Raw genomic sequence first — 576,716 nt, forward strand, 5'->3', positions numbered from 1 at the left:
GGCCTTGCAGGGCTGCTGGGTGAGTCTGGCCTTGCTGGACAGTTGGGAGTGATGGGTTCGATTTCCTGGTCCGGGGTGGTGTCGTTGATCCTTTGGGTGTGTGTTGTGGGCTCAAAAAAAAATGGTGTCTGTTGTGGGTTGTTCAGGGCAGTCTGTGAACCGCAGCCTCGTTTGGTCCAGGTGCTTTCTGCAAATTTGTCCATTGTCTAGTTTGACAACAAACACCCTACTCCCTTCTTTAGCTATCACAGTGCCCGCGATCCACTTGGGACCATGTCCATAGTTTAGCACATACACAGGGTCATTCAGATCAATTTCCCGTGACACAGTGGCGCGACCATCGTTTACATTTTGTTGCTGCCACCTGCTCTCAACCTTGCAGGTTGGGGTGAACCAGCAAGAGTCTGGTTTTAAGTGTCCTTTTCATGAGTAGCTCAGCCGGGGGCACCTCTGTGAGCGAGTGGGGTCTCGTACGGTAGCTGAGCAGTACTCGGGACAGGCAGGTTTGGAGTGAGCCTTCTGTGACTCGTTTAAGGCTCTGTTTGATTGTTTATACTGCCCGCTCTGCCTGCCATTGGAGGCTGGTTTAAACGGGGCCGAGGTGACATGTTTGATCCCATTGCGGGTCATGAATTCTTTAAATTCGGCACTGGTGAAACATGGTCCGTTGTCACTGACCAGTATGTCAGGCAGGCCGTGGGTGGCAAACATGGTCCTCAGGCTTTCAATGGTGGCGGTGGCGGTGCTTCCCAACATTATTTCACATTCAACCCATTTTGAAAAAGCGTCCACTGCCACCAGGAACATTTTACCGAGAAACAGGCCCGCATAGTCGACATGGATCCTCGACCATGGTCTGGAGGGCCAGGACCACAAACTTAGTGGTGCCTCTCTGGACGCATTGCTCAACTGAGCACACACACTGCATTGCCGTACACAGGACTCTAAGTCCTAGTCGATATCGGGCCACCACACGTGGGATCTGGCTATCGCTTTCATCATTACTATACCCGGGTGTGTGCTGTGGAGATCCGAGATGAACGTCTCCCTGACCTTTTTGGGTAGCACTACGCGGTTACCCCACAACAGGCAGTCTGCCTGAATGGACAGCTAGTCCTTTCACCGCTGGAATGGCTTGAATAGCTCTTGCATTTCAACGGGGATGCTGGCCCAGCTCCCATGCAGTACACAGTTTTTTACTAGGGACAGCAGAGGATCTTGGCTGGTCCAAGTCCTAATCTGGTGGGCTGTGACAGGTGATTTATCATTTTCAAACGCTTCCATGACCATCAACAAGTCTGTGGGCTGCGCCACCATCAACAAGTTTGCAGGCAGTGCCATTTCCACCCCTGTGGTGGGCAATGGTAACCGACTGAGAGCATCCGCACAGTTCTCGGTGCCTGGCCTGTGGCGGATGGTATAGTTATATGCTGATAGCGCGAGTGCCCACCTTTGTATGTGGGCTGAGGCATTGGTATTTATCCCTTGTTTTCAGCGAGCAGGGATAGGAGGGGCTTGTGATCGGTTTCCAGCTCAAATTTGAAGCCAAACAGGTACTGATGCATTTTCTTTACCCCGAACACACACGCTAATGCCTCTTTCTCAATCATGCTGTCGGCCCTCTTGGCCTTAGGCAAGCTCCTGGAGGCATAGACGACAGGTTGCAACTTCCCCGCAACGTTAGCTTGTTGTAATACACACCCGACTCCGTATGACGACGCATCACATGCTAGCACAAGTCTTTTACACGGGTTATACAATACAAGCAGCTTGTTGGAGCATAAAATGTTTCTGGCTTTCTCAAAAGCAATGACTTGTTTTTTTCCCCGTACCCAGTTCTCACCTTTACGCAATAACACATGTAGGGGCTCTAAGAGGGTGCTTAACCCCGGTAGGAAGTTACCAAAATAGTTGAGGAGTCCCAGGAACGACCGCAGCTCCGTGACGTTCTGTGGCCTGGGTGCATTCCTGATAGCCTCTGTCTTGGTATCTGTGGGCCGAATGCCGTCCGCCACAATCTTTCTCCCCAAAAACTCCACTTCTGTTGCCATGAAGATGCATTTCGACCTCTTCAGCCACAGCCCTACGCGATCCAGTCGCTGGAGGACCTTCTCCAGGTTTTGTAGGTGCTCGACGGTGTCCCGACCCGTGACTAATATGTCGTCCTGAAAAAGCACCGTGCGTGGTACCGACTTGAGTAGGCTCTCCATGTTTCTCTGGAAGATCACTGCAGCTCCCACATCATGTAGGCCAAAGTCAGGTCGAGCTTGGTGAGCGTCTTGCCTCCTGCCAGCGTTGCAAATAGGTCGTCTGCCTTAGGTAGCGGGTATTGGTCCTGTAGCAAGAAACGATTAATAGTTACTTTATAATCGCCGCAAATCCTGACCATGCCATCACTTTTGAGTACTGGAACAATCGGGCTGGCCCACTCGCTGAATTCCACTGGAGAGATCATGCCCTCACGTTGCAGCCTGTCCAGCTCAATTTCCACTCTCTCCTTCAATATGTGAGGTACCGCTCGTGCCTTGTGGTGAATGGGTCGTCCTCTGGGATCCGTACCTTCGCCCCGGAAAAGTTTCCAATGCCTGGCTAAAAAAGGGAAGGAAATTTATCAAGAACTTGGAAACATGAGGCCTCATCAACATGTGATAGCGTCGGATGTCATCCCAGTTCCAGTGGATTTTGCCCAGCCAGCTCCTTCCAAGCAGTGTGGGGCCATCGCCCGGGACAATCCAGAATGGCAGTTCGTGCACCGTGCCCTCGTAGATGACCTTGACCAGGACAGTGATGAGCTCTTTGGCGTACGTTCTTAGTTTCATGTGGATGGGGCTCAGGGCTGGTCTGAGTGCCTTGTTGCACCACAGTCTCTCAAACATCTTTTTACTCATGATGGATTGGCTAGCGCCAGTGTCCAGTTCCATGGCTAAGGGTAAGCCATTCAATTTTACATTTAGCATTATAGGTGAACATTTCATTGAAAATGTGTGCACCCCATGTATTTCAGCATCTGCCTCCTCTCTCTGAGGCTTGAAATTGTTTTGATCCACCATGGACCGATCTTCCTCTGCCATGTGTTGGTTAGCAGGTTTTGCAGAGCTTGAAGCGGCATGAATAGGCTGAATGGAAGCCTCCACAATGCCTATAAGGTGTGAATTGCCTTGCATTCATCCTTTGTTGCGGACTCTGAGTCATCTGGGTCACCTGAAGCCTGCTGGCAGTTGCAGACTCGTGGTTTCTGCCCTGTACATTTCTGCTCGCAAACACAATTCCAGTTAATTTATGAACATTGCTCGCACTTGTGTGCTGAGAGATTTGTTTGGTGTTATCACTGGTGGACATAAACGCCTGTGATATCACAATGGCCTTACTGAGAGTCGGTGTCTCTACAGTCAAAAGTTTTCGTAGGATGGTCTCGTGGCCAATGCCCAGTACAGCTCTGTCCAGCTCGTTGGCTACAAAGTACTGGTCTAGCCGTTCGACATACACTTCCCAGTCCTCACCCTCCGAGAACTTCTCCAGGATGCCCACAGTTTGCTGCATCTTTACGTTGCATTTGTATACTCGTCGCCAGTTATTGTGTTCCAAACACAGATGAGACTGCACACAGGGAGGTTAAAGTAACAGTGACCTCAGTCTTTATTAAGATACTCCAGAGTGAGGAACAGGCCTTAGGGGCCAGCTTATATACAGTGCTCCCAAGGGATGCTGGGATCCCTTGGGACTTCAGGGATGCGCTCCCTGGTGGCGGAACATGGTAGTGCATGCTTTACAAATACACAACAGCATCCATCTTGGAGTCTGTGGGTCTGATACCGTCTGCCGCAATCTTTCTCCCCAGAAATTCGACCTCTGGTGCCAGGAAAACACACTTGGAGCATTTCAGCCTGAGTCTCACTCTGTCCAGTCGCTTTAGAACCTTCTCCAGGTTGTGCAAGTGTTCGGTGGTTTTGCGGCCAGTGATCAAGATGTCGTCATGGAACACCATGGTGCATGGAACCGATTTCAGCAGACTCTCTATGTTCCTCTGGAAGATGGGATACGTGACCTACATAGTACTCACCCAGGCATAGTCATGATGAAGGCTATCGCCAGGTCGCACATTTGGTGGCCCGGCATTGACTCCGAATTGGAGTCATGCGTACACCAATGCAACACTTGCTCACAGTTGAACAACGCACCCAGGGAGGCCCCACTGGGCCTGTGGTCATGGCCCTCCAAACCGTGGTCCAGGGTCCACGTAGATTTTGCTGGCCCTTTTCTAGGAAAGATGTTTCTAGTAGCAGTGGACACTTACTCTAAATGGATTGAATGTATAATAATGTCATCATGTACGTCCACTGCCACCATTGAAAGCCTCAGGGCCATGTTCGCCACCCATGGTTTGCCCGACGTCCTTGTTAGTGACAATGGACTGTGTTTCACCAGTTCGGAATTTGTTTAGCACCTGGGTGCACGAGGCATCATCCACTGAAGACAGTGCTTTGATGTCGTCCCAGTTCCATCGGATCTTTCCTAGCCAGCTTCTGCCGAACAGCGTTGGGCCATCGCCTGGTACAATCCATAGTGGTAAATCATGCACCATTCAGTCATATGATACTTTCACTGCCGCACTGCCAATAACAGGTATGAATTCTTTGGTGTAAGTGCGCAGCGTTGTGTGAATCGGGCTTAGTTTGGGCCTCTGTGCTTTGTTGCCCCACAGTTTCTCAAAAGCATTCTGGCTTATGATTGATTGACTCGCCCCCATGTCCAATTCCATGGAGACAGGAATGCCATTAAGTTTAACTTTTAACATTATCGGAGGGCTTTTGGTGGTGAAGGTGTGTACCCCATACACTTCCTCTTCATCCTCAGATTGAGTAGCCTCTCCTGCTCATTCAGCGAGATCCACACTGGATCTGTCGACCTCTGCTGACTCTGCCACGTGGTGAGTCAGAGGTCATTAGCACATTCGCTGGAGGTGCCCCATTGTTCCACAGCCCTTGCACACATAGTGCTTGAATCGACATTGATGGGCTCTATGACTGCCCTCGCAGCGCAAACATGGTGTTAATGGATATGCATTCACACCCCACAGCGGCCTCTGAGTCACCCTAGGCCTGGCCTCTGCGGTCGTGTAGGCCCTGCCACGTACAGTTCTGCCTGCTTTGAAGGCATTATTTTATGCACAGTACTTGCCGGTGAGCTTCGATGCTGTGAAGATATCTGTTTCTTGTTGTCGCTCGTGGATATGAAAGCCTGGGCTATCGTTATGGCCTTGCTCAGATCTAGGGATTCGGCAGACAGCAGTTTGCGAAGAATGACCTCATGGCCGATTGCAAGCACAAAAAAGTATCGCAATATTTCCCCCAAAGATCCGGCAAATTCGCATTGTCCCGCAAGGCGTGGGTCGGCGACAAAGCTCACCACGTTCTGGCCCTTGGAGCGATGGTGCGTGTAAAAGCGATACCTGGCCATTAGGATGTTCTCCTTCAGCTTGAGGTATTCCTGAACCAGCGTGCACAGCTCTTTGTAAGTCTTGTCCATTGGTTTGACCGGTGTCAGCAGATTTTGATGAGGCCATATATCAAAGACCCACATACGGTGAGGAGAATCGCCCTGAGCTTGAATGCTATCTCAGCCATGTCCAGCTCATTGGCCACGAAGTACTGGTCGAGACGCTCAATACGAAGGCTTCCCAATCATCACCCTCAACAAATCTCTGAAGAATACCAACGGCAGCCATTACCGTGTGATTGTTTGTGATCTGTAACTCGTCGCCAATTGTTCTGTTCAGAATAACTCCACAAGACTGTGTTGTAAGCTCAAACCATTGTGACCTTCCTTGGTCTCTTTAATGTAACCCCAAAGTGAGGAAGCGACATGGTGAATTGCCTTTTATACCTGCTTGCCCAGGGTGCACAGGTGACCCTTAGATCTCCCACAGGTGTGCCCCCTGGTGGCAAGTCTTACACATTGGTGAGGTTTGCATACATAACAATGGCCACCCCACATTACAAGAATTCACGCACAGACATCTTCCACACTTTAAGATGAAGTTCGAGACCTGGAATGTCAGGACCCTCATGGACAACCCCAACAGCAGAAGACTGGACGCTGCACCTCTATCATTGCGTGGGAGCTCAAGCACTTCGACACAGACATCACCGCCAGGCAGGCAGGGGAAGGCCAGCTCAAGGAACAAGGTGGTGGCTGCACCTTCTTCTGGAAAGGCAAACCAGAAGTAGAATGCTGCCTCCATGGGGTTGGCTTTCGCCGTAAAAAAGAATTTAGTGGGCCGTCTCAGAGACCCTCCTTGCAGGATAAATGAATGCCTCATGACTCTACTGCTCACCCTAGCCCACAACCAGTGTGCCATGGTCTTCAGTGCGTACGCCCCAACACTGGAAGCTACAGATAGACCAAAGAGGAATTCGTCTCCAGTCCCGACAATCCCTATCCCAAGTCCCAACGAGCAACAAGCTGATCCTCCTTGGCGACTTCAACGCCAGAATTGGAAAGGACACAGATCTCTGGGAAGGTGTGATCGGCAGAAAGGGGGTAGGGAAAACCAACTCCAATGGCACCCTCCTCGTGACGAAGTACTTAGAATATGGCCTCGTCATAACCAATATCCTATTATGTCAGAAGGACAAATATAAAACCTCATGGCAACACCGTCGCTCCAAGCACTGGCAGCAGCTAGACTACGTCATCGTCCGAGCGAGCAAGAACATACGCATTACCCGCGCCATGACAGGAGCTGACAATTGCTGGACAGACCACCATCTAATTCATTCTGTCATCATCACCAACATTGCCCCAAAACAGCAACGGCAACAGAAACAATGTCGCAGGAAAATCAACGCTGGAGCACACAAAGATCCTGCTAAGAAAACCCTATTCAGCCAGCGCCTCGCTACCAACCTGACAACTCCCAGTGACCCAGAGATGCAGAGTGTCCACCATGCCTGGTCTGCCCTCAAGGCTTCCATAATTAGCACCTGCGAAGAGACGGTCGGTCACTCGACCAGGAAACATCAAGACTGGTTCGATGAGAATGATCAGCAGGTCCAGGAGCTAATATGCCGCAAAGGCAAGGCATTCTTGGACTGGAATCAGCAACACAATTCAAGGATAAGAAAGAAGCTCTACAGACGTCAGAAGGCCGAGGTCCAACAGAAAACCCGCGACCTAAAGAACAGATGGTGGGTGGAGAAAGCTCAAGAAATCCAGCAGCTAGCCGATAACCACGATGTGCGAGGATTCTTCAACGCAGTCAAGACCACCTACGGCCCAAGCACCCAAGGCCCTACCCCACTGCAGGCCAAGAACGGAGAGGTGCTCATCAAGGACCGAGAGACAGTCAGTGCCCAGTGGAAGGAGCACTTTGCGTATCTCCTGAACCGAAATTCAGTCTTCGACCTGAGTGTCCTCGACTCCATCCCACGGCATGCCACCCACCACCATCTCAGCACAACTCCAGCCCAACAACAAGTCATCAGGAGCAGATGAAATCCTTGGGAAGCACTAAAACATGGCTGAGAAGCACTACTGGCATGGATCCATGACCTCATCTTCCTTATCTGGAAGGAGGAGAGCATGCCAGGACATTTCAGAGATGCAGTAATCGTGACCATCTTCAAAAAGGTGACAAGTCCGACTGTCGACCACAGGGAACGTCATCGCAAGAATCCTCCTCAATCGCCTTCTCCCCATGGCTGAAGATCTCCTCCCAGAGTCACAATGCGGATTCTGCCCACTAAGGAACACAATGGACATGATCTTCACCATGCAGCAGATACAAGAGATATGCAGGGGACAGCATCAACCCTTCTTTAATCTCACAAAAGCCTTCGACACTGTCAACCATGAGGGATTATGGAGCGTACTCCTCAGATTCGGCTGCCCTCAAAAGTTTGTCACCAACCTCCGCCTGCTCCACGATGACATGCGGCCGTCCCGCCCGCCCTGGATGGGAACAGCAGGAGGAGCAATAGCCAGCAACACCGGGGATAAAAGTCCAGCGCCCCAGGACACAGAGCAGCCGTCCCGACCCGATCTGGGTTGGAACAGAAGGAGCAACGGCAGCCAGCCACCGCAGGGAGCTGCGCAAGCCTTCCCCAAAGGGCAACAACAGCGAAGAGGATGACTACATCGAAGTCACCCGAGTCCAGGGAGCGGATTGGTGGAGTGTCGTGGAGCGAGGCCGAGCCCAGCGGAGGGGTCGGGGCCCAGCAGGAGTCAGGAGTCGGAGGTCGGGCCCAGGAGGAGTCGGAAGTCAGAGGTTGAGCCCAGCAGGAGTCAGGGGTCGGTGTCGGAGGTCAGAGGCCGGGCCCAGGAGGAGTCGGAGAATCGGACCAGGAGGTGCCAGAGGTCGTGCCCAGGAGGAGTCGAAAGTCCGGGCAAGGAGGTGTTGGAGGTCGGAGGCCAGGTCCAAGAGAAGTCAGAGAGTCAGGGCCAAGAGGAGTCGGAGGTCGGATGTCGGGCCCAGCAGGAGTCAGAAGTCGGGGCCAGGAGGAGTTGGAGAGTCAGGGCCAGGAGGAGTTGAAAGTCGGGCCCAGCAGGAGTCAGAAGTCGGGGCCAGGAGGAGTTGGAGAGTCGGGGCCAGGAGGAGTTGGAAGTCGGGGCCAGGAGGAGTTGGAGAGTCGGGGCCAGGAGGAGTCGGAGAGTCGGGGCCAGGAGGAATTGGAGGTCGGGGTCAGGAGGAGTCAGAGGTCAGGGCCAGGAGGAGCTCCTGTGGAGCTCCTAATCAGACCCTGGAGCACATCACTGAGCACTGCCCTCCGTGTGTAGTCTGGCACCCAGAAGAGCAGATATAAGACATTGAACAACGGACTCCCACAGGATTCTTTCCATGTTATTCAATGTTTACACCAGTGATCTGCCCGCAAGTTCATAAACGCTGATGACATTGCCTTGGCCACACAAAACACAAATCTGTCCATCACCGAAGAAACCCTGAGCAGTGATTTACAGAGGATGGAGGCCTAAGTCCCCCAAAGGCGACACCGGCCAAACATGCAAAAGACTGTCACCTCGACATTCCACCTCAACACCCAGCAAGCAAACCAAGCTTTGAAAGTCTCCTTTTGCGGCACAGAGGTAAACCATGCCAAAAAACCCTCCTATTTAGGAGTCACGCTTGATTGCACCTTGTCTTATAGATAACATTTCCAGAACCTTGGGAAGAAACTAAAGAGTAAGGTCAACTTGATCCAAAAACTCGCCGGATCCACATAGGGAGCAGATGCTCAAACTCTCCGTATGGCAGCACTCGCCCTGGTGTACTCTACAGCGGAGTACTGCTCTCCGGCATGGCTATCAAGTTGACATGTCAAATCTGTTGATGTCCAGTTGAATTCTACTATGAGAATTATCACCGGTATGCTTTTATTGACACCAACACCTTGGCTCCCCGTGCTTGCAAACATCACACCACCACACCTACACCGCCAATATGCAGTTTCCAGAGAATACAACCATTACACCAGCAGAGACATGCCGATCCAGGCTGACTTGAACAACCTACCACCAACCCCTCTCAAATCTAGAAGGCCATTTTGGTCCATTGTCGAAGCCCTTCAGCGATCTCCCTCAGCCTTGATGACCGATGGCGAAATGCTTTGAAGAACTGCAACATACAGAATGGATTCCTTATAGAGGACCCCACAGTATAACCTCTAGAATCAAACCTTCCTCGCAAACAGTGGACAACTATCAACTGCCTCAGAACTGGTCATGGTAGATGCTGCCACCTTTTCCATAGGTGGAAGATTAAAGCATCCCCATCATGTGACTGTGGAGCTCCTAATCAGACCCTGGAGCACATCACTGAGCACTGCCCTCAGAGTAAATTTGCAGGCAGCCTACAAGATATCCATGCTATTAACCAGAAGCTTTGGTCTGGATATCTACTTTGATATTGACGTTTGATTTGCTTCGCTACTACCATTCGAAAGAAGAAGAAGATAGAGGTGTTCAAAATCATGAGGGGTCTAGACAGAGTAGATAGAGAGAAACTGTTCCCATTGGTGGAGGGTCGGGAATCAAAGGACACAGATTTAAGGTGATTGTCAAAAGAACCAAAGGACACATGAGAATAAAGAATTTATGCAGCGAATGGTTATGATCTGGAATGCACTGCCTGAGAGGATGGAGAAATACCTGAAGGACTACGGGGAAAGGGCAGGTGAGTGGGACTAGCTGAAGTGCACTTGCAGAGAGCCGGCACGAGTTCGACGGGCTCAATGACCTCCTACTGTGCTGTAACCATTCTATGATTCAGTTATGTAATTGGCAGCTCATGATATGAAATCAGTGCCAGTGCTGCAATTAGTTTTCACAGTGGGGCTGAAATTGCGGTCGCAGGCTTCCCGCAGGCAATTGCCTCTGACCTGAAACATTTCTATGTATTTACCTGGTGGTCTGGGAGGAGCCTGTGATTCCGGTGGGGAGGCCTTCTCTTCCCGCGCTGCGAAACATGGTCCCAGCCTCGAGGTCCCCACGCAGAAGGTGCAGTCACGTGTGACTGCTCAGCCAACCAGGTACTGTATTCCACAGCTTTCTCATTAATAGCAATGAGAACTCCGTATCTACGAGTTCTCATTGCTATTAATGAGAAAACAGAACCAAAGGCATTAAACACATGTCATAAAAAATAAAAAAACACACCTCATATAATTAAAATTAATTGAAATTAAAGTTAATAAATATCTTCGAGAAAAAAATGTTTTCCGAGTTTTTTAAAAGTTTTTTTAATTATGCTTAAAAATAAATGTAACGTAGTTTTAAAAAATAATGTGTTTTTTAAATGTAATTTAATTATATTTTTGTATGTTTTTTAATTCTTACGCCTGTAACAGTAGGCTATGCGCCTGCTTTTATCAGGCGCAAGAATTTTGAAGATATTTGCTGGAGAAGATATGGGTAAATACCGCAAACTTGCCCTTGCAAATGTCCTCACTCCCAATATCATAGGCAGTCCCTCGTGATCGAGGAAGACTTGCTTACACTCTTAGCATGAGTTCTTAGGTGGCTGTACAATCCAATACGAGAACCACAGTTTCTGTCACAGGTGAGAAAGATAGTCACTGAGGGAAAGGGTGGGCAGAGAGCCTGGTTTGCCACACGCTCTTTCCTCTGCCTGCGCTTGATTTCTGCATGCTCTCGGCGACGATACTCTAGGTGCTTAGCGCCCTCCCGGATGCACTTCCTCCACTTAGGGCGGTCTATGGCCAAGGTCTCCCAGGTGTCAGTGGGAATGTCGTATTTTATCAGGGAGGCTTTAAGTGTGTCCTTGTTACGTTTCCTCTGCCCACCTTTGGCTTGTTTGCCGTGAACGAGTTCCGAGTCGAGCGCTTGCTTTGGGAGCCTCGTGTCTGGCATGTGAACTATGTGACCTGCCCAGCGGAGCTGATCAAGTGTAGTCAGTGCTTCAATGCTGGGGATGTTGGCCTGGACGAGGATGCTAATGTTTGTGCGTCTGTCCTCCCAGGGGATTTGCAGGATCTTGCGGAGACATCACTGGTGGTATTTCTCCAGCGACTTGAGGTGACTACGGTACATGGTCCACGTCTCTGAGCCATACAGGACGGCGGGTATTACTACGGCCCTGTAGACCATGAGCTTGGTGACAGTTTTGAGGGACTGATCTTCAAACACTCTTTTCCTCAGGCGGCCGAAGGCTGCACTGGCGCGCTGGAGGCAGTGTTGGATCTCATCATCAATGCCTGCTCTTGTTGATAGGAGGCTCCCGAGATAGGGGAAGTGATCCATGTTGTCCAGGGCCACGCCGTGGATCATGATGTTTGGGGGGCAGTGCTGTGCGGCGAGGACAGGCTGGTGTAGGACCTTTGTCTTACTGTTTAGCGTAAGGCCCATGCTTTCATATGCCTCGGTAAATATGTCAACTATCTTCTGATATGCATTTGATCTGTCAAGCTCCAGCTTGACAGATCGGAAAAGCCGGTTTTCAGCGCATGCACATTGTGCGCTAAAAACCGGTTTTTGTGATGCCTTCCCAGGTCCGTAGAAACTCCGTACGGACCCAGGGAGGCCAGAATCTCCAGGCGAGTTGTTAGAATCCCTGGCACACTTTCTTAGAATGTTGACCTCAGAATTATTATGGTGTCCTCTGCATGTCTCTACCTCAAGCCTTTGCTACCAGTAACAACTCTCAAAACAAACTCTGAAGACTATTTAATTCTGGTTAAAGGTTCAGACTCAATTGCCTTCTCTGCCAAAATCTATCTAGTTTTCTCTTGATTTTGAATACACTGCCTCCCCTATTTTAAAACAAGTTATTTTAAAACAGGAATTAATTTTATACTATATATATCTTATAGCTAAATACATATAAATATAAATATATATATATATATATATATAAATACATAGATACAGCTGTTGCAGCTTCCATTGAATGACTTTCATTGTTCTGTATAATTCTGAAATATGTGGAGTGAATACCAGTGATTCACTTGTAGATAATTTCTGAAAGTAGCCCCATTTTTAACTCACAACATGACATGTGACGCATGCACTTCAACACTCAGTGAGGCCAACCTTTCAAATTGTACTCTCGCATGCCAACATTATGGAGGTAATTTTCCAAGTTCGTGCTGCTGGCAGTGAATCTCAGCTACCCGCACACTGCCCACCAATTTTATTATGTATTGCTAGTGGGTGAGGTTCCTTGCTGAAGATTACCCCCTTATATGCCAGTTATTTTTATTTCATCGATTATGGGATAGAATGACACTGGGGGTTCTCCTGATCTCTCACCAGTCCTCTGGGGTTTCCATTGAATTTACAGTGGATAGTCGGGAGAACCCCCACGAAAGTACTGGCATACTTCTTGAAGTGACTTTGGGCAGGATTTTTGGCTTTGATAATTTCGGGGCGGTAATGACAGCGGGGCGGTAAAGTTTGCGCCCGTAAATAGTTTGCGCCTCAGTCTTCAAAATTAGTCAGTTGGGCCCTGAGTCTGGGGCGCAGCACTAAGGGAAGCATTGTACACCTCTCTTGGGCGTTAGCACGGGAAAATCCCGAGCTAAAGAGCCGGGTTGGGAACGCTCTGACAGACACCTGCAGGAGGGGGGAAAAAACCTGAAAAATAAACCACAAAAACATTCCCAATATATAGCACACGTCACCGCAACATAAATCACAATTTTTTTTTGAATCAATCACACTTACCTTAGTACTGCGTTCCTCACCTCTCTGCAGTCAGCGTAGTTGGACCAGGCGTTCGCTTTGGGGCGTATGGGTCGGGCGGGAGTCAAAAAGCACGCTGGTGTCGCAACCAGGGCGTCGTACACCGGCACAGCTCTTCCAGGTGGGGCTGCTCCGTGCCACCACAAAATCAGCCCCAAAACCCCCCCCGCGGGGCGCTGGAGGCTGGCCACCCGCCCAGAAGATCTCACTGCCGCCGCAAAGGACTGGAAAATCCAGCCCAAAATTTAGATTTTACTCCGTCTTGGAATGTGGCTGTTGCTAGCATGGCTGGCTTTTATTGTCCGTGCCTAGTGGCACTGAGAAGATGGTAGTGGGCTATCTTGTTATTCTTTTGTTTTAGTCGCAGCTTGCTATGTTACTTCAAACGACAGTTAAAAGTCAAACACATTGGTCACATATAGGCCAGACCAGATAAAGATAAAAACAACACGTTTCCTTCCCTGAAGAACGATTATTTCCAGATTTTTTAAACTGAATTCAAATTTTCAAACTGCCGCGTTGGGATTTGAACCCACATTGTCTGGATTATAGATACAATACTCTGGGTTTATCGTTACTGTTAAATATTAAAACAATGGTCAAAATGCCCCAGCATTTTTTTAACCACTTCACAAGCTGTACATTAGCCAGCCTGGCACCACATTGAATTCAGCAACTGTTGCATGACCATATCACAGTATAGCAGCTGTATAATAAAGCAGTCTTCTGCAATGGTATTTGTCCTTTAGAAACTCTGTGCTCTTATCTGAATGTTAAAAAAATAAACTTGTAAAATCATTCAGTGTGTGATTAGAAGCAAGCTACATCATGGGAACTGGTAATTCATGGAAAAAGAAATAAGCCGCAGAGGGAGATAAACTTTGCACTCCCAGTCTGTAACACGATTTCCCAGGCCTAGGTGCCTCTCCGACGTGTGAAGTCATACCCCACGCTGTTTACAATGGAGTCCCTCTCAGATACTCTCTGCAACTCGTGCATCAAAATAGCCTTGCAGCAAGAGAGATCCTGCTTGAGGTTTTCCATGTCATCAAAAATATTAACAGTTTTTAAATGAAAGAAATTGCTGGTAAGACAAATGTTTACTTATACAAAAATGTTAAGAAGTGTCAACCAAAGGTACAACCTCAAGACTTCTCTACTCTTTAAATATCAGTGAATTTGAGATGGGATCTAATGGCAATTATGAGTTTACAGGATTGCATTTAGTCTTCGGCTTTGCCTTCTTTGTTACCTAAGTACATGTGAATAAAACATGAAGTTGGGGATTACTACCTTAATAAAGCACTGATGGTTGCTTTATCGCATGGGATTGTTTCAGAGTGGAAAAAACAATAGGGTTTTACATTAAATTATTGGAATCAGACATTTTACATTTTGGAATCAAAATATAATTTGTCATTTGCAGAATAAATGGCCCTCAGATCAACGCTTGTATAAGCACAGTTGTACAACTGATGTGGAATGATGACCTTGCCAGATTATGCAAGGTCAACTAATTTTATCAATTTGTATATGCTTGTCGCACAGCTTGACTATACCATATGGAGTTACATAGAGGCTACAGCACAGAAACAGGGCATTCTGCCCAACTGGTCTATGCCGATGTTTATCCTCCACACAAGTCTCCTCTCACCACTCTTCAACTAACCCTATCAGCATATATTTTTGTTCCTTTCTCCCTTGTGTATTTATTAGCTTCCACTTAAATACATCAATGTCCCCTTAAAATCCAAAGAAGAGCCCACTGAATCTGGATTATGCAGCTCTTAAAGTGCTGCTGCTCAAAATTAAAGAGACACTGCTGTTCAAAGGTAAAGTGGGCACATATAGGGAGGTAAAAATGTTGGAGCATCTTTTAAGGCTCAAAAGTGGGATTGAAATTTTCAACCATGCAAAAGCGGTATGGAGGTAGGAAGAACTGACAGAAAATGTCAGAAGGGCAGACAATGCCGTGTAGGAGCATGAAACGGAATATGTGGGTAAGTGGAACCTCTCTCACACATCAAATATCATACCTGTCCATTGCATCATGGTAATGCACTAAGGTGCTGAAATGGAACAACTCCCTTAAAATCTCCAGGCACAACAACTTTAGTGCTACTGTGATGTTATTAACTACCCATACTTTATGCTTGGACCTACCTCTTACCATCATTCATGCCATTGGTCATTCTGTGATGATTGGTCTCTTCAACCTAACCTGGTACTCTTCTTAGATTTTATTTAAGTGGCAGGAGAGCATGAAGAGTCTGGCTGCTGTGTCTCAATATGAGCCTCTTAGAATTGCTCATTTCAGAACAGCTAGGTCCACAGATGGACCCAATGTAAACGCATCACTTGTGCTACAGCAAGAGGAACCTGGCCCTGCCTCCTTTCTGCCATTTGTGAAGCCAACTGAGGCAGCTGGCAAGAGAGCATTCATGTTTTCCTATCCTGAGAGACAGTGCCGTCACGTGAAGGCATTCCTGTGATAACACTAGTACCAGGCAAATGCACTGATGGAACCTAATCTGCAGGAAAGCAGACCTAATGACACCAATGGGACCAGTGATGCCCTGTGTCATGTATGCACTTTTGGGATCACTAGCCACTAGATGGCATCACTGTTGGAGGCCATTGGTCTGCACGCACGTGTGTGCAGCCCAAGTATAAAAGGCCAGCCATTTTGTAAATTAGGCACTTTGGGCCTTAATAAAGCAGAGCCAAGGTCATACCTCTTGGAGTTAAACAGTACTCAGTCTAACAGTTATTGCATACACAACATTTCGCGACGAGGCGACAAGAAACATTGCATGCAAAAATGAGCACAATTGGATCGTTGGGGCGATTTGTGGAAGCAGAAGATTGGACAGACTTTGTGAGCCGTTTGAGCCAGTTCTTCGTGGCCAACAAAATGGAGGAGGTCGACAACGCAGATCGGCGCCGGGCGATGTTCCTCACGGTTTGTGGTCCAAAAATTTATGGTCTGATAAAGAACCTACTCCTGCCTGTGAGTCCAACAGAGGAGACGTATGAAGAATTGTGTACACTGGTACAGGACCACCTTAAGCCAGACAAAGGCACCATCATCTCAAGATACAGTTTTACATGCACGTTCGCTCAGAGGGCCAGAATGCAGCAGAATTCGTTGCCGAACTGAGACGTCTAGCGGGACCGTGTAAGTTCGGGGTTGTGTTGGCAGACATGCTGCGGGACTTCTTTGTAATCGGCATCAACCATGAGGTGATCCTGCGTAAACTACTGGCGGCGGAGACGTTGGACTTGAACAGGGCCATCACGATCGCTCAGTGATGTATGACGACGGATAGAAGTCTAAAGCAGATATCAGTGAAAAATCGAAACTCGGCAAGTACTGTAAATATGATTGATTTGGCATTCGGCAGAGCGGCACATGGCAGGGCCTACCCAACTGCGTACGCAAAATGTGTGGCTGCCCAAAGTCCGCCAGCAGGAATGCATCCGATTTCTCCACGTTGGCGTTGTGGGGGAAATCACCGGCACCAGCAGTGCCGATTTAAGCAATATAGTTGCAAAGGCTGTCTGAGAGTGGGGCATCTCCAGCGCAAGTGTTCGCAGAACCATCGTGTTCCAAAATGACATCCTGATCACAGGTCGTGACTCCGAGGAACATCTGAACAACCTGGAAGAGGTTCTACATCGTCTGGACAAAGTGGGACTCAGACTGAAATGCTCGAAGTGCGCCTTCATGGCACCAGAGGTCGAATTCCTGAGGAGGAAAATTGCTGCTGACGGCATCAGGCCCACGGACACGCAAACCAAGGCCATCAAGAATACACCCAAGCCGTAGAACGTGACGGAGTTGTGTTCGTTCCTGGGTCTACTCAACCACTTCGGTAACTTCCTACCTAAATTGAGCACCTTATTAGAACCACTGCACATGCTGCTAAGAAAAGGCGACAACTGGGTGTAGGGTGCGTCTCAAGACAGAGCTTTTGAGAAAGCCACTAATCTGCTTTGCTCTAACAAGCTGCTGGTACATTATGACCCATGTAAACGTTTAGTATTGGCCTGTGATGCTTCATCATATGGAATTGGTTGCGTACTCCAACAAGCTAATGCGTCGGGTAAACTTCAACCAATCACGTATGATTCAAAACGTTTGTCTGAAGCGGAAAGAGGCTACAGCATGGTAGAGAAAGAAGCACTAGCCTGTGTGTATGGGGGTAAAAAGATGCATCAGTACCAGTTTGGTATTTGGTTTGAACTGGAGACAGATCACAAGCCACTCATTTCACTGTTCTCTGAAAACAAAGGTATCAATACCAGTACTTCATCCCGCATCCAAAGGTGGGCGCTGACATTATCCGCTTATGATTATGTCATTCGCCATAGACCTGGCACCGAGAATTGTGCCGATGCTTTGAACCGTTTGCCGTTGCCCACACCGGTGGACCTATTGCTCGTTATGGATGCTTTTGAGAGTGAAGGAACCCCTGTCACGGCTCAACAAGTTAAGACCTGGACCAGCCAGGACCCAATTTTATCAGTGGTGAAGAGTTGCATCCTCAAAGGTGATTGGTCTGCCATACCCAAGCAAATGTGCGAGGAGACCAAACCTTACATTCTTAGCAAAGACGAACTGTCTATTCAGTCGGATTGTATACTGTGGGGCAATCGTGTTGTTATGCCCAAGAAAGGGAGAGAGAAATTTGCACACATCCCTGCATTGTAATGATGAAAGCCATCGCCAGGTTTCATGTATGGTGGCCAGGAATTGACTCTGAGCTGGAATCATGTGTGCATCAGTGTAACACTTGCATGCAGCTCAGCAAAGCACCAGCAGAATTGCCGCTGAGTCTGTGGTCATGGCCGTCCAAACCATGGTCCAGGATCCACATAGACTTTGCAGGTCCCTTCCTGGGAAAGATGTTTTTAGTTGTGGTGGATGCATATTCGAAGTGGATAGAGTGTATAATCATGTCTTCCAGCGCATCCACAGCTACCATTGAGAATCTCAATGTCATGTTCGCGACACATGGTCTGCCTGACATCGTTGTTAGCGACAACGGATCGTGCTTAACCAGTCAGAAGTTTCAAGAGTTCATGAAATGCAATGGTATCAAACATGTAAGGTCAGCACCATTCAACATTTCTTCTCTCAGAGGTTTGTAAATCTATGGAATTCGCTGCATCAGAGAGCTGTGGAAGCTGGGACATTGAATAAATTTAAGACAGAAATAGACAGTTTCTTAAACGATAAGGGGATAAGGGGTTATGGGGAGCGGGCAGGGAAGTGGAGCTGAGTCCATAATCAGATCAGCCATGATCTTATTGAATGGTGGAGCAGGCCCGACAGGCCATATGACCTACTCCAACAGGGAATTCAGGAGAAACTTCGTTACCCAGAGAGTGGTTAGAATGTGGAATTCACTACCACAAGGAATAGTTGAAACAAATAGCATAGTTGTATTGAAGGGAAAGTGAGATAAACACCCGAGAGAGAAAGGAGTAGTAGGTTATGTGGTAGACTAGATGAAGAGGGGTGGGACAAGGCTCGTGTGGAGCATAAACACCAACATGGACCAATTGGGCCCAATGGCCTGTTTCTGTACCATATGTTCTATGTAATTCTACAATGCTCAATTGTAGGAAATTTTGGGCTACTGAAATTCATTTCTAGATAAATTGAGTACAAAAGCACAGCGTAATATTAAATATATTTAGAACAGAAAGGAATCAGAAAAGGTCTGAAACACTTACCTTAAAAATCTGTGCGCCATTTAAAGATCTACCCGAAACCCCCTTTGTTATGTATGCAACACCTTATAACCAGCATTCTACCACCACCAGAGGGCACATCTGTTGGAATCCCAAGGGATCCCAAGTCTACAGTACTCAGTCACATTGCTTTATTTAAGACATAACAACTGGCGACGAGTAATAGATAACGAACCATCACGCAAAAATGCAGAGAACTGTTGCTTTCCTGGAGAAATTCTCAGAAGGTGACGATTGGGAAGCCTTCGTGGGGCGACTCAACCAATACTTCGTGGCCAATGAGCTGGAAGGGAATGAGAATGCTGCCAAACGAAGGACGATCCTCTTCACTGTCTGCGGGGCAACAACTTATGGCCTCATGAAGAATCGCCTAGCTCCGGTGAAACCAACAACCAAATCATATGAAGAACTGTGTACACTGGTCTGGGAGCACCTAAATCCGAAGGAGAGTGTTATGATGGCAAGGTATCGATTTTATACATGTCAATGGTCTGGAGGCCAGGAAGTGGCGAGCTACATCGCCGAACTAAGGCGCCTTGCAGGACATTGCGAATTCGATGGATTGCTGGAGCAAATGCTAAGAGACTTTTTTATGCTTGGCATTGGCCATGAGGTCATCCTTCGCAAACTATTGACTGTTGAAACACCGAACCTGAGCAAAGCCATAACAATAGCTCAGGCATTTATGTCCACCAGCGATAACACAAACAAATTTTGCAGCATAACAATGCATCGGCAAGTGCTGTACACAAAGTAACATCGTTTTCAGACAGGAATGCATATGGCAGAATGTACACGCCTGCAGCTGCACGACCTCAGATGACTCAGAGTCTGCCATCAAGTGTGAATGCGAGGCAGTTAACATTTTGTTGGTGCTGCGGAGGTGATCATCGAGGCCATCAATACCGCTTCAAACACTATGCATGCAAAGGCTGTGGAACAATAGGACACCTCCAGTGAATATGCAGACGAGCTGCAAACCCTGCAAACCACCACGTTGCAGAGGAAGACCGATCCATGGCAGATCAAACTGAACTAGAGACTTGAACCGAGGAGGCAGAAGTGTACGGGATACACACCTTCAATATCCACTGATCATGATAAAAGTTGAACTGAATGGAATTCCAGTATCCATTGAATTGGACACGGGTGTGACTCAGTCTATCATGAGCAAAGAGGTCTTCAAGAGGCTGTGGTGCAACAAGGCATAAAGGCCCAAGCTGAGCCCTATTCATACCAAGCTGAGAACTTACACTAAAGAGCTTATCCCTGTAATTGGCAGTGCAGCAGTAAAAGTCTCCTATGATGAAGCGGTGCATGAACTACCACTATGGATTGTACCAGGAGGTGGCCACACACTGTTCGGCAGAAGCTGGCTGGGAAAAATCTGCTGGAACTGGGACGACATCAGAGTGCTTTCGTCCGATGACGATGCCTCATGTGCCCAGGTTTTGAGCAAGTTCCCGTCGTTGTTTGAGCCAGGCATTGGAAATTTCTCTGGGACAAAGGTGCAGATCAACTTGGTTCCCAGTACACAACCCATCCACCACAAGGCACTGGTGGTGCCATACATGATGAGAGAGAAAATGGAGATCGAGCTGGACAGGCTGCAGCGAGAGGGCATCATCGCACCGGTGGAGTTCAACGAGTGGGCCAGTCCGATTGTTCCGGTTCTCAAGGGCGATGGCATGGTCAGAATTTGTGGGGATTATAAAATAACGATTAACTGTTTTTCGCTGCAGGACCAGTACCCGCTACCCAAGGCAGACGACCTATTTGCGACGCTGGCAGGAGAGAAGACATTCACCAAGTTGGAACTGACCTCAGCCTATATGACGCAGGAGCTGGCGGAATCTTCAAAAGGCCTCACTTGCATCAACACACACAAAGGTCTGTTCATCTAAAAAAGATGCCCGTTTGGGATTTGATCGGCTGTGGCTATTTTTCAAAAGAATATGGAGAGCCTGCTAAAGTCGGTTCCGCACACCGTGGTTTTCCAGGACGACATATTGATCACAGGTTGGGACACCATCGAACAGTTGCAGAACCTGGAAGAGATTCTTAGTCGGCTAAATTGTGTGGGACTCAGGTGTGTTTTCCTGGCTCCAGAGGTCGAGTTCTTAGGAAAAGGAATCACGGCAGACGGCATCAAACCCACCGACGCCAAGACGGAGGCCATCAAGAACGTGCCGAGACCACAGAACATAATGGAGCTGCAGTCGTTCCTGGGATTCTTCAATTATTTTGGTAATTTTCTACCCGGGTTAAGCACCTTGCCAGAATCTCTACATGTGTTGCTAGGCAAGGAAAATGACTGGGTATGGGGGAAATCATAAGATCCTGCTTTTGAGAAAGCCAGAAATCTGTTATGGTCCAACAAACTGCTTGTTCTGTATGACCCATGTAAACGTTTAGTGCTAGCTTGCAATGCGTCTTCGTACAGGGTCGGCTGTGTGTTACAACAAGCAAACGAATCGGGAACATTGCAACCGGTCACTTATACATCCAGGAGTTTGTTCAAGACCGAAAGGGCCCACAGCATGATTGAAAAAGAAGCTCTGAGGTGAAAAAAAAGCACCAGTATCTGTTTGGGCTTAAGTTCGAGTTAGAAACTGACCATAAGCCGCTCATATCGCTATTCTCAGAGAGCAAAGGTATTAATACCAATGCCTCTGCTTGCATCCAAAGATGGGCGCTCATGCTGTCTGCATATAACTATGTAATTCGTCACAGGCCAGGCACAGAGAACTGCGCTGATGCTCTCAGTCGGCTACCATTGCCCACCACCGGGGTGGAAATGGCACAGTCTGCAGACTTGCTCTTGGTGATGGATGCATTTGAAAACGAAAAGTCACCCGTTACGGCCTGCCAGATCAGGACCTGGCCAGCCAGAATCCTTTACTGTCCCTTGTAAAAAACTGTGTCCTCCATGGGAGCTGGTCCAGCGTCCCAGCGGAGATGCATGAAGAGATTAAGTCATTCCAGCGGCGCAAAGATGAAATGTTCATACAGGCGGACTGTCTTTTGTGGGGTAATCGCACGGTTTTGCCTAAAAAAGGCAGGGAAACGTTCATACGCGACCTACACAGTACCCATCCAGGCATAGTAATGATGAAAGCTATAGCCAGATCCCACGTGTGGTGGCCCGACATCGACTCAGATTTGGAGTCTTCCGTGCGCCAATGCAACACTTGCTCTCAACTGAGCAATGCACCCAGGGAGGCACCGCTAAGTTTGTGGTCATGGCCCTCCAAAATGTGGTCTTGGATCCATGTTGACTTTGCTGGCCCGTTTCTAAGCAAAATGTTCTTGCTTGCTGTGGATGCTTATTCAAAATGGATTGAGTGTGTAATAATGTCTGTAAGCACTTCCACTGCCACCATCGAAAGCCTACGAGCCATGTTTGCCACGCACGGCCTGCCTGATGTCCTTGTCAGCGATAATGGGCCGTGCTTCAACAGCGTTGAATTCAAGGAATTCATGACCCGCAATGGGATCAAGCATATCACATCTGCCCCATTCAAGCCGCATCTAACAGCCAGGCAGAACGGACAGTCCAAACCATCAAGCAAAGCTTGAAACGCGTGTCGTAAGGCTCTCTGCAGACCCGCCTGTCCCGAGTCCTGCTCAGCTACCGCACAAGACCCCACTCGCTCACCGGGGTTCCCCCTGCCGAACTGCTCATGAAAAGTGCACTCAAAACAAGGTTCTCTCTAGTCCACCCGGACCTCCATGATCATGTCGACGGCAGCCAGCATCAACAAAGCATGTACCATGATCGCGCAAATTTGTCACGCGATATTGAAGTCAATGACCCTGTATTTGTGCTCAACTATGGACATGGTCCCAAATGGCTTGCTGGCATTGTCGTGGCCAAAGAAGGGAGTAGGATGTTTGAGGTCAAACTTGCAAATGGGCTAATTTGCAGAAGGCATTTGGACCAAACCAAACTGTGATTCACAGACAGCCACGAGCAACTTCGACCCTCCGATACATACATAAGTGGCAACCGATATCACGGTTGCCCACTAAACTGAAATCATCACCCCCAGCAGCCCAGCAAAGGCCCAACCAATTCACCTGCACCTGTGTTTGCACCGAAACAATCGATTAGGGAGCCGAAAGCCCCAGATCGTCTCACCCTGTAAATAAGTGTACTATTGACTTTGGGAGGGAGTGATGTTATGTATGCAACTTTGTAACCAGCATTCTACCGCCACCAGAGGGCATATCTGTTGGAGTCCTAAGGGATCACAGCATCCCTTTAGAGCACTGCGTTTTAGCAGGCCTCCCATGCTGTGCAGGCACTCTGGAGACAGAATAAAGAGACTAAGGTCACACTTACTCACGTCTACAGTACTCAGTCACATTGCTTTATTTGAGACATAACACCCTGCAAACCAGGTTTTGCGGGCTTAATGTGAATTCAAATGCCCTTCCCTGCCCCTTTTTGAATAGACCAATGAAGCACCATCTGCTTCAAGCGGACCCTTCAAATGACGTCCCAGATCTGTCATGTATTCAACCAGCATTGTAACCCATGTATAAACTGACCTAAGTTGTACACCGTGAGAACACTGACCACTAGGTGGGAGACACTCCTAACCTGGACCTTCAGGTATAAAAGGGGAAGCTCCACCCACCTTCATCACTTGAGTGCTAAGAAATAAAGGACAGGTCACAGACTGACCTTCTCTCAAGCATGGGCCTCGTGTGCATTTATACTGTGTAGCAAGGACGTATCAAGATCTTGCAGAAAATAGACCAGGGGCCAGATTATGTGCCAATATAGAGAAACTGATTTCTTTGTATTTTGTCATCCCTTGTACTCTGTCTGTGCCCAACGTTGAGGCATTAGGAACATTAGGATCTGATTAAACACTTGGGTGTCATTGCATCAGCAAGTGTCCCCTCATGAATTTGATACTGTCACGATATCACGCACACTATCAGAACCCTCAAATAAATTTCTATCCTCAGAATTAGGGTGAGCTGGAAGCCCCCAGGCACCTCGACGGCAAAGACAACTTGCAGTTCGGGCCGCTGTGTCATTGACCAGGTCCCGCAGGTAGCATTTGGAAGGGGAGATAGCGATTGAGAGTTAAGGGAAGCGAAGGAGGAAAGTGATCCTGAGGGGGCAACTGGAAGAGGAGGGAAAGCAATCGGGAGGAAAGAGGCAATGATCGGGAGAGGGAGGGCACTGTGAGCATGATAGGGAGGGGGCTGTGATCATGAGAGGGAGGGAGGTAGTGATCAGGAGAGGGAGGGAGGCAGTGATCAGGAGAGGGAGGGGACAGTAATTGGGAGAGGGAGGGGACAATAATTGGGAGATGGAGGGAACAGTCATCAGGAGAGGGAGGCGGCAGTGATCAGGAGAGGGAGAGGGGCAGTGATCGGGGTGGGGGGGCAGTGATTGGGAGAGGGAGGGGGCAGTGATCAGGAGAGGGAGGGGGGCAGTGATCGGGAGACGGAAGGGGGCAGTGATCGGGAGAGGGAGGGGGGCAGTGATTGGGAGAGGGAGGGAGCAGTGATCAGGGTGGGAGGGCAGTGATCGGGAGAGGGAGAGGGGCAGTGATCGGGGTTGGGGAGCAGTGATCGGGAGAAGGAGGGGGGCAGTGATCAGGGTGGGAGGGCAGTTTTCGGGAGAGGGAGAGGGACAGTGATCAGGAGAGGAAGGGGGGAACGTGATCGGGAGAGGGAGAGGGGCAGTGATCAGGAGAGGGAGGGGGGCAGTGATCGGGAGAGGGAGGGGGGCAGTGATCAGAGTGGGAGGGCAGTGATCGGGAGAGGGAGAGGGGCAGTGATCAGGAGAGGAAGGAGGGAACGTGATCAGGAGAGGGAGAGGGGCAGTGATCAGGAGAGGGAGGGGGGAACATGATCGGGGGAGAGGGGCAGTGATCAGGAGAGGGAGGGGGGCAGTGATCGGGAGAGGGAGGGGGGCAGTTATCGGGGTTGGGGGGCAGTGATCGGGAGAGGGAGAGTGGCAGTGATCAGGAGAGGGAGGCGGGGCAGTGATCGGGAGAGGGAGGAGAGCAGTGATCGGGAGAGGGAGGGGGGAATGTGATCGGGAGTGGGAGAGGGGCAGTGATCAGGAGAGGGAGGGGGGCAGTGATCGGGAGAGGGAGGGGGGCAGTGATCAGAGTGGGAGGGCAGTGATCGGGAGAGGGAGAGGGGCAGTGATCAGGAGAGGAAGGAGGGAACGTGATCAGGAGAGGGAGAGGGGCAGTGATCAGGAGAGGGAGGGGGGAACATGATCGGGGGAGAGGGGCAGTGATCAGGAGAGGGAGGGGGGCAGTGATCGGGAGAGGGAGGGGGGCAGTTATCGGGGTTGGGGGGCAGTGATCGGGAGAGGGAGAGGGGCAGTGATCAGGAGAGGGAGGCGGGGCAGTGATCGGGAGAGGGAGGAGAGCAGTGATCGGGAGAGGGAGGGGGGAATGTGATCGGGAGTGGGAGGGGGGAATATAATCGGGAGAGGGAGAGGGAGTCAGTGATCGGAGAGGAAGGTGTTGTTATGTATGCAATAAAGGTACAAACTGAGTACTGTTTAACTGAACAAGGTACAACCTTGGTTCTGCTTTATTACAGCCCAAAGTGCCTGACTCACAAAATGGCTGGCCTTTTATACCAGAGCAGCACCATGTGCGTGCTGCTCACTGACCTCCAACAATGACACCATCTGGTGGCTACAAACAGCATGTACATACATGACAATACCCTCCTCTGAGATCTTATCACAGTCGTTCACAGGTTGAGACGGTCCGGTGTTTTACACTCCCGGGTTGACTGTCTCAGTTTTATTCCAGCCTTGGGTGAATGTTCGGAGTCTGTTGTGGCTGGTGGCTGGATGGCTGACTTGTTGAGAGTGGCAGTGGCCATGTCAGGAATTGCAAGTCCATTTTTATTGAATAAGCCCGTGATGGAATTTCCGGGTTTACTGATGACTCTTGAGTCCACTGAAGACTGCTGGTAGGTTAGTTGGTCGTCAACGGTTTCTTCGTCCAATTGCTCTGGCTCGTCTGTGTGCCTCAGCTTTGTTTGATCCATGTGTTTCCTGCAAGTTTGCCCATTCTGGAGCTTAATAACAAATACTCTGTTGCCCTTCTTGGCCATCAGCGGTCAATTTGGGACCCTGACCATAATTCAACACATATACAGGATCATTAACAGAAATCTCAAGTGACACAGTTGCGCGATCATGGTACCCTTGTTGACTTTGTCTTCTGTATTCAACATGATTATTTAAATCCAGATGTACAAGAGATAACTTGGTCTTAAGACCTCTTTTCATCATGTGTTCAGCAGGCGAGACCCCTGTGTGTGTGTGGGGTCTTGTCTTGTAACTCAACAGTATGAAAGACAAGTGGGTCTGCAGTGACACTTGGGTTATTCGCCTTATGCTTTGCTCGATAATTTGTACTGCATGTTCTGCTTGCCCATCGGACACAGGCTTGAACGGTACTGACCTTACATGTTTTATGCCTTTAAGGTTTACAAACTCCTGAAACTCCTGACTGGTGAAGCACGACTATTGTCGCTCACCACTATGGCAGGCAGACCATGTGTCGCGAACATGACTTTGAGATTCTCTATGGTTGCCGTGGACATACTGGATGACATGATTATGCATTCTATCCACTTCGAATAAGCATCCACCACCACTAAAAACATCTTGCACTGCAAAATCTACATGGATCCTGGAACAAGGTTTGGAAAGCCATGACCACAGACTCAGCGGCGATTCCGCTGGTGCATGCAGGTGTTGCACTGATGCACACATGCTTCCAGCTCAGAATCAATTCCTGGCCACCATACATGGTGTAGTGTATGAATAAAGAGTCTGACCAGATACTGTGAGCTCAAAGTAAAGTGTGACCTTAGTCTTTTACTGCAGGTCTCCAGAGTGCCTCTCCAGCCTGTGAGGCCTCCTTAAGTACAGGTGCTCCCAAGGGATTCCAGGGGGTGAACCCTCTAGTGGTTAAACAAGGCAGTTACAGGTTTACATATATAACAACGCTCCCCCTCAAAGTCAATAGTGTAACTATTTACAAGGTGAGTCGATCTGGGGCCTTTCTTTCCCTGGTTGATTGTCTCATTGCAAATGCTGATTTTGGTGAGTCGTTTGTTGGGCCCTCGTGGGCTGCTGTGCAGCTGGCCTTGCTGGGCTGTCTTGTGTGCTGAGTCCTGCTGGGCTGCTGCGGGTGATGGGTTCTGCTTCATGGTCAACCGCTGTGTCGGTTGCCACTGGTGTGTGTGTTGGGGGGTCAAAAAAGGTAGGGTCTAATGTGGGTTGCTCTGGATAGTCCATGAATCTAAGTTTGATTTGGTCCAAGTGTTTCCTGTAGATGAGTCCATTTGAAAGTTTGACCCGAAACACCCTACTCCCCTCTTTGGCCACGACAGTGCCGGGAAGCCACTTGGGACATTGTCCATAGTTCAACACAAATACAGGATCATTAATTTCTATTTCGCGTGACACATTTGCACGATCATGGTATGTACTTTGTTGAAGCCGCCTGCTCTCTATCTGTTCATGTAGATCAGGGTGGATGAACGAGAGCCTTGTCTTAAGTGCTTTTTTCATGAGAAGTTCAGCAGGTGGAACCCCAGTGAGCGAGTGGGGTCTTGTGCGGTAACTAAGCAGGACTCGGGATAGGCGAGTCTGCATTAAGCCTTCAGTTACCCTCTTCAAGTTCTGCATGATTGTTTGCACTGCTCTCTCTGTCTGACCATTGGATGCTGGTTTGAATGGGGCAGAGATATGACATGTTTGATCCCATTGTGGGTCATGAACTCTTTGAACTCGTCACTGGTGAAACACGGCCCGTTGTTACTCACAAGGACATCAGGTAGTCCGTGCGTGGCAAACATGGCCGCAGGCTTTCAGTGATGGCAGCGGACGTACTTGTCGACATTATCTCACATTAAATCCATTTGGAGTACGCATCTCCAACCACTAGGAACATTTTTCCCAAGAAAGGGCCTGCCTAGTCGACATGGACAGTAGATCCCGGTTTGGAGGGTCAAGATCATAAACTTAGTGGCGCCTCCCTGGGTGCATTGCTTAACTGTCAACATGTATTACATTTGTGCATGCAGGACTCTAAGTCTGCATCGATACTGGGCCACCACACGTGGGATCTGGCTATCGTTTTCATCATTACAATGCCTGGGTGGGTACTGTGGAGATCACTAATGAAAGTGTCCCTACCCTTTTTTGGTCCCACTACCCAATTTCCCCCCAGAAGGCAGTCTGCCTGTACAGACATTTCATCTTTGCACCACTGGTACGGTTTTATTTCTTTCTGCATTCCTAACGGGACACTGGATCAGCTCCTGTGAAGCACACAGTTTTTTACTAAGGACAGTAAGGGGTCCTGGCTCGTCCAGGTTCTAATCTGTCGGGCGGTAACAGGTGATTGCTCATTCTCGGATGCTTCCATTACCATAACTAAATCTGCGGGCTGCGCCATCTCCATCCCTGTGGTGGGCAATGGCAGCCTATTGAGAGCATTGGCACAGTTTTCTGTGCCTGGCCTGTGGCGGATAGCGTAGTTGTATGCGGACAACGTGAGCGCCCATCTCTGGATGCGGGCCGATGCATTCGTATTTATCCTCTTACTTTCAGAAAAGAGGGTTATCAGTGGCTTATGGTTGGTTTCCAATTCAAACTTGAGCCCAAACAGATATTGATGCATTTTCTTTACCCCATAAACACAAGCTAACGCTTCTTTTTCAATCATGCTGTCGGCCCTCTCAGCCTTAGACAGAATTCTGGATGCATAAGCAACCGGTTGCAATTTCCCAGATTCATCAGCTTGTTGCAATACACACCCCACATCGTATGACGACGCATCACATGCTAGAACCAAACGCTTACATGGATCATACAACACAAGCAATTTATTTGAGCATAACAGTTTTCTAGCTTTTACAAAGGCATTTTCTTGGCTTTTACCCCATACCCATTCATCTCCTTTACACAGTAAAGAGTACAGTGGTTCGAACAGTGTGCTGAGACCTGGTAAGAAGTTACCAAAGTAGTTCAGGAGTCCTAGAAACGACCGCAACTCCGTCACATTCTGTGGCCTCGGTGCGTTCTCGATTGCCTTCATCTTCGAATCGGTGGGCCTGATGCCGTTCCCCGCAATTCTTCTCCCAAAGAACTCCACTTCAGGTGCCAGGAAGATGCACTTCGAGCGTTTTAAGCTGAGCCCCACGTGATTAAGCCGACTAAGAAATTCCTCCAGGTTCTGCAGTTGCTCAACTGTGTCCCGACCTGTAACCAAGATGTCGTCCTGGAAAACCACGGTGCGCGGGGCTGACATCAGTAAGCTTTCCATGTTTCTCTTCCATGGGGAGACTAGAACTAGGGGGCACAACCTCAAAATACGGAGGAGCCAATTTAAAACCGAGTTGAGAAAGAATTTCTTCTCCCAGAGGGTTGTGAATCTGTGGAATTCTCTGCCCAAGGAAGCAGTTGAGGCTAGCTCATTGAATGTTTTCAAGTCAAAGATAGATAGGTTTTTAAGCAATAAGGGAATTAAGGGTTACGGGGAGAGGGCGGGTAAGTGGAGCTGAGTCCACGACCAGATCAGCCATGATCTTATTGAATGGCGGAGCAGGCTCGAGGGGCTAGATGGCCTACTCCTGTTCCTAATTCTTATGTTCTTATGTTCTTATGTTCTCTGGAATATCGCTACAGCTGATCGAATCCCAAACGGGCATCTGTTGTAAATGAAGAGACCTTTGTGCGTGTTGTTGCAGGTGAGGCCCTTCGATGATTCCTCCAGCTCCTGCGTGATGTAGGCCGAGGTCAAGTCCAGCTTCGTGAACGTCTTTCCTCCCGCCAGCATCGCAAATAGGTCGTCTGCCTTTGGTAGTGGGTCTGGATCCTGCAGGGAGAAATGATTGATAGTTACTTTGTAATCACCACAGATTCTGACTGTGCCATCTCCCTTGAGGACTGGGACAATAGGACTGGCCTACTCATTGAATTCGATTGGCGAAATGATGCCCTCTCGTTGCAGCCAGTCCAGCTCGATCTCCACGCTCTCTCTCATTAAGTACGGTATTGCTCTTGCCTTGTGATGGATGGGTCGCGCCCCCGAAATTAGGTGGATCTGCACTTTTGCTCCTTGGAACTTCTGAATGCCTGGTTCAAACAGCGAGGGATCTTGTTTAGAACCTGGGCACACGAAGTGTTGTCGACGGGTGACAGTGCTCGGACTTCGTCCCAGTTCCAGGGTATCTTCCCCAGCCAGCTCCTGCCGAGCAGCATGGGGCCATCGCCCGGTACCACCCAGAGTGGTAACTTGTGCACCGTTCCATCGTAGGAGACCTTTACAGTAGTACTGCCGATTCCGGGAATCAGTTCCTTTGTGTAAATTCTCAGTTTAGTGCGAATGGAAGTCAGGACTGGCCTTGAGGCCTTGCTGCACCACAATTTATCGCAAGCCTTTTTGCTCATAATGGATTAGCTTGCGCCCGTGTCCAGTTCCATTGACACCGGGAGTCCATTTAATTCAACCTTCAGCATTATCGGGGGACACTTTGTGGTAAATGTGTGCACCCCATATACCTCTGCCTCCTCAGTTTGAGGCTCTGGTTCATCGTGATCCACCGTGGATCTGTCCTCCTCTGCAACATGGTGGGTTTGCAGGATTAGCAGGGTTTGCAGCTTGCCTGCATATTTGTTGGAGATGTCCCATTGTTCCACAGGCCTTGCATATGTATCCTTTGAAGCGGCATGAATGGAAATGATGATCACCTCCGCAGTACCAACAAGGTGTTAATGGCCTAGCATTCATCACCCTTGATGGTGGACTCTGAGACATCTGTGGACGTGCAGCTGCAGACATGTGAGGCCGAACTGTATGTTACGATTTGAAAACAACGTTATTTTGTTCACAGTACTTGTAGCAGAAGTCGTGTGCTGAGAGATTTGCTTGGTATTGTCACTGGTGTCAATGAATGCCTGGGCTATCGCTATTGCTTTACTCAAGGTTGGGGTCTCTGCAGTCAAAAGTTTGCAAAGTATTACTTCATGGCCAATGCCAAGTACAAAGAAGTCCCTGAGCATGTGCTCCAAAAGTCTTTCAAATTCGCCATGTCCTCCAAGGTGTCTTAGCTCGGTGACATAGCTCGCCACATCATGGCCTTCAGACCTCTTGCACGTGTAGAACTGGTACCTCACCATCAGAACGATTTCCTTCGGGTTAAGATGCTCCCAGACCAGTGTGCACAAATCATCATACGATTTCTCTGTGGGTTTCGCTGGAGCAAGCAGATTTTTCATGAGGCCATATGTTGGTGCCCCACAAACGGTGAGGAGAATCACCCTTCATTTAGCTGAGAATGATGTGAATAGCACGTTTAGTGAGTTGATCTTACCGGAGGTAAAGGGTACACAGCCAGATAGGGAATGCATGACCAACAGGAAGAGCAGTGCAAGGAAGGTAGTGCAGGGGTCCCCTGCGGTCATCCCTCTGCAAAACAGATACACCGCTTTGTATCTGGGGAGAGCAGCAGCAGCCAAGTTCATGGCACCATGGGTGGCTCTGCTGCACAGGAGGGCAGGAAAAAGAGTGGGAGAGCTATAGTGATAGGGGATTCAATTGTAAGCGAAATAGATAGACGTTTCTGCGGCCGCAACCGAGACTCCGGGATGGTATGTTGCCTCCCTGGTGCAAGGGTCAAGGATGTCTCGGAGTGGATGCAGGACATTCTGAAAAGGGAGGGTGAACAGGCAGTTGTCGTGGTGCATACAGGTACCAACGATGTAGGTAAAAAATGGGATGAGGTCCTACAAGGCGAATTTAGGGAGGTAGGAGCTAAATTAAAAAGTAGGACCTCAAAAGTAGTAATCTCAGGATTGCTAGCAGTGTCACCTGCTAGTCAGAGTAGGAATCGCAGGATAGCTCAAATGAATATGTGCCTCAAGGAGCGGTGCATAAGGGAGGGATTCAAATTCCTGGTACATTGGAACCGGTTCTGGGGGAGGTGGGACCAGTACAACCGAACGGTCTGCACCTGGGCAGGACCGGAACCAATGTCCTATGGGGAGTGTTTGCTAGTGCTGTTGGGGAGGAGTTAAACTAATATGGCAGGGGGATGGGAACCTATGCAGGGAGACAGAGGGAAGTAGAATGGGGGTAGAAGCAAAAGATAGAAAGAAGAAAAGTAAAAATGGAGGACAGAAACCCTAAGGCAAAAGTCAAAAAGGGCCACATTACAGCAAAAATGTAAACGGGCAGAGTGTTCGAAAAACAAGCTGAAGGCTCTGTGCCTCAATGCGAGGAGTATTCGGAATAAAGTGGACGAATTAACTGCGCAGAGAACAGTTAACGGGTATGATGTAATTAGCATCACGGAGACATGGCTCCAGGGTGACCAAGGCTGGGAACTCAACATCCAGGGGTATTCAACATTTAGGAAGGATAGACAGAAAGGAAAAGGAGGCGGGGTGGCATTGCTGGTTAAAGAGGAAATTAATGCAATAGTAAGAAAGGACATTAGCGTGGATGATGTGGAATCGGTATGGGTGGAGCTACAGAATACCAAAGGGCAGAAAACGCCAGTGGGAGTTATGTACAGACCACCAAACAGTAGTAGTAAAGTTGGGAACAGCATCAAACAAGAAACTAGGGATGCATGCAATAAAGGTACAGCAGTTATCATGGGTGACTTTAATCGACATATTGATTGGGCTAACCAAACTGGTAGCAATGCGGTGGAGGAGGATTTCCTGGAGTGTATTAGGGATGGTTTTTTAGACCAAGATGTCGAGAAACCGACTGGGAAGCTGGCCATCCTAGACTGGGTGATGTGTAATGAGAAAGGACTAATTAGCAATCTTGTTGTGCGAGGCCCCTTGGGGAAGAGTGACCATAACATGGTAGAATTCTTTATTTTCTATGTTTCTATGTTTCTATGTTTTATTGCAGGTCTCCAGAGTGCCTCTCCAGCCTGTGAGACCTCCTGAAGACAGTGCTCCCAAGGGATTGTGGGATCGCTTGGGACTCCAGGTGATGAGCCCTCTGGTGATTAAACAAGGTGTTTGCAGGTTTACATACATAACATGTGAGATCTGGCGATGGCCTTCATCATCACTATACCAGGATGTGTACTGTGTAACTCACGCATAAATTTCTCTCTCCCTTTCTTAGGCATTACAACATGATTGCCCCACAATATGCAATCAGTTTGAATAGACAGTTCGTCCTTGCGATGAATGTACGGTTTGGCCTCCTCACATATTTGCTTAGGTATGGCCATCCCTTTGAGGATGCAACCCTTTACCACCGATAATATCGGGTCCTGGCTGGTCCAGGTCCTAACTTGTTGAGCCGTGACAGGATACCTTCACTCTCAAAAGCATTCATGATTAACATTAAATCTGCCGGTTGTGGCATTTCCACCTCCCGTGTGGGCAACGGCAACCGGCTCAAAGCATCAGCCCAATTCTCTGTGCCAGGTCTGTGGCGAGTGACATAATCATAAGCAGATAATGTCTGCGCCCACCTTTGGATGCGGGATGAGGCGTTGGTATTGATGCCTTTGCTCTCGGAAAACAATGAAATGAGCGGTTTGTGATCAGTCTCTAATTCGAACCTCAGACCGAACAGGTATTGATGCATCTTTTTAACACTGTACACACATGCTAAAGCTTCTTTTTCTACCATACTGTAGGCTCTTTCTGCTTTAGACAAACTTTTGGATGCATACGCGACAGGTTGAAGTTTCCCCGACTCATTGGCTTGTTGTAACACGCAACCAATTCCATATGACGATGCGTCACAGGCCGAAACTAAACATTTACATTGGTCATAATGTACCAGCAGCTTGTTCGAGCAAAGCAGATTGGTGGCTTTCTCAAAAGCTCTGTCTTGCAATGACGCCCACACCCAGTTGTTGCCTTTTCTCAATAGCATGTGCAGTGGTTCAAGTAAGGAGCTCAATTTGGGTACGAAGTTACCAAAGTAGTTGAGTAGACCCAGGAACGAACACAGATCTGTCACGTTCTGCAGCTTTGGTGCATTCTTGATGGCTTTGGTTTTCACGTCAGTAGGTCTGATGCCATCATCGGCGATTTTCCTCCCGAGGAATTCGACCTCCGGTGCCATGAAGACGCACTTAGAGCGTTTAAGTCTGAGTCCCACTCTGTCCAAATGCAGTCGAACCTCTTCCAGGTTGTTCAGATGTTCCTTGGAGCCACGACCGGTGATCAGGATGTCATCTTGGAACACCACGGTTCTGGGAACGGACTTCAGTAGACTTTCCATTTTCCTCTGGAATATTGCTGCAGCCAAGCGAATTCCAAACGGGCACCTGTGGTAAATAAACAGTCCTTTGTGCGTGTTAATGCACGTAAGTTTCTTCAACGTCTCGACCAACTCCTGCGTCATATAGGCCAACGTTAAGTCCAGTTTTGTGAACAACTTCCCTCTGGCTAGCGTCGCAAACAAGTCATCAGCCTTCGGTAACAGGTATTGATCTTGTTTTGAAACCCTGTTGATCGTAGCCTTGTAGTCTCCACAGATTCTGACTGTGCCATCACTTTTCAGCACAGGAACAATGGGGCTGGCCCATTCATTAAATTTGACCGGTGATATGATCCCTTCATGCTGGAGTCTGTCCAGTTCAATTTCGACCTTTTCCCTCATCATATACGGCTCTGCCCGAGCTTTATGATGGATGATTTTTGTATCTGAGTCCACGTGGATCTGCACCTTGGCTCCCGTGAAGTTGCCGATACCCAGTTCGAACAGCGAGGGGAGCTTGCTCATTACTTGGGCACATGTATCTTCCTCCAATGACGACGCCTTTATGTCGTTCCAGTCGCATCTGATTTTCTCCAACCAGCTCCTGCCGAGCAGCGTTGGGCCATTGCCTGGAACAATCCACAGCAGTAACTCGTGAACCCCCCGCACCGTTATACGACACATTAATTTGTGCACTGCCAATCACCTTAATCAGTTCTTTGATGTATGTGCGCAGCTTGGCGTTAACAGGGCTCAGCCTGGGCCTCACAGTCTTAGTATCCCACATCTTATTAAATGCCCTCTCGTTCATGATCGATTGACTCGCCCCTGTGCCCAGTTCCATTGATACCAGTATCCCGTTAAACTTCACATTAATCAAAATTGGTTTACTCTTGGTTATGTCTGACTCTCATCCTCCACGTGGTGTGTCGCAGCTCGCTTGTTCATCTGCGGACACTTGCGCTGGAGATGCCCCACTCTCAGACAGCCTTTGCAACTATAGTGATTAAATCGGCACAGCTGGTGCCGGTGACTTCCCCCACAACGCCAACACGGAGAAGTTGGATACATTTCCGCTGGCGGACTTTGGGCAGCCACAGGTTTTGCGAATGCAGCTGGATAGGCCCTGCCATGTGCCGCTCTGCCGATCGCCGAATCAATCGCATTTACAGCACTTGTCAAGGTTCGGTTCTTCACTGATATTTGCTTTAAATTCCTGCCCGTCGTCACACATGATTGAGCGATCTGGATGGCCCTTTTTAAATTCAACTCCTCCACCACCAGAAGTTTGTGCAGGATCACCTCATGGTTGATACCGATAACGAAGAAGTCCCGCAGCATGTCTGCTAACATCGTCCCGAACTTGCTAGACGTCTCAGGTCCTCAACAAATTCCGCCGCGCTCTGGCCCTCCGATTGAACGTGTGTATATAAAACCTTTATCTCGAGATGATGATGCTGTCATCTGGCTTGAGGTGCTCCTGCATTAATGTACATAACTCCTCGTTTTCTCTGTGGGATCACGAGGCATGAGTAGATTCTTTATCAGACCGTAGATCTTTGAACCGCACACAGTGAGGGACACGGCCCGGCACCGATCTGCATTGCCAACCTCCTTCATTTTGTTGGCCATGGAGTACTGGTTCAAATGGCTCACAAAGTCTTCTCAATCTTTTCCTTCCACGAATCGCTCTAAAAATCCCATCGTGCTCATTCTGCAAACAAAGGTTCTTGTATTCTTGTCGCCAAATGTTATGTATGCAATAAAGGTACAAACTGAGTACTGTTTAACTGAACAAGGTACACCCTTGGCTCTGCTTTATTAAGGCGCAAAGTGCCTGACTCACAAAATGGCTGGCCTTTTATACCGGAGCAGCACCATGTGCGTGCTGCTCAGTGGCCTCCAACAATGACACCATCTGGTGGCTACAAACAGCATGTATATACATAACAGGTGTAATAGAGCTCCCCTTAGTGGCTTACTGCTCCACCTAGTGGACTACTGTGGTAAGGCAACAAATGATACATATAATAAAAGGATCATGTGACAAGGTCACCTGGCAAGTTCCTGTAGAGCCATCTTGTATGTGTGTTGTTTGTGATGTCTAAAAGAATATATCACAGGAGGCAGTGATCGGGAAGGGGGGAAAAGATCAGGAGGGAGGCCGCGATAGGGAGAGGGAGGCAGGCAGTGATCGGGAGAGGGAGGGAGGGAGGTAGCGATCGGGAGAGTGAGGAGGTGATCGGGAGATGGAGGGGGCAGTGATCAGGTGAGGGGAGAGTGCAGTAATCGGGAGAGGGATAGGAGGAAGTGATCTGGAGAGGGACGGGAGAGGGAGCGGGGGGGCAGTGATCGGGAGAGGGAGGAGGTGAAGTGATCGGGAGAGAGAGCGGGAGAAGTGATCGTGAGATAGAGGGAGGCAGCGATCAGGAGAGGGAGGTGTGCCGTATCAGCAGAGGGAGGCAGTGATTGGGAGAGTTAGGGGGGGCAGTGATTGAGAGAGGGATGGGGGGCAGTGATCGGGAGATGGGGGGCGGGCAATGATCGGGAGAGGGAGGGGGTGCAGTGATCGGGAGAGAGAGGGGGCAGTGATCGGGAGAGGGAGTGGGCAGTGATTGGGAGAGGGAGGGGGGCAGTGATTGGGAGAGGGAAGGGGGCAGTGATCGGGAGAGGGAGTGGGCAGTGATTGGGAGAGGGAGGGGGGCAGTGATTGGGAGAGGGAAGGGGGCAGTGATCGGGAGAGGGAGGGGCAGTGATCGGGAGAGGGAGGCACTGATTGGGACAGGGTGGGAGGTAGTGTTTAGGAGATAGAGGGAGGCAGTGATCGGGAGAGGGAGGGAGCAGTGATTGGGAGTGGGAGGGGGCAGTGATCGGGAGAGGGAGGGGGCAGTGATCGGGAGAGGGAGGGGGGCAGTGATCGGGAGAGGGTGGGAGGTAGTGTTTAGGAGATAGAGGGAGGCAGTGATCGGGAGAGGGAAGGGGGCAGTGATCAGGAGAGGGAGGGGGCAGTGATCAGGAGAGGGAGGGGGCAGTGATCGGGAGAGGGAGGGGGCAGTGATCAGGAGAGGGAGGGGGCAGTGATCGGGAGAGGGAAGGGGGCAGTGATCGGGAGAGGGAGGGGGCAGTGATCAGGAGAGGGAGGGGGCAGTGATCGGGAGAGGGAGGGGGCAGTGATCGGGAGAGGGAGGGGGCAGTGATCGGGAGAGGGAGGGGCAGTGATCGGGAGAGGGAGGGGGGCAGTGATCAGGAGAGGGAGGGGGCAGTGATCGGGAGAGGGAAGGGGGCAGTGATCGGGAGAGGGAGGGGGCAGTGATCGGGAGAGGGAGGGGGCAGTGATCGGGAGAGGGAGGGGCAGTGATCGGGAGAGGGAGGGGGGCAGTGATCGGGAGAGGGAGGGGGCAGTGATCGGGAGAGGGAAGGGGGCAGTGATCGGGAGAGGGAGGGGGCAGTGATCAGGAGAGGGAGGGGGCAGTGATCGGGAGAGGGAGGGGGCAGTGATCGGGAGAGGGAGGGGCAGTGATCGGGAGAGGGAGAGGGCAGTGATTAGGAGATGGAGGGGGTGCAGCGATCGGGAGAGGGAGGGGGCAGTGATCGGGAGAGGGAGGGGGCAGTGATTGGGAGAGGGAGGGGGCAGTTTTCGGGAGAGGGAGGGGCAGTGATCAGGAAAGGGAGGGGGCAGTGATCGGGAGAGGGAGGGGGCAGTGATCGGAAGAAGGAGGGGGTAGTGATCGGGAGAGGGAGGGGGGGCAGTGATCGGGAGAGGGAGGGGGCAGTGATCGGGAGAGGGAGGGGGCAGTGATCGGGAGAGGGAGGGGGCAGTGATCGGGAGAAGGAGTGGGGCAGTGATTGGGAGAGGGAGGGGTAATAGAGCTCTCCTTAGTGGATTACTGCTCCACCTAATGGACTATTATGGAAATGCAACTAATGATATATATAATAAAAATATCATGTGACAAGGTCACCTGGCAAGTTCCTGTAGAGCCATCTTGTATGTGTGTTGTTAGTGGTGTCATAAAGAGTATATCACAGGAGACAGTGATCGGGAGGGGGAAATCTGGAGAGGGAGGGGGCAGTATCGGGAGAGGGAGAGGTCAATGATCGGGAGAGGGAGGGTTTCAGTGATCGGGAGAGGGAGGGTTTCAGTGATTGGGAGGGAGGGAGCAGTGGTTGGGAGAGGAGGGGCAGTGATTGGGAGAGGGAGCGTGCAATGAACGGGAGAGGGAGCGTGCAGTGATCGGAGAGGGAGAGAGCAATATCGGGTATGGATGGCAGTGATTGGGAAAGGGAGGTTTGCAGTGATCGGGAGAGGGAGGGGGCAGTGATCGTGAGAAGGTGGGAGGTAGTGTTTAAGAGATAGAGGGAGGCAGTTGATCGGGAGATGGAGTGGGGGCAGTGATTGGGAGAGGGAGGGAGGCAGTGATTGGGTGAGGGAGGGGCAGTGATTGGGAGAGGGAGGCGGGGCAGTGATCGGGAGAGGGAGGGAGGCAGTGATCGGGAGAGGGAGGGGGCAGTGATCGGGAGAGGGAGGGAGGCAGTGATCGGGAGAGGGAGGGGCAGTGATTGCTTGAGGGAGGCGGGGCACAGATCAGGAGAGGGAGGGGGGCAGTGATCAGGAGTGGGAGGCAGGCAGTGAACGGGAGAGGGAGGGGGGCAGTGATCAACAGAGTGAGGGGGCAGTGATCGGGAGAGGGAGGCGGGGCACAGATCAGGAGAGGGAGGGGGCAGTGATCGGGAGAGGGAGGGGGGCAGTGATCAACAGAAGGAGGGGGCAGTGATCGGGAGAGGGAGGGGGGCAGTGATCAACAGAGGGAGGGAGCAATGATCGGGAGAGGGAGGGGGGCAGTGATCAACAGAGGGAGGGGGGCAGTGATCAACAGAGGGAGGGGGCAGTGATCGGGAGAGGGAGGGGGGCAGTGATCAACAGAGGGAGGGGACAGTGATCGGGAGAGGGAGGGGGGGCAGTGATCAACAGAGGGAGGGGGCAGTGATCGGGAGAGGGAGGGGGGCAGTGATTAGGAGAGGGAGGCAGGCAGTGATCGGGAGAGGGAGGGGGGCAGTGATCGGGAGAGGGAGGGAGGCAGTGATTAGGAGAGGGAGGCAGGCAGTGATCGGGAGAGGGAGGGGGGCAGTGATCGGGAGAGGGAGGGGGCAGTGATCGGGAGAGGGAGGGGGGCAGTGATCAACAGAGGGAGGGGGCAGTGATCGGGAGAGGGAGGGGGGCAGTAATCAACAGAGGGAGGGGACAGTGATCGGGAGAGGGAGGGGGGGCAGTGATTAGGAGAGGGAGGCAGGCAGTGATCGGGAGAGGGAGGGGGGCAGTGATCGGGAGAGGGAGGGGGGCAGTGATCGGGAGAGGGAGGGGGCAGTGATCGGGAGAGGGAGGGGGGCAGTGATCAACAGAGGGAGGGGGCAGTGATCGGGAGAGGGAGGGGGGCAGTGATCAACAGAGGGAGGGGACAGTGATCGGGAGAGGGAGGGGGGCAGTGATCAACAGAAGGAGGGGGCAGTGATCAGGAGAGGGAGGGGGGGCAGTGATTAGGAGAGGGAGGCAGGCAGTGATCAACAGAGGGAGGGGGCAGTGATCGGGAGAGGGAGGCGGGGCAGTGATCAACAGAGGGAGGGGGCAATGATCGGGAGAGGGAGGCGGGGCAGTGATCAACAGAGGGAGGGGGCAGTGATCGGGAGAGGGAGGGGGGGCAGTGATCAACAGAGGGAGGGGGCAATGATCGGGAGAGGGAGGGGGGCAGTGATCAACAGAGGGAGGGGGCAATGATCGGGAGAGGGAGGGGGGCAGTGATCAACAGAGGGAGGGGGCAATGATCGGGAGAGGGAGGCGGGGCAGTGATCAACAGAGGGAGGGGGCAGTGATCGGGAGAGGGAGGGGGGGCAGTGATCAACAGAGGGAGGGGGCAGTGATCGGGAGAGGAAGGGGGCCAGTGATCAACAGAAGGAGGGGGCAATGATCGGGAGAGGGATGGGGGGCAGTGATTAGGAGAGGGAGGCAGGCAGTGATCGGGAGAGGGAGGCAGGCAGTGATCGGGAGAGGGAGGGGGCAGTGATCGGGAGAGGGAGGGGGCAGTGATTAGGAGAGGGAGGGGGCAGTGATCGGGAGAGGGATGGGGGGCAGTGATTAGGAGAGGGAGGCAGGCAGTGATCGGGAGAGGGAGGGGGGGCAGTGATTAGGAGAGGGAAGCAGGCAGTGATCGGGAGAGGGAGGGGGGGCAGTGATTAGGAGAGGGAAGCAGGCAGTGATCGGGAGAGGGAGGGGGCAGTGATCGGGAGGGGGGGGGTCAGTGATTAGGAGAGGGAAGCAGGCAGTGATTGGGAGAGGGAGGGGGGGCAGTGATTAGGAGAGGGAAGCAGGCAGTGATCGGGAGAGGGATGGGGGGCAGTGATTAGGAGAGGGAGGCAGGCAGTGATCGGGAGAGGGAGGGGGGCAGTGATCAACAGAGGGAGGGGGCAATGATCGGGAGAGGGAGGCGGGGCTGTGATCAACAGAGGGAGGGGGCAGTGATCGGGAGAGGGAGGGGGGCAGTGATCGGGAGAGGGAGGGGGGGCAGTGATCAACAGAGGGAGGGGACAGTGATCGGGAGAGGGAGGAGGCAGTGATCAACAGAGGGAGGGGACAGTGATCGGGAGAGGGAGGGGGCAGTGATCGGGAGAGGGAGGGGGGCAGTGATCAGGAGAGGGAGGGGGCAGTGATCGGGAGAGGGAGGGGGCAGTGATCGGGAGAGGGAGGGGGGCAGTGAACAACAGAGGGAGGTGGCAGTGATCGGGAGAGGGAGGGGGCAGTGATCGGGAGAGGGAGGGGGCAGTGATTAACAGAAAGATGGGGCAGTGATCGGGAGAGGGAGGGGGTCAGTGATCGGGAGAGGGAGGGAGCAGTGTTCGGGAGAGGGAGGGGTAATAGAGCTACCCTTAGTGGATTGCTGCTCCGCCTATTATGGACTATTATGGAAATGCAACTCATGATGTATAGAATGAAAGTATCATGTGACAAGGCCACCTGGCAAGTTCCTGTAGAGCCATCTTGTATGTGTGTTGTTAGTGGTGTCATAAAGAGTATATCACAGGAGACAGTGACCGGGAAGGGGGGGGAAGAGATCGGCAGAGAGAAGGAGGCAGCGATCGGGATCGGGAGGGAGGCAGCGATCGGGAGGGGGCAGTGAACGAGAGAGGGAGGGGGGATCGTTATCGGGAGAGGGAGGGATGCAGTGATCAGAAGAGGGAGGGTGCAGTGATCGGGAGACGGAGGGTGCAGTATCAGGAGAGGGAGGCAGTGATCAGGAGAGGGAGAGGAGCAGTGATCGGGAGAGGGAGTGGGGGCAGTGATCGGGAGAGGGAGTGGGGGCAGTGATCGGGAGAGGGAGTGGGAGCAGTGATCGGGAGAGGGAGTGGGGGCAGTGATCGGGAGAGGGAGGTGTAATAGAGGCTCTCCTAGTGGATTACTGTTCCGCCTAGTGGACTACTGTGGTAATGCAACTAATGAAGTATATAATAAAAGGATCATATGACAAGGTTACCTGGCAAGTTCCTGTTGAGCCACCTTGTATGTTGTGATATCTTCTGAGAGCACACAACACACAACCTGTAAGATGGCTGCAGGTTACGGAATCTTCTGACCTGCTCTTTATTAAACAGCACTAGCTGCAGTAACACAGGTCCACAGTGTGGAGCTACAGACATTACACTTCTCCCTCCTTAATGAAGAAGTTATTATAACAAACAAACAATCATCATGCATAACTTAAATAACAAAGGGTATGGACTCATTTTGCCATATTTACAAATCAAGCTTAACCGCTTGTTTTCTGTTTCAAAAAGAATACCATCACTCTCGAACAGAACCTTCCAAACCTGTTGTCGAATTTAAACTAATTTGAGGCTGATCCTGAGGGAAGTTTTCCTCCAAGGGATGCCTTTGATTTCCATTTGAACTCTCTCTAATTTCAGACTGTTTGTTATCCTGACTCAGACTCAGACTTAAATTGTGACTTTCTCTTGAATTTGTTTCCAGTACATTGGATGTAGAATGTATCTACTGGTGTATCAAAACTATCTGATGAGTCAGAAATCACTCCCACTCTCAACTACTTCCATGTCTGTGGGTACAATATGATCAATGTGAACAAACCTAACCTGTCCATTATCAAACACTTTGACCAAATATGTGCGAGGACGACATATCTTTACCACTCTTCCTGGTAACCACTTAACCCATTTATGGTGATGGTTCTTCACTCTCACCTTCTGATTTAATTTCACACTTCTCTCTTTTACTCTACCTCTATCATGATTCTCTTTCTGTCTTAATTGTGTCTCTTCTACGGACTGTGCCAAGTTTGGTTTTAACAATAAAAATCTGGTTCGTGGCTGTTGTTTGAGAAATAACTCTGCTGGTGTTCTACCAGTAGTTGTGTGAGGAGTATTACGATACGTTATTAGAAAATTAGCCAATTTGTGATCCAATCACAACTGTCATTTCTTTGGATTTGGATCTAACATTTTTTGATGAGGGCACGTTTTACAATTTGTACAGTGCGCTCTGCTGCACCATTTGAAGCAGGGTGTTACAGTGGAACCTTGGTATGTTTCACACCATTTTGCTCGTGAACTGTGCAAATTCTTCTGAACGAAATTGTGGTCCATTATCTGAAACAATTTCTTCTGGGAGGCCAAATGAAGAAAATAATCTTCGTAAAATGTCTAATGTTTTACTTGTTGTTGTTTTCCACATTGGAAACACCTCGACCCACTTCGAATGGCTATCAATTACAATGAACAATTGCTGTCCTTCTAACTCAGCAAAAGCCTTAGCCACACCCTAGGAGGCCATTTCCATGGCTGTAATGGTACTGGTGGTGGTTGCTTGCTTACCGATTGACATGTCGTACACTGACTTATGATGTACTCTATTTCTTTAACAAGAGTTGGCCACCATAAGTAACTGCATGCAAAACTCTTTGGTCAAGCATATTCCCAGGTGCTGGTCATGGAGGTCTCCTAATAATTTGGACCTGAATTTATTTGGTATAACCACTCTTGCACCACACATGATACAATCTTTATTGACTGATAATTCATTCCTACGAATGAAGAATGGATGAATATCTTTGTCTGTTACCTGATTTGGCCATCCGTTTGCAATATATTCATATACTTTTGACATAACTGGGTCACGTTTGGTTGCTCTATCAATCTCTTCAGCTGTGACTGGCAATTCATTAATGTATGAAAAAAACAACACTTCTTCCCTATCGGGTGTAACTTGTGATGGTGAAGGCAATCTAGACATAGCATGAGCATTACTGTGATCAGCTGATCGTCTGTATTCAATATCATATGTATATGCTGACAAAATCAAAGCCCATCTCTGCATTTGGGCTGCAGCTAATGTTGGAACTGGGGACTTTGGATGAAGGATTGCTGTCAGGGGCATATGGCCCTAACGAGAGTAAACTTATGACCATACAAGCATTTGTGGAACTTCTTGACCCCAAAAATTAATGCCAAAGCTTCCCTTTCGATTTGCGCATAATTACGCTCACTGGCACTGAGAGTGCGTGAAACAAAAGCAATTGGTCACTCCTCCCCACTACTTAATACATGAGAGATTACTGCCCTAACTCCATACGGAGAGGCATCACATGCTAGCTTGATCTCCTGAGATACATCATAGTGAACTAACATGGTGCTCTCAACCAATTTGCTTTTACACTCCTTGAATGCTGATTCGCATTCTTTTGACCACTTCCAATGGACCTGTGTTTTCAAAAGTTCATTCAGTGGATGTAATACTGTAGCCAAGTTTGGTAGGAATGTCCCATAATAGTTCAAAAGACTCAAAAATGATCGAAGTTCAGTGACATTCTTGGAAATGGGTGCATTTCTGATTGCATCCAGTTTTTCCTGAGTTGAATGTAAACTATCTTTGTCTACTCTGTGCCTTAAGTACTCCACTGAGTTTTGAAATAACTCAAACTTGCGAGCAGACACTCGTACTCTGTGCTTCTCCAGCCGTTTGAGGACTTCATTCAATCTGTTATTATGAATTTGCCTATTTGGTGCTGAAATTAGTATGTCATCTAAATAACATACTACCCCTTCAATATCTTGCAAAGTCTGGTTCATTAGCCTTTGGAATATGGCAGGGGCGGAAGACACTCCAAATAGTAGCCTATTAAATTGATATAGGCCTAGATGAGTATTTATAGTCAAGCATGACTTGGACTCTTCATCTAGTTCAAGCTGTAAGTAGGCATTCATAAGATCCAACTTTGAGAAAATCTGCAACCCTGTCAGTGTTGTGAACAAATCTTCTATATTCGGCAATGTATTGGGGACATTGCCCTCTAGAACCTGGTTTATGGTTACTTTATAATCACCACACAATCTTACCTTACCATCGGACTTAGGTACAACAATAATGGGTGTAGCTCAATTACATCGATCTATCTTACAAATAATGTTCTCAGTCTCTCGACTTTTGAGTTCTTGCTCAACTTTCTCCTTGAGTGCATACAGTATGGAAAGTGGCTTGTAGTAAACGGATCTAGCGTCCTTCTGTACCCTGAAACTCACCTTGAAGCCTTGGATCGGACTGCCCGTTTTGCAGAACACCTTCGGATAATTCTTGATGACATCATCTCATTTCAACACGAAAAATCTCACTCCAATCCAGCTTCAGTGATCCCAACCAATTTCTTCCTCGTAAGGCAGGCTTGTCTCCTGCCACTACTATTAGAGGCAAGCTCTGACCTTGATCCTTGTATTTCACCGGTACGGCGATACGACCTACCACCGGAATGTTCTCTCCTGAGTAGCCTCACAGCTCTATCTTGGCTTTCTCCAATGGGAAATCCTGCAATTTGTCGAGGTATAGCAACTCCGGTAGTACACTTACGGATGCACCAATGTCGATTTCCATGGGTATCTTGAATCTTGCAACATCTATGTGGATTATGATACTTTTCGAATCGTCGTCCGTTAACTTTCTGCTCCTGATGATGTTTAACTCTAACATCTCCTTGTCCTGTTGTTTTTCTTCTGTGCTATGTAGCCTCTGGGGATTTCTACTCATAGCTTTGAAAGCTGGTTTACCCTTCAGTCGGCATGCCTTCGCAAGATGCCCAGTTTACCTGCAGAAGAAACACTCTGTCTTCACATATGGACAACTTTGAGCAACGTGTTGTCCCAGGCACCGATAGCAGGACGTCAATGCTCTGTTCCCATTTCCAGTTTCTGACACTTTTGGGTCCCATCGCCTTTTACTTTGAACCTGCAAGAGATTCACCTCGGTTGTCTGATGACTGAAATTAGTATGAAATTCTTAGGAATATTGGTCGGCCATGCTCATCGACCTAGCTGTCTGACAAGCTAAATCAAAAGTCAAGTTCGGCATCGTCAATAACTTTCTTCTGATTGTATCATTTTTCATCCCACAAACAAAGTGGTCTCGCAATGCTCGGTTCTGAAAGTTACTGAAATTACAGTGAATAGATAGCTTTTTTAATACTACAATGTACTTACTGATATTTTCTTCGGCCTTCTGATTTCCTATTCCGAAACGATAACTTCCAGCAATTTCTAACAGAACAGGGCTGTAATGTTGTTCTAACTTAGTTAGAAAGAACCTGTTTCAGCATTGTATCCTTTGGCTTGTCAGGCACAAGCAAATTTATCAGCGTTTCATACAACTCGGGCCCGGCCTCAGTTAAGAATATAGCTCCTTTTTGTTCCAACACCACCCGGTTATTGTCTTCATTACTGGGGATTTCGATGATATTATTAACAGTGAAAAACATTTCTAGCCGATCCACATACACTCTGAAATTTTCACGGTCGTGTTAAAATGCCCCCAAATGCCCTATAACTCCCATAGGGGCAGTCATTTTGACTCTGGCAGTTTAACAAAGTGTGCTCATAATTTACCTCAGATTTGTAGCTGTTTCCAAAAACAGAGAAGCTCTCAAAGTCCCTCTGTCGGCTGGCTGAATCCTTCACCAGAAAAATGTCAGCTTTGTATTTCCGATTACATCCCACTCCCATCGCCAAATGTGATATCTTCTGAGAGCACACAACCTGTAAGATGGCTGCAGGTTCCGGAATCTTCTGACCTGCTGGTCAGGTGACCTGCTCTTTATTAAACAGCACTAGCTGCAGTAACACAGGTGTCCACAGTGTGGAGCTACAGACATTACATATGTGTGTTATTAGTGGTGTCATAAACAATATATCACAGGGGGTAGTGATTGGGAGAGGGGAAGAGATCGGGAGAGGGAGGCAGTGATCGGGAGAGGGAGGCAGTGATCGGGAGAGGGAGTGGGGACAGTATCGGGAGAGGGAGGGGTAATAGAGCTTCCCCTAGTGGATTACTGCTCCACCTAATGGACTGCTGTGGTAATGCAACTAATGATGTATATAATAAAAGGATCATGTGACAAGACCAACTGGTAAGTTCCTGTAGAGCCATCTTGTATGTGTGTTGTTAGTGATGTCATAAAGAATATATCACAGGAGGCAGTGATCAGAAGGAGGGGGGAAGAGATCGGGAGAGGGAAGGAGGCAACGATCGAGAGAGCGAAGGAGGTAGCGATCGGGAGTGGGAGGGAGGCAGCGATTGGGAGAGGGATGGGGCAGTGAACGGGAGGGTGAGGGAGGCAGTGACTGGGAGAGGGAAGGGGCAGTGATCGGGAGAGGGAGGGGCAGCGATTGGGAGAGGGAGGGGTGCAGTGATCAGGAGAGGGAGGAGGCAATGATCGGATCAGGCGAGGGAGCGGGGGCAGTGATCAGGAAAGGAATGGAGCAATGATCGGAAGAGGGAGGGGCTGGCAATGATCGGGTGAGGGAGCGGGGGGCAGTATCGGGAGAGGAAGGCAGTGATCGGGAGAGGGGAAAAAAGCAATTGTGACGGGAAGGCGAGCCATGGCTGTCTGCGGCCCATGGCTCCCTGACCACCAGGCTCCACGTTTCCCAATATTACAACAGTGATTACACTGCAGCACTAATTCATTGGCTATTTAAATGCTTTCAGCATCCTAATGCTTTGAAAGATGCAAGATAAATGCAATTTCTTTCTTTGAGGTTATACTTTGAAAGCAATAAGGTTCCCTGACATGAAGGAAATGTGAAGCTGGACCAGTATTCCAATCAGACACCCAACACATCTTCATTGTTTTAAATGGAAAGTACTAGTTACAACAATTACACTAACTGCTGAGTTCCTGTCGATTAAAATAATGACAAGAACTGGTGGGTGTTTTACAACATTCCACTAAAAGTGAGTCACCAATAAATTAGTTACCAAATAACTTTTGACTGACTGAAAAATAGTTGCCTTGACAGATTGTGTAACAATGCAATATTTATTTCTCCTTAAAAAATGTTGGATGTTCTGTGACATTATGTAATACTTATAATGAGCAAAATGTTCAGAAAGCATGAGGAAACGAGCCCTGAAATGATTAATCACCACTCTCATCTTCTCCTTTGTTACATTTAATATTAACCTCATTGAAATAATACAATTCTGCTAAGAAAACCAGCTTCATTTATGATTTTAAACCCAACTTTAATTTATCTAAAACAGTGTTTTGATATGTGTACTGTAAATGCATTTCCAATACTAAGAAGCTGTCCAGTCAATCACCTGGAAGAGCAAGAAACAGAAATGTTGGTCAGTGTGTGCAATATTCCTCATGGCAACTTCAACTGAAATCTTCTTGGCAAGAAAACCAAGTAGGCACCTGGCATGCCAATGTTCTCTGTACTCGAGCCATTCTTCTACACAGCAAGTATGAACCCTTATAAGAATGTTGGCAAGTCCTAACAAAAAAAAAGTTGGAGGGAATGTTTGATTGAAACATATCTTCAAAATAATTCAATTGGCATGAAGGTACTTTACCATCCCATCATATTGGAACATGCGTTCACAGTTATTTTTCATTGAAATCTATAGAAAGTGACTTAATTTTGCACCATAAATATATAATTTTTTTCAAAATCATCTGATTTCTTACAACCTCTCTTGCCTCTTCCTATTTAAATGTGATCAGAGAGTGGCCTGCACAGAGTGATCTTAAAAGGAGTGCTTCTACACAAAGTGTTATACTCGGGAATTCAGAGCAGAGGGGGAATGAAATGTTGCTTTTTGCCTCCAATACTTGGCGAGAAAAATTCCACTGTGCCCTATCTGGGGGCGATAACATCAGGGAGGCAGAACATTTTGTGCTAGGCGCTCGCTAAATTTGGTTTACCACCCCCGAAAGGAAGTGCAGTGCAAAATAACATACTCCACTTACTTTTGAGGGCGGTAGTGGGGCGGACGTCGTCAGGAGCACAGCGCAGCACAGCGCTACATACTGGGCCTAGAGCTGCTGGGTAGGAGGGGAGTCTTCCCTTAATTAAAGTGAAGGGCCCAAGCTGCAAACACTGCAGTAATGAAAGGGGCCTCCCTTGACCACTGGGGAGTGGGGGCGTCATGCCAACAGCCCGGCACTCAAGCAGAGTGCCGGGCTGTCCGATCGCGGCATGGACCCCACGTTCAATGCGCCAACGGGGCGCTCGTCAAAATCGGCTGAATTTCTTTTGTAATGGCCCACATCTCCCCTTTAAGTTGCGCCCCACGAGCGACCGGCCACCCTGTACATGGCCGCTGAATCTGTCGCTGGCATCGCCCGGCGCAGCTTCAGGGGGCAATACCCAATTTAGGGTCCGGGGCGCTGCACACACCGATGATGTCATCATCGCCAGTGTAGTGGAGCGGGACACTACAGGTTACCGTCGCTGCTAAACTCCGGCGTGATTTAGCGGGAATCGTTAGCGGCGCTGCGCCCAGGCAAAAAGTTGTTAGCCCGGGGGCAATAATGGGAAGTGCAAATGACCCGAATTTCTAGGCCAAGGAGAGCTATTTCTTACAGGCAAATATTCAATTGAATCTATGACTTAAACTAGATCCAGTAATTAGCTAAAAACTAAACTATAAGATGTTAATTAAATACATAAATTTTAATTAACTAAATAAATAAAACAAGGTTATAAAGGGATGACAGTGCAGAGGGTGCCTCTTGTCTTGACTATTCCAATGCACAACTGGCTGGCCTCACACATTCTACCCTGCGTAAACTTGAGGTCATCCAAAACTCTGATGCCTGTGCCCTAACTCGCACCAAGTCCTGTTCACCCATCACCGCTGTGGTCGCTGATCTACATTGGCTTCTGGTTAAGTAACACCTCAAGTTTCAAAATTCTCATCCTTGTTTACAAATCCCTTCGTGTCCTCTCCCTTTCTAACTCTTTTTCCTTCTTTAAGATGCTCCTTAAAACCTACCTCTTTGACCAAGCTTTTGGTCATGTGCCCTAATTTCTCCTTATATGACTCGGTGTCAAATTTTTGTCATAATACTCCCGTGAAGTGCCTTAGGATGCTTTACTACATTAAAGGCACTATACAAATATAAATTGTTGTTGTTGAGTGTGCTGCAACTGCAGCATGTGCATGTGAGAGTTTTTGGAGAGCATCGTGATCCCGGACGACCATGTCTGTTGTTAGTGTCTGCATCTCGAGGAACCTCAGCTCAGAGTTGTTGAGCTGGAGTCTGAGGTGCAGATATTGCGGGGCATCAGGGAGGGGTAAAGTTATCTGGACACTGTGATCCAAGAGGCACTCACACCCCTTAGGTTAGGTAGTGGTACAGGTCTGGTTAGTGTTCAGGGACAGGAGGGTGTGATTACAACTCAGGCAGTTAAGGGGACCCCAGGTGTAGTTCTGGAGGAGCCTCAGTCTTTGCCCTTGTCCAACAGATATCAGGTTCTTGCTGCCTATGTGCATGAGGGAAAATTCTGCAGGGTGGATGAGCAAACTGACCATGGCACTGTGGCGGGAGTGATAAGGAATGTTGTAGTGGTAGGGGAGAGTATTGTGAGGGGGATAGATACTGTTCTCTGTAGCCATGCCCGGGAGTACCGAAGGCTGTGTTGCCTGCCCACATCCTGGGTTAAGGATATCTCCTCACGGCTGGAGGAGAATTTGGAGTGGGAAGGGGGAGGATCCAGTTGTCGTGGTCCTCATAGTAACCAACGACATAGGTAAAACTAGGAATGAGGTTCTGCTGAGAGAGGTTGAGGAGCTAGGATCCAAATAAAAAGTAGAACCTCAAAGATAATAATCTCAATTGTAATTGGCTTAGGGACAAGCAAATCAGAGAGTCAAATGCGTGGCTCAAAGAGTGGTGAGGAAGGAAGGGGTTTCAATTCATAAGCCACTGGCACCAGTACTGAAGATAGGGCTTTAAACTAAAAAGGGGGGAGGGGTCAGGTGAAGGGAAATTTACAAATCTAAAGAGAAAAGTCCAGGCAATGAAGCAGTGTAGCGACTTGGGTAAAGATAAACAGAGTGACAGGAAGGACAGGGAGCTGGATTTTCAGATCTATTGCGCCTCTTGTGGCACCCCGGAGGGACGGTAAAGAGTGTTTTAAGACAGTTTTTACCTCCAGGTTGGTAAATTCGGCTCAGGGTTTGCAGCGGCACAAAAACTTATCACCCCACCTCCAATTTCAAGGAGATCATGATGTCAATCATCGTGAAATGCTCCGCTAGCACCCTGGCTGTAAAATTAGGCCCCAATGCTGCATTATACGCCCACCCCAAAAGAGGCCTGAAAAACCAGGTAGTCCCACGGTCCAGCAGGTAGTATTTGCCGCATATTTAAATTGAGGGAGGAGGATCCGACATCACAGGTCACGTTGACTGCAATGGTCGCACACAGCATGTTGCGTGAAGCTCTGACTTAAAAGCAGCAGTTTTATCTGCCATTACAGTGTTCTTACAACTTCAGTAAGAGAATTTAATGGGGGCATTACTAGTTCGTCAGTGTATCATGCTTCATGCTATTTCTTAGCGGCATTAATATCGAAAAAGGGCTGTGGGATGTGGGTTTAATATCTTTAAAGTACATAAATCGCCAGACCCAGATGAAATGTATCCCAGGCTGTTAAGAGAAGCAAGGGAGGAAATAGCGGAGGCTCTGACCATCGTTTTACAATCCACTTTGGCTACAGCTGGGGTGCCGAAGGACTGGAGGACTGCTAACATTGTACCATTATTTATAAAGGGAGAAAGGGATAGACTGAGTAATTATAGACCAGTCAAGCTAACCTCGGTGGTGGGCAAATTGTTAGACAAATTTCTGAGGGACAGTATTAATTGGCATTTATAAAGGCATGGATTAATCAAGGGCAGTCAGCATGGATTAGTTATGGGAATATCAAGTCTGACTAACTTGACTGACTTTTTTGAAGGAGGTAACAAGGAAGGTTGATGAAGATAGTGTATTTGATGTAAAAAATTGTGATTGGACAGCAGGCTGGTCCCGGCCTGCAAGACCATCAGCAGGCCGGGGCCATTGGAGGGAGCAGTGTGCAGCAGCCAGGCCCGGAAATTGGCGCGGTCCCAGCCTGCAAAACCATCAGCAGGCCGGGGCCATTGGAGGGAGCAGCGTGCGGTGGCATACCACTGCAGGGAGCAGCGTGTGCTGCTGCAGGAGGGCGACGGCTACGAAGCCAGGTCACTGATTGCAGTGCGGGCAGGCACTGCAGGAGGGGCGAAGGAACGGCAAGAGTCCATATAGGGAAGTGACCAGGGCCCAGGAGAGGCATGAATCTGGAGCCCAGAAGAGGCAAGGGCCTAGGGGCAGCATGGGCCAGCCCACACTGCAATATGTGTGCGCGATCGCTCTGTGCAGCAGAGCTTGTCTCCAGTTAGTCTTGGGTAATCCTTGTCACTGGACCAAGACCTAACTCTGTCAAGCCTGTGTGGTGGCTGGTGTGCAATGGCCACCACACCTTAAAAAAAAATCCAAGCACAGGCATCTTCCACCCTTCACGATGTAGTTCAGGACCTGGAATATTAGGTCCTTCATTGAAACACCTGTGAACTCATTCCTTTTTGGCATGGAAGCAAGTCATCTTCGCCTCGAGGGACTGCCTATGATGATGATGATTTGATGTAGTCTACATGGATTTTAGCAAAGCTCTTCACAAGGTACCATATGGCAGGTTGGTCAGAAATATTGTGTTCCTACACAGATGAGACTGCACACAGGGAGGTTAAAGTAACAGTGACCTCAGTCTTTATTAAGACACTCCAGAGTGAGGAACAGCCTCTGGGGCCGGCTTATAGACAGTGCTCCCAAGGGATGCTGGGATCCTTGGGACTTCAGGGATGCGCTCCCTGGTGGCGGAACATGGGAGTGCATGCTTTACCGGTACACAATATCGCTCCCCCGCAAAGTCAAAATGAAAACTATTTACAAGGTGAGGCGGTCGGGAGCCTTTCTTTCCCTGGTGGACCGCCTCGGTACAAATGTCTGTTCTAGTGTGTGGGCTGTGCCCTCGCTGGGCTGGCATGTTGTTGGCCCTGCAGGGCTGCTGGGTGAGCCTGGCCTTGCTGGGCTGTTGGGCGTGATGGGTTCGATTTCATGGTCCGGGGCGATGTCGTTGATCCTTTGGGTGTGTGTTGTTGGCTCGAAAAGGGTGGTGTCTGCTGTGGGTTGTTCAGGGCAGTGTGTGAACCGCAGCTTTGTTTGGTCCAGGTGCTTTCTGCAAATTTGTCCATTGTCTAGTTTGACTACAAACACCCTACTCCCTTCTTTAGCTATCACCGTGCCCGCGATCCTCTTGGGACCATGTCCATAGTTTAGCAAATACACAGGGTCATTCAGATCAATTTCCCGTGACACAGTGGCGCGACCATCGTTTACATTTTGTTGCTGCCGCCTGCTCTCTACCTGATCATGCAGGTTGGGGTGAACCAGCGAGAGTCTGGTTTTAAGTGTCCTTTTCATGAGTAGCTCAGCAGGGGGCACCCCTGTGAGTGAGTAGGGTCTCGTGCGGTAGCTGAGCAGTACACGGGATAGGCGGGTTTGGAGTGAGCCTTCTGTGACTAGTTTGAGGCTCTGCCTGCCCATTGGAGGCTGGTTTAAACGGGGTCGAGGTGACATGTTTGATCCCATTGCGGGTCATAGAAACATAGAAACATAGAAAATAGGTGCAGGAGTAGGCCATTCGGCCCTTCGAGCCAGCACCGCCATTCAATAAGATCATGGCTGATCATTCCTTCAGTACCCCTTTCCTACTTTCTCTCTATACCCCTTGATCCCCTTAACAGTAAGGGCCATATCTAAGTCCCTCTTGAATATATTCAATTAACTGGCGTCAACAACTCTCTGCGGCAGGGAATTCCACAGGTCAACAACTCTCTGAGTGAAGAAGTTTCTCTTCATCTCAGTCCTAAATGGCCTACCCCTTATCCTAAGACTATGTCCACTGGTTGTGGACTTCCCCAACATCGAGAACATTCTTCCCGCACCTAACCTGTCCAGTCCCGTCAGAATCTTATATGTTTCTATGAGATTGCCTCTCATCCTTCTAAACGCCAGTGAATAAAGGCCCAGTTGATCTAGTCTCTCCTCATATGACAGTCCAGCCATCCCTGGAATCAGTCTGGTGAACCTTCGCTGCACTCCCTCAATAGCAAGAACGTCCTTCCTCAGACTAGGAGACCAAAACTGAACACAATATTCCAGGTGAGGCCTCACTAAGGCCCTGTACAACTGCAGTAAGACCTCCCTGCTCCTATATTCAAATCCCCTAGCTATGAAGGCCAACATACCATTTGCCTTCTTTACCACCTACTGTACCTGCGTGCCCATTTTCAATGAATGATGAACCATGACATCCAGGTCTCGTTGCACCTCCCCTTTTTCTAGTCTGCCGCTATTCAGATAATATTCTGCCTTCGTGTTTTTGCCCCCAAAATGGATAACCTCACATTTATCCACATTATACTGCATCTGTCATGTATTTGCCCACTCACCTAATCTGTCCAAGTCACCCTGCAGCCTCTTAGCGTCCTCCTCACAGCTCACACTGCCACCCAGTTTAGTGTCATCCGCAAACTTGGAGATATTACACTCAATTCCTTCATCCAAATCGTTAATGTATATTGTAAAGAGCTGGGGTCCCAGCACTGAGCCCTGCAGCACTCCACTAGTCACTGCCTGCCATTCTAAAAAGGACCTGTTTATCCCGACTCTCTGCTTCCTGTCTGCCAACCAGTTCTCTATCCACATCAGTACATTACCCCCAATACCATGCGCTTTGATTTTGTACACCAATCTCTTATGCGGGACCTTGTCAAAAGCCTTTTGAAAGTCCAAATACACCACATCCACTGGTTCTCCCTTGTCCACTCTACTAATTACATCCTCAAAAAATTCCAGAAGATTCGTCAAGCATGATTTCCCTTTCACAAATCCATGCTGACTCGGTTCGATCCTGTCACTGCTTTCCAAATGGGCTGCTATTTCATCCTTAATGATTGATTCCAACATTTTCCCCACTACTGATGTCAGGCTAACTGGTCCATAATTATCCGCTTTCTCTCTCCCTCCTTTTTTAAAAAGTGGCATTACATTAGCTGCCCTCCAGTCCATAGGAACTAATCCAGAGTCGATAGATTGTTGGAAAATGATTACCAATGCACTATTTCTAGGGCCACTTCCTTAAGTACTCTGGGATGCAGACTATCAGGACCCGGGGATTTATCGGCCTTTAATCCCATCAATTTCCCTAACACAATTTCCTGCCTAATAAGGATATCTTTCAGTTCCTCATTCTCACGAGACCAACTGTCTCCTAGTACATTCAGAAGGTTATTTGTATCTTCCTTTGTGAAGACAGAACCGAAGTACTGGTTCAATTGGACTGCCATTTCTTTGTTCCCCATGATAAATTCACCTGAATCCGACTGCAAGTGACCTAAGTTTGTCTTCACTAATCTTTTTCTCTTCACATATTTATAGAAGCTTTTGCAGTCAGTTTTTATGTTCCCTGCAAGCTTCCTCTCGTACTCCATTTTCCCCTTCTTAATTAAACCCTTAGCCCTCCTCTGTTGAATTCTAAATTTCTCCCAGTCCTCAGCTTTGTTGCTTTTTCTAGCCAATTTATATGCCTTTTCCTTGGTTTTAACACTATCCTTAATTTCCCTTCATGAATTCTTTAAATTTGGCACTGGTGGAACATGGACCGTTGTCACTGACCAGTATGTCAGGCAGGCCGTGAGTGGCAAACATGGCCCTCAGGCTTTCAATGGTGCCGGTGGCGGTGCTTCCCGACATTATTTCGCATTCAATCCATTTTGAAAAAGCATCCACCACCACCAGGAACATTTTACCGAGAAATGGGCCCGCAAAGTTGACATGGATCCTCGACCATGGTCTGGAAGGCCAGGACCACAAACTTAGTGGTGCCTCTCTGGGCGCGTTGCTCAACTGAGCACACACGCTGCATTGCCGTACACAGGACTCTAAATCAGAGTCGATACCAGGTCACCACACGTGGGATCTGGCTATCGCCTTCATCATTACTATACCCGGGTGTGTGCTGTGGAAATCTGAGATGAACGTCTCCCTGCCCTTTTTGGGTAGCACTACGCAGTTACCCCACAACAGGCAGTCTGCCTGAATGGACAGCTCGTCCTTTCGCCGCTGGATTAGCTCTTGCATTTCAACGGGGATGCTGGCCCAGCTCCCATGCAGTGCACAGTTTTTTACTACGGACAGAAGAGGATCTTGGCTGGTCCAAGTCCTAATCTGGCGGGCCATGACAGGTGATTTATCATTGTCAAACGCTTCCATGACCATCAACAAGTTTGCAGGCTGCGCAATTTCCACCCCCGTGGAGGGCAATGGTAGCCGACTGAGAGCATCTGCACAGTTCTCGGTGCCTGGCCTCTGGCGGATGGTATAGTTATACGCTGATAACTCAAGTGCCCAACTTTGTATGCGGGCTGAGTCACTGATATTTATCCCCTTGTTTTCAGCAAACAGGGATATGAGGGGCTTGTGATCGGTTTCCAGCTCAAATTTGAGGCCAAACAGGTACTGATGCATTTTCTTTACCCCGAAAACACACGCTAATGCCTCTTTCTCAATCATGCTGTAGGCCCTCTCGGCCTTAGACAAGCTCCTGGAGGCATAGGCGATAGGTTGCAACTTCCCCGCAACGTTAGCTTGTTGTAATACACACCCGACTCCGTACGACAACGCATCAACTGCTAGCTCAAGTCTTTTACATGGGTTATACAATACAAGCAGCTTGTTGGAGCATAAAATGTTTCTGGCTTTTTCAAAAGCAATTACTTGGTTTTTTCCCCATACCCAGTTCTCACCTTTACGCAATAACACATGTAGGGGCTCTAAGAGGGTGCTTAACCCTAGTAGGATGTTACAAAAATAGTTGAGGAGTCCAAGGAACGACCGCAGCTCCGTGACGTTCTGTGGCCTGGACGCATTCCTGATAGCCTCTGTCTTGGCGTCTGTGGGCCGAATGCCGACCGCCGCAATCTTTCTCCCCAAAAACTCCACTTCTGTTGCCATGAAGACACATTTTGACCTCTTCAGCCACAGCCCTATGCGATCCAGTTGCTGGAGGACCTTCTCCAGGTTTTGTAGGACCAATATGTCATCCTGAAAAATCACCGTGTGTGGTACCAACTTGAGTAAGCCCTCCATGTTTCTCTGGAAGATCGCTGCAGCTGACCGAATTCCAAATGGGCATCTGATGTAGATAAACAGTCCGTTGTGTGTATTGATGCAGGTGAGGCCCTTCGAAGACTCCTCCAGCTCCTGCGTCATGTCAGCCGAAGTCAGGTCGAGCTTGGTGAAGGTCTTGCCTCCTGCCAGTGTCGCAAATAGGTCGTCTGCCTTAGGTAGCGGGAATTGGTCCTGTAGCGAGAAACGATTAAAAGTTACTTTATAATTGCTGCAAATCCTGACCGTGCCATTACTTTTGAATACTGGAACAATCGGGCTGGCCCACTCGCTGAATTCCACTGTGGAGATGATGCCCTCGCATTGCAGCCTGTCCAGCTCGATTTCCACTCTCTCCCTCATCATGTGAGTTACCGCTTGCGCCTTGTGGTGAATGGGTCGTGCCTCTGGGACCAAGTGGATCCGCACCTTCGCCCCGTAAAAGTTTCCAATGCCTGGCTCGAAAATGGAAGGAAATTTGTTCAGAACCTGGGTACATGAGGCCTCATCGACATGTGATCGCGCTTGGATGTCATCCTAGTTCCAGCGGATTTTGCCCTGCCAGCTCCTTCCAAGCAGTGTGGGGCCATCGCCCGGGACAATCCAGAGTGGCTGTTCTCGCACTGCGCCTTCATAGGTAACCTTGACCATGGCGCTGCCCAGGACAATGATGAGCTTTTTGGTGTACGTTTTCAGTTTCGTGTGGATGGGGCTCAGGGCTGGTCTGAGTGCCTTGTTGCACCAGTCTCTCAAACATCTTTTTACTCATGATGGATTGGCTAGCGCCAGTGTCCAGTTCCATGGCTACGGGTAAGCCATTCAATTTTACATTTAGCATTATAGGTGGATATTTTGTCAAAAATGTGTGCACCCCGTGTACTTCAGCATCTGCCTCCTCTCTCTGAGGCTCGAAATTGCTTTGATCCACCATGGACCGAACTTCCTCTGCCACGTGGTGGTTAGCAGGTTTTACAGGGCTTGCAGCTCGTCTGCAAGCTCGTTGGAGGTGCCCCATAGTTCCACAGCTCTTGCAAACATACCCTTTGAAGTGACATGAATAGGCTGTATGGAAGCCTCCACAACGCCAACAAGGTGTGAATTGCCTTGCATTCATCCTTTGTTGGGGACTCTGAGTCATCTGGGTCACCTGAGGCCTGCTGGCAGTTGCAGACTCGTGGTTTCTGCTCTGCACATTTCTGCTCGCAAACACGGTTCCAGTTAATTTATGAACATTGCTAGCACTTGTGTGCTGAGAGATTTGTGTGGTGTTATCACTGGTGGATATAAACGCCTGTGCTATCGCAATGGTCTTACTGAGGGTTGGTTTCTCTACAGTCAAAAGTTTTCGTAGGATTATCTCGTGGCCAATGCCCAGTACAAAAAAATCTCTGAGCATTTGCTTCAGGTAGCCATGAAACTCACATTGTCCTGCAAGTCGCCTTAGCTCGGCGACGTAGCTCGCCACTTCCTGACCTTCAGATCGCTGGCACGTGTAGAACCGATACCTCGCCATCAGCACGCTCTCCCTCAGGTTAAGATGCTCCCGAACCAGTGTACACAGCTCCTCATATGACTTATCTGTGGGTTTCACCCCAGCCAGAAGATTCTTCATGAGGCTGTAGGTCGGTGCCCCGCAGACCGTGAGGAGGACCGCTCTCCTTTTTGCAGCGCTTCCTTCTCCATCCAGCTCGTTGGTACAAAGTATTGGTCTAACCATTCGACATAGGCTTCCCAGTCCTCACCCTCTGAGAACTTCTCCAGGATGCCCACAGTTTGTTGCATCTTTGCATTGGATTCGTGTACTCGTCGCCAGTTATTGTGTTCCTACACAGATGAGACTGCACACAGGGAGGTTAAAGTAAAAATGACATCAGTCTTTATTAAGACACTCCAGAGTGAGGAACAGGCCTTCGGGGCCGGCTTATATGCTGGGATCCCTTGGGACTTCAGAGGATGCGCTCCCTGGTGGCGGAACATGGGAGTGCATGTTTTACAGATACACAACTAGAAAAGTAAAAGCTCAAGGGATCCAAGAGAAAGTGGCAATTTGGATCCAAAATTGGCTCAGTGGGAGGAGGCAAAGGGTAATGGTCAACAGATGTTTTTGTGGCTGGAAAGCTGTTTCCAATGATGGTCCACAAGGCTCAGTTCTAGGTCCCTTGCTGTTTGTGGTATACATCAATGGGTTAGACTTCAATGTAGGGGGCATGATTAAGAAGTTTGCAGATGATATAAAACTTGGCCCTGCGGCAGATAGTGAGGAAAATAGTTGAAGACTACAGGAAGATATCAATAGACTGGTCAGATAGGCATAACAGTGTAAATTAGAATTCACTCTGGTGAAGTGTGATAATGCATTTGGTGAGGGCTAACAAGGCAAGGAATACACAATAAATACTGAGAAGTGTTGAAGAACAGAGGGACCTTGGAGTGCATGTCCACAAATCCCTGAAGGGAGCAAGACAGGTAGATAAGGTGGTTAAGAAGGCATACGGGATACTTTTCTTTATTAGCCAATGCATAGAATATAAAAGCTGGGAGGTTATGCTTGAACTGAATAAAACATTAGTTAGGCCACAGCTAGATCACTACATACAGTTCTGGTCACCACATCACAGGAAAGCTGTGACTGCACTAGAGAGGGTACAGAGGAGATTTGTGAGGATGGATGTTGCCAGAACTAGAGAATTTTAGCTATGAGTGACGATTGGATAGGTTGGGGTTTCTCTTGCTGAGAGCCAGCATGGGATCGATAGGCTGAATGGCCTCTTTCTGTGCTATAACCATTCTATGATTCTATGATTTTCTTTGGAACAGAGGAGGCTAAGGGGAGACTTAATTGATGTGTATAAATTTACAATAGAGTGGATAGGAAGGACCTATTTCCCTAGTAGAGAGGTCAATAACCGGATAGAATACATTTAATGTAATTAGTAAAAGGATTAGAGGGGAGTTACAACAATCTATTAGGGCTAGACTTTCCCTAAACCCCCCCACCGCCAGATTGCCGCCCAAAAAGACCGCTAAGATTCTTCAAATAATGCTGGTGAAAAATTGCGAGAAAATTGCCAAAAATGAAGAGGAAAGTCTTGCCCTTCGTGTTCACAGTATTAAAGCACAGGTTTAATATGGCATGTTTGTCTTTTGGAGCTGAATTTTGTTGTTAGCAATAAATGTTGTTAACTCCTGTAGTTAACAGTTTTTACCCCATTGCAGCAACCTGTAAAGTAGAATGTAGAAAGGCAGAGGGAGTAGAAAGATGTATTATCAAAGCTATGTCACTATTATTTCATTGCAACTTGTCAATAGCAACTCCTACAAGGAAAAAAAGAAAGTTAAAACGATGGCAATATTAAAACAGAAATACCTGAGTTAAACATAAAATTCACAAACTGCTCAAAGTACAGTTGTCAGTTCTTTTCATTCAGGGGATGTGGGCATCGTTGACAGGGCCAGCATTTATTGCCCATCCCTAATTGCCCTTGAGAAGGTGGTGGTGAGCTGCCTTCTTGAACCGCTGTGAACATCCTGTGGTGAAGATATTCCCATTGTGCTGTTCGGGAGGAAGTGCCAAGATTTTGAACCAGTGACGATGAAGGAATGGCAAAATATGTCCAGTTCAGAATGGTGTATGACTTGGAGGGGAACTTGGAGGTGGTTGTGTCCTCATTCGCCTACTGCCCTTGTCCTTCTAGATATTACAGGTGGGGGGTTTGGGAGGTGCTAGTGAAGAAGCCTTGGTGAGTTGCTGCAGTGCACCTTATAGATGGTACACACTGCAGCCAGTATTGGAGGGAGTGAACATTTAAGATGGTGGATGGGGCCCCAAACAAGCCAGTTGCTTTGTCCTGGATGGTGTTGAGCTTCTTGAGTGTTGTTGGAGCTGCACTCATCCAAGCAAGTGGAGAGTATTTCATCACACTCCTGAATTGTGCTATGTAGATGTTGCAAAGGCTTTGGGGAGTCAGGAAGTGAGACACTTGCTGCAGAATACCCAGCCTCTGATCTGTTCTTGTAGCCACAGTATTTATCAAACTGGTCCAGTTAAGTTTCTAGTCAATGGTAACCCCCAGGATATTAGTGGTGGGGGGCTTCAACAACGGTAATGCCATTAAATGTCTAGAAGAAGTGGCTAGATTCGCTCTTGTTGGAGATGGTCATTGTCTGGCAATCATGTGGCATGAATGTTACTTGCACTTATCAGCCCAAGTCTAAATGTTGTTTCCAGGTCTTGTTGCATGTGGGCATGGACTGAGGTGTTGTGAATGAAACTGAACACTGTGCAATCATCAGCGAATATCCCCATTTCCGACCTTATGCTGGAGGGAAGGTCACTGATTAAGCAGCTGAAGATGGTTGGGCACAGGACACTGTCCTGAGGAACTCTTGCAGTGACGTCCTGAGGCTGAAATCATTGGCCTCCAATAACCACAACCTTTGTGCTGGGTATGACTCCAGCCAGTGGTAGCGTTTTCCCCCAATCCCCATTGACTTAAATTTTACTCGGGCTCCTTGATAGCACACTCAGTCAAATGTTGCCTTGATGTCAAGGGTAATCACTCTCACCTCAGCTCTGGAATTCACTTTTTTGTACATATTGGACCAAGGCTGTAATGAGGTCTGGAGCTGAGTAATCCTGGCAGAACCCAAACCTAGCATCGGTAAGCAGGTTATTGGTGAGTAAGTGCAGCTTAATAGCACTGTCGACGACACCTTCCATCACTTTGCTGATGATTGAGAATGGGCTGATGGGGCGGTAATTGCCGGATTGGATTTGTCCTGCTTTTTGTGGCTAGGACATACCTGGGAAATTTTCCACTTTGATTGGTAGATGCCAGTGTTGTAGCTGGCACCTACCAACTTTGACAGAAGTGCAGCTAGTTCTGGAGCATGTCTTCAGCGTTACAGCCAGGATGTTGTCGGGGCCCATACCCTTTGCTGTATCCAGTCCACTCAACCACTTCTTGATATCACGTGGAGTGAACCAAATTGGCTGAAGACTCACATCTGTGATGTTGGGGACCTCAGGGGGAGGTCACGATGGATCAACCACTCAGCACTTCTGGCTGACGATGGTTCCGAATGCTTCAGCCTTGTCTTTTGCACTCACATGCTGGGCTCCGCCATCATTGAGGATGGGGATATGCATGGAGCCTCTTCCTCCTGTTAGTTGTTTAATTGTCCACCATCATTCTGACTGGATATGACAGGACTGCGAACCAGGGTTAGTCGTTTGGATTGATGGTAATGGTAGAGTGAGAGATATACCGGGCCATGAGGTTACAGATTGTGGTGGAATACAATTCTGCTGCTGCTGATGGCCCACAGTGCCTCATTGATGCCCTGTTTTGAACTGTTAGATCTCTTCTGAACCTATTCCATTTAGCACACTGGTAGTGCCACACAGCACAATGGGGAATGTCTTTAGTGTGAAAATGGGACTTCGTCTCCACAATGACTGTATGGTGATAACTCCAGCTATACTGTCATGGACAGTGACAGGTAGATTGGTGAAGATGGTGTCAAATAGGTTTTCCCCTCATGTTGGTTCCCTCACCACCTGCCACGAGTCCAGTCTGGCATCTATGTTCTTCTGGATCTGGCCAGCTCGGACAGCAGTGGTGCTACCGAGCCACTCTTGGTGATGAGCAGCCTGGGTTCCCCACCCAGAGTGTATTTAGTGCTTCTTCCAAGTGATATTCAATATGGAGGAGTACTGATTCATCAGCTGAGGGATGGCAGTAGATGGTAATCAGCAGGAGGTGTCCTTGCCCATGTTTGACCTGATACCGTGAGACTTCATAAGGTCCGGAGTCAATATTAAGGATTCCCAGGGCCACTCCCTCACTACTGTGGCACCACTATCCCACCAGTGGGATATACCGAGGGATGATAGAGGAGTCTGTGATGTTGGCTGATAGGTATGATTTTGTGAGTATGACTAAGTCAACCTTTTGCTTGACTGGTCTGTGGGAAAACACCCCCAATTTTGGTGCAAGTCCCCACCCGTTAGTGAGAAGGACTTTGCAGGGTAGACCGTCCATGTCCAAATCTGATGTCGACATTGATGCCGGGTAGTCCAACTTGTTTTATTGTTATTCATAGGGATTTGATACAACTGAGTGGCTTGCTAGGCCATTTCAGTGGGCAGTTAAGGGTCAACCACATTGCTGTGGGTCTGGAGTCACATTTGGGCCAGACTGGGTAAAGACAGCATGTTTCCTTCCCTAGGAAGGACAATAGTGAACCAGTTGGGCTTTTAGAACAATCCCATTTCATGGTCACCATAACAGCTTTTTATTCCAGATGTATTTAATTAACTGAATGTAAATTCCCCAACTGCCATTGGAGTCAACAACAACGTACAGATCACGCATTCCAATTAAGTGGCTAAAGCATGAACTTCCGCTTGTCCTGTTCCAAATTATCACTTATAGATGTTTGTCAGCTGTTCTTTGGAATATTTAAGGGGTTGGTTATTTAAGAGTGATTGTGCAGGAGAAAAGATGTTTGGGAATGCAGCTTCATATTAAAGAAAGACATTTTCATGTTGTGAAAACATTCTCTGTACATAAGAACATAAGAAATAGAAACAGGAGTAGGCCATACGGCCCCTCGAGCCTGCTCTGCCATTCAATAAGATCATGGCTGATCTGATCATGGACTCAGCTCCAATTCCCCGCCCGCTCTCCATAACCCCTTATCCCCTTATTGTTTAAGAAATTGTCTATTTCTGTCTTAAATTTATTCAATGTCCCAGTTTCCACAGCTCTCTGAGGCAGCGAATTCCACAGATTCACAACCCTCTGAGAGAAGAAATTTCTCCTCATCTCTGTTTTAAATGGGCAGCCCCTTATCCTAAGATTATGCCCTCTAGTTCTAGTCTCCCCCATCAGTGGAAACATCCTCTCTGCATCCATCTTGTCAAGCCCCCTCATAATCTTATATGTTTCGATAAGATCACCTCTCATTCTTCTGAATTCCAATGAGTAGAGGCCCAACCTACTCAACCTATCCTCATAAGTCAACCCCCTCATCTCCGGAATCAACCTCGTTAACCTTCTCTGAACTGCCTCCAAAGCAAGTATGTTGTAAATATGGAAATCAAAATTGCACGCAGTATTCCAGGTGTGGCCTCATCAATACCTTATATAGCTGTAGTAAGACTTTCCTGCTTTTATACTCCATCCCCTTTGCAATAAAGGTCAAGATACCATTGACCTTCCTGATCACTTGCTGTACCTGCATACTATCCTTTTGTGTTTCATGCACAAGTACCCCCAGGTCCCGCTGTACTGCGGCACTTTGCAATCTTTCTCCATTTAAATAATAACTTGCTCTTTGATTTTTTTTCTGCCAAAGTGCATGAACTCACACTTTCCGACATTATACTCCATCTGCCAAATTTTTGAAACCTCAGAAGCCAATCTCACCATATTGCTACTCACTATCACAACATTGAGGGATTGGCCCTCTGATCTTCACTTTACCTGCCATGTACTATATCAGCATGGATGATGCTTGTACTGTCTCACCTTGGTCCTCAGAATTGGACCAAGATGAATATCACCATTAACAACACCAGCCACACCAGCAGCAGCAACCACAACAGAAGCTTTTTCCTTAACCACCTGATGCTGCACAGGACAGAGGTAATCAGCACAGGGCTGCACCACACCAGAGGCGATACTCCCAACACAGGGTAGACAGGCAGACGATGAGCTTCCTCAACATGACTGAGCAGCAGTCCTGCAAAAAGCTCAGGCTATCACGCCAGGCAATCACAGACATTTGTAGTTTGCTGGAACAAGACCTGCTGCCAGAGGTCCTGGTGGACACTTCTTACCAGTGGCTGTCAAAGTCACCACCACTCTTTACTTCTTCGCCTCAGGCTCCTTCCAGCAGATATTTGCGGGATCTCATCGTCGGCCACCCACAGATACCTCACACAGGTCACCGATGCCCTGTTTCACAGGTGCAGGGCAGCATTGATGCCATCATCACCCAGGAGTGTTTGTGAACCACGAGGGCTTCCACTCCCTCAATGTGCAGCTCTTCTGTGCAATCATGTGTGCACCAGATTCCTTGGCAGCTGTAATGTCTTGTTCATGCCACGCCAGTTCACCCTCCCTCAGCCCTTCACACCTCCGAACAGACTTACCAGCTGGTTGCTTGGAGACGAAGGCTATCCACTGAAGGCTATTCCCTGAAGAGGCCAAGTCTTGATGCCGAGGAGCATTATAATGAGAGCCACATCTCCACCAGATGTGTCATAGAGCAAGCAAGCAGCATGCTGAAGATGCACTTCAGATGCCTTGACGGATCTAGAGGAATCCTTCAGTATGCACCAGCCAGAGTCTCCAGAATTATCTGGAGGATTGGCCTCTGATCTCCACTTTACCTACCATGTACTACATCATCAGGGGTGCCGCTTATACCGTCACCTTGGGAACTCAGAATCGGACCAAGATGAGCCCCACCACCAACACCAGCCACATCAGCAGCAGCAGCAACCACAACAGCAGTCTTCTCCTTAATCACCTGATGCTGCACAGGACAGAGGACATCAGCGTAGGGCTGCACCACGCCAGAGGTGATACTCCCAATACAGGCAGAGGATGAGCTTCCTCAACATGACTGAGCAGCAATGCTTCACGAGTCTCAGGCTATCACGCCAGGTCGTCACAGTCATTTGTAGTTTGCAGGAACAAGACCTGCTGCCAGATGTCCTGGTGGACACTCCTTACCAGTGGCTGTCAAAGTCACCACCACCCTCAGCTCGTAGCTCTGCTTCGAGGCTCATGAAACATAATTATGTTTTAATTTAAATATTGCAAATTCACTAATAACAAGGGAGTAGAAATACAAATTATGTATCATTTTGATGAAAAGCAAAAATAAATATACCAACATGCTTACTGTATGTAAAGGTTTTTAATTATTAATGGCAGCATACAGTTTATATGTGAACAGACATGAATAAATTTGTAATCTTTTGCAACCAAGCCCTGAGAATCAAAAATGACTACGTAACTTCTTAGGTATAATCTGTGCATTCATCGTGCACATGTATTAATTACAAATAATAATATTTTGTCTATTATTTAGCATCATGTTTGTGGACTATTTGCAATAATACAAAAATGTCACAATATCCTCAATGTCCTGATGCGGACTTCTTCTAAAGCCCAATCCAAGAGTTCCCCTCAATATGACAAGCCATCCCTTCCTAATGCTTGACGTCTATGCTGTTTAGATATAGTTGTCTATTGACACGTAATCACTGCAGCATTGTTACTCTTGGCAGGAATTTAGCTGTTCATCAGTAACACCAAATATCTCTGCCTCATACTGTGGTTCCCTAACATGTCTCAATTTTTCAACCACAGCAAAGCTCACATTTACTTTGGAAGAGTTTAATGTGCATTTCATAGATAGAAAATTTACGACACAGATGGAGGCCATTCAGCCCATCGTGTCCGCGCTGTTCAAAAAAGAGCTACTCAGCCTAATCCCACCTTCCATTTTATTAAATTAAAAATCATATGATTTGTTGTTATCATTTTAGTTTATTAGCATGGTTGGAGAGAATTCCTTATTAAATAAATCTAGGGTGCTAGGGTGTACGAGCTGAAGAATTGGGGTTTACAATGTGTTGATCAAAATACAACTTCTATGGATTGTTAGCATATTTTATATATTATTTGCATGAGATGGAGTTATTTATTTCTACTAAAATTAAATGGGCTGATAATGTTTTCTTGGTATTTTTAATAGTACTGGTGTCGACCAGCATTTAATAGAGTGAAATAATATATGAAATTTGGGGAATCCCAAAAATGATGATGATGTCCTATAAGTTAAAGCTACCTTAGTTTTACTTAAGCAGTAAAAAAAATTAAATAATTCAGACAAGTTACAGAATTTCTTGTTTCCATGTATTAAACCAATGGTAAATCTAGGGGAGTATATTTGCAATTATACCCAATTGTTATGCTAGGAAAGGATAGGCTAATCAATATTTGTTAAGAAACAAATACCAATTTTCTTAGAAAATGTTGGAAACACCCTGCAGGTCAATCAGCAGTTAAAGTAAGACTTGCATTTATATACTGCCTTTCACGACCTCGGTTTTAGGGAGAACAGACAACTTGAAGATGCTGACTGGCCTGCTGTGTGTTTTCTGGTGTTGTTCCAGATATGCAAAATTTGTAGTTTTTGGTTCTTTATTTGTATCAATGTTCTTAACCTGTTGGATCACCGATGAGAAGTGCCTTGTGCATTGTAGAGTGCCTTTACTGGGGGTGCAATCTCAAACCTGCCTGCAAACAGTGAAGTGTCATATCACTCTGGAAACTAACTGGTCAAGGTGATGTCATGGAGAAACCCAATTAATACAAAGGCCCAACTCCATATGTCTCTCAGCAGGCAAGAAAACCAACTTTTGAAAAACTAATCAAACTTTGATAAATATATTTTTTATGGGCCCAAATTTCACCAACCCCTTTTTCTGGCGCACTCAACCGAGGTGCGCCGCTTTTGTACGCCTCCAAGCGTGCTGAAAATCTTCCTCCCGATTCTGGCCGTTCCCCAGCCTCTTCTCAGTGGTGATATAGCGTGGCCAATGGATTGGGGGTGGAGCCAGGTCCCGGCGCTGAAAACAATGCCGGGACCTCTGCACATGCACGGTAAAGTCTGCGCGCATGTGCAGTAGCTCCTGGCAGCCCGGATCTGTGCGACGCTCTACAGGCTGTGTAGGAGGGGCTGGAAGCATGCCGCCCCTAGCCCTGGCCGAATGGGCTCCCTCATCGGCGGCCCATTGCATTCCCTAAGGTAGGACTTCTATTTTTTATTTGTTATTTATTGATTGATTAATTGCTTATTACTTTTTGTGCTTTGTTTAGTGCTTGGTGCAAATGTACTGTTTTGTTTATTGCTTGGTGCTTTAAATGTATTTATGCTTCTTTAATGTTGTTGTGAAGGTGTTTCGTGCTTTGCAAGGTCCCCTTCCCCCCCATCTCTGGCTGCCTGCGCTGATTTCTTAATTCACCTCAGGATTTTTCAGAACATACACTTATGCTGGCCTAAGTTAGTTTGGAGTAAGTTTTAGCTGGCTAAACTTGCTTAAATGGCCAAAACAGGCATAAGTGGCTGGTAACGCCCCCTTTTGAAAAAAAAACTGAACTTAAAAAAAATCCTAACCAACTCACTTACATTGGAGCAACTTAAATGGGGAGAATTGCAATTTTTAAGTTACTCCAAAAAAATGTAGTTGCTCCAAAAAAAACGAAGCAACTCCTGGGGAAACTTGGGCCCTCAGTATCTAGTGGAGAAGAACTTTGTATAAAAAGTGTTCCACCTAGAATTACCTTCCCCTTTAAGTACTTTTGTTGTCAAGTAATTTTTGAGTTGCAAACATTCGCCTGCCTCTTAAATATTGTCTTACATTTTTGATGACTTTAAGTACATCTATAATATAGAATTTATATGTGAAGAAATGAATAGAGGACATTCCTATCAGCAATGAAGCACAATCTTGAAGGATAAACATACTTTATCAATAATTGATACCTTACAAGATACTAATCAATAGTGCAAACAATCACTCATTCATCGGTAGCACCTTATATCCATGTGCATTAATATAAGTAAGAAAAATCTTTGCCCTCCTTTCGATCACATCAATCAGCTTCTCAATTCCCCTGCGACCTCCCTGACTTTCCCAATAAAGTTTGTCGAGGAACAAAGACTGAAGAAGCCTTTCTCGGAGATGTCCATTCTTTAGGACGGATACAGCAGATTCTGGAAATCTATGGAAATGTAAAAAAAAATTTATGTTATATCCTGTTCACAATCGTTTTGCTTCATGCATATTATGGGAATGTAAACTATATCATATATGGAAATTACAGGATGAGACAGCTACCTAGATGAAAGAACTTCCATTATTACATTTTCATGGTGCCCAAAAGCATTTCATAGGCATTAAATACTTTTTGAAATGTAGTCACTGTTATTATGTAGATAAATGCAGTACCAAATTGCTCACAGCAAGGTGCCACAAACAGCAATGAGATAAATGACCAGATAATCTGTTGTTGGTGATGTCAATTGGGAGATAGTTATTAGGAGAACTCCTGCTTGTTCTTGAATAATATCATGGGATCTTTTTACATACCACTTGAATAAACAGAATAGCCTTAGGTTAGTATCTCATCTGAAAGATGTCACATCCAACAATACAACGTTCCCTCAGTACTGCACTGAAGTGTCAGCCTAGACTATGTGCTCAAGGCCTGGAGTGGGAGCCTGGACCCACAATCTTCTGGCTCAGAGGTGAGCACTACCATTGAGCCAAGCTGACCTGAAAACAAACTATGATGAACATGCCATGTTTGTTGACCAAACATAATGCAGGAATACATATCCTTGCATAATTATACTTTGCCTCCGATCTTCAAATCAATCTCAGTTTAATTATCAAGGTTGCTAGAATGTGGCAATGTGGATTCAGCTAAGGATCCAGCTAAGACTCTGCTTCCTTTTCTCCATTGTTTTCACACATTCACCATGTTCCTACCCCTGTAGTAAACAGTATACATGCCTTGAAAAAAATGGGCTATTGAGACTTTCCAAACATCTTGGACAAAATATTCAACATTGTACATTTTTTCAAGATCTCTGGAAAAACTCAGCAGCCGTTTTTACAGCTTTCATGGGCATTGGCCGTCCCCTTGATCAGGAGTAGCCTAACTCTGGAACTGAGAACATAAATCTGCTTTTCCCAAAAAAGGCACTGTCACAGTCTGAGTAGTTATTTCCTGTGTTTTTTTTTGCTGGTTTCCTGAATATCCAGGATGTGGCTTTACAGCTCAGAAAGCCAGATGTCTAGTCACCTCTGGCCTAGAACACATGACCTCAGAAATTCAATATGATGACTGCAGTCACAATGGAAATATTGTAAAACATGAGGGCCTAGAAACTGGATTGTGCAACACCCCTTTCCGGGGTGGGAAGTGGTGGGGGGGGGGGGGGGATGCAGTCCAGTATGGCTTTCTGCACCAGGCGAGTGCTGCATGTTAAATTGCTCCTCCTGGTTCCAAATCTAAACTGCCGACCTGCCCTCTCATGGTCTAACCAGACTCGCTACAGTCTTGGTGCCAGTGTCCCCACTGGTTGACTTTTATCCTACGACCCCACCGGAGGACTTTTTAAACCAAGTTTGACACTGCATTGGAGTTATACCAACTGTTGTCTACCTTCTGTCACACTCTCCACAGAGTCCATCACCGACAGTCCGAACCTCAAATTGCCTCAACCCCTGCTCTTAGCAACCAGCCCACCCAACTCATGCCTCAGGAGTTAACCTCTCAATCATTCTCTATATCCTCATTACACCTCCTGCAGCCTCCCTCCCAAGTCCCACTGGTGGGTGATCAACTACCACCTTGTCACCAGCACATTCGCTCCCTCATCGTTCCCGACTCATTATAGAATTATTAGTTAACATTCTAGCACTTATAGAACATAAGAAATAGGAGCAGGAGTAGGACAACTGGCCCCTCGAGCCTGCTCCGCCATTTAATAAGATCATGGTTGATTTGATTATGGACTCAGCTCCACTTCCCTGCCCGCCCCCCATAATCCTTTATTCCCTTATCGCTCAAAAATCTGTCTATCTCCGCCTTAAATATATTCAATGACCCAGCCTCAAAACTGTACACAGTACTTTCATTCACAGGCGGTCCCTCGAACGAGGATGACTTGCTTCCACGAGTTCACAGGTGTTTCAATGAAGGACCCGATGTTCTAGTCCTGAACTCCAATTGAGGGGGTGGAAGATGCCTGTGCCTGAATTTTTTTAATGTGTGGTTATTGTTGCACACCAGCCACCACACGGGCTTGACAGAGCTAGGTTTGGTCCAGTGGCAAGGATTAACCAAGACGACTGGAGACCAGCTCTGCTGCACGGACTTAGCGCGCACACACATCGCAGTGTGGACTGGCCCGTGCTGCCCCATGGCCCTTGGCTCTTCTGGGCCCCGTACCCTCATCTGTCACACCTCTGCCATGATCTCTCGCCGCTCTTCCGCCATAAACATTCACCGCATCTCGCCACAAACACTTGCCGCTCATCCGCCCCGACCTTCCCACTCCTCTGTACCTGGGACCTGCCGATGTTCCTGCCCATGCTCCAAACCGGCGACCAGGGTTTTGATGACGTCACCCAGTCGGCCATCTCAAAAACGTCACACACTTGGAGCAGCTCGCGTTGGAGGTTGAAATGATATGCTGCTCCAGCTCTTTTATCTTCCGACCTGCGAAGCTGTTCTCTCACAGGTCGGGGGCCACGATGGTTGGGCTATAAAAGAGCTGGAACGGCGAGCCCTGGGACATCCTGACCCCCCGACCTGCAAGAGAACAGCTCTGCAGTACTCTAGGTGTGGCCTCACCTATACCCTGTACAGTTGTAGCAGGACTTTTCTGCTTTTATACTCTATCCCCCTTGCAATAAATGCCAAAAATCCGATTTGCCTTCCTGATTAATTGCTGTATCTGCATACTAACTTTTTGTGTTTCATGCACAAGGACCCCTAAGTCCCTCGGTACTGCAGCACTTTGCAATTTTTCTCCATTTAAATTATAATTTGCTTTTCTATTTTTTCTGCCAAAGTGGATAACCTCACATTTTCCCACATTATACTCTTTCTGACAAATTTTTGCCCACTCACTTAGCCTGTCTATACCCCTTTGCAGATTTTTTGTGTCCTCCTCACAATTTGCATTCCCACCCATCTTTATATCATCAGCAAACTTGGCTACATTACACTCAATCCCTTCATCCAAGTCATTAATATAGATTGTAAACAGTTGAGAACCCAGCACCGATCCCTGCGGCACCCCACTAGTTACCATTTATCCCGACTCTCTGTTTTCTGTTAGTTAACCAATCCTCTATCCATGCTAATATATTACCCCCTATCTTCCCTCTCTTTATCATTTTTTTAGTCGTTCTTTGCTGACTTTTAAAAGTTTCCCAATCCTCTGGCCTCCCACTAGTCTTGGCCACATGGTATGCCCTTGTTTTCAATTTGATACCCTCCCTTATTTCCTTAGTTGGCCATGGATGGTTATCTGTTCTCTTACAGTCTTTCCTTCTCATTGGGATATATTTTTATTGCAAGTTATGAAATATCTCCTTAAATGTCTGCCACTGCTCATCAACCATCCCATACTTTAATCTATTTTCCCAGTCCACTTTAGCCAACTCTGCCTTCATACCTTTGTAGTCTCCTTTATTTAAGCTTAGGAGACTGGTTTGAGATCCAACTTTCTCACCCTCCAACTGAATTTGATATTCCATCCTGGGGAGAGATTGGAGGGGGGTCAGAGAGAGATCAGAGGGGTGTTGGGAGAGAGATCAGAGGGAGTGATGGGGGATTGGGGGAGAGATTTGAGGGGGGTCGGAGAGAGATCAGAGGGAGAAATGGGAGGGTGGGGGTTAGGGAGAGATGAGAGGGGTGTTGGGAGAGAGATTGGAGGGACAGATGGGGGAATTGGGGAGAGTCGGTGATCGACGGGGGGTTGGTGACCATGGAGGTGTCGGTGATCACAGGGGCATCCGATCACTGGGGAAATTAAGAGGTTTGCTTGCTGGGCCAGGTGGAAGCATTCCTGCTCCTTCTGGCCCACAATCAGTGCTGGAAAGGCATGTCCCTTTTCCATGCAGCAGTCCTCACCCCCCTTTAACTGTCGGGTTTCCTGATGCCCGAGAAACCTGGCCAACCTGCGTTACGCCTGAAACACAGATAAAATCTGAGGCACGCAGCCTCATTAAAATATTTAAATTAGCGACCTACCTCCTGGGAGCGGTTTGGTTTACCACCTCCCACTTCCATTAAAACTGGAAGTAGATGGGTTTGAGGTCGGTTGGGTTCGGGTTTGAGTTTTTTTTACAGTTTTACATGACATCAGACTCAAAACCATCCATTTTTGGGGGTTAAAATTCCCCCCTAAAGATCCCATGGCACTATTCGAAGGAGGGCAGAGGAGGTCTCCTGGTAGAACTCCTCTGACAAAGAAGGGGATAAAAGGGTGGGGGGGGGGGGCTGCGTCGCGGTACTGATTAAAGAAACTATTACAGCTGTGAGGAGGGATGATATGTTAGAGGGATCATCAAATGCGGTCATTTGGGTCGAATTGAAAAATAAAAAAGGGGTGATCACACTGCTGGGCGTGTATTATAGAGCCCCAAACAGTGGGAGGGAGATAGAGGAGCAAATATGTAGGCAAATCGCTGTGAAGTCCAAAAACCATAGGGTAGTAATAGTAGGGGATTTTAACTATCCAAATATTGATTGGGACAAATATAGTGTGACGGGTGTATTGGGGAAGCGGAATTCTTGAAATGCATTCAAGAGAACTTTTTTAGTCAGTATGTAGTAAGCCCAACAAGAAGGGGGCGGATTTGGATTTAGTTTTGGGGAATGAAGCTGGGCAGGTTGAAGGGGTATTAGTGAGAGAGCACTTGGGTGCCAGTGACCATAATTCAGTCAGATTCAAGATAGTTATGGATAAGGACAAGGATAGGCCTGGAATAAAAGTCCCGAATTGGGGAAAAGCTAATTTTGCTAAGTTAAGGAGTGATTTGGCCAATGGACTGGAAACAGCTACTTGTGGGTAAATCAATGTCGGAATTGTGGGAGGCATTCAAGGGGGAGATCCGGAAGGCTCAGGCCAAACATGTGCTCTTAAAGAAAAAGTGTGAGAATAATAATTCTAGAGCCTCCTGGATGTCTAGGGACTTACAGAGGAGGATAAAGAAAAAAAGGGACGCTTATGTCATATACCAACGGCTAAATACTATAGAATTTTAGAGGAATATAGAAAGTTAAGAGGCAAAAGTAAAAAGGATATTAGGAATGCTAAGAGAGAGCACGAAAAATTCTTGGCTAGTAAAATTAAGGAAAACCCTAAGATGTTCGATAAATATATTAAGAGTAAGAGGGTAACTAAAGAAAGAGTAGGGCCTATTAGAGACCATGAGGGTAATCTTTGTGTGGAGGTGGAAGATGTTGGTAAGGTTCTTAATGAATACTTTGCATCTGTTTTCACAAAGGAAAGGAGCAATGCAGATACTGCTATCGAGGAGGAGTGTGATATTCTGGATTAAATAAATATAGTGAGAGAGGAAGTATTAAGGGGTTTAGCAGCTTTGAAAGTAGATAAGTCCCCAGGCCTGGATGAAATGCATCCCAGGCTGTTGAGTGAAGTAAAAGAGGATATAGCAGAGGCCTTGACCATCATTTTCCAGTCCTCTTTGGATTTCGGTAGAGGATTGGAGGACTGCTAATGTAGTACCCTTGTTTAAGAAGGGAGAAAGGGATAGGCCTGTCAGCCTAACCTCAGTGGTGGGAAAATTATTGCAAAATAATCCTGAAAGACAGGATAAATCTACATTTGGAAAGGCAAGGATTAATTAGGGACAGTCAGCACCGATTTGTTAAGGGAAGATCGTGTTTGACTAACCTGATTGAATTTTTTGAGGAGTTAACCAGGAGGGTCGATGAGGATAGTGCATATGATGTAGTATATATGGACTTTAGCAAAGCTTTTGATAAGGTCCCACATGGTAGACTGGTCACGAAGGTTAAAGCCCATGGGATCCAGGGCAAAGTGGCAAGTTGGATCCAAAATTGGCTTGGAGGTAGGAAGCAAAGGGTAATGATTGATAGATGTTTTTGTGACTGGAAGGCTGTTTCTAGTGGGGCTCCGCAGGGCTCAGTACTGGGTATATATTTTTGTGGTATATATCAACGATTTAGATTTAAATATAGGGAGTATGATTAAAAAGTTTGCAGATGACACTAAAATTGGCTGTGTGGTTGATAATGAAGAGGAAAGTCATGGACTGCAGGAGGATATCAATCTACTGGTCAGGTGGGCAGAGCAGTGGCAAATGAAATTTAATTCAGAGAAGTGTGAGGTCATGCACTTTGGGAGGGCTAATAAGGAAAGGGTATACACATTAAGCAGTAGGCCACTTAATAGTGTAGATGAACAAAGGGACCTTGGAGTGCTTGTCCACAGATCCCTGAAAATAGCAGGCTAGGTGGATAAGGTGGTTAAGAAGGCATATGGAATGCTTGCCTTTATTGGCTGAGGCAGAAAATATAAGAGTAGGGAGGTAATGCTTAAATTGTATAATATTTTGGTTAGGCCACAGCTGGAGTACTGCTTGCAGTTCTATTCGCTGTATTATAGGAAGGACATGATTGCACTAGAGAGGGTATAGAGGAGATTTACTAGGATGCTGCCTGGAATAGAGAATCTTAGTTATGAGGACAAATTGGATAGGCTGGGTTTGTTCTCATTGGAACGGACGAAGTTGAGAGGAAAACTCATTGAGGTGTACAAAATATTGAGGGGCCTGGAAATAGTGGATAGCAAGGGCGTATTTCCATTGGTGGAGGGGTGGATTATGAGGGAGCATAGTTTTAAGGTGGTTGGTGGAAAGTTTGGAGGGGATTTGAGGGGAGGTTTCTTTATGCAGAGGGTTGTGGGGATCTGGAACTCACTGCCTGGAAGAGTGGTCAATGCAGAAACCCTCACCACTTTTAAGAGATGGTTGGATGGGCACTTAAAAGTGCCGTAACCTGCAGGGTTACGGACCTTGAGCTGGTAATTAGGATTAGGCTGGATAACCTCATGTTGGCCGGCACAGATATAATGGTAAGTACTGCAGGGAATCGAATACGGCCAGGGTGATCTCCTGGACTAGGTTCAATTGCCTGGATGGGTCGGAGAGGAATTTTTCCAGATTTTTTTCCCTAAATTGGCCTGGGTTTTTATCTGGTTTTTGCCTCTCCCAGGTGATCACATGGCTCCAGTTGGGGTGGAGTGTAGAATGTTTCCAGTGTAAGGGCTGTCGCAGTTGTGTGGGGTGAATTGGTCGGGCTGGGTGCTCTTTACCTTTCTGCCATTGTTCATTGTTCCTAGGTTTACATGTAACCTTCAGGGCTGTTGACCGAGGGCCGTGCGGCTCTTGGTTAGCCGGCGTGGACATGATGGGCCGAAATGGCCTCCTTCTGCACTGTAAATTTCTATGTTTCTATGTTTCTAAACTAACATCACTAAAACAGATTGTCAGGTCATTATCACATTGCTGATTGTGGGAGCTTGGTGTGTGCAAGTTGGGTGCTGCAATTTCTACATTATACCACTGAATCCACTTCAAAAGTACTTCATTGGCTGTAAAACGCTTTGCAAGGTCATAAAAGGCGCTCTATAAATGTAAGTCTTTCTTTCCTTTGCAAGGTGAATGAAAATGGGTTTGTTGCTGTGTAGCTTCCAATTGTCATTGGATCCTGTACTTTTCAAAGTCAGCTTTAAGAAGGCTCATGTGTAAAATAAATTGGCAACCTCCGTTATTCTGTTAAATAATAATAATAGGTGACTCCATTAGAAATAGCACCCAACATACCAAATAATATACTTATTCCTCTGGCTATTCAGGAATTATACAGCTTCATACTGGGCTTCATAGTTCAAATCTGGCAACGATAAAACTCTGCTCTGTGTTACCCTGGGAATCATGATACTGCAGCTGAATTCCCCTTCTCAAATTTAACAGTTTAAGGAGATTTCATGTTCTATTTGCAAAAAGAGCTTATCGTAACTGTTATGGGAGATCTATAAATATCATCCCCATCTGGGCTACTTGCATGTTAATTAATCATCATAACTCATCAGATAATCTGTAGATTTCATAGTGCCCAATAGGATATTTTATTTTTAACATGGAGTTAAACACTTCCATGTGAATTATTTATTTCCCACAGAGATACATATCTTGGCACAAATAGAGCACACTGAATATTTTACTTTTTTGACCATATACAGTATTAATGGATAAACTTTATTTTTGAGATACTGCTGAATTTTGAACTAATGACCTCCCTTGCTGCCATTGACTATTCCACTCTAAAATTCTCCTCCTACCTTAATGAAAGAAAAAAAGAAGACTTGCATTTATACAGTGCATGTCACAAGCTCAGGATGTCCCAAGGTGCTTTACACCCAATTAAGGGTTTTTTTTATGTGTAGTCACTGTTGTAAAGTAGGAAACATGACAGCCAATGTGTGCACAGTAAGCTCCCATAAACAGTGTGATAATGACCTGATAATCTGTTTTTGTGATGTTCATTGAGGGATAAATATTGGCCAGGACATTGACTGTTCCATTCTGGTAGTTCTCCCACCTCCCTCACAACCACTGACTGTTCCAGTCTGATATTCTCCTCTCCTACCTGAGTCCCACTGACTATTCCACTCTGAGGTTCCCCCTCCTCCCTTGATGTCATTGACTGTGTCACTGAGATTATTCCTCCTTCCTCAATGCCACTGAATGTTCCACCCTAAGATTCTCCCCTCCTCCCTTAATGTCATTGACTGTTCCACTCTTGTAGATCCCCCACCCTAATCCCATTGACTGTTCCACTCTGAAATTCCCTTTCTTGCCTCGCTGTCATTGACTGTCCCACTCTGATAGACCCCCCTACCCTTCTCCCATTAACTGTTCCACTCTGGTAGACCCCACCATCCTACTCCCATTGACTGTTCCACTCTGGTAGACCCCCACCCTAATCCCATTGACTGTTCCACTCTGAGATTCCCTCTCCTGCCTCGCTGCCATTGACTAATTACCTTTTCCTCCCACCATTGATAACTACACTTAGATGAGGATGCTGCTTCCTCCGTTTGCTTTCCTGATTACGCAAAACGACACTGGAGTTTGATTTCAGTGACATCATAGTTATCCATTATCAAGTAACATGGCTATCCTAGCACAGTGAGCTCATCTGGTTTAAAATTTCTGTATCCAAGCTGTGTCTTCATAGTAGGCTTGTTGCATATCTGAAATTAGCTCACAGGCTGCTCTGGGAAGTGATTTGCAACAGGAAATCGAATAAGGAGCAAGACATTGTGACCCTGATTTTCAAACACAGTGCAAAAATGGTGGCCTTTGGGCATTGCAACAATGCTACACTACAGTTGCGTAGGTATACAGACCCGCTATTTTGGAAAGGGCACACATTTTTTGATCACCAGTGTTGTGTTTGTTCAATCCAATGCAATATCTTAATGAGATCTATATCATGCTTCAGATTTTCTGTTACTTTAAGGAAATGGCATCATGGGCACTGTGCAGCAAACTCACTCCAGATTAAAAAGAAGCTGAACAGCAATCCCTAATTGCAAAACAAAAATATTTCTGAAGTGACAGAACTAATAATTTTAAAAACATTTTGGCATTGAAATTATTAAACGTTTTGAGGAACCATAATAAAGTATGTATATCACATTTCCCCTCATTTACAGTTGAGATCATTTGTACCTTCATCAGTTAATTTATATTCCATTCATGAAGTGCTTTAGTGCCCATATATCCCATTCACTTGCGACATGTATTAAAAAAGCACACTGATAAAATGCATTGGTGAATGGAAAACCTATGCTCAACAGAAGCTGCTACAGTACTCAGTTGGTACTCAATTTCAAAATATCTGATTGCTTTAGATCACTATACAGGGATGACAAAGTTATGGATCAGTATAAAATTAATAGGTTTGCTCAGTGCCTGAGTTTGTAGCTAATGTTAGCTGGACACAGCAATGGAACCTCCTAACCTGTAATGTTGAATTTCCATGAGGGTGTGAGAAAGATTCCTCTTAATAGATTGGAAAGTATAAAAAAAAACTTTTATTTAAATACCTAACTGGTTGGTGGTGGGATGGAAAGAGGGGACGAGTACTTTCATTAAAAATATTTCCCCTATAGTAATAAGTGGAATGTTCCCCAATGGACGATGATTGGGGAGATTTCAGTTATTGAGTGTCCTGGGTCATACGCAAAGTGAGCACACTGGCTTTTTACCTCTGGGACTTGGGCCCAGTAATTGAATTGGACAGTGCCATTCTTCAGGCAAAAATCAGGAGCTGAGGGTCTAATATGGCTAGCGGCGTACTTGGGCTTATTCCACGCTGGGTATGCGCCGCATGCCATATTGGTTAGGGCGTCCTGTAGTCGTTCAGGGCTTGCCCTCTCCTGATACCCACCCCGCCCCCCACCCCGCCCCATGACTCATGATAGCTCTGGTGTACACGTCCCCACCGGCTGACCTTCATTTTCTTTATGAGTGGCACTATGCATCTTGAAGCGACTGGCAACACCAGTCATGTTCTGACGATGCCAGATGACCACTATCGTGTGGTCCTCTTGCTCATCGGTTTCGGTGTGGCTGTTCGCATTTGCCACTGGGTTTGCCGAAATCAAGCGCAAACCAACTTCTAGCCCATAGTTCCAAATCCAATCCCAATGGATAGGTTGGACATCTCCTCTTCCTACCAATGTTAAGGATTCTGAGTAAAACGGGTTCAGACAGTTCCAACTCCGTCCGTAGTAGTTATAAGTACATAGCACAGTATAACCAATAATCCAAAACAAATCAATTGACAATGGTGTAAATTTTACAAATCAATGTCCCTGCATAGAGCTACACATAACAGAAGCACATGCTGAGAGTTCAAGCACTGAAGCCAGCAGACTGCATGACTATTGTCCAGCATCGTGTCAGTCGTCAGTCGGACATGGTAACCTCTGTGCCTGAATTCCCAATGTATTTTGCTGTGATCTGAAGCACTACGCCTGGTGTGCTAGCACAATATCACTTAATGAGTTTTGAATTAAAGATAGCTGGCGTAGCATACGGAATTGCCACACAAGTGCAGTGCAAGGGTGACATTATGTGGTTAGGCTGTGCCACTTTTCTGGCATAGTATAGTGGGAGCTTTACTTTACTTCTGGGAGTAGTTGATTTTGCTAATGGTGATAAAGTATTCTATTCACCATAATTAATCTGAATTGCCTTGATAAATGTAAAAAACATAAGAAAAAATTCCAGGGTGGTTTGTTGTAATATTTATTCCAGGGTCCTTGCTTAGACTAACTTCAGACCCCGGTCCATTGCAAAATTCACGCACTCAATAGGATTACATATGATATACGACACAGAAACAGGCCATTCGGCCCAACCAGCCTATGGCGGCGTTTACACTCCACTCGCACCTAATAGAACAGTTTTAGAGATAGAGCTCTGAATAGTAACAGTTTTGTATATCACAGCATGAGGAATTGATTTTAACTGCTCCTACTGGGCGGGAAACAGACAGCACTGGGTCAGCCGTCCATTTTACACACCACCCACATTTTTCTTTCCATTGAAGTCAACTATTCAAAACTCTATGGGGTCAATTTTAATTGTTCCCAGCCAATACAATACAACTGACCATACAGTTGAACATTCTTAGTGTGAGTTAAGTAAATAAAAAGCACAACAGCGCAAAGTTTTCCAAAGCCATTATTTTGAAAGAAAGAACTTGTATTTATATAGAACCTTTTGTGATCTCAGGACATCCTGAATCACTTCACAGCCTATGAAGAGGAGTGCAGTTTTTGTTGCAATGTAGGGAAGCAGCAACAAATTTGCAAGAATGAGATAAACTATTTTAGTGGTTGAGGGATAAATGTTGGCTAAAACACCTGGAGAGCTTCCCTGCTCTTCTTCAAATAGTGCCATGGGATCTTTTACATCAACCTGAGAGTGCAGACGGGGCCTCGGTTTAACATCTCATCTGAAATGATGATCTTATCTAAAAGACGGCAGTTCCAACAGTGCAGCACCAGCTCAGTATTGCACTGTGAATTGGGCTTGAGTCTACAACGTTTTGACATAAAAAAAATGTCTTCCACTGAACCAAGGTTGACACCTCATTTTCTAATCTTTCATTGCCATGACTATTCTGGTCTGAATCCTGCTGGAATACTGGACCTCAAACTTATTAAAGTAGTAATTAGTAATACATGATGCAGTAATAAAGGATGGAGATGTTCCCTGGTGATGATGAGTGGACTAAAGGAGAATATTAATTTCTTGAAGTCAACAGAAGTGATCAAAATTTAAATTAAAATGTCATATTCATAACTGTCAATAGAGAATAGAGCAAAAATATTTATCTAAGATGATTGATAAAATCTAGCAGGCATTATATCGATAACATGTCTTAATCTAATTAAAATACTTCAATTAGCTCTCTCTTCTCTATTTCAGCATAAACCTATTGTAGTATTCATTGCACCCTTTTAAGATTCAAAAGAATAATGTGATTCACTGTATTCATAACTGTGGAGTTTAACCTTCCACGTGTGACATGTGGTTTATAAATCATAAACATTGTGCTTGAAAAGCTTCCCTGACAGCTCTGCTGGATAATGTAGTAACTGAAGTAAGGCAAGATAATTCCAAGGTTCAAACCTCCATCTATATGAATAGCTGATCTCAGTCAGGTCGGTACGAGGGCACAATTGCATTCAGTGCTCTGCGGTTAGGGAGGGGAAAATCAGCCAGGTATCATGCTCCAGATTGCTATCCCATGACCCCTGTTGAAAGTGTGAGCATGTGGACATCAGGTAATTGAGCATGGCTATGAAATCTCCCATGAATGAAAAGCCTGTCAGCAATTGCTGTCTGGGTTCACACATGACGAACGGCTATGGAGAGAGGTACTAGAAGGTGACAACTGACATGGAATTGCACCCAGAAAGATATTACACAGAAACATAGGGCCCAAGTTTCGGCCTCATTTGCTCCTGATTTTTTGGAGCAACTGGTGTAGAACGGAGTATCTTAGAAATTCAAATTCTCGGCATTTAGTTTGCTCCAGTTCGAGTCAGTTAGAACAGTTTCAATTGGGAACAGAATTTTTTTTTCAAAAGGGGGCATGTCCGGCCACTTATGCCTGTTTTCAAAGTTTCGGCAGTGAAAACTTACTCCAAACTAACTTAGAATGGAGTAAGTGAAGATTTTTGTACACTCAAAAAAAGCTTGTCTACACTTTAGAAAATCAGGCGTAGGTTACAAATCAGGCGTAGGGAATGAGGGGGGGTTTAAAGGGAAGTTTACAAACATTAAACACTTCAGTTTTACAAATAAAGAGCCATCATCAATAATAAATGATAAAAACATCAATAAATCAATAAATAAAACATTTTCTACTTACCGACTGCAGCACCGGGAGCCCTCCAACAGCGTGCTAGGATGCCCCCCCCCCCCAGTGTGTCTCTGTCAGTGTCTCTATCTCTCTGTCTGTCTGTGTGTGTCGCTCACTCTCTATCTGTGTTTCTGACAGCGAGGGGAGGGGGAGGAGGGGGGTAGAGGGAGAGAGGGGGGGCAAGTGGAGGGGAGGGAGAGAGGCAGAGGGGGAGGGATGGGGGAGAAGGGGGAGGGAAGGGGGAGAAGGGGGAGAGAAGGGGGGGAGGAGAAGGGGAAGGGGGAGGAGGAGAAGGGGAAGGGGGAGCGGAAGGGGGGAGGAGAAGGGGAAAGGGGGGGAGAGGAGAAGGGGAAAAAGAAGGGGGGGGAGAAGAGGAAGGAGAGGGGGGGAAAGGAAAGGAGAAGGGGGAAAAGGAGAAAGGAGAAAGGAGTGAGGGGAAAGGAGAAGGGGGAAAGGAGAAGGGGGGAAAGGAGAAGCGAGGGGAAAAAGAGAAGGGGAAAAAGGAGAAGGGGGAAGGAGAAGAGGGGGAAAGGAGAAGGGGGGAAAGGAGAAGGATGCGGGGAAAGGAGAAGTGGGGGGGGAAAGGAAAAGGCGGTGGGAGGCTAAACGGGCCGGGCCCGACTGGGCCCAAGACTTCGGGCAGGGCCCGTCCCCAGCACCAGATTTACAGGTAGGTGGTGTTGGGTCGGGTCGGGTCCGGGGTCCGGGATCGGGAGCGCGGGTCGGGGGGGCGGAGGGAGGTCAGTTCGTTTCGGGTCGGGGGGGTGGGGAGGGAGGGAGAGGGAGGTCAGGTCGGGTGGGGAGCGCGGGTCGGGTCCAGTCCGGGGGGTCCGGTCCGGTCCGGTCCAGTCCGGTCCGGGGGCGGAGGGGGGGGCGGGGGGAAGCGGGAGTCGGGTCGGTGTCGGGAAGAAGCAGGAGCTGGGCATGGGAGCCAGCCTTATGCAGTTTTGGGCTCCTGGAGCTACTGCACATGCGCGCCCACTGTAGTGCGCATGTGCAGCGGTCCCGGCACTGTTTTCAGCACAGGGACCTAGCTCCGCCCCCCACAGCTCATGCTGCGCCGCGCCCGACTCAAGAGGACCAGCAGGGAGCCGGAGAATCTGTAAGTTTTTTTTAGGCGCACTTTGTGGCGTGAAAAACGGGCGTCCAGGTCGAGGCTGCGCCGTTCTAGGTGCGGCCTGAAACTTGAGCCCAAAGAAACATAAAAAGTAGATGCAGGAGTAAGCCCTTCAGTCCTTCGAGCCTGCACCACTATTCAATAAGATCATGGCTGATCATTCCCTCAGTAACCCTTTCCTGCTTTCTCTCCATACCCCTTGATCCCTTTAGCCGCAAGGGCCATATCTAACTCCCTCTTGAATATATCCAATGAACTGGCATCAACAACTCTCTGCGGTAGAGAATTCCACAGGTTAACAACTCTCTGAGTGAAGAAGTTTCTCCTCATCTCAGTCCTAAATGGCTTACCCCTTATCCTTTGACTGTGTCCCCTGGTTCTGGACTTCCCCAACATCGGGAACATTCTTCCTGCATCTAACCTGTCCCGTCAGAATTTTATATGTTTCTATGAGATCCCCTCTCATCCTTCTAAACTCCAGTGAATACAGGCCCAGTTGATACAGTCTCTCCTCATATGTCAGTCCTGCCATCCCAGGAATCAGTCTGGTGAACCTTGGCTGCACTCCCTCAATAGCAAGAACGTCCTTCCTCAGATTAGGAGACCAAAACTGAACACAATATTCCAGGTGAGGCCTCACCAAGGCCCTGTACAACTGCAGTAAGACCTCCCTGCTCCTATACTCAAATCCCCTAACTATAAAGGCCAACATACCATTTGCCTTCTTCACCGCCTGCTGTACCTGCATGCCAGCTTTCAATGACTGATGTACCATGACACCCAGGCCTAGTTGCACCTCCCTTTTTCCTAATCTGCCGCCATTCAGATAATATTCTGCCTTCGTATTTTTGCTCCTAAAGTGGATAACCTCACATTTATCCACATTATACTGCATCTGCCATGCATTTGCCCACTCACCTAACCTGTCCAAGTCACCCTGCAGCCTCTTAGCGTCCTCCTCACAGCTCACACCGCCACCCAGCTTAGTGTCAGCTGAAAACTTGGAGATATTACACTCAATTCCCTCATCTAAATCATTGATGTATATTGATGTACACCTTCAGGAGCAGAGAAGGGGATCAGATGAAAAAAAACAATGAAAAAACTGGTGCTTGAAAAGAAGGTCCGGAAAATCATGGGCCAATGACGCTGGCAATTATTTTGAATTGTTAGAGTATGTGAGGTCATGGGGAGGTTCTCCTAATTTACATGTCCTCGGGGGGCAAACGCACCATCGGGCACATCTAGGGCACCCAACTTGTTCAGCAGGGTGCAGATGATATAGATGCCTGGGTTGGGAGGCTGTGTTCTTTTATATTTTTTCTTTAATGGTTTATGCCTCATGGGTGAAATGATTAGCTCTGTACTACATCGAGCTCTAGTTTTATAGTGTCAGTTAACCATAAATACTTGGCTTTTACTTCTTGCACATTTAATAACATTGATCAGCTGGGATTTCATGGACCAGAGTCAAGTCTGAGAGATTGAATAGCACTATATCATCTATATCATTGCAACTGATGTGTGTCTAATGGGCTTCAAAATAGCACATCACCATGCTGCTAATTTCAACATCCCATTCTAAGTATCATACTCACTCAGTTATTCCTTCTAGTACTTTAAAATTTAGGTTATCTTCATTTCTGTCAAAGTAGCCTTTGTTGTCTATGAAGACCAAATGTCGTTGATCGTGCTCTCTGTGTATGATATGAACCAAGTTGATGTTGCCTTGATCGTCACATTGCATTTTCAAGCCATTTTGAGCACACGTGTCCTCCTTTCTAGGTCGAAATCCACAGCAATTTCTGTCAAGGCGATTATAAACCTGAAAGAAAAAGTTTCCCTGAATTGAAACTTACTGGAACTACATTGTAATGATTTTTAATTACGTTTTTAATATAAAACTATAAATACAGAACAGGAAGATGAAGAATATATTGTAATCCTGTATATAATTAGAGCACAGAGTAATCATTTAAATAAATACATTATGTTAATCATGCTGCCTGTTAAATTGCACAAGATAGGCAATGGAGTTGCCTTATGAATACCTCAATATTGTGAATACCTATTTATCTTCTGATTATTTCTGTCGAAAGTTCCAATGAAAAAGCTACATTAAATGGAATTGTTTTTGTTCAAAATAAGTTTATTCAGGAATAGAATCTTCCTGTTACTTTAAAACAACAGTTAGCACTGGGAGACTGGAAGAAAGGATGAGCCTATACTCATTGGAGTTTAGAAGAATGAGAGGTGATATTGAAACATATAAGGGGACTCGACAAAGTAGATGCAGAGTGGATATTTCCACTTGTGGGGGAATTTAGAACTGGGGGCATAGCTTCAGAATAAGGGGTTGCTCATTTAGAACTGGGATGAGGAGGAATTTCTTCTCTCAGCGGGTGGTAAATCTGTGGAATTCTCTGCCCCAGAGAGCTGCGGAGGCTGGGTCATTGAATATATTTGGTGGAAATAGATAGATTTTTGAACGATAAGGAAGTGAAGGGTTATGGGGAGCGGGCAGGGAAGTGAAGCTGAGCCCAAGATCAGATCAGCCATAATCTTATTAAATGGCGGAGCAGGTTCGAAGAACCAAATGGCCTACTCCTGCTCCTATTTCTTATGTTCTTTCTTATGTGCTTATGAGACTCTGTGCATAACAGATTTGTTTATTTAAGAACATACATTTCTAGCCATTATTTACAATACTTCTAGCAGTTGGAGATTCACTCGGAGGGGCAGTAGAATATCACACTTCCAAGATCTTCTAACTGAATGCATACTTCTACAAAAATTATTTTTTAAGACAATGGCAAAGCACATGCAAGTGCCAGGTACCACACCCAGAATCACTTAAGGAAGGCCATGTGATCATTTTATAAAGAACAGTCAGCATATAAGAATGCATTTCCAATGCAGATATTTATACTGTATTTCTCTTTAACTATATTCTGGCCCCACATTCTTTATGCATAACTCTCAATTCCCTTCTCCCTCATATGCTTTCCCTTAAACGCATCTATACTATTCACCTCAACTACTGTCTGTGCTAGTGAGTTATCTGGTAAAGACATTTCTTCTGAATTCCCTATTTGATTTATTGGTGACTATCTTATATTGATGGCCTCTATTTCCCACAATGTCTACTCTATCCAAATCTTTCATAATTTTAAAGACCTCTATCAGGTCACCCCTCAGGTTTTCTCTTTTGAAGAGACAAGAGACCCAGCCTGTTCATCCTTTTCTGATAAGTATAACCTTGCAGTTCTGGTATCATCCGTACAAATCATTTTTGCACTTTCTCCAGAGCTTCTATATCCTTCCTATACTGTGGCAACCCAAACTGTACACTGAATTCCAAAGGTGGTCTAAACAAGGTTTGATACAGCTTCAGCATAACTTCTCTACTTTTCAATGAACCCGAGTGCTTGGGTTTCTTTTTTGTGGCTTTATTAACTTGCGTTGCAAGTTTTAATAATTTGTGTATTTGTACTCCCAGAGCCCTTTGCTCCTCTATCCCATTTAGATACTTAGGGCTACAAATTGCCGTTCGCCCGATTGGGGGTGGACGCCTTCTGGGGCGGGACTTCCTGCACCTGACCCAGAAGTCCCGCCCCAATGCGGAATTAGGCCATGCGCCCCTCAAAGGAAGCAGAGCGCTGTCTCCGGCACTCCGCCTCCTTTGAGGGCCTGCCCCGTGTCTGTAGCACAGCGCTGAGTCCAGCGCAGCACAGAGCAGGCCAGCATAACACGCTACAACGCCCCTCCACTTCCATTAAAGATGAGGGCCACTGCGCACTCTGCAGGCCCTTTGATGGCCAACAGGGAAGTGATCGACCAGGCCAGCAGCCCAGCACCCAAAACAGAGTGCCAGGCTGCAAAACAGTCAACGTGAGGACTGCCATTGTCGGGCCGACCCAAGAATAGGCACACAAATAAAGATGGTGGCACGGGGCACTAAAGGCATCCCCTTTAAGGGGTGCTCCAGTGGAGGATGTCTGCCAGATTTGCAACCCGCAAAGCTGACATTGACATCTGCCTGCGCTAGCCTTGCGGCTCACGGGGCAATTTCCCCTGTGGGGCGTTTAGAGGTCACCTTGGGTCGTGAGGGTTTGGCGTGCATGGCGATGACATAATCGCCGGGCACGGCACTGCCTGGACAGCACCCCAAAAACCTCTGGGGCAATTTCCCAGGAGGCAGTAGCACACCCCTCCCCTGGGTGAAAACGCAATTGCGCCCCATTAACGCCCTCCAGAGGCATTAACGCGGTTATGAAAAGGGGCAATTTCATCCACTTATTTTCTAAACAATATGTGATAAGTATTCCAGTATTAAGTATTTCCAAGTAATATGTAATAAGTATTTCAGTACTCCAATCCCTCCAGAAATTTGGGGAAAATGTCTTATGATAACGTATCCAAATCTTCCTGCTTGGCTTCCACCTGATTTGGCTCTATAAATGTTTGCCCACTCCTGCTGTCACCTCTGCAAGCAGATACAGTGGTGGATAGTATCCTAGCCTACTGAGCTACTCCTGTTCCCTATAGTGAGAATAGATGGATTTCAAAGCACAGAGGAACCCTGGAATAGAATTGGCTAACAGAAGAATTGCATGAATTTTTAACGAAAATTTAGCCCACCTCGTGATCTTATGGCTCAAATCTGAAAAGACATGGGCCGGGGAGGGGAGAATTGGGTGCATTTGCACCTCCCGTTTGCAACCACGGGGGCGCTAATGGGGCGCAAATGACTTTGCGCGTGGGCACGGCGCCGTTAACAACTCCCACTAAGTGCAGCGCGAATTTAGCGCCTGCGCTATGGCTTTGCGCCCTGATCTCCTGCGCCCGGAGATCGTGACATCATCGCCATGTGCATTGCCCTGTTACCACCCTGGCCCCTAAATTGGATTCTGTCCCGTGATGCTGCTCTGGGCGATAACAGTGACAGCTTCAGTGGATTTGTACCAGCCGGCCACTACCGGGGCAAAATTTAACGGCTACTGACGAAAAAAAATCTGCCTTTTTCCTTGCCGCTCCAATCGTACTTTGGTCACAGGGTCAGTGCCATGATCGCTCAGCCTGGCACTCTACTTGAGTGCCGGGCTGATTGCATGGCACCCAGGGTGGTCCAGGTAGGTGGCTTCTTCTTATGCAGAGTAAGCAGCTTGGGCCCTTGCCTTTAATTGAGGGAAGAGCCCTTCATACCTGTCAGCGCTAAACAGCCCAGTATGTAGCGCTGCTGAGGCGTGTGCCCCATTACTGTTAAATCCTGACTAATGTACTGACTTACACGAGACACATACTGAAGTCAAGGTCACTCAGGACGTGCACCTTTTATTCCAGCTCTCCAGTGCCGCACTTGCCTGAGACCTCCCTTTATATACCACAGTGGGACAGGTATGGAGTGTCTCCTGCAAGTGCACCCCTGGTGGTAAGGTATGCTTATTGTTACAGGTCATATCCAGTTACAGTCATGTATAGCATGGTAAGATACAGTTATATACAGTAATATGAGATACATGACATCACCCTTCCCCAAGGTCTTATTGCCTTTCCTTTATAGATTCAGTCTCTCAGGTGGTCTGCGCTCTCGCGTGGAACGTCTTAGTTGTGGTTCAGTTGTTTGCCTTGGTGCCTGTTTTTCGTTCGGTGTGATTACTGGTATCTCGCCTGAGCTGTCTGTTTTGTTCGGTGTGATTGCTGATATCTCGCCTGGGCTGTCTGTTGAGATAGCCCTTTCCTCAGGTTGTTCCACCTGTCTGTCCACAAGGTGTGGTGTGAGTTCCACATTGTAGTCTGCCTCTGGTTCTTTAGTGTTATCAGTGAATCTACGCTTTACTTGGTCTACATGCCTCCGGCAGGTTTGGCCATTGTCCATTTGTACAACCAGTATCCTGTTTCCCTCTTTGTCTGTTACTGTCCCTGCAAGCCATTTGGGACCCCGGCCATAGTTTAGCACAAACACTTTGTCCCCTATCTCATTCCACCTCCCTCTCGAATTTCGGTCATGGTACTGAGTTAGCTTTTGATGCTTAGCCTCAACAATTTCATGCATGTCTGGGAGGATTAACGAAAGCCTGGTCTTTAAGGTTTGTTTCATCAATAGTTGCACGGGGGGAATCCCAGTCAACGACAGTTACCACCCCAGGAAGGAAGTAGAGCGCTTGATTTAGGGCTTCACTTCCTTCCGAGGATGGTATCCTGAATTTATTGGGAGGGGCGAGACTTCTGCGCCTGGTACAAAGTCTCTCCCTTCCTGAGTGCTACCACCCTTAAACAGGGTGATACCCAATCTCTAGGTCATGATTTTTTTGACTTATCTTTTCCAGGTTTCTTGTTCTTACTATCACTCCCTTCACTATTTTGCCGAGTCACTAGTATCCATGAAAATGCCGACTTCAGCAAAACAACTGCCCACTGAAAGCCACCTTTATACGATTATATGGGGATGGGGGGGAGGGAGGACGGTGGGTATGGATCAGGGAATTTAAAAGGGATTGTTTTGCACATGCACAGTACAGAAGAGGCCGATCGGCGAGAAAGCCTGCCAGTTCATGCACATGGAGTTTCTAAGTTGCCAACCTGCAACAAGGTCCCTGGAATTAAGTTATGTGGGGTACATCCCGATGGAGAGAGAGTGTTCAATCCATATTTAGCAGATATTAACTCTAATTGCATGCATTTTTGAGTAGCTTGAGTTGGAGACGCTTAAATATATTGATGGCTTTCTGGCACATGCCCAGCTGACCAATGAAAATGTTTTTCTTCTTTATTGTTTTGTACAGTTAGCCTTTGGATTCCTTTATTATGTTCTTCTTCCTCTGTCTTTCCCAAGTTATATCCCCTTTTATGGACCTTTTTTTGCTGGTACATGTCCTCTGTGAATCCTCCAGCACATTTGAGTGTAACTTCAGAAAGAACACCAAATGTATGGTATACCAGCTCTGCCTACACTGCCACAAGATCCCAGTCTCCTCATGGTGCACTTTAGAACATAAGAACATAAGAATTTGGATCAGGAATAGGACATATGGCCCCTTGAGGCTGCTCCGCCATTCAATAAGATCATGGCTGATCTTCGGCCTCAACTCTACTTTCCTGTCCTATCCCCATATATCTTAATTCCTCTGGAGTGCCAAAATTTATCTATCTCAGCCTTGAATATACTCAAAGACTGAACATCCATGGCACTTTGGGGCAGGGAACTCCAAAGATTCACAACCCTCTGAGTGAAGGAAATCCTCCTTATCTCAGTCTTAAATGGCCAACCCCTTATCCTGGGACTATACCCCCTAGTTCTAGACTCTCTAGTCAGTGAAACAACCTCTCAGCATCTACCCTCTCACTTCCCCTCAGAATCTTATATGTTTCAATGAGATCACCCCTCATTCATCTAAACTCCAGTGTGTATAGACCCAATCTACTCAATCTCTCCTCTTAGGACAACCTTCTCAGCCCAGCGATCAATCTAGTGAACCTTTGTTGCACCGCCTGGCACTCTGCTTAAATAAGGAGACCAAAACTGTCCACAGTACTGCAGGTGTGATCTCACCAGAACCCTGTACAATTGTAGCAAGACTTCCTTACTCTTGAACTCCAACCCCCTTGCAATAAAGGCCAACATGCCATTTGCCTTCCTAATTACTTGCTGCACCTGTATGCTAACTTTCTGTGTTTCTTGTACTAGGACACCCAAATCTCTCTAAACACGAACCTTTAATAGTTTCGCACCATTTAAAAAATATTCTGTTTTTCTATTCTTGCAACCAAAGTGAATAAACTCACATTTCCCCACATTATAACCTTGGGAGATCAAATAATTTCTGCTTACACACAAGAAAAACAAATGAAAATAAATGGTTTGCGTCCTAAGTTTATTTACTGAATAAATCAAACTGCCTCTTATTTCCCCTCCCATTCTACTGATCTGTCATCTCTCTTAAAAACAGAAGACAGTAGATTTCAAGTGGTGTTGCCCCAGGTGAAGACACCCCTGATTCATGCCTAATTCTGATGCAGGGAAAGAAACGGCAGGTCGCTTCCATCTTGGGTTTCATTGCGCCATTTCCTGAATTAAATGGTTTGTAGGAAACCTGTTCCTTCTGCCAATACTCCACTTGTATGGCTCCCAGAAAGCATGCAGGAGCTGTGAACGGTGACTTATCCTCAAATGTCCATTCTTTTCCTTTAGTGAAGTATTTAAAGAAAGAAAGACTTACATTTATATAGCGTCTTTCATGACCACCGGATGTCTCAAAGCACTTTACAGCCAATGAAGTACTTTTGGAGTGTAATCACTGTTGTAATGTGGGAAACGCGGCAGTCAATTTACGCACAGCAAGTTCCCACAAACAGCAATGTGATAATGACCAGATAATTTGTTTTGTTTTGTTGATTGAGGGATAAATAATGGCCATAACATTGAGGATAACTCCCCTGCTCTTCTTCGAAATAGTGCCATGGGATCTTTTACGTCTACCTGAGACAGCAGACGGGAACTCGGTTTAACGTCTCTTCCAAAAAATAGCACCTCCAACAATGCAGCACGCACTCAACACTGCACTGGAGTGTCAGCCTAGATTTATGTGCTCAAGTGGGACTTGAACTCACAATCTTCTGACTCAGAGGCCACTAAGCCACAGATGACGCACCCAAAATCTCCTTCTACTTTAATAGCATGTCTGAACAGAGAAACTCACAAATATAATACATGTCTATGACTCCATGGCACTATCTGGAGAATTTCACCCTTCCAAATCCTTCCCAATACACAAAGCCTAATCCAGATCTGAATAACACTGATTCCCCTTCCCTTTCAAAACCAACATCAAAGTGGAACTAAAGCATTGTCTTTGTCCCTCATTATAATTTCCATGCCCCTTCCCAGCCATTGTCTTAGGTTGAACCAGCTTTTTTCCAACCTTGGTGTCCTATTCAACAACAAGCTGAACTTTCGACCCATTATCCTATCCATCACATAAACTGCCTATTTCCACCTCTGTAACATTGGCCACCGCCACCCCTACCTCAGTTCACCTGCTGCCGAAACCCCATCCATGCTTTTGTCACCTCCAATGCTCACTTCATCAGCCTCCCATCTTCCACCTTTCATACACTTAAGCTCATCCAAATTTTCCCTATTACTGTATCCTGCACCTCACCTCATCCCATAGGCCCATCAACCCTGTCCTGGCTCCTGGATTGCTGGGCTTCAAATTTAAAATTCTCAACCTTGTGATTAAATCCTTTCATGGCTTCACCTCACCCTATCTCTGTAACTTTCTCCAGCACTGCAACCACTGCCCTCCTCACTGCCTCCCCTAATTTCTGAGCTCTCTATTCTTCTGGCTCTGGCCTCCTGTGCCTTCCCCCTCCCTTTTCCCCACCATTTGTGGCCATGCTGTCAGCCACCTAATCCCTATATTCTTGAATTCCCTCCCTTAAGCCTTCCACCTTTTCAACTCCCTCTCCTCTTTAAGACCTTCCACAAACGCTGTCTCTTTTACCAAGCTCCTCGATGTCCATTTTTTGATTACTCCTCTATGAAGCATATTGCGACATTTTTTTACATTATAAATGCAAGTTGTTGTTATTGTTGAATCCAATGCCAATCTGTGAGCTCCACTAGTGCTTTTACTGCATCAATTTACATGTAAATCTAGAGCATATTTTCTGTATAACACAGTTCAAAATGTACCCAAATATCCTGGCAATTTAACTCAAAAATGGGAACCGAAGAATAGCCACCACTCTGCTTTTCATGCATGAATTTTTCTCATCAGAAAGTATTTTTGGAAAAGGCTGGGAGGAATGGTTTATATGTTTCTGCAAAAAAGACAGCTTGGACTCATGGCCTATGGATGTCGATAAAAGGAGAGGATGCTGAGCTTTGAAAAGCAGGAAGTATTGATTAATGGAACCTTTTACACAGACTTTCCACACTGGATATCTCAGAAATAACCACAAATCCATTGTTTCTTAAATAGAACACATCACATAACTCATGTGTTAATCTGTCATAAGGGAGTTACTTCTTAACCTACAGATGTATTATTTGAAGAAATTCACAGCACAATTTATATATTTTTGTCGCATTGTCTATCCCTCTTTAATTACTCTATGCTATCCACCATTGAACAACTAAGGGTGCAGTAAGTTTGACCTCTACTCATCCTGTCAATCTATGTGGATTCAAATCTCAGGGGGCGATTTTAACCTATCCGCCCGGGCGGGTGGGCAGTTAAAATCGCCCAGGTCACTTTCCCACCCTGGAACCATCAGGAGCTGACCTGCCACTATTTTAACCTGTAGGTGGCAAGGACACGTGCCCAAAACTAACGGGGTACTTTTTAACATATACATGTTGAGTTCCAATCAGGATCCGACTGCAACCTTTACTAGAAGGTGGGAAGCGACAGTGAGTTTCCCACCAGGCCAAACCAGCGAAGAAGCAGATCAGGGACAGAAGAAGCCCAAAAAGATAAGTTTAATTTTTTTTTACTTTCCTTGTGAGGCCAGGAGGAGCAGAAGGACTTCTCCAGGCCCTACAAGGATCCTCCGGGCCCCACAAGGAAATCTTAGATTCTCCTTGCCACGATCTTGCTCCCCCACTCCTGCACTGATCACAAGGTCCCCCGTGGGATAGCCCAGCAGCCAATTCCGCCACTTAACTGGGCTGCACAAATTTCTGCTGCTGACTGCCGACTTCCCACCCAGAACAGGTGAGAGGTCAGTTGGCAGCATTTAAATGAGGCCCGGGAGTTAAAATACCTCTTCTTTGCAGCAATGGATGAATTTTGAACTGACATGAAAACTCACCCACTGAACACTGGCCTGCAGTTAATATCAAGGCCTCAGTCTCACGGGTGAAAAGGTGGTGCACACCGTATGTATAATATCAAACTGTTTGTCCGACATCCAGCACTGGATGAATAGATATTTCCTCCAATTAAATATCGGGAAGACCGAAGCCATTGCCTTCGATTATGCAACAAACTTCATTCCCTTTCCACTGATTCGATCTCTCTCCCCAGCAACTGTCTAAGGATGACCAAGTCTGTTCGCAACCTTGATGTTATATTTGATCACAAATTGAGCTTCCTACCTCATATCATTCTATCACTAAAACTGCCCATTTCCACCTTCGTAATATTGCCCGTCTCTGTCATTACCTCAACTCTTCTGCTGCTGAAACTCTCATCCATTTATCAGCTCTAGACTTGACTATTCCAATGCACTCCTGGCCGGCCTCCCTAGTTCTACCCTCCATAAATTGAGGCCATTCAAAACTCTGCCACCCATGTGCTAACTCGCACCAAATCCCGCTCACCCATCTCCCCTCTGCTTGCTGACCTACATTGGCTACCAGTTAAGCAACGCCTCGATTTTAAAATTCGTATCTTTGTTTTCAAATCCCTCCATAACCTCGATCCTCCTTATCTCTGTTATCTCCTCCAGCCATATAATTCCCCTAGATTTCTGCGCTCTGCCTTTTGAACATCCCCAATTTTAAATAATCCACCATTGGTGGTTGTGCTTTCAGCTGCCTACGTCCTAAGCTCCAGAATTCCCTCCCTAAATCTCTCCGCCTCTCCACTTCTCCTTCCTCATTTAAGACGCTCCTTAAAAACTATCTCTTTGACCAAGCTTTTGGTAATTTGTCCTAACATCTCCTTATATAGCTCGGTGTCAAATTTTTCTTTTTAATATACTCCTGTGAAGCTCCTTGGGAGATTTTATTACGTTAACGGCGAGATATAAATATAAGTTGTTGTTGTAAAATCCAAGGCCTAGACATTTGGGTTGTTTGCGCCTCCCGTGGGGCACAAACAACTTTTCGCCTGGGCGCAGCACTGCTAACGACTCCCGCTAAATTCCACAGAATTTGCCCTGGAACAAAAATTGGGGAGCGCCCCCTGAAGCTGCGCAGGGCGATCCCAGCGACAGCTTCAGGGGACGTGAACTGGGCTGCGGGCTGCTCGCTGGATGCTACTATAATGGGAGGTGGTGGTCAAGTTAAAAAAAATATGCCATTTTCCTTCAACGCCCCGTCAGTGCCGCGATCGAAGGGTCCATGCTGCACTCGTTCAGCCTGGCACTCTGCTTGAGTGCTGGGCTGATGGCATGGCACCCACGCTCCACGGTTGTCCATGGAGGCCCGTTTCTTACCTGCAGCGTTTGCAGCTTGGGCCCTCCCCTTTTAATGAAGGGAAGATCCCCTCTTACGTGGCAGCGTTACGTGGCCCAGTGTGTTGCGCTGTGTCCCACTCCCGACCCGTCTGCCCCACTAACTGCCCCAGAAAGGAAGTGGAGCACGTTATTTTCCGCACCACTTAATTTCGGGGGCAGTAACCCAAATTTTTCGAGCGGTGAGGGACATCCGCGCCTGGCCCAGAATGGCTCTCCTCCCAGATGATACCGCCCCCAAACAGGGCGCAACAGAATTTCACGCCCAGATTGTCTGCTATACCATTATGCTTTATTATTTTGTATTTGTAATGGAGACAATTGAGGAAAAAGAGTAGTATGCAGTAAATTTAAATTATTATTATAGTGCCCACCACCATAGTGTCAGCGTGATTTACAAAGTGAAAAAAGGATAGCAATCAGGAGATGGGAAAAGTTAATGGGAGAAGGGTTGGCGAAAAGCATGTTTAAAGAGATAGGTTTTATTAAGAGACTTATGAAAGAAAAGACAGTGGGAGCGGTCAAAGTGATTTTGAGAAGTTCCAAATTGCAGGGTATAGTGACTGAAAGATCAGGCATGAATGGTGGAGCAGGGAGAGTGAGGAACAAGCAGTATTACAGAGATAGAGCAGCAGAAGGTACAGGCTGGAGAAGAATACACAGGGTGAAACCATGAATGGATTTTAACATAAGCATGAGTACCTTGAGATTAATGTGCTCATGGACAGGGAGTCAGTTGAGCTTGGCAAGGACAGGGGTGATAGAGTTGACTCAGGCACAATAGGTCAAAGGGCACTAACATCATGTAAAAATGCTTACCAATAAAGAAAGAAAGACTTGCATTTATACAGCGCCTTACAACCGTTGGACATCTCAAAGCGCTTTCTTTTGGAGTGTAGTCACTGTTATAATGTGAGAAATGCAGCAGCCAAGTTGCGCACAGCAAGCTCCCACAAACAGCAATGTGATAATGACCAGATAATCTGTTTTTGTTGTTGATTGAGGGTTGATTAATAATGTAAACGTTTTCCCAAATTGTTTAAGAAGTTTAAAAGTTGATTAAAAGTTTAAAAATTGAGTCCCTTTAGCCGGTTCGACACCAGCCCTGGAGTCCCTTCGACCAGTTCAGCGCCGGTCCCAGAGTCCCTTCGACTGGTTCAGCGCCGGTCCCAGTGTCCCTTCGACCGGTTCAGCGCCGGCCCCAGAGTCCCTTCGACTGGTTCAGCGCCGGTCCTAGAGTCCCTTCGACCGGTTCAGCGCCGGCCCCAGAGTCCCTTCGACCGGTTCAGCGCCGGTCCCAGTGTCCCTTCGACCGGTTCAATGCCGGCTCCAGTGTCCCTTCGACCGGTTCAATGCCGGCCCCAGTGTCCCTTCGACCAGTTCAATGCCGGTCCCAGTGTCCCTTCGACCGGTTCAATGCCGGCTCCAGTGTCCCTTCGACCGGTTCAATGCCGGCCCCAGTGTCCCTTCGACCGGTTCAGCGCCGGCCCCAGTGTCCCTTCGACCGGTTCAGCACCGGCCCCAGTGTCCCTTCGACCAGTTCAATGCCGGTCCCAGTGTCCCTTCGACCGGTTCAATGCCGGCCCCAGTGTCCCTTCGACCGGTTCAATGCCGGCCCCAGTGTCCCTTCGACCAGTTCAATGCCGGTCCCAGTGTCCCTTCGACCGGTTCAGCGCCGGCCCCAGTGTCCCTTCGACCAGTTCAATGCCGGTCCCAGTGTCCCTTCGACCAGTTCAATGCCGGCCCCAGAGTCCCTTTGACCGGTTCAATGCCGGCCCCAGAGTCCCTTCGACCGGTTCAATGCCGGCCCCAGTGTCCCTTCGACCGGTTCAGCGCCGGCCCCAGTGTCCCTTCGACCGGTTCAATGCCGGCCCCAGAGTCCCTTTGACCGGTTCAATGCCGGCCCCAGAGTCCCTTCGACCGGTTCAATGCCGGCTCCAGTGTCCCTTCGACCGGTTCAATGCCGGCCGCAGTGTCCCTTCGACCGGTTCAGCGCCGGCCCCAGAGTCCCTTCGACCGGTTCAATGCCGGCCCCAGAGTCCCTTCGACCGGTTCAATGCCGGCCCCAGAGTCCCTTCGACCGGTTCAGCGCCGGCCCCAGTGTCCCTTCGACAGGTTCAGCGCCGGCCCCAGTGTCCCTTCGACCGGTTCAATGCCGGCCGCAGTGTCCCTTCGACCGGTTCAGCGCCGGCCCCAGAGTCCCTTCGACCGGTTCAATGCCGGCCCCAGAGTCCCTTCGACCGGTTCAATGCCGGCCCCAGAGTCCCTTCGACCGGTTCAATGCCGGCCCCAGAGTCCCTTCGACCGGTTCAATGCCGGCCCCAGTGTCCCTTCGACCGGTTCAATGCCGGTCCCAGTGTCCCTTCGACCGGTTCAATGCCGGCCCCAGAGTCCCTTCGACCGGTTCAGCGCCGGCCCCAGTGTCCCTTCGACCGGTTCAATGCCGGCCCCAGAGTCCCTTCGACCGGTTCAGCGCCGGCCCCAGTGTCCCTTCGACCGGTTCAATGCCGGCCCCAGTGTACCTTTGACCGGTTCAGCGCCGGTCCCAGTGTCCCTTCGACCGGTTCAATGCCGGCCCCAGTGTACCTTTGACCGGTTCAATGCCAGTCCCAGTGTCCCTTCGACCGGTTCAGCGCCGGTCCCAGAGTCCCTTCGACCGGTTCAATGCTGGCCCCAGTGTCCCTTCGACCGGTTCAGCGCCGGTCCCAGAGTCCCTTCGACCGGTTCAGCGCCGGCCCCAGTGTCCCTTCGACCGGTTCAGCGCCGGTCCCAGAGTCCCTTCGACCGGTTCAGCGCCGGTCCCAGAGTCCCTTCGACCGGTTCAGCGCCGGCCCCAGTGTACCTTTGACCAGTTCAATGCCAGTCCCAGTGTCCCTTCGACCGGTTCAGCGCCGGTCCCAGAGTCCCTTCGACCGGTTCAGCGCCGGCCCCAGTGTCCCTTCGACCGGTTCAGCACCGGCCCCAGAGTCCCTTCGACCGGTTCAATGCCGGCCCCAGTGTCCCTTCGACCGGTTCAATGCCGGTCCCAGAGTCCCTTCGACCGGTTCAGCGCCGGCCCCAGTGTCCGTTCGACTGGTTCAATGCCGGTCCCAGTGTCCCTTCGACCGGTTCAGTGCCGGCCCCAGTGTCCCTTCGACCGGTTCAGCGCCGGTCCCAGAGTCCCTTCGACCGGTTCAGCGCCGGTCCCAGAGTCCCTTCGACTGGTTCTACCCCAGGCCTCAATGAGTCGGCAGGCTCAGAAGAGTCGGCAGGTCCCGTCGGGCCCCGAAGAGCCGGCGGGCCTCAGGAGAGTCGGTGGGTCCCGGCGAGTCTCGGAAGAGCCGGCGGGCCCAGAATAGCCAGAGGGCCCCAGGGTCCTTTCAGCCCAGGGTAGAAGCGGGCCAATGCGGGGTCCCTTTGGCCCGCGATAGAAGCGGGCCGGTGCTGGCTCCCTTCGGCGGGGTCCTAGGAGATTATCCACACATCTTGTTCAGCTGGCTGTTGGAATATACTCCCCATCTTTTTAAATTTTTCATCAACTTGAAGAACTTTTTTTCTATAACTTTTAATCAACTCCTAATCTATTTATTAAACCTGCAATCAACCTGCGTTATTTTTAAAAAAAATAATTTGGAAATATTTTTAAACTCTTAAATTTTTAAAACAACTTGGAAACCTCTGGGGAAATTTTTAACTTTGCAAGAAACTTTCCAAACATCCCTCGGAACCCCAGTGGGTAGCTGACCTTCCCAATGCCTACCCCCAACCAAGCCTCGGGCCATCTACCGTAGGCAATTAGGCTTATACAGCAGTGCCTGGTCTCCAGTTGCCTTGGACCCCCTTGCCACTGGACCAAGACCTTGCTCAGCTAAGCCTGTGTGATTGCTGGTGTGCAGCGGCCACCCCACGTTAAAAGAACTCACACACAGGCATCTTTCACTTTGCTAATATGAAGTTCGGGACCTGGAACATCAGGACCCTCATGGACAATTCCAACAGCAACAGGCCGGAACACCGCACCGCCATAGTTGCCCAGGAACTTAGAAGTTTTGACATTGACATCGCCGCCCTAAGCGAGACCCGGCGGGCAGGGGAAGGCCAGCTCAAGGAACATGGTAGAGGTTACACCTTTTTCTGGAAAGGAAAACCAGAGGAAGAAAGCCGCCTTCATGGAGTCGGCGTCGCCGTCAAAAATGAACTGGTCAACCGCCTCAAAGACTCCCCCTGTGGGGTTAACGAATGCCTCATGACTCTTCACCTTACCCTATCCCGGAACCAATGCACCACAGACATCAGTGCGTACATCCCAATAATCGATGCAACGGACGAGGCTAAAGAGGGTTTTTATTCCAACCTCAAGACATCCCACGGGCGACAAATTGATCCTCCTAGGTGACTTTTGTTATGTCTAAAATAAAGCAATGTGACTGAGTACTGTAGACTTGAGTAAGTGTGACCTTAGTCTCTTTATTCTGACTCCAGAGTGCTGGTACAGCATGGGAGGCCTGCTTATATACAGTGCTCCCAAGGGATGCTACGATCACTTGGGACTCCAACAGATTTGCCCTCTGGTGGCGGTAGAATGCTGGTTACAAGGTGTTGCATACATAACATCACTCCGCCCCCCCCGCCCCCCTCCAAAGTCAATAGTACATTTATTTACAGGGTGAGACGATCTGGGGCTTTCCGCTCCCTAGTCGATCGTATCGCTACAAACACAGGTGCAGGTGAGTTGGTTGGGCCTTCGCTGGGCTGCTGCGCAGCTGGCCTTGTTGGGCTGCTGGGGATGATGAGTTCAGCTTCGTGGTCAACCGTGATGTCGGTCGCCACTTGTGTGTGTATCGGAGGGTCGAAGTTGGTGGTGTCCTCTTCAGGTTGCTTGTGGCTGTCTGTGAATCGCAGTTTGGTTTGGTCCAAATGCTTTCTGCAAGTTAGTCCATTTGCAAGTTTGATCTCAAACACCCTACTCTCTTCGTTGGCTATGACAGTGCCAGCAAGCCATTTGGGACCATGTCCATAGTTGAGTACAAATACAGGGTCATTGACTTCAATATCGCGTGACAAATTTGCTCTCGACATGATCATGGAGATCAGGGTGGACTAGAGAGAGCCTTGTTTAGAGTGCCCAGTGGGAACCCCGGTGAGCGAGTGGCATCTTGTGCGCTAGCTGAGTAGGACTCGCGACAGGTGGGTCTGCAGGGAGTCTTCCAACACGCGTTTCAAGCTTTGCTTGATGGTTTGGACTGCCCGTTGTGCCTGGCCATTAGATGTGGGCTTGAACGGGGCAGATATGATGTGCTTGATCCCATTGTGTGTCATGAATTTATTGAATTCAGCGCTGGTGAAGCATGGCCATTGTCGCTGACAAGGACATCAGGCAGGCCGTGCGTGCCAAACATGTCTCGTAGGCTTTCGATGGTGGCGGTGGACGAGCTTACAGACATTATTACACACTCAATCCATTTTGAATAAGCATCCACAACAACCAAAAACATTTTGCCACAAATGGGCCAGCAAAGTCAACGTGGATCCTAGACCATGGTTTGGAGGTCCATGAAGACAAACTTAGCGGTGCCTCGCTGGATGCATTACTCAGTTGAGAGCAAGTGTTGCATTGGCGCACTCCAAATCTGAGTCGATGCCGGGCCACCACACATGGGATCTGGCTATAGCTTTCATCATTACTATGCCTGGGTGGGTACTGTGTAGGTCGCGTATGAACGTTTTCCTGCCTTTCTTAGGCAAAACCACGCGATTACCTCCCAAAAGACAGTCCGCCTGTATGGACATTTCGTCTTTGCGCCGCTGGAACGACTTGATCTGTTCATGCATTTCCACTGGGACACTGGACCAGCTCTCATGGAGGACACAGTTTTTTTTACAAGAGTCAATAAAGTATCCTGGCTGGTCCAGATCCTGATCTGGTGGGCCGTAACAGGTGACTTTTCGGTTTCAAATGCATCCATCACCATGAGCAAGTCTGCAGGCTGTGCCATTTCCACCCCGGTGGTGGGCAATGGTAGCCGACTGAGAGGATCAACGCAGTTCTCTGTGCCTGGCCTGTGGCGAATTACATAGTTATATGAAGATAGCGTGAGCGCCCATCTTTGGATGCGAGCAGAGGCATTGATATTAATACCTTTGCTCTCTGAGAATAGTGCTATGAGAAGCTTATGGCCAGTTTCTAACTCGAACTTATCAAAATAATTGAGGAGCCCCAGGAACGACCGCAGCTCCGTCGCGTTCTGTGGTCTCGGCGTGTTCTTGATGGCCTCCGTTTTGACGTCAATGGGTCTGATGCCGACTTCTGTGATTCTTCTCCCTAAGAACTCGTCCTCTGGCGCCAGGAAAACATACTTCGAGCCTTTCAACCTGATTCCCACACGATTTAGCCAGTGTTCGATGGTGTCCCGACCTGTGATCAATATGTCATCCTGGAAAACCACATTGCGTGGAACGGACTTTAGCAGACTCTCCATGTTCCTTTGAAAAATAGCCATGGCTGATCGAATCCCAAACGGGCATCTATTGTAGATGAACAAACCTTTGTGCATGTTGATGCAGGTGAAGCCTTTCGAAGACTCCGCCAGCTCCTGCATCATGTAGGCTGAGGTCAGGTCCAACTTGGTGAATATCTTTCCTCCTGCCAGCGTTGCAAATAGGTCGCCTGCCTTGGGTCGCGGGTACTGGTCCTGCAGTGAAAAACAGTTAATCGTTACTTTATAGTTCCCACAAATTCTGACCGTGCCATCGCCCTTGAGAACCAGAACAGTCGGACTGGCCCACTCGTTGAACTCAACCAGCGCGATGATGCCCTCTCATTGCAGCCTGTCCAGCTCGATCTCCACTTTCTCTCACATCATATATGGCACCACCAGTGCCTTGTGGTGGTTGGGTCGTGTACTGGGAACCAAGTGGATCTGCACCTTCGCCCCAGAGAAATTTCCGATGTCTGGCTCAAACAACAACGGGAACTTGCTCAAAACCTGGGCACATGAGGTGTCGTTGACAGACGAAAGCGCTCTGATGTCGTCCCAGTTCCAGCGGATTTTTCCCAGCCAGCTTCTGCTGAACAGTGTGGGGCCATCTCCTGGTACAATCCATTGTGATAGTTTGTGCACCGTTCCATCATAGGAGACTTTTACTGCTGCACTGCCAATTACAGGGATCAGCTCTTTAGTGTAAGTTCTCAGCTTTGTATGAAGAGGACTCAGCTTGGGCCTTTGTGCCTTGTTGCACCACAGCCTCTCAAAGGCCTTTTTGCTCATGATAGACTGACTCGCACCCGTGTCCAATTCCATGGATACTAGAATTCCATTCAGTTCAACTTTTAACATGATCGGTGGACATTTCGTGGTGAAGGTGTGTACCCCGTACACTTCTGCCTTCTCGGTTCGAGTCCCTAGTCCGGTTTGATCCGCCATGGATCGGTCATCCTCTGCAATGTGGTGATTTGCAGGGTTTGCAGCTCGTCTGCACATTCACTGGAGGTGTCCCATTGTTCCACAGCCTCTGCACACATAGTGTGTGAAGCGGCATTGATGAGCTCAATGATCACCTCCGCAGCGCCAACAAGATGTTAACTGCCTCGCATTCACACTTGATGGCAGACTCTGAGTCATCTGAGGTCATGCAGCTGCAGGCGTGTACATCCTGCCATATGCATTCCTGCCTGAAAATGACGTTACTTTGTGTACAGTACTTGCCGATGCATCTTTATGCTGCAAAATTTGTTTGGTGTTATCGCTGGTGGACATAAATGCCTGGGCTATCGTTATGGCTTTGCTCAGGTTTGGTGTTTCAACAGTCAATAGTTTGCGAAGAGTAACTTCATGGCCAATGCCAAGCTCAAAAAAGTCTCTTAGCATTTGCTCCAGGAATCCACCGAATTTGCAATGTCCTACAAGGCGCCTTAGCTCGGCGACATAGCCCGCCACTTCCTGGCCTTCAGACCGGTTGACATGTATAAAATCGATACCTTGCCATCAGGATGCTCTCCTTTGGATTTAGATGCTCCCGGACCACCGTACACAGTTCTTCATCCGGTTTGGTTGTTGGTTTCACCGGAGCAAGAAGATTCTTCATGAGGCCGTAGGTTGTTGTCCCGCAGATGGTGAGGAGGATCGCCCTTCGTTTAGCAGCATTCTCATTCCCTTCCAGCTAGTTGGCCACGAAGTATTGGTCGAGTCACTCCATGAAGGCTTCCCAATCATCACCTTCTGAGAATTTCTCCAGGATACCAACAGTTCTCTGCATTTTCGCATGATGGTTCATTATCGATTACTCGCCGCCAGTTGTTATGTCTCAAATAATGCAATGTGACTGAGTACTGTAGACTTGAGTAAGTGTGACCTTAGTCTCTTTATTCTGACTCAAGAGTGCTGGCACAGCATGGAAGGCCTGCTTATATATAGTGCTCCCAAGGGATGCTGAGATCCCTTGGGACTCCAACAGATGCGCCCTCTGGTGGCGGTAGAATGCTGGTTACAAGGTGTTGCATACATAACTTTAATGCCAGGGTCAGCAAAGACACAGCCCTCTGGGGAGGCGTGATTGGCAGAGAGGGGGTAGGGCAAGCCAACTCCAGCTGTACCCTACTCCTGACAAAATGTCTAGGTCACGAACTGCTCATCACCAACACCGTGTTCCACCTGAGGAACAAATACAAGGCACCGTGGCAACACCCTCGCTCCAAACACTGGCACCTGCTTGACTACGTCATCATCCGAGCCAGGGATCGCAAGGATGTGCGCATCACCCTCGCCATGATAGGAGCTGACGATTGCTGGACGGACCATTGCCTAATCCGATCCATCATCGATATAAACATAGCCCTGTGCTGCAAAAAAGTTAATGCCGGGACACTTAAAGAGAGCACTATATAGCCAGCATCTCACAGCTAACCTGGCGTGCCCTGATGACCCTGAGATGCTGAATGCCCACAGCGCTTGATCTGCCCTCCAGGTCTCCATAACCAGTGCCTGTGAAGAGACACTTGATTACTCAACCAGAAAACAACAGGATTGGTTTGATGAAAATGATCAGGAGATCCAAGAACTAATAGATCGCAAGTGCAGAGTATTTCTGAGCCTCAAGCAACAACCCAACTCAGGAGCAGCAAAGCAATGTTACAGACGGCTCAAGGCTGAGGTCTAACAAAAAACCCGAGATCTAAAGAGCAGGTGGTGGATGGAGAAAGCACAGGAGATACAACAACTGGCCAACAGCCACGATATGCGAGGATTCTTCATTGCAGTCAAGGCCATCTACAGTCCAAACACCCAAGGCCCCACCCCACTCCTGGCCAAGAACGGGGAAACACTCATCAAGAACACCGAGGCTGTCAGGCCGCGCTGGAAAGAGCACTTCGAAGATCTCCTCAATCGAGACTCTGCCTTTGACTCGAGTGTTCTCAACTCCATCCCACAGCATGCTTTAAAGTGTGAACTCTTCAATTCTCTGTCATTGATATTCCTCACTTTGAAGAATAAAAATATTTACCAAAATATAAATGTTATAAATTATCAATGAAACTGTAAGAAGCTGTTGCATGGGGAAAAATATCACCAACAGGCACCAAAATATAATTTTTGTTCATTTTGGAGGGGGAGTAATCCTGAATTAAATTAAGAATGTACAGTACTTTCAAACTGTTCCTTACCTGCAGTAGAAAATCAAAGAGAGCTAGTTTGCACCATTCATAGTGGTGAATAACTGTACAACTCCAGGCTGGTTTAGGAACTTTGCCATGGACCCAACACTTCCATTTTAGTGATTGCTGGTAAGACATCCAATTCAATTTGACTGTAGACTGAGTGTCATTATCGGTGATTGACAAGGAAGCATCCCAGAGAATAACAGGACGAGGGAGGCCATCTTTGAAAGAGAAAAAAGATTTTAGGTTTATCTGATCTAATTTACATTAAGTACACCACCAACCATAGATAACATACAGTATCATCTCTGACTTTTGGAATAACCCAGAAAGCCTATTTAATGAGAGCATGTTAGTGGTAGTTTCATGATATAGGCTTTCCATAAAAAATGACTAGCATCTATATAGCAGCTTTGAAGTCCTCGGGACATCCAAAAGAGCTTCACAACCAATTAATGATCTCCTTTTTTTAAAGGGTATTATTTGTTACTTTCTCAGCAAACACAGCAATTAACCAACCTTGCATTCAGCAAGATCCCACAACTATATGAATGACCAGTTAATCTGCTTTGGTGGCACTGGTTGCAGGATGAATATTGATCAGGACACTGGTAGATCTCCCTTCTCTTTCAAAATGTGCCCTGAGATGCTGTACATCCACCACAACCGGAAGACTTAAAGATGTCACCTCCGACAATGCAGCACTCTCTCAGTACTGTACTGAAGTGTCAGCCGAGATTATTTGCTCGAGTTCTGGAGTGAGACTTGGGGCCGGATATTTATGACGAGATGGAGATGGTACAGGGGAGCGTGGTAGTGCGGGGAAAACACAGCAAGGCTGGGGACGCAGAGGTCCTGCCAAATTTAATAGCAGGACCACATTTGAATTTTTTTCCAACGGAAGAATGCTGCAACCGGGGACCGTTGGGGAGAATTGGAAGTGAGGGAGCGACAGGTTGGTGACGGGGGAGATGGGGGGGAGGGGAAGGAAGAGAGTGGCAATTGAAAGGAAGGCAGCAACAGATTGGGGCTTGTAGGGGCAGCGGGGAGGTCACTGATTGGCAGGAGGGAGACAGAGTCTGTGATTGGCAGAGGGGAGGCCAAAAGCTTCTTTGAGCAGTAGAGGGGAGCACTTCTGCTCCTCCTGGCCTACAAGGAGTGATGTACAAAGTACTTACCTTCTGGAGCCCGCAGTTCCCACCTGCCTTTCACTGCCAGGTTTCTTGAACCCTGGGAAATCCGGCCGGCAGCAGTTAAATTTAAACCAGTGAAAAACTGTCCAGGTATGTCCTGTCCACAAAGAGCAGGACAAATCCAATCCGGCCAATTACCTCCCCATCATCTTACTCTCAATAGTCGGCAAAGAGATGGAAGATGCCATCATTATCATCATAGGCAGTCCCTTGGAGTCGAGGAAGACTTGCTTCCACTCTTAACATGAGGTTCTTAGGTGGCTGTACAGTCCAATACGAGAACCACAGTCTCTGTCACAGGTGGGGCAGGTAGTAATTGAGGGAAGGTGTGGGTGGGACGGGTTTGCCGCACGCTCTTTCCACTGCCTGCGCTTGATTTCTGCACACTCTCGGTGATGAGACTCGAGGTGCTCAGCGCCCTCCCGGATGCGCTTCCTCCACTTAGGGCGGTCGTTGGCCACGGTCTCCCAGGTGTCAGTGGGGATGTCGCACTTTATCAGGGAGGCTTTGAGGGTGTCCTTGTAACGTTTCCGTTGTCCACCTTTGGCTCGTTTGCCGTGAAGGAATTCCGAGTAGAGCGCTTGCGGACTATGTGGCCTGCCCAGCAGAGCTGATCAAGTGTGGTCAGTGCTTCGATGCTGGGGATGTTGGCCTGGTCGGGGACGCTAATGTTGGTCTGTCTGTCCTCCCAGGGGATTTGTAGGATCTTGCGGAGACATTGTTGGTGGTATTTCTCCACCAACTTGAGGTGTCTACAGTAGGCCAAATCGACAGGCTGGTCGGCTGTCGGTTGGGAAGACCAGCGGACATGTTGACCATGAGCTTGGTGGCAGTTTTGAGGGCCTGGTCTTCAAACACTCTTTTCCTCAGGCGGCCAAAGGCTGCACTGGTGCACTGGAGGTGGTGTTGGATCTCGTCGGCAATGCCTGCTCTTGTTGATAGGAGGCTCCCGAGATATGGGAAGTGGTCGACGTTGTCCAGGCCTCGCCGTAGATCTTGATGACTGGGGGATAGTGCTGTGCAGTAAGGACAGGCTGGTGGAGGACCTTTGTCGTGCTGATGTTTAGCATGAGGCCCATGCTTTCATATGCCTCAGTAAATACATTGACTGTGTCCTGGAGTTCAGCCTCTGAATGTGCACAGACGCAGGCGTCATTCACGTACTGTAGCTCGACAACAGAGGTTGGGGTGGTCTTGGACCTGGCCTGGAGACGGCGGAGTTTGAACAGGTTCCCACTGGTTCTGTAGTTTAGTTCCACTCCAGCAGGGAGCTTGTCGACTGTGAGGTGGAGCATGGCGGCGAGGAAGATTGAGAAGAGGGTTGGGGCGACAGTGCTATCAAGCAGCACTTAAATACTAATAAGATGCTAACCGATGCCCAGTTTGGATTCCTCCAGGTTCACTCTGTTCCAAACCTCATGTCAGACTCAGTATAAACATGAACAAAAGAGCTGAATTCCAGAGGTGCGGTGAAAGTGACTGCCCTTGACATCATGGCAGCATTTGACCAAGTGTGGCACGAAGGAGCCCTAGCAAAATTTAATGGAGTTCAAGATGAAAACTTTTCACTGGCTGGAGTCATAACTAGCACAAAGGATAATGGTTGTGGTTGTTGGAGGCCAATTATCTTAGCCCCAGGATATTGCTGAAGGAGTTCCTCGGGGCAGTGTCCTAGGCCCAACTATCTTCAGCTGCTTCATCAATGACCTTCTCTCCATCCTAAGTGCAGAAGTGGGGATGTTTGCTGATGATTGCACAGAGTTCAGTTCCATTCATAATTCCTCAGATAATGAAGCAGTCCGTGCCCATATTCAGCAAGACCTGGATATCATCCAGGCTTGGGCTAATAAGTGACAAGTAACATTTGTGTCACACAAATGCCAGGCAATGGCCACCTCCAACAAATGAGAGTCTAGTCGCCTCCCCTTGACATTCAATGGCATAACCATTATTAAATCCCCCACCATCAACATCCTGTGGGTCACCATTGACCAGAAACTTAACTGGACCAGCCACATAAATACTGTGGCTACAAGAGCAGGTCAGAGGCTGGGCATTCTGCAATGAGTCACTCACCTCCTGACTCCCCAAAGTATTTCTGCCACCGACAAGGCACAAGTCAGGAGTGTGATGGAATACTCTTCAATTGCCTGGATGACTGCAGTTCCAACAACACTCAAGAAGTTCAGCACCATTCAGGACAAAGCAGCCCACTTGATTGACATCCCATCCACCACCTTAAACATTCACTCCCTCCACCACCAGTTGCGGTCAGAGCCAGAGGCTTCCTTTGTACGAATGCCTCTGACCCGAAAAAAATCTACGAAACTACCTGTTGGTCCTGGAGGAACGTAGGATATCGATCTGAGACCTTCATTCCCTGCGCAGCGCATGGAAGGTGTCTTCCACATACGCACGCACAAGCTGGAATCATGTGAGCCTAGACAACCAATCACTTTGCAATATTCTCATTGCTAAAAATGGGAACTCTGTACGGACCTCCCATTACTGTCAATGAGAAAAAACACTAAAACACCGAAACACAGCACAATAAATTTTTTAAAATCTCACATATTTAAAATTAATTGAAGTTAAATGTAATTAAATGTTTTGGAAAAAAAATATTTGGGGGAATTTTTTTTTGTGTGTTTTAATAGGCGTAAAAATAAACTTACCTTCATGGACAAGGTTTTTAATATAAAAACGAATGATCAAATTAAATTTTTCTATGTTTTAAAAGTGTTACACTGGTAAAAGTAAGTAATGCACCTGCTTTTACCAAGCGTAAAAGTTTGAAGGACATTCGCTGGGCATAAGCTAGCTAAATAGCCCAATCTCTCCCGCGCGGATGTCCTTCTCTCGGGGATGCGTAGAATCTCAAAATAATTTTTGACAGATCGGAAAAGCCGGTTCCCGGCGCATAGCCATCACCTGCTTTATCAAGGCCTCACCTTGTACATGTGCACTTCGTACGCACTCAGCGAGGCCACAATTTTCGGCCCATTATGTCTTCATCATTAGGGCAATGGGAAATTTACAGGAATAACTCATATAATTCCTACGAGAACACTTCGGGGGGAAAAATTGATTATCGACTATTTTGTGGCATTAACATCACCTGGGTGCCAATAATTAGTGCTGGTGACCGCTAAATTGATTTTTACCGCTTTAAGAGGGGTTTACAGCGCTAAATCAAGATACTATCGGCAAGCGCATCGCTACCCTTAGCGCTAATCAATTTCAGCTATGCTCATGTCCACACTATGCTGGCTCCAACTGGATCGTTAAGGGGAGGGGCTATGATGCCCCACAAGCTCAAACTCACCATTCTGTGATATTTCTCTATGATATCACAAACACACTTTTAAAAGATGGCACTCAACACAGGAACTTGTCAGGTGACCTGTCACCTGATGCTTTATTATTGTAAACAGCCACGGCTCCATTACCTCAGTAGTCCACTAGGTGGAGTAGTAGTCCACTAGATGGAACTATATTACACTTCTTCCTCCTTAATGAAGAAGTAATCATAACAATTAATCATCATACATAACTCGCATGGTTACACAACAAAAGATAAGGACTTATTTTGCCATATTTACAAATCAAACTTAACGACTGGTTTTCTGTTTCGAAGAGGATACCTTCACTCTTGAACAGAACCTTCCAAACATGGTGTCGAACTTAGACTTATTCTCGGCTGATCCTGAGGAAAGTTTTACTCCAAAGGATACCCTTGATCTACATTTGAACTCTCTACAACTTCAGACTGTTTATTTGCCTGACGGACTCAGACTTAAATTCTGACTTTCTCTTGGACTTGTTTCTACTACATTTGATGTAGGATACGCTACTGGTACTGTACTTGTAATAAGACTAACTGACTCATCAGAAATAATCGAATAATTCCAACTTCCAACTCCTTCCACATCTGTAGGTAAAATATGATCAATGTGAACAAACTTAACATCAAATATCTTGACCAAATATGCGCATAATAGTCATAAGCACAAAAGGACAGGAGGTGGTGAGGCACACCTGAGGTGGAACAAAGAGTCCAGGAGATCATCGGCCCACAATTCATCGGAGCTGCAGCACATGTCCATGCTGACCCCCATGGGGACAGAACTGGTATGTTCCTCACCACTCCCTCTTCCCTCATGCCGCTTCCCTCATAAAGCACAAGACTTTCCCATTTTGCATTAAAGTGTAGTGTCTCCATTCCTTGCTCCCTTCTTGCCCCCCTCCCCTGAACTTAACCACACATTGTGCTTTTATGCTTTCAGATGATGAGCCAACACAGCAGCAGTCTGTCCCTCAGCCTCCCAGTGAGAGCGACGAGGAAGACGTGAACGAAGGACAGGAAACCCAGCTCAGACACAGTTACCTCAGCAAGCCGCCCCAGACTCTGGGGAAACGACATCAATGGAGGAGGCATTGTTCCTGGGCTTTGATGTAGGTGATGTTCTGGGACACAGCAGCATGCAGCAACGCCATGGGAAGCTCAAGAGCCAGCTCCCCGGAGGGTGAGTTTGGCACAGGTTCTGCTCAGCAGGATTCGGATGAGGACCTCGACGTGGAGGCTATGGCTTATGGGTGTAATGGCAAGGATACCCAAGAGCATGGACGCACTTGGTAGGAGTTTGGAGGAATCCACCTCCAGCATTGCGCGTGTCTCCCAGCACATCTTTGTGCCCATCCATGGCAGTTTGCAAAGGATGGTAGACTTGCAGAGAGGTGGTGGGGACGCGGACCTCATGTCATGGGTGAGGTGGCAGCAGCTATTTCAGCACAGTCGGAAGCCACGCAATGGCCTACTGCCATTGGTCCGCTCTGATGCAGGCTCAGACTGATGCCATGCAAGCACTGACTGCTACCATCGTTTCTGGGTTCCCCACAGTCCAATGGGGATGTCATGGTGTCGCAGCAGGTCAACAATCTGTTCAGATTGCTCCAGATGCTGAAGAGCTGCCCCAGGGGTGTGGTAGTGTGTTGGTAGAAATGGAAGGTGCCATCCACTCTCAGGATGACAGCATTCTGGCGCCCACCACTGCCATTTCATCATTGCACTTGGCACTGTCTGCACACCAGCCATCCGAGACTCCTGCCGCCCAGCCTGAGGTGGTGCAGTCTGCAACCAGGCCTTCTAGGCCCAGAGCTGGTCAAGAATGTCCTGCAAGGGACTGGGAGTTAAATATGCCAGTAAAGGGAAGTAACCCACTTTTGTTGAGATGGCCAGGTGATTACTTTGTAAATGTATTCTTGATGCTACTTCTGCTTTGTTATTTTTGATTAGCAAACGGTTGTTTACGCAAATTTATTGTTGTTGTTGTTGCTATTGTTTGTGGGTACTTATGGGTGATGTTGGGGGCTGTAATAAATGGGTAATTTTAAAGTTCATATATGGTCCTGTTTTTCATTTGCCATGTGTAGGGTGATAGGCACTGCACTGTGCACAGAGCCCTTTGTTGGTGCAGACTAATCGCCATCTGATATGTGCTTTAGTAGAAACACTACATAATGTGGCGTTGATGCACTGCCCTTGCAGAAGCAACATCGGCACACTCCCTCCTCCATTGCTGCTGATCCTCCTCCTCCTTGACCTCCTCCTGAGGTGGACCTGCATTCTCTGGTAGCAATGGCTGAGCCCTCTCAACGACCAGGTTGTGCAGCATGCAGCACACAACAACGAAAAGGGAGACTCGATCAGGGGAGTACTGCAGAGAGGTCAAAGCATCGGAACCATTGTTTGAGCACCAGCACCCCAATAGTCCATTCAATGAGGTGGTGTAATGTATGTATGCCTGGGTTTGCCTGCCACTAGGGGGAGGGACCGTCAGAGGTCATTGGGCCACAGGCACATACGTGCAGCCCTTGTATATAAAGAAAGCCTCCATGTTTAATCCTCACTTTGAGAGCTAATAAAGTAGAGTCAGGTCGCACCTGATTGAGTTCACGGTACTCAGCCTATTGAGTTACTGCATACGCAACATTTGGCGACGAGGCACAATATGAACTTTCACACACAAAAAAAAATGAGTACTGTTGGGATCCTGGAGCAATTCGTGGAGGGAGAAGACTAGGAGGATTTTACAGATCACCTCGACCAGTACTTCGTGGCCAACAAGATGGATGAAGACGTTGACGCAGATGGCGCAGGGCAGTTTTCCTCACGGTTTGTGGTCCAAAAATCTATGGCCTCATAAAGAATCTGCTTTCACCTGCACGTCCAATGGAAAAAACCTATAAGGAATTGTGTGCTCTGATTCGGGACCATCTCAAACCTAAAGAAGACATCATTATCTCGAGATATCGCTTTTACAACATATTCGTTCTGAGGGCCTGGACGTAGCGGAATTTGCTGCCGACCTGAGATGTCTCGTTGAGCCGTGTAAGTTTGGAACCACGTTGAAAGACATGCTGCGCAACATCTTTGTAATAGTCATAAACCACGAGGTGATCCCTGCGGAAGCTGCTGGCTGCGGAGACGATGGATCTGAGCAAGGCCATCATGACCGCTCAGGCTTGCCTGACCATGGTCGATAGTACAAAGCAGATTTCCTCGCAGAGTCTGAACTCCACGGCAAATACTGTGCACCAGATTGTGTTGGCAGTTGGCAGAGCTGCACCTGGCAGGGCTTACCCGAATCTGTTTGCGAAAACTGTAGCTGCTTGAAGTCCGCCATTGGGCACAAATCTGATTTCACCCTGTTGGCGTTGTGGGGGCAATCATCGGCCTCATCAGTGCCGTTTCAGACAGTATATTTGTAGAGGCAAGCGTGCTGCAACACACCATGTGGATGATGATGACCGATCCGGAGGGGAGCCGGCAATGCAACCCGAGATACCCGAGGAGGAAGTGTATAGTGTACATTTGTTCCTGACAAAGAGTCAAGCGATAATGATTGAAGTAAAATTGAACGGCGTGCAGGTATCTATGGAATTAGACATGGGTGCGAGGCAGTCAATTATGAGCCAGAGGACTTTCAAAAAGCTGTGGGACACCAAGGCTGTGAAACCCAAGCTGAGTCCAGTAAATGCAAAGAGCTCATACCAGTGATTGGCAGTGCAGCAGTCAAGGTGTTGTACGATGGGACGGTTCATGATCTATTGCTGTGGATCATTCCAGGCAATGGTTCAAAGCTGTTCGACAGGAGTTGGCTCGAAAAAATAAAGTGGAACTGGAACGATATTAAAGCTTTGTCATAGGTGGATGACGCTTCGTGTGCTCAAGTGCTGAGCAAATTTCCCTCGCTGTTTGAACCGGGCAACAGCAGCTTCATGGGAGCCAAGGTGCAGATCCACCTGGACTCGGATGCAAGACCCGTCCATTACAAAGCCTGAACGGTCCCATGCATGATGAGGGAGAAGATCGAAATCGAACTGGACAGACTCCAACGTGAGGTGGTCATTTCACCGGTCGAATTTAACGAATGGGCTAGTCCCATTGTTCCTGTGCTGAAGAGTGATGGCACTGTCAGGATTTGTGGAGACTCCAAGGTTACGATCAACTGAGTTTCAAAATAGGATCAGTACCCGTTACCAAAGGCTGATGACCTATTTGCAACGCTAGCCGGGGGAAAGTCGTTCACCAAATTGGGTCTGAAGTCAGCCTATATGACACAGGTGCTTGTCGAATCATCGAAGAAACTTACGTGCATCAATACGCATAAAGGTCTGTTCATTTACAACCGATGTCCTTTCGGAATTCGCTCGGCTGCAGCCATATTTCAGAGAAACATGGAGAGTTTACTGAAGTCCGTCCCTAGAACCGTGGTATTCCAAGATGACATTCTGGTCACAGGTCGGGACACTGCCGAACACCTGCACAACCTGGAAGAGGTTCTATGTCGTCTGGACAAAATGGGGCTCAGGCTGAAACGTTCAAAGTGCGTCTTTATGGCACTGGAAGTCGAAGTCCTGGGAAGGAAGATTGCTGCAGACGGCATCAGGCCTACGGACTCAAAAACAGAGGCCATCAAAAATGCACCCAGACCCCAGAATGTGACGGAGCTGCATTCATTCCTTGGTCTTCTCAACTACTTCAGTAATTTCTACCTAAATTGAGCACATTATTAGAGCCACTGCACATGCTGCTCAGAAAAGGCGACAACTGGCTTTGGGGTGTATCTCAAGACAGGGCCTTCGAGAAGGCTAGAAATCTGCTTTCTTCCAACAAATTGCTGGAACATTATGACCCGTGCAAGCGTTTAGTATTGGCCTGTGATGCTGCATCACATGGGATTGGTTGCATGCTCCAACAATCCAATGAGTCGGGCAAACTACAATCCATTGCGAGCACGTCGAGAACCATGTCTAAAGTGGAACGAGCCTACGGCATGGTGGACAAAGAAGCTTTAGCCTGCTTTTATGGGGTTAAAAAGATGCACCAGTATCTGTTTGGGCTTCGTTTTGAGCTTGAAACCGATCACAAGCCGCTCATATCTTTGTTTTCAGAGCATAGAGGTATCAATACCAATGCGTTGTCCCGCATCCAGAGGTGGATGCTGGCATTATCTGCCTATGATTATAACATTCACCATAGACCTGGCACTGAGAATTGTGCCGATGCATTGAGCCATTTACCGTTGCCCACGCCAAAGGTGGAAACACTGCAGCTCGCAGACCTACTGTTGGTCATGGATGCCTTTGAGAGTGAAGGGTCACCTGTCACTGCTCTGAACCAGCCAGGATCCAATCTTATTGGTTGTAAAACGTTGTGTCCTTTGTGGTGATTGGTCGGCCATTCCCAGGGAAGTGTGTGCTGAGACCAAACCTTACAACCGTCGCAAAGATGAACTACCCATTCAATCTGATTGTTTGCTAAGGGGTAATCGTGTTGTTATGCCCAAGAAAGGCAGGGGGAGATTTGTACGGGATTTACACAGTACCCATCCCATTATTGTGATGATGAAGGCCATTGCCTGGTCTCACGTTTGGTGGCCTGGCATTGACTCTGATTTGGAGTCATGTGTACATCAGTGCAACACTTGCATGCAGTTAAGCAATGCACCAGTGGAATCTCCGTTAAGTCTATGGTCGTGGTCATCCAAATCATGGTCGAGGATCCACATCGACTATGCAGGTCCTTTCCTGGGCAAAATGTTTTTGGTGGTGGTGGATGCGTATTCCAAATGGACAGCCACCATTGAGAGCCTTCGTGCCATGTTCGCCACTCATGGTCTGCCCGACATCGTTGTGAGCGACAACGGATCATGCTTCACGAGTTTGGAGTTTCAAGAGTTTGAGACTCAATAGTATCAAGCATGTAAGGTCAGCACCATTCAAACCCACGACCAATGGTCAAGTGGAGCGGGCCGTCCAAACCATCAAGCAGAGCCTGAAACGCGTAACTCAGGGTTCTTTGCAGACTTGCTTGTCTTGCATACTACTTAGTTACAGGACGAGACCCCACACGCTTACCGGGGTCCCCCCTGCTGAATTGTTGATGAAGAGAGGGCTCAAGCCCAGGCTCTCGCTTGTCCACCCTGATCTTAATGATCACATCGAAAACAGATGTCAACATCAGCAGTGGTATCATGATCACACTGCCGTGTAACGCGACATCTCTATTAATGATCCTGTGTATGTGCTAAATAATGGTCAAGGCCCCCAGTGGGTCACTGGCACTGTTATGGCCAAGGAGGGTAACAGGGTGCTTATTGTCAGGCTCATTAATGGGCAAACATGCAGGAGGCACATTGATCAGATGAAATTGCGGCACACAGACGAACCGGAACAGCTTGAAGACATCATCAATGACCAACCGATTCATATTCAGCCATCAGAAGACCCTACTGTTGTCCTTCAATCCGCGACATGGACACTGACACTCCTATTAGATCGGCTACCCAGCCTCAAGTCATGAATGACTCGGAGAGCTCACCCAGATCTGGAATTGAACTGAGACGATCAACTAGGGAGCGGAAAGCTCTGGACCATCTCAATTTGTAAATAGGACTGATACCAAGATCTTGGGGGGAATGATGTAATGTATGCATGCCTGGGTTTACCTGCCACCAAGGGGAGCAACCGTCAGAGGTCACTGGGCCACAGACACACACGTGCAGCCCTTGTATATAAAGAAGGCCTCCATGTTTAATCCTCACTTTGAGAGTTAATAAAGTAGAGTCAGGTCGCACCTGATTGAATTCACGGTACTAAGCTTATTGAGTTATTGCATACGCAATATGTGGTAACATGGCTCTCATTATATGTGTGCTCAGCACGAGTGTTGGGGTTGCGGAGGGATGTCATCAACCAGGTGGTGAGTGCATAACCCTTGTCCCCGAGCAACCATCCGCGAGCTTCATGTGCTGGTTGGAAGAGTCATGCGACAGTGGTCTGTCGCAGGATGAATGGATTGTGCGTTCTGCCAAGACAGCGGGCATTGATGGCAAGGATGAGCTGCCTGTGGTTACACATTAACTGAACATTCACAACGTGGTAGCTTTTGCGGTTACAGAACCCCTCTGCGTTGTGATAACATGCCCACAATGCCACGTGGGTGCAGTCAGTGGCGGCCTGAACCATTGGGAAGTCCACTGTCCTTGAAAATCCACATGTGCATTCCTGCTGCTTCCCCCTGGACATGCTCCATGAGATGTAGTCCCTTCTCCTGCTGTACAGAGCATCTGTTACATCCCGGATACAGCAATGGACTGCGAACTATGAAATGTTTGCTATATCCCCTGCTGTAGCCTGGAAGGAGGTGCCAGTGTAGACATTGAGAGCTATTGTGACCTTGACTGCCACTGATAGCGAAGTAGTCCTCCTGAAATGAGGCTCAAGGTCTTGCTGCAGCAGGTCGCACAGTTCTGTGACCATCTCCTTGCTGAAGTATAGCCTTCTAAGGCAATGCTCTTTTGACAGGTGAATGTACGACAACCGCTCCCAAAAAACCCTGGGAAGGTATGGCCTCCTGTTGCGATGTCTGTGGGCCCTACCCCTGCCTCCGGGCCCATTTGGCATGATATGTCTCTGGAGCCGCTGCCTTAAAAGTAAATGCTGGATGCCAAGGTGCATTGCCAGGACAGTCCCCATGACTGAGTGAAAGCAGCAGGTCCAAAGGTTGTGAGAAATGCTAATGAACAGACAGTAACACCAGATACTATAGGCCCCAAGTTTCCACATGATTTGCTCCTGATTTTTAGGAGCAACTGGTGTAGAATGGAGTATCTTAGAAATCGGAATTCTCCACATTTAGTTTTCTGCAGTTCTAGTCAGGTAGAACAGTTTCACTTTGGAACAGAAATTTTTTCTTCAAAAGGGGGTGTGTCCAGCCACTGACGCCTGATTTCAAAGTTTCCACAGTGAAAACGTACTCCAAACTAACTTAGAATGGAGTAAGTGAAGATTTTTGTATGCTTGAAAAAACCTTGTCTACACATTAAAATATCAGGCGCAGGTTACAAATTAGGCGTCGGGAACGAGGGGGGGAGGGGTGGGGAAGGGAAGTAATTAAATTCTATAATAAATCCTTAGTTATACTTATACAAATATTATACAAATAAATCCAACCTGAATAAAAATTTATAAGCAAAGAAAAGATTAAATAAACCATGTTCCTACCTGTGTGAAAGTGCTTCAGGCGGCCTTCCAGGCAGCGGTTTGCCGTTGGGACCGAAGGCTGAATGGGCCGGGCCCGAGACTTCGGGCAGGGCCCGTCCCCAGCACCAGATTTACAGGTAGGTGGCGTTGGGTCGGGTCGGGTCGGAAGGTTCGGTTCGGGTCGGGGGGAGGGAGGGGCAGGTCAGGTCGGGGAGAGGGAGGTCAGGTCGGGGAGAGGGAGGTCAGGTCGGATCCAGTCCGGGGGCGGGGGCGGGGTGGGGAGCGGGAGTCGGGTCGGGTCCAGTCGGGGGGGGGGGGGGGAACGGGAGCGGGAGTCGGGTCGGGTCCAGTCGGGGGAGGGGGGAACGGGAGCGGGAGTCGGGTCCAGTCGGGGGGGGGGGGAGCGGGAGCGGGAGTCGGGTCCAGTCGGGGGTGGGGGGGGGGGAGCGGGAGTGGGAGTCGGGTCGGGTCCAGTCGGGGGAGGGGGGGAGCGGGAGTCGGGTCGGGTCGGGGGTGGGAGGGGAGCGGGAGCGGGAGTCGGGTCGGGTCCGGGGGGGCAGCTGGAGCGGGAGTCGGGTCCTGTCCGGGGGGGGGTGGGGGGAGCGGGTGTCGGGTCCGGTCCGGAGGCGGGGGGAGGGGAGGGGAGCGGGTGTCGGCTCTGGTCCGGGGCGGGGGGAAGCGGGAGTCGAGTCGAGTCGAGTCGGGTCGGGAGGAAGCAGGAGTTGGCCGTGGGAGGAGCCTTATTCACGCAGCCCCAGTGACGCCATTCGGCCAGGGCTAGGGGCTGCGTGCTTCGGGCCCCTCCCACACAGTTTCGGGCGTCTGGAGCTACTGCACTTGCGTGCCCACTGTAGCGCGCATGTGCAGAGGTCCCGGCACTGTTTTCGGCGCAGGGACCTGGCTCCGCCCCCCCCACAGCTCGTGCTGCGCTGCGCCGAGGGCCAGAGGACCTGCAGGGAGGTGGAGAATACGGAGGTTTTTTTTAGGCGCACTTTGTGGCGTGAAAAACGGGCGTCCAGGTCGGGACTGCGCCGTTCTAGGCGCGGCTCGAAACTTGGGCCCAAAGCAACTATGTTCACAATCTAAAAACATTCAAAATGATCTCTGGGAAGGTAGCAATCAATTTGACCTCCCAATGACCAGGTTGCTCATTGCCTTATATATTGCAGCTGTAGCCCCAATACCATTTGTGAGCACTTGGTTTTGCTGGCATGATTAGCTGCAAGGTGTAAATGAAGCAAAAATAATCAATATTGTGGTTGGGGCACTAGCGGGGCGTTGCTCACTCATTGACGTCACGGTCTCAGTGGGGCAGCATTTCCTGGCGCTAAGTTTTTGTGTCGCCGCTAAAACACTATTCAAGTTGGTGAGCGGCGTTAATATTACTGTGCACGGGCGATAAGCCTTTAACGCCCCAGTAGCGCCCTTCACCAGCACTAACAGGTTGTGCTAATCTATTCAATTTCTCACCCTTCCTGTTTAATTACATGCAGTGGTCAATCATGCAAGCACTACCAGATCAGTGGGCCTTCCTGTACTTGACTATAGATACAAAGTTACAACAAAATCAATGCAATCATAAGAGGACAATATTTCAAATGAAGCTTTGATGTAAAATACTACTGTCATATTATCATCAGCACAAATGCCACAAAAGCACATTATAAAAAAGATTGATAAGGGATCTTTAAACAACACGGCTTATGACAGAGCTCATGCCAAAGAGATCTTTAAACAGCACAGCCTATAACAGCAGTTCTGCCAACTCTGCAAGAGTAACAGTAGACTTCACATACACCCAAGCAAAGCAGAGTTCTAATCAAAGAACACCAATCTATCAGAATATTTCACACATACTGCATTCGTACATGATTTCCAAATTAAAAATAACATTTAAACACAAAACCCAGAGCCAAACTTGAAATCCCCCCCACCCCCTGTGCAGATGCTGCCGCCCAGCCTGCCAGACTAGAGAGTGCACTGGCAATTGTCACCTAGAGACAGCAGCAGGTTGAGAGATAGAGTACTGATGTAAAGAAAAATACAGAGCTTTTTTGTTAAGCATTTTCTGTTGGTTTTGTTAAACTGAATTAAACTAATGAATTATTAAATTGTTCAAAGGTTCGGAAATTAGCTATCTATATCTGCACCTTATAAACCTTTTAAGACAAGCAGAATATTTCTGGGAGAAATAGTTATATACTTTGAGGAGTTAATGTACTAAGATTCAATGGCTCTACTTCAGATTGACTGAATGCTAACTTTAATTTCCATTTTGGGTACTTGTAATCACTGGGCTTTACTGTACACACTTAACAGGGAAATATGTTAGAAAGTGGGCGTTTGTGAACAATAAACCTTCAAGTGCTGTTGACTTAACGAATGAATGCAATAAGCACAGGATTTTACATCTGCTGACTCAAGAGTGTTTTATTTTCATTAGTCAGCATCACCTAATTGTGCAGTCTGTTCATATGGTGTAATGGATTGAGTGAGTGTGTTTGTGTGTGTGTGAATCGCATATGGTGGAGGTAATTTTGACTCTGAGGGACAGTGTAAAATGGGTGATAGCGAGTCAGCAGCCTGATTTACATCCCTACACATTTTTAGTTCAGGAGAGATGTAAAACGAGCTGCCGATTAGCTACCTGTTTTGCACTATCACTAAAAGGCAAAATTACCCCCGGTGAGTTAAGACGAAGTGTAGAATTCAGGTAAAGTAACATTTGATGATAATTGGATTGGGATACGATTCAATCTCCATTTTAAAATTACACTTTTGTTTCTTATTTTTATTTTTATATTTTATATTTATACTGTACCACTAGCCTCAGCTACTGCTAATTCACCACACCCCCATTACTCACCTACTAACATTCTCCATATACCCACATTAATCTCACCCTCACATACTTAGCACTGTTGCAAGCCTCACAGCCACATCTCACAGCTTGCACACACATCCAGCTATTCAAACCATGACAGCCACATCACTCACTGATACGCTTCCCTCCCTCTTGCAAGAGAAGGTGCTGCATAACCAGAGGCAACAGGAACTAACCGGAGGGGGAGAGGCACGCCTGCATATTCTAACCCCCATGGAGAAGACAGTGCTGGCCATTGTGGAGGCTGTGGCCATCGGTGGGGCTGAATCCATTGCCGATGACGGTATCCTCATACCTAACCCTCCTTCTTATAGCTCACTTTCCCCGCATCCCAAACTCGTCTGACTTAGAAGCTGTTGATGGTGTAAGCATGCACTTCCTACTTTCTCCTCTCCTCTCACCACAACCCAACCCTTGTCTATCTTTTATTTCAGAAATCCAAGAACAGCATCCTGCCCAGGCATTGGTGGAAGAGTAGGAAGATAGTAAAGATGAAGACACACAGTCACAGTCGCAGCCACCAGCTCAGATACTGACACCGTGTGTGATTTAGAGGATAGCATAGAGGTGGGATCTGCATGTAGTGAGGCACCAGGCACGAGTGCGCTGCAGCCAGGGCAAGTGGAAAGGAGAGCGCAGATGCCAACTCGCCGGAGGGCGAGGTCGCACACTAGATCTGCTGCAGAGTATTCAGATGAGGACTTCGAGGGCCTACAGAAAAAGGTTGATGGGTGTACACATTGAAATACTTGCTGCATTGGGAAGCCTGCCAGAAAACCTGAATGCAATGTCTAGGAGCATGGAGAAGTCCAGCACAAACTTGGCACATGGCTTTGCGCAGAGTTTGAAGCCTATCCTTCCCAGCGTAGAACAGGAGGCCAACGCCATCAACACATTTGTGGAACCAACCATGATTCAGCGTCTGAAGTCCAAAGTCTATGCTTCCATTGCTGCCTAAACAGCAGCCACACAATGACTGAGTGCTGCGATGGAAGCTCAGACCGCGGTCACCATGGCTCTCGACATCAGTGTTCAAAGGGGCTTTGAAGCATGTCCCAGCAGTCCAGTAATTGTTCTCCAACAGATGTCTAGAATTGCTGAAGTGCCACCCAGGGACAGTTGCAGTGGAACCATGCCATGAGGGTCCTGACATTCCAGGTCCTGAACTTCATTTTGAACGATGGAAGGTGCCTCTGCATGAGTTCTTTTAACATGGGGTGGTCATTGCACACCGGCTACCACACGGGTTTAGCAGAGCAAGGTCTTGGTCCAGTGGCTAGGGGGCCCAAGACGACTGGAGACCAGGCACTGCTGCATGAGCCTAATTGCCTACGGCGGGATGCGAGCAGTAAGCTCGGCACTGGGCAGCGCCCTTCGGCGAGGTGGTGAGAAAAACCGAGGCCTGGCTGAGGGGAGACATTGGGATGGTCAGAGGTCCACTTCATGGAAGGAGGAGAGGTCAGAGAGGTCAGAGTGACCACAGCCATTGTGCACACCATGTGATCAACAGAGGCGCTGCTGTTGAGTGGGGCTAGCGGCCAGGAGGAGGCCAGAGCATCGCTGAAAGGGTGAAGACCAGGGCATCACCAAAGGATTGAGGCCCGAACGGCGCTGGAGGATTTGAGGCCCGAACAGCGCCGGTGGGAAGACTCGTGCATGAGGGCGAGGAATGAAGGTAGGGCTCAAACCTGTGGTTGGAGCTGGTCAGAGGCACACTGCCGCTGAGATCACCGGAGATCAATTGGAGCAGCTGAGTTGGCCAGTGCGGAGCGAGAGTCCAGTTGGAGGGCCCTTGGTAGTAGGCCTTGGCAGTTGACCTGGAAAAGTAAGTCGAGATTGGGGGATGGGGGTAGGCAGTGCGCCCTTGCTCCATGGGTTTTAGGGGTAGGAAGATAATTTGGGGGTCAAAGTTAGGGCCAGAAGGGGCTTAGACAGGGGGGGGGAGGGGGAGTTGGGGGAAGGTTAAGGGAGAAAGAGTTGAAGGATGGCAGCAGATGGCCAAAGGAAGGTTTGGCCAGGGAGAGCTCCCTGCATGCTGTCCTCTCTCCAGACGGCAGCATTCCTGTTCACACCCCTGTCACTCTGCCAGTGCCTTTGCTGTTGTCTGTCAGCCAGCCATCCCAGACTTCTGCTGCCCATGCTGCGATGGTGTAGTCTGAAGCCAAGCCTTCGAGGCTCAGAGCTGCTCAAGGTTGTCCTCCAAAGCCTTCTGCAGTCTCCTCCACTGAAAGTCAGCAGCCTTCCACCAGCCATGCTGGAGCCACTGTGGTAGCACGTCATAGGAGCACTAGGACAGGCAAAGGCACATGGAAGACAGGCACTAATGTAATGTACAAGGGCGATTAGTTTATTTTTGTATGCAATATGGGATAATTTAATTTATAAATTTGTATTGGAAAGTGTGCTTTGTGTTGTTTTTATTTTTGTATTGTGGCCAAGCAGACGCTGTGATGGTTAGTGACAGAGGAACGGTAAGGAGTGATGGGGTGGTTGGTGAATAGGGAATTAGGGTTGAGTTTACTGGTATCGTTGTTGAATTAATTACTCATGTACAGCCCAAGCAGAAAGGGCCTATCTGAGCTTCCCTTCCTCGAGTTTAGAAGAATGAGAGGTGATCTCATTGAAACATACAACATTTTTACAGGGCTTGAGAGGTTGGATGCAGGGAGGATGTTTCCTCTGGCTGAGGAGTCTAGAACTAGGGATCAAAGTCTCAGAATATGGGGTCGGCCATTTAGGGCTGAGATGAGAAGAAATGTCTTCACTCAGAGGGTGGTGAATCTTTGGAATTCTCTTCCCCTGAGGGCTGTGGCGACTCAGTCTTTGAATATATTCAACATAGAAACATAGAAACATAGAAAATAGGTGCAGGGATAGGCCATTTGGCCCTTCGAGCCTGCACCACCATTCAATAAGATCATGGCTGATCATTCACCTCAGTACCCCTTTCCTGCTTTCTCTCATGTCAGAGATCGATAGATTTTTGGATATTAAGGGAATCAAGGGATATGGGGATATTGCAGGAAAGTGGAGTTGAGGTAGAAGATCAGCCATAATCTTATTGAATGGCGGAGCAGGCTTGAGGGGCCAAATGGCCTATTCCTGCTCCTAATTCTTATGTTCTTTTGTTCCTCTTCCTCTATGCCTCCTTCTCCATCTCCTTCTCCTCATGCTCCTGCTCCTCAGCTTCTCCCGATAGGTGGTGGAAAGGGATGTTCCCTCATGATGGCAAGGTTGTGCAGCATGCAGCATACCGCATCAAATCTTGAGACCTGCTCAGCCGAGTACTGTAGCACTCCTCCAGAGTGCTCCACATTCCTGGAATTGTTGCTTCAGGATGCCAATGGTCTGTCTGCTCTATCAAATTTCTTGTGGCAGCATGATTCCCATTGTACGCATGCTGCGCACATGCGCATGGCTTGCAAACTGGAGTCATGAGCCGTATCATCAGTGGATAGTTCTTGTCGCCCAGTTGGCATCCTTTCATTTGCCGTGGTGGTTGAAATACAGCTGGCACAGAGAGCTGCCGCAGAATGAATGCGTCTTGATTGCTGCCAGGATACTGGGCATTGATCAACATGATGCGCTGTCTGTGGTCACAGACCAGCTGCACGTTGAGGGAATGGAATCCCTTTTGGTTCAGGTGCATGGCAGAGTTGACATGAGTCACATACAAAGCAAAGTGTGCAGTCAATGGCACCCTGCACCATGGGGAAGCCTACAATCCTTGCAACCCCTTGTGCTCGCTCCGCCTGCTTCTCTCTGATAAGAGGGAATGAGATGAAGCTGTCCTTCTTTGAATAGTGAGCCTCAGTGACCTCCCTTATGCAGCAATGCACTGCAAACTGGGAGATGTTGCAAATGTCTCCAGCAGCAGCCTGCAAGGAGCCAGACACATAAAAGCCACTGGAAATGCAGTCCATGCCCTGCTCTCAGGTTAGAGTTGTGACAGCAGCAGTTGCCAGATTTCAGTAATGACGCCTTTAGTGAAGTGCAAACATCTCAAACATTGGTCGTTAGGTAGGAGCATTGCACCCTGAACACCCTGGGCGGGTATTGTTGAGAACCCTTCCACCTCCCTTTTCTAGCAGCTTCTCCTGCTTTGCGTAGTCTCTGTTCATTTTCGCAGTCATGCTCAATTCCAAGAGGAGGGCCTACTAGGCCATCCATGTCTGGAACCAACTGGTCTGTGCGCAAGCCTTTAAGTTAGCAAAAAAGTATTTCAGCACCAGCCGGACAACTTCCTGCAGACTACTGAAACTTTTAACAAGTATGGAAAAGCTCCCAAAATGCCTAGAGTTACAGCAACAGCCAGAAAAAATAATCCAGCAACTTACCTTTAAGTAGTTGATGATCCCTTAAATAGTACTGGTGGGGGTCCTTCCTGTGTGTTCAGCTGTGGGAGGTTAAGTAAAGGCATAGGCTGAACCGTGGAGCTCCAAAATGACAGCACTGACGTCAAATCAGCATTGTATGCTTAATGACATCATGATCCGCCTGTTCTGCAAACTTGCAGTGGACGTTAGGTATGTGCATGTTCAACCCTTTAAAATATGGTTTCTGGTGTACGTGTGCACACCGTGGATGCCACTTTGGAACCTAAAGGGGCCTCATAACTAGCCCTTAGTGTGAAGCACTGACGCTAAAGTAGCTTACATCATATAAGTAACAGCAACCTACATCCTATTTACTCAGCAGTAACTATTGCAAAAGCAAAATATTGCAGATGCTGGAAATTTAAAATAAAAACAGAAAACACTGGAAATACTTAACAGGTCAGGCAGCATCTGTGGAGAGAGGAACAGTTAACGTTTCAGTTTGATGACCTTTCATCAGAACTGGAAGAAGTTAGAGATGTAGCAGATTTTAAGCAAGTGCAGAGCCAGGGGAAACTATTGCAGCTTTGTAACAAATTAGTCATGGCTTTGTAAACAGTACAAAGCCAGTTGTTGCAGATTTATTAAGGAGTAGAATCTCTCATTAGGATTTAAAGTTGCTGGTAACAAAGTAATTTGAAATGTCACTATGTAAACAGACCAGCTCTGCTGAACCAAACTATTTGGCCAGTTGTTCATTGGTTTATTAAGCATATCCAATAAGACAAGTAAGGAAAGGTGAAGAAGAACTTGTTGTTAAGATATTTTATAATTCTGCATTTGCTAAAAGTTGTAACAGTTAACTTTCGCATGTGTGCATTTTCCCCTTAATGTTTGGTGTTGTCTTCCTTTATGTAAATGCACTAATTCAATTTCTATCAATAAAACACAAACACAGTTACTCAGCCACGTAGGCAGAATTACTAAGTTCTGTAAATCAATGTTAGTGACATTATTGGGAAAGATGCATCAAACTCCAAGGCCCCAACCTTACCTCTGAGGCCTGTTCCATGTGGGATGAGGGCGGAGAGGGGAGGGTGAAGTCAGGAGCGTAAAACCTGGAAGTACAGGTTTCCCAAATATATTGGACATTTTTAAATGTTTTTCTGTAGGTTTCCGGTCCACAGCCAGCCTGATTGTCGGGCAGGAAAGCCTGCAGCACAAGGCCGCAACCATGCTGAGAGTAGGTAGGTCTGGGGGCAGTGGGAGAGACCGTGGCGGAACAGGGAGGGGGTGGTTGTGGAGGGGTCTGATTACAGCGACGGAGGGAGGCAGATGGTGGTTATGGGAAGCAGATGGTGATCGGGATGGGGGGGGGTCCGATCATGGGGGTGTGTGCAGATGTACATCTTTAGCGATTGATCTATTTTGATGTACCTTGGTATGGCGGATATTATTCAAGCTGCCAATGTCGGGGGAGAGGTCCGATCATGGGGCGGGGGGGTGGGGGGAGGCATGAGGAGCAGATGGTGGTTTTTATTGAGTTGCTATTTTTGTGGGTACAGGAAAAGCAGAAGTGCTCTTCCTGGACCCATAAAAAAACTCAGTGTAGGAGCTGGCTGCTTTCCTATCCCCTGCCCCCACCCCCCCCCGCCCGCCCCCCACACAATCGGTGAGCTGCAGCGTGGCTTACGTGTGGCACCTGCAGCTCGCTGGCAGCATTAGGTTCGGGCCTCACGCTGGCATGAACAGGCAGACAGAGCAGCTATTCTGCTGACTTCACTCTCATTTCGGGCAAAATTTCTTGGCCATTATCTGGTCATTTATCTTATTGCTGTTTGTAGGAGCTTGCTGTGTTCATATTGGCTACTGCATTTTCCTACATTACAACAGTGACTACACTTCAAAAGTACTTTCTTTGTTATGAAGCTCTTTGGGACATCCTGAGGTCATAAAAGGCACAATATAAATGCAAGTTCTTTCTTTTCTTCTTTTATTTTGGCAACTTGAATAACTTTGCCTCAGTAGTTCCATATATGGAGCCTGCATTACAGCACGAGGTCTCCATATCATCAGAGCATATTTGTAGAAGTTACAGATTCAGTGCAAAGCAACTATTGCTGAAGAGAATTAGCAGACTTGTGTCAACTTTATGGCATTTATCAATGCTCATGAGATCAGTGGAATAAGGTACAATTTTGTGGCTTTCAAAGCTATTACAATTTACTAGCAGAAGTGAAAAAGTGGAAGCCATTTTTTTTCTGTTACACACCTTGGCACACTAGTTTCCAGCACCAGAAGGCAGCAAGCTCCAGCCTGCTATGAGGATTAGGAATGTGTATAAAGAACAAGGACTGAAAACCCACATCCGGCCATACCAAGGTACATCAAAACAGATCAATCGCTAAAGACGTACATAAACTTTCTTAAATGTGACCTATATTGGATTTTTTTAAAAATATGTTAACTAATATTCCTTTATATTTCTTACTTTTTCAGTTGCTTTACATTTTCCTATTTCATTGATGAAGAGACAAACTCTTCAATCATATTCTGAAATATTATTTTTGCTCTAACTCTACCCTCTAAAATAGGGTACAGTATTTCCAATGTTTTAAAAAAGCTTCAAAATGCTATGAAACCTTAGCTCATCCAACCTCAAGGTGAGCACACATGTGAAGTTTAGCTACACATTAAGGCTGTGGATACAGATACTATTAATACATTCTTCAAAAACTTTGCAATCTGAAATGGAGGGAGAGTAATGACTTAAGGGCCGAAATTGATGGCCTTACCGCCGACTGCCGCCAAGACATTCCTCTTCGGGTTCCGCCCGGTGCCAATTTGCACTTGGGCTGGAGCAGGCAGGAGGGGAGAACGGGGGAGAACCGCCCGCTGACGTCAGCGGATGGCCAAGTGGCACAAGTGACCTCCCGCCGGCCGAGATGCCAGATTGGTGCGGGCAGGAGTCGGCGGGAGACGGTGCCAGAATGGGGAAGGACTGCAGCATGGAGGCTGGTCTATCCCCGACGGTAGGTATGAAGTCCTGCAAAAAAAGGTTAGTGATCATTTAAAAAAACATTTTCTTACAGCAACTTACCTGCATGGGGTTCCCTGAAGGTGTTCCGTTTTTTTTTGCATTGATTTTTCTTTTCAGCTCTTCGACTCTCCATGGGCTCAACTCCATCCTCAGTGGCACTTGGGCGGCAAGAGCCTTTGCCGCCGAGATTAGGAGCTCCCACCCGCTGTCGCCCAGATTGATGGCGTAAGTCCCTCTTTTGCCGCTGGGCGCCCTTTCAAGGACCTTTTTGCTGAAACTCCGGCCCAAAGTACCTTCAGGTATCTCAGCGGCCATCGGCGGTCCATTGGGTGGCACTTGGGCGGCCCGTGGCCTTCACCAATTTTGGCTCCTTAAACTTGGGTGTACAGGGTGCAAATTCAAAATTTGCAGCTGACACAAAACTTGGAAGTATAATGAACAGTGAGAGGATAGTGATCGTCTTCAAGAAGACATAGGGAGGCTGGTGGAATGGGCGGACACATGGCAGATGCAATTTAATGCAGAAAAGTGCGAAGTGATACATTTTGGTAGGAAGAACAAGGAGAGGCAATATAAACTAAAGGGTACAATTCTAATGATGGTGCATGAACAGAGAGACCTGGGGGTATATGTGCACAAATCATTGAAGGTGGCATGGTAGGTTGAGAAAGCGGTTAAAAAAGCATATGGGATCCTGGGTTTCATAAATAGAAGCATTGAAAACAAAAGCAAGGAAGTTCTGATGTACCTTTATAAAACTGGTTCAGCCTCAACTGGAGCATTGTGTCCAATTCTGGGCACCACATTTTAGGAAGGATATGAAGGCCTTAGAGAGGGTGCAGAAAAGATTTACAAGAATGGCTCCAGGGATGAGGGACTTCAACTATGTGGATAGACTGGAGAAGCTGGGCTTGTTCTCCTTAGAGCAGAGAAAGTTGAGAGGAGATTTGATAGAGGAGTTCAAAATAATGAGGGGTCTAGACAGAGTAGATAGAGAGAAACTGTTCCCATTGGCAGAAGAGTTGAGAACCAGAGGACACAGATTTAAGGTGATTGACAGAAGAACCAAAGGTGACATGAGGAAAAACATTTTTACGCAGCGAGTGGTTAGGATCAGGAACGCACTGCCTGAAAGGGTGGCAGCGGCAAATTCAATTGTGGCAAAAAAAGGAATTGGATAAGTATCTGAAGGAAAAAAATTTGCAGGGCTACGGAAAAAGGGCAGGGGAGTGGGATTAGCGCAAGTGCTCTTGCAGAGGACCGGCACAGGCTCAATGGGCCAAATGGCCTCCTTTGGTACTGTAGCCATTCTATGATTCAATAATTCAATTGGAAACAAATTTACTTTATTTCTAACTGAAGTAATAATTTGACAACAGTACCTGGTAATTGAATTGTCCTTTAGGCAAAATGCAAAATTGTTGAAAATTATATCAATTGAAAGATAAATTAAGTTTTTCCTCCGACATTCCACTATGCTAATATTTTATTGGGTCTCCACAAGTAGAGATTATGGGGCCAAATTTGGACAGGGCCTCCACCGCCCAAGTGCCGCCCAAAGTGCCACCGATGGCCGTCGAGGTACCGGATGGTATTTTCGGCAGGGTTTTCATTCCCTCAAAGGTCGGCGGGCAGCAAAAGAGGGACTTACATTGACAATCTGGGCGGCAGCCAGTGGGAGCCCTTATTCTCGGCGGCAGAGGCGCTGGCCGCCCAAGTGCCGCCAAAGATGGAGTCGGGCCCACGGAGGATCGAAGACCTAAAAATAAAAATCATTAACAAAAAACTAAAAAAAACTATCAGAAGACCTTCAGGGGACACCATCAAGGTAAATCGCTGTGGAAAAAACAAATAAAAAATGTTCACTAACCTTTTTTCCATAATCTTCCTACTTACCGTCGAGGACAGACCAGCCTCCAGCCAGCGGTCCACCCCCATTCTGCCGTCGACTCACGACCGCACCAATCTGACATTCGGCGGGCGGAATTCTACTTTCGCCACTCGGCCATCCGCTGATGTCGTCGGGCGCTTCCCAGCGGTTCTCCCCTCCCACCTGCTCCAGGCCACGTCGAAAGTGGCACTGGGCAGATGTTGCAGAGGAATGTCGGCAGCAGTGGGTGGTACGTTGATCAATTTTGGCCCCTATGTGTTGATTTGTGTTTTTTGTTTAGCGCTGATTGCAGAATGATTATTTTTATAGTTATATCTAAGTCTTTATATTGTAGTTTTATTTCTGCTTTTGGCATGATTACCTCAAGGTTACTATCTTGTGGTGAGTTGAATCACAGATGTACTGTTGTAAAATAACAAAAGCACCAATCAAACCAATTATAAAAGTATAACTGACTAAAATAAGCTAAATTACAATTTTGTACAATTTTATTGTGTGTAACAAAGAATCATTCAAAGTAATTTGTGCTGGTTTATTTTTAACATCATTAAAAATATAATTACTAGAATTCAGAAGACTTTTTTTTTCTTATTTCAATGCTGCCCAAACATACAATTGGTTATCTCTCTTTTAAAAATGTGCAATTTTCTATCCTGTCATGGCTAACAATTTTATGAGGCAACTTGTTTCTAACAATTTTCTTAATAGATTGATATTTGTCATAAATCTGACTTTGTGAGGTAGAATTTCTGTGGGGCTAACCAATCAGTGGAGAAACGGCCATTCACACCATTTTTCCAAGACTTCTGTCACAGTCATAGCAGATCAGGAGAACCCCTGTGGAAATTACTGGTGCATTATGTTTCATGTCACTAATGCTGAGCTGATGGCCGGGGTTTTGCCTACCGAGACGGGATCAGTGCAGCCGAAGTAGGTGGTCGAATGTAACCCCGCTCCTGGCTCCATGCCGGCTTCCGCCATGACTTTCCCCTGATGGGCTTATTCCTGTTGTGAAGTTGATGTGTCCTTTGTGCCTGCATTGAACTTAACTCCAGGTAAGGTTTTTCAGAACTTACAAAAGTGGACACTTACTCCATTCTAAGTTAGTTTGGAGTAAGTTTTCGCTGCTGAAACTTGCAAAACAGGCCTAAGTCGCTGGACACACCCCCTTTTGAAAAAAAATGCCTGAACTAAAACGAACCTAAACTAACTCAATAGAACTGGAGCAAACTAAGTGCCAAGAATTGCGTTTTCTAAGATACTCCAAACTAAACTAGTTGCTCCAAGAAAATGGGAGCAACTCCACCCAAAACTTAGGCCCAATGAAGAGAAGTTAGAGGATTTTCCAAAGCACTAAACACCTTCACAACAACATTAAAGAAGCAAAGTACATTTAAAGCACCAAGCACGAAACGAAGCACAAAAAGTAATAAGCAATAAGTAAAAGGAAATATAGGGGTCTCCCACTATCACCTGCAGCAAACACACCCCAGGCTCGGATGACCAGTGGCATTGGAACCCCCATCCCCCACACAAAATATGTGCATCCATGAATAATCTGGGTTAAGGCAGCCAGTTTCATTAAAATAAAAATATAGCTAACCGGTTCAGTACAATTCCACCAATATCCAATGGGTCTCTGCATTCCACTGTTAAGTCCAACACCTGGCCTTAAAAGTATAGGCCAATAAAAGGACACCATTTTGCAGCTTGGGTCTGCCTGCCTGCTCTTTTAGATATAATTCAAAGACAGACTGGGGGAAAAACACCCTGCTGAGCCATTGCGCATGCGCGCACGCTCCAATGCGGATGCGCAACGCTGCCGGCATTCAGAAGAACACTGATCCCTAGCCGCGCCCCTACACCAGCTGTGTTGAGCCGGCACGGCCCTAGCTCTGCTCCCCACAGCTTTTGCTATGCCATGCCAAGGTTCCTGGAACGTGGAGAATTACAAGGTTAGTTTTCAGCGCGTTTTTTAGTCTAACAAGTCGGCGCATCGCACAGAGGTGCGCCGTTTTCAACTCCACCCGAAGCTTGGGCCCATTAAGCCTGCCCTGCGAGGCTCCAGGCCAATGAAAAGGAAGCAGGTCTGATGACATCATTTGATGACACGTCATCAGCAGGATTCCTAGAAGGAACCATGTCCAAATTTATTTTGACAGTTGTGCTGTCAGTATTCTGCACCATTGAGGTGCTGCAAACACTGACAAGCACTGTCCAAAGGTGCACAGCTGCACCCAGGTTCTCCCATGATTCCCTCCATATGCTTATGCAGAAAATCACTGCACACAAGAAAGTTATCTTCCCTTCCAATGGGTGGAAGAGACCATCTCAGGACACCAATGCAGCCTGGATGCACATTGCACAGGAGGACACAAGCAGGGATGGCATCAGGAGGATCTGGCTGCAGTGGCGCAAACCTTTCAATGCTCTCAGTAGATCACGAAACATTGCTGCACACACTCAACCTCATCCTGCTGTACCACTCATCATATCCCCATCACTCTGCCTTCCCTTCAAGGAGGTGACAGTGGATAGAGAGTTTATTCCAAACACTTCCAAACTGCATAAAGCTCAAAAGTGTATTCCAAATCCTGAAAGCTCCAGCTTTTAACATTGTAAATTGAACAGCTGTGTAATGGTTATCTTTTATCGTTGTCATTGAAAATCCGACCTACTTACCTGACATGATCCCGAGCGCTGGGAACCTGGTGAAAAAGCTGGAAAAATGGTAATACATGGTAAAATGCTGTAAAGGTAAGTACCTTTAAACGAGCTCTTAACTCTTTCAATTGGCTCACCCACCGCTTAGTGTCGGGTCTGTAAAGCTCAGGCACTTGGGATACTGACACGGAGGCGGGTTCACAGCGGGCTGTTGACCTGCTGTCAATCTTTCATATTTTGACAGCGGACCCGCCTCCAAACCCGTCCTTTGAGCAACGGCAAAATCCAGGACAATGTGTGTGGAATGACTGTTTCTTGATTTTTTTTATACAGTAATTGGGGTGAATGGAATTTGTCTATTATCTTTACTACTGTAAACTATTCATTTTAAATAAATTTGTATTAGTTATTTTAGCCAGTGCAAAGTGTGTCTAGCATTTGATATTTTCTGCTTTCCAGATTGACAAAAGATGTAGTGAGAATGCCAGATAAATTGAACTAAATAGTTGGCCCTGGGCGATGCAACTTTAGACATGCACTCCCAGCTCTGAAAGGGCGCAGTCTGTTTAAGCGGCATCTGGTGAAACTGTTGACAGGGAAACAGTGATTAGAAAACTCCATCCGTAACAAAAACATTCAACCTTCTCTCTGTAACAGGAATGTTCAGTCTCATATCTATCATATGTAATCTGCTGCATATGAACTATGGGAATTTATATAACTATTGGGATTTATTGTCACAGAAATTTTAGGATTCATTGCCAAATAGTTTCACAAGCTAGCTTTGATGAATACATTATATTATGTATTAAAAGGGATAGAAAAACATTTTGCATAAATAAAAATTGCACTCTATTTTAATGAATTATCTTGTACAAGGCAAGTGGCTTTGTGGCTGCATATGCAAAAGAACAAAGTGCCCAGAGGATGAAGGTGTGCATTTTTTCCAAAGCCATGCATAAAATATTGCACACAAACCCACTTCGCAACACAGGGGGCAAAAGTCACATTTTGGAAATTTGGACCTGTAATGTAGTCATAAAATACAATCAATTCATAAACTGATAGGAATGTGAATATTCCTCTCAGAGTGCCCATGCAGCCCAGCATTTGTCAAGTTTAACAGTTTTGAACCAATTTCAGCTGGTCAATGATGATCAGTTTCCAACCAGGAAATGAACCCCATAATCCCTTTCACAAATATTTTTTCACCAGTACAGGGTGTGCTCAACAAGAATTTTGAAAACAGGATAGAAAAACAAATTATAAACTGTATTTTACGAATGCAGTGCTAAATTCAGTTGTGCAGCAAGTTGTGGCCAGGAGTATTGTAATATTTGGCTCTGGCACACACCATGGGAAGAGTTCACTAGCTTGGTCAATGACATGCCTTCACGCAAAGAAGGCAGCAGGTGGTTGGGAAAAGAACACTTGGCCCCAAGAAGAAAACCAAGAAAAATCTAGTTTTCAATCAGCAATCACGAGTGATGATTCCCAAGAAATCAAGGGGAGCACAAAGAAAGAGAATATAAAAGACATAACTCCATGCACACAATTGCATGGTGAGAAGTAGTACATAGTCGACATGGGAGAAGACCATCATCATTGGCAGTCCCTCGGAATCGAGGAAGACTTGCTTCCACTCTTAGCATGAGTTCTTAGGTGGATGTACAGTCCAATACGAGAACCACAGTCTCTGTCACAGGTGGGACAGACAGTGGTTGAAGGGAAGGGTGGGCAGGGAGCCTGGTTTGCCGCATGCTCCTTCCGCTGCCTGCGCTTGATTTCTGCATGCTCTCGGCGATGATACTCAAGGAGCTCAGCGCCCTCCCGAATGCACTTCCTCCACTTAGGGTGGTCTTTTGCCAGGGACTCCCAGGTGTCAGTGGGGATGTCGCACTTTATCAGGGAGGCTATGAGGATGTCCTTGTAACATTTCCTCTGCCCACTTTTGGCTCGTTTGCCGTGGGCGAGTTCCGAATAGAGCGCTTGCTTTGGGAGTCTCGTGTCTGGCATGCGAACTATGTGGCCTGCCCAGCGGAACTGATCAAGTGTAGTCAGTGCTTTAATGCTGGGGATGTTGGCTTCGACAAGAACACTAATGTTGGTGTGTCTGTCCTCCCAGGGGATTTGTAGGATCTTGCGGAGACATCATTAGTGGTATTTCTCCAGTGACTTGAGGTGTCGACTGTACATGGTCCACGTCTCTGAGCCATACTGGAGGGCGGGTATTACCCCGGCACTGTAGACCATGTAATATACATGGTTAACACAGATTTTTCTCCCAAAAGAACATAATAACCTCGTTTATTTCACAATATATGCCTGTATCACCTTATTACCCATAGGGCAACAGTACGTTAATATAATGTACACAGTTGCTGTAGTAAATGAGAGAAAGAGAGGCTTTGTCGTGGCTTATGATTTACTTTGATCCCTGTAACTGCAATATCCAAGTCTATGCAATGCTTTCTGTGGGTGCTTGTTTATGTGATGGGTGAGCATGTACATCAGCCAGATTCCCTTTCAGATTCCCTAAGCTGAAGCAGTCCTCCCATTCCAGGCTCCTTAACTGGAATGATAATTGGACTGCCATAGAACAATCTTCAAAGATGTTGTGCTCCAACTGGGTTTCAAAGAAGCCCTGGGGTCAATTTAACTCCGTAGCCATTTAAATGCTGAAGCAGGGTCGAATGGGACTTCTGCCTGTCACCCTAAAGCTGACTAATTTTCCTGGAGAGGATCATTTTTTTGCAGGGTGGTCTCCCAGTGGTATCCCCGCTACAAAGAGGAAGCCGGCCACTGCAAGGTCAGAATGTGTAGAAAAGGTGCAGATACTTTTAAACATATATTCTCCACTACCATGACTCTCCTGGCAGTCTCTAGGGTCGGCAGTAGTTAAGGTGGAGCAAGGGAACTCAGTTGGGTTAATTACCTCCCCACCCCCACACTCCACCACATCCCCATTATTTAAATGCAGTGGAGCAGGGAGCCAAAATCCTTGCGATGGCAGGTGAAGGGGAATTTACAGCAGGTCTTGCAGGAGTAGGGATACAGCAGTCAGCCTCTTTTTCCCAATGCCCTTCATTTTCCTCACCTAATTTTGGACAGTATAACAGAGGAAAATTCAATTTTTGTTGCTTGGCAACATCACTGAGTTCTCCTCTTAAGTATGCAAAAACTGCAACAAAACCCCTTTTGTTGTGTATCTGTAAAGCATGCACTCCCATGTTCCGTCAACAGGGAATGCATCCCCTGAAGTCCCAAGGGATCCCAGTATCCCTTGGGAGCACTGTATATAAGCCGGCCCCTAAGGCCTGAACCTCACTCCAGAGTACCTTAAAAAAGACTGAGGTCACTGTTACTTTAACCTCCCTGTGTGCAGTCTCATCTGTGTTAGGAACACAATAACTGGCGACGAGAATACGAATCCAATGCAAAGATGCAGCAAACTGTGGGCATTCTGGAGAAGTTCTCGGAGGGTGAGGACTGGGAAGCCTGTTTTGAACGGCTAGACGAGTACTTTGTAGCCAATGAGCTGGACGGAGAAGGAAGCGCTGCAAAAAGGAGAGTGGTCTGCGGGGCACCGACCTACAACCTCATGAAGAATCTTCTGGCTCTGGTGAAACCCACAGATAAGTCGTATGAGGAGCTGTGTACACTGGTTCGGGAGCATCTTAACCCGAGGGAGAGTGTGCTGATGGCAAGGTATCGGTTCTACACGTGCCAGCGATCTGAAGGTCAGGAAGGGGCGAGCTACGTCACCGAGCTAAGACGACTTGCAGGACAATGTGAGTTTGATGGCTACCTGGAGCAAATGCTCAGAGATTATTTTGTACTGGGCATTGGCCATGAGACCATCCTATGAAAACTTTTGACTGTAGAGACACCGACCCTCAGTAAGGCCATTGCAATAGCACAGGCGTTTATGTCCACCAGTGATAACACCAAACAAATCTCTCAGCACACAAGTGCTAGCAATGTTCATAAATTCACTGGAACTGTGTTTGCGAGCAGAAATGTACAGGGCAGAAACCACGAGTCTGCAACTGCCAGCAGGCCTCAGGTGACCCAGATGACTCAGAGTCCCCAACAAAGGATGAATGCAAGGCAATTCCCACTTTGTTGGTGTTGTGGAGGCTTCCATTCAGCCTATTCATGCTGCTTCAAAGGGTATGTTTGCAAGAGCTGTGCAACAATGGGGCACCTCCAACGAGCTTGCAGATGAGCTGCAAACTCTGCAAAACCTGCGAACCACCACGTGGCAGAGGAAGATCGGTCCATGTGGATCAAAGCAATTTCGAGCCTCAGAGAGAGGAGGCAGATGCTGAATTACATGGGGTGCACACATTTTCCACAAGGCACGAGCGGAGAGAGAGAGTGGAAATCGAGTTGGACAGGCTGCAATGCGAGGGCATCATCTCCCCAGTGGAATTTAGCGAGTGGGCCAGCCCGATTGTTCCAGTACTCAAAAGTGATGGCACGGTCAGGATTTGCGGCGATTATAAAGTAACGATTAATCATTTCTCGCGACAGGACCAATACCCGCTACCTAAGGCAGACAACTTATTTGCAACACTGGCAGGAGACAAGACCTTCACCAAGCTCGACCTGACTTCGGCCTACATGACGCAGGAGCTGGAGGAATCTTCGAAGGGCCTCACTTGCAGCAACACGCACAAGGGACTGTTCATCTGCAACAGATACCCGTTTGGAATTCAATCGGCTGCAGCGATCTTCCAGAGAAACATGGAGAGCCTACTCAAGTCGGTACCACGCACGGTGGGTTTTCAGGACGACATATTGGTCACGGGTCGGGACACCATCGAGCACGTACAAAACCTGGAAGAGGTCCTCCAGAGACTGGATCGCATAGGGCTGCAGCTGAAGAGGTCGAAATGCGTCTTCATAGCAACAGAAGTGGAGTTTTTGGGGAGAAAGATCGCGGCGGATGGCATTCGGCCCACAGACACCAGGACAGAGGCTATCAGGAACGCGCCCAGGCCACAGAATGTCACGGAGCTGCGGTCGTTCCTGGGACTCCTCAACTATTTTGGTAACTTCCTACCGGGGTTAAGCACCCTTTTAGAGCCCCTACATGTGTTATTGCGTAAAAGTGAGAACTGGGTATGGGGAAAAAAGCAAGTAATTGCTTTTGAGAAAGCCAAAAACATTTTATGCTCCAACAAACTGCTTGTACTGTATAACGCATGTAAAAGATTGTGCTAGCATGTGATGCATCGTCGTACGGAGTCGGGTGTGTATTACAACAAGCTAACGTTGCGGGGAAGTTGCAACCTGATGCCTATGCCTCCAGGAGCCTATCTAAGGCCGACAGGGCCTACAGCATGATTGAGAAAGAGCCGTTAGCGTGTGTGTTCGGGGTAAAGAAAATGCATCAGTACCTGTTTGGCCTCAAATTTGAGCTGGAAAGCAATCATAAGCCCCTCATATCCCTGTTCGCTGAAAACAAGGGGATAAATATGAATGCCTCAGCCCGCATACAAAGGTGGGCACTCGCACTATCAGCATATAACTATACCATCCGCCACAGGCCAGTCACCGAGAACTGTGCGGATGCTCTCAGTCGGCTACCATTGCCCACCACGGGGGTGGAAATGGCGCAGCCTGCAAACTTGTTGATGGTGGCGCAGCCCGCAGACTTGTTGATGGTCATGGAAGCGTTTAAAAATGATAAATCACCTGTCACGGCCCGCCAGATTAGGACTTAGACCAGCCAAGATCCTCTGCTGTCCCTAGTAAAAAAACTGTGTACTGCATGGGAGCTGGGCCAGCATCCCCGTTGAAATGCAAGAGCTAATCAAGCTGTTCCAGTGGTGAAAGGATGAGCTTTCCATTCAGGCAGACGGCCTATTGTGGGGTAACCGAGTAGTGCTACCCAAAAAGGGCAGGGAGACGTTCATCTCGGATCTCCACAGCACACACCCGGGTATAGTAATGATGAAAGCGATAGCCAGATCCCACGTATGCTGGCCCGTTATCGACTCTGACTTAGAGTCCTGTGTAAGGCAATGCAGCGTGTGTGCTCAGTTGAGCAACACGCCCAGAGAGGCACCACTACGTTGGTGGTCCTGGCCCTCCAGACCATGGTCAAGGATCCATGTCAACTATGCGGGCACATTTCTCAGTACAATGTTCCTGGTGGTGGTGGATGCTTTTTCAAAATGGATTGTATGTGAAATAATGTCGAGAAGTACCGCCACCGTCACCATTGAAAGCCTGAGGGCCATGTTTGCCACTGACGGCCTGCCTGACATACTGGTCAGTGACAATGGGCCATGCTTCACCAGTGCCGAATTTAAAGAATTCATGACCCGCAATGGGATCAAACATGTCACCTCGGCCCCGTTTAAACCAGCCTCCAATAGGCAAGCAGAGCGGCCAGTACAAACAATCAAACAGAGCCTTAAATGAGACACAGAAGGTTCACTCCGAACCCGCCTGTCCCGAGTATTGCTCAGCTACCGCACAAGACCCCACTCGCTCACAGGGGTGCCCCCGGCTGAGCTACTCATGAAAAGGACACTTAAAACCAGACTCTCGCTGGTTCACCCCAACCTGCATGATCAGGTAGAGAGCAGGTGGCAGCAACAAAATGTAATCGATGGTCGCGCCACTGTGTCACGGGAAATTGATCTGAATGACCATGTGTATGTGCTAAACTATGGACATGGTCCCAAGAGGATCGCGGGCATGGTGATAGCTAAAGAAGGGAGTAGGGTGTTTGTCGTCAAACTAGACAATGGACAAATTTGCAGAAAACACCTGGACCAAACGAGGCTGCATTCACAGACTGCCCTGAACAACCCACAGCAGACACCACCCTTTTCGAGCCCACAACACACACCCAAAGGATCAACGACACCACCACGGACCAGGAAATCGAACCCATCATGCCCAGCAGCCCAGCAAGGCCAGACTCACCCAGCAGCCCTGCAGGGCCAACAACACGCCAACCCAGCAAGGGCACAGCCAACACACCAGAACAGACATTTGTACCGAGGCGGTTCACCAGGGAAAGAAAGGCTCCCGACCGCCTCACCTTGTAATTATTTTTCACTTTCACTTTGGCGGGGATTGATGTTGTGTATCTATAAAGCATGCACTCCCATGTTCTGCCATCAGGGAGTGCATCCCCTGAAGTCCCAAGGGATTCCAGCATCCCTTGGGAGCACTGTATATAAGCCGGCCCCGAAGGCTGTTCCTCACTCTGGAGTGTCTTAATAAAGACTGAGGTCACTGTTACTTTAACTAATCTGTGTGCAGTCTCATCTGTGTTAGGAACACAATACCTTTAATTAGATATGATCCTTCTCTTCTGAATTTGTGTTTTTCCCCAACATTTTCAGCAACCTGTTTCCAATGCGAGAAATAGGCATTGAAAACTTATAGGCCGAGAAATTGGCCTACTTACTGCCACGTGTTTTCACCGTGATCTGATCTAAAAATGACAAACGCCACTCTAGCATCCTTCTCTGGGGCGAAATTGGCAGCTATCATTTTGCTGAGGACCTTAGCATTGCAGATAGCAGTAATGGCCCTGGAAATGTAAATGAAGAGATGGTGACGTCAGTCAGCATACAACGTCAACTTAAAGTCACCACAGCGGAATAAGCTGTTAGCGCTGAGTTCAGCACCAGGTCCTAAGTTTCCCATGAAACCACACCGTTCAGCATACTGACAGAGACAGGGACACACACATCTTTCAGGTAAGTTTGCATTTAAGATTTTGAATTGAATATTTTTTAATTTTAATTAAGTATTGGCTCGGTACAATATAGGTTAAAAGTTTTTTTTTTAATGTACAGGGAGTGCTGCTGGAGGCTTGAAAGGTTTTGGATGGCAAAGGAAGGCCTCTGAGAAGATATAAAATGCTGGAAATACTCAGCAGGTCAGATAACATCTGTGGAGAGAGAAACAGAGTTTGCCGAAATGCTGCCTGACATTTTATCCTTTTACATCAGATTTAGATTGTTGTTGCCAATTTAAGTGTATCTAAGGGTTAAGTCATGGCAGGAGAGCTTGGTCACATGATATGTTTCTCCTGTACAATGTGGAAACTCAGGGACACTTCCGGTGTCCCTGACGACTACATCTGCGGGAAGTGTATCCGCCTCCAGCTCCTGACGGACCGCGTTGCGGATTTGGAGCTGAGGGTGGATTCACTCTGGAGCATCCACGATGCTGAGAATGATGTGAGTAGCATGTGTAGTGAGTTGGTATTACCACAGGTGAAGGGTCCACAGCCAGCTAGGGAATGGAAGACCAGCAGGAAGAGCAGTGCAAGGAAGGTAGTGCAGGGGTCCCCTGCGGTCATCCCCCTGCAAAACAGATACACTGCTTTGAGTACTGTTGAGGGGGATGACTCATCAGGGGAGGGCATCTTCATGACACCATGGCTGGCTCGGTTGCACAGGAGGGCAGGAAAAAGACTGGGAGAGTGATAGTGATAGGAGATTCAATTGTAAGGGGAATAGATAGGCGTTTCTGCGGCCACAACCGAAACTCCAGGGTGGTATGTTGCCTCCCTGGTGCAAGGGTCAAGGATGTCTCGGAGAGGGTGCAGGACATTCTAAAAAAGGAGGGAGAACAGCCAGTTGTCGTGGTGCACATTGGTACCAAAGACATAGGTAAAAAAAAGGGATGAGGTCCTACGAGACGAATTTAAGGAGCTAGGAGCTAAATTTAAAAGTAGGACCTCAAAAGTAGTAATCTCGGGATTGCTACCAGTGCCACGTGCTAGTCAGAGTAGGAATCGCAGGATAGCTCAGATGAATACGTGGCTTGAGCAGTGGTGCAGCAGGGAGGGATTCAAATTCCTGGGGCATTGGAACAGGTTCTGGGGGAGGTTGGACCAGTACAAACCGGATGGTCTGCACCTGGGCAGGACCGGAATCAATGTCCCGGGGGAGTGTTTGCTAGTGCTGTTGGGGAGGAGTTAAACTAATATGGCAGGGGGATGGGAACCAATGCAGGGAGACAGAGGGAAACAAAAAGGAGACAAAAGCAAAAGACAGAAAGGAGATGAGTAAAAGTGGAGGGCAGAGAAACCCAAGGCAAAAAACAAAAAGGGCCACTGAATATAATGGGGCTGCAGGAGGGGTCAAAACTAAAAATCATGGTTTAAAAACTAGGATTAAAACACTCTACCTAAATACACGCAGCATTCGACATAAAGTAAATGAGTTGATGGCACAAATCATTACAAATGGGTATGATTTGGTGGCCATTACAGAAACATGGTTGCAGGGTGGCCAAGATTGGGAATTAAACATACAGGGGTATCTGACGATTCGGAAAGATAGACAAGAAGGGAAAGGAGGTGGGGTAGCTCTGTTAATAAAGGATGATATCAGGGCAGTTGTGAGAGACGATATTGGCTCTAATGAACAAAATGTTGAATCATTGTGGGTGGAGATTAGAGATAGTATGGGGAAAAAGTCACTGGTGGGCGTAGTTTATAGGCCCCCAAATAATAACTTCATGGTGGGGCGGGCAATAATCAAGGGAATAATGGAGGCATGTGAAAAAGGAATGGCAGTCGTCATGGGGGATTTTAACCTACATATCGATTCGTCAACTCAAATCGCACGGGGTAGCCTGGAGGAGGAATTCATAGAATGCATACGGGATTGTTTCTTAGAACAGTATGTAACAGAACCTTCAAGGCAGCAAGCTATCTTAGATCTGGTCCTGTGTAATGAGACAGGAAAAATAAACGATCTCCTAGTAAAAGATCCTCTCGGAATGAGTGATCACAGTATGGTTGAATTTGTAATACAGATTGAGGGTGAGGAAGTTGTGTCAGAAACGAGCGTACAATGCTTAAACAACGGGGACTACAGTGGGATGAGGGCAGAGTTGGCTAAAGTAGACTGGAAACACAGACTAAACGGTGGCACAATTGAGGAACAGTGGAGGACTTTTAAGGAGCTCTTTCATAGCGCTCAACAAAAATATATTCCAGTGAAAAAGAAGGGTGGTAAGAGAAGGGATAACCAGCCGTGGATAACCAAGGAAATAAAGGAGAGTATCAAATCAAAGACCAATGCATATAAGGTGGCCAAGGTTAGTGGGAAACTAGAGGATTGGGAAAATTTTAAACGACAGCAAAGAATGACTAAAAAAGCAATAAAGAAAGGAAAGATAGATTACGAAGGTAAATTTGCACAAAACATAAAAACAGATAGTAAAAGCTTTTACAGATATATGAAACGGAAAAGAGTGTCTAAAGTAAATGTTGGTCCCTTAGAAGATGAGAAGGGGGATTTAATAATGGGAAATGTGGAAATGGCTGAGACCATAACAATTATTTTGCTTTGGTCTTCACAGTGGAAGACACAAAAACCATGCTAAAAATTGCTGGTCACAGGAATGTGGGAAGGGAGGACCTTGAGACAATCACTATCACTAGGGGGGTAGTACTGGACAGGCTAATGGGACTCAAGGTAGACAAGTCCCCTGGTCCTGATGAAATGCATCCCAGGGTATTAAAAGAGATGGCGGAAGTTATAGCAGATGCATTCGTTATAATCTACCAAAATTCTCTGGACTCTGGGGAGGTACCAGCGGATTGGAAAGCAGCTAATGTAACGCCTCTGTTTAAAAAGGGGGGCAGACAAAAGGCAGGTAACTATAGGCCGGTTAGTTTAACATCTGTAGTGGGGAAAATGCTTGAAACTATCATTAAGGAAGAAATAGCGGGACATCTAGATAGGAATAGTGCAATCAAGTAGACGCAGCATGGAATCATGAAGGGGAAATAATGTTTAACTAATTTACTGGAATTCTTTGAGCATATAACGAGCATGGTGCATAGAGGTGTACCGATGGATGTGGTGTATTTAGATTTCCAAAAGGCATTCGATAAGGTGCCACACAAAAGGTTACTGCAGAAGATAGAGGTACGCGGAGTCAGAGGAAATGTATTAGCATGGATAGAGAATTGGCTGGCGAACAGAAAGCAGAGAGTCGGGATAAATGGGTCCTTTTTGGGTTGGAAATCGGTGGTTAGTGGTGTGTCACAGGGATCGGTGCTGGGACCACAACTGTTTACAATATACATAGATGACCTGGAAGAGGGGACAGAGTGTAGTGTAACAAAATTTGAAGATGACACGAAGATTAGTGGAAAAGCAGGTTGTGTAGAGGACACAGAGAGGCTGCAAAGAGATTTGGATAGGTTAAGCGAATGGGCTAAGGTTTGGCAGATGGAATACAATGTCGGAAAGTGTGAGGTCATCCACCTTGGGAAAAAAAACAGTAAAAGGGAATATTATTTGAATGGGGAGAAATTACAACATGCTGAGGTGCAGAGGGACCTGGGGGTCCTTGTGCATGAATCCCAAAAAGTTAGTTTGCAGGTGCAGCAGGTAATCAGGAAGGCAAATGGAATGTTGGCCTTCATTGCGAGAGGGATAGAGTACAAAAGCAGGGAGGTCTTGCTGCAACTGTATAGGGCATTGGTGAGGCCGCACCTGGAGTACTGCGTGCAGTTTTGGTCACCTTACTTAAGGAAGGATACACTGGCTTTGGAGGGGGTACAGAGACGATTCACTCGGCTGATTCTGGAGATGAGGGGGTTACCTTATGATGATAGATTGAGTGGACTGGGTCTTTACTCGTTGGAGTCCAGAAGGATGAGGGTTGATCTTATAGAAACATTTAAAATCATGAAAGGGATAGACAAGATAGAGGCAGAGAGGTTGTTTCCACTGGTCAGGGAGACTAGAACTAGGGGGCACAGCCTCAAAATACCGGGGAGCCAATTTAAAACTGAGTTGAGAAGGAATTTCTTCTCCCAGAGGGTTGTGAATCTGTGGAATTCTCTGCCCAAGGAAGCAGTTGAGGCTAGCTCATTGAATGTATTCAAGTCACAGATAGATAGATTTTTAACCAATAAGGGAATTAAGGGTTACGGGTAGAGGGCGGGTAAGTGGAGCTGAGTCCACGGCCAGATCAGCCATGATCTTATTGAATGGCGGAGCAGGCTCGAGGGGCTAGATGGCCTACTCCTGTTCCTAATTCTTATGTTCTTATGTTCTTATGTTCTTACAGCATCTGCTCGCAGAGGGAAAAGGAAGACACAGAAGAGGATGAAGTAGAAGATGAGGAAGCAGAAGAGACAGAAGCAGAGGAAGGATGTAACCCAGATATCTGGCTGGTGGAAGCATCTGCCTGTGGTACCAGTGACCACAACTCCAATTCCCCTTTCAACTGTAGTCCCACACCTTACCTTCCCTCTGTTACTGACCATCATATGGTCCTCTTGGCCACAATTCTGAAATAAAAGCCACCACAAAGCAAACTTTTCAATCTAACTTTATACATCAACCATCCAATATGACATCAAGAAATCAACTCATCACCCTTATGCATTCACTGTGTTGTGTGTGCCTTTGTCTCATCATCATCATAGGCAGTCCCTCAAAACGAGGATGACTTGCTTCTCCGTCAAAAAGGGATGAGTTCAAAGGTGTTTCAATGAAGGATCTAGTATTCCAAGTCCCGAACTACATGTTGAAGGGTGGAAGATGCCTGTGCGAGGATTTTTTTAACGTGTGGTGGCCGTTGCACACCAGCCACCACACAGGCTTGACAGAGCTAGGTCTTGGTCCAGTGGCAAGGATTAACCAAGACAACTGGAGACCAGCTCTGCTGCATGGACTTAGTGTGTACACATCGGACACACCTATCTTACTGATGTCACACAGTGCATCCCCGGTGGCTGCAGCATGGTTGGTGGAAAGCTGCTGACTTTCAGTGGGGGACACTGTAAATGGCTTTGCTAGTCAACCTGGTGGCTGGGAGTCTTGATTCGTGTGACGGTGTTGTTTTTTTTCTTCCTCTTCTTCTTCTTATTATTGTTATAATTCTTCTTCTTCTTCTTCTCTCTCCTCTCCCTCTTCTTGGTCAACCACTGTGAAATGAGGAAGGCACAAGGGTGGAGTTGTGGTGAGGGAGGGTAGGAAAGCAAGAGGTGCTTGCGAAAGGAGGATAACATATGAGGATACCAGTATCTTGTATCCTTTGAGCCCCGTCACTGGCCAAGGGCTCAGCCCCGCCACTGGCCAAGGGCTCAGCCATGCCCGTGCCAAGAATGGCCAGCACCGTCTCCTCCAGGTGATTGGTACAAATTGTTGGTCGGTGAGTGAATGTGGGAGTGGGGAGGTCATGCATTGAGCAGTGTGCAAGGCTAGTGATGCAGTTGATAGAAGACGGCTTTTGAAAATGCATTTACTGACCTTGACCACTGGTGGGGGTAACACTGCTGGCAGTGACAGCCTCGGTGATCTGGTCCCACATCGTTCTTTCTGAAGGGCCTCCTGGATCCCATGGTTAGAGGACCCCTCTTGCAGCATTGACCCCCTGCACAAAGCTAGAGTGCTGCATGCCAAAATCTGGGTGCCCTTTCCCTAGCTTGCTGAGCCATTTGTGTTAGTATTGAAGCACTTTTCCCAATTGGTTTAGGTGTGGAAGAACTGAAGACTCCCATTTGGGAATTCTTTACAATATTATTTTTTATCTAGAAGGCTTTTGAACTGTAAGGGCTGAAATCTGCATATATTTACATCATTTTTATTTTTACCATTTCAGAAGGCATTGCCTTTTTAAGAAAATGACGATGCATTGCCCTTTTAAGATTCCACAATGGTTTGCAAATTCACAGCCTCGATTTCAGAGGTTGTTTGAAGCAGCAACGGCGCTTGGGCCTGTCACATTGGAGTCTGATGCCAGGACGAACGGCACCAGAGGGCGTTACAGGAGTGAGTTTATCACTGGGCTAATGATCATTAGGTGCCAACTGTTCAGTCCTGCTTGCACCATCATTTTTAGCAGCCGTTAATCTCGGGCCGTGGTGGCACCGGCAGCTTTCGTGACAGCCATGAATTTCTCCGCCCAAATTTGCATCCTCAATGGATAAACTTGTCAATTATTCCGGGTATCTTTTTAATGTTGGAAAAAATTCTGACAAGTGGTACTCTGCCCTACTGATTCCGTCGTGTATTTAATTGAAACAGTAAGTTATTTCTGTACAATACAGAAAAAGGATTTAGAAATGATGAGACATGACTTTTTCTTTGACAAGTTTTCAATAAAAATTTTAGTTATAACATTTTTCACAATAAAAAGAAATGTTAACTTTAATACTGGGATTTCTGCATTTCCTTCACAAGGTCAGCCTTTGAGAGAAGAGGCAGGTAGCCAGAGACTCTTCAATAATCCCACCAGTCTGAGCATCAAGAGAACTCTCGGATGGGAGGTCATAGTTTAGCCAGTAGAAGCTAGCATGCTTAGATACCTGTACCTAACTGACTGAGATACTTTCATCAGGAGCAGTGTTCGGGCCTTGCAACCTGTCACGGTTCCGGGAGCCAATCAGTCCAGTGATGGTAATAGGTGACCTCTCAGGGCCCATCATTGCCATTATCTGATAATGGATAAGCTGTGCCAGGATTTGGGTCATCACCCCATCGATTTATTGTAATCCAAGTCAAAGAAATTAATGAAAGTGCAGGGAAGATGCTGGAAGTCCATAGCTTACTGCACAGCCTCGCTGGCAGTGAGCAGCATGGAGCAGTACCTAATCATCAGGACTGTGGGTAAAAGCAGCTGCGAAAAGGAGTGGGAGGGATGTGAAACAGGTAAAGGGTGGGCAGTAGTGAGAGGCCTCAGCCCGGCCCTGCCCTGCTCAGCCTGACCCAGCTCTGCCCAGCCTATATGATATCATCATTTGCAGCAAAAACTCTTCTGCTAAGAAAATGAGCTGAACAGCTCTGAGCTGAATGAAGTCAACTTACAAAAATAATTAGAGACCGAACCCCAATCAAAATCAGACACTGCAAAAAAAACCTTTCCTGATGGCAATCCTCAATCAAAATCTGGGCTTTCTGTCCTCAATCTCAGTCTTACTCTCAATTCCTAATCCCAGTGTCAGCTCCAATCTCACTCTGTCAACCCAGTCCTAATCTCAACTCTACAAAAATAATCATATTATGGGGCAATGACGCTGCACATTTTGCATTGTTGCGTTGACATTTAAGTTGCCCAACATAAGACAAACAGTGTAACTATTGTTTAACTTTACTAAATGATTTAGGCTGCGGTTAAATTGTGCATACTAATATGAAACCAGTTTGTCTTGAGTGCACAATGTTTGCATAGCCTGGAGTGGTACTGCCGAATTTCTCAAAGGCTGTTCTACACCCCAGGATATGATCATAGTATGAACAGCGGTTTGATGACACAGGCATGTTCATACACACATCATATGAACAGCAAGCACCAAAGGTGAAAACTTAAAGTAAGTTTTGCTAAATGTATGGGGCTATAGAAAAGATGACAGTAATTTCTTCATACTTTACTGAGTTACAATCAGGGATAGCAAGCCAGTCAGAGGCCCAGAGTGGATCCAGTAAAAGGACATCTATGCAATGGTAATAGCTGATCACTTAGCATCCAGCCTGTTTCCCCCCATCACATTTAATTGAGCCTTAAGGGTGCCAAAAGGCAATTTTTGTAACTTACACGAACGCTTAGACAATGATTAGAGAGGAGAGCTGTGAGGAGAGCAGAGGATTTGCAGCTCTCCTATAAGAGTGAGACATAATAACTTCTGACCTCAGCACTCGCCTTCTCACCTATTCATTGTCATGGCTGAGGTGGGAGAAGGAGAAGCTGATGTTGAGTGCTTATGAAATGTAGATATTATGCAAGACGTTACTGCAACTAAAATAAAATAAGTTTGTTTCTGAGTTGTCATATGACTCATATGCAGAAATAACATCTGTGTGTCAGGACCTTTATAATCATTTGATGTAATTTATTCCTGTGTTAGCTATTGGTTATCATTTTGTCAACAACTTTTATATTATTTATTGCAAACATGCCTTTTCATGACACCATAATTAAGTAGACAGTATTTAGAATAATTGGTGGTGAAATTGGGCTTGGTAACGCCGATTTTTGAATGCTACAAGGCACCTTAATGTTCAAAAATGGTATCCACGGCGTATGCGGGCACTTCTGACATGTAGTGTGCCGGACGCCATATTGGTAAAGGGGTTAGCGCGCGCTTACCTAATGTCCGCCAAAAGTATGCAAAGTAGGAAGACCACAAGGTCAATCAATGACAATTAAGCCCTCCCTTAACCTCCCACAGCTGAACACGAATTCAATGACATGAAGGACCCCCTCCCCTTTTATAGGGGGCACTTGTAAAATATGGAATTTTAATGCCCTAAAAAAAACACAAAAAAAATACCTACAAAAATACAAAAAAAAAACAACAAAAAAAAGAGGGCTGTTATAAGTGTCTGGAGTGTTCCCCAGATCGGGGGGCACTCGATCTACTGTTTATTTGTACTCCCCCAAAAGAGTTGAAGGACCCCCCCCCCCTCACCAGTGCTATTTAAAGGGCTCATCAACTACTTACAGGTTAGTTGTTGGATTATTTCTTCTGGCTGCTGCTGCAATTCTATGCATTTTGGGTGCTTTTCCATACTTGTTAAACATTTCAATAATCTACAGGGAGTGGTCTGATTGGTGCCCAAGTAATTTTTGCTAACTTAAAGTCTGTGCACAAAGCCAGTTGCTTCCAAACATGGGTGGCCTAGTAGGCTTTCTTCTTGGAATTGAGCATGAGTGGGAGAATGAGCAAAGGCTATGTAGAGCAGGACAAGCTGCTAGAAGAGGGAGGAGGATGGGGAGAAGAAATCTCAGCAGGAAGCTATATCCAACGAGGATGTTCAGGGAGCAATTCTCCTACCTGAACTTCAGCAACAACCAATGTTTGAGATGTCTGCACTTCACTAAGGAGGTCATCACTGAAATCTGTCAAATGCTACAGCCACAACTCCAACCTCAGAGCAGAGCAAGGACTGCATTGCCAGTGGTTGTGAAGGAGACCATGGCGATTAACTTTTATGCATCTGGCTCCTTCCAGGCTGCTGTTGGAGATATTAGCAACATTTCACAGTTTGCAGTGCACTGCTGCATTAGGGAGGTCACTGAGGTTCTCTATTCAAAGAGAGATAACTTAATTTCATTACCTCTTGCCAGAGAGAAGCATGTGGAACGAGCACAAGAGTTGGCAAGGATTGCAGGCTTCCCCACATCGCAGGATGCCATTGACTGCACGCGTGCGCTTCATGTTAACTCTGCCATGTACCTTAACCGAAAGGGATTGCACTTCCTCAAAATGAAGCTGGTGTGTGACCAGTGCATCATACAGTGTTCTGGTAGCAATCATCAATCTGTGCAATCTGTGGAATTCGCTGCCTCAGAGAGCTGTGGAAGCTGGGTCATTGAATAAATTTAAGACAGAGATAGGCAGTTTCTTAACCGATAAGGGAATAAGGGGTTATAGGTAGCGGGCAGGGAAATGGACCTGAGTCCATGATCAGATCAGCCATGATCGTATTAAATGGCGAAGCAGGCTCGAAGGGACGTATGGCCTACTCCTGTTCCTATTTCTTATGTTCTTATGTTCTTATGTCATGATACCTTCATTCTGCAGCAGTCCGCTATGCCAGCTGTATTTCTGTCATCATGGAAAACCAAAGGGTGGCTACTGAAAAACAAGGGCTATCCGCTGATGACATGGCTCATGAATCCGGTTTGCAACTCACGCACATGTGTGCAGCATGCATACAATGAGAGCCATGCTGCCAAAAGAAATCTGATAGAGCAGACTATTGGTGTCCTGAAGCAATGATTACACCTACTAGACTGCTCTGGAGGAGCACTGCTGTACTCGGCTGGGCGGGTCTCAAGATTTGTGGTAGTTTGCTGCATGCTGCGCAACCTTGCCATCTTGAGCGAACAGTCCATGCCACCATCTATCAGGTGAGAAGCTGAGGAGCAAGAGCACAAGGAGGAGCACAAGGAGGAGGAGATGGAAGAGGAGGAAGAGGAAGGGAGGCTGAAACCTGGCCAATCCCTTTCTGCCCGGGTCTTCGTGAACAACTAATTCAAGAGCGATACCAGTAAACTCAACCCCAATTCCCCATTCACCAACATTCCCACACTCCTTACCTTCCCTCTGTCACTGACGATCACAGCGTCTGCTTGACCACAAAGCAAAATAAATAACAACACAAAATACACATTCCATTCCAAATGCAAAAATTAAATCATCCCAGACTGCATACAAAAATAAACTAATCATCCTTATGCATTCCCTTAATGTCTGTTTTCCATGTGCCTTTGTCTGTCCTAGTGCTCCTACGAGGTGCTATCCCAGTGGCTGCAGCACAGAAACAGGCCATTTAGCCCAACCAGTCCATGCCGGCATCTATGCTCCACTCTGGCATCTCTCGTCTTTCCTCATCTAACTATCAGCATAACTCTCGATTGATTTTTCTCTCATATGCTTAGCTAGCTCCCCTTAAAATGCATCTATACTATTCGCTTCAACCACTCCCTGTGGTAGCGAGTTCCACATTCTTACCACTCTCTGGATAAAGAAGTTTCTTCTGAATTCTGTATTTGATTTCTTGGTGACTATTTTATATTGATGGCTTCTGGTTTTGCTCTTCCCCACAAGTGGAAGCACACTCTCTGTGTCTGTTCTATCAACACATTTCATAATTTTAAAGACCACGATTAGATCACCCATCAGCCTTCTCTTTTCAAGCAAAAAGAGACCCAGGCTGTTCATCCTTTCCTGATAGGTATACCCTTATATTTTTGGTATCATCCTTGTAAATCTTTTTTGCACCCTCTCCAGTGCCTCTATATCCTTTTTATAATATGGTGACCAGAACTGTACACAGTATTCCAAATGTGGTCTAACCAAGATTCGATACAAGTTTAGAATAACTTCTCTATTTTTCAATTATATTCCTCTCGAAATAAACCCTAGTGCTTGGTTTGCACTTTTTATGGCCTTATTAACCTGCATCGGTACTTTTACTGATTTGGGTAATTGTACTCCGAGAACCCTTTGCTCTTCTACCCAATTTAGATTCTTATTTTCCAAGTAATATGTGACCTCCTTATTTTTCTTAACAAAATATAATATCTCACATTTACCTGTGTTGAAATTAATTTGCCAATTATTTGCCTATTCAGCAAGTTTATTAATGTCTTCTTGTAATTTGTTGCAGTTCTCCTCAGTATTGACGATCCCCCCACACCCAATTTTGTGCCATCGGCATATTTAGAAATTATTTTTTTGATTCCAAAGTCTAAATCGTTAATATAAATTGTGAACAACAGTGGTCCCAGCACTGATCCTTGTGGGACCTCACTTTCCACCTTCTGCCACTCTGAATTGTTACCCTTAACCCCTACTTTCTGCTTTCTCTCTTGAAGCCAGCTAGCTATCCATTCTGCTACTTGTCCCCTGACTCCATATTAACTGACCTTATTCATTTGTCTATTATGTGCTACCTTTTGGAAAACTAGATAAATTACATCTACCATATTATCCTTGCCGACTCTCTCTGTTACCTCTTCAAAAAATTCAATGAGGTTGGGCAAGCAAGACTTTCCCTTTTGAAATCCATGCTGACTATACATTATTATATTTTTGGTTTCTAGATGTTCTTCTATTTTTTCCTTTAGTAGGGATTCCATTATTTTTCCTACCACCAATGTTAAGCTGACTGGTCTATAGTTCCCTGAACATGTTCTGACTCCCTTTTTAAACGTAGTTATTACGTTAGCTATCCATCAGTCCTCTGGTACTACACCTTATTCTAATGAATTGGTCCACGTAGGCACCAATGACATAGGCAAGACAAAGAAAGAGGTTCTGCTGAGGGAGTATGAGCAGCTAGGGGCTAAATTAAAAGGCAGAACCACAAAGGTAATGATCTCTGGATTACTACCTGAGCCACGAGAAAATTTGCATAGGTAATAAGATCAGAAAGATGAATGCGTGGCTCAAAGATTGATGTGAAAGAAATGGGTTTCAATTTATGGGGCATTGGCACCAGTACTGGGACAGGAGGGAGCTGTTCTGTCGGGATGGGCTTCACTTGAACCAGGTTGGGGCCAGTGTCCTGGTGAATCGCATAACTAGGGCTGCAGATAGGGCTTTAAACTAAATAGTGGGGGGAGAGATCCGCTGAGCAGAAATTTAAAAAGAGAAAGGAGAAGGCAAAAGTGTAGGGTGGCAATAGGGGTAATGATAACCAGAGTGTAACAGGAAGGGACAGAGCATATACACATAAGACAAAATTCAAAGCTCTATATATGAACTCATGCATAACAAGATAGATGAGTTGACGGCACAAATAGAAATAAATGGGTATGATCTAATTGCAAGGTGACCAAGGATGGGAACTAAATATTCAGGGGTATTTGCCATTTCGTAAGGATAGTTAAAAAGGAAAAGGAGGTGGGGTACCTCTGTTAATAAAGGATGAGATCAGTGCAGAAGTGAGAAATGATATTGGCTCAGAAGACCAAGATGTAGAATCAGTTTGGGTGGAGATAAGAAATAATAAGGATAAGAAGTCAGTGGTGGGAGTGGTCTATAGGCTCCCAAACAGTAGCCACACTGTAGGACAGAGTATAAATCAAGAAATAATAGAGGCTTGTAAGAAAGGTACGGCAATAATCATGGGCGATATTAATCTTCATATTGATTGGACAAATCAATTGGCAAAGGTAGCCTGGAGGAAGAGTTCATAGAGTGTATGTAGGATGGTTTCTTGCAACATCCAGGGAGCAAACTATTTAGATCTGGTAATGTGTAACGAGTCTGGATTAATTAATCATCTCGTAGTGAAGGATCTTCTTGGGAAAAGTAATCATAACATGGTAGAATTTCAAATTCAGTTTGAGGGTGAGAAAGCTAGGTCTTGAACTAGTGTCCTGAACTTAAATAAAGGTAATTACAAAGGTATGAAAGCAGAGTTGGTTAAAGTGGACTAGGAAAATATATTAAAGAGTAATACTGTAGAAAAGCAGTGGCAAACATTTAAGGAGATATTTCGTAACTCTCAGCAAAGATATATTCCAGTGAGAAAGAAAGACTCTAAGAGAAGGATGAACCATCCGTGGCTAACTAAGGAAGTAAAGGATGGTATCAAATTGAAAACAACGGCATACAACATTGCAAAGAACAGTGGAAGGCCAGAGGATTGGGAAATTTTTAGAAACCAGCAAAGGATGACTACAAAAATGTAAAACGGGAGAGAAGATAGCTTATGAGAGTATATTAGTAAGAAATATAAAAACAGACAGTAAGACCTTCAACAGGTATACAAAAAGGAAGCGAGTAGCTAAAGTAAATATTGGTCCCTTAGAGGATGAGACTAGGGAATTAATAATGGGAAACAGGGAAATGGTGAAGACTGAACAAATATTTTGCATCGGTCTTCACGGTAGAAGACGCTAAAAACATCCCAATAGTGGATAATCAAGGGGCTATTGAGGGGGGGGGACTTAAAACAATCACTATCACTAGATAAAAAGTACTAGGCAAACTAATGGGACTAAAGGTGGAAAAGTCCCCTGGGCCTGATGGCCTGCATCCTAAGATCTTAAAAGAGGTGGCTGCAGAGATAGTGGATGCATTGGTTGTAATCTACCAAATTTCCTGGATTCTGGAGAGGACCCAGCAGACTGCAAAACCGCAAATGTAACGCCCCTAATTAAGAAAGGAGGAAGACAGAAAGCAGGAATCAATAGGCCAGTTAACCTAACATCTGTCATTGGGAAAATGCTGGAGTCCATCATTAAGAGTCGAGAGAGGCGGGAGTCAGCGAGAGGCAGCGGCCTATAAAGGCTCAGCAGTCGGGCAGTCCAGGGAGCGTCGAGAGAGGCGGGAGTCAGTGAGAGGCAACGGCCTATAAAGGCTCAGCAGTCGGGCAGTCCGGGGAGAGTCGAGAGAGGCGGGAGTCAGCGAGAGGCAACGGCCTATAAAGGCTCAGCAGTCGGGCAGTCCGGGGAGAGTCGAGAGAGGCGGGAGTCAGCGAGAGGCAGCGGCCTCTAAAGGCTCAGCAGTCGGGCAGTCCGGGGAGAGTCGAGAGAGGCGGGAGTCAGCGAGAGGCAACGGCCTATAAAGGCTCAGCAGTCGGGCAGTCCGGGGAGAGTCGAGAGAGGCGGGAGTCAGCGAGAGGCAACGGCCTATAAAGGCTCAGCAGTCGGGCAGTCTGGGGAGCATCGAGAGAGGCAAGCTTGTACAGCTCCAGCTGGGAGAGAAAGCAAAAAAGAAGTAGAAAGAAATCCAAAGGTGGCGTCACAGCCAAGGGGGTAAGTGATTGGCTGGTGATTGGTGAGTAGCTTTTCTTTTTCTTTTTTGTATCAGTCAGTAACTTTTAACATTGTTGTTGTCAATTTAAGGGTATCCAAGGGTTAAGTCATGGCAGGAGAGCTCGGTCACGTGATATGCTCCTCCTGTACCATGTGGGAACTCAGGGACGACACCAGTGTCCCTGACGACTACATCTGCGGGAAGTGTATCTGCCTCCAGCTCCTGACGGACCGCGTTGCAGAGTTGGAGCTGAGGGTGGATTCACTCTGGAGCATCCACGATGCTGAGAATGACGTGAGTAGCACGTGTAGGGAGTTGGTCTTATCGCAGGTGAAGGGTCCACAGCCAGATAGGGAATGGAAGACCAGCAGGAAGAGCAGTGCAAGGAAGGTAGTGCAGGGGTCCCCTGCGGTCACCCCCCTGCAAAACAGATACACCATTTTGAGTACTGTTGAGGGGGATGACTCATCAGGGGAGGGCAGCAGCAGCCAAGTTCATGGCACCATGGTTGGCTCGGTTGCACAGGAGGGCAGGAAAAAGAGTGGGAGAGTGATAGTGATAGGGGATTCAATTGTGAGGGGAATAGATAGGCGTTTCTGCGGCCGCAACCGAGACTCCAGGATGGTATGTTGCCTCCCTGGTGCAAGGGTCAAGGATGCCTCGGAGCGGGTGCAGGACATTATAAAAAGGGAGGGACAACAGCCAGTTGTCGTGGTGTACATTGGTACCAACGACATCGGTAAAAAAAGGGATGAGGTCCTACAAAACGAATTTAAGGAGCTAGGAGCTAAATTAAAAAGTAGGACCACAAAAGTTGTAATCTCGGGATTGCTACCGGTGCCACGTGCTAGTCAGAGTAGGAATCTCAGGATAGCGCAGATGAATACGTGGCTTGAGCAGTGGTGCAGCAGGGAGGGATTCAAATTCCTGGGGCATTGGAACCGGTTCTGGGGGAGGTGGGACCAGTACAAACCGGACGGTCTGCACCTGGGCAGGACCGAAACCAATGTCCCAGGGGGAGTGTTTGCTAGTGCTGTTGGGGAGGAGTTAAACTAATATGGCAGGGCGATGGGAACCAATGCAGGGAGACAGAGGGAAACAAAAAGGAGACAAAAGCAAAAGACAGAAAGGAGATGAGGAAAAGTGGAGGGCAGAGAAACCCAAGGCAAAGAACAAAAAGGGCCACTGTACAGCAAAATTCTAAAAGGACAAAGGGTGTTAAAAAAACAAGCCTGAAGGCTTTGTGTCTTAATGCAAGGACTATCCGTAATAAGGTGGATGAATTAACTGTGCAAATAGATGTTAACAAATATGATGTGATTGAGATTACGGAGACGTGGCTCCAGGATGATCAGGGCTGGGAACTCAACATCCAGATGTATTCAACATTCAGGAAGGATAGAATAAAAGGAAAAGGAGGTGGGGTAGCATTGCTGGTTAAAGAGGAGATTAATGCAATAGTTAGGAAGGACATTAGCTTGGATGATGTGGAATCTATATGGGTAGAGCTACAGAACATCAAAGGGCAAAAAACGTTAGTGGGAGTTGTGTACAGACCTCCAAACAGTAGTAGTGATGTTGGGGAGGGCATCAAACAGGAAATTATGGGTGCATGCAATAAAGGTGCAGCAGTTATAATGGGTGACTTTAATATGCACATAGATTGGGTTAACCTATGGTGGGGGAGGATTTCCTGGAGTGCATAAGGGATGGTTTTTTAGACCAATATGTCGAGGAACCAACTAGGGGGGAGGCCATCTTAGACTGGGTGTTGTGTAATGAAAGAGGATTAATTAGCAATCTTCTTGTGCAAGGCCCCTTGGGGAAGAGTGACCATAATATGGTAGAATTCTGCATTAGGATGGAGAATGAAACAGTTAATTCAGAGACCATGATCCAGAACTTAAAGAAGGGTAACTTTGAAGGTATGAGGCGTGAATTGGCTAGGATAGATTGGCGAATGATATTTAAGGGGTTGACTGTGGATGGTCAATGGCAGACATTTAGAGACTGCATAAATGAACTACAACAATTGTACATTCCTGTCTGGCGTAAAAATAAAAAAGGGAAGGTGGCTCAACCATGGCTATCAAGGAAAATCAGGGATAGTATTAAAGCCAAGGAAGTGGCATACAAATTGGCCAGAAATAGTAGCAAACCCGGGGACTGGGAGAAATTTAGAACTCAGCAGAGGAGGACAAAGGGTTTGATTAGGGCAGGGAAAATGGAGTACGAGAAGAAGCTTGCAGGGAACATTGAGACGGATTGCAAAAGTTTCTACAGATATGTAAAGAGAAAAAGGTTAGTAAAGACAAATGTAGGTCCCCTGCAGTCAGAATCAGGGGAAGTCATAACGGGGAACAAAGAAATGGCAGACCAATTGAACAAGTACTTTGGTTCGGTGTTCACTAAGGAGGACACAAACAACCTTCCGGATATAAAAGGGGTCAGAGGGTTTAATAAGGAGGAGGAACTGAGGGAAATCCTTATTAGTCAGGAAATTGTGTTGGGGAAATTGATGGGATTGAAGGCCGATAAATCCCCAGGGCCTGATGAACTGCATCCCAGAGTACTTAAGGAGGTGGCCTTGGAAATAGTGGATGCATTGACAGTTATTTTCCAACATTCCATTGACTCTGGATCAGTTCCTATGGAGTGGAGGGTAGCCAATGTAACCCCACTTTTTAAAAAAGGAGGGAGAGAGAAAACAGGGAATTATCGACCGGTCAGCCTGACCTCAGTAGTGGGTAAAATGATGGAATCAATTATTAAGGATGTCATAGCAGCGCATTTGGAAAGAGGTGACATGACAGGTCCAAGTCAGCATGGATTTGTGAAAGGGAAATCATGCTTGACAAATCTTCTGTCATTTTTTGAGGATGTTTCCAGTAGAGTGGACAAGGGAGAACCAGTTGATGTGGTATATTTGGACTTTCAGAAGGCTTTCGACAAGGTCCCACACAAGAGATTAATGTGCAAAGTTAAAGCACATGGGATTGGGGGTAGTGTGCTGACGTGGATAGAGAACTGGTTGTCAGACAGGAAGCAAAGAGTAGGAATAAATGGGTACTTTTCAGAATGCAGGCAGTGACTAGTGGGGTACCGCAGGGTTCTGTGCTGGGGCCTCAGCTGTTTACACTGTACATTAATGATTTAGACGAGGGGATTAAATGTAGTATCTCCAAATTTGCGGATGACACTAAGTTGGGTGGCAGTGTGAGCTGCGAGGAAGATGCTATGAGGCTGCAGAGTGAGTTGGATAGGTTGGGTGAGTGGGCAATTGCATGGCAGATGAAATATAATGTGGATAAATGCGAGGTTATCCACTTTGGTGGTAAAAACAGAGAGACAGACTATTATCTGAATGGTGACAGATTAGGAAAAGCAGAGGTGCAATGAGACCTGGGTGTCATGGTACATCAGCCATTGAAAGCTGGCATGCAGGTACAGCAGGCGGTTAAGAAAGCAAATGGCATGTTGGCCTTCATAGCGAGGGGATTTGAGTACAGGGGCAGGGAGGTGTTGCTACAGTTGTACAGGGCCTTGGTGAGGCCACACTTGGAGTATTGTGTACAGTTTTGTTCTCCTAACTTGAGGAAGGACATTCTTGCTATTGAGGGAGTGCAGCGAAGTTTCACCAGACTGATTCCCGGGATGGTGGGACTGACCTATCAAGAAAGACTGGATCAACTAGACTTGTATTCACTGGAGTTCAGAAGAATGAGAGGGGACCTCATAGAAACGTTTAAAATTCTGACGGGTTTAGACAGGTTGGATGCAGGAAGAATGTTCCCAATGTTGGGGAAGTCCAGAACCAGGGGTCACAGTCTAAGGATAAGGGGTAAGCCATTTAGGACCGAGATGAGGAGAAACTTCTTCACCCAGAGAGTGGTGAACCTGTGGAATTCTCTACCACAGAAAGTAGTTGAGACCAATTCACTAAATATATTCAAAAGGGAGTTAGATGAAGTCCTTACTACTAGGGGGATCAAGGGGTATGGCGAGAAAGCAGGAATGGGGTACTGAAGTTGCATGTTCAGCCATGAACTCATTGAATGGCGGTGCAGGCTAGAACGGCCAAATGGCCTACTCCTGCACCTATTTTCTATGTTTCTATGTTTCTATGTATCATTAAGGAAGTCATAGCAGGACATTTAGGAAATCATAATGCAGTCAAGCAGAGTCAGCATGGTTTTATGAAAGGGAAATCATGTTTGACAAATTTGCTGGGGTTCTTTGAGGATGTAACGAGCAGGGTGGATAAAGGGGAACCAGTAGATGTTATGAATTTAGATTTCCAGAAAGCATTCGATAAGGTACCACATAAAAGGTTACGGCACAAGATACGAGCTCTTGGGGTTGGGAGTAATATATTAGCATGTATAGAGGATTAGCTAACTAACAGAAAGCAGAGAGTTGGTATAAATGGGGCATTTTCAGGTTGGCAAACTGTAACGTATGTTCCAACGGGAACAGTGCTGGGTCCTCAACTATTTTAAATTTATATTAATGACTTGGATGAAGGGACTGTTATATAGGTGGACTTGTATTTACTCTGTACAGCCACCAGAGGGCTCATCCCCTGAAGTCCCAAAGGATTCTGTAATCCCTTGGGAGCACTTGTATTTAAGCAGGCTTCACAGGTTGGAGAGGCACTCTGGAGACCTGCAATAAAAGACTGTCACACTTTATTTTCAGCTCACAGTGTTCAGTCTGACTCTTTCTCCATCCACAACAACTGGCGATGAGATACAGATAGCGAACCCAAAGATGCAGACAACAGTGGGCATCCTGGAGAAATTTTCAGAGGGAGATGATTGGGAAACTTTTGTGGAGTGACTCGACCAATACTTCGTGGCCAATGAGCTAGATGGGGAAGACAGCGCTGCCAAATGAAGGGAGATCCTCCTCAGCGTCTGTGGGGCACCAACGTATGGTCTCATGAAGAATCTGCTCACTCCAGCGAAACCCACGGAGAAATCGCATGACGATTTCTGCAGTCTGGTCCGAGAGCATTTGAACCCAAAGGAAAGCGTTCAGAAGGTCTGAAGGCCAGGAAGTGGCGAGTTATGTCGCCGAGCTAAGACGCCTTGCAAGACATTGTGAATTTGAAGGACATTTGGAGCACATGCTCAGAGACTTTTTCGTACTTGGCATTGGCCACGAAGCCATACTTCGCAAACCTTTGACTGTAGAGACCCCAACCTTGAGTAAGGCCATAGCGATAGCCCAGGCGTTCATTGTCACCAGTGACAATACGAAGCAAATCTCTCAGCACACAAGTGCTGCTACAAGTACTATGAACAAAGCGATGTTGTTTTCGAATCGTAATGTACAGGGCAGGTCACACATACCTCCAGCTGCACGTCCGCAGATGACTCAGAATCTACCATCAAAGGTGATGAATGTAAGGCCATGAACACCTTGTTGGCGCTGCGGGGGTGATCATCGTTTCTATTCATGCCGGTTCAAAGAGTACGTTTGCAAGGGCTGTGGAACAATGGGACACCTCCAACGAGTGTGCAGGTGAGCTGCTAAGCCTGTTAAACCTGCAAACCACCATGTTGCAGAAGAGCACAGATCCACAGAGGATCACGACAAACCAGAGCCTCAGATAGAGGAGGCAGAGGTACATGGGGTGAACACATTCACCACGAATTGTCCCCCGATAATGCCGAATGTTGAACTAAATGGACTCCCGGTGTCAATGGAGCTGGACACGGGCGTGAGCCAGTTCATCATGGGCAAAAAGACTTTCAAAAGGTTGTGGTACAACAAAGCCTCAAGGCCAGTCTTAACTCCAGTTCGCACGAAACTAAGAACTTACACGAAAGAACTGATTCCTGTAAACGGCAGTGCTACCATAAAGGTCTCCTATGATGGAGCGGTGCACAAGCTACCACTCTGGGTGGTACCGGGCGATGATCCCACGCTGCTCGGCAGGAGCTGGCTGGGGAAGATAAGCTGGAACTGGGACGACATCCGAGTGCTATCGCCCACTGACGACACTTCATGTGCCCAGGTCTTGAACAAATTTCCTTCGCTGTTCGAACCAGGCATCGGGAAATTCCAAAGAGCAAAAGTGCAGATCCATCTAATTCCAGGGGCGTGATCCATCCATCACAAGGCAAGAGCAGTACCGTACATGAGGAGAGAAAAGGTAGAGATCAACCTAAACCGGCTGCAAAGAGAGGGCATCATTTCACCAATCGAGTTCAGCGAGTGGGCCAGTCCTATTGTCCCAGTCCTCAAGGGAGAGAGCACCGTCAGAATCTGTGGCGATTACAAAGTAACATTCAATCATTTCTCCCTGCAGGGCCAATACCCACTACCAAAGGCCGACGCCCTCTTTGTAACGCTGGCGGGAGGAAAGATGTTCACGAAGCTGGATCTGACTTCAGCCTACATGACGCAGGAATTGGAGTAATAATCGAAGGCCCTAACCTGCATCAACACGCACAAAGGTCTTTTTGTTTATAACAGATGCCCATTTGGAATTCGATCAGCAGCGGCGATATTCCAGAGAAACATGGAAAGTTTACTGAAGTCAGTCCCGCACACCATGGTCTTCCAGGATGACATCTTGGTCAAAGGTTGGAACATAGTCGAGCACCTGCAGAACCTGGAGGTGGTTCTTAGTCGACTCAACCGCATGGGGCTCAGGTTAAAATGCTCGAAGTGCGTTTTCCTGGCACCTGAAGTGGAGTTCTTGGGAAGGAGGATGGCGGCGGACGGCATCATACCCACCAACGCGAAGACGGAGGCAAGCAAGAACATACTGAGGCCACAGAACGTGACAGAGCTGCGGTCATTTTTGGGACTCTTGAACTACTTTGATAACTTCTTACCGGGTCTCAGCACACTGCTAGAACCATTACATGTCTTACTATGGAAAGGGGGCAAATGGGTTTGGGGCAAAAGCCAAGAAAATGCCTTTGTAAAAGCGAGAAAATTGTTCTGCTCAAACAAATTGCTTGTGTTGTATGATCCATGTAAGCGTTTGGTACTAGCATGTGATGCGTCATCATGTGGCGTCGGGTGTGTATTGCAACAAGCTAATGATTTCAGGAAACTGCAACCGGTTGCTTATGCATCCAGGAGTCTGTCTAAAGCTGAGAGAACCTACAGCATGATTGAAAAAGAAGCGTTAGTGTGTGTCTATGGGGTAAAGAAAATGCATCAATACCTGTTTGAGCAAAAATTCAAATTGGAAACTGACCATAAGCCACTTTTATCCCTGTTTTCCGAGAGTAAAGGGATAAATACAACGCATCGGCCCGGATCCATAGATGGGCGCTCACGTTGTCCGCATACAACTACGCCATCCGCCACAGGCCAGAAACAGTAGGCTGCCATTGCTCACCACAGGGGTGGAAATGGCACAGCCCGCAGATCTAGCCATGGTTATGGAAGCATTTGAGAGTGAGCAATCACCTGTCACTGCCCGGCAGATCAAAACCCAGACAAGCCAGGACCCCTTATTATCTCTAGTCAAAAGCTGTGTGCTTCATGGGAGTTGGTCCAGTGTCTCAGTGGAAATGCAGGAACTGATAAAGCCGTTCCAGCGGCGCAAAGATGAAATGTCTACACAGGCAGACTGCCTTCTTTGTGGCAATCGAGTAGTGGTCCCCAAGAAGGGCAGAGACACCTTCATCAATGACCTCCACAGAGCCCATCCAGGCATCGTAGTGATGAAAGCGATAGCCAGATCCCACGTGCGGTGGCCCGGTATCGATGCGGACTTAGAGTCCTGCGTTCACAGATGTAATATCATCAGCGATGTCTCCGCAAGATCCTGAAAATCCCCTGGGAGGACAGACGCTTAAACATTAACGTCCTCGTCCAGGCCAACAGCCCCAGCATTGAAGCACTGACCATACTTGATCAGCTCTGCTGGGCAGGCCGCATAGTTCGCATGCCAGACACGAAACTCCCAAAGCAAACGCTCTACTCGGAACTCGTCAACGGCAAACGAGCCAAAGGCGGGCAGAGGAAACGTTACAAGGACACCCTCAAAGTCTCCCTGATAAAGTGCAACATCCCCACTGACACATGGGAGTCCTTGACCATAGACCGCCCTAAGTGGAGGAAGTGCATCCAGGAGGGTGCTGAGCTCCTCAAGTATCGTCGCTGAGGGCATGCAGAAATCAAGCGCAGGCAGCGGAAGGAGCGTGTGGCAAACCAGGCTCCCTGCCCAGCCTTTCCCTCAATGACCATCTGTCCCACCTGTGACAGAAACTGTGGTTCTCATATTGGACTGTACAGCCATCTAAGAACTTATGCTAAGAGTGGAAGCAAGTCTTCCTCGATCCCGAGGGACTGCCTATGATGATGACATGCTCGCAGTTAAGCAATGTACCCAGAGAGGCGCTGCTAAGTTTATAGTCTTGGCCCTCCAAACCGTGGTCTAGTGTACACGTCGACTATGCAGGCCCGTTCTTGGGTAAAATGTTCCTTGTAGTTGTAGACGCATACTCCAAGTGGATTGAATGTGAGATAATGTCGCTTGCATGTCCGCTGCCACTACTGAAAGCCTGCGGGCCATGTTTGTCACACAGCGCTTACCCGATTTCCTGGTGAGCGACAACTGGCCATGTTTTACCAGTGCTAAGTTCAAAGAATTCATGACCAATAACGGGATCAAACATGTCACATCTGTCCCGTTTAAACCAGCGTCCAATGGTCAGGCAGTGCAAACCATCAAGCAAGGCTTGAAGAGTGTAACTGAAGGCGCACTGCAGACTTGCCTGTCCCGAGTCCTGCTTAGCTACCGCATGAGATCCCACTCACTCACTGGGTCCCACCTGCTGAACTGCTCATGAAAAGAGCACATAAGACAAGGCTCTCGTTAGTTCACCCTGATCTACATGAACAGGTAGAGAGCAGGCGGCTTCAACAAAGTGCATACCATGATAGCGCAAATGTGTCACGCAAGATTGAAATCAATGATCCTGTATTTGTATTAAATTATGGACAAGGTCCCAAGTGCTTCCCAGCACTGTCATGGCCAAAGAGGGAAGCAGGGTGTTTCAGGTCAAACTTTCAAATGGACTCATTCACCAGAAACACTTGGACCAAATCAAACTCAGATTCACGGACTATCCTGAGCAACCCACCTTGGACCCTACCTTTTTTGATCCCCCAACATACACACCAATGGCAACCGGCACCACGGTTGACCACGAAGCAGAACCCATCATCCACAGCAGCACTGCAGGGCCCAACACACCAGGCAGCCCAGAAAGGCCAGCTGCACAGCTGCACAGCAGCCCAGCGAGGGCCCAACAAATGATTCAACAACACCAGCTTTCACACCAAGACAATCAACCAAGGCAAAAAGGGCCCCAGATTGACTCACATTGTAAATAGTTACATTTTGACTTTGGGGGGGAGTGTTGTTATATATGTGGACTTATATTTACTCTGTACAGCCACCAGAGGGCTCATCCCCTGGATTCCCAAGGGAGCACAGGTATTTAAGCAGGCTTCACAGATTGGAGAGGCACTCTGGAGACCTGCAATAAAAGACTAAGGTCACACTTTACTTTGAGCTCACAGTGTTCAGTCTGACTCTTTCTTCATACACAACAGGGACCAAGTGTAATGTAGCCAAATTTGCTGATGATACAAAGATAGGTGGGAAAGCAAGTTGTGAGGAAGACGCAAGCTAAGTGAGTGGGCAAAAATTTGTCAGATGGAGTATAATGTGGGAAAATGTGAGGTTATCCATTTTGTTAGGAAAAATAAAAAAGCAAATTATTATTTAAATGGAGAGAAATTATAAAATGCTGTGGTGCAAAGGGATCTGGGTTTCTTTTACATGAAACACAAAAAGGCAGGCAGGGAAGTGGAGTTGAGGCCAGGATCAGATCAGCCATGATCTTATTGGATGGTGGAGCAGGCTCAAGGGGCCAAATGGCCTACTCCTGCACCTATTTCTTATGTTCTTATGAATTATTAAATATATGTAATAGTGCCTCTGCTATCTCTTCCCTAGATTATTTTAAAAAGCACAGATGCAATCTGTCATGTATCCTACATGGCTACTGTTGGTACTATCACAAGGTGTGCCACCAGAGGGCACAGCAGTGGGAGACTTATGGGTTACCGGTACAGGTGTGCCTGGCCTAGTATAAAAGGCAGGCCACCAGGTGTGATCCTTACTCTGGGGTTAACAAATAAAGGATTAAGGTCACTACAGTTCAAGTACAACACATTGCCTCATGGAGTCATCATTAGAGCATCCAAGGACACAACAATTGGCGACGAGATTACGGACTTTCACGCGAAAATGGCTACCCTTGGTACATTGCAGCAGTTCGCCAATAGTGATGATTGGGACACCTTTGTGGAGAAGCTCGACCATTTCTTCACAGCAAACGACCTGGCAGGAGACAACCCGGCCATACTGGCAGATAAGCACAGAGCTATCCTGCTAACCAGTTGTGGGCCCACCGTCTATGGCCTCGTCAGGGACTTGCTGGCACCAGCGAAGACAATGACCAAGACGTACGAGGAGCTTGTACCCCTGATCCATGAGCAACTCAAGCCCAAGGAGAGCATCCTCACAGCCAGACCACCGGTTCTACACCCACCGACGGCCCGAAGGCCATGAAATCACGAAATACGCCGCAAGCCTCAGGAGGCTGGCTGCACCGTGTGATTTCGGCAACCACCTCAACGAAGCGCTGCGGGACATTTTTGTCATTGGAATTGGCCATGAGGGCCTTCTTCATAAGCTACTGTCGGCGGATACCACAGTCACATTGCAGAAGGCCATCTCTGTGAGCCAGGCATTCATGACCTTGACCTGCGATTCTAGGCAGATGACTCACCCTCAGGACTCAAACCCGGCAGGTACTGTGCACCGAAGGGCACGTTTTAGAGGCTGGACTGTAGAATGTGAACCCTCTCAGGGGAGCGAGAATAGCCCCTGAGTCCCTTAACTCAGAGTCCGCCGAGGGGGGCTAATCGAGTAGCTCCATGCTGGCGTTGTGGAGGGAATCACAGGGCTCACCAGTGCTGCTTAAGACTATGTATGCAAGGGCTGCAGCAAAAAGGGCCACCTCCAGCGAATGTGTAAGAGAAATATGACTCACTGTGTCGATGAAGAATCTGCAGATGGCCATGAATCCAGCGCGGATTATGAAACGATAGGCAAACGAGAGTCAGCTCAGCCCCACGATGAGGTATATAGTGTGTTTACCTGCACCACCGAGAGTGTTCCCCGTTGAGGATGGAAGTCGAGATAGATGGCGTTCCAATCTTCATGGAAGTGGACATGGGGGCGAGCCGAACAGTAATGAATCAAGAAACCTTTGAGAGGCTATGGGACAATCAAGCTGAATGACCCAAGTTGGTCCCGGTTCAGGCAAAGCTGCGCACCTACACTGATGAACTTATCCCAGTTGTTGTAAGTGCAAATGGAAAGTTACTCCATGATGGCACGGTGCACATTACCTCTGTGGATTGTTGCAGGTGATGGACCAACGCTACTCGGAAGAAGGTGGATGGAGAAGATCCATTGGAAGTGGGAAAACTTCACCCCTCCAGCGATCGACGTCCTCCGCGTTCGGAGGCACAGCAAGCCCTCACTTGAGGGTGGACCCGGCACCAGAGAGCAGACCAGCACAGCACCCGAGGCACAGACCGCTCAACACGACTGCGTGGAGATGATCCAAGTGAGACGACCCGAACGCACCTTCCAGGCTCCAGTGGCATGACTCCGGAGTAAGAAAATCGGATCCAAAGGTGACTTCCTAGCTTCTGTGGCAGAACCCGGGGAGAAGAAGATCACCGCAGTCGACATCGTGGATAAAGGAAAGATGGCGCTCAAACTACGAGGTGAGATGCTGAAGAAAAAGATGGTCGCGGCCAGATCACGAGGTGCAGCGCCATTGGAGCAACACGTGGCTCCAAACGGAGAAGAGGATTGGGGTAACGAAAGCAAGGCTCTCTTAAAGGAGGCCTGCAACCCACTACAATTAAAGGGACAGTTCCACACACTCAAGCAATGTAATAGCAACAGTAAGATAGAGATAAAATGTGTAACTGCCGATCAGAGTTGTGTACATGCAATAAGCAAGGAAAAGTCGCGCGATCATGTAAAATGTGTAATTGATGATTAGAATTGTGTACATGCAACCAGTGAGGAAAAGTCATGCGATCGCGATCGGAACTACAGAGTATCCGCAATAAGTAATGAAAAGTTGTGCGATGTAGGATGTAGGTCCCTTGCAGTCGGATTCGAGTGAATTTATAATAAAGAACAAAGAAATGGCAGACCAATTGAACAAGTACTTCGGTTCTGTCTTCACAAAGGAAGACACAAATAACCTTCCAGATGTACTAGGGGACCATGGGTCTAGTGAGAAGGAGGAACTGAAGGATATCCTTATTAGGCGGGAAATTGTGTTAGGGAAATTGACGGGATTGAACGCCGATAAATCCCCAGGGCCTGATAGTCTACATCCCAGAGTACTTAAGGAAGTGGCTCTAGAAATAGTGGATGCATTGGTGATAATTTTCCAGCAGTCTATCGACTCAAGATCAGTTTTTATGGACTGGAAGGTTGCTAATGTAACACCACTTTTTTAAAAAGGAGGGAGAGAGAAAACGGATATTTATAGACCGGTTAGCCTGACATCAGTAATGAGGAAAATGTTGGAATCAATCATTAAGGATGAAATAGCAGCGCATTTGGAAAGCAGTGATAGGATTGGTCCAAGTCAGCATGGATTTATGAAAGGGAAATCGTGCTTGACAAATCTTCTGGAATTTTTTGAGGATGTAACTAGTAGAGTGGACAAGGGAGAACCAGTGGATGTGGTGTATTTGGACTTTCAAAAGGCTTTTGACAAGGTCCCATACAAGTGATTGGTGTACAAAATCAAAGCACATGGTATTGGGGGTAATTGCAGGGCTCAGTGCTGGGACCCCAGCTCTTTACAATATACATCAATGATTTAGATGATGGAATTGAGTGTAATATCTCCAAGTTTGCTGATGACACTAAACTGGATGGTGGTGTGAGCTGTGAGGAGGATGCTAAGAGGCTGCAGGGTGACTTGGACAGGTTAAGTGAGTGGGCAAATAAATGGCAGATGCAGTATAATGTGGATAAATGTGAGGTTATCCACTTTGGGGGCAAAAACACGAATGCAGAATATTATCTGAATGGTGGCAGATTAGGATAAGGGGAGGTGCAATAGGACCTGGGGGTCATGGTTCATCAGTCACTGAAAGTGGGCATGCAGGTACAGCAGGCGGTGAAGAAGGCAAATGGTATGTTGGCCTTCATAGCGAGGGGATTTGAATACAGGAGCAGGGAGGTCTTACTGCAGTTGTACAGGGCCTTAGTGAAGCCTCACCTGGAATATTGTGTTCAGTTTTGGTTTCCTGAGGAAGGATGTTCTTGCTATTGAGGGAGTGCGGCGAAGGTTCACCAGACTGATTACCGGGATGGCTGGACTGTCATATGAGGAGAGACTGGATCAACTGGGCCTTTATTCACTGGAGTTTAGAAGGATGAGAGGGGATCTCATAGAAACATATAAGATTCTGACGGGACAGGTTAGATGTGGGAAGAATGTTCCCGATGTGGGGAAGTCCAGAACCAGGGGACATAGTCTTAGGAAAAGGGGTAGGCCATTTAGGACTGAGATGAGGAGAAACTTCTTCACTCAGAGAGTTGTTAACCTATGGAATTCTCTGCCGCAGAAAATTGTTGATGCCAGTTCATTGGATATATTCAAGAGGGAGTTGGATATGGCCCTTACGGCTAAGGGGATCAAGGGGTATGGAGAGAAAGCAGGAAAGGGGTACTGAGGGAATGATCAGCCATGATCTTATTGAATGGCGGTGCAGACTCGAAGGGCCGAATGGCCTACTCCTGCACCTATTTTCTATGTTTCTATATTTCTATGCACACAGCCAATGCAGCAGGCAGACACCCATCGGGAGCACACAGGCCCAGCAAGCTACCCAATGCTGTAGCCTGCGTCGCTGGGACCAGAGTCATGCACCATGGTATGGGGCCACAAGCAGCCAATACAAACAAGCTGCAGTGCAAGCGATCTCAGGAGGGCAACGGCACTGGTATCGATATACTGCCCCTGATCAGCTCCATGTCTCAGGCACCCGATGACACCAACCGCCACGAGCCTGAAAGAGCAGACTGTGCTAAGGTGCAGCCCCCAGACCACATCGCCACCAAGGCCATACCCAGAAATGAAGGGTCACTCGCAACAATCCCCTCAAAGGGGACCGGGACCAGCCAGGATCCCAAACCAAACAATGCCCAGGCTAGCGAGTCAGCAGTTCCCTGTGCACTGCTAGATGACTGCTCCTCAGGGAGCAGTAGCGACCCAGGACGCAATGAAAGGACAGGGAGGCCACAGGCATCTGTGAACCTGCCCAACGCTAGGAATCAAGGCAACAGCCCCAAGAGCAGGCAACTTGAGCCAACTGGGTTCTCACTGCCAGCATTGGGCACTGCACCACCACCAGATTGCAGAGACACCATCCAGCATTTCTGGAACTAGTTTGTCCTTACGCACCAGTCACCGCATCGATAATGTATCTCACCAGTCAAACGTTCTTGTCTCACAATGGAACCACAAATGTAATGCAAACTTGTTTTTCTGAACTTGAATGTATATGAATGTAATGAGCCTCCGGCATAATCTATATGTGGGGGGGGGGTGTGGGGGAGAATGGAGTGATCAGGGACACACACAAACTGCAACCACCAGCACTCTGCTGCACCAACTACTCACCCAAGGTTGAAACGACCTGCCAAGGGTCAACCAGATAGAGCCCAGATAGAGCTAAGCCCAGAGCACAGTCAATGCAGAGGGGATTTGCACTAAAGGCTAAGGGGATAGTGATGTCATGTATCCTACATGGCTACTGTTGGTGCTATCACAAGGTGTGCCACCAGAGGGAGTGGGAGACTTGTAAGTTACCGGTACAGGTGTGCCTGGCCTAGTATAAAAGGCAGGCCACCAGGTGTGATCCTCACTCTGGAGTTAACAAATAAGGACTATGGTCACTACAGTTCAAATACAACACATTGCCTCGTGGAGTCATCATTAGAGCATCCAAGGACACAACACAATCCATCTGGACCAGGGGTTTTATCCTCTTTGAGTTTGATTTGTTTATTTAATAGTTCTCTTTTTACTAGTGGAAGGCTACTCATTTTCAGTGGAAGAGACTGCAGATGGACTTGGAGGACAATCTTGAGCACCTCTGGGCCTAGCTTCAGACTGCATCATCTCGGCATCGGCAGCAGCAGTCTGGGCTGGCTGGCTGACAGGCAACAGCAAGAGCACTGGCACAGTGGCAGGGGTTCGAGCACAATTGCTGTCATCCAGAGAGAGGACAGCAGGTTTGTGCTTCCTGGAGCCACTGCTACTCTCCCTGGGCAGAGCGTCAGCATTGCTAGCAATCTGTAAGAGAACAGATTGCTCGACTGCTGTGACACCCCTTTGAACACTGCTTTCCAGAGCCATGATGGCAGCAGTCTGAGCTTGCATTGCAGCATTCAGACGTTGGGTGGCTGCTGCTTGTGCTGCAAAGGAAGCTGAGACATCAACCATCAGGCACTGCATCATAGTTGGTTCTAGGAATGTGTTGATGGAGTTGGTCACATGCTCCATGCTGGAAATCATGGGCTCCGAGCTCCAAGCAAAGCCCTGAGCCAAGTTAGAGCCAGACTCCTCCATGCTCCTTGACATTGAACACAGGCTTTCTGGCAGGCTTCCAATGGATCAAGCATTCGGGTGTGTACACCCATCAACCAGTTTCTGTAGCCTAGCCTATTGAAGTCCTCAGCAGGACTAATGTGCGACCTCGATCTCCGGCAATCTGATACCTGCACTATTCTTGTACCCTGCCCTGGCTGCAGTACACTTGTGCCCGATGTCTCACTACGTGCAGATCCCGCCTCTATGCTATCCACTAAACTACGCACAGTGTCAGTATCTCAGCTGGTGGCTGCGAGTGTGAAATCGAATGATGGTGAGTCTTCAACTTTACTGTCTTCCTGTTCTTCAACCACTGCCTGTCAATTTGGCTGGCTGCCAGGCAGGAAACAGATCCAGTCTCCCCCATACCCTCCCTGCCTCCCCATAAGTATCGGTGCCATGGAGACTTTACAGAATAAATTCACCAGGATAATTCCAGAAATGTCAACAAGGGCAGACCTCGACGATGAGGTCCAACACCGCCTTCAGTGTGCCAGTGCAGCTTTCGGTTGCCTGAGGAAGAGAGTGTTTGAAGACCAGGACCTCAAACCCGGCACCAAACTCATGGTCTACAGAGCAGTGGTGATACCTGCCCTTCTATATGGCTCAAAGACATGGATTATGTACAGCAGGCACCTCAAAACACTGGAGCAGTACCACCAACATTGCCTCCGCAAGATCCTGCAAATACATTGACAGGATAGGCGCACCAACATCAATGTTCTCACTGACGCCAACATCCTCAGCATCGAAGCATTGACCATGCTCGATAAGCTCCGCTGGACGGGCCACATTGTCCGCATGCCTGACACAAGACTTCCAAAACAAGCGCTCTACTCGGAGCTCCGATACGGCAAGCGAGCTCCAGGTGGGCAGAGGAAACACTTCAAGGACACCCTCAAAGCCTCTTTGAAAAAGTACAATATCCCCATTGACACCTGGGAATCCCTGGCCCAACACCACACAAAGTGGAGGAAAAGCATCCTGGAAGGCGCTGAACACCTTGAATCTCTTCGCAAGGAGCAAGCTGAAGCTAAGCGTCGACAGAAGGAATGCGTAGCAACCCAGGCTCTCCAACCTCCCGTTCCTCCAACCATCATCTGCCCCAACTATGACAGAGACTGTAGGTTACACATTGGACTCTTCAATCATCTGAGAACTCGTTTTTAGTGTGGAAGCAAGTCACCCTCGACTCCGAGAGACTGCCTATGATGGATGATGATAAATTCACAATTTATTCCTCAAACATATGCACTTTTCATTCATTGGGGATTACGATGAAGATGGGAAGAAATAAATGGTACAAAGGAAGTTGTTGCCAATTTACTGGCACTTTAGAATGCGTATTTGGGTCGTGGCTTAACATTTTTGAATTAAAATTAGGGTGTTTGCTTTGCAGGAGCCCTGTGCAGAGGTTCAGTTTGTGGGCTCTATATTTTACTAGATTATGGGCTATAAATTGGTTAGCACCCATAAACAGGCACAGTGATCGCGATGCGTGGAACAGGCAGATGGTCTTAATCTTTGTGACAAACAAGTCTGTGAACTCTTTCCACGTATTCTTGTATGCTTGGCAGGAACATTGGAATTTCCATAATACATACACTGGAGAAAATTCTGAAAACTGAAAACCCACAGAATAGGAGGGAAGGTGGACTGACGCAGGATGGGCAATGTTACGGAGGTGGAAATGGGCGGTCTTTGTGATGGAAAGGATTATGGAATTGGACATTCAGTTTGGGGGTGCTGCGGTGGCAAACCATTTGGTTCAACCTGAGATAGTGGCAAGAGAACAGAGAAGGAATTGGTATCCAAGGAACGGAGATTGTGGTGGGGCTGGATACTATGGCTTAGGCGTTCCCAATGTTTAATTGGAGGAATTTTTGGCTCATCCAGGATTGGATGTTAAACGAGCAATCTGACAACACAAAGCAGTGGAAGTGTTGAGAGAGGTGCTAGGGAGGTAGAGGTGGGTGTCACTGTATAGAAAGCTTGGAACTAATGGGTGAATGCTGCTTGGTTGTACTTTGTGGTCATTAGTGTGCAAACTAAAGATAGGAACATGGGAAAACTGTCACTAGTGATGGTTGATGGAGATTAATCTCAAAGCGTATTCCACTAGCGGAAGGCGTCATACCAGTTTTCTTTAAACACGGAGATAGCACAGGAATCATTAATAAATTTGTGAAAAATAACTGACATGGGCAGTGATATGAAGAAAGATTTTCTGAATAGGCCGTATAGACAGTGGGTATGAAAAATTGATTTTCCTGAAGAGCGTATTATTTATGAACGGTGTCTGAATATGCTTCAATAGTGTGACGTCACATCCATTGTAATTACATGCACATTTGTTTTGCATTTGTTAGAGTATATGTGCAACTGTTAAAATATAGGCTGCTAAAAACATTTGTCTCGCTACACTGCGCAACCGACATTTCTGTCCTGGCTACTTTGGTGTGCTCTCACCCTGTGTGTCCCCAGAGATGGTTTAGAAAATATGGTCATCTTAATTTTACATCATTTACATTCACCTGAGAGGGCACAGTTTAATGTCTCATCCAAAAGACAATGCCTCCAACAGTGTAGCCCTCCTTCACTATTACCCTGATGCGTCAGCCTAAATTCTATGCTCAAGTTTCTGGAGCAGGGCTTGAACCTACAAACTTCTGAATCAGAGGCGAAAATGCCACCATTGAACCAAGGCTGAAACCTATATATTGCACATGGTCACATGGAAGGAACATTTTCAATGGACCAAATTACTTGTTGTTATGTGGCTGCCAAAAGCTCTCTCATGTCATTTCCTATGGTAATTTTAATGTTACATTATTTAATAGAGGCAAAAATGTTATAGCATGTATTGCACAATGTATTCTGCTAAGGAGGTGTTGCATTAATTTAAGACCACCCACAAGGCACAAGCCAGAAGTGTAATAGAATATTCTCCAATTGCCTAGATGTGCAGCTCCAACAACACTCCAGGAGCTTGACACCATCCAGGACAAAGCAGCCCGCTTAAATGGAACCCCGTCCAGCACCTTAAACATTGACTACCTCCACCATTGACGCAATGTGCACTGCAGCAACTCGCCAACACTTTTTTGACAGCACATCCCAAACCCGCGATCCCTAGAAGGGCAAGGGCAGCAGGCACATGGGAACACCACCACCTCCAAATTCCCCTCCAAGTCGCACACCATCCTGACTTGGAAATATATCTCTGTTTCTTCCTTGTCATTGGATCAAAATCCTGGAATGGCCTCCCGAACAGCATTATGGGAGTACGTTCACCACATGGACTGTAGCAGGTCAAGAAGGCGGCTCACCACGACCTTCTCAAGTGCAATTGGGTCTTGACAGCAACACCCATATCCCGTGAATGAACAAAAAAAGACCACAAAGTCCAACTGATGTTCAGTAAAATCGATTCATTCAAATGCAAATTAGATAGATTTATTTCAGAAAATAACATTCTGGAATATAGTATGAATAACACTGAGGCATGGCATATGGTAACTGTAGAATGGGAGAAATGGGTGTGACTATGGACCTATGCTCTCCACCACTGGGGTTTCCTCGTGTCATGTTTGGATCTGTTGCAGAGTAATTGATAACGATTGATTGCCATGATTATGCAACAACCCCATTATCATTGCATTATGTTGCTAGCAGGATGCTAGTTGGCAAACTAGATGGACCTTGGTCTGTTTTTCGTCTAGCAATTCCTATGTTCCTTTATAAACATCGGCTCAGATCAAGCAGAGTTTAATTGCTAATTTGTCAGGGAACTTTGTTGATTAGAATGTTTTTGTCAGTTTCAAGCAACAACGCAGAAGCACATAACATTTTAAGATTGTTTTGCATCTGTAACAAACTGTTACATCCAGAATGTTAAAATGATTTTAAAGTTCATCCTTTAGCATGTTTTCAAATCGAAATTTGCCTCGAAAAACTCTTGCTGAGATTGAGGCCCAAATGTGGTTGATGATTCCCTTCAGCTCACAAAAGTGATAGCACGGGGGACAAATATCAACTCCTAGTCAGGCTTTTAAAAGTGATTTGACCTCTAAGTAAAACATTAATCAAGCTACTGATAAACACAAAAGACAATTTTATTGGTAAGTTTAAACATTTTGGGGGAGAATTTCGGGAGCGTGCCATTTGGGGCGCTAACTTTTGAAAGCTGGCAAAAATTAACGGCAGGCATTAATGATTCTCAGCTTTCTCTAAATTCGGTGTTAGCACGCCAGGAAAGAAGTGGAGTGCTAAATCAAGTGCTTCCACTTCCATTGGAGCGCTAAAGGACGCAGGCAGGGCAGTAGTGGTGCAGCACTACACAATATCCCGTGCAGTGCTGCCGGGATCCAAGGTTCCTTCAATCCCTTAAAGAGAAGGGCCATCGCTGCAGGCTCTGTATTGGGACAAGTTCGCTGGTCTCCGATGGCAGCCACGAACTGGCCCGATCAGCCGCAAGCACTCCAGCAGAGGGCCAGACTAATCAATTGTGGCCGAAGAAAAATAGAAAAAATTGACATTATGCATTGGAATTTTTCTACTTACCACACCAAAATCCCCTTTAACTTATGCCCCTGAAGTGCCCAGCCTCCCAAAAAAATGTCCCTGCAGCTGTTGGTGTTGTCGCCAGGTGATGCTGTTGGAGAGGGAACCGGAGTTCGGGTCCGAGGTGCTACCAGGGCAATGCGCAGGACAATGACGTCACAATCTCCAGGCGCAGGAGATCGTGGCGCAAGGTGTTACTGCCACCGCAAACCTCTCGGCCAGGTTAGGAGGAGTCATTTTTTTTGCCGCGCCCGGTTGGTAAGTCGTTAGCATCCCGTTATCGCCCCCCAGAGGCAATAACAGGAGGCACTAAGGAGGCCAATTTCTAGGCCTTTATTTATGTAATTTCCAAATGTTTTTATTACATTAGAAAATTTATTTTGAGCCTTCGATATTTGATTTTATGAGAAAAAAAGTGAAAAGATTTTTTTTAAAACCTTTAGAAGAACATGATTAGTTCTATTTTTTCTGTTGGGTAGCATTAATCAAAATTAAAGTTCTGATTTGTTGTGACCAAAAAGGCTTAGATTTTTTTGGCATGTTTAAAATTGTTCAGTTTTGCTTTTTTTTTGTTTTTGGTGCATTCTCAAGGATTATAGTTGCTGCGATCTGATTTGCTGCTAAATTCTAAACTAATCAGGTGAAAAGGCATCAAACATATTTGCATATACACCATGTGATGTCAGGAGGGTGTTGTGCACGAAGCATAAAATGCACACTAGATATACCACTTTATTATATTATTAGTAAATCTCCCATGATGTTGTGTTCAGTCAGTTAGAGGAAAAAGTAGTATGGAGTAGGGAGATCTTTAAGTGCAGAGGACAAGTGTTTTTCAGAGTACTGGGGAGATGGAGATTTTGGGGTTTGGCGATATTCAAAATGTTCTCAACGGTTTGGCAGCACTGAGGAGAGCAGTTGGTGTTTGATGATTTTAGTTGGGAGGGGGAGATATTGGGTTTGGTATTGGAAAATACAGAAATTATGCTACAATGTAAGCTTCAACTTGTAAACTGACAGAATAATACTGAGACATTCTATACACCCTTCAACTTGCAGAATAATAGGCCTGTGGAAAATATCAATTTCAACTCCAGGCTTTATATAGAGCCTGAGGCCCAAGTAAAAGCATTAATAAAGTCACTCAATGGAACAAAAGCAAACTATACTGGTAAGTTTCAGTATGATATTGTGAAGTATGTAATATTTTACAATGTTATTATATTAGAAACCTTATTCAAAGCCTGTAATGGGCAGGCTGAAGGCAATAAACATTTTCAAAAATTATTTTGAATGATTGGATTTAAGTTTCTTGGGTGGGGGCAATTGATTGGTATATTTTCCTGAGTTCTGATTTTTTTTTAAATTAGTTCGGCACAATCAAAATATTTGATGGGAAGGTATGATGACCGAAACACAAGACAGAAAGTTTGAAGAGATGGACATGAAACACATATTAGTGTACGTTAATGGGTATGTATATGTCGTGCCAGTCATTTAATTCAAAGTTGTATTTTTCCTCAAAAAATGTGAATTATCCAGCAGTGCGAATTAAAGATTTTAATGAAATAGTATAGGTACACGAAAACACTACAGGAACACTAAAAAAGCACCATGAAATATCATTATAAGAATTGAAATGTATGTGAATGAAACTTGTGCACTATACAAGTTGAACAACACAAATTTGAGTAATTTAATAAAATACTCAGAGGGATCATTTTAACTTTTGGTGATAGTCTAAAATGGGCAATATCGGACCAGCCGCTGGTTATATATCTCTCATGAATTTCCTACCATTAAAATCAAGACCACTCCCTGATTGTGGCTTGCTTCCTGGTAACAATATGTCCTTCTACAAAATTGTCAATTCTATTTAGCACATTTAAATGTTCAGTTGGGGTATTTGGATAGTTGTCAGCTATTACCTCAGTAATTGCTCAAAAGAACATAGGAATAGGAGGAGGTCATTCAGCTTTTCAAGTCGGTTCCACCATTCAATTTGATCATGGCTGATCTATATCTTAACACCGTCCACCTGCCTTAGTTCCACAACCCTTAATACCCCTGCCTAACAAAAATCTAACAATCTCAGTTTTGACCTCGGCATTGCAGATGAAATTTAAAACAGAGAAGAGTGAAGTAATACATTTTGCTAGAAAGAATGAGGAGAGGCAATCGAAACTCAATGGTACAATTTTAATACGGGTGCAGGAACAGAGAGACCTGGGGCTGTACGTACACAAATCTTTGAAGGTGGAAGGACAAGTTGAGAAGGCTACTAAAAATGCATGTGGGATCCTTTATTAATAGAGACATTACTTTAACCCCAAAACGGGTGGGCAGGGTTGGGTGGTAAGTAAAAAATGTTTAAAATTTCAAACATGACCACATCATGCCACAAACCTGCTCACTTCCGGCTTTAAAAGAGGCGGGACGAGGGGCAGGTGACCAATCCGGTCTCAGGAGGCAGGTCAATCATTGAAACATTTTAGGGAGGCTGTGGCCTCCATTTGAACAAGGCTCTATTTTTAATTGCTGTCGGCCGGGTTTCCCTTGCCTGTTGGAAAACCGGCAGATAAAAGGAGGTGAGAGGGTATGGATCCATTATGTAAGTGCTTTTACAACAGTACTTGTGGGTTAGGAGGAGCAGGAACATTTTATCTAAGCCCAACAAGCTAACCCTGTAAACCGAAAACCACCTCCCCCTAACTTTGTGATCTCCCCACAAACTCCAGCAATCTGTCCTCATCCCTCCCCCGCCCTGCCATCTCTCCCTCACCCCCACTAAACCAACCTGTTGCTGGGCTGCGGCATTGTGCCACAGCTTTTTGCATCCGACAGGCAGCCAAGCGTGTCAATCAGGCTGGCTATCAGGTAGGAGACCTGGAAAAAATTCTCACATTCCCTGGAATTAAAACTCCATGCCTTTCGGGGAAACCTAAACTTCCGGGTTTCCTGACCATAACTCCCCCCACCCTCTCCCCCCGCCTCCCCCCCACCCCCCCCTCACTCCAGTAAATATCGGGCCATAGAGTACAAAAGCATGGAAATCATACTAAACATTTATAAAACACTAGTTAGGCCCCAGCTGAAGTAATGTGTTCAATTCTGGGCACCACACTTCAGGAATGTCGAAACCTTGGAGAAGGTGCAGAAAAGATTTACTAGAATGGTACCAGAGATGAGGGACTTCAGTTACGTGGACAATTGGAGAAATGGGGTTGTTTTCCTCGTGACCTCATGAGGGGTTTTGATAGAGTAAATAAGGAGAAGTGTTCCCAGTGGCAGAAGGGTGTGTAACCAGAAGACATGGATTTAAGGAGATAGACAAAAGAACTGGAGGTGACATGAGGATTTTTTTTACGCTGTTGTGATCTGGGAATGCATTGCCTGAAAGGGTGGTGGAAGCAGATTCAATAGTAACTTTAAAAGGGAATTGGATAAGTACTTGAAGGGAAAAAAAAGCAGGGTTACAGGGAAAGGTCAGGGGAGTGGGAGTAATTATGGGCTCAAGTTTCAGCCTGAGTTACTCCTATTTGTTTGGAGCAACTAGTTTAGAATGGAATATCTTAGAAATTGCAATTCTCAGCCTTTAGTTTGCTCCAGTTCTAGTGAGTTTCATTTTCGAACAGATTTTTTTTTACAAAAGGGGGCATGTCCGGCCACTTACACCTGTTTTGCAAGTTTAGGCAGCAAAAACTTACTCCAAACTAACTTAGAATGGAGTAAGTGTAGATTTTTGTACGCTCAGAAAACCTTGCCTACACTTAGAAAATCAGACCTAGGGAATGGGGGGGGGGGAGGGGGTTTTACAAACATTAAACACTTCATTTTTACAAATAAAGAGGCATCATCAATAATAAATGATAAATAAATCAATAAATAAACCATAAAATATCCAAATAAATTAAAAAATAAAAATGTTTAAAAAAATTAAAAATCAATCAATAAATAAAAATGTATTTCTATTCACCTACAGCAGCACAGGGGGAGAAAGGGGGGAGAGAAGAGGGGAGGGAAGAGAGGAAGATGGGGGGGGAGAGAAGAATATTGGGGGCGGGGAGAAGAGAGGAAGATGGGGGAGAAGAGAGAAGACGATGAAGAAACCCGGCACGCAGCCGATGCTGGGCTGCCGACGCCGCCGACTCTTCAGGCGGGGACCGCCCCAACGAAATGTGGGTGGGCAGGCCCCGCCGATGACGAAGAAGCCGGGCCCCACCGAGGACTTCGGGCGGGGCCCACATGCAGCCGATGCCGGGCTGCCGACGTCTCTTCGGGCGGGGCCCGCCCCAGCGAGAGGCCGAGGGGGCGGGCCCCGCCGCTGAGGTAGGATGCGCAGGCCACTCGGCCGGGGATAGGGGCGACGTCCCTTCGGCCTGGGATAGGGTCGTCGCCCCGGAGCCAGGACGCCGGCAGCTACTGCGCACCCGTGCAGCCTCCACTGCACATGCGCGCAGCTGCCGGCACTGTTTTCGGCGCAGGGCTGTAGCTCCGCCCCCAGCAGCTCCTGCTGCGCAGCACCGAGGTGGAATTGGGCCCACAGCTATCAGAGAATCGCGAGGTAAGTATTCAGTGCAATTTTTGTTCTATAAATGAGACGGGCCTCTCCGATGTGTGCCGTTCTAGCGGGCGGCTGAAACTTGACCCCAAAGTAACTCGTTCAAAAAGCCGGCGCTGGTGCGATAGGCCGAATGCCCTCCTTCTATATTGTATCATTCTCTAATTCTATGATTTCCATTACTGTTTATGTGAAGAAGTGCTTACTCACATCACCCCTGAATGGCCTAGCACTCTGTGGTGTCTGTAAGCACTCTAGTAATGACTCCACGAGGCAAGGTATTGCATTTGAACTGTTGTGATCTTAGTCCATTTATTGCAGCTCCTGAATGAGGTTACAGTAAGGTGGGCTCCCTTTTATACCTGGTTACCTGCAGTGTGCAGGTGACCTCTAGGTCTCCACCAGTTGCACCCTCTGGTGGTACAGGCATATTGTATACAGTGTGTAGATACATTCAATGGTCTTTTGTAACTGTACATTGAGTGTACAGGGTATATATATACACAACATCACTTCCCCCTAAGTCTTGCGCCACTAGCCTTTGCACTGGGTGCTCTGGCCCTTGACTTGAGTGCCCAAAGCCTTTGCACTTTGTCTGTGCTTGGGACTGGCTCTCTCCCTGTGGACACCCAAGTCCTTATTGCCACAACATTGGGAAATGGTCAGCAGTGGACGGTTGGAGGTTGAAGTGGGGGTTTGAGTGAGTTCTGGGTGTGATACATGTATCCATGGCTACATATCCCCATTACCACCCCGCCCCTCCCCCCTCCAATACATAGACCATGTGTGTGGCTCAACAGTTGCACTTACATACAGGTACAAAAAATAGCATTGGTTACATGACTGTTAGGGTTTAGCCATAGTTGAACAAATTTTATAGGTAAGGTGCATACGTGGTATTACAGTCTTGCCCCTGGGATGTAGGTGCAGGTGGATGAGGACGCTAGTTCCAGAGTAACCGGACTGTGTCCAGGTTGTCTGATGGCGGCGCTGCGCCCCCTGCCAGCTGGGTGGGCTCAAATCGCTCCCTTGGCTGGGTCTCAAGGCCTTTGCCGTTGCCTAGTGGTGGGAAGAGCCATAGGAATGTATGGCCTCCCTGTTCTCCTTTGAGGGCTGCAGGGTCTTCCTGCTGCCCTTTCGCGATAGTGGGAGCCTGGTTATCCCAGGTCCCATCGGAAGGGCTGGAGGGTGCTGGCCTCTTACTCCCAGTGCTGACCCTGGTAGCCAGAGAGATAGGGCCGATCTGGGGCAGAGTGCCAGTAGTGGTGCCTGTTCTGTCTGCTAATCGCTGGCCTTGCAGTGGGTAAGCTCTCATTGTGTGTGGCCACACTCCCTGGGTCATCACCTTGGTCCCGGAACCACAGGCTATATGATTGGGTAGCCCACTGGACCTGGGTGCTTCGAATGGGGGATTGCCCTTGGTTTTGTCGGCATGCATCTTGAAACCCAGCATCACACATTATTCCATCGTTTACATTCATGATACATTGGCTCCGATCGCACTAAGGTACTAGTTCACATTTGTCAATTACATCTTTTCCCTCAATTACTTATTTTCCCTGTATATTACTGGCATCGCTATGCAATGTTACATTTAAATACTTGCATTTGTTAATTACATTTCTCACATTAGTATCACCGACATCGCTGTACAAAAAGTGGAACTGTCCCTTTAATTGTTCTGGGTTGCCAGTCTCCTTGAAGAGGGCCTTGCAATCTTTACCCCAATCCGGTTCGCTGTTCGGCATCAACACTGCCCCTCGTGGTCTGGTCACGGCCATCTTGATTTCAGGCACTTCACCTCATGGTGCGGGCGCCATATTTTCTCTCTCCACGAAGTAGGCTGCGGTGATCCTTCTCTCCCCAGGTTCTGCCACTGAAGCCAAGGATTTACCTTCTGTGTCGATCTTTTCCTTCGGAGTCCTGTCACAGCCAAGAAGGTGATTTCTGGTCATTCGGGTTGGATCATCTAGCCGTTGGGTAGTGCGGTCTGTGCCATCGCTGCGCAGTCGAGTTGGACGGTAGGATCTTTAGGTGCTGCGATGGATCCAAATTTTGGACTATCTAGGACATCGATCGCCGGGGCCAGGAGGTTTTCCCAGCTCCAACAAATCTGGATTTGCTTCATCCAACTTCTTCCTAGCAGCATTGGACCATCACCAGCAACGATCCACAAAGGTAACTTGTACATCGCGCCACCGTAGGACACCTGGACATCCACGCTGCCAACGAATGGGATGATGTTGTTTGTGTAAGTGAGCAGCTTCGCCTGGATTGGTAGCATTTTAGGTTGTTCGATAGGGTTGTCCCAGAGTTTCTCGAAGGCCGCCTGGTTCATCAGCAATTGGCTCGGCCCTGTGTCGACCGCCATCGAGACTGGAACACCGTTGATTTCAACTTCTATCTTCAACGGGGATCTCTAGGTGGAGCAAGTAAACACTCCATACACCTCTTCCTGGGGCTGAGCTGCCTCCTGGATTCTCTCTTCGTCTTCATCAGCGCTGGAGCCCGGGTGATCAACCAACCACTCATCGACTCGGTGAGTAAAATTTATTTTACACATTCACTGTAGATGGCCTTTAATGTTACAGCCCTTGCAAGTATAGTCTCTGTATCTGCATTGGTGGGCTCTGTGATTTCCTCCACAGCGCCAGCATAGGGCTGGCCGGTTGGCCCCCTTGCGGCGGACTCAGGGTTGTGGGGCTCGGGGTCACAGTCTTGTCTCTGAAAGGCGCCATTCGGTTCACTGTACATACCGTGTTGGAGTCATCATCCTTCTGGAATCGCAGGCCGAGGCCATGAAGGCTTGGCTCACGTTAATTGCTTTCTGCAGGGTGACGGTGGTGTCCGCACAGAGCAACCTGTGGAGGAGGCCCTCGTGGCTGATTCCAATAACAAAGATGGGTCGCTGTGGTGGTCGCCAAAATCACACGGTGCAGCCAATCGTCTCAGGTCTGCAGCATATTTTGCGATTTCTTGGCCTTCAGGCCGCCGGTGTGTGTAGAACCGGTCTGGCTGTTAGGATTCTCTCTTTTGGCTTAAGCTGTTCCTTTATCAGCTTTACGAATTCCGCGAACGTTTTTGTTGTCGTCTTCTCTGGGGTGAGCAAGTCCCTGACAAGGCCATGAACGCTGGGCCCACAACTGCTGAGCAGGATGGCTCGGCGCTTATCAGCCAGCGCGGTCAGTGTGTCTCCAGCCAGGTCGTTCGCGATGAAGTAGTGTTCTAGCCTTTCCACAAAGTCATCCCAATCTTCCCCATCAGCGAATTGTTGAAAGTTGCCAAGGTTAGCCAATTTTCGCGTGGAATTCGTATTCTCGTCGCCAATTGTGGTATCTGTAAGCACTCTAGTAATTATTCCATGAGGTAAGGTATTGCACTTGAACTGTTGTGACCTTAGTCCATTTATTGCAGCTCCTGAATGAGGTTACAGTAAGGTGGGCTCCCTTTTATACCTGGTTCCTGCATTGTGCAGGTGACCTCTAGGCCTCCACCAGTTGCACTCTCTTGTGGTACAGGCATATTATATACAGTGTAAAGATACATTCAATGGTGTTATGTAACTGTACATTGCGTGTACAAGGTATATACATACACAACACACTCATTTTAAGGTTATGCCCCCTTGTTCTGGACTCTCCCACGAGAGCAAACACCCTACCACCCTACCTACTCCTTTGATCATCTTAAACAGCTCAATTAAATCACCCCTTAATCTTCTATATTCAAGGTAATACAATACTATTCGATGCATCCTGTCCTCATAATTGAACCTCTTTAGCCCCGGTATCATTCTGGTGAATCTGCGCTGCACCCTCTCCAAAGCTAATATATCCTTCCTGAAGTGCGCTGCCCGGAATTGAATGCAATATTCCAGATGAGGTCTAACCAGAGCTCTGTACAACTGTAAGATAACTTCCATCCCATTATATTCCAGCCCTGTTGAAATAAAGGCCAACATTCTAATAGCCTTTTTAATTATTTTTTTGTAGCTGTCCACTAGCTTTAAGTGGCTTCTGTACTTGGGTCCCGAAATCTCTCTGCTCCTCCACAGTTCCAAGCTTCTCACCATTCAGTAATTACTCTGATTTATCTTTCTTAGGTACAAAGTGAATGACCTCACACTTCCCCACATTGAATTCCATCTGCCACAGTTTTGCCCACTCACTTCCTCTATCAATGTTCCTTTGCAACTTTCTGCTCATGTCTACACTATTTACTGTGCTACCTAACATAGTGTCATCAGCAAACTTAGATATGTGACTCTCTATTGCTTCATCCAAGTCATTTAAAAGTATCGTAAAAAGCTAATACCCCAGTACACATCCCTGGGGACACCATTAGTCACATTCTGCTCATTTGAGTACATACCCATGACCTGTAATCTCAGTTTCCTACCTCCAAACCAATCCCCTGTCCATGTTAATAGATTCCATATGTTCTCATTTTTGTTAACAGTCTCTTATGTGGAACCTTGTTGATTGGGAGTCCATTTAAATAACACCCACAGACACTCCAGTACTTACCACATTTGTTGCCTCCTCAAAAAATTCAACAAGGTTCATTAAACATGAACCCTTTACAAATCCATGCTGGCTCTTCTTATCAGCTCATATTTGTCCAAATGCTCCATCACTCTGTTTCTAATAACAGATTCTAGTAACTTCCCCACAACTGACGTTAGATTAATAGGTTTATAATTTCTCATTTGATCTCTACTACCCTCAGACTTGGAAGCCCTGGTGTGATTAGGACTGGTTCCTCTACTTGCATCTGCTCAGGTAATCTTTCCCCCTTGGTTCCATTAGCAGCAGCAGCCTCCCACACAGCAATGTTCCTGTCAGTCCCTTATCAGTACTGACAATGGATTTAAACTTATGTCTGCTGGAGAGAACTCAAAGGCAGTGGCAGGTTATAATATTTTTGGCAGGTGAGGCACACTCTATAAATGCCTAACCAAGCCAGCTTGTCATTATGTCAACAGGCCCTTCGCACTGGAGCAATGATTTTGAACGCATGCACTCAAAGCAGGGACAGAGTCCCCATCAACCTGAGGAGAAGCTTAAAATGGTAAAATAAAAATCTGTAAAGAATGCAGTTTTACAAATATGCAGTTGGCTGCATGTTGCAATTTTGGACTCTTGCCTCAAAGTCAGAAGTTTGTGGGTTCAAGTCCCACTCCAGAGACTTTAGCCCAAACATCTAGGCAGACACTTCAGTGCAGAACTGAGGGAATGCTGCACTGTCAGGGTGCCATCTTTCAGATGAAACATGAAAAAAAGGCTCTCTCTGTTGGACGTAAAAGATCTCATGCCACTATATCGAAGAAGAGCAGTGGAGTTATTCCCAGTGTCCTGGCCAATATTTATGTCTCAATCAACATCACTAAAATAGATTATCTGGTCGTTATCATATTGCTGTTTCTGGGTGTTTGCAATACGCAAACTGACTGCCGCGTTTCATAGAAACATAGAAACATAGAAAATAGGTGCAGGAGTAGGCCATTCGGCCCTTCTAGCCTGCACCGCCATTCAATGAGTTCATGGCTGAACATGCAAATTCAGTACCCACTTCCTGCTTTCTCGCCATACCCCTTGATCCCCCTAGTAGTAAGGACTTCATCTAACTCCCTTTTGAATATATTTAGTGAATTGGCCTAAACTACTTTCTGTGGTAGAGAATTCCACAGGTTCACCACTCTCTGGGTGAAGAAGTTTCTCCTCATCTCGGTCCTAAATGGCTTACCCCTTATCCTTAGACTGTGACCCCTGGTTCTGGACTTCCCCAACATTGGGAACATTCTTCCTGCATCCAACCTGTCTAAACCCATCAGAATTTTAAACGTTTCTATGAGGTCCCCTCTCATTCTTCTGAACTCCAGAGAATACAAGCCCAGTTGATCCAGTCTTTCTTGATAGGTCAGTCCCACCATCCCGGGAATCAGTCTGGTGAACCTTCGCTGCACTCCCTCAATAGCAAGAATGTCCTTCCTCAAGTTAGGAGACCAAAACTGTACACAATACTCCAGCTGTGGCCTCACCAAGGCCCTGTACAACTGTAGCAACACCTCCCTGCCCCTGTACTCAAATCCCCTCGCTATGAAGGCCAACATGCCATTTGCTTTCTTAACCGCCTGCTGTACCTGCATGCCAACCTTCAATGACTGATGTACCATGACACCCAGGTCTTGTTGCACCTCTCCTTTTCCTAATCTGTCACCATTCAGATAATAGTTTGTCTCTCTGTTTTTACCACCAAAGTGGATAACCTCACATTTATCCACATTATACTTCATCTGCCATGCATTTGCCCACTCACCTAACCTATCCAAGTCACTCTGCAGCCTCATAGCATCCTCCTCGCAGCTCACACTGCCACCCAACTTAGTGTCATCCGCAAATTTGGAGATACTACATTTAATCCTCTTGTCTAAATCATTAATGTACAGTGTAAACAGCTGAGGCCCCAGCACAGAAACCTGTGGTACCCCACTAGTCACTGCCTGCCATTCTGAAAAGTACCCATTTACTCCTACTCTTTGCTTCCTGTCTGACAACCAGTTCTCAATCCACGTCAGCACACTACCCCTAATCCCATGTGCTTTAACTTTGCACATTAATCTCTTGTGTGGGACCTTGTCGAAAGCCTTCTGAAAGTCCAAATATACCACATCAACTGGTTCTCCCTTGTCCACTCTACTGGAAACATCCTCAAAAAATTACAGAAGATTTGTCAAGCATGATTTCCCTTTCACAAATCCATGCTGACTTGGACCTATCATGTCACCTCTTTCCAAATGCACTGCTATGACATCCTTAATAATTGATTCCATCATTTTACCAACTACCAATGTTAGGCTGACCGGTCTATAATTCCCTGTTTTCTCTCTCCCTCCTTTTTTAAAAAGTGGGGTTACATTGGCTACCCTCCACTCCATAGGAACTGATCCAGAGTCAATGGAATGTTGGAAAATGACTGTCAATGCATCCGCTATTTCCAAGGCCACCTCCTTAAGTACTCTGGGATGCAGTCCATCAGGCCCTGGGGATTTATCGGCCTTCAATCCAATCAATTTCCCCAACACAATTTCCCGACTAATAAGGATTTCCCTCAGTTCCTCCTCCTTACTAGACCCTCTGACCCCTTTTATATCCGGAAGGTTGTTTGTGTCCTCCTTAGTGAATACCGAACCAAAGTACTTGTTCCATTGGTCTGTCATTTCTTTGTTCCCCGTTATGACTTCCCCTGATTCTGACTGCAGGGGACCTACGTTTGTCTTTACTAACCTTTTTCTCTTTACATATCTATAGAAACTTTTGCAATCCGTCTTACTGTTCCCTGCAAGCTTCTTCTCGTACTCCATTTTCCCTGCCCTAATCAAACACTTTGTCCTCCTCTGCTGAGTTCTAAATTTCTCCCAGTCCCCGGGTTCGCTGCTATTTCTGGCCAATTTGTATGCCACTTCCTTGGCTTTAATACTATCCCTGATTTCCCTTGATAGCCACGGTTGAGCCACCTTCCCTTTTTTATTTTTACGCCAGACAGGAATGTGCAATTGTTGTAATTCATCCATGCGGTCTCTAAATGTCTGCCATTGCCCATCCACAGTCAACCCCCTAAGTATCATTCGCCAATCTATCCTAGCCAATTCACGCCTCATACCTTCAAAGTTACCCTTCTTTAAGTTCTGGACCATGGTCTCTGAATTAACTGTTTCATTCTCCATCCTAATGCAGAATTCCACCATATTATGGTCACTCTTCCCCAAGGGACCTCGCACGAGATTGCTAATTAATCCTCTCTCATTACACAATACCCAGTCTAAGATGGCCTCCCCCCTAGTTGGTTCCTTGACATATTGGTTTAGAAAACCATCCCTTATGCACTCCAGGAAATCCTCCTCCACCATATTGCTTCCAGTTTGGCTAGCCCAATCTATGTGCATATTAAAGTCACCCATTATAACTGCTGCACCTTTATTGCATGCACCCCTAATTTCCTGTTTGATGCCCTCCCCAACATCACTACTACTGTTTGGAGGTCTGTACACAACTCCCACTAATGTTTTTTGCCCTTTGGTGTTCTGCAGCTCTACCCATATAGATTCCACATCATCCAAGCTAATGTTCTTCCGAACTATTGCATTAATCTCCTCTTTAACCAGCAATGCTACCCCACTACCCCACCTCCTTTTCCTTTTATTCTATCCTTCCTGAATGTTGAATACCCCTGGATGTTGAGTTCCCAGCCCTGATCATGCTGGAGCCACGTCTCCGTAATCCCGATCACATCATATTTGTTAACATCTATTTGCACAGTTAATTCATCCACCTTATTACGGATACTCCTTACATTAAGACACAAAGCCTTCAGACTTGTTTTTTTAACACCCTTCGTCCTTTTAGAATTTTGCTGTACAGTGGCCCTTTTTGTTCTTTGCCTTGGGTTTCTCTGCCCTCCACTTTTCCTCATCTCCTTTCTGTCTTTTGCTTTTGTCTCCTTTTTGTTTCCCTCTGTCTCCCTGCATTGGTTCCCATCCCCCTGCCATATTAGTTTAACTCCTCCCCAACAGCACTCGCAAACACTCCCCCTAGGACATTGGTTCCGGTCCTGCCCAGGTGCAGACCGTCCGGTTTGTACTAGTCCCACCGCCCCCAGAACCGGTTCCAATGCCCCAGGAATTTGAATCCCTCCCTGCTCAAGCCACGTATTCATCTGCGCTATTCTGCGATTCCTATTCTGACTAGCACGTGGCACTGGTAGCAATCCCGAGATTACTACTTTTGAGGTCCTATTTCTTAATTTAGCTCCTAGCTCCTTAAATTCGTTTTGTCGGACCTCATCCCTTTTTTTACCTATGTCGTTGGTACCAATGTGCACCACGACAACTGGCTGTTCTCCCTCCCTTTTTAGAATGTACTGCACCCGCTCCGAGACATCCTTGACCCTTGCACCAGGGAGGCAACATACCATCCTGGATTTTCGGTTGCGGCTGCAGCAACGCCTATCTATTCCCCTCACAATTGAATCCCCTATCACTATCGCTCTCCCACTCTTTTTCCTGCCCTCCTGTGCAACATGAACTTGGCTGCTGCTGACCTCCCCTGATGAGTCATCCCTCTCAACAGTACTCAAAACGGTGTATCTGTTTTGCAGGGGGATGACCGCAGGGACCCCTGCACTACCTTCCTTGCACTGCTCTTCCTGCTGGTCTTCCATTCCCTATCTGGCTGTGGACCCTTCACCTGCGATAAGGCCAACTCGCTACACGTGCTACTCACATCATTCTCAGCATCGTGGATGCTCCAGAGTGAATCCACCCTCAGCTCCAACTCCGCAACGCGGTCCGTCAGGAGCTGGAGGCGGATACACTTCCCGCAGATGTTTCCTATATTACAACAGTGACTACACTTCAAAAAGTACTTCATTGGCTTTGGGACATCCTGAGATCATGAAAGGCGCTATATAAATGCAAGTCTTTCTTTCTCTGATTCTGGCCTACTGTTTATTCCTTCTTCCTTTGTTCCACAATTACTAGTAAATCCTTTAATCACTCTCTCAACTCTCCTCGCAACCTCTTCATCTTTAAAAATATTCTCAAACGCATCTTTTCAGACAAGTTTTCCACCTCATCTCCTGTTCTATTTCTTCCAGGCTCAGCATTTATTCCCAATGCCCATCGGTGAAACACCTTAAGATGTATTCTACATTAAAGGTGCTATACTAATTAAAATTGTTTTTGACCCTTTGTACTGTCTTCAGGGCAGTGATGTCTCCTTTATGTTACAGTGGCCAGAACTGTATTCAGTACTTCAGGCATGGGCTGATCAGGTCACTGTACAACATCAGCATGATCTCTGGGGATTTGAACACATCTGATTTCACAATGGACGCGACTGCTGCCGACGGACCGGAAGTAGTTGCGCATGCGCAGTTCCAGTGCTTTTTTTTGGTTTGTTGTTGCCGGACTTCCCAAAATGAGGAATAAAGAAGCGGATAAAAAAATAATCTTGTTAATTTGTAGTTTAATTTACTAATTGTGTGAATTGTGGAATTTATTTGGGTATGAGCCACTTGTTTGAAAGGGGATTGTGATCTGCTTCATTGTTTCTGATGAGACATTTCTCCTAACAGCTCCCGTGTTGACAGCCCTGACAAGTGATAAAATAGGTTAGTTGTTTTTAAATTGACAATGCGAGATGAAGAGCAAGGGGCCGTGATACCAGAGGTTGAGAAGGATTGAGAAGACTAGGTAATGTTGAGGTGACAGCAAGCTCAGCTTTTAAACACCTGTAGATTGCCGGAGGAAGGGAAGATTGAGGGAGGGAATGAGTTCAGAAGTTGGCAGCCAGCACCTCTTAAAGGGGAGGTGCTCTGTTTCTGCTGACAGTCTGACAGTAGGAAAGGTTCAGAAAGGTGAAAGGTGGATGTAAGAGGTCAGAGATGGCACCCAGATTCTCTGATGCAGCATTGGAGGCCTGGTCCAGGCTGTTGACAGGGGGGGGCAGAGGAATAGAAAGCCCTCAAGGCAACACCTTAGCAGACATTGGGAAGAGGTGACCGAAGAGGTAAATGCAAGGAGCTTAGCTCCCAGGACATGGCTACATTACAATGCTGCACAAAGTTCAATTATCTCAACAGCTCTCACGCATTCTCACCCAAATACTTTTTTTATTTGTTCCGGGATGTGGGCATCGCTGGCAAGGCCAGCATTTATTGTCCATCCCTAATTGCCCTTGAGAAGGTGATGGTGAGCTGTCTTCTTGAACTGCTGCAGTCTGTGTGGTGAAGGTACTCCCAAAGTGCTGATAGGGAGGGATTTTGACACAGCAACGATGAAGGAATGGTGATATATTTCCAAGTCATGATGGTGTGTAACTTGGAGGGGAACTTGCAGGTGATGGTGCTCACATGCACCTGCTGCCCTTGTCCTTCTAGGTGGTAGAGGTTGTGGGATTTGGGAGGTGCTGCCAAAGAAGCCTTGGCTAGTGGCTGCAGTGTATCTTGTAGATGACACACACTGCAGCCATGGTGTGCAGGTGGTGAAGGGAGTGAATGCTGAGGGTGGTAGATGGGGTGCCAATCAAACAGGCTGCTTTATTGGATGGTGTTGAGCTTTTTGAGTGTTGTTGGACCTGCACTCATCCAGACAAGTAGAGAGTATTCCATCACAATCCTGACATATGCCTTGTAGATGGTGGATAGGCTTTGGGGAGTCAGGAGATGAGACACTCCCCGCAGAATACCCAGCCTCTGACCTGCTCCTGTTGCCACAGTATTTATGTGGCTGGTCCAGTTAAATTTCTGCTTAATTGTGACCCCCAGGATATTGATGGTGGGGAATTTGGCGATTGTAATACCTTAAATATTATGGGGAGGTGGTTAGACTCTCGCTTGTTGGAGATAGTCATTGCCTGGCACTTGTGTGGCGTGAATGTTACTTGCCACTTATCAGCCCAAGCCTGAATGTCGTCCAGGTCTTGCTGCATGCGGGCATGGACTGCTCCATTATCTGAGGAGTTGCGAATGGAACTGAACACTGTGCAGTCATCAGCGAACATCCCCACTTCTGACCTTATGATGAAGGGAAGGTCATTGATGAAGCAGCTAAAGATAGTTGGGCCTGGACAATGCCCTGAGGAACTCATGCAGTGATGTTCTGAGGCTGGGTTGATTGATCGTCCAACAACCACAACCATCTTCTTTGTGCGAGGTATGACTCCAGCCAGTGGAGAGTTTTCCTTCCGATGCCCATTGAATTCAATTTTACTAGGACTCCTTGATGCCACACTTGGTCAAATGCTGCCTTGATGTCAAGGGCAATCAGTCTCACCTCACCGCTGGAACTCAGCTCTTTTGTCCATGTTTGGACCAAGGTTGTAATGAGGTAATGCTCTCCTCACACATGCACCACCACAGCCATCCCCTCCCTGTATCCCATCTCACTCTTGCAATCAATGCACCACCTTTACTCCATCTTCTTCTCCTCCTACTCACACAGTCTTCACCTCCTACTCTTAGCGTTACTGCAACCCTCACTTCACCGTGTCTCACAACTTGCACACAACAACTCCATTATTCTACATTCACATGCACATTTTTAAAACATCTCACAAAGCTGTCACTAACACACTCCCTTCTTTTTTGCAGGGGAAGATCATGCACAACATGAGGCAGCAGGCAGCGAGTGGAAATGCTAGAGGCCACCTGCACAACCTCTATCAACTCAAGGAGGCCATTTCCAACATTTTAGGCAGGGGGTGCGCCATGGATATGGTGAGTGGCAATGCTGGAGGAGACGTTGCATGGAGTTCCTCCATGCCTAATCCTCTTTTCGTTTCTCACTTCTATCTCACCATGCTCATGCTGCATGACAAACATGTCATCTCTATCTGCTCCCCCTTCACACTAAAAGCTAACCATGTCCCTCTCTTTTATTTCAGGTGCTGAAAATGTGAAGCTCCTGTGCCTTCCTGAATCTGAACATAGCAAGCAGCAACTCAGAGACTGACACTATGTGTGCTTTAGAGGGTAGGCTAGCAGACAGGTCTTCACGCAGTGAACCACCAGGCACGAGTGTGCTAGGGCAGAGGGATATGATGGCACAGGAGCCAGCTCTCAGCAGGGCAAAATAGCATTCTAGGTCTCCTCCAGAAGACTCAAGTGCTGACTTTAAGGGTCCAGAAGACTGATGGGCATACACCAAGAAATGCTAAGTGCACTGAGCAGCCTATCAGTGAAGTTCCACACAGTGGCTCTGAGACTGAAGAAGACCATTCTGTCCAACATTGAGTGATCAGTTGCATGAACATGGCAGTGGGGCCCACCATGATGGAACTTCTGACAGCTCATGCAACAGCTTACATGGCTGTCATGGAAACTCATGAGTTGTTGGAGTAAAGTTTTTTGTTCTGGATTTGGTATTAGTGTTTTGTGAGGACAAAATGCATGAGGTTGGTCTAAAAGAATGCAATCAGGTGATTGTGAGGAAGATGATTATAAGAATGGTGGGATTGTTGGTGTATTAAGGAGGGGAGGGTTTGTTCAGGTGAAGTGCTTTCTTATAAGTTTATCTCTAAGAGCTCTGGCAGGTAAGGCAGGTGGTTGATCATGCTCCTGTTCTTTCTCCTCTTATTGCTGGCCTTCCTCCTCCTCCTCCGCTTCTTCCTGTCCAGGTGCTGGTAAGGGCTGGTTCCTCTGTATACCAAAATTATGCAGCACACAATGAAAAATTTGAAGACAAGTTCAGGTACTGCAGAGCACCTCTAGAACTGTCCAGGCAGTGGTAATATTGTTTGAGCATGCCGATAGTTATGCTCAATCAGATGTCTCATGGCAACATGGCTGTACTTGAAAGCCTGCTCTGTGTCTGTGCCTGGGTTCTTGACAGCAGTCATGAGCTGTGTCTGGAGGGGATAACTCTTGTAGCTGAGTAACTAACCTGTGACCTGACAACTTGATTTGAATAGAGGTGGGGCAGAGGACTGGTGCAGGATGAAGGGATTGTGACTGCTGCCAGGAATCCAGGAATGGACCTGCATTATATACTGCCTATGGTCAGAAACAAACTGGACATTCAGGGAGTGGTATCTCTTTCCTTGTCGGGCTAGTGATTGGGAGCATGCAGAGCAACGTGACTGCAGTCTATGACTCCATGGATTCTAAGGAAGCTTACAATATATGCAAAGCCTATTGCTCTTTTGTCCTGCTTTACTTGGTCCATGGGAAAGGAGATGTATGTGTTCTTCCAGGAGTAGAGAGATTCTGTCACCTTCCCAATGCAGCACTGTACAGCAAACTGCACGATGTTGCTGCTGTCACCTGCTGCAGCCTGTAATGATCCCGTAGCATTAACGTTAAGGGCCATGGGCAGTGCTGTCTATGGCCAGGTTTTAGGTTCCAGCTGGTGACAGAACTCCATTACACCATCTTTGGTGAAGTGCTGGTGCCTCACACATTGCTCCGCAGTCTGGATGAGGTATGAATAGCGTTGCTTGAAGACCCACTGTGAGTAGGGCTTCCTGCACCGTGCCCTCTTCTCTTAGTGCTCCTGCTCATTGCTGTTTTCTTTAGTGCTGTGTCTCAAACTCCAGCCCCAAAGCCAGACCTACCAGACCACACATGACTGAAATAAAATATTTCCAAGGCGGACAAGCAATCCAGCACCAGCACAAAGTTGTTTCCAGAAAACTGAAAGTTAGTCTGGAATGCAAAAAATATCCAAAGCATGGCTCAAAGGTTGACTAGCAGCCTAACAGAACAAACCAACAACTATCCTGTATGGAGAGGTTGAGCCCTTTAAATATCACTCAGGCAGGGGCCTTGCTGACTGTTAGTATCCTGACTTGCTGGGTGGGTTGATCACACAACGAGTCAGGGCCTGGGAAGAACAATTTCACAAAACAGTCCTACAACCAGCATAGGACCCTTATTTTAATATTATAATGAGCTTCCTGTATAGTTCCAACACATGCTCTGGATGCTTTGGGAGGAATCCAATCCAATCCGACACCGGCACACACTGACACAGAACAGGCATTCACATATCCACCCTATCACGGACTTTTGTTCTTTCCTTCCCTCACCCTTTCCCTGCCCCTGCACTTGCTTAAAATCTGTTATATCTCTAACTTTTTCCAGTTCTGATAAAAGGTCATCGACCTGAAATGTTAACTCTGTTTCCTCTCCACAGATGCTGCCTGACCTGCTGAGAATTTCCAGCATTTTCTTTTTATTTCAGATTTCCAACATCCACAGTATTTTGCTTTTAGATTCTTAGATGTTCGTTTTACTCCTGCAAAAATGAAACAGCGCAATCCAATTTCTAGACTACTGTCTATACTCCGAGTCACACTAACGGACTTATAATTTCCCAGAACATGCTTATAACAGTTCTTAGAGAACAAAAGCATATTAGCCAATGTAATTTTTCTGGTATCATGGTTATATGTGGAAGGTTGCGGAATTCCTAAATGGCATTCAAGAGAACATTTTTAGTCAGTGGATAACAAGCCCAATACGGGAGGGGGCAGTCCTGGATTTAGTTTTGGGGAGCTGGGCAGGTGGAAGGGGTATCAGTGGGAAAGCACTTGGGTGCCAGTGACCATAATTCAGTCAGATTCAAGGTAGTTATGGATAAGGACAAGGATAGACCAGGAATAAAAATCCCAAATTGGGGAAAAGCTAACTTTGCTAAGTTAAGAAGTGATTTGGCCACAGTGGGCTGGAAACAGCTGCTTGAAGGTAAATCAGTGTAAGAACAGTGGGGGGCATTCAAGGAGGAGATCCGGAGGGCTCAGGCCAAACATGTGCCCTTAAAGAAAAAGGGTGGGATTAACAATTATGGAACCCCCTGAATGTCTAGGGACATACAGGGGAGGATAAAGAAAAAAAGAAAAGCTTAAGTCATATACTGACGGCTAAATGCTGTAGAATCTCTGGAAAAATATAGAAAGTTCAGAGGTAAAATTAAAAAGGATATTAGGAATGCTAAGAGAGAGCATGAAAAATCCTTGGCAAGTAATATCAAGGAAAACCCAAAGATGTTCTATAATTATATTAAGAGCAAGAGGATAACTAAAGAAAGGGTAGGGCCTATTAGAGACCATGAGGGTAATCTGTGTGGAGGCGGAAGATGTTGGTATGGTTCTTAATGAATACTTTGCATCTGTTTTCACAAAGGAAAGGGGCAATGTAGATACTGCTATCAAGGAGGAGTGTGAAATTCTGGATGAAATAAACATAGTGAGAGAGGAGGTATTAAAGGGTTTAGTGACTTTGCAAGTAGATAAGTCCCCAGGCCCGGATGAAATGCATCCCAGGATGTTGAATGAAGCAAAAGAGAAAATAGCAGAGGCCTTGACCATCATTTTCCAGTCCTCTTTGGATTCAGGCATGGTGCCGGAAGACTGGAGGACTGTTAATGGCAGGGAGAAAGGGACAGGCCGAGTAATTACAGGCCTGTCAGCCTAACCTCAGTGGTGGGAAAATTATTGGAAAAAATCCTGAAGGAGAGGATAAATCTACATTTAGAAAGGCAAGGATTAATCAGGGACAGTCAGCACGGATTTGTTAAGGGAAGATTGTGTTTGACTAACCTAATTGAATTTTTCGAGGAGGTAACCAGGGGGGTCGATGAGGGTAGTGAGTACGATGAAGTGTATATGGACTTTAGCAAAGCTTTTGATAAGGTCCCACATGAAGGTAAAAGCACATGGGATCGAGGGCAAAGTGGCAAGTTGGATCCAAAATTGGCTTGGAGGTAGGAAGCAAAGGGTAATAGTTGATGGATGTTTTTGTGACTGGAAGAATGTTTCCAGTGGGGTTCCGCAGTGCTCAGTACTGGGTCCCTTCCTTTTTGTGGTATTCATTAATGATCTAGATTTGAATATAGGGAGTATGATTAAGAAGTTTGCAGATGACACTAAAATTGGCTGTGTGGTTGATACTGAAGAGGAAAGTCATAGACTGCAGGAGGATATCAATCTACTGATCAGGTGGGCAGAACAGTGGCAATTGGAATTTAATTCGGAGACGTGTGAGGTAATGCACTTGGGGAGGGCTAATAAGGAAAGGGTATACAATTAAACAGCAGGCTATTTAGAAGTGCAGATGAACAAAGGGACCTTGGAGTGCTTGTCCACAGATCCCTGAAAGTAGCAGGCCAGGTGGATAAGGTGGTTAAGAAAGCATATAGAAAGCTGGCCTTTATTGGCCAAGGCATAGCATACAAGAGCAGGGAGGTTATGCTTAAGTTGCATAATACACTGAATAGGCCACAGCTAGAATACTGCATGCAGTTCTGGTCACCGTATTATAGGAAGGATGTGATTGCACTGGAGAAGGTGTAGAGGAAATTTATGAGATGCTGCCTGGAATGGAGAATCTTAGCTATGAGAACAGATTGGATAGGCTCTGGAACAGAGCAGGCTGAGAGAAGATCTAATTGAGGTGTATAAAGTTTTGAGGGGCCTGGATATAGTTGTCAGCAAGGGCCTATTTCCCTTGGTGGAAGGGTCAATTATGAGGGGGCATAGGTTTAAGGTGGTTGGTGCAAGGTTTAGAGGGGATTTGAGGGGAAACTTCTTCATGCAGAGGGTTGTGGGGGTCTGGAACTCACTACCTGGAAAGGTGGTAGAGGCAGAAACCCTCACTACCTTTGAAAGGTGCTTGGATGGGCACTTTAGGTGCCGTAACCTGCAGGATTATGGACTGGAGCTGGTAGGTGGGATTAGATTGGATAATCTCTTGTTGGCTGGCGTAGATACGGTGGTAAATGCTTCAGAGAATTCAATGCGGCCAGAGTGATCTCCTGGACTAATTTTGATCGCCTGGATGATCGGAGAGGAATTTTCCCAGATTTTTTTCCCCAGTTGGCCTGGATTTTTATCTGTTTTTTTGCCTCTCCCAGGAGATCGTATGGCTCTGGATGGAGTGAAGTGTAAAATGTTGCGATACACGGTGTATCGCAGTTATGTGGGATGGACTGGTTGGGCCGGATGCTCTTTACCTGTCCGCCATTGTTTATTGTTCATAGGTTTATATGTAACCTTCAGGGCTGCTGTCCGAGGGCTGTGTGCTCTTTGTCAGCCGGCTCGGACACGATGGGCCGAAATGGCCTCCTTCTGTGCTGTAAATTTCTATGTTTCTATATTGAATAAGCTTGTCTGGACTTGCACCACTGAGCATATTTTTACCCACATTTTTCTTAGTACTATTTATATCTGGACCTATTCCTTTGTGAATGTTAAAATACTTCAGTTTTGAAATGGCCATTTCAATTTTAGCTACATTTCTTCCTATAAATTGGTATGTATTGCCCAGTTCTTTACAAGTCACTCTTAGCTCCACATAAATGCATACTATAAATGGCATTTGGATGTAAAGTCTCCCAAATTGAATTCAGCAGACCACCTGGAGAGATCGCTCACATCACGTTAGTTTTGCACAGGTTGCAGCAATAGCGGAACAAGTAAAAGTGAAGTTTAAAAATGTGGTCATTGCAGCTGGACACTTTTAAAACATTATTTTTAATCTTTTCTAATATTAACAAAGAGATGAATTTTCATTCCTTAACAACAACACTTTACTGGGATTGAGATGCCAATAAGTAAAGCTCTGCATATACATACAAATGCTCATGTGCAAAGCTCTGTTTGTCAGGCCTGGAAGGGGGTGCAAAGCCAGCCATATAACTCAAGTTAGATGGCTCCATATTGCTTTAAACCATTATCTGTAGTTAACAATATCCTCAGCTCCAAGCAAGTAACTACTATCACTATTATCTATGATCAAAACTGTTACCCAGCCTCCTTATGCTTTATCCTTCAAAAGCTCACTTTTTAACATATTGCTTACCCAAAGAAACCCAAATGTTGTTTTGCAGTTTCCTTTTTATTTTTTAAGTTTTCATTGTTAGCCCTGATTGTTCCAGCATCTCTTCAGCTCTTTTATCATTTCCATTTTGGGATATTTTTCAACCTTCCTATTTCTATTACCTTTAAATATTTATTTATTCTACCTTGATATTGTAATCTCCTTATTTAAGCATTTAGGACTGTATTTTATAACATTCTATGTATTTCACTTGTAACCTCTCCAGTATTTCACTAAAATCATCCAGATTGATTGGGTCTTCTGTCTTTCCCTCCCTGAGCACGATGCCCAAGTGTGCTTGGTGCCATCTACATTATTGCCAAGAGTAACTCTGGTCTGCAGTGAATAAATGAGATGTGTTGTCATCAGCTTCTTAACATTAACTTGGTGAATGGTTAAATAACTTTAAATTCACTTCAAATGATTACGTGATTGAGCTTGCACTTGAGGAGGGCGACTCACACCAATTGAGAGGGAAACCACAGGGAGTATAGAGTTATGGTGTGCAGTGAAGCTTGGCTTAATAAGTGCTCAGGAAGTCCCTCTTCGGTACTTTATAAACTTGTTATTTTAAATGTTTAGAGAGTGCAGATATTTCCACCTGTGCTCTTAACCTACTGAAAACACAGCAGCTGGGAGCGCATACGACTGCATGCTCAGAGCTTTCCCTTAATCCTGAGTATTCAATTCAGGACAGCTCCCAAAATTAAGTGTGCGTTCACATTTACTGTTAATGTAGAGCGGTTTACAATGCTAAAGGGTGTTGTGTAAGTCCGTAATCAGGGTCTGACCAGAGTTAAATAGTGTGAGAGATTCTCTGCAGGAGGTAGCCTCCCAGTACTTGAGGGGGTCTCACATTAAAATATTCAGACAATGGGGACACGGCCCCGTTTGCAAACATTTGAAATATAATTGCTGGGTAAAGCTCTGTGCATGTGTGACATACCTGGGTGATCTCCTGAGCAGCAAGTTTCAGCCAGGTGGTGTAAACGGGGTCCAGCCCGGCTGCCATCCAAACAGCAGCGATGGGTGCCTGGCTGCAGCGTCAGCCAGAGGTTCTGGGGGCTGCGATCTGCAGCGACTGCCTAAAGGAAACCTGAATGACACAGTGCTCCTCACCTTTAACAATATGAATTCTTTTAACCACAGCGGGCAGACTCCTGTTCAGCCCCAGGATCCGATCCAGATGGAAAGCAAACACTTCGCTGACATCCACCGCTTTCTTGAGGACCCCGCACCGTTGTCGGCAGCCTGGCCCTGGTGACAAGTCACTCGGGGCTCGGGAGTTACGGTCGCTGCCAACACCTTCAAATACAAGCAGGGGCCGGCGTGGAGGCCGGGGGAGCCTCTGGAGACGGGCGATGCTGGCGTCGGCCAGGAATCGCATGGCAGCGATGTCCCCCGGACTGAGCCAGGGCGGCGCGCTCTGGCTGTACATCCTGATGTTACTCCCACCGGCACTGGCTTTCCACTCACTTTGAGAACTTGTCCAGTTGGGGTTGACCTGGCCTCTGGCGTGGGTTGATACCGCCGTGCTGTCGGCCGCCCTCAGTCTTTGGTCACCCGGCCAGCCCACCATCAACAAAGGTCCCGGCTCACTGCCCTGACTGTCCAACAGGCTGGCATCGCTTTCCTGCACAGCTCGTGTGCGTTTCGCCGACCGTTGCTTCCTGATCTTTGGCCTCACTGTTCCCCTGATGTTGACCGGTTTTCGCCTTTTTGATCTGAGCGTGATGTACACCACGTTGGGGCTGAAGGTGGGGTCAGCTTGCTCACTTTCTCCCGCTCGGAGACTGCTGGGGAGCAGCCTGGCAGGCGCTCCCTCCCTCCTATCCTCATATCCCAAGAGCCGCTCCTGGGATAAAACATCGCCCTGCATCACAACGAAGGAGGCATAAACCAAACACGCTGTAGCGATCAGCAAGTTCCTCTTGGTCCTGGGCCGTCTCCCACTCGCCATCCAGACACAAGGGGCAACCAAGAAGAAACGGAGTTTGCCAGGTCTTAAACAAGTCATCCTTGCGGTGACCCAACATGATGGAGGGAGATGAAGGTGACAGGCGCGGTTTCCAAAGCCCGGAGAGGGAACATACTCCCACACCCTGTCCAATCTGCCCCGTACCTGGCGATCTGACCGCTGCACAGACAGATGTGGAAATACCAACACGCGTCCCTCTGGAACTGGGATCAAGGTTTTGAAGGAAATGAATGGAAACAACTGCTCCACAAAGCAGTGCGCCAGAGAGAGAGAGAGACATACACTGGAACCAGCCAGCAACTGCACAGCGCTGACTAGAGGGGGTGTTTTGTGTTCACATTGGAGGGCAGGAGGATTGGGCAAAAGTGTCACTTTTCCCTTCTACTCAACTTGCATTATGGATTATTTCAGTTCTTCGATTCTAACTGTTCAGTCAGACATCGTGTGTCCCTTTTTTAGTGAGACATGTCGCACAGAATCGTGCATCTTTTAAATTTTACTCAAATTATCCAGATTCGACCCTATGTGTTCTTTTATATCTTGCAATGTTTTATGATTACCTGCGAGATGAATTGTTTCCCTGTCTTGCTGCTTTTCCGGAAGCAGCTGCCCCACATCTGTTACAGTTAATTTCACCACAGATTATGAATCTTGGGCAACACCAGTGACCCTGATAGGGTTAATCCTTCACTGCGAAAACTTCACTTGTTAGATATCAGAAAACACGAAACACGTCTCTCAGTAATTGCGTGAGTTTTATTCACTGGGGTCAAATGGTTAATTGTGCAAGATTAATTAACACCTTTTAATAGCCTTGAAATGAACCTCCAGACAGTATGAGTTTCACAGCTTAGAGGGGTGCCGTGGGCAGTGATGATTGATGAGACAAATATTATTATCTCAAACAAAAGCGGATGCTGGAATCTGGAATAAAAGCAGAAAATGCTGGAAATCTCAGCGGGTCAGGCAGCATCTGTGGAGAGAAAGCAGAGTTATTATTATCTGTCTATTTTGGGAGGATGATACCGGAATAGCGACTGCTTTTCAGGGTCTGCTGAAGTAAAATCATTACAATATCTGAGGTCTCCCACCTCCAGTGACAGCCAGTTTGCAACCGTTCAGCAAGCTGGCTCTTGTTACAACACTGGTGAGAGGGGAGAAATGTCCGGATAGCGGGAAACGACAGTAAGAGCATTGGCATCAGGAGTTGTTGACCTTTCAATTCATAGTTAGGCAAGATCACCCAGGCCACTGAACATCGCTGACCCTTTGAGGAATGCGGGTGGGATTTTTTTTACTGGAAAATTGTAAATAACACAACGGATCACACATAATCCGTAAGCAATTGAAATGAAAGATTTTCTTAAAAGTAATAATATTTTATCTAAACATTGCACAGATCTTAATGTAATATATATTTTTCCAAAAAGAACTGTCCATTTCAAAAATAGTTGTATTGATAGTCTTTCAAAAACAAATAATTTGAACTTGAGAACCGATCGTCAGCAATTAACGTTAGATATATTGCTCTCTAATCTTAATTAAATGAAAAATAAATACGAGCTTTTCTTTATATAGCCCTTATTGAGTCTCTGTAAAACTTTCCAACGCACGTCACATACAATGAATTAAGTTTGCAGTATAATGCAGAACACACACTTACGTTTCTGTCAATCTTTCCAAAAGTCGACGTCTATAACGCTACAGGTTACATTGTCTCAGTGCATGTGTTACATTCTGAACTTGCCTTCTGTTTAACAATTGTCCATATTTACTTATCGTACAACATAGTAACAACAACACTTGTATTGAAAAAAGCGCCTTTAACGCAGTAAAACGTCCCAAGGAATATCTCTGCAGTGTTGGTTTTAATTTAATAGTATTGTATGCTTTATCCGTTTCCTATTTGAGAAGTATTGTTTTAAAGTAAGCATATTCTAAAAAGTTTAAATACTAGTTCAATTATTATCCTTCAATGATTATTCCAATTTTCTCTCACAAACAATCTTGTCTATCATGTGTAAAACCTACCAATCTATTAGAAATAGGATTTTAAAATACTTTCAAATAACGGAGCATTAAAACCTCTGACAAATATAGTAGAAGAGCCAATCACATACACTTTCATAATTTCATAGGGATTATATTTTTTCAGAATAAGTCTGTAGCTCACTCCTATATCTTATTTCTATATCTATAAGTAAGATGAACATAACCGAGAGAGTTTTACAAAATGTCACCATCACCATTTATTTAAACATGTAACTGATTTTAATAGGATGGTTCCTTTAGATAAACACCTCTTCCTCGCACTCCTGGATAGTTTACAGACGTCTGATAATAACTCTTGTAATCCAGCCATCATTGACAGCGCTAATTATGGAAGCTATTTAGTCGGCAATAGTAAATGATACATTAGCACGTAACGATAATTTGGGAAAGGAGACTACACATAGCCAGCGGTAGTAGTGTTTTAAAATAATGGTGAAATAAACAGAAAGGTTCGTTATTGGGAAATAACTATTGCCATGTTTGAATTTGATGGACAAAGTGACCTTTGGAATTCGCTCTGCCGATGACAGCAGAGTTTTCACCATTTATTCCCCCTCAGCCTCTCACTGTGGGTTCCATGCAGCTATTGAGAGCTTTTCTCTTCCTGCTCATTCTCTGACCCCCGCCTACGATCTCCGGCTTTCACTTTAATAGCCGCTGTACAATCCGTTTCCTTTCAGTATTTAACCTCGCTGCCAGTTTCCCCTCCACCCTTCGCAATACCTTTGGATCCCGCTTTGTGTTGCGCAGAGGGACGTGGATAATTACAAACCACAACTTTAGAAAGAGGTGAAAGAGCTAAACCGCTGGTGACTTTGACTCAGAACAAGGAAATACAGCAGCGCACGAACTGTTGCATTTATCTCATTACCAACTCCTCCAAATAATAACTCAGACTGACACCTGCAGGATTGCAAGTGTAATTTCAAGGCTATGAGTCGGCACTGTTTTGCGGCAAAGAATTGGCTTTATTGTAGATAAAATAGTTACCACATAAAAGATATGTTGTTATTTAGGTTAATTTTAAAAGTAAATATGAAAAACGATCTATATTAATTTTGAATTAAAAAAAATTCTCCCCGGCGGGGAATTGAACCCCGGTCTCCCGCGTGACAGGCGGGGATACTCACCACTATACTACCGAGGAGTGGTGAAAATCGACCCCACAGGCACTATATTTATAGCATGCCGAACAACCTGTGTCATATTTTATTCAATTTCAATCTTCTGGATAGTATCCCATCATTTCTTTCTATTCTTACTACTACAAAGTATAGTTTATTGAGCGGACCACGTGTATTCCCAAGTGGCTCCATACAATGACCTACAGGTTGGTGCATCTGACCTGGAAGCCATTCCAGGATGTGTTCATGACATGGGCACCAGCTGGACACTGCTGTGTATTAATTCAGTGCAACAGAAGAACAAGACTACCGAGGAGTGGCGAAGATCAGCCCCACAGGCACTGTATTTATAGCATGCGCCTGTGTCATGGTACTTTAACCAGTTCCAATATTCACCACTATACTACTGCGGATGCTGGAATCTGAAATAAAAACAGAAAATGCTGGAAATACTCAGCAGGTGAGGCAGCATCTGTGGAGAAAAACATAGTTGATCATCATCATAGGTGGTCCCTCGAACGAGGATGACATGAGTTCACAGATGTTTCAATGAAGGCCCTAATATTCCAGTCCTGAATTCCAGTTGAAGGGGTGGAAGATGCCTGTGCGTGGATTTTTTTTACATGCGGTGACTGTTGCACATCAGCCACCACATGGACTTAACAGAGCTAGGCCTTTATCCAGTGACAAGGGTTAACCAGGACGACTGGAGACCAGCTCTGCTGCACGGACCTAGAGCGCACACACATCACAGTGTGGGCTGGCCTGTGCTGCCCCGGGCCCTCGTCTCTTCTGTGCCCCGTACTCTAATTTGCCGCACTTCCGCTACAATCTCTCGCCGCTCCTCTGCCACAAACATTCACCGCACCTCCGCCACAATCTCCCACCGCACCCCCGCACCAAACATTTGCTGAACCTCCGCCACGATCACCCACCGAATATCAGCCACGACCTTCCCATTCCTCCGCTTTACTAGGGCCCCACCGATGCTCCTGCCCACATTCCAAACAGCAACCTAGATCCTGATGACGTCACCCATTCGCCTACCTCGAAGCCGTCGCACATTGGAGCAGCTCACGCTGGATGTTGAAACGGTATGCCGCTCCAGCTCTTATACTTCCTGACCTGCGGAGCTGTTCTCTCACAGGTTGGGGGGCTACAATGTTCCAGGGCTCATCGCTCCAGCTCTTATACTTCCTGACCTGTGGAGCTGTTCTCTCACAGATCGAGGGACCACGATGCTTCGGGGCTCGCTGCTTCAGCTCTTATACTTCCTGACATGTGGAGCTGTTCTCTCACAGGTTGAAGGACCACGATGTTCCAGGGTTCGTTGCTCCAGGTCTTATACTTCCTGACCTGCGGAGTTGTTCTTTCACAAGTCGGGAGGGCCACGCTGCACACACGGAGCAGGGAAACGGTCTCTCCCCAGTGCGAGTACATTGGTGTTTCAGCAGGTTGGATGAATCAGTGAACCTTCCCACACACAGAGCAGATGAATGGCCTCTCCCCAGAGAGAACTCGCTGGTGCCTTAGCAGATCCTTTTTGCTTTTATATCTCTTCAGTCAGAACTCACTGGTGATTCAGCAGGGTGGATGACTGAGTGAATCCCTTCCCACACTCTGAGCAGGTGAACGGTGTCTGCTGATCTCTAACTTGTTCCAGTTCTGACAAAGGGTCATCGACCTGAAACATTAACTCTGTTTCTCTCACCACAGATGCTGCCTCACCTGCTAAGTATTCCCAGCATTTTCTGTTTTTATTTCAGATTCCAGCATCTGCAGTATTTTGCTTTTGTATTAGTGTTTAATTCCCACTTCTCTTCTTGGACTGCTCACCTTGAAGAAGTTCTGGCATGTTTTCCTCTTCCTCTATTGTAAATACTGATGCAAAGTAATCATTTAACATGTGCACTATTTCCTTATTTTCATTTATATCACCATTAGCAACATTTAGACAACCATCCTCTGCTATTTACGTTCTCTGGCACGAGCTTGATGGGCCAAATGGCCTCCTTCAGTGTTGTAACCATTCTATGATTCTATGATTATCAGTTTTTAAGGGACCCACATTGCTCTGAACCATCCTCTTTTTCCGAATATAATTGTAACAGTCTTTTGTGTTGATTTTGATATCCCTTGTATGTTTCTTTTCATAGTCCCTTTTTGTAGCTCTTACTATCTGTTTTGTCACCTTTTGCTGTTCTTTGCATCCCTCCCATTCACCAGGATCAATGCTATTTTTTGCATTTTTGTATGCTTTTTTTAGTTTTATTCCTTTACCTCTTTAGCTGTCCATGGCTGTTGCTGGTAGAAGTGTCTCAGAGATTAATCAATAAATCCTGGTGAGTGATGACTCCAGGAAAATGCTGAAGGATTGACAACCCTAGTGTTCATAGTGTCTCAACAATTCTATGTTTTCATTTATTATATTTGTTGACTTGCAAACAATCCAGTTCATCCTGACAGTGGCGAGGGAGGTGGGATGGTGTCGGTGATTAAGGAACAGAGTTTGTGGCAGGGATCGAAGATAATGGCATTGAACTTCCTAATATTTAAATGGAGGAAATTTATGCTCATCATCACTAGATGTCGGATAAGCAGTATGATGAATCAGAGGCAGTGAAGGGGCTCGCGAGAGGTGGTGGTAAGGTAGAGCTGGGTGTCGTCAGTGTACATGTTAAATCTGACATTGTATTTTCGGATGATGTCATTGAGGAGCAGCATGTAGATGAGGAATTGGAGGGGGCCAAGGATAGATCCTTAGTGGACACTAGACGTAACAGTGCAAGAGCGGGAAGGGAAGCCATTCATTTTCTGATCATGACTGGATAGATAAGAAAGATGGGCATGGATTTAGGAGATGACAACATGTTCAAAGACTTTGGCGAAATAAGGGAGGTTTGGGACGGAATTGTGGTTTGCAAGGACAGAAAGTTCAAGGGTGGGTTTTTTGAGGAGAGGGATGATGGTGGTAGATTTGAAAGGCAGGGGGACAATAGCTGATGAGCAGAGGGAACTGTTAACAATGTCAGCTAACATGGAGGCCAGGAAAGGAATTTGAGTGGTCAGCAGTTTGGTAGAAATAGGTTTGATGGAGCAGGAGATGGACAAGATGAGCTCAGATAGGCCATGAGGGGAGATAGGAAAGAAATTAGTGAAAGATAAAAATTCAGGGCTAGGGCAAGGGGGAACCATGGGGAAAGTTTGGCTTGGTGAGCTAGGGGAAGGGAGGGAAGCGGTAGAGGCTGCTGAACAGATGGTTTCAATCTTAGTGACAAAGAAGTCCATGAGCTCCTCACACTTGTGGGAAGTGAGGGTAGAGGGGTAGAGGAGAAGGTTTTAAGAAGACAGTTGTTTGTGGAGAAGAAAAGTCGGGGGTTATGTTTACATTCCAGGATGATCAGGAGTATTGAGCAGTTTTGGCAGAGTAGAGCAGGACCCGATAGTGCTTGATGTAGTCCAGCTAGCTCTCGTGATGAATGGCTGAACTAGTTGTCCACCATAAACATTCAAGTCTGCATCCCTTGGACTTAAGGGGGGGGAGTTGGAGGCCATACCGGGGGAATGTCCAGTGTGAGAGAGAGTAAGGGTTTTACTGGGGACAAGGACATCAAAGGTGGATGTTAAGGGTGTGGTTGAGCAGATTGGTAGCTGCAAAAATGTTGTGGTAAATGGAGGGTCAAAGTCTGGACAGTTGGGAATTTGATGATGCCATTGTGAGTGACTTGAGGGATAGCGAAGGAAGTGGGGTTGGGAGGGTAAAGGGGGATGTAAGTGGAGATGGATACAAGAGATGGCTTATCTATGATTGACACAATTGCCATGTCTACGGGGAGGGGGTGGCTGTGAATATAGGTTGGAGAGTTTATATGGAAGGAGAGGTTTAGGGAGGAAAGGATGGCAATGAACTCAGAGGAGGGAGAGCATGATGAGTTGAGATAGATATTGACATCTCCGAGGATGAGAAGTCACTCAGTGCAGAGGCTGAGGGAGGAAAGCAATGAAGATATCGTAATCAGAAACTTTGTGTGGCACTTGGGTAGGTAATAGAGAATGAAGATTTTAAAGGAAAGGCGAAAGGGGTGGAACAAGGCGAGATGCTTAAAGAAGGAGAAGGTGTCAGAGGAGCAGGGGGACAAACACCGTGAGATCGGTAATAAGGCCATACCACCACAGCCGCGGTTTGGGCGAGGCAATGGTGGAAGGTACAGCCAAGTGGGAGCTTTGATTAAAGGGGAATGTGTCATCACCTGTGAGTCACGTTTCAATCAAGGCCATTGTTGTGTATGGAGAAAGAGTCAGACTGAACACCGTGAGCTCAAATTAAAGTGTAACCTTGGTCTTTTATTACAGGTCTCCAGAGTGCCTCTCCAACCTGTGAAGCTTCCTTAAATACCTGTGCTCCCAAGCGATTATGGGATCCCTTGGGACTCAAGGGGATGAGCTCTCTGGTGGCTGTACAGAGTAAATATAAGTCCACATCTATAACACTCCCCCCCCGCCCCCGCAAAGTCAATAGTGTAACAATTTACAATGTGAGTCGATCTGGGGCCCTTTTAGCCCTTGTGTGGAAACTGGTGTTGTTGAATCATTTGTTGAGCCCTCGCAGGGCTGCTGTGCAGCTGGTCTTGCTGGGCTGCCTGGTGTGCTGGGCTCTGCAGGGCTGCTGTGGATGATGGGTTCTGCTTCATTGTCAACCGTGGTGTCGGTTGCCACTGGTGTGTATGTTGGGGGATCAAAAAAGGTAGGGTCCAAGGTAGGTTGCTCAGAATAGTCCGTGAATCTGAGTTTGATTTGGTCCAAGTGTTTCTGGTGAATGAGTTGATTTGAAAGTTTGACCCGAAACACCCTGCTTTTCTCTTTGGCCATGACAGTTACAGGATCATTGATTTCAATCTCGCGTGACACATTTGCGCTATCACGGTATGCACTTTGTTGAAGCCGCCTGCTCTCTACCTGTTCATGCAGATCAGGGTGGACTAACGAGAGCCTTGTCTTCAGTGCTCTTTTCATGAGCAGTTCAGCAGGTGGGATCCCAGTGAGTGAGTGTGGTCTCGAGCAGTCAGTAGTTAAACAGGACTCGGGATAGGCGAGTCTGCAGTGAGCCTTCAGTTACACTCTTCAAGCCTTGCTTGATGGTTTGCACTGCTCTCTGCCTGACCATCGGACGCTGGTTTCAACGGGGACGATGTGACATGTTTGATCCCGTTACGGGTCATGAATTCTTTGAACTCAGCACTGGTAAAACATGGCCCGTTGTCGCTCACCAGCACATCGGGTAAGCCGTGAGTGGCAAACATGGCCCGCAGGCTTTCAGTAGTAGCAGCGGACGTGCTAGCCAACATTATCTCACATTCAATCCACTTGGAGTACGCGTCTACAACCACAAGGAACATTTTACCCAAGAATGGGCCTGCATAGTCGACGTGTACCCTAAACCAAAGTTTGGAGGGCCAAGACCATAAACTTAGGGGCGCCTCCCTGGGTGCATTGCTTAACTGCAAGCATGTATTACATCTATGAACGCAGGACTCTAAGTCCGCATCGATACCCGGCCACCAAACCTGGGATCTGGCTATCGCTTTCATCATTACGATGCCTGGGTGGGTACTGTGGAGGTCATTAATAAAGGTATCTCTGCTCTTCTTGGGGACCACTACTCGATTGCCCCACAGAAGGCAATCTGCCTGTATAGACATTTCATCTTTACGCCGCTGGAACGGCTTTATCTCTTCCTGCATTTCCACTGGGACACTGGACCAGCTTCCGTGAAGCAAACAGCGTTTGACTAGAGATAATAAGGGGTCCTGGCTTGTCCAGGTTTTGATCTGCCGGGCAGTGATGCATGATTGCTCACTCTCAAATGCTTCCATAACCATGGCTAGATCTGCGGGCTGCGCCATTTCCACCTCCATGGTGGGCAATGGCAGCCTACTGAGAGCATCGGCGCAGTTTTCTGTGCCTGGCCTGTGGCGGATGGCGTAGTTGTATGTGGACAACGTGAGCGCCCATCTTTAAAAAAAAAAACACGTGAGCGCCCATCTCTGGATGCGGGCCAATGCGTTGGTATTTATCCCTTTACTCTCGGAAAACAGGGATATAAGTGGCTTATGGTCAGTTTCCAATTCGAATTTTAGCCCAAACAGGTATTGATGCATTTTCTTTACCCCATAGACACACACTAATGCTTCTTTTTCAATCATGCTGTAGGGTAGGTTCTCTCCGCCTTAGACAGACTCCTGGATGCATAAGCAACTGGTTGCAGTTTCCCAAAATCATTAGCTTGTTGCAATTCACACCCGACGCCATATGACGACGCATCACATGCCAGTACCAAACGCTTACATGGAACGTACAACACAAGCAATTAGTTCGAGCATAACAATTTTCTCGCTTTTACAAAGGCATTTTCTTGGCTTTTGCCCCAAACCTATTCGCCGCTTTTTCGTAGGAAGACATGTAGTAGTTCTAGCAGGGTGCAGAGACCCGGTAAGAAGTTACCAAAGTTGTTCAAGAGTCCCAGAAACGACCACAGCTCCGTCACGTTCCGTGGCCTCGGTGCGTTCTCGATTGCCTCTGACTTCGCGTTTGTGAGCCTGATGCCATCCGCCGCAATCCTCCTTCCCAGGAACTCCACTTCAGGCACCAGGAAAACGCACTTCGAGCGTTTTAACCTGAGCCCCACGCGGTTGAGTCGACTAAGAACCTCCTTCAGGTTCTGCAGATGCTCGACTGTGTTCCGACCTGTGACCAAGATGTCGTCCTGGAAGACCATGGTGTGCAGGACCGACTTCAGTAAACTTTCCATGTTTCTCTGGAATATCGCCACCGCTGATCGGATTCCAAACGGGCATCTGTTATAAACAAAAAGTCCTTTATACGTGTTGATGCAGGTGAGGGCCTTTGATGATTCCTCCAGTTCCTGCGTCAAGTAGACTGACATCACATCCAGCTTCGTGAATGTCTTTCCTCCCGCCAACGTTGCAAAGAGGTCGTCGGCCTTTGGTAGTGGGTATTGGTCCTGCAGGGAGAAACGATTGATAGTTACTTTGTAATCGCCACAGATTCTGATGGTGCCGTCTCCCTTGAGGACTGGGACAAAAGGACTGGCCCACTCGCTGAACTCGATCGGTGAAATGATGCCCTCTCTTTGCAGCTGGTCTAGCTCGATTTCTACCCTTTCTCTCATCATGTACGGTACTGCTCTCACCTTGTGATGGATGGGTCGCGCCCCCGGAATAAGGTGGATCTGCACTTTTGCTCCTTGGAATTTACCAATGCCTGGTTCGAACAGCGAAGGAAATTTGTTCAAGACCTGGGCACAAGAAGTGTCATCAGTGGGTGATAGCTCTCGGACATCATCCCAGTTCCAGCGTATCTTTCCCAGCCAGCTCCTGCCAAGCAGTGTGGGACCATCGCCTGGTACCACCCAGAGTGTTAGCTTGTCCACCGCTCCATTGTAGGAGACTTTTATGGTAGCACTGCCGATTACAGGAATCAGTTCTTTCGTGTAAGTTCTCAGTTTCGTGCGAACTGGAGTTAAGACTGGTCTTAAGGCCTTGTTGCACCACAATCTTTCGAAAGTCTTTTTGCCCATGATGGACGGGCTCGCGCCCGTATCCAGCTCCATTGACACCAGGAGACCATTTAGTTCAACATTCAGCATTATCGGGGGACAATTCATGCTGAATGTGTGCACCCCATGTACCTCTGCCTCCTCTATCTGAGGCTCTGGTTCGTCGTGATCCTCCATGGATCTGTCCTCTTCTGCATCCTGGTGGTTTGCAGGTTTAACAGACTTTGCAGTTCGCCTGCACACTCGTTGGAGGTGTCCCATTGTTTCACAGCCCTTGCCAACGTACTCTTTGAATCGGCATGAATGGAAATGATGATCACCCCCTCAGCGCCAACAAGGTGTTAATAGCCTTGCATTCATCACCCTTGATGGTGGAGTCTGAGTCATCTGCAGACGTGCAGCTGCAGGTATGTGTGACCTGCCCTGTACGTTACAATTCGAAAGCAACATCACTTTGTTCACAGTACTTGTAGCAGCACTAATGTGCTGAGAGATTTGCTTCGTATTGTCACTGGTGGCAATGAACGCCTGGGCTATCGCTATTGCCTTACTCAAGGTTGGGGTCTCTACAGTCAAAGGTTTGTGAAGTATGGTTTTGTGGCCAATGCCAAGTATGAAAAAGTCTCTGAGCATGTGCGCTAAATGTCCTTCAAATTCACAATGTCCTGCAAGGCATCTTAGCTCGGTGACATAACTCGCCACGTCCTGACCTTCAGATCTTTTGTCGGTGTAGAACCGGTACCTCGCCATCAGAACGCTTTCCCTCAGGTTCAAATGCTCTCGGACCAGTGTGCACAAATCGTCATACGATTTCCCTGTGGGTTTCGCTGGAGTGAGCAGATTCTTCATGAGGCCATATGTTGGTGCCCCACAGACGGTGAGGAGGATCGCCCTTCATTTGGCAGTGCTCTCTTCCCCATTTAGCCCATGAAATATTGGTCGAGTCGCTCCACAAAAGTTTCCCAATCATCTCCCTCCAAGAATTTCTCCAGGATGCCCACTGCTCTCTGCATCTTTGGATTCGCTATCTGTATTTCTTTGCCAGTTGTTGTGTATGGAGAGTCAGACTGAACACTGTGAGCTCAAAGTAAAGTGTGCCCTTAGTCTTTTATTGCAGGTCTCCAGAGTGCCTCTCCAACCTGTGAAGCCTCCTTAAATACCTGTGCTCCCAAGAATCCCTTGGAACTCCAGGGGATGAGCCCTCTGGTGGCTGTACAGAGTAAATACAAGTCCACATATATAACATCCATGATGTTGATTCAGTTATCATGACATGTGCAGTTATCCACTTTGGTCGGAAAAATTGAAAAGCAGAGTAACTTTTAAATGGTAAGAGATTCGGAAATGTCGGTGTTCAGAGGGACCTGGGTGTCCTTGTACACAAAGCATTGAAAGTTAACATGCAGGTACATCAATTAGGAAAGCAAATGTTATATTGGCCTTTATTACAAGAGGATTAGAGTATTGTGTACAGTTTTCATCACCTTACCTAAGGAAGGATATACTTGCCATAGAGGGAATGCAACAAGGGTTCACCAGGCTGATTCCTGGGATGGGGGTATTTTCTTACGAGGAGAGATTGAATAGATTAGGCCTATACTGTCTAGAGTTTAGAAGAATGAGAGGTGATTGAAACATACACAATTCTTACAGAGCTTGACAGGGTAGATGCTTGGAGGATGCTTCCCCTGATCTGGGGATCTAGAACCAGAGGTCACAGTCTCAGAATAAGGGGTCGGCTATTTTGGACTGAAGTTAGGAGAAATTTCTCCACTCTGAGGGTGGTGAATCTTTGAAATTCTCTACTCCAAAGGGTTGTGGAAGCTCAGTCGCTGAGTATAGTCAAGACAGAGATTGATAGATTTTTGAATATTAAGAGAATCAAGGGATATGGAGATCGTGCAGGAAAGTGGAATTGAGGTAAAAGATCAGCCATGATCTTATTAAATGGTGGAGCATGCTCGAGAGGCTGAATGGCCTAGCCCTGCTCCGATTTCTTATGTTCTAATTAGATCAAGAATAGCAAGTGCCTTGTTCACAAGTGACTGGACATTCTGGAGAAAGATGTGGAGGGGCAGTGGTAGTTGATCTGCTGGCAGAGTCCAGAGGGTCCGTGCTGGAAAGGGGTGACTGGGGTGGGAAGGAGGTTGGCAAGATTAGCCCCCAGCGGGCGGTGAGAGAGTAGAATGGGACAGTTGGGTTTGCTGCTCATAAGGCAACAGCAATGTGTGCCTTGATGGGCCCTTTGGTGGATGCCGAGAATGGCACAGAGGGAAGCTGTAGACTTAATTGTACCACAGATTAGAAACCTGCGAGAGGACATCCACCGCAGGTCAGGAAGATAAACGAGCTGGAGCGCGGGCCCTACAACATCGTGAGCCACCCCTGACCTGCGAGAGGACATCCACCGCAGGTCAGGAGGATAAAAGTGCTGGAGCGTGGGCATACCACTACAACTTTCAGCGCGAGTCGTTCCAAGTATACGATGACTTCGAGGTGGGTGACAGGATGATGTCATCAAGGCTCAGTTCACCGTTTAGAGCGTGGGCAGGAACATCGGCGGGGCCCAGGCACAGCGGAGGAGAGGGAAGGTCGGGGTGGATGAGTGGCGAGAGATCGTGGCGGAGGTGCGGCAAATGATTGAGACGGTGGAGCAGTGAGAGATCGTGGCTGAGATATGACAAGAGATGAGCGGCGAGAGATCATGGAAGAGGTACGGCGAATGTTCGGTGCGGAGATGCGGTGAAAGATCGTGGCGGAAGTGCGGTGAATGTTTGTGGTGGAGGAGCGGCGAGAGCTCATGGCAGAGGTGCGGCAAATGAGGGTGTGTGGTCCAGGAAGGGCCGAGGGCCCAGGAGCAGCACGGGCCAGCCCACACTGCAATATCTGTGCGCACTAGGTCCATGCAGCAGAGCAGGTCTCCAGTTGTTCTGGTTTAGCCTTGCCACTGGATAAAGGCCTAGCTCTGTCAAGCCTGTGTGGTGGCTGATGTGCAACACGTAAAAAAAATCCACGCACGGCATCTTCCACCCCTGGGGTTCAGGACTGGAATATTGGGTCCTCCAATTAAATATCTGTGAACTTATCCCTTTTGGTGTGGAGGCAAGTCATCCTCGTTCGATGGACTGCCTATGATGATGATGGTGATATTAGAGACGGACTATGCAGTAACCAAGTCTGAATTTTGTTAATGTCATGAAAACCATATTTTTTCAATTATGTCGCCAGAACTTTGATCCTTATTTTACAGCATATTTTTGGTGAAGGGGAAAAAAAAAGTTGCATTGGCCGGGAATCGAACCCGGGCCTCCCGCGTGGCAGGCGAGAATTCTACCACTGAACCACCAATGCATAGAAAAACAAGGCGCACTGGCGATAGTGGAAACTGGGAACTGGCAATGATATCATTCCTGATTCCTGAGAATCGCCCGCCTCTCCGAGATAAGCAAAGTGCTGCGAAAAGCGAAGAGGGCAGAATCCTGAAATGGCGTCTGTCCTCCACGCTCTCCAGTGTCTGACAGTGCTGGTCGCCGCTCTCTCACTGCGAGCTACCGTCACGCATACTCCAGTTGCTATGGAAACGCCGAGGCTGCAGCTGCCTTCCTGCAGACAGAACCCGTCACGTGACGCCGAGCACCTGATCCCCGATAAATGGTGGCGGAGCAGAGTAAGTATCTCGGTGTAAGGGAGGAGAGGAGAGCAAGTGACCCGGTCAAAGGGGGAGCAGAAAGTGGGTCTGGTTCTCCGCAGAGTCGGTGAGATGTTTTGCTTGATGTGGAGGAAGGGGAACCCTCAGCCGACCCGGATCTTCCTGCGGATGCTCAACAACCGCAGGCGGCTGCCTGTGTCATAAAACACACCTGGGCCCCGATATTGGGGTGTGTCGATTGCCATTTCCCGGGTAGTTCACTGAGTGGTGCCGATCATGCCATTTCTCGGGGTTCTCCTTTTCTCCTGCGCTGAAGATGCGGAAATTCAGAACCGTAGTGATTATCAGAAGTTGTGTGCTCCAATCCAGTTACCACATTTCTCCTAGCACTGAGACGGCCCAGGCCAAAATCACTAACTCTGTCCTACTTAACAATGGTGTGTCACTCTTCTCCTGCTGCATTTGATATGGTTAACCATGACATCCTTATCACCTGTACTCTGTTGTCTAACTCCATGGGACTGCTTTGTGTAGTTTTATTCCTGTCTTTCTAAATACAGCCAGTACATCTCCAGCAATGGGTTAGGGACAAGAGGAGGCTGATCTGCCATTCAATTAGATCACGACTGATCTGTACCTCAACTCCATTGCTCCATATCCCGTAATACCCTTACCTAACAAAAATTACCACTGGGCTACAGACAATGAACCGAGAATAGTTAGCTGATACTAGCGTTGAGAAGCACTAAACCTGGGTAATCCAAAGTTGTAATTTCTATGTTGCTGTCTAATGATTGGTCGTCACCAGTAAGAACACACTCAAAAGTACTTCATTGGCTATACATAGAAAATAGGTGCAGGAGTAGGCCATTCGGCCCTTCTAGCCTGCACCGCCATTCAATGAGTTCATGGCTGAACATGCAACTTCAGTACCCCATTCCTGCTTTCTCGCCATACCCCTTGATCCTCCTAGTAGTAAGGACTTCATCTAACTCCTTTTTGAATATATTTAGTGAATTGGCCTCAACAACTTTCTGTGGTAGAGAATTCCACAGGTTCACCACTGTCTGGGTGAAGAAATTCCTCCTCATCTCGGTTATAAATGGCTTACCCCTTATCCTTAGACTGTGTCCCCTGGTTCTGGACTTCCCCAACATTGGGAACATTCTTCCTGCATCTAACCTGTCTAACCCCATCAGAATTTTAAACGTTTCTATGAGGTCCCCTCTCATTCTTCTGAACTCCAGTGAATACAAGCCCAGTTGATCCAGTCTTTCTTGATAGGTCAGTCCCGCCATCCCGGGAATCAGTCTGGTGAACCTTCGCTGCACTCCCTCAATAGCAAGAATGTCCTTCCTCAGGTTAGGAGACCAAAACTGTACACAATACTCCAGGTGTGGCCTCACCAAGGCCCTGTACAACTGTAGCAACACCTCCCTGCTCCTATACTCAAATCCCCTCGCTATGAAGGCCAACATGCCATTTGCTTTCTTAACCGCCTGCTGTACCTGCATGCCAACCTTCAATGACTGATGTACCATGACACCCAGGTCTCGTTGCACATCCCCTTTTCCTAATCTGTCACCATTCAGATAATAGTCTGTCTCTCTGTTTTTACCACCAAAGTGGATAACCTCACATTTATCCACATTATACTTCATCTGCCATGCATTTGCCCACTCACCTAACCTATCCAAGTCGCTCTGCAGCCTCATAGCATCCTCCTCGCAGCTCACACTGCCACCCAACTTAGTGTCATCCGCAAATTTGGAGATACTACATTTAATCCCCTCGTCTAAATCATTAATGTACAGCGTAAACAGCTGGGGCCCCAGCACAGAACCTTGCGGTACCCCACTAGCCACTGCCTGCCATTCTGAAAAGTCCCCATTTACTTCTACTCTTTGCTTCCTGTCTGACAACCAGTTCTCAATCCATGTCAGCACACTACCCCCAATCCCATGTGCTTTAACTTTGCACATTAATCTCTTGTGTGGGACCTTGTCGAAAGCCTTCTGAAAGTCCAAATAGACCACATCAACTGGTTCTCCCTTGTCCACTCTAGTGGAAACATCCTCAAAAAATTCCAGAAGATTTGTCCAGCATGATTTCCCTTTCACACATCCATGCTGACTTGGACCTATCATGTCATCTCTTTCCAAATGCACTGCTATGACATCCTTAATAACTGATTCCATCATTTTACCCACTACCGATGTCAGGCTGACCGGTCTATAATTCCCTGTTATCTTTAAAAAGTGGGGTTACATTGGCTACCCTCCACTCCATCGGAACTGATCCAGAGTCAATGGAATGTTGGAAAATGACTGTCAATGCATCCACTATTTCCAAGGCCACCTCCTTAAGTACTCTGGGATGCAGTCCATCAGGCCCTGGGGATTTATCGGCCTTCAATCCCATCAATTTCCCCAACACAATTTCCCGACATTCCCAACATCCTGATGTTGTGAAACGTGCTATATAAATGCATTATTCTTTTTAGCTTTGTGGTGAGAGCAAACAAAGTTAAGTTATTTCTGATTAGGGAGGGCTTCTTTATACAGAGTTGGGTGCAAAGTCCTTTGTACTTCCCGTGTTATCCCTCAATAAAGAGCAATTACAAATTTGACTTCCAGATTTGGATTAGACTTCCAGTACAAGTTGTTACTAATAGAGGCGTTGAATTGCAGGGTGGGAAAATGAAAACACCAAATCTGTTGCAATTTGTAAGGAGGTACTCGCTCGCGGCCTTCCACGTGAGGTGTGCGCCGGCGGGACTGGAGTGCATCATCACCCCTGGCAACCAAATTTTAATTTGATTTATCTGTCTAAAGTTGAATTTGTTTAATTTGCTGGTTTTAGTGTCCCCCCTTTTAGCCAGGGGGCACTTCTATAATTTGTGTTTCAGTGCCCTCAAAAAAAAAACAAAAATAAGGGGGCATTTGTTGGAAAATGTTTGGTGTGTGTCCCTCCCCCCCCTTTTCGGGGCACTTGATTGAATTGGTTACAACCAAAAGCGTTGTAAGGAGGGTCTTAGCCTCAGCTATTTAGAATCTATATTAATTACTTGGATGAAGGGACCGAGTGTAATGTATCCACATTTGCTGACAATACAAAGCTGTGAGGAGAACACAAAGGGGCTGAAATTGTCCCCCTCCTTAAATTTCATTGCCGCCTCTGAGAGACGATAATGGAGCAGATGGACGGACCGACCAGGGGCAGATGGATGGACCGACTGTCCTAAATTGCCCCCGGGCCAGGAGCAACGAGAGCTGCTGCCCGTCGGGCACACGGCTACCCCCTTTCCGACCCCCGCGGGAAATTGCACCGGGGGAGCGGTCGGTGCCACTGATCGGTTTACCCTGTGGGAAGCTGTGTGTGCCTGGGTTGCTCATCTGCCCTTAAAAGGGGAGTGCGCACTGCCCTGCCTCTATTTAATTTTAATTGTCGACTGACTCCGAGGTCGGCCCGACAAAGGTGGCAACGAGTTCGGCCGGGCCACCAATAGACAGACCGGTACCCAAGAGGGGATGGCCCGGCTGAAACCCTCCCTGGTGGCCCAGTGTGCCTAACTAAACTTATTGCCGAGTTCACAGCGGCCCTCCCCTTTAACTGAAGGGGAGCGATGTGCTGCGATGCTCTGACGTCAACAGAGCGGTGCTGACGACTCGTTGGGGCAGCCGACCCGATCCAAAGACACATCTGCCCCTCAACACTGCCCCAACCGGAAATACAAAACAAAGAGGTGAATATCGGCGCAAGGATAGGGCTGGAGCAAAACCTTAATAATTGGTAAGTGCGCCTACTCTTACTCGGGGGGCAATTTCGGTCCCAAAGAGTCTGCAAAGGGATATAGACAGGTTAAGTGAGTGGGCAAGAACGTGGCAGATGGAGTATAATGTGAGGTTATTCACTTTGGTAGGAAGAATAAAACAAAAACGGCAAGCAACTAGTAAGACAAATGGTATGTTGGCCTTTATTGCAAGGGGGCACAAGAGCAAGGCAGTTTTGCTGCAATTGTACAGGGCTTTGGTGAGACCACACCTGAAGTACTGTGTACAGTTTTGGTCTCCCTACCTAAGGAAGGGTATACTTGCCTTAAAGGCGGTGCAACTAAGATTCACTAGATTGATTCCTGGGCTGAGTGGGTGAGATTGAGTAAAATGGGTCTATACTCTCTGGAGTTTCGAAGGATGACAGGTGATCACATTGAACCATATCAAATTCTGAGAGGGCTTCATAGGGTTGATGCTGAGAGTCTATTTCCCCTGACTGGAGAGTCTAGAACTAGGGGACATTATCCCAGGATAAGGGGTCGGCCATTTAGGATTGAGATGAGAAGAATTTTCTTCAGTTAGAGGGTTGCGAATCTTTTGAATTCTCTACCCCAAAGTACTGTGGATGCTCATTTGTTGAGTATATTCAAAGCTGAGTTCAGTAGATTTTTGGAGTCAAGGGATATGGGAATCGGACGGGAAAGGAGTTAAGGTCAAATATCAGCCTTATCTTATTGAATGGCGGAGCAGGCTCAAGGGACCTGACGCTTATTCCTGCTTCTACTTCTTATGTTCTTATGTTTCATCATATAAATGTTTAGGAGACAAAAATAGATTGCTAGATCATGTACGTGGTGCTTTGTGACCTCAGTTAACACTTTGCACTCATTAATTTTAATCTAATTTTTTCTTTGTTTTCAGGAAATAATTTCCATTTTCCATGTTATGCCGACTTGACCAAATGAGCAGCTGGGCATTTTGGGCAGCAGTGTATTGCATTAGCATCACCATCGCAATACCTGTCATTAGCTGTCAAGAAGATGGAGTTTTCCATTTAGGTAGGAAGGATGAACATAACTGGTTTAACTGCTGTTGGAGTTTAACTACATTACAGAAAGATGCGTTAGTTTGCAACACCTAAAGCTCTGATTGCGCCTCCTTGATCACAAGACCTGATTGTTGATTGGTCCCTTTGGAGGACATAGAAACATAGAATATAGGTGCAGGGGCAGGCCATTCGGCCCTTCGAGCCTGCACCGCCATTCAATATGATCATGGCTAATCATGCAACCTCAGTACCCTACCGCTGCCTTCTCTCCATACCCGCTGATCCCTTTAGCCGTAAAGGCCTTTTGAATATGTCCAACGATCTGGACTCAACAACTTTCTGTTGCAGAGAATTCCACAGCTTCACAACTCTCTGGGTGAAAAAGTTGACATAGAAACATAGAAAATAGGTGCAGGAGTAGGCCATTCGGCCCTTTGAGTCTGCACCACCATTCAATAAGATCATGGCTGATCATTTCTTCAGTACCCCTTTCCCGCTTTCTCTCCATACCCCTTGATCCCTTTAGCCGCATGGGCCATATCTAACTACCTCTTGAATATATCCAATGAACTGGCATCAACAATTCTCTGCGATAGGGAATTCCATAGGTTAACAACTCTCTTAGTGAAGAAGTTCCTCCTCATCTCAGTCCTAAATGGCTTACCCCTTATCCTAAGCCTATGTCCCTTGGTTCTGGACTTCCCCAACATCGGAAACATCCTTCCTGCATCTAACCTGTCCAGTCCCGTCAGAATTTTATATGTTTCTATGAGATCCCCTCTCATCCTTCTAAACTCCAGTGAATACAGGCCCAGTCGATCCAGTCTCTCCTCATATGTCAGTCCTGCCATCCCAGGAATCAGTCTGGTGAACCTTCGCTGCACTCCATCAATAGCAAGAACGTCCTTCCTCAGATTAGGAGACCAGAACTGAACACAATATTCCAGGTGGGGCCTCACCAAAGCCCTGTACAACTGCAGTAAGACTTCCCTGCTCCTGTACTCAGATCCCCTTGCTATGAAGGCCAACATACCATTTGCCTTCTTCACTGCCTGCTGTACCTGCATGCCAACCTTCAATGACTGATGAATCATGACACCCAGGTCTCGCTGCACCTCCTCTTTTCCTAATCTGCCGCCATTCAGATAATACTCTGCCTTCGTGTTTTTGCCCCCAAAATGGATAACCTCACATTTATCCACATTATACTGCATCTGCCATGTATTTGCCCACTCGTCTAACCTGTCCAAATCACTCTGCAGCCTCTTAGCCTCCTCCTCACAGCTCACACCGCCACCCAGTTTAGTGTCATCTGCAAACTTGGAGATATTACACTCAATTCCATCATCCAAATCATTAATATATATTGAAAAGAGCTGGGGTCCCAGCACTGAGCCCTGCGGCACTCCACTAGTCGCTGCCTGCCATTCTGAAAAGGACCCGTTAATCCCGACTCTCTGCTTCCTGTCTGCCAACCAGTTCTCTATCTACGTCAGCACATTACCCCCAAAACCATGTGCTTTGATTTTGCACACCAATTTCTTGTGTGGGACCTTGTCAAAAGCCTTTTGAAAGTCCAAATACACCACATCCACTGGTTCTCCCTTATCCACTCTACTAGTTACATCCTCAAAAATCTCTAGATTTGTCAAGCATGATTTCCCCTTCATAAATCCATGCTGACTTGGACCGATCCTGTCATTGCTTTCCAAATGCACTGCTACTACATCTTTAATAATTTATTCCAGCATTTTCTCCACCACCGATGTCAGGCTAACCGGTCGATAATTCCTTGTTTTCTCTCTCCCATCATTTTTAAAAAGTGGGGTTACATTAGCTACCCTCCAATCCATAGGAACTGATCCAGAGTCCATGGACTATTGGAAAATGACCACCTATACATCTACTATTTCTAGGGCCACTTCCTTAAGTACTCTGGGATGCAGACCATCAGGCCCTGGGGATTTATCGGCCTTCAATCCCTTCAATTTCACTAACGCTATGACACACCCGGCAGTTTCTCTGGAATGTGTAATTAAAACTGCCCTGCCGACGTAATCAGTGACTTTGCAAAGTATAATTCGACCCTGTCTGACTGCTGACTCCCCACAGAACAGAGCTCACTTTGAACAGACAGGACTCACTCTCACCCACCCAAACAAGTTCCTGCGCTCCCCCACCCCCCCCATCCGAAGTGCTTCACTTTCCCAACCCCTCAGCCCAAGTTTCTCGCCTCTTCTCCCCCCCCCCCCCCACGACCCCCCCCAACCCCCTGGTTACTGATCCCCCCCCACCCAAAGTGTCTGATCTCCTCTTCCTCCTCCCCCCCCCGCTCCCCGCCCCACCACGATCGCCTAAGTTCCTGTCCTTCTCCCCCTGCCGAGTTCTTGTCTCTCTCGTCGCCCCTCCACTCTCGTCGCCCCCCCTCTCTCGTCGCCCCCCCTCTCTCGTCGCCCCCCCTCTCTCGTCGCCCCCCCTCTCTCGTCGCCCCCCTCTCTCGTCGCCCCCCTCTCTCGTCGCCCCCCTCTCTCGTCGCCCCCCCCTCTCGTCGCCTCCCCTCTCTCGTCGCCCCCCTCTCTCGTCGCCCCCCTCTCTCGTCGCCCCCCTCTCTCGTCGCCCCCCCTCTCTCGTCGCCCCCCCTCTCTCGTCGCCCCCCCTCTCTCGTCGCCCCCCCCTCTCTCGTCGCCCCCCCTCTCTCGTCGCCCCCCCTCTCTCGTCGCCCCCCCTCTCTCGTCGCCCCCCCTCTCTCGTCGCCCCCCCTCTCTCGTCGCCCCCCCTCTCTCGTCGCACCCCTCTCTCGTCGCCCCCCCTCTGTCGTCGCCCCCCCTCTCTCGTCGCCCCCCCTCTCTCGTCGGCACCCCTCTCTCGTCGCCCCCCCTCTCTCGTCGCCCCCCCCTCTCTCGTCGGCACCCCTCTCTCGTCGCCCCCCCTCTCTCGTCGCCCCCCCTCTCTCGTCGCCCCCCTCTCTCGTCGGCACCCCTCTCTCGTCGCCCCCCCTCTCTCGTCGCCCCCCCTCTCTCGTCGCCCCCCCTCTCTCGTCACCCCCCCCTCTCGTCGCCCCCCCCCCCTCTCGTCGCCCCCCCCTCTCTCGTCGCCCCCCCCTCTCGTCACCCCCCCTCTCTCGTCGCCCCCCCTCTCTCGTCGCCCCCCCTCTCTCGTCGCCCCCCCTCTCTCGTCGCCCCCCCCTCATCATCCCCCTCTCTCGTCGCCCCACCCTCTCGTCGCCCCCCCTCTCGTCGCCCCCTCTCTCGTCGCCCCCCCTCTCTAGTCGCCCCCCCTCTCTCGTCGCCCCCCCTCTCTCGTCGCCCCCCCCTTGTCATCCCCCTCTCTCGTCGCCCCCCCTCTCTCGTCGCGCCCCCATTCTCCCGTCGACCCCCCTCTCTCATCCTCCTCCTCTGCTCAAGTCCCCCTCACCCCTCTCCAGGGAATCATGACCTCCTCCCCCCCCCCCCCCCCCCCCAAACAAGTTCCTGACCTTGCCCCTCCCCCCATCCCCTCCCCTCCCCTCCCCTTTAGATGGGGCATTGTATGTGGGTCATGGATTGTTAACAGGTTTATTGGGTATGAAGAAAATAGTGACAGTGTCGTGACTTCTGGATTTCGTCCAATCCAATGATGTCACTGCCTACACGCACCGAGCTTTCCAAGAAATCAACCAGGTGAGGGGGAGGAGGTGGTGTGGGTGTCAAGGGGGTAGGGTTTGGAAGAAGGTGATCCGTCTTTCTAGCTGGATCATGTTCTTGCTAACAAAAAACCTGGATCACGTTCTTCCGCCAACCCCACTATGCTCTCCGTGCTCTTAACACCACAACCCCCACCTACCCACCACCCTCCCCTGAATTCCTGACCTCTCCCTGAGTTTGCTCTTTCTCCTCCGATCCCCTCTCTCCCCCTCCGATCGCCTCGTTCGAGGAACCACCTGTGACGAGAATGATGATATTAGAGACGGACTATGCAGTAAAATAAACAAGCCTGAATTTTGTTAATCTCATGAAAACCATATATTTTCAATTATGTCGCCAGTTATTTGAGCTTTATTTTGTAGTATATTTTTGGTGAAGAGAAAAAAAGTTGCATTGGCCGGGAATCGAACCCGGGCCTCCCGCGTGGCAGGCGAGAATTCTACCACTGAACCACCAATGCATAGGAAAATAATGTACACTGGAGATAGTGGACACTGGCATCCGCCCGCCTCTCCAAGATAAAGTGCTGCGAAGAGGGAAGAGGGCAGAATCCTGAAATGGCGCCTATCCTCCACGGTATCCAGTATCTGACAGTGCGGGCCGCCGCTACCAGATGCCACGCTCTCACTGCGAGCCACCGCCGCACCTGCTCCAGTTGCTATGGAGACGCCGAGCCTGCAGCTGCCTTCCTGCAGGCAGAGCCCATCACGTGAACGTGAGCACATGATTCCCGATAAATGGTGGTGGAGGAGAGCGAGTATCCCGTTGTGAGGGAGGAGAGAGAGTGTCCCGTTGTGAGGGAGGAGAGCGAGTGTCCCGTTGTGAGGGAGGAGAACGAGTGTCCCGGTGTGAGGGAGGAGATTGAGTGACCCGGTCAGAGGGGGAGCAGAAAGTGGGTCCGGTTCTCGACGGAGTCGGTGAAATGTTTTGGTTGATGTGGAGGAAGGGGAACCCTCAGCCGACCCGGAATTTCCTGCGGATGCTCAACAACCGCAGGCAGCTGCCTGTGTCATAAAACACACCTGGGCCCCAATATTGGAACGTGTCTATTGCCATTTCCCGGATAGTGTCGAGTTCACTGAGCGGTGCCGATCATGCCATTTCTCGGGGTTCTCCGTTTCTCCTGCGCTGAAGATGCGGAAATTCAGAACCGTAGTGATTATCAGAAGTTGTTTGCTCCAATCCAGTTACCACATTTCTCCGAGCACTGAGACGGCCCAGGCCAAAATCACTAATTCTGTCCTACTTAACAATGGTGTGTCACTCTTCTCCTGCTGTATTTGATATGGTTAACCATGACATCCTTATCACCTGTACTCTGTTGTCTAACTCCATGGGACTGCTTTGTGTAGTTTTATTCCTGTCTTTCTAAATACAGCCAGTACATCTCCAGCAATGGGTTAGGGACAAGAGGAGGCCGTTCTGCCATTCAGTTCGATCATGGCTGATCTGTACCTCAACTCCATTGCTCCATATCCCGTAATACCCTTACCTAACAAAAATTACCACTGGGCTACAGACAATGAACCGAGAATAGTTAGCTGATACTAGCGTTGAGAAGCACTAAACCTGGGTAATCCAAAGTTGTAATTTCCATGTTGCTGTCCAATGATTGGTCGTCACCAGTGAGGACACACTTCAAAAGTACTTCATTGGCTGTACATCCTGAAACGTGCTATATAAATGCATTATTCTTTTTAGCTCTGTGGTGAGAGCAAACAAAGCAAAGTTATTTCTGATAAGGGAGGGCTTCTTTATATAGAGTTGGGTGCAAAGTCCTTTGTACTTCCCGTGTTATCCTTCAAAAAAGAGAAATTACAAATTTGACTTCCAGATCTGGATTAGACTTCCAGTACAAGTTACTACTTTATAGAGGCATTGAATTGTCGGGTGGGAAAATGAAAACACCAAATTTGTTGCAATTTGTAAGAAGGTACTCGCTCGCGGCCTTCTGCGTGAGGTGTGCGCCGGCGGGACGAGAGTGCATCATCACCCCTGGCAACCAAAATTTAATTTGATTTATCTGTCTAAAGTTGAATTTGTTTAATTTGCTGGTTTTAGTGCCCCCCTCGACCCCCACTTTTAGCCAGGGGGCACTTCTATAATTTGTGTTTCAGTGCCCTCAAACAAAAAAAAACAAAATAAGGGGGCACTTGTTGGAAAATGTTTGGTGTGTTCCTCCCCCCCACCTTCTTTAGGGGCACTTGATTTAATTGGTTACAACCAAAGGCGTTGCAAGGAGGGTCTTAGCCTCAGCTATTTAGAATCTATATTAATGATTTAGATGAAGGGACCGATCGTAATGTATCCACATTTGCTGACAATACAAAGATAGGTGGGAAAGTAAGTTGTGAGGAGAACACAAAGTGGCTGAAATTGCCCTCCTCCTTAAGCTTCCTTGCCGCCTCTGAGAGACGGTAATGGAGCGGATAGGCCTTACCGACCGGGGGCAGATGGATGGACCGATCTGTCCTAAATTGCCCTCGGGCCAGGAGCGGCGAGAGCGGGTGTTTCCACTGCCCATGCTGCTGCCCGTCGGGCACACGGAGACCCCCTTTCCGACCCCCGCGGGAAATTGCACCGGGGGAGCGGTCGGTGCCACTGATTGGTTTACCCTGTGGGAAGCTGTGTGTGCCTGGGTTGCTCATCCGCCCTTAAAGGGGAGTGCGCACTGCCGGTGCCTCTATTTAATTTTAATTGTCGACTGACGCCGAGGTCGGCCTGACAAAGGTGGCAATGGGTTCGGCCGGGCCGCCAATAGACAGACCGGTACCCAAGAGGGGATGGCCCGGCTGAAACCCTCCCTGGTGGCCCAGTGTGCCTAACTAAACTTATTGCAGAGCTCACAGCGGCCCTCCCTTTTAACTGAAGGGGAGGGATGTGCTGCGATGCTCTGACATCAACAGAGTGGTGCTGACGACTCGTTGGGACAGCCGACCCAATCCAAGGACACATCTGCCCCTCAACACTGCCCCAACCGGAAATACAAAACAAGGATCGGGCCGGAGCAAAATCTTAATAATTGGTAAGTGCGCCTACATTACTCGGGGGGCAATTTCGGTCCCAAAGAGTCTGCAAAGGGATATAGACAGGTTAAGTGAGTGGGCAAGAACGTGGCAGATGGAGTATAATGTGAGGTTATTCACTTTGGTAGGAAGAATAAAATAAAAATGGCAAGCAACTAGTCAGACAAATGGTATGTTGGCCTTTATTGCAAGGGGACACAAGAGCAAGGCAGTTTTGCTGCAATTGTACAGGGCGTTGGTGAGACCACACCTGAAGTACTGTGTACAGTTTTGGTCTCCCTACCTAAGGAAGGGTATACTTGCCTTAAAGGCGGTGCAACTAAGGTTCACTAGATTGATTCCTGGGCTGAGTGGGTGAGATTGAGTAAAATGGGTCTATGCTCTCTCTGGAGTTTCGAAGGATGACAGGTGATCACATTGAACCATATCAAATTCTGAGAGGGCTTGATAGGGTTGATGCTGAGAGTCTGTTTCCCCTGACTGGAGAGTCCAGAACTAGGGGACATTATCTCAGGATAATGGGTCGGCCATTTAGGACTGAGATGAGAAGAATTTTCTTCAGTTAGAGGGTTGCGAATCTTTGGAATTCTCTACCCCAAAATGCTGTGGATGCTCATTTGTTGAGTATATTCAAAGCTGAGTTCAGTAGATTTTTGGAGTCAAGGGATAAGGGGATCGGACCGGAAAGGAGTTGAGGTCGAATATCAGCCTTATTTTATTGAATGACGGAGCAGGCTCAAGGGACCTGATGCTTATTCCTGCTTCTATATAAATGTTTAGGAGACAGAAATAGATTGCTCGATAATGGAGGTGGTGCTTTGTGACCTCAGTAAACACTTTGCACTCATTAATTTTAATATAATTTTTTCTTTGGTTTCAGGAAATAATTTCCATTTTCCATGTTATGCCTACTTGACCAAATGAGCAGCTAGGCATTTTGGGCAGCAGTGTATTGCATTAGCATCACCATCGCAATACCTGTCATCAGCTGTCAAGAAGAGGGAGTTTCCCATTTAGTTAGGAAGGATGAACATAACTGGTTTCACTGCTGTTGAAGTTTAACTACATTACAGAAAGATGCGTTAGTTTGCAACACCTAAAGCTCTGATTGCGTCTCCTTGATCACAAGACCTGATTGTTGATAGCCAAACTGGAAGCAATACGGTGGAGGAGGATTTCCTGGAGTGCATAAGGGATGGTTTTCTAGACCAATATGTTGAGGAACCAACTAGGGGGGAGGCCATCTTAGACTGGGTGTTGTGTAATGAGAGAGGATTAATTAACAATCTCATTATGCGAGGCCCCTTGGGGAAGAGTGACCAGAATATGGTGGAATTCTGCATTAGGATGGAGAATGAAACAGTTAATTCAGAGACCATTGGCCAAGAACTTAAAGAAGGGTAACTTTGAAGGTATGAGGCGTGAATTGGCTAGGATAGATTGGCGAATGATACTTAGGGGGTTGACTGTGGATGGGCAATGGCAGACATTTAGAGACCGCATGGATGAATTACAACAATTGTACATTCCTGTCTGGCGTAAAAATAAAAAAGGGAAGGTGGCTCAACTGTGGCTATCTAGGGAAATCAGGGATAGTATTAAAGCCAAGGAAGTGGCATACAAATTGGCCAGAAATAGCAGCGAACCTGGGGACTGGGAGAAATTTAGAACTCAGCAGAGGAGGACAAAGGGTTTGATTAGGGCAGGGAAAATGGAGTACGAGAAGAAGCTTGCAGGGAACATTAAGGCGGATTGCAAAAGTTTCTATAGGTATGTAAAGAGAAAAAGGTTAGTAAAGACAAACGTAGGTCCCCTGCAGTCAGAATCAGGGGAAGTCATAACAGGGAACAAAGAAATGGCAGACCAATTGAACAAGTACTTTGGTTCGGTATTCACTAAGGAGGATACAAACAACCTTCCGGATATAAAAGGGGTCAGAGGGTCTAGTAAGGAGGGGGAACTGAGGGAAATCTTTATTAGTCGGGAAATTGTGTTGGGGAAATTGATGGGATTGAAGGCCGATAAATCCCCAGGGCCTGATGGACTGCATCCCAGAGTACTTAAGGAGGTGGCCTTGGAAATAGCGGATGCATTGACAGTCATTTTCCAACATTCCATTGACTCTGGATCAGTTTCTTTGGAGTGGAGGGTAGCCAATGTAACCCCACTTTTTAAAAAAGGAGGGAGAGAGAAAACAGGGAAAACAGCCTGACTTCAGTAGTGGGTAAAATGATGGAATCAATTACTAAGGATGTCATAGCAGTGCATCTGGAAAATGGTGACATGATCGGTCCAAGTCAGCATGGATTTGTGAAAGGGAAATCATGCTTGACAAATCTTCTGGAATTTTTTGAGGACAAAGGAGAACCAGTTGATGTGGTATATTTGGACTTTCAGAAGGCTTTCGACAAGGTCCCACACAAGAGATTAATGTGCAAAGTTAAAGCATGGGATTGGGGTTAGTGTGCTGACGTGGATTGAGAACTGGTTGTCAGACAGGAAGCAAAGAGTAGGAGTAAACGGGTACTTTTCAGAATGGCAGGCAGTGACTAGTGGGGTGCCGCAAGGTTCTGTGCTGGGGCCCCAGCTGTTTACATTGTACATTCATGATTTAGACGAGGGGATTAAATGCAGTATCTCCAAATTTGCGGATGACACTAAGTTGGGTGGCAGTGTGAGCTCCGAGGAGGATGCTATTAGGCTGCAGAGTGACTTGGATAGGTTAGGTGAGTGGGCAAATGCATGGCAGATGAAGTATAATGTGGATAAATGTGAGGTTATCCATTTTGGTGGTAAAAACAGAGAGACAGATATTATCTGAATGGTGACAGCTTAGGAAAAGGGAAGGTGCAATGAGACCTGGGTGTCATGGTACATCAGTCATTGAAGGTTAGCATGCAGGTACAGCAGGCGGTTAAGAAAGCAAATGGCATGTTGGCCTTCATAGCGAGGGGATTTGAATACAGGGGCAGGGAGGTGTTGCTACAGTTGTACAGGGCCTTGGTGAGGCCACAGCTGGAGTATTGTGTACAGTTTTGGTCTCCTAACTTGAGGAAGGACATTCTTGCTATTGAGGGAGTGCAGCGAAGATTCACCAGACTGATTCCCGGGATGGTGGGACTGACCTATCAAGAAAGACTGGATCAACTGGGCTTGTATTCACTGGAGTTCAGAAGAATGAGAGGGGACCTCATGGAAACGTTTAAAATTCTGACGGGTTTAGACAGGTTAGATGCAGGAAGAATGTTCCCAATGTTGGGGAAGTCCAGAACCAGGGGTTACAGTCTGAGGATAAGGGGTAAGCCATTTAGGACCGAGATGAGGAGAAACCTCTTCACCCAGAGAGTGGTGAACCTGTGGAATTCTCTACCACAGAAAGTAGTTGAGGCCAATTCACTAAATATACTCAAAAGGGAGTTAGATGAAGTCCTTACTACTCGGGGGAATCAAGGGTTATGGCGAGAAAGCAGGAAGGGGGTACTGAAGTTTCATGTTCAGCCATGAACTCATTGAATGGCGGTGCAGGCTAGAAGGGCTGAATGGCCTGCTCCTGCACCTATTTTCTATGTTTCTATGGTCCCTTTGGAGGACATAGAAACATAGAATATAGGTGCAGGAGCAGGCCATTCGGCCCTTCGAGCCTGCACCGCCATTCAATATGATCATGGCTGATCATGCAACCTTAGTACCCTAACTCTGCCTTCTCTCCATACCCCCTGATCCCTTTAGCCGTAAGAGCCACATCTAACTCCCTTTTGAATATGTCCAACGAACTGGACTCAACAACTTTCTGTGGCAGAGAATTCCACAGGTTCACAACTCTCTGGGTGAAAAAGTTTACATAGAAACATAGAAAATAGGTGCAGGAGTAGGCCATCCAGCCCTTTGAGCCTGCACCACCATTCATTAAGATCATGGCTGATCATTCCTTCAGTACCCCGTTCCTGTTTTCTCTCCATACCCTTTGATCCCTTTAGCCGCATGGGCCATATCTAACTCCCTCTTGAATATATCCAATGAACTGGCATCAACAACTCTCTGCGGTAGGGAATTCCATTGGTTAACAACTCTCTGAATGAAGAAGTTCCTCCTCATCTCAGTCCTAAATGGCTTACCCCTTATCCTAAGACTATGTCCCCTGGTTCTGGACTTCCCCAACATCGGGAACATTCTTCCTGCATCTAACTTGTCCAGTCCCGTCAGAATTTTATATGTTTCTATGAGATCCCCTCTCATCCTTCTAAACTCCAGTGAATACAGGCCCAGTCGATCCAGTCTCTCCTCATATGTCAGTCCTGCCATCCCAGGAATCAGTCTGCTGAACCTTCGCTGCACTCCCTCAATAGCAAGAACGTCCTTCCTCAGATTAGGAGACCAAAACTGAACACAATATTCCAGGTGAGGCCTCACCAAGGCCCTGTACAACTGCAGTAAGACACCCCTGCTCCTATACTCAAATCCCCTTGCTATGAAGGCCAACACACCATTTGCCTTCTTCACCACCTGCTGTACCTGCATGTCAGCTTTCAATGACTGATGAATCAAGACACCCAGGTCTTGCTGCACCTCCCCTTTTCCTAATCTGCCGCCATTCAGATAATATTCTGCCTTCGTGTTTTTGCCCCCAAAGTGGATAACCTCACATTTATCCACATTATACTGCATCTGCCATGTATTTGCCCACTCGCCTAACCTGTCCAAATCACCCTGCAACCTCTTAGCGTTCTCCTCACAACTCACACCGCCACCCAATTTAGTGTCATTTGCAAACTTGGAGATACTACACTCAATTCCTTCATCCAAATCATTAATATATATTGTAAAGAGCTGGGGTCCCAGCACTGAGCCTTGCGGCACTCCACTTGTCACTGCCTGCCATTCTGAAAAGGACCTGTTAATCCCGACTCTCTGCTTCCTGTCTGCCAACCAGTTCTCTATCCGCGTCAGTACATTACGCCCAAAACCACGTGCTTTGATTTTGTACACCAATCTCTTGTGTGGGACCTTGTCAAAAAGCCTTTTGAAAGTCCAAATACACCACATCCACTGGTTCTCCCTTGTCTACTTGACGAGTTACATCCTCAAAAAATTCCAGAAGATTTGTCAAGCACGATTTCCCCTTCATAAATCCATGCTGACTTGGACCAATCCTATCACTGCTTTCCAAATGTATTTCATCTTTAATGATTGATTCCAACATTTTCCCACTACTAATGTCTGGCTAACTGGTCTATAAATACCCGTTTTCTCTCTCCCTCCATTTTTAAAAAGTGGTGTTACATTAGCAACCCTCCAGTCCATAGGAACTGATCCAGAACCGATTGGAAAATTATCACCAATGCATCCACTATTTCTAGGGCCACTTCCTTAAATACTCTGGGATGTAGACTATCAGGCACTGGGGATTTATCGGCCTTCAATCCCGTCAATTTCCCTAACACAATTTCCCGCCTAATAAGGATACCTTCAGTTCCTCCTTCTCGCTAGACCTTCGGATCCCCAGTAAATCCGGAAGGTTATTTGTGTCTTCCTTTGTGAAGACAGAACCAAAGTACTTGTTCAATTGGTCTGCCATTTCTTTGTTCCCCATTATAAATTCACCCGAATCCGACTGTAAGGGACCTATGTTTGTCTTCACTAATCTTTTTCTCTTCACATATCTATTGAAGCTTTTGCAGTCATTTTTTATGTTTCCGGTAAGCTTCCTCTCGTATTCTGTTTTCCCCCTTCTTAATTAAACCCTTCGTCCACATCTGCTGTATTCTAAATTTCTCCCAATCCTCCGGCTTGCTCCATTTTCTAGCTAATTTGTATGCCTCTTCCTTGGATTTAACACGATCCTTAATTTCCCTTGTTAGCCACGGTTGAGCCACCTTCCCAGTTTTATTTTTACTCCAGACATGGATGTACAATTGTTGAAGTTCGTCCATATGATCTTTAAAGGTTTGCCTTTGCCTATCCATTGTCTACTCTTTAAGTATCATTTGCCAGTCTAATCTAGCCAATTTGCGCCTCATGCCATCAAAGTTACCTTTCCTTAAGTTTCTCCTCATCTCGGTCCTCTATGGCTTACCCCTTATCTTTAGATAGTGAACCCTGGCTCTGGACTTCCCCAACATCGGCAACATTCTTCCTGCATCTAACCTGTCCAGTCCCGTCAGAATTTGATAAGTTTCTATGAGATCCCCTCTCATTCTTCTAAATTCCAGTGAGTATAAGCCAAGCCGATCCAGTCTTTCCTCAAATGTCAGTCCTGCCATCCCGGGAATTAGTCGGGTGAACCTTCGCTGCACTCCCTCAATAGCGCACGTCCTTCCTCAGATTCGGTGACCAAAACTGCACACAATACTCAAGGTGTGGTCTCACCAAGGCCCTGTACAACTGCAGTAAGACCTCTCTGCTCTGAAACTCAAATCCCCTCGCTATGAAGGCCAGCATGCCATTTGCTTTCTTTACTGCCTGCTGTACCTGCATGTCACCTTTCAATGACTGATGTACCATGACACACAGGTCTCGTTGCACCTCCCCGTTTACTAATCTGTCACCATTCAGGTGATAATCTGCCTTCCTGTTTTTGCCACCAAAGTGGATAACCTCACATTTATCCACATTATACTGCATCTGCCATGCATTTGCTAATTCACCGAACCTGTCCCAAGTCCCCCTGCAGCCTCTTAGCATCCTCCTCGCAGCTCACACTGTCATTCGGCTTAGTGTCATCTGCAAACTTGAAGATATTACATTCAATTTCTTCGTCTAAATCATTTATGTATATTGTAAACAGCTGGGGTCCCAGCACTAAACCCTGTGGCACCCCACTAGTCACTGCCTGCCATTCTGAAATGGACCCGTTTATTCCCACTCTTTGCTTCCTGTCTGCCAACCAGTTCTCTATCCACATCAATACATTACCCCCAATACCATGTGCCTTAATTTTGCACACTAATCTCTTGTGTGGGACGCTGTCAAAAGTCTTTTGAAAGTCCAAATACACCACATCCACTGGTTCTCCCTTATCCTCTCTACTAGTTACATCCTCAAAAATCTCTAGATTTGTCAAGCATGATTTCCCCTTCATAAATCCATGCTGACTTGGACCGATCCTGTCACTGCTTTCCAAATGCGCTGCTACTACATCTTTAATAATTTATTCCAGCATTTTCTCCACCACCGATGTCAGGCTAACCGGTCTATAATTCCTTGTTTTCTCTCTTCTATCATTTTTAAAAGGTGGTGTTACATTAGCTACCCTCCAATCCATAGGAACTGATGCAAAGTCCATGGACTATTGGAAAATGACCACCATTACATCTACTATTTCTCGGGCCACTTCCTTAAGTACTCCAGGATGCAGACTATCAGGCCCTGGGGATTTATCGGCCTTCAATCCCTTCAATTTCACTAACGCTATGACACACCCGGCAGTTTCTCTGGAATGTGTAATTAAAACTGCCCTGCCGACGTAATCAGTGACTTTGCAAAGTATAATTCGACCCTGTCTGACTGCTGACTCCCCACAGAACAGAGCTCACTTTGAACAGACAGGACTCACTCTCACCCACCCAAACAAGTTCCTGCGCTCCCCCACCCCCCCAGCCGAAGTGCTTCACCTTCCCAATCCCTCAGCCCAAATTTCTTGCCTCTTCTCCCCCTCCGCCCCAACCCCCTGGTTTCTGATCCCTCCCCCCCCCAAAGTGCCTGATCTCCTCCTCCTCCTCCTCCCCCCCACAATCGCCGAAGTTCCTGTCTTTCTCCCCCTGCCAAGTTCCTATCTTTCGCCCCCCCCTCTCGTCATCCACCCCCTCTCGTCCCCCCCCTCTCGTCGCCCCCCCCTCTCGTCGCCCCCCCCTCTCGTCGACCCCCCCTCTCGTCGTCCCCCCCCCTCTCGTCGTCCCCCCCCCTCTCGTCGTTCCCCCCCTCTCGTCGTTCCCCCCCCTCTCGTCCCCCCCCCGTCTCATCCCCCCCTCTCTCGTCGTCCCCCTCCCTCTCGTCCCCCCCCTCTCTCGTCGACGTTCCCCCCTCTCGTCGACGTCCCCCCTCTCGTCGTCCCCCCCTCTCGCCGTCCCCCCTCTCGTAGTCCCCCCCTCTCGTCGCCCCCCCCCTCTCGTCGTCGTCCCCCTCTCGTCGGCCCCCCCCTCTCGTAGTCATCCCCCCCCCCCCTCGTCCCCCCCCCTCTCGTCGTCCCCCCCTTCTCGTCGTCCCCCCCTTCTCGTCTACCCCCCCTCTCGTCTACCCCCCTCTCGTCTACCCCACCCTCTCGTCGTCGTCCCCCTCTCGTCTACCCCCCTCTCGTCGTCCCCCCCCTCTCGTCGTCCCCCCCCTCGTCGTCGTCCCCCCCCTCTCTCGTCGTCCCCCCCTCTCTCGTCGTCCCCCCCTCTTTCGTCGTCCCCCCCCTCTCGTCATCCCCCCCCCTCTCGTCGTCCCCCCCCCTCTCGTCCCCCCCCCCCCCTCTCGTCGTCCCCGCCCCCCCCTCTCGTCCTCCTCCCCTGCTCAAGCCCCCCTCAACCCTCCCCAGGGATTCATGACCTCCTCCCCCCTCCAACAAGTTCCTGACCTTGCCCCCCCCCCCACTTCCCCTTCCCCCCCCCCCCCCCCCCCCGCTTTAGATGGGCATTGTATGTGGGTCATGGATTGTTAACAGGTTTATTGGGTATGAAGAGAATCGTGACAGTGTCGTGACTTCTGGATTTCGTCCAATCCAGTGATGTCTCTGCCTACACGCACCCAGCTTTCCGAGAAATCAACCAGGTGTGGGGGCGGAGGGGGAGGACGTGGTGTGGGTGTCAAGGGGGTAGGGTTTGGAAGAAGGTGATCCGTCTTTCCAGCTGGATCATGTTCTTGCTAACAAAAAGAAACCCTCCTTTCGACCTGGATCACGTTCTTCCGCCAACCTCACTATGCTCTCCGTGCTCTTAACACCACACCCGCCTCCCCACCACCCTCCCCTGAATTCGTGACCTCTCCCCGAGTTCGCTCTTTCCCCATCGATCCCCTCGCTCCACCTCCGATCCCCCTCCGATCACCTCGTTCGAGGAACCGCCTGTGATGAGGATGATGATATTAGAGACGGACTATGCAGTAAAATAAACAAGTCTGAATTTTATTAATCTCATGAAAATCATATATTTTTAATTATGTCGACAGTTGTTTGATGGTTATTTTATAGTATATTTTTGATGAAGGGGAAAAAAAGTTGCATTGGCCGGGAATCGAACCCGGGCCTCCCGCGTGGCAGGCGAGAATTCTACCACTGAACCACCAATGCATAGGAAAATAATGTACACTGGAGATTGTGGATACTGGGAACTGGCAATGATATTCCTGATTCCTGAGAGTTGCCCGCCTCTTCGAGATAAGCAAAGTGCTGCGAAGAGGGAAGGGGGCAGATTCCTGAAATGGCGCCTGCCCTCCACGGTATCCAGTATCTGACAGTGCGGGCCGCCGCTAACAGATGCCGCGCTCTTACTGTGAGCCACCGCCACCACTGCACCTGCTCCAGTACTATGGAGACGCCGAGCCTGCAGCTGCCTTCCTGCAGGCAGAACCCATCACGTGAACGTGAGCACATGATTCCCGATAAATGGTGGTGGAGGAGAGCGAGTCTCCCGGTGTGAGGGAGGAGAGCGAGTCTCCCGGTGTGAGGGAGGAGAGCGAGTGTCCCGGTGTGAGGGAGGAGAGTGAGTGTCCCTGGTGTGAGGGAGGAGAGCGAGTGTCCCGGTGTGAGGGAGGAGAGCGAGTGTCCCGGTGTGAGGGAGGAGAGTGAGTGTCCCTGGTGTGAGGGAGGAGAGCGAGTGTCCCGGTGTGAGGGAGGAGAGCGAGTGTCCCGGTGTGAGGGAGGAGAGTGAGTGTCCCTGGTGTGAGGGAGGAGAGCGAGTATCCCGGTGTAAGGGAGGAGAGCGAGTGTCCTGGTGTAAGGGAGGAGAGCGAGTATCCTGGTGTAAGGGAGGAGAGCAAGTGTCCTGGTGTAAGGGAGGAGAGTGAGTGTCCCTGGTGTGAGGAAGGAGAGCGAGTGTCCTGGTGTAAGGGAGGAGAGCGAGTGACCCGGTCAAAGGGGGAGCAGAAAGTGGGTCTGGTTCTCCGCAGAGTCGGTGAGATGTTTTGGTTGATGTGGAGGAAGGGGAACCCTCAGCCGACCCGGATCTTCCTGCGGATGCTCAACAACCGCAGGCGGCTGCCTGTGTCATAAAACACACCTGGGCCCCGATATTGGGGTGTGTCGATTGCCATTTCCCGGTGGTTCACTGAGCGGTGCCGATCATGCCATTTCTCGGGGTTCTGCTTTTCTCCTGCGCTGAAGATGCGGAAATTCAGAACCGTAGTGATTATCAGAAGTTGTTTGCTCCAATCCAGTTACCACATTTCTCCTAGCACTGAGACGACCCAGGCCAAAATCACAAACTCTGTCCTACTTAACAATGGTGTGTCACTCTTCTGCTGCATTTGATATGGTTAACCATGACATCCTTATCACCTGTACTCTGTTGTCTAACTCCATGGAACTGCTTTGTGTAGTTTTATTCCTGTCTTTCTAAATACAGCCAGTACATCTCCAGCAATGGGTTAGGGACAAGAGGAGGCTGATCTGCCATTCAATTAGATCACGGCTGATCTGTACCTCAACTCCATTGCTCCATATCCCGTAATAACCTTACCGAACAAAAATTACCACTGGGCTACAGACAATGAACCAAGAATAGTTAGCTGATACTAGCGTCGAGAAGCACTAAACCTGGGTAATCCAAAGTTGTAATTTCCATGTTGCTGTCCAATGATTGGTCATCACCAGTGAGGACACAATTCAAAAATACTTCATTGGCTGTACATCCTGATGTTGTGAAACGTGCTATATAAATGCATTGTTCTTTTTAGCTCTGTGGTGAGAGCAAACAAAGTAAAGTTATTTCTGATTAGGGAGGGCTTCTTTATATACAGTTGGTTGCAAAGTCCTTTGTACTTCCCGTATTATCCTTCAATAAAGAGAAATTACAAATTTGACTTCCAGATCTGGATTAGACTTCCAGTACAAGTTACTACTTTATAGAGGCATTGAATTGTCGGGTGGGAAAATGAAAACGCCAAAACTGTTGCAATTTGTAAGAAGGTACTCGCTCGCGGCCATCTGCGTGAGGTGGGCACCGGCGGGACTGGAGTGCATCATCACCCCTGGCAACCAAATTTTAATTTGATTTATCTGTCTAAAGTTTAATTTATTTAATTTGCTGGTTTTAGTGCCCCCCTCGACCCCCCCCTTTTAGCCAGGGGGCACTTCTATAATTTGTGTTTCAGTGCCCTCAAACAAAAAATCACCCCAAAAATAAGGGGGCACTTGTTGGAAAATGTTTGGTGTGTCCCTCCCCCCCCTCGCCCCCCCACCCCTCGCCCCCCTCGCCTCCCCTTTAGGGGCATTTGATTTAATTGGTTACAACCAAAAGAGTTGTAAGGAGGGTCTTAGCCTCAGCTATTTAGAATCTATATTAATGATTTAGATGAAGGGACCGAGTGTAATGTATCCACATTTGCTGACAATACAGTTAGGTGAGAAAGTAAGCTGTGAGGAGAACACAAAGGGGCTGAAATTGTCCCCCTCCTTAAGCTTCATTGCCGCCTCTAAGCGATGACAATGGAGCGGATAGGCCTTACCGACCAGGTGCAGATGGATGGACCGACTGTTCTAAATTGCCCCCGGGCCAGGAGCAACGAGAGCGGGTGTTTCCGCTGCCCATGCTGCTGCCCGTCGGGCACACGGCGACCTCCTTTCCGACCCCCGCTGGAAATTGCACCGGGGGAGCAGTCGGTGCCACTGATCGGTTGACCCTGTGGGAAGCTGTGTGTGCCTGGGTTGCTCATCCGCCTTTAAAGGTGCCTCTATTTAATTTTAATTGTCGGCCGACTCCGAGGTCGGCCCGACAATGGTGGCAACGGGTTCGGCCGGGCCTCCAACAGGCAGCCCAGTACCCAAGAAGGGATGGCCCGGCCGAAACCCTCCCTGGTGGCCCAGTGTGCCTAACTAAACTTATTGCAGAGCACACAGCGGCCCTCCCCTTTAACTGAAGGGGAGGGATGTGCTGCGATGCTCTGACGTCAACAGAGCGGTGCTGACGACTCGTTGGGACAGCCGACTCGATCCAAGGACACATCTGCCCATCAACACTGCCCCAACCGGAAATACAAAACAAGGATCGGGCCGGAGCAAAATCTTAATAATTGGTAAGTGCGCCTACTCTTGGTCAGGGGGTAATTTAGGTCCCAAAGAGTCTGGAAAGGGATATAGACAGGTTAAGTGAGTGGGCAAGAACGTGGCAGATGGAGTATAATGTGAGGTTATTCACTTTGGTAGGAAGAATAAAACAAAAATGGCAAGCAACTAGTAAGACAAATGGTATGTTGGCCTTTATTGCAAGGGGGCACAAGAGCAAGGCAGTTTTGCTGCAATTGTACAGGGCGTTGGTGAGACCACACCTGAAGTACTGTGTACAGTTTTGGTCTCCCTACCTAAGGAAGGGGAGACTTGCCTTAAAGGCGGTGCAACTAAGGTTCACTAGATTGATTCCTGGGCTGAGTGGGTGAGATTGAGTAAAATGGGTCTATACTCTCTCTGGCGTTTCGAAGGATGACAGGTGATCACATTGAACTATATCAAATTCTGAGAGGGCTTGAAAGGGTTGATGCTGAGAGTCTGTTTCCCCTGACTGGAGAGTCTAGAACGAGGGGACAAAATCTTAGGATAAGGGATCGGCCATTTAAGACTGAGATGAGAAGAATTTTCTTCAGTTAGAGGGTTGCGAATCTTTGGAATTCTCTACCCCAAAGTACTGCGGATGCTCAGTTGTTGAGTATATTCAAAGCTGAGTTCAGTAAATGTTTGGAATCAAGGGATATGTGAATCGGACGGGAAAGGAGTTGAGGTCGAATATCAGCCTTATCTTATTGAATGGCGGAGCAGGCTCAAGGGACCTGACGTTTATTCCTGCTTCTACTTCTTATGTTCTTATGTTTCATCATATAAATGTTTAGGAAACAAAAATAGATTGCTTGATAATGGAGGTGGTGCTTTGTGACCTCAGCAAACACCTTGCATTCATTAATTTAATATAATTTTTTCTTTGGTTTCAGGAAATAATTTCCATTTTCCATGTTACGCCTACTTGACCAAATGAGCAGCTGGGCATTTTGGGCAGCAGTGTATTGCATTAGCATCACCATCGCAATACCTGTCATCAGCTGTCAAGAAGAGGGAGTTTTCCATTTAGGTAGGAAGGATGAACATAACTGGTTTAACTGCTGTTGGAGTTTAACTAAATTACAGAAAGATGCGTTAGTTTGCAACACCTAAAGCTCTGATTGCGCCTCCTTGATCACAAGACCTGATTGTTGATTGGTCCCTTTGGAGGACATAGAAACATAGAATAGAGGTGCAGGAGCAGGCCATTCGGCCCTTCGAGCCTGCACCACCATTCAATATGATCATGGCTGATCATGCAACCTTAGTACCCCACCCCTGCCTTCTCTCCATACCCCCGATCCCTTTAGCCGTAAGGGCCACATCTAACTCCCTTTTGAATATGTCCAACGAACTGGACTCAACAACTTTCTGTGGCAGAGAATTCCACAGGTTCACAACTCTCTGGGTGAAAAAGTTTCTCCTCATCTCGGTCCTATATGGCTTACCCCTTTTCTTTAGATTGTGACCCCTGGCTCTGGACTTCCCCAACATCGGGAGCATTATTCCTGCATCTAACCTGTCCAGTCCCGTCAGAATTTTATAAGTTTCTTTGAGATCCCCTCTCATTCTTCTAAATTCCAGTGAGTATAAGCCTAGCCGATCCAGTCTTTCCTCATATGTCAGTCCTGCCATCCCGGGAATCAATTGGCTGAACCTTTGCTGCACTCTCTCAATAGCGCACATCCTTCCTCAGATTAGGTGACCAAAACTGCACACAATACTCAAGGTGTGGTCTCACCAAGACGCTGGACAACTGCAGTAAGACCTCCCTGCTCCTACACTCAAATCCCCTAGCTATGAAGGCCAGCATGCCATTTGCTTTCTTTACTGCCTGCTGTACTTGCATGCCTACTTTCAATGACTGATGTACCATGACACCCAGGTCTCGTTGCACCTCCCCGTTTACTAATCTGTCACCATTCAGCTGATAATCTGCCTTCCTGTTTTTGCCACAAAAGTGGATAACCTCACATTTATCCACATTATACTGCATCTGCCATGCATTTGCCCATTCACCTAACCTGTCCAAGTCCCCCTGCAGGCTCTTAGCATCCTCCTCGCAGCTCACACTGCCATCCAGTTTACTGTCATCTGCAAACTTGAAGATATTACATTCAATTTCTTCGCCTAATCATTAATGTATATTGTAAATAGCTGGGGTCCCAGCACTGAACCTTGCGGCACCCCGCTAGTCACTGCCTGCCATTCTGAAAAGGACCCTTTTAATCCCATTCTTTGCTTCCTGTCTGCCAACCAGTTCTCTATCCACGTCAATACATTACCCCCAATACCACGTACCTTAATTTTGCACACTAATCTCTTGTGCAGAACCCTGTCAAAAGCTTTTTGAAAGTCCAAATACACCACATCCACTAGTTCTCCCTTACCCACTCTACTAGTTACATCCTAAAAAAACTCTAGATTTGTCAAGCATGATTTCCCCTTCATAAATCCATGCTGACTTGGACCAACCCTGTCACTGCTTTCCAAATGTGCTGTTATTACATCTTTAATAATTTATTCCAGCATTTTCCCCACCACCAGTGTCTGGCTAACCGGTCTATAATTCCCTGTTTTCTCTCTCGCATCGTTTTTAAAAAGTGGGGTTACATTAGCTACCCTCCAATCCACAGGAACTGATCCAGAGTCTATGAAATTTGGAAAATGACCACGCATGCATCTACTATTTCTCGGGCCACTTCCTTAAGTACTCCAGGATGCAGACTATCAAGCCCTGGGGATTTATCAGCCTTCAATCCCATCAATTTCACTAACGCTATGACACACCCGGCAGTTTCTCTGGAATGTGTAATTAAAACTGCCCTGCCGACGTAATCAGTGACTTTGCAAAGTATAATTCGACCCTGTCTGACTGCTGACTCCCCACAGAACAGAGCTCACTTTGAATCGACAGGACTCGCTATCACGCATTAAGATCTTCTCCCACCCACACACTCAAACAAGTCCCTCCGCCCCCCCCTCCCCCCCAGCCTAAGTGCTTCACCTTCTCAACCCCTCAGCCCAAGTTTCTCGCCTCTAACCCCCCCCCACAACCCGCTGGTTTCTGATCACCCCCCTCCCCCCAAAGTGCCTGACCTCCTCCTCCTCCTTCCCCGCCCCCGCATCTCCCACGATCGCCGAAGTTCCTGTCCTTCTCCCCCTGCCGAGTTCCTGTCTTTCTCCCCCTTCGCTGAGGTTCCTGATCTTCCCTCCTCCCCCCACTCTCGTCACCGCCCCTGTCGTCACCCCCCCTCTCCCGTCGCCGCCCCCCCTCTCCCGTCGCCCCCCCCTCCCGTCGCCGCCACCCTCTCCCGTCGCCGCCCCCCTCTCCCGTCACCGCCCCCCCTCCCGTCGCCGCCCCCCTCTCCCGTCGCCGCGCCCCCTCTCCCGTCGCCGCCCCCCCTCTCCCGTCGCCGCCCCCCCACTCCCGTCGCCGCCCCCCTTATCCCGTCGCCGCCCCCCCTCCCGTCGCCACCCTCCCTCTCCCGTCGCCGCCCCCCCTCTCCCGTCACCGCCCCCCTCTCCCGTCGCCGACCCCCTCTCCCCCTCCCATCGCCGCCCCCCCTCCCATCGCCGCCCCCCCCTCCCGTCGCCGCTCCCCCCTCCCGTCGCCGCCCCCCCCCTCTCCCGTCGCCCCTCTCCTTTTCTGTCAACCCCTCCCTGTCATCCCCCCGCCCGCTCCCACCACCCCTCCCCCCTCTCCCGTCGCCGCCCCCCCTCTCCCGTCGCTGCCCCCCTCCCGTCACCCCCCCCCCATCACCCCCCATTCCTCTCACTCACACACCCGATCTCCTCCCCCTGCTCATGTCTCCCTCACCCCTTCCCAGGGATTCATGACCTCCACTCCCCACCCCCACAAACAAGTAACAAGTTCCTGACCTTGCCCCCCCCCCCCTTTAGATGGGCATTGTATGTGGGTCATGGATTGTTAACATGTTTATTGGGTATGAAGAGAATCGTGACAGTGTCGTGACTTCTGGATTTCGTCCAATCCAATGATGTCTCTGGCTACACGTACCGAGCTTTTCGAGAAATCAACCAGGTGTGGGGGCGGAGCGGGAGGATGTGGTGTGGGTGTCAAGGGGGTGTAGTTTGGAACAACGTGATCCGTCTTTCCAGCTGGATCATGTTCTTGCTCTCAACCACCTCCTTTAGACCTGGATCACGTTCTTCCGCCAACCCCATGATGTCCTCCGTGCTCTTAACACCCCCCGCCCCCCCACCCCCCACTGGGTTCCTGACCTCCTCTCCCTGAGTTTGCTCTCTCCCCACCGATCCCCTCGCTCCCATACCGATCCCCTCGCTCCCCCCTCTGATCCCCTTGCTCGAGGGACCGCCTATGATGAGGATGATGATATTAGAGACGGACTATGCAATAAAATAAACAAGTCTGAATTTTGTTAATCTCATGAAAACCATATATTTTCAATTATGTTGCCAGTTCTTTGACCCTTATTTTATAGCATATTTTTGATGAAGGGGAAAAAAAAAGTTGCATTGGCCAGGAATTAAACCCGGGCCTCCTGCGTGGCAGGCGACAATTCTACCACTGAACCACCATGGGAAAATAAGGCACACTGGAGATAATGGATACTGGGAACCAGCAATGATATTTCTGATTCCTGAGAATGGCCCACCTCTCCAAGATAAGCAAAGAGCTGCGAAGAGGGAAGGGGGCAGAATCCTGAAATGGCGCCTGTCCTCCACGGTATCCAGTGTCTGACAGTGTGGGTCACCGCTACCAGATGCTGCTCTCTCACTGCGAGCCACCGCCGCGCCTGCTCCAGTTGCTATAGAGACGCCGAGGCTGCAGCTGCCTTCCAGCAGGCAGAGCCCGTCACGTGACGCCGAGCACCTGATCCCCGATAAATGGTGGCGGAGCAGAGCGAGTGTCCCGGTGTGAGGGAGGAGATCGAGTGTCCCGGTGTGAGGGAGGAGAGCGAGTGACCCGGTCAGAGCGGAAGCAGAAAGTGGGTCTGGTTCTCCGCAGAGTCGGTGAGATGTTTTGCTTGATGTGGAGGAAGGGGAACCCTCAGCCGACCCGGATCTTCCTGCGGATGCTCAACAACCGCAGGCGGCTGCCTGTGTCATAAAACACACCTGGGCCCCGATATTGGAGCGTGTCTATTGCCATTTCCCGGATAGTTCACTGAGCGGTGCCGATCATGCCATTTCTCGGGGTTCTCCGTTTCTCCTGCGCTGAAGATGCGAAAATTCAGAACCGTAGTGATTATCAGAAGTTGTGTGCTCCAATCCAGTTACCACATTTCTCCTAGCACTGAGACGGCCCAGGCCAAAATCACTAACTCTGTCCTACTTAACTATGGCTTGCTATCATGAACTGGAAATGGAGCGATGTCAATGCAATTTCCTCTGTGGAGCGAGTATCATGCTCACAGATCCTGGACAAATTTGACTCATTATTTCAACCCGGCATTGGCACTTTCATGGGGGCCAAGGTAGTGATTCACATAAACCCGGATGCCAGGCCAGTACACCACAAGGCCAGAGCGGTGCCGTACGTGATGCGGCAAAAGATAGAAGGCGAATTGGACCGCCTGCTGGACACCAAGTTCATGACACTCTTCTCCTGCTGTATTTGATATGGTTAACCATGACATCCTTATCACCTGTACTCTGTTGTCTAACTCCATGGGACTGCTTTGTGTAGTTTTATTCCTGTCTTTCTAAATACAGCCAGTACATCTCCAGCAATGGATTAGGGACAAGAGGAAGCCATTCTGCCATTCAGTTAGATCACGGCTGTTCTGTACCTCAACTCCATTGCTCCATATCCCGTAATACCCTTACCTAACAAAAATTACCACTGGGCTACAGACAATGAACCAAGAATAGTTACCTGATACTAGCGTTGAGAAGCACTAAACCTGGGTAATCCAAAGTTGTAATTTCCATGTTGCTGTCTAATGATTGGTCATCACCAGTGAGGACACACTTCAAAAGTACTTCATTGGCTGTACATCCTGATGTTGTGAAACGTGCTATATAAATGCATTATTTTTTCTTTTTAGCTCTGTGGTGAGAGCAAACAAAGTAAAGTTATTTCTGATTAGGGAGAGCTTCTTTGTATACAGTTGGTTGCAAAGTCCTTTGTACTTCCCGTGTTATCCTTCCATAAAGAGAAAATACAAATTTGACTTCCAGATCTGGATTAGACTTCCAGTACAAGTTACTACTTTATAGAGGCATTGAATTGTAGGGTGGGAAAATGAAAACACCAAATCTGTTGCAATTTGTCAGGAGGTACTCGCTCGCGGCCTTCTGCGTGAGGTGGGCACCGGCGGGACTGGAGTGCATCATCACCCCTGGCAACCAAATTTTAATTTGATTTATATGTCTAGAGTTTAATTTGTTTAATTTTCTGGTTTTAGTGCCCCCCTTTCCCTTTAGCCAGGGGGCATTTGTATAATTTGTGTTTCAGTGCCCTCAAAAAAAAAACCCAAAAATAAGGGGCACTTGTTTGAAAATGTTTGGTGTGTCCCCCCTTTTAGGGGCATTTGATTTAATTGGTTACAACCAACAGAGTTAGAAGGAGGATCTTAGCCTCAGCTATTTGTAATCTATATTAATGACTTAGATGAAGTGACCGAGTGTAAAGTATCCACATTTGCTGACAATACAAAGTTAGGTGGGAAAGTAAACTGTGAGAAGAACACAAAGGGTCTGAAATTGTCCCCCTCCTTAAGCTTCATTGTTGCCTCTAAGAGACGGTAATGGAGCGGATGGGCCTTACCGACCGGGGGCAGATGGATGGACCGACTGTCCTAAATTGCCCCCGGGCCAGGAGCGGCGAGAGCGGGTGTTTCCGCTGCCCATGCTGCTGCCCGTCGGGCACACGGCTACCCCCTTTCCGACCCCCGCGGGAAATTTCACTGGGGGAGCGGTCGGTGCCACTGATTGGTTTACCCTGTGGGAAGCTGTGTGTGCCTGGGTTGCTCATCCGCTCTTAAAGGGGAGTGCGTACTGCCGGTGCCTCTATTTAATTTTAATTGTCAACTGACTCCGAGGTCGGCCCGACAATGGTGGCATCGGGTTCAGCCGAAACCCTCCCTGGTGGCCCAGTACCCAAGAGGGGATGGCCCAGCCGAAACACTCCCTGGTGGCCCAGTGTGCCTAACAATTTATTGCAGAGCTCGCAGCGGCCCTCCCCTTTAACTGAAGGTGAGGGATGTGCTGCGATGCTCTGACATCAACAGAGCGGTGCTGACGACTCGTTGGGACAGCCGACCCGATCCAAGGACACATCTGTCCCTCAACACGGCCCAAACGGAAATACAAAACAAGGATCGGGCCGGAGCAAAATCTTAATGATTGGTTAGTGGGGCTTCTCTTAGTCGGGGGGCAATTTGGTCCCAAAGAGTCTGGAAAGGAATATAGACAGGTTAAGTGAGTGGGCAAGAACGTGGCAGATGGAGTATAATGTGAGGTTATTCACTTTGGTAGGAAGAATAAAACAAAAACGGCAAGCAACTAGTAAGACAAATGGTATGTTGGCCTTTATTGCAAGGGGACAGAAGAGCAAGGCAGTTTTGCTGCAACTGTACAGGGCGTTGGTGAGACCACACCTGAAGTACTGTGTACAGTTTTGGTCTCCCTACCTAAGAAAGGGGAGACTTGCCTTAAAGGCGGTGCAACTAAGGTTCACTAGATTGATTCCTGGGCTGAGTGGGTGAGATTGAGTAAAATGGGTCTATACTCTCTCTGGAGTTTCGAAGGATGACAGGTGATCACATTGAACCATATCAAATTCTGAGAGGGCTTGAAAGGGTTGATGCTGAGAGTCTGTTTCCCCTGACTGGAGAGTCCAGAACTAGGGGACATTATCCCAGGATAAGGGGTCGGCCATTAAGGACTGAGATGAGAAGAATTTTCTTCAGTTAGAGGGTTGCGAATCTTTGGAATTCTCTACCCCAAAGGACTGTGGATGCTCAGTTTTTTGGAGTCAAGTGATATGGGAATCGGACGGGAAAGGAGTTAAGGTCGAATATCAGCCTTATCTTATTGAATGGCGGAGCAGGTTCAAGTGATCTGACGCTTATTCCTGCTTCTACTTCTTATGTTTCATCATATAAATGTTTAGGAGACAAAAATAGATTGCTAGATCACATACGTGGTGCTTTGTGACCTCAGTAAACACTTTACACTCATTAATTTTAATATAATTTTTTCTTTGGTTTCAGGAAATAATTTCCATTTTCCATGTTATGCCGACTTGACCAAATGAGCAGCTGGGCATTTTGGGCAGCAGTGTATTGCATTAGCATCACCATCGCAATACCTGTCATCAGCTGTCAAGAAGAGGGAGTTTTCCATTTAGTTAGGAAGGATGAACATAACTGGTTTAACTGCTGTTGGAGTTTAACTACATTACAGAAAGATGCGTTAGTTTGCAACACCTAAAGCTCTGATTGCGCCTCCTTGATCACAAGACCTGATTGTTGATTAGTCCCTTTGGAGGACATAGAAACATAGAATATAGATGCAGGAGCAGGCCATTCGGCCCTTCGAGCCTGCACCACCATTCAATATGATCATGACTGATCATGCAACCTTAGTACCCCACCCCTGCCTTCTCTCCATACCCCCTGATCCCTTTAGCCATAAGGGCCACATCTAACTCCCTTTGGAATATGTCCAACGAACTGGACTCAACAACTTTCTGTGGCAAAGAATTCCACAGGTTCACAACTCACTGGGTGAAAAAGTTTCTCCTCATCTCGGTCCTATATGGCTTAACCCTTATCTTTAGATTGTGACTTTTGGCTTTGGACTTCCCAAACATCGGGAACATTCTTCCTGCATCTAACCTGTCCAGTTCTGTCAGAATTTGATAAGTTTCTATGAGATCCTCTCTCATTCTTCTAAATTCCAGTGAGTATAAGCCTAGCCGATCCTCTCTTTCCTCATATGTCAGTCCTGCCATCCCGGGAATCAGTCAGGTGAACCTTCGCTGCACTCCGTCAATAGCAAGCACGTCCTTCCTCAGATTAAGTGACCAAAGCTGCACACAATAGTCAAGGTGTGGTCTCACCAAGGCCCTGTACAACTGCAGTAAGACCTCCCTGTTCCTATACTCAAGTCTCCTCGCTATGAAGGCCAGCATGGCATTTGCTTTCTTTACTACCTGCTGTACCTGCATGCCTACTTTCAATGACTGATGTACCATGACACCCAGATCTCGTTGCACCTCCCCGTTTACTAATCTGTCACCATTCAGCTGATAATCTGCCTTCCTGTTTTTGCCACCAAAGTAGATAACCTCACATTTATCCACATTATACTGCATCTGCCATGCATTTGCCTACTCACCTAACCTGCCCAAGTCCCCCTGCAGCCTCTTAGCATCCCCCTCGCAGCTCGCACTGCCACCCAGCTTAGTGTTATCTGCAAACTTGAAGATATTACATTTAGTTCCTTCGTCTAAATCAATAATTTATATTGTAAACAGCTGGGATCCCAGCACTGAACCCTGCGGCACCCCACCAGTCACTGCCTGCCATTCTGATAAGTACCCTTTTATTCCCATTCTTTGCTTCCTGTCTGCCAACCAGTTCTCTATCCACGTCAATACATAACCCCCAGTACCATGTACCTTAATTTTGCACACTAATCTCTCGTGCGGAACCCTGTCAAAAGCTTTTTGAAAGTCCAAATACACCACATCCACTAGTTCTCCCTTATCCCCTCTACTAGTTACATCCTCAAAAATCTCTATATTTGTCAAGCATGATTTCCCCTTCATAAATCCATGCTGACTTGGACCAACCCTGTCACTGCTTTCCAAATGCGCTGTTATTACATCTTTAATAATTTATTCCAGAATTTTCCCCACCACCGATGTCAGGCTAACCGGTCTATAATTCCCTGTTTTCTCTCTTTCATCTTTTTTAAAAAGTGGGATTGCATTAGCTACCTCCCAATCCATAGGAACAGAACCAGAGTCCATGGAATGTTGGAAAATGACCACGCATGCATCTACTATTTCTAGGGCCACTTCCTTAAGTACTCTGGGATGCAGACTATCAGTCCCTGGGGATTTATCGGCCTTCAGTCCCTTCAATTTCCCTAACACAATGACACACCCGGCAGTTTCTCTGGAATGTGTAATTAAAACTGCCCTGCCGACGTAATCAGTGACTTTGCAAAATATAATTCGACCCTGTCTGACTGCTGACTCCCCACAGAACAGAGCTCACTTTGAACAGACAGGACTCACTCTCACGGGTTAAGATCCTCTCCCACCCACACACCCAAACAAGTTCCTGGCCTCCCGCCCGCTGCCCCCCCCCCAGTGCTTCACCTTCTCAACCCCTCAGCCCAAGTTTCTCACCTCCTCCCCGCCCCCCCCCACTATCGCCTGTTCCTGTCCTCCCTCTGCCGAGTTCCTGTCTTTCTCCCCCCACCCCTGAGGTTCCTGACCTTCCCTCCTCTTCCCCCTCTCTTCACCCCCCCCTCTCATCTCCCCCCCCCTCTCATCTCTCCCCCCCCTCTCATCTCCCCCCCCCTCTCATCTCTGCCCCCCTCTCATCTCCCCCCCTCTCTTCTCCCCCCCCTCTCTTCTCCCCCCCTCTCATCATCCCCCTCCTCTCATCATCCCCCCCTCTCATCATCCCCCCCTCTCATCACCCCCCCCTCTCATCACACCCCCCCCTCATCACACCCCCTCTCATCATCCCCCCCCCCTCACCAACCCCCCATTTCTCGCCTTCCCCCCTTTCTCGCCTCCCCCCCCTTTCTCGCCTCGCCCTCCCGCCCCCATCATCACCCCATTCCTCTCACCCACACCCCCGACCTCTCCCTGCTCATGTCCCCCTCGCCCCCCCCTCCCAACAAGTTCCCGACCTTGCACTCCCCCACCCCCCCTTTTAGATGGGGCATTATATGTGGGTCATGGATTGTTAACAGGTTTATTGGGTATGAAGAGAATAGTGACAGTTTCGTGACTTCCGGATTTCGTCCAATCCAATGATGTCGCTGCCTACACGCACCGAGCTTTCCAAGAAATCAACCAGGTGTGGGGGAGGAGGGGGAGGACGTGGTGTGGGTGTCAAGGGGATAGGGTTTGGAAGAAGGTGATCCGTCTTTCCAGCTGGATCATGTTCTTGCTAACAAAAAACCTGGATCACGTTCTTCTGCCAAACCCACTATGCTCTCCGTGAGTTCGCTCACTCCCTCTCCGATCCCCTCGCTCCCCCTCCGATCCCCTCGCTCCCCCTCCGATCCCCCCTCGCTCCCCCTCCGATCCCCTCGCATGCCCCTCCGATCCCCTCTCATACCCCTCCGATCCCCTCGCTCCCCCTCCGATCCCATTCGACGGCCCCCCTCTCCTCCGACCCCCCCCACTCCCCCTCCGAACAACCCCTCCCCCTCCGGTGCTAATGGAGCTATAAAAATGGGCAGTTTTGACCCCCTTAAATAAAGCCATTAAATAAAGCCAATTACATAGGTATGAGGGACGAGTTGCCAAAGGTCGATTGAGAAATTAGGTTGAAAGGTATGGCTGTAAATTAGCAGTTTAAAACAATTAAATAAATATTTGCAAATTCTCAACGAATATATATTCTGCTGAGGAGGAAAAAAGACTCCACAGGAAAGGTGATCCATTAATGGCTAACTAAAGAAGTTAAGGATACTATTGGATTAAAAGAAGCTTGTAATGTTGTGAAGAATAGTAGAAAGCCTAAGGATTGGGAACTTTAGAAACCAGCAAAGGATGACCAAAACATTGATAAAAAAAGAGAGGAGTAAACTAGCAAGAAATATAGAAACAGATTGTAAGAGCTTCTACAAGTATGTAAAAAAGAAGAGAGTAGCAAAAGTAAGACGAGAGATTATAATGGGGAATAAGGAAATAGCAGAGACTTTAAACAAATATTTTGTCTATGTTTTCACAGTAGAAGACACAAAAAGCATTCCAAAGATAGCGGGGAACCAAGGGGCTGTTGAGATTTAAGAACATAAACTATTTAAGATCAGTAGAGAAAAAGTGGGACTAAAAGCCGACAACTTCCCTGGGTCTCATGGCCTACATCCTAGGGTTCTAAAAGCTATGGCAGCTGAGGTAGTGGATGCATTGGTTGTGATCTTCCAAAACTCCCTCGATTCTGGAATGGTCCCAGTGAATTAGAAGGTAGAAAATGTAACCGCATTATTCAAGAAAGGAGGGAAGGAGAAAACAGGGAACTACAGGCCAGCTAGCTTGAAAACAGTTGTCGGCAAAATGATGGAATCCATTATTCAGGAAGTGGTAACAGTGCATTTAGAAAATCGTAATATGATTCGGCAGAGTCAATATGGTTTTATGAAGGGGAAATCGTGTTCAACAAATTTATTAAATAGAGAATAAGAACAAACGGGTCATTTCCGGGTTGGCAGACTGTAACTAGTGGGGTTACGCAAGGATCAGTGCTTGGGCCTCAGCTATTCACAATCTACATCAATGATTTGGATGAGGGGACCAAATGTAATATATCCAAGTTTGTTGATGATACAAAGCTAGGTGGGAATGTAAGTAGTGAGGAGGATGCAAAGAGACTTCAAAGGAATATCGACAGGCTATGTGAGTGGGCAAGAACATGGCAAATGGAATATAATGTGGAGAAATGTGAAGTTATCCATTTTGGTAGGAAAAATAGAAAAACAGTATTTTTTAAATGGTGGGAAATGTGTCCTTGTACACGAATCACTGAAAGTTAACATGCAGGTACAGCAAGCAATTAAGAAAGCAAATGATATCATAGAATCATAGAAATTTACAGCACGAAGGAGGCCATTACGGCCCATCGTGTCACCACTGGCCGACCATCCAGCCTAATCCCACTTTCCAGTTCTTGGTCTGTAGGTTATGGCACTTTAAGTGCACATCCAATTTTGTAAATGTGGGGAGGGCTTCTGCCTCTACCACCCTTTCAGGCAGTAAATTCCAGACCCCTACCACCCTCTGGGTAAATAAATTTCCCTTCATATCTTCTCTATACCAACCCCCAATTACTTTAAATCTATGCCCCCTAGTTGTTGACCTCTCTGCCACTCCTTCCTATCCACTCTATCAGGCCCCTCATAACTTTATACACCTCAATCAGATCTCCCGTTAGCCTCCTTTAGTCCAAAGAAAACAGACCCAGCATCTCCCGCATTTCCTCATAGCCAAAATTCTCCAGTCCAGGCAACATTCTTGTAAATCTCCTCTGCACCCTTTCCAGTGCAATCACATCCTTCCTGTAATGTGGTGACCAGAACTGCACACAGTACTCCAGCTGCGGCCTAACCAGTGTTTTATACAGTTCAAGCATAACCTCCTTGCTCTTGTATTCTATGCCTCGACTAATAAATGCAAGTATGCCTTCTTAACCACCTTATCTACCTGGTCTGATACCTTCAGGAATCTGTGGACCTACACTCCAAGGTCCCTTTGTTCCTCTACACTTTTCAGTATGTGTAGTCCCTTGCCTTGTTAGACCTCCCCAGATGCAGTACCTCACACTTATCCAGATTGAATTCCATTTGCCACTGTTCTGCCCACCTGACCAGTACATTGATATCTTCCTGCAATCCGCAGCTTTCTTCTTCATTATCAACCACACAGCCTATTTTAGTGTCATCTGCAAATTTCTTAATTATAGCCCCAACATTTAAGTCCAAGTCATTGATATATACCACAAAAAGCAAGGGACCCAGCCCCGAGACCTGCGGAACCCCACTGGATACAGCCTTCCAGTCGCAAAAACACCCATCAACCATTACCCTTTGCTTCTTGCCTCCGAGCCAATTTTGGATCCAACGTACCACTTTCCCGAGATCCCATGGGCTATTATTTTCGTGGCCAGTCTGCCATGTGGGACCTTATCAAAAGCTTTGCTAAAATCCATATACACTACATCATACTGGTTAGCTCCTCAAAAAATTCAATCAAGTTAATCAGACATGACCTCCCCTTAACAAATCCATGCTGACTGTCCTTGATTAATCCAAATGAAGATTTATCCTGTCCCTCAGGATTTTTTCCAATAATTTTCCCACCACCGAGGTTAGGCTGACTGGCCTGTAATTACTCGGCCTATCACTTTCTCCCTTTTTAAACAAAGGTAGAACATTAGCAGCCCTCCAGTCCTCTGGCACCATACCTGTAGCCAGAGAGGACTGGAAAATGATGGTCAGAGCTTCTGCTATTTCCTCTTTTGCTTCTCTTAACAGCTGGGATACATTTCATCCAGACCTCGGGATTTATCCTCTTTCAAAGCTGCTAAGCCCCTTAATACTTCCCCTCTCACTTGTCTAAGTATGTTGGCCTTTATTACAAGAGGATTTGCGTATAAGAGTAAAGATGTCTTACTGCAATTATATAGGGCCCTGGTGAGACCACACCTGGAATATTGGGAGAGACTTCTTCACTCGGGGATTTGTTGGCCTGTGGGGTTCCCTGACGCAGAGAGTTGTTGATGCCAGTTCATTGGATGTGTTCGTGAGGGAGTTGGATGTAGTCCTTGCGGCTGGGAGGGTCGGGGGGGCGGGGGCGTGGGGGGAAGGTGCTGGGGTGGGTGATCAGCCATGATCTTGTTGAATGGCGGTGCAGGCTCGAAGGGCCGAATGGCCTACTCCTGCACCTATTTTCTATGTTTCTATCTATTGTGTACAGTTTTGGTCTCCTTACCTAAGGAAGGATATACTTACCATTGAGGGATTACAACAAAGGTTCACCAGACTGATTCCTGTGATGGGGGGGATTGTCCTATGAGGTGAGATTGAGTAGACTAGGCCTATATTCTCTAGAGTTTAGAAGAATAAGAGGTGATCCTATTGAAACATACAAAATTCTTACAGGGCTTGACAGGGTAGCTGTTTCCCCTGGCTGGGGAGTCTAGAACCCAGGGGTCACACAGTCTCAGAATAACAGTCATTTAGGACTGAGATGAGGAATGTCTTCACTCAGAGGGTGGTGAATCTTTGGAATTCTCCACCCCCCAGAGGGCTGTGGATGCTCAGTCGTTTAGTATATTCAGGACAGAGATCAATAGATTTTTGAATATTAGGAATCAAGGAATATGGGGATAGTGCAGGAAAGTTGAGTTGAGGTAGAAGATCAGCCATAATCTTACTGAATGGCAGAGCAGGCTTGAGGGGCTGAAATGCCTACTCCTGCTCCTAATTCTTATGGTCACTGATGCTAGCTTTTTTATTCCAGATTTATTTAATTGAATTTAAATTCCCCAGGATTTGAACTCTTGTCTGGGGACCATTAGTCCTGGCCTCTGGATTACTAATCCAGTAATATAACCACTATGCTATTGTGCCCATCTGTGAACATTAATTTGTCAGTTCAGTAATTCTAATGCTTTTATATTAGATTTATAATCTACATCCCAAGTGTCTACTTCTCATCAGCTTTTGCAGATTGATGAGAGACATCTTTTATCAGGCTCTTGCACCCTATGTACATATTTATCTTAATTATTTTTATCTATAATTTATCTTGAAATACTTTTCTCCTTTCATGATATTAGCACTATCTCTATAAGTGCTTTCTCATGTCATTTTGTCATTAACAATTGAGAATAAGGTGAGAACCTTTCTATTTTTAAAATTTAATTTAAAGAAAAAATAACTTGCATTTCACAACCTTAGGATGTCCCAAAGCACTTTACAGGCAATGAAGTACTTTTTGAAATGTAGTCACTGTTGTAATGTAGGAAACATGGTAGCCAATTTGCACACAGCAAGGTCTCACAAACAGCAACGATATAAATGAACAGATAATCAGTTTTAAGTGTTGGTTGACCAAGGCACTGATATTTTGAATAGTGCCATTTAATTTTGTATATACACCTGAGAGGTTTAACATCTCATCTGACAGCGCAACACTTCCTTAATACTGTACAAGTTGTTTCAAATTTCCTCTAAGCATAGCCTTTAGGTTGTCCATTTGATCTAATTAAAAATCAATGCTCCTAAGCATGCTTAGATTTGAATTCCCTATCTGGTGTTATGGAAGTGCATTTTAAATGAGGTGACTCTTCTTTAAAAAAAAAATTGTGACATAATTTATTTCCATTTTTTTAAATCCAAATTTTATTTTTTTATATAAGAAACAGCTGGCAGATCTATTCTGATGGCACTTGCAGAGGGAATTGTATCGTAGGTCTCACTGGAACAGAAATGACCTTGCACAGTCAATCAGTCCTAAAGTGTAAATTGGAATACTAGCACAGAGTGCAGTTTGAACACAGATTCCACTCTTTGTTGTAGAGTAAATGTGTGACTATATAATTTAAGAAAATGGCTACTTTTGTGTAAGAGGGGGGATCCGGAAAGATCAGACTAGATCAGCGATTTAAGGTGGTACGGGCACAGCTAAGAGGTGGGTTGGGGAGGAGTTCACTATAGAGCTGTATTTTATTCAATGCAAGGTACCGCGAGGATTTTTAAAATCATTTTTATTTGTTTGTAACCCACCTGTAAAATCCATCTGCATTTTGCAAGATAGTTGAAGTATTTGAAGACATTTTTGGGAAGATATTCTCCACAGTCATGTAGTGAAAATTTTATGTGCAGATCCCTTTGCCTGCAGAGTATAGAACTAATGATGTGCTGCATATATTTCATCATCCTGTGGAATTTGCATTTTTTTGCAGATGACTGGAAAAGGTCCAATATCACAGCTGTTCATCCATGGGATCAATCCACAGTTATCGTGGGAAAGCGTAGTAACTCAAGACTAACATCTGGGAGGAATGGAAGTCATTTGGCACTCGGATTCACTGCCTGTGCTGTTTCAGTCATATTTTTTGGAAGCAATTTTGTTCCTGTGAAGAAATTTGATACTGGCGATGGTAATTGTATAGCACTGTATTCATTATACTTTGCAATAACCAGAATGGCATGCCATCTTTGCACAAATGAATTGGTTTACATTTGATCAGTTAGCGGGAAAAGAAATTATTTTGAAAACCATCCTGGAAGCATAAATAATTAATCACAAATTTTGAAGAATCCACACATTATTAATTTTGATCGTTCTCCAAACTAGTCTGTCGTAAATGCACAAAACTCTGCACATGCTAATACTTAGCTGAAACACATTTTCAAATAACTAGTTGATTTCCCATTGCATATGGCGAGTCAGAGAATATGGTCACTCCTATGTCTCTGGCATCTTCATGTTGCTGTTTCTCTCTTCTGCCTTTGTGTCTCTCTTCTCTGCTGCTTCTCTCTCTCAATTCTTTTTGCCTCTCTTCCTTTTTCTTGAATTCTTTCCTTTTGGGTGGGAAGAGGTGCATGGTATGGCTGGGTGAAGAAGCCACCAATGGCTGAATTTGGGATGGGCATTTGATGGAAAATGTAGCCCATCTCATCTCATCTAACCATTATTACTTAATATTTGTTTCTCGTAAGCTAACTATTTATTCTCCCCACTGCACCCCTTGATTCTTTTGGTGTATACAATATCTATTTTGTGTTTCTTCACAATTTTAATCAAATTAAATGCGGAGAACACCAGATTGCCAATATTTTTATTACACAATAAGCTAGTAAGGGCAGGGTGGTCTAAATGCTGTTCTATACTGAAATTTAGATAATTTAATGAAAATCAGATGGAGTTTGCAAAACACAACTGTACAGCAGTGTTTTCTCAATATTCGTTGGTTCATAAATACCCAGATCTTGGTCACAATTGTAATATCCAAAACAAAATTGTCACCTACAGTGTTTACATAACAATGTGACATTGTACATATAAGGTTACATGGTACATACAAATACAGAGGTATATAAACAGTTATGTACAGTTTGATATCACTATGCTCAGACAGCCATTTGTGTTGATTTATTTCTCAGGTAGCCACAGGCAGAATACAAGTGAAACTATTATTTGGTTTCCTGTGCTAGTAGCCATAGAATTACATAGAATATACAGCACAGAAACAGGCCATTTGACCCAACTAGTCTGTGCTGGTGTTTATACTCCACACGAATCTCCTCCTATTCCATCCATCTCATCTCAGCCTTTCAGTGTATCTTTCTATTCCCTTTTCTCTCATGTGTTTGTTTAGTTCCCTTTTGAAACTATGTAAGCTATTTGCCTCAAACCACTTGCTGTGGTAGTGAGTTGCAAATTCTAACCACTGAGTAAATATATTTCTCCTTATTTCCCTATTGGACTTATTAGCAACCATCTTGTATTTATGACCTCTAGTTTTGGATTCTCCCACAAGTGAAATTTTTAAAATTCGTTCCTGGGATGTGGGCATCGCTGACAAGGCCGGCATTTATTGCCCATCCCTAATTACCCTTGAGAAGGTGGTGGTGAGCCGCTGCCTTGAACTGCTGCAGTCTGTGTGTTGAAGGTACTTCCATAGTGTTGTTAGGGAGAGAGTTCCAGGATTTTGACCCAGTGACGATTAAGGATATATTTCTGTCAGGATGGTGTGTAACTTGGAGGGGAATTTACAGGTGATGGTATTCCCATACGCCTGCTGCCCTTGTCCTTGTTGGTGGTAGAGCTCGCAGGTTTGGGAGGTGCTGTTGAAGAAGCCTTGACGAGTTGCTGCAGTGCATCTTGTAGAAATATTGGGCCCAAGTTTCGGGCTGCGCCAGAAAGTGCGCCTAAAAAAAACTTACCTATTCTCCGGCTCCCTGCAGGCCCATTGGAGCTGGGCGCGGTGCAGTGCCGGGACCTCTGCACATGCGCGCTACAGTGGGCGCGCATGTGCAGTAGCTCCAGGCGTCCAAAACTGTGGGAGGGGCCCGAAGCACGCAGCCCCTAGCCCTGGCCGAATGGCCTCACTGGGGCTGCGGACCGGACCCGACCCCTGCTCTCCCCCACCCCCCCCCTCTCCAACGACCGGACCTCCACTCCCCCCCCCCCCCCGCACCTCCACGACTCTCCCGCCCCCGGACCTCCGCGACACCCCCCCCCCCCCCCCCCCGAGACCCGACGCCATCTATCTGTAAATCCAGCCCGAAGTCGTGGGCCCGGCCTCCTTCTCTCCCTTCCCCCCCCCCTCCCTTCCCCCCCCCTCCCTCCCTCCTCTCTCCTTCCCTCCCTCCCTCCTTCCCTCCCTCCCTCCTTCCTTCCCTCCTCCCCTCTCTCCCTCCTCTCTCCTTCCCTCCCTCCCTCCTCTCTCCTTCCTTCCCTCCCTCCTCTCTCCTTCCTTCCCTCCCTCCTCTCTCCTTCCTTCCCTCCCTCCTCTCTCCTTCCCTCCCTCCTCTCTCCTTCCCTCCCTCCTCTCTCCTTCCCTCCCTCCCTCCTCTCTCCCCCTCCCCCCCCTTCTCCCCCTCTCCCCTCCTCCCCCCTTCTCCTCGCCCCTCCTCTCCTGCTCCCACCCCCCACCCCCCTCCTCCTCCTTCACCCCCACCTACTCCACCCCCCCCTCCTCCCCCACTCCCCCCCCATCCCACCTCCTCCTCCCCCCCACCCCACCCCCCTCTACCCCCACCCCACCCCCCTCTACCTCCTTCCTCCCCCTCCCCCCCCACCCCCCCTTCTCCCCCCTCCCCTCGCTGTCAGAAACACAGACACTGACAGACAGAGAGTGAGAGACACACACACAGACAGACAGAGAGATAGAGACACTTACAGAGACACACTGGGGGGGGCCGTCCCAGCACGCTGTTGGAGGACTCCCGGTGCTGCAGTCAGTAAGTAGAAAATGTTTTATTTATTGATTTTTTAAAAAATATTTTAATTTTTTATTTATTTTTTTTGATTGATTTATTGGTTGATTTATTGATGTATTTATCATTTATTATTGATGATGGCTCTTTATTTGTAAAACTGAAGTGTTTAATATTTGTAATCTTCCCTTTAAACCCCCCCCTCCCCCATTCCCTACGCCTAATTTGTAACCTACGCCTGATTTTCTAAAGTGTAGACAAGGTTTTTTCAAACGTACAAAAATCTTCACTTACTCCAAACTAGCTTAGAATGGAGTAAGTTTTCACTGCCTAAACTTTGAAAACAGGCGTAAGTGGCCGGACACGCCTCCTTTTGAAAAAAAAAAATTCTGTTCCAAAGTGAAACTGTTCTAACTGACTAGAACTGGAGCAAACTAAATGCCGAGAATTCAAATTTCTAAGATACTCCATTCTAAACCTTGCTCCAAAAAAACAGGAGCAACTCAGGCCGAAACTTGGCCCCATTCTCTCCACATCTAACCTGTCAAACCCATAATCATTTTAAAGACCTCAATCGGTCTTTTTTCTCAATAAAAAAGCCCAAACCTGTTCAATCTTTCCTGATAGCTGTAATCTCTCAGTTCTGGTACCATCTTTAGAAATTTTTTTGCACTTTCTCCAGTGCTTCTATGTCCTTTTTAATAGAAGGACATAGAAGCACTGGAGAAAGACCAGAACCTACACCATACTCTTAAGTGCGACTTGACCAGGGTCCTATACAAGTTTAATATAACTTCACTACTTTTTAATTCTGTAGCCCCCAGAAATAAATTCCAGTGCTTTTAGTATTTTTCATGACTTTGCTGACCTGCGATGCTGCTTTTAATGATTTGTTTACCTGTATCCCTCAATCCCTTTGCTCTTGTGACCCATTCAGTTTCTTATTTTCTAAGGTGTAAGTGATGTTTCTGTTTTTCCTACCAAAGTGTATCACCTCACATTTATCTATGTTAAAGTCCATTTACCGCTTAACTGCCCAGTCGGCAAATTTTCTGATGTCTTCTTGAATTTTGTTACAATCTTGCTCAATGTTAGCTATACCCTCCAGTTTTGTATCATCTGCAAATGTTGATATTGAGTTAGTTATTCCCAAGTCCAAATCATTAATGTTAATTACAAATAACAGTGGTCCCAGCACCGATCCTTGTAGAACATCACTTTCTACCTTCTTGCACAAGATAAAAGTTCACGTGGTTAGGGGTAATATATTAGCATGGATAGAGGATTGGCTAACGAACAGAAAACAGAGAGTAGGGACAAATGCTTCATTCTCGGGTTGGCAATCAGTAACCAGTGGGGTGCCGCAGGGATCAGTGCTGGGACCCCAACTATTTACAATCTATATTCACGACTTGGAAGAAGGGACTGAGTGTAACGTAGCCAAGTTTGCCGACAATACAAAGATGGGAGGAAAAGCAGTGTGTGAGGAGAACACAAAAAATCTGCAAAAGGATATAGACAGGCTCAGTGAGTGGGTAAAAATTTGGCAGATGGAGTATAATGTTGGAAAGTGAGGTCCCATGCACTTTGTCAGGAAAAATCAAAGAGCAAGTTATTTAAATGGAGAAAGATTGCAAAGTGCTGCAGTACAGCGGGACCTGGGGGTACTTGTGCATGAAACACAAAAGGTTAGTATGCAGGTACAGTAAGTGATCAGGAAGGCCAATGGAATCTTGGCCTTTATTGCAAAGGGGATGGAGTATAAAAGCAGGAAAGTCTTGCTACAGTTGTACAGGGTATTGGTGAAGCCACACCTGGCATACTGCGTGAAGTTTTGGTTTCCATATTTACGAAAGGATATACTTGCTTTGGAGGCAGTTCAGAGAAGGTTCACAAGGTTGATTCCAGAGATGACGGGTTTGACTTATGAGGAAGGTTGAGTAGGTTGGGCCTCTACTCATTGGAATTCAGAAGACTGAGAGGTGATCTTATCGAAACGTATAAGATTATGAGGGGACTTGACAAGGTGGACTCAGAGAGGATGTTTCCACTGATGGGGGAGACTAGAATTAGAGGGCATAATCTTAGAATAAGGGGCCACCCATTTAAAACTGAGATGAGGAGAAATTTCTTCTCTCAGAGGCTTGTGGATCTGTGGAACTCGCTGCCTCAGAGAGCTGTGGAAGCTGAGACATTGTCGATTTCTGTCTTAAATTTATTCAGTTTCTTAAACGATAAGGGGTTATGGAGAGCGGGCAGGGAAGTGGAGCTGAGTCCATGATCGGATCAGCCATGATCGTATTAAATGGCGGAGCAGGCTCGAGGGGCTGTATGGCCTACTCCTTCTCCTATTTCTTATGTTCTTATGTAATCTGAATAACTATCCTTTACCTCTACTCTCTGCTTTCTTTTTTTTAGCCAATTTGCTATCCATCCAGCTATTTGTCCCCTGATGTCACATGCCCTAATATTTGTCATGAGCCTTATCAAAGGCCTTTTGAAAATCCAAGTACATCTACTGCATTACCCTTGTCTATTATTTACGTAACCACTTCAAAGAATTATGTCAGGTTATTTAAGCATTTTGGCATCCATGCTGACTATTTTAATTTATATTTCTGTCTCTAGAAGGTCTTCTATCACTTTTTTTAATATAAATTCCAGTATCTTTTCTATCACTGGCATTAAACTGTTCCCAGGCTTTGTTCTATCTCTCTTTTTTCATATAGCAACAATATTAGCAGTCTGCTAGTCCTCTGGTACTACTCCCTCTTCTATGAAACTTTTGTATATATTAACTAGTGCCTCTGCTATCTCCTCCCTAGTTTCCTTGAGTATGTGGGGTGCATACCATCTGGATCTAGGATTTTATCCTCTTTCAGTTTTGATAGTTTGCCAATTATTTTCTCCCTTTCTACCCCAACTATCTTAATACTCTCTTTAAACTCATCCTCTAGTGAAGTGGCTTTCTTTATCTTTAGTAAAAACTGAGGTGAAGTAGTTACTTAATACTTCTGCCATTTCCATGTCATTACCTGTTGGTTTATCTTGCTCATCCCTTAGTGGCCCGATCCCTACTTTAATTTTCCTTTTGTTATTTATTTGTCTATAGAACATTTTATTATTTCTTTTTATATTTGTTGATAATTTAATTTCTGCCTTCCGGATGTTTTTTTTTGACTTCTTAATTTCTTTATATTCCTTTTTGTCCCCTCTCTAGTATCTAAGTACTTGTATGTTTTTTCTTTAAATTACATTTTCCTGGTGCCCCTTAATTAGTTTGCTTGTTTTTGGCTTTCAGTGAAATACATTTCTCTTGAACTCTATTGATTACCCTTTTTAAGATTTCCTGCTGTTTTTCTGTCTTTGTTTTTCAAGATTTTCTCCCAGTTTACCTTCTTTAGTTCCACCCTCATTTCTCAGAATTTGCTATTTTCCAATCAATTACCTTAGACATTGCCCCACTTATGTCACTCTCTATCCTAATCTTGAACTTTACGATGCTGTGATCACTATTACTAAACTGCTGTCTTACTCTTCTATCTGTTCTGGTTCATTATTCATTACAAGATCCAGCCGTAATTCTTGTCTTGTTGGACTTCTTATGTACTGAGTGAGAAAGGAGTGCTGTAAAAATTCAATTCCCTTTTCTTCTTTCATTACTTCTTCCTGCCAATTTATTTGGGGACTGTTGAAGTTTTCCATAATTATTATTCTATGCCTGCTATTCACCTCGTAGATTTGCCTACATATTTCTTCCATCAATTCCCTTTCACTATTTTGTGGTCTGTTGTATACCCCTATTAGGTTGATGGATCCTGTCTTGCCTCGGTGGCTTAAGGTAGAGCTGCCAATGATGGGGCACAGGATGCCAGAGTCAGAAGTAGAGTTCAGCATGTTGGATGGTAGATGTTACAGCGATAGAGGGGGTGAGGCCATGAAGGAGAATTTTAAAATTGTGGGACCGTGTGCTGGTCAATTGCTGGTCAATAAGGTTGGGCGGGACTTGGTGCGGAATTTATACGCGCAGCAGAGTTTTGAATGGGCTGAAGCCAATAGAAAGTAGAGGATAGGAGGGGGCAAGAAATAAGTGCTCTCATTGCATAATGATAATACAAATCTGATTACATTTTCTTTTAGGGATGTTTTTCCAATGGATTCTTTGTGCAGCAATATGGATTGTGTCTCTGCTCGTGAATTTAATTTTGAAGTGCCCTAAATTCTGGCCTCTTGCTATGTTAGGTGGTTGTGTATGGGCCACTGGTAAGTGCTATCTATTTGATAATCCACATCTTATGCTTGATTCTCCATATACCATGGTCATTGAAAAAGCGGGTGACTAAAGTTGGCCTTTATAACTAAACTATTTGACATCCGTTGAACATATTGGGCCAGAATTTGCTGTAAAATAATGGTGAGGCTATTTATGTGTGAATAGTACAGTAACTTCAAGCAAGGAGCAGATACATGGTCAAAGGCAGATATTCAAAAGTTCCTGTCCAAATTGCATCGTCCTGCCACTAACTTCGCGAAAACGGCATTGAACGCCGTTAACTTGCAGTATTTGCACAGTAGGGAAGAACTAAATTCGCCACAGAACGCTAAATCTTGTCATTTCAAGTCTAACTACTTGTTTAACGTGATAGTTGTCAATTACTGCCAATCAATCTCTCTGGTACTGAAAATGAACTGCAGGTTGATTGAACCTCCCTTATCTGGAACCCTCGGGACAAGGGATTTTTCTGGACGAGGGGTGGTCATGTTAATTAGGATGGTACAGGTACTGAGCAAGGGGATAACGGGGCTGGCTGGCTTGGGGCTGGTAGTGCGGCAGAGAGATCATGGAGGTGGGCGGTGGATCGCGGGGTCAGGCCAGCGATTGCGGGAGTCGGCAGCGAGGAAGGACTTCAATTTGTTCATGTTGGAGTTCTGCGCATATGCCACCCGGTGGCTAGGAATGGTTCTGGATGAGGGGTGTTTCTGGATAAGAGAGTTCTGGATATGGAAGGTTCAACCTGTATTACAAATGTGGAGTCTTATTCCTTCAGTTATTAATTGTTGTTGGAGATTTAATTTTTTTAAAACTTTTCCTTTGTTTCTCTCTCTCTCTTAATTCAATCTTTTTTCCCCTCTTTATTTCTCTTCTGTACCTGATTTGACATTGAATTCACCCACTCTAATTAATACTACCTTCTCAGTCCTTGCATATTTATTTCACAATCCTTCAGTTTGATTGAGCAAGTTGATACACAGTTGCTTGCCTTGTTCACTCAGGTCCCAGATGCTCTATTTACCTCACTGTGACGTTATCAAATTGCATTTTTAACAAATAGCCACACACAAAATTTTAAAACCTGAACAAGCAAGAGCAAGTCTAACTAATGGCAGATGCCGTTAGATGCCCTGCTACAGCAAATTATGGCCGGATAAAATGTTTTATTTGTTCCAGGAAGGTGGGCATTGCTGGCAAGGCCAGCATTTATTGCCCATCCCTAATTGACCACCACCTTGAACCGCTGCAGTCCTTGTGGCAAAGGTTCCCACAGGGCTGATGGAGAGGGAGTTCCAGGATTTTGACCCAGCGACGATGAAGGAACGGTGATACATTTCCAAGTCAGGACGGTGTGTAATGTGGAGGGGAACTTGCAGGTGATGGTGTTCCCATGCGACTACTGTCCTTGTCCTTCTAGGTGGTAGAGGTCGCAGGTTTGGGAAGTACTGCCGAAGAAGCCTTGGCAAGCTGCTGCAGTGCATCTTGTAGATAATACACACTGTAGCCACGGTGCGCTGGTGATGGAGGGGGTGAATGTTTAAGTGGTGGATGGGGTGCCAATCAAGCGGGCTGCTTTGTCCGAATGGTGTCAAGCTTCATGAGTGTTGTTGGAGCTGCACTCATCCAGACAAGTGGAGAGTTGGAGACTCCTGACTTGTGCCTTGTAGATGCTGGAATGGCTTTGGGGAGTCAGGAGGTGAGACATTCGCCACAGAATACCCAGCCTCTGACCTGTTCTTGTAGCCATGGTATTTATGTGGCTGGTCCAGTTAAGTTTCTGGTCAATGGTGACCCCCACGATGTTGATGGGGGATTTGGCAATGGTAATGTTAAGGGGCGGGCAGTGTTTCGACTCTCGCTTGTTGGACATAGTCATTGTCTGGCACTTGTGTGGCGCGAATGTTACTTGCCACCTATCAGCCCAAGCCTGAATGTCATCCAGGTCTTGCTGTATTTGGGCATGGACTGCTTCATTATCTGAGGAGTTACATATGGCACTGAACACTGTGCATCAGCAAACATTCCCACTTCTGACCTTATGATGGAGGGAAGGTCATTGATGAAGCAGCTGAAGATGGTTGGGCTGAGGGCACTGCCCTGAGGAACTCCTGTAGCGATGTCCTGGGGCTGAGATGATTGTCCTCCAACAACCACAACCATCTTCCTTTGTGCTAGTTGTGATTCCAGCTAGTGGAGAGTTTTCCCCCTAATTCCCATTGGCTTCAATTTTACTAGAGCTCCTTGATGCCATACTTGGTCAAATCCTTCTTGATGTCAAGGGAGTCACTCTCACCTCACCTCTGGAACTCCACTCTTTTTTCCATGTCTGGGCCAAGGCTGTAATGAAGTCTGGAGCCGATTGTATAGTCCAGCCTTGACCAAAATTGCAGTTATTACCACGAGTAGCGGGTAATTTCTTCCAGAGGAGGTAGCATAATTTATAGCAGCCTGGAATGAGCTCATGGTCAACCTGCCAATTGTCCCTAACCTCGAACATTCCATGAGTAAAGGCATCCCAGCAATACTGGATACTATTTTAGCAATGTGATTGATAGCAAACTGTTTTGAAATAGAAAATATGGGTCTAAGTTGTTTGTTACTTGTCATTTTTATAGTATTAATTTGGTGGAGCCTTGAAGATGAATAATTGATTTGCAGCCACCCCTATGGTGCTGCTACGACTGTTACTTGATACCATGCCTTCTGTTGCCTCGGCCCTAAGTTCTGAAATTCCCTCCCTCTATCTCTCTACCTCTCTTTCCTCATTTAAGATGCACCTTAAAACCTACCTCTTTGACCAACCTTTCGTTCAGCTGCTCAAATTTCTCCTTATGTGGCTTGGTGACACATTTTGTCTTGTAATACTCCTGTGAAGCGCCTTGGAACATTTTACTACATTAAAGGTGCTATATAAATACAACTTGTTATTTTTGCAATCAGGGACCCAATACTTAAAAATATTTGTCTTTTTTATAGTAATTTACGTTATATCACTGCAGTAAAGGCCACATTTTCACACGCTGCTTTGGGCAACAAACAGCATTCTTACAGTTTGTGCTGAAGATAATAACAAAAATTTGTACTTGTACTCTGGTTTCTGCAGCACAGTAGCTCAACTGATGTGAAAATGGAGTCTTCTGCAACTAAGATAAGCAATCATAAGAATATAAGAACATAAGCAGGGGTAGGCCATTCGGCCCTTCAAGCTTACTCCACCATTCAATAATATCATGGCTGATCTTCAACTCACCTTTCTGCACTATCCCTTTTGTAAATGTCAATGTACAGAGAGACCTGGGTATCTTTGTACACCAGTCATTGAAAGCAAACATGCAGGTGCAGCAAGCAGTTAGGAAGCCAAATGGTATGTTGGCCTTCATTGCAAGAGGATTTGAGTACAGGAGCAAGGATGTCTTACTACAGTTATACAGGGCCTTGGTGAGACCACCCTGGAGTATTGTGTGCAGTTTTGGTCTCCTTACCTAAGAAAGGATACACTTGTCATAGAGGGAGTGCAGCGAATCAGACTGATTCCTGGAATGGCAGGACTGTCGTATGAGGAGAGATTGGGTTGACTAGGCCTGTATTCACTAGAGTTTAGAAGAATGAGAGGGGATCTCATTGAAACGTATAAAATTGTGACGGGGTTGGACAGACTGGATGCAGGGAGGATTTTTCCTTGGCTGGGAAGTCTAGGAGTCACAGTCTCAGGATATGGGGTAGGAAATTTAGGACCGGTATAAGGAGAAATTTTTTCACTGAGGGTGGTGAACTTGTGAAATTCTCTACCACCGAAGGCTGTGGAGGCCAAGTCACTGAATATATTTAAGAAGGAGATAGATAGATTTCTAGATACACAAGGCATCAAGGGGTATGGCGAAAAAGCGGGAATATGGTGTTGCGATAGAGGATCAGCCATGATCATATTGAATGGTGGTGCAGGTTTGAAGGGCCGAATGGCCTACTACTGCTCCTATGTTTTATGTTTCTATGATTGCTCTCTGGGGTAGAGAATTCCAAAGATTCACAACACTTTGAATGAAGAAATTTTTCCTCTTCTCAGTCCTAAATGGCCGATCCCTTATTCTGAGACCGTATCCCCTAATTCTAGACTTCCCAAAAAGGGGAAGCATTCTCCCAGCATCTATCCTGTCAAGCCCCTTAAGAATTTTATACATTTCAATGAGATCACCTCTCATTCTTCCAAACTCTAGGGAACATAGGCCTAGTCTACTCAATCTCTCCTCAGAGGACAATCCCCCCCATTCCAGGAATCAGTCTGGTGAATCTTTGTTGCACTCCATCGAAGGCAAGTATATCCTTCCTTAGGTAAGGAGACCAGAAATGTACACAGTACTCTAGGTATGGTCTTAAGGTCCTATATAATTGCAGTAAGACTTTGGGGCTAAAAATTCAGTTGCGTTGTTTGGGCAGTATGTTTGCCAAATTGGCTCAAATGGTGTCTGAGCAGCGCGCACGCACTTCTGGTGCCGGCTGCGACGGACACCATTTAGTTGAGGATGTTGGCGTCGACGCTGGGAGTGTGTGCTGTAGGTGTGCAGAGTGGACAAACGCTGATTTGAGGTCAGCTGCCATTTTCGACCTTAATGTTGGAGCTAGCCTAGCATAGCTGAACATGCGCTCACCAGCAAGAATGACCCCACACCAGCGCTATTTAAAGGGATCAGCACCTAATTACAGGTTAGTTGATTAATTTCTACTAGCTGTTGCTGAGTTTGTAGAAGTGTTTGTGGTTTCTAGACTTCTTTAAGGTTGTTTAAAATCTACAAGGAGTCGTGTGGCATGTGCTCAAGGATTTGGTACTGACTTACAAGGCTTCTGCTCAGACCAGTTGCTCCCAGACATGGATACAGTAGTTTGTATCCCCTTGGCCTGAAGCATGATGGGGAAAATGAGCAGAGGTGACACAGAGCAGGACAAGCTGCTAGAAGAGACCGGAAGGGGAGAAGGGCTCTCAACAGGAGACCATGTCCACCCAGGGAGCAATTCTCCTAACTCAACCTCAGTGAGGAATATTGCATGCATGTCTCTGTTTTACTAAGGAGGTGAAATCTTCCACCTGCTGCAGGCAGACCTGCACTCTCAGTCCAGGGCGAGGATGGCATTGCCATTGGCTGTAAAGGTGACCATGGCCTTTAACTTCTTTGCATCGGGGTCCTTCCAGGCTGGAGAAGGCAACATCTGTAACATCTCCCAGTTCGCCATCCTCTCCTGTGTAGAGTGGGTGAGTGAGGTTCTGTATGCAAGGAGAGCTGAATACATTTCATTCTCTCTTGCCAGGAAGCAGTAAGAGCGAGAATGTGGCTTCGCCAGGATAGCAGGCTTCCCCATGGTGCAGGGCGTCATTGACTGTGCGCAATTCGCTTTGCAAGCACTGCACCTCAATTCAGAGATGTACCGCAACTGGAAGGGATTCCACTTCCTCAACATCCAGCTGTTGTGCGACCATACTCAGCGCATCATGCTCGGTATCCTGGTATCAGCCATGATGTCTTCATTCTGCGGCAGTCCGCTTCACCTACAGCATTTGAGCCACCATGACAACAGAAGATGCTACTGAGTAACGAGGATTATTCATCAACCACCTGGATCATGACTCCGCTGCGCAACTGACACATATATGGGCAGCATGCATATAGCGAAAGCCATGCTGTCACATGGGATCTGATAGATCAGACCATTGGCATCCTTAAACAACGCTTCCGTTCCTTGGACCTCTCTGGAGGAGCCTGCAGTACTTAACAGAGCATGTCTTAAGATTCGTTGCAGTCTGCTGCATGCTCCATAACCTCACCATCATGAGTGCACAGCCCTTGCCACCAGGCATACGACGACCAGCTAAGGAGGAGGGGGAATTGGAAATGGGAGGAAGGAGGCAACCCAGACAGTCCCTTTTTGCCTAGGCTGTCCGTGATCAACTCATCCAACTGCAGTACCAGTGAACGCAACCCTAATTCCCCATTCAACAATAGTCCCACACCTTACCTTTCCTCTGTTACTGACCATCATAGCATCACAGTTACTGACCATCATAGCATCATCTTTGTCACAATGCTACAATAAGAGCCACCACAAAACAAACATTCCATACCAATTTTATGAATCATACCATTTCAATATTTCATTCAAAATCAACTAATCACCCTTGTGAATTCCCTTAGTGGCTGTCTTCAGTCCTTGGGTTCCGACGCAGTGCAACCCCAGTAACTGTAGCATGGCTGGTGGAAGGCTGGTGGCTTTCAGTGGAGGAGACTGCAGATGGCCTTGCAGGGCGACCTTGAGCAGCTCTGGGCCTGGTAGGCCTGACTTTGGACTGCACCACCTCGCCATGGGAGGCAGCAGTCTGGGCTGGCTGACTGACAGGCAACAGCAAGAGCACTGGCCGAGTGGTCGTCGTGGGAGGACAGTTGCTGTCATCCTGAGCGAGGACGGCAGGTCTGTATTCCACGGAGCGTCTGCCACTTCCCCCAGGGTGGCGCCTCAGCAATCCTAGTAACCTGGAAGACAAATTGCTGGACTGCAGTGACACACTGCAAGCCGCTTTCAACGCTGGTATATCCAGCCATGAAAGCTCCTTAACATTGCATTCAGGCTTTCTAGCAGGCCTGCCAATACATCATGCATTTCGTTGCGCATACCCATCAGCCTTCTTCTGTAGGCCACCACATCAAAGTCCTCATCTGTGTCCTGTGTAGCACAACCTGTGTGTGACCTCGCCCTCCGAAGAGCTGGCACCTGAGCTACCCTTCCACCCCCCCCCCCCCCCTACAGCCCTGGCGGCAGCCCACTCATGCCCGGTGACTCACCATGTGCAGATCCTGCCTCTCAGCTATCCTCAAGTCTGTGCAGTGCCAGTATCTGATCTGGTGACTGCGAGTGTCAGATCGAGTGACTGTTTCTTCATCATCGCTCTCTTCTCCCTTGTCTTGCACCACTGCCTGGCCAGGTTGGATTTCTTGAGTCGGTGAAATGAGAAAGTCACAAGGGTATAGTTGTGGTGAGGGGGAAGAGGGGGGAAAGCAAGAGGCGCATGCTTACACCATCTGCATCTTGTAAGTCGGAAGAGATTGTGGGATGTGAGAAGGAGGATTAGGTATGAGCATACCATCATCAGCAATGGTTTCAGCGCACCAGAGGGCCACGACCTCAGTTGGAACCACTCCAATTAATTATGGCGAGCACCGCTTCCTCGAGTGGGGTCAGGATATGGAGTTGTGCCTGCCCCCCTCCAGTTAGCCACCGCTGCCTACAATTGTGCGTCATCTTGTCCTGCAAGAGAGGGAATGTCAGTGAGTGTGGTTCACTCTGTTTGGCTGATGTGACTATCATAGTTTATTAGCTGACAGTGCATGCAAGCTGAGATGTGGGTGTGAGGCTTACAGCAGTGCTAAGTGTGTGAGGGTGAGATAAAACATCTGAATGTGAGGTACGAGTTGTGATTGATAGAGATTGTTGATAGGTGAGTAATGGAGGTATGGTGAATTGAGCAGTGAGTGAGACAAGTGGTTCGGTTTGTGGAATATGGCACTTGAAGATGAATTCCGTGAACTTGACCACTTGTGTGAGGTCATTAAACTTCCTTCTGCACTGCCTCCAGGTCCTCGTAGCTACACTGCTTTGTTAAGGTTGTTGCACCTTTTCCCAATGTTCAAAGTGACTCCAATATGGTACAGTGGTATTTTATTACATATTGCACAAAGCTCAGCACCTATATGTGCCTTAGCAATAGTTTACAGTACAGACCAAGAATTTTATCACCTGTGCCGTACTAGGTAGAGTTTGTGCCCTCTTGATAGGAGTCTTGAAGAAAGCTTCCACCCCGCCTGTGATCCCTGCCACTTCACCCCACCTGGGGTAACCTCTGTTTGGATCTGGATCCTCTTGTAGGCCACTGCTGCCTGGTTCATTTCCAGGGTCAGCCCTTGGTTCTGATGCTCTACAGCCTACCTCTCGTAAGAGGGTCCCATTTTTATGCCACTTTTGAGGGCTGTTACAGGGATTGATATTGACGCAGGTATCTCCCCTATTGGGATCTTTCCAAAGAATGGGGTGGCCAATAGGGCCTCGAGTATCTTGCAGCCAAAAGAAAGTCAGCCAACTCCCATCCCTACCTTTGATGGGCATGGGGTGATTGATTGGTCCTCAGGATGTTATACCTCTGGCTGACCAATCATCAGCCTACAACTGAGGAAGAGGACTGTTTCTCCATCTTATCTAGCTCTCGTTTTTTCTCAAGGCCTTAGCCAGCAACTTTGGACCTGTTATTTTCTGTCTTACAGACATTGTGTGGTCCCAGGCCTGGTAATTCTAAGACCCTATTGTCTGTAAAGAGTGTCGTATCTAGTGTCAGGACCAGTTAGTTGATTCTCACACTGTGTTAATTGTGTGAAGGCAGAATGCTGCTTTTTCTCAGATTTGCAAAGCTTGACAAATTCTAGGTTTTATGACTACTGTATACTTGTTTGATTGAAATGAAAACGGTGATCATATAAAGAACTGTAAAAGTTATATTTCAAAAATACATGTGGTGCAATGAATCAAGGTGCATATTATAACAATCTGTCAGTAGTCATCTCATTAGGTACATTTTTGTTAATACAAAGGTGATTTCACAAAATACATATCCAATACAGATTTAACATGAAGTGGAATCTTTCAGCTTGCATTGACAACGACTGTTATTTGCTGCCATTCCCTTCTCTGCATCTGTCTGGAGGGCCTTCTGGCCTCCATGGATACCGGACAACTTTCCTCCTGTCCACCACCTGCACCAGGACCTTGTGTGCTGCATCCGAAAATCTGGGAGACCTCTCTCTGCCATGTTGCGCCATCTTCACCCTTCCTGTAGGTCACACACTCTAGTACCTGCTGCGGTCAGAATGCACCACCCCATTAAGAACTACAGGCTAACTTTAATTGGGGCTTGCCTTGCATAAACTTTGGGCCAACTGCTGAACGTGCAGCCACTTAACAGCGCGTTTAGCCCTGGGTTGCATGCTGCTATTATTATAATTAGCAGGCAGTATGAAGTTTATTCTTCTGCTCTAATCCTTTTGTAATCAAGACTAAAATACCATCTGCTTTAAAAATTGCTTGCTGTCCCTGCATGTTAACTTTCAATGATTCGGGTACAAGTACACCCAGGTCCCTCTGAAGGCCGATATTTACCAATCTCTCACTATTTAAAACATATTTTGCTTTACATTTCCTACCAAAGTGGCTATCTTCACATTTCTCCACATTATATTCCATCTGTCATGTTCTTGCTCACTCACTTAACATGTCGATATCCCTTTGCAGCCTTTTTGCGTCCTCCTCACAAGTTACTTTACCTAGTTTTGTATCATCAGCATACTTGGATATTTTACACTCGGTCCCCTCATCTAAGTCATTAATATAGATTGTAAATAGTTGAGGCCCAAGCAATGATCCTTGCGATACCCCACTAGTTACAACCTGCTAACCGGAAAATTACCCATTTATTCCTACTCTGTTTTCTGTCTGTTAACCAATCTTAAATCTATGCTAATATATTACCCCCAATCCCATGAGCCCTAATTTTGTGTAATAACCTCTCATTTGCCAACTTAGCGAATGCTTTTTGAAAATCCAAATACACCCTGTATCTACCCTGCTTGCTCCAACCTCAAAAATCTCTTAACAGATTTGTGAAACACGATTTCCCTTTCATAAATCCATGCTGATTCTGTCCAATCATATTATGATTTTCTAAGTGCCCTGTTGCCACTTCACGAATAATAGATTCTAGCATTTTCCCTACTACTGATGTGAAGCTAACTGGTCATCGCCCCAAACCTCTTCTCAATCTTCCTTGCTGCCATGCTCCACCTCAGTCAACAAGTTCCCCACTGGAGTGGAACTAAATTACAAAACCAGTGGGAATCTGTTCAACCTTTGTTGTCTCCTGGCCAGGTCCAAGACCACCTCAACCTCTGTTGTCGAGCTACAGTACACGGACGACGCCTGCGTCTGCACACATACAGAGGCTGAACTCCAAGTCATAGCCAACGTATTTACTGAGGCATATGAAAGCATGGGCCTTACGCTAAACATCCATAAGACAAAGGTCCTCCACCAGCCTGTCTTCGCAGCACAGTACTGCCCCCCAATCATCAAGATCCACAGCGCGGCCCTGGACAACGTGGACCATTTCCATACCTCGGGAGCATCTTATCAACAGCAGACATTGACGACGAGATTCAACACCGCCTCCAGTGCGCCAGTGCAGCCTTCGGCCGACTGAGGAAAAGAGTGTTTGAAGACTAGGCCCTCAAAACTGCCACCAAGCTCATGGTCTAAAGGGCTGTAGTATATCTGTCCTTCTGTATGGCTCAAAGACATGGACCATGTACAGTAGACACCTCAAGTCGCTGGAGAAATGCCACCAATGATGTCTCCGCAAGATCCTACAAATCCCCTGGGAGGACAGAGGCACCAACATTGGCGTCCTCAACCAGGCCAGCATCCCCAGCATTGAAGCACTGACCACACTTGATCAGCTCTGCTGGACAGGCCACATTGTCCGCATGCCAGACACGAAACTCCCAAAGCAAGCGCACTACTCAACTCCTTCGCGACAAACAAGCCAAAGGTGGGCAGAGGAAACATTACAAGGACACCCTCAAAACCTCCCTGATAAAGTGCAACATCCACATTGACACCTGGGAGACCCTGGCCAGAGACCACCCTAAGTGGAGGAAGTGCACTTCGAGTCTCATCGCCGAGCGCATGCAGAACTGAAACGCAGGCAGCGGAAAGAGCGTGCGGCAAACCTGTCCCATCCATCCTTTCCCTCACCGACTATCTGTCCCACCTGTGACAGGGACTGTGTTTCTCGTATTGAACTGTTCAGCCACCTAAGGACTCATTTTTAGAGTGGAAGCAAGTCTTCCTTGATTCCGAAGGACTGCCGATGATGATGAACTGCTCCATACTTCCCTGTATTCTCGCTCCCTCTTTTCTTGACAGTCGGGTTACATGTCCTCTCTTCCAATCCGCGGGGACCGTTCTAGAATCTACGGAATTCTGGAAGATAAAAAACAATCTCTGTAGCCACCTCTTTTAAAACCCTAGGATGTCGGTCATCGGGTCCAGGGAATTTATTGCCGCTTAGTCCCATTAATTTCTCCAGTACTGTTTCTTTATTCATACTAATTTCTTTAACTTCCTCACTTTCACTAGACACTTCGTTCCCCACTATTTCTGGAATGTTTTTTGTGTCTTCCATGAAGACAAATATAAAGTATTTATTTAATGCCTCTGCCATTTCCTTATTCTCTATTATGATTTCTCCTGTTTCTGCCTTTAAGGGACCCACATTTACTTTTGTTAATCTCTTGTTACATATCAATAGAAGTTTTTACAATCTTTTTATAACATAACATAAGACATAGGAACAGGAGTAGGTCATACGGCCCCTCGAGCCTGCTCCGCCATTCAATAAGATCATGGATGATCTGATCATGGACTCAGCTCTGCTTCCCCACCCGCTCTCCATAACTCCTTATCGCTCAAGAAACTGTCTATTTCTGTCTTAAATTTATTCAATGTCCCAGCTTCCACAGCTCTCCAAGCAGCAAATTCGACAGATTTACAATTCTCTGAGAAGAAAATCCTCCTCATCTCTGTTTTAAATGGGCGGCCCTTTATTCTAAGATCATGCCCTCTAGTTCTAGTCTCCCCCATCAGTGGAAACATCCTCTCTGCATCCACCTTGTCGAGCCCTCTCATAATCTTATACATTTCGATAAGATCACCTCTCATTCTTCTGAACTCCAATGAGTGGAGGCCCAACCTACTCAACCTTTCCTCATAAGTCAACCCCCTCATCCCAGAAATCAACCTAGTGAACCTTCTCTGAACTGCCTCCAAAGCAAGTATATCCTTTTGTAAATATGGAAATCAAAACTGCACGCAGTAGTCCAGGTGTGGCCTCACCGATACCTTGTATAGCTGTAGCAAGACTTCCTGATCACTTGCTGTATTTGCATACTATTCTTTTGTGTTTCATGCACAAGTACCCCCAGGTCCCACTGTACTGCGGCACTTTGCAATTTTTCTCCATTTAAATAACAACTTGCTCTTTGATTTTTTTCTGCCAAAGTGCATGACCTCACACTTTCCAACATTATACTCCATCTGCCAAATTTTTGCCCACTCACTTGGCTTGTCTATGTCCTATTGCAGAATTTTTGTGTCCTCGCGCATTGCTTTTCCTCCCATCTTTGTATTGTCAGCAAACTTGGCTACGTTACACTCAGTCCCTTCTTCCAAATCGTTAATATAGATTGTAAATAGTTGGGGTCCCAGCACTGATCCCTGCGGCACCGCACTAGTTACTGGTTGCCAACCAGAGAATGAACCATTCATTCCGACTCTCTGTTCTCTGTTAGTTAGCCAATCCTCTATCCATGCTAATATATTACCCCCAACCCCGTGAACTTTTACCTTGTGCAGTAACCTTTTATGTGGCATCTTGTCGAATGCCTTCTGGAAGTCCAAGTACACCACATCCACTGGTTCCCCTTTATCCACCCTGTTCGTTGCATCCTCAAAGAACTCCAGCAAATTTGTCAAACATGACTTCCCCTTCATAAATCCATGCTGACTCTGCCTGACCGAATTTTGCTTATCCAAATGTCCTGCTACTGCTTCTTTAATAATGGACTCCAGCATTTTCCCAACCACAGATGTTAGGCTAACTGGTCTATAGTTTCCTGCTTTTTGTCTGCCTCCTTTTTTAAACGTCCTTTGTTAGTTTACTCTCATTCTATTTTCTCTATCGATTTCTTGATCATCCTTTGCTGAATTCTAAAATGCTCCCAATCCTCAGGTTTGCTACTTTTTTTGGCAAAATTATAAACCTCTTCCTTTAATCTAATACTATCTTTAACTTTTTTTCCCATGGTTGGACCAATTTTCTTGTGGTGTTTTTATTCTTTAAGGGAATGTATATTCGTTGCAAATTATAAATTGTTTCTCTAAATGTTTGCCATTGCTTATGTACCATCATCTTTTAATCTAGCTTCCCAATCTACCTTAGCCAACTTGCCCAAACATAGTTTCCTTTGTTTTGATTTTAGACCCTAGTCTCAGACTTGACTACATCACTCTCAAACTCAATATAAAATTCTATCCTATTATGATCACTCGTCCCCAGAGGCTCCTTTTCTACAAAGTTATTAATTAATCCTGTCTCATATCACAATAATAGATCTAAAATAGCCTGTTCACTGGTTGGTTCCTCAACATACTGAAAACTATCTTGAATGCATTCCGTGAACTCGTCCTCCACACTATTACTGGAAATTTGGATTGCCCTGTCTATAGGAAAATTAAAGTCCTCCATGATTATTGTGTTACCCTTTTTACATGCACCTCTAATTTCCTGATTTGTATGGGTGCAGCTGAGGTGAACCTCTTGGTTGGTTTTGTCCATCAAATGTACTCCTTGTCATGATACAGGTTTCCAACGGATTTCAACCCTGAATTAGAGAGTCGGTTTTGGGAGTGCTAGTGTAAATCGACTCCACACCCAAGGTGAACTCTGGAGTAATTTACTGGCACTTTGCTTAGTGCAGTAAAAAGGCAACATGAATCATGTTGTCCAAACAAGAGGAAAGAACAAAGAAAATAATTCAACTTTCTAAAGCTAGTACTTACAAAAGGTAGAGTCTGAATATAGTTCTCTCCATTCCATTTCCATTTGAAATATTTAATTCTCACTTCTATAAATTCTAATCATCAATCCCGCCCCCGACTCCCAGCATATAAGCATATAAAAACATGCAAAATAGGAGCAGGATTAGGCCATTGGCCCCTCGAGCCTGCTCCACTTATTTTTGAATAAGATCATGGCTGATCTGATCTTGGGCTCAGCTCCACTTCCCTGCCCGATCCCCATAACCCTTCACTCCCTTGGGTTATATGATCTAGGAGCACAGGACGTGGTGCCAAAGATAAATATTACAAAGTTATATTGTCAAAAAAAAGTGAGTAATTACGTATGATATAGAATCGTAGATTTATATGGTACAGAGGAAGGCCATTCAGCCCATCATGCTTGTGTCGTCTCTTTTGAAGAGCTATCAAATTAGTCCCACTCCCCCGCTCTTTCCCCATACCCCTATAATTTTTTTCCCTTCAAGTATTTATCCAATTCCCTTTTGAATGTTACTATTGAATCTGCTTCTATCACCCTTTCAGGCAGTACATTACAGATAACAACAACTCACTGTGTAAAAAAAAATGTTTCCTCATGTCGTCTCTGGTTCTTTTCAGTCACCTTACGTCTGTGTCTTCTGTTTACTGACCCTTCTGCCACTGGAAACAATTTCTCCCTATTTGCTCTATCAAAACCACCTCTATCAAAACTCCTCTTAGCGTTCTCTGCTTTAAGCAGAATAACCCCAGCTTCTCCAGTTTCTCCACAAAATTGAAGTCCTTTATTCCTGGTATCATTTTAGTACATCTCTTCTGCACCCTCTCCAAGGCCTTGACATCCTTCCTAAAGTGTGATGCCCAGAACTGAAAACAATACTCCAGCTGAGGTTTACCCAGTGTTTTATAAAGGTTGAGCATAAATTCCTTTCTTTTGTACTTTATTGCTCTATTATTAAAGCCAAGGATCTCATGCTTTTTTAACAGCCTTCTCAACTTGTCCTGGCATCTTCAAAGATTTTTGTATGTATATCGCAAGGTTGCTCTGTTCCTGTATTATCTTTCCTCATTCTTCCTACCAAAATGTATCACTTCACAGTGTTAAATTTCGTTTGTCATGTTTGTGCCCATTTCGCAGTCTATGTCCCCCTGGTCTGTTACTATCCTCCTCATTGTTTACTATATTTCTGAGTTTCATGTCATCTGCAAACTTTGAAATTATGCCCTGTGTACCCAAGTTCAGGTTATTAATATATATTAAAAAGAGCAGTTGGTCCTAATACCGAACCCTGGGGAACACCACTGTATACTTCTCTCCAATCTGAAAAATAACAGTTCACTACTCTCTGCTTTCTGTCCCTTAGCCAATTTTGATTCCATGCTGCCATTGTCCCTTTGATCCCATGGGCTTTTATTTTGCTAACGAGTCTATTATGTGGTACTTTGTCAATTGCCTTTTGAAAGTCCATGTACATAACACCAACCATACTATCCTCATCAACCCTTTCCGTTACGTCATCAAAGAACTCGATCAAGTTAGTCAAACACGATTTGACTTTAATAAATCCATGCTGATTTTCATTTATTAGCCCATACTTTTCCAAATATATACTTTTGGAAATTGTAATTAAGCATTATCTGATATTACTCACTTCACTTTATAGAGAACGTTTTGTGGAATGCAGTGCTTTCTGCTTGAGCTCAGTTCTCTCAGATTTATTCAAAGAACCAACTGGAAATAAATCATAGGGCTGATATCGTGGATTGAAAGAGAAATTCAAGCTTTTCTCGACAGGGAAAGAGTGATTAATGGAAGAGGGCAGATTTCACTGACCAGCTCGAAGCTGTCAAAATGTTTTCAGTCGTGGTTTAAAGACAACACCTCCGACAATGCAGCACTCCCTCAGCATTGCATTGGAGTGTCAGCTGAGATTTTGGTGCTCAAGTCCCTGGAGTGGGAATTGAACCCATAGCTTTCTGACTCAGAGGCAAGTGTGCTACCCACTAAGCCACAGCTGATGCTGTTTCATTATGAGGAGAGATTACACAAATTAGGGTTGTATTCCGTAGCATTTGGAAGATCAAGGGATGATCTGATCGAAGTTTTCAGGATATTAAAGGAAACACATAGGGTAGATAGAGAGAAACTATTTCTGCTGGCTGAGGATACTAGGACTAGGGGGACATAGTCTAAAAATCATACAGGTTGAGCATTGTTTTGATTGTTAATTGTTCATTTTAAATCGGAGATTGACAGCTTTTTGTTAACCAAAGGAGTTAAGGAATATGGGTCAAAGGTGGATTGTATGGAGTTAGGTCGCAGATCAGCCATGATCTCATTGAATGGCGGAGCAGGCTCAAAGGGCTGAATGGCCTACTCATGTTCCTATGTTAATGGATTCTTACTCCTGAGAATTGAATGTGTTTCTCTGCAGTCACTTAGGGATGAATTTCTATATTCAAAACGAGGTACCGGCAGCCCTAACATTTGCATGACAAATAAAGCATTGAATTTAATCAACTAAAACAGATCAAAGTTTTTTTAATGTTTTCATTAGGAAAGCAAGCAACATACTTCAATTAATGCATTTTCTTTTGCCAGTTTTCTTTCCTCCTTTCCTGCGGGTCATCGTCACTATTTCCCTGTCTAGAAAAGTTCAGAATTTTTCTTTCTTCTCTTTCAGTCGACGATAACAGCGCAATGATTTATTTCTAGATGGTTCTTTCAATATATTTTAGAGGGTTACTCAGACTGGGATGCAGTTCGAAGGTTGCAAGCAGCAACTCAGTACCTGATCCAAGTGACCAATTTTCAACCTTGAGCCGATACGGCACGTGTTGGCAGAATGTTCTACTATGGGAAGCATTCACAGCCAAATCTAATCCTGAACACTCATGTATTTTGCAACATAGTACTCAGGAATGCATGGTTGGGGTTTCTCCTCCCAAGTGCAAAAGTACTGAGGCCAATTGTAGTGTTTTTACTGGTGCCTTGAATCAGGTAACTCAGCATAGCAATCACATTTGTGGTCTTTCTTGGCTCAGTTCCATGCTGGATGGTAATTTCCCACTGAGACATAACGTTAGCTTGAATACTTCAAAATGTTTCAAGAATTTCAAGTTTGGGGATAGGCAGGAAAAGCATGGCAGTTTACAATGCTCTGACCAGAACTTGGTCTATGTTTTCTATTTTCCAGCAGTGAAATAAATAGAAGTACAAGAGAAATAACCCCATTTTCATCTGATTTTTAGCAGTTCAGGTGCAATTGAATACATACAGGTTGAACATTGTTTTGATTTTGCATTAAATCGTAAGCCATACCACTTCATGGATTCAATTGCGCCGTTTTTTTGGCTCACGCCGTTTTTTCTGGCGTATTTATTGTTTTCCAAGTTTCCCCCTGCGACCTGCGCCGGCGTAACTGACTTAGTTACGATATTTCTAGGACAGTTTTTTTTTACGTCATGTCTGCGCCGGTTTTTTTCAATTGTTTGCAGTTTGGCCAACATTTTTTTCTCGGAGGTCAGCGTATCTGGCCACTCCTGAAAAATCTTCTGGTGAGTTAAGAAAACCAATGCACATTTACAAATCTGCGCTGAAAGACGCCATTGTTTTTGTTTTTAAATCGAAGATTTTGGAGGGAGTCAAGAACACTGTCAAACTCAATAATAAAGTTCAACTTTTTTTTAACCTGTCAACATAGAAGTGTAAATTTGTTGGATTTCAGAAGTTTTTTTTTACTCACACACACGCCACCAGCGAACATCTTGAAGCAGGGCTGGAGAGTCGGAGGTTTGGCCGGCAGAATCATCCCCACGCCCGGACACAGGAGCTCGGGGTTCAACGACACAACAAGCCACGGGGGGAGGGGGGGGGGAGATAAGGGAAAGAGAAGAGAGAGAGAGACCGATCAGAGGGCTTGGAGTCTGGGGAAGTCACAAGACTCCAATTAGTAAAGGCTTGGGGGGGAGTAGAGGAGAGAGATGCCGATCGGAAGGCTTGAAGCCTGTGGGGGGGGGGGGGAGAGAGAGAGAGGAGAAGTCACTAGATCTTTGTGTGTGGTCCATTCATACAGACCTGGAGAGATACAACTGCGAACCTGTGCTGCCTGCTTTCCTGCCATTTTGAGCTTCTTTCAAAGGTTAAATTTAAGTATGGGGGCCATACTGACAATGCCATACCTTGTGCGAGCCTTCTGCATCATGGTGTTACGTAGGAGACAATTGATTCAATTTCATCGCATCCGGAACATCAGAACCCATAGGAGGCCTTACCCACCTCGGGTATATCGAGACAGGTGTTCGTACCTGCACCTGAGTGATGCAAACTGTGTCAGAAGGCTGTGATTGGCAAAGAAGTTGTAAGTGAAATCTGTGAGTTGGTCAAAGCAGCCCTGCAACCTAGAAGCATCAGGAGGATTGCTTTGTCAGTTGAAGTGAAGGTTACAGCTACACTTTCATTCTATGCCTCCGGTTCGTTTCAGGCTACAACTGGGGATGTGTGCGCCATCTCTCATCATGCAACACATGTCTCCATTTGCCAGGTCACGGCCACACTGTACGCGCATAGGAATGACTTCGTAAAGTTCCCCATGACTGCCCAAGCAATCCATGACACGGCTTTGGGCTTCTTCAGGATTGCTGGCTTCCCAAAGGTACAGGGCTGCATTGATTGTACTCACATCGTCTTGCAAGCACCTTTGAAAGATTCCGGGATGTACAGGAACAGAAAAGGCTTCCACTCTATTAATGTGCAGCTCGTGTGTGATGACATGCATCGCATCATGTCAGTCGATGCAAGATACTCTGGCAGCACCCATGATGCGTTCATCCGACGCGACAGCGTTATATCTGCCATGTTTCAGAAGGGCGGAGCTGGCTACTGGGAGACAAAGGGTATGGCCTCGCCACCTGGCTCATGACGCGTAACCCGGACGGAAGCTGACCGATAATATAACATGTCGCATGTTGCGACGCGCAGCATGATAGAGAGGGCCATTTGCATATTGAAGCAGTGTTTCCGATGCCTGGACCATTCCGGAAACTACTTGCTGTACTCCCCTGCGATTGTCGGTCAGTTCACTGTTGTGTGCTGCATAACTTAGCCATCATGAAGCAGCAGCACCTGGTAGTGGAAGACCCACCTGCGGTGAGAGTGCCTGATGATGATGATGTGGAAGATGCAGGTGATGAGCAGGAGGAGGAGGAGGAGGAGGAGGACGACGACGAGGTTGAGGAGGACGACGAGGTTGAGGAGGCCAGAGCACAATGTCGGAGGAGGGCGGGCCATCGTGCTCCTTTAACAATTGCTCCAGCCTTGCGCCAGCAGCTCATCCCTGAACTTTACCGATGCCTGAGAGCTGAGCGACAACTATTCCACATGGAAGTGTTTACTGTTTGGAGCTGTTCCATAATGTGTTGTGTTAATGGAACATGATTCATTTTAATGTAAAATATATTTTATTCAAAAGTTTACAATGTACTTACAAGAATAATTTTATTAAAGTTATCAAACTTTACTTTAATATCGCTCTAAGATCACTTAAAAACTTTAAGATCATTGATAAACTTGTAAATTTACATAACTTACAAAAAACTTTTAATTTGAGAACAGTTACAACAATAACCATAACAATAACAATAATAATAACAACAACAGCCGCAAAGAAAGGCTGCGCTTGGTCTTGGACACGCCACCGCCCTGCCCACAGACGGTGGCACAGTGTTTCTGGGCTTGATACTAAGCTTATTCTTTCTAACATCTCGGGTACTGCACACCTCTTGAGGGTGGGGGGCGTCAGTGTCGGGGCAAGTTGGAGGGCCCAGGCGGCAAGTTGGAGGGCCTGGCTTTGGTCTCTTCAGAGACTGGTATGGGGATTGGAGTGGGAGTGACAATTGATTCTGTCAATGGACGCGGGATCTGGACGTGTTCCCTTATTGCAGCAGATAACTCCAACATGCCATCCCTCATGTGCCCTGACAGCGTCTCAATGACCTGCAACATTCCCTCCCTCATGTTGAGCAAAACTGTCTGAACTACCTGCAACATTCCCTCCCTCATGGTCAGTGACGTGGTTTGCACTATCTCTTATATTCCCTCCCTCATGGCCACTATTCCCTCACTGATGGTCCCGGATATCATTCTCATTTATCGTGTCATTGCTGTTACTTCTCCTGACAGTCCCGCTCCCTCATCACTCACCCCACTGATGGCGTCCAGGAGTGATCAGGTAAGGTCAGTGCTCTCTGCACTCACTGCCATCATCTGAACCACACCTTTTAGATCCTGCAGCTGGGTGTGCCTTGCTGCACCACACCACTGGCACCCGCAACCTCGGAAGGTGTGAAACCATGGAATGTCTCACCAACACTCAAACCACTTGTTATGGAAAGGGCTGTCACCTCCATGAGTGGCACCTCCTCCAAAGTCAGTACAGTAGTAAGAGCTTCATCCAGCTCCATCCCCTCTCCCTCCCCCTCACCCCCATGTTCTTGGTCTGGAGAGTTGGATTGGAAGATGTTCTCCTCTTCAGACTGATCTGAATGTTCTTCTGCATTGTCAGGGTTGGCCTCAAGTTCTGCAAAAGACAACAGAACAGTCAAATGGTTCGCAGCAGAGGAGGGGACAGGGTGGGTGGCATGAGTAGGCTCACACATTGCAGGCCAGGCAGCAGATTGATTTGAAGGATCATGATGAATTTGCAGGACTTACCCTCTCCCTCGAGTGTGGGCCCAGCTTGTGCAGTACTGGTTGCTTTTTTCCAGGCAGGACCCATCAGAGCAGCGACCCGCTCTTCCAAGGGTGTCAGTGGGTGCAGATTTGCTGGGCCTTCTCCTGTTTGAGTTCTTTCCCTTTTATTATGTGCCACCTTCCTCTGCAAAGATGAAAATGCAACTTTCCAGAGAGGGTGTCTTTCTGCTGGGTGGGATATATACAGCTGGTCACATTTACAATTGCAATTCCATTGAATAAATGAAAATATTACTTGCACTAACTACTTGACCAAGGTCCTGCCATTTCTTTTTACACTGGCCTCCAGATCTCGTGGTGGTCACCATTGCACAGTAATCTGCAACTTGGTTCCAGCAGTTCTTCATTGGTGGAACTTTTATGTGACCTCTGCTGGTCTCCAGCTCCTGCCATCTGTTCTCGATCACAGTAATGCCTCCACTTCTTCCTGTAAGAAATTCTTAGTCCTTACACTGCGTTGCAGCTTGTATTGCTGCAGTTGCGATTTTTCCAATGCTCTCACAGCACTCCTTCTCTCATACACAACTGGTTCTTTAAAAGTGGGCAATTGCCAAATCTGAGCTGTGCTGAGCATGCGTGTCCATTGGAACGACATCAAAAACGTAACTTTTTTCCGCGCATGCACAGAACGTGCGGCTTCGTTTTTCGGTGCATACAGCAGGCACCACTCCCCGAGGTGACTGGACACAGGGCACGGCGCCAAATTCGAATTATACATCGGGGAAACTTTGGCAAAATATTTCGGCGCATTTCTGGCCTAGAAAAACAGGTGTAATTCTGACAATACGTCAGAAAATGGGCTTGGGGAAAATTGAGTCCCATATCATTACATACTATTCAATGGATCAATTAGTAGTTCTACGGCATTAACTAATTGATCAATTGAATAAGTACAAAATAAATCATACACTAATTCTCATTCACGCACTGCTAATCTTGTGTAGTTAACTTGCAATTGCACCTTAGTTTTGGTAAAATTGCTTTTGCATTTGATGAAAGCAGATATTTAAGCAATTTAGCAAAAGAAATGCATTGCATTGGATTAGAACAGCTGGCATATAAATAACATTTTAGCAGTTATTCGTTAAGTACTTTATATCTCTCATTTTAGCAGCAGCTAATTTCCCACAAGACTGATGTGCACATTAGTCCTCCTTAGTTGTAGCAACAGATTAAAATACGTGATTAACTGCCCAGAAAAGATGTAGCAGCTGATCTTACCTGCTACGTCTGGAGTAGAGTGTGCATAACAAGATTGTCTTTAATTTTCAAAAGTTGAAGGGCAGACTGATATAGTCCCATGATCTCAGGCTTGCAATGCCTTGTAGCAATTGGGGTAGGCAAACTGTAATCATAACAGACTGTGACACCTATATGACTATCTTTTAAATAGTTTTAAGGATGTGCTTATTTGTACTGCAGAAATGGCCACCACGCTCCACCCTTTGTTTCTGATTGGCCCCTTGGAGAATAAGGCACACCCTGAAGATTCACAGAAATGTGTAACTGGAACCACCCATCCCAAGGTCTCACTGACTTTGCAAATTGTAACTTGACCCACTTTGACTTCCTGAAGCGACAGAGGACAGTGCTCCCGAGAAGACAACAAGGGCCAGCCAAAGTGTCTTAGCCCTGTCCAAGTGCATGCATCCCCCAGCCGAAATGCCTTACCCCAGTCCAAGTGCATACCTCCCCACCACCCCCCCACCCCCCCGCACCCCACCCCACCATAGATGGGGCAGGCATTGTGTACGGATTGTTAACAAGTTTATTGGGTATGAAGTAAATAGCGACAGTGTTGTGACTTCTGGATATCATCCACTCCAATGATGTCCCTTGTAGGGGGATGGAAGAACGTGATCCGTCTTCCCCTCCACCCCCTCTCTCCCCTCCCCCTCTCTCTTCCCCCCCCCTCACTCTCTCTCCCCCCCCTCCCCAGCCTCTCTCTCCCCCCTCCCCAGCCCCTCTCTCCCCCCTCCCCAGTCTCTCTCTGCCCCCTCCACAGCCTCTCCCTCCCCCCTCCCCAGCCTCTCTCTCCCCCCTCCCCAGCCTCTCTCTCACCCCCCTCCCCAGCTCCTCTCTCTCTCTCGCTCTCGCTCCCTCTGCCCAGCCTCTCTCTCTCTCTCCCTCTCTCTCCCTAGCCTCTCTCTCGCTCTTTCTCTCTCCCCCCAGCCCCCCCCCCCCTCTCTCTCACTCTCTCTTCCCAGCCCCTCTCTCTCTCAGCCCAGCCCCCCCCTCTCTCCCTCCCCAGCTCCTCTTTCTTTCACTCTCTCCCCAGCCCCCCTCTCTCTCTCCCCAGCCCCTCTCTCTCTCTCTCTCTCTCCCCAGCCCCTCTCTTCCCCCCCCCCACCCCAGCCTCTGTCTATCTCTCTCTCCCCCAGCACGCCTCTCTCCCCCCCACCCCCCAAGCTCTGTCTCTCTCTCTCTTTCTCTCCCAGCCTCCCTCTCTCTCTCCCCCAGCCGCTCTCTCTCTCTCCCCCAGCCTCTCTCGCTCTCTCTCTCCTTCCTCTCCCTCTCTCCTTCCTCTCCCTCTCCCTCTCCTCTCCCTCTCTCCTTCCTCTCCCTCTCTCCTTCCTCCCTCTCTCTCTCCTTCCTCTCTCCTCTCTCCCCATCTCCTTCCTCTCTCTCTCTTTTTCCCGCTCTCCCCCCAGCCTCTCTCTCGGGCCCCCAGGACCGCCGCTGTTGGCCACACGCCAGCCGGGGGGATAGGGGGGTAGAGAGTCGGAGCCTCAACTATTTTAGTTGTGCACTTTAAACAAATGCCCCCTGCAAGGGGGGGTGGGGGGTGGGGGGTGGGGTCATACTCCAAAATATTTTTTTTCAGTGCCCCTTTATTTTTGGGGGTTTATTTTTGAGGGCACCAACACACAAATTATACAAGTTGCCCTCTGGCTAAAAAGGAGGGGGGCCGCTAAAACCGGCAAATTAAACTTTAAACTTAAATGATCAAATTAAAATTTGGTTGCCAGGGGTGATGATGCACTCCAGTCCCTCCGGCGCCAACCTCTCACGGAAGGCCGCGAGCGTACCGGTGGACACCGCATGCTCCATGTCCAGGGACACCCTGGCTCAGATGTAACCGCGGAAGAGAGGCAGGCAGTCGGGCTGAACGACCGCCCGCTGCTGGACCGGCTGATGGCCCCCTTGGCCATGCCCAAGAGCAGTCGTACGAGGAGGCCTTCCATCCTGCCCGCTCCCCTCTGCACAGGGTGCCCAAAGATCAGCAGTGTGGGACTGAAGTGCAACCAGAATTTGAGGAGCAGCCCCTTCAAATAATGGAACAAGGGCTGCAACTGCGCACATTCGATAAAAACATGGAACTCGGACTCTTCCAGACCACAGAAATTGCAGGTGACCTGGGAGCCCGTGAACCGACTTAAAAACTTATTGCACGGGACTGCTCCGTGCAACACCCTCCAGGCCAAGTCCCCAATAAATAGAGGGAAGACTCCCACTCCCAATAGAGTGCACTCCATTGGGGACCCCTCCCCTTCTGGACGGCAAGATGGTGCGCCATGGCGTGTCCGGACAGCAGACGAGGATGGCAAGGTGGAGTGTGTGCAAGAGCAGCCCGTACAGGAAATCCCTCCACGCAGCACTGAAAGGCACAGAGAGGATTTCCCCAAGGAGGCTCAAGTTGTGAGGCACTGGCTCCCAAGGGAGGTTTTTGGGGCTTGGAGTCAGAGCCTCAGGTCCTGCTTCTCGGCACCAGGTGCATGGAATGATTCGGGCCGGGATGGGGGGAAGAGCTTGACAGCGGCGGGGCTTGTCGCCTGTCTGTCAAAAAAGTGCAGTGCGGGCATGGGGGCGGGGCTTGACAGACACCTGTCTGTCAAAAAAAGTGCAGTGCAAATAGTTACATCATAGTTTTAAACACCCTGCTGTATCATTACCATAGTAAAAGGAGACATTAATACAGGTGAAAAAGATTGCAGAAATGCTCGCAACAACATCCTGGCTGTAGTGCTCCAGTACAGCTACAACATTGGCATCTACCCGACAAAGTAGTAAATTGCCCAGCTATGTCCTGTCCACAAAAAACAGGATAAATCCAATAAGGTCAATTACCACCTCATCAGCTTACTCTCATTCATCAGCAAAGTGATGGAAGGGGTCATTAACAGTGCTATCAAGCGGCACTTAACCTGCTCACTGATGCTCAGTTTGGGTTTAGCCAGGACCACTCATCTCCAGACCTCATTACAGCCTTGGTCCAAACAATGACAAAAGTACTGAACTCTAGAGGTGAGGTGAGGTGAGAGTGACCGTCCTTGACATCAAGGCAGCATTTGACCGAGTGTGGCATCAAGGAGCTCCAGTAATATTGAAGTCATTGGGAATCGGGTGAAATCTCTTCACTGGCTGGAGTCATAACTAGCATAGTTGTGGTTGTTGGAGGCCAATCATCGCAGCCCCATGATATCACTGCAGGAGTTTCTCAGGGCAGTGTCCTAGGCCCAAGCATCTTCAGTTGCTTCATCAATGAACTTTCCTCCATCATAAGGTCAGAAGTGGGGATTGTTCGCTGATGATTGCACAGTGCTTACTTTCATTCACAACTTCTCAGATAATGAAGCAGTCCATGCCCGCATGAAGCAAGACCGAAACAACATTCAGGATTGGACTGATAAGTGGCAAGTAAGGTTTGCACCACACAAATGCCAGGCAATGACCATCTCCAACAAGAGAGAGTCTAACCACCGTCCCTTGACATTCAACGTCATTACGGTTGTCATATCCCTCACCATCAATATTCTCGGGGTCAGCATTGGCCAGAAACGTAACTGGACTAGCCACATAAATATTGTGGCGGCAAGCGCAGGTCAGAGTCTGGGTATTCTGCAGTGAGTGACTCACTACCTGACTCCCCAAAATCTTTCCACCATCTACAAGGCACAAGTCAGGAGTGTGATGGAATATTCACCACTTGCCTGTATGAGTGCAGCTCCAACAACACTCCAGTAGTTCGATACCATCCAGGACAAAGCAGCCCGCTTGATCGATGCCCCATCCCTCACCTTGAACATTCACTCTGTCCACCACCGGCTTACCGTGGCTGCAGTGTGTACCATCTATAAGATGCACTGCAGCAACTTGCCAAGGCTTCTTCGGCAGCACCTCCCAAACCCGTGAGATCTATTATCTAGAAGGACAAGGGCAGCAGGGGCATGGGAACACCTCCAATTCCAAGTTCCCATACAAGTCACACACCATCCTGACATGGAAATATATTGCCATTCCTTCATCGGTGCTGCATCAAAATCCTGGAACTCCTTAACAGCACTCTGGGAGTACCATCACCAGAAGGACTGCAATGGTTCGAGAAGGCAGCTCACCACCACCTTCTCAAGGGCAATTAGGGGTGGGCATGCCAGCAACACCCACGGACCTGTGACTGAATGGAAAAAAAACACTGATCCATGTACTACCAACAGATAAATCTATATCCCAACATGGTGCAGAATACAGTTTCATATTCATTCCATGTAGAAGTGTTAGTAAAGTTCAGTTTACATTCTGTTAGTGGTACACTCACACAAGTTGAGTATCAATTCAAGAACTGAATATTATGGTTTCTTCTCTATTTTCAGGAAATGTTACTGTTGTTCCAATTCTGAAAACCATTGGTTTAGGCCTTGGAGTTTTAATCTGGGCTGCATTTAATCTCCTGATGGGATGGGCCAGTTCAAGGTAAGTCCAAGTAGCTAACTACACTGTCCTGTTACTACCACCACTTACTCACTTTGGTTTAGAGAGTACAATTGCAACTGAAGAATTTTTATTAGGAGAGGGAGAATGTATTCTAATACTGCGGTCCCTCCATTTTGGCACTCTAATATTATTGTAGCTTTTAAGAATGTTTATGGCTTCAGTGTCAGTGGAAGAACTTGAATAAAGTATCCCTACCACAATTTACATTTTGAACAGTGGATAGAGATGATCGGCAGCTACTGCATTTAGGTGCTAAGGCAATCTCAAGAGAAATCACTAAGGTAATATATGAGATTAATTAGTGCGTGAAAATGCTTGCCCAAGTGTTCTTCTAGCTTATTCTCAAGTTTTAGTGGCTAGGTCCAGATCAAAAGTATCTTCAATAACTAACTGGGGGAGAAGATCTATTGGAAAAATAAACCAAGTAAAATGTGTAATCCCATGAGCCGGTGCAGGTAGATATTTTGTTCATGTTTGGGAACTCGCCATCCATTGGTTATTAAATCAGGTTTAATTATTTAATGCACCTGCTGGTACCTCCCACAAAAAGAGAGGGTTTGGCAACCGCCAAGGAGGCCCATTAAAGACTTCGAGAGGACATACAGATTATCAGAAATGTAATTTAATATGGTGAAATGTGAGATAATAACTTTTTGATAGGAAAAATAAGGAATAGGAGAGTAACAAATTAATACATTTGTATAAGATAATGGTTGAGCCACAATTAGACGGCTGTGTGCGATTTGGAGACTTTATTGTAGAATGAACATTAAAGCCATAGAGAACATACTATGTAGATTCACCAGGAATGATACCAGAGATGAAAAATAAAAGGCTGAGGAGATTGAATAAAATTTTTAAAATTATGAAGGTTTTCAATAGTTTTTCTTCGTATACTATATTTCCACGATTGAGGAGCCAGCAATGATGGCTCATCAATTTAAAATTACTACTGAGGAAAGAAGTTGGAAGAAATTTCTTTATTTAGAGAATCATTAGAACATAGAATTCTTTGCATCAGGGAGCAATTTACAAGGGATATGGCAGCATAGTGGTTACGTTACTGGACGAGTAATCCAGAGGCCTGGACTGATTATCCAGAGACATGAGTTCAAATCCCACCATGGTATCTGGGGAATTTAAATTCAGTTAATTAAATTAATCTGGAATAAAAAGCTTGCATATGTAATGGTGACCATGAAGCTATCAGATTGCTGTACAAACCCATCTGGTTCCCTAATGTCTTTGAGGCAAGGAAATCTGCCGTCCTTACCTGGGCTGGCCTACATGTGACTCTAGACCCACAGTAATGTGGTTAACTCTTAACTGCCCTCTGGCCTAGCAAGCCACTCAGTTGTAACAAACCGCTACAAAGAAATAACATGGAATTCAGCAGTTCAAGAACGAACAAAAAAAATTAAGGCAGAGAGAGACCACTTTTAAGGGAACTATAGATAAACATTTGATGCAGAGGAAGATAATGGGCAAATAATGAGTTTATATTTGATTGATCTAACAAAGAGCCATCACAGACCTGATGGATTGGGATGGATGACCTCTTTCTGAGGTTTGAATCTACGGTATTCCATTATTTCGCTCCTTTGGGCCCAATTTTACACTGCTGCGTCCTGATTTTGACATCTATCCCATTCCATCTTAGTTTTCCAAAAATTGCTTGCAAAGAAAGTTGTCCCCAATTGGCATGACAATACTCTGCCACAGAGCTCTTCCTTTCTATTGTTGCAGTCTTACCTGGTTTCTTTAATCTCATGCCCCTCTCTCACCCCCGGAAAAAAAAATCCTAATTTTAGGTTGAGAACCGTTGGTAAGTTTTGGAACAAAAGTACCAGATGTAGGGGGCAAGTTTCCACCCTCTGTGTGGTGCACCGACTTTCTGGAATAAAAAGGGCACTTGTGATTCTGCGAGCTCCTCAGAACGTCTTCGTGCTCGGCGTAGAGCAGCACAAGGAGTCGGGGGCGGAGCCAGGTCCCAGCGCTGAAAACAGTGCCGGGACCTCTGCACATGCGCGCTAGAGTATGCTCCTCGCCCCCGAGGCTGCATGGGAGTGGCACGAAGCACGCCGGCCCTAGCCCTGGCCGAATGGGCTCCCCGGGTGAAGATCGGGTCTCGGACCTCCCTCCCGTTCAGCCTCCCCTGCCCTCTCCCCTCCCTCCAGTTCAGCCCTTCCCCCTCCTCGCCCCTGCTCCCTACCCCCTCCTCTCCTCCCCCGCCTCCCTCCAAGTCGTCGGTGGGGTGTGCCCATCCGGCATCTCACTGTGGGCGGGCCCCGTCCGAAGTGTTGGCGGCGGCGGCCCGGCTTCCAAGTCGGTGGCAGCGGGGCCCGTTCAGCCTCCCCCCTCCTCTCCATCCCTCCCCCCTCCTCCACCCCCTCCCTCCTCCTCCTCCACCCCCCTCCCCCTCTCTCCCCCCACCCCTCGCTGTCAGAAACACAGAGACACTGACAGAGAGAGAGAGAGAGAGAGACACTGACAGAGACAGAGAAAGAGACACTGGGGGGTTCTGTCCCAACACACTGTTGGAGGGCTCCCAGTGCTGTAGTAGGTGAGTAGAAACTTAATTTTTTATTTATTGATTTTTTATTATTTTTTTTATTTTTAAATTTTTTTTGATTGATTTATTGGTTGATTTATTGATTTATTTATCATTTATTATTGTTGATGGCTCATTATTTGTAAAAGTGAAGTGTTTAATGTTTGTAAACCCCCCTTTCCCGCCCCCCCCCCCCCCCCCCCCCCCGCCCCCATCTCTCGTTCCCTACGCCTGATTTATAAGTGTAGGCAAGGATTTTCTGAGTGTACAAAAATCTACACTTACTCCATTCTCAGTTAGTTTGGAGTAAGTTTTCGCTGCCTAAACTTGCAAAACAGGCGTAAGTGGCTGGACACACCCCCTTTTGAAAAATAAATCTGTTCTAAAATGAAGCTATTCTAACTCACTAGAATTGGAGCAAACTAAATGCCAAGAATTGCAATTTCTAAGATGCTCCATTCTAAACTAATTGCTCCAAAAAAATAGGAGCAACTCAGGCCGCAACTTGAGCCCGTAGTGTGGTTAAACACTTGACTCAAGACCATACAGCCTGACAAAAGTTGCTTCCTCATTAGAAAAAAACTACAAATACATGATCAGCTGATCAGATGTAGGCTTTAGTGGAATTTAGTGATGTAATGAATTAGAACAGTCAACTTACCCTTGAAAATTTAACTAAAACCATTTTCAGACTGGTTTTGCTGACTAAGTCCCGTGTCCATATGTGAAGTAAATTGGGAAAATTTTGTTTACTTTCCTGTGGCCATTAGTTTACAGCACAAAATTGCCTATTATTTCTCACTGAATTGGCAATCTCATTCAGGCCACAAGAATGTTTCGTATAGGAAATGAAAATGCCATACTGGTGGTGCAGGGGTGGTGTCTTGTGAGGATGAGAGCAACTTACAGGAGCATTTGCACTGCATGTAATGCACTGTGCTTGATGCAAGTGTAAAAAATGGAAAAGTGTTAATTTCCCCTGCACTGCCATCCTTCACTGCCTTGGTGAGATTAACTCTCTTGCAAAAATGCAATTTTCTCTTTCTGTGAAGGTAGTAAATATTAACCACATGATTGAGGGGCATAATTTGGATTTCTCTGTGCAACTGTATTGTACATGTAGAGTCATACAAAACGGACTTGATGTTCCCATCTGGTAAGTTCTATTTTCAGGTTAAGTGTCATGGGATAGTAAATTAGTCTGCATCAGACATGTAACTATGATTCATTGAATAGCTGACAGCCAACTATGTTAAGTGGCCAGTTGTTGATTTGTATAACATTTCTGGCACAATTTCCTTGTTGGATGGTAATGAGAGTGAGTAGCCAGCTTTTATTTTAGTAAACACTAACCTCATGAATTAGTCTGATAAGAACATAAGAATTAGGAGCAGGACTTTGCCTTGCAGCCCCTCGAGCTTGCTCCGCCATTCAATAAGATCTTCGACCTCAACTCCACTTTCTCACCAGATCTCCATATCCCTAGAGTCCAAAAGTCTCTGAAACTCAGCCTTGAATATACTCAACGATTCAGTATCCGCAGGCCTTTGGGATAGAGAATTCCAAAGATTCACAACCCTCTGAGTGAAGAAATTCCTCCTCATCTCAGTCTTAAATGACCGACCCTTATCCTGAGACTATGCCCCCTAGTTCTAGAGTCTCCAGCGAGGGGAAACAATCTCTCAGCATCTACCTTGTCAGTTCCCCTCAGAATCTTGTATGTTTCAATCTGATCACCTCTCATTCTTCTAAACTCCAGAGAGAATAGGCCCAATCTACTCAATCTCTCTTCATAGGACAACCCTCTGATCAATCTGGTGAATCTTCATTGCACCGACTCTAAGGCAAGTATATTCTTCCTCAGATAAGGAAAACAAAACTGGGCACAGTACTCCAGGTATGGTCTCACTAAGACCCTGTACAATTGTGGCAAGGCTTCCTTGCTCATGTACTCCAACCCCCTTGCAATAAAGGCCACATGCCATTTCCCTTCCTAATTGCTTGCTGTACCTGTCTGCTAACTTTCTGTATTTCGTGTATGAGGACACCCAAATCTCGCTGAACACCAACATTTAATAGTTTCTCACCATTTAAAAAATAATCTGTTTTTCTATTCTTCCTACCAAAGTGAGTAACCTAATTTCCTCACATTGTGCTCTATCTGCCACCTTATTGCCCACTCACTTAACTTGTCTATGGGCCCTATTTTCCACTTGCTGGATTTTTGGCACCCGCACATGTTAACGTCCGATTTTTTTGAGTACGTTTGTGCCAGAAAAAATAATCAGGACTTTCACCAAAGAAATATTTGAATTTTGTCCCACGCACTCCGAAGTTAGTCGGGGGTGGGGGGGAGCGGAGCTTCAAGTCTGTGCTAAAAACTCTCTGGGCATGCGAGAAAAGCTGAAGTTGCCACGGCAACCAGAGACACTGAAGCAAGCTGAAGCCCGCTCCCCTGAAAGGTTGGTACCCCAGGGCTGCTGAAAGGGCCACAAAGGACCTCTCCCCACGCTGTATGCACTGCTACCGCACCCACCCCCATCCCGCTTGCTGGATCTGTGGCCACCGCTCCTCCCCCTCACACACCCCCCCATGGACCCGCTGCATTCCTGGGCCGGAAGGACTGCAATGCCTGGCCGAATGGCCCTCCCGCTCCCGAACTTCAACTCGCAGTGGGAAAAGGACTGGGGTGGGGGAGGGGGACATTCGGCCCGGGAATGCAGCGGGTCCAGCCGATGGGGAGCAGTCCTTTCAGCCCGGGATTGCAGCGGGTCCAGCCGGTTGGGGAGCAGTCCTTTCGGCCTGGGAATCTTCTTCCCTTGCTCCAAAACGAGTTCCCTGTGGGGGAAAAAAAGGTATTTTATCGTGTATTCTTATTGGCTCCCTCCTGTCCTCTTGCGGCCCACGCTGATTCCTTAAGTGAACCTATGTTTTTTTTTGCTGGATGTTTGGGCAGTGTGCGCCGCGCTGAAAAAAGTCGTGGATGGCCAAAATCGATTAAGTCCATAAAAACGGCGCCCTGTTTTGACTCGTGTCTGCGGCAAAAATTCTTAAACTGGCGCATACGGTCGGTGCCGGCGTCCAAACATTGGCGAAAGTTGGAAAGTGAGTATTTCACGACAAAAAGCGTTTGGACACCAAAAAAACGGCGCGGTCATGGCGAAAACAGGGACCATAATCACTTTGCCGGCTCTTTGTGTCCTCACAGCTTACTTTACCACCTAGGTCTCGGGTGAACCAGACATTCTATGTTTTACTTTGGTAACAGCAAATTAAAATCTTCATGCATTAATGTAAGTCAAAGTAAAATTAAACGAAGTTGCTTCTAGTGCTGTCAGCTCTAGTTTCAAGCAGAATTCCTTCAGGAATGGAGTTTCAATGTACTGAACTATGTGATATGATCTTCCCATCAGTGATTATGCTGTTTTACGTTGAACAGTAAAACTGGGATAAATTCCCACCCCGGTCGGATTTTTAGAAATGGTATTACAGGATGTAATTATTTTTAGTTGGTATTCATAAAATAAAAATTGGGAATGACTTGAAGGCATGTGATGGTGAATTTTATTTTGTTAGTGTGCAGTGACACAAGCAGCAATACAGATGAATAGCCTCTGTTCAGGAGCACAAGACAGGAATTTTTGGCCATGAATATTAATTTAGCTATTGTTCCAATTGCAAAATTGCATCGGCATTTGAAAATGGCAGAAATGTAGTACCTATATTCATTTTGGTATCTCCTACATATGCTCTATCAATTTATCAGTAAGTAAAAAATTACCAAAGCAAGATCTAGGCGAGACAGCTAGGGGAAGGCGGGTGTGGGGGTAGGGCTGAGGTTTTTAAGAAGGACTGTTGCACACAAATAAGTTGATATGTACCCATAATTGCTCTGAAACTGTTGTCCTGAAAATTGGATGTAATCACAATGATTTGCATTGGCCTATAGTGCCACCAAGTGGTTTCTAGAAAAAAGTTTATTTAAAAAAAATGTTTTTTATAATAAAATAATTGAGACTTTTACTGGCAAAAATGAGACAATTGTGTGAAATTTCCAAAAATATATGATTTTTAAATGTATTTGAGTTGATCATTAAATGATCAAGACCTCTTTTATTTTTGGATGCTCAGTAACTTTGATGCTGCTTTGTTGACTATTTGTATATAGTGGAATTCATTTACTATATAAAATGGAAGATTGAGCTCTTGTGAAGGCTCATTGGGTAAATACAGAGTCAAATGTGGTAATAAATCATAAAGGCCAGTGATATTTCACATTTAATCCTGGGTCTGTGTTTAGCTAGCTGATCTCAGATGGTAGTGGTGGGGCAAAACAATTTGCCTTGGGATAATGGGTAAGGGGGCAAAATAATCCAGGGTCCCAATTCTGATTTTCCATTCAGTGACCTGAGACGTTTGCAGACATTAGGTGAGAATATGAATTACTTGCTGACGCTTCCGTATCAAGGCTAACCTTTGAAGGATGACCTGGAGGGTTACTGATGCCCACAGCATTGTGTCCTAAAAATTGATACGTTCAGTAGAGGTGGAGAGAAAATTGGAATTAGAGCATTGTAAGCTTGCTGATATATTATGATGTGGCACAAATCAATACATACAGTATAGAACAATAACAGCTTGTATTTATATCGCGCTTTTAACTTAATGAACAATCTCAAGGTGCTTCACAGGAATATTATGCAATACAAATTTGACACCGAGTCGCATAAGTAGAAATTAGCACAGGTGACCAAAAGCTTGGCTAAAGAGGTGTGTTTTAAGGAGCGTCTTAAGGAAAACGAGGTAGAGAGATGGAGAGGTTTAGGCAGGGAGTTCTATAGCTTGGGACCTAGGCAACAGAAGGCATGGCCACCAATGGTTGAACGATTATAATCAGGGATGCTCAAGAGGGCAGAATTAGAGGAGCACAGGCATCTCTTGGGGGGGGGGAGGGGGCAGGGGTGGTTGTGGGGCTGGAGGGAGATTACAGAGATAGGGAGGGGCGAGGCCATGGAGGGATTTGAAAATAAGGATGAGAATTTTTAAATCGAGGTGTTGCTCAACTGGAAGCCAATGTAGGTCAGTGAGCACAGGGGTGATGGGTGAGCGGGACTTGATGTGAGTTAGGACATGGGCAGCAGAGTTTTGGATCATCTCTAATTTACATAGGTAGAATGTTGGGAGGCCAGCCAGGACTGCGTTGGAATAGTCAAGTCTAGAGGTAACAAAGGCATAGAATGAGAGCTGAGGCAGCAGATGAGCTGAGGCAAAGGCAGAGACGGCGATGTTATGGAGGTGGAAATAGGCAGTCTTAGTTATGCTGCAGATATGTGGTCGAAAGCTCATTTCAGGGTCAAGGTTTCGACAGAAGTTGGGGAGAGGGATGGAGTCAGTGGCTTGGGAACAGAATTTGTGGGACCGAAAACAATGGTTTCGGTTTTCCCAATATTCAATTGGAGAAATTGCTGCTCACCCAGAACTGGATGTCAGACAAGCAGACTGACAATTTAGAGACCGTGGAGGGGTCGAGAGAAGTGGTAGTGAGGTAGAGCTGGTGTTCTCTGAGGCATGCAAAACTGTATCTGCCCGACGGACTGTTTCCTGTTATCACTTAACATTCATGGCATCTCCTTGAATTTTGATTACTTTTTTTTATCTCTGGTCTTCCTGTTCCTTCAGCAGCCATTTCTGGTAAATTTGGTTACTATTCTTTTCAAAGCCCTCTTTCATCCTGATAGTATGGTTGCTAGCTCACCTGCCTTTTTGTGGCCTACATTTCTTTTCCAATTCTAATCGTATTGATCTTGGTGAAGAATCCATTGCTCCATTCTGTTTTATCATTATAACTGTCATCAATCTTTATCATTGACAGGTCTGTTGGATCTTCTGTTTTCTGGATACAATAGCATGCCTTGTCCTGATGAAATCTCCTGATCTTATCTCTGCCAAATGTAATCTCTTTGCTCGCTCTTAATCCCAATAACTTTTTTCCTTCTATTTGGAAATTTACTTATGTTCATCCTATCCCCACTGGCTTATTGTCCTTGCTTTAGTTCTTTCTAACATTGTTTTCTAACATTCTAACCTAACATTCTAACTTATAATGCTAAATTATTAAATAACTGGAAAGTTCTGGCCCAATCCATGATTGCCGGTATGGTTTTCAGCATGAATGTTTCATTGGTGATCTTATTGCCTATGTTGTGCACCTCTGCAATTCTGCACTTGCAAACCTTGGTGAAACATGACAAGCCTTGGGTTCCCATCAAAGCTATTGTGCATAGCTATCTAATTTTGCTTCCAAATTACTTGGTCACTGTGAGAGTTGATTGCTCATCCTCTAATTTTATGTTTTGCTATCATTCAATCATGGCTTCTGTCCTTAGTGCTCTTTCCTTCCTCTTCAATTTATTCTCCCATCATTTCAATGACGCTCTTGCTGCTGATTTTACTCACATCCATCCATCAATTTCCTTCAAATCACATGCCCTGAATACTTACTGTTAATTAATACTATTGGAGAAACCAACATGGAGCTGCTGTCTCTGAGCCAGGAATTAAGGTTCTAAACGCAGAATCTTAAATTCTAAAAATTTTATTAGAAGAACGATACTCACAGAACACAGACGGTGAGGCAAAGTCTACGGAAGACTGCAAGTTACAGTTGTTGAACTCAATCTGCAGGGTGGCCATCCCTTGCTGTCCCAAACTTCCTTACAATGGTCTTTTTAAACTCAGCTAAAAAGCCAGTACATCACCCGCTCCATGTCCTTCACTCTTGGTATTATATTGAATGACATCAACTCAGCATTCCAAAGAGTGGATCTTGTAACAAAAGCTGTCCTTACAAGTACAGAAAAGCTAAATATATAGTCGCCAGACAGATAGATTTATCTGTTAGAAGATTGGAATTATCCAAAACTATCTTGTATGATGACAATTACAGCCTTGCAAATTTGAACTGATTTTGTTGACATTCTACAGATATCACCAGTTTCAACAGATTCTGTAAAACTGTCTCTACTACAAAATAAAATCCTGAACATAAAATAGATTCTTTAGTAAAACCTTTCCCACTCGCATCCAAACATCATGATCTTCAACAGAGCAATGATAGTCATGTTTCCTTCAATTCTTCAGATAGGTTATTAATGTCTATCACTAGTCTAAGCAGCAGCTATCGCATCTTAACTTGGATGGCTTTGCCCATGGTCCTTTTTCATCGATCAGCATTCCTGGCCATGCTATTTTGATCTCATATGGAACTTTCATCCTCAGCATTGCTAAAGCTCCAAAAAGCTTGGTGTCTTGTTTTGTGGCAAAGACTTTTTTCCCCACTCAACAATTCTTTAGCTAACCCAAGTGCATGCAACACTTAAATACTACATCTATATGCAGGGAAACTCTTATAGCATCTTTCTCATACTCCTGCGTTTCCCTTCTCTCTGTCAATGCACACTCTCGCTCTTGCTGATCTCTGTTCTACATAAAAGACCTGGAAGCTAATCGAACTATCTCCCTGCCCCAATAGAAATTTTTCAATTTATCTTCGCCTTCTGTTCCCTATTTTCAATAATTACTTTTTTTTTAAAAAACTTCTCAAATGCCTTCCAAAACCCCAAGTAACTATCCCCTGCTTATCCCTCATCTGGTTCAGCTTTGAAACAAAGCTAGCCTGAACCTTTTAAAGAGGAGGTGCAGTATGGCTGGACCAGGTGTCGGCAGTCGTTCAGGAACTGAATCTGACCTGGGAAACAGTGAAGAATGGCACAACATGGGAGAGAGCGGGCTCCAAGGTTTTCGGATGCTACACTAGAGGCGTGGGTGGAGGAGGTGGAAAGTAGGAGAGAGGTCCTCTATCTACAGATGGCCAGGAGGCCCTCCAGACACATGCGCAAAAGGCAGTGTGAGCAGATAGCCTTGGCGGCCAATGCCAGGAGTCAAACCCGAGGACCTGGATGGGGTGCCGCAGGGAGTTCAATAATCTCACGTGAGTGGCCAAGGTCAATGAATGTATTTTCAAATGTCATATCCTACCAACTACACCACTAACCTCAGCCACTGCTCAATGTACCACACCCCCATCATTCACCTACCGGCAATCTCTATCGATCAGGACTTATACCGAACTTTCAAAGCTTCACCTCACCCTCTTGGCACTGCTGCAAGTCTCACACCCATATCTCACAGCTTGCACACACTGCGAACTATTCAATCATGACACCACATCACCCAAACAGATTGCATGCCACTCACTGACGCACTACACTCTCTTTTGCAGGACAAAGTGGCGCACAATCGGAAGCAGCAGGAGATAACCAGTGGAGGAGAGGCTCACCTGCATGTCCTAATCCACATGAAGGAGACGGTAATGGCCAATATTGGAACGGCCATTGCTGAGGCTGTGGCCAGCGGCAGGGCTGAAACCATCAAAGATCACTGTACCCTCATACCTAATGCTCCTTCTCATGTCCTGCTTCCCCCTCATCTCACAATTACTTCCAATTTACAAGCTGCACATGGTGTAAGCATGCACCTCTTATTTCCACCACCCCCCCTCCCCTCACCACAACCTTGCCCTTGTGCCTTTCACCTATCAGATACCCAAGGACTGCAAACTGTCCAGGCAGTGATGGAAGAGCAAGATGACAGTGATGATGAAGACACATTGCGACACAGTTTCACACTCACAGCCACCAGCTCAGATTCTGACACTGCGTGTAATTTAGAGGATAGCATAGATACAGGATCTGCATGTGGTGAGGCACTGGGCATAAGTAGCCTGCAGTTAGAGCAGGATACAAGGATAGCGCAGGTGTCAGATGGGCAGAGGGTGAGGTTGCACATGAGTTCCGCTGCAGAGGACATCCCTTCCAGCATGAAAGTGGTAGCAAGCTCCATTAGCACACTTGTGGACCCAACCATAATGCAGTGTTTGATGGCCGATGTCTCGGCTTCCATTTGAGCACAAGCAGCAGCCACCCAATGTCTGAGTGTTGCAGTGGAAGCTCAGATTGCTGTCATGCAAGGTCAGCTTGTTGCCAGGCAAGCTCAGATTGATGCCTTCATGGTTACTGATTACAGTGTTCAAAGAGTCTTGCAGTGTGTCACAGCAGTCCAGCAATCTGTCCTCCCAACAGATTACTAGGATCGCTGAGGTACCACCCCAGGGGAGTGGCAGTGGCTCCATGAAGCACAAACTTGCTGTCCTCTCTAGGGAGGACAGCATTCATCCTCCCACCACTGCCACTCTGCCAGTACCCTTGCAGTTGCCTGTCAGCCAGCCAGCCCAGACTGCTGCCGTCCATGCCGAGATGGTGCAGTCCACAGCCGGGCCTTCTAGGCTCAGAGCTGCTTGAGGTTGTCCTTCAATGCCTTACACAGTCTCTTCCACCGAATATCAACAGCCTTCCACCAGCCATGCTGCTGCCACTGGGGTAGCACTGCGTAGGAGCACTAGGACAGACAAAGGCACTAAGGGAATTCACGAGGGTAATAAGTTTATGTTAGTCTGCGATATGGCATGATTTGATTTATAAATTTGGTTTAGAATTTTTATTTTGTGATGGCTTTTATTTTTGCATTGTGGTCACACCGGCGCTGTGAGGGACGGTTGGTGAATGGGGAATTGGGGTTGTGGTTAGTTTTTTTGCATTTGGATGAGTACTTCATGGACAGCCTGGGCAAAAAGCATCTGTCTAGGTTGCCTCCTCCCTCTTCATCTTCCTGCTCCTCCTCAGCTGGTCGCCGTATAGCTGGTGGCAAGGGCTGTACCCGAATGATGGCAAGGTTGTGCAGCTTGCAGCAGTCCACCAGGAATCTTGACACCCGCTCTGCCCAGTACTGCAGGTCTCTTCCAAGCAGCGGAAACATTGTTTAAGGATGCCAGTGGTCAGCTCTTGTCACATTTTGTGTGGCAGCATGACTTTCGTTGTATACATACTGCACACGTGTGCGTGGGTTGTGCACTGGAGTCATGAGCCATATCATCAGTGGATAGTCCTTGTCATGCTGCGGAATGAAGGCATCATGGCTGCTGCCGGGTACCAGAAATTGATCTGCATGATTCGCAGATGGTCACATACTGGTGCACTCCCTTTTGGTTCCAGTATATGGCAGAATTGACATGCGGCGCCTGCAAACTGATGGGCGTGCAGTCAGTGGCACCCTGCACCATGGGGAAGCCTGCAATCCTAGCAAAGCCATGTGCTCCCTCCGTCTGCTGGTCTCTGGCAAGAGAGAATGTAATGTAGTCAGCTCTCTTTGAATAAAGAGCTTCCGTGACCTCCCTTACGCAACAGTGGCAAACTGCAAGAAGTTGCAAATATCTCCAGCTCCATCCTGGAAAGTACTGGATGCATAAAAGTTCATCGCCACGGTCACCTACACAGCCACTGGCAAGGCAGGTGATATATTGCAGTGAGGACGTCCTTGCTGAAGCGCAGACATCTCATGCATTGTTCCTCGCTGAGGTTCAGGTGGGGGAATTGCTCCCTAAACAGCCTGGGCGGATATGTCCTGCTGAGAGCCCTTCTCTCCTCCCCCGCCCTTCTCCTTCCTTTTCTAGCAGCTTTTCCTGCCCTACATTGCAACTGTTCATTCTCCAAGTCTTGCTGTATTCCAAGAGGAGTTCCTACTGATGTACCCATATCTGGCGGCAAGTGGTTTGTGTGGAAGCCTTGAAGTCAGCAAAAAGTCCTTCAGCACCTGCCACACCATTTCACGTAGATTTTGACAACTTGAAACAACTATAGAAAGCTGCAAACACTGGGCCTGAATCCAGATTCTAGGCTTTGCGCGGGCGCTCGCCTGAAAATAAGAAAAAAGATCTGCACCTACCTTTTGCACCTGTACACTCCAGCGATTCCAGTCGGAGGCCTCCTCTTGCTGCGCATCAGAGCGCATCATGTTTTGGAGATGCAGAGGGAAAAGCTGGAGGCACGTGGCACTGGACAACCAATGAAGGTACAGTACAGGTGCAGCGTCCCAAATCCGGAACCCTCGGGACTGAGGCCGTTCCGGATTTTGCGTTTTGCCGGACTTTGGAACATCTTTCTGACGTCACGAATCTGGAAACACCCGAGTCGAGGTGCGGGTATTTTCGGAATATCAGGAAGGGGGAGGGGGGCGGCGGTGTGCTCGACGAAGAGCTGTTCGGGTCGCCGGGCGATGAGGTCGCCGAGCGGGGCCCCACCGTCGTGGAAGTGTTTAGGCGGGCCTGCCGCTGTGGAGATGTTCAGGCAGGGCCCTGCCAAAGAGGAGCTGGTCGGGCGAACCGGCGAGGAGGCCCCGAGGTCGGGCAGCAACGAGGGGCGGTGAGGCGAGGCCCGAGGTCAGGTGGTGGTGAGGCGAGGCCCGAGGTCGGGCGGCGGTGAGGCAAGACCCGTTGTTGGGCGTCGGCGAGGTGAAGCCTGAGGTCGGGCAGCGGCGAGGGGTGGTGAAGTGAGGGCCAAGGTCGGGCGGCGGTGAGGCAAGGCCCGTTGTCGGGCATCGGCGAGGTGAGGCCTGAGGTCGGGCAGCGGCGAGGGGTGGTGAAGTGAGGGCCAAGGTCGGGCGGCGGTGAGGCAAGGCCCGTTGTCGGGCGTCGGCGAGGTGAGGCCTGAGGTCGGGCAGCGGTGAGGCAAGGCCCGTTGTCGGGCGGCGGTGAGGCAAGGCCCGTTGTCGGGCGGCGGTGAGGCAAGGCCCGTTGTCGGGCGTCGGCGAGGTGAGGCCTGAGGTCGGGCAGCGGTGAGGCAAGGCCCGTTGTCGGGCGGCGGTGAGGCAAGGCCCGTTGTCGGGCGGCGGCGAGGTGAGGCCTGAGGTCTGGCAGCGGTGAGGATTGGTGAGGCGAGGCCCGAGATCGGGCAGTGGCAGCACTTTGAGGCAGGGTCCGGCTTCCGGAACATTTTATGGATTCCGGATGACCCTGCCACTAATCGGTCCAGATGCCGGAACATTCTGGATTCTGGAACTCCGGATTTTGGACGCTGCACCGTAAGTAGGAGTTCTCATTATTATAAATGAGAAGCCCCAAACACAAATAAAAAATAAAAAAAGCACCTCACATATTTAACATTAATTTAAATTAAAGTTAATGAGTTAGAAAAAATTTTTTTTTTTTGGATTTTAAAAGAAAAATGTTATAATTAGGGTTTAAAATAAATTTACCTTAGTGGACAGGGTTTCTAATATAAAAATGTGTTTTTAAATTTTATTTCTATGTTTTTTTATGTTTTAAAACTCTTACGCTGGTAAAAGTAGGCCATGCGCCTGCTTTTACCAGGTGCAAGCGTTTTAAGGACATTCGCTGGGCAAGAGATGGACAAATAGCGCAATCTCGCCCATGCGAATATCCTGGCTGCGGGGATATGTTGGATCTGTTGAGCTAAAACTTGACAGATCGGAAAAGTCGTTTTTTGGCACATGTGCATCGTGCGCCGAAAACCGGCTTTTACGGAGCCTCGCCAGGTCCGTCCATCTTCTATACCGACCCGGCGAGGCTGGAATTTCAGGCTCATTTATAGAATCAAACCAATAGCCAGAAGACATCAACCAGCAACTAATCTGTAATAGGTTGATGATCCCTTTAAATAGCACTGGTGAGGGGTCCTCCCTGCTGTTGAGTAGTTGTCTAAGGTTAAGAGTTAGCTGGAATGTTGACCTCCAAAATGGCAGTATGGCATCAAATCAGCATTGCACACTGATTGGTGCCATGATCTGCCTATTCTGCACACCTCCGATGTACGTTTACTGTACATGCACTAACGCCCTAATCAATATGGTGTCCGCCGCGATTCACCCCACAAACGTTCGCGTGCGCTGCGAATGCCATTTTGGAGCTCTAAGTGCACTTGTAGCGTCCAGACACTAACGCCAATAATCACAATTTTGCGCCTAACAGATTAAATTATTTTACTCTCCAGGTGCAGCTTTCTATCTAACACATTCCCTCATCACTTTACAGTCACTGACTAAATAGGTGAAATGAAGCTTCATTTTATTAGCTCTTTTAAAAAATAATAATGAGATTCCATAGGAGTAGAATTGTATATTTCCTGTGTCACAGGGATAACGTTACAAAGCTCAAGTTTGGTTTTATTGTGACTCAGTTGATTTGGTTTTTAAAGGCTGAAGTTCAGATTAACAGAAAACTTAAATACTTAATTTTAGCCATTCCCAAATGTTTAACTGCACTGTTAATCTATTTCAGATTTGGCTGGTTTGGCATTGATCCTGAAGAGGTAGCAAAACCTTACTTGAACTACATTGGAGCAGCTTTGTCTTTCATGAGGTAAAGCTGTCCAGCCATCTCTAATGAAACAAGAGTAATTGATGCAATTTGTATTTACTAACTAGATTTATATGGTGTGTTTTGTTCTGGAAATTATAAAGCATTATATGTAAAGGAATCTTGTATGTTACTATTAAAAAAAAATAGTGCGGGTAATTATTTATTTAATATAGTCGTAATTCCTACTTCATTCATACATAACAAAACAGATGAAAGCAATGTGTTTGTCGGAAACCAAAACCAAAACCATCTATTCATCTACAACCTTTATAATATACTGTCCTAATAAGATGCAAACTTGTAAGTTAATCTGAAGCTACATTGAATTTTGTTTTTCTGTATCGAATTTAGTAATCTGGCATTTTTTAATTTGTTTAGTTAAAGCATTGATTGAAATATTTTCTGTTTTAGTGCCATCATATTTTTCTTTGTCAAGAGTGATGTGAATGCTGCAAACACATCTGAACCAACACTGCTGATTGACAATGTAAGTAACAGCTCCCTGAGGAGATCTTGGAGAAATCCAAGTCTAAATACTTTCACTGGAGAAAATCCTTCTGTTGTAAAGGTTGAACAAATTCCTTGCTTTTGATTGACCCTTAGATTTTGATTCCGCATTCTGTGAAATCTTCTATCCAATTTATATTCAATAATGATAGAACACACAAAACAGGCTTAGTAAGGTACTTTGTTTCTTTTTTGTTGCTTCATTTGGTAGCACTCTCACTTCAAGCCAGAAAATTGTGGCTCCAGGACTTGAGCACATAATCTAGGCTGAGAATTCAGTGCTATATTGAAGGAGTGCTTTTAGATGCTGTCTTTTGGGTAAGACTTTAATTGAGGCCCCACCTACCTGCTCAGATGGAATAAAAATAATTCCATGGCAATATTTAAAGTAGAGCAGGGAGTTCTGATGTTCTGGCCAACACTCCTCCCTCAATCAAAACCACAGAAATTATCTCATTCATCTCATTTGGTGTTTGGGACACAGTGCATTATGAGTGAACTGCTCCTGCCCAGCACCACGGCAGACCGAGGCCAGAAAAATTTAGCCTCTTATCCCTCAGTATGAACACCCTTCACCTTGACAAGCACAAAAATAATTTTATTTTTTAACAAAGGAACAAAAAGGAAGAGCTAAAATTTATATTGCACTTTTCACATCTGTAGGACATCCTATAGTATTCCTGTGCCATCCAATAATATTTAGTGTCGTTACTGTGGAAATGTTCAGAAATGTGGCAGCCAATCTCACTTACTGCTACAAGTCACCGCCACGATCTGGTCTAAAAATGGCGGCTGCCACTCTAGCATCCTTCTGTGATGTGGGACTCGGTGGGGAGGGGCATTTTGGGGAGGGCCTTACCACCGCTGATATCAGTGCTGGCCCTGGGAATGGAAATTAAGAGAAGGTGATGTCAAGACTTAACGTCACTAAAGTGAATTGGGGCTTTACACTGGGTCCTAAGCTCGCCATGAAAACCCAGTGTTCAGCTGTCAGCACCTCTTAAACGGGACACACACATCTTTCAGGCAAGTTTGCATTTAAGCTTTTGGATTGGATTTTATTTTATTGAAGTCGTGGCAGTACATCTTAAGTTTTTTAAGTCTGCTAGGAGTGCAAGGCGTGCTGCTGGATGATTGCACGACCTCGGATGGTAAAGGAAGGCCTCTGAGAAGGCAGAAAATGCTGGAATTACTCTGTAGGTCAGGCGACATCCGTGGAGAGAGAAACAGAGTTTACGTCTCAGGTCGAGATGCTGCCTGATCTGCTGAGTATTTCCAGCATTTTATGCCTTTATTTCAGATTTACCACATGCGCTTGCAGTGGGAAGAGGAGGAAGCAGAAGGAAGAATGCAATCCAGACAGTTCCTTTCTGGCCGGTAATCAGGGATGGAATCCTCCGTCTGCAATACCAGTGACCACAACCTCAGTTCCCCTTTCAACATTTGTCCTGCACCTTATTTTCCCTCTGTTACTGACCATCACAGTGTTGTTTTAGCCACAATGCTGACATAAACCCACCACAAAGCAAACTTTGCAACCCAACTTTATACATCTATCCATCCAGTATGACATGAGGAAATCAACTCATCACCCTTATGCATTCCATTGGGTGATGTAGATCCTATGGGCTAGAGTTTCCTCGTTTTTTGCATGCTTAACGCCCACTTAACATCCATTTTACCGCTGAAATGACATATAACGCCCATATATTGCCCATTTAGGCACAAAATGGAAACTGACAGGCATTTTTCGGAAACTTATCGGCAAGCGTTACTTTCCCCTTGTGCCTAATGCCAGGAAAAAATAATACCGCCAGCCCACATATTTAGGGCGGAATCATCAGAATGGACAAAATCAACGCCCATAATATCACCCAACATTACTTTCCGCATGGAATTAACGCCGAGATTCAATAATACCGCCCGCCCATTTTTTTTTGTCGTAAAGAGCACATTTGGCGAAACTAACGCCCAGGAGATTGCCCACCATCACTTTCACCACCTCGCACAGATATCGGCCACAATATCGCTCGCCCAAAAAAACGACCAGAAAAAGTGGAACTGTTCTGAACTAAAGCCAGCGGTGTGGCTGCCATTTTTTAAATCGCAGTTCGCTTCATTCAAAAGGCTGCTTCAACTTCGGGGGAGTTTGCATTGAATCTGGAGTTCTTCTCAGGTGAAGTGAACATCTCAACAGACATATTTTCAGACTCTGGACTATTGGGGATTTATTCTAGGTGTATTTTAGTGAGGAAATCATTGCTTCTGATCAGTCGTTATTATACTTTCATTGCAATGGGGCCAGCCATTTCTCAGCCTGCATCGATTAACACGCAGATGCGGCAGAGTGCAGATGGCTTAATGTGTGATGCACATCATTATGTCACCAATTTAAGACATGCAAGAATGAGGAGGCGGACCAGACCATATACACACCGCACGTACAGGGAAAAGAGGTCTTAACTCGACGTATCCGACCACACCTGCCTTCGGAGACTGCTTTTCCACAAGGTGGTGATCAATGAAATATGTGAGCTCATTAGGCCACATATGCAGCCTGCCATCAGGACATCAGTGTCAGTCGAGGTCAAGGTCACCGCGGCACTGTCTTTCTATGTGTCCGGTTCCTTTCGGGCCTCCGCAGTCGAGCTTTGCCCTCTGTCTTACCGTGCAACCCATCGCTGCATTAGACAGGTCACAGAGGCCCTGTACGCGAGAAAGATGGACTTTATCAGCTTCCCCATGACCATGGAGGCTCAGACGGACAGTGCTGGAGCATTCTTCCACATTGCTAAGTTCCCCAGGGTGCAGGGAGCTATACAGTGCACTCACATCGCCATGTGGCCACCTTCTCAGGACCTGGAGCATTTTCGTAACAGAAAGGATTTCACTCCCTGAAGGTCCAACTAGTTGTCAACCACAACCAGATCACACTGGCAGTGAATGCCAACTGTCCGGGCACCTTCGATGAGGCTCACATCCTGTGTGAGAGCGCTGTCTCTGACATCTTTAAGAGTCAGCCACAAGGACAATGCTAGATACTTGGTGATAACTGTTATGACCTAGCCACCTGGCTGATGATGCCCCTGCATGACACCCACACCGAGGCCAAGAAGCGATACAACCAGAGCCACAAAGAGACACGCAATGTGGTCCAGCAAACAATAACTGTGCTTAAGCGGCGCTTCAGATGTCTGGACCACTCAGGAGGGGAGGTACAATACAACCCTGAGCAACTAGGTAAATTCGTGGTCGTGTGCTCCATGCTACACAACCTGGCTATCAGGAGGGGCCAAGAATTGCCAGAAGGGACTGATGCTCCACCTCAAGAGAGAGAGGAAGAGGACGAAAAGGGGCTGGATGCTGATCTAGGGCCAGACAATCAAGCTATGCAACCATGCCCACGACCCCCTCGAGGCCACAAGAAAGGCCCGTGGTGGCTACATAGCTTCAAGACTCTTACATGAGGAGCTGATATCTGAATGATTTGCCTGAAAGAATGTTGCTGTGAGTGACAACACTGACACACTGCTGTATGTGCACGCAACTCAGACATCAATGGTGCCCATCATCTTGGTGCCAGTTAAAATTTACGTTGATTAAAGTTAAGTTTTATTTAATCTTTTCATGTTAAGGAATCGCCAATGTGTAACGGTCCAGCTATCTGAGACAATACGCAACAAGGTTATGTTCAATAAAAAATTTTTTTTTTTACCAACAATGGTCTGAAATCATAAGTATCACAGGCAAAAACACCCAATCCCCGCCCACACCCCACTTTTTCCACCATTGACATCAATCAAATGTTCAACATGTCCAACAACACAGAATACAAACGCAAAGCAGGAGGGTGGTCCCCTCCCCCATACATTACAACAAATTACATACACCCAGACAGAGATATAACACAGCCATCACCTGTGGACATGCACCTCGCTTTCCATCCCCCCCTTCTCCCCACCTCTACCCCTTTTCGCTCCCTACCATCTGGCCGATGAGCTCCTCAGGCGGTGCCTCATTGGGGGGGATGAAGGCAGAGGCGGTGGTTGCATGAGTACGGGAGCGGGGGTTGCCGAGGGAGCAACATTCTCTGATGCAGAAGCAGGATCTTCGTCCTTGCTCTCATCTGTCGATCGCAGTGGTGGTGCGGAACCTAGGGGTGGAGTGCCGCACTCTGGGACCACAGGGAGATCTGTGCCAGCAGTGTTCCTAGCTATCGCATCCAGGGCCTCCGCCATCCGCGGAATGTACTCAGTCATAGTGGCCAGCTGTCGGGATATGCCCCCCAATGCTTCGATGAGCTGGTCACCAATGTCTGCAGTCCTCCTGGATAACCGTACCATCTCTCCGCTCTCATGTGGCGCTCGTGGACCAGACCTGCCGCATCCACGAGGCCTCCGCGGGGTCGGCGCCGTCCTGGGGACAAATGGGGTGTCCTGTGGCGAGGTGCCAGAGTGGAGGCGGGAATGACCGGAGGACCACTAGATGGCCTTGGGGTGGAAATGGCTTCTGGAGCGTGGCAATGCAGGTTCCACGAAGTCTGCCGCTCTTATGCGTAGAGAATAAACCCCGCGGATTAACGGGCGAGAATCGGAGCTCCTCAGCACCAGATGTAGGATCATCCAGAGAGTCGGGCCCAGCGCCCCCACCTTCTGTCCTCTGTGGTCTTGCCTGGGATCGCGCTGCTGGCTGAGCTGCAAGACACAAATTAGGTTATTAGAGGAGAAGGGAGTGCTAGGGTCACAAGGTGAGTCCAGCACTACACACAGCATATGCACGACAAAAGCACCACTGCTATCAAAATCATCACAGACATCACATTTCATGACCATGAATGCATTTGCATTGCAATGATTTTCATTAGGCCAGGATTATTTCTAGGACAATTTTAGAAATCATCTATCATATATGATTATTCGGATATGAGTGGGTGCGGCATCTATTGACTTTACATCATGCAATGGTGTAAACGTTACTCACGTGGCATCACTTCAGGGTCTGCAGATGCTTCCATGACTGTCCGGGTGTGCTTCCCCACGAGTACGAGCACCCGCTCCTCCATCTCAGTGATGTCGCTGGGGACTGGTGGCCCCCCACCCGTTCACCTCTGCAGGGACCTCATTGTCGATGGCATGAGATCATTGTGTGATATCATTGCTAGGTACTGGCACAGAGACTGATACAACACATAACCCACAGATGTAATCATGATTATTATGATAATTACCATTCTTTACCTAAAGGTGTGCAACATGACCACAGGCTTTGAGTAAAACATTCCCGGTAAAAGTGAAAGACCTCACATCTGCTGGTAGTCACTCATGACTGTTACAAATCAAATTATATAAATACATTAGTAAATGTAAATCAATGTAACACTTATGCTTGTAGATCCGACAAGGTCGTTCCATCGTTTGCAGCATTGGTTGCCCTCACGCACATCGTTGGTTGCCGACAGGACTACCTCTGCTATCTCGGTCCATATCTTCTGGTAGGCCTTTGGGGTGGGCTTCCTACTTCTGTCAAATCACCCCAGCGTGACTCGACCTCCTGCATGATGGAGGCATTTGCCTCGTCCGAGAACCTCCTCGCTCTTTTGCGCCCTCCAATGTGCTCCTCTCCCACCTCACTGCTCTCGCCAACGTCAGTCTCCACAGCGTGCTATGATGCCATCTCCTCTCCCTCCATTATAGGCCAAATTCGGGCAAATATGTGGCTGATAATAGCTAATTTTTGTTTCCCTATTTGCTCTAAAGCTCTCAACTCGCCCTCCTTCCTCCCAAAGCAGCCACACCACACCCACACACGCCTTCAGTCCCTCTCAGCTCCCTCTCTCTGTCTTCTGCGCGTGTGATGATGACCCTTGACCTCCTGAATCGTGGGAATCGAACATTGCCATACCGTTGCTAAGAACGACAACACTTTACGGCAGAAAGTCAGCGAGATTTAACGTTACTGCCCATTTCATATCGCTCGCGGTAACGCCCAATTTAAAAAATGGAGACTACTAGGTGTTTTGAGAATGGGCAAGAAGCCGACGATCTGAAAACCCATTTTTACCGCCCACGCTGGAAATAACACCCATTTTTGGGCAATAAGCACAAATGTGTAAAATCTAGCCCTATGTGTTGTATGTGCACAAAGTAACCTTGATGGGACTAATGGCATTTTCTTGTTCCATAATTCTGTGTTATTTGCTTCTGATATGAAAATAATATTACAACAGCTCCTTTTCTGAATTGTTAACACCTTTTTTTAAACTTATGGGTGTAGATATTACTAATTTTCAGTACTGAAAACTCTCCGTGACCAGCTGACCTCCACATCCACATTCCCGATGTGTGCTCCATGCATATCAAGCTCTGCGCCACAAACTCTTACATAATACCAATCCTATAAGATAGAAATGTTAAAGGAGCACAAGTATCTAAAAAAGTTTTGATTTTTATTTTGACTTCTGGATTTTGGACTTTTCTGAAGCTGTATTTGTATTTATTCCTTTCAAGGAGGTAAGCTAGAAGTTTGACATATTTGGGAATTCTGTAACAATTTTATTTTTCAAATATAGAATATAAATACTGATGAAGAAGCTGTCTTATCAGATGAATCCTGGGTAGACAAGCTTAGTCCACAAAAGAAAAGGCTTGTGTAAGTATTCTTGATGTGGGTTTCATTGAAAGTGATGTAAGCTGATAATCCAATGGTGAGTGCCTGGAGCCCTTTAGACAAAACAAGCTCTGTGCTATTGGCACTGAGATTATGCATTCGACGCTCACTGTATAAACCTGTGCACTGAGGAAGCACATAGCATATTGAGAACTTGCACAAACTGCGCAAGTCTCATTGTGGCACCAATTTTTATTCGGATCAGAGGTCTCCCCATAACACACCTCAGTGTCACCTTAGAAGTACACTGCCAGTTTCAAATGGGCATTCCAAGGGAAGGTCTGTCAACAAATATTTCTATTTACTTCTGGATGGCATTCTTTTCAAAATACTGTTGTTCCATCTTCATTGAAGCATTTTGCTTCATTTAGCCTCCAAACGGCCAAGTCCTCAAACCAGACCTTGTAAAGAAAGATTATCTCCTGGTGTGCAACTTTCCAACCCTGATCATTGTGGAGCACCTAGCACATAATGAGCAACACACTGGAGAGGCACTAAAATATTGAAATACACTTACCTTGCATGATTATGTGAAATGAGGTAATTTGGAGGCAACAAAGAAGGTTCAGAACCAAATTATTGGCCTCCAAATGTACTATCATTAATGTCTAATGATTCAAACAAAATCGAGAATGATGTAAGAAATCACAAGTGAGTTTAGTTGTTTATTGATTTCTCAATCAGACCACTTTCAACTTTTTTCTTGCAGTCTACTGGGAGGTTTTGTAAGTGCTCAAATGTTACTTTTATATGTACCTGTTACAAATGTTAATCTGCTATAGATTCCTTTTCGAGTTCAGTGGCAACAGTTGCTCCAGTAAACAGTCTGAATGCCTTATTTTTATGGGTGTTGATACCTGCTGCCCTGCATCTACTTGTGTGATAGTGTAACGCAGGGATGTAACATAAGAAATAGAAGCAGGAGTAGGCCATTCGGACCCTCGAGCCTGCTCAGCCATTCAATAAGATCATGGCTGTTCAGCATCCTCAACTCCACTTTCCCGCCTGATCTCCATATCCCTTGATTTCCCTCGAGTGCAAAAATCTATCTATCTCAGCTTGAATATACTCAACGACTTACTCAATGACTCAGCATCCACAACTGTCTGGAGCAAAGAATTCCTAAGATTCACAGCCTTCTGAGTAAAGAAATTCCTTCTCATCTCTGTCTTAAATGGCCTACGCCTTATCCTGAGACAATGCCCCCTAGTTCTCAGCAACCTCTCAGCATCTACCATCAATGAGATCATAAGAACATAAGAAATAGGTGTCGCAACCAGGGGCTTTGCACACCGGCTTGCCTCTTCCGCGTGGGAATGCTCCACAACCCGCCGAAATTGGCCCTGAAACATAAGAATATAAGGACTTGGAGTAGGAGTAGGCCATTTGGCCCCTCGAGCCTGCTCTGCCATTCAATAAGATCATGGCTGATCTGATCCTGGTCTCAACTCCACTTCCCCGCCCACTCCCTATAACCCTTGACTCCCTTATTGTTCACAATGCCACGTAGTTCTAGTTTCCCCTATGAGTGGAAATATCCTCTCTGCATCCACCTAGTTGAGCCCCCTCATTATCTTATGTTTCAATAAGATCACCTCTCATTCTTCTGCACTCCAGTGAATATAGACCCAACCTACTAAATCTATCCTCATAAGTCAACCTCATCTCCGGAATCAACTTAATGAACCTTCTCTGAACAGCCTCCAATGCAAGTATATCCTTCCTTAAATACGGAGACCAAAACTGTATACAGTACTCCAGGTGTGGCCTCACCAATACCCTTTACAATTGTAGCAGGACTTAGCTGCTTTTATACTCTATCCCCCTTGCAATAAAGGCCAACATTCCATTTGCCTTCCTGATTACTTGCTGTACCTGCATACTAACATTTTGTGTTTCATGCACAAGGACCCCCAGGTCTTTCTGTACTGCAGCACTTTGCAATTTTTCTCCATTTAAATTATCATTTGCTTTTCTATTATCTCTGCCAAAGTGGATAACCTCACATTTTCCCACATCATACTCCATCTGCCAAATTTTTGCCCACTCACTTAGCCTGTCTATATCCCTTTGCAGATTTTTTGTGTCCTCCTCACAATTTGATTTCCCACCCATCTTTGTGTCATCAGCAAACTTGGCTACATTACACTTGGTCCCTTCATCCAAGTCATTAATATAGATTGTAAATAGTTGAGGACCCAGCACCAATCCCTGCGGCACCCCACTAGTCACTGTTTGCCAACCAGAAAATGACCCATTTATTCCGACTCTCTGTTTTCTGTTAGTTAGCCAATTCTCTATCCATGCTAATATATAACCCCAATCCCGTGAGCTTTTATCTTGTGCAATAACCTCTTATGTGGCACTTTATTGAATGCCTTCTGGAAATCCAAATGCACCACATCCACTGGTTCCCCCTTATCCACCCTGCTCATTACATCCTCAAAGAACTCCAGCAAATTTGTCAAACATGATTTCCCTTTCATAAAACCATGCTGACTCTGCTTGATTAAATCATGCTTTTCCAAATGTCCCACTACTGCTTCCTTAATAATGGACTCCAGCATTTTCCCAACGACAGATGTTAGGCTAACTGGTCTATAGTTTCCTGCTTTTTGTCTGCCTCCTTTTTTTAAATAGGGGCGTTACATTTGCGATTTTCCAATTCGCTGGGACTGCCCAGAATCCAGGGAATTTTGGTAGATTAAAACCAATGCATCCACTATCTCTGCTGCCACTTCTCTTAAGACCCTTGGATGTAAGCCATCAGGTCCACGGGACTTGTCCACCTTTAGTCCCATTATTTTACCTAGAACTACTTCATTAGTGATAGTATTAAGTTCCTCCCTCCCTATAGCCCCTTGATTATCCACTATTGGGATGTTTTTAGTGTCTTCTACCGTGAAGACCGATACAAAATATTTGTTCAATGTCTCTGCCATTTCCCTGTTGTCCACTATTAATTCCCCAGTCTCATCCTCCAGGGAACCAACATTTACTTTAGCCACTCTTTTCCTTTTTATGTACCTGTAGAAACTCTTACTATCTGTTTTTATATTTCGTGCTAGTTTACTTTCATAATCTATCTTCCCTCTTTTAATCATATTTTTAGTTGTTCTCTGCTGGCTTTTAAAAAATTCCCAATCCTCTGGCCTCCCACTAGTCTTGGCCACATTGTATACCTTTGTTTTAAATTTGATACCCTCCCTTATTTTCTTAGTTAGCCACGGATGGTTATCCCTTCTCTTATTGTCTTTCTATCTCATTGGGATATATCTTTGTTGCGAGTTATGAAATATCTCCTTAAATGTCTGTCACTGCTCATCAACCGTCCCATATTTTAGTCTATTTTCCCAGTCTACTTTAGCTAACTCTGCCCTCATACCTTTGTAGTCCCCTTTATTTAAGTTTAGGGCACTGGTTTGAGAATCAACTTTCTCTCCCTCCAACTGAATTTGAAATTCAACCATATTATGGTCACTCATTCCTAGAGGATCTTTTACTACGAGATCATTTATTAATCCTGCCACATTACACAGTACTAGATCTAAGATACCCTGCTCCCTGGTTGGTTCTGCAACGTACTGTTCAAGGAAACTTTCCCGTATACACTCTCTTCCTCAAGGCTACCCTGGCCAATTTGCTTTGTCCAATCAATATGAAGGTTAAAATCACCCATGGTTATTGCCGTTCCTTTATTACAAGCCTCCATTATTTCTTAGTTTATACTCTGTCCAACAGTGTAGCTATTGTTAGGGGGCCTATAGACTAGGCCCACCAGTGTCTTTTTCTCTTCATTATTCCATATCTCCACCCAATTGATTCAACATCTTGATCTCTGAGCCAATATCGTTTCTCACTAACGCACTGATCCCATCCTTTATTAACAATGCTACTCCACCTCCTTTTCCTTTCTGTATGTCCTTCCGAATTGTCAAATATCCCTGAATATTTCGTTTCCAGTCCTGGTCACCTTGCAAACCACGTCTCTGTAATGGCTATCAGATCATATCCATTTGTATTTATTTGTGCCGTCAACTCATCTATTTTGTTACGAATGCTACGTGCATTTAGACAGAGCTTTTAAATTTGTTTTTTTTTCCCCTTTTTTCTTTCTTGTTTCCTCTGCCCTTCAAACTCACTTTCTAGATTTTTGCTTTCTAATTCCAACTTTACTCCCCTCCTTACGGAATCTATTCTGAGGTTACCATCCCCCTGCCAAGCTGGTTTAAACCCTCCCCAACAGGACTAGCAACCCCCGCCTACGAGAATATTGGTCCCTGCTCTGTTGAGGTGCAACCCATCCGGCTTGTACAGGCGTCACCTCCCCCAGAAGCGATCACCTCTCATTCTTCTAAACTCCAGAGAGTATAGGCCCATTCTACATAATCTCTCATCATAGGACAGCCCTCTCATCCCAGTAATCAATCGAGTAAACCTTCATTGCACATAGGATTGGAGATAATGTATTAGCATGGATAGAGGATTGGTTAATGGACAGAAAGAAGACAGTAGGGATAAATGGGTCTCCAAGGCAAGTATATTCCTCCAAAACTGTGCACAGTACTCCAGGTGTGGTTTCACCAAGGCCCTATACAATTGTAGCAAGACTTCCTTACTTTTATACTCCCAACACCCTTGCAATAAAGGCCAACATGTCGTTTGCCTTCCTCATTGCTTGCTGTACCTGCATGCTAGCTTTCTGTGTTTCTTGATCAAGGACACCCAAATCTCTCTGACACCAACATTTAAAAGTTTCTCATCATTTAAAAAATACTATGATTTTCTATTCTTCCTACTAAGGTGAAAATCCTCATATTTCCCTGCCTTATACTCCATCTGCCACCTAACTGCCCATTCACTTAATCTGTCTATATCCCTTTGCAGACTCTTTGTGTTCTCCTCACAGCTTACTGTTCCACCTAGCTTTGTATCATCAGCAAACTTGGATACATTACACTCGGTCCCTTCATCTACATCATTAATATAGATTGTAAATAGCTGAGGCCCCAGCACTGATCCTTGCGGCACCCCACTACTTACAGCCTGCCAACCTGAAAATGACCCATTTATCCCTACTGTCTTCTTTCTGTCCATTAACCAATCCTCTATCCATGCTAATACATTATCTCCAATCCTATGTGACCCTATCTTGTGGCGCTTTATCGAATGCCTTTTGAAAATCCAAATATACTACACCCACTGGTTCCCCTTTGTATACCCTGTTAGTCATATCCTCCAAAAACACAAATAAGTTTGTCAAATGCGATTTCTCGTTCATAAAACCATGTTGACTCTGCCTAATCATGTTGTGATTTTCTAAGTGTCCTGTTACCACTTCCTTGACAATGGATTCCAGTATTTTCCTGACAACAGATGTCAGGCTAACTAGCCTGTAGTTCCCTGTTTTCGCTCTCCCACCTTTCTTGAATAGCAGTGTAACAGTAGTGTCCCCTTGGGATCCGGATTGGATATTTGAGTTTCTTTGCATGTGTCCTTCAGTCTTTCCAAAGGCAAACCAAGGAAACACTTGGAGAGATACTACCAGATATAAATTGTTAAGTTGTTTTATTTCACAGAAAAGGTGAACTTAGCAACTGTTATGATTGAACTCAGTTAATTCAATCTGTGCAATTTATGTTTGAGTAATAATGCAATATAAAAAGAACATGCCCTGTTACCCTCCATCAATGGGTCAACTTACTTGACTTAAATAAGATGGCTTTTCACTATCTTGTAGCATTCTAACATTTTTGCCTTAACAGAACTGTCTTCACGACCTTCCTGCTTTAGAAAACTTCCCTCTCTGTGTCTGTCTTTATGTTTTATCTCCAGTAAGGGAAGGGTTGCCAGACCTCAGGCCAACCACCTGTGGCCAGTGACTCTCCAATACAATCGGTGTGAGTAATTTACTGAGACATGCTGTCATTATGCACAGTCCATTGGAAAACAATCTCAAAGATAGCTCTTTAGTATCTTAATTACTTATTGTCTCAGACCCCTTTTAAAATTTGTTTTAAAACACAACATTTAAAGTAACTTTTTTTCTGTGACATAGGGTTAACACCTCCACTTTTTTTGCATGCTTAACGCCCATTTTACCGCTGAAATGACGAATAACGCTCGTATATCGCCCATTTTGGCACAAAATGGAAACTGGCGGGCATTTGTCCCATGTGCTTAACACCGGGAAAAAATATTACCACCCGCCCACTTTTTTGGGGCGGAATCAGCAGAATGGGCGAATTCAATGCCCATAATATCGCCCAGCGTTACTTTCCGCAAGGATTTAACACCGAGATTCAATACTAACGTTCATCCACTTTTTTTTGTCGTAAAGAGCATATTTACCGAAACTAGCGGCCATGAGATCACCCAGCATCAATTTCACCACATCGCACACATATCGGCCACAATATCGCTCGCCCAAAAAACCACCCACAGAAAGTGGAACTAACCAGAACTAATCACAGCATTATGGACGCCATGTTGTAGATCACATGTCGCGTCCTTTAAAAGGCTGCTGTACTTCAACCTCGGCGGAGTTCGGATGTACTCTGCAGGTCGTTGGAGTTGATGTGAGCATCTGTGAAAACATCTTGACCATACTGTGACCGATTGGAATTGAAGAGGTGTCTTTGTTGGGACATTCTTTGTTTGTGACCAATCGGTGGAAAACAGAGAGCTACTGCAATGGGGCCTGTCCTTTCTCACCCTCTCTTGGTGACCAATTACATGCAGCAGACACGACATCGCCGAAGGAACGCTTCACTGCATTATGTGTCCAATGTAAGACGTGACAGACAGATGAGGAGGACCAGACATGATACCCCCCCCCGCAAGTACAAGGAGAAGCATTCTTACCTCGACTTGCCCAACACCACCTACCTTCAGAGACTGCGCTTCCACAAAGAGGTTATCACTGAGGTATGCCAGCTGATAAGGGCAGATCTGCAGCCTGCCAGCACCATCAGTATTGCACTGTCCGTCGAGGTCAAAGTCACCGTGACACTGCCGTTCTATGCCTCGGGTTCTTTTCAGGCCACAGCTGGAGACATTTGCGGACTTTCTAAGCATGCCACACATCGCTGCATTAGACAGGTCACTGAAGCTCTGTACGCACACGGGAGGGACTTGATCAGCTTCCCTATGACCAGGGAGGCACAAGTGAGAAGGCTCTAGGATTCTCCTGAATTGCAAACATCCCCAAGGTGCAGGGAGCATTAGACTGTACGCACATCGCGATGTGGGCACCTTTTCAGGATGCTGAGGTTTTCAGGAACCGCAAGGGATTCCACTCCCTGAATGTCCAACTGGTTGTTGACCACCAGCAAATTATACTGGCAGTGAATGCTCAATTTCTGGGCAGCATCCATGATGCTCACATCCTGCATGAGAGCACTGTATCTGACTTGTTTAACAATGAGCCACAAGGTCAATGCTGGATGCTTGGTGACAAACGATATGGCCTCGCCATCTGGCTGATGACCCCACTGTGTGACACCCACACCGAGGCCGAGAGACGATAAAACGAGAGCCACAGAGCAGCTCGCCATATCGTGGAGAAAACCATTGGAGTGCTGAAGCAGCGCTTTAGATGCCTGGACCACTCAGGAGGCAAACTCCAATACCATCCTGAGCAGGTAGCTAAATTCGTGGTGATGTGCTCCATGCTGCACAACTTGGCTATCAGGAGGGAATAATAATTGCCTGATGAGCCTGATAGTCCACCTCACCAGAGAGAGGAAGAGGAGGACGAGGAGGCGGATGCTGACATCGGCCCAGACAATCAGGCTTGACACAGAAGCCATGCCCCTGCCCCCCCCCCCGCCATAGACTGCATGAAAGGGCCCAAGGTGGCATGATAGCTGCAAGAGCCTTACGTCAGGAGCTCATCAATGATAACTTTGCCTGAAGGAACGTTGCTGTTATTTACAAGGCTGACACACTGCTGTGTGTGCAGGTGATACATCAATGGTGGGCAACACCTTGGTGCCAGTTAAAGTTTGAGTTGATTGAAGTTAAGTGTGATTATACCCTTTCATATTAAGGAATCACCAGTGTGTAATGGTGTAGCTATCTGAGCCAATGTGCTTATAAGGTTTTGTTAAATAAAAAACATTTAAACCGAACATTAGTCTGAAATCATCAGTATTTCTGTACAAACCAACCGTTCCCCCCCCCGCTTCTCATCCCCACTTCTACCCCTTCCCCTCCTGACTCCAAGCCGCTGACCGAGGAGGTCCTCAGGCAATGCTTCATTGCGAGGGGGGTGGGCGGGCGGGGGGGGACAGCCAAAGCGCTGCTTGGACGGATATGGGAGAGGACGGTCCCGAGGTGGGAATGTGCTCCAAGCCACAAGCAAGATGTTGCTACTGGCTCTCGTTGTTTGGCACCTTGGGGTGCAGTGCCGCGCTCTGGGACCACTGGGAGCCCTCTGCCACCAATGTTCCTGGATACCAGCTCCAGGGCCTCCTCCATCCCTTCCATATTATATCTTATTTGTTGGACAAAAACTCGGTGCCGACTATGTGCTTAGTAGGCTTTTTGCTACTGGTGAATCTCTGTCGTGCCTCACACAACAGTCAGACAAGCACACACCACAGCCACACACGCTTTCAGTGCCTCTGAGCTCCCTCTCTCTCTGTCTCCTCTTCTGCGCATGTCATGATGACCATTGGCCGCCTGAATCGCGGGAATCGAGCGTTGCCATGATGTTGCTAAGGACGGCCACACTACGGCAGAAGGTCAAAAAAATGACCTCTAATTTGATATCGCTCGCAATAATGCCCATTTTCAAAAATGATAAAATAGGTATTTTGAGAGTGGGCGAGAAGCCGGCGATCTGAAAACCCTTTTTTAACGCCCATGCCGGAAATAACGCCCATTTTTGGGCGATAAGCACAACAGTGGAGGTTCTAGCCCCAAGTGTTTTAAGAGAAGCTTCAGTTTTTATTGCAGCAACAAAAAATTCTGGGAACACTCAGCACATCAGGTCAGCAACTGTGGAGAATTCAGGTGTAGACCCTTTCTCCAAGCACTGCTTTACATTTTTTTAACAGATAGTAATGTCTTGCAAAATAACAATCCGGCATAATAAAATATGAAGTTTGGATTCAGAAATTTAAATATGAATTTATTTGTCCCTCCTTTCTCGATGATCTTGTACTTTCACTCTAAATCCACTGCCGGGAATTTGTGCCCATTATAAATGCTGATGAGCCCTACTTTCAAAAGTTGCACACTCGGGGCTTGTACTTCTATCATGATTCCCGATTTTCAAAGCTGGAGCTGGAAACCTATTAACAACAGGTATAAAGTGGTCTCGTTAGTATTCAGATAATGGGCCCAAGTTTCCACATGATTTGCGCCTGATTTTTAGGAGCAACTGGTGGAGAACGGACTATCTTAGAAATCGCAATTCTCCACTTTTTTTCTGCAGTTCTAGTCAGGTAGAACAGTTCTACTTTGGAACAGAATTTTTTCTTCAAAAGGGGGCGTGTCCGGCCACTGACACCTGATTTGAAAGTTTCCACAGTGAAAACGTACTCCAAACTAAAGTAGAATGGAGCAAGTGAAGATTTTTGTAGAACTGAAAAAACCTGTTCTACACATTAAAAAATCAGGCGTAGGTTACAAATTAGGCGTCCAGAACGAGGTGGGGGGGGAGGGAAGTCATTAAATTCTATAATAAATCCTTATTTATACTTCTACAAATATTATACAAATAAATCCAACCTGAATAAACATTTATAAGCAAAGAAAAGATTAAATAAACCATCTTCCTACCTGTGTGAAAGTGCTTCAGGCAGGTCTTTCGGGACCGAAGGCTGAATGGGCCGGCCCGAGACTTCGGGCAGGGCCCTTCCCCAGCACCAGATTTACAGGTAGGTGGCGTTGGGTTGGGTCGGGTCGGGTCGGTTCGGGTTGGGGGGGGGGGGGGGAGGGGGGGAGAGAGGGGGAGAGGGAGTGGGGGGGAGGTCAGGTCGGATCCAGTCCGGGAGCGGGAGTCGGGTCCAGTGGGGGGGGTCGGGTCGGGGGGTGGGAGCGCGGGTCGGATCGGGTCCAGTCGGGGAGGCGGGGAGCGGGAACAGGAGCGCGGGTCGGGTCGGGTCAGTCGGGGGGCGGGGGGGGGGAGCGGGTGTCGGGTCTGGTCCGGAGGCGGGGGGGGGGCGGGGAGCGGGTGTCGGGTCTGGTCCGGAGGCAGGGGCGGGGGGAGCGGGTGTCGGGTCTGGTCCGGAGGCGGGCGGGGAGCGGGTGTCGGGTCTGGTCCGGAGGCAGGGGCGGGGGGAGCGGGTGTCGGGTCTGGTCCGGAGGCAGGGGGGGGAGCGGGTGTTGGGTCTGGTCTGGAGGCGGGCGGGGAGCGGGTGTCGGGTCTGGTCCGGAGGCAGGGGGGGGAGCGGGTGTTGGGTCTGGTCTGGAGGCGGGCGGGGAGCGGGTGTCGGGTCTGGTCCGGAGGCAGTGGGGAGCGGGTGTTGTGTCTGGTCGGGGGGGGGGGGGGGAGAGAAGCAGGAGCTGGCCGTGGGAGGAGCTTTATTCACGCAGCCCCAGTGAGGCCATTCAGCCAGGGCTAGGGGCTGCGTGCTTCGGGCCCCTCCCACACAGTTCGGCGCCTGGAGCTACTGCACTTGCGTGCCCACTGTAGCGCGCATGTGCAGAGGTCCCGGCACTGTTTTCAGCGCCGGGACCTGGCTCCGCCCCCCCACAGCTCGTGCTGGCTGCGCCGAGGGCCAGAGGACCAGCAGGTAGGTGGAGAATACCGAGGATTTTTTTAGGCGCACTTTGTGGCGCGAAAAACAGGCGTCCAGGTCGGGACTGCGCCGTTCTAGGCGCGTGTGGAAACTTGGGCCCATTAAGTTTAAAAAATGGAATGCCGACAGTAGAAATAATAAGAAAAATTTGAAAGTACTGAAAAACTGAAATAAAAATTGAAGATGCTGGAAATACACAACACATCTGTGGGCATCTGACAAAAGAGAGGACTGGTTAGCACCTTGGCCAGAGACTCTGGGTAATAGTTTTATGAGTCTTGTTTTCCCAGTGGAGAGCTTCGGTCTCCAGGAGTGCATTTTGCAAATTTGGGTGTGTGCTACCCATGTATTTCTGACCATTAAAATGAATGCTCAAATTTTCAATATGCTCCAGGTGGACAAGGCTCCTTGCCAGAAATTTCGTCTCAAAATGACCTCCTCCATCAAACTTAGCTCTGATGGAGGAGATCTGAACACTACACAAAATGTTAGAAAAGATTGAAGAAAATATAGACCATGCTGTACTTTTATAATACTGATTCTTATTTTCTTTCCCCTTTAGAGGATCATGCCTTGCAGTGATTGCAGGGCTATTGTACGGTTCTAGCTTTGTGCCAGTGATTTATATTAAGAATCATGCCCTGAAGAATGAAACTAAATATAACGATGCAAGCCAATTTGGTAAGAATGCTGTTGGATGCTTTTTAATGCTAGTACCAAAAATCATTATTTTCTGTGCATATAATAGTGATATTAAAAGTATTAGAAATAATTAAGCTTATTGGCTCTAAATTTCCATAGAGCTTGTCATGATATCTCTTTTGTAACTTTGGCACTCCCTCAGAGAAACAGCATAAATGTTGGAAACAGTAGTTTCTTTAATGGTTCTTCCAATTTTCTGATGAAGTTATAGCAGGCGATCTGGATAATCCCTGCAGAAATTCAGAGCCATGGTATTTGATACAATTATTAATCATCAAGATTGACCTCCTTTGTTTGGCTGAAATTACTGAAGATACTGCACCTGAATCTCCAAATGCCATTCTTCATTGTCGCCTAGAAGGAATTCAATTTTGCTCCATTGTATTTTTGGTACCCAAAGAACCTGTACATTTCACTCAAACATCACCCACCTTAAAGATTTGGTGAGTATTATGCTCATCAGTGTGATTGAAGTTAATGCTGGGGAATCCTCCTTCACTTTAGTTAGCACATGTCACTCCCAGCCAGGAATAGTCTGAGTAAAGCTCCTTTTACCCTACTGCAACTCATTTCAGTGCTGTCTGCTGCAGCAGTGTAAATGTTATCATTTTCTACATTTATCATCCTTGTGACCTCCCTAAAAGCAAGATTTAGCACTGAATTGTGGATGGATTTGTTTTACATTGTGGCCTCGTCCCCACTGGAAAATAGACTTAGACTTCCCAACCTCATTTCACGTGTTACTCATACAATCAGCAGAGAATGAAAAGGCATTTATTCCAACGCTTTACAGTAGATTTGAACTCGGGTCTCAAGGATGAAAGGATATTGAGCTAACCTGTTGTAATAGCTAGTTGCCACTTTTGTCCATTTAATTTTTTCATGTCAATATTTATTTTAGAAGAAAGAAATGATATCCCCTGTATACAAATGTATCTGCTGGCTCACTGTTGTTTACCTTTGTTATATTTCTTGCTTTTACATTTACACAGATGTCAGACTGCAGCAACAGATATTGGCGATCAAATAAGAGCAACATTAACTATATCGGAAATAGAATCAGGCCAAACATATTCAGAAATAAAACGTAGTCAGCATTGCACTTCTGGAGATTGCTATATGCCTTATTTTCATCATGGTTGGGAACATTCAATCACTTCCCAAAGGACAGTTGTTTTCAAAACCATGCTAGAGCTGTTTGAAGCCCTCATCCATGCCTTTGTTACCTCTAGACTTGACTATTCCAACGCATTTCTGGCTGGATCCCATACTCTACCCTACGTAAACTAGAGGTGATCCAAAACTCGGCTGCCCATGTCCGAACTCACACCAAGTCCCGCTCACCCATCACCCCTGTGCTCACTGACATACATTGGCTTTAATTTAAGCAACGCCTTGATTTCAAAATTCTCATCCTTATTTTAAAATCCCTCCATGGCCTCGCCCCTCTCTGTCTCTGTGATCTCCTCCAGCCCCACAACACCCACGAGATGTCTGCGCTCCTCTAATTTTGCCCTCCTGAGCATCCTTGATTGTAATCGCTCAACTATTGGTGGCCATGCCTCCTGTTGCCTAGGCCCCAAGCTCTGGAACTCCTTGCCTAAATCTCACCGCCTCTCTACCTCTCTTTCCTCCTTCAAACCGCTCCTTATAACAAAACTCTTTGACCAAGCTTTTGATCACCTGCCCTAATTTCTACTTATGCGGCTCGGTGTCAAATTTTAATCTCATTTGAAGCACCTTGCGTCGTTTCACTACGTTAAAGGCGCGATATAAATACAAGTTGTTGTTGTTTGTTCCTGGGTAGAACTTTGGTTCAGTCAGCTCGTGAGTGGCATTTAAGAATAGCAAATTCAGACACTATCAATAAAGATTTCAGCCAGGCACAAGAGATAAATCTTGATATGAATCAAAACTGCTACTTTAACAATGACAATTGTTTAAATCACAAGCAAAAATAGAAGACAACATTTAATAATGCAATTAAAAATAATGAACAAAGCTTACATTAGTCACTTGGCATTGGAAGATTGTGTGCAGATAGAAAGATACACTGCTAATGAAGTGATTTATTTAATGGGTCTCGGTGGAAATGTCCCAACAAAAGATGAAAATGAAGAAGTTACAAACCAGTTCTCATTTATAATTGCCCACTGAAAAAAAAAATCCATGAGTTACCACTTCACCAGCTTTCATTCTCAATGAGTAACAATGAAAAACAATGCTGAGTATCAGCTCGGCTCAGTTGGTAGCATTTTTGTCTCTAAAATCCCTTTGCCCTTGGAGGTGGGGGTTCTCCAGGCACCCAACCCCAGCAATCTTCCTGTCATCACCCTGGGACCAATTCCATAAGAGTTTAAAAAAAACATGTTGAATTCTTAGGGGTCCAGGCTATTTGCTTGGTCTGGACCCCACTGGTAGAATCCACATGTACCCTTAGAATGGCTAGTAAATCTCACCTCACTGGGCAAGCTGGCTGCCACTGCAATGCTGGGTCTCCTTCCAAGCTCAAGCAGGAACCCCTGCTATAGAGAGTCCCTGCCCTTGGTCTCACCCCTCCAGTCCCTCATTTGCTTTGCAAAGGGTGAATAGACATTCTGTTACTTACAAGGCACTAAGGGAACTCCTGGGAATTGAATATACTGGGTCTCCACCGTTTCCTTCGGGGTTCCACTGGTTTCAATCGGAGTTATGGTGGAAGACTGGCAGAGCCCCCAAGAAATTGCAGGCCCTATTTAAATAACAGCCTTCTGATTAAAGTGCCTTTTTCAATTCAAAATCTATGGGGCAGTGAAACCACAAAGTGGATATGCTAATCTTTTTTTTGGTGCAGGAGAAAGTCAAACTTAATTTCATTAAATGGTCATTTGCTTTTTACTCTAAAAGCCAGTATTAATTTTAATCAATACACTGTTACAATAGACAACCGAGAGTGGTCAATATTGTGATTTGACTGAATATCTGAATTATCTTACCAACTTAATAATAAGGATAAATGTAAAAATATACTTTTCCTTCAGATCTGGACTATGTATTTGCACATTTTAGTGGCATATTTCTCACAAGTACGATCTACTTTTTGATATATTGTGCAATAATGAAGAACAAACCAAAAGTTTACCCAAAAGCAATACTGCCAGGTAAGAAGCAGGATGTCGTACAAATCATTTTTTTAATTGATGTTTGACAATTAAAAATGCATTGTTTGCTAATGAAATATATAACTCAGCTTTTGGTCCTTGCTACAATATACATGGCTGTGTGATATATAATGTACACTGAGATTACTTGCTTTATGACATGTATACACTATGGGGTCAATTTTGTCTTCACCCCCTGGTAACATAGAAACATAAGAAACATAGAAAATAGGTGCAGGAGTAGGCCATTCGGCCCTTCGAGCCTGCACCACCATTCAATAAGATAATTTCTGATCACTCCCTCAGTACCCCTTTCCTGCTTTCTTTCCATACTCCTTGATCCCCTTAGCCATAAGGGCCATATCTAACTCCCTTTTGAATATATCCAATGAACTGGCATCAACAACTCTCTGCGGCAGGGAATTCCACAGGTTAACAACTCTCTGAGTGAAGAAGTTTCTCCTCATCTCAGTCCTAAATGGCCTACCCTTTATCCTAAGACTATGTCAGATCTGGACTTCCCCAACATCGGGAACATTCTAGCCGCATCTAACCTGTCCAGTCCCTTCAGAATCTTACACGTTTCTATGAGATCCTCTCTCATCCTTCTAAACTCCAGTGAATAAAGGCCCAGTTGATCCAGTCTCTCCTCATATGACAGTCCAGCCAACCCTGGAATCACTTTGGTGAACCTTCGCTGCACTCCATCAATAGCAAGAACGTCCTTCCTCAGATTAGGAGACCAAAACTGAACACAATATTCCAGGTGAGACCTCACTAAGGACCTGTACAACTGCAGCAAGACCTCCCTGCTCCTATACTCAAATCCCCTTGCTATGAAGGCCAACATACCATTTGCCTTCTTCACCGCCTGCTGTACCTGCATGCCAACTTTCAATGACTGATGAACCATGACACCCAAGTCTCGTTGCACCTCCCCTTTTCCTAATCTGTTGCCATTCAGATAATATTCTGCCTTCGTGTTTTTGTCCCCAAAATGGATAACCTCACATTTATCCACATTATACTGCATCTGCCATGCATTTGCCCACTCACCTAACCTGTCCAAGTCACCCTGCAGCCTTTTGGCGTCCTCCTCACAGCTCATACCGCCACCCAGTTTAGTGTCATCTGCAAACTTGGAGATATTACACTCAATTCCTTCATCTAAATCGTTAATGTGTATTGTAAAGATCTGGAGTCCCAGCACTGAGCCATGCAGCACTCCACTAGTCACTGCCTGCCATTCTGAAAAGGACCCGTTTAACCCAACTCTCTGCTTCCTGTCTGCCTACCAGTTCTCTATCCACGTCAGTACATTGACCCCAATACCACGCGCTTTGATTTTGCACACCAACCTCTTGTGCGGGTCCTTGTCAAAAGCCTTTTGAAAGTCCAAATACACCACATCCACTGGTTCTCCCGTGTCCGCTCTGCTAGTTACATCCTCAAAAGATTCCAGAAGATTTGTCAAGCATGATTTCCCTTTCATAAATTCATGCTGACTTGGACCGATCCTGTCACTGCTTTCCAAATGCGCTGCTATTTCATCCTTAATGATTGATTCCAATATTTTCCGCAATACTGATGTCAGGCTAACCGGTCTATAATTACCCATTTTCTCTCTCCCTCTTTTTTTAAAAAGTGGTGTTGCATTAGCTACCCGCCAGTCCATAGGAACTGATCCAGAGTCGATAGACTGTTGGAAAATCATCACCAATGCATCCACTATTTCTAGAGCCGCTTCCTTAAGTACTCTGGGATGCAGTCAATCATGCCCTGGGGATTTATCGGCCTTCAATCCCATCAATTTCCCGCCTAATAAGGATATCCTTCAGTTCCTCCTTGTCACTAGACCCACTGTCCCCGAGTACATTCAGAAGGTTATTTGTGTCTTCCCTCGTGAAGACAGAACCGAAGTATTTGTTCAATTGGTCTGCCATTTCTTTGTTCCCCATTATAAATTCACCTGAATCCGACTGCAAGAGACCTACGTTTGTCTTCACTAATCTTTTTCTCTTCACATATTTATAGAAGCTTTTGCAGTCAGTTTTTATGTACACTGCAAGCTTCCTCTCGTACTCTATTTTCCCCCTCCTAATTAAACCCTTAGTCCTCCTCTGTTGAATTCTAAATTTCTCCCAGTCCTCAGGTTTGTTGCTTTTTCTAGCCAATTTATATGCCTCTTCCTTGGTTTTAACACTATCCTTAATTTCCCTTGTTAGCCACGGTTGAGCCACCTTCCCCATTTTATTTTTACTACAATTGCTGAAGTTCATCCAAGTGATCTTTAAATTTTTGCCATTGTTTATCCACCGTCAACCCTTTAAGTATCCTTTGCTAGTCTATTCTAGCCAATTCACACCTCATACCGTCGAAGTTACCTTTCCTTAAGTTCAGGACCCTAGTTTCCGAATTAACTGCGTCACTCTCCATCTTAATAAAGAATTCTACCATATTATGGTCACTCTTCCCCAAGGGGCCTCGCACAACAAGATTGATAATTAGTCTCTTCTCATTACACATCACCCAGTCTCGGATGGCCAGCTCTCTCGTTGCTTCCTCGACATATTGGTCTAGAAAACCATCCCTAATACACTCCAGGAAATCCTCCTCCACTGCATTGCTACCAGTTTCGTTAGCCCAGTCAATATGTAGATTAAAGTCGCCCATGATAACTGCTGTACCTTTATTGCACACACCCCTTATTTCTTGTTTGATGCTGTCCCTAACCTCACTACTACTGTTTGGTGGTCTGTACACAACTCCCACTAGGGCTTTCTGCCCTTTGGTAACAAAGACACTCATCTACTCCTACAACTTTGTGTAGAATTTTGCATCTGAATCCTGATTTATTATAGCACCGTAATACTTGTTGGAAACCAGGAAAAAGGTTCATTGCAGTTGTACTGTTTACAAGCTGATTACATTGGTGCTAAAACATGGCAGCTTTGCAAGAGAACCCACGTAGTCTACATCGCCCATATGTCCACTCTGCTAAAATGATCATCATCATCAGAGGCAGTCCCTCGAAATGAGAATGACTTGCTTCCACGCCAAAAAAAGGAAGAGTTCACATGTGTTTCGAATGAAGAACCTCAATTACATCCTCAAGGGTGGAAGATGCCTGTACGTGGATTTTTTTAACGTGTACACGGGCTTGACAGAGCTAGGTCTTGGTCCAGTGGCAAGGATTACCCAAGACGACTGGAGACCTGCTCTGCTGCACGGACCTAGTGCGCACACATATCTCATTGTGAGCTGACCCATGCTGCCCCTGGGCCCCGAACTCACGCCTCCTCTGGGCTCCGAATACATCCCTCTGCTGCTTAATATGATCATGGCTAATCCGATCATGGACTCAGGTCCACTTTCCTGCCCGCTCCTCATAACCCCTTATCAGTTAAGAAACTGTCTATCTCTGTCTTAAATTTATTCAATGACTCAGTTTCCACAGCTCTCTGAGACAGTGAATTCCACAGATTTACAACCCTCTGAGAGAAGAAATTCCTCCTCATCTCAGTTTTAAATGGGCAGCCCCTTACTCTGAGACTTATTCAGGTGGACGTGGGGGATCGCGCGGACACTATTTCGAGTTCTAGACTCCCCTATCAGTGGAAACATCTTCTCTGCATCCACCTTGTCAAGCCCCATCATAATCTTATAAGTTTCAATAAGATCACCTCTCATTCTTCTGCATTCCAATGAGTGGAGCCCCAACCTTTCCTCATAAGTCAACCCCTCATCTTCGGAATCAACCTTCTCTGAACTGCCTCCAAAGCAAGTATATCCTTTCTTAAATATGGAAACCAAAATTGCATGCAGTATTCCAGGTGTGGACTCATCAATACCCTGTATAACTGTAATTTGCAATTTTTCTCCATTTAAATAATAACTTGTTCTTTGATTTTTTTTCCAACATTATACTCCATCTGCCAAATTTTTGCCTATGTCCTTCTGCAGGTTTTTTGTGGCTAACTAACAGAGCACAGAGAGTCGGTTCATTCTCGGGTTGGCAATCAGTAACTAGTGGGGTGCCACAGGGATCAGTACTGGGACCCAAACTATTTACAATCTATATTAACGACTTGGATGAAGGGACCGACTGTAACGTAGCCAAGTTTGCTGACGATACAAAGATGGGAGGAAAAGCAATGTGTGAGGAGGCTAAAATGAAGGAACCTCACCAATGGCATTGTTTAAATAAAAATATTTTTTTAGCAATTGATTGACTACTCTAGGACGGAAACACTTAAGTATCAATACTTGTTTAAAAAAAATCTTACTTTGATGTGGGTGACGACAGCATATAGTTCCCTTCCCTAGTTGTCCTGAAAAGGTGGTAATGGTATTTCTTCTTATCCTGATATTCTCCTTTATCTAAATCAAACTCACCAAAGTATTAAAAACAAAAAAAATCTTTAATATGAACTTCATTTCTTCTACTGTGCTAATAAGGCATGAGCTTAAATGATTCCTTGAAATACAATATATTAATCACACATTGAAGAAAAGCTACGGGGGTTAATTAGGTTGTCTAATGCCCGTTTTTTAGGTGCTACACGGCCACCTAATGCTTGAAAATGGGGTCCAAGATGTGCACGTGCACTTCCAATAGGAAGTGCGCAGGACGCCATTTGATAAAGGAGTTTGTGTGCGCGCACCTAATGTCCACCATCCGCATGCAGAGCAGGCAGATCATCAGGTGAATTAGTGTGCAACGCTGATCTGATGCTAGCACTGTCATTTTCCAACTCCAGCCAATGACCTCTCTTAACCTCGCACAGCTGAACACGATGTTAAAGGAATGAAGCACCCTACACCAGCACTATTTAAAGGGATCATGAACTGCTTGGAGGTTAGTTGCTGGATTATGTCTTCCAGTTGCTGGTACAATTGTATGTGTTTCTGGAGCTTTCCTACAGTTGGCTAAAGTGGTGGTCTGCCTGGTGCTGAAGTACTTCTCAGTTCATTTAAAAGCTTGTGCTGAAGCAAGTTGCCTACAGACATGGGAGGTCTGGTAGGACTTTCTCTTGGAATTGAGCATGACGGGGGCATGAAGAGAGGCCACACGGAGCAGGACAAGCTGCTGGAAGAGTGAGGAGGGGGAGAAGGGCTCTCATCAGGAGGCCATATCCACCGAGGACCTTTAGGCAGGAATTCTCTGACCTAAATTTCAGCGAGGACCAATGCATAAGATGTCTACACTTCACAAAAGATAGCGTGATTGAAATCTGCCAACTGCTGCGCCACAACTGCAATCTCAAAGCTCGGCAAGGACAGTATTGCCTGTGGCCATCAAGGTGACTGTGGTTCTTAACTTTTATGTGTCTGGCTCCTTCCAGGCTGCTGCTGAAGCCAACATCTTACAGTTTGCAGCACTGCTGCTTAAAGAACGCCATTGAGGCTCTCTGTACACAAAGAATTTAATCGCATTCTCTCTTGCTTGAGACAAGCAGGCAGAGTGAGCACAGGCATTTGCATGAATTGCAGGCTTCCCCATGGTGCAGGGTGCCATTCACTACATGGACATTGCCTTGCATGTGCCTCATGTGAACATGGCCATTTCCATGAACCAAAAGCGATTTTGTTCCTTCAGTGTGCAGCTTGTGAGTGGCCACAGGCAGCACATCATTTAGGTGGATGCCCGATATCTTGGCAAAAGTCACGATTCCTTCATTCCGAGTGGCATCTGTATTTGACCCACCATGGCTGGCTGCTGGGCAACGAGAATTATCCACTCATGACATAGCTCATGACTCCAGTCTGGAATCCACACGTGTGCACAGCAGGACTACAGTGAGAGCCATGCTGACACAAAGAATCTTATAGAGCACACCATCGGCGTCCTCGAGCAATGCTTCCACTGCCTCGACCACTCTGGAGAAGCCCTGCAGTACTCAGCTGAGCGGTTATTAAGTTTTTAATCTGATGCTGCATGTTGCACAGCCTTGCCATTATAAGGTAACAGCCTTTGCCACCACCTATCAGGCAAGAAGCTGAGGAGCATTAAGAGGAAGAGAAGGAGGAAATGCAACAGGAAGAGGAAGGGAGGTTACAATGTAGACAGCCCCTTTCTGCCCAGGCTCTACGTGATCAAATAATTAATGAGCAATACCAGTAACCTCAACGACACCTCCCCACTCACCAACAGTGCCTCAGTCCTTATCTTTCCTCTATCACTGACCATCACATTGTCCTCTTTCCAACAACATAAAAATAAAAAAACACCAAAAAATGCACATTCCAATCCAATTTTATAAATTCAGTCATTACATAATGCATACAAAAATAAACTAATCATGCTTGTGCATTCTTTTAGTGCCTGTCATCTATGTGCCTTTGCCTGTCCTAGAACTCCTACGATGTACTTTCCCAGTGGCTGCTGCTTGGGGTTGGAAGTTTGCAGACCTTCAATTGAGGAGCCCACAGATGATCTTGGAGGATAACCTCAAGCAGCTCTGGGCCAGAGGGCTCGACTTCAGACTGCATCATCTCAGCCTTGACTGCCGTGGTCTGGACTGGCTGGCTGATAGGCAACATCAAGCACATTGGCGGAGTGACAGTGGTGGGAGCAGGAATGCTGTCATCCTGAGAGAAGACAACAGGTTCGTGTCCAATGGAACCACTGCCACTCTCCCTGGGTTGTGCCTTGGCAGTCCTAATGATCGGTTAGAGAACAGATTGATGGATTGCTGCGACGCCCTGGAAGTATCTTTCAACAGTGGTATCCAGAGCCACAATGGCAGCAGTCTGAGCGTGCAAGGCAGCAGTTTGAGCTTCCACTACAGCACTCAGATCTTTGATGGAAGCTGTGACATTGACTATCAGATGCTGCATCATGGTGGGTTCCACGGATGTGCTGTGGCCACCCATTCCAGTGGGAAAGGATGGGCTCCAAGCTCTCTGCAAAGCCCTGTGCCAAGTTGGAGCTGGATTCCTCCATGCTCCTTGACATTGTGCGCAGGCTTTCCAGTGCATCAAATATTTGGTTATGTACATCCATTTTTCTGTAGCCTGACCCATCAAAGCCTGCATCTGGCTCCTCTACAACAGAACTAGTGTGTGACCTTGACCTCAGGCAAGCTAGCACCAGCGCTATCCTTTTCTCCCCGCCCTGGCTCTTACGCATCTGTGCCCAGTGTCTCACCATGTGCAGGTCCCTCCTCTATCCTAGCCTCTAAAATATGTCATCATCATAGGCAGTCCCTCGAATCGAAGATGACTTGCTTCTACGTCAAAAAGTTCACAGGTGTTTCAATGATGGACCTAAAATTCCAGTTCCGAACTAAATCTTGAAGGGTGGAAAATGCCTGTGCTTGGATTTTTTTTAACATGTGGTGACCGTTGCACACCAGCCAGCACACGGGCTTGACAGAGCTAGGTCTTGTTCCTGTGGCAAGGATTATCCAAGACAACTGGAGACCCGCTCTGCTGCACGGACCTAATGCACACACACAACGCAGTGTGGGCTGGCCCGTGCTGCCCCCGGGCCCTCGCCTCTTCTGGGCCCCGAACTCACGCCTCTCCTAGGCCCCGGGTAGTGCTGTCTACATGCACCTATTTAATGTGCTGCCTGCAATGCAATGGCAGAGTGGTGGATGCAGAAACCCTCACCACTTTTAAGAGATGGATGGGCACTTAAAGTGCAGTAACCTGTAGGGTTACGGACCTAGAGCTGGTAATTGGGATTAGACTGGATGACCTTTTGTTGGACGGCGCAGATATAACGGTAAATACTGCAGGGTATAGAATACGGTCAGGGTGATGATCTGGACTAGTTTTGATCACCTGGATGGGTCGGGGAGGAATTTTCCCAGATTTTTTCTCCCTAAATTGGCCTGGGTTTTTATCTGGTTTTTGCCTCTCCCAGGAGATCACATGGCTCCGGTTGGGGTGGAGTGTAGAATGTTTCAGTATAAGGGGTGTCGAAGTTGTGTGAGGTGGACTGGTTGGGCTGGGTGCTCTTTGCCTTTCCATCATTGTTCATAGGTTTATATGTAACCTTTAGGGCTGCTGACCAAGTGCCGTGCGGCTCTTTGTCGTCTGGCGTGGACACGATGGGCCGAAATGGCCTCCTTCTGCGCTGTAAATTTCTATGTTTCTTTTCTAGTTTAATAACGTACCACAATACCACACCCGTTTTTATGGTTTAGCCAATTTAATCCCTGCAATTCTGTTTTATGTTAGTCTGCTATTGTAAATCATATAATCATGGGGGCTAAAATTTCTGGCAGTTGGGCGGATGCAAAGCAGATGGATGGCCCTTGGAGAGCAGGAGTTTGGGGTCCAATCTGTTTCCACTGAGTTTCAGATGTAACCTACATCTGAAATTTAGCTGGTTGGGTGGAAGAGAGTGTTATGCCTCTCCTCCCTTTTGCAAGTTGCAAGATTTGGAAGTGTGATTGTGGGCATTTCTGGGCTTCCCCTTGTTAGACCCAGCTGAAGCCATAGAGCAGCCCAAAAGCAGGCATGGGTTCTGTCCTGAATTTTAAGAAGGCCCCAAACAATGGGTGGATGTAGAGATAATCAATGTCAGAGGGAGTTGATTACCTCATAGTGCCCAAGCATTATTCCCCTGCAAGGAGGAAAGAATTTTTGAAATGAAAGCTTTGTATTGTTAAGGGTCTCCAGCTGCCCCTATCAGAGCAGTAATGTGCCACTCCTATTTTCTACCATTTCTCCTCGACAGCCCCTTTACAGGCACAGGCCAATGACCTTAGTCCCAGGATTTAGAATGGGGTCAACATCTACTGTCGCAGGAGTCCCAGTCTGCCTCGCATAGAAACATAGAAAATAGGTGCAGGAGTAGGCCATTCGGCCCTTCGAGCCAGCACCACCATTCAATATGATCATTCAACTTCAGTACCCCATTCCTGCTTTCTTTCCATCACCCTTGATCCCTTTAGCCGTAAGGGTCACATCTAACTCCCTTTTGAATATATCTGACGAACTGGCCTCAACAACTTTCTGTGGTAGAGAATTCCACAGGTTCCCAACTCTCTGAGTAAAGAGGTTTCTCCTCACCTCGGGCTTACTCCTTATCCTTAGACTGTGACCCCTGGTTCTGGACTTCCCCAACAGCGGGAACATTCTTCCTGCATCTAACCTGTCCAATCCCGTCAGAATTGTATATGTTTCTATGAGATCCCCTCTCATTCTTCTAAATTCCAGTGAATATAAGCCTAGTCGATCCAGTCTTTCTTCATATGTCAGTCCTCCATCCCGGGAATCAGTCTGGTGAACCTTCACTGCACTCCCTCAATAGCAAGAATGTCCTTCCTCAGATTAGGAGACCAAAACTGTACACAATATTCAAGGTGTGGCCTCACCAAGGCCCTGTACAACTGCAGTAAGACCTCCCTGCTCCTATACATAAATCCTCTCACTATGAAGGCCAACATGCCATTTGCTTTCTTCACCGCCTGCTGTACCTGCATGCCAACTTTCAATGACTGATGTACCATTGACACCCAGGTCTCGTTGCACTTCCCCTTTTCCTAATCTGTCACCATTCAGATAATATTCTGCTTTCCTGTTTTTGCCACCAAAGTGGATAACCTCACATTTATCTACATTATACTGCATCTGCCATGCATTTGCTAACCTGTCCAAGTCACCCTGCAGCCTCTAAGCATCCTCCTCACAGCTCACACTGCCACCCAGCTTAGTGTCATCTGCAAATTTGGAGACATTACATTCAATTCCTTCATCCAAATCATTAATGTATATTGTAAATAGCTGGGGTCCCAGCACTGAACCTTGCGGTACCCCACTAGTCACTGCCTGCCATTCTGAAAAGGACTCGTTTATTCCTACTCTTTGCTTCCTGTCTGCAACCAGTTCTCTATCCATGTCAGTACATTACCCCCAATACCATGTGCTTTAATTTTGCACACTAACCTCTTGTGTGAGACCTTGTCAAAAGCCTTTTGAAAGTACAAATACACCACATCCACTGGTTCTCCCTTGACCATTCTACTAGTTACATCCTCAAAAAATTCTGGAAGATTTGTCAAGCATGATTTCCCTTTCATAAATCCATGCTGACTTGGACCAATCCTATCACTGCTTTCCAAATGCGCTGCTATTACATCTTTAATAATTGATTCCAACATTTTCCCCACTACCGATGTCAGGCTAACCGGTCTATAAGTCCCTGTTTTCTCTCTCCTTTTTTAAAAAGTGGGGTTACATCAGCTACCCTCCAATCCATAGGAACTGATCCAGAGTCTATAGAATGTTGGAGAATGACCACCAATGCATCCACTCTTTCTAGGGCCACTTCCTTAAGTACTCTGGGATGCAGACTATCAGGCCCTGGGGATTTATCGGCCTTCAATCCCATCAATTTCCCTATCACAATTTCCTGACTAATAAGGATTTTCTTCAGTTCCTCTTTCTCACTAGACCCTCGGTCCCCTATTATTTTCGGGAGATTATTCGTGTCTTCCTTAGTGAAGACAGAATTAAAGTATTTGTTCAATTGGTCTGCCATTTCCTTGTTCCCATTTATGAATTCACCTGATTTTGACTGCAAGGGACCTACATTAGTCTTCACTAATCTTTTTCTCTTCACATATTTATAAAAGCTTTTGCAGTCAGTTTTTATGTTCCCTGCAAACTTACTCTCGTACTCTATTTCCCCCCTTCTAGAGGTGCAGTCGCAGCCCTGGCTGTTTTGTCAAATATTTCAAGTATTGCTGACAATTGAAGCAAAAGATAATAAACTGCAGGAAATCAATTTCATTTCTATTGATGCAGATTTTCTATTGCCCACCTAAATTAAAGAACTAAACTTCAAGAGTGAGTGTATTGAGTAAGCCTCCTGTATGGGTCAGAGGCATGGACTATGTACAGTAGATACCTCAAGTCGCTGGAGAAATACCATCAACGATGCCTCCGCAAGATCCTACAAATCCCACAAATCCCCTGGGAGGACCGGAGCATCAACATTAGCATCCTCGACCAGGCCAATATCCCCAGCATTGAAGCACTGACCACATTTGATCAGCTCCGCTGGGCAGGCTATATTGTCCGCATGCCAGACACGAGACTCCCAAAGCAAGCACTCTACTCGGAACTCCTTCATGGCAAACGAGCCAAGGGTGGACAGAGGAAACATTACAAGGACACCCTCAAAGACTTCCTGATAAAGTGCGGCATCCCCACCAACACCTGGGAGTCCCTGGCCAAAGACTGTCCTGAGTGGTGGAAGTGCATCGCCGAGTGCATGCAGAAAACAAGCGCAGGCAGCGGAAGGAACACGCGTCAAACCTGTCCCCCCCTCCCTTACCCTCAAACGACTGCCTGTCCCACCTGTGGCAGGGACTATGGCTCTCGTATTGAACTGTTCAGCCACCTAAGGACTCATTCTAAGAGTGGAAGCAAGTCTTCCTCAATTCCGAGGGACTGCCCATGATGATTTATCTCTAGATGTGTACCATTTAGAGAGCACTGCTCTGAAAGTACAGCAGTGCTTACCAAAATCTGGGTATATATTTTGTAATAAAGTGCTGGAAACACATAGGTCAATCAGCATCCATGGAGAGAAAAGGTAGGTTAAATTTCAATCCCGACTCACCTTCAGAGCTATGTATTTCTATATATTTTGTAACGCATCGGATAGTTAATGGAATTTCAGTAATCTTGCAAAATAAAGACGGTACTACAGTACTAACATCTAATGTGCTATTTTCTGTGTTAGGCTTTGTTTCAGGTGTGATGTGGGCTATTGCCAACTGCTGCTGGTTCCTGGCTAATGATTTCCTCAGTGCGGTTGTTAGTTTTCCTATCATCACTGCTGTAAGTTGATCAAGAGTTGTTTATGCTATAAGATTGTGGGGATGTGTTGCTTTTTTAAAGACATTGAAAACTATTTCATTGATTTTGTCAGTAAGTACAGTTTTGTCAGTCACGGTACAGTGTTAACACAGAAAACAACAATTTTTTCCTGTTGCTTTTAAACTATTCTCTTAACACACCCTGGGGCTAAATTGGATAGCCCCTGAAAAAGGGCATTTAGATAGCGATGCACGATTAACCCGCACCCGTTGCTTCCAATGCAGGCACCACACCAACTTTACACTTTACACTCAACCACTGTTGGGTGGTTGCATGACTCAGTAGTGGGCCTAAGATTGTACATAGTTAGCACCACTTAAAGCTCGCCTGCACTATTTACAGCCTTCCTGGACCTCTTAAAAGGGAAGTGCACTGTGGCTGGAGCAGATACTAGATCTGTTTGTGGAAGAGAGTCTGAGCAGTAAGAAGAATAAAATATGGCGTAACAAGGGAGAGTGTGGTCCAAGGTTCTCTGGTGAAGAAGTTGGAGAGGAGAGAGGTCCTCTATCCACTGATGGCCAAGAGGCCCTCCAGACAAACTCTACGAAGGCAGTAGGAGCACAAAGCCGTGGCGGTCAATGCCAGGAGTCAAGCCCCAAGGACCTGGATGCAGTGCCGCAAGAAGTTCAATGCCCTCATACTAGTGGCCAAGATAATTGAATACATCTTCAAATGCCATATCCTACTTACTGCACCACTAGCCTCATACACAGCTCAATGTCTTATCAATCACAACTCATACCTCACTCATAGCTTCACCTCACCCTCGCACACTTAGCACTGATGCAAGCCTCACAGCTTGCACACATGCCAGCTATTCAACCATGACAGACACATCACCCAAACCCAGACACACTTCCCTCTCTCTTGCAGGACAAATTGGCGCATAACTGGGGGCAGCAGGAGCTAACCAGCGGCGGACAGGCACAACTACATGTCCTTACCCTTCTGTAGGAGACGTTGGTCGCCATCATTGAAGCGGTCATCACAGAGGCTGTGGCCAGCAGCGGGGCTGAAACCATTTAAGATGACGGTATCCTTATACCTCATGCTCCTTCTCACATCCCACTTCCCCCTCATCCCACAATGTAATTTGATTTAAAAGCTGCAGGTGGTGTAAGCATGCACCTCTTACTTTCCCCCTCCCCCACATCACAACCCTACCATTGTGCCTTTCTCCTTTTAGCTAACCAGAAACTGCAACCTGGCCAGACGGTGTTGAATAGGAAGAAAAACATGATTATGTAGAGCAGGGGGCAAGAGTAGCACAGGTGCCAGCTCACCAGAGGGCAAGGTCGCACACGTGTTCTGCTGCAGCAGACTCGGATGAGCATTTCAGTGGGATGGGCGATAGAAGAAGACATTAAGAAAGTATTAAATGGTTGATGGTTTTGCTTTGCAGATGTGCTCTGCTGAAATAATTTTTTTCAACTATATGCTAACATGCTCAGTCTGAAAATTTACATCACCACACAGAAATGAAATACCACATTAGTACCATTGGTTAATAACCATTGCTAAAAGTAAGTTATACTTTTACACTGCTATAAGTAACTTTTGTTATACATCACTCAGTTACTAACTGGACCAACAGCAGGGTCGAGGCCAGGGGAAGGGGCAGCATGGGCCAATAGCGAGGTTGTGAGGTCATGAGGCTCACACTGGGTACTGTGAATTCCAGGGAGAGAGTTCTTTTCGGAAGGAGGGACAGTAGGAATGTGTTTAAGTTTGTGTGTATGTACTAGGCACATGCAGCGGGACCTGGTCTCCAGCCATCTTGGATCCCCTTGCCATTGGACCAAGACCTTGCTCTGTCAAGCCCATGTGGTGGCTGGTGTGCAATGGTCACCCCAGGTTAAAAGAATTTGCGCACAGGCAACTTCCACCATTTAAAATTAGCTTTTCATCAGTCACCTGAGAACTCATTTTAGTGTGGAAGCAAGTCATCCTCGACTCCGAGGGACTGCATAAAAAGAAGAACTAACTGCACCTAAATCGATTTAAATTGTGATGCAGGCAAAAGAGCAGTCTTGTATCACACTGACACTATTTTTAAGATTCTATATTAATTTTCCAAGAGTTGTGTACTATTTTAAGTGCAGTTTCATTTTCCAAACAAAATGGACTTTTTATTCAAATGGAAAACATTTTTAAGTCTACCAATGTATAAATGAAGCTTCTTTTTTCAGATACCGGGCTTCATTGCTGCTTTATGGGGAGTGATTATGTTCAAAGAAATAAAAGTAAGTGTTTAGACTTTAATGAGCATTCTTTCTACAATTGAGGCAGCAACTTTATCCCAGGTTGACCGCATGACTTCCCTACCTACAGTTAGACCTTTCTACTTTTTCAGCCTTGGCTCAGTGGTAGTACTCTCTCCTGAGTCAGAAGGTCCTGGGTTCAAGCACGTAATCTAGGCTTACATTTCAGCACATTACTGAGGGAGAACTGCACTGTCAAAGGTGCCGTCTTTCGGATGAGATGTTAAACTGAGCCCTCGTTTCCCCCATTTGCTCTCTCAATGGACAAGGCACTATTTGAAGAAGTGCAGTGAAGTTCTTCCAGTATCTTGATCAATATTTTAGCTTCATTCAATCTCATTAAAACAGAATCAGATCATTTATTTCATTGCGTTTGTGTGACCTTTCTATACGTAAATTGGCTGCTGCATTTCCCAACATTAGAACAATCACTACACTTCAAAAGTACTTAATTAGCGGTGAAGTGCTTTGGGATATCCAATTGTTATAAAAGGTTTTTTCTTTGATAACTTAATTCTATTGAAAAATCAACTGCATGAATCATCAACGTCTGTGTTTCATGTGATCTCTAACAATTTTGAATGTTCAGTCATTTAATACCCATCAAATCCATTCGGATTCATGATGGAAAAAAGTAACAGTTCTCTCGGTTCTGATGTACTTCTTAAATACATTTTTCTTTACGCATATTTTGAACCTGACTAAATACGTCAAAAGTCTGAATAAAAAAGTGCTTTTTGTTTACAAACATGCAAGTATTTTCAAAATTTGTTTCCCCCATCCCATCTAAAAGTATGGTTTGTAAATAATTTTCCATAGGAATTAGGAACAGGAGTAGGCCATCTAGCCCTTCGAGCCTGCTCCGCCATTCAATAAGATCATGGCTGATCTGGCCGTGGACTCAGCTCCACTTACCCGCCCGCTCCCCGTAACCCTTAATTCCCTTATTGGTTAAAAATCTATCTATCTGTGACTTGAATACATTCAATGAGCTAGCCTCAACTGCTTCCTTGGGCAGAGAATTCCACAGATTTACAACCCTCTGGGAGAAGAAATTCCTTCTCAACTCGGTTTTAAATTGGCTCCCCCGTATTTTGTGGCTGTGCCCCCGAGTTCTAGAGTCCCCAACCAGTGGAAACAACCTCTCCGCCTCTATCTTGTCTATCCCTTTCATTATTTTAAATGTTTCTATAAGATCACCCCTCATCCTTCTGAACTCGTAAAGATCCAGTCTTTACTCATCTCTTTAATTAGAAAGACGCACTTTGTAAAAAAAAATATAACTTAACAATCTGTTTGTATTAGCAATGCACCATTAAGTAGAAAGATTCTGGTTGCCTTCTGAGATTTTCCTTATGGTGAATTAGCAATGTCAAGCAATCTGTATTTTGCTTATATAGCTAATGAGAAATGTGCCTCCTGATAGCGCCGGACATTAAATATTGCAAATCAAAAACAGTTAAAATCTAAAAGATTTTTCCTTTTCGCCTCATGTCCTGCCCTAAATGAAACAAGATTTTTAAAATAGAAAGTGTATATACATTCCGTATTTCTGAGTATCCATAATGGATTCTGATTACACCATCCTTTTGGGCCTCACTAGTATTAGGATTGTGCGCAACCCCCACTCCTATACATAGAAAATATGGATCAATAGGTGATGGGGAGAGAGAAGTCCATGATTAAGAATAATCATATGTAGATTCTTGGATCAAACTTGATGAGAATGGCCCCTTCACTCTCCATTCTTTATTCTTACTTTAAAGCGGATGGTGATTTGTTGATTAATTCCATCAAAAAGGAACTAGCTAAACATCCATATTGTGTGTTGCAAAGTTCCATAAAATTGTGCAGCATGGTCACAACTTTTACAAAAAGCTAAAAATCAGAACTAGTTTTGTGAATTTCTGAGATGACTCCTTGAATGTCATAAAACTTATAAATGGTTCTGTTGATAGAAGCGTTTTTATTATTAAGGTAATCAATCTTAAGAGAAATGCTTCAAGTACATTTTTCACAACTTATTTCCTAAAGTTTGTAATATGAACTCCATGTAATTGTTAGCACATCTGGAATGCTTGTTAAGTGGCAAAGTAGTAACTCTTCTCAGGGAAAATGCTGTGCACCTTGCTTGCTTTAAAAAAATGTTGTTTTTAATCAGTAAAACATGACTTTATGTGACCCAGTGGCTCAGCATGTAAGTGCACTAACTTACTGTAGCATTGAATGGTAGGATGTAGCATCTCCCTGTGATTACCCACCCATTGAGCTCTGAATCTCAAGTAGGTCAATTGGAGGAGGGGCACAGAGCAAAAGGCAAAGGGAAAATCGGAGAGCGAGTAAATCACTGCAGCTTTTGTTTATGCTCCAGAAGTAGGATCAAGAAGAGTACTAGCAGATGCTTAGAAACATCTGGGTGTGGGCAGGGGAGGGATCTATAAGGACACGAGAAAACCATAAAATGTATAGGGCTCATTGAAACAACAAAGCATGCATATTTAAAATAGCTGACATCCACATTACTCCTTTTTGGACTTCAACACAAAATATGTTGTTTTATCTCCCATTAGATTTTGTGATTTATACTTTCTTGACCATTTTGTGTGACATAGGACATTTCTGCCAGAGCAGCGCATCTGTTAGGAATCAGCTGTTCACAATCTTTTTCTCCCCACAGGGACGCAGGAACTATCTTATTCTTGGCATAGCATTCTGTACTATATCAGCAGGAGCATTAACAACTGCTTTTTCCAAAGTGTGACGAATGCAGTTACAGAAAACAAACCAGAAGATGGCATCAATGTGAAGTTGTTTGCTGTGCTCTAAAATTGAAACAGTTGGAAATACCTGTACTACTTTTGACGCACAGTCTCCAGCCACTATGCAGTGCATTGGAACAACTATTGTGACAGCAGCCTTGAGAAGTCAGCCACAAGGTTATAGAATTTTTGATTTTTTGTAATAATTTGTTAATTACTAAATGTTTGTTGACTTTACTACAGTTGTCTTGATTCAGAAATGCATAGGTACTGCCAAGCAATGTTGGGTTTCAAACGGAATTACTGTAAACTGAAGGTAAGAATTTCCAATAAACAACATTTTGTAGCATAGCCCATCAAGTCTTTAGTTTAATAACAGACTAAACAAGGACACCAGGAAGTGATTAATTACTTTTTCCTTTTAAAAAAAAAACTTACTTTTAGTTGGCCCTATCCACAAATAAAATGCCCATGTACTTGGTGGTCTGGGTGGTACAGAGATACGCGCTCCTGGGCCTCTCCGAGTACCTGTGGGTAGAGGCTCATGTTTATGGGGATTCCATATGTACAGAAACCCCATAAGTACGAATTGGAATACCCCCAAAAATCTCTACACTTCAAATAATTCTTTTTAAATCACATATTTAAAATTAATTAAAATAGCATTTAATTAAATATTTAAAATATTAAATTTTTTGACAAATTTACATGTTTTAAAGGGACAAAAAATAAACTTACCTTATTTCACAGGTTTTTTTATATATAAATTATTGATAATTTTGTTTTAAACTCTTATGTTGGTACCAGGTAACATAGAAACATAGAAAATAGGTGCAGGAGTAGGCCATTCGGCCCTTCGAGCCTGCACCGCCATTCAATGAGTTCATGGCTGAACATGCAACTTCAGTACCCCATTCCTGCTTCCTCGCCATACCCCTTGATCTCCCTAGTAGTAAGGACTACATCTAACTCCTTTTTGAATATATTTAGTGAATTGGCCTCAACAACTTTCTGTGGTAGAGAATTCCACAGGTTCACCACTCTCTGGGTGAAGAGGTTTCTCCTCATCTCGGTCCTAAATGGCTTACCCCTTATCCTTAGACTGTGAGCCCTGGTTCTGGACTTCCCCAACATTGGGAACATTCTTCCTGCATCTAAACTGTCTAAACCCGTCAGAATTTTAAACGTTTCCATGAGATCCCCTCTCATTCTTCTGAACTCCAGTGAATACAAGCCCAGTTGATCCAGTCTTTCTTGATATGTCAGTCCTGCCATCCCGGGAATCAGTCTGGTGAACCTTCGCTGCACTCCCTCAATAGCAAGAATGTCCTTCCTCAGGTTAGGAGACTAAAACATAAGAACATAAGAATTTGGAACAGGAGTAGGCCATCGAGCCCCTCGAGCCTGCTCCGCCATTCAACAAGATCATGGCTGATCTGGCCGTGGACTCAGCTCCACTTACCCACCTGCTCCCTATAACCCTTAATTCCCTTATTGGTTAAAAATCTATCTATCTGTAATTTGAATACATTCAATGAGCTAGCCTCAACTGCTTCCTTGGGCAGAGAATTCCACAGATTCACAACCCTCTGGGAGAAGAAATTCCTTCTCAACTCGGTTTTAAATTGGCTTCCCCGTATTTTGAGGCTGTGCCCCCTAGTTCTAGTCTCCCCGACCAGTGGAAACAACCTCTCTGCCTCTATTTTGTCTATCCCTTTCATTATTTTAAATGTTTCTATAAGATCACCCCTCATCCTTCTGAACTCTTAACGAGTAAAGACCCAGTCTACTCAATCTATTATCATAAGGTAAGCCCCTCATCTCCAGAATCAGCCGAGTGGATTGTCTCTGTACCCCCTCCAAAGCTAGTATATCCTTCCTTAAGTTAGGTGACCAAAACTGCACGCAGTACTCCAGGTGCGGCCTCACCAATACCCTGTACAGTTGCAGCAGGACCTCCCTGCTTTTGTACTCCATCCCTCTCGCAATGAAGGCCAACATTCCATTCGCCTTCCTGATTACCTGCTGTACCTGCAAACTAACTTTTTGGGATTCATGCACAAGGACCCCCAGGTCTGCAGCATGTTTTAATTTCTCCCCATTCAAATAATATTCCCTTTTACTGTTTTTTTTTTCCAAGGTGGATGACCTCACATTTTCCGACATTGTATTCCATCTGCCAAACCTTAGCCCATTCGCTTAACCTATCTTAATCTCTTTGCAGCCTCTCTGTGTCCTCTACACAACCCGCTTTCCCACTAATCTTTGTGTTATCTGCAAATTTTGTTACACTACACTCCGTCCCCTCTTCCAGGTCATCTATGTATATTGTAAACAGTTGTGGTCCCAGCACCGATCCCTGTGGCACACCACTAACCACCGATTTCCAACGCGAAAAGGACCCATTTATCCCAACTCTCTGCTTTCTGTTAGCCAGCCAATTCTCGATCCATGCTAATACATTTCCGCTGACTCCGCGTACCTTTATCTTCTGCAGTAACCTTTTGTGTGGCACCTTATCGAATGCCTTTTGGAAATCTAAATACACCACATCCATCGGTACACCTCTATCCACCATGCTTGTTATATCCCCAAAGAATTCCAATAAATTAGTTAAACATGATTTCCCCTTCATGAATCCATGTTGCGTCTGCTTGATGGCATTATTCCTATGTAGATGTCCCACTATTTCTTCCTTAATGATAGCTTCAAGCATTTTCCCCACTACAGATGTTAAACTAACTGTCCTATAGTTACCTGCCTTTTGTCTGCCCCCTTTTTTAAACAGAGGTGTTACATTAGCTGCTTTCCAATCCGCTGGTACCTCCCCAGAGTCCAGAGAATTTTGGTTGATTATAACGAATGCATCTGCTATAACTTCCGCCATCTCTTTTAATATCCTGGGATGCATTTCATCAGGACCAGGGGACTTGTCTACCTTGAGTCCCATTAGCCTTCCAGCACTACCCCGCTAGTGATAGTGATTGTCTCAAGGTCCTCCCTTCCCACATTCCCGTGACCAGCAATTTTTGGCATGGTTTTTGTGTCTTCCACTGTGAAGACTGAAGCAAAATAATTGTTTAAGGTCTCAGCCATTTCCACATTTCCCATTATTAAATCCCCCTTCTCATCTAAGGGACCAACATTTACTTTAGTCACTCTCTTCCGTTTTATATATCGGTAAAAGCTTTTACTATCTGTTTTTATGTTTTGCGCAATTTTACTTTCGTAATCTATCTTTCCTTTCTTTATCGCTTTCTTAGTCATTCTTTGCTGTCGTTTAAAATTTTCCCAATCGTCTAGTTTCCCACTAACCTTGACCACCTTATACGCATTGGTTTTTAATTTGATACTCTCCTTTATTTCCTTAGTTATCCATGGCTGGTTATCCCTTCTCTTACCACCCTTCTTTTTCACTGGAATATATATTTGTTGAGCACTATGAAAGAGCTCCTTAAAAGTCCTCCACTATTCCTCAATTGTGCCACCGTTTAGTCTGTGCTCCCAGTCTACTTTAGCCAACTCTGCCCTCATCCCATTGTAGTCCCCTTTGTTTAAGCATAGTACGCTCGTTTGAGACACTATTTCCTCACCCTCAATCTGTATTACAAATTCAACCATACTGTGATCACTCATTCCAAGAGAATCTTTTACTCGGAGATCGTTTATTATTCCTGTCTCATTACATAGGACCAGATCTAAGATAGCTTGCTCCCTTGTAGGTTCTGTAACATACTGTACTAAGAAACAATCCCGTATGCATTCTATGAATTCCTCCTCAAGGCTACCCCGTGCGATTTGATTTGACCAATCGATATGTAGGTTAATATCCCCCTTGATTACTGCCGTTCCTTTTTCACATGCCTCCATTATTCCCTTGATTATTGCCCACCCAACCGTGAAGTTATTATTTGGGGGCCTATAAACTACGCCCACCAGTGACTTTTTCCCCTTACTATCTCTAATCTCCACCCACAATGATTCAACATTTTGTTCATTAGAGCCAATATCGTCTCTCTCAACTACCCTGATATCATCTTTTATTAACAGAGCTACCCCACCTCCTTTCCCTTCTTGTCTATCTTTCCGAATTGTCAGATACCTCTGTATGTTTAATTCCCAGTCTTGGCCACCCTGCAACCACGTTTCTGTAATGGCCACCAAATCATACCCATTTGTAATGATTTGTGCCGTCACCTCATTTACTTTATTTCGAATGCTGCGTGCGTTTAGGTAGAGTGTTTTAATACTAGTTTTTAAACCATGATTTTTGGTTTTGACCCCTCCTGCAGCCCCTTTATATTCATACATATTGTCCCTTCCTATCTCCTTGTGGTTTACACTTATCCCAGTGCTACTTTGCTCTGTTGCCTCCTGCCTTTTGCATTCTTTCTTGGGGTCCTGTTCATCTGAGCTCTCACCCACTCTCACTAACTCAGAGCCCTCTCCTGGGTTCCGAATACTCCTCGCATTGAGGCACCGAGCTTTCAGGCTTGCCTTTTTATTAAACTTTGACGCTTTAGAATTTTGCTGTACAGTGGCCCTTTTTGTTTTTTGCCTTGGGTTTCTCTGCCCTCCACTTTTACTCATCTCCTTTCTGTCTTTTGCTTCTGTCTCCATTTTGTTTCCCTCTGTATCCCTGCATTGGTTCCCACGCCCCTGCCATATTAGTTTAACTCCTCCCCAACAGCACTAGCAAACACTCCCCCTAGGACATTGGTTCCGGTCCTGCCTAGGTGCAGACCGTCCGGTTTGTAATGGTTCCACCTCCCCCAGAACCGGTTCCAATGCCCCAGGAATTTGAATCCCTCCCTGCTGCACCACTGCTCAAGCCACGTATTCATCTGAGCTATCCTGCAATTCCTACTCTGACTAGCACGTGGCACTGGTAGCAATCCAGAGATTACTACTTTTGAGGTCCTATGTTTTAACTTAGCTCCTAGCTCCTTAATTTCGTCTCGTAGGACCTCATCCCTTTTTTTACCTATATCGTTGGTACCAATGTGCACCACGACAACTGGCTGTTCACCCTCCCTTTTCAGAATGTCCTGCACCCACTCCGAGACATCCTTGACCCTTGCACCAGGGAGGCAACGTACCATCCTGGAGTCTCGGTTGCGGCCGCAGAAACGCCTATCAATTGAATCCCCTATCACTATCGCTCTCCACTCTTTTTCCTGCCCTCCTGTGCAGCAGAGCCAGCCACGGCGCCATGAACTTGGCTGCTGTTGCCCTTCCCTGATGAGTCATCCCCCTCAACAGTACTCAAAGTGGTGTATCTGTTTTGCAGGGGGATGACCGCAGGGGACCCCTGCACTACCTTCCTTGCACTGCTCTTCCTGCTGGCCTTCCATTCCCTATCTGGCTGTACACAATACTCCAGGTGTGGCCTCACCAAGGCCCTGTATAACTGTAGTAGCACCTCCCTTCCCCTGTACTCAAATCCCCTCGCTATGAAGGCCAACATGCCATTTGCTTTCTTAACCGCCTGCTGTACCTGCATGCCAACCTTCAATGACTGATGTACCATGACACCCAGGTCTGGTTGCACATCCCCTTTTCCTAATCTGTCACCATTCAGATAATAGTCTGTCTCTCTGTTTTCACAGGCATTCGCTGGACAGAAGTTGGGCAAATAGAGCCAGCGTATGCCCTTTTCCCGGGGATTCATACGATCTATCAATAAAATTCTTTGCGCGCAAAAACCCAGAACTCCCGCGGTCGCTACGGGCATGTGTGCCCCTTGTACGCGTCCGTAGGGACCACAGATTGCAACCCGTTGTGTCAGCCTTGGCTCTTTGGCAGCACTCTCACCTCTGAGTCAGAGGTCGTGGGTTCAAGCCCCGCTCAGAGTATTGAGCACATAATCTAGGATGACAATTCAATGAAGGGGTACTGCACTGCCTTGAGTTCTTCCAGTGTCCTGACCAACATTTATCTATCAATCAGCACTAAACAAATTATCTGATCATTGTCATTTCAAGGACCTTGCTGTGCACAAATTGCCTGTAAAATATCCATGGATATCCTGAGACTATTGAGAGTTACTATATAAATGCGTTCATTCTTTGTTTACACCACACAAAACAAATCTCTAAATCCCACTGTCTTTTGGTGAAATTGGACAATGCATTATCAATTTGTTTAAATCCCTTCATGGTCTCACAATTCCCTATCTCTATAACTTTGAGCCCTACAACCATCCGAGAACATTGTGTTCCTCAGACTCTGGCCTCTTGTGTATCCCCCAGTCCTTCCGCCCCACCATTAGAGGCCATGCCTTCAACTGTCCAGGACCTTAGCTCTGGAGTTCCCTCCCTAAACCTCTTCACCTCTGTCTCCTTTTTTAAGACCTCCTTAACAACCAGCTCATTAACCAAGCTTTTAATCACCCTTCCTTATATCTTATGTGGCTTAGCATCAATTTTTGTCTGATTATGCTTCTGTGAAGTGGCTCGTTTTTTTTGTTGTTAAAAGTGCTATAAATGTGCTAATCATTCTCGTTGAATAAATGAGGAACAATTTTGGATGATGTTTGTGGCAAGTGATCTTTTAAGAATGTTTTAAGAATTAATACTGTGATTATTTTCAGTCTCAAGATATTGTTTATCTTCCTGTTGCCTGAGCAGATATTCATATGTACTCTGTTTACATGAGAGGAACTGAATAAGTACAAGCAGTGAGATTTACTTATTCTAGGTTTTGACATCCACATCTTTAATTTGGATTTTACCAGAGCCACAAAGGAAACTTTTGCTTTGGGATTAATCTAACCATCTGCCAAGAACATTTCCTCTGTCAGCAAAACCTGCTTAAGAATGGGATGACTGAGTCCACATTGCTGATGGGAGCCTCACTCACTAGCAGCACAAATCAGAAATTCAGCCCTGCTCTGCCCACAATTTACTGACCATTCATTTTACTGGTCAGAAAATGGTTGGCAGCATCCACATTTCCGATATATGCTACCTGCAGGTGAGGCTCCCACCAGCAGGACAGCCCTAATATGTTTAATATTGTGCTGCACATAGCACACAGAGGAAATCCTGACTCAAATCTACTGTCTACTCCAGCTATAATCAAAAGTCAGCAATTGGATTGGGCATAGAGTTGAATACTTCAAACTTACGAATCAATTTGGGTCAGCCCTGAATCAAATCTTGAGACATCACTTTCAGATGGGTCATGTTGACCTGAACTGAGTGGAAGCACACAGGAACAAGAGAATGGGGTGCCTGAAACTATAAAGAATTAAGTCCCATCATTATTAAAAAACTGAATTCTGAAATGGACATTAGCTAGTCAGAAATTATGACTCTGATGTATTGGGATACATTACAGACACTAAATGTATGAAGAAAAGTATTAAAATTAAAACAAAGTACCAGAAATACAAAGCATCACAAAAAAAATGAGCTTATGTTTTGGATGTGAGCTCTTGCTTAGTTGTGCTGAAGAATTTTCTATTTTCCAACATTTGCAGTTTTGTCTTTTTATTGCCAACATAAAGTTCAGTGGTGGTGTTTATACGATTGAATATGTGCACAGAGAAAACATAAATGTTACTACAAGATACTGAAATGATCATGTTTGCATTGGTTTTATAATTAAAAACTTTACTTGTTCTACACCATGAGGATATTATAGTTATCTTACTTTATTTGTTTTCAAGTTTTTACAAATTACTGATTTGCATTGTGCTTATCTTTTCCTTATTTAAAAATATATATACAATGTAGATTTTCCAAATTTACCTATCTAACCTCTTGCATTTGGCACAGATCTCCCAGCCGATATTGTGTATTTCTGATTTGAGTGACCATGCCCCATGCTCTCAGCTCTTTGCAATGTACGATGAACACAAGCAGAAAAGAGAATTCAGCTTATTTCTGAAAAAGGAGTACGGTTAGATTTAAAATAGTAGGCTGGAAATCCCAACCTCCCCGGGTCCGTACTGAGTGTCGACAGATCCAGGAAGGCATCCCAAAAGCCGTTTTTCAGCGCACAATGCGCATGCGCTGAAAACCAGCTTTTCCGATCTGTTAAGCTGGAGCTTGACAGATCCAACACATATCGGGCGTGAGGACATTTGCAAGGGCAAGATTGCGGTATTTACCCATATCTTGCCCAGCAAATGTCCTCAAAATTCTTGCGCCTGATAAAAGCAGGCGCGAGCCTACTTATACAGGTGTAAGAGTTTAAAAACATACAAAAATATAATTAAATTAAATTTAAAAAACACATTTTTAAAAAACCTGCCCACTATGTTACATTTATTCTTAATCATAATTAAAAAAACTTTTTAAAAACTCAGAATTTTTTCTTTTCTCTAAGATATTTAATAACTTTAATTTCAATTAATTTTAATTATGTGAGGTATTTTTTATTATGTGTTTAGTGTGTTTGGGTTTTTCTTAATAGCAATGAGAACTTGTAGATACTGTACCTGATTGGCTGAGCAGTCACACGTGATTGCACCTTCTGCGTGGGAACCTGGTGGACGGGAGCGCGATTCGCAGCGCGGGAAGAGAAGGCCTCCCCAATGGAATCCCACGCTCCTCTAGGACTGCCAGGTAAATTCGTGGAAATGTTTCAGGTCGGAGCCAATTGCCCATGGGAAGCCTCCGACCGCAATTTCAGCCCCAGTGTGTAGTCTGCCAAAACATTTTCTTTGTTTTATCATTGTTGATTTTAAATATTCCAGATAGAAATTTAGAGAATGTTCTGACATGATACTAGACAGAAAGGAAAAGGAGATGGGGTAGCTCTGTGAATAAAGGATGAGATCAGTGCGTTAGTGAGAAACGATTTTGGCTCAGAAGATCAAGATGTTGAATCAGTTCGGGTGGAGATAAGGAATAATAAGGAGAAAAAAATCGCTAGTGGGTGTAGTCTATTGGCCCCTTAACAGTAGCTACGCTGTTGGACGGAAACTTGTAAAAAAGGAATGGCAATAATCATGGGTGATTTTAACCATATTGATTGGACAAAGCAAATTGGCCAGGGTAACCTCGAGGAAGAGTTCATAGAGTGTATCCACGATAGTTTCCTTGAACAATACGTTGTGGAACTAACCAGGGAGCAGGCTATCTTAGATCTGGTACTGTGTAATGAGACAGGATTAATAAACGATCTCCTAGTAAAGGATCCTCTTGGACTGAATGGCCATAACATGGTTGAATTTCAAATTCAGTTGGAGGGTGAGAAAGTTGGATCTCAAACCAGTGTCCTAAGCTTAAATAAAGGAGACTACAAAGGTATGAAGGCAGAGTTGACTAAAGTGGACTGGGAAAATAGATTAAAGGGCTCAATTTTCCTCAGTGATTTGCGCCGTTTTTTTGGAGCAGGCTGCTTTTTCTGGCCTAACTTAAAAATCCACAGTTTCCCCAATCAGTTTCCACCAGCGTAACTCACTTAGTTACGTTTTTTTAGGTATGTTTTTTTTTCATCCAAAGGGGGGTTAACCAGCCAGCCACCTACACCAATTCTGGCCAGTTAGTGAACTTTGGCCAGCTGATAGTTACTCAATTTCTGCTTAGGCCAGCATATGTGGCCTCTGGAGAAAACCCTTGTGGAGAGTTAAAGAAATCGTCGCAGATGAGTAAATTGGAAGCCATTCGGCCTGGGCTAGGGACAGGAAGTGGAGCGGACTGGTAAGGCACTCACTCAGGGCCACAGCAGACCGGGAAGGCACTCACTCGGGGCCACACTGCATGCACGCCCATTTCAGCGACATCAAAAATGTAAGTTTTTTTCCCCGCGCATGCGCAGAAGGCCCAGCTGCGTTTTTCGACGCAGACAGCTGGCTACACCCCCGAGATGACTGGCCACGCTGTGCGGCTCCGGATTACAGTATAAAGATCGGGGAAAGTTTGGATATGTTTTTCTGGCACATTTCTGGACCTAAAACCCTGGCGTAACTCTGGCAACATGTCAGAAAATGGGCTTGGGCAAAATTGAACCCATAGTGTGGGACGGCTGATGAGCAGTGGTAGACATTTACGGAAATATTTCATAACTCTCAACAAAAATATATCCCAATGAGAGGAAAAGACTGTAAGGGAAGGGAGAACCATCCATTTCTAACTCAGGAAATAAGGGATGGTATCAAATTGAAAACAAGGGCATACAATATGGCCAAGACTATTGGGAGACCAGAGGATTGGGAAACTTAAAAGCCAGCAAAGAACAACTAAAAAAATAATAGAGTGGGAAGATAGATTATGAAAGTAAATTAGCACGAAATATAAAAACAAATAGTAAGAGTTTCTACAGGTATATAAAAAGGAAAAGAGTGGCTGAAGTAAATGTTGGTCCCCTAGAGGATGAGACTGGGGAAATAGCAGAGACTTTGAACAAATATTTTGTATCGGTCTTCACGGTAGAAAACACTAAAAACATCTCAATAGGGGATAATCAAAGGGCTTTAGGGAGGGAGGAACCTAATACAATCACTATCACTAAAGAAGTAGTTCTCAGTAAAATAATGGGACTAAAGGTGGCCAAGTCCCCTGGACCTGATGGCTTACATCCTAGGGTCCTAAAAGAAGTGGCTGCAGAGATAGTGGATGCATTGGTTGTAATCTACCAAAATTCCCTGGATTCTGGGGAGGTCCCAGCAGATTGGAAAACCGCAAATGTAACGACCCTATTTAAAAAAGGAAGCAGACAGAAAGCAGGAAATTATAGACCGGTTATCCTAACATCTGTCGTTAGGAAAATGCTGGAGTCCACTGTTAAGGAAGCAGTCGCAGAACATTTGGAAAAGCATAATTCAATCAAGCAGAGTCAGCATGGTTTTATGAAAGGGAAATCATGTCAGACAAATTTGCTGGAGTCCTTTGAGGATGTAACGAGCAGGGTGGATAAGGGAGCACCAGAGGATTTGGTGTATTTGGATTTCCAAAAAGCATTCGACAAGGTGCCACATAAAAGGTTACTGCACAAGATAAAAATTCATGAGGTTGGGGGTAATAGAGGGTTGGCGAACTAACAGAAAAGAGTGTCGGGATAAATGGGTCATATTCCGGTTGGCAAACAGTAACTAGTGGGGTGTTACAGGAATCGGTGCTGGGTCCTCAACTATTTACAATCTATATTTATGATTTGAATGAAGGGGCCGAGTGTAATGTAACCAAGTTTACTGATACAAAGATGGGTGGGAAAGCAATTTGTGAGGAGGACACAAAAAATCTGCAAAGGGACATAGACAAGCTAATTAAGTGAGCAAAAATTTGGCAGATGGAGTACAATGTGGGAAAATGTGAGGTTATTCACTTTGGCAGAAAAAATAGAAAAGAAAATTATAATTTAAATGGAGAAAAATTGCAAAGTGCTGCAGTACAGAGAGACCTGGGGTTCCTTGTGCATGAAACACAAAAGATAGTATGCAGGTACAGCAAGTAATCTGGAAGACAAATGGAATGTTGACCTTTATTGCAAGGGGGATAGAGTGTAAAAGCAGAGAAGTCATGCTACAACTATACAGGGTATTGGTGAGGCCACATCTTGAGTACTGCGTACAGTTTTGGTGTCCATATTTAAGGAAGGATATACTTGCATTGGAGGCTGTTCAAAGAACGTTCACTATGTTGATTCCGGAGATGAAGGGGTTGACATGAAGATAGAAACATAGAAAATAGGTGCAGGAGCAGGCCATTCAGCCCTTCGAGCATGCACCACCATTCAATATGATCATGGCTGATCATGCAACTTCAGTATCCCACTCCTGCCTTCTCTCCATACCCCTTGATCCCTTTAGCCGTAAGGGCCACATCTAACTCCCTTTTGAATATATCCAACGAACTGGACTCAACAACTTTCTGTGGTAGAGAATTCCATAGGTTCACAATTCACTGGGTGAAAAAGTTTCTCCTCATCTCGGTCCTATACGGCTTACCCCATATCCTTAGACTCTGACCCCTGGTTCTGGACTTCCCCAACATCGGTAACATTCTTCCTGCATCTAACCTGTCCAATCCCGTCAGAATTTTATATGCTTCTATGAGATTCCCTCTCATTCTTCTAAATTCCAGTGAATATAGGCCTAGTCGATCCAGTCTTTCTTCATATGTCAGTGCTGCCATCCTGGGAATCAGTCTGGTGAACCTTCGCTGCACTCCCTCAATAGCAAGAATGTCCTTCCTCAGATTAAGAGACCAAAACTGCACACAATAGTCAAGGTGTGTTCTCACCAAGGCCCAGTACAACTGCAACATGACCTCCGTGCTCCTATACTCAAATCCTCTCGCTATGAAGGCCAACATGCCATTTGCTTTCTTAACTGCCTGCTGTACCTGCATGCCTACTTTAAATGACTGTGTACTATGATACCCAGGTCTCGTTGCACCTCCCCTTTTACTAATTTGTCACCATTCAGATAATAATCTGCCTTCCTGTTTTTGCCACCAAAGTGGATAACCTCACACTTATCCAAATTATACTGCATATGCCATACATTTGCCCACTCACCTAATTGTCCAAGTCAGGTTGAGTAGGTTGGGACTTTACTCATTGGAGTTCAGAAGAATGAGAAATGATCTTATAGAAACATCCAAGATAATGAGGGGGCTCGACAAGATGGATGCAAAGAGGATATTTCCACTCATAGGAGAAACTAAAACTAAGGTGTATAGTCTCAGAATAAGGGGGTGCCCATTTAAAAACTGAGATGAGGAATTTCTTCTCTGAGGTTTGTAAATCTGTGGAATTCTCTGCCCCAGAGAGCTATGGAGGCTGGGTCATTGAATATATTTAAGGCGGAGATAAACAGATTTTTGAGCGATAAAGGAATAAAGGGTTATGGGGAGAGAGCAGGGAAGTGGAACTGAGTCCATGATCATCAGATCAGCCACGATCTTATTAAATGGCGGAGCAGGCTCGAGAGGCCAAATGGCCTACTCCTGCTCCTATTTCTTAGGTTCTTGTGTCTTAACTTGGGCTTTAATGCTCGTTTCAGATTTTTTGTTCCTTTCCAAAATCCACAATGTTCCATACAGACATGATATATAGGAAAATGTGACTGCCAATTCGCATACAGCTAGGTCCCATAAATAGCAACAAGATAAACGACCAGATAATGTGCTTTAGTGATACTGGTTGAAGGATAACTGTTAACTAAGCCACCAGTAGAACTCACCTGCTCTTCTTTGAATAGTGTCATGGGATCATTTGCATCCACCTGAGGTCAGATGGGGCCTCTCTTTAATGTCTCATCCGAAAGACAGCACCTCTAATAGCGCAGAACTGAAGTGTCAGCCTAGATTATTTACTCAAATCCCTGAGTCTTGAACCCACAACCTTCTGACTCGGAGATAAAAGTGCGACTACTGAGCCAAATCGGACACTTGTGGGTATACATACTTAGTTGCAAAATACTTTATAAAGGAGATTCCCCTTGATCTGCCCAAGCACGCTGGATTGCCTCACCGCAGTGAATGTTGGAAAATCAGGCACGTTGGTGCACGTGCTTGTAAAGGAACCTGCACAATTTTCCTTCTCTTCCTGGCGCACCTTATCCCCTCCTACTTGGTTTCTCTCACTTTTCTCCTAAAATTCCTGACCTTCATACTTGCTTCCCTAGAATAGATATAATCACCATACAGACATCAAGCTCAGCAATATTATATTAATAATTGAATTCACCCATTCTAATTTATACTTCCTTCTCAGTATTTATGCTGTTAATTTCATAATTCTTCAATCTAATTGGTTAAGGAGATCGACAGTTGCTTGTTCTATTGACTCAAGTCCTGGATGCCCTACAGCATCTTGCAGTGCAAAATATCATTGGCATTAAACGGGCATGGGAACGTCCAGCTAACAGCAGGCACCTTTCATTGCCCTGCCACAGGAAATTTTGGGGCATTATTAAACACAGTTACAGGTTTTATTTCCTTGACTGCTGGAAGCACTGGCAAATTCTGTGTTTCCTGAACTAGCCAGTCCTTTAAAAACATTACCTCACACTGATGTTGAAACAAACCTAATCTTGTGCAAACTTTAAATTTAATCCAGAAACTTTAAAAAAAAAAACAGGTTTATACAAAAGCAAATTTGGGAGCCAGTGTTGGAGAAGTTGTAAACAGTTGACCATTAAATATGTGGAAACATCTTACACAAGTGAGGATCATCTCTAGTAGGTCAAACATAGCAATATTTGCAGCACATTTTGAGACTTTTGCGATGATGAATTTTTAATGGAAGACTAATTGTACAAGTAACAGAAGAAAGGTTTGTCAGGTCACTGCAACCAAAATAACAAGGTTCTTTCCTGGAAATGGATCAGCAGTCTCATTAAAAGTAAACTGGGTAAAAGTAAAACTATCCAAGGTTCATGTGCTTCTAGGTAATGTTAGGCAGTCCCTCGGAGTTGAGGGTGATTTGCTTCCGCACTAAAACTGAGTTCTCAGGTGATTGATGAGTCCAATGCAGGACCTACGGTCTCTGTCACAGGTGGGACAGATGGTGGTTGAAGGAACGGATGGGTAGGGTACTTCAGTTGCCATGCGCTCCTTCCACTGTCTACACTTGACTTCAGCTTGCTCCCGGCGAAGAGACTCAAGGTGGTCTGCCCCTTTCCGGATGCTTTTCCTCCACTTTGAGCGATCTTGGGCCAGGTCTTCCCAGGTGTCAGTGGGGATGTTGCACTTTTTCAAGAAGGCTTTGAGGATGTCCTTGAAGCGTTTCCTCTGCCCACCTGGGGCTCACTTGCCACGTCGAAGCTCTGAGTAGAGCAGGATCTTGCGGAGGCAGCGTTGGTGGTACTTCTCCAGTGTTTTGAGGTTCCTGCTGTACGTAGTCCATGTCTCTGAACCATATAGGAGGGCGGGTATCGCTACCACTCTGTAGCCCATGAGCTTGGTGCAGATTTGAGGTCCCGGGTCTTCAAACACACTCTTCCTCAGGAGACCAACGGCTGCACTGGAAGTGGAGTTAAATTAAAGTTGCATTTGAAGGTTCATCTAGGAGTGTGCAGTCAGTGCACTGGAGCTTTTGATTGTTCCAAACACATAAGACATGACTGCACAAAGTGCTGCACCCAGGTTCTCCGATGACTCTCTCACTCCCTCCACATGCTTGCGGAGGAAGTCAGAGCATGCAGGGAGGTCCTCTTGCCTTTTGATGGATGGAAGAGACCTCCCAAGAAACCAAAACAGCCTAGCTCCAAATTGCAAACGAGGTCCACAGCAGGGATGTGGTTAGGAGGACCTGGGTGCAGTGACGGAATCGCTTCAATTATCTCATTAGATTAGGAAAGGTGAGTACAAAGCCACACTCAACTTCATCCTGCTGTGCCTCTCATCGCATCCCCATCACTCTGCCTTCCCTACCCTACTCCTGCACATCCTTACTGATACCAACATACCTTGCACCTCCGCCCATCCCTCTAGTTATAATATCACATCCCCATCTGAATATTCACCCCTCACACTCACCCTCATCCAAATGCAATCATACCAACTAACAACACATAAGGTGGCCATTTGGCATTGCCACCCAACTCTAACATAGTCTCCCTCTATTGCCACCTGCAATTCCCTGCTTGCAAAGAGATGGAGAGCACCTTGCAGATCAGTGGTCATGAGGACTCACGTCTATGCTGACATCCTTCCTGGAGAGGACGTCTATGAGCTTCTGCCATCTATTCTCCATAGACAGCCATCTATTGTCCTTAGATATCAATCCTCTATAGATAGCCATCTATTCTCCATAGAGACACAGATACAACCCATCCATTCCTTACACTCATTTCATCACTATCACTCAAGCTTCCCCTTTCCTCCTTGCAGGAAAAGAGAGCCCACAATAAGAGGGAGAGAACAAGAACTGGAGGTGGCCCTCCATCAGTTGCCACCCTCACAACAGCAGAGGAAGCTGCTTTAGATGTATCGGAGTCGCCGAGCAGCTGGTGGTGGGAAACGGAGAGAGGGGAGCATCTCAGCAACCTGGTGACAGAATTACATTTCATACAGCTATATGGCATACATAAGTCACTCATATGGGAACTGATGTCATCAGCCACTGAATGGTCATCATGTGCAGAATGGCATCTGTACCCATTCTTCATATAACATATTTTACTCATCCTTTTACTCTTCCCCAGGTTCATCAAGAGCCAGCTCCCCGCCCCCCACCGCCCTGCCCCAACCCATTGTCCAGGAGAAAGAAAAAGACAATACTGCAGAGGAGCCCCCAGCCTCTGAGGACACAGCATCACCAGACAGCTCGGTGGGTGCAACACGAGAGTAGTGTTGTTACCTGGTCTGTCACAAGTGAGTAAGAGCAGATGGTGGAGACAGAGGCAGCAGTGGGACTCCTCGATGGAGTGCACAGGAGGATGTTGCTCAGCTGCATGTTGACGCTGAGCCTTGGGGGCCATCCAGAAAGAGGGCAATCCTGGAGATGCAGGAAGAAGTGCAGGGGGCTCTGACAGATTTTGTGAGCGCGATGTCTACAAATGTTCAGAGAATGGAGGAGTCCATTTACAACATTCTCTGGACTCTGGGGAGGTACCAGCGGATTGGAAAGCAGCTAATGTAACGCCTCTGTTTAAAAAAGGGGGCAGACAAAAGGCAGGTAACTATAGGCCGGTTAGTTTAACATCTGTAGTGGGGAAAATGCTTGAAACTATCATTAAGGAAGAAATAGCGGGACATCTAGATAGGAATAGTGCAATCAAGCAGACGCAACATGGATTCAAGAAGAGGAAATCATGTTTAACTAATTTACTGGAATTCTTTGAGGATATAATGAGCATGGTGGATAGAGGTGTACCGATGGATGTGGTGTATTTAGATTTTCAAAAGGCATTCGATAAGGTGCCACACAAAAGGTTACTGCAGAAGATAAAGGTACGCGGAGTCAGAGGAAAGGTATTATTGGCCTTCATTGCGAAAGGGATGGAGTACAAAAGCAGGGAGGTGTTGCTGCAACTGTATAAGGTATTGGTGAGGCCGCACCCGGAGTACTGCGTGCAGTTTTGGTCACCTTAAGGAAGGATATACTAGCTTTGGAAGGGGTACAGAGACGATTCACTAGGCTGATTCGAGAAATGAGGGGGTTACCTTATGATGATAGATTGAGTAGACTGGGTCTTTACTCCTTGGAGTTCAGAAGGATGAGGGGTGATCTTATAGAAACATTTAAAATCATGAAAGGGATAGACAAGATAGAGGCAGAAAGGTTGTTTCCATTGGTGGGGGAGACTAGAACTAGGGGGCACAGCCTCAAAATACGGAGGAGCCAATTTAAAACCGAGTTGAGAAAGAATTTCTTCTCCCAGAGGGTTGTGAATCTGTGGAATTCTCTGCCCAAGGAAGCAGTTGAGGCTGGCTCATTGAATGTTTTCAAGTCAAAGATAGATAGATTTTTAAGCAATAAGGGAATTAAGGGTTACGGGGAGAGGGCGGGTAAGTGGAGCTGAGTCCACGACCAGATCAGCCATGATCTTATTGAATGGCGGAGCAGGCTCGAGGGGCTAGATGGCCTACTCCTGTTCCTAATTCTTATATTCTTATGTTCTTATTAGCATGGATTGAGAATTGGCTGGCGAACAGAAAGCAGAGAGTCGGGATAAATGGGTCCTTTTCGGGTTGGAAATCGGTGGTTAGTGGTGTGCCACAGGGATCGGTGCTGGGACCACAACTGTTTACAATATACATAGATGACCTAGAAGAGGGGACAGAGTGTAGTATAACAAAATTTGCAGATGACACAAAGATTAGTGGGAAAGCGGGTTGTGTAGAGGACACAGAAAGGCTGCAAAGAGATTAAGATAGGTTAAGCGAATGGGCTAAGGTTTGGCAGATGGAATACAATGTCGGAAAGTGTGAGGTCATCCACGTTGGGAAAAAAAACAGTAAAAGGGAATATTATTTGAATGGGGAGAAATTACAACATGCTGCGGTGCAGAGGGACCTGGGGGTCCTTGTGCATGAAACTCTTTTTGGAGTTCACCTGCAAAAACATAAAACATTAAACCGTGCCACCCGACCTGGGTGACACACCAGACATTTACAAGGCCCTTTTTTCCTTTTTTTGTTTTTTTTTGTGTTTTTCTTTTTTTTTTTGGGTCCTTGTGCATGAAACTCTTTTTGGAGTTCATCTGCAAAACAAAAAAACATTAAACGGTGCCACCCAACCTGGGTGACACTCCAGACATTTACAAGGCCCTTTTTTTTTTTCCCCCCTTTTTTTTGTTTTTTTTTGTGTTTTTCTTTTTTTGGTTTTTTTTTTGGGCACTAAAATCACAATTTTCCACAGTGCCCCCTATAAAAGGGAAGGGGGACACTAAAAGCACCGGCAATTAAAACAAATTAAACTTTAAAACGTAAAATCAAATTAAAATTTGGTTGCCGGGCGTGATGATGCACTCCAGTCCCTCCGGTGCCCACCTCTCGCGGAAGGCCGCGAGCGTACCGGTGGACACCACGTGCTCCATCTCCAAGGACACCCTGGACCGGATGTAAGAGCGGAAGAGAGGCAGGCAGTCAGGTTGAACGACCCCCTCGACCGCCCGCTGCCTGGACCGGCTGATGGCACCCTTGGCCGTGCCCAGGAGCAGTCCTACGAGGAGGCCCTCGGACCTACCCGCTCCCCTCCGCACAGGGTGCCCAAAGATCAGGAGAGTGGGACTGAAGTGCAGCCAGAATTTCAGGAGCAGCCCCTTCAAATAATGGAACGGGGCTGCAACCTTGTGCACTCAATAAAAACATGGAACACGGACTCCTCCAGACCGCAGAAATTGCAGGCGGCCTGGGAGTCCGTGAACCGGCTTAAAAATTTGTTGCACGGCACTGCTCCGTGCACCACCCTCCAGGCCAAGTCCCCGATGAATAGTGGGAGGACCCCTGCGTAGAGTGCCCTCCATCGGGGACCCCCGCCTCCTCCGGACGGCAAGATGGTACGCCATGGTGTGTCCGGACGGCCGGCGAGGATGGCAAAGTTGAGGGTGTGCAGGAGCAGCCCGTACAGGAAACCCCTCCGCGTGGAACTGAAAGGCACGGAGGGGATTTCCCCGAGGCGGCTCAAGGTGTGAGGCGCCGGCCCCCGAGGGAGGTTCCGGGGTTTGGCGCCGATGAGGAATTCCGTCCGGACGGGGGTCAGTTCGGACGGGATCTCCCCACGTGCTTGAGCCTCCTCGATGCACCTAACGGAGTCAGGGCCCAGAGCTGTTTTTAGCGACTCGATGGCATCGGCCGCGTGGCGGACGTTGGCAGAATTTAGGCGCCGCACCAGCGTGTCTGGCGCCATCCAGCCCGCTCCTCCGCTATCGAGCAGGTCCCTGACCCTGGTCACCTCACCAGCCACAGCCCTCTCTTCTCCTTGTGCATGAATCCCAAAAAGTTAGTTTGCAGGTGCAGCAGGTAATCAGGAAGGTGAATGGAATGTTGGCCTTCATTGCAAGAGGGATGGAGTACAAAAGCAGGGAGGTCCTTCTGCAACTGAATAGGGTATTGGTGAGACCGCACCTGGAGTACTGCGTGCAGTTTTGGTCACCTTACTTAAGGAAGGATGTACTAGCTTTGGAGGGGGTACAGAGACGATTCACTAGGCTGATTCCGGAGATGAGGGGGTTACCTTATGATGATAGATTGAGTAGACTGGGTCTTTACTCATTGGAGTTCAGAAGGATGAGGGGTGATCTTATAGAAACATTTAAAATAATGAAAGGGATAGACAAGATAGAGGCAGAGAGGTTGTTTCCACTGGTCAGGGAGACTAGAACTAGGGGGCACAGCCTCAAAATACGAGGGAGCCAATTTAAAACCGAGTTGAGAAGGAATTTCTTCTCCTAGAGGGTTGTGAATCTGTGCAATTCTCTGCCCAAGGAAGCAGTTGAGGCTAGCTCATTGAATGTATTCAAGTCACAGATAGAAAGATTTTTAACCAATAAGAGAATTAAGGGTTACGGGGAGTGGGTGGGTAAGTGGAGCTGAGTCCACGGCCAGATCAGCCATGATCTTGTTAAATGGCGGAGCAGGCTCGAGGGGCTAGATGGCCTACTCCTGTTCCTAATTCTTATGTTCTTATGAGCACCACCGTGTCGCAGGCGATGGCGACTATAGGCTCTTCAATGGAAAGGATGGCCACCTGCATGGAGCAGCCAGTGTGCCACTCAGTGGAGCACATGGTCTTTATGGAGAATAGATAGCTATCAATGGAGAATAGATGTCAGAGGCTCATATATATCCTCTCCAAGAGGGATGTCAGCATAGACGTGGGTCCTCATGGCCCCACTGGTGTGCAGCAAGATGCTTTCTAGCTCCTTGCAAGCAGGCAATTGTGGGTGGTGCATGACAGAGATGATGGTGCGAGGGGACATTGATATGTGGGCTTCTGTCAAAGTGCTTACACTTCTCCCCCATTGCCACCCCTCAGTCAGAGCTCCAGATACCTCCTTGGATAGTGATGGCTGCGTCTGCCCCAACACAGTCGCTGGAGGAGCAGACTTTGGCGGGGCCATCACAGGTTCCAAAACCCAGAGGACGTCTGGCATGAGTGTTTAGCAGTTGCAGCAGCTAAGTGAGTAGGCTGCCTTTATCTCTGCTGAAGCCACAGCGATAGCACCTCGTAGAAGTAAGAGAAAGATGACACACAAGTAGATTCACAAGGATAGCCACTTGGGTGTTTTATTCCAGGTTAATGTCAAGTTTCCATTAATGTGATCTCAAGCATAAAAATCTTTATTTTCATCATTTTCCGATTTTGGACAAATTTGTGTGTACTTTGGAAGTGGTTTAGTGAGTTGCAATGAATGGTGAGACATAACGGTACCTCCAGCAATGGTGGTCAATGTGAAAGGAATGGCTTGGTCATTGTAGGGATGGGTTATAGTGTTGCTGTGGGGTGGATCCAACCTGGCGCAACATGTGGCAGCCATATAGATGTGCTGCGTAAAGTTAAGTAAATCTGGCCATGATGAGGCCATCCCTGACCTCCCGGGCAGCAAAGTTCTCGGGTGCTAGTGGGATCTGGGCCGCAGGTTCTTCCAGATTCTCCTCCTCGTCGTCTTCCAGCTGATGTGTCTCCTCCTGCTCCTCTTCTCTGAAGAGGTTGTGTGCTCAGTAGCTTGTTCCTTATGCAGCGCTAATCCTCGCGACTGCACTTTGTTGCGCAGCAGACCACGACGATTCTGGAATCCCTGGCTGGTGCATCCTGGAGGGCTCCTCCAGATCTGTCAAGGCATCTGAAGCGCATTTTGAGCATGTCTATTGTCTGCTCTATGACACATCTAGTGGAAAAGTGGCTTTCATTTTTATCTCTCCTGGGCCTCAGTATCAGCATCTTTAAGGATATCAATGCCACGTCTTCAAGTAGCCAGCTAGAAAGTCTGTTTGGAGGAGCAAAGAACTGAGAAGGGTGGACTGGCAAGGACAGAACAGTCATGGCAGCTGCCAGGGAATTTGGCACACACATCCATGATGACACCAAATTGGGGGCGATAGTCAATACTGAAGAGGACTGCAACAAATTACAGGAGGACATTAATAAATTTGCAGAATGGGCATATAATTGGCAACAAATGAAGGAAGAATAGGGAGGTCACTTATTACTTGGAGGGTGAGAGTCTAGGTGGGGTCGAGGGACAGAGGATTCTCGGAATACAAATACACAAATCGCTAAACATTGCGACACAGGTTAGCAAGGCCACAAAAAATGCACTTCGGTTTATTTCTAGAGGTATAGAATTGAAAAATAGGGAAGTTATGCTAAACTTTCGAACCTTGGTTAAACCCCACTTAGAGTACTGCGTACAATTCTGGTCGCCATATTATAAAAACCATATAGAGACACTGGAGATGGTGCAGATTTACAAGGATGATACCAGAAATGCAAGGTTATACATATCAGGAAAGGATGAACAGCTGGGTCTCTTTTCTCTTGAAAAAAGAAGGCTGAGGGGTGACCTGACAGGTCTTTAAAATTATGAAAGGTTTTGATAGAGTAGATACAGAGAGAATGTTTCCACTTGTGGGGAAGAGCATGACTAGAGACAATCAATATAAGATAGTCACCAAGAAATCCAATAGGGAATTCAGATGAAATTTATTTACCCAAAGAGTAGTGAGAATGTGGAACTCACTACCATAGGGAGTGCTTGAAATAGATAGTATAGGTGCATTTAAGGGGAGGCTAGACAAGCATATGAGGGCGAAGGGAATAGAGGGTTATACTGATAGATTTCGATGAGGAAAGATGGAAGGAGGCTCGAGTGGAGCATAAACGCCGGCATGGACTGGTTGGGCCTAATGGCCTGTTTCTGTTCCGTATATCCTATGTGATCCTATGATCTTCCTATGGTTGCAGACCAGCTGCACATTGAGGGAGTGGAAGCCCTTGTGGTTGACAAAGACTCCTGGGTCATGATGGGATGCCCTGGTTGCCACATGTGCGCAGTCAATGACTCCCTGCACCCGTGGGAAGCCAGCCAGTGTGGCAAATACGAACACCCGCTCAGTAACACTGGCTTCATCAGTGGTAAAGTTGATATAATTGGCTGACTTGTCAAAAAGGGCATTAGTGACCTATGTGATGCATGTGTGAGCAGCCGACTGCAAGATGCCGCAAATGTCTGCTGCAGATCCCTGGAAGGAGCCTGAGGTGAAGAAGGTCAGGTGACTTTGACAGCCACTGGTAAGGCATGTCCACCCGCTCCTCTGGGCTGCAAGTCTTGCTCGAGCAATGTGCAAATGTCTGCGATGACCTGGTGCGATAGCCTGAGCCTTCTTTGGCACTGCTGCTCCATCATGTTGAGAAAGCTCATGTGTTGGGGGTATCGCCTCCGGTGTGGTGGAGTCCTGCGCTGATATCCTCTGTCCTGTGCAGCATCAGGTTGAGGAGAAGGTTGGTGGTGTTGTTAGTGTTGCTAGTGTGCCTGGTGCTGCCAGTGTAGGGACTCATTGTGGTTTGATTCTAAGGATCAAGGTGAGACAGTGAAAATGGCACCCATGTTGTTGGAATAAATGGCAGGTCAAGTAGAGATGAGAGCAACAATCTATCAATGGTGTGATAGGTTCTACAAATGAGGTGAGACTGGATGGCGACTTTGCTGCAAACACTTGCAGTCTGTAGAAAGCTAAATGTGCGCTGGGAATGAATGCAGTCAGCAACAGCTTCTGCCTAAGGAAAGTGATCAGCTGTGAGGTGGGATTTTTATTGTACTTTTCAAGCTGTCAACTAATCAGCTGGATCAGTGGCTACTCAACTCCCGCCTCAGGTTGCTAGACATGGTTCCCGAGCTACGTGAATCCTGTGTTCAACCAGGGAAATTTGAAAGGTAGGTTAGAAAAGGTGCTTAAGGGTCTGTCAACAAGGTGATAATGATTTAAATTAGGTTGCCCGTCTCTGACAGTCAGGTTACTGCCGCACTGGTAAACGTGCCCGTGGGAGAGGCGCTTGAGGGCGGAATAGCAGCAGGTTCCTGACCTGCTTCAACTTATTTCAAATTTCCCACCCGACCTGCCTCCGATTGCACCCGCATGAACATCAGAAAATTCCAGACAAGGTTCTTGTTAATAAGCTTACCATTACCTAGTTGTCTATTACAGTGTCACCTGTGCCTATCATTAATGGGCCCACATCTCCTTTAGACACTCTCTTACATTTAATATATTTATAAAATCTTTACTATTAGCTTTTATATTACTTGCAAATGTTTTTCTTTTTCTTTTTGCATCTCTTGATATTTTCTTTATGTCTCTTTGTTGCTTTCTATATTTCTCCCAGTCTGCTGGATTACCACTTTTCTTGGAATTTGTGTAAGCCACTTCCTTTAGTTTTATACTCCGTCTTACCTCATATGTTGACCATGGTTGCTTGACTAAACAAATGGGACTTTTGCTCCTTCGGGGTATGCATTGGTCTTGTACTGTGCTAAATCTTCGAATGCCTCCCACTGTTTTTCTATAGATTTACCTGTTAACATTTTGCATCTTATACCATAATTTAAATTTTTTCGCCTGATAGAAACAGCGGTGATATAAATGAGACCTAATGGGACATGTGCTTGGGTCAGTGCCTATATCAATGCAGTGTCATTGGAAGGGACAGTCTGAACTCAGTATGCATCATTTCCCAAGTGCATTATGCCCTAAAGTTTAGTATGCAGAATACCACCTAGAGAAAAAACAGTAGCTATGATCACCATCATTTTTTTATTGCTTTTCTAGTTCTCTTAAAATCAGCGGAAGGCTACGACCAAAATGTTTCAAAGGGAACAGAGAGTGCAACAACACCCCCAGTGTACCACATAGCAGTAATAAAACTGCACTTGCCTCTGGCCAGCACAGCCGATGACTTTTAACATTTTAAAAAGTAATTCTACAAGGGCGATTTTATGCTTTTCCTAATAATTTCTGTCCAAAGAATCATAATTTTAGCAGATTAGTTTTGGCTCCAGGTTGATTGGAATGTATCAAGTCTGATTTTGAACATGAGGCCAGTTTCCTTATTCCAAAAGCTCCTGCAATATCAACGTCTGTTTTTCATACAAACACAGTCTACACTGAAGATTGCTATAAACATCATTTGTCAAAACAAGTTAATGAGAAACTATATTTTGGAGCCTCAAAAAGTTATTTCACAGTTGATCATCTCCAGTTGAATGTGGATCAGTCTAATGTTAACTGTTAATTGCTTTAATAATAGAACAAAAGCAATACTGAACCATGTTCTTCCTTCAGTTAACATGCTGAATTGTCTGAGTTCACGTAGAATCATAGAAAATGACAGCCTATCGTGTCTGTGCCAGTCAAAAAAGAACTAACCAGCCTAATCCCACTTTCCAGCTCTTGGTCCGTAGCCTTGTAGGTTTCGGCACTTAAAGACCATATCCATATACTTTTTTAAAAAATGTGGTGAGGGTTTCTGTCTCTACCACCCTTTCAGGCAGTGAGTTCCAGACCCCACCGCCCTCTAATCCTTCTATCAATTACTTTAACTCTATGCCTCCTAGTTAGTGACCTCTCTGCTGAGGGAAATAGGTCCTTCCAATCCACTCTATGTAGGCCCCTCATAATTTGATACACCTCAATTAAGTCTCCACTCAGCCTCTTCTGTTCGAAAGGAAACAACCCTAGCCTATCCAATCTTTGCTCATAGCTAAAATTCTCCAGTCCTGGCAATATCCTTGTAAATCTCTTCTACCCTTTCTAGTGCAATCAAATCTTTCTTGTAATGTGGTGACAAGAACTGTTTGCAGTACTCTAGCTGTGGCCTAACTAGTGCTTTATACAATTCAAGCATAATCTCCCTGCTCTTACATTCTATGCCTCGTCTACCAAAGGAAAGTATCATGTATGCCTTCTTAACCTTCTATCTTCTATCTTCAAGAATCTGTGGACATGCACTCCAAGGTCCCTCTGTTCTTCTACACTTCTCAGTATCCTACCATTTAATATGTATTCCCTTGCCTTGTTAGACCTCTCCAAATGCATTACCCCACACTTCTCCAGATTGAATTCCAATTGCCACTTTTCTGCCTACCTGACCAGTCCATTGATATTTTTCTGCAATCTATAGCTTTCTTCCTCAGTATCAACCACATGACCAATTTTTGTTTCATCTTCAAACTTCTTAATCATGCCCCCTATATTGAAGTCTAAATTATTGATATATACCACAAAAAGCAAGGGACCTAGTACTGAGCCCTGCAGAACCCCACTGGAAACAGCCTTCCAGTCACAAAAACACCTGTTGACCATTACCTTGGCTTCCTGCCAATGAGCCAATTTTGGATCCAACTTGCCACTCTATGGGCTTTTACTTTTCTGACCAATCTCATGTGGCACCTTGTTAACAGACTTGCTAAAATCCATGTAGACTTCATCAAATGCACTACCTTCATCGACCCTCCTTGTAACCACTTCAAAAAATTCAATCAAGTTAGTCAGACACGACCATCTCTTAACAATTGAGGGTTGATGAGGGCAACGTGGTTGATGTGGTGTACATGGACTTCCAAAAGGCGTTTGATAAAGTGCCACATAATAGGCTTGCCAGCAAAGTTAAAGCCCATGGAATAAAAGGGACAGTGGCAACATGGATATAAAATTAGCTAAATGACAGGAAACAGAGAGTAGCGGTGAACGGTTGTTTCTCAGACTAGAGGAAGGTATACAGTGATGTTCCCCAAGGGTCGGTACTAGGGCCACTGCATTTCTTGATATATATTGATGACTTGGATGTAGGTGTACAGGGCACAATTTCAAAATTTGCAGATGACACAACGTGGAAGTGTAGTGAAGTGAGGAGGATATTGATAGACTTCAAGAAGACATAGACAGGCTGATGCACTGGGTGGACAAGTGACAGCTGAATTTTAATGCAGGAAAGTGCATTGTGATACATTTTGGTATGAAGAACGAAGAGAGGCAATATAAACTAAAGGGTACAATTCTAAAGAGGGTGCACGAACAGAAAGATCGGGGGGTATATGTGCACGTTGGCAACGCAAGTTGAGAAAGCGGTTAAAAAAGCAAACCGGATCTTGGGTTTCATAAATAGGGGCATACAGTACAAAAGCAAGGAAGCTGTGATGAACCTTTATAAAACACTGGTTCGACCTCAACTGGAGTAGTGTGACAAATTCTGGGCATTGCACATTAGAAAGGATGTGATGGCCTTAGAGAGGGCACAGAAAAGATTTACAAGAATGGCTCCAGGGACAAGGGCCTTTAGTTATGTGGATAGACTGGAGAAGCTGGGGTTGTTCCTCTTCGTGCAGAGAAGATTGAGAGGAGATTCAATAGAGGTGTTCAAAATCATGAGGAGTCTAGACAGAGTAGATAGAGAGAAATTGTTCCCATTGGTGGAAGGGTCGCGAACCAGAGGACACAGATTTAAGGTAAGTGACAAGAACCAAAATCGACATGAGGAGAAACTTTTTTACGCAGGATCTGGAATGCACTGCCTGAAGGAGGTGGAGGCAGAATCAACCATGGCTTTCAAAAGGGAATTGGATAAGTACCTGAAGGAAAAAAATTTGCAGGGCTACGGGAAAAGGGCGGGGGAGTTGGACTAGCTGAAGTGCTCTTACAGAGAGCCAGCATAGGATTGAAGGGCTGAATGGCCTTCTTCTGTGCTGTAACCATTCTATGAATGCAGCAAACTATGACAAATCTTGAGATGCGCTCTGGTGAGTACTGCAGGGCTCCTCCATAGCGGTCCAGGACCATTGCTTCAGCACCCCAGTGATCTATTCTATGATGTTTTGTGTGACAGCATGGCTCTCATTGTGTGCATGCTGTCCTTGTGTGTTTGGGTTGCAGAGCAGAGTCATGAGCCAGGAGGTCAAGGAAAAGCCATTGTTGCCCAGCAGAAAGCCTCTAGTTTGATGTGGTGGCTCAAAAACTGAGGGAACAGTGGACTGGCACAGAATAAAAACATCATGACTGTTGCCAGAATACCGTGCATGCACCATCATAATATGCTGAGCATGGTAGCACACCAGAAAGTATAAATTTTTGCGGTTGTGGTACATCCCAGCATTTAGATGCGGTGCTGGCAAAGCCACGTGCATGCAGTCGATGTGTCCTGCACCATGAGGAAGCCCACTATCCTGGTAAAGCCACATGCACACTCCACCTGCTTCTCTCTGGTCAGAGAGAAGACATAAGAACATAAGAAATAGGAACAGGAGTAGGCCATACGGCCCCTCGAGCCTGCTCCGCCATTCAATAAGATCATGACTGACCTGATCATCGACTCAGCTCCACTTCCCTGCCCGCTCCCCATAACCCCTTATCCCCTTATCATTTAAGAAATTGTCTATTTCTGTCTTAAATTTATTCAATGTCCTAACTTCCACAGCTCTCTGAGGCAGCGAATTCCACAGATTTACAACCCTCTGAGAGAAGAAATTTCTCCTCATCTCTGTTTTAAATGGGCGGCCCCTTATTCTAAGATCATACCCTCTAGTTCTAGTCTCCCCCATCAGTGGAAACATCCTCTCTGCATCCACCTTGTCAAGCCCCCTCATAATCTTATATATTTTGATAAGATCACCTCCCATTCTTCTGAATTTCAATGAATAGAGGCCTAACCTACTCAACCTTTCCTCATAAGTCAACCCCCTCATCCCCGGAATCAACCTAGTGAACCTCCTCTGAACTGCCTCCAAAGCAAGTATATCCTTTCGTAAATATGGAAACCAAAACTGCACGCAGTATTCCAGGTGTGGCCTCAACAATACCTTGTATAGCTGGAGCAAGACTTCTCTGCTTTTATACTCCATCCTCTTTGTAATAAAGGCCAAGATACCATTGGCCTTCCTGATCACTTGCTGTATTTGCATGCTATTCTTTTGTGTTTCATGCACAAATACCCCCAGGTCCTGCTGTATTGCGGCACTTTGCAATCTTTCTCCACTTAAATAATAACTTACTCTTCGATTTTTTTCTGCCAAAGTGCATGACCTCACACTTTCTGACATTATACTCCATTTGCCAAATTTTTGCTCACTCACTTAGCCTGTCTATGTCCTTTTGTGTCCTCCTCACATGTTGCTTTTCCTCCCATCTTTGTATTGTCAGCAAACTTGGCTACGTGACGCTCAGTCCCTTCTTCCAAGTCGTTAATATAGATTGTAAATAGTTGGGGTCTCAGCACTGATCCCTGTTGCCAACCAGAGAATGAACCATTTATCCCAACTCTCTGTTCTCTGTTAGTTAGCCAATCCTCTATCCATGTTAATATATTATCCCCAACCCTGTAAACTTTTATCTTGTGCAGTAGCCTTCTGCAAGTCCAAATACACCACATCCACTGGTTCCCCTTTATCCACCCTGTTTGTTACATCCTCAAAGAACTCCAGCAAATTTGTCAAAAATGACTTTCCCTTCATAAATCCATGCTGACTCTGCCTAAGCTCTCCTCTCCTGTCATAAAAAGTGTCTATCACCTCTCTTATGCAGCAGTGGACGACAAACTGGGAGATATTACAGATGTCGCCTGCTCCAACCTGGAAGGATCCCAACATGAGGAAATTCCGGGCCACAGTCACCTTCACAGCCATTGGCAGAGCTGTCCTTTCCCTGGTGTGAGGTTGCAGGTCTAGTTGCAAGAGGTGGCAGAGTTAGTGAACGACTCCTTTTTAAAATGCAGATGCCTCACACACTGCTCCAGGCTCAGGCTAAGGCAAGAGAAATGCTCTCGGAAGACCCTAGATGGGTAAGGCCTCCTGCTGAGAGCTCTTCTCCTCCTCTTTCCTCTGTGAGCGCTTTTCCTTTTCTTCGTTGCCTCTGCTCCCTCTCCCTGTCATGCTTCAGACCAAGGGGGATGACAGCTAGAGCAAACATGACTGGGAGCAAGTGATCTGACCAGAACCCTTGAAGTCAGAAGCAAGGCCTTCTCCATTTGCACCGCCACTCCTTGTCACCTCACTAACTTGTAGAAAGCTCCAAACACTTCCACCAGCTTATACATATCCTGTAGAAATCAATCAGCAACTAATCTTAAAGTGGTTGATGATCCCTTTAAATATCACTGGTTTGGTAAACAAATTTGTTTTAAATATATTCTTGGATCATCTAATGATATTACCAGTATAAAACAAAACCAATGTTTTTTTTTGATTTAGAGAACACAAAAATAATCCGCATATAAAAAAGTGACATTATATTTTACATGTAATTTTTAAACTGTTCGTACTGTAGTTCACCATTTTCTGCTTTTTTAAATAACACCTTGCTAATGCTGTGCGAGTTAATACAGTGCGTTAGCTCCAGCGTTGATGACCAAAATGGCAGCGCTGGCATCAAACCAGCATTGCACATTAATTGATTGGCATCACTATCTGTGCTCTCTATACGTTGGGCGCCCGCTCCTAACGCCCACCCTGCCGCTCTCACTAAGATGGTGTCCAGAGCGGCCTGCACCAGAAATGTGCATGCACGCTACGGACGCTATTTTCAGCACAAAATGGCACCCATAGTACTGAAAAATCTGGCGCTATGGAAGCTATTATTGCCCTATAAGTTTGCTGATGAGGTGCTGTAAAATTGTGCAGCATTTTGCTGCTTTCCTCTAAAGGAAACAATAATGTATTATGATACTGGGGCTTGATTTCTGCCTGTGTTCTCCTGATTATCCATCACAACTTCAACAGAAAAAAAAAGAAAGACTTGCATTTATATAGCGCCTTTCAAGATGTCTCAAAGCGCTTTACAGCCAATGAAATACTTTTGGAGTGTAGTTACTGTTGTGATGAAGTCTTTCCTCTTTACAAATGCTGAGTAACTTCTTGTGAATTTCCAGCACTTTCAGCTGAATTTTTGGTTATTTGCAAAACTCATGGCGGTTAAGAAGTGTCATTGTTGTTTAGTGCCCTGCAGCGTGATATTGTATATTGTATAGTTTTATTTTGGTGGGAGGAGTTTTTGTGACTTTGTTGCAGTAAAATATATGAATCATCATTTGCTATTGGTGTCTTGTGCATCATTCCAACATTCACCGGAGATGTGCCTTTTTGGGGGCACATAACGTGTCAAGTATTAGCTCCATCCCTCAGTTTCCTCCAATTAGGAGAACTGGTCCATTAGAAGCTGGCGACGTGCAACTCTTGGTCCAGCATCATCTCCACGCTGCCTCCCACGTGGATAGGGTGGTTATCCAATGGGAGCCTCGTCAGGTTCCTCTTCATTATCCTCCTCCTCCTGAGGTGGGCATGCAATCCCCACTGGCAGTGCCTGGCCCCTCATGTTTGTCATGTATTCAACTATCATTGTAACCCATGTATAAGCTGACCTAAGTTGTACACCTTGAGAACATTGACCACAAGGGGGTGAACTCCTAACCTGGACTTTCAGGTATAAAAGGGGAAGCTCCACCCTCCTTCAACACTTGAGGTCTTGGTAATAAAGGTAACTGGTCACAGAGTGACCTTCTGTCAAGTATGGGCCTCGTGTGCATTTATACTGTATAGTAAGGACATATCATTGGCGACGAGAAACTGGGATTTAAACCACGCGAGCATGGCCACTAGCAGCACAGACGAGAGGTACTGTGTTGGTGATGATTGGGATGACTTTATTGAGAGACTACAGCAAAGTTCTGTCACTAAGGAATGGTTGGGACAGGATTCGGCTGACAAATGCAGGGCTCATCTCCTGATGGTTTGTGGATCCAGAACGTACTCCCTGATGAAGGAGCTTCTAGCGCCAGAGAAGCTGGTGGACAAGACGGTCGAAGAGCTCAATAATTTGATTGGGGAACACCTTAAACCGGCGAGTATCATGCACATGGCGGGACACCGGTTTTACACGCACCGGCGGCGTGAATGGAAAAGCGTTCCTGACTTCGTGGCAGATCTCCGGTGACTGGCGAGCCTATGTAAGTTCCCAGATGCATGCAGAGCGGAGATGCTGCGAGACTTTTTTATTGTGGGCATCGGGCATGCTACAGTTTTCAGGAAACTGATTGAGACCAAAGACTTGACCTTGGAAGCGGCGGCTCTGATAGCCCAGACATTTATCTCAGGGGAGGAAGAGACCAGAATGAAGTATGACAAAAGTCTTGGCTCAAATACGGCAAACGACCAGGGAGTCAACATTGTTAACGCGGCACACAATTCTCTAGGCAGACAATGGCAATCGGACATGCCCCACATGTAATCGAACCCAAAGGGGAATTCAACAGAGACAATGGCTAGCTGAACGGCGATTCATGCCATCGCAATGGACAATGCGACCAGTAATGGGACCATCAACACCTGTTAATGGTGCGTTAAAGGACAGTTACAGAGACAGTCAGAGACGATCGACTGGTAATGGACCTTTTGTTTCCAACAATGGGGCCTCCAGCTCATGCTGGAGGTGTGGAGGCAAAAACCCAGCCAGAGCTTGCAGGTATCAGCAATATACTTGCAGAAACTGCAACGTCAGCGGTCATTTGGCGCATTTCTGCAGGAAGCCTGCAGCCAGGTTGATGTACGAGGTGGACGGGCCCGATGTAACCCCTACGAGGCCAAATGAACGCTGGGGAAAATCGCTGGAAGCTGAAGTTCAGCGAGTTCATGTGGACAACATATACAGTTCATACACCAGGACACCACCGATAATGATGAAAGTGTTCCTCAATGGCATCCCAGTATTAATGGAGCTAGACACAGGGGCCAGCCAGTCCCTGATGAGTATCAAACAGTTTGAAAGGTTGTGGGTGTCCAAGGCCAGGAGGCCAAAATTATTGCCGATTGACGCACAGCTACGGACATATACAAAGGAGATCATTCCGATGCTAGGCAGCGCCACGGTAGTCATGACCCACAAAGATTCGGAGGACACTTTGACACTCTGGATTGTCCTGGGGGATAGTCCCGCACTACTGGGGAGGAGTTGGCTTGCTGTCATGAACTGGAAATGGGGCGATGTCAATGCAATTTCCTCTGTGGAGCGAGTATCATGCTCACAGATCCTGGACAAATTTGAATCATTATTTCAACCCGGCATCGGCACTTTCGTGGGGGCCAAGGTAGTGATTCACATAAACCCAGACACCAGGCCAGTATACCACAAGGCCAGAGCGGTGCCGTATGTGATGCGGTAAAAGATAGAAGGCGAATTGGACCGCCTGCTGAGGGAAGGCATCATCTTGCCAGTCGAATTCAGTGACTGGGCGAGCCCGATCGTGCCGGTGCTCAAGGCGGATGGGTCGGTCAGGATATGTGGCGATTACAAGGCCACCATCAATCGGGTGTCACTCCAAGACCAGTACCCGCTACCGAGAGCGGAGGGCCTCTTTGCGACGCTATCCGATGGCAAACTTTTTTCAAAATTGGACCTGACCTCAGCTTACATGACCCAGGAGCTGGCGAGTGAGTCGAAGAAGCTGACCACCATCTTGACACACAAGGGGTTGTTTGAGTACAACAGATGTCCGTTTGGAATTCGTTCGGCCGGCGTGATCTTTCAGTGAAATATGGAAAGCCTCCTCAAGTCAATTCCAAGGATGGTGGTTTTTCAAGACGACATCCTCATCACGGGTCGCGATACTGAAGAACACCTCCACAACCTGGAGGAGGTGCTACGCAGACTGGACCGGGTAGTGCTGCGACTGAAAAAGGCGAAGTGCGCCTTCTTAGCTCCAGAGGTAGAATTCCTGGGGATGCATGTAACAGCAGACGGGATCAGACCGACTGCGTCCAAAACAGAAGCGATCCAGAGAGCACCCAGACCCCGTAACACAACGGAGCTGCGTTCGTTCCTGGGGCTCCTGAACTATTTTGGTAACTTTCTTCCCAAATTGAGCACGCTGTTAGAGCCGCTACACGTGCTCCTACACAAAGGTCGCAATTGGGTCTGGGGGGACAGCCAGGAAAGGGCTTTTGATAGAGCACGTAACTTGTTGTGCACCAACAAACTGTTAACGTTATATGACCCGTGTAATAAACTTGTTCTAACGTGCGATGCGTCGTCCCATGGGGTCGGGTGTGTGTTGCAGCATGTGAATGCCAATGATCAGTTACAGCCGGTAGCTTATGCCTCCAGAAGTCTGTCCCAGGCAGAAAATGGCCACGGGATGGTAGAAAAGGAAGTGCTAGCATGTGTATATGCAGTAAAAAAAATGCACAAGGACCTGGCAGGAAATTTGAGCTGGAGACAGATCACAAACTCCTAACGTCCCTTTTGGCCGACAACAAGGCCATAAATGCGAATGCATCGGCCTGCATACAGAGGTGGGCACTTACGTTAGCTGCCTATGACTACACAATTCAGCACAGACCGGGCATTGAAAACTGCGCCAATGCACTCAGCAGGCTCCCACTAGCCATCACTGAGGGGGCAACTGAGCATGATTCTGAGATGGTCATGGCTGTTGAAGCTTTCGAAAGTGAAGGCTCACCTGTGACAGCCTGTCAGATTAAAGTCTGGAAAAATACGACCGCTACTGTCTTCAGTTAAGAAATGTGTCCTGAATGGGGACTGGGCAGCCACGTACGGGGCATGCCCTGAGGAATTTAAACCGTTTCATAGGCATAAGGATGAACTCTCGATTCAGGCCGATTGCCTACTGTGGGGAAACTGAGTAGTCATGCCCCAGAGGGGCAGAGAGGTGTTTATCAGAGAACTTCACAATGAGCACCCGGGCATTGTCATGATGCAGGCAATTGCCAGGTCACATGTTTGGTGGCTAGGGATAGATGCAGACCTGGAACTTTGTGTTCGCAGGTGCAACACGTATGCTCAGCTGGGCAATGCACCCAGGGAAGCCCGCCTTAGCCCCTGGTCCTGGCTCGCCAAGCCATGGTCACGCATCCATGTGGACTATGCAGGTCCTTTCATGGGAAAAATGTTTTTGGTTGTAGTAGACGCCTACTCTGAATGGATTGAGTGTGCCATTTTAAATTCAAGCACATCCTCTGCCATGGTAGAAAGTCTACGGGCAATGTTCGCCGCCCATGGTCTACCGGATGTCTTGGTCAGCGACAATGGCACTGAATTACAGGACTTCATGGCAGGCAATGGAATTAACCATGTCAGAACAGCACAGCTCAAGCTGGCCTCAAACGGCCAGGCGGAACGAGCAGTGCAGATAATCAAACAGGGGATGCTCAGAATCCAAGGGGGTTCCCCACAAAGTCACTTATCACGCCTCCTGTTGGCCAATAGATCCCGACCACACTCGCTCACAGGGGTTCCACCCACAGAGCTGCTAATGAAAAGGATGCTCAAAACCTGGTTATCCCTTATACACCATACTATGAAAGAAATTGTTGAGAGCAGGCATCAGTCACAATGTGACTACCATGACAGGAATGCGAGGGCGTGATGTATTGATGTCAATGATCCTGTTTTTGTCCTTAATTATGCTGCAGGGCCCAAATGACTTGCAGGCACTGTGATTGCCAAAAAGGGGAATAGGGTTTTGGCAGTTAAACATACCAATGGACAAATCTGCCGCAAACACATGGATCAAACTAAAAGGAGGTTCAGCAACCCCATAGAAGAAGCAGAGGAAGAACACGACGTAGAGTTTACTCCACCACAGGTGACTGAACACCGGAACCAAGTGGAGGAGAGCCCAGTCACTGTGGGCAGTCCGGACAGGCCTGAGGCACCGCAAACAGCAGACACTCAGGCCAGCGCCCAACAACCGGAGCACCAACTCAGGCACTCTACAAGAGAGCGTAAACCACCAGAGAGACTCAACCTGTGATCTCAATAAGACTTTTGGGGGAGGTGATGTCATGTATTCAACTATCATTGTAACCCATGTATAAGCTGACCTAAGTTGTACACTTTGAGAACATTGACCACAATGGGGTGAACTTGTGGGAGACACTCCTAACCTGGACTTTCAGGTGTAAAAGGGCTTGAGGGCTTGGTAATAAAGGTAACTGGTCACAGAGTGACCTTCTCTCAAGTATGGGCCTCGTTTGCATTTATACTTGTAATGTCCTTACTCAATGTAATGTCCTTACTCAATAGCACAAAACCCACACGAGGCACATTCTATGGACAAGGTCACTCTATGACCTGAACCTTTATTCACATGACCAAGAAGTGATGACCTCCTGCCAAAAAGGTACTGATGCATTTTTTTTACACCATAGACACATGTGAGGGCCTCCTTCTCAACCATCCCATATCCCCGTTCTGCTTGAGAGAGCGACCTGGAAGCATAAGCCACAGGTTGTAGTTGGCCCTCAGCATTACTCTGCTGCAACACGCACCCAACCCCATAGGACGATGCATCACATGTCAGAACCAATTTCTTACAGGGGTCGTATAGGGTCAATAACTTATTTGAACAAAGTAGGTTCTGCGCCCGATTGAAAGCCCGTTCTTGACAGTCCCCTCAAAACCAATCACAACCCTTACACAGAAGAACGTGAAGTGGCTCCAACAACATGCTTAAGTTCAGCAGAAAGTTCCCAAAATAGTTCAAGAGTCCCAGAAATTAACGCAACTCCGATGTGTTGCCGGGCCTGGGCACTCGTCGAATCGCCTCTGTTTTGGATTCGGAGGGCCGAGTCCCATCTGCAGCAACCTTCCTACCCAGGAACTCAACCTCAGGAGCCAAAAACACACATTTAGACTTCTTGAGTCGCAGGCCTACCCGGTCCAGTCGGCGTAGCACCTCGACGAGGTTGTGGAGGTGTTCCTCGGTGTCACGACCCATGATGAGGATGTCGTCCTGAAATACGATTGTTCCAGGAATGGATTTGAGCAGGCTTTCCATGTTTCTTTGAAAAATCGTGGCCGCTGATCGAATGCCAAACGGGCACCTGTTGTAAACGAACAGTCCCTTGTGCGTAGTGATGGTGGTCAGTAGTTTAGATTCGTCGGCCAGTTCTTGGGTCATGTAGGCTGAAGTGAGGTCCAACTTGGTGAACAGCTTGCCACCTGCCAGCGTGGCAAAAAGATCCTCTGCTCTCGGGAGCGGGTATTGGTCTTTTAGGGACACCCGATTGATAGTGGCCTTGTAGTCGCCACAGGTCCTGACAGAACCATCCGCTTTTAGGACAGGAACGATGGGGCTCGCCCAGTCGCTGAATTCAACGGGCGAGATGATACCCTCTCTCAGCAAACGGTCCAATTCGCTCTCAAATTTCTCCCGCATCACATGCGGCACAGCTCTGGCTTTGTGGTGCACTGGTCTGGCGTCTGGGGTGATGCGTATCACTACTTTGCTACCTTTGAACGTCCCGACACCAGGTTGGAATCGTGACTCAAATTGTTGTAGGACTTGTGAGCACGGACTTCGCTCCACAGATGACATTTCGTGCACATCCCCCCATTTCCAGTTCATCTCAGCTAACCAGAGCGGCAGCCAGTTCACTGATCCATTGTGTGTGACCGCCAACATTGCATTGCCTAGTACTGGAATGATTTCTTTGGTATACGCCCGTAGTTGTGTCTCAATGCGTTCTAGTTTGGGTCTACTGGCTTTGAGTGGCCATAGCTTTTCGAATTGTTGAACACTCATGAGTGACTGGCTGCCCCCCGTGTCCAGCTCCACGCGTACAGGGATGCCGTTTAATAAAATCTTCATCATCATTGGTGGCATTTTGGTATATGAGCTGTGAATGTTTGCCACATGAACCCGGTGAACTTCAGCATCCATTGATTTGCCCCAAGAGTCATCCTGCCTCACAGACCCCTCTTCTGGTCCATCCGCCTCATAGATTAGCCTGGTCACAGGCTTCCTGCACATTCGAGCTAAATGGCCACTGAGGTTGCAATTTCTGCGGACAAATTGTTGAAATCTGCAAGTCCTGGCAGAGTGTTTGCCCCCACACCTCCAGCATGAGCTGAGATTCCCATTGTTGTGAACAAAGGAGCTATGACCCGGTATTCCTCGCTGATTGTCACTTTGACTGCTCTTGAGTACCCTGTTAGTGGCCCCATCCCAGACTGCATTGTCCACTGTGTAAGCGCAAATGTCCGTTCAGCCTGCCATTGTCTCTGTTGAAAACCTACTCTGGGATCTATTGCTGGCTGGGGTGTGTCGAACTGCCCTTGCCTGTCAGTGGGGCTCTGAGTCGCATTTATGATATTGACTCCCTGATCCCCCGCCGCGTTGGAGGCAGAATTGCGCGCGTATATTATTTTGGTTTCCTCCTCCCCCGCCATGAAAGTCTGAGCCATCAACGGCGCCGCTTCCAAAGTCAAGTCCTTGGTCTCAATTAACTTTCGGAAAATCTCTGCATGACCGATGCCCTCAATAAAAAAGTCCCTTAACATCTCCCCCCTGCAGGCGTCTGTGAGCTTACAGGGGCTGGCCAAATGCTGGAGGGCCGCAACGAAGTTCGGTATGCTCTGTCCTTCACAACATCGGTGGGTAAAGAATCTGTGTCGGGCCATGTGTACGCTGCTCGCCGGTTTGAGCTGCTCACCGATTAGTTTGCTGAGCTCTTCAAATGTTTAGTCCGCCGGCTTTTCGGGTGCCAATAGGTCCTTCATGAGCGCGTAAGTCTTAGGTCCGCAGCTGGTCAGCAGATGGGCCCTTCACTTGTCGGCTGCTGCATCTTCCAGCCATTCTTTCATGACAAAGCTTTGCTGGAGCCTCTCAATGAAATCGTCCCAGTCCTCACCAACACAGTACCGTTCCTCTGTGCTACCGGTGGCCATTCTCGTGGGTCGTTGATTCCCATTTCTCGTCACCAATGTAATGTCCTTACTCAATGGCACAAAACCCACACGAGGCACATTCTATGGACAAGGTCACTCTATGACCTGAACCTTTATTCACAGGACTAAGAAGTGATGACCCTGCGTGGGACCTCCCTTTATATACCTGGATGACCAGGTAAGGAGTGTCTCCCACAAGTTCACCCCCTGTGGTCAAGGTGTGCATTGCTTAAGTATATACAGTATTGCAGTGGTGTTACATAGAGGTTACATACATGACAATACTGTATAGTAAGGACATATCAATGTTGACCAAGTTGTGCAACATGCAGCACACCACAATGAATTCAGATATCTGTTGAGGGGAGTATTGAAGGTTGTCTCCAGAGTGGTCCAGGCATCAGTCTGCCCATAGGAAATGGCATATCTCTGTCAGCATTTCCTTTCAAAGGTGCAGCCTTCTCACACACTGCTCCTCAGATAGGAGGTATGAGTGTTGGTGCCGCTAAACCCGTGGTGGGTGAGGCCTCCTCCCCAGACATCTTCAGCCTCTCCACATCCATGGGCCAACAGGGCCAAGAGCCCTTCTTCTCGCTTGACGTCGCCTGGCAATAGGATGGAGCATGATACGTTGCTGAACTAGAAATAGCCCCATAAAATTTTCTCACTGAAGTTCTAAGGGCATTGTAATGGCAGATAAAAGTGAAGTTTGCAAGTCAGAGCTTCACCTGCAATGTAGGATCCTCATCCCTACATTTTAAAATACTGCCAATACTGCCTACCACACCTTGGGACCGTCTGCTTTTTTCAGCCGATTCCTGGCATGGGCAATGATGTAGTGTAACAAATGGATACACCACTCGAAGTCTGTTGAAAGTTAAAGAATAGTTTATTCCCTATACCTGCAGAGGAGAGCGACCTAGCTGAGTCCTTACTCAGGCGTTTCTACTGCTCACTCTCTCCAAACATAACATTGTTGCTTCAATTATACAGCTACATTGAGCTATTTTGGTCAGAGACACACCTGCTCGGCCCGACCACTAGACCGTTTCATGACCGTTAACATTACATCTAAAACATCGTGTTGACAGTGCTTTAATACAAGTTGGCTCGAATTGTGTGGTTTGTATATCTCAACCACAATGTCTATGACAGTTACAGAGAAATGCACATCTTGCAGTCCCAGATGACTGCGGTTTATATTCTCGCAGCTGAACATCCTGTCCCATGCGATTTCTTGGAACAGTGTACGTTATTATTACAGCCTATACCTGCTGTTGTTAGGGCAGTCGGGTTTGCTGCTTACCTACTTTGACTATTGCCAGGGTCTTACTACAGTAGGATTCTAAAATCCTACTTCAGGCATTAAATGAGGCGTAAGGACTGAATGTTCCATCCGGGATGCTAGCGCAGCGTTGCGTGATGATTGACGTCATGTTCTCAGTCAAAAAGGACGGTAGGATGGTAAGTTTTTACGCCAGCGCTAACCAGTAGCCGAAGCTACCGGCCGGGTGGTAAATCCTACATGCCCGGCATTATGCCCAAAAACAGCATTTAACGCCCCACCGGGGTGCTGACCAAGGCGCAAATGAGCCAAAAATCCAGCCCAATTATGTTTTCATCTGAGGTAATAATGCATTCTGACCGAAATCGCTAAATTGATTTTTGCATTGTCCTGTGACCTGGATCACAGTTTTACTCTAATTTAGGGCATTAATGAAAGTAAAACCTAGTTTTATTTTGTGAATATATGGTAAACTCAAATTTGTGACATTTTTCCATTGCAGATTCCTATTGATTTTTGAGTAGCATATATTTTATTACAAAGTAAGTTGAATGTTTTAATGGAATAGCTTGATGGACTTGAATGACCTGTTCTCCATTCAGACTCTTTTGACAAATGTTGAAGTTTTATTAATTATCAAAGAAGTTTTGCCACATGGATAAGGGTAACAAGGCTCTGCTAGATATCTAAATACTCTTTCATTTGATGGACGTGCTGTCCCTCTGATGCTAATAAGTTTGAAGAGACTAGCTAGGCGATTTGAGTATAGGAGCAGGGAGGTCTTACTGCAGTTGTGCAGGGCCTTGGTGAGGCCTCACCTGGAATATTGTGTTCAGTTTTGGTCTCCTAATCTGAGGAAGGACGTTCTTGCTATTGAGGGAGTGCAGCGAAAGTTCACCAGACTAATTCCCGGGATGGCGGGACTGACATATGAGGAGAGACTGGATCAACTGGGCCTTTATACACTGGAGTTTAGAAAGATGAGAGGGGATCTCATAGAAACTTACAAGATTCTGACGGGATTGGACAGGTTAGATGCGGGAAGAATGTTCCCGATGATGGGGAAGTCCAGAACCAGAAGACACAGTCTAAGGATAAGGGGTAGTCTGAGATGAGGATAAACTTGTTCACTCAGAGAGTTGTTAACCTATGGAATTCCCTACCGCAGAGAGTTGTTGATGCCAGTTCATTGGATATATTCAAGAGGGAGTTAGATATGGCCCTTGTGGCTAAAGGGATCAAGGGGTATGGAGAGAAATCAGGAAAGGGGTACTAAGGAAATGATCAGCCGAATGGCCTACTCCTGCACCTATTTTCTATGTCTTAGTTTCTATGACAGATGTGCAGTTGGATGAAATCAAAGGCAGTTTAGTGAGACAGAGAATGCAGTACATCATTCAATACATTCCAGATCACAGCCATGTTGCAACAACTCTTCAGTCTTTTGTTAGTGAGAAAACAAGATGAAGGGCCAAATAATACTTTTAGAATGAGTTTGCATTGGATATATATAATGCGTTTTGATTTGAGCACAGTGTAGATATAGGGAGGAGGAAAGCATTTGGCATAGCGGATTTGAAGCATATGAGGAATAAAACTGGAAAGGCCAAAAAAGCAATAGACATTATAGTATCAATAAGATAGAGAGAAAGAGCCAAGAAAAGATGCAATGAAGAGAAAGGTTGGAGACTAGTGGTAAGAGCACAGTCCCCCATCAGATAACTAGCTTTTCCTTTTATCCTGTTCAGAAGCACTAAAGAGGTGTTAGAAAAGCTTTTCCAGAGATGAGAGCAGTCTTGGGCAAAATTGGGCTTATGTAATAGTTGGAAAACTGCTTGAATTTCCAATATATACTCTTGGTGGCCCCGACTACCTTCTAGATGTGTAAAGTCAGAACATTGCTCATATTGCACAAAACAAGACATGACAGGGTTACTTACAGAGTATGATTTCTTGCAGGGTTTTCTGCAAGAGGCAGATATGAGAAATGATCAGAAGAAAGAAATAAAGGAAGACTTGCATTTATGTATTGCCATTCACAAACTCAGGATGCTCCAAAACAGTTTACAGCCAATGAAGTATGTTTTGAACTGTAGTCGCTGTTGGAAACACGGCAGCTAATTTGCGCACAAACAGCAGTGATAACGACCAGATTATGGCACTAAAATCCCGGCCTCCCCAGGTCCGTACAGAGTGCCTACGGACCCGGGAAGGCATTGCAAAAGCCGGTTTTCAGCACATAATGCGCATGCACTGAAAACTGCCTTTTCCGAAATGTCGGAGCTTAACAGATCTTCCGTGTATCGAGAGCGAGGACATTTGCAAGGGCAAGATTGCAGTATTTACCCATAGCTTGCCCAGCAAATGTCCTCAAAATTCTTGCGCCTGATAAAAGCAGGCGTATAGCCTACTTTTACAGGCGTAAGAATTTAAAAATATGCAAAAATATAATTTAATTAAATTTTAAAAACATTATTTTTAAAAACCCTGCCCACCATGTTACATTTATTTTAAACTAAAATTAAAAGATCTTTTTAAAAACTTGGAAAACATTTTTTTCTCTAAGATTAGTTAAGTGAGGTGTGTTTTTTATTTTTTATTATATGTTTTTAGTGTGTTTGTTTTTTTTTCTCATTAATAGCCATGAGAACTCGTAGAACTATTAATGAGAAAGCTGTGGAATGCTGTACCGTTTGGCTGAGCAGTCACACGTCACTGCACCTTCTGCGTGGGGGACCTCGAGGATGGGAGTGGGCTTTGCAGCACGGGAAGAGAAGACCTCCTCACCGGAATCTCACGCTCCTCCAGGACCACCAGGTAATTTCATAGAAATGTTTCAGGTCGGAGACAATTGCCCACGGGAAGCCTCCGACCGCAATTTCAGCCCCAATCTGTTTTAGTGATGTTGATTGAGTGATAAATATTGGCCAGGACACTGGGGATAACTTCCCTGCTCATCTCCAAAATAGTGCCATGGGATCATGTACGTCCACGTGAGAGAGCAGACGAGGCCTCGGTTTAATGTCACATCCGAAAGACGGCACCTCCATCAACAGGAGTGTCAGCTAGATTTTTGTGTTCAATCTCTGAATTCCGACAGTTTGGCTGGAATCTTTACCTTGGAATCGGGTTAGGAGCATGTGGGCTGCGTAGTGGGTCGCGATCCCGAAGATTTCAACCGCACATTCTGCACTGCACGTTTAACTTAATTGGATCAATTGAAAGACTCGTGGGTTTCCAGACAATTAAATGGAGTGGGTCTGATGACATCACCAATGACTTGTTTCCAGCACAGAAATTTAAAGCAGCCTTGCACACATCTCATTTGAAGATGCTGTAGGAGTGCTCAAGGTGCTTTGAAGAACTACAAATTGCTGAATAAGATTGAGATTTCCGTGGGTCATGGAGACATAAGACAGAAGGTTGCACCAAGTTTCCCAGATGACTCCCTGGAAGTGCGGGTCCAGGGAGTAAGAGCACGCAGGGTGGTCCACTTCCCTGTGGGTGGCCATAAAAGGCAAACCAGAGACACTAAGAGGGCATGGCTTGAGATCGCAGAGGAGGTCAGCAGCAGGGACGTTATGAGGAGGAAGTGGATCCAGTGTTGCAAAAGATTCAATGATTCATGAGGTCAGGAAAGGTGAATGCATGCCACACTCACCTGCATCCTGATGAGCCTGTCACCCCAACCCCATCATTCTGCCTTCTCAAGTCTACTCCTACATATCATTCCTCACACCAACCTATCCTTGCAGGTGCACCCAGCCATCACCTTCTATGTACCTATTCACATCCCCAACTGACTAACCACCACTGGCACTCACTCTCATCCTAATGCAATCACAGCAAATAGCACCACAGAAGGAGGCCATTTTGCAATGTCACACATGTTATGTCTGTTATAAAGTAATGTGATTGAGTACTGTAGACGTGAGTAAGTGTGACCTTAGTCTCTTTATTCTAACTCCAGAGTGTTGGTATAGCAAGAGAGGCCTGCTTATATACAGTGCTCCCAAGGGATATTGAGATCCCTTGGGACTCCAACAGATACGCCCTCTGGTGGCGGTAGAATGCTGGTTACATAGGGTTGCATATATAACATCACTCCCTCTCAAAGTCAAACTGCACTTATTTATAGGGTGAGACAATTTGGGACTTTTCGCTCCCTATTCGATCGTCTCGGTACAAATGCAGGTGCAGGTGAGTCGATTGGTTCTTCGCTGGGCTGCTGTGCTACTGGCCTTGCCGGGCTGCTGGTGTATGATGAGTTCAGCTTTGTGGTCAACCGTGATGTCGGTTGCCACTTGTGTGTATTGGAGGGTCGAAGTTAGTGGTGTCCTCTTCAGGTTGCTCGTCCTGTCTGTGAATTGCAGTTTGGTTTGGTCCAAATGCTTTCTGCAAGTTAGTCCATTTGCGAGTTTGACCTGAAACACCCTACTCCCTTCTTTGGCCATGACAGTGCCAGCAAGCCATTTGGGACCATGTCCATAGTTGAGTACAAATACAGGGTCATTGACTCCAATATCGCGTGACAAATTTGTGCGATCATGGTACATGCTTTGTTGATGCCGCCTGCCCTCGACGTGATCATGGAGATCAGCGTGGACGAGAGAAAGCCTTGTTTTGAGTGCTCTTTTCATGAGCAGCTCGGCTGGAGGAACCCCGGTGAGCGAGTGGGGTCTGGTGCGGTAGCTGAGCAGGACTCGGGACAGGCGGGTCTGCAGGGAGCCTTCCGACACGCATTTCAAGCTTTGTTTGAGGGTTTGTGTAATGTCGTTACTCAATGGCACAAAACCCACACGAGGCACATTCTATGGACAAGGTCACGATGACCTGAACCTTTAGTCACAGCACCAAGAAGTGATGACCCTGCGTGGGACCTCCCTTTATATACCTGGATGACCAGGTAAGGAGTGTCTCCCACAAGTTCACCCCCTGTGGTCAAGGTGTGCATTGCTTAAGTATATACAGTATTGCAGTGGTGTTACATAGAGGTTACATACATGACAGTTTGGACTGCCTATTCTGCCTGGCCGTTGGATGCGGGCTTGAACGGCGCAGATGTGACATGCTTGATTCCATTGCGGGTCATGAATTCCTTGAATTCAGCGCTGGTGAAGCACGGCCCATTGTCGCTGACAAGGACATCAGGCAGGCAGTGCATGGCAAACATGGCTCGTAGGTTTTCGATGGTGGCAGTGGATATGCTTACAGACATTATTACACACTCAATCCACTTTGAATAAGCATTCACAACAACCAAGAACATTTTGCCTAGAAACGGGCCAACGAAGTCAAAGTGGATCCTAGACCGCGGTTTGGAGGGCCATGACCACAAACTTAGTGGTGTCTCCCTGGGTGCATTGCTCAGTTGAGAGCAAGTGTTGCACTGGCGCATGCAAGACTCCAAATCTGAGTCAATGCCGGGCCACCACACATGCGATCTGGCCATAGCGTTCATCATTACTATGCCTGGGTGGGTACTGCGTAGGTTGCGTATGAATGTTTCCCTGCCTTTCTTGGGCAAAACCACGCGATTACCCTTCAAAAGTCAGTTCACATTTTGTCTTTACGCTGCTGGAACGGCTTGATTTCTTCATGCATCTCCGCTGGGACGCTGGACCAACTCCTATGGAGGACACATTTTTTTACAAGGGACAGTAAAGGATCCTGACTGGTCCAGGTCCTGATCTGGCAGGCCGTAATGGGTGACTTTTCATTTTCAAATGCATCCATCACCAAGAGCAAGTCTGCAGACTGTGCCATTTCCACCCCGGTGGTGGGCAATGGTAGCCGACTGAGAGCATCAGCGCAGTTCTCTGTGCCTGGCCTGTGACGAATTACATAGTTATATGCAGACAGCATGAGCGCCCATCTTTGGATGCGAGCAGAGGCATTGGTATTGATACCTTTGCTCTCTAAGAATAGCGATATGAGCGGCTTATGGTCAGTTTCTAACTCGAACTTAAGCCCAAACAGATACTGATGCATTTTTTTTACCCCGTAAATGCATGCCAGAGCTTCTTTTTCAATCATGCTGTAGGCCCTTTTGACCTTGGACAAGCTCCTGGACGCATAAGCGACCGGTTGCAATGTTCCCGATTTGTTTCCTTGTTGTAACACACACCCGACCCCGTATGAAGACACATCACAAGCTAGCACTAAATGTTTACAAGGATCATACAGGACAAGCAGTTTGTTGGAACATTACAGATTTCGAGCTTTCTCAAAAGCAGTCTCTTGTGATTTCCCCCATACCCAATCATCTCCCTTGCGTAGCAGCACATGTAGGGGTTCTAGCAAGGTGCTTAATCCGGGTAAAAAATTACCAAAATAGTTAAGGAGTTCCAGGAACGACCGCAGCTCCGTCACGTTCTGTGGTCTCGGCGCGTTCTTGATGGCCTCCGTCTTGGCGTCGGTGGATCTGATGCCGTCTGCCGCGATTCTTCTCCCTAAGTACTCGACCTCTGGCGTCAGGAAAATACACTTCGAGCGTTTCAACCTGAGTCCCACACGATCTAGCCGACTTAGAATCTCTTCCAGGTTCTGCAAGTGTTCGATGGTGTCCCGACCTGTGACCAGTATGTCGTCCAGGAAAACCATGGTGCACAGAACCGACTTTAGCAGACTCTACATGTTCCTTTGAAAAATAGCCGCGGCCAATCGAATCCCAAACGGGCATCTATTGTACATGAACAGACCTTTGTGCGTGTTGATGCAAGTGAGGCCTTTCGAAGATTCCGCCAGCTCCTGCGTCATGTAGTCCAAGGTCAGGTCCAACTTGGTGAATGTCTTCCTCCTGCCAGCGTCGCAAATAGGTCGTCTGCTTTCAGTAGCGGGTACTGGTCCTGCAGCAAAAAACGGTTAATCGTTACTTTATAGTCCCCGCAAATTCTGACCGTGCCATCGCCCTTGAGAACTGGAACAATCGGACCGGTCCACTCGTTGAACTCCACCGGCGCGATGATGTCCTCTCGCTGCAGCCTGTCCCGGACCAGCGTGCACAGTTCTTCATACAATTTGGTTGTTGGTTTCACCGGAGCAAGAAGATTCTTCATGAGGGCGTAGGTTGTTGCCCCGCAAACGGTAAGGAGGGTCGCCCTTTCTTTGGCAGTGTTCTCATTCCCTTCCAGCTCATTGGCCATGAAGCATTGGTCGAGTCACTCCATGAAGGCCTTCCAATCGTCCCCTTTTGAGAATTTCTCCAGGATACCAACAGTTCTCTGCATTTTTGCTTGATGATTCGTTATCTCGTCGTAAGTTGTTATGTCCGTTATAAAGTAATGTGATTGAGTTCTGTAGACATGAGTAAGTGTGACCTTAGTCTCTTTATTCTAATTCCAGAGTGTTGGTACAGCATGGGATTCCTGCTTATATACAGTGCTCCCAAGGGATGCTGGGATCCCTTGGGACTCCAACAAATACGCCCTCTGGTGGCTGTAAAATGCTGGTTACATAGGGTTGCATACATAATGTAAAGTCCTGTCCCCTCAGTACAGATTCACACAAGGCATGTAGTGAAGTCAAGGTCACTCTGGACCTGCACCTTTATTTCACAGCTCTCGAATGCTGCACTTGCCTGAGACCTGTCCTTATATACCTGTCTCTTGCAAGTGCACCCCTGGTGGTAAGGTATGCTGGTGGTTACAGGTCATATCTTATTACAGTCATGTATAGCATGTTAGGATACAGTTATATATAATAATGTAAGATACATGACATCACCCTCCCCCAAGGTCTTATTGTCTTTATAGGTTCAGTCTCTCAGGTGGTCTACACTCTCGCGTGGAGCGTCTGAGTTGTGGTTCAGTTGTTTGCCTTGGTGTCTGTTTTTCTTTGGGTGTGGTTGCTGGTATCTCGCCTGGGTTGTCTGTTTCGATTGGTGTGATTGTTGTTGACTCGCCTGGGCTGTCTGTTGGGATTGCCCTTTCCTCAGGTTGTTCCCTCTGTCTGTCCACCAGGTGTGGTGTGAGTTCCACATCGTAGTCTGCCTCTGGTTCCGCAGTGTTGTTGGTAAATCTGCTTTTGACTTGGTCTACATGCCTCTGGCAGGTTTTGCCATTGTCCATTTGTACTACCAGTAGCCTGTTTCCTTCCTTGCCCGTTACTGTCCCTGCAAGCCATTTGGGACCCCTGCCATAGTTTAGTACAAACACTTTGTCCCCTATCTCATTCCATCCCCCCCTCGAATTTCTGTCATGGTACTCAGTCAGCTTACGGCGCTTTGCCTCAACGATTTCGTGCATGTCTGGGAGGATTAATGAGAGCCTTGTTTTTAAAGTCCTTTTCATCAACAGTTGCGCGGGGGGTATCCCAATCAGTGAGTGCGGACGAGATCTGTATGCCAGCAGCAGTCACAACAGGCGACCCTGCAGTGTGGGACCTTGGATTTTAAGCATGCCTTGTTTAATGATTTGCACTGCTCTCTCCACCTGGCCGTTGGAGGCCGGCTTGAACGGTGCCGTCTTGACGTGATTTATGCTGTGGTCAATTATAAAGTCTTGGAATTCTGCACTGGTGAAGCACGGACCATTGTCACTGACCAATATGTCAGGGATTCCGTGCATTGCAAACATGGTTGCGAGGCTCTCCACAGTGGTGGTGGTTGTGCTCGAGTTTAAAATGGTGCATTCGATCCACTTTGAAAATGCATCTACAACTACGAGGAACATTTTGTCCATGAATGGGCCCGCATAGTCTACATGCACTCGCGACCACGGTTTGGTAGGCCAGGGCCAGGGGCCCAGTGGAGCCTCCCTGGGGGCATTGCTGAGTTGGGCACAAATGGTGCACCTTCGGATGCAGAGCTCCAAGTCCGCGTCAATACCAGGCCACCAGACGTGGGATCTGGCTATGGCATTCATTAGAACGATCCCTGGGTGCTCGCAGTGGAGCTCCAGGACAAATGCCTCTCTGCCTCGCAGAGGCATGACTACTCGGCTGCCCCACATCAGGCAGTCTGCTTGTAGTGATAGCTCATGCATGCGCCTGTGAAAGGGTTTTAATTCCTCGGGGCAGGCATCGCGAGCCTCTGGCCAGTCACCGGTTAGGACACATCTTTTTACTAAGGATAACGTGGGGCCGATGGCCGTCCAGGCTCTGATTTTGCGAGCCAACATGGGCGAACCTGTGGACTCAAAGGCATTGATTGCCATGATGATCTCACAGTCCTGTTCGTCAGACCCTTCCATGGTCGTCAGGGGTAGCCTGCTGAGCGCGTCGGCACTGTTGTCTGTGCCTGGTCTGTGCCTTATGGTATAGTCGTAGGACGCCAGCATGAGTGCCCACCGTTGAATTCGCGCCGAGGCGTTGCCGTTTATTGCCTTGCTCTCGGATAGGAGGGACGTGAGGGGCTTGTGGTCGGTTTCTAACGTGAACTTGGCCCCGAAAAGGTATTGGTGCATCTTTTTGACACCGTGCACGCACGCGAGCGCCTCCTTCTCTACCATTCCGTACCCGCGCTCCGCCTGCGAAAGTGACCTGGAGGCATAAGCTATGGGTTGTAATTTGCCCGCACTATTGACATGTTGCAAAACGCACCCGACCCCATACGCTGACGCATCGCATGTGAGAACTAACTTTTTACCTGGGTCAAAGAAAGTCAAAACACTGTTGGAACACAGAAGGTTGCGTTCCTTATTAAAGGCGCGTTCCTGGGCGTCCCCCCAAAACCAATCGCACCCCTTCCTGAGTAGCACATGGAGAGGCTCCAGCAGCATGCTTAAGTTCTGCATAAAGTTCCCAAAGTAATTGAGTAGCCCGAGAAAGGCGCACAGTTCTGAAACATTCCGGGGCCTGGGTGCCAGGCGAATTGCTTCTGTTTTGGACTCTGTTGGGCGGATTCCATCAGCGGCAATCCTTCTGCCCAAAAATTCAACCTCGGGTGCGAGAAACAGGCACTTGGATTTCTTGACTCATAGGCCTACCCGATCCAACCGCTTTAGTACTTCCTCCAAATTACAGAGATGGGAGTCGGTGTCCCTGCCCGTGATAAGTATGTCGTCTTGAAATACAACCATCCCCGGGATGGACTTGAGCAGACTCTCCATGTTGCGCTGGAATATGGCAGCTGCCGACCTGATGCCGAATGGGCATCGATTGTACATGAAAAGGCCTCGATGTGTGTTGATGGTGGTGAGTAGCTTGGATTCCTCGGTCAATTCTTGCGTCATATACGCAGATGTGAGGTCTAATTTTGAGAAAAGTTTACCTCCAGCCAATGTGGCAAATAAGTCCTCCGCTCTGGGCAGCGGGTACTGGTCCTGTAGGGAGACTCTGTTTATGGTAGATTTGTAGTCCCCACAGATTCGTACGGATCCATCAGGCTTCATGACTGGGACGATGGGACTTGCCCAGTCGCTAAATTCCACAGGTGGTATAATGCCTTCCCGCAGAAGCCTGTCTAGTTCGTGTTCAATGTTTTCCCTCATCATAGGGTACAGCTCTGGCCTTGTGATGGACCGGTCTAGCATCCTGTGTGATGTAGATTTTGACTTTGGCCCCTTTGAAAGTGCCCACACCTGGCTGAAAGAGATGTTCAAATCACTTTATAACTGTTGAGCAGGAGGTCCGTTCCTCTAATAACATGGCATGGACATCATCCCATCTTCGTCGCCACTGTAAAGTCCTGTCCCCTCAGTACAGATTCACACGAGACATGTAGTGAAGTCAAGGTCACTCTGGACCTGCACCTTTATTTCACAGCTCTGGAATGCTGCACTTGCCTGAGACCTGTCCTTATATACCTGTCTCTTGCAAGTGCACCCCTGGTGGTAAAGTATGCTGGTGGTTACAGGTCATATCTTATTACAGCAATGTATAGCATGTTAGGATACAGTTATATATAATAATACATGACACATAACAACACCACTCCCTTATAGTCATGCTCTATTTATGTAGCCCATCCATTCCTTACACTCATTCCATCACACTCACTCAAAGTTCTCTTTCCCTCCTTGCAGGAGAAGAGCAGTATGTAACGGAATCAACTAGGGGGCAGGCTATCTTAGATCTAGTCCTATTTAATGAGACAGGATTAATAAATAATCTCCTCATAAGGTATCCCCTTGGAATGATGACCATAGCATGATTGAATGTCAAATTCAGAAGGAGAGTGAGAAAGTTGGATCTCAAACCAGCGTATTAAGCTTAAATAAAGGAGAGTATGAAGGTATGAGGGCAGAGTTGGCTAAAGTGGACTGGGAAAATAGATTAAAGTGTACGACGGTTGATGAACAGTGACGTACATTTAAGGAGATATTTCATAACTCTCAGGAAATATATATTCCAGTGAGGAGGAAAGGGTGTAAAAGAAAAGATAGCCATCTGTGGCTAACTAAAGAAATAAAGGGTGGTATCCAATTAAAAACAAAGGCATACAAAGTGGCTAAAACTAGTGGAAGGACAGAAGATTGGGAAGCTTTTAAAAGACAGCAAAGAATGACTAAAAAAGTGATTAAGAAAGGGAAGATAGACTATGAAAGTAAACTAGCACAAAATATAAAAACAGATAGCAAGAGTTTCTACAGGTATATAAAAAGGAAAAGAGTGGCGAAAGTAAATGTTGGTCCCTTAGAGGACGAGACCGGGGAATTAGTAATGGGGAACATGGAGATGGCAGAAATTCTGAATAAATATTTTGTATCAGTCTTTACAGTAGAGGACACTAAAAATATCCTCATCTCAAGAAGGGATACTAATGTAGACTTGAGCCTTTATCACCCCACTGATGTGCAGCAAGGTGCTCTCCAGCTCCTTGCTAGCAGGGAAATGCAGGTTGCCCTTGAGAGGGATGATAGTGAGAGGGGACATGGAAGTGGGGGCTCTTCTCAAACCGCTCCCACTTCTTCCCCATTGCTTGCCCCTCAGTCAGAGCCCCACAAGCTGTCTTGGATTCTGATGGCAGAGTCTGCCCCTGCACAGCTGTAGGAGGAGCAGTCTTTGCGATTCAAAAGTGATCAGATCCCCTGCTCCCCATGCTGTAGACTTCAGCTATAAGCCCATGTGCAAGGCGTTCGTCCAAAGTGGAAATCACAGCAGAGACCCAGGGCTAGTAATAAGCCACCCACTACAGATCACGGGCCTAACCTCCACTGCTTTAACTGTGGGGACAAACCACATTCAGCAAAGAGTCCTAACTGCTCTGCACGTGGGAAGAAATGCTCCGCATGTGGTAAAATGAACCATTTTGCTCGTGTCTATCGCTCATCACTGCATATTTGACATGTCGACAACCTCAGAAGAACCCAGTATGGTTTACACCGTTAGTGATATTTCGCACATCAGTCCAGGCAAATTCAAGGACTGTGTGATAAACATTGATGGCACACCCATCTGCCTCCTCATTGACCTTGGAGCCAAAGTCTCCATATTGAGCGAGGCTGTGTACAAAACCCACTTCACGCACTGTCAACTGCAGCCCACAACCTCTACTCTACATGCGTACTCCAACTTCAAAATTGAGGTACTGGGGTCATATCTGTCCCATATATTACAAGGACACAACATTGGAGAACTTTTCCTTTCATGTCGCGAAGGGACAAAGCCTCATGGGTGGTTGACCTTTTTGACAAGTTTGGGTTCAAAGTTTACGACCCAACCGACACATCTGTGTACACGGTTACTTTGACAAGCAGTATCCCTCAATCTTTACAGGGTTTGGAGTGACAACAAAATTCTGCCATCGTCCCCGTGTTGACCCTTCCATCAAACCGGTTACGCAGTGACTTCGCCGTCTCCCATTCGCAGTTCACAACCAAGTAGCCGCAGAATTAACACGACTCGAATCTCAGGGAATCATTGAGAGCATCGACTCCTCACCCTGGATCTCGAACTTAGTCATTGCTTGGCATAAAAATGGGGAGATCCGCCTATGCATCAACCTGAAAGAGATCAACAAGGCCTTCATCCCCAACAAGTACCCTCTTCCTAACATCGACGAACTATCTTCAGAATTCCACGGCTCAATAGTTTTTACGAAACTCGACATGCGCCGCAGTTACCTGCAAATACTCCTAGCGGAACATTCACGACGCATGATGGTCTGTATCAGTATCGACGCATGGGCTATCTTCTGCACCAAGTGCATTTCAGAAGATTGTCACTAATATGCTAGCAGGCATAGAGGGAGCCCTCAATCTGCTTGACGATATCGTTGTCCATGGATGGACAATGGAAGAACATGACCAGCAACTTCACACAGTTATGGCTAGACTTGCTACACATAACATTACACTTAATGCCAATAAGTGTACATTCACTGCTGGAGAAATAAACTTTCTGGGCTACAGAGTCACAGCACAAGACGACATTGATCTGATCCAGCGAATGTCAAAAAACTTTAATCATTCCTCAGCACTTGCAACTTCTATCTGAAGTTCGTCCCGCACTACGCGTACATTGCCGAACCTCTTCGCAAGTTGCTGCGCAAGGACGTCCCTTGGGAATGGACAGATTCCCAGGCTCAGGCATTCACCATATTTAAGGAGAAAATCACATCCCCTCCTATCCTCGCGCACTTTGATCCAAATGCCACTACGTCCGTCACCACGGATGCATCAGGCACTGCCATGGATGCTGTGCTCTCGCAATGGATTGACGGCCTGGACCGCCCAGTGGTCTTCGCCTCTCACACGCTCTCTTCTGCAAAATTTAAATACTCTACAGGGGAATGCAAAGCTCTCGCTTGCATCTACGCATGTGAACCCTGGCACATCTACCTCTATGGCAGGAAATTTACCATTCCTATGGATCACCAAGCGCTAACTACGCTACTCGCTGCAACTGGATCTGGGCACAGACCACTACGAATCAGCCGAAGGTCAGGTCGCCTGTTCACTTGTCAGAAATGCAGAGCATACACAAAAGGAGCAGAGACCAGGAACAACTTTTATGTGCCATTCTGGTCCACAAACTGTTGCACACAGGGAACATTCTCTTACTTGTACATTCAAAAAGGAAAATAAGATTTTAAACTAAATACAATTCTCCACAACTTTGTGATAAGCTTTTGTGAGTTAAGAGATAATTCTTCACATTTTATTCAACAACAAAACCATGGGTATACTTAAAAACATATATTTTTTTAAATCAGGTTTATATGGATCATTTCAGCTTCAGGAATGATATCTCATTGTAGCTCAGCTGACCGCAATATGTGTGCCCAAAGTGCCCAATATGAGACACCAAAGAACATTCACAATAAATAGAAAAAACAATGAATATGGAATTAAAGATTTGGCTTCACCACTTGGACTTTGTTCTATTTAAAAGATAATTAAGTCACTGCAATAGGGTATACATTTGTATTGCTGGCAGAGCAAAACAGGGTGGACCATTAGAATCTGATTTCGAGTTTGCACTCTACTGCTGGGTCATTGCCAACAGTAAAGCTTAAAAGCATGGGTTTCTGAACATTGATGCAAATAATAATTTCCATTTTTCCCAAAATGTAATAAAAAGATGGGCAAAACCATCAGAAAAACAAGAATGAGCAACTAAGTTAGACTTTGGCTATGTGATTGATAATGAAGAAGAAAGCTGTAGACTGCAGGAAGATATCAATGAACTGGTCAGGTGGGCAGAACAGTAGCAAATGGAATTCAATCGGAGAAGTGTGAGGTAATGCATTTGGGGAGGGCTAACAAGGCAAGGGAATACACATTAAATGACAGGATACTGAGAGGTGTAGAGGAACCAAGGGACCTAGGAATGCATGTCCACAGATCCCTGAAGGTAGCAGGCCAGATAGATAAGGTGGTTAAGAAGTCATATGGAATACTTGCCTTTATTAGCCGAGGCATAGAATACAAGAGCAGAGATTATAAAATACTAGTTAAGCCACAGCTAAAGTACTGCATACAGTTCTGGTCACCACATAACAGAAAAGATGTGATTGCAATAGAGGGTAGAGAGGAGATTTACAAGGATGTTGCCTGGACTGGAGAATTGTAGCTATGAGGAAAGATTGGATAGCCTGGGTTTGTCTTCTTTAGGAAAATAGGGGGCTAAAGGGAGATCTTACTGAGGTGTATAAAATTATGAGGGGCCTGGGTAGAGAGATAGGAAGGACCTATTTCTCTTAGCAGAGCGGTCAACAACGAGGGGGCATAGATATAAACGGCTAGACTTTCCACTTGAGATCGCTGGGCTAGAGTCCATATATTGCCCATAAAGGCAGGCTATCGCCCATTTTGCTTAAAAAGTGAAAAGTTGAGTCGGAACATCACCGGAAAATTGCCGGCCCATTTTCGTGTCACATCGTCGAGGTGATCGCGCAACTTTCGGCACATCACCCACACATCGCCGGGCTGATCGGTCACTGAGAAGATCGCTGGACATCGCTGGAGAAAAGCTGCTTTTACCTGGCCTTCCTCATAGAACTCGGCATTACGGACACCATTTTGAACGTCGAAGGAAGTGAGAGGCTGCTTAAAGATGGGGCTTATAATTTGTGAGTCATTTAAGGGCCTTTTACTGATAGATCCACTCACATTTATACTTATATTTATATTTATATTTATTTTAGTACAAAGGGCATTTATAACAACAGTGATAGTGATGGTGATAATAGTGATAGTGACAGGGTCTGTAGCTTATCTACCATTACTTGTAAATGCTCACATGCTGGAGTCTGAACTTGAGTTAAGTGAAAGGTTTAGTGAAGGGGCCAATCGAAGAGGTTGCAGACAAATGCGGAGGCGGAGGAGGAGAACATACAGCCGACAAACTTACAGGGAAAAGAAATCTTACCTCAACTTGTCTGATAACACTTGCCTTAGGAGGCTGCGCTTCCGAAAGGAAGTCATTGATGAAATATGCCAGCTCATCAAGGGGGATCTGCAGCCTTCCAGCACCATCAGGACCACACTGCCTGTTGAGGTAAAGGTTATTGTGGCATTATCCTTCTATGCATCGGGCTCTTTTCAGGCTTCAGCTGGCGACATCTGTGGTATCTCTCAGCACACCACACACTGCTCCATTTGACAGGTGACTCATGCCCTTTACGTACGCAGGATGGACTTTATAAACTTCCCTAATACCAGGGAGGCACAGACTGGGAGAGCTTTGGGTTTCTCGAGAATAGCAAACTTCCCCAAGGTGCAGGGAGCAATAGACTGTACGCACATCGCCCTGAAAGCACCATTACAGATGCAGAGATGTTTCGTAACCGAAAGGGATTCAATTCCTGAATGTGCAGCTCGTTGTCGACCGCAACCAAATAATCATGGCAGTTAATGCTAAATTTCCAGGCAGCATCCATGAGAGCGAGTGCTTTCTCTGACCTGTTTGACAGTCAGCCACAAGGTCATGGTTGGATGCTGGGGAATAAAGGATATGGCCTTGCCAGCTGGCTCATGACCCCCTGCATTATCCCCTGACGGAAACCGGGAAGTGTTACAACGAAAACCACATAGCTACACGCAATATCGTCGAAAAGACATTTAGAGTGCTCAAGCAGCGCTTCAGATGCCTGGACCTCTGTAGGCAGCCTACAATACCACCCTGACCAGGTCGCTGAGTTTATCATGGTGTGCTGCATGTTGCATAACCTCGCAAGGAGGAGAGGACAACAATTGCCAGATTGGGCTGCCAGTCCACCTCAGGAAGGAGTGGAGGTGGAAGAGGCAGATGAGGAGGAGGAGGAGGAGGCTGGTGAGGAGGACCTCGGGGAGGATAATCAGCTTGGTGATGACTCCATGGCTCCCCCCCACCACCACTGCCCCCCACCCGGAAGACTGGAAAAACCCTGTGGGAGTTATGCGGCTGCTAAGCTGTTGCACCAGCAGCTCATAAATGAATGCTTTGCATGAACTTACATTGGGGACAGTCACAGTTACAGTTACGGTTAGACAACAGTTGCATTTGCATTGAGTTACGTTTCATCTTGGCTTGGTCTTGCCTGGCCATTGTTTTACAACAGTTGCATTCATGTTTTACCTCAACTTACGTTATTAGAAGACACTGCACAACAATTGTAAAGTGAAATACATTTTAAAAATTCAATTAACAAAATTTTTTTACTGCATCACCCACCCACCCCCATCCCCCCCTCCCCGCCCCTACAGCACACCCCAATAGTGAACCAACAATAAAAACAACAACAATAAACTCAACAATATAACAAGTGTAACAATTTTTTAAGAAATAAAGCACCCTCCTCCCTACCTGTGGCCACGTTTCCTTCCAGATCCTGTACCCCGTCGCCACCCCCCCCCACCCTGTATCTTAATCCCACCCCGTTTTGGTCCGAGGGTACCATGACGAGTCTGGCATGCAGCGGGCAATGGCAAGACTTCCTGCTATGGGGAGGTGACGGTGGCGTGATTGGTTGTTGGGGTGTTGGAGAGGAAGACAAAGCTGCGCTAATGTCTTCCGAGTCAGAAGGAAGTGCTTCAGCCTGATTCGCCTGTGTGCTGGTGCTCGTGGTATGTCTGACGGCGGCACCTTGGGGTTCAGTGCTGTGTCCTGCCAACACCGCATGCCGCAAGGCATCGATGGAGGCGGTCTGCGCACGTATCTCCAAGAGCGTCTGCTGCGAAGCCTCCGCTTGGCGAGCAGACACCCGGAACATGTCCCTCGTGAATCCCACAAAAGCCTGCAGTAGTTCGCGACTTATCGCAATCCTCTCCATGCACATTCTGGTCAAGCCCTCAATGCGATCGGCCAGAGGAGGCGTATGCTGACCTCGCTGACCCAACCTCCGTAGAATCGGCGTGATCACTAACGTGTGCCTTGAAGTCGCCTGCTGCACGATGCTCTGTCGGAACCGATGTTGTGACCGCAAGTCCCACAGGTACATCGGTTTCAATGTTCAATATTGGTATAGTAGGGGCATCATCCTCTGTTTCCTCCATCTCCATTTCAGGGTCGCTGGTGTTGTCTTCCTCCCCGCCATGGTGATGACCAGCTGCATCGGGAGGGGGAGGGGTTCCGGTCGAGCCTCCGCCTTGGGTGTTGGTGGACCTGCAAAACACAATTAAGCTTATTAGAACAGAAGGGTACACATTCTTGCCCTGGCATACGAAGGAGAAGCAGCACTACTTCAATAAATGAGACTAAGAGACCAAGAGACGTTACATAACAACGCATCACATGGTAGTACATATGGTGATAAATCCAAATTGAAAGTCTGTGACCCAGAGAGCTGTGGAGGCTGGATCAGTTAGAGATAGACAGAATGATAAGGGAGCGAATGTTTATGGGGAGCGGACAGAGAAGGAGACAGATGGCCAGATGGCCTGCTCCTGCTCTTATCTCTTATGTTGTCAACCTGAGAGTAGCACAGAAGCTGCATGGGTATCAGGACAGTTGCATGCTTAACATGACATCATTCGTATATTATAATTAAATGATGTTATATTACTTTAACACTGCTTGGCGCATTACTCACATGACGCAAGGGAGGACTCTGCCTCACCAAGTGTGGCCCACCACCGTTTTCCGCAGTATATTCCTCCAACTCGGTGAGCTGCATTAGCTGGGCAGGGCCTCCATTGGTTCGCCTATGCTCAGATCTATTCTTCGCTAACTTCTTCTGCAAACGTGAAAAGAACATGGCATAAGCTCATTGACTAGGTAATATCATGGAAAGACAGCAGTCGCCAATGTTATATGCTAATAGGGTTTTTATCCACAATTGATGCATGGTTATAACATAGATTGTGTTTAGGAACTAATGCTTGACAAAAACATCTCTCTCGACTACAATCTCCATTGAACTCAGCAATGACAGTAGCTAATGTCCCAAAGTGTCCCAGGGCAGACAGTGAGCAAGGACAACTCTCCCCCAGTCCATGCTGGGTCACTGTGTAAGTGACAGCAGCCAGAGAGACTTAAAAAGTGCGCAGGTTCATAGCCCTGTCCAGATCTTAGCAGGGAATATATATAACATATGAAAGAATAACAAGCTTAAATTCAATCCAGGAGATTTATAATTATAATTATAATTTGCATCATTACAATATAACATCTATACTTACTCTTGCCGAAGCAACCAGGCTGTTCCAGTGCTTTCGGCATTGGTCGGACCCCCTAGCCTCATGGGACACCGATGAGACGACGTCTGCAATCTAGGCCCAGATTTTTCGATACGCCCGGGGTGGGGGTTTCCCACTCCGGTTAATTGGGCCAACCTTGAGTGCACCTCGCTGACCAGGGCCTCGTTCGCCTCATCTGAAAAGGGCTTTGCCCTTTACCGCCCCTCCTCCACATCATGAAGATTTTCATCCAAGGATGAAATTTTTTAATTATTGTATGTACTCTAATCACAAATTGTTCTCTACTACACAAGTTTGCATTATCCATCCTCTCTCTTTCTCTCTCTCTCTCCCTTTGCCTTCTGCGCATGTGTTGATGGCCCCGATCCTGAAACGCGGGAAAACCTGTTTACCGGAAAAAAAAGCACATGCGCAGAAGGCCATTGCTAGGGAAGCTTTGCCTTCCACATCTCTGGGCTATCGCTGGGCCCATTTCATATCGCTGAGCTATCGCTGAGCCGAAAGTCGCAATCCCAAAAATGGGTGATGTGCCAGCTGACACATCGCCAAGCCTGGAACATCACCCATTTTTTGGGCCTTCGCGATTTGAGTGGAATGTTTAGTCCTTTTAAAATAATTGTTAAGAGGCTTAAGAGGGATTTGAGAGGAAATGTTTTCACTCAGAGGGTGGTGGGGGTCTGGAACTCACTGCCTGAAACTTCACCACATTTAAAAAGTACTTGGATGTGCACTTGAAGTGCCGTAACCTTCAACCAAGAGCTGGAAAGTGGGATTAGGATAGATAGCTCTTTGTCGGCCAACATGGACACGATGGGCCGAACTGGCTTTCGTCCATGCTGTAAATTTCTATGATTCTATGATTCTCTGACAGTCTGTGGGGACTAAATGGGACAGCCCCTATAAATGGGTGTGGGGATTGTGTTGCATGATTAACCCATGTCCATTGCTTCCAATACAGGCAGCATGCCAACTTCATTCTGCCTGCTAATTTGCCAGATTGCTGCACGCAACCAGCGCTGAACGCACTGGTGAGCAGCTGCTGCTTCACTGGAGCATAATTTGCTATTTCAGTTGATGATCTTGGATGACTTTTTTTAATTTTTGAGAAGTGCCTTTGACCTCTGGACGGAAAATGTTGAGCTCAGGGTAAAAGAATTATCATCATGATGCAAAAATGCCCTATGAAATTTCTATCTGAATGAATGTGGTACTCGCCCATCTTCTGAAGAATAGCACTTCTATGCTTCAGCTGATGGACGCTGGAGTCATCAAGCTTTTCAAGGGTCACTTTTGGAAGTTTCTAGCTAGAAAAATACTAGCTGCTTAAGAAACCATGGGGGTGGATTTTCTGGTGTTTTGTGCTTCGTATTCACCTCTGAGGGGCGGCAATGGTGGCGGTGAGGTCTTCTGGGCGGGCGGTCAGCCTGCAGCGTCCCGCGGAGGTTATGTTGCGGCGCAGAGCAATACCGCCCGGAAGAGCTGCGCTGGTTGTGCAATGCACCTGGTTGCAAAACCGGCACAGTTTTTGAGTCCCACCCGAGTGGTACACCCCGCAACGCGCCCTGCTGGGACTGCCTGTAAATACGGGCGGTCCAACCGATACCGACTGCAGGGGGTAATACCGCCCTAAGGTAAGTGTGATTGCTTTTTCTTTTAATTTTTTTTGAGATTTATGTTGTGGTGTTGTGGGCTATGTTTTGGGAATGTTTTTGTGGGTTTCTTTCAGGTTTTCATTTCTCCCTGGGCCTCTCCCGGAGCACTGGCTCTTTAAATTGGGATTTCCCCATTCTCAGCCGGCCTCGCGCCCTTCCTTAGCGGTGTGACCCAAACTCAGGGACCAGCTGCCCAATTTTGATGCCTGAGGCGCAAACTGCTCCTGGGCGCAAATTTTACTGCCCCATCGCCATTACCGCCCCGAAATCATCAAAGCCAAAAATCCAGCCCCAAGACCAAATTCTTGGTCAGTTTGCTGGATGCACTAAATCTTATTGCTAAAAGTTTGGATCTTGTGACACAGAGCAACATTACAAACTGTTTTCACCATGCGGGTATGGCCAGTAAGGAAAGGAAGAATTTGGTGGAGCTCAAAGATATTGAAAGCGATCCTGTTTTGCGGAGCATTTGCGGGCAATTTCAGCAAGCTGGCCTGATGTTCCCAGTCAAACTATATCGCAGTTGATCACTCTTTGATTACCTGAACCTCCATCTAAACTTTGAGCAGACTCAAGCAGGAATTAGATAACAAAATTAGTGAGGATAGCCCAAATTTTGAAGATAATATCGTTGCTTATGATCCTTTTATTCCAGCAGCCTGTTTCAAGATGCTCTCTGTCATTTGATATGCTATGCAATGCCCACTGATCTAGCAACTTATGTAAGGCAAAAATGTTGGCTACTCTGGCAGAATTTAAAAAGAAATTGCTCATTATTCAAATTAGAAATCTAAAATAACCGATTAACCCTTATTAAAATGCAATTAAAGAGAAATATTTGATTTTTAAGATTATTTTCTTCTGCTTGAAATTGTAGATACCTTCAAAACAGGCTGGAAATGTTTGCAAGTGTTTATAAAGAAAGTTCCCCTATTGTTATTGTTCATGTACTCTGTCTGATCAGGTAAAATTATAACATTCGGCAGATCCAATTGTATTCAAATCAGCTTGTAACTCAATTGTACACAATCAGAGTGTAATTATAGAGCTCCACTTAGTGGACTACTGCTCCACCTAGTGGACTATTATGGTAATGCAACTCCAGATGTATAACAATAAAAGTGTCAAGTGACAAGTCGCATGATGTATAGGAGCCATCTTGGATGTGTGTGTTTGTGAAAACTGCCATCAAGCTCCTGGTCAACAGGGCTGTTGTAATACCCGTCCTCCTGTATGGCTCAGAGACATGGATCATGTACAGTAGATACCTCAAGTTGCTGGAGAAATAACACCAACGATGTCTCCGCAAGATCCTACAAAGCCACTGGGAGGACAGGCGCATCAACATCAGCGTCCTCGTCCAGGCTAACATCCCCAGCATTGAAGCACTGACCACACTTGATCAGCTCCGCTGGGCAGGCCACATAATTCGCATGCCAGACACGAGATTCCCAAAGCAAGTGCGCTACGCGGAGTTCCTTCACGGCAAATGAGCCAAAGATGGGCAGTGGAAACATTACAAGGACACCCTCAAAGCCTCCCTGATAAAGTGCGACATCTACACTGACACCTGGGAGTCCCTGGCTAAAGACCGCCCTAAGTGGAGGAAGTGCATTCGGGAGGGCGCTGAGCACCTCGAGTCTCAATGCCGAGAGCATGCTGAAATCAAGCGCAGGCAGCGGATAGAGCATGCGGCAAACCAGTCCCACCTACCCCTTCCCTCAATGACCACTGTCCCACCTGTGACAGAGTCTATGGCTCTCGTATTGGACTGTTCAGTCACCAAAGAACTCACTTCAGGAGTGGAAGCAAGTCTTCCTCGATTCCAAGGGACTGCCTATGATGATGGTGATGATGTAAAGAAGATATCACATTGGCAAGCGAGGATAGGATAATCAGATTCCCGAGCTTTGTTTTGTTGGTAAATGATCCAGCCAACCAACAGTGCAACTTTGAGAGCTTCTTTGTTTTGCAGCACAGCTAAAAATCCAAGGTAAATTACAAGCACACGTGACTGAACTGAAAAGTCCAGATGGCCGTGCCTATGGGAATAATAGGGCACTTGGGTGAGTTCCATCATAACCGAGAGATTTTCGGAGAGTATGTGGAGCGGCTAGAAATGATTTTTTAACTGCGAATAGTATCATCGAAGTCCCCAATGATGAAAGCCATACCCAGGTAGTTTTAGAAAGAAAATGGGCTATTTTCTTGACTGAAGCAGACCCCGAGGTGTATGAAACTGAGAAAAATGTGCTTGTTCCTGTCAAGCCAAAGGACATGCCAATGACAGAGAATCAAACCAAATTAAAACAGCACTACAATCATAAGCTCCTGGAAATTGCTGAAAATTATCATTTTGGAACATGCGATCAATTCATTGATGAGAGTATCAGTGAGTACATTGTAGCTTTAAAAAAACTATCCATTCTCTGTCATTTCAGAAACTTTCAAGACTGAGCATTACGTGACTGCTTTGTTTGTGGCTTGAAAAAAGAAGCAATCAGAAGAAAGTTGTTGACAACCATAATTTGACTTTTGATTTAGCTTGTCAGACAGCTAGGTCAATGGATATGACCGACCAACACTCCCAAGAATTTTGTGCCATTTCCAGTCGTCAGACAACTGAGGTGAATCGCCTGCAAGTTAGAAGAAAAAGGTAGTTGGGCCCCAAGGCCTCAGCAACTTGCCACGATAACAGCACATTGAAGTCATGCTATCAGTGCCTGGGACAACACATTGCTCAAAGTTGTCCATATGTGAAGACAGAGTGTTTCTTCTGCAAGAAAACTGGGAAGCAAACTTCAAGGCTATAAGTAGAAATTGCCAGAGACTTCATAGCATTGAAGAGAAGCAACAGGACAAGGAGGTTCTGGAGATACACGTCATCAGGAGCATGAGGGTAGCTAACAACATTTCACCATGTATTGTCATCCAAGTAGATGTTGCAGGAGCCAGGATACCCATGTAAATCGATACTGGTGCATCCCTGAGCGTAGTACCAGAATTGCTTTATCTCGGCAAGTAGAGTGATTTTCCACTGGAGAAGTCGAAGAGACAGCTGCAAGACATGAGAACAAATCCCTGTGGTAGGATGTGTCACCGCACTGGTGAAATACAAAGATCAGTTTCAGAGCTTGCCTATCTTAATAGTGTCAGGAGGCAAGCCTGCTTTGATAGGTAGAAATTGGTTGTGATCATTGAAGCTGGATTGGAATGAGATTTTTCATGTTGAAACGAGTTTTGCATCGAAGGATGATGTCACCAAGAAGTATCCAAAGGTGTTCCGTGAAACAGGCAGTCCGATCCAAGGTTTCAAGGCAAGTGTCAGAGTACAGAGGACGCTAGACCGGTTTACTGCAAGCCACGTCCCGTACCATACGCACTCAAGGACAAAGTTGAGCAAGAACTCAAAAGACTAGAAACTGAGAACATTATGCCTAAGGTAGATCTAAATAATTGGGCTACACCCATTGTTGTTGTACCTAAAAAGTGAAGTTTGATGGTAATGCTGATGCTATGTCCAGGTTGCCATCCGCAACACAAGTTATGCCCAATGAGAAAGAAATGTTCTATTTTTCATACATTGATGAACTGCCAGCCGCAGCTGAAGAGATTGGTAGAGCAAACAAACATGACCCAGTTATGTCAAAGGTGTATGATTACACAGCAAATGGCTGGCCAAACCAGGTATCAGAGAAAGATATTAATTCATACTTCGTTCGTAGGAATGAATTATCAGTGGATAAAGATTGTATCATGTGGGGTGCAAGAGTGGTTATACCAAATAAATTCAGGTGAAAATTGTTAGGAGATCTTAATGACCAGCACTTGGGAATGTGCTTGACCAAGAGTTTTGCACACAGTTACTTATGGTAGACAGGTATGGATAAAGATATAGGGTTGGATTTTTGGATCATTTGTGCCTCAGTTAATGCCCCAGCGGGGCGTTAAGTGCTGTTTTTGGGCTTCATGCTGGGGGGTCTAGGATTTACCCCTCAGGCAGAAGATTCGGCTATTGGTTTACGCCGGCGCAAAAATTAACTGCCCCTCCCTCCGCTTTTAGCGTGATGATGATGTCAATCGTCGTGCAACGCTGCGCTAGCGCCCCAGATAGAACATTTGGCCTTAGCGCCTCATTGAACGCCAGTTCCAGGGTGCAGCAGGTGGTATTGGCAGCATTTTTAAATGGAGCGATGAGGATCCTACATCGCTGGTCATATTGACTACAACGGTTGCACACAAAATGCTGTGTGAAGCTCCAACTTGCAAACTTCACTTTTATCTGCTATTACAGTGCCCTTACAACTTCAGTGAGAGAATTTAAAAGTTCACCAGTGTATCATGCTCCATGCTATTGCCAGGTGGTGTAAAGCTAGAGGAAGGAGTCTTGGTCATGGTGGCCCACAGATGATGAGAGGCCAAAGTCATCCGAAGAGCAGGGCTTACCCCCCCCCCATAAATTTACAGTCACCAACGCTCAGACTTCCAGCTCTCTGAACAGTGTGTGAGAAGGCTGCACTTTCGAAAGGAAGTGCTGACACAGATATGGCATCTCCCACAGGTTTGCACCGCTCTGGTGGCAGCCTTCAATACTCGCCTCAACAGGTTTCCAAATTCCTTGTAATATGCTGCATGTTGCACAGCTTGGCCATCATGAGGGGTAGGGCATTGCCAGTGGGGATTGCATGCCCACCTCAGGAGGAAGAGGATGATGAAGATGAGGCTGGAGAGGCCCCCATTGGATAGCTACCCCAAACATGGGGGAGACAGCATGGAGATGCTGCCAGACCAAAACTCGCATGTTGCCAGCTCGTAATGAACTGGCTCTTCTAAATGAAGGAAACTGAGGGATGGAGCTAATACTGGACACAACAATGACATTTCTTTACCGCCACAAGTTTCGGCTCAGGCGCACAAAGTCCGTTGTGTAATGCCTGACTTATCGCCAATGCTCCTCCAACTTATATTTTGGCTGAAACTTGCAGTCAGAGGCGCAAACTATTTTCCGGCGCTAACTTTAACTTGGCTACATTACACTTGGTCCTTTCTTCCAAGTCGTTAATATAGATTGTAAATAGTTGGGGTCCCAGCACTGATCCCTACGGCACCGCACTAGTTACTGATTGCCAACCCGAGAATGAACCATTTATCCAGACTCTCTGTTTTCTGTTAGTTAGCCAATCCTCTATCCATGCCAATATATAATCCCCAACCCCGTGAACTTTTATCTTGTGCAGTAACCTTTTATGTGGCACCTTGTCAAATGCTTTCTGGAAGTCCAAATACACCACATCCACTTGTTCCCCCTTATCCACCCTGATCGTTACATCCTCAAAGAACTCTAGCAAATTTGTCAAACATGACTTCCCCTTCATAAATCCATGCTGACTCTGCCTGACCGAATTATGCTTTTCCAAATGTCCTGCTACTACTTCTTTAGAAATGGACTCCAACATTTTCACAACCACAGATGTTAGGCTAACTGGTCTATAGTTTCCTGCTTTTTGTCTGCCTCCTTTTTTAAATAGGTGCATTACATTTGCAGTTTTCCAATCTGTTGGGACCGCCCCAGAATCCAGGGAATTTTGGTAAATTACAACCAATGCATCCACCATCCCTGTTGCGACTTCTCTTAAGACCTTAGGATGTAAGCCATCAGGTCCAGGGGATTTATCTGCCTTTAGTCCCATTATCTTACTGAGTACCACTTCCTTAGTGATTGTGATTGTGTTAAGTTCCTCCCCCCCTATTGCCCCTTGACTATCCACTGTTGGGGATGTTGGCCTGATCGAGGACGCTAATGTTGGTGGGTCTGTCCTCCCAGGCTGACCACACTTGATCAGCTCCGCTGGGCAGGCCACATAGCTCGCATGCTAGACACGAGATTCCCAAAGCAAGCACTCTACTCGGAACTTCTTCACAGCAAACGAGCCAAAGGTGGGCAGTGGAAACATTACAAGGACACCCTTAAAGCCTCTCTGATAAAGTGCAACATCCCCACTGACACCTGGGAGTCCCTATCCAAAGACCACCCTAAATGGAGTAAGTGCATCTGGGAGGGCGCTGAGCACCTTGAACCTCGTCGCCGAGAGCATGCAGAAATCAAGCGCAGGCAGCGGAAAGAGCGTGCGGCAAACCGGTCCCATCCACCCCTTCCCTCAACGACTATCTGTCCCACCTGTGACAGAGACTGTGGTTATTGTATTGGACTGTACAGCCACCTGAGAACTCATGTTAAGAGTGGAAGCAAGTCTTCCTCGATTCTGAGGGACTGCCTATAATGATGATGATGATGATTGTTTGTGTCCTCTACCATAAAGACCGATACAAAATATTTGTTCAGAGTTTCTGCCATCTTCATATTCCCCATTACTAATTCCCCAGTCTCATCCTCTAAGGGACCAACACTTACTTTAGTCACTCTTTTCCTTTTTATATGCCTGTAGAAACTCTTGCTATCTGTTTTTATATTTTGTGCTAGTTTACTTTCATAGTCTATCTTCCCTTTCTTAATCATTTTTTTAGTCATTCTTTGCTGGCTTTTAAAAGCTTCCCAATCTTCTATCCTCCCACTAGTTTTGGCCACTTTGTATGCCCTTGTTTTTAATTGGATACTGTGAGGGAGTAAAGAACAAAAGGGAAGGTCTGTGATAGGGTGGAAGGCAGGAAAGATTAAAAGACAAAAGGTATGATAGTACAAAGCAAAAGGAGATGATCATGGGACAGAAAGAAACAACAGATGGGTCTAGATGAGGTGTAAATGGGTATAGGAGAATCATCAATAGCTGCCATGTGAAAAAATAGGAATAGAGGTTATGGTCTGAAATTGTTGAAATCAATGTTGAGTCCAAAAGGCTGTGAAGTGCCTACTAGAAAGGTTGAGGTGCTGTTCCTCGAGCTTATGTTGAGCTTAGTTGGAACGTGCAAGAGGCCAAGGACCGAGAGGTCAGAGTGGGAGTGGAGTGGAGAATTAAAGTGACAGGAGACCGGAAGCTCGGGATCACGCTTGCGGACTGAATGGAGGTGTTCCACCCAATCTGCGTTTGGTCTCCCAATGTGCAGGAGGCTGCATCATGAGCAGTAAATACAATATACTAAGTTGCAAATTGTACAAGTTAATCATTGTTTCACCAAGTAGGCATGTTTGGGGCCCCGGACAGTGGGAAGGGAGGAGGTAAAGGGCAGATATTGTATCCACTACGCTTGCACGGGAAGGTGCTGTGGGAAGGGGAGGTGGCGCTGGGATGATTGAGGAGTGGACCAGGGTGTCACAGAGGGAATGGTCCTTTTGGAATGCTGAAAGGGGAGGGGAAGATGTGTTTGGTGGTGGGATCACACTAGAGGTGGTGAAAATGGCAGAGGATAGAAACACAGAAACATAGAAAATAGGTGCAGGAGCAGGCCATCCGTTGAATGTGAAAGCGTAAGAATAAAGGGCAGGACTCTTGTGTTGGTTTGGAGGCCCCTGTCTAATTTGCCTTCAGTACCAAGATGGCAGCCACCTGACATTGCATGACAGCATTATGAACTGCCATAGCAGCTGTCTAAGCTACTGTGGCAGTAGTCTGTGTTGTCTGAAAGCTGTAAGCAGATGCTCCATCATGGTGGGTTCCACTGTGTTGTTAATGGAGCTGATCGCTCAACCAGGTTGGACAGATGGGCCTAGAAGTTGGGTATCATCCCGGTTGGGGGCGGTAACAGTCGCCTCCTGGAGCGGAGCGCACAGCTCAGCAGCACTACGCAATGGGCCGCATAGTGCTGCCACGTATGAGGGGTTCTTACCTGAATTAAAGGGAAGGACCCACACTGCAAACTCTGCATAATAGGAACACACCTACCTGGACCTGGGAGCGGGGGGGGTGCCACGTGATCAAGCAGAGTGCCGGGCTGAGCGATCACGGCACCGACCCCGAGACCAAAGTGGCACCGAGCGGAAAGGAAAACGGCAGATTTTTTCAGGGTTGTCAGCCACCTCCTCTTTAAATTTTGCCCCCGATAGCGGCCGCCTACTGTTATCACCTGGTGCAGCTTCTGGGGCAAGACCCAATTTAGGGGCCTGGGCGCTAATGGGGCGATGCGCGCGGCAATGACGTCACAATCTTTGGGCGCAGGAGATCGGGTGCAACGCCATAGCGGCGTCGCTAAACTCCCACTAAATTTAGCGGGAGTCGTTAGCAGCACCGTGCCTGCAGGCACTAACAGGAGGCGCAAATGCACCCAATTTATCCTCCACGGTCTCCAGGTTCTGCGCAAAATCTTGAAACAAGTTGGAGCGGAATATTCCATGCTCTCCAACATTGTGCACAAGCTCTCTGGAATGCTCCTAGCATTTCGTAGTAGATGTCCATCAGCCTTCTTTGCTCTATCTTCAGAGCACTTGTTCCTGGTGAGTCACCACATGTAGACACCTCCTCTAACCTAGCCTGTAAAGTATGTGTAGTGCCAGTATCTGAGCTGGTGATTGCAGGAGTCAGATCGAATAATGGTGCATCTTCTTGAAGGTTCACCTCCTCTTCCTTTACGGGTACAGGGGCTTCCACATTTTCAGCAGCTGAAATGGAAGAGAGGGCTAGGGTTAGCTTGTGGCGTGAAGAGAGATCACAGAGAGCGAAATGGTCAGTGAAAACATTTACAGCTCATCATGCAGAGTGAGTGAAGTGAGAGAGAAGTCAGAAGGGACAAAGAAGTGAAGAAACCGTGCACAACCTCTTCTCCAGCATTGTCAGTGGTCACGGCCTCAACTCTGCCACTGCGCATAATGGCAAGCATGCTTTCTTCGAAGAGGCTGAGCAGGTGGTTTGCTGATGATGCAAAGCTAAGTGGGAAAGTAGTGTGATGAGGACAGAAAGACCTGCAAAAGGATATAGACGGGTTAAGTGAGTGGGCAATAACATGGCGATGGAGTATAATGTGGGGAAATTTGAGGTTTTCACTTTGGTAGGAACAATAGAAAAACAGAATAGCCTAGAGATTCGGAGGTTTACCCCCACCCCTTACCGCCAGATTCAGGCAAAACAAATGGCGGCCGCCGCTCTTCCACCCGCTGCTGGTGGGTCCCATGGCGGCTGCCATTTTCGGATGGTCGGCAGCGCTGCCGATGTTGGCACTCACCAAAATTATGCAAATTATGCAGATCATGATATCAGTGAGTGTGCAACATGCGCGGAGCACAATCTGCGACTTTTGACTTCGCCGCTCCACTTACTGGCATGCCTTAAGTGCGACGCATTGAGCAAGTGTTGACCAGCAGGAAGGAGGCTCCAGCAGCATTATTTAAAAGGATCATCAGCGACTACTTGCACCTGACAAATTTCTGCAGTTTGACTGATGCTTATGGAACTTTCTGCAACTCCAGTAGCTTTATAAACTTTTTTCAAGGTTTTAAGGTAACGGGGAGTGTTGTGCAAGTAGGAAATGCCTCAATTCTTAATTAAAGGCTTATGCTCACATCACTTGCTCCCAGTTATGGGGGCTCTATTGGCAGTCCCCTCGTGCTTGAGTATCTTCGGGAGATGGAATGGAGACAGCAAAGAAGATGAGAAGATGCACGCAGATGGAAGAGGAGGAGGGCTCACAACAGGAGGCCTTACCCACCTGGCGTCTTCCAAGGGCACTTCTCATATCCACTTAAGCGAAAAGCTGTGTATTAGGAGGCTCCGCTTCACCAGGGAGGTGGTCACAGACTCTGCCACCTTCTGCAACCAGACCTGTAGCCTGAGCCGGGCGACCACGGCTTACCTAGTGGCAGTCAGGGTACCCATGGCCCTCAATTTCTTCACTAGTGGACCCTTTCAGTCTGCAGCAGGAGACATAGCTAACATCTCACAGTTCACTGTCCATCGCTGCATCCAGGAGGTCACAGAGACCCTCTACACCAGGATAAGGGATTACGTTTTCTTCTCTCTGAGCAGTGTGGTGTGGCTGCTTTGGGAGGAAGGAGGGAGACTTTAGAGCTTCACAGCAAGTAGGCAAATAAAAAGTAGGTGTTACCAGCCACATATTTGACCGAATTTGGCCTATAATGGAGAGAGGAGGAGGCATCACAGCACGCTGTGGAGACTGACGCTGGAGAGACTAGTGAGCTGGAAGAGGAGCACATTGGAGGGCGCAAAAGAGCCAGGGGTTTCTCGGACCAGGCAAATGCTTCCCTCCTGCAGGAGGTCGAGTTATGCTGTGGTGATTTGACACAGGTAGGGCGTGGGAAGCCCACCTCAAAGGCCTACCAGAAGATATGGGCCAAGATATCAGACGTGGTCTCGTCGGCAACCAACAAGGTGCGTGAGGGCAACTAATGCCGCAAACGATGGAACGACCTTGTTGGAACCGCAAGAGTAAGTATTACATTGATTTACATGTATTTATGTATTTTATATAATTTGATTTGTAACAGTCATGAGTGACTATCAGCAGATGTGAGGTGTTGCACTTTTACCGGGAATGTTTTACACAAAGCCTGCGATCACGGTGTAGGTCTTTAGGTAAAGAATGATAATTATCATAATAATCATGATTACATCTGTCGGTTATGTGTTGTATCAGTTTCTGTGACAGTACCTAGCAATGATCTCACGCAATGATTTCATGCCACGTCGTTCTGTCACCTTTTACAGAAGAAGCTATCGACGATGAGGTCCGTGCAGAGGCGAACAGGTGGGGGGCCACCAGTCCCCAGCGACATCACTGACATGGAGGAGCGGGTGCTGGCACTCATCGGGAAGCACTTCTGGACAGCCGTGGACGCATCTGCAGACCCTGAAATGATGCCACATTTATAAAGCTTACACCATTGCGTCATGTAAAGTCTATAAATGCCACACCCACTCATATCCGAACAATCATATATGATAGATGATTTCTAAAATTGTCCTAGAAATAATGCTGGCCTAATGAAAATCATTGCAATGTACAATGTGTTGATGGTCATGAAATGTGATGTCTGTGATGATTTTCATCGCGGTGATGCTTTTGTCGTGCATATGCTGTGTGTAGCGCTGGAATCACCTTGTGGCCCTAGCACCCCATTTGTGTTTTGCAGCTCAGCCAGCAACGCGGCCCCAGGCAAAACCACAGAGGCCAGAAGGTGGGGGCGCAGGGCAGGAGTCAGCAGACGATTCTACTACATCTGGTGCTGAGGAGCTCCAATTCTCGCTCGTCAATCCGCTAGGTCTGTTCTCCATGGATGAGAGAGCAGACTTCGAAGAACCTGCATTGCCACACTCCAGAAGCCATTCCACCCCAAGGCCATCTAGTGGTCCTCCGGTCATTCCCACCTCCACTCTGGAGGTACCGGCTCCAAGCACCTCACCACAGGGCACCCCATTTGTCCCCAGGACAGTGCCGATCCTGGGGAGGCCTCGTGGACCCGACAGGTCTGTTCCATGAGCGCGACATGAGAGCGGAGAGATGGTACAGTTGTCCAGGAGGACAGTAGACATTGGTGACCAGCTCATCAAAGCATTGGGGGGCATATCCCGACAGCTGGCCACCATGACCAAGTGCATTTCGCGCATGGTGGAGGCCCTGGATGCGATAGCCAGGAACACTGCTGCCACAGGCCTCCCAGTGGTCCCCGAGCGCGGCACTCCACCCACTGCGAACAACTGATGAGAGCAAGGACCAAGATCCTGCTTCTGCATCAGAGAATGTTGCCCCCTCGGCACCCCCCGCTCCTGTACCCGTGCAACCACCGCCTCTGCCTTCATCCCCCCCAATGAGGCACCGCCTGAGGAGCTACTCGGCCAGACGCCGTGGAACGAGGAAGGAAAGGGGTAGAGGTGGGGAGAATAAGGGGAGGGGGGAAGGAAAGTGAGGTGCATGTGCGCAGGTGATGGCGGTGTTATACCTCCATCTGGGTGTATGCAATTTGTTGCAATGTGTGGGGACTAGGGACCATGCTCCTGCTTTGCCTTTGTATTCTGTGTTGCTGGACATGTTGAACATGTGATTTATGTCAATGGTGGAAAAAGTGGGGTGTGGGCTGCTAGTGGCTGTGATACTTATGATTTCAGACCAATGTTGGTATTAAATTTTTGTTATTGAACATAACCTTGTTGCGCATTGTCTCAGATAGCTGGACTGTTACACACTGGTGATTCCTTACCATGAAAGGGTTGAATACAACTTAACATCAATCAACGTATAAACTTTAACTGGCACCAAGGTGATGGGCACCATTGATGTCTGAGCTGCACACACAGCAGTGTGTCAGCGTTGTCACTCACATCTGTGCTCTTTCAGGCAAATTGTTTAGATATCAGCTCCTCACGTAAGAGTGGGATTTAACAAATGCCAACCACACCGCTGGCTTTCGTTCCGGTTAGTACCACTTTATGTGGGCGGTTTTTTGGGCGAGTGATATTGTGGGCGATATGTGTGCGAGGTGGTGAAATTGATACTGGGCGATCTCATGGCTGCTAGTTTGGGTAAATAAGCTCTTTACGACAACAAACAGTGGGTAGGAATTGATATTGAATCTTGGCATTAATTCCATGCGGAAAGTAATGCTGGGCGATATTATGGCCGTTGATTTTGCACATTCTGCTGATTCCGCCCAAAAAAAGTGGGCGGGCAATAATATTTTTTCCTGGCGTTAAGCACATGGGGAAAGTAACGCTCGACGATAAGTTTCCTAAAAATGGCCATCAGTTTCAATTTTGTGCCAAAATGAACGCTATATGGGCATTATATGTCATTTCAGCAGTAAAATGGGCGTTAAGTGGGCGTTAAGCATACAAAACAAGTGGAGGTTCTAGCCCATAGTTCAGAATAAGGGGTCACCCATTTAAGACAGAAATGAGGAGGAATTTCTTCTCTCAGAGGGTCGTGAATCTTTGAAATTCCAGGGAGCTGTGGAGGCTGGGTCTTTGAATATTTTTAAGGTGGAGATAGACAGATTTTTGAACAATAGGGGAGTCAAGGGTTATGGGGAGCGGGCAGGGAAGTGGAGTTGAGACCAAGATCAGGTCAATCATGATCTTGTTGAATGCTGGAGCAGGCTTGAGGGGCCAAATGGCCTATTCCTGCTCCTATTTTTTATGTTCTTATGTTCTTATGTTCTTATTGAAGTGCTAATACATAATTTGCAACAAATATACATTCCTTTAAGACACAAAAACTCCACAGGAAAAGTGGTCCAACCGTGGCTAAAAAGAGAACTTAAAGATAGTATTAGAACAAAGGAAGAGGCTTATAATGTTGCCAAAAAGAGCAGTAAGCCTGAGGATTGGGAGGATTTTAGAGCTTAGCAAAGGAGGAGCAAGAAATTGATAAAGAAAGGGAAAATAGAATATGAGAGTAAACTAGCGTGAGACATAAAAACAGAGGGTAAAAGCTTCTATAGGTATGTAAAAAAGGAAAGATTCACAAAACTAAATGTCTGTCCCTTACAACTGAGACACAAGAAATTATAATGGGGAATAAGTAAATGGCAGAAAATTAAACAAATATTTTGTGTCTGTCTTCACGGAAGAAGATGCAAAAAAATCTCCCGGACAGAGTGAGGAACAAAGGGTCTAGCGAGAAATGAGGAACGAAAGAAATTAGTATCAGTAAAAAAATAGAACTGGAGAAATTAATAGGACTGAAAGTTGATAAATTCCCTGGACCTGATAGCCTTCAACCTCGGATTTTGAAAGAGGTGGCTCATCATAGGCAGTCCCTCGAAGCGAGGATGACTTGCTTCCACGCCAAAAAGGAATGAGTTCACTGGTGTTTCAATGAAGGACCTAATATTTCAGATCCTGAACTACATCTTGGAGGGTGGAAGATGCCTGTGCTTAGATTTTTTTAACGTGTGGTGGCCATTGCATACCAGCCATCACACGGGCTTGACAGAGCTAGGTCTTGGTCCAGTGGCAAGGATTATCCAAGACGACTGGAGACCAGCTCTGCTGCATGAACCGAGCGCGCGCACAGTGTGAGCTGGCTTGTGCTGTCCCTGGGCCCTCGCCTCTTCATAAGAGGTGGCTATAGAGTTAGTGGATGCATTGGTTGTCATCTTCCAAAATTCCATAGATTCTACAAAGGTTCCCACAGATTGGAAGGTGGCAAATGTAACTCCGCTATTTAAGAAAAGAGGGAGAGAGAAAATGGGAAACTACAGACCAGTTAGCCTGACATCAGTAGTAGTCAAAATGCTAGAATCTATGATTAAGGACGTGGTAACAGGGCACTTAGAAAATAATAATAGGATTGGGCAGAGTCAACACGAATTTATGAAAGTGAAATCATGTTTGACAAATCGGTTAGAGTTTTTTGAGGTTGTAACTAGTAGAATAGATAAGGGGGAAGCAGTGGATGTGGCGTTTTTGTATTTTCAGAAGGTATTTGATAAGGTGCCACACAAGCGGTAATTAAACAAAATTAGGGCCCATGGGATTGGGGTCAATGAATTGAGGATTGGTTAATGGATAGAAAACAGAGAGTAGGAATAAACGGGTAATTTTCAGGTTGGCAGACTGTAACTAGTGGGGTACCACAAGGATCAGTGCTTGGGCCCCAGCTATTCACAATCTATATCAATTTGGATGAGGGGACCAAATGTAATATATCCATATTTGCTGATGATATAAAGCTAGGTGGGAATGTAAGTTGTGAGGAGGATGCAAAAAGACTTCAAGGGGATAGAGATAGGCTAAGTGAGTGGGCAAGAACGTGGCAAATGGAATATAATGTGGAGAAATGTGAAATTATCCACTTTGGTAGGAAAAATGGAAAATCAGTATTTTTTAAACAGTGAGAGATTGGGAAATGTTGGTGTTCAGAGGGACCTGGGTATCCTTGTACACAAATCACTAAAAGTTAACATGCAGGTACAGCAAGCAATTAAGAAAGCAAATGGTATGTTGGCCTTTATTACAAAAGGATTTGATTATGAGTAAAAACATCTTACTGCAATTATACAAGGCCCAAGTGAGATCACTTCTACAGTTTTGTTCTCCTTACCTAAGGAAGGATATTCTTGCCATAGAGGGAGCGCAATGAAGATTCACCAGACTGATTCCTGGAATGGGGGGATTGTCCTATGAGGAGAAATTGAGTAGACTAGGCTTATATTCTCTAGAGTTTAGATGAATTAAGAATTTATCACCAACACTATATAGTAGCTAGAGTGCCTGTTCATTGCTTGTCGCACTCACAATGGAGGATGCCTTGCATCTCAGATTCACAGCAGCGTGTAATCGACTCAGACTTGTACTCATTGCCGAGGCCTCTTGAAACTGCCACTTACCAACCTTTTGTGGCTTTGCAGACCAAGATGGCGCAGAACCATGCCAACCAGCAAGCCACTGGTGGTGGAGAATCGCAAAATGTGCAGCTCACTGATCTTGAGCAGAGGGTGCAGCGGCTAGTAGGCATTCACGTTGGTCTCCCTGTGGCTGCTGGTTCCTCCAATGTCGCTGGGGGCAGCATGGGTAAGTGAAGGCCTTTGTGCAATGCCATCTTTGCTTTAAAGTGCAATGGCCTACCTGGCTATTGCTTATGCTTCTGTGCAAGCTGCTTGGGTATGGTTTATTGCAGCACCTGACCCTCATGGCCCCACTTCTCCCTTTTATGAGTGCAGATGATACCCCGAGTGGGAGGCAGGTGGCTGCTGGTTGCTCCGATGTCGTTAGGGCCAGCATGGGTAAATGAAGGCCTTTGTGTAATGCTATCTCTCCCGCACACTGCAATGGGCTACCTGGATAATGCTTATGGTTCTGTGCAAGCTGCTTGCTGCATGGTGCAATGCAGCACCTCACCCTCACGGCCCCCCTTCTCCCATTTATGATTGCAGATAGACCCCGAGTGTTATAATGAGGGACACAGGCACCCTTAAGGCGACTGGCAGTCACAGTGAGGAGGAGACACTTGAGACCCTCGATGATCTTGGCGGCATATCGGCTGAGGGAGATGGAGAAGGGGAGAGATCTGTCAGCAACAATGTGTCACTGCTTCCTAAAGTCCCATGCACCAACTCAGATACTGGGAGTCCGCGCTTGGGTAACATAGATTTAGGAAAGGGGTCTGCATTGGGTGAAGCACCGGGGCCTAGCGGGCTGCAGCATGGTGCAGGGCCAAGGGCAGCATGGATGCCATCTCTCCAGGGGGCGAGTGCGCAGCCGAGACCTGCTGAGAAAGACTCAGACGAGCCCATTGATGTTGGGGCATACGAACAAAGGGTGGAGGCAATGCAAGAGGAACTGTTGGCGGCAATGCAAGGTGTGCCCGAGAGACTGTCGCAAGTGGTCAGGAGCGTGGAGGAGTCCACCTCCCACATTGTGGACAGCTCTGTGCACACCATGGGGACCATCATTAAAAGTGTGCGGTTGTTGGTGAAATCCCAGAGTGACTATGCGGATCCAGCGGTGATGACGCATCTCTTGACGGAGGTGACAGCTGCCATTGTAGCACAGGTTCAAGGGAGTGCTTCTTGGGAGAGGATGGCTGCTGCCCTGGAAGCTCAGAATGCTCTCCTACACTCTGGGCAACAGGCCACGGAGTGTCTTACAGCTATCGTCTCTGATGGCTTCCAGAGTGTGACTGCTCTCATGCAGTCTTAGCTGGAGGCTACGCGAGATCGGACTGCTGCCAATGTGGCTGGGTCCATTAGGGGCCTAACGGTGCCACCCCACCCGCCGACCTGTGCTCCAGCAGCTTGGTGGGGGAGGTGGGGTGCCACCCCAGGAGGGTGACGATGGCTCCTCAGAGCAGGAGACTGATGTGGGCTCTCCGGTTCACAACAGCCCTGAGCCGAGATCTGCCACTCCACAATTGCTGCCAAGCATGGTATCGCCCTAGCCACTTCCAACTGAGGGCGCACAGGAGAATGTGGCCCAGTCTGCAGCTGGCACTTCCAGTGCCAGAGCTGCTCAAGGGCATCCAAGAAAGACATCTGTAGCTTCCTCTACAGACACACAGCATCCTTCCCAAAGCCATGATGCGGCGTCGTGTAAGGATAAGGCTGCGTAAGAGGGGTAATAAGGAGTTGCACAAGGGTGAAAATTAATTATGTTAATGTTTAGCACACCCATTGTTTGGATTCTAGTAAACCTTTATTTTGTGTTTGAAATTTCTGTTGAGCTGTCTCATTTCAATGTGCGGGAGATGTGTGAGAGGGCTCATAGGTTTACCGATGGAGGCTCAACTGGGCATTCAGTTATGTGAACCGTGCAGCTAACCCACTGCCAGCTGGCAGAAGAGTGGCGGTCGCCATTATTTCGGCCAATTATGGCGGTAATGGGTGGTGTTAAACACCCAAATTTCAGAGAAAAATGGCGACCACCTTGCTTCCGCCCACTTCCGGCAGGTCACGCGGCAGCCGCCATTTTGGGAAGGTCGGCAGCGCAGCCATTGCCTGCGCTCGCTAGAGAAATGATAATGAGGCAGATTGTGATGTCAATCAGTGTGCAACGCTGATTTGACACACGACCTGCCATTTTTGACATCGCCACTCCATTCAACACCCTCTCCAAATCACGAACAGTTGAACACGCGTTCTGGAGCAGGAAGGACCCCCCACCAGCGATATTTAAAGGGATCAGCCACAACTTGCAGGTGACTTGCTTTTTGATTTTTATTGGTTTAAGTTTGGTGTAAGTTCATGCAACCTTTTGGAGCTTTCTACAGTATCCAAAGTTGGTGAGGTGCCAGGGAGTGCTACTGCAAGTGGAAAAAACCTTGTTTCTGATTTAAAGGGTTCTGCATACGTTACTTGCTCCCAGCTATGTGGGCTCTACTTGCAGTTACCCTCATGCTGCAACATGACAGGGAAATGGAGCAGAGGCAGCAAAGAAGAGGACAAGCTGCTCAAAGAGGGAGTAGGAGGAGGGACAGGAGGGCTCTCAGCAGGAGGCCTTCCCCACCTAGGATTCTCCGAGAGTACTTCTCCTACCTGTACAAGCCAGGAATGGTGTATTAGGTGGCTTCACTTCACCAAGTAGGTGGTCACAGAACTCTGCCACGTCCTGGACCGAGACCTGCAGCCTCAGAGTCGGGCAACGATCATGCTGCCAGTGGCCCTCAAGCTCACCGTGGCCTCAATTTATTCGTCACCAGATCCTTCCAGTCTGGAGCAGGTGACATAGCTAACACCTCCCAGATCGCCATCCATCATTGCGTCCAGGAGGTCACAGAGGCTCTGTACTCCAGGAGCAGGAATTAAACTAATATGGCAGGGGGATGGGAACCTATGCAGGGAGACAGAGGGAAGTAGAATGGGGGCAGAAGCAAAAGATAGAAAGAAGAAAAGTAAAAATGAAGGGCAGAGAAACCCAAGGCAAAAATCAAAAAGGATCACATTACAGCAAAATTCTAAAGGGGAAAAGTGTGTTAAAAAGACAAGCCTGAAGGCCCTGTGCCACAATGCGAGGAGCATTCATAATAAGGTGGACGAATTAACTGCGCAGGCAGCAATTAATGAATATGATATAATTGGCATCATGGAGACATGGCTCCAGGGTGACCAAGGCTGGGAACTCAACATACATGTGTATTCAACATTCAGGAAGGATAGACAGAAAGGAAAAGGAGGTGAGATAGCATGCTGGTTAAAGAGGAAATTAACGCAATAGTAAGAAAGGACATTAGCTTGGATGATGTGGAATCTGTATGGGTGGAGCTGCAGAATACCAAAGGGCAGAAAACGTTAGTGGGAGTTGTGTACAGACCACCAAACAGTAGTAGTGAGGTTGGGGACAGCATCAGACAAGAAATTAGGGATGCGTGCAATAAAGGTACTGCAGTTATCATGGGCGACTTTAATCTAAATATAGATTGGGCTAACCAAACTGGTAGCAATACAGTGGAGGAGGATTTCCTGGAGTGTATTAGAGATGGTTTTTTAGACTAATTTGCCGAGGAACCAACTAGAAGGCTGGCCATCCTAGACTGGGTGATGTGTAATGAGAAAGGACTAATTAGCAATCTTGTTGTGCGAGGCCCTTGCGGAAGAGTGACCATAATATGGTAGAATTCTTTATTAAGATGGAGAGTGACACAGTTAATTCAGAGACTATGGTCCTGAACTTAAGGAAAGGTAACTTCGATGGTATGAGACGTGAATTGGCTAGGATAGACTGGCAAATGATACTTAAAGGGTTGACGGTGGATAGGCAATATAAAACATTTAAAGATCACATGGATGAACTTCAACAATTGTACATCCCTGTCTGGAGTCAAAATAAAACGGGGAAGGTGGCTCAACCGTGGCTAACAAGGGAAATTAAATCCAAGGAAGAGGCATATAAATTGGCCAGAAAAAGCAGCAAACCTGAGGACTGGGAGAAATTTAGAATTCAGCAGAGAAGGACAAAGGGTTTAATTAGGAGGGGGGAAATAGAGTATGAGAGGAAGCTTGCTGGGAACATACAAACTGACTGCAAAAACTTCGATAGATATGTGAAGAGAAAAAGATTAGTGAAGACAAACGTAGGTCCCTTGCAGTCAGAATCAGGTGAATTTATAATGGGGAACAAAGAAATGGCAGACCAGTTGAACAAATACTTTGGTTCTGTCTTCACGAAGGAAGACACAAATAACCTTCCAGAAATACTAGGCGACCAAGGGTCTAGTGAGAAGGAGGAGCTGAAGGAAATCCTTATTAGTCGGGAAATTGTGTTAGGGAAATTAATGGGATTGAAGGCCGATAGATCCCCAGGGCCTGATAGTCTGCATTCCAGAGTACTTAAGGAAGTGGCCCTAGAAATAGTGGATGCATTGGTGATCATTTTCCAACAGTCTATCAAATCTGGATCAGTTTCTATGGACTGGAGGGTAGCTAATGTAACACCACTTTTTAAAAAAGGAGGGAGAGAGAAAATGGGCAATTATAGACTGGTTAGCCTGACATCAGTCGTCGGGAAAATGTTGGAATCAATTTTTAAAGATGAAATAGCAGCACATTTGGAAAGCAGTCACAGGATCGGTCCAAGTCAGCACGGATTTATGAAAGAGAAAACATGCTTGACAAATCTTCTAGAATTTTTTGAGGATATAACTAATAGAATGGACAAGGGAGGACCAGTGGATGTGGTGTATTTGGACTTTCAAAAGGCTTTTGACAAGGTCCCACACAAGAGATTGGTGTGCAAAATTAAAGCACATGGTATTGGGGGTAATGTACTGACGTGGATAGAGAACTGGTTGGCAGACAGGAAGCAGAGAGTCAGGATAAACGGGTCCTTTTCAGAATGGCAGGCAGTGACTAATGGGGTGCCGCAGGGCTCAGTTCTGGGACCCCAGCTATTTACAATATACATCAATGATTTAGATGAAGGAATTGAGTGTAATATCTCTAAGTTTGCAGATGACACTAAGCTGGGTGGCGGTGTGAGCTGTGAGGAGGATGCTAAAAGGCTGCAGAGTGACTTGAACAGGTTAGGTGAGTGCGCAAATGCATGGCAGATGCAGTATAATGTGGATAAATGTGAGGTTATCCACTTTGGTGGCAAAAGCACAAAGGCAGAATATTATCTGAATGGCGCTGGATTAGGAAAAGGGGAGGTGCAATGAGTCCTAGGTGTCATGGTATATCAGTCATTGAAAGTTGGCATGCAGGTATAGCAGGCGGTGAAGAAGGCAAATGGCATGTTGGCCTTCATAGCTAGGGGATTTGAGTATAGGAACAGGGAAGTCTTACTGCAGTTGTACAGGGTCTTGGTGAGGCCTCACCTGGAATATTGTGTGCAGTTTTGGTCTCCTAATCTGAGGAAGGACGTTCTTGCTATTGAGAGAGTGCAGCGAAGTTTCACCAGACTGATTCCCGGGATGGCAGGACTGACATATGAGAGGAGAGACTGGATCGTCTGGATCGACTGGGCCTGTATTCACTGGAGTTTTGAATGATGACAGGGGATCTCATAGAAACATGTAAAATTCTGACGGGACTGGACAGGTTAGATGCAGGAAGAATATTCCCGATGTTGGGGAAGTCCAGAACCAGGGGACACAGTCTAAGGATAAGGGGTAAGCCATTTAGGACTGAGATGAGGACAAACTTCTTCACTCAGAGAGTTGTTAACCTGTGGCATTGCACACCGGCTTGCCTTTTCCAGGCGGTAATGTTCCGCAACCCGCCAAAATTGGCCCTGAAACATAAGAACATAAGAAGATAAGAACATAAGAACAAAAGAAATTGGAGCAGGAGTAGGCCATTTGGCCCCTCAAGCCTGCTCCGCCATTCAATAAGATCATGGCTGATCTGATCCTGGTCTCAACTCCACTTCCCTGGCCACTCCCTATAATCCTTGACTCCCTTATTGTTCAAAAAGCTGTCTATCACCACCTTAAATATATTCAATGACCCAGCCTCCATAGCTCTCTGAGGTAGAGAATTCCAAAGATTCACAACCCTCTCAGAGAATAAATTCCTCCTCATTTCCGTTTTAAATGTGCGATCCCTTATTCTGAAACTATGTCCCCTAGTTCTAGATTCCCCCACGAGTGGAAACATCCTCTCTGCATCTAATCTGTCGAGCCCCCTCAGAATCTTATATGTTTCAATAAGATCACCTCTCAGTCTTCTAAACTCCAATGAGTATAGGCCCAACCTGCTCAACCTTTCTTCATATGACAACCTCTTCATCTCAGGAATGAACCTCATGAACCTTCTCTGAACTGCCTCCAATGCAAGTATATCCCTCCTTAAATAAGGAGACCAAAACTGTACGCAGTACTCCAGATATGGTCTTACCAACACCCTGTACAATTGGAGCAAGACTTCCCTACTTTTATACTCCAGCCCCCTTGCAATAAAAACTAACATTCCATTTGCCTTTCTAATTACTTGCTGTACCTGCATGCCAACTATTTGTGTTTCATGTACAAGGACCTCCAGATCCCTTTGACTTCAGCATTTTGTAAACTCTCCCCATTTAAATAATAATTTGCTTTTTTATTTTTCCTACCAAAGTGGATAAGCTCACATTTTACCACATTATACTCCAGCTACCAAATTTTTGCACACTCAGTTAGCTTATCTATATCCATTTGTAGATTATTTGCGTCCTCCTCACAACTTGTTTTCCCATCTATCTTTGCATCATCTGCAAATCTGGGCTGCATTACACTCAGTCCCTTCATCCAAGTCATGAATATAGATTGAGGCTCTAGCACTGATCCCTGTGGCTCCCTGCTAGTTACAGTTTGCCAACCTGAAAATGACCCATTTATCCCGACTTTGTTTTCTGTTAGTTTGCTAATCCTCTATCCATGCTAATATATTACCCCCAATTCCGTGAGCTCTTATCTTGTGCAGTAACCTTTTATGTGGCACCTTATCGAATGCCTTCTGGAAATCCAAATACACATCTATTGGTTCCCCCTTATCCACCCTGCTCGTTATATCCGCAAAGAACTCCAGCAAATTTGCCAAATATGATTTCCCTTTCATAAAACCATGCTGACTCTGCTTGACTGTATTATGATTTTATAACTGCCCTGCTACTACTTCCTTAATGAAGGACTGCAGCATTTTCCCAATGGCAGACATTAGGCCTACAGGTCTTTCGGGCTCAAGTTTTGGCTGAGTTGCTCCTATTCTTTTGGAGCAACTAGTTTAGAATGGAGCACCTTAGAAATTGCAATTCTCGGCATTTAGTTAGCTCCAGTTCGAGTAAGTTAGACCAGTTTCATTTTAGAACAGATTTTCTTTTCAAAAGGGGGCATGTCCAGCCACTTACGCTTGTTTTACAAGTTTAGGCAGCGAAAACTTACTCCAAACTAACTTAGAATGGAGTAAGTGTAGATTTTTGTACGTTCAGAAAAACCTTGCCTACACTTATAAATCAGGCATAGGGAACGAGAGATGGCAGGGGGGAGGGAAAGGGGGGTTTTCAAACATTAAACACTTCACTTTTAAATCAATCAATAAATCAACCAATAAATCAATAAAAAAAAAAAAATAAATAAAAAAAAAAATAAATCAATCAATAAATAAAAAATTACGTTTCTTTTCACCGACTGCAGCACCGGGAGCCCTCCAACAGCCTCCCCCAGTGTCTCTCTCTCTGTCTCTGTCAGTCTCTCTCTCTCTTTCTCTCTCTCTCCCTCTCTCTCTGTCAGTGTCTCTCTCTCTCTCTCTCTCTCTCTGTCAGTGTCTCTCTGTGTTTCTGACAGCGAGGGGTGGGGGGAGAGAGGAGGGGGGAAGGAGAGGAGAGGGGGAAGAGAGGAGGGGGGGAGAGGAGGGGGGGAGAGGAGAGGGGGGGAGAGGAGATGTGGGAGAGGAGGGGGAGGAGAGGAGAGGGAGGCTGAACGGGCCACGCTGAGGATGTTGAAGCCGGCCACCGAAGACTTCGGACGGGGCTGCCCCCAGCAAGATGCCGGGTGGGCGGACCCCGCCGAGGGGGGGAGCGGGAGCTGAACGGCGGGGGCGGGGGGGGAGCAGGAGCTGAACAGGAGGGAGGGAGGGAGGCCCGAGTCCGATCTTCGCCCTGGGAGCCCATTCGACCAGGGCTAGGGGCAGCGTGCTTCGGGCCCCTCCCACACAGCCTCGGGAAGCCTGGAGCTACTGCACATGCGTGCACACTCTAGCACGCATGTGCAGAGGTCCCGGCACTGTTTTCAGTGCAGGGACCTGGCTCCGCCCCTGCCCCTTGTGCTGCACCACGCCGAGCACGAAGACGTCCTAAGGAGACCAGAGAATCACAAGGTCCTTTTTATTGCAGAAAATCAGCTTACTTTATGGAGGTGTGCTGTTCTTACAGAGGGCGGAAACTTGGGCCCACTGTTCCTGCTTTCTGTCTCCCTCCTTTCTTAAATAGGGGCGTTACATTTGTGGTTTTCCAGTCCTCTGCGACCTCTTCAGAATCCAGGGACTTTTGGAAAATTAGCTCCAATGCATCCACTATCCCTGCAGCCACCTCTTTTAAGACCCTAGGATGTAGGCCATCAGGTCCAAGGGATTTGTCCACCTTTGGTCCCATTAGTTTGCCTAGTACTTTTTCTTTAGTGATAGTGATTGTTTTAAGTCCCCAATAGCCCCTTGATTATCAATTATTGAGATGCTTTTAGTGAAGACCAATCCAACATTTTTGTTCAAAATCTCCGCCATTCCTGTTTCCCATTATTAAATCCCCCGAAGGGGCGCTGGAAGCTGGCTGCCCACCCAGAAGAACTCAGTACCACCATTGCCGCCCCTCCGGGTCGAAAACAGAGAAGGCAAGAGCAGAAAATCCAGCACAAGATATTATAAAGAGGCTGGGTGCCTCATCTTGAATCACCATTTTAAATTTAACTCTAGACAGCCAGGTTTCCCGGGCCTCGGTGAACCCTGCAGCTAAAGGAAGGTGAGCACTGCTGGATCAGCAGGTAAGTGCTCTTCTACTTACCTGCTGGATCCAGCATACCTGCCTCGCTAACACCCCACGATCGGACACCCCACCCAACCCTTTCGATTTCCCCCGACCTCCCCAATGAGTCCTCTGACCCCTGCCCCCCACAAGGCCTCTGATCTCCCCCCACCCACTCCGATTTCTCCCCCCCCTCCCGAACCCTCTGATCTCCACCCCGCCCAGCCTCCGGGCTCACTCCCAAGGCCTCCGAGCTCCCCTCCCACTCCTGGGCTCGGCCCCCTCCGCCCTCTGACCACACCCCCACAAAGTCGTCGATCTCCGATCCCCCTTGCAGCCTTCCGACAACCACCAGCCCCTGATATCTAATCGCTCCCCTCCCCCCCAGTCTTCTGATCTCTGATCCCGGCATCCACCTCCAACCTCCGATCCCTCCCTCCCTCCTTTCTGCTCCCCGGTTGTGGCCGGAGTGAGGAGTCCAACTGGAACTATCATTTTAGTGGCTGAATGTAAATGCTACCTCAATTTTTTATTTCTTTACAATGTCTGTAAAGGATTAAATTGAGTAACGAATGAAGAATAATCGAAGGAGTTATCTTCACAGCAATATAAATCAGGACTAGAAAATGCAGGCAAACTGTTGACAATCTGCGTATGACAGCTGGGGAAGGGATCATCTGCATAACTCCTACATAATTAATTAAAATGTCAAACTCTCAAGCAAGACTAATGGCTCGCCACATGGCTCATTAGAAAAAGTAAGAACTAAAATTGATAGAAATATAAAAACTTGGCAACTCCGCATTCAGACACTACGGCTGACTCTGCTTTCCCATGTCTCCAGCAAGCAGTTGTGCTCAGAGAGAGAACAAAACAAGAAATCATGGTCATGCAGCCATTATGGGCTGAAAATCCCAGGCTGCATGAGCCAGATCTCCCATGAAGTGTTCTCAGCTGGAAGTGCGTGTTCATGGAATTGGCCCTTTGTAGGGTGTTCGTTTTCCTCTCTACTTTGATTCATAGACCTCGGGAATTACAGGAAGGACTCCACGTATTGCAAAGTTTAGGCTTAAATCCAACTGTTAGTTTATTACACAAAAACCAACTAAAAATTACAGAACAAGACTTCTTAGAGATTGATCAAAGACATACAATCACCCATCCAGCTAATTGCTGCTGTTGTCGATTGTCGGCTCGTGGAGCTAGGGAAGATGTTGGGTCCCAGCTGCTTGTTTCCTGGTCATTGTTCTTTTGACCTGCTCCCCTGAGCTTTGTTTCTTTCTTCTTTCTGTTGTTCTGAGCTCTTGTTCTCAGCTCTTACATATACATCCATTTGACTACACACATCTCCTGCTAGGCTGCTTTCAGTTAATAAGAACATAAGAATTAGAAACAGGAGTAGGCCATCTAGCCCCTCGAGCCTGCTCCGCCATTCAACAAGATCATGGCTGATCTGGCCGTGGACTCAGCTCCACTTACCCGCCCGCTCCCCGTAACCCTTAATTCCCTTATTGGTTAAAAATCTATCTATCTGTGACTTGAATACATTCAATGAGCTAGCCTCAACTGCTTCCTTGGGCAGAGAATTCCACAGATTCACAACCCTCTGGGAGAAGAAATTCCTTCTCAACTCGGTTTTAAATTGGCTCCCCCGTATTTTAAGGCTGTGCCCCCTAGTTCTAGTCTCCCCGATCAGTGGAAACAACCTCTCTGCCTCGATCTTGTCTATCCCTTTCATTATTTTAAATGTTTCTATAAGATCACCCCTCATCCTTCTGAACTCCAAAGAGTAAAGGCCCAGTCTGCTCAATCTATCATCATAAGGTAACCCTCTCATCTCCGGAATCAGCCGAGTGAATCGTCTTTGTACCCCCTCCAAAGCTAATATATCCTTCCTTAAGTAAGGTGACCAAAACTGCACGCAGTACTCCAGGTGCGGCCTCACCAATACCCTGTACAGTTGCAGCAGGACCTCCCTGCTTTTGTACTCCATCCCTCTCGCAATGAAGGCCAATATTCCATTCACCTTCCTGATTACCTGCTGCACCTGAAAACTAACTTTTTGGGATTCATGCATAAGGACCCCAAGGTCCCGCTGCACCGCAGCATTTTGTAATTTCTCCCCATTCAAATAATATTCCCTTTTACTGTTTTTTTTTCCAATGTGGATGACCTCACATTTTCCGACATTGTATTCCATCTGCCAAACCTTAGCCCATTCGCCTAACCTATCTAAATCTCTTTGCAGCCTCTCTGTGTCCTCTACACAACCTGCTTTCCCACTAATCTTTGTGTTATCTGCAAATTTTGTTACACTACACTCTGTCTCCTCTTCCAGGTCATCTATGTATATTATAAACAGTTGTGGTCCCAGCACCGATCCCTGTGGCACACCACTAACCACCGATTTCCAACCCGAAAAGGACCCATTTATCCCGACTCTGCTTTCTGTTAGCCAGCCAATTCTCGATCCATGCTAATACATTTCCTCTGACTCCGCATACCTTTATCTTCTGAAGTAACCTTTTGTGTGGCACCTTATCGAATGCCTTTTGAAAATCTAAATACACCACATCCATCGGTACACCTCTATCCACCATGCTCGTTATATCCCCAAAGAATTCCAGTAAATCAGTTAAACATGATTTCCCCTTCATGAATCCATGTTGCATCTGCTTGATTGCACTATTCCTATGTAGATGTCCCGCTATTTCTTCCTTAATGATAGCTTCAAGCATTTTCCCCACTACAGATGTTAAACTAACCGGCCTATAGTTACCTGCCTTTTGTCTGCCCCCTTTTTTAAACAGAGGCGTTACATTAGCTGCTTTCCAATCTGCTGGTACCTCCCCAGAGTCCAGAGAATTTTGGTAGATTATAACGAATGCATCTGCTATAACTTCCACCATCGCTTTTAATACCCTGGGATGCATTTCATCAGGACCAGGGGACCTGTCTACCTTGAGTCCCATTAGCCTGTCCAGCACTACCCCTCTAGTAATAGTGATTGTCTCAAGGTCCTCCCTTCCCACATTCCCGTGACCAGCAATTTTTGGCATGGTTTTTGTGTCTTCCACTGTGAAGACCAAAGCAAAATAATTGTTTAAGGTCTCAGCCATTTCCACGTTTCCCATTATTAAATCCCCCTTCTCATCTTCTAAGGGACTAACATTTACTTTAGTCACTCTCTTCCGTTTTATATATCGGTAAAAGCTTTTACTATCTGTTTTTATGTTTTGCGCAATTTTACTTTCGTAATCTATCTTTCCTTTCTTTATCGCTTTCTTAGTCATTCTTTGCTGTCGTTTAAAATTTTCCCAATCTTCTAGTTTCCCACTAACCTTGGCCACCTTATACGCATTGATTTTTAATTTGATACTCTCCTTTATTTCCTTGGTTATCCACGGCTGGTTATCCCTTCTCTTACCACCCTTCTTTTTCACTGGAATATATTTTTGTTGAGCACTATGAAAGAGCTCCTTAAAAGTCCTCCACTGTTCCTCAATTGTGCCACCGTTTAGTCTGTGTTCCCAGTCTACTTTAGCCAACTCTTCCCTCATCCCACTGTAGTCCCCTTTGTTTAAGCATTGTACGCTCATTTGAGACACTACTTCCTCACCCTCAATCTGTATTACAAATTCAATCATACTGTGATCACTCATTCCGAGAGGATCTTTTTTGGGAGATCGTTTATTATTCCTGTCTCATTACACAGGACCAGATCTAAGATAGCTTGCTCCCTTGTAGGTTCTGCAACATACTGTTCTAAGAAACAATCCCGTATGCATTCTATGAATTCCTCCTCAAGGCTACCCAGTGCGATTTGATTTGACCAATCGATATGTAGGTTAAAATCCCCCATGATTACTGCCGTTCCTTTTTCACATGCCTCCATTATTCCCTTGATTATTGCCCGCCCCACCGTGAAGTTATTATTTGGGGGCCTATAAACTACGCCCATCATTTTCGTCTCCCCCAGACCGTCTGGCTGTTGCTTATCGGTTTGTACGCTTCCCCCTGACTTTCGTCCCCGTAATTTTTCTGATAGAATTGTTTAAACATTCCTCAACAATCGCTCATATAACTTTTCCGTTTCTGGCGGGCACCACCGGGTAATTGTAACTCTGTTAAATTCAGAATAACCAATGCTACTTCGTAATACACAGTATGATACAACATTTCCCGGGTGTTAGAACAGGACATGGAACTCCTTGGTTTGGAATCTCCAGCATTTTTGGGAGAGGTTTTAATCTGCTCGCGATCAGCTCGGTTGCATTGACTGCCTTTGGAGGGTTCAAGGTCACACAAGAATCAAAATCCTGCATCCAATTCATACCCGACCCGGAATCTTGCCATTGTCGTTTAAAAACAATCGCCACACCTTCCCTGCACTTGTGGCTTGATCCAACCACACAGACATAAATCCCTTGATCCTCCCTACACAATTTCACCCTTTCTTTTGTTCCTATGGTCTGCCTGTTTGAACTATTACCCAATTTCTCCCATTCTGTGGATACATTAATTTTCTTCCTGTCTGTTTTCCATAACCACCACCCTCCCATAGGAGTACTTCCTTTACATTCCAGACAAACTCGTCTACCCTTTTTCACCCGTACCTTTCTGGTTGTGGTGTTTACCCTTGGGTAGGACACTGATGCCTTCCCAAGTTTACCCTCAGTTTGTCTGGAGTACTTGGTTGAATTTGACACTCACCTCTCAGTGTGCGTATAGGCGTTTGTGCCCTTGTTGCTCCGCATTGCTCCCCCTTGAGTTACGGTGGGGCCTGTTCCTCCCATACAACCGTATGTCTCCCCAATCTCCCCGATCTCCTATAATCAGGGCCATCCACATGCTCATCCACAACATCCACCTCATTTTGTATCCTTGGCTCGGTTCGCTTCTATAAAGACAAAATGAAAGAAATAACCTTGCTCTGTGAGGGGGCTCCCCTTCACGGGTCCTCCTTCAGTTGTACACATATGTACATTTACATGATTTAGGTCACTGCTTCCCTCTTCTTCTATCCCGATGCTTAGGCTTTCGGAGGCTCGGGGATGGAGATGGAGGAGGCGTCCAGGGTACCCGAGGTCGCGGCACCCGACCACTCCGTCTTAATACTCGGTGCCTTACGTCTTCATCATCATCCCACAGCATGGGTGGAAAGCTTACATAAATCAAACTCATCACAGTTCCTTGGGCCTTGGCCCGCTTTTTACTTTTCTCTCCGGGGTTGTACAGCTTACATTGGTTTATGTGAAACCACTTTATGCTATATGGTCCTTTGTACAACGGTTCAAATGCCCCTACTCTGGCATCAGCTGATCTTCTACCCTCCATTCCTGTGTAACCTGGGGTTCCAGCAGCAGTTTATTCTGCTGGTGCTGCCTGCCCATATTGTTAGCTGCTTCCCAATGCAGCCCCTTCAGAGCATCATACAGATAGATCTCTGACAAACCTGTCCCGTGTGACCTCTTTAACCTGCATTTCAGTCAGGACTGGTGCTAATATATGAGTCGGAGTCCTCATTAGTCTCCCTGTCATCAGCACATGTGGGGAGTGTCCCGTACTTTTAGAGAGACTGGCTCGGTGATTCTTCAATATTCGGGGTAGGATCTCATTCCATTTCTTCGGGGTTTCTCCTATCTCCTTTCTAAGCCTCTCTTTTAAGGTGTGGTTTGTCCTCTCTACTGGATCTGATGATTGGGGGTTAGAAACATAGAAACATAGAAAATAGGTGCAAGAGTAGGCCATTCGGCCCTTCGAGACTGCACCGCCATTCAATGAGTTCATGGCTGAACATGCAACTTCAGTACCCCATTCCTGCTTTCTCGCCATACCCCTTGATCCCCCTAGTAGTAAGGACTACATCTAACTCATTTTTGAATATATTTAGTGAATTGGCCTCAACAACTTTTTGTGGTAGAGAATTCCACAGGTTCACCACTCTCTGGGTGAAGAAGTTTCTCCTCATCTCGGTCCTAAATGGCTTACCCCTTATCCTTAGACTGTGTCCCCTGGTTCTGGACTTCCCCAACATTGGCAACATTCTTCCTGCATCTAACCTGTCTAAACCCGTCAGAATTTTAAATGTTTCTATGAGATCCCCTCTCATTCTTCTGAACTCCAGTGAATACAAGCCCAGTTGATCCAGTCTTTCTTGATATGTCAGTCCCGCCATCCCGGGAATCAGTCTGGTGAGCCTTCTCCGCACTTTTGGAGAATAACAACAGGGTGTCCATATATTGGACCAACCGATTTGGCTGACTAAAACCTTTTAGTACCTTGGCCATACTCTGGTGAAAAATCGAGGTACTGTTGTGAAACCCTTGTGACAGACATGTCCCCGTGTACTGCTGAACCTTAAAGGTAAAGGCAAATTTATATTGGGCCTCCCATCTCAGGGGAATGGACCAAAACCCGTTTGAAATGTCCAGCACAGTAAAAGTTGTTGCTACCACTGCTACCGTGGGTGCACAGGCTGGAATATTTTTATTCAGGACTCGGTAATCTACTGTGGCCCTCCATGAGTTATTGGGCTTCTTTACTGGCCATAGGGGTTAATTTACATGTGTGGCTATGGTTCTTAACACACCTTGCTCCACCAGGGAATTTATAGCAGTTTCCAAATCCTTTTCTGCTTCCGGGGAAAATTATACTGTTTCTGGGGCCGTGTCATCGGGTCCCCGTCTATCTTCACGTTTACCCCCGTTACTCTCCCGCAATCCTGCTTGTGAATTGCAAATGCATCTATATTCTCCCTGTAATGTATTTTCAGCCATAATCTGTACCATGCATTGTACCATGTAATTACATGCAATAGCCAACAGATGGGGAAAGCCCAGGGGGCACACATTACTGCACCTCGTGCTGCCTCCCTATATAAAACAGGCTCCCCCTGCAGTGCTCACTTTTGGAGTTTACATTAAACCTAAAGGTCACAAGGTGATCAGCTCCAGCAATGGGCCATATGCGATTTATTACAGTGATAAGCATATGTATCAACTGGTGACGAAGGTGGGATACTAACCTGCAGCTATGGCCACCGTTGACGACATCGAGTGATATTATGTCGCGGAAGACTGGGATGACTTAATTGACCGGCTGGATCAATGCTTTGGTACGAGAGACTTAGAGGGAGACGCGAATGCCAGCGAATGCAGGGCCGTCTTCCTCACGGTCTGCGGATCACGGACATATGCATTGATCAAGGACCTACTGGCCCCAATGAAACCCGCTGAGAAAAGTTACGAAGAACTGTGCGAGCTAGTTCTAAATCACCTAAAGCCGAAAAGAACTGTGCTCATGGTGAGGTACCGCTTCTACGCCCACCGGCACGGGGTAGGCCAAGACGTGGCAGTGTTCATCGCTGCGCTGAGGCGTCTTGCTGGGCCATGCAAATTCAGGACAGTTCGTGAAAAAATGTTAAGAGACTTCTTTGTTTTGGGAATCGGGCACAAAGGGATTTTCTGCAAATTGCTAGCGGAGGAAGACTTGGACTTAGCCAAAGCCACCCTGATTGCTCAGGCATACATGGCCAGAGAGGAAGAAACAAAGCTACTCTACTCACAACTTCGGAATCACCCGGGGCCAACAGGAGAAGTGCCCCCAGCTGGGCTAATGCGACCTCTGCTCGACCTGAGATGACTCACTCACCACAACAATGGACTATTGCGAAAAGATCAGTAACTGTGAATGCAAGTCCATCAGCAAGCTGTTGGCGCTGTGGAGGGGCTCATCGCGCAAACCAGTGCAGGTTCAAACAATATGTCTGCAAGAGTTGCTCAATGATGGGGCACCTCCAACGAATGTGTAAACGTGCTACAACTCGATACGTAGTGGAGGATGGGAGGTCAAGCGTAGATCCTGAGGATCGCACAGAGATGACCGAGGAGGAAAAGGTACATGGGGTGCACGTACATGAAGTACACACCTTTACCAACAAGAGTCCCCCGATTATGATGAACATTAAACTGAACGGCATACCAGTACCGATGGAACTGGACACGGGTGCGAGCCAATCGATCATGAGCCAGAAGGCCTTCGAGAAGTTATGGGCAAACAAGGCACACAGGCCCAAGCTGAGCCCGATCGACGCGAAGCTGCGCACCTACACCAAAGAGATTATCCCGGTCCTCGGAAGTGCAATGGTTCAGGTGCTGTCTGATGGTTCTGTGCATAAATTGCCACTATGGATTGTTCTCGGTAACAGGCCCACGCTGCTTGGCAGAAGCTGGCTACGGAATTTTAACTGGAAATAGGGCGATGTAAAAGCGTTATCGTCGGTGGAGAAAGTCACGTGTGCGCAGGTCTTAGACAAGTTTCCATCACTGTTCCAGTCTAGCATCGGCAGCTTCACAGGGGCCAAGGTAACAATTCACCTCAGCCCAGGTGCAAGACCAGTTCACCACAAGGCCAGAGCGGTCCCTTACATGATGCAGGAGAAAGTAGAAGTCGAGCTAGATCGGCTTCAGTGCGAAGGCATCATATCTCCAGTGGAACTTAATGACTGGGCCAGTCCCATTGTCCCGTTCTTAAAAGTGATGGGACAATTAGAATCTGTGAGGATTATAAAGTAACCATAAACCGAGTATCGTTACAGGACCAATACCCGCTAGTCAAAGCGGAGGATTTGTTCGCGACCCTGTTGGGCGGAAAGTTGTTTTCGAAATTGGACTTCACCTCGGCGTACATGACCCAGGAGCTGGCGGAATCGTCCAAGAAGCTGACGTGCATAAACACACACAAGGGGCTGTTCATATACAACCGGTGCCCCTTCGGGATCCGTTCAGCGGCTGCAATCTTCCAACGAAACATGGAGAACCTGCTGAAATCTGTCCCGGGAACGGTCGTCTTCCAAGACGACATCTTGATCACCGGACACGACACCGATGAATACCTCCATAACCTGGAAGAGATGCGACGCCAACTAAATTGAGTAGGTCTAAGATTGAAACAAACCAAATGCGTCTTCTTGGCACCAGAGGTGGAATTCCTGGGAAAGAGAATCACAGCACATGGCATTAAACCCTCAGACTCCAAGACGGAGGTGATTCAGAAGGCCTCGAGACCATGCAACACGACAGAGCTGCGCTCATTCCTAGGACTACTGAATTACTTTGGTAACTTTCTGCCTGGGCTGAGCACTTTGCTTGAACCATTACATGTACTTATCCGTGTAATGTCTGTAAGCTTGTAATGTTTGTAGCTCCACACTATGGATGTGGACGTATTGTGTACTGCAATTGCACAGTTAATAATTAAACAGAACCAGGCAGATTTCCGGAGACTTCCGAGAGAGCTGCCTGCCATGTTAGGAGCTGTGTGTGCTGTGCTCTGTGAATATATTACATTTGGCAACGAGGATGGGATTTTTCAGATGATTTAAAGCTTAAATTTTGTTGGGGAAGGATTCAGCCAGCCGACAGAGAGACTTTGGAAGTTTCTGTCTTTGGAAAAAAGCTACAAAATCCGAGGTAAAATACAGCACACCGTGTGAACAGCTAGAGGTTAAAATGGCAGGTGTAATCGGACATTTGGGAGAATATAGACACGACCAGGAACATTTTAAAGCGTCTGTGGATTGGCTAGAAATGTATTTCACTGCAAATAACATTATCAAAGTTCCAGACAATGCAGTCCAGAACTGGGCTGTGTTGGAACATAAGAGAGCAATCTTCTTATCAGAGGCAGGTGCGGCATTATATGACACCCTTGTAAATCTGCTTGTGCCTGACGAGCCAAAGGACACAACGCTTAAAGAGATTTTAATGAAGCTGGAGCAGCACTATAACCCCAAACCATTAGAAATTGCTGAAAGCTATTGTTTTGGGATTCGGAATCAAAAGGCTGATGAATGTATCAGTGATTACATCGTAGCATTAAAAAAGCTATCGATGCACTGTAATTTTGGAAACTTTCAAAACCGAGCATTACGGGATCGTTTTGTTTGTGGGGTGAAAAATGATGCGATCAGAAGGAAGTTATTGACAACGGATGATTTGACTTTTGAGATTGCTTGTCAGACAGCAAGGTCGATGGGCATGGCCGAACAATATTCCCGAGAATTAAATAATAATTACGATCATCAGTCAACCGAGGTAAATCACCTGCAGGTTCAAAGTAAAAGACGGTGGGGGCCCAAAGTCTCAGAAACTGGAAATTCTAACAGAGCATCAAAGTTGTGCTATAGGTGCCTGGGACAACACATGGCTCAAAGTTGTCCATACGTGAAGGCAGAGTGTTTCTTCTGCAGAAAGAATGGGCATCTTGCGAAGGCATGCCGACTGAAGGGTAAAGCAGCTTTTAAAGCTATGAGTCCAGTGTTCCAAGCTATGAGTAGAAATCCCAAGAGACTACATAGCATGGAAGAACAACAACAGGACGAGGAGATGTTAGAGTTACACGACATCAGGAACACGAGGTTAACGTACAGCGATTTGTAAAGCATCAAAATCCACATAGATGTTGCGGGATTCAAGACATCAATGGAAATTGACACGGATGCATCCATGAGTGTAGTACCGCAGTCACTGTACCTCGACAAATTGCGTGATTTTCAACTGGAGAAATCCAAGATAGAGCTATGAGGCTACTCGGGAGAGAAAATTCCTGTGGTAGGTCGTATCACCTTACCGGTGAAATATAAAGATCAATTTGAGAACTTGCCTCGAACAGTAGTGAAAGGAGACAAGCCTGCCTTACTAGGAAGAAATTGGTTGAGCTCACTGAAACTGGATTGGAGTAAGATTTTCTGTGTGGAAGTGAGATTTTCATCAATGGATGAGGTTATCAAGAAGATGTTCCGCGAAACAGGCAGTCCAATCCAAGGCTTCAAGGCGAGTGGCAGGGTACAGAAGGATGCTAGATCGGTTTACGACAAGCCACGTTCTGTACCATATGTACTCAAGGAGAAAGTTGAGCAAGAACTCAAAAGACTAGAGACTGAGAACATTATTTGTAAGATAGATTGATGTAATTGGGCTACACCCATTGTTGTTGTACCTAAGTCCGATGGTAAGGTAAGATTGTGTGGTGATTATAAAGTAACTGTAAACCAGGTTCTAGAGGGTAATGTCCCCAATACATTGCCGAATATAGAAAATTCGTTCACAACACTGACAAGTGGTCAGATCTTCTCAAAACTGGATCTTATGAATGCCTACTTACAGCTTGAACTAGATGAGGAGTCCAAGTCATGTTTGACTATAAATACTCATCGAGGCCTATATCAATTTAATAGGCTACCGTTTGGAGTGTCTTCCACCCCTGCCATATTCCAAGGGATGATGAATCAGATTTTGCAAGGTATTGAAGGGGCAGTATGATATTTGGATGACATACTAATTTCAACACCAAAAAGGCGAATTCATAATAACATATTGAATGAAGTCTTCACACGGCTAGAGAAACACAGAGTACGAGTGTCTGCTCGTAAGTATGAGTTAGTTAAAAACTCAGTGGAATACTTAGGGTACAGAGTAGACAAAGATGGTTTACATCCAACCATGGAAAAATTGGATGCGATCAGAAATGCACCTACTCCCAGGAATGTCACTGAACTTCGTTCATTCTTGGGTCTTTTGAACTATTATGGGAACTTCCTGCCAAATTTGGCTACAGTATTACATCCACTGAATGAACTTTTGAAAAAACAGGTCCATTTGAAGTGGTCAAAAGAATGCGATACAGCATTCAAGGAGTGTAAAAGCAAATTGGTAGAGAGCACCATGTTACTTCACTGTGACATATCTAAGGAGATTAAACTAGCATGTGATGCCTCTCCATATGGAGTTGGGGCAGTAATCTCTCATGTATTAAGTAGTGGGGAGGAGAGACCAATTGCTTTTGCTTCACGCACTCTCAGTGCCAGTGAGAGTAATTATGCACAAATTGAAAGGGAAGCTTTGGCATTAATTTTTGGGGTCAAGAAGTTTCACAAATATTTGTATGGTCGTAAGTTTACCATCGTTACGGACCATAAGCCCCTAACAGCAATCCTCCATCCAAAGTCCCCAGTTCCAACATTAGTTGCAGCCCGAATGCAGAGATGGGCTCTGATTTTGTCAGCATATACATATGATATTGAATACAGACAATCAGCTGATCACAGTAATGCTGATGCAATGTCTAGATTGCCTTCCCCATTACAAGTTACACCCGATAGGGAAGAAGTGTTTTATTTTTCATACATTGATGAACTGCCAGTCACAGCTGAAGAGATTGGTAGAGCAACCAAACGTGACCCAGTGATGTCAAAGGTGTATGGGTATATTGTAAATGGATGGCCAAACCAGGTAACAGACAAAGATTCACATCCATTCTTCATTCATAGGAATGAATTATCAGTCGATAAAGATTGTATCATGTGGGGTACAAGAGTGGTTGTACCAAATAAATTCAGGTCCAAGTTATTAGGAGACCTCCATGACCAGCACCTGAGAATGTGCTTGACCAAGAGTTTTGCACGCAGTTATTTATAAAGATATAGAGTACATCATGAGTCAGTGTACGACATGTCAATCGGTAAGCAAGCAACCACCGCCAGTACCATTACAGCCATGGAAATGGCCTCCCAGGGTGTGGCAAAGGCTACATATTGACTTTACTGAGTTAGAAGGATAACAATTGTTCATTGTGATTGATAGCCATTCGAAGTGGATTGAGGTGTTTCCAATGTGGAAAATAACAACAAGTAAAACATTGGACATTTTACGAAAATTATTTTCTTCATTTGGCCTCCCTGAAGAAATTGTTTCGGATAATGGATCACAATTTCGTTCAGAAGAATTTGCACAATTCACGAGCAAAAATGGTGTGAATCATACCAAGGTTCCACCATACCATCCTGCTTCGAATGGTGCAGCAGAGCGCCCTGTACAAATTGTAAAACGTGCCCTCATAAAACAAATGTTAGATCCAAATCCAAGGAAACGACGGTTATCATTGGATCACAAATTGGCTAATTTTTTGATTACATATCGAAATACTCCTCATACAACTACTGGTAGAACACCAGCAGAGTTGTTTCTCAAATGACAGCCACGAACCAGATTCTCGTTGTTAAAGCCAAATTTGGCACAGTCCGTAGAAGAGACACAATTAAGACAGAAAGAGAATCATGATAGAGGTAGATTAAAAGAGAGAAGTATGAAATTGAACCAGAAGGTGAGAGTGAAGAACCATCACCATAAATAGTTAAAGTGGTTACCAGGAAGAATGGTGAAGATATGTGGTCCTCGCACATATTTGGTCAAGACGTTTGTTCACATTGATCATATTTTACCTGCAGACATGGAAGGAATTGAAGGTGGGAATGATTCAATTATTTCTGACTCATCAGCTAGTTTTGAATCACCAGTAGCAAATCCTAAATCCAATGTACTGGAAACAAATCCAGGAGAGAAAATGAATGAAAGTCTGAGTCCGAGTCAGGAAAACAAAAAGCCTGAAGTTAGAGTGAGTTCAAATGAAAATCAAGGAAATTCCATGGAGGAAAAGGTTTCTCAGGATGAGCCTCGAATGAGTTTAGATTCAACACCATGTTTGGAAGGTTCTGTTCGAGAGCGAAGGTATCCTCTTCGAAACAGAAAGCGAGTGGCAAAGTTAAATTTGTAAATATGGAAAAAAATAAGTGTATATCCTGTGTTATGTATAAACATGAAAGTTATGTATAATGTTTGTTACAATAACTTCTTCATTAAGGAGGGAGAAGTGTAATGTCTGTAAGCTTGTAATGTTTGTAGCTCCACACTATGGATGTGGACGTATTGTGTACTGAAATTGCACAGTTAATAATTAAACAGAACCAGGCAGATTTCCGGAGACTTCCAAGAGAGCTGCGTGCCATGTTAGGAGCTGTGTGTGCTGTGTTCTGTGAATATATCACACTCCGTAAGGGTGATGACTGGGTCTGGGGTAAAAACCAAGGAACTGCCAAACAAACTACTGGCGTTGTATGATCCCTTTAGGAAATCTTGTTTTAGCGTGTGATGCGTCATCCTACGGGATCGGGTGTGTGCTTCGGCAAGCGAACATGTCAGGTAAGTTCCAACCTGTAGCGTATATGTCCCACAGCCTTTCCAAGGCTGAAAGGAGGTACAGCATGGTCGAAAAGGAGGCCGTAGCTTGTGTGTACGCGGTAAAAAAGATACACCAGTACCCATTTGGCCAGCAGTTCGAACTAGAAACTGACCACAAGCCACTCACATCATTATTCTCTGAGAGCAAAGGCATTAATACCAATGCCTCAGCTTGCATTCAGAGGTAGGCATTAACGCTGTCTGCTTACGACTATACAATCCGCCACAGACCAGGCACCGATAACTGCGCTGATGCACTTAGCTGGCTCCCGCTCGCCACCACCGAGGGGTGAAGCGGAGCAGCCCGCGTAACTGGTCATGGCCATGGAAGCCTTTGAGGGTGAAGGGTCACCCGTCACGGCGCTCCAGATAAGAATCTGGACCAGCCAAAACCCACTGCTGTCCCAGGTGAAAAAACATATATTAAGTGGAAACTGGGCAACCACATATGGAGAGATGCATGGCAATTTTAAGCTGTTTCACCAAGAGACAGAACCCATCGCACCGGACAGCCTACCAGAGCCGCAGCACCGCAAGGCAGCGACACTCCGGTCAGGCCGCCCACATCCAGCGTCCAACTCAGACGCTCAACCAGAGAGTGCAGACCCCCGGTCAGGCTCAACCTGTAAACCGCATCTAAGACTTGGGGGGAAGTGTTGTGATATATTTGCAGCCATAATCCGTACCATGCATTGTACCATGTAATTACATGTAGCAGCCAACAGATGGGGAAAGCCCAGGAGGCACACATTACTGCACCTCGTGCTGCCTCCCTATATAAAGCAAGCTCCCCCTACAGATTTCACTTTTGGAGTTTACATTAAACCTAAAGGTCACAAGGTGATCAGCTCCAGCAATGGGCCATATGTGATTTATTACAGTGACAAGCATATGTATCACTCCCGTACATGCCCTTGATACCTGGCCGGAACGTTATCGACTAATCTTTCTAAGTCATAACTTCCTTTCGGCTTCATCTGTCCCTCGGAATCACTACAATCCCCCCTATCCTATCTGCATCAACTGCCCCCCATTGACAATTGTTCTTCATATTCACTATGGCGTGGTGTGCCAACATGTAGTCGGCCCCGAGAACTCCCGAACCAGGCAGTTCCCACTGCATTAAAATTCATTCCTACTTTGTTGTGTTAGGTCCTAATTTTATGTTTAAGAGTTTTGACACTGCCCCAGCCTGTTCATTACCCGTAAAGCCTGCCAGTGTGAATGGGACTCCGCTCGACCACGGGGAAGTGGTCGGATTCGCTGAGTGGACAACCGTACTAGAGGCTCCTGTATCTACCAGATACCTTCCCCTAACAGCTTCCACCTTTACATCAACACATGGCCTGCCCCACTCATCGTGGATGAGTGAACACAGGCACAATGTCAAACTAGGGGTGCCGACCCATTGGGTCCCTTTTCACACACTTGAACAAGGGTTTAACAGTTGCAATTCTCCAGTCCTCTGGCACTACTCCATATCAAAGGAGGATTATAAGATTATGGCTAGTACCTCTGCGCAATTTTCACCTTTAATTCCCTCAGCGTCCCAGGATGCATCCCATCCTGTCCTGGTGACTTATCTATTTTACGTACAGCCAGCTTTTCTAATACCACCTCTTTATCAATTTTTATCCCATTAAATATCTCAACTACTTCCTCTTTCACTATGACTTTGGCAGCATCTTCTTCCTTGTGCAAAGTAACCATGTCTCCATACGTAGGTCTTCTTTTTGATCCCTAATCAGCCCCACTCCTCTTACTACACGTTCACTATTAAATGCCCATAGAAGTATTTTGGATTCCTTTTCATGTTAGCTGCCATTCTGTTCTCATGCTCTCTCTTTGTCACCCTTATTTCCTTTTTCACTTCCCCTCTGAACTTTCTGTATTCAGCCTGGTTCTCACTTGTATTCTCAGCCTGACATCTGTCATATGCCCATTTTTTCTGCTTTATCTTAACTTCTATCTCTTTCATCATCCAGGGAGCTCTGGCTTTTGTTGCCCTACCTTTCCACCACATGCAAATGTACCGCGACTACACCCGAACCATCCCCTCTTTAAAGGCAACCCACTATTTGATTACAGTTTTGCTTGCCAATCATTGATTACAATTTACCCGGGCCAGATCCGTTCTCAACCCACTGAAATTGGCCCACTTCCAGTTAAGTATTTTGACTCTAGTTTATCCCTGTCCTTTTCCATAGCTAACCTAAACCTTACGACACTATGATCACTGTTCCCTAATGCTCCCCTACTGTAACTTGATCCACCTGATCCAACTCATTCCCTACATTCAGATCCAGCAATGCCTTCTTACTCGTTCTGAACACATTTCAGAAATTCTTCCCCCTCTCTGCCCTTTACACTATTATATATTAGGATAATTGAAATCCTCCATTATCACTACTTTCTGGTTCTTGCACCTCGCTATGATTACCCTGCAAATTTGTCCTCTATATTTTTCCCACTGGTAGGTGGTCTATAAAATATGTAGTATTATGGCACTATATGACTATTGCTTCATATTTTGAGTGTGTCAAGACTCAGTCACTTTCCTACCATCATCATCATCATTATAGGCCGTCCCTCGGAATCGAGGAAGACTTGCTTCCACTTTTAGCATGAGTTCTTAGGTGGCTGTACAGTCCAATATGAGAACCACATTCTCTTGTGAGACAGATAGTCGTTGGGGGAAAGGGTGGGCAGGGAGCCTGGTTTGCCGTATGCTCCTTCCGCTGCTTGCGCTCGATTTCGGCATGCTCTCGTCGACGATACTCAAGGAGCTCAACGCCCTCCCGGATGCGCTTCCTCCACTTAGGGCGGTCTATGGCCAGGGACTCCCAGGTGTCAGTGGGGATGTCGTACTTTATCAGGGAGGCTTTGAGGGTGTCCTTGTAACGTTTCCTCTGCCCGCCTTTGGCTCATTTGCCATGAACGAGTTCTGAGTGGAGCACTTGCTTTGGGAGTCTTGTGTCTGTCATGCAAACTATGTGGCCTGCCCAGCAGAGCTGATTGAGTGTGGTCAGTGCTTCAATGCTGAGGATGTTGGCCTGGAAGAGGACGCTAATGTTTGTGCATCTGTCCTCCCAGGGGATTTGCAGGATCTTGCGGAGATATCGCTGGTGGTATTTCTCCAGCGACTTGAAGTGTCTACTGTACATGGTCCACGTCTCTGAGCCATATAGGAGGGCGGTTATTACTACAGCCCTGTAGACCATGTACGTCACCATCCTCCGCCTGCTCCACGATGACATGCAGGCCGTGATCCTTACCAACAGATCCATCACAGAGCCAATTCACGTCCGGACCGGGGTCAAGCAGTGCTGCGTCATCGCCCTAACCCTCTTCTCAATCTTCCTCATTGCCATGCTCCACCTCACAGTTGACAAGCTCCCTGCTGGAGTGGAACTAAACTACAGAACCAGTGGGAAGCTGTTCAACCTTTGCCATCTTCAGGCCAGGTCCAAGACCACTCCAACCTCTGTCGTCAAGCTACAGTAAGCGGACGACGCCTGCATCTGTGCACAGACAGAGGCTGAACTCCAGGATATAGTCGACGTATTTATCGAGGCGTATGAAAGCATGGTCCTTACGCTAAACATCAGTAAGACAAAGGTTCTCCACCAGCCTGTCCTCGCCGCACAGCACTGCCCCCCAGACATCAAGATCCATGGCGCAGCCCTGGACAATGTGGACCACTTCCCTTATCTCGGGAGCCTCCTATCAACAAGAGCAGGCATTGACGACGAGATCCAACACCACCTCCAGTGCGCCAGTGCAGCCTTCGGCCGCCTGAGGAAAAGAGTATTTGAAGACCAGGCCCTCAAAATGCTTTCCTACGCTACAACAGTGACTACACTTCAAAAGCCTTTCTTTCTTTCTTTTTGCAATAACGATTATTTGCACCCAAATGGCAAGTCCAAGAATCTTACCAACGAGAGAATATTGAATGTATGGTCACCCTTCCACAGCAGCTTCAATTCAAGACAAAACCTTGGGTTGTGGAGTGTTCCATTCAACTGTGAAATTTGAAACAAGTTATCACTATTTGGTCTCTTACTCTAATTACAGACATGCCAAACCCATTATCTCATAAATCAATAGACAAAAAACTATTTGGTCTAAAAATCATAATTTGCTATTTAAAAAAATATATAGATTGACAGTTGGTTTATCAACCTCATTGGCAGCTCATTTAATCTCCAACAGGTCACAGCTCCATACTTAAAATTATGGCCAGAATTTTCCAGTGGGACAGCGGGCGGGATCAATGGCGGATCGGGTGGGAAATTTGATTTATTTTTGTCAGTGAGTCAGGATTGCTGGAGGCCCCACTGTGCTCGGTAACTAACTATTGCTCAATATTGCTAATAACCCTTCTGGGGCCCGCACACCAGCCGGGATCTATCCCATAGGGCCCACCCACCGGCCGGGATCTGCCCCTCAGGGCCCACCCACTGGCCGGGATCTGCCCCTCAGGATCCACCCACAAGCCAAGATTTACCCCTCAGGGCCCGCCCACTGGCCGGGATTTACCTCTCAGGGCCCGCCCACCAGTCAGGATTTACCCCAGGGCCTGCCCAAGGGTCGGGATTTCCCCCACAGGGCCCATCCCACCAGCTGGGATTTACCCCTCAGGGCCCATCCGCCTGCCAGGATTTACCCCAGGGCCCGTCCACAGCCCAGGATTTACCCCTCAGGGCTCACCCAACATCCAGGATTTACCCAGTGCTCGCCCAGTGGTTGGGATCTACTCCTCAGGGCCCGCCCACTGATCAGGATTAACCCTCAGGGCCCACCCACTGGCTGGGATTTACCCCTCAGGGCCTGTCCACAGGCTGAGATTTACCCCTCAGGGCCCACCCCACCGGCCGGGATTTACCCCTCAGGGCCCACCCCACCGGCCAGGATTTACCCCTCAGGGCCCGCCCACCGGCCGTGTCCTATTACACCCGGGGCCCGTCCTGTGGCTGTGATCTGCCCCCCACCTCCCCGAGGCCCACTCAGTGACTGAGATCTACCCTCTGAGGTCCGCTCAGCAGCTAGGGCCTACTCCCGATGCCCACCCAGCGGCAGTAATGCAGCCTTCTCCCAAGTGGGTCGTGAGATGAGCATTTCTCTGGGGGAGATGGCCGGATTGAGTCACGGCCCTCGGCCCACCTGCTCTAAAGTGCTGCGGTGGGAATTTGGTGAAGAGCAGGCCCATGCCTGGTTACTAACAGTGAAACAAATTGTTTACTGCATGGCCTTGAGTACAGCTCTTGAACAGCACTGGCAGCTTGCCAATATATTCTAATGAGGCCTAAACTCTTTCACGGGCACCACACTTTTGTGAGCTTAGTAAAAAAATCGCAAGATTTCGGTGTTCAATCGCGAGATCATTTCACTCAGAAATCGCGACTCTCCCGATGGATTTGTGAGAGTTGGCATGTCTGTAGTTAATATAGTTTACATACTGTGAAGCTAAAATTAGTAATTACGTTCATTTATTTATGTATTCTATAGTGTCAATCTTTGGATAAAAATGGTTTACTCCTTATTTTTCCTGGGAGCATTTTATTTCCTATATGTTGAAAAGTTTAGCCCATGCAACAGCAACATGAGACAAATTGTGGAATGATTTATCTACATTGAGTCCTAAATATGATACAAAATAATCTGTCATTGTCAAAAATTGATAAAATGAAATTGGTTAAAGAAACTCCAGGGAACAAGATATTCAAATGTCAAGCATTTAACCTAATGGGGTTTCAAGTAATCATTATTCCTCATTAATCATTAATTATTTTTGATAAACTGCCCTTTTATATGAGCCTGAACATAAGCCTTCCACTGTGGAAACCAATAAAGCTGCCACATTCTACTGATATCAGCTAAAGAAATCCCTCTGGTGTGCATCTGTACCAAGTGTCCATGTCAATATGTTTACAGAACATTGTGAGCTTTTGTTTTTCTGTGGCTCTGTGTCAGCTGTGACTTAGTGAATAATACACTCGCTTCTGAGTCAGAAAGTTGTGGGTTCAAGTCCCACTTAACCACATAAGTTTAGGCTGACACTCCAATGCAGCACTGAGGGAGTGCTGCACTGTTGGAGGTGCTGTCTTTCGGATGAGACATTAAATCGAGGCCCTGTTTGCTCTCTCATGTGGATGTAAAAGATTACATGGCACTATTTTGAAGAAGAGCAGGCGAGTTATCCCTGGCCAATATTAATTCCGGTGGTCATGAAAGGCGCTATATAAATGCATGTGTTTCTTTATTTGTCCAAATCAGTTTAGAGTCACACCAGGGTGATCTCCTGGACTAGTTTCGATCACTTGGATAGGTCGGAGAGGAGTTTTTCCAGATTTTTTTTCTCCCTAAATTGGCCTGGGTTTTTATCTGGTTTTTGCCTCTCCCAGGAGATCACATGGCTCTGGTTGGGGTGGAGTGTAGAATGTTTCAGTATAAGGGGTGTCGCAGTTGTGTGAGGCAAACTGGTTGGGCTGGGTGCACTTTGCCTTTCCGTCATTGTTCATAGGTTTATATGTAACCTTCAGGGCTGCTGACCGAGGGCCGTGTGGCTCTTTGTTGGCCGGCGTGGACATGATGGGCTGAAATGGCCTCCTTCTGCGCTGTAAATTTCGATGTTTCGATGTTTCTATGTTTCTAAACCTACCAACAGCAATGCTCAAAAGCAGTCATTTATTACCCTGATCGAATGATTCAACGGCAAGTGAGGAAGAAACAGAAGAAAGTCTATACACAGAACATGTCCCTTTCAATGCCTTATTGCTTCTTTATATGTTGTGTGTACAACTAAAAGAGATCGGGGCTAAATTGGATAGCCCCCAAAAATGGGCGCGTGGATCGCGATGTGCGATTAACCCACGCCCGTTCGATATAATGCAGGCACCACACCATCTTTGTGCTGCCAGCTCATCATCATGATTGCTGTGTGCAGCCAATGCTAACTGCGTTGTTTATTGGCTGTACATAGCAGCGGGGAACCCAAAATCGTTACTTGCTAGTACTACTTAAAGCTAGCCTGCACTGCTTAAAGCTAGCCTGCGTCTCTTAAAGAGAAGGTGCATTGTGACTGCTGGAGGTGCAGACATCATTCAAACTAATGCTGTGCAACAAAGAACAATGGTTGACCATGGGAGAGAGTGAGCACCAAGGATTTCGAATACTGCACTGAAGGTTTTGGAGGAGGAGGTGGAAAGGAGAAGAGATGTCCTGTTTCTGCAGGGGGACAGGAGGTCCTCCACAACTATGGTGAGAAGGCAGTGGAAACAGCTAGCCACAAAGGTCAATGTCAGGGGTTTAGTCCTGAGGACCTGGGTACAATGCCCCAAGAAGTTTAATGATCTCACACGAGTGGACAACGTCAGTGAATGCATCTTTAAATGCCATTTCTCACTAACTGCACCACTAGCCTCAGCTGTTGCTCAATTCACCACCCACCGACCAACAACTCTATCAATCAGGACTCATACCTAACATTCATAGTTTCACGTCGCCCTCACACATTTAACACTTTTGCAAGCCTCACGCCCACATTTCATAGCTTGCACACACTACAAGCTATTTATCCCTGACAACCACATCATCCAAACATATTGCACAACACTTACTGACACACTTCCCTCTCTCTTGCAGGAGAAGATGGCGCACAATCGAAGGCAGCAGGAACTAACTGGAGGGGGGGAGAGGTGCCGGCATCCTCTAATCACATGGAGGAGACAGTGCTGGCCATTATCGGAAGGACCATTGCTGAGGCCATGGCCAGTGATGGGGCTGATTCCATTTAAGAAGATGGTATTTTCAAACCTAATCCTCTTTCACATATTCCACTTCCCCCTCATCCCACAATCTCTTCTGACTTACAACCTGCAGATGCCGTAAGGATGCACCACTTGCTTTCCCACTCCCCTCACCACAACCTTACCCATGTGTTATTTTCCTTTCAGATACCCAAGAAGTGGAACCTGGCCAGGCAGTGGAGGAACACCAAGAAGAGAGTGATGGTGAAGACACACTTGATTTCACACTCAAAGCCACCAACTCAGATACTGACACTGTGCATATAAGAACATAAGAACATAAGAAATAGGAGCAGGAGTAGGCCATACGGCCCCTTGAGCCTGCTCCGCCATTCAATATGATCATGGCTAATCCGATCATGGACTCAGATCCACTTCCCTGCCCATTCTCCATAACCTCTTATTCCCTTATCATTTAAGAAACTGTCTATTTCTGTCTTAAATTTATTCAATGTCACAGCTCTCTGAGGCAGCGAATTCCACAGACCCACAACCCTCTGAGGGAAGAAATTTCTCCTCATCTCGGCCCCTTATTCGAAGATTATGCCCTCTAGTTCTAGTCTCCCCTATAAGTGGAAACATCCTCTCTGCATCCACCTTGTCAAGCCCCTTCATAATCTTATACGTTCCGATAAGATCTCCTCTCATTCTTCTGAATTCCAATGAGTAGAGGCCCAACCTACTCAATCTTTCCTCATAAGTCAACCCCCTCATCCCTGGAATCAACCTTGTGAACCTTGTGAGGATAGCATAGAGGTCGAATATACACGTGGTGAGACTCCGGGCATGAGTGGCCTGCAGCCAAGGCAGGGGGTAAGGATAGCGTAGGTGCCTGCTCATCTTGGCAGGTGGGTTCTACTGCAGAGGACTCAGTTGAGGACTTCAGTGGGCCAGGCTACAGAAGAAGGCTGATGGGTATGCACAATGAAATACTTGGTTCACTGGCAGGCTTGCCAGAAAGCCGATGTTCAATATCAAGGAGGATGGAGGAATCCGGCACTAACTTGGCACAGCAGTTTGCACAGAACTTGGAGCCCATCCTTTCCAACATGGATCTGGTGGCCAACTCCATCAACACACTCGTGGATGCAATCATGATATCGTGACTGAAGGCCAATGTCTCAGCTTCCAGTGCAGCACAAGCAGTTTCCATCAAAAGTCTGGGTGCTGCAGTAGAAGCTCAGACTGAAGTCATGCAAGCTCAGACTGCTATCATCATGGCTGCAGATGCCAGTGCTCAAAGGGGCATGCAGTGTGTCACAGCAGTCAGCAATCTGTACTCCACTACAAATATTGAGACCCACTCAGCCGAGTACTGCAGGGCTCCTCCAGAGCGGTCCAGGCGGTGGAATCATTGCTTCAGTATGCCAATGGTTTGCTCAATCAGAGTTCTTATAGTAGCATGGCTCTCATTGTATGCACGCTGCGCATGTGTGTGTGGGTTGCGAACCGGAGTCATGAGCCATGTTGTCAACCGATAAACATTGTAACCATGCTTGGTTTACTGTGGTGGCTGAAATGCAGTTGGCACAGCAGAATGCTGCAAAATGAAGGCATCAAAACTGCTGCCAGGATACTGGGCATTGACCTGCATGAGGCGCTGCCTATGGTTGCATATCAGCTGGACGTTGAGGGAGTGGAATCCCTTTTGGTTCCGGTACATGACAGAGTTGACATGCGGTGCCCGCAAAGCAATATGTGTGCAGTGAATGGCACCCTGTACCATGGGAAAGCCTGCAAACCTTGCAAACCTCCGTGCTCACTCTACCTGCTTCTCTCTGGCAAGAGGGAATGAAATTAAGTCATCTCTCTTTATATAAAGAGCCTCAGTGACATTCCTGATGCAACAGTGGATGGCAAACTGCAAGATGTTGCTCATGTCTTCAGCACCAGTCTGGAAGGAGCCTGTTGCACCGAATTCACTAGATGTTCGAAAGATCGAACAAATAGGTCACAATTTTCCTGTTAGGGTTCCCACAGTAAGTTTAACCAGAACAAAAGACAATGACACTAGGTTCACAAGCCAACTTATCTTTAATAAATGTTTTAACAAACACTGCTCATTAGTTACTACAGAATATAGGACTCACAACCTATATGGTTCGGAGTTCAGAGGAGGTGTCGGAGAGGCCTCTAAAAGACCCACGAGTTCGGGAGGCCAGCGGGAGTTCAGAGGAGGCGTCGGAGAGGCCTATAAAAGACCCGCGAGTTTGGGAGGCCAGCGGGAGTTCGGAGGAGGCTTCGAAGAGGCCTATAAAAGGCCCGCGAGTTCGGGAGGCCAGCGGGAGTTCGGAGGAGGCGTTGGAGAGGCGTGCTGGTGCAGGTGCAGGGGCACAAGGTAAACAAAGAAGTAGAAAGAAATCGAAAGGTGAAAAGTCACAGCCAAGCGGGTAAGTGATCTTTTTTTCTTCTTTTTGTTTCGTTATCAGTCGGTAACCTTTGACATTGTTGCCAAATTAAGTTAATCTAAGGGTTAAGTCATGGTAGGAGAGCCCAAACACGTGTCATGCTCCTCCTGTGCTATGTGGGAACTCAGGGACGCTTCCAGTGTCCTTGACGACTACATGTGCAGGAAGTATATCCTGCTGCAGCACCTGATAGACCGCATTGTGGCACTGGAGCTGCGGGTGGATTCACTCTAGAGCATCCGCGATGCTGAGGATGCCTTGAATAGCATGTTAAGTGAGTTGGTCATAGCGCAGGTAAAGGTTACACAGACAAATAGGGAAGACAGCAGGAAGAGCAATGGAAGGAAGGGAGTGCAGGGGTCCTCTGTGGTCACCCCCTACAAAACAGATGCACTGCTTTGGATACTGTTGGGGGGGCTGACTCATCAGGGGAGGGCAGCAGCAGCCAAGTTCATGGCACCGTGGGTGGCTCTGCTGCACAGGAGGGCAGGAAAAAGAGTGGGAGAGCTATAGTGGTAGAGGATTCTATTGTAAGGGGAATAGATAGACGTTTCTGCAACCGCAATCGAGATTCCAGGATGGTATGTTGCGCTCTGGTGCAAAGGTCAAGGATGTCTCGGAGCGGCTGCAGGACATTTTGGAGGGGGGAGGGTGAACAGCCAGTTGTCGTGGTGCATATAGGTACCAATGATATAGGTAAAAAATGGGATGAGGTCCTACAAGCTGAATTTAGGGAGCTAGGAGTTAAATTAAAAAGCAGGACCTCAAAGGTAGTAATCTCAGGATTGCTACCAGTGCCATGTGCTAGTCAGAATAGGAATTGCAGGATAGCTCATATGAATACGTGGCTTGCGGAGTGGTGCAGAAGGGAGGGATTCAAATTCCTGGGACATTGGAACCGGTTCTGGGGAAGGTAGGACCAGTACAAACCGGACGGTCTTCACCTGGACAGGACCAGAACCAATGTCCTAGGGAGAGTGTTTGCTAGTGCTGTTGGGGAGGGGTTAAACTAATATGGCAGGGGGATGGGAACCTATGCAGGGAGGCAGAGGGAAATAGAATGGGGGCAGAAGCAAAAGATAGAAAGAAGAAAAGTAAAAGTGTAGGGCAGAGAAACCCAAGGCAAAAATCAAAAAGGGCCACATTACAGCAAAATTCTAAAGGGACAAAGTGTGTTAAAAAGACAAGCCTGAAGGCTCTGTGCCTCAGTGCGAGGAGTATTCGTAATAAGGTGGATGAATTAACTGCGCAGGCATCAATTAATGAATATGATATAATTGGCATCACGGAGACATGGCTCCAGGGTGACCAAGGCTGGGAACTCAACATCCAGGGGTATTCAACATTCAGGAAAGATAGACAGAAAGGAAAAGGAGATGGGATAACATTGCTGGCTAAAGAGGACATTAATGCAATAGTAAGGAAAGACATTAAATTGGATGATGTAGAATCTGTATGGGCGGAACTTCGGAATACCAAAGGGCAGAAAACGCTAGTGGGAGTTGTGTACAGACCACCAAACAGTAGTAGTGAGGTTGGGGACAGCATCAAACAAGAAATTAGGGACGCATGCAATAAAGGTACAGCAGTTATCATGGGCGACTTTAATCTACATATAGATTGGGCTAACCAAACTGGTAGCAATACGGTGGAGGAGGATTTCCTGGAGTGTAGTAGGGATGGTTTTCTAGACCAATATGTTGAAGAACCAACTGGAGGACTGGCCATCCTAGGCTGGGAGATGTGTAATAAGAAAGGACTAATTAGCAATATTGTTGTGTGAGGCCCCTTGGGGAAGAGTGACCATAATATGGTAGAATTCTTTATTAAGATGGAGAGTGACACTGTTAATTCAGAGACTAGGGTCCTGAATATAAGGAAAGGTAACTTCAATGGTACGAGATGTGAATTCACTAGAATAGGCTGGCATATGATACTTAAAGGGTTGACAGTAGATAGGCAATGGCAAACATTTAAAGATCATATGGATGAACTTCAACAATTGTACATCCCTGTCTGGAGGAAAAATAAAATGGGGAAAGTGACTCAACCGTGGCTAACAAGGGAAATTAAGGGTAGTGTTAAATCCAAGGAAGAGGCATATAACTTGGCCAGAAAAAGCAGCAAACCTGAGGACTGGGAAAAATTTTGAATTCAGCAGAGGAGGATAAAGGGTTTAATTAGGAGGGGGAAAATAGAGTATGAGAGGAAGCTTGCTGCGAACATAAAAACTGACTGCAAAAGCTTCTATAGATACGTGAAGAGAAAAAGATTAGTGAAGACAAACGTAGGTCCCTTGCAGTCAGATTCAGGTGAATTTATAATGGGGAACAAAGAAATGGCAGCCCAGTTGAACAAATACTTTGGTTCTGTCTTCACAAAGGAAGGCACAAATAACCTTCCGGAAATACTAGGGGACCAAGCGTCTAGTGAGAAGGAGGAACTGAAGGAAATCCTTATTAGGAGGGAAATGGTGTTAGGGAAATTGATGGAATTGAACGCCGATAAATCCCCGGGGTCTGATAGTTTGCATCCCAGAGTACTTAAGGAAGTGGTCATAGAAATAGTGGATGCATTGGTGATCATTTTCCAACTGTCTATCGACTCTGGATCAGTTCCTATAGACTAGAGGGTAGCTAATGTAACACCACTTTTTAAAAAAGGAAGGAGAGAGAAAAATGGGTAATTATAGACCGGCTAGCCTGACATCAGTAATGGGGAAAATGTTGGAATCAATTATTAAAGTTGAAAAAGCAGCGCATTTGGAAAGCAGTGACAGGATCGGTCCAAGTCAGCATGGATTTATGAAGGGGAAATAATGTTTGACAAATCGTCTAGAATTTTTTGAGGATGTAACGAGTAGAGTGGACAAGGGAGAACCAGTGAATGTGGTGTATTTGGACTTTCAAAAGTCTTTTGACAAGGTCCCACACAAGAGATTGGTGTGCAAAATTAAAGCACATGGTATTGGGGGTAATGTACTGACGTGGATAGAGAACTGGTTGGCAGACAGAAAGCAGAGAGTCGGGATAAACGGGTCCTTTTCAAAATAGCAGGCAGTGACTAGTGGTGCCGCAGGGCTCAATGTACAATATACATTAATGAAGGAATTGAGTGTAATATCTCTAAGTTTGCAGATGACACTAAGCTGGGTGGCGGAGTGAGCTGTGAGGAGGACGCTAAGAGGCTGCAGGGTGTCTTGGACAGGTTAGGTGAGTGGGCAAATGCATGGCAGATGCAGTATAATGTGGATAAATGTGAGGTTATCCATTTTGGGGGCAAAAACACGAAGGCAGAATATTATCTGGATGGCAGCAGATTAGGAAAAGGGGAGGTGCAACGAGACCTGGGTGTCATGGTACATCAGTTATTGAAAGTTGGCATGGAGGTACAGCAGGCGGTGAAGAAGGCAAATGGTATTTTGGCCTTCATAGCTAGGGGAGTTGAGTATAGGAGCAGGGAGGTCTTACTGCAATTGTACAGGGCCTTGGTGAGGCCTCACCTGGAATATTGTGTTCAGTTTTGGTCTCTTAATCTGAGGAAGGACGTTCTTACTATTGAGGGAGTGCAGCGTAGGTTCACCAGACTGATTCCCGGTTTGGCAGGACTGACATATGAGGAGAGACTGGATCGACTGCGCCTGTATTCACTGGAGTTTAGAAGGATGAGAGGGGATCTCATAGAAACATATAAAATTCTGACGGGACTGGACAGGTTAGATGCAGGAAGAATGTTCCCGATGTTGGGGAAGTCCAGAACCAGGGGACACAGTCTAAGGATAAGGGGTAAGCCATTTAGGACTGAGATGAGGAGAAACTTCTTCACTCAGAGAGTTGTTAACCTGTGGAATTCTCTACCGCAGACTGTTATTGATGCCAGTTCATTGGATATATTCAAGAGGGAGTTTGATATGGCCCTTATGGCTAAAAGGATTAAGGGGTATGAAGAGAAAGCAGGAAAGGGGTTCTGAGGTGAATGATCAGCCATGATCTTATTGAATGTGGTGCAGGCTTGAAGGGCCGAATGGCCTACTCTTGCACCTATTTTCAATGTTTCTATGTTTCTACGGATTACAGAATATCGGACTCACAACCTATATAGATATTACCCGATTCAGTCCGAGGTGATCAGTCTCCGTCCGACTTCAGCTTTGGGATTCTAGCCCAGTTTCCTGCTGTGAAGTGTTGTCCCTAGGTTCTCACTATCTTCCTTCAAAACCTTGTGTCTAATTATACCCTTTCTTCTCTCAACTAAACACGTGTCGGTTTTGACAGATTCTGCTGACATTTCATCTTTGTACATATACATCCTTCTGTTATCATAACCCTGTCTTCCCTCCATGAGATATTACCAAATTGGTGTCTTCGTTACTGTGTGTGTCCCATATCTTGATCAGTTAGGTCTTTTCATCTCTTCCCACCCACTGCTGTTTCCTACAGCGTGTTTCTGCCATTTGGCCTACATCTAATATTCCTGCAACTGACCTTTTGTTTGTTCACTAGTGTTTTTAGGGGGACCCTGTTAAATGACATTCCTTCTTCACACACACTCTCTTACACATGGTGACTCCTTTGAATTTGGCTTTAATGTTCGGCAGCTTTTATCCTCATCTCCTTTGAAGTGTCTGTTGTTTTCAGTTCAAGAGACGCTGAGTCTACTGGTTTAACCCTTAAGCATGAATTAAATTCTTATTGATCGTGAATTCTTCCTGATATTTCCACAGAGTCAGACGCATAAAAGTTCATCGCCACTTGCAATGCAGTCTTTGCCCTGCTCTGAGGTTGGATTTGTTGCTGCAGCAGTTGGCAGTTTCAGTGATGATCTCCTTAGTGAAACACAGACATCTCAAACATTGGCTGTTGCTGAGGTTCAGGTGGTGTTGACAGTGCTATCAAGCGACACTTACTCACCAATGATCTGCTCATTGATGTTCAGTTTGGGTCCCGCCAGGACCTCTCGGCTCCAGACCTCATTACAGCCTTGCTCCAAACATAGACAAAAGAGCTGAATTCCAGAGGTGAGGTGAGAGTGACTGCCCTTGACATCAAGGCTGCATTTGACTGAGTATGGCTATCAAGAAGCATTGTAAAATTGAAGTCAATGGGAATCAGGGAAAGGCTCTCCATTGGCTGGAATCATACCGAGCACAAAGAAAGATGGTTGTGGTTGTTGGAGGTCAAATATCTGAGCCCCAGGACATCGCTGCAGGAATTCCTCAGGGCAGTGTCATACACCCAACATAAGAACATAAGAACATAAGAAATAGGAGCACGAGTAGGCCATTTTGCCCCTCGAGCCTAATCCGCCATTAAATAAGATCATGGCTGATCTCATCATGGCCTCAGCACCACTTCCCAGTCCGCTCCCCATAACCTTTACCCCCTTATCTTGAGGAGACATCATTGGTGATATTTTTCCAGCGACTTGAGGTGTCTACTGTACATGGTCCATGTCTCTGAGCCATACAGGAGAGCGGGTATTACTACAGCCCTGTCGACCATGAGCTTGATGGCAGTTTTGAGGGCCTGGTCTTCAAACACTCTTTTCCTCAGGCGGCCGAAGGCTGCATTGGTGCACTAGAGGCGGTATTGGATCTCATCGTCAATGCCTGCTCTTGTTGATAGGAGGCTCCCGAAATATGGAAAGTGGTCCACGGTGTCCAGGGCAGCGCCGTGGATCTTGATGACTGGGGGGCAGTGCTGTGCGGCGAGGACAGGCTGGTGGAGGACCTTTGTCTTACGGATGTTTAGCGTAAGGCCCATGCTTTCGTACGCCTCAGTAAATACGTCGACTATGTCCTGGAGTTCAGCCTCTGTATGTGCGCAGACACCGGCGTCGTGCGCATACTGTAGCTCGATGACAGAGGTTGACATGGTCTTGGATCTGGCCTGGAGACGGCGCAGGTTGAACAGGTTCCCACTGGTTCTGTAATTTAGTTCCACTGTCAACCGTGAGAGTCTATGGAGCGTCCTCCTCCATTTTGGATGCCCCCAAAAGTTCGTCACCATCCTCCGCCTGCTCCACGACGACATGCAGGTCGTGATCCTTACCAACAGGTCCATCACGTCCGGACCGGGGTCAAACAGGGCTGCGTCATCGCCCCAACCCTCTTCTCAATATTTCTCGCCGCTATGCTCCACCTCACAGTCAACAAGCTCCCCGTTGGAGTGGAACTAACTACAGAACCATATTTACAACTGAGTGTGTGTGTAATTTGATGTTTAAAGCAACTAAGCAAAAGGAGCAAGAAAGCTGTCCAACACTCCTCACACTTGTTGTTGGAGGGGAGGATGGAGGAGACAGAGGAGAGGAGTTTAAGAAAATGATTTGCAGTAGAGAGAAGAAGCCATAGGTTATCTTTGAATTCCAGGGTGATTCTGGAAAAGTGAGCAGTTTTGACAGATGAGAGTAGGACCCGATAATGCTTTATGAGGTCCAACCAAATCTGTTGGTGAATGGCTAAACCAGTTATCTGTCACATACTTTCAGGTCTGCATCCGGTGGAGCTAAGAGAGTGGAGATGACGGTCGGGTGATGACCAGCGTGAGAGAGCGTAATGGTTTTAATGGGGACTATGGCATCAAGGTGGAGGTGAGGGTGTGTTTTTTTTTTCTTCGTTCCAGGATATGGGTATCGTTGGCAAGGCCAGCATTTATTGCCCATTCCTAATTGACCTGGAGAAGGTGGTGGTTCTTGAACCGCTGCAGTCCTTGTGGTGAAGGTACTTCCACAATGCTGTTAGAGATGGACTTCCAGGATTTTGACCCAGCGACAATGAAGGAACGGCGATATATTTCCAAGTCAGGATGGTGTATCACTTGGAGGGGAACTTGCAGGTGATGGTGCTCATGCGTTTGCTGCCTTTATCCTTCTAGGTGGTTGTGATATATTCTTATGGCATCACTAAGCAGCACACACACACACAAAATGGCTCTTAACAGAAACCTGTCATCATGTGACTTTGCCACATGACCCTTTTATTGTATTGGCAATAGTAGTTGCATTACCACAGTATCCACTAGATGGAGCAGTGGTCAACTAGGGGAGCTCTATTACACTTCTCCCTTCTTATTGAAGAAGTTACCATAACAAAATAATTATCATACATAACTTGCATGGTATACCAAACAAAATATATAGGGCTACATTTTACACTTTTGTGCAGATCGCCCAAAAATGGGAGTTATTTCCAGCGTGGGTGGTAAAAATGGGTTTTCAGATCGCCGGCTTGTCGCCCATTCTCAAAGCGCCTAGTCTCCATTTTTGAAATTGGGCATTACCGCGAGCAATATGAAATAGGTAGTAGTGTTAAATCTCTCTAACCTTCTGCAGTAAAGTGCCGCCGTTCTTAGCAACAGCATGGCAACGCTCGATTCCCGTGATTCAGGAGGTCAAGGGTCATCATGACATGCGCATAAGAGGAGACAGAGAGAGAGGGAGCTGAGATGGACTGAAGGCGTGTGTGGGTGTGGTGTGGCTGCTTTGGCAGAAAGGAGGGAGACTTTAGAGCTTTAGAACAAACTGGGAAAAAAAATTAGCTGTTACCAGCCAGTTATTTGCCCAAATTTGGTGCCTATAATGGAGGGAGAGGAAGAGGTGACACAGTCGCTCTGGAAACTGACGCTGGCGAGAGGAGTGAGCTGAGAGAGGAGCACATTGGAGGGCGCAAAAGAGTGAGGAGGTTCTCGGACGAGGTAAATGCCTTCATCCTGCAGGAGGTTGAGTTACACTGGGGTGATTTGACCGAGGGAGGGTGTGGGAAGTCCACCTCAAAGACCTACCAGAAGATATGGGCTGTGATAGCAGAGGTGGTCTCGTCAGCGACCAACGAGGAGCGTGAGGGCAACCAATGCCGCAAACGATGGAATGACCTTGTCGGATCTGCAAGACTATGTATTACATTTATTTATATGTACTTATGTATTTATATAATTTGATTTGTAAGAGCCATGAGAGACTATCATCAGATGTGAGGTCTTTCACTTTTATGGGGAATATTGTACTCAAAGCCTGCGGTCACGGTGTACGTCTTTAGGTAAAGAATGATAATTATCATAATAATCATGATTACATCTGCAATCTGTGACAGTACCTAGCAATTATAACATGCAATGACCTCATGCTATGTCATCCTGTTACCTTTTACAGAAGACGCTATCGACGATAAGGTCCGTGCAGAGGCGAACAGGTTGCGGGGGGGGCAACCAGTCTCCAGCGACATCACTAACATGGAGGAGCGGGCGCTCACACTCGTGGGGAAGCACACCCGGACAGCCACAGATGCAGGCTCTGAAGTGATGCCACGTGAGTAAAGTTTACACCATTGCGTGATGTAAATCAATAGATGTCACACCCACTCATATCCGAACAATAATATATGATAGATGATTTCTAAAATTGTCCTATAAATAATGCTGGCCTAATAAAAATCATTGCAATGCAAAATGTGTTGATGGTCATGAAATGTGATGTCTGTGAAGATTTTGATAGCGGTGGTGCTTTTGTCGTGCATATGCTGTGTGTAGCGCTGGACTCACCTTGTGACCCTAGAACCCCCTTCTCCTCGAATAACCTAATTTATGTTTTGCAGCTCACCCCATTTGTCCCGAGGACGGCGCAGACCCCGCGGAGGTTTCGTGGACGCGGCAGGTCTGGTCCACGAGCGCCACATGAGAGCGGAGAGATGGTACAGTTGTCCAGGAGGACTGTAGACATTGGTGACCAGCTCTCCGATGCATTGGGGGGCATATCCCGACAGCTGGCCACCATGAGTGAGTACGTTCCGCGGATGGCGGAGGCCCAGAGGGTGATAGTCAGGAACATTGCTGGCACAGGCCTCCCAGTGATCCCGGAGCGCGGCACTTCTCCCCTAGGTTCTGCGCCACCAGTGCCAACGACAGATGAAAGGCAGGACCAAGATCCTGCTTCTGGATCCGAGAATGTTCCCACCTTGGCAGCCCCCTCTCCTGTACACGTGCAACCACTGCCTCTGCCTTCATCCTTCCCAATGAGGCACCACCTGAGGAGCTCCTCAGCCAGGCGGCATGGAGCGAGGAGGGGAAGGGGTAGAGATGGGGAGAAGAAGTGGAGGGGGGGAAGGAAAGTGAGGTGCATGTCCGCAGATGATGGCTGTGTCATATGTCCATCTGGGTGTATGCAATTTTTTGTAATGTATGGGGGGAGGGGGCCACCCTCCTGCTTTGCATTTGTGTTCTGTGTTGCTGGACATGTTGACCATTTGATTGATGTCAATGGTCAAAAAAGTGGGGTGGGGGTGGGGTGTTTTTGTCTGTGATACTTATGATTTCAGACCAATGGTCGTATAAAATGTTTTTTATTCAACATAATCTTGTTGCGCCTTGACTCAGATAGCTGGACCGTTACACACTGGTGATTCCTTAATATGAAAGAGTTAAATAAAATTTAACTTGAATCAACTTCAACTTTAACTGGCACTAAGATGATGCCCACCATTGAAGTCTGAGCTGCACACACACAGCAGTGTGTCAGCTTTGTCAATCACAGCAACGTTCTTTTAGGCAAATCACTCAGTTATGAGCTCCTGACGCAAGAGTCTTGCAGCTATGTAGCCACCACGGGCCCTTTCCTGCGGGATGGCAGGGGGGAGTGGACATGGTTGCATAGTCAGCCTGATTGTCTGGCCCTAGCTCAGGGCCCAGCCCTTCGTCCTCCTCTTCCTCTCTCTCCTGAGGTGCACCATCAGTCCCTTCTGGCAATTCTTGTCCCCTCCTGATGGCCAGATTGTGCAGCATGGAGCACACGACCACGAATTTAGCTACTTGCTCAGGGTTGTATTGTAGCTCGCCTCCTGAGTGCTCCAGGCATCTGAAGCAGTGATTAAGCACAGTAATTGTTTTGTGGACCACATTGCGTGTGTCTCTGTGGCTCTGGTTGTGTCACTTCTTGGCCTCGGTGTGGGTGTCACGCAGGGGGGTCATCAGCCAGATGGCTAGGCCATATCGGTTGTCACCAAGCATCCAGAATTGTCCTTGTGGTTGACTCTTAAACAGTCAGAGACAGCGCATTCACGCAGGATGTGAGCCTCATCGAAGCTGCCTGGACATTTGGCATTTACTGCCATTATTATCGGGTTGTGGTCAACAACTAGTTGAACCTTCAGCGAGTGAAATCCTTTTCTGTTAAGAAAAAGCTCTGGGTCCTGAGAAGGTGCCCGCATGATGATGTGAGTGCACTGTATTGCTCCCTGCACCTTGGGGAACTTAGCAATGCAGCAGAATGCTCCAGCCCTGTCAGTCTGAGCCTCCGTGGTCATAGGGAAGCTGATAAAGTCCATCCTATGCGCGCGTACAGAGCCTTCATGATCTGATGTGTGGCATGCTGTGACAGAGGGGAAATCTTGACGGTGGAGGCCGAAAGGAATCGGAAACGTAGAAAGACCGTGCCGCGGTGACCTTGACCTCAACCGACACTGATGTCCTGATGGCAATCTGCATATCTGGCCTGATGAGCTGGCATATTTCAGTGATCACCACTTTGTGGAAGCGCAGTCTCCGAAGGCAGGTGTGCTCGGAAATGTCGAGGTAAGACCTCTTCTCCCTGTAAGTGCAGGGTGTGTATGCTCATTCTGGCACGTCTTAGATTGGGCATTAGACGTTGTGCCATTTGCACTTTGCAGCATCTGCGTATTAATCGATGCAGGCTGAGAAATGGCTGGCCCCATTCCATTGAAAGTATAATAGCGATTGATGAGAAACAATAATTTCCACACTAAAAGACACCTACAGTAAGCCCCAATCGTCCACAGTCTGAAAAGATGTCTGTTGAGATGCTCACTTCACCTGAGAAGAACTCCAGAGTCAATCCAAACTCCCCCGAAGTTGAAGCAGCCTTTTCAATGAAGCGACCTGCGATTTGAAAAATGGCGCCCACACCGCTGTGATTAGTTCAGAACAGTTCCACTGTTTCAGAGCGGTGTTTTGGGCGAGCGATATTGTGGGCAAGATGTGTGTGAGGTGGTGAAAGTGACGCTGGGCGATCTCCTGGGTGTTAGTGTCAAGCCTGTGTGGTGGCTGGTGTGCAACGGTTACCACACGTTAAAAAAATCCACGCACAGGCATCGTCCACACATCAGGATGTAGTTCGAGATCCGGAATATTAGGTCCTTCACTGAAACACCTATGAACTCATCCCTTTTTGGCATGGAAGCAAATCATCCTCGCTTCGAGGGACTGCCTATGATGATGAGTTTCGGAAAATGTGATCTTTACGACAAAAAAAGTGGGCTGTCGGTATTATTGAATCTCAGCATTAATGACGAGCTGAAAGTAACACTGGATGATATTATGGGCGTTGGTTTCGCCCATTCTGATGATGCCGCTCAAAAAAAGTGGGTGGGTGGTATTATTTTTACCTGGCGTTACCTACATGCTGAAAGTAACGCTCGGCGATAAGTGTCCAAAAATGGGCGTCAATTTCCATTTTGTGGCTAAATGGGCGATATCTGGGCATTATACCTCAATTCAGCAGTAAAATCGATGTTAAGTGGGCATTATGCATGCAAAAATAATGGAAAATCTAGCCCATAAACTTATTTTTCCATATTTACAAATCAAGCTTAACCACTGGTTTTCTGTTTTGAAGAGGTTACCTTCGCATTTGAACAGAATGTTCCAATCTTGTTTAACACTTAGGGCTAGATTTTACACTTTATCATACTGTGGACGATTGGAATTTAATAGGTGTCTTCGTCGGGACATTCATTCTTTGTGACCAATCGGCGGAAAACAGAGAGCTATTGGAATGGGGCCTGTCCTTTCTCACCCTCTCTTGATGACTACTTACATGCTGCCGACTCAAGATGGCAGAAGGTACGCTCAACAGCATCATGTGCCCAATGTAAGAGGTGACAGACTGATGAGGAGAACCAGACGTTACACCCCCCGTAAGTACAGGGAGAAGTGGTCTTACGTCAACTTGCCCGATACCACCTGCCTTTGGAGATTGCGTTTCCACAAAGAGGTTATCAGTGAGATATGCAGCCTGCCAGCATCATCAGGATTGCACTCTCTGTCGAGGTCAAAGTCACCGTAGCACTATCATTCTATGCTTCGGGTTCTTTTCAGGCCTCAGCTGGCGACATTTGCGGTATGTCTCAGCATGCCACACATTGCTGCATTAGACAGCTCACTGAAGCCCTTTACGCATACAGGATGGACTTTATCAGCTTTCCTATGACTAGGGAGGCTCAGCCTGAGAGGGCTCTAGAATTCTATTAATTGCTAACTTCCCCAAGGTGCATGGAGCAATAGACTGTATGTACATCGCGATGCGGGCACCTTTTCAGGATGCAGAGGTTTTCAGGAACCACAAGGGATTCCACTCCCTGAATGTGCAACTCATTGTCGACCACCAGCAATTTATTATGGCAGTGAATGCTAAATTTCCGGGCAGCATCCATGATGCTCACAACCTGCGTGTGAGCACTATATCTGACTTGTTTAACAATCAGCCACAAGGTCAATGCTGGATGCTTGGTAACAAAGGATATGGCCTCGCCACCTGGCTGATGACCCGCTGCGTGACACCCACACCGAAGCTGAGAAGCGATACAATAAGACCCACAGAGCCAATCGCAATATCATGGAGAAAACCATTGGAGTGCTTAAGCAGCACTTTAGATTACTAGATCACTCAGGAGGCGAGCTCCAATACCACCCTGAGCAGGTAGCTCAATTTGTGGTGGTGTGCTCCATGCTGCATAACTTGCCTATCAGGAGGGGACAAGAATTGCCTGAAGGGTCTGACGGTCCATCTCAGGAGAGGGAGGAAGAGGAGGATGGGGAGGCGGATGCTGACATCGGGCCAGACAATCGGGCTGACACTGAAGCCATACCCCCGCCCACCTGTAGACTGCAGGAAAGGGCCCGTGGTGGCTGCATAGCTGCAACACTCTTACGTCAGGAGCTCATAAATGAGCGTTTTGCCTGAAAGAAAGTTGGTGGTATTTACAAAGCTGACACACTGCTGGGTGTGCAGGCCATACCTCAATGGGTGGGCATTACCTTGGTGACAGTTAAAGTTTAAGTTGATTAAAGTTAAGTGTAATTATACCCTTTGATGTTAAAGAATCACCAGAGAGTAAAGGTGCAGCTATCTGAACCAATGCGCAACAAGGTTATGTTAAATAAAAAAACATTTAAACCGAACATTTGTCTGAAATCAAAAGTATATCTGTAAAAACCAACCCTTTCCCCCGGCCGAGGAGTTCCTCAGGCGCTGCTTCATTTGGGGGAGGGGGGGGGGGGAGAATGACGGCCGAAACGCTGATTGGACAGATACGGGAGAGGACGGTCCCGAGGTGGGAACGTGCTCTGAGCCAGAAGAAAGATGCTGCTCCTGGCTCTCATGTGTCATTGGCAATGGGGGTGCTGCACCTTGGGGTGCAGTGCTGTGCTACAGGTCCACTGGGAGCCCTCTGCACCAGTATTCCTGACCAACAGCTCCAGGACCTCCTCCATCCCTTTCATGTTATATATTATTTGTTGGACAAAAACTCGGTGCCAACTATATTCTGGGTGCTGAGTAGGCTTTTTGCTACTGGTGAATCTCCCTCGTGCCTCCCACAACAGCCAAACAAGCACACACCACGTCCACACACGCTTCCAGTCCCTCTCTGCTCCCTCTCTCTCTGTCGTCTCTTCTGCACATGTAATGATGATTTCTGACCTCCTGAATCGCAGGAAACGAGCATTGCCATGCCGTTGCTAAGGACAGCGACACTTTACGGCAGAAGGTCAGAGAGATTTAACACTAACGCCCATTTTAGATCGCTCGTGGCAATGCCCAATTTTTAAAATGGAGACGAGGGGCTTTGAGAATGGGTGACAAGCGATCTGAAAACCCATTTTTACTGCCCACACCGTAAATACCACCCATTTTTGGGTGATCTGCACAAAAGTGTAAAATCTAGTCCTTAGACTCTTTCTAGGCTGAACCTGAGGAAAATTTTTCTCCAAGGGCAGCCTTTGATCTACATTTGAACTCTCGACAACTTCAGACTGTTTGTCTGCCTGACTTGGACTCAGACTTAAATTCTGACTTACTCTTGGACTTGTTTCTAGTACATTTGATGTAAGATTTGCTACTGGTACTCTACTTGTAACAAGACTATCTGACTCATCAACAATAATTGAATCATTCCAACATTCAACCCCTTCCACATCAGTCGGTAAAGTTAGATCAATGTGAACAAACCTAACCTTTCCATGATCAAACATCTTGACCAAATATGTGTGAGGGCCACATATCTTCATGATTCTTCCTGGTAACAACTTTAACCATTTATGGTGATGGTTCTTCGCTCAAACCTTCTGATTTAATTTCACACATCTCTTTCTTACTCTATCTCTATCATGATTCTCTTTCTGTCTTAATTGTTTCTCTTCTACTGACTGTACCAAGTTTGACTTTAACAACGAGAACCTAGTTCATGGCTATCATTTGAGAAACAACTCTGCTGGTGTTCTACCAATAGTTGTATGAGGAGTATTACGATAAGTATTTAGAAAATTTATAAATTTTTGGTCCAACAACAACTGCCATTTCCTTGGATTTGGATCTAACATTTGCTTGATGAGGGCACGTTTTACAATTTGTATTGTGCGCTCTGCTGCATCATTTGGAGCATGGTGGTAAGGTGGAACTTTGGTATGTTTCACACCATTTCTGCTCGTGAACTGTGCAAATTCTCTACCAAAATAGTCTGGACTCTGGGGAGGTACCATTGGATTGGAAAACAGCTATTGTAACGCCTCTGTTTAAAAAAGGGGGCAGACAAAAGGCCGGTTAGTTTAACATCTGTAGTGGGGAAAATGCTTGAAGTTATTATTAAGGACGAAATATCGGGACATCTAGATAGGAATAGTGCAATCAAGCAGACGCAATATGGATTCATGAAGGGGAAATCATGTTTAACTAATTTACTGGAATTCTTTGAGGATATAACGAGCATGGTGGATAAAGGTGTACCGATGGATGTGGTGTATTTGGATTTCCAATAGGCATTCGATAAGGTGCCACACAAAAGGTTACTGCAGAAGATAAAGGTACGCAGAGTCAGAGGAAATGTATTAGCATGGATAGAGAATTAACTAACTAACAGAAAGCAGAGAGTCGGGATAAATGGGTCCTTTTCAGGTTGGCAATCGGTGGTTAGTGGTGTGCCACAGGGATCGGTGCTGGGACCACAACTGTTTACAATATACATAGATGACCTGGAAGAGGGGACAGAGTGTAGTGTAACAACATTTGCAGATGACACAAAGATTAGTGGGAAAGCGGGTTGTGTAGAGGACACAGAGAGGCTGCAAAGAGATTTAGATAGGTTAAGCGAATGGGCTAAGGTTTGGCAGATGGAATACAATATCGGAAAATGTGAGGTCATCCACCTTGGGAAAAAAAACAGTAAAAAGGAATATTATTTGAATGGGGAGAAATTACAACATGCTGTGGTGCAGAGGGACCTGGGGGTCCTTGTGCATGAATCCCAAAAAGTTAGTTTGCAGATGCAGCAGGTAATCAGGAAGGCGAATGGAATGTTGGCCTTCATTGCGAGAGGGATGGAGTACAAAAGCAGGGAGGTCCTGCTGCAACTATACAGGGTATTGGTGAGGCCGCACCTGAAGTACTGCATGCAGTTTTGGTCACCTTACTTAAGGAAGGATATACTAGCTTTGGAGCGGGTATAGAGACGATTCACTAGGCTGATTCCGGAGATGAGGGGGTTACCTTATGATGATAGATTGAGTAGACTGGGTCTTTACTCATTGGAGTTCAGAAGGATGAGGGGTGATCTTATAGAAACATTTAAAATAATGAAAGGGATCGGCAAGATAGAGGCAGAGAGGTTGTTTCAACTGGTCGGGGAGACTAGAACTAGGGGGCACAGCCTCGAAATACGGGGGAGCCAATTTAAAACCGAGTTGAGAAGGAATTTCTTCTCCCAGAGGGTTGTGAATCTGTGGAATTCTCTGCCCAAGGAAGCAGTTGAGGCTAGCCCATTGAATGTATTCAAATCACAGATAGATAGATTTTTAACCAATAAGGGAATTAAGGGTTATGGGGAGCGGGCGGGTAAGTGGAGCTGAGTCCACGGCCAGATCAACCATGATCTTGTTGAATGGCGGAGCAGGCTCGAGGGGCTAGATGGCCTACTCCTGTTCCTAATTTTTATGTTCTTATGTTCTTATTCTTCTGAACAAAATTACGGCCCATTATCAGACACAATTTCTTCTGGGAAGCCATATGAAGAAAACAAACTTTGCAAATTCTCTAATGTTTTAGTTGTTGTTATTTTCTGCACTGGAAACACCTCTATCCACTTTAAATGATTATCAATCACTATGAATGATTGTTGTCCTTCTATCTCAGCAAAATCTACATGTAAACTTTGCCACATGCTGGGAGGCCATTTCCATGGCTGTAATGGTCCTGATGGTGGTTTCTTGCTCACCATTTGATATGTTGTACACTGACTAATGATGTACTCTATATCTTTATCCAAATCTGGCCACCATAAATAACTGTGTGCAAAACTCTTGGTCAAGCACATTCCACGTGCTGGGCATGAAGATCTCCTAACTATTTGGTCCTGAACTTATTTGGGATAACGACTCTTGCACCCCACATGATACAATCTGTATCCACTGATAATTCATTCCTACGAATGAAGTATGGATGAATATTTTCCTCTGATACCTGATTTGGCCAGCCATTTGCTATGTAATCATACACCTTTGACATAACTGGGTCACGTTTGGTTGCTCTACTAATCTCTTCAGCTATGACTGGCAGCTCATCGATATATGAAAAATAAAACACTTCTTCTGCCTTAGAGATAATGGTCCCAGTTTCTAGTCTTTTGAGTTCTTGCTCAACTTTCTCCTTGAATGTGTATGGTACGGGACGTGGCTTGCAATAAACTGTTCTTGCATAATTCTGCACTCTGACACTCACCTTGAAGTCTTGGATTGGACTGCCTGTTTCACGGGACACCTTTGGATACTGCTTGATGACATAATCTTTTGATGCAAATTTTGTTTCCACATGAAAAATCTAATTCCAATCCAGCTTCAGTGATCCCAACCAATTTAGACCGATCAGGCAGACTTGTCTCCTGCCATTACTATGAAAGGCAAGATCTGAAACTGATCCTTGTATTTCACCGGTACGGTGATACATCCTACCACAGGGATTTGCTCTCCTGAGTAGCCTCACAACTCTATCTTCAATTTCTCCCGGCGAAAATCACGCAACTTGCCGACATATAGTGATTCTGATAGAACACTCACGGATGCACCAGTGTTTATTTCCATGGGTATCTTGGTTCTTGCAACATCTACTTGGATGACGCTGCATCACGAATCACTGTTTGGTACCCTTGTGCTCCGGATGATGTGTATCTCCAGAACCTCCTCATCCTGTTGCGCTTTTTCAAAGCTATGTAGTGTCTGGCAATTTCTACATCTAGCATTGAACATTGGTTTACAGTTCAGTCAGCATGCCTTCACAAGATGCTCTGTTTCCTTGCAGCAGAAACAATCTACCTTCACATATGTACAGCTTTGAGCAATGTGTTATCCCAGGCACCGATAGCATGACTTTAATGTATTGTTACCTTGGCCAGTTGCTGAGGCCTTGGGGCTCAACAGCCTTTTACTTTTAACCTGCAGATGATTCACCTCGGTTGCCTGATGACTGGAAATGCTGTGAAATTCTCGAGAGCATTGGTCGGCCACATCCATCGACATAGCTGTCTGATAAACTAAATCAAAAGTCAAGTTAGGTCAACTTTCTTCTGATTGCTTCATTTTTCATCCCACAAATAAAGTGGTCATGCAATGCTCAGTCATGAAAGTTTCCGAAATCATCATCATCATCATAAGCAGCCCCTCAGAATTGAGGAAGACTTGCTTCCACTCCTAAAGTGAGTTCTTTGGTGGCTAAACAGTCCAATACGAAAGCCACAGACTCTGTTACAGGTGGGACAAACATTCGTCGAGGGAAGGGGTGGATGGGACTGGTTTGCCTTGCGCTCCTTCCGCTGCCTGCGCTTGACCACTTTATGCTCTCGGCGTTGAGACTCAAAGAGCTCAACGCCCTCCCGGATGCACTTTCTCCACCTCGGGCGGTCTTCGGCCAGGGTCTCCCAGGTGTCAGTGGTGATGTCGCACTTTACTAGGGAGGCTTTGAGGGTGTCCTTGTAACATTTCCGCTGCCCACCTTTGGCTCATTTGCCATGAAGGAGCTCCGCATAGAGCATTTGCTTAGGGAATCCCGTGTCTGGCATGCGAACTATGTGGCCTGCCCAGCGAAGCTGATTGAGTGTGGTCAGTGCTGCAATACTGTGGCTGTTAGCCTGGACAAGGACACTGATGTTGGTGTGCCTGTCCTCCCAGGGGATTTGCAAGATCTTGCGGAGGCATCGTTGGTGATATATCTCCAGCGACTTGAGGTGCCTTCTATACATCGTCCATGCCTCTGATCCATACAGGAGGGCAGGTATTACTACAGCCCTGAGCTTGGTGGTAGATTTGAGGGCCTGGTCTTTGAAAACTCTTTTCCTCAGATGGCCGAAGGCTGCACTGGCGCACTGGAGGCGATGTTGAATCTCCACATCAATGTCTGCCTTTGTTGATAGGAGGCTCCCGAGATATGACATTGAAAGGATAGCTTTTTTAAAGCTACAATATACTCACTGATATCCTCATCAGTTAATTGATCTTGTTTTCCCAAACGATAACTTTCAGCAATTTCCAGGGACTCAGGATTGTAGTGCTGTTCTAACTTGGTTACATTCTCCGTCAGTAGTGTGTCCTTTGGCTTGAAGGGAACACGCAAATTTTTTAGGGTTTCATGCACCTCAGGGCCTGCTTCGGTCAAGAAAATAGCCCATTTCCTTTCTAAAACCACCCAGTTATGGTTTTCATCATCGGGGGCTTCGACAATAATATTTGTGGTGAAAAACATTTCTAGCCACACCACATATGCTCCAAAGGTCTGTCGCTCATGATGGAACTCACCCAAGTACCCTATTATTCCCATAGGCGCGGCCATCTGGTCTCTGGCAGTTCAGCCAAGTGTGTTTGAAATTTACCTTGGATTTTTAGCTGTTCCGGAAAACAAAAATCTCTCAAAGTCACTCTGTCGGTTGGATGGATTATCCACCAACAAAAATTTCAGCTAGGGAATCCGATTATCCTATCCTCATTCACCAAAGTGATATATTCTTACTACATGACGAACAAACACACTCTACAAGATGGCTCCAACAGAAACTGTCTGTCACATGACCCTTTTATTGTATTTACAACACTAGTTGCATTACCACAGTAGTAGGTGGAGCAGTAGTCCACTAGGGAAAGTTCCATTACAAAAAGGAAAACATTGTAGGCCTATGGTAAGAGCAGGTGAATGGGACATTGGATAGCGCTTTCAAAGTACCGGCACGGGCATTGTGGGCCAAATGGCCTGCTTCTGTGCTGTTTAATTCCATTAATGAGTGGCAAATCATGAGGCCCGCACACATGATTTGTTGATATGTACAAGGCTGTCCACCAGGAGCAGAAGTAGAATTTTTCTACAAACCTTATATCCTTCCTCGTTCCATCAGTAGGGCAATTTTTTGTTTTTCCAAAGCACTAAAGGTGTCATTATAAACAATGGGATAACCAGTCTATTCTGGAAAGTTTTATCAGATTATTATGACATTTTCTGTAGACTGTACTTTCTCTGTATTTTTCCTAACAACATGTGTCCAATATTCATCTAAAGGTTTCGACCTTCCTTATATTATTGCTTCAAGTTCTGTCTCATTAATTCCCCAGACACCATACTGCATTTCTACATGTTCCCTCTCTTACTTAATAAATATGCTTGGATTTTCCTTTGTGCTTTCTGTCTTCAGGAAAGTAGTCTGGGTTTTTGACACAAATTGATGAAGAAGAAATGTTTTTAATAATGAAATGACAATCTCCTGACCTTTTTTCCTTTCTTATTACGGACTTGCACAAACAGTATCAAGCCAACTTGTTCAGCACTCAAAATAGTTTGAGAAATTTGTTACACAGACTTTACAAGAACGTTGTCTAAATGTTGTTACTGAAAGAAAATTCAGTAATTCAACATTGATCTCTTCTCTAAATAATCATACATTTTGTCATTTAACCACTCCTGCCTTCCATCCTATCACAGACCTTCCCTTTTGTTCTTTCCTCCCTTTCCCTGCCCCTGCACTTGCTTAAAACCTGTTACAGCTCTAACTTTTTCCAGTTCTTACGAAAGGTCATCGACGTGAAATGTTAACTCTGTTTCTCTCCCCCACAGATGCTGCCTGACCTGCTGAATATTTCCAGCATTTTCTGTTTTTATTTCAGATTTCCAGTATTTTGCTATTGTATTCGTGTTTAATTCACTGTCACTTCTCTTCTAGAAATGCCCACCTTGAAGAAATTGTACTCTTCTTTCCAACAGGATTTCTGTTTGTCTCTTTTACCTTGCTCATCTTTATTGCTTTCAGTTTGCCATCTCGTGTTTGATCAGGTATCTATCAAGACTCGCTTTCACAGCCACATCTCTTTCCTCAGCAACTGTCTCTGGATTCGACTTAATCCACATGGATTCCAACTGAAATTCCACCTTTCATGTTCCGAATCCACCCAGGATTACAGATATCTCCGAGATGGTCAGTGTTCCTCGAACCACTACTCTCGCCGCCACATGCACACCCTCAACCTCTTCAGCAGCACTGACTCAATCTATCTGAAAGCTGGATTGGTCCGCAGTTCCATTTCATCCTTCACCTCATCCGGCACTTTAACAAAAATCCTTTTTCCTTCTTTTCAGGTGTCAAGGATCGCAAGCTTCAACAACTCTTGGACATTAGCGTCCCTTGAAACCTTCTTCTCCTTCACTTTCCTCTGACCTCATCCCTTCTTCTAATCTCACCCCCTGCCGTGTTTTCACTATCCCCTCTGACCTTCCCCTCTCTAACCCTGAACGAACAGTCCTCAGATAAGGCCTGAGCTTCATCTCCTTACGTCCCCACAATCATTTAATTTCGAGCTCCTCCCTTCCTACCGCCCAGAGTACTGTATTCGCTTCTCTACATTGGACCAAATGCAGATTGGGTGACCGCTTTGCGGAACACTTCCATTCAGTCCGCAAGCGTGACCCCTGCATTTCCGGTCACCTGTCACTTTAATTCTTTGCTCCACTCCCACTCTGACCTCTGTCCTCGGCTTCTTACACTGTTCCAACCAAGCTCAATGTAAGCTCAAGGAACAGCACCTCATCTTTCTATTAGGCACTTTACAGCTTTCTGGACTCAACATCAAATTCAACAGTTTTAGACTGTAACCTCTGCCCCTATTTTTTCACATGGCAGCTGTTGATGATTTTACAATACTCATTTACATCTCTTCTACACCCATCTTTTGTTTCCTAACTTGTTCTATTACCATCTCCTTTTACTTTATACTATCATACTTTTTGTCATTTAATCACTCCTGCTTTCCAGTCTATCACAGATCTTCCTTTTTGTTCTGTCCTCAACCGTTTCCTTTCCCTGACCCTACACTTGCTTAAAAACCTGTTACATCTCTAACTTTTTTCAGTTCTGATGAAAGGTCATTGACCTGAAACATTAACTCTGTTTCTCTCTCCACAGATGCTGCCTGACCTACTGAGTATTCCCAACATTTTCTGTTTTTATTTCAGATTCCAGAATCCGCAGTATTTTGCTTTTGTTTTGATCTCTTCTCTGATGTTTACTTGGACAAAGCACAGCTGGCAATGGCACAAGAGCAGAAGACTTCTTTGATAAAATTGAGCCTCTCTAAAATGTATGTTTCCCTAAAAGCACCACTATTAGGCTCAAGAGGGTTTTTTTCCATGCCAGTGAGAATCTCAGAAAGCCTTTCAAAATTTTTTAATGCAGGCAATAAAACTCCATAGAGTAGCAGGGCTTTATCATTTTAATACTCAGTTTTATCTTTATTACAGGAATTCCCAAAGACCTGAAGTGCTGCAATGCTTTTAAGTTACATAAGAACATGAGAACATAAGAAATAGGAGCAGGAGTAGGCCATTTGGCCCCTCGAGCATGCTCCGCCATTCAATGGCTGATCTGATCATGGACTCAGCTCCACTTTCCTGCCCGCTCCCCATAATCATTTACTCCATTATCGCTCAAAAATCTGTCTATCTCCGCCTTAAATATATTCAATGATCCAGACTCCACAGCTCTCTGGGCAGAGAATTCCATAGATTTACAACGCTCTGAGAGAAGAAATTTCTTCTCATCTCAGTTTTAAATGGGCGGCCTCTTACTCTGAGACTATGTCCCCTAGTTTTAGTTTCCCTTATGAGTGGAAATATCCTCTCTGCATTCACCTTGTTAAGTCCCCTCATTATCTTATAAGTTTCAATAAGATCACCTCTCATTCTTCTGACCTCCAATGTGTATAGGCCCAACCTTCATAAGTCAACCCCCTCATCTCTGGAATTAACCTAGTGAACATTCTCTGAACAGCTTCCAATGCAAGTATATCCTTCTTAAATACGGAGATCAAAACTGTATGCAGTACTCTAAGTTTGGCCTCACCAATACCCTGTTCAGTTGTAGCAGGACTTCTCTGCTTTTATACTCTATGACCCTTGCAATAAATGCCAACATTCAATTTGCCTTCCTGATTACTTGCTGTACCTGCATACTAACGTTTTGTGTTTCATGCACAAGGACCCCCAGGTCTCTCTTTACTGCAGCACTTTCAATTTTTCTCCATTTAAATTATATTCTATTATTTCTGCCAAAGTGGATAACCTCACATTTTCCCACATTATGCTCCATCTGCCAATTTGTTCCCCAATCACTTAGCCTGTCTATATCCCTTTGCAGAGTTTTTGTGTCCTCCTCATAGTTGCTTACCCACCCATCTTTGTATCATCAGCAAACTTGGCTACATTACAGTCTTGTCCCTTCATCCAAGTCATTAATATAGATTGTAAATAGTTGAGGACCCAGCACCGATCCCTGCAGCACCCCACTAGTCACTGTTTGCCAACTGGAAAATGACCCATTTATCCCGACTCTCTGTTTTCTGTTAGTTAGACTGAAGGGGGAATTAAAGAGTTAAACATGCTTTTTGTTAGCAAGGCAAAAACACGAATGTTTATGTGGCAAATTATCAGGTGCAACTGCAGGACTTGTTTTTCAGAACAATGGTCCTAAGTTACGATGTTGGTTACTGTTATTCAGAACCAAGGTCCTAAGTTTAGGGTGTGAGTTCCTGTTATTGGCAGGATGCAGGATGCATCTGTTCATACCCAAGGAAGATACTGGAACAGTCAGCAACTTAAAATTAACGAGCTGTAATTAGGCGAAGATTGTCACGCGGTAGAGAGAATGACCAATGATAATGTAAATGATGACTTTGCAAAGAATTCTGTATAAAGAAGCAGCTCCAAAGGTGCTCAGAGAGAACGGTTGGGGAAAGCACCCAGTTGCGGAACTGGTGTAAACCGTGTCAACTTGATCAAGCAAATTAAACATTTATTTTCTCCACAACAGACCTGTGTTAAGTGTCTTAGTCATACTCCACGACAAGACAATCCTATATATTACCCCCAGCCCCGTGAGCTTTTATCTTATGCAGTAATCTTTTATGTGGCACCTTATCGAATGCGTTCTGGAAATCTAAATACACCACATCCACTGGTTCCCCCTTATCCACCCTGCTCATTACAGCCTCAAAGAACTCCAGCAAATTTGTCAAACATGATTTCCCTTACAAAATTGAATAAGTTATAAGTCATATAGCTTTTACAACTACCATAACTGACGCAACCCCTTTGCAGTTTTAAAAATGTTTTATAATGACTATTTAAGATATCTGGGGGGTGAAATCCATTATCGGCCTGTTTGGGGGCGGTAACGTGCGGGAGTCGCGAAACTTAGCACCAGGTGCGGAAGTCCTGCCCCTCTCACGAAATTTGGGTTACAGCCCCCGGAAGAAAGTGCAGCACTACATCAAGCGTTTCACTTCCGTCCAGGGGTGCTAACGAGGCAGACACCACATCAGCACTGCACACTGGGCCGCGCAGCTCTGCGCATCCGAGGGGATCTTCCCTCAATTAAGGAAAGGGCCCACGCTGCCGACTCTGCAAAAGAAAAAGGCACCTGCCTGGACCACTGGGGAGCAGGGGAGCTGTGCAATCCGCCCGGCACTCAAGCAGAGTGATCGCGACCACAACCCCGCGAAGAGGCGCATCTGGAGCGGCAACGAAAAGATAAATTTTTTTTCACTCGTCCACCTGGTAGCAGCCGGCCGCCTGACATACGTTGCTTGCAGCTATCGGTGTCATCGCCCGGCGTTGTGCAGGGAGAGAAACTGAATTTCGTGGTCGGGGTGCTAACGAGGCAATGTGAACGCCGATGACCCTCCAGAGGTGCTAACGGGAGGCGCAAGTGCACCGAAATTCTAGCCCCTGTTATTCCAGGGTGGCAAAAAGTCAACAGGCTATACGTTCATTGGTTATAAAATGATTTAATCTTACATTGAATAAGAAGAATATAACAATTTTCTGAATATTGTAAAGTAATGAAAATTACTTCATTTGACTTTTACTTTTGAATAGGTTTTGTTTAAATTAAGTCTCCAGTGACAAAAATCATACAGTTGGGGAGCAAAATTCCTGAGTTGGGTTTCAGGCAGGTCAGGAGGCAAGACTTCCACCCACAGCTCTCCATGTCAAGGGGGCATGTCTGGAGGAGTTTTCAGACTACTGCAAGAACATATCCACTTATGCCTCCATTGGACCTAATTGAACTCTCGTCAGTTGCGGGCTAACAAATTCTATTCTGGGCCTCAGAAAGGCCCTAGCAGTCAACAAGGCAAAATTAATTGATCTCAGAAGTCCTCTTTTAAATCAAGGCCCTAAGCTCCATTTTATCTTTGACCCGGGAGGGTTTTGGTGATATCAGAGCGGTTCAGTGCTACTCTGTGTTACGTAAACGGATCAGGGCAGGCATTTCTGATGTGCATATATAGGTATGGGCCATCTCCCCTGAGTATGATAATGACTCCATCCCTACAATTCAATTGGCTCCGTGAACAGACAGGAGGTCTGCTCCGGTGCACTTGCACTGGTGGACCAGGACTCCTGGGGGCTGGAAATTTGGTAGCATCCCAGTTGGGGCGTTAAATTTTGAAAACATGTAAACATAGCGGCAGGCGCTAATGATTCTGACCTCCCACTAAATTGCCTGTTAGCAATCCAGGAAAGAACTGAGCTCTAAATCAAGCACTAATGACCTGAGTAGGGTGCTACAGGGGCTCTACCAGCAGAGCGATAATGAATTTTAGGTGCAATGCAACCTCGATTGATCATTCACACTGGCTCCTTCCAGCTCTTAAAGCAGAGGTTCCATCAGTCTGCACAATTTAATTCTCAACATTGCTGTCTCTGAAGGTGACCTGCAAGCAACACAACCTGTTATTCTCATGACTGATCACCGTCCCAGGGAGAGGGCTCACCATTTCAGCAACCAGGCATTGGTAGCAGTAGTGGAACGAAGGAGTCAATGAGGCCATTGCCCCCAGGTCTTCAGAGCAATGTGGAGGGAAGCGGCCCAGGAGGTCTTAGCCAGCAGTGTGGTCATCAGGAGCTTCACTCAGTGCCTCAAGAAATTCAATGACCTCAGAGAACATGCTTCAACAGGTCCTACATACCTCAGTTTGTACACACAGCACAAACCACTACACCCCCACCATTCACCCACCAAGCATCTCCACTTACTAAAACTCACATCTCATGCCTTGCCTACAATCACAGCTATTCAACTACGGCAGGCACATCTCACAAATACACAGCTGCACTCAGTCACACACATTCGTTTCTCTTGCAGGCCAAGATGGCCCACAATAGGAGGGAGCAGCAGAGAACAGGCGGGGGTGATGCGGACATCCAGCAACTTACAGATCTGGAAGAGCAAGTGCTGCGTCTCATTGGGCAGCAGGTGGTGAGCGTCGTGGCCGTCGGTGAAATCGACCCCATTGGGGGCAGCAACTGTATTTTCATCGCCTCTCCTCTCATCCCACTTCTCCCTCATCCCACAATATTTTCTCACGTTCCAGCTCCTGATAATGTCTGCATTCCTTGCTCCATTCCTGCCCACCTGGCATCACCTTAATGTGAGTTTTTTTGTTGTGTAAGCAATAACTCAATAGACTGAACACTGTACAGGTACAAACCTGGCTCTACTTTATTAGGGGCCAAAATGATTACATTACAAGATGGCTGGCCTTTTATACCTGGGCAGCGCACATGTGCGCACAACCCAATGACCTCCCACAGTGGCGCCACCTGGTGGCTAGTAAACCCAAGCACACATACATGACAATATCCCACTTTAAGATATTAGTAACGGTCTTTTTAAAAATTGAGATGGTCCGGGGCTTTCTGCTCCCGAGTTGAATGTCTCAGTTCAACTCCAGCCTTGGGCGAGTGTTCTGAGTCTGTTATGACTGGGGGCTGGGTAGCCGATCTGATGGGAGTGGCAATGACCACGTCAGGAATTCAAAGTCCAGATTCATTGACCATGTCAGTGATTGAAAGTCCAGATTCATTGATGACAGCAGAGTCCTCTGATGACTGAGGGTAGGTTGGTTGGTCACTGATTGTGTCTTCCTCAAACTGTTCCGGTTCATCCATGTGCCGCAGCTTTATCTGATCAACATGTTTTCTGCATGTCTGCCCATTCTTGAGCTTAACGATAAACACTCTGTTACCCTCCTTGGCCTTAACGGTACCGGAGATCCATTTGGGACCTTGACCATAATTCAATACATACACAGGATCATTGATAGAAATGTCACGTGACACAGTAGCACGATCATGATACCCTTGCTGACTTTGACATCTGTATTCGACACGATTATTCAAGTCAGGGTGGTCAAGAGAGAGCTGTTCTTGAGACCTCTCTTCATCAATAGTTTAGCAGGGGAGACCCCAGTAAGCATATGGGGTCTTGTCCTGTAACTAAGCAATATGCGTGACAAGTGAGTTTACAGTGAACCTTGAGTTATACGTTTCATACTCTGCTTGATGGTTTGGACAGCATGCTCTGCTTGTCCATTGGATGTGGGTTTGAATGGTGCTGACCTCACATGTTTGATACCGTTGAGTTTCATGAACTCTTGATACTCCATACTGGTGAAGCAAGATCCGGTGTCGCTTACAACGATGTCAGGCAGACCGTGCATAGCAAACATGACATGAAGGTTATCAATGGTAGCTGTGGATATGCTGGATGACATGATTGTACACGCTATCCACTTGGAATAAGCATCCACCACAACTAAGAACATCTTTCCCAGGAAGGGACCTGCTAAGTCAATGTGGATCCTGGACCATGGTTTAGATGGCCATGACCAGAGACTCAGCGGCGATTCCGCTGGTGCTTTACTAAGCTGCATGCAAGTGTTGCACTGATGCACACATGATACCAGATCAGAGTCAATTCCAGGCCACCATACATGAAACCTCGCAAAGGCTTTCATCATGACAATACCGGGATGCGTGCTATGTAGATCATGCACAAATTACTCTCTGCCTTTCTTGGGCATAACAACACGATTATCCCACAGTATACAATCTGATTGAATGGATAGTTCGTCTTTGCGACGGATGTAAGGATTGGTTTCCTCACACATTTGCTTGGGTATGGCAGACCAATCACAACTAAGGATACAACGTTTCACAACCGATAATATCGGGTCCTGGCTGATCCAGGTCTTAACTTGTTGGGCGTGACAGGGGTTCCTTCACTTTCAAAAGCATCCATGACGAACAGTAGGTCTGCCGGTTATGGCATTTCCACCTCCGGTGTGGGCAACGGCAGACGGCTCAATGCCTCGGCACAATTCTCAGTGCCAGGTCTATGGCAAATGATATAATCATAGGCAGATAATGTCAGCGCCCACCTCTGGATGCGGGACGATGCATTGATATTGATTCCTTTGTTTTCCGAAAACAATGAAATGAGTGGCTTGTGATCTGTTTCCAGTTCAAACCGAAGACCAAACAGGTACTGATATCTTTTTAACCCCATACACACAGGCCAGTGCTTCTTTCTCTACCATGCTGTCGGCTCTTTCCGCCTTTGACAAACTTTTTGAAGCATATGCAACATGTTGTAATTTGTCCGTTTCATTAGCTTGTTTGAGCAGGCAACCAACTCCATATGAAGAAGCATCACAGGCCAATACTAGACACTTACATGGATCATAATGTACCAGCAGCTTGTTAGAGCAAAACCAATTAGTAGCTTTTACAAAAGCTCTATCTTGAGACACACCCAGTTGTCGCCTTTTCTTAGCAGCATGTGCAGTAGCTCTAATAAGGTGCTCAATCTAGGTAAGAAATTACCGAAGTAGTTGAGTAGACCAAGGAACGAACGCAGCTCCGTCACATTCTGAGGCTTGGGTGCATTTTTGATGGCTTTGGTTTTCGAGTCCGTAGGCCTGATACCATCAGCAGCAATTTTCCTCCCCAGGAATTCGACTTCCGGTGCCATGAAGACGCACTTCGAGCGTTTCAGTCTGAGTCTCACTTTGTCCAGACGATATAGAACCTCTTCCAGGTTGTTTAGATGTTCGGCAGAGTCATGACCTGTGACTAGTATGTCATCTTGGAACATGACGGTTCTGGGGACGGACTTCAGTAGACTCTCCATGTTCCTCTGAAATATGGCTGCAGCCGAGCGAATTCCAAAAGGGCACCTGTTGTACATAAATAGTCCTTTATGAGTGTTGATGCACGTAAGTTTCTTCGACGTGTCGACCAGCTCCTGTCTCATGTAGGCCGACATCAGATCCAGTTTTGTGAATGACTTCCCCCTGGCTAGCGTTGCAAACAGGTCATCAGTCTTCGGTAACGGGTATTGATCCTGTTTCGAAACTCAGTTGGTTGTAACCTTGTAGTATCCACAAATCCTGACAGTGCCATCACTTTTCAACATGGGAAACATAGAAACATAGAAACATAGAAAATAGGTGCAGGAGCAGGCCATTCAGCCCTTCTAGCCTGCACCGCCATTCAATGAGTTCATGGCTGAACATGAAACTTCAGTACCCCCTTCCTGCTTTCTCGCCATAACCCTTGATCCCCCGAGTAGTAAGGACTTCATCTAACTCCCTTTTGAATATATTTAGTGAATTGGCCTCAACTACTTTCTGTGGTAGAGAATTCCACAGGTTCACCACTCTCTGGGTGAAGACGTTTCTCCTCATCTCGGTCCTAAATGGCTTACCCCTTATCCTCAGACTGTGACCCCTGGTTCTGGACTTCCCCAACATTGGGAACATTCTTCCTGCATCTAACCTGTCTAAACCCGTCAGAATTTTAAACGTTTCCATGAGGTCCCCTCTCATTCTTCTGAACTCCAGTGAATACAAGCCCAGTTGATCCAGTCTTTCTTGATAGGTCAATCCCGCCATCCCGGGAATCAGTCTGGTGAATCTTCGCTGCACTCCCTCAATAGCAAGAATGTCCTTCCTCAAGTTAGGAGACCAAAACTGTACACAATACTCCAGGTGTGGCCTCACCAAGGCACTGTACAACTGTAGCAACACCTCCCTGCCCCTGTATTCAAATCCCCTCGCTATGAAGGCCAACATGCCATTTGCTTTCTTAACCGCCTGCTGTACCTGCATGTTAACCTTCAATGACTGATGTACCATGACACCCAGGTCTCGTTGCACCTTCCCTTTTCCTAATCTGTCACCATTCAGATAATAGTCTGTCTCTCTGTTTTTACCACCAAAGTGGATAACCTCACATTTATCCACATTATACTTCATCTGCCATGCATTTGCCCACTCACCTAACCTATCCAAGTCACTCTGCAGCCTAATAGCAACCTCCTCGCAGCTCACACTGCCACCCAACTTAGTGTCATCCGCAAATTTGGAGATACTGCATTTAATCCCCTCGTCTAAATCATTAATGTGCAATGTAAACAGCTGGGGCCCCAGCACAGAACCTTGCAGCACCCCACTAGTCACTGCCTGCCATTCTGAAAAGTACCCGTTTACTCCTACTCTTTGCTTCCTGTCTGACAACCAGTTCTCAATCCACATCAGCACACTACCCCCAATCCCATGTGCTTTAACTTGGCTGACCCATTCATTAAATTTGACCGGTGATATGATCCCTTCAGGCTGGAGTCTGTTAAGTTCGATTTCGACCTTCTCCCTCATCATGTACGGGACTGCCCGAGCTTTATGATGGACGTGTCTTGCATCCGAGTCCACGTGGATCTGCACCTTGGCTCTCGTGAAATTGCCGATGTCTGGTCCAAACAGAGAGAGGAACTTGCTCAGAACTTGAGCACATGGAATATCCTCCTCCGATGACAATGTTTGATCTCGTTCCAGTTCCATTTGATTTTTTCTAACCAGTTCCTGCCGAACAGCGTTGGACCCTTGCCTGGAACAATGAATAACAGTAAATCGTGAACCGTACCATCATACGACACTTTGACTACTGCACTGCCGATTACCGAAACCTGGCTCTACTTTATTAGGGGCCAAAGTGATTACATTACAAGATGGCTGGCCTTTTATACCTGGGCCGCACACAAGTGCACACAGCCCAATGACCTCCGACAGTGGCGCCAACTGGTGGCTAGTAAACCCAAGCATACATACATGACACTTTTGCTTTTATGCATTAAGGTAATCAGCAACCAGGTGAACAGCCTCTCCATGAGTCTCCCAGTGAGAGGGAGAAGAGGAGGAGGAGCAAAGCACCACATCACTGCATCTCTCACCTGCAGGCTCCAGCTCAGATACTGCCACTACGCGATCTTTAGAGTCAGGTTTAGTCGAGGGATCTGCACTCAGTGATGCACTGGGGACGAGCGGGCTGTAGCACGGTCAGGGGGAAGCATAGCTCGGTAGCCAGCTCCCTGGAAGGCACATTCGTGTGTGGGAATTCTGCTGTACAGGACTCAGATGAGGACCTCGATGGGAAGGCATTCACAAGAAGGGTGGTGGCCATGCACACGGAGATGATAGGTGTAATTGCAAGGGTACCCAAGAGCCTCTCCGAAATGGTAAGGAGCATGGAGGATTCTGCCTTCAACATTGCACAGAGCTCTGTGCGCACCATGGAGCCCTTCATTTCCACTCTGCAAAGGATGGTGGACACCCAGAGAGTCCATGGGGACCCAGACCTCATGACACGTGTCATGGGCGATGTGGCAGCCTGCCTTGCAGCTCAGGCGGAAGCCACGCAACATCTTAGTGCTATCATGCAGTCAGTGGTTGATGACACTGAGTCAGACAGCTCTCATGCAGTCTCAGCTTGATGCCACGCAAGCCCTGACTGCTGCCCTCATCGCTGGGTCCACCACAGTCCACTGGGAATGTTAAGGTGTCACAGCAGGCCAGCGATCTGTGTTCCAGCAGTAGGGTTGCTGAGGTGCTGCGCTGGGGTGTGCCAGTGTGTCAGTCAAGCAGGAACCTGCTGTCTTCTCTCAACGGCTCATGTTGGAGGTGTGGAGGCAACCACACAGCCAGAGCTTGCAGGTATCAGCAATATACCTGCAGAAACTGCAATGTCAGCGGTCACTTGGTGTGTATGTGCAGGAAGCCTGCAGCCAGGTTGATGTACAAGGAGGACGGGCCCGATGTAAGCCCTACGAGGCCAAATGGACACTGGGGGAAATCGCTGGAAGCTGAAGTTCAACAAGTTCATGTGGAGCACATATACAGTTCATACACCAGGACGCCACCGATAATGATGTAAGTGCTCCTCAATGGCATCCCAATATTAATGGAGCTAGACACAGGGGCCAGCCAGTCCCTGATGAGTATCAAACAGTTCAAAAAGTTGTGGGCGTCCAAGGCCAGGAGGCCAAAATTATTGCCAATTGACGCACAGCTACGGACATATACAAAGGAGATCATTCCGGTGCTAGGCAGCGCCACGGTAGTCGTGACCCACAAAGATTCGGAGAACAGGTTGCCACTCTGGATTGTCCCGGGGGATGGTCCCACACTGCTGAGGAGGAGTTGGCTGGCTGTCATGAACTGGAAATGGGGCGATGTCAATGCAATTTCTTCTGTGGAGTGAATATCATGCTCACAGGTCCTGGACAAATTTGACTCATTATTTCAACTTTCATGGGGACCAAGGTAGTGATTCACATAAACCCGGACGCCAGGCCAGTACACCACAAGGCCAGAGCGGTGCCGTACGTGATGCGGGAAAAGATAGAAGGCGAATTGGACCACCTGCTGAGGGAAGGCATCATCTCGCCACCCAAATTCAGTGACTGGGCGAGCCCAATTGTGCCGGTGCTCAAGGCGGATGGGTCGGTCAGGATATGTGGTGATTACAAGGTCACCATCAATCGGGTGTCACTCCAAGACCATACCCGCTACCGAGAGCAGAGGGCCTCTTTGCAACACTATCCAGTGGCAAGCTTTTTTCAAAATTGGACCTGATCTCAGCTTACATGACCCAGGAGCTGGCGAGTGAGTCGAAGAAGCTGACCACCATCATGACACACAAGGGGTTGTTTGAGTACAACAGATGTCCGTTTGGGATTCGCTCGGCCGCCGCGATCTTTCAACTAAATATGGAAAGCCTCCTCACGTCGATTCCAAGGACAGTGGTTTTTCGAGACAACACTCTCATCATGGGTTGTGATACTGAAGAACACTTCTGCAACCTGGAGAAGGTGCTACGCAGACTGTACCGGGTAGGTCTGCGACTGAAAAAGGCGAAATGCATCTTCCTAGCTCCAGAGGTAGAATTCCTGGGGATGAGGATAGCAGCAGACGGGATAAGACCTACTGCGTCCAAAACAGAAGTGATCCAGAGAGCACCCAGACCCCGTAACACGACGGAGCTGCGTTCATTCCTGGGGCTCCTGAACTATTTTGGTAACTTTCTTTCCAAATTGTGCATGCTGTTAGAGCCGCTACACGTGCTCCTACGCAAAGGGCACGAAAGGGCTTTTGATAGAGCACGAAATTTGTTATGCTTCAACAATTTGTTAACGGTATATGACCCATGTAAGAAACTTGTTTTAACGTGCGATGTGTCGTTCTATGGGGTTGGGTGTGTATTGCAGCATGTGAATGCCAAGGGTCAGTTACAGCCAGTAGTTTATGCCTTCAGAAGGCTGTCCCAGGCAGAAAGGGGCTACGGGATGGTAGAAAAGGAAGCGCTGGCATGTGTATCTGCTGTAAAGAAAATGCACCAGTACCTGTTTGGCAGGAAAATTGAGCTGGAGACAGATCACAAACCCCTAATGTCCCTTTTGGCCGACAACAAGGCCATAAATGCAAATGCATCGGCTCGCATACAGAGGTGGGCACTCACGTTAGCCGCCTATGACTATACAATTCGGCACAGACCGTGCACTGAAAACTGCGCCGATGCACTCAGCAGGCTCCCACTAGCCACCACCGAGGGGCAACCGAGCATGCTGCTGAGATGGTCATGGCTGCTGAAGCTTTCGAAAGTGAAGGCTCACTAGTGACAGCCCGTCAGATTAAAGTCTGGACAAATAGAGACCCGCTACTGTCTTTAGTCATGAAATGTGTCCTGAATGGGGACTGGGCAGCCACGTACGGGGCATACCCTGAGGAATTCAAACCATTTCACAGGCGCAAGGATGAATGCTCGATTCAGGCCGATTGCCTACTATGGGGAAACCGAGTAGTCATGCCCCAGATGGGCAGAGAGATGTTCATCAGAGAACTCCACAATGAGCTTCCGAGCATTGTCATGATGAAGGCAATTGCCAGGTCACACGTTTGGTGGCCAGGGATAGATGAAGGAGAAATCGAAACATACAACGCCCTATTGGAACTGCAAATGTTCTGCAGCAGCCCCGAATTCAATGGAACTTTGTGTTCGCAGGTGCAACACGTGAGCCCAGCTGGACAATGCACCCAGGGAAGCCCCCCTTAGCCCCTGGTCCTGGCCCGCCAAGCCATGGTCACATATCCATGTGGACGACACAGGTCCTTTCATGGGAAAAATGTTTTTGGTTGCAGTAGACTCTTACTCCAAATGGATCGAGTGTGACATTCTCAATTCAAGCACATCCTCTGCCACGGTAGAAAGTCTACGGGCAATGTTCGACGCCCATGGTCTACCGGACGTCTTGGTCAGCGAAAATGGCCCGTGCTTCACAAACATTGAATTCCAGGACATCGTGGCAGGAAATGGTATAAACCATGTCAGAACGGCACCGTTCAAGCCAGCCTCAAACGGCCAGGCGGAACGAGCAGTGCAGATAATCAAACAGGGGATGCTCAGAATCCAAGGGGTTCCCTACAAAGCCGCTTATCACGCCTCCTGTTGGCCAATAGATCCCGACCACACTCGCTCACAGGGGTCCCATCCGCAGAGCTGCTAATGAAAAGGACGCTCAAAACCAGGTTATCCCTTATACACCCCACCATGAAAGAAATTGTTGAGAGCAGGTGCCAGTCACAATGTGATTACCAGGACAGGAATGCGAGAGCGTGATGTATCGATGTCAATGACTCTGTCTTTGTCCTCAACTACACTGCAGGGCCTAAATGGCTCGCAGGCACTGTGATTTCCAAAGAGAGGAATAGGATTCTGGTAGTTAAACTTACCAATGGACAAATCTGCCACAAACACATGGATCAAACAAAAAGGAGGTTCAGCAACCCCATATAAGAAGCAGAGGAAGAACACGATGTAAAGTTCACTCCACCACAGGTGACCGAACACCGGAACCAAGTGGAGGAGAGCCCAGTCACTGTGGGCATTCTGGACAGGCCTGAGGCACTGCAAACAGCAGACACTCAGGCCAGCGCCCAACAACTGGAGCCCCAACTCAGGCACTCTACAAGGGAGTGTAAACCACCAGAGAGACTTAACCTGTGATCCCAATAAGACTTTGGGGCGGAGGTGATGTCATGTATTTAACTGTCATTGTAACCCATGTATAAACTGACCTAAGTTGTACACCGTGAGAACACTGGCCACTAGGTGATGAACTTGTGAGAGACACTCCTAACCTGGACTTTCAGGTATAAAAGGGAAAGCTCCACCCACCTTCATCACTTCAGTGCTGGCTAATAAAAGGACTGGTCACAGAGTGACCTTCTCTCAAGTATGGGCCTTGTGTGCATTTATACTGTATAGTAAGGACATATTAGACACAAGCCTTCCACCAGCAGTGCTGTCTCTCATTTCAGCTTTGTGCTGTGATATAAAATGCAAAATGAATGGAATGATGGGGTCAAATTTATAGGAACCGCAGACTAATAAGGCGGCCACAGACTGCCCTTCCACAAGACTGATTGAGTGGCTGCCTCCTCCTGTTCCTCCTCATCCTGAGCTCGGTGGAGAGCGGTTAGTCCTTGTCTCCGACCAGTCAGCCGCGAGCTTGATGTAGTGGCGGGAAGAGTGCTGGCACCTTCTGGCACTAGATGAAGGCATCATTACTGCTGCCAGGATAGCAGGCATTGACGGTGAGGATTGACTGTCTGTGGTCGCACACCAGCTGCACATTAAATGAGTAGAAGCCTTTGCGGTTTAGGAATACCTCAGAATTGTTATGCAATGCCCGCAAAGCGACATGGGTGCAGTCAATGGCGCCCTGCACCAGGGGGAAGCTCGCTATCCTGGAAAAGCCAAATGTACGCTTGTCCTGCTTCTCTCTGATGATGGGGAAGGAAATGTAGTCCCTTCTCCTTCTGTAGCGTCTCAGTGACCTCCCAGATGCAGCAATGCACAGCAATGCGATATGTTAGATATGTCTCCTATTGGACACTGAATGGATCCGCTGGCATACAAATTGCGGGCGACGGTGACCTTGACTGCCACTGAGAGAGCAATGGTCACCCTGGCCTGAGGCTGGAGGTCTGGCTGCAGGAGGTGACAGAGCTCTGTGACCACGTCCTTGGTGAAGCGGAGCCTTGTAAGACACTTTTCCTCAGTAACATGGATGTAGGAGAAGTGCTCCCGGAATGCCCTGGGAGGGTAAAGCCTCCTGTTGAGAGCCCTGTTGGCCCTCCTCCCTCTGGCTGCATTGTGCAATCTTTCTCTCTGCCTCTGCTGCCTCTGCCTTTGATGCTGAAGTGTGTGGTTGAGTGCCAGTACAGCCCCCGTTAACGGATGCAAGTGTAAGACTTTGAAATCTCAGCAGAATGAAAGTGACTAATTTGTAGCAGGCAGAACATTCCTTAAAGTAAGAAATGCTTAACGTACTGAAAACAGTTTTTTCACTATGTGAACCTGACAAGGCAGCATTGATTTGCAGGTAAAAATAAACCGGATATCGATCCCTTTAAATACCACTCCTACAGTGGGCAGCCGAATCCATATGCCTCCTCTACTTGCCATTGTTCGCGCCCGATGCTAAAACAGGGGTTGAGAGTCAATTTTCCATCCAGGACGATAATGCTGCACACTTTATGACATCACGATCTGCGTGGCACTAGAAGCCCAGGCGGTAAGTGTTAGCGCCAGTGCTAAACCGGCATTGAAGTTCGCAGGCATTGCTGCATTCACCGTGCGCAGTCGCCAACCCCTTATTGCTCCCCAGGTGATAACGGGAGGCACGCAGCTCTCGAATTTCTCCCCCCTGGAATTTTGGATCCTTTTCGTCTGACAGTGTAATATACGTGGGTAGAGCAGATGAAGGACAGAGACATGATGAGTTGCTAGTCCATGTGCTTGTTTTTATTAGGCCAGAGCGAAGTGTGCATTCTCATACCAAACCATGTGATAATACATTACACTGCTTTCCTCCTTAAAAAAAGTATATGTATTCTCCTCTCAAATATAACAAACCTATGGCCCCACATTTCCCAGCATTACATAACAAAAACACCTGTCTTTTTTTCTTTTAAATGAGCTACAAATCCAGTTTAATAACAAGTTTTCAGATCCTACTTGATCTCTTTACAGAACGTTTTGGTGTTGAACCAATTTTCGGGATGTTTTGTTGTGGTTCCGAACTCAAAGATGATCCTGTTTCTATCTCAGACTGGTTTGGACCTGGTACTTCTGTTACTCAAGTCTAAACTAAGTCAAACTCATGTTTGTGTTCATGATTAACTGGTTCACGATCATGTCTGGGTTCATCTCTAGCAGAGATCATTTGATCTACATAAACACTTCAGATTTTGTCACCAATTTCAACCAAATATCTTTTGGTTCCATCAAACTCTACTATGGTTCCTACATCCCACTTGTGTGAACTTGACCTGCCAGAGGGATTGATAACACAAACAAACTCGTATTGTTTGTAACTGTGTTCTTTCTGATTGGTGTCATAATAACATTTCTGACTTAACTATTTCTGTTCAACTCTTGTGGCCAAATTTGTTTGAACAAGTCTCAATCGTGTTCTCAATCTCATCTTCAACAGGAGTTCTGCTGGGGTATGTCCAGTTGTATTATGCGGAGTAGTTCTGTACTTCAGCAAGAAATTTGCCAAACTTTGCTTCATGCTGAGTCCCAACTAACCCTTTGAGAGCTTCTTCCACTATTCTGACTGACCCTTTGGCTGCTCCGTTTGAAGCTGGATGATATAGTGGATACCGTTCCATTTCATGAATTCTTGGAATAGAGCAGAATGGAACTGAGGGCCATTGCCAGAAACAAGCTCTTCAGGTAAGCCATGACATGCAAAGATAGACCTCAATTCAGCTATGGTGCGTTCAGCTGTAGTAACTGAAAAAAAAATTGAAGCCATGTGTTTCACTTCAATCTACTTTGAGTGATTATCGACAAGTACCAGAAAATAATCATTTGCTTTCTCACAGAAATCTACATGTATTTTCTGAAAAGGTCTACTTGGCCATGACCAGGGCTGTTGTGGAGTTTTGGATGGTTTGTTTTTGCAATTTTGGCAAACGATGCATTTGCTGACAAGTGATTCAAGATCACTGTCCAATCCAGACCAGTAAACAAAGCTTCTTGCAATTGATTTCATACTGATGATCCCTGGATGTTCAGTATGAAGGTCGACCAAAATTCTATCTCTCAAAGAAGTAGATACCACCACTCTGTTTCTACACTTGATACAACCTTGGTTACAAGACAATTTAGTACGACAGTTATGCAATAGTTTCAATTCTGCGTCCATGCACTGATCAGGCCATCCATTCAAGGTGTTTTCATACATTCTTTCCAGTACTGAGTCCTTTTGAGTCTCATCTGCAATTTCTGTTGCATTCACGGGAAAGTCTTTGTCAACTGCACCTAGAATGAAAATCGCAACTTCACTCCCAATACATGAGTCCTCACGTGGTAACATGAACAAGCCATCTGCGATTGTGTTTTGTTTTTAAGTGCGATATTCAATCGTGTAGTCATATTGTGACAACAACACTCCATTCTTGATGCAGCCATTACAGGGATGGCAGATTTGGGCCCCAATATTTCTAGGAGCAGTTGCCGATCAGGAACTGATTGAAATTTCTTGATTCCAAACACTATGGCGAGTGTTTCCTTTTCAATTTGCATGTAGTTTCTTTTGCTCTTTGTGAGGGTTCGCGATGCATAGGCGATTGGTTTCTCTTGGCCATCATCCATTACGTGGCTTATGACAGCTCCCACACCATAGCTGGAATCATTACACGCTACCTTAAGCTCACGCCCTGTGTCATTCTATACTAGTAGAGCATCGCTGAAAAACTTCTCTTACAAGCATTGTAAGCTTCCTGTTGCACTTTCATCCACTTCCACTGGACATCCTTCTTGAGGAGCCCATGCAATGGAGCTAACATGGTCGCTAACTCATGTGAGAAGTGTGGTAGTACTGGACCATTCTAAGGAAAGATCTTAACTCAGACACGTTCTGTAGCTTTGGAGCATTGATGACAGCATCAACCTTTTGCTTCAGTGGTTGTAAGCCATTTGCATCAACTTTCAGACCAAGATACACAACCTCGGGCTGTACAAAAGCACATTTGATCCTTTTCAATTTGACATTGTGGGCATTCAACTTTTGAAGCACTATATTTAACACTTCTACATTTTCTTCCTCACTGTTTCTTGTGATCATCATCTTGTCTTGATTCCATACCTAATTGGGAACTCCTTGCAAAATCTTAGCCATCGTAGCCTGGAAGATTTTGGGGGAGGACTTTACACCAAAGGGCAGCTTGGTGTATGAGTACAGTCCCTTGTGTGTGTTGATGGTGAGATACTGTTGACTTTCTTTGTCAACATTTAGCTGAGCGTATGCACGCGACAGGTCAAGCTTGGACACAGAGAGTGCTGCATACAAATCTTGCAATGTAGGTAACGGGTACTGCTCATCGTCAACAGCTTGGTTGATAGTAACTTTGTACAAGCATACAGCTTTGTCTGCTTTGGGCAGTACCACAATTGGGGTAGCCCATTCACTTTTGTCAGTTTTTACTAGCACTCCTTTCTCTCTGAGCTTTGCTAGCTCTTCCTCCATCTGACTTTTCAACAGATGGGGGACCGACCTTGCCTTACAGTAGACAGGCTTCGCATTGGACTTGATGCAGATATGTGCATCAGGATGTTAGAAAAATTGCTTCTTTCCATTCACAAATTACTTTATTTTGAGCTTGAACCTTCCGTCTCAATAATATTATTGGCGCTAATGTAAGAACTGAATGGTTCGCGAGCTCGGTCATACATGGCAAGGCTTCCAATGAATCCCAAAGCGCGGTTATGACTGTCCCGATCCCATCGAACAGTGACTCAGCACGCTACCTGTATGCCTGTGAGAATCAATGCCACTGTGGCTGTGGATACATACACACAAAGGCGAAGCACAGACAATTCTGCATGAGCAATAATTCTGCTTAGGTTTCACAAATTCACCTTAAACTTGTCCACTCGAAAGTTGAACATTGTTTCCTTCCATGATCCCTAAAAATGGCTTTGGGATCCTATTCTTGTTGCCAAAATGTAATATATGTGGGTAGAACAAATGAAGGACAGAGACACAAAAAGTTGCTAGTATGATTAATGTAAAACTTAATGGAGTGCCAGTATCGATGGAATTGGACATGGGTGGGTGCGAGTCAATCAATAATGAGCCAGGGAACATTCGACAGGCTGTGAGATACTAAGACTGTGAGGCCTAAGCTGAGTCCAGTCAATGCCAAGTTGCATACGTACACTAAAGAACGGTGATTGTCAATGCAGTAATCAAGGTGTCGTATGATGGTGCCATTATGGATTGTTCGAGGCAATGGTCCAATGCTGTTTGGCAGGAACTGGTTAGAAAAAATCAAATTGAACTGGAACGAGATGAAGGGGGATACTCCATGTGCTCAAGTGCTGAGCAAGTTCCCCTCACTGTTAGAACCAGGCATCGGCAATTTCACGGGAGCCAAGGTGCAGATCCATGTGGACTCGGAGGCAAGACCTGTCCATCATAAAAGCTCGGGCAGTCCCGTACATGATGAGGGAGAAGGTTGAAATCGAACTGAACAGACTCCAGCGTGAAGGGATCATATCACCGGTCAAATTTAACGAATGGGCCAGCTCCATTGTTCCCGTGTTGAAAAGTGATGGCACTGTCAGGAATTGTAGAGGTTGCAAGGTTACGATCAACCGAGTTTCGAAACAGGATCAATACCCATTACCGAAGGCTGATGACCTGTTTGCAATGCTAGCCAAGGGGAAGTCATTCAGGAAACAGGATCTAACGTCGGCCTACATAAGACAGGATCTGGTCGACACGTCGAAGAAACTTATGTGCATCAACACTCATAAAGGACTGTTTATCTACAACAGGTGCCCTTTTGGAATTCGTTCGGCTGCAGCCATATTTCAGAGGAACATGGAGAGTCAACTGAAATCCGTCCCCAGAACCGTCATGTTCCAAGATGACATACTGGTCACAGGTCGTGACTCCGCCGAACATCTGAACAACCTGGAAGAGGTTCTACATCATCTGGACAAAGTGGGACTCAGACTGAAATGCTCGAAGTGCGTCTTCATGGCACCGGAAGTCGAATTCCTGGGGAGGAAAATTGCTGCTGGTAGTATCAGGCCTACGGACTCGAAAACCAAAGCCATCAAAAATGCACCTAAGCCTCAGAATGTGATGGAGCTGCATTCGTTCCTTGGCCGACTCAATTACTTCAGTAATTTCTTACCTAGATTGAGCACCTTATTAGAGCCACTGCACATGCTGCTAAGAAAAGACGACAACTGGGTGTGGGGTGCGTCTCAAGATAGAACTTTTGAGAAAGCTACTAATCTGCTTTGCTCTAACAAGTTGCTGGTACATTATGATCCATGTAAGTGTCTAGTATTGGCCTGTGATGCTTCGTCATATGGAGTTGGTTGCATGCTCCAACAAGCTAATGAGTTGGACAAATTACAACCTGTTGCATATGCTTCAAAAAGTTTGTCAAAGGCGGAAAGAGCCTACAGCATGGTAGAGAAAGAAGCACTAACCTGTGTGTATGGGGTTAAAAAGATGCATCAGTACTTGTTTGATCTTTGGTTTGAACTGGAAACAGATCACAAGCCACTCATTTCATTGTTTTCAGAAAACAAAGGTATCAATACCAATGCATCGTTCCGCATCCAGAGGTGCATTGACATTATCTGCTTATGATTATGTCATTCACCATAGACCTGGCACTGAGAATTGTGCCGATGCATTGAGCTGTCTGCCGTTGCCCACACAGGAGGTGGAAATGCCACAACCGGCAGACCTACTGTTAGTCATGGATGCTTTTGAAAGTGAAGGAACCCCTGTCACGGCCCAACAAGTTAAGATCTGGATCAGCCAGGACCCGATATTATCGGTTGTGAAACATTGTATCCTTAGTGGTGATTGGTCTGCCATACCCAAGTAAATGTGTGAAGAGACCAAACCTTACATCTGTCGCAAAGACGAACTATCCATTCAATCAGATTGAATACTGTGGGGTAATTGTGTTGTTATGCCCAAGAAAGGCAGAGAGAAATTTGTGCATGATCTACATAGCACGCATCCCAGTATTGTCATGATGAAAGCCATTGCCAGGTCTCATGTATGGTGGCCTGGAATTGACTCTGATCTCGAATCATGTGTGCATCAGTGCAACACTTGCATGCAGCTTAGTAAAGCACCAGCGGAATCGCCGCTGAGTCTCTGGTCGTGGCCATCTAAACCATGGTCCAGGATCCACATCGACTTTGCAGGTCCCTTCCTGGGCAAAATGTTCTTAGTTGTGGTGGATGTTTATTCCAAGTGGATAGAGTGTACAATCATGTCATCCAGCACAACCACAGCTTCCATTGAGAGCCTTCATGTCATGTTTGCTACGCATGGTCTGCCTGACATCGTTGTAAGTGACAACGGATCTTGCTTCACCAGCATGGAGTTTCAACAGTTCATGAAACTCAACGGTATCAAACATGTGAGGTCAGCACCGTTCAAACTCTCATCCAATGGACAAGCAGAGCGTGCAGTCCAAACCATCAAGCAGAGTATGAAACATGTAACTCAAGGTTCACTGCAAACTCGCTTGTCACGCATATTGCTTAGTTACAGGACAAGATCCTATATGCTTACCGGGGTCTGCCCTGCTAAACTATTGATGAAGAGAGGTCTCAAGACCATTCTCTCTTTTGTCCACCTTGACTTGAATAATCGTGTCGAACATAGACATCAAAGTCAGCAAGGATATCATGATCGCGCTACTGTGTCACACGACATTTCTAACAATGATCCTGTGTATGGACTGAATTATGGTCAAGGTCCCAAATGGATCTCCCGTACTGTTACAGCCAAAGAGGTAACAGAGTGTTTATCGTTAAGCTCAAGAATGGGCAAACAAACAGGAAACATGTCGATCAGATAAAGCTGCAGCACACGGATGAACCAGAACAGCCTGAGGAAGACACAATCAGTGACCAACCAATCTATCCTCAGTCATCAGAGGACTCTGCTCTCATCAATGAATCTGGACTTTCAATCACTGACATGGTCAATGAGTCTGGACTTTCAATCCTGACGTGGTCATTGCCACTCCCATCAGATCGGCTACCCAGCCCCCAGTCATAACAGACTCAGAACGCTCGCCCAAGGCTGGAGTTGAACTGAGATGTTCAACTCAGGAGCGGAAAGCCCCGGACCGTCTCGATTTGTAAAAAGACCGTTACTAATATCTTAAAAGGGGATATTGTCACGTATGTATGCTTGGATTTACTAGCCACCAGGTGGCGCCGCTGTCGGAGGTCATTGGGCTGTGCGCATGTGTGCGCGGCCCAGGTATAAAAGGCCAGCCATCTTGTAATGTAATCACTTTGGGCCCGAATAAAGTAGAACCAGGTTTGTACCTGTTCGGAGTTTACAGTATTCAGTCTATTGAGTTATTGCATGCACAACAGTTTCATCAGATGGTAGGGTGGCAGAGAGCTGGTAGAATGATTTAACACCTGATTTTCCTCCCCCGTCTGCCCAGCTGAGTGTCAGTGTCAGAGTTACCATGGGAGGAGTATCACAACTGAGCCTGACCCTGTCGTCTTGATTTCAGATTCAGGTGATACTGTACTTGAAAGTCAGGAAATGTCAAACTTACTAAATAGCTACTTTGTATCAGTCTGCACAGTAGAGGATGAGGATAAAATACTAGAGATACAATGAAAACTAAAAATAAATCAAGGGGAGGAACCAATTAGAATCAATATAAGTAAAAACATGGTGAGAAAGAATCTAATGTTATTAAAGATAGACAAATCTCCAGGACCCGATGGTTTCCACATCAGGGTATTAAAGGAAATAGGTGAGGAAATTGGTGATGTGTTAGTCATGATCTTCCAAAGCTCACTCGATTCAGGAATTGTTCCCTTCGATTTGAAAATTGCCAATGTCACTCCATTATTTAAGAAGGGTAAGAGTGATAAACTGGGAAATTATAGACGTATTTGTCTAACATCAGTTGTTACTAGAATCTATTATTGGGGACAAAGTAACATTGGACAAATATGAGCTAATCTGAGAGCCATCATGTCTAACAAACCTAGTTGAATTTTTTGAGGAGGTAACTAACATGATAGAGATGGGAGCGTCTATGGTTGTTATTTATATGGACTTCCAGATGGCATTCAACAAGGTTCCATATAAGAGACTGTTAACAAAAATGAGAACACATGGAATTGGAGGGAACCTATTGACATAAATGGGGGATTGGTTAGGAGGTAGGAGACTGAGAGTGGGGATTAAAATGTATGGACTCAAATTGATAGGATGTGACTAGTGGTGCCCCCATGGATCTGTACTGGGACCTCAGTTTTTCACTATATTTATAAATTACTTGGATGAAGGAATAGAGAGCCATATATCCAAGTTTGCTGATAACACTAAGTTATGTGGCACAGGAAATTGTGTAGACATGAGCAGAAAGTTGCAAAGGAGCATTGATGGAGAAAGTGAGTGGGCAAAATTGTGGCAGATGGAGTTCAATGTGCGGAAGTGTGAGGTCATTCACTTTGTACCTCAGAAAGATAGATCAGAGTAATTACTGAATGGTGAGAAGCTTGGAACTGTGGAGGAGCAGAGAGATTTAGTGGTCCAAAACATAATTAAAAAGGCTAATAGAATGTTGGCCTTTATCTCAAGATGGCTGGATTACATTAGGATGGAAGTTATGTTGCAGTTATATAAAGCTCTGGTTAGTCTCTAGCTGAAGTACCATGTTTATTTCTGATAACCGCACCTCAGGAAGGATATATTGGCCTTGGTCACTAGAATGATATCGGGGCTAAAAGTAGCTCAATTCGTGGTCATGTGTTCCATGCTGCGCAACCTGGCTATCAGGAGGAGCCAAGAATTGCCGGAAGGGACTGATGGTCCACCTCAGGAGAGAGAGGAAGAGGAGGACGAGGGGCTGGACGCTGACCTCGGACCAGACAATCAGGCTGACTATGGAACCATGCCCATGCACCTCTCCAGACCACAGGAAAGGGCCGTGGTGGCTACATAGCTGCAAGGCTCTTACATCAGCAGCTCATAAATGAGCGATTTACCTGAAAGAACATTGCTGTTACTGCTGTGTGTGCAGCTCAGTCATCAATGGTGGGCATCACCTTGGTGCCAGTTAAAGTTTAAGTTGATTCAAGTTAAGTGTAATTATACCCTTTCATGTTAAGCAATTACCAGTGTGTGATGGTCCAGCTATCTGAGACAATGCGCAACAAGATTATGTTGAATATAAACATTTAATATGACCATTGGTCTGAAATCATAAGTATCACGGGCGAAAACACTCCACCTCCACCCCACTTTTTCGAACATTGACATCAATCAAATGGTCAACATGTCCAGCAACACAGAACACAAATGCAAAGCAGGAGGGTGGCCCCGTCCCCCCATACATTACAACAAATTGCATATACTGAGATGGAGATATAACAAAGCCATCACCTGCGGACATGCACCTCACTTTTGTTATGTATGTAACTATGTAATACTTGCCACCAGAGGGCGCGACTGTTGGAGTCCTAATGGTCACCTGCACACACGTGCAGGGCCAGTATAAAAGGCTGGCTGCCATGTTGTTTAGGCATAAAGAAGACTAAGGTCACACTAAGTTTAGCTCACAGTACTTAGCCTCGTGGAGTTCTTCTATACACAACAATTGGTGACGAGTAACAGAATACGAACCTTCACGCAACCATGGCTGCCGTTGGAATATTAGAGAGATTCGTAGAGGGTGATGATTGGGAAGCCTTTATCGAGCGTCTCGACCAGCACTTCGTGGCCAATGAGCTGGAAGGAGACACTAACACGCCCAAGTGCAGGGTGGTTCTCCTCACCGCCAGTGGGCCTAAAATATATGGCCTCATCAAGAATCTGCTCGCACCGACAAAACCAACGGAGAAGGAATATACAGAGTTGTGCACGCTGGTTCGGGACCACCTCAAGCCGAAGGAGAGTATCCTCATGTCTCGATATCGTTTTTATATGCACTATTGCTCCGGGCCAGGTGGATTACGTTGCCGACCTGAGACGCCTCACGGAACCTCGTAATTTTGGAGCTGCGTTGGAGCAAATGCTGCGGAACTTTTTCATGCTGTGCATTACCCACGAGGTCATTCTTCAAAAGCTGCTGGCTGCCGAAACCTTAGACCTGAGCAGGGCCATCGCGATCGCCCAGGCATACATGGCCACGGACGGCAACACCAAACAGATATCTTCTCTACATCGAAGTTCACTGGCCAGTACTGTGCATAAAATGACATCGCTAGCAGGCCGAACTACATATGGCAGGGTCTATACACCTGCGGCTGCAAGACCTGTGATGATCCAGAGTCCGCCATCGGGGGTGAATGTGAATCTAGTAGCACCGTGTTGGCGCTGTGGGGGTAATCATCGGGCCCATCAATGTCGATTCAAGCACTACGTGTACAAAGGCTGCACAACGATGGGGCAGCTCCAGCGAGTGTGCAAACGTGCTGCGACGTACCACATGACAGAGGATGATCGATCCAGTGCGGATCACGCAGCACAGGCAACTCAACCCGAGGAAGAAGTGTATGGGATACATACCTTCACCACCAAGAGCCCTCCTATAATGCTGAAAGTCAAAATAAATGGAGTTCCAGTACCATGGAGTTGGACACGGGTGCGAGTCAGTCAATAATGAGCCAGAAGGCTTTCGAGAAACTGTGGGGCAATAAAACACAAAGGCCCAAACTGAGCCCAATTAATGCAAAGCTGCATACCTACATTAAAGAGCTCATACCAGTCATTGGAAGTGTGGCAGTGAAGGTATCGTATGATGGAGCTGTGCATGACCTATCATTGTGGATTGTTCCAGGCAATGGCCCAACACTATTAGATGGAATTGGAAAAACATCAAAGCGCTACCTTCAGTGGATGATGCCTCGTGTGCTCAAGTGCTGAGCAAGTTTCCCTCGCTATTCGAACCAGGCATCGGCAACTTCACAGGCGCCAAGATACAGGTCCATCGGGCGGTTCCGTACATGATGAGGGAAAAAGTTAAGATCGAACTGGACAGACTCCAACGTGAAGGAATCATATGTCCAGTCGAGTTCAACGAGTGGGCCAGTCCAATTATTCCGGTGTTGAAAAGCGATGGCATGGTCAGAATCTGCGGAGACTACAGGGTAATGATTAACCAAGTTCACGACAGGACCAGTACCTGCTGCCTAAGGCGGATGACCTGTTCGCAACATTAGTGGGGGGGAAGTCGTTCACCAAGTTCGACCTAACCTCCGGCTACATGACACAGGAACTGGCTGAATCTTCGAAAAACTGACATACAGCAACACACACAAAGAGCTGTTTATATACCACAGATGCCCTTTCGGCTGTAGTCATTTTCCAGAGAAACATGGAGAGTTTGCTGAAATCTGTTCCGTGCACCGTTGTGTTTTAAGACGACATCCTGATCACTGGTCGTGACACCATCGAACATCTACACAACGTGGAAGAAGTTCTAAGTCGCCTAGACAGAGTGGGCCTCAGGGCTGAAAAACTCCAAGTGTGTTTTTCTGGTGCCAGAAGTCGAATTTTTGGGGAGAAAGATTGCAGCAGATGGCATCAGGCCCACAGACTCAAAGAGGCCATCAAGAATGCACCCAGACCACAGAATGTGATGGAGCTGCATTCATTCCTGGGACTCCTCAACTATTTTGGTAACTTTCTACCCGGGTTGAGCACGTTGTTCGAGCCTTTGCACATGTTGCTACGAAAGGGTGACGACTGGGTTTGGGGCAAATCTCAAGACACAGCCTTTGAGAAGGCCAGAAACCTGCTATGTTCAAATAAGTTACTTATACACTATGACCCATGTAAATGTTTAGTGCTAACTTGTGATGCCTCATCATACGGGGTCGGCTGTGTGTTACAGCAAGCCAATGCAGCAGGCAACCTCCAACCAGTTGCATGCGCATCTAGAAGCCTGCCTAAGGCTGAGAGAGCCTATATTATGGTCGAGAAAGAGGCGTTAGCATGGTGTATATGGGGTTAAGAAAATGCACCAATATCTATTTGGACTTCGGTTTGAGCTTGAAGCTGACCACAAGCCGCTCATTTCGCTGTTTTCAGAGAGCAAAGGTATAAATACCAATGCTTCGTCCCACATCCAAAGATGGGCACTAACATTGTCCGCTTATGACTATGTATTCCGCCACAGTACAGGCACTGAAAACTGTGCCGATGCTCAGTCAGCTACCATTACCCACCACTGGGGTTGAAATGGCGCAGCCCGCAGACTTGCTCCTGGTCATGGATGCTTTTGAGAACGAGGGGTCACCCGTCACAGCTCGCCAGATCATTAGTAAAGAGTTGCATCCTAATAAGAACGGTCGGCCGTTCCTGGGGAAATGCAAGATGAAATTAAGCCGTTTCACCGACACAAAGATGAAATGTCAATCCAGTCGGATTGTCTCATGGGGTAATCATGTGGTTTTGCCAAAAAAAGGCAGGGAAACGTTTATACCTGACCTACACAATACCCACCCAGGCATTGTCATGATGAAGGCAATTGCCGGGTCGCATGTTTGGTGGCCCGGCATTGACTTGGACTTGGAGTCACGCGTGCATCAGTGCAACACTTGCTCTCAACTGAGCAATGCGCCAAGAGAGGCTCCACTGAGTCTGTGGTCATGGCCCTCCAAACCGTGGTCCAGGATCCACGTAGATTTTGCCAGCCCCTTTCTAGGAAAGATGTTTTTAGTAGTTGTGGGCGCTTATTCCAAATGGATTGAATGCATAATCATGTCATCCAGCACGTCCACAGCCACCATTGAAAGCCTCCGGGCCATGTTCGCCAGCCATAACTTGCCCGATGTCCTTGTCAGCGACAATGTACCGTGTTTCACCAGCTCGGAATTCACTGAGTTTATGACCTGCAATGGCATCAAGCATGTCAGGTTTGCTCCGTTTAAGCCCGCGTCTAACGGTCAAGCGGAGCGGGCTGTCCAAACAATCAAGCAGAGCATGAAATGCATGACGGGCGGCTCCCTACAGACTCGCTTGTCTCGCATTCGGCCCAGTTACCAGATGTGACCCCACTCGTTCACCGGGGTTCCCCTGGCAGAATTGTTAATGAAGAGAGCCCTCAAAAAGGTTCATCCTAGTCCACCCGCATCTTAATGATCACGTGAAAACCCGGCGACACTGGCAAAACATGTACCACGATCGCGCGGCTGTTTCACGTGACATTGATGTTAACGACCCTGTGTTTGTCCTGAATTATGGTCATGTCCCAAGTGGGCTGCTGGCACTGTTTTGGCCAAGGAAGGGAATAGGGTGTTTATAATCAAACTGTTAAATGACCAAGTGTGCAGAAAGCATTTAGATCAGACCAAATTGCGATTTACTGACAACCAGGAACGACTTGAAGAGGACATCACCATCGACGATCCACCAACACACACCCAACCAGCAATCGACCTCACTGTCAATCACGAGGATGAACCCACCGTTCCTGACAGTCCGGTCAGGCCAGCCGTGGTGAAGTGCAGCAATGGTCCGGCCAACTCACACAAGCCAGGATTTGAACTTAGACGATCAACCAGGGAGCGAAGGGCTCCGGATCGCCTCAACTTGGAAATAACTTGTACCGAAGACATTGGGGGGGTGAGGGGGGTTAGTACTGTTATATATGTAACTATGTAATCCTTGCCACCAGAGGGTGCGACTGTTGGAGTCCTAATCGTCACCTGCACACACGTGCAGGGCCAATATAAAAGTTTGGCTGCCATGTTGTTTAGGCACTCTGGAGTTGTAATAAAGACTAAGGTCACACTAAATTTAGCTCACAGTACTCATCCTTGTGGAGTTCTTCTATACACAACAACTTTCCTTCTCCCCTCCCCTTCTTCTCTCCACCTCTACCCCTTCCCCTCCTCGTTCCATGCCCCATGGCTGAGGAGCTCCTCAGGCAGTGCCTCAATGGGGCGGATGAAGGCAGAGCTGGTGGTCGCATGGATACAGGAGCGGGGAGGTACCAAGGTGGGAACATTCTCAGATCCAGAAGCAGGATCTTGCTCCTGCCTCCCATGTGTCATTGGCACTGGGGGTGTGGAACCTGGGGGTGGAGTGCCACGCTCCGGGACTATTGGGAGGCCTGTGCCAGGAGTGTTCCTGGCTATCGCTTCCAGGGTCTGCGCCATCTGCTGAACGTACTCCGTTATGGTGCCGGAGATGCTGGCCAGCTGTCGGGATATGCCCCCCAACACATGTAGGATCTGGTCACCTATGTCTACAGTCCTCCTGGACAACTGTACCATCCCTCTGCTCTCATCTGCCGCTTCCACGAAACCTCCGCGAGGTCGGCGCCATCCTGGGGACACCTGGAGTCCCCTGTGGCGAGGTGCTTGGGCCCGGTACTTCCAGAGTGGAAGTAGAAATGGCTGGAGGAGCACTAGATGGCCTAGTGGTGGAATGCCTTCTGGAGCCTGGCAATGCAAACTCCTCAAAGCCGGCGTTCTCATCCGTGGAGAACAGACGCAGCTGATTGGCGGATGAAGATCGGACCTCCTCAGCACCAGATGTAGGATCGTTTGGTGAGTCCGGCCCCGCGCCCCCACCTTCTGGCCTCTGTGGTCTTGTCTTAGAACGTGCTGTTGGCTGAGCTGTAAAACACAAATGAGGTAATTAGAGGAGAATGGGGTGCTAGGATCACAAAGTGAGTCCAGTGCTACACACAGCACATGCACGACAAAAGCACCACCACTATCAAAATCATCACAGACATCACATTTCATGACCAACACATTCTGCATTGCAATGATTCTCATGAAGCTAGCATTATTTATAGGACACTTTTCGAAATCATCTATCATATATGATTGTTTGGATATGAGTGGGTGTGGCATCTATAGACTTTATATCACGTAATGGTGTATACTTTACTCACATGGCATCACTTCAGGGTCTGCAGCTGCCTGCATGGCCATCCGGGAGTTGCTCCCCACTAGTGCGAGCACCCGCTCCTCAATGTCAGTGAAGTCACTGATGACTGGTGGCCCCCCCCAACCCGTTCACCTCTGCTCGGACCTATTCATCAATAGATTCCTCTGTAAAAGGTAACAGGATCACATAGAATTGGATAATTGCATAATATCATTGCTAGGTACTGTCACAGAGACTGATACAACACATAACCAACAGATGCAATCATGATTATTATGATAATTAGCATTCTTTACCTAAAGACGTGCACCATGACCGCAGGCTTTGAGTACGACATTCCAGGTAACAGTGAAAGACCTCACATGTGATGATAGTCACTCGTGACTCTTACAAATCAAATTATATAAATACATAAGTACATGTAAATAATTGTAATACTTACTCTTGCGGATCCGACAAGGTCGTTCCATCGCTTGCGGCATTTGTTGCCCTCACGCACCCCAGTTGGGCGCCGACGAGACCACCTCTGCTATCTCGGCCCATATCCTCTGGTAGGTCTTTGGGGTGGGCTTCCCCCGCCCTCCCTGTGTCAAATCACCCCAGCGTGACGCGACCTCTGCATGAGGGAGGCATTAGCCTCGTCCTAGAACCTCCTCGCTCTTTTGCATCCTCCAATGTGCTCCTCTTCCAGCTCACTGCTCTCGCCAGTGTCAGTCTCCACAGCATGCTGTGTCGCCTCCTCCACAATTTGCTATAAAGCTTGAAACTCTCCCTCCCATCTCCCAAAGCCGCCACACCACACCCACACACATCTTCACTACCTCAGCTCCCTCACTCTCTGTCTCCTCTTATGCGCATGTAATGATGACCCTTGACCTCCTGAATCGCAGGAATCGAGCGTTGCCATATCATTGCTAAGGACGGCACCATTTTACGGCAGAAGGTCAGAGAGATTTAACGCTAACTCCCATTTCAGATCGCTCACAGTAATGCCCAATTTTTAAAATGGAGACTAGGGGCTTTGAAAATGGGCGACAAGCCGGCGATCTGAAAACCCATTTTTACCGCCCACGCTGGAAATAATGCCTATTTTTGGGCGATCTGCACAAAAGTGTAAAATTTAGCCCTATGGATTTTACAGCATAGTTCAATAAGTTTCTAAAATTCTGTTCTGTTCCCAGATTTCTGGAATAAGTTGATGCCCACGAAGATTTCAGTCATATAACCCACACATTCCCTTATTTCACCCCCAGACTGACTGATTGCAAATAATATGATTTGCCACTTTTGGATGCAGAGATTCACCATCTTTTTTTTTCTCTCTCATGCTCCAGTGAATAAAAACAACTGAATACCAACCTAGTTGGTGATATTCCAGTCTCTCTAGCACAAGCAAAAGAGTCCAAAATAAGGCAAAAAGAAACCGGATTAAGAAATATGGGAAAGCTAACAATTTATTGGAAATTGCAAACTTATTCCATGATATCCAGGCTGGTTCAGTGGGTTACATACTGTCTGAAGGCGAGTTGGCAGACAGATAGCCTCCTTCCAAATATTTACAGAATCATAAATTGATAGAAACTTACAGCACGGCATGAGGCCATTCGGCCCATAGTGCCTGTGCTGGTTCTTCAAAAGAACAGTTGTACTTAGTCCCACGCCCCCACTTTCTGTCCGTAATCCTCATCCTCAAGTGCCTGTCCAACTCAATTTTAAAAATATTTATGGAATCAGCTTCCACCACATTTTCAGTAGAGCATTGCAGATGCTGACAAATCTCTGAATTTCTCCTCATCTCCCTCCTCGATCTTTTTCCAATGATTTTAAATCTATGACCTCTGGTTTTTGACCCACTTGCCAGGGGGAATAGTTTCTCTCTATCTACTCCATCAAAAACTCTCATAATCTTGAAAACCTCTAATAGATCACCTCTTAACCTTCTCTGTTCCAAGGAGAACAGCTTTAACTTAGGAACATAGGAACAGAAGCCTGTTCCGTCATTCAATGAAATCATGGCTGATCAGTGACCTAACTCCATATTTGCCGATATCCCTTAATACCTTTGGTTAACAAACCTATCAATCTCAGGTTTAAAATTAACAATTGAGCCAGTATCAATTGTCGTTTGCCGAAGAGAGTTCCAAACTTCTACCACCCTTTGCTTGTAAAAGTGTTTCCTAACTTCACCCCTGAAGAGTCTGGCTCTAATTTTTAGACGATGCCCCCTAGTCTCAGACTCCCCAACCAGCGGAAATAGTTTCTCTCTGTCTACCCTATCAGTTCCTCTGAATATCTTGAAAACTTTGATCTACTCGCTTTTTAATCTTCTAAATTCCAGGGAATACAACCCTAGGTTGTGTAATCTCCTCATAATTTAATCATTGGAGTCCTGGTAACATTCTGGTAAATCTACGCTGCACTCCTTTCAAGGTCAATATATCCTTTCTAAGGTGTAGTGCCCAGAACTTTTCCAACCTGTCCTCATAACTGAAGTCCCTCATCCCTAGTAACATCTAGTAAACCTCCTCTGTACCCTTTCTAAGGCGTATACATCTATCCCAAAGTCTGGTGACCACAACTGTCCATAATACACTGCCCCCCAGTCATTAAGATCCACAGAGTGGCCCTGGACAACGTGGACCACTTCCCTTATCTCGGGAGCCTCTTATCAACAAAAGCAGGCATTGACGACGAGATCCAGCACCGCCTCCAGTGCGCCAGTGCAGCCTTCGGCCGCCTGAGGAAAAGAGTGTTTGAAGATCAGTCCCTCAAAACTGTCACCAAGCTCATGGCCTATAGGGCCGTAGTAATACCCTCCCTCCTGTATGGCTCAGAGACGTGGACCATGTACAGTAGACACCTCAAGTCGCTGGAGAAATACCACCAGCGATGTCTCCGCAAGATCCTGCAAATCCCCTGGGAGGACAGATGCACCAACGTTAGTGTCCTCGTCCAGGCCAACATCCCCAGCATTGAAGCACTGACCACACTCGATCAGCTCCGCTGAGCAGGCCACATAGTTCACATGCCAGACACGAGACTCCCAAAGCAAGCGCTCTACTCAGAACTCATCCACAGCAAACAGGCCGAAGGCGGGCAGAGGAAACGTTACAAGGACACCCTCAAAGCCTCCCTAATAAAGTGCGACATCCCCACTGACACCTGGGAGTCCCTGGCCATAGACCACCCTGAGTGGTGGAAGTGCATTCGGGAGGGCGCTGAGCTCCTCGAGTATCGTCGCCGAAAGCATGCAGAACTCAAGCGCAGGCAGCGGAAAGAGCGTGCGGCAAACCAGGCTCCCTGCCCCCCCTTTCCCTCAGTGACTATCTGTCCCACCTGTGACAGAGACTGTGGTTCTCGTATTGGACTGTACAGCCACCTAAGAACTCATGCTAAGAGTGGAAGCAAGTCTTCCTCGATTTTGAGGGACTGCCGATGATGATGAATACTCCAGCAGCGATCTAACCAGTGAGTTATAAAGTTCTAGCATGCTCTCTTTGCTTTTATATTCTATTCCTCTATTTATAAACCCAAGTAACCCATATGCTTTTTTAACCACCTAATGAACTTGCTGATCCACCTTTAAGGATTTGTGTATATGGACAGCAAGGTCTCTGCTCATCTACACTTTTAAAATTGTGCCATTTATACTATAGTGTTTTTCCATATTAATCCTCCCAAAGTGCATCACTTCACACTTCTTGGCATTGAACTCCATCTGACATGCTTCTGCCCATTTTACCATCCTGAAATCTACTACACTGCCAAGTTTTGTATCATCTGCTAACTTTATAATGCTACTCCCTACACTTGAGTCTTGATCGTTTATAAACATTGAAAAGAGTAATAGACCCAGAACTGACCCTTGGAAAACACCACTGAAAAACACCTCCCAATCTGAAAAACATCCATCCACCACCATCCTCTGCTTCCTGTTACTGAGCCATATCCATATCCATATCCATATCCATATCCATATCCATATCCATATCCATATCCATATCCATATCCATATCCATATCCATATCCATATCCATATCCATATCCATATCACCACTTTTCCCTTAATTCAATGGGCTTCTTAACAAGCCACCCATGAGGACTTTGTCGAATGCCTTCTAAAAGTCCATTTATACATCTACTGCACTACCTTGATCAACCTTCTCTATTACCTCATCAAAGAATTCAATCAAGTTAATAAGACATGATTTGCCTTTAACAAATCCACACTGGCTCTCCTTGATTAACCCATGCCTTTCCAAATGAACGTTCATTTTTTTTCCTGATAATGGCTTCCAATAACTTCCCCATCACCAATGTTAGGCTGACTGGCTTGTAGTTTCTTGGTTTATTCCTCTCCCCTTTCTTGAATAGTGGTATAACATTAACAGCCCTCCAGTCCTCCAGCATTACTTCTGTATCCAATGAGGATTGAAAGGTTGTGACACAAGATTCTGCTATTTCTACCTTTGCTTTTTTCAGCAACCTAAAATGTATTCCATTCGGAGCAGGTGACTTCCTAACTTTCAGTAATGCTAATCTTTTCAGCATCTCTTCTCTATCTATCCATAACTTCCCTCTTCTTTTTTAGGTAACCTTCACATCATTTGCGTCCTTTGTGAAGACAGATGCAAAGTATTCATTTAACACTATAGCCATGATCATATCACGCCTCAATCTCCTATACTGAAGAGAATTCAAATCAAGTTTATGCAACCTGTCCTCATAATTTAATCCTTTCTTCATCAATATCCTGGAATTTTCTCCCAATCAACGTTGGGGGATCACCACAGAGCCTCCAATTATTCAAGCAGAAGGCCCACCACCACCTTCTCAGTACAACTAGGGATGGACAATAATTGTGGCCTTGCCAATATTACCCACATCCTGAAAACAAATGATAAAGATTTGCAGAGTTCAATATTGCATACAATCAATTTTTTTTTTTATTCGTTCCTGGGATTTGGGCATCACTGGCAAGGCCAGCATTTATTGCCCATCCGTAATTGCCTTTGAGAAGGTGATGCAGTGTGTGTGGTGAAGGTACTCCCATAGTGCTGTTAGGGAGGGAGCTCTAGGATTTTGACCCAGTAACGATATATGTCCAAGTCAGGATGGTGTGTGACTTGCAGGGGAGCGTGGAGGTGGTGGTGTTCCCATTCGCCTCCTGCCCTTGTCCTTCTAGGTGATAGAGGTCGGGGGTTTAGGAGGTGCTGCTCAAAAAGCCTCGGTGAGTCACTGCAGTGCATCGTGTAGATGGTACACAATGCAGCCACGGTGCGCCGGTGATGGAGGGAGTGAATGTTTAAGGTGGTGGATGGGGAGCCAATCAAGAGGTCTGCTTTGTTCTGGATGGTGACAAGCTTCTTGAGTGTTGTTGGAGCTGCACTCAATCCAGACAAGTGGAGCGCCTTGTAGATGGTGAAAAGGCTTTAGGGAGTCAGGAGGTGAGACATTTGCCGCAGAATACCCAGCCTCTGACCTGCTCTTGTAGCCATACTATTTATGTGGCTGGTCCAGTTAAGTTTCTGGTCAATGGTGATCCCTAGAATGTTGGGGGATTTGACTATGGTAATGCCATTGAATATCATGGGGCGGTGGTTAAACTCTCACTTGTTGGACATTATCATTGCCTATAACTTGTGTGGCACAAATGTTACTTGCCATTTATCAGCCCAAGCCTGAATGTCATCCAGGTCTTGCTGCATGCGGGCACGGACTGCTTCATTATCTGAGGAATTGCGAATGGAACTGAACACTGTGCAATCATCAGCGAACATCCCCACTGCTGATCTTATGATGGAGGGAAGGTCATTGATGAAGCAGCTGAAGATGCTTGAGCCGAGGACACTGTCCTGAGGAACTCCTGCAGTGATGTCCTGGGGCTGAGATGATTGACCTCCGACAACCACATTTTCTTTTGTGCTAGACATGACTCCAGCCAGTGGAGAGTTTTCCCCCTGATTCCCATTGACTTCAATTTTTGACTCCTTGATGCCGCACTCGGTCAAATGCTGCCTGATGCGGCAGCAGCTAAGGGCGAAGGGTGCATCTACTGACGAGCTGTGGGCCTAAGACGTACGCGCTGATGAAAGACCTGCTCGCACCCGAGAAGCCGGCGGACAAGACCTTTGAGGAGCTCAGCAAACTGATCGGTAAGCACCTCAAACCGGCGAGCAGTATACACATGGCCCGACACCGATTCTATACGCACCGACGTCGGGAAGGGCAGAGCATACTGGACTTTGTTGCGGACCTTCGGCGCTTGGCCAGCCTCTGTAAGTTCACATACACCTGCAGGGGGGAGATGTTACGGGATTTCTTCATTGAGGACATTGGTCATGCCGGGAATTTTAGGAAGCTAATTGAGACCAAGGACTTGGCCTTGGAAGCAGCGCCGTTGATGGCTCAAACCTTCATGGCGGGGGAGGAGGAAACCAAGATCATGTACGCGCGCAACTCTGCTCCCAACGTGGCAATGGAGCAGGGAGTTAACATGGTAAACGTGACTCAGAACCCCGCAGACAGGCAAGGGCAATTCGACACCAACCAGGCAGTAACAGACTCTAGGGTGGGTCCTCAACACAGACAATGGCAGGTTGAACGGACATTCACACCATCACAAGGGACAATACGTCCCGGGATGGGGCCATTGACACCCACTAACAGAGTGCTCAAGAGTAATCAAAAGAGACAACCAGAGAGGAATGTCTGGTAACAGCTCTTTTGTTCACAACAATCTCAGCTCATGCTGGAGGTGCAGGGGCAGACATGCTGCGAAAACCTGCAGGTTTTAACAATTTATCTGCAGAAATTATAACTTCAATGGACATTTAGCCAGAATGTGCAGGAAGCCTGCAGCGAGGCTGGTTTACGAAGTGGATGAACCACAAGAGGGGTCTGCAAGGCAGGGTTCTGCTTGGGACACAACACAGCAATGGACGCTGAAGTTCAGCGGGTTCAGGTGGCAAACATCCACAGCTCATACACAAAGACGCCATCTATGATGATGAGAGTACTGTTAAACGGCATGGACACAGGAGCAAGTCAGTCACTTATGGGTGTCCAACAATTCGAGAAACTATGGCCACTCAGAGCTAGCAGACCCAAACTAGAACACATTGACATGCAATTAGGTACGTACACCAAAGAGATCATCCCAGTGCTAGGCAGTGCAATGTTGGTGGTCACACATAATGGATCAGAGAACCGGCTGCCACTCTGGATTGTCCCGGGAAATGATCCCGCACTTTTGGGGAGGAGCTGGCTAGCCAAGATGAACTGGAAATGGGGGAATGTGCACGCCATTTCATCTGTGGAGCGAAGTTCATGCTCACAGGTCCTTCAAAAGTTTGAGTCACTATTTCAACCTAGTGTTGGGACTTTCAAAGGTACCAAAGTAGTGATACGCATCACCCCGGACGCCACACCAGTGCACCATAAAGCCAGAGCTGTGCCATATGTGATACGGGAGAAAATTGAGAGTGAGTTGGACAGGTTGCTAAGAGAGGGCATAATTTCGCCCGTTGAATTCAGCGACTGGGCAAGCCCCATCGTCCCTGTCCTAAAAAGTTTGGTTCGGTCAGGATCTGTGGCGACTTCAAGGCCACCATCAACCGAGTGTCACTACAAGACCAATACCCGCTTCCGAGAGCAGAGGATCTTTTTGCCACACTGGCAGGCGGCAAGCTGTTCACCAAGTTGGACCTCACTTCAAACTACATGACCCAGGAACTGGCCGAAGAATCCAAGCTACTGACCACCATCACCACGCACAAGGGGCTGTTTGTTTACAACAGGTGTCCGTTTGGCATTCGTTCAGCAGCCGCTATCTTTCAAAGGAACATGGAAAGCCTGCTCAAATCCATCCCTGGAACAATCGTATTTCAGGACGACATCCCTATCACCGGTCAAGACACCGAGGAACACCTCCACAACCTGGAGGAGGTGCTACGCCGACTGGACCGGATAGGCCTGCGACTAAAGAAGTCCAAGTGTGTGTTTTTGGCCCCAGAGGTCGAGTTTTTGGGCAGAAGGGTTGCTGCAGACGGGATCCGGCCTACGGAATCCAAAACGGAGGCGATCTGTCGCGCGCCCAGGCCCGGCAACTCATCGGAGTTGCGTTCATTTCTGGGACTATTGAACTATTTCGGGAACTTTCTGCCGAACTTAAGCACATTGTTGGAGCTGCTACACGTGCTCCTGCATAAGGGTTGCGATTGGTTTTGCGGGGACTGTCAGGAACGGGCTTTCAATTGGGCGAGGAACCTGCTTTGTTCTAATAAGCTGTTGACCCTGTACAACCCCTGTAAGAAATTGGTTTTGACATGCGATGCATCATCCTATGGGGTTGGGTGCGTGTTGCAGCAGAGTAATGATGAGGGCCAACTCCAACCTGTGGCTTATGCTTCCAGGTCGCTCTCCCAAGCAGAAAGGAGATATGGGATGGTTGAAAAGGAAGCACTGGCATGTGTCTACGGGGTGAAAAAGATGCACCAGTACCTTTTTGGCAGAAGGTTCAAGTTAGAAACAGACCACAAGCCGTTAACATCCCTGCTGTCCGACAGCAAAGCTGTCAATGCCAATGCGTCAGCTCACATATAGCGATGGGCTCTCACGCTGGCTGCGTATGACTACACCATACGGCACCGGCCAGGCACCGAAAATTGCGCTGATGCGCTCACCAGGCTCCCACTGACCACCACTGAGAGGGCAGTGGAGCAAAGCGCTGAGATGGTCATGGCTGTCGATGCTTTCGACAGCGTAGGCTCCCCCATCACAGAACACCAGATCAAAACCTGGACAAACAGAGATCCCCTCCTATCCTTGATTAAGAAATGTGTCCTGACTGGGGATTGGGCGCCCGCACACGGAGCATGCCCTGAGGAGGTCAGACCATTTCACAGACGGATGGATGAACTCTCCATCCAAGCCGACTGTCTACTATGGGGCAGCCGAATAGTCATGCCCCAGAAGGGAAGGGAAGCATTCATCAGGGAACTTCACAGCGAGCACCCAGGCATTGTGCTAATGAAGGCTATTGCCCGGTCACATGTATGGTGGCCGGGAATTGATGCAAACCTGGAACACTGTTCGCAGGTGCATGGCGTGTGCCCAGCTGGGCAATGCTCCCAGGGAGGCCCCAATCAGCCCGTGGCCCTGGCCCACCAAGCCATGGTCACGTATTCACATAGACTACACGGGCCCGTTCATGGGGAAAATGTTACTCATTGTTGTTGATGCGTACTCGAAATGGATCGAGTGCATCATATTGAATTCGTGCATGACATCCACCACAGTGGAGAGTCTGCGTGCGGTCTTTGCGACCCACGGCTTGCCGGACATCCTGGTTCGCGACAACGGCCCGTGCTTCTCGAGCTATGAATTCCGGGAGTTCATGTCGGGTAATGGCATCAAACATGTCAGGACAGCACCGTTCAAGCCGACTTCCAATGGCCAGGCGGCACATGTGGTCCAAATCATAAAACAAGGCATGCTCCGGATTCAAGGACCCTCCCTTCAATGCCTTCTATCGCGCCTCCTGCTGGCCTACAGGTCCCGACCGCATTCGCTCACGGGAGTCCCGCCAACGGAACTACTCATGAAATGCACACTTAAAACTCGGCTGTCCCTCATTCACCCAGTCCTGTCAGACATTGTTGAGGGTGAGCACCAGTTCCAAAATGAGTGCCATGACCGTAACTCAAAGGGGAGATGTATCGAAATCGATGCCCCTGTATTTGTTCTTAATCACGCTTTGGGGCCCAAGTGGCTTGAGGGTACTGTAATTGGTAAAGAGGGGAATAGGGTCATAGTGGTCAGACTTAACAATGGACAGATATGCCGCAAGCATCTGGACCAAGTAAAAAAAAGATTCAGCATGGACACTGAGGAACCTGAGGAAAATCATGAGATGCTGCCCACACCACTGCCAGTGAACGAGCAACAAGAACCTTCAGCAGCATGCACAGTCCCTGCGGCCAGCCCGGAAAAGCCGGAATCACCACAGGTGACAAAGACGCATGCCAAAGCTCAACAACCAGAGCCCCAACTGCGGCGCTACACAAGAGAGCGTCGACCGCCTGATAGACTCAATCTTTGTTCCAAAGACGTTGGGGGTGAGGTGATGTCAAGTATGTAACCTTCATGTAACAACACTGTACATTGTATACACCGAAGAAATGCACACTTTGACCACAGGGGGGGAACTTGTGGGAGACACTCCTCACCTGGTCATCCAGGTATATAAAGAGAGGTCCCACGCAGGGTCATCACTTCTTGGTCCTGTGAATAAAGGTACTGGTCACAGATTGACTTTGTCTCCAGTATGTGTCTCGTGTTGATTTACAGTAGAGTGTAAGGACACAACAGTAGACTGCCTTTTATATCTGCTTGCCTGGGGTGTGCAGGTGACCCTTGGGTCTCCAACAGGTGCGCCCTGGTGGTAAGTCTTACACACTAGTGAAGTTTACATACATAACATCACTCCCCCCCCCACCACCCCCACCCCCAAAGTCTTAGATGCAAGTTATTTACAAGTTGAGGCGATCCGGGGCTCTACATTCTGGGGTTGATCGCCTGAGTTGAAGTCCTGGCATGGGTGAGTTGGTCGGATCATTGTTGTACTGCAGCGCGGCTGGTCTGATCGGACTGTCGGGCATGGTGGGTTCATCCTTGTGGTTGACAACGAGGTCGGTTGCTGGTTGGGTGTGTGTTGGTGGATCAATAATGATAATGTCCACTTCAAACTATTCTTGGTTGTCAGTGAATCGCAGTTTGGTCTGATCCAAATGCTTTCTGCATGTTTGTCCATTCAAAAGTTTGACAACAAACACTCTATTCCCCTCCTTGGCTAACAAAGTGCCAGCAACCCATTTGGGACATGACCGTAATTAAGAACAAACACAGGGTCATTAACCTCAATGTCACGCGACACAGCCGCGCGATTGTGGTACATGTTATGCCGGTGACGCTGGGTTTCTACGTGATCATTGAGATCCGGGTGGACTAAGGAGAGCCTGGTTTTGAGTGCTCTCTTCATTAACAATTCTGCAGGGGGTCACCAGTAAGCAAGTGGGGTTGCGTCCGGTAGCTGAGCAGAACCCCGAAATAACCGGGTCTGGAGGGAACCGTGCGTCATGCGTTTCAAGCTCTGCTTGATAGTTTGGACTGCCCATTCCACTTGACCATTGGATGCGAGCTTAAACGGGGCAGACCTGACATGCTTGATGCCATTGCGGGTCATGAACTCGTTGAATTCCGAGCTGGTGAAACATGGTCTGCACCTGGGCAGGACCGGAACAAATGTCCGAGGGGGAGTGTTTGCTAGTGCTGTTGGGGAGGAGTTAAACTAATATGGCAGGAGGATGGGAACCAATGCAGGGAGACAGAGGGAAACAAAAAGGAGACAAAAGCAAAAGACAGAAAGGAGATGAGGAAAAGTGGAGGGCAGAGAAACCCAAGACAAAAAACAAAAAGGGCCACAGTACAGCAAAATTCTAAAAGGACAAAGGGTGTTAAAAAAAACAAGCCTGAAAGCTTTGTGTCTTAATGCAAGGAGTATCCGTAATAAGGTGGATGAATTAACTGTGCAAATAGATGTTAACAGATATGATGTGATCGGGATTATGGAGACGTGGCTCCAGGATGATCAGGGCTGGGAACTCAACATCCAGGGGTATTCAACATTCAGGAAGGATAGAATAAAAGGAAAAGGAGGTGGGGTAGCATTGCTGGTTAAAGAGGAGATTAATGCAATAGTTAGGAAAGACATTAGCTTGGATGATGTGGAATCTATATGGGTAGAGCTGCAGAACACCAAAGGGCAAAAAACATTAGTGGGAGTTGTGTACAGACTTCCAAACAGTAGTAGTGATGTTGGGGAGGGCATCAAACAGGAAATTAGGATTGCATGCAATAAAGGTGCAGCAGTTATAATGGGTGACTTTAATATGCACATAGATTGGGCTAACCAAACTGGAAGCAATATGGTGGAGGAGGATTTCCTCGAGTGCATAAGGGATGGTTTTCTAGACCAATATGTCGAGGAACCAACTAGGGGCAAGGCCATCTTAGACTGGGTGTTGTGTAATGAGAGAGGATTAATTAGCAATCTCGTTGTGCGAGGCCCCTTGGGGAAGAGTGACCATAATATGGTGGAATTCTGCATTAAGGTGGAGAATGAAACAGTTAATTCAGAGACCATGGTCCAGAACTTAAAGAAGGGTAACTTTGAAGGTATGAGGCGTGAATTGGCTAGGATAGATTGGCGAATGATACTTAAGGGGTTGACTGTGGATGGGCAATGGCAGACATTTAGAGACCGCATGGATGAAATACAACAATTGTACATTCCTGTCTGGCATAAAAATAAAAAAGGGAAGGTGGCTCAACCGTGGCTATCAAGGGAACTCAGGGATAGTATTAAAGCCAAGGAAGTGGCATACAAATTGGCCAGAAATAGCAGCGAACCCGGGGACTGGGAGAAATTTAGAACTCAGCAGAGGAGGACAAAGGGTTTGATTAGCGCAGGGAAAATGGAGTACGAGAAGAAGCTTACAGGGAACATTAAGACGGATTGCAAAAGTTTCTATAGATTTGTAAAGAGAAAAAGGTTAGTAAAGACAAACATAGGTCCCCTGCAGTCAGAATCAGGGGAAGTCATAACGGGGAACAAAGAAATGGCAGACCAATTGAACAAGTACTTTGGTTCGGTATTCACTAAGGAGGACACAAACAACCTTCCGGATATAAAAAGGGTCAGAGGGTCTAGTAAGGAGGATGAACTGAGGGAAATCCTTATTAGTCAGGAAATTGTGTTGGGGAAATTGATGGGATTGAAGGCCGATAAATTCCCAGGGCCTGATGGACTGCATCCCAGAGTACTTAAGGAGGTGGCCTTAGAAATAGCGGATGCATTGACAGTAATTTTCCAACATTCCATTGACTCTGGATCAGTTCCTATCGAGTAGAGGGTAGCCAATGTAACCCCACTTTTTAAAAAAGGAGGGAGAGAGAAAACAGGGAATTATAGACCGGTCAGCCTGACCTCAGTAGTGGGTAACATGATGGAATCAATTATTAAGGATGTCATAGCAGCGCATTTGGAAAGAGGTGACATGATAGGTCCAAGTCAGCATGGATTTGTGAAAGGGAAATCATGCTTGACAAATCTTCTGGAATTTTTTGAGGATGTTTCCAGTAGAGTGGACAAGGGAGAACCAGTTGATGTGGTATATTTGGACTTTCAGAAGGCTTTCGACAAGGTCCCACACAAGAGATTAATGTGCAAAGTTAAAGCACATGGGATTGGGGGTAGTGTGCTGACATGGATTGAGAACTGGTTGTCAGACAGGAAGCAAAGAGTAGAAGTAAATGGGGACTTTTCAGAATGGCAGGCAGTGACTAGTGGGGTACCGCAAGGTTCTGTGCTGGGGCCTCAGCTGTTTACACTGTACATTAATGATTTAGACGAGGGGATTAAATGTAGTATCTCCAAATTTGCGGATGACACTAAGTTGGGTGGCAGTGTGAGCTGCGAGGAGGATGCTATGAGGCTGCAGAGTGACTTGGATAGGTTAGGTGAATGGGCAAATGCATGGCAGATGAAGTATAATGTGGATAAATGTGAGGTTATCCACTTTGGTGGTAAAAACAGAGAGACAGACTATTATCTGAATGGTGACAGATTAGGAAAAGGAGAGGTGCAACGAGACCTGGGTGTCATGGTACATCAGTCATTGAAGGTTGGCTTGCAGGTACAGCAGGCGGTTAAGAAAACAAATGGCATGTTGGCCTTCATAGCGAGGGGATTTGAGTACAGGGGCAGGGAGGTGTTGCTACAGTTGTACAGGGCATTGGTGAGGCCACACCTGGAGTATTGTGTACAGTTTTGGTCTCCTAACTTGAGGAAGGACATTCTTGCTATTGAGGGAGTGCAGCGAAGGTTCACCAGACTGATTCCCGGGATGGTGGGACTGACCTATCAAGAAAGACTGGATCAACTGGGCTTGTATTCACTGGAGTTCAGAAGAATGAGAGGGGACCTCATAGAAATGTTTAAAATTCTGACGGGTTTAGACAGGTTGGATGCAGGAAGAATGTTCCCAATGTTGGGGAAGTCCAGAACCAGGGGTCACAGTCTAAGGATAAGGGGTAAGCTATTTAGGACCGAGATGAGGAGAAACTTCTTCACCCAGAGAGTGGTGAACCTGTGGAATTCTCTACCACAGAAAGTAGTTGAGGCCAATTCACTAAATATATTCAAAAGGGAGTTAGATGAAGTCCTTACTACTAGGGGGAATCAAGGGGTATGGCGAGAAAGCAGGAAGGGGGTACTGAATTTGCATGTTCAGCCATGAACTCATTGAATGGCGGTGCAGGCTAGAAGGGCCGAATGGCCTATTCCTGCACCTATTTTCTATGTTTCTATGTTTCTATGGTCCATTGTCACTAATAAGGACGCCGGGCAAACCATGAGTGGCAAACATGGCCCGCAACATTTCCTCAAAAATCCCACAAATTCGCACAGTCCCGCAAGGTGTCTTCGGTCGGCGACATAGCTCGCCCCATTCTGGCCCTCGGAGTGCGTGTAAAAGCGATACCTGGCCATTAAGATGCTCTCCGATGGTATGAGGCGTGAATTGGCTAGAATAGACTAGCGAGTGATATTTAAAGGGTTGACGGTGAATAGGCAATGGCAAACATTTAAAGATCACATGGATGAACTTGAACAATTGTACACCCCTGTCTGGAGTAAAAATAAAACGGGGAAGGTGGCTCAACCGTGGCTAACAAGGGAAATTAAAGATAGTGTTAATTCTAAGGAAGAGGCATATAAATTGGCCAGAAAAAGCAGCAAACCTGAGGATTGGGAGAATTTTATAATACAGCAGAGGAGGACTAGTTGGCAGACAAGAAGCAGAGAGTCGGGATAAACAGGTCTTTTTGAGAATGGCAGGCAGTTACTAGTGGGGTACCGCAGGACTCAGTGCTGACACCCCAGCCAGTTACAATATACATTAATGATTTAGATGAGGGAATTGAGTGTAATATCTCCAAGTTTGCAGATGACACTAAGCTGGGTGACGGTGTAAGCTGTGAGGAGGATGCTAAAAGGCTGTAGGAGGACTTGGACAGGTTAGGTGAATGGGCAAACGTGTGGCAGATGCAGTATAATGTGGATAAATGTGAAGTTATCCACTTTGGTGGCAAAAACACGAAGACAGAATATTATCTGAATGACGGCAGATTAGGAAAAGGGGAGGTGCAACGAGACCTGGGTGTCATGGTACATCAGTCATTGAAAGTTGGCATGCAGGTTCAGCAGGGTGTGAAGAAGGCAAATGGTATGTTGGTCTTCATAGCTAGGGGATTTGAGTATAGGAGTAGGGAGGTCTTACTGCAGTTGTACAGGGCCTTGGTGAGGCCTCATCTGGAATATTGTGTTCAGTTTTGGTCTCCTAATCTGAGGAAGGATGTTCTTGCTATTGAGGGAGTGCAGCAAAGGTTCACCAGACTGATTCCCGGGATGGCAGGACTGACATATGAGGAGAGACTGTATCGACTGGGCCTGTATTCACTGGAGTTTAGAAGGATGAGAGGGGATCTCATAGAAACATATAAAATTCTGATGACACTGGACAGGTTTGATGCAGGAAGAATGTTCCCGATGTTGGGTAAATCCAGAACCAGGGGACATAGTCTAAAGATAAGATGTAAGCCATTTAAGACTGAGATGAGGAGAAACTTCTTCACTCAGAGAGTTGTTAACCTGTGGAATTCCCTACTGTAGAGAGTTGTTGATGCCAGTTCATTGGATATATTCAAGAGGGAGTTAGATATGGCCCTTACGGCTAAAGGGATCAAGGGGTATGGAGAGAAAGCAGGAAAGGGGTGCTGAGGTGAATGATCAGCCATGATCTTATTGAATGGTGGTGCAGGCTTGATGGACCGAATGGCCGACTCCTGCACCTATTTTCTATGTTTCTATGTTTATGTCTATGTTTCTATATTTCCTTCGGCTTGAGGTGTTCCCGAACCAGCGTGCACAACTCTGCATATGTCTTGTCCGTTGGTTTCGTTGGTGCTAGCAGATTTTTGACGAGGCCATATATCGTGGACCCGCAAACGGTGAGGAGAATCGCCCTGCGCTTGACCGTGGAATCTTCCGTATCCAGCTTGTTGGCCACGAAGTACTGGTCAGGATGCTCAATGAAGGCTTCCCAATCATCACCCTCAACAAATCTCTCAAGAATACTAATGGCAGCCATAACCGCATGAAAGTTTGTGATCTGTTACTCGTCGCCAATTGTTATGTTCAGAATAAATCCACAAGACTGTATACTGTAAGTTCAAACTGTTGTGACCTTGGTCTCTTTAATGTAACTCCAGAGTGAGGAAGCAGCATGGTAGACTGCCTTTTATACCTGCTTTCCCGGGGTTTGCAGGTGACCCTTGGGTCTCCAACAGGTGCGCCCCCTGGGGACAAGTCTTACACACTAGTAATGTTTACATACATAACAGTCTGAATACTGGCTTTGATAATGCTGGCGATCTCAGGAGGAGGCCAAGATGGATCACCCACTTGGCATTTCTGGCTGAATTTGGTTACAAACGCCTTGTCTTTTGCACTCGCGTGCTGGGCTATGCCATTATTGAGCCTCCTCATCCTGTTAGTTGTTTAATGGTCCACCACCATTCATGCCAGGATGTGGCAGGACAGCAAAGCTTTGATCTGATCCGTTGATTGTGGGACCGCTTAGCTCTGTCGAAAGCATACTGCTTGTACTATTTAGCATGTATTCCTGAGTTGCAGTTTTCCCAGATTGGCACTTCATTTTTAGGTATGCCTGGTGCTGCTCCTGTATAAAATATGTATGAAATTTCTATATCCACTCTTTTTTTTCGTACGTCTTCCAGGTGTGATGTTAAATCGAGGCCCCGTCTGCTCACTCAGGTGGATGGAAAAAAATCCCATGGCAATATTTTCAAGAAAAGCAGGGGACTTATCCCTGGTGTCCTGGCAAATATTTATCCCACAATCAACATCACTAACAAAGGCAGATTATCTGGTTATTATCACATTGCTGTTTGTGTTACCTTGCCGTGCGCAGATTGCTGCTGTGTTTCCTACATTACAAACGTGACTACACTTCAAATCGACTTCAGTGGCTGTAAAGCACTTTGGGATATCCTAAGATCACAAAAGGCACTATATAATTGCAAGTCTTTCTTTTCTAGTTGCTTTTAATTGCCATTTTAAATAAATATGTTATTGCTTCCATTAAAACATCAAAGGAATTTCACGTGAAAGCATTGCCTGACTACCCTTACTTGAATTTGACTTTAAGGAAGCAAAATTCAAATGAGAATATCTGGATGGAAATCTATTTTTCCCAAAGCTCTCTACTACTGAGGTTTTCCTTGTCCCATGTCTGGGCCTGTTGTAGACTAATTGATAAAGATTGATTGCCATGGTTAGCCAACAACTCCATTATCGTTTACCAGGATGGTAGAAGGCGAACTAGATACACCCTGGTCCTATGTTTCTGTGTATATTAATCTGAGGAATTTCACATGAATACATAACAGGCTAGATTTTCGGTTGCCTAACGCTTCAGTTAGCGGCCAGAGGGGGCGTTAATCGGAGCGCAATGTTTAGCGCCCCGACCGAAAATTCATTAAAGGTTCACCAGAGGAGCAAACCAGTAGCACCTGGTTGCAGACGATCACTCGGATCATGCCGTACTCCTGGTGCAACGCTCACACTTGTGCCCGGTCATAAAATTAAGTGCGGCTGCCTCATTTAACAGCCGCCAAGAACAATGTCTGGAAAAACAGTCGTTACAGGCTTGCAGAGTCGTTAACTGGTGGCTTCTTAAAGGGATGAGGAAGCGCTTCCCTTGGAGGTCACAGTCAGTGCAACATTTACACACAGCAAGCATGGTGGTGGGCCTCCGAGTTTGCAGTGACAGATAGACAGTTGAGCTTGAGAGAAAGTTATTTGTAAAACATTAATGGGGGCATTACTTGTTTGGCAGTGTCGCATTCTACATGCTCTAACAAGGCGTCATGAAGAGAGAAGGGCTGTTGGTCATGTTGGCAGCCGAAGGAGGAGAGCCCCTCAACGTCAGGGGAGGAGGTCTTACCCCACACGGCTTTAGCGGTGGCAACGCTCATACCTAGACCTTTCCGAGGAGCAGACAGAGATATGCTATCTCCTGCAGGAAGACTTGCAGCCTCACATCGGCACCAGGACTGTGCTGCCCGTAGCAGTAAAGGTCACGGTGGCACTCACCTTCTATGCCTCTGGCTCCTTCCAGGCTGCACAAGGAGACATTTGCTGCCTCTCACAATTCGAAGCACATCGCTGCATCTGCCACGTCACATGGATCATGCAAATTAATCAGCCAAATGACCTGTAATGAGCCACTTGGGTTTTCCCAATGAATTTCAACTAGTGGCCAAATCTCAGAAATTACAGGAAATAAAGAAACAAGCAAGGAACACTGGCAATGGAATATTTTATGGTAGATGCAATGGAATATTTTATTGCAGAGCTATTAAAAGGGTAAAAGACTAGCAAGCCATATAAGACCACAAGAACATAAGAAATAGGAGCAGGAGTAGGCCATTTGGCCCCTAGAGCCTGCTCTGCCATTTAATAAGATCATGGACTCAGCTCCACTTCCTTGCCCGCTCCCATTAACCCTTTATTCTCTTATCGCTCAAAAATCTGTCTATCTCTGCCTTAAATATATCCAATGACCCAGCCTCTACAGCTCTCTGGGCAGAGAATTCCATAGAGTTACAACCTTCTGAGAGAAGAAATTCCTCCTCATCTCAGTTTTAAATGGGCGGCCCCTTATTCTGAGTCTATGCCACCTAGTTCTAGTTTCGCCTGTGAGTGGAAAAATCCTCTCTGCATCCACCTTGTCGGGACCCCTCATTATCTTACATGTTTCAATAAGATCACTTATCATACTTCTGAATTCCAATGAATACAGGCCCAACCTACTCAACCTATCTTCATAAGTAAACCCCCTCATCTCCAGAATTAACCTCGTGAACCTTACCTGAACTGCCTCCAATGCAAGTATAACCTTCCTTAAATACAGAGACCAAAACTGAACATATTACTCTAGGTGTGGCCGCACCAATATCCTGTACAGTTGTAGGAGAACTTCTCTGCTTTTATACTCCATCCCCCTTGCAATAAAGGCCAACATTCCATTTACCTTCCTAATTACTTGCTGTACCTGCATACTAACTTTTTGTGTTTCATGCACAAGTACCTCCAGGTCCCTCTGTACTGCAACACTTTGAAATTTTTCTCCATTTAAATAGTAATTTGCTTTTCTATTTTTTCTGCCAAAGTGGATAACCTCACGTTTTCCCCATTGTACTCCATCTGCCAAATTTTTACCCACTCACTTAGCCTGTCTATATCCCTTTGCAGATCTTTCGTGTCCTCACAATTTGCTTTCCCACCCAACTTTGTATCATCAGCAAACTTGGCTACATTACACTTGGTCTCTTCATCCGAGTCATTAACATAGATTGTAAATAGTTGAGGCCCCAGCACCGATCCTGGCGGCACTCCATTAGTCACTGTTTACCAATCGGAAAAAGACCCATTTATCCCGACTCTCTGTTTTCTGTTAGTTAGCCAATCCTCTATCCATGCTAATATATTGCCCCCAACCCAGTGAACTTTTATCTTGTGCAGTAACCTTTTATGTGGTACCTTATCGAATGCCTTCTGGAAATTCAAATATACCACATCCACTGGTTCCCCTTTATCCACCCTGCTCATTACATCCTCAAAGAACTCCAGCAAATTTGTCAAACATGATTTCCCTTTCATATGGGAAAGCAATTCCATGTCTGCAGAGTGCCCTGAGCAGCAACAGCCTGCAAAGCCTTTGTAAACTCATAAATGGAGATGGATAGTAAAGATTATCACAAACATCCCACTGACGTAAAAAGCGGTCACATCAAATGCAGAAGGTCTTCAGGATTCTGAAAAAATATGATTGGCCATAAATGTGTTCCAGTGCAAAATACAGCAAGTTCACAGTTCTGTGTCTATAATTGTCAAATTATTTGTTTTTACATTTTGAGTGAATCTTTGTACTCATTAAGATCACAATATATTTACAGTTTAAAAGGGCTATTTGGTCCATCTTAATTCATCCATCCAGAACAACCCTACACTCCCCCATCCAACACTGCATCTAATTGCTTCTTAATTAATTCCAGGGTTTTCACCTCCACCACTCTACCAGAAAGTATATTTGAAGTGTTTTGCATGAAGAAGAACCTCAGGATAGTCGTCCTAAAATGATGTTTTATTATTTGACCCTGTAGCCCCTTGCTCTGCTTCCACTGTTTATTTTAAAGTAGAACTCCAGATTATCCTTTACTTTACCATTTACTTTATATACCTCTGTAACACAGCCTCTCAGATGCCTCCTTTCCAGAGCACTGTACAGTTTGATCATAACCACCTCTGACTTGAAATATATTGTTTTGGCCATGTAATTCAACATTTTAATTGGTTTTATTGTTCTGCATTGGTTGGACACGCTTAGCATAGAGTCTACTAAGTCTCCTATGTCTCTATCAGTCTTTCAACACCATTCATGGAGTGCATCTATCATCTAGTTTTCCTTCCTATGTATAGTACTTTACACTTGTCTGCTTTAAATTGCAACTGCCATTGTTTCGCTCACTAACATATTTAGGTATAAATTAGTCTCGGTCCTTTATCTTCATCCTTGGACTCCTGCATTGTTCCAATGAAGCTTAACGCAAGCTCGAGGAACAGCATCTCATCTTTCGTTTAGGCACTTTACAGCCTTGTGGACTCAACATTGAGTTCAACAATTTCAGAGTATAACCTCTGCCCATCTTTGGCTCCCTGCTCCCCCCCCCAACATACCCCTGTGCCACGTACAGACGGTCTGCTGGGACCTGCAAGGTGTCTCACATGTGGGACAGCAGCTACAACCGCCTGCTTGTAACAACATTTAATCAACATAAACAAACAATACAAAAGTAAAACAATTACAACGAATAGAATTAAACCTTCCACCAATGAAGTTCCTATTGAACCTAGCCATTCAGTGGCTCCGCTCCACAAAGTGAATGATGGGGGTTGCTTATGTTTTTCTACCTCCTTTTGAATATGCTCCGCTAAGTGGGTAATTTCTTCGGAGCTATCTGGGATATATGTGCAACACTCAGTTCCGAGTAGGGTGCAAATACCTCCCTTTTCAGCCAGGATGTAATCAAGGGCCAGTCTATTCTGCAGGGCTACTGTGCGGATTGCGACCATTTCTGCATTGATTTTAATATGCGCACACGCCCAATAACTAGAAATGTTACCTTGTTTGGCATAAATGTATGACATATATAAAAAGGTATTTACATGTAATTCCCTTGCTACCCTACTATTTCCCTTTGGTGCAGAGGGTCGGCTAGTAAGAAGTAGACCTATGCCTAGAATACCTACAATCAGTAATACAGTAAATTTATACATTTTGGCAAAAAGTAATTGTCCTTATTAGATTTCAGCTTCAGTTACGGGTGCTCGTTTAACGTGTGAAGCGTGGATCCAGGCTTTCTTTCCTTGGACTTTAACAGCTGCCTGGGTGGTCAATAACACTTGATAAGGTCTTTCCCACTTGGCACCCAAAGGTTCTTTATGCAACTTTTTCACATACACCCAGACTCCCGGGATGATGTCGTGTCCTCCTTCGGGTGGATTACCCCAAGCTGCCGATACCTGTCGGGAAACAGAACTAATAGCATTGGTTAGGTTCTGACAGTATGATAACAAAGTGTCACTCATTAAGTGAACATCAGCTTTCCTTAACTCAATAGTTCCTGGCAGCGACATGGGTCTTCCTGTTATAATTTCAAATGGGCTTAGACCTGTAGTTCTGTTCAGGGTTACCCTAATGCTACATAGCACTATTGGTAGTGCCTGGGGCCATGGTGTTCCTTCTTGGTGATATTTGGCAAGCCGTTGTTTCAGAGTTCGATTCATTCGTTCTACTTGTCCTGATGATTGTGGATGATAAGGACAGTGTAAATCCCACGTAATGTTCAGTAACCTACAGACTTCTTGACAGACAGCACCTGTGAAGTGTGTTTCCTGATCTGAGTCAATGCTACTCGTGACTCCCCATTGGGGAATGTAATCCTTACACAAGACCTTTGCAGTGTGATTGGCTGTGGCTCTTTTAGTTGGGACAGCTTCTACCCATCTAGAGAATCTGTCGACCATGACAAGAATGTTAATGTATCCTTGGCATGAAGGAAGAGATATATAATCAACCTGCAGAAGTTGGAATGGTCCGAAAGGGGCAAGGGGCCTCTGTTGGGGCATTACCGTGATGGGTCCAGAATTATTTTTCTGGCAGACCACACAGCGGTCTGCTACCAGCTGGGCTGTTTTTCAAATCCCCGACCCCACCAGCTTTTCTGGAACCATGCCGTCATTTGTTGTGAGGCCAAGTGTCCCCACGAGTGGATCTGTTGGGCTAAAAAGGCATAAGCGCTTGTGGCGCGACTGGCTTGTCGGTAACTCTTTGTCTCCAGACACCATCTTCGCATAGCTTAATTCCTGCCTCAATCCATGTCCATTTTTCCTCTCGGGAGCACTCGCCTTGCATTGTTTGAAGGTCTCATGTCAGAATCCTGAGTGCTTTCAATCTGCACATCTGTGTTGGTTCTTCTGGGGGAACGCCCTGTGAGGCGGCATCTTTAGCTGCCCGGTCGGCTAGGGCATTTCCCTGTGCTTCTGTGGTATTTTCCTTGGTATGGGTCTTACACTTCAGGATGGACACTTCCTGAGGTAATTGTATGGCCTCTAGTAAGTCTCGGACTTCTTTTCCATTTCGGATAGGTGTACCAGCAGCAGTGAGGAATCCTCTTTTCCGCCATAACAGACCAAAGTCGTGAGCGACTCCAAAAGCATAACACGAATCTGTGTAGACATTAGCTGTCTGTCCTTCTGCTATTCGACATGTTTCTGACAGGGCCCGTAACTCAGCCTGTTCTGCTGATGTTCCTGAGGGTAAACATCCTTTTGCCAGTAACTCATATAAGGTTGTAACTGCCCATCCTGCTTTTCTGGTACCATTGTCAACAAAGGAGGAACCATCTGTAAACAGGATGAGGTCTGGGTTGTGCAGAGGCTCCTCTGCTGCTAAGATTGCTTCTTCTGTTTCTTTTAAAATCTCCATGCAGTCAAGCTCTTCGCATTCTCCCCCCTCTTGCTCCCTCGATTCTGACATCGGGAGCATAGTTGCGGGATTAACCGGGCTGGCCCAGACGATATGGAGATTAGGAGCTTCCAAAACTGCTGTCCAGCGGGTCCATCTAGCTGCCGTCACCTGAGACATTCTTTTCAAAGACAGCAAAGCGTGTACGGTGTGGGGACACTTGACAATCAGCTTTTGGTCGAGGACTAGACCCGCAGTGGTCATTACCGCTCGACATGTAACTTCCATGGCCCTTAGGCAACTTCCCCATCTGAGGGCTACCGCATCCAGTTTTGCCGAATAATAGCCAATAGGTCTTTGCCGATCCCCATGTTCTTGTGTCAGTATAGCTGCCATATATCCTTCTTTCTCATGGACAAACGGGGTAAATGGCTTACCACTGTCGGGGATTCCCAGAGCCGGTGCCGAACACAAAGCCTTTTTCAAACTCAGGAAGGCCTCTTGCTGTTCCTTAGTGAGGGTGATGGCTTCTTTAGATGCACGTTTCCCCTTTAAGATATCATTCAATGGCTGAGCAAGCTGTGTGAAGGAGTCAATCCAATTTCTGTTAAAGTTACACAATCCCAAAAAAGACCTTAGTTCCTGAATAGTGGTGGGTTTTTTAGCAGCCCGAATGGCTGCAGTTCTATCCTGGGTAAGTTCTCTCTTTCCTTGTGAAATCTTTTGTCCCAGGTATACAACCTCTTCTTGGGATATTTGTGCTTTGTTGATGCTGGCTTTATGTCCTTTCAGCCAAAGGTGGTCCAGCAAAGCTCGTAAATCTTGTTCATGCTGTTCTTCCATGTTTGAAGCTAGCAGGATATCGTCTACATATTGGATGACTGTGGATGACAGGGGAGGTAATTCTTGCAAATGGCTTTGTAAAGCCATGTGGAATACCGTAGGGCTGTTGTGGAAACCCTGCGGTCACCGGGTCCAAGTGTACTGTTGTCCTTGGACCGTGAAAGCAAACCCCTGTTGAACCTCTGGTGCCAGAGGCACCAACCAAAATCCGTTGGCCATATCTATAACCGAGAAATATTTATGTTCCGGTTTGAGGGCATTAAAAATGGTGGAGGGATCTGCGACCAAAGGAGCTTTTTGATCAATACACTGGTTAGTTTTCCTATAATCGACAGTCAAACGCCAAGTCTCATTAGATTTCTGTACCGGCCACACGGGGCTATTGGAGGAGCTATGCGTTTTAATAAGTACCCCTTATTTCTCCAATTGCTGAATAACCGGTAAGATTCCCGCGATGGCAGTTGGACTGATGGGATACTGTTTAGTGCATGGAGGCTTGGTCCTGGTAAATGACGCAGGCTCTATCTGGAGTAGGCCACAATCATTCTTATCTTTAGCCCATATCGGGTGTTCCTTCAATTCTTCTTTCTTCAAAGTTCTAATTGACCATGTCACCCGACCATTCTCGAAATGCAACGATGAAACTATTTGGATTAGAACGTCCATTCCCAAAAGGGGTTGATCTACTGGGCCTATCCAGACCAGCGTGGTTAGTTCATGTGGACCCAGCCCTATAAGTACCGGTGTTGTCCTTTTAATTTCCATTTTATGGCCCCCAACTCCATAGTCTGTACGTGCCCTACCATCCAACGACAAAAAGACTCCATATTGTAGGGGTAAGCATGTTAATTCCGCCCCTGTGTCTAAAAGACAGTCCACATTCTTATCGCCCACCCTCACAGTTATATATAGCCCATCTCCCCTTTGTTGTATTAGTGCGAGGAGGTGGACCAGGGTTGGCTCTAATCGTTTTTTGCTATCCCAAGTAACTCCTTCTGTTGTTGTATTGTCAGTCGCTTAAATGCTTCTATGAGGTCGTTATCTTGTGACAAGCCTGGTTTGTTGGCTGAATTGTATCCCTGGCTGAGTCCTCTTCCCCGGCCATGACCTTGCTGTTTTGCCCTGCACGTCTTGGCCCAGTGACCTTCTTTTCCACAATAATGACATTTTCCGGGTAATTGTCCTAATAACTGTTTATCGGAATCCTGGGATTTCCATCCCATAGCCTGTTCAGCTCGGACTTTAGCTCCCATATCCCGATCTAATTGGTTACATCGATCCACCAATGCTGCAAAGGTAGTTCCTATACCTTCCCAGTCCGGTAACACTACCTTAAGCATTTTGGACAGTTCTGGCTTTAGACCTGCCACGAAAGCTGCTTTCAGGGGTCCAAACACTTGTTCATCCATTTCCTCATCCGTATTATTCATACCCAAATGTTCTATCCACGTGCATCTAAACCGCTCGTCATACTCCAGGACCTCCTCTGTTCCTTTCTGTTGGCAGGCTGCAATTTTTCCCCAGTCTGTCTTAGCTGGACTGAAGGCTTGCAGCCAGTGTTTAATCGCCTCCCATCCTGCATTTAATTCTTGCTCATCCTGCCTCAAAGCTTCTTCTACCTTGTCGTGCAATTTTCTTCCCTGTGTTTTTGGCACCATTATGGTCAAAAATTGCACTCCGTCCCAGGGCTGAAGTTGATATATATTTCTTAAGCGGTCCAATTGGTCCCACGTTTTTACTCCCCCTTTCTTTGGATTGGGCAATTCCTTGGACCATTTATCAATTTTCTCTGGGTCTGCTGGATCATGAACTAAGTATTCTGCATACAGCCTTTTCTTTGTTTTTTTGGTTCCGCCCTCATCCGCAGTCTCTTCTGATTTGACTACAACTCGTCTTTTTTTAAACGGGGCAAAGCGCGCCCCTATTCTTCATCCTCCGACCCTGTATCGTCAGAGGATTCAGAATCCATATCTATTCCTCGGTCGTGTCTTCGGGTTTGCACTTTTAATTTATCCAAACATGGGTACCCTGGGATTGACCGATACATTTTCCTTTTCCTATTACTGTCTCTTGACCTAATGATTTTTTCCATTCTTTAATTTCACCTTTAAGATCTTTAACTTCCGCTTCCGACTTTTCAAGTTCAAGTCTTTTCTGTCACAGCTGTGTACAAACAGCTTGCAATTGGTCCTTTGTAATGGTCAGTTCTCGATCATGTTGGGAACGCATCATAATTTCATTCTGCTTTCGGATCTGTCCCATAACGGCTAGGGACCATCTAGTTCGCTCTTTATTTTTCATATGGGTCGTTTTTCCCCAGACCCTTTTAATCTCATCCAAGGACCATTGTCCTTTGGAGGTTCCGTAATTTTGTTCGATCTTAATACAGGTTTTAGATAAGTTGAATTGTTGCTCTATGTATTCTTTCAACTGTTCAAGGATTTCATCTATCAAAACCTCAGGTGGTGCCTGCCCACCTTTAACAGTTGTAGGCAATTCTTTGCTCTTATCTCCTGCTGCCATAATACTTATTTCTTTACTAGGGTCTCGAGTCGTAGGCTTTCCAGCCGATCAGTAGATCGGTGATTAATTAACTAACACACCGCCGAAGTTAGACGTCTATGGGACCTCGAGCCGATAACCAACCGGAGGGTTCGCAAACCGGAGGCTTTCGGAATCGCGTAGAAGGAGAGGCGAATTTAGACTTTTGACCGAGGACTTTTATAAAGAGGAGTCCTTACCTCAGTATGTAGGTCCGATGTCCAAAATTCAGTTTCTTTCCTCAGCGATCGTGTTCGTGACGCCAAAATTGTTAGATCTCTTAATTTCCAATGAAATACGAACTCCAGTTGTAGTTTTAATGTAATTTTATTCTGGCAGCAGCAACAAGCTTCTGGCTTTAAGCCAGGCCTTTGTCCTTCTGAGACCACATGGCCAAAATGGTTGTTTTTATACCTGGTTCAATTTACAGAAAATAACTCGCCTTCTTTGACCTTATTGGCTCAATTGATAGTCTTTTAACCTTTAATTGGCTCGCTACCCAAGGTCCTAAAATGTCAAGTTGATTGATGACTTAATGCAACATACTGAGTTGTACGTAGCAGCTTTGACTTGGGGTCTGTGAATTTTCACAGCCTGTCTGAATGCAGCCTGTTTGAATTCTCTATCACTTTGTCAGCATTGAACTGATATCTATTTCCTATTGCGAGCTTGAGGGTATCTATGTAGGGTTACTTCATATTCCTGCTTCTTTTCTCAACCTTAATCCAATTAATATCTCCACTTGCTTGTTTTCTCTTTCCACTCGTGACCAAATGATCACAACTCTGTCCCTGGTTAAACTGGTCTCCAACCTACTCTCTGATGGTTTTCTCTCAATGTTTTCCTGGCCAAAGTCTAAGGTCCAATGTTCACTGACCTCTAATTGTTCACTTATCAAATCTAATACCATCCACTCGCCTTCGCAAATCTCCTCACCAGTGTCTGCCGTTGTAACTTCCTGGACCTTTCTCTCTAAGGCCAAAACCTTTAAGCTTACTGGTCAGCAGACAGTTATGACATCTCATTGGCCTTTTTATGTATCTGGCTTTCTCATTTCTAAACATTCCACAGCAAACACACCTCATGATCTCCATCTTAATATTAATTCTGTCAAATACTCCATTTTTCTTTCTCCTGTTTTCCCTCATTTTTGGAAAACTTTGTTCCCTTTATGAATTTTATGACAGCATAAGGTGTCCTTTTGATTTGTGCTTCCTTTGGGTATCCTTTCTAATATTGGCTGGACTCAGTGGTTCCCTTTAATAGTTTTACCTACAACACCTATTACAGCTTAGCACCTCTTCCCTTGTAATAGTTTAATTTTCAGATCTATCTTTTGAAAATACATTATTGCCTGTGTTGCCCTCTTGATTAAAACAAACCCTTCTCCTCTATGTCCCTGAGCACTGCACCTGAATGACATTCCCAAAGCTATAGGGAGTAGAGATATTTTACGAGGAGCTATGTAATATCATGAAGGCGGCGAGGGCTAATGCCAAGCATGCATATATCGGTGCAAGCTTTGGCCTGGATATCCAACTTAGATACTGACATTTGATTTGTTTTACCACCAGACGAAAGAAGAAGGAGGTACAGAAATTAAATCTCTTGAACGGGAAAGAAACTTCGGAGTTATGGTATATCTGTCTCTGAAGGTGCATGTCCAATGCTGAGAGGCTGTTGCAAAGGCAAAGGCAAATAGAATACTAAGATGTATAGTGGAGAGGATCCAGTATAACACTAAAAGAGCCTAACCCCCAAGGATGGGTTGGGAACAGGTGAGCTTAATATTGTTTACAATCCTCGTTTATGACTGTTTATGACTGTGTGGCGGCCCCGACCTGCGAGAGACCATCAGTGGCAGGTCGGAGCCATAAAAGGAGCAGTGAGCGGCGGCCATGGGCAGCGTGGCAGCGTACCACTGTGAGGTACAGTGCGAGCTGATGCAGGAGGGCGACGGCAGCGAAGAGGGACGTCATCAAGGTCCAGGTCGGTGATTGGAACGTGGGCAGATACAGCAGGAGCGGCGAGGTTGGGGCAAAGGAGTGGCGAGAGATTGTAGAGGAATGTGATCGGGGCCCAGGAGAGGCGTGAGTTCAGGGCCAGAAGAGGCGAGGGCCCAGGGGCAGCACGGGCCAGCCCACACTGCGATATCTGTGCACACTAGGTCCGTGCAGCAGAGCTGGTCTTGGTTAACCCTTGCCACTGGATCAAGACCTAGCTCTGTCAAGCCCGTGTGGTGGCTAGTGTGCAGCGGTCACCACACGTTAAAAAGATCCACGCACAGGCATCTTCCACCCTTCAGGATGGAATATTAGGTCCTTCATTGAAACACCTGTGAATTCATCCTTTTTTGGCGTTGAAGCAAGTCATCCTCGTTTCGACGGACTGCCTATGACGATGATGATGATGATGATGACTGTACAGTGTTGAAGTTGAGTGCAGTATGAGAAATGTCAGTAAACCTGAAATAAGTTGACTTATTATCCCTAAAAGGTATCATTCATTAAATCCACCTTTATGCAAATGTCAATATATTGACCTTTCACTTCAAAAAATTTGAAAACAATCGTATTGAAAAAATGGCAGTCTAGAAACTTTTAACCAAATTATGCTGTAAAAAGCAAAAACCAAAAGCTTAGCAAGGCTGAACTCATTGTTCAACGTGCCTTTTCCACTTTTAACATACTTCATTCTTAAATTAATTTGTTACGTCTGAAGGATTTTTAATCAGACTATTTTTTTAAATAATGGCTCTATTGTTCCATTACTGCAATTGAAAAAAATGCTCTCCCACATGCCGAATTCACAGTTAGTCTTGGCATCTTGGGGTATTTTTTATCTTCACTTATTCTAGAAATTAGGAACTGCCGTTGTCTCCAGATAATGCCAGGTTTGCATGGTTAAATGCAACACCATAACTATCAGGGAGGGAGTACAGATTGTGCTATGTACAAGTACAGAGTGTGTCTGAAAAAGATACTGTTCACTCTGACATTAAAACATTCATTTGCTGAGCACATGAAGACAAAGTTCTGTGAGTAATATAAATCCCTCTGAACAAAAGCCTTCTTCCTGCACTTTTTCTCTGAACTGGCAGCTAACTAAAATTAAAACTGTGTAAACTATTGGACATATATCATTTTAAATCATAAAAAAGATGGTAGATGAGTCTTGATTTACAACAAATTAAGGATGTACGGTGGAGGCAGCATGTGTAGAATGTTATATTTGGAGCTTATGAGGGAATAAAGTGGAATGTTGAACAGAGCAACATGTATTGTTCTGATAAAAAAGAAAAAGGCAAAAAAAGCTGTAATGGAATGCGAGGTTAGAGGTGAAAGACTTATTTAGTGTCCACCAGACAAAGACTTTCTCTAGTACAAAAGAGAAAAAACTGCATTTTCTTTATATATAAACATTCTCTGTATCTATGCCCCCAATTTCCGATCCCTGGCTGACTCACCCCCGCCAATCCACCAACCCCTCCTACCCCGCTACTCCCTGACCGACCCTCCCCGCCATTCCACGATCCCCCCCCCCCCCCTGCTGATACCTGACCGATCCTCCCCGCCATTCCCCGATCCCCCCCCCCGCTGATCCCTGGCCGATCCTCCCCGCCATTCCCCGATCCCCCCCCCGCTGATCCCTGGCCGATCCTCCCCGCCATTCCCCGATCCCCCCCCCCCGCTGATCCCTGGCCGATCCTCCCCGCCATTCCCCGATCCCCCCCCCCGCTGATCCCTGGCCGATCCTCCCCGCCATTCCCCGATCCCCCCCCCCGCTGATCCCTGGCCGATCCTCCCCGCCATTCCCCGATCCCCCCCCCCGCTGATCCCTGGCCGATCCTCCCCGCCATTCCCCGATCCCCCCCCCCCGCTGATCCCTGGCCGATCCTCCCCGCCATTCCCCGATCCCCCCCCCCCCGCTGATCCCTGGCCGATCCTCCCCGCCATTCCCCGATCCCCCCCCCCGCTGATCCCTGGCCGATCCTCCCCGCCATTCCCCGATCCCCCCCCCCGCTGATCCCTGGCCGATCCTCCCCGCCATTCCCCGATCCCCCCCCCCGCTGATCCCTGGCCGATCCTCCCCGCCATTCCCTGATCCCCCCCCCCGCTGATCCCTGACCGACCCTCCCCGCCATTCCTCGATCCCCCCCCCCCCCCCGCTGATCCCTGGCCGATCCTCCCCGCCATTCCCCGATCCCCCCCCCCCCGCTGATCCCTGGCCGATCCTCCCCGCCATTCCCCGATCCCCCCCCCCGCTGATCCCTGGCCGATCCTCCCCGCCATTCCCCGATCCCCCCCCCCGCTGATCCCTGGCCGATCCTCCCCGCCATTCCCCGATCCCCCCCCCCCGCTGATCCCTGGCCGATCCTCCCCGCCATTCCCCGATCCCCCCCCCCCGCTGATCCCTGGCCGATCCTCCCCGCCATTCCCCGATCCCCCCCCCCGCTGATCCCTGGCCGATCCTCCCCGCCATTCCCTGATCCCCCCCCCCGCTGATCCCTGACCGACCCTCCCCGCCATTCCTCGATCCCCCCCCCCCGCTGATCCCTGGCCGATCCTCCCCGCCATTCCCCGATCCCCCCCCCCGCTGATCCCTGGCCGATCCTCCCCGCCATTCCCCGATCCCCCCCCCCGCTGATCCCTGGCCGATCCTCCCCGCCATTCCCCGATCCCCCCCCCCGCTGATCCCTGGCCGATCCTCCCCGCCATTCCCTGATCCCCCCCCCCGCTGATCCCTGACCGACCCTCCCCGCCATTCCTCGATCCCCCCCCCCCCCCGCTGATCCCTGGCCGATCCTCCCCGCCATTCCCCGATCCCCCCCCCCCCGCTGATCCCTGGCCGATCCTCCCCGCCATTCCCCGATCCCCCCCCCCGCTGATCCCTGGCCGATCCTCCCCGCCATTCCCCGATCCCCCCCCCCGCTGATCCCTGGCCGATCCTCCCCGCCATTCCCCGATCCCCCCCCCCCGCTGATCCCTGGCCGATCCTCCCCGCCATTCCCCGATCCCCCCCCCCCGCTGATCCCTGGCCGATCCTCCCCGCCATTCCCCGATCCCCCCCCCCGCTGATCCCTGGCCGATCCTCCCCGCCATTCCCCGATCCCCCCCCCCGCTGATCCCTGGCCGATCCTCCCCGCCATTCCCCGATCCCCCCCCCCGCTGATCCCTGGCCGATCCTCCCCGCCATTCCCTGATCCCCCCCCCCGCTGATCCCTGACCGACCCTCCCCGCCATTCCTCGATCCCCCCCCCCCCCCCCCCGCTGATCCCTGGCCGACCCACCCCGCCAATCCCCGATCCTCCTCTCTGATCCTCGATCCTCCCCGCCATTCCGCTACCTGATCTACACAGAGAGGTCGTAAACAGAGTGGAGTTAAACAGAGTAGTTTATTTGGGAATTAGGAAAGAGTGGGCATTCGGAGATGAGGGGGAAGATTAAAATCAAATAAAAAAAAAGTAAAACTAGGTAAGTGATATTTCACGAGCTGCTACTTTGGTCAGTTTTTCTTTCTTTTCTTGGGCATTTGTTTAAATTAAGAGCTGGGATTGTAAACTAAATGTTCAAAACTTCAAATCTTAACGAATTGAATACATTAGAGATGGCAGGGCAGGTGGTGTGTTTCTGCTGTTGCATGTGGGAACTGGTGGACACCATTGAGGTCCACGGGCGACCACATCTGCAGCATCCAGAGATGAGGGATTTGACTTATCAGGATAGGTTGAGTAGTTTGGGCCTATACACATTGGAGTTCAGATGATTGAAAAGTAATCTTATCAAAACATATAAGATAATGAATGGGCTTGACAAGGTGGATGAAGAGAGGATATTTCCACTCATAGGGGAAATTAAAACTAGGGGTCAGGGTCTTCGAATAAGAGGCCACCCATTTAAAACTGAAATGAGAAGAAATTTCTTCTCTCAGAGGGTTGTAAATCTATGGAATTCTCTGCCCCAGAGAGCTGTAGAGGCTGGGTCATTGAATATGTTTAAGGTGGAGATAGACAGATTTTTGAGTGATAAGGGAGTAAAAGGTTATGGGGAGCGGGCAGAGAAATGGAGCTGAGTTCATGACCAGATCAGCCATGATCTTATTGAATGGCGGAGCAGGCTCGAGGGGCCAAATGGCCTAATCCTACTCCTATTTATGTTCTTATGTTCTTAAGTGTCTGCAGCTCGAGGAACTTTGGCTCCGCATTGATGAGCTGGAATCCGAGCTGCAGACACTGTTAGCGTGAATGCCTTCTCAGAAGAATCACTCAACACTCAGAGTCGGTTCCAACACCAAAACGGCTTTTATTATGCCGGCGGGGAGACAGCCGCTGGTCCAACTCCAGGCACTCCACTCTCCACTGAACAAAGAAATTCATCGATATTTATATGTTTTACAATAGTTCATTACTATTACTCAGCCCACTTCGGCTGGACACAATCCAATCATAACGATTATAGATTACATATAGGTTTCTTTAACCCAATAGAATTCCCCTGATACCTCAGGGGCTGTATGTTTGGTTTTTGTCAGCTCGGGCTGATTAATGACCTCGTTATGTGAGGTAGGCCTCCCCTTATCTCTGTTCCTTGGGGCTTTGCTGTGCGAAGTCCTTGATTAAGGACATTCCACACCAGGTACTATAATGGTTCGTTATAGTTATCTTGTCTCAAGTGGATGATCCAAGGCATTCCCGGTAGTGGGCCTCACTAGGCCATTGCTCGGTCAGCCTCAGTTTATAGTTCATTGCTTGACTAACTGAGTTCCCATCATGCTTGGGCAGCCATTTTATATGTGGCCACTTTAAACCTATATGAGTTTAGATATATTTAGCAGGTGCCTAATGCCTAGTGTTTTGATATATTCAGCAGGTGCCTAATGCCTACAACAATTCCCCCCTTTCGGTAAAGGGACTAGTCCTAGTCCCCCTTTAACCGACCGCCCTACCTTTATTAGATTTTGTGCACGGCCCCGTACTCCCTGCCTCAACGTGCTGGCCAGTCACGCGGTTTCAGGAGTCCCGGTTGCTTAAATCAAATTGACAAAGGCCAAATCCTCCTGCCCCTTTATTAGATGGGCTTGTTTAGTATCCGGGGACCGGTCATGGGTCCCTCTTCGTTGTGCTTGGTGCCTGCATGCCTGGTAGGCCATTATGCCCCATGTTATCGCTAAGATCAATTGTATCCCGACCAGTATGTGTGAACTTATTCGAATCCAAGGATGGATGTTCACATTTATTCCCCAGTCCAAGACCTTTCTCCACCAACTCAGACTTTGTAAGTCTACATCGATATCTTCTTCCAGTACTTTGATTTTAGTTTGCAGTTGGTGGTAGAGCTTTACGGATTGACCCACCCTGAGCCTCAATTCTCATAATACTTCGGTTAGATGTGGGATAGGGACCTGATCTGGTTCGTCATAATGCTGCAAATGATCGTGGAGCTGATCGGTTACATCAATAACTTCGGGCTTCCGGCGCCTAACCTGGGTGATATGCGCTTGCCCAATCGTGACAAGTCGTAGCGGCGCAAAGCAAAAGTTCGGCTGTGGTATTGGGCACTGCAGGTCATTATACCGGTATGAACGCTCTGTGGTAGAGACGCAGTATCTTCCCTTCCCTCCGTAGCCTGCCCTCGCGAAGTGCCTGTGTGCGAGGCACTATTTCTAGTACACATCCGTCGGTTCGGTTAATCCCACACTCGTCTAGCTCCCCTCGGCCCACCGGGTGAGGACATACTGTGATCTCCCCCCTTTGCTTGCATTCTGTTAGGGAAATCCCGGTAAGTATGTCGTTTCTGCGAACGGCGGAGGTGGTGGTCAGATAGTAACGGATGGAGACATTTTTCCGTATTACTCTGATATTCTCTAGTTGGTACAGGGGGAACGGCCCTGAGTCCGGCGTGGCTATAGGGATCATCAGGACTATCTCTATCCCAGTATTCCTACCCATCGGGCAATCTAGAATCACTGGGTATACTCGGGTCAGTCCCTTCAGAGTACAATTATCCAGTGTCCCCCTCTGTTTAGCCAACTGAGCTAAATGTGAACTGTCTATCCAATCGGGTACCTCCCCGCGTTGGATCTGATCGAGATTGTGGTGGATCTGTCCCACCATCCACAGACCATAAGCGTGACAGAGTTGCCCCTGTCTTTGCTTTCCGGTATCTTCGCTTTCTCTATCAATGAGGTGATTGATGGTTTTGGCGTGAGCTTCCAGGACTGAGATGCCATCCAACTGGATTTCGGCACCCTCCTTTCCTAGGTTGGCTTGGTCTTCCTGGTTTTGCTCCACCCTTTCTAATAACCCCTTCATCACCCCTCTAAGCTGTTCCACCCTCTCGTTTAACCCTTGTATGTCTATCGAGTTTATCACGGAGGTTCCGGTATTAAAGGCAGTAGCAACATCATTAACTATTCCCCTCTTAGTTCTATGAACTGGCTCTTGTCCTCAGAATCTACTGGCACCCATGGCATGGCAGCCTGCTGCATTACTACTTTACTCAACACTTTATACATATTTCTTGCCTGCTCTGTACAATATTCCGGCATTCGTATGCCTGAGACATTGATTAGGACAGGCACAATTTCATGTTTGACATTATCATATAATAGTTCACCCCCGTTGAACAGTACAATCCAATTTTCTGGTCCCTTAGTAGTTATGGGGCATGGCAATTCCTCAGGCTGTATGGTGGTTCTTATGGGGCGCGGTGTCGGAGGGGGTGAGAAGCATACATACAACGATATTGCGGCAGCCTCTACCTCCTCGTAGTATCCACACAGCCCCACCCCCTTTTTGTGGGTGACTAACGGTTGTGGTTGGGCGGGGGGCGCACAAATTATCTGAAATACATTTATCGAGCCCCCTGGCCTCCCTTCGCCCAATACAACTACTCCTTGTACCCGTGGAGCATTGCACGCATACTTTGTCGTTATTCAGGTTCACTTGCAGCTATGCATTAAAATAAGTCCTGTCCTTGCTCCAGTCCTTGGCTGCTGGGATGCACATTCCATCCGTTAAATGAAACAAGACCCCATAGTTCATGTAGTTGTTTATTTCATGAGTGCGCTGCAATCTGTTGGTATCATCCAGTGTTTGCGTGGGTCTTAAGGTTCCCAATATTATGAGTTGAATCAGTCATCGCGGTCCCATCTCGGTGAGTTTTATCTGCAATTTTAAACAGACAGCCTGGTCGTCACCAGGTGTTAGGTTCTGGTCTACGTGTGTCGCAGTCATCTGTGGAATCAGAGGTAAGGATTAGATTATCCTTATTCTTTATAGTCGTACCATCTCTATCACTTCATGTCCCTGTCTGGGCTACCGTTGGTTTTGTATTTGAGCCTGCTGTGCTTGAGCCTGCACGATGACCCATCTAAATATTATCCAAACTCCAATCAACACCAATGCCACCATTATTCCTCCAAACATCGCAGTCTGCTTTACCGTTAGGTTGGGTTTGTGGACTACACTTACCCACCGTGGGGTACATTGGCTCTATTGCCATAGGTGATGGTGCTATGGCTGCGCACTACACTAACCGTCTAATACCGTTTTTTTTAAACATCTCTTCCAGCCTGTTTATCTTAGCTTTTAACTCTTGACCAGCTAGTTCCATTTTATTTTTATTCTGAATATCCCACCATTTCCTCTGTCTGTCAGGTGAGTCTTCTTTATTTTATTAAGAAATTCAAATCAGTAAGGTCCAGTGTAAAACAGCTGTCAATGGAAAGAGTTAACTCCTTTACAGATTTGTAAGAAGGCCTGATGTCATTACGTGACTTTGCGTAATCATCCGAATTTCGTTTTTTTTTAAGTCTTTGTGCCTCCAAAACTTGCTTAGAAATTAGGAATCCGTTAAATCAGCAGAAATCATTAGTAAAGTGGTCATAATAAAACTCTTCTCATCAGGAAAGACAGCATTTTAGATTAAACTCCAAATTTTCTAAACTTCTAATTCAAGTACTTGCCAAAGATTTTTTTTAAATGAGAGACTGAAATCCAATTTTCACACAAGCTGTATACATTCCAACATTTCGGTTTTTTTTAACGGTTCCGTTCACTGGGCAAATCTTGTGTTTTATTTCTCTCTCTGCTGAGTTCACATAGCTTAGATCTTTTCTCCTCGGTTATTTTCAAAACCCTCCTGCTTGTTTAGACTGTTCGGGACTTTTCTTGATAAACAAGTCTACTTTGGAAATCTTTTCAAACTGCAGTGAAATTTTCTCGTAATTTAAAATCATTTTCAATGTAGAGTGTCTTTTACCTCCTCCAATTTTTTTTTCAATTAAACCAATATCTTTTTCACAGTCAATATCAACTAGTATTTAGTAAGTTATGTCTTTTTCCATCACAAACACCCCCCTTTTTTTTCAACACCTAATTAGTACGTTACGTTTTTTTTCAGATCACCTTTCTTCAAATAGTATTTTACATGGAGGGCTCGTGACTCCGTAAATTTGTTAATTTAAAATCATCAGACAATCGAAAAAACTTTTTCTTTCAAATTCGTTCAATTTGTTTACTTTCAAAGTTGCGTCTTTATCTTTTTCTTTTCTCCATAACTAGAATGGAGTCTAGCACGTAGGCTTTGAGGGCTGCTTTTCGTTATCTCAAATTCCAGTTTCGAGGTCGTTACAATGTTTTTTCTAAACTGTTAAAGCTTGCTGTTCCAACATTTTTCAAAAGTCCCTTTTACACCTTCGCAGATAGCTCGCCACTCGCCCAGGAGTTTGATCTGATCCGTGAAGGTATTTCTAGATTGTTTCCAAACCTTTTAATTTTATTTCTCCTTTTTTCTTTAAGAGATTTAATTTAATAATTAAATATATATTTTTTTTAGTTGAATCCATCTTAGTATTTTGCTGTGCCTTCTCTTAATATCTCAAAATCCCAATTCAAATTTTGTAATTTCAATCTTTATTTAAAACTCTTTTTTTAGCTAGAAGCTTTTTTTTTTAAAGGCATTCTTTATCTCATTCCTAGACTAAATTTATGTCTTTCAACCCAATGTAATCAATCCATTGTGCATTTCCTAGCTCCGTAATTTATCATCCGAATAAATCCACACCTGCGTTTGTAACTTAAAATGTCTTAAAACTTCCCACATATAGGACAACACTACAAAGGGTTAAAAAAAACTTTCACTCTGTTTGGAAAAGTGGGTGGAGCTAAAATAACAGACAGCTGCACTCCTCTTCCAAACAGGCCTTCGGAAACATGAAAACACAAAACAAATTCATTCCGCAGTCAAAAAATCACACAAGGACTCTCAACGACAGACATTCACAAAAGTCTCTCTTCATTCAACAAAGCTTATTAATTTTTTGGCCGGGTCTATTCTTGGATCCATACTTCACTTAAGATAATCACTATCAGGTTTTTTTTTATTTTTTACATATTGATTTACTTCCTCTGTTAGTTTTACGTGGGCTCGCAGTATCAAGACCACAGCCTTTTCATTTTTATCTTTCTTTTCCTTCTCCCACCATTCCCGCTGATTTTCTGGCAGGTCCTGGGGGTCCCATCCTGACTTAATCATCTTCTCAATTAGTTTCTTTTGTTTTTCCGCCAGGTGGCGGGTAAGGGACCCTTCTGGTCCCCACTCGAGGTTACTTGTTTTATTGGCCATTCCTGGGTAGGACTAGAACCGTTAAGAATCTACTCTCAGAGGTCCGCTTTCTACTTAGCGTAACTTGTAATAGACCGTCTCCTGGCTACTGTCAGGTCACAAGTTCTGCTGTTACACAAACTTATACAATTCTTAAAACGCGTTTAAGCAATTCCCGCAGTGCCCCACGCCTCCTTAACGACTACCTACCACCGTTTTGTCTGTCGGTCCGACCCTGTTCACAGGTTTGGTTTCCATTGGTCGCTGTGCACCGCCTGGTCTCCGGGGTATACTTTCAAATCACACTACTGGGTATGGGAAGTGTCGCTCGGTATCACGATCCCACGGTTTACGTGTGTTCCCTACACCTAATTAGTTCCTGGCCATCATGTGGGACTAAAGTCCTCTTAATACAGGCTCAGGCTAGGCGTTTGAGATATTAGACCGTCTCCTCGTGTCGATCAACCGGCTTCCACCTCCCACACCCTTTATAATTAAACATTTTTTATACTCACCCGGGTTTTTCCAAGGGCATCCAGCGACTCCAGGAAATCCTGTTCGTGACGCCACTGTTAGCGTGAATGTTTTCTCGGAAGAATCACTCAACGCTCAGAGTCGGTTCCAACGCCAAAACGGCTTTTATTACGCCGGCGGGGAGAGAGCCTCTGGTCCAACTCCAGGCACTCCACTCTCCACTGAACAAAGAAATTCATTGATATTTATATGTTTTACAATAGTTCATTACAGTTACTCAGCCCACTTCGGCTGGACACAATCCAATCATAACGATTATAGATTACATATAGGTTTCTTTAATCCAATAGAATTCCCCTGATACCTCAGGGGCTGTATGTTCCGTTTTTGTCAGCTCGGGCTGATTAATGACCTCGTTATGTGAGGTAGGCCTCCCCTTATCTCTGTTCCTCGGGGCTTTGCTGTGCGAAGTCCTTGATTAAGGACATTCCACACCAGGTACTATAATGGTTCGTTATAGTTATCTTGTCTCAAGTGGATGATCCAAGGCATTCCCGGTAGTGGGCCTCACTAGGTCATTGCTCGGTCAGCCTCAGCCAATAGTTCATTGCTTGACTAACTGAGTTCCCATCATGCTTGGGCAGCCATTTTATATTTGGCCACTTTAAACCTATATGAGTTTAGATATATTTAGCAGGTGCCTAATGCCTAGTGTTTTGATATATTCAGCAGGTGCCTAATGCCTACAACAGACACCACGGCACATCAGGGAGGGGGAGAGTTACCTGGAAGCCATGATCCAGGAGCTAGCCACACCAATTAGATGAATTAATTCAAATTTGATCATTGGTCAGGGACAGGAGGATGTGACTATGAATGAGGAAGGTATGGGGACTCAGGATGGAGTGATGGAGGAGCCTCGGCGCTTGCTCTTGTCCAACAGTTTCAAGGCTCTTACTCCGTGTGGATGAGAGCAGGGACTGCAGGGAGGATGAGCAAACTGACCACAGCACCGTGGTGCAGGGGACCATTCAAGTGGAGGGAGTAAAAAGAAACGTGTATGTGATATATTCACAGAGCATAGCACACACAGCTCCTAACATGGCAGGCAGCTCTGTCGGAAGCCTCCAGAACAGCCTGGTTCTGTTTATTATTAACTCTGCAGTTGCAGTCCACAATATGTCCACATCTACAATGTGGAGCTACAAACATTACAAGCTTACAGACATTACACTTCTCCCTCCTTAATGAAGAAGTTATTATAACAAACATCATACATAGCTTTCATTTTTATACATAACACAGGATATAGACTTATTTTTTTTCCATATTTACAAATTTAACTTTACCACTTGTTTTCTGTTTTGAAGAGGATATCTTCGCTCTCGAACAGAACCTTCCAAACATGGTGTCGATTTCACACTCATTCGAGGCTCATCCTGAGGAATGTTTTCCTCCACGGAATTTCCTTGATTTTCATTTGAACTCGCTCTAACTTCAGGCTCTTTGTTTTCCTGACTCGGACTCAGACTTTCATTCATTTTCTCTCCTGGATTTGTTTCCAGTACATTGGATTTAGGATTTGCTACTGGTGTATCAAAACTATCTGATGAGTCAGAAATAATTGAATCATTCCCACCTTCAACTCCTTCCATATCTGTAGGTAAAATATGATCAATGTGAACAAACCTAACCTGTCCATTATCAAACATCTTTACCAAATATGTGCGAGGACCACATATCTTCACCACTCTTCCTGATAACCACTTTAACCATTTATGGTGATGGTTCTTCACTCTCACCTTCTGGTTTCATTTCACACTTCTCTCTTTTACTCTACCTCTGTCATGATTCTCTTTCTGTCTTAATTGTGTCTTTTCTATGGATTGTGCCAAATTTGGTTTTAACAATGAGAATCTGATTCGTGGCTGTCGTTTGAGAAACAACTCTGTTGTATGAGGAGTATTTCGATATGTAATCAAAAAATTAGCCAATTTGTGAACCAATGACAACTGTCATTTTCTGGGATTTGGATCTAACATTTGTTATATGAGGGCACGTTTTACAATTTGTACAGTGCGCTCTGCTGCACCATTCGAAGCAGGATGGTATGGTGGAACCTTGGTATGTTTCACACCATTTTTGCTCACACCATTGTGCAAATTCTTCTGAATGAAATTGTGGTCCATTATCCAAAACAATTTCTTCAGGGAGGCCAAAATAAGAAAATAATCTTCATAAAATGTCCAATGTTTTATTTGTTGTTATTTTTCACATTGGGAACACCTCAACCCATTTCGAATGGCTATCAATCACAATGAATAATTGTTGTCCTTCTAACTCAGCAAAATCAATATGTAGCCTTTGCCACACCCTGGGAGGCCATTTCAATGGCTGTAATGGTACTGATGGTGGTTGCTTGCTTACCGATTGACATGTCGTACACTGACTCACGATGTACTCTATATCTTTATCAAGACCTGGCCACCATAAATAACTGCTTGCAAAACTCTTGGTCAAGGTGCTGGTCATGGAGGTCTCCTAATAATTTGGACCTGAATTTATTTGGTATAACCACTCTTGCACCCCACATAATACAATCTTTATCGATTGATAATTCATTACTACGAATGAAGAATGGATGTATATCTTTGTCTGTTATCTGGTTTGGTCATCCATTTGCAATATAATCATACACGTTTGACATCACTGGGTCACGTTCTTTATTAACTGAGCTCAACTTTATTCATTCAATTTGATAATTTTTGCGTGGTACATTATGCTACATTCCAGCAATATTCTTCTGCTTCTCAAACATCTCTTTCAATTGTTGGTCAGATGTCACTTCTTTTTGTTGCATTAAGTCTTTGTCTCCTTTGGTCACACCCCAGTTGTCTGGTTTTGTGAGGGAGGCTGAATAGGGTCAGCCAGTTGCAGGCACCAGTTTTCTCATCGCATTCTTTTGACCACTTCCAATGGACCTGTTTTTTCAATAGTTCATTCAATGGATGTAATGCTGTAGCCAAATTTGGGAGGAACTTCCCATAATAGTTCAAAAAACCCAAGAATGAACAAAGTTCAGTGACATTCCTGTGAGTGGGTGCATTTCTGATCGCATCCAGTTTTTCCTTGGTCGGATGTAAACCATCTTTGTCTACTCTGTACCCTAAGTACACCACTGAGTTTTTTAATAACTCACACTTACGAGCAGACACTTGTACTCTGTGCTTCTCTAGCCGTTTGAGGACTTCATTCAATATGTTATTATGAATTTGCCTATTTGGTGCTGAAATTAGTTTGTCATCCAAATAACATACTACCCCTTCAATACCTTGCAAAATCTGGTTCATCACCCCTTGGAATATGGCAGGGGCGGAAGACACTCCAAACGGTAACCTATTAAATTGATATAGGCCTCGATGAGTATTTATAGTCAAACAAGACTTGGACTTCTCATCAAGTTCAAGCTGTAAGTAGACATTCGTAAGATCCAGTTTTGAGAAGATTTGACCACCTGTCAGTGTTGTGAACAAATCTTCTATATTCGGCAATGTATTGGGGACATTACCCTCTAGAACCTGATTTACGGTTATTTTATAATCACCACACAATCTTACCTTACCATCGGACTTAGGTACAACAACAATGGGTGTAGCCCAATTACATCGATCTATCTTACAAATAATGTTCTCAGTCTCTAGTCTTTTGAGTTCTTGCTCAACTTTCTCCTTGAGTACGGAACGTGGCTTGTAGTAAACCGATCTAGCGTCCTTCTGTACCCTGACACTCGCCTTGAAGCCTTGGATCGGACTGCCCGTTTTGCAGAACACCTTCAGATACTTCTTGATAATATCTTCCGTTGATGAAACTCTCGTTTTAATATGAAAAATCTCACTCCAATCCAGCTTCAGTGAGCTCAACCAATTTCTTCCTCGTAAGGCAGACTTGTCTCCTTTCACTACTATTAGAGGCAAGTTCTGAAATTGATCTTTATATTTCTCCGGTACAGTGATACGACCTACCACAGGAATTTTCTCTCCCGAGTAGCCTCGCAGCTCTATCTTGGATTTCTCGGTTGGAAATCACGCAATTTGACGTGGTACAGCAACTCCGGTACTACACTCACGGATGCACCTGTGTCGATTTCCATTGGTATCTTGAATCCCGCAACAGCTATTTGGATACTTTCTGAATCGCTGTCCGTTAACCTCGTGCTCCTGATGATGTGTACCTCTAACATCCCCTCGTCCTGTTGTTTTTCTTCCATGCTATGTAGTCTCTTGGGATTTCTACTCATAGCTTTGAATGCTGGACTCTTAGCTTTGAACGCTGATTTATCCTTCAGTCGGCATGCCTATGCAAGATGCCCAGTCTTTCTGCAGAAGAAACACTCTGCCTTCACGCATGGACAACTTTGAGCAATGTGTTGTCCCAGACACCTATAGCATGACTTCGACGCTCTGTTAGAATTTCCAGTTTCTGAGACTTTGAGCTCCCACCGTCTTTTACTTTGAACCTGCAAGTGATTTACCTCGGTTGATTGATGACCATAATTATTATTTAATTCTCGGGAATATTGTTCGGCCATCCCCATCGACCTCGCTGTCTGACAAGCAATCTCAAAAGTCAAGTCATCCGTCGTCAATAACTTCCTTCTGATCGCATCATTTTTCACCCCACAAACAAAACGATCTCGTAATGCTCGGTTTTGAAAGTTTCTAAAATGACAGTGCATCGATAGCTTTTTTAATGCTACGATGTAATCACTGATAAATTCATCAGCCTTTTGATTCCGAATCTCGAAACAATAGCTTTCAGCAATTTCTAACGGTTTGGGGTTATAGTGCTGCTCCAGCTTCATTAAAATCTCTTTAAGCGTTGTGTCCTTTGGCTTGGCAGGCACAAGCAGATTTACAAGGGTTTTGTACAATGCCGGACCTGCCTCCGATAAAAAGATCGCTCTCTTATGTTCGAACACAGCCCGGTCCTGGACTGCATTGTTTGGAACTTCGATTATGTTATTTGCAGTGAAATACATTTCTAGCTGATCCAAATACACTTTAAAACGTTCCCAGTCGTGTTTATATTCACCCAAATGTCCCATTATACCTGCCATTTTAATCTCTAGCTGTTCACACAGTGTGCTGTATTTTACTTCGGATTTTTGTAGCTTTTTCAAAAGACAGAAACTTCCAAAGTCTCTCTGTCGGCTGGCTGAATCTTTCACCAACAAAATTTAAGCTTTAAATCATCCGAAAAATCTCATCTCATCGCCAAATGTGATATATTCACAGAGCACAGCACACACAGCTCCTAACATGGCAGGCAGCTCTGTCGGAAGCCTCTAGAACAGCCTGGTTCTGTTTATTATTAACTCTGCAGTTGCAGTACATAATACGTCCACATCCACAGTGTGGAGCTACAAACATTACAAGCTTACAGACATTACAGTGTAGTGGTAGGGGACAGTATCATTAGGCAGATAGATTCTGTTCTCTGCAGCAGAGAGTGTGAGTCCCTAAGGCTGTGTTGCCTACCCAGTGTCGGGGTTAAGGACATCTCCTCTGGGTTGGAGTGGGAGAGTGAAGATCTTGTTGTCGTGGTCTATATGGGTATCAATGACAAAGGTAGGACAAATAAAGAGATTCTGCTGAGGGTTTATGATCAGCTTGGGGCTAAATTAAAAGGCAGAACCACAAAGATAATAATCTCTGGATTACTACCTGAGCCACGAGCAAATTTGCATAGGGTAAATGAGATCAGAGGGTTAATCACGTGGCTCAAAGACTAGTGTGGGAGAAATAGGTTTTGGTTTGTGGGACACTGGCACCAGTACTGGGGTAAGAAAGAGCTGTTCTGTTGGGACGGGCTCCACTTAGACCGTGCTGGGTTGAGGGTCCTGGCAAATAAAATAACTAGGGCTGTAGAGAGGGCTTTAAACTCATTAGTGGGGAGAGGGTTAAGGTGAGTGGAAATTTAAAAAGTCAAAGAATAAGGAGAAGGCAATAGAGCAGGGTAGCACTGGGGGAAATGAAAACCAGAGCGTTACAGGAAGGGACAGAATGTATAAACATAGAGGTGTATCAGAAAGTGGGGTCAAAGCAGGAAAAAATGGCAAAAAAAACAAATTTAAAAGCTCTTTATCTGAATGCACGCAGCATTCATAACAAAATAGATGAGTTGACGGCACAAATTGATACAAATGGGTTTGGTTTGATAGCCATTATAGAGACGTGGTTGCAAGGTGACCAAGGCTGGGAACTATTCAGGGGTATTTGACAATTCGGAAGGATAGATAGAAAGGGAAAGGAGGTGGGATAGCTCTCTTAATAAAGGATGAGATCAGTGCGTTAGTGGAAAACAATATTGGCTCAGAAGATCAAGCTGTTGAATCAGTTTGGGTAGAGATAAGGAATAATAAGACGAAAAACTCGCTGGTGGGTGTAGTCTATAGCCCCCTAACAATTGGACGAGTATAAATCAAGAAATAATGGAGGTTTGTAAAAAAGGAAGGGCAATAATCAGGGGCGATTTTAACCTTCATATTGATTGGACAAAGCAAATTGGCCAGGGTAACCTTGAGGAATTCATAGAGTGTATCCGAGATAGTTTCCTTGAACAGTACGTTGCAGAACCAACGAGGGAGAAGGCTATTTTAGATCTGATACTGTATAATGAGACAGGATCAATAAATGATCTCCTAGTAAAGAATCCTCTAGAAATGAGTGACCATAGAATGGTTGAATTTCAAATTCAATTGGAAGGTGAGAAAGTTGGATCTCAAACCAGTGTCTTAAGCTTAAATAAAGGAGACAACAAAGGTATGAAGGCAGAGTTGGCTAAAGTGGACAGGGAAAATAGATTAAAGTGTGGGACGGTTGATGAGCAGTGGCAGACATTTCAGGAGATATTTCATAACACTCAACAAAAATATATCCCAATTAGAAGTAAAGGCTGTAAGAGAAGGGATAACTATCCATGGCTAACAAAGGAAATAAGGGATGGGATCAAATTAAAAACAAGAGCATACAAAGTGGCCAAGACTAGTGGGAGGCCAGCGGATTGGGAAACTATTAAAAGCCAGCAAAGAACGACTAAAAAAATAATAAAGAGAAGAAAGATAGATTATGAAAGCTATCTAGCATGCTATATAAAAACAGATAGTAAGAGTTTCTACAGGTACATAAAAAGGAAAAGAGTGGCTAAAGTAAATGTTGGTCTCTTAGAGGATGAGACTGGTGAATTAATAATGGGGAACAGAATATCGCTCGCTCAAAAAAACGCCCATAAAAAGTGGAACTAACCGGAACGAATGATAGTGGTATGGTTGGCATTTGTTAAATCCCACTCTTATGTGAGGAGCTAATATCTGAAAGATGTACTTGAAAGAGCGCTGATGTGAGTGACAACGCTGACACACTGCTGTGTGTGTGCCGCTCAGACATCAATGGTGCCCATCACCTTGGTGGCAGTTATAAAGTTTACGTTGATTGATGTTAAGTTGGATTTAACCCTTTCATGTTAAGGAATCACCAGTATGTAATGGTCCAGCTATCTGAGACAATGCGCAACAAGGTTATGTTCAATAACAAAAGGTTAATACCAACTTCGGTCTGAAATCATAAGTAGCTCAGCCAATAACACCCAACCCCTGCCCACACCCCACTTTTTCCACCATTGACATAAATCACATGTTCAACATGCCCAGCAACACAGAATACAAAGGCAAAGCAAGAGCGTGGTTCCCAGCCCCTATACATTGCAACAAATTGCATACACCCAGATGGAGATATAACACAGCCATCACCTGTGCACATGCATCTCACTTTCCTTCCCCCCTCTCCTTCTTCTCCCCACCTCTACCCCTTCCCCTCCTCGGTCCATGGCGCCTGGCTGAGGAGCTCCTCAGGCGGTGCCTCATTGGGGGGATGAAGGCAGATGCGGTGGTTGCATGGGTACGGGAGTGGAGGGTGCCGAGGGGGAAACATTCTTTGATGCAGAAGCAGGATCTTGGTCCTTGCTCTCTGTCATGTATGTACTTTTGGGATCACTAGCCACGAGATAGCGTCACTGTTGGAGGCCACTGGGCTACATGCAGTCCAAGTATAAAAGGCCAGCCATCTTGTATATTAGTCACTTTGGGCCGGAATAAAGCAGAGCCAAGGTTATACCTCTTGAGTTAAACCATACTCAGTCTAACAGTTATTGCATACAAAACACTCTCATCTGTCGTTCGCAGTGGTGGTGTGGTACCTAGGGGTGGAGTGCCGCACTCGGGGACCACTGGGAACCTGTGGCAGCAGTGTTCCTGGCTATCGCATCCAGGGACTCCACCACGTACTTGGTCATGGTGGCCAGCTGTTGGGATATGTACCCCAATGCTTCAATGAGCTGGTCACCAATGTCTACAGTTCTCCTGGACAACTGTACCATCTCTCCACTCTCATGTCGCACTCGTGGAACAGACCTGCCACATCCACGAGGCCTCTGTGGGGCCAGCGCCATCCTGGGGACAAATGGGATGCCCTGTGGAGAGGTACTTGGGGCCGGTACCTCCAGAGTGGAGGTGGGAATGACTAGAGGACCACTAGATGGCCTTAGAGTGGAATGGCTTCTGGAGCGTGGCGATGCAGTTTCTTCAAAGTCCGTGCTCTCATCCGTGGAGAACAGACCCAGCGGATTGACGGGCGAGAATTGGAGCTCCTCAGCACAAGATGTAGTAGGATCGTCTGCCGACTCCTGCCCCGTGCCCCCACCTTCTGGCCTCTATGGTCTTGCCTGGGGCCGCGCTGCTGGCTGAGCTGCAAAACACAAATGAGGTTATTAGAGGAGAATGGGGTGCTAGGGTCACAAGGTGAGTCCAGCGCTACACACAGCATATGCACGACAAAAGCAACACCACCATCAAAATCATCACAGACATCACATTTCATGACCATCAACACAGTGTGCATTGCAATGATTTTCATTAGGCCAGCAATATTTCTATGACACTTTTAGAAATCATCTATCCTATATGGTTGTTCGGATATGAGTGGGTGTGGCATCTATAGACGTTACATGACACAATGGTATAAGCTTTACTCATGTGGCATCACTTCAGGGTCTGCAGATGCATCCGTGGCTGTCCGGGGGTGCTTCCCCGCGAGTGCTAGCACTCACTCCTCCATCTCTGTGATGTCGCTGGGGACATCACAGAGATGGGGACATCACAGTCGCTGGGGACATCACCCGTTCGCCTCTACACAGACCTCATCATCGATAGCTTCTTCTGTAAGAGGTGACAGGATGACATGGCATGAGATCATTGTGTGATACCCTTGCTAGGTACTGTCACAGAGACTGATACAACACATAATCGACAGATGTAATCATGATTATTATGATTATTATGATTCTTTACCTAAAGACATGCACCGTGACTGCACACTTTGAGTAAAGCATTCCCAGTAAAAGTGAAAGACCTCACATCTTCTGATAGTCACTCATGACTGTTACAAATCAAATTATATAAATACATAAGTACATGTAAATCAATGTAATACTTACTCTTGTGGATCCCACATGATAGTTCCATTGTTTGCGGCATTGGTTACCTTGACGCACCTCATTGGTCGCTGACGAGACCACTTCTGCTATCCTCTGGTAGGCCTTTGGGGTGGGCTTCCCACACCCTCCATGTGTCAAATCACCCCAGCGTAACTCAACCTCCTGCAGGAGGAAGGCATTTGCCTCATCCGAGAACCTCCTGGCTCTTTTGTGCCCTCCAATGTGCTCCTCTCCCACCTCACTGCTCTCTCCAGCGTCAGTCTCCACAGCATCTGTGATGCCTCTTCCTCTCTCTCCATTATAGGCTAAATTCAGTCAAATATGTGGATGGTATGAGCTAATTTTTGTTTGCCTACTTGCTGTGAAACTCTAAAGTCTCCCTCCTTCCTCCCAAAGCAGCCACACCGCACCCAGCCACGCCTTCAGTCCCGATGAGCTGCCTCTCTCTCTGTCTCCTCTTCTGCGCATGACATGGTGACCCTTGACCTCAGAATCGCGAGAATCGAGTGTTGCCTTGCCGTTGTTAAGGACAGCCACACTTTACGACAACAGGTCAAAAAAATGTAACACTACTGCCCATTTCATATCGCTCGCGGTAACACCCATTTTCAAAAATGTAAACTAGGTATTTTGAGAATGGGCGAGAAGGGGGCGATCTGAAAACCCTTTTTTAAAACCCACACCGGAAATAACGCCCATTTTTGGATGATAAGCACAAAGTGGAGGTTCTAGCCCAAAGACAGGCTAAGTGAGTGGGCATAAATTTGGCAGATAGAGTATAATGTGGGAAAATGTGAGGTTATCCACTTTGACAGAAAAAATAGAAAAGAGAATTATAATTTAAATGGTGAAAAATTGCAAAGTGCTGCAGTACAGAGGGATCTGGGGGTTTTGTACATGTAACACAAAAAGTGAGTATGCAGGTACAGCAAGTAATCAGGAAGGCAAATGGATTGTTGGCCTTTATTGCAAGGGGGTTAGAGTATAAAAGCAGAGAAGTCCTGCTACAACTGTACAGGGTATTGGTGAGGCCACACCTGGAGTACTGCGTGCAGTTTTGGTCTCCGTATTTAAGGAAGGATATACTTGCATTGGTGGCTGTTCAGAGCAGGTTCACTAGGTTGATTCCAGAGATGAGGTGGTTGACTTATGAAAATAGGTTGAGTAGTTTGGGCCTATACTCATTGGAGTTCAGAAGAATACGAGGCGATCTTATCAAAACATATAAGATAATGAGTGAGCTCGACGAGGTGGATGCAGAGAGGATATTTCCACTCATAAGGGAAACTGAAACTAGGGAACATAGTCTCAGAATAAGGGGCTGCCCATTTAAAACTGAGATGTGGAGAAATTCTTTTTCTCAGAGGGTTGTAAATCTGTGGAATTCTCTGCCCCAAGAGCGCTGTGGAGGCTGGGTTATTAATTATATTTAAAGTGGAGATAGACAGACTTTTGAGCGATAAGGGAATAATGGGTTATGGAGAGCGGGCAGGGAAGTGGAGCTGTCCATAATCAGATCAGTCATGATCTTATTCAATGGCAGAGCACGCTCGAGGGACAAATGGCCTGCTCCTGCTCCTATTTCTTATGTTCTTATGTACTCCCACCCGCGATCCCCAACCGAGCCAGCTGATCCCAGATATCCTTATTCCCACAAGTCGTCCCCCCACCCCACCTCCCCCTCGGACCAACTCCGCACTCCCTCTTCACAACTTAGGCCTACCCGCCTGCAGCCAGCCAGCCTCTCAATCTGGTCGGCTGTGGGCGGCAATCCAAGGCCTCACATTCAAACCAGGCCCTGCCATTATCTTCGGCAAGGCCTGCGGGTTTCCCGCCCGCCTTCGAGGCTCCCCACCCACAACCCGCCTATCTGGACAAACTTCCGGCTATAGAGTTTGTTCGGACAGGAAATAAAGCACAAATAACAAGCGGCTGCTGCCGCAACACATTTGCTGCCTTACAGCCAATGATACAGCTTGCCAGGCTCCCTGCACCCTTTTTCCACATGTAGAGTCTCGGTGGTGAACTAGCCTCATAAAATTCAGCGAGGCCAACCCTCCTTGCTACCGCTGCAGCTCTCATTTTTTGACTTTACAAAATCAGGCTTTAAGGTAACTCCAGGATGAAACCATTAGAGAATGTTTCCTTACAGCTCCTTCAGAGACATAGTCCAGGGCATCGCTGAAAATTGGATCACAGTAATGATTCTTGCAGATTTATAAATTAAAATCTGTAAATTTGGCCTTGTTCTGATGTAAATCGGAATAGTTAGGGGTCAAAATTGGCCCTTTTTGCGATGCCCATAAGCGCCTCTAGGGGGGCCCTTACAGGGTGCAAAACACTTTTCGCCTGGGGGGGGGAGGTGTTGAAACGCATCAGCAGTACGCGGAGCATTGCATTAGCGCTGCCGATCGTGTCCCATTAGCGCCGCTGGACCCACCCCAAGAGGAAGCGGAGCACGTGAGATTGTGCTCCACTTCCTCTTGGGGCAATTTCGCGGCAGGGGCAGGACTTCCACGCCATACACAGGAAGTCCCGCCCCGAGCAGGTTACCGCCCCCAGTCGGGACGTTTGGGAATTTCTCCCCCTTGGTATATCTCTTGCTGTGCACCATTAATTGACTGTAGTTTAATGTTATAAAATCTAGCACGTGTTCTCTACTAGAAAATGTATGCCAGGAACACCCCGTGTGTAGTAATATTACCCAATGCTTTCTTCATGTGGCAATGCATGAATCTAGGTAATCACTGGAACTGTGCATTTGCCCTACACAGATTAAGCTTACGCACATATATACATTAGTATTCATTGAGTAATTAAGGCATTTGACAAAGGGCAGATGCTACCAAAATATGTCAAAATTATTATTTCCTGCATATCTGTTCAATGTTCAACATGTGCTATATATAATGGGACTGAATTAGCAGTTGGAGGCCGCCCGTGGGAGGATACCTCCGACCTGCAAAAAATCTACGAACTTACCTGATGGTCCCAGAGGTTCGGACACTTGCGCTCCTGGGCCTCTTTGTAGAGTTGCAAAATTCATGGGAGAACCCCCCCAGTGTTTGGACTCATTGGAAAGGAAATTTAATTTGGAACTATCTACCAGAAAGTTTGGGATCCTAAAATGCTTATGGAAGAAATCTACGAGTTTTAACCAAGTTTGGGATTTTTAAAAGGTGAATGTTGGATCTGCAAGAAAAGGGGTGGGGTGAATCTCTAAAAGGCCAGTTTGGACATTGGAGCTAATCAAATTGTCTGGGAACTGTTTACCCCGAAATCTGCCCCTAGAAAACATTAGCATTTTAACAATCGACCACGGAAGAAACATTATCCACCCCACCCAGAGGACCCAAATGTCACATACATATTCCAACACCTTTTCAACAGGCATAGAAATATCTGGTTCAGGCCAGACTTCCAGAAGCAAAAAACACGCTATCACAATGGACAAGAGCTCATCAACTCAGAAAAGTCTATCAATGCCAGATTAAAACGTAATCAAGTTTCAGTTAGCTGGGCTGCAAAACCTAAACAAAGAACCAAGGTTGATTTGGGGACAGATAAGGAAGTCTCTCAAAGTATAATTAAGGCCTGTTTTTACAGACAGGACTGCACATGGCTTCTACATCAGCTTCGTATGTTTCAGACCTGGCAGACTTCAAGATCAGCACACCAGCTTCGTTAACCTGGTTCTTCAGAACATCAACCAAGACAGCATCGCAAACAACCAGGACACCAAGCACGCCACGGCAGCAAGAGGCTCACGAAGCAACCACCACGGTATTACCATCAACCAAATTGATAATATTGAGCCACCGCGACCAACGATTTCCAAACCGAAGTCAACTCGATGAAAACCCAAAGATTTGCAAGCTGTTCCCACTCTACAAGCTATCCCTGAGCTACCAACAGAAAAACATTACCTAAAAGAACTTTAAAACCTACTGCTGAAGGAAGAAAGTGGGTACTTACCCCATAAATCCAATACGCGCCGTACCGAATCAGCGGACACCACCCAATTGAGGAACACACAGCAAGAAGTCCTCTCCTACGTTCGGGGCACAGCTAGCAGAATTGACAAAATCCAACAAACCTCGAAACCGTGACCCATTACCGACTGTCGAGGAAGGACTGGTGAGCATAGTCCCTGAAGCCCCAGAGCCTAACTTAGTTAGATAGGGGGAATTGGGAGGTGGGAGGTGTTGTACTGCTGTGTATTCTCTTGTGTTTGAGTAAAGGATTCCCCATTAGAGTGATAAGTTTTCTCTCATTTAAAGTGAAAAGTTTTCTCTCATCTAAAGTGATAAGTTTTCTCAGTTTTAAAAAAAGTGTATTCATTTTTCTTGAATAAAAACCATACATTTCTTTGTACAAAACAGTTGTCTGCTGTACTTTATCACACCCTGATTAATAAATCCAGGCTTGAGAACCAGGGAGTGGGAGTGACTCGCAACCGCTCTGGGTTAGGGAAGGCAAGCTGACCCCACTGGGACCACCCCTTACATCATCACGTAGGCTTACGGAGAGGCCCACGTAGACTACCCACGGGGGTACTTGAGCATGAAACTCAAAAGGATAGTATACAGGTACAGCAAGTGATCAGGAAGGCCAATGGCATCTTGGCCTTTATTGCAAAGGGAATGGAGTATAAAAGCAGGGAAGTCTTGCTACAGTTATATAAGGTATTGGTGAGGCCACACCTGAAATACTGCGTGCAGTTTTGGTTTCCATATTTACGAAAGAATATGCTTGCTTTGGAGGCAGTTCAGAGAAGGTTCACTAGGTTGATTCCGGGGATGAGGGGGTTGATTTTTGAGGAAAGGTTGAGTAGGTTGGGCCTCTACTCATTGGAATTCAGAAGAATGAGAGGTGATCTTATCGAAACGTATAAGATTATGAGGGGACTTGACAAGGTGTTTGCAGAGAGGGTGTTTCCACTTATGGGGGAGACTAGAACTAGAGGGCATGATCTTAGAATAAGGGGCCACCCATTTAAAACAGAGATGAGGAGAAATTTCTTCTCTCAGAGGGTTGTAAACCTGTGGAATTCGCTGCCTCAGAGAGCTGTGGAAGCTGGGACATTGAATACATTTAAGACAGAAATAGACAGTTTCTTAAACGATAAGGAGATAAGTGGTCATGGGGAGCAGGCAGGGAAGTGGAGCTGAGTCCATGATCAGATCAGCCATGATCTTATTGAATGGCGGAGCAGGCTCGTGGGGCCTTATGGCCTGCTCCTGTTCCTATTTCTTATGTTCTTATGTTCTTATGTATCCTAGGGGCGCGTGCGATTCGCAAACACCCCTGCGGTCACGTGGGCTTGTCCAACCAATCAAAGAAGGGAATCGCCATTCATCCTTATGGGTTTCCGTTTGTACATAAAAAATATTTCTGCACATCAAATACATTTTCTTTAAATTACAAATTTAAAATGAATTAAAATGGCATTTAATTAAATATTTAAAACAAAAATAAACTTATCTTATTGCACAGGATTTTTAATGTATAAATGAATGATAACATTTTATTTTGCTGTTTTTTAAAACTTTTACACTGGTGAAAGCAGGCCTGTTTTTACCAGGCGTAAGAATTTCACGGGCATTCATTGGGCAAATAGACCAACTTTGCACCAGCGGATTCCCTTTTCCTGGAGATTCGTACGATCTGTCAAGAAGATTCTTGATAGATCGTAAGTTCCAGATTTTAGCGCATGCACAGTGCATGCCTAAACCCGAAACTTGCATGACCCCGACAGGTATGTGTGCACCTCGTATGTGCTCATAGGGGCCGCAAATTATGGCCTATTATGTTTCAAGACCCATTAACCCTTAGACTGCAGGTAGGTCAGGAAATGGCAAAGACTGTTGATATTGTAATAATGATACTGATCAAATATTGGGAGTAGTTTTCTTACTGTAATATTAATCCTATACAACACAACTAAAATACACTTTTAGAACTGAATTTTAAATTAAAAAATGTTACATACCTTTTACTTATGAACACCATATCTTTCTTTCCATCTCTATTCGACATTCTTTCTCTCCTATTAGTATTATTTTATCTTTTTTATTTTTTATTTTTTATTTCTAGTCTATCCTAAGCCCTTTTCTCTCAAAAATTTGAAGGATAATTTTTTGTTAAAACTTCTTTCTATTTCCTGCTGGTGCCCAACATCCACTTTGAGAACTAATTATGAAAAATGAGGGCCTAGAAATTCGGTGTGCAGGGAAAGGTGAGAACAATCCCTGGGAATGAATGAATAGGCCCGAGGCACAACTTACATTGGGCTTGAAACAGGTGTTAGGCCCCTTCTTTGTATATACCAATATGGCGGACGGCGCACTTCCCTCTTGTACTGAGTATATACTTCCTGCCTGTCATATTGGAGGCTTAGGAAGTCGTTTCGCAGCCGACTTTCAAGGCCAAAGTTTTCAAATGCTGTGAACCAGCTCCAAAGACCAGTTTTTCAGCCATTCAAAGCTCTAATTCCGAAGATTTATCTGATTATGACATAAAACATGTCAACCTTTGATATAGCAGAACATCCCAAAAAGATGCTGCCCAACAAGTAACCTTATCAGCAACGGTAGAGTTTGTTCTCTAAACTTGTCTATGGCATGGTAAAAGTTAAGAACGATGACACCAAAAAGAGCAAAATCGTTAACTATTAGAATGGCCATGACATGTACGAACATCTAAAAGCACTTTTCAAAAGAGCAAGCTCGATGCTGAACAGGAAATGAGGATGATTTGGGTACAGGGAGAGAATTGAAACTGTCATCAAAGCGACAGGTTTGTAAGAGGCTTTTGAAGGAGTTTGCAAGGCTAAGTGGTTTTTGTCCCATAGAGCGGGGCATAGAGCCTGAAGTTCAGCTGCCAATAGTAGAGAAGAAAGATTGAGAATGCTCAGTAAACCAGCATTGGAGGAATAGAGGTACAGGCTGGAACATTCAGTGGAGATTCTCTCAAATGAGACACTGGAGAGATTTGAAGATGAAGATGAGGGTCTTCAAATTGAATATGCTAGGGACCGACAGTCAATAGAGAACGAGAATGATTTTTTTTAAAAATTACTCTCAGGATGTGATGACACTGGCATTGTCACATTTATTGTCCATCTGTGTGGGACTTAGTGTAATTGAAGGTTTGGGCCATGGAACTCTGGATTAACTGAAGTTTGTGAAAGTTGAAGGAGATAAGGCCGTTAAGGAGAGTGTTAGAAAAATCTATTCTGGAGAGATTAAAGTATAAATGAGGCTTTAATTGGCAGAGAGAGAGGTAAGTGGGCAATATTCTGGAGGTGGAAATAATAAGTAGTCTTGGTATCTAATGTGACATAGTGTCGGAAGGTCAGTTCAGACTTCAGCCTATGTGGGTCACTGAGGAAGTTGATGGATTAATACCTCCCATTCTTTTTCATATATATCCCAACATGTTTCTGCTAAACTACTCTGTGTTGTACAATTATAGGCCTAGACTTTCCACTTTTTTTGCATCGATACTGCCCCCTTAACGTCCATTCTAACACTGAGATGAGGTATAACGCCCAGATATCGCCCATTTAGCAACAAAATGGAAACTAACACCCATGTGTCGCTCACTTATCGCCCAGCGTTACTTTTGGCATGTAGTTAACGCCGAGAATTAATAATACTGTCTGCCCACTTTTTTTTTCCGTAAAGATCAGAATGGGCGAAACTAACGGCCATAATATTGCCGAGTGTTACTTTCGGCACCTCAGCCACATATCGCCAAAAATATCGCTCGCCAAAAAACCCGCTGAGAAAAAGTTGCTCTCACCTGAACTAAACCCAACGGTATGAACGCCATGTTGTAAATTGGAGGTCAGTTCATATAAAATGCTGCTTCAAGTTCTGGGGAGTTTTGATGTACTGTACAGTTCTTTTAAGGTGATTTTAACATCTGAACAAACATACTGTGGATGATTTGAATGTACCTTAGGTGTTTTAGTAGGTGAATTTATTGTTTGTGAACAATAGGTATAATATTGATTGTTATTGTAAAGGGACCTGTAATTTCTCAGCCTGTCTTGATGACTACGCACATGCTGCAGACTAGAGATGGCAGAAGGTATATTCAAGAGCATTATGTGCCCAGTCAGAGGTGGCAGACTGAGGAGGAGTTTGAGAATTTACACCTCACGCACTTACAGGGAGAAGCGGTCTTATCTGAGACAATGCGCAACAAAGTCATGTGAAATAAAAAACATTTAATAAAAACATTTGTATAAAATCATAATTATAACTGTAAAAAACACCCACCCCACCCCCACTCCACCCCCCAACAAATTGATGACATTTATATCATTCATAAAAGTGTTCACATTTCAAACAAAACTTCATAATCAAAGAAACACAAATGAAAATAAATAAGGTATCCCTCTCCCCCTTTCCCCCAAACATCCCAACAAAATAGCAACCACAACATAAAAATACTGTGATCAATACAACTCCTGCGGCCATGCACCTCACTTTCCTTTCCCCCCCGCTACCCCTTCCTCTTCCCCTCCTGACTCCAAGCCGCCTGGCCGAGGAGCTCCTCAGGCACTGCTTCATTGGGGGGGATGACTGCAGAACCACTGGTTGGTCGGATACGGGAGAGGACAGTCCGAGGTAGGAACGTTCTCCAAGCCAGAAGCAAGATCTTCCTCGTGGCTCTCATGTGTCATTGTTAATAAAGGTGAGGAACCTTGGGGTGCAGTGCCGTGCTCCAGTACCACTGGGAGCCCTCGGCCACCAGTATTCCTGGCTATCACCTCCAGGGCCTCCGCCATCCGTGGCACGTACTCGGTCATGGTGGCGGACATGCTGGCCAGCTGTTGGGATATGCCCCCCATTGTTTGTAGGATCTGCTAACCCATGTCAACACTCCTCCTGGACAAGTGTACCATGTCCTCGCTCAGACCTTCCGCTCGTGGAGCAGACCTGCTGCTTCGAACCAACCTCTGCGTGGTCAGCGCCGTCATGGAGACACCTCGGGTGCCCTGCAGCAAGATGCTTGGGCCCGCTCCCTCTACAGTGGAGGAGGGCATGGCCGCAGGAGCACTAGATGTAATCGGTGTCAAATACATTATGGAGCTTGGCGATGCACGCTCCTCAAAGTCGGCACTGTCATCCGTGGAGAAGGCACCCTGCAGCTCCATGGGCGATAATCGAGCTCCTCAGCACCAGATGGACGACTCCGGCCCCGGACCCCATGGGACCGCACTGCTGGCTGAGATACAAAACATAAATGAGGTTATTAGAGGAGAAGGGGGTGCCAGGATCACAAGGTGATTCCAACGCTACACACAGCATATGCATAACAAAAGCAACACCGCTATCAAAATCATCATAGACATCACATTTCATGACCATGACCAAATTCTGCATTGCAATGATTCTCATGATGCCATCATTATTTATATAACAATTTTATAAATCATCTATCATATATTATTGGTTGGATATGAGTGGGTGTGGCATCTATTGACCTTACATTATGCACTGGTGTATACTTTACTCACGTGGCATCACATCAGGTTTTGCTGCTGCTTGCGTGGCCGATGATGCTCAATGATGACTGGTGGCCCGCCTCTACTTGGCCCTACTCTTCGAAAGCTTCTTCTGTAAAAGGTAACACCAGCACGACATGGCATGAGATCATTGAATGAGATCATTGCTAGGTACTGTCACAGAGATGGATACAACAGATAACCGACAGATTTAATCATGATTATTACGAAAATTATTATTTACCTAAAGACGTACACCATCAATGCAGGCTTTGAGTAAAACATTCCCGGTATAAGTGCAAGACATCACATCTGATTTTAATCACTCATTACACTTACAATTCCAATTATATAAATATATAAGTAAATGTAACTAAATGTAATACTTACTCTGGCAGATCCGACAAGGTCATTCCAGCGCTTGCGGCACTGGTAGCCCTCACGCACCTTGTTCGTCGTCGACGAGACCACCTTGGCTATGTCGGCCCATAACTTCTGGTAGAACTTTGGGGTGGGCTTCCCACGCACACTCCAGGTCAATTGACTTCAGCGTGACTCCACCTCTTGCAGGAGGGAGGCATTTGCCTCATCGGAGAATCTCCGAGCTCGTTTTCGTCCTCCCAATAGTTCCTCTCCCACCTCACTGCTTTCGCCAGCGTCCTCAGTCTCCACAGCGTGCTGTGTCGCCTCCTCCATCCCATCCATTTTAACTATATTTTTTTCCCCAAAAACTCCGTGGGAACAACGTTCTTTGTGCTCACAAGTCTTTTTGCTGCTGGTAAATCTCCCTCCTACCTCCCACAACAGCCAAACAACCACACAAAACACCCACACACACTTTCAGTTTCTCTCTGCTCCCTCTCTCTCTCCCTCTCCTCTTCTGCGCATGTATTGATGATCCCTGACCTCCTGAAACGCGGGAAACGACCGTTGCCATGGCGTTGCTGTGGACGGCGGCAGTTTACGGCAGAAAGTCAAAAAATATAATGCTTACACCCATTTCAGATCGCTCGCGGTAACGGCCATTTTATAAAATGGAAAGTTGGAGTTTTGAAAATGGGCAATAATCCAGCGATCTCAAAACCCATATTAACCACCAACACTGGAAATAATGCCCATTTTTGGGCAATCTGCACAAAAGTGGAACGTCTAGCCCATAGAGTTCTATAATGAGAATTGTTATTATAGAATAGAATAGAATAGAAAACCTATACATTGTATATAGGCTAAGCAACATATATTTCAAGCATATCAACCATGATTACATTATTTTGTATATTTGATTTAAAGGAATAGTAACAAGTTTAAAATCAATTGAATGAAAGTAGTCTATTTTTTGTCCTTATATCCAAATTATAAATGTTCCTGTGCTGAGGTCAGACACTTGGTTTCAATGATGATTATAGCACTTCATGCTCTTCCATCATTAACTTTCCTCTCCTTCCTTTCTCATTTTCCTAACATCTCCTCTTTACTTCTCTTTTCCTATCTTTGCTCTTTTGGATAGAAATTATTGTCGGTGATGTTATCGCATGAATGCTTAACGTGGTCTCGTTGGGATTTATTGTCTTGGGGACAAGGTTGGAAAGCAGATAAACAAACTCCAACAGATGGATTTCTGCACTTAGCCTTGGGGGGTGCCTGCACAATGCTTCCTGGAAGTTCGTTTGCTCAAGAAAGTTGCAATGGCTTCTGGGAATTGCAGTCCTGGGGCACCGACAGACTGATTTCGTACAAACATTGCCCAGGGTGTAGCTGGAGTCTCGGATGTTCAGAGTCTCGAATGTGTGTACTGTCCTGCACATGGAAGGAGAAGAAGTTGATGGAGACATAGATTTAGGATAGGTTTGTAATGTTTTGGGGAATTTACATGTTTATTACTTGATAAATTTTAATTTCAGGGTACTTCAACTTTAAAATTCTCATCCTTGTTTTCAAATTCCTTCATGGCCTCGGCCCTCCCTATCTCTGTAACCTTCTCCAGTCCTACAACCCCCTGAGATATCTGTGCTCCAGTTGTGGTCTCTTGCATATCCTCGATTTTAGTCGTTTCACCATTGGCAGCCGTGCCTTCAGCTGTTTGGGCCCTAAGCTCTGGAATTCCCTCCCTGAACCTCTCCGCTTCTCTACCTCTCTTTCCTCCTTTAACGCGCTCCTTAAAACCTACCTCTTTCACCAAGCTTTTGGTCATCTGCCCTAATATCTTCTCATGTGGCTCTGTGTCAAATTTTGTTTGGTAACACTCCTGTGAAGTGCCTTGGGACATTTTACTGGGTTAAAGCTGCTATATAAATGCAAGTTGTTGTTGTTACTTGCTGCAGTGGGTGTGAAACTGTCATTGTGGCTTTTTCTCAGCATTTTCTTTTGGTGAGATGTTAATGGGTAAAATTCTTCAGGCAGAATTAAAACCAGGGAGAAAGTTTAATGTAATACAGTTGATGAATAACAAAAGTTGGAAATATTCCATGATTTAATCTAAGTTATTATTGAATGGCTAAAGTTAGCACCTGCAATAAATTATTGTCTGGGAATGTAAAACATAGCATTTTTGCAACTCACAGTAACAATGTAATCTGCCTTAATTTTATTGTGTGGGTTTCTGCATTCCATTTCTTCTGTTTCTGCTTTCTTTTGTTTGGTATTATGAGCTTATTTCATGCCATCATCTGTTTCATGCTATAACATTAGATGGCAAATTGCAGCTGATAAACTGAATTTACTTATCTTTTATAAGAGCCAGAATACAATGTATATAGTAATACAGGACAGACATCAATCTACCGCTTAAAATAGTACCTTAATCAGCATGCAGATATCTACTACTCAGACCTCAAGGGATGATCAATCATATATGGTCACTTGTTCAAGGTTCATTAATAACCAGAAGGGAACATCATTGCATTCCAAAAGACAAATATAAATCCCAATAGCGCTAATATGTAATCAATCTATATTTAACACCACAGACTGAATTGTATTAATTGCTTGGAGGAGCAACAGCCTCCCGACCTCGACCTAACCTTTAGTCCAGTTTGCAAAATCTTCACTAATAACCAAAATTAGAGGAGGAAAAAAAATCACTGCAATATTATCACAGTAATGACTTCTGCTTATAGGCTCAAATTATCCGAGACTCCATGTGACCAGCAACAGCCTCACAAGTGGAAGGTCATCGAGCTGAAGTGTTAACTGTTTCTCTACAGAAATGCTGGCTGACCTGCCGTGTGTTTTCCAGCATTTGCTGCTTTTATTTACCATAGCATCATAGAATGGTTACTGCACAGAAGGAGGCCATCCAACCTGTCGAGCCCATACCACCTCTCTGCAAGAGCACTTCAGCTAGACCCATTCCCCTGCCCTTTCCCTGTAGTCCTGCAATTTTTTTTCTTTCACATCATTATCCAACTCCCCTTTGAAAGCAGTGATTGAGTCTGCCTCCACCAGCCTTTCAGGCAGTGCATTCCAGATCCTAACCACTCGCTGTGAAAAAAATGTTTTTCTTATGTCGCCTTTGGTTCTTTTGCCAATCACCTTAAATCTGTGTCCTCTAGTTCTCAACCCTTCTACCAATGAGAACAGTTTTTCTCTATCTACTCTGTCCAGACCCCTCATGATTTTGAACACCTCTTTCAAATCTCCTCTCAACATTCTCTGCTCTAAAGAGAACAAGCCCAGCTTCTCTAGTCTATCCACGTAACTAAAGTCCCTCATCCCTGGAATCATTCTCGTAAATCTTTTCTTCACCCTCTCTAAGGCCTTCACATCCTTCCTAAAGTGTGGTGCCCAGAATTAGACACATTACTCCAGTTGAGGCCGAATTAGTGTTTTATACCGATTCATCATAATTTCCATGCTTTTGTAATCTATACCTCTATTCACAAAGCCCAGAATCCAGCAAGCTTTTTTAACTGTTTTTGCAACCTTCCCTGCCACCTTCAACGATTTGTGCACATAACCCCCAGGCCTCTCTGTTCATGCATCCACTTTAGGATTGTACGCGTTAGTTTATATTTCCTCTCCTCTTTCTTTCTATCAAAATGTATCACTTCATACTTTTCTGTGTTAAATTTCATCTGCCACATGTCTGCCTATTCAACCAGCCTGTCTATGTCCTCTTGAACTCTATCGCTATCCTTCCACTGTTCACTACACTTCCAAGTTTTATGTCATCTGCAAATTTTGAAATTGTGCCCTGTACACCCACATCCAAGTCATTAATATATATCAAGAAAAGCAGTGGTCCTAGTACTGACCGCTGGAGAACACCACTGTATACCTTCCTCCAGTCCGAAAAATACCGTTAACCACTAGTCTCTGTTTCCTGTCACTTAGCCAATTTCGTATCCATGATGCCACTGTCCCTTTTATTCCATGGGCCTCAACCTTGCTGGCAAGCCTATTCTAAGGATGTGAAGGCCTTAGAGAGGGTGAAGAAAAGATTTATGAGAATGATTCCAGGGATGAGGGACTTTAGTTACGTGGATAGACTGGAGAAGCTGGGCTTGTTCTCCTTAGAGCAGAGAAGGTTGAGAGGAGATTTGAAAGAGGTGGCAGCATGGATACGAAATTGGCTAAGTGACAGGAACCAAAGACTCGTGGTTAATGATTGTTTCTCAGACTGGAGGAAGGTACACAGTGGTGTTCTCCAGGGGTCAGTACTAGATTCACTGCTTTTCTTTGTCAAAAGCGTTTTGGAAATCCATGTACACCACATCAGCCGCATTGCCCTCACCAACCCCCTGTGTTACCTCATCAAAAAACTCGATCAAGTTGGTTAAACATGATTTGCCTTTAACAAATCTGTGCTGACTATCCGTAATTAATCCACACTTGTCCAAGTGACTGTTAATTTTGTCTCTGATTATTGTTTCTAAAAGCTTCCCCTCGACTGAGGTAAAACTGACTGACCAATAGTTGCTGGGTTTATCTTTACACTCTTTATTGAATAAGGGTGTAACATTTGCAATTCTCCAGTTCTTTGGCACCACCCCTGTTTCTAAGGAGGGTTGGCAGATTATGGCCAATACCTCTGTGATTTTTTTCCTTCACTTCCCTCAGCATCCCATCTGGTCCTGGTGACTTATCTGCTTTAAGTACAGACAGCCTTTCTAGTACTTTGGGCTAGAACCTCCACTTTTGTGCTTATCGCCCAAAAATGGGCATTATTTCCGGCGTGGGCGGTAAAAAAGGTTTTTAGATCGCAGGCTTCTTGCCCACTCTCAAAGCACCTAGTCTCCATTTTTGAAAATGGGCATTACTGCGAGCGATATGAATTATTTTGACCTTCTGCAGTAAAGTATGGCCTCCTTAGCAACAACGTGACAACACTCGATTCCCACGATTCAGGATGTCAAGGATCACTATGACATGCGCAGAAGAGGAGACAGAGAGAGAGGGAGCTCAGAGGGACTGAAGGCGTGTGTGGTTGTGCTGTGGCTGCTTTAGGAGGAAGGAGGGAGACTTTAGAGCTTCACAGCAAGTAGACAAACAAAAAGTAGCTGTTACCAGCCACATATTTGTCCGAATTTGGCCTATAATGGAGAGAGAGGAGGAGGCATCACGCTGCGGAGACTGATGCTGGAGAGAGCAGTGAGGTGGGAGAGGAGCACATTGGAGGGCACAAAAGAGCCAGGAGGTTCTCGGACAAGGCAAATGCCTCCCTCCTGCAGGAGGTCAAGTTATGCTGGGGTGATTTGACACAGGGAGGGCATGGGAAGCCCACCCCAAAGGCCTACCGATATGGACCGAGATAGCAGAGGTGGTCACATCGGTGACCAACGTGGTTGGTGAGGGTAACCAATGCCGCAAACAATGGAACGACCTTGTGGGATCCGCAAGAGTAAGTATTACATTGATTTACATGTACTTATGTATTTATATAATTTGATTTGTAACAGTCATGAGTGACTATCATCAGATGAGAGGTCTTTCACTTTTACCTGGAATTTTTTATTCAAAGTCTGCAGTCACGGTGTACGTCTTTAGGTAAAGAATGATCAGTTTCATAATAATCATGATTTCATCTGTCGGTTATGTGTTGTATCAGTCTCTGTGACAGTACCTAACAACGATATCACGCAATGATCTCGTGCCATGTGGTCCTGTCACCTTTTACAGAAGAAGCTATCGACGATGAGGTCCGTGCAGAGGCGAACAGGTGGGGGGCCACCAGTCCCCAGCAACATCACCGAGATGGAGGAGCGTGTGCTCGCACTCGTGGGGAAGCACACTCGGACAGCCACGGACGCATCTGCAGACCCTGAAGTGATGCCACGTGAGTAAAGCTTACACCATTGCGTGATGTGAAGTCAATAGATGCCACACTCACTCATATCCGAACAATCATATATGATAGATAATTTCTAAAATTATCATAAAGATAATGCTGGCCTACTGAAAATCATTGCAATGCAAATGTGTTGATGGTCATGAAATGTGATGTCTGCGATGATTTTAAGAGCGGTGGTGCTTTTGTCGAGCATATGCTGTGTGTAGCGCTGGACTCACCTTGTTACCCTAGCATCCCCTTCTCCTCTAATAATCTAATTTGTGTTTTGCAGCTCAGCCAGCAGCGCATCTCAAGGCAAGACCACAGAGGCCAGAAGGTGGGGGCGTAGGGCCCGACTTTCCGGACGATCCAACATCTGGTGCTGAGGGGCTCTGATTCTCGCCCGTCAATCCGCTGGGTCTGTTCTCCATGGATGAGAGTGCGGACTTCAAGGAGCCTGCCTCGCCATGCTCCAGGAGCCATTGCACCCCAACACCATCTAGTGGTCCTCCAGTCATTCCCGCCTCCACGCTGGACGTACTGGCCCCAAGCATCTCACCACAGGGCACGCCATTTGTCCCCAGGGCAGCGCCGACCCCGCGGAGGTCTCGTGTATGCGGCAGGTCTGTTCCACGAGCGCCACATGACAGCAGAGAGATGATACAGTTGTCCAGAAGGACTGTAGACATTGGTGACCAGCTCATCAAAGCATTGGAGGGCATATCCCGACAGCTGGCCATCATGGCCGAGTACATTCCGCAGATGGTGAAGACCCTGGATGTGACAGCCAGGAGCACTGCTGGCACAGGCCTCCCTGTGGTCCCCGGGCGTGGCACTCCACCCCTAGGTTCCGTACCACCACTGCAAAAGACATTTGAGAGCAAGGACCAAGATCCCGCTTCTGCATCAGAGAACATTGCCCATTCGGCACCCCCTGCTCCCGTGCAATCACCTCATGTGCCTTCATCCCTCTGAGGCACCACCTGAGGAGCTCCTCAGCCAGTCGCCATGGAGCAAGGAGGGGACGGGGTAGAGGTGGGGAGAAGAAGGAGAGGGTGGAAGGAAAGTGAGGTGCATGTGCGCAGGTGATCGCTGAGTTATATCTCCATCTGAGTGTATGCAATTTGTTGTAATGTATGGGGGCTGGGGACCATGCTCCTGCTTTGCCTTTGTATTCTGTGTTGCTGGATATGTTGAACATTTGATTGATGTCAATGGTGCAAAAAGTGGGGTGTGGGCAGGGGTTGGGTGTTATTGCCTGAGATATTTATGATTTCAGACCAATGTTGGCATAAAAAAATTTTTATTGAACATAACCTAGTTGCGCATTCTCTCAGATAGCTGCACCTACACACTGGTGATTCCTTAACATGAAAGGGTTAACTACAACTTAACATCAATAAATGTAAACTTTAACCGGCACCAAGGTGATGGGCACCATTGATGTCTGAGCTGCACACACACAACAGTGTGTCAGCGTTGGCACTCACATCAATGCTCTTTCAGGCAAATCGTTCAGATATCAGCTTCTCATCTAAGAGTCTGGCAGGCAGTGACTAGTGGAGTGCCGCAGGGCTCAGTGCTGGGACCCCAGCTCTTTACAATATATATTAATGATTTAGATGATGGAATTGAGTGTAATATCTCCAAGTTTGCTGATGACACTAAACTGGGTGACGGTGTGAGCTGTGAGGAGGACGCTAAGAGGCTGCAGGGTGACTTGGACAGGTTAGGCGAGTGGGCAAATACATGGCAGATGCAGTATAATGTGGATAAATGTGAGGTTATCCACTTTGGGGGCAAAAACAAGAAGGCAGAATATTATCTGAATGGCGGCAGATTAGGAAAAGGTGAGGTGCAATGAGACCTGGATGTCATGGTTCATCAGTCACTGAAAGTGGGCATGCAGGTACAGCAGGCGGTGAAGAAGGCAAATGGTATGTTGGCCTTCATACCTTCATAGCTAGGGGATTTGAATACAGGACCAGGGAGGTCTTACTGCAGTTGTACAGGGCCTTAGTGAAACCTCACCTGGAATATTGTGTTCAGTTTTGGTCTCCTAATCTGAGGAAGGACATTCTTGCTATTGAGGGAGTGCAGCAAAGGTTCACCAGACTGATTCCAGGGATGGCTGGACTGTCATATGAGGAGATCCGGGCCTTTATTCACTGGAGTTTAGAAGAATGAGAGGGGATCTCATAGAAACGTATAAGATTCTGACGGGACTGGACAGGTTAGATGCAGGAAGAATGTTCCCGATGTTGGGGAAGACCAGAACCAGGGGACATAGTCTTAGGATAAGGGATAGGCCATTTAGGACTGAGATGAGGAGAAATTTCTTCACTCAGAGAGTTGTTAACCTATGAAATTCCCTGCCGCAGAGAGTTGTTGATGCCAGTTCATTGGATATAGTCAAGAGGGAGTTAGATATGGCCCTTATGGCTAAGGCGATCAAGGGGTATGGAGAGAAAGCAGGAAAGGGGTACTGAGGGAATGATCAGCCATGATCTTATTGAATGGCGGTGCAGGCTCGAAGGGCCAAATGGTCTACTCCTGCACCTATTTTCTATGTTTCTATGTAGCCACCACAGGCCCTTTCCTGCGGTCTGGAGGGGGCCATGGGCATGGTTGCATAGCCAGCCTGATTGTCTGGCCCGAGGTCAGCATCCAGCCGCTCGTCATCTTCTTCCTCTCTCTCCTGAGGTGGAGAATCAGTGCCTTCTGGCAATTCTTGGCCCTTCATGATAGCCAGGTTGTGCAGCATCGAGCACACAACCATAAATTTACCTACTTGCTCAGGGTTATATTGTAGCTCCCCTCCTGAGTGGTCAAGACATCTGAAGCGCTGCTTAAGCACAGTTATTGTTTGGTGGTCCCATTGATTTGAAAATATAATAGCGATTGATCAGAAGCAATGATTTCTTCACTAAAATACACCTGGAGTAAAGCTCCAATAGTCCAGAGTCTGAAAATATGTCTGTTGAGATGTTCACTTCACCTGAGAAGAACTCCAGAGTCAATGCAAACTCCCCCGAAGTTGAGGAAGCCTTTTGAATGAAGCGACCTGCGACTTAAAAAATGCCAGTCACACCGCTGGCGTTCGTTCAGAAAAGTTCCATTTTTTCTGGGTGTTTATTTGGGTGAACGATATTGTCGGCGATATGTGTGCCGGATGGTGAAAGTGACGGTGGGCGATCTCCTGGGAGTTAGTTTCGCCAAATGTATCTTTACGACAAAAAAAAGTGGGCGGGCGGTATTATTGAATCTCGGTGTTAACTCCGTGCGTGAAGTAACGCTGGGCGATATTATGGCCGTTGATTTCGCCCATTTTGATGATTCCGCCCAAAAAAAGTGGCGGGCAGTAATATTTTTTCCCGGCGTTAAGCACATGGCGAAAGTACCGCTCGGTGCTAAGTTTCCTAAAAATGCCCGTCAGTTTCCATTTTGTGCCAAAATGGGCGCTATATGGGCGTTATACGTCATTTCAGCGGTAAAATGGGCGTTAAGTGGCCGTTAAGCATGCAAAAAAAGTGAAGGTTCTAGCCCTTCATCTTTATCAATTCTTATCCCATCGAGTATCTCCTCTACTTCCTCATTTACTGTGTCTATAGCAGTATCTTCCTCCTTAGTGATGATACAAAGTACTCATTTAGTACCTCAGCTATACCTTCTGCCTCCATGCGTAAGTCTCCTTTTTGGTAGCTAATCAGCCCCACCTCTCCTCTCACTGCCCATTTAATATTTATATGCCTATAGAAGACTTTTGGATTAACTTTTAAGTTAGTTGCCATTCTATTCTCATACCCTCTCCTTGTCCCTCTTGTTTTCTTTTTCACTTCTCCTCTGAACTTTCTAACGACGCGGATTGCATCACCATCCGAGTTTTGGCAGGTCTCCCAACCCGTACGCTGCACCCAGAATAGCGACAGGTACCTGTCAGTGCAGCCCTGCCAGCAGCGCTAAGTACGAAAAACTGCAAAAAAGGTAAGTTAAAGTTTTTATTTTTTAATTATTTTGCAACGATGAGTTAGTTAAGGGTCTTGTAAATGTTTTTGGAATGTTTCTTGGAATTTCTTTTCCCCTCCGAAGGCCTCTCTTGCAGCGTAAACGACCCCGGACTAAAGTTGCCGAAACTCGCATTTTGCGCCATGAATAATTGTTGAACGCCTCCCTTACCGAGACCCCCAAAGGCCAAAAGTTCGGCCTAAAAACAGTAGCGCAGCAAAAATGGTATTTTTCACATATCGCTACCGTTTTTGCGGAAAAACCCCGAAAGTCAAAAATCCGGCCTCTAACTGAACATCAAGTGAAAGTTTTGGGTTCAAATACTATATGTTATTTGCAATATTACAATAACCAATTAGAGGCCCTAAATTTGCATTTTGAGGCTTCCCACGGAGAAATGCCTCCAATCTGCAAATAAAATGCCCGTGTACCTGGTGGTCCAGGAGGTACGGAGATTCGCGCTCCTGGGCATCTCTGGGTACGTGCAGGTAGAGGCCCATGTATCTCAGGGGTGCACACGGTTCGCGAGCGTCCCTGGGATCATGTGGGCTGGCCCAACCAATAAAAGAAAAGAATACCCATTCATGCTTATAGGGATTCCATATGTACCAAAACCCTCTAAGTATAAATGGGAAGACCCAAAAAAGTGCATCTACACAATTTGATGTTAAATATTTAAAACAAAAATTTAATTTTTTGAAAAATAAATGTACATGTTTAAAGGGATTAAAAATAAACTTACCTTATTGTACAGATTTTTTAATGTATAAATGATTGATCATTTTTTTAAATGTTTTTTCAAACTCTTATGCTGGTAAAAGCAGGCCTTATGCGTAAGAGTTTCACGGGCGTTCGCTGGACAGAGGTTGGGTAAAGAGCCCAACTTTCTGCCCGCAGATGCCATTTTCCCGGGGATGCGTGCATTTTGTTAAGAAAACTCTTGACAGATCGCAAGTTCTGGGTTTTCAGGCGCACACAAAAAAAACAGAACTTTCGCGGCCATTACGGGCGCATGTGCAGCTTGTACACGCCGGTAGGAGCCGCAAATTACAGCCCATTATGTTACTAGTTTTTCCCCACAGATTGGGCACTGTAGTTAACATCTATGCAATTATTTGATCCTGCAAGTAATTTTTCTGGACAGCATCGGTTTAAATCCTAGATCTCAGTCAAATTGACAATTTCTCAAAGAAATTAACAGAAAGAATTTTAACCCACAATAACAGGTGGGAAGTTAAAATGTTAAAAATGTTAAATAGGAACCCAACCCACCTCAAATTGGCCCACTTTTGGTTTTAACGGAGACAGGACAAGGGGTGGGCAACCAATCCACTCCCAAAAAACAGAGTCGGGATCAATGGGTCATTTTCCGGTTGGCAAACAGTAATGAGTGAGGTGCCACAGGGATCGGTGCTGGGATCAACTATTTACAATCTATATTAATGCACGGATGAAGGGACCAAGTTTAATGTTGCCAAGTTTGCTGATGATATAAAGATAGGTGGGAAAGCAAGTTGTGAGGAGGACACAAAAAAATCTGCAAAGGGATATAGACAGGTTAAGTGAGTGGGCAAAAATTTGGCAGATGGAGTATAATGTGGGAAAGTGTGAGGTTATCCACTTTGGCAGAAAAAAAAAATTATTACTTAAACGGAGAAAAATTACAAAATGCTGCAATACAGAGCGACCTGGGGGTCCTTGTGCATGAAACACAAAAAGTTAGTGTGCTGGTACAGCAAGTAATCAGGAAGGCAAATGGAATGTTGGCCTTTATTGCAAGGGGGATAGAGTATATAAACAGAGAAGTCCTGCTACAACTGTACAGGGTATTGGTGAAGTCTAGAATACTGCGTACAGTTTTGGTCTCCTTATTTAATGAGGGATACACTTGCATTGGAGGCTGTTCAGAGAAGGTTCACTAGGTTGATTCCTGAGATGAAAGGGGTTGCCTTATAAAGAAAGGTTGAATAGGTTGGGCCTATACTCATCGGAGTTCAGGTGATCTTAGTGAAAATTATAAGATAATGATGGGGCTCAACAAGGTAGATGCAGAGAGGATATTTCCACTCGGGGGAATCTAGAATAGGGGGCATAGTTTCAGAATAAGGGATTGCCTAAGGGAAATCCTCGCTGCATCTACCTTGTCGAGCCCCCTCATTATCTTATATGTTTCGGCTGAGTCACAAGGTTGTAGGTTCAAGTCCCACTCCAGAGGCCTGAGCACAAAAATCGAGGCTGATACAGCAGTGCAGTGCTGAGGGAGCGCTGCACTGTCATAAGTGCCGTCTTTTGGATGAGATGGTAAACCGAGGCCCCGTCTACTCCCTCAGGTGGATGTAAAAGATCCTATGGCACTATTTCAAAGAAGAGCAGGGGAGTTCTTCTGAGTGTCCTGGTCAATATTTATCCCTCAAACAACACAGATCAGCCATGATCATATTGAATGGTGGTGCAGGCTTGAAGGGCCAAATGGCGTACTCCAGTGCCTATTTTCTATGTTTCTATGTTTCTATTACCTGGCCATTTATTTCATTTCTGTTTGTGGGAATTTGCTGTGCACAAATTAGGTGCTGCTTTTCCCACAGTAACTGTACTCCAAAAAGTACTTCATTGGGTGTAAAGTGCTTTGGGATGTCCCGCAGTCACCGAACCCCGCGATCACCGACCCCCCGCAGTCTCCGACCTCCCGCAGTCACCGACCCCCCGCGATCATTGACCCCCCGCAGTCTCCGACCTCCCGCAGTCACTGACCCCCCGCGATCAGCGACCTCCCGCAGTCACCGACCCCCCGAGATCACCGACCTCCCGCAGTCACCGACCTCCCGCAGTCACCGACCCCCCGCGATCATTGACCCCCCGCAGTCTCCGACCTCCCGCAGTCTCCGACCCCCCGAGATCACCGACCTCCCGCAGTCACCGACCCCCCGAGATCACCGACCTCCCGCAGTCACCGACCTCCCGCAGTCACCGACCCCCCGCGATCATTGACCCCCGCAGTCTCCGACCTCCCGCAGTCTCCAACCCCCGAGATCACCGACCTCCCGCAGTCACTGACCCCCCGCGATCACCGACCTCCCGCAGTCTCCGACCCCCCGCGATCACCGACCTCCCGCAGTCACCGACCCCCCGAGATCACCGACCTCCCGCAGTCACCGACCTCCCGCAGTCACCGACCCCCCGCGATCATTGACCCCCGCAGTCTCCGACCTCCCGCAGTCTCCAACCCCCGCGATCACCGACCTCCCGCAATCACCGACCCCCCGCGATCACCGACCTCCCGCAGTCATCCGACCTCCCGCAGTCTCCGACCCCCCGAGATCACCGACCTCCCGCAGTCTCCGACCCCCCGAGATACCGACCCCCCGCGATCACCGACCTCCCGCAGTCTCCAAACCCCGAGATCACCGACCTCCCGCAGTCACCGACCCCCCGCAGTCTCCGACCTCCCGCGATCACCGACCTCCCGTAGTCTCTGACCTCCTGCAGTCACCAACCTCCCGCAGTCACCGACCTCCCGCAGTCACAGACCCCCCGCAGTCTCTGACCTCCCGCAGTCACCGACCCCCCGCAGTCTCCGACCTCCTGCAGTCACCAAACTCCCGCGATCATTGACCCCCCCGCGATCATTGACCCCCCCCGCAGTCACCGACCCCCCGCATTCACCGACCCCCCGCGATCATTGACCCCCCGCGATCATTGACCCCCCCCGCAGTCACCAACCCCCCGCAGTCACCGACCCCCCGCGATCACCGACCTCCCGCGATCACCGACCCCCCGCGATCATTGACCCCCCGCAGTCACCGACCTCCCGTGATCACTGCCCCCCCGCGATCACCGACTTCCCGCGATCACCGACCCCCAGCGATCACCAACCTCCCGCAGTCTCTGACCTCCCGCAGTCACCGACCCCCGCAGTCTCCGACCTCCCGCAGTCACCAATATCCCGCAGTCTCCGACCCCCAGCGATCATTGACCCCCGCAATCACCGACCTCCCGCAGTCTCCGATCTCCCGCGATCACCGACCTCCCGCAGTCTCCGATCTCCCGCTGTCACCGACCCCCCGCAGTCTCCGACCTCCCGCGATCACCGACCTCCCGCAGTCTCCGACCTCCCGCGATCACCGACCTCCCGCAGTCACCGACCCCCCGCAGTCTCCGATCTCCCGCAGTCACCGACCCCCCGCAGTCTCCGACCTCCCGCGATCACCGACCTCCCGCAGTCACCGACCCCCCGCAGTCTCCGATCTCCCGCAGTCACCAACCTCCCGCGATCACCGACCTCCCGCAGTCACCGACCCCCCGCAGTCTCCGACCTCCCGCGATCACCGACCTCCCGCAGTCACCGACCCCCCGCAGTCTCCGACCTCCTGCAGTCACCAACCTCCCGCAGTCACCGACCCCCCGCGATCATTGACCCCCCCGCGATCATTGACCCCCTCGCAGTCACCGACCCCCCGCAGTCACCGACCCCCCGCGATCATTGACCCCCGCGATCATTGACCCCCCCGCAGTCACCGACTCCCCCGCAGTCACCGACCCCCCGCATTCACCGACCCCCCGCGATCATTGACCCCCCGCGATCATTGACCCCCCGCAGTCACCGACCCCCCCGCAGTCACCGACCCCCCGCAGTCACCGACCCCTCGCGATCACCGACCTCCCGCGATCACCGACCCCCCGCGATCACCAACCTCCCGCGATCACTGACCTCCCGCGATCACCGACCCCCGGCGATCACCAACCCCCCGCGATCATTGACCCCCCGCAGTCACCGACCTCCCGCGATCACCGACCCCCCGCGATCAATGACCCCCCGCGATCATTGACCCCCCGCAGTCACCGACCTCCCGCAGTCACCGACCCTCCGCGATCACAAACACCCCCGCGATCACCAACACCCCCGCAGTCACCGACCTCCCGTGATCACTGACTCCCCGCGATCACCGACCCCCCGCGATCACCAACCCCCCGCGATCATTGACCCCCGCAGTCACCGACCTCCCGCGATCACCGACCCCCCGCGATCATTGACCCCCCGCGATCACCGACCCCCCGCGATCATTGACCCCCCGCAGTTACCGACCCCCCCGCGATCATTGACCCCCCGCGATCTATGACCCCCCCGCAGTCACCGACCTCCCGCGATCACCGACCCCCCGCGATCAATGACCCCCCGCGATCAACGACCCCCCGCGATCATTGACCGCCCGCAGTCACCGACCCCTCGCGATCATTGACCGCCCGCGATCACTGACCCCCCGCGATCACCGACCTCCCGCGATCATTGACCCCCCGCGATCATTGACCCCCCGCGATCACCGACCCCCCCGCGATCACTGACCCCCCGCAATTACCGACCTCCCGCGATCACTGACCCCCCGCGATCACTGACCCCCCGCGATCACCGACCTCCCGCGATCACTGACCCCCCGCGATCACCGACCCCCCGCGATCATTGAACCCCCGCGATCACTGACCCCCCGCGATCATTGACCCCCTGCGATCATTGACCTCCCGCGATCACCGACCTCCCGCGATCACTGACCCCCCGCGATCACCGACCACCCGCAATCACTGACCCCCGCAGTCTCCGACCCCCCGCGATCACCGACCCCCCGCGATCACCGACCTGCCGCAGTCTCCGACCTCCCGCAGTCCCCAACCCCCGAGATCACCGACCTCCCGCAGTCACCGACCTCCCGCGATCACTGACCTCCCGCAGTCTCTGAACCCCCGCAGTCTCCAATGTCCTGCGATCACCGACCTCCCGCAGTCTCCGACCTCCCGCAGTCTCCAACCCCCGAGATCACCGACCTCCCGCAGTCACCGACCTCCCGCGATCACCGACCTCCCGCAGTCTCCGACCTCCCGCAGTCTCCAACCCCCGAGATCACCGACCTCCCGCAGTCACCGACCTCCCGCGATCACCGACCTCCCGCAGTCACCGACCTCCCGCGATCACCGACCTCCCGCAGTCACCGACCCCCCCGCAGTCTCCGACGTCCTGCGATCACCGACCTCCCGCGATCACCGACCCCCCGCAGTCACCGACCCCCCGCGATCACCGACCTCCCGCAGTCACCGACCCCCCGCAGTCTCCGACCTCCCGCGATCACCGACCTCCCGCAGTCTCTGACCTCCTGCAGTCTCTGACCTCCTGCAGTCACCAACCTCCTGCAGTCACCAACCTCCCGCAGTCACCGACCTCCCGCAGTCTCCGACCTCCCGCGATCACCGACCTCCCGCAGTCTCTGACCTCCCGCAGTCTCTGACCTCCTGCAGTCACCAACCTCCCGCAGTCACCGACCTCCCGCAGTCTCCGACCTCCCGCGATCACCGACCTCCCGCAGTCTCCGACCTCCCGCGATCACCGACCTCCCGCAGTCACAGACCCCCCGCAGTCTCTGACCTCCCGCAGTCACCGACCTCCCGCAGTCTCCGACCTCCCGCAGTCACCAACCTCCCGCAGTCACCGACACCCCGCGATCATTGACCCCCCCTCGATCATTGACCCCCCCGCGATCATTGACCCCCCGCAGTCACCGACCCCCCGCGATCATTGACCCCCCGCGATCTATGACCCCCCGCAGTCACCGACCCCCCGCAGTCACCGACCCCCCGCGATCACCGACCCCCCGCGATCATTGACCCCCCGCGAT

The 576,716-nt window shown here is 46.5% G+C and overlaps 2 protein-coding genes and 4 non-coding genes across 9 annotated transcripts; 1 reads left to right on the forward strand and 5 right to left on the reverse strand.

The window, feature by feature from the left end:
* Nucleotides 1-65,725: 65,725 nt before the first annotated feature.
* On the reverse strand, nucleotides 65,726-200,167 carry gask1b (golgi associated kinase 1B). Its single transcript, XM_070871745.1, has 4 exons — nucleotides 198,989-200,167; nucleotides 104,859-105,073; nucleotides 84,631-84,857; nucleotides 65,726-68,616 (listed from the first exon to the last, which is right to left on the reverse strand). Exons 1-4 carry the CDS (start codon nucleotides 199,884-199,886, stop codon nucleotides 68,409-68,411), a joined length of 1,548 nt encoding a protein of 515 aa, XP_070727846.1. The 5' UTR covers nucleotides 199,887-200,167; the 3' UTR covers nucleotides 65,726-68,408.
* Nucleotides 200,168-202,974: 2,807 nt separating this feature from the next.
* Nucleotides 202,975-203,046, reverse strand: trnad-guc (transfer RNA aspartic acid (anticodon GUC)). Its single transcript has one exon. It is a non-coding gene; the product is annotated as a tRNA-Asp (tRNA).
* A 10,833-nt stretch (nucleotides 203,047-213,879) lies between these two features.
* On the reverse strand, nucleotides 213,880-213,950 carry trnag-gcc (transfer RNA glycine (anticodon GCC)). The gene has a single exon. It is a non-coding gene; the product is annotated as a tRNA-Gly (tRNA).
* A 269-nt stretch (nucleotides 213,951-214,219) lies between these two features.
* Nucleotides 214,220-350,152, forward strand: LOC139247666 (transmembrane protein 144-like). 4 transcript variants are annotated; one of them, XM_070871754.1, is made up of 14 exons: nucleotides 214,220-214,266; nucleotides 218,946-219,082; nucleotides 238,895-239,031; nucleotides 254,654-254,851; nucleotides 261,777-261,899; nucleotides 287,953-288,052; nucleotides 303,814-303,894; nucleotides 304,306-304,381; nucleotides 310,970-311,049; nucleotides 322,381-322,499; nucleotides 325,541-325,660; nucleotides 337,368-337,465; nucleotides 339,694-339,747; nucleotides 342,443-350,152. In XM_070871754.1, the coding sequence occupies exons 3-14, from the start codon at nucleotides 238,914-238,916 to the stop codon at nucleotides 342,524-342,526; spliced, it is 1,251 nt and encodes a 416-aa protein (XP_070727855.1). In that variant the 5' UTR covers nucleotides 214,220-214,266; nucleotides 218,946-219,082; nucleotides 238,895-238,913; the 3' UTR covers nucleotides 342,527-350,152. The 4 variants fall into 4 exon arrangements, with proteins under 4 accessions (XP_070727855.1, XP_070727878.1, XP_070727860.1 ...); XM_070871777.1 differs by lacking the exon at nucleotides 261,777-261,899; XM_070871759.1 differs by lacking the exon at nucleotides 238,895-239,031.
* Nucleotides 223,145-223,215, reverse strand: trnag-gcc (transfer RNA glycine (anticodon GCC)). Its single transcript has one exon. It is a non-coding gene; the product is annotated as a tRNA-Gly (tRNA).
* Nucleotides 234,976-235,046, reverse strand: trnag-gcc (transfer RNA glycine (anticodon GCC)). The gene has a single exon. It is a non-coding gene; the product is annotated as a tRNA-Gly (tRNA).
* Nucleotides 350,153-576,716: the final 226,564 nt, after the last annotated feature.

Source organism: Pristiophorus japonicus, chromosome 2, assembly GCF_044704955.1.
Source record: "Pristiophorus japonicus isolate sPriJap1 chromosome 2, sPriJap1.hap1, whole genome shotgun sequence".
Taxonomy (NCBI): Eukaryota; Metazoa; Chordata; class Chondrichthyes; family Pristiophoridae; genus Pristiophorus; species Pristiophorus japonicus.

What these genes read in the sequence shown, in the direction of transcription:
- LOC139247666 (XM_070871754.1), top strand. Translation starts at nt 238,914, where the DNA reads ATGTTACGCCTACTTGACCAAATGAGCAGCTGGGCATTTTGGGCAGCA. An exon ending in AGAGGGAGTTTTCCATTTAG is followed by an intron (nt 239,032 to 254,653) that starts GTAGGAAGGATG and finishes ATTTTTTTGCAG; the next exon opens with ATGACTGGAAAAGGTCCAAT. An exon ending in GTTTTCCTATCATCACTGCT is followed by an intron (nt 337,466 to 339,693) that starts GTAAGTTGATCA and finishes TTCTTTTTTCAG; the next exon opens with ATACCGGGCTTCATTGCTGC.
- gask1b (XM_070871745.1), bottom strand. Translation starts at nt 199,886, where the DNA reads ATGACTTGTTTAAGACCTGGCAAACTCCGTTTCTTCTTGGTTGCCCCT. An exon ending in AAGAATTCATATTGTTAAAG is followed by an intron (nt 105,074 to 198,988) that starts GTGAGGAGCACT and finishes TCTCTTTCAAAG; the next exon opens with ATGGCCTCCCTCGTCCTGTT. An exon ending in TCTTTGATTTTCTACTGCAG is followed by an intron (nt 84,858 to 104,858) that starts GTAAGGAACAGT and finishes TTTTTCTTTCAG; the next exon opens with GTTTATAATCGCCTTGACAG.